The 576,716-nt window shown below is 38.0% G+C and overlaps 2 long non-coding RNA genes across 3 annotated transcripts; one reads left to right on the top strand and one right to left on the bottom strand.

Annotated features, from left to right (window-relative positions):
* Positions 1 to 95,309: 95,309 nt before the first annotated feature.
* Positions 95,310 to 103,715, bottom strand: LOC103216118 (uncharacterized). Its single transcript, XR_005244151.2, has 3 exons — positions 103,213 to 103,715; positions 101,055 to 101,148; positions 95,310 to 95,688 (listed from the first exon to the last, which is right to left on the bottom strand). It is a non-coding gene; the product is annotated as an uncharacterized lncRNA (long non-coding RNA).
* A 3,823-nt stretch (positions 103,716 to 107,538) lies between these two features.
* LOC140712402 (uncharacterized) lies at positions 107,539 to 498,113 on the top strand. 2 transcript variants are annotated; one of them, XR_012093988.1, is made up of 9 exons: positions 107,539 to 107,672; positions 162,970 to 163,091; positions 355,123 to 355,187; positions 372,567 to 372,703; positions 446,401 to 446,474; positions 461,676 to 461,879; positions 467,155 to 467,271; positions 492,589 to 492,732; positions 494,524 to 498,113. It is a non-coding gene; the product is annotated as an uncharacterized lncRNA (long non-coding RNA). The 2 variants fall into 2 exon arrangements; XR_012093989.1 differs by lacking the exon at positions 492,589 to 492,732.
* The last annotated feature ends 78,603 nt before the right edge of the window (positions 498,114 to 576,716 follow it).

The following is a 576,716-nucleotide window of genomic DNA, read 5'->3' as shown; positions in this document are numbered from 1 at the left end:
AAATTCACTTCCCTTTTCTCTTTTTCCCTCTCTATGACTCCTCTCCTTTACCTTTTCTGTTTCTAAAATAGGCCATCAAAGTTTAATTGCTCAGTACCTTGCTAAGTGTTTGAATTCTCTGGGGGCACATACGTGTTTCCAAAAACAGGACTGAATCTGATCTGGATGAGTGTCAAGCAAGTAGATGTTGTGGTTTGGCAGGAAATAAGGGAAGCCATTTTATTGAAGATGTCAGAATGGCATCACTGTCAGATCAGCAAATTTGAATAGCTCTGAAGCACTGGGGAATGGGCGATGTCTTGCTGATAATGTGGGTAATATTTCAGAATAGGTGATAATTACTAACGTGTTTGGAATTTCTAAAGAACTTAAAAATTACTCTGTAGGGCATTCAGTAGGAAAAAAGCTGAAGAACTATGGGAGTTACAATAGAAATGTAAGGGTAATGTGAAATAAGACAATTTCAGATAATATTGCTACGATTACCATCATGACCACAACCACCAGCACTAGCACCACCACTGCTGTCACCACCACTGCCACTACTAGCTAAAAGTTATGGGGTACTTCGTATGTTCCAGGCACTATGCTAACTGCTTTACATTGATTCTCTCACATTATGTGAATTATCTCACATCAATCTTATGAGCTAGGTACTACTATTATTCTTATTCTACACTTGAGGAAGCAGATGTTAGCAAATTAAATAATTGGCTTTTGGATCTCCAGCTACAACATTCTGGAGCCAAAACTTAAAGCTGTGTTTATTTGCACAAAGCTCATATTCTTAACTGATATGCTATTTAAATATAGCCCATATATATATATATATATATATGTTGATTCAATGTTAGAAATTATATTGATTAGGTAAGATCACTTTCCTTAGTATTATGAGCATATGTGGTGTGCACATGTATGTGTGTTTGAATGCACTGTGCTGGTGACAAGGTAAGTTATAGAAATGGACAAAGCTATTAACCTGAGTTTGGGAAGGCAAACTCCAGCAGTGGGGATTAAGGATGCCTCTCCCTCTTCTCCTGAGAATGAATCATAAATGTGGTGTCCTTAAATCAGAATAATTGAGAACGAGAGGGAGAATGTTAGAGGGCTGAACACATTTGATTCGAGGAAAGTGGTTCTGGCATTGGTCCTTGATTGCAGCAAGATGTTTAGTTAGACTGTGGCCATGTAGTAAGTGACAAGATGTTTCTCACCATATGGAGGTCAGAAACAAGAAGGGAAGAAGTTCAAGCAAGGTGCCTGCAGACACTGCCAGCCAAACTGGAGCCAAAGGCAAGTTATCATGGTGGCCCTCTGAGCAGTTTTGTTTTTAACTGCATGAATTATTTTGTTTGTATTTTCTATTAATATATTTACATTCTGTTTATTTTCACCTTTTCTATCTTCCTTCAAGAAAAATTATTTTTGAAAAATGCCAATTTGTTTCAGTTCTGCTGAGAAAGAGAAAAAAGTATAGGCGCAATTAGAATCCAGCTGGGGAGGCACTGAATTAATGGATACTGGAGTAGTGGTATTAGGAGATAAATAAAGGGTAACTCCAGGGGAAAGGGGGGAATTTCCAGGGAAAGGTAGCAGGAATTGCTGATGTAGCCACTCCTCTGCCATTGAATTTCCTCCACAGAGGTCTACATTGTTAGACTTTTGGAGGATTTTTGTTTGATTTCCTTTAGGCATGAGTCTTTAACAGAAAAGAAATTTTAAGGTTACATGGATCACTTTATCAAATAAAGAATAAAGAAAATGAAGATAAATTAACTTGCTAAATAAATAAAATTTATAGAAAAACTGTAAAATGAATTTTATAAAAAATAAACTTTGTTTCTGTAAATTAGTGATTTTTAACTTATTTGTTTTGAGATTTGTTATGAGGTATATTATAAATAATCTGTCTTCAATAATAAAGGAAAGAAGTTTGCAAATGTCTTATCGATATTTTTTGTATAAATTAGAGTAAAATTAAGGTTATATCAGTCAGGATGGGATAGTCTTTGTGTGGGAACAAACAATCCCCAAGGTCTCGGTTGCTGAAAACAGTAAAGTTTTATCTTGTTTATACTGTGTGTCTATTGTGGGTAATCTGGGGATCTTCTCAGGTTATTCACACTCAGGGATAAAAACTGTTGAAACCGTATATGGAACGTCTCCAGTCACTATGGTCAGCGGAAGGAAGCAGACAAATCCCTCACTGGCTCTTGAAGGTTGAAGGAGACACATATCACTACTGTTCACATTTTATTGGCCAAAATAAGACATATAAACTTGCCTAACAAGGAGCAAGAAGGGAAAGTGCGATCCTCCATGTACTTAGAAGGAGAAGAATTAGAATATTGAGGAATAGCCTGAGGACTATCTAGAGGTTAATTCCTTTACTGCTGTGAATCTTACCCCTTTGTGTTCTGCGATGGCCATCATGAGGTGGAGGTTAGGCTCCCATCCAGGAATTGTGCCTAATTCATAAATCATCAGACTATTGCCAAAGCCTGCGGTGAGGTCTTCATATGAATATCACCCTTCATGTCTGCCCTGGGGACTAAGATTTTGAACTCCTGCCTCAGATAAGGAGGGGGGGCTCAGCTGTACTCTCCAACTGCTGCGATTTGGAAGATCCCTGAACCATTCAGTGAGAGAGAAGAGAGAACAGGAGGACCTCCCATCACAGAGCTTCTGGGAGCCCCTGACAGCTGGGAGAACTGACGTACACTTCTAGTAGCAATATTCCAAATTTTTCCCTTAAGGGATTTTCCAAGCCTCATCGTCACTTGCCCAGCTAAAATCTGGGGCTTCAATATCTAACCTTGTGATAAACTTTCTATCTCCACTCTTTTTTAACAGTTAACATTTACTGAATGTCTGTTGTGTGCCAGCAGCTACTGTTTTAAGCATGTGATATGTATTACCAATTATTATTTAATCCTCATAACAACTTGGGGAGGTGGATACTGTTATTATCCCCATTTTACAACTAGGCACAGAGAGGTTGAGGAATGTCCTAGTAAGTAGGACAATCCTAGTAAGCTGGGATCAATCCCAGGCTGTCTGGCTTCAGAGCCCACTGCACGGCCTTTTGGCTACTAGCAGATACTGTATTTGGAGGAAATGAGCTTCACTGAAATGTGGATATGAACAATGAAATGTTCAATGATGCCAATAGCAACTCACAGAAATTCTTAAAGACTAAAATTCTCACAGTCTTATACTCTCCATTGAAATCAATAGGATAAAACTGATGCAAGTGTATGCATGGTCCAGCAGACACCTTCATCTTCTAAAGAGCCAAGGCAGAGCAAATTTACATGACCGAGTGTTAATAGAGCCTTTGTCATGACCAGCAGGTGACAGATTTCCAAAGGCCTAAATTCATTATCTTGTGCACACAGGGCAAAGCTTATAGGCTTCTGTAGGATATCATTATTGCAAAAGCAAACTTAAACATTTCTTAAAGCAAAACAGGACTGCCGAGAAAAAGGGTGTTATTGTCATGAAATAACCATCGCTTTCTTTTTCCCCGCGGCCCCTCTGCATATGTATATCAACAAACACATGTGTGGAGAACTTACGCATTGGTGTGCTGGTAAGTGTTCAACAACTGGTTCCTGGTTATCTGGGGGGGAAAAGCCTATTTATAGTGGTTGCCAATTTCTATGATGTAAATATTCCCACCACTGCCAATTTCAAGTTACCAATGTGATATCACTGAATGCAGAATTGGAAAGAGATGCTAAGAATTGGCTCTCATGAGCCAGTATGTACTGGCTTCAGTCCACCAATGACATTAAGTGGGAGAGAAAAGATACTCCATAGCTCAGAGTCGCAAAAAAAAAAAAAAAAAAAAGGGGGGGGATTTGAGACAGCTTACCTGAAATGAATCCATCATCATATCAAACTTTTAAATGAGAGCTGTATTAATTATTTTTATTCTAGAATTAGTGAGACAAATCGTGTACTTTGGGTTATTCTCTGGGAAATGTACTAAAACTGTGAGAGCTACCACCTTCAAGAATTAAAACTCCAAAAGAGAGAGTGAGACTAGGATGTGAGAGCCTGAGAGTTAGGAGGGCTAAGTGCTGCCTGTGGTAGTTGTGATCCAGGGCATGTTTTTTATCTTAAAGTGTATACATTCTTTTGGATTCTTCTGGTGCTGACAGTCTATGGTTTTAAGTCCAGTTAAAGGGGATGATGAGAAGAAGAGCCTAAGGTATATGAATAGCAAGGGGGGCAGAAAATGGAGAAACAGGAAGAAAAAAAGACTGAGTCGGGGTACCGTGAAAGAGAGATGAAATTGAGAGAAAGACAAAGAAAAGGCCTAACATTTATTGAGAATTTACTATGGGCTACTGGTTATGAGATTATGAGTGATTATGAAACTGCAATTATGTGATTACAAATAACTTTCTTTCTCTTTTTTATTTTTATTGTTTTATTTTAAATGAGTTCCTGCATTGGCTGGGAAACGAACCTGAGAAGCACTTTATTTATTCTATCTAACTCAATTTCCATACCAACCTCATGAGACAGTGGTTATTTTCTCTATTTTACAGATGAAGAAAATTAGTCTATAGTACAATTACTCACCCTAAGTTCCACTGCTAGTGAGTGGCTGACCTGGAGTTCCAAACGAGGTCTGCACTTCTGTAAATCCTGTGTTCTTTGCACCATGCAGTGCTGCCTAAATGAGCAGGAGGTTTGAGAGGAATGTTAGATTAAACTTACTCCCAGGGAGGCATTTGGACTATGACTCTTATGAATTATCCTTTGACAAGTTTGTTGATCTTCGCTGCCCTTTATCTGCTCAAATCTTTAAGTCTTAAGAGGTTTCCATCTGAATAAGATGATTTAAACAGCCCATAAAGGCAAAATTATTTCTTGAGATGATGCATCCATCCTGGGAACAATAGAATCCTGGGGTCGGGTAGGTTTGGCTGTGTGCTGAAGGTTGCCCTTTGGATCTCTCTGAGGTAAAAGTAGCAGAAAATAGGTATCAGCTGGGCCTGGGTTAAACATCAAGTACAGAAGATATAGAAGAGTAAAGAGAGGAAGAAGGAAAAGGAGAGAGAGAGAGAGAGACAGGGATGTTGATGCAATGGGCAGATTTTGTTGCCCAGTAAAGACTACATCATCAGAACACTGATTCTCAGTCTGTGAGTCTGGCTTAAAATCAAAAGTTAAATCAGACATCTGCTTTAACGAGTAAGAAAATATTGATTAAAAGGGCCAGACTCCCTCAGCTCCCAGCTCTGGATTCTTGCTGTGTTGACAGCACAAATCGATATCCTCTTGTGAAGGTTTAAGCTCTGATTTGTGAAATAAGAACTGTACCAGGTCCAATAAGAACTGCTATCCAGCAGGGAAACTGCAGTGGGCTCTGGTTCAAGGCAAGCACATTTACCATTCAGGCTGCTTTTATTCAGGGAGCAAAGCCCTAGGTCAGGGCTCCGCGGAGCTTCACAAATGACCTGCTGCAGACTGAGCAGGAAGGCAGAGACTCCATGCGTGCACTATCTTTATTGTATTATATTTGCATGTATACAAATGTCCCTATATTATATTGAGTGAGAGCCATGAAGTGGAATTACAGGCAGCACCCTGAGTGTATTTGCTGCTGAGCCGCTTGTATGACACAGTCCTGTCCTACATTTTCCATTCTGTAGGGAGGTCCTAAAGCTGAATGAATCTGTCCTGGTAATAGAAATGAACACGCCTCCTTTGTTCTTACCCACTAAATGGAAGGTTAAATATTTTCTGAGGCTGAAGAATGAACATACATTTAAAGTCAAACAGACCTGTCTCCACCCCCACCCCCCGATGAACTGTGTGACGGGGAGGAAATCATTTAACCTTGTTGAGGTTGTTTACTTGATTGATATGTAGACAATTTCTGCTTCCTAGGACTGTTGCAGGATTCGATGAGATCTTGCAAAGAGGATATTTAGGGGAGTACCTGGTGTACAGTAAGCACTCCATACATTGAGCACTGTAATAATCCCAATAATTATCTTAGGTTACTAATGACCTTATTTACATAAATGTCACAGCAGTAGTAGAGGTCTGAATAAAAGGAGAGTGAGCATTACTCTATCCAAATGACTCTTTTATTTCTCATCCATCTTTCATTTCTGGCTTCCTCAGTCAAGACAGCCATTAACTAGCTTGGGGAAGGTTACACGTGTATTCATTTCCTATCATCAAAAGTGGAAAACAGAGTCACGGGTGTCACCTCTACATTGGCCATGTGACTTTGGGGTCAGATGCTTATGCTCTCTGGGACTTTGGTTCCCTTATCTTTTTCTTTTCTTTTTTTTTTTTTTTTTTTTTTTTGAGATGGAGTTTCACTCTTGTTGCCTGGGCTGGAGGGCAGTGGCGAGATCTCAGCTCACTGCAAACTCCACCTCCCGGGTTCAAACGATTCTCCTGCCTCAGCCTCCCGAGTATCTTGGATTACAGGTGCACACCACCACACCCAGCTAGTTTTTTTTTTTATTTTTAGTAGAGACAGGGCTTCACCATATTGTCCAGGCTGGTCTCGAACTCCTGATCTCGTGATCCGCCTGCCTTGGCTTCCCGAAGTGCTGGGATTACAGGCGTTAGCCACCGTGCATGGCCTAGTTCCCTTATCTTTAAAGAGAGGGTGCAGTCGTAGGGAATTTGATATCCCTAAGGCTCCTCTTGTGGGGACATTTTCGGATGGTTCTATGTTCTGTTTCCTGGCACTGTATGTTTTCCTCTTAATGTCTGTCTGTGACTTGAAGATCTTCTCTGCTTTTTCAACAGTTTTTTGTTCTTCCAGGCTGGTGCCTTCCCTGACAGTTGCTGCCTGTTTCTTTCCATCTTCTTGGATTCCATTATCTAGCACTCACTGATGACTTCTGTGATCTTGAATCACGGAGTGATTATTCTTCTGTCTAATGTTCCTTGGTCACCACTCTTTGGGTGTTCTTCCCCAAATTTTGGATTTTACTCATTTTGGGGGCTAAATGACACTAAACAGTACCTCTGTCAATGGGGACAAATAGGGTGTTTTGCAGATGTTCAAACCAGGTTATTCCTCTAAGCTGCTTCACTGACCATTCACATTTTGAATGCGAATGATCAGTGAAGACCAGAGGAATACATTTCTCAGATGACAGCATTAGGAGCAGGTGTTCTTAAAAACAAACAAGCAAACACATGTAGGGCCACTATGGATTACTTAAGTGATTCTCTCTTAGTTTTTGTAGCTAGAAAGCTGAGAGCCAGAATTTGTGGCTCAGTTCTAGCAAGATTCTGTGTCAGGCATTTTATATCTTACTCTTTACTCTGAGTTTATTCTACTTTTCCTCAATTTAATTTTCCCTCATTCAAATTTCTTGTATTCATTTAAAAAACCTGTTATATTTTTGAAATTTGTGCCATGACTTTTAAAAATAGTGAGAGGTAAATCAATGGATACATTCTGTGCATTTTGTGTAGCTGAGTGCTTGACCCAATTTCAGGGAAAAGCTGTCACAGAAGGCTTCCTGGAGGAGGTTGCTTAGGGTGCACATATGTCAGCTATTGTGCAGTTCAAACATGAAATCCCCAAAGTGGCATGGAACTTGAGATCACAAGGTGTATGGAGAAAAATGAAATATAGAAAATCTTATGAGATATTTGTATTAGGGTGGGAAACATTTGCCATATAATATAAACTAATCACGGGAGTAAAATTACATTATACATCCACATTCAACAGGAGGAGGTGACACATTCTTTATACCCCAGATAATTAATGTAAATTAATATCAGATTTTGCCTCAATCAGCAGTAAGAACTTATTGCATGCTTCTGACCCTTCCTTTGGCCAATATTGCTGTGTTATGATCACAGGGTACCCACCTTGAGTGAGAAGCACAGCTGAATTTCTATTCACCAGTTCTGTGATCTTAAATTCTGATCTTCTTAACTCTAACTTTGACCTTAAGATCTAGCCAATCCATTGAGATTTGTCTTACTCCCTAGAATCAGCTCATTGCCTTTTCTCATCTGGGTGATGTATCTTATCCCCAGTTGCCACTAACACCCCTTCTACCTGCTACCCCTAAATGGTCCTTGAATCCTATCCTGGCCCATATCATTTTCTTCTGCTGCTCATTCTCTAACACAAAGGCAATGGATGCATTTTAGTAATGGATCTTTGAGGAGATTTAAAAAAATTAGGACTCAAAGACATAATGTTATGATATAGGTTGATGGACAACATGGTTAACCATTTTGTCGGGGCCTTATTAGTGTCCTTTAAAGATTTCAAGGTGGATTTTGAGCTACCAAATCCACTTAGAAAGCTTCCTTTATTACTAAGATCAGCAGAAGGATCTTTATGTGCCAGAGGTTTCTTTGCTTCCAGTGACTGCCTTTAGAAACCATGAGTGCTCTTTCGCCACCTAGACCTGTTAGGGCACCGCGATACTACACAGTCATTGCAAGCCTTTCCTAATCCTAACCCCACAAAACCCAGCTTTAGAGGAAGACGAGTTGTGAGCATCACTTACTGATGGTGAATCAAGTCATCAAACTAGAAGCATTATTTATGTATGTATTTATTTATGTATTTATGTATTTATTTACTGAGACAGAGTCTCGCTCCGTCGCCCAGGCTGGGGTGCAGTGGTGTGATCTAGGCTCACTGCAAGCTCTGCCTCCCGGGTTCATGCCATTCTCCTGCCTCAGCTTCCCGAGTAACTGGGACTACAGGTGCCCACCACCACGCCTGGCTAATTTTTTGTATTTTTAGTAGAGATGGAGTTTCACCATGTTAGCCAAGATGGTCTCAATCTCCTGACCTTGTGATCCACCTGCCTCGGCCTCGCAAAGTGCTGGGATGACAGGCGTGAGCCACCGCGCCCAGACCTAGAAGCATTTTTTGATAAACAAAATCTTGCTTTCAAAAGAATTCAAATCCTTTAATCGTGGCACTTTTCATCCTGGCCCTCTTTTGCCTCAAGTTCATGGAAACTTCTAGATCCCACCATAACCTCCCTTGAAATTTATAAACTACTGGTTATCAGGTGGTGCTATTTTCCAGACCTGAGAGTACATGAGGAATTTAGCTAACAACAGTCCCACAATATCTGAGGACAGAAAACTGGTTAGAGGTCATATATTCCAGCAGACCTATTACAATATTGTGTTAGTCGGGGTTCTCCGGAGAAATAGAACAAAGTGTGTGTGTGTGTGTCTGTGTGTGTACTATAAGGACTTGGCTCAGAAATTGTGGAGGCTAAGACCCACCATCTGTTGCGTGCAAGCTGGAGACCCAGGAAAGCTAATGTGTAATTCAGTCTGAGTCTGAAAATCTGAAAACTAGGTGTAAATCCCAGTCCAGGGACAAGAGAAGACCAACATCCCAGCTCAAGCAGACAGGCAGGAAGAAGAGAGGAGTGAATCCCTTCTTCTTTCACCTTTTGTTATATTCAGGCCCTCAATAGATGGGATGTCTACCTCCAGAGCCCACTCACTAACACTGATGCTTAGAGCCTATCAGTCTTGGTTCTTACAATCATTCTTTTTTTGGTTATATATTCTATTATTATTTTTAATTGACACATAATACTTATATTTATGGGTATAGTGTGATATTTTGATACATGTACACACTATCTAGGGGTCAAATCAGGGTAATTAGCATTTTCCCCCAAACATTTTTTATGTTTTTGTGCTGAGAGCATTCAAAATCCTCTTTTAGCTACTTGAAAAATATTCAATAAATTGTTGTTAGTGATAGTCATCCCACAGTGCTTTGGAACACTAGCTTATTTGGAACACAGAGCTTATTCCTCCTCTCTAGCTATAATTTTGTATCTGATAGCTAACCTCTCCCTATTATCCAACCTCCCTTCCCTTCTCAGCCTCCAGTAAGGATGATTCTACTTTAAACTTCTGTCTAATAAATTTTTCAGCTTCTACATATGAGTGAGAATATTTGGTATTTGTCTTTCTGTATTATTTCACCTAATATAATGCCACCTCCTCCCCAAGGCTCATTTATGTTGCTGTGAGCTACAGGATTTTATTCTTTTTTATGGCTGAATAGTATTTCATTGTGTATATATGCCACATTTTCTTTATTCATTCATTTGTTGATGGATACTTAGTTTGACTCCATATCTTGGCTATTGAGTACAGTACTGCAATAAACATGGTAGTGCAGGTATCTCTTCAACATACTGATTTTTTTTTTGATATGTAGACCCAGTAGTGGGATTGCTGGGCCATATGGTAGTTCTACTTTGAGTTTTTTGAGAAGTCTCCATACTGTTACTCACAATGACTGTACTAACTCACATTTACATCAACAGTGTATAAGAGTTTTCCTTTCTCTGCATTCTCACCAGCCTTTGTTTTTTTTTTTTTTTTTTTGATAATAGCCATTCTAACTGGGATGAGATGACATTTCACTCTGGTTTTGATGCACATTTCTCTGTTTAGTGGTGATGAGCATTTTTTTCATATATCTTTTGGCCATTTGTATGTCTTCTTTTGAAAAATGGCTATTCAGATCATGTGCCCATAAAAATATTTAAAGAGATTTATTCTGAGCCAATATGGGTGACCATGGCCCAGGATATATATTTGGGGGTCTGTTACTGGAGAATTATTGTGTTCTTTTGAAGGAGACTTTTTTTCTTGCTTTTAAAATGTTTCTTATGTCCTGACATTGATATCTGTGCATCTATTGGGACAGTTGCCTCTTCCAATTTTATGAAGAAGCTTTCATAGGGAAAGACTTTCCTGCAGGTGTGACCTATAGTATTGGTTGGGTATAGTGCTTTGGCTCTGGTTCTGGATGGTGCAGTAGTGTAATCTCTGCGTTATTTCTTTGGCTATAATGAATGTCAGAAGTGTCTGCAAGTGCTTCAGTGGCCTAGAATGAGAGTGTTTGTGGAGGCAGTGGCATGGCTTTGCCAGGAACAAGGGCTACCAGGTGAACCCATCCTTAGGTCCTCAGGGTGTGTGCATGTTGGTTCCCACAGTCTTGGGGGTGACTTCCCCAGTGTGCTGGAGTGTCTGTTTCTTGGGGCTCTGGGTACATTGTGGGCTCAAGTGCTGGAGTTATGGTTGTACCACTGAGTCTAGCTGGGGTCATGGTATTGCAGCCTTTGTTGGGGCATGATGGGGTGATGACAGGGCCTTAGGAATGTGAAGTTGCACGGGTGTTGGACCCCAGGGCAGGATGTATGTTGGCATCCTGTAGGTCCTCAGAGATGGGGGCCTAACATGGGTTCCTTCCCTGGATCAGTGCAGTCATGTGGACTCTAGGCATGGGAACTGTTGGGGATATCCCCCTTACCTTTTCACTGCAATGGGGAGTCCTTGCCTCTGACCAATTTTTGGCTGGGTGCTTTGCTTTCCTCTCTATGCTGCCACCCCAGGTTTCTGTGTTTCAGAAGGCTTGTATCACTTCCTTGCTGAATTTCAGTGTTCTCCCTAAGACATTCTACTTGAAGTGAGTTTTTTAATTTGTTGTTTTAGTCCTTCGTTTTGGAGAAAATTCATGTTGGGCACCTGTACAGCTATGGATCTTATAAGAATTCTTATTAAAATGTAATGAAATAATAAAATGTTTGAGATTTGCTTCATGTTAATCCAAAGTGGTGGGAAAAACTGAGTGGATAAATAAGTAAAATAAACTTGATCACATGATTCTTAGTAAACTGGGCGATGGGTAAATGGAGGTCATGATATTCTCTTTACTTTTGTATAGGTTTGAAATTTTACGTAATATAAGAAAGTGTGGTGACTAGATATATACTTACATGTTTTAAGTTAAAATCAACTTTTAAGGTTTGACAAATAAAAAGGAGTTTCAGATATTTATGTATGACCTTTGTGACACTCCATGCCTTTAGTCTAAGGACCGCAGCTAGAATCTTGCCCTCAACAGAGAACAATGAGGCACAATATTGGTTTCCAGTCACCTTTCTTGTATTTTCTCTTAAAGATGATGACCACACTTGCCTTTTTCAAATATCGTGGCATTTCTTCTGTTTCCATATATGTAGATAGTCACACAGCCTCTGCCCTTTCTACTTGAAAACCTCAGCAGGTTTTTCTGTTCCTCACAGTTTGGCAATGGTGCTTCGAAGGAACACACAAAACACCCTAAAAGATTCGGAGCAGATAGCAGTGGGGCATTGAATGAGATGGATTTAAAGAGCTAAGACAGTCAGTGGCTGTTATTTAGAGACCAGAAACAAATGTGAAAGTGGGAATTGAAAAAGGAGGAAGCAGAGACATTAGTAAAGCTGTTTAACGGGAAAGAAAGCCCAAAGTACATCGTAAAGGATAAAAATGTGGGCATTTATATCTTCATTAAGGAATTTATTAATTAGAGTTGAGTTGTTAACTAGTTTATAGTTCCCTGGGACTAGGACAAGCCTCTGAGAGGAGCCCAGGCAGAGAGCAGTCAGCCTGGATAATTATCATGGCTTACCATGGGGCTTTCCTCCAGCCTGGTAAACAGTTTAATATCTGGCAGGTAGATGAACAGGCCTGGGATGCTCTACCCATCAGGCAAGACTAATTCCCAGGCAGGAATCCTGGCCAGTTGCCAAAGTAGGCTCCTCCCTTCTTTTATTGGAAGTGAGAGAAGAGCTGAGTAGTCTTACCTGGCAATGGCCCAGGACCTCCAGCTTCTCCTTTCCTGCTGTGTGCAATGATCATTCCCAGATCCAAGGTGCTCATATTGATTCCGTGCCTCTAGGCCAAGATGATACACCAGGCACCATGCTGCCTGGCCTATCGCAGCAAAGAGTATTGTATGGTGTTTGTGACAGTTAGAGGGGAGCCTCCTGCTCTGATCCACTTCTTCCTGTTTCTTGCTTTTAGCTCTATCTGCCACTGATGATCCCTTACTTACCCATTTGGCTTGATAATTTTATTTATTTTCATTAGCTCCTGAGTCTTCAGTCTTCCCTTAAGGAGGAGAAAGAAGAGACCAGGAATGGCCATGATGGTGACGCCAATATGGGGTGCTGCTGGGTAAAAATATATAAGAGAAAGGTGAGAGCATGTTTGGAAATGGTAAGTGTATGTCCTACCGAAAGACAGTCAAATTACAGTTTCTAAATAATCCCTGGCCTGGGCACATAAAATGTATCAGAGAATGGATTTGTTCTGTGGGTCTGAAGTTTGGAACTGCTGGCACTGACTGCCATTCTTGGCACCCACTCCATGTTTTTGTGGGAATGTCATTTGGGCCTACTCAGTCCTCAGGAGAGGGTATGAGTGGGGCATCTGTGTTCATGTCTAGGTAGGGAGTGTCCTCTGATGAAGGTACACAGATTATCTACTCTCATCCTCATCCTGATGAATGCCAAGTGCCTGTGTGAGACAGTGGCTTTTCGGCCATATCAGCCTAATCTTTAATGGCAAAGAAAGAGAACCATAATTTTACTGCCTAATTCCTGTTCCCTCCTACACTTGTACTTACTGTTTCCTGGTTCTGAGTTTCTCCTCTCTGTCTGTGTAAGGTCTGCTGCTTTGGTACCTCCTGGTCTCTGGTAAGTGGTTAAATACACTAATCCACACAAAGGTGCTAATGGCTTAAAGTTGTACTCATTCCAGCAATTATTTCTGTGGCTCATGGAAAGGCTAAGGCTTAATCCAAAGGAATCCTGTCTAATAGATTTCCACGTATTTTAGCACAAAGGAAGTGAATCTGTTTTGGGAACATTGTAGAAGTCATGTGGTGAATTCTTTTGATTGCCTTACTCAATTTACATTTTACTGTCCTCTATGAAGAGGTTAAAAAGCTAAAAACTATATTTCCAACACCTTTTTATAAACAGGACTCTGGATATAAAATTGATTTTTCCAATTAGATGTTTTTGTTTTAAGATATACAAGGTGGGAGGGAGGTAGAAGCCCTTTTCCTGCTTCCTTTTTTTGTTTTTATTCATAAGCAAGGATGGGGGAATGTGAGTTGTTTGGCATCAGCATTCCAGTGTCTAATCTCCAGCTTCCCAAGTATTGAGAGGTCATCATGGCAGCAGTGTCATCTTGATTCTGCTGTCTAATTCTTGGGCTCCAGCTACACATGGGTATAATTTTGCATTTATGTCTCCAGCAGCAGCCTCAGAGGTGGACCAGTTTTCTATTGTTCTGGCAGTCATTCCTGGAGGCCTATTTTAGAACATGCTCCTTTAGCCCTTCCATTAATTTTGTAAACTCCGAAATTCCCTGCATTAAATATTTTCCCGCTCAAAATACTTAGAGCTCTTTCTGTTTTCTGTATTGAACCTTAATGAATAGAGATCCTTCAAATGGTTTATATCATACTTAATTCCTGAAGTTAATTCTACTTCTTAAGTTCAAAGATGAAAAATAAGGGCACCTTTCGCAGAGAAGACCATGCCAGTGTAGAAATGGAGTGCCACAACTGTGGCATTGACTTGAGTCTGGCTCAGTGATCTAGTAATTTACTAGGCCAGATGTTCCCTGCTATGAATGTCGCTAATGTCTCATAGAAGGTTTAGGTCCCTGCAGATTGTACTGGCAACTAGGGCCTTTTTTTTTTTTTAAACAGCTCTCTTGGTGCTACAGATAAGCTTTTTGGCAAGCAGATGAAGGTAGCCTAAATAGATGATTGGCATGTATTTTTGTCATTGCCCTGGCCTTCCTTAATTGTTAAGATAGATTGGTGAGTAATGTAGTCATCTTTTCTAGTGGGGAATGCACTTTGGTATAGGAATGACTGAACTGATAATGCAAGGTGAAAGTGTTGTTTTGTGTCAAAATGCTCATTTCTCCCATAACTGTTGAGTAAATGTAGCCATTAGTGTATGCATACAATTTCCCTTAATCCTCTGAGCATTCAAGCAGCAGGTAGACACTCCCTGCTGAGAAACATATTTGAGTGAGATGAGCATTTTTAAAAGGCGCATGAATGTATTCACCATCTGGGGAGGCCAGAATTATTCTCCCATGTTCAACATGAATTCAGGTGACTTCGGGAGATGGGGAGCAGTGATGTTGCTCTCAATTTTTGCTGCCTACTGATTTCAGCTTTCCTTGTAGCAGCTGGAACTGAAGAATCTCCTGAGCAAACAGTAGCTTAAAGGCAGAACATCTTGGAAACTGGGAGATGACTCTGAAGGCTTTCAGACAAGGGATGTTCATAGGTGGCATTCATTTTTATACTAGAGGCATCATTCTTTCTAAGGTGGCCCTGTAACCTTTTTCAGTTTTCTATAGAAATTGCTTTTTACATGTTTGGTTGCTACCCAGCAAAATGGCCTTGCCTAATACAGAGAAAACATCCCACTCACTCTATACCTTTTTATTTATTTCATTTCATTAACACTTAAGTAAATGACGATTACTATGCACCAAATATTAACTCGATTCTTACAACATTCTTTTGAGGTGGGTACTATTATTTCTCCCATTTTATAGATGATAAAACCAAGGGACAGAGTGATCAAGTAACTTATCCATGGGCACACAGCTAGTAAAGCAGGATTCAAAACCATGTTGTGGCTGCAGAGTCCCTGCTCTGAACCACTGTGCCATAGACTACTCACCTTGCCTTCATCTCAGAGAGCTTGCAATGTTGCCTTCTCTTTAAGTCCAGAGCTGCTGCATATCGTACAGATTGTTCACTAGCTGAGGAGGCCCAGTCAAAGGATGTGGGAGCTGAAGTCTAGCTTGTCTTCTGTTTACCAAACTCTGTGTTCTGGTGCGCTGCCACTACCCAGAGACAGAGGAGTCTTTATCCAATTTGGACATAGGCACTGTATGGGATAGCAGTGGCTTATACATTCCAAGGCTTCCTCCTCTACTTTTGTACTGAATCCCACCCCTTCCTGTCTCTTCTAATGCCTTGGGGCTTTCTTGACTTCTCAAGCATGGACAATAATTTGACCTGATGAATAACATGAAGCTGTACCTCTTGATGTCAGTTCATTATCTGCATAAAAGCCTTTAGGATACTTTGAAGCAGCTTTAGCGTCTCTTGCCTATGCCACAGAACTAATATTTAAACTCTTTCAGTATCTTATAGCCTTTTTCTGGGAATCTTTTGAAGTGTGGTAGGTCCCTCTAAATTATAAAACTGCTCAAAAATGAAAAGCAAAGTCACCATAAAGTTAAATTGAAGTATTCATTAAATCATGGAACCCAACTCCCTTTTATAGAATTGTTTGGGAATTGGGAAAGTATGTTCTGAGTTGGATTTCAGGGTATCTGGAGAGCTTTTCCCTCTAACCTAAGGGGTTGATAATGTCAGAAGGAGCTGGGAAAGGACTATGGTGCTGACAGTGAGGTGGTGGCTGTTGGTATGACCTGGCCATCTGCTGCATTCACAGGCTGTGTTCACAGGCTGATACACCTTTTCTGATTGGCCTCCTAAATCTGCTTTTGCCAACCTCCAATTCATTTCTAACACAGGCAGCCAGACTAATCTTCACAGAATGCAAATATGATCATGGTACTCCTTGAAACCCTTGAATGCCTTCTCATTGCTATTAGTGTAAGATCCTTAACATGACCTGGCCCCTGTCTAGTTCTCATTTGCGTATTGACCTGTTCTCCTCCTTTTCACAGTGCTTTAGACCCTCTGGTCTCCTTTCAGTTAGTTCTAATGTCTTAAGCTCTCTCCCATTATAGTTTCTTCATACGTGTTTTTTTTAAAAATTTACCTAAAATGTTTTATTTCTCCTCACCTGGTTAGCTGCCACACATCCTTTGATCATCAACTTATATGTGACTTAGGAAAAAATATTAACGTACTGAAAGCATCATGTAGGTGTCCTTGAGAGCATCAATTGTAGATGAAAATTAAATGTTTAACACCTCTCTTCCTGGGGAAACTGTAGCCTCTGTTAGGCAGGGGCCATGTTTGCCTTATTTTTTTTCTTCTGGTACCTAAGTATTGAATAAGTATTTGACGAATGAATCAATGGGTAAATAAATGATTAATGAACTAAGAAGATTTAACTTCCATATGTAACTGTTTTCTTTCCCCACCTAGATTTCACATTTCATGAAGGCAGGAGCCGTATCTTTACTCATTTTCATAGGCCCTGAACTGATTAGCCCAGAGCTTTGCAAATGGTGTGCCTCAATAAAGATTTGCTGGTTAATTAATTAATCTGCCAAGCTCAGATGAATTAGTTAAGGTATGGAAAAGTAAGGAAAAGGTCAGGATGAAATATACTGGATTATTCTGATGAAAGAGGGCAGTCTGGTGTTTCAAAGTACAGTGAATATTGGTCTCTGCTTATGTGCAATGATCAATACGTTAGTAGATCCTGCCCCATGTTGAACCCTCTATTTTCAACCTGATTGATTGTTTAACTGCTGACTTTTGTCTCTACTAACAGTATTTTGTTAGCATAGGTAAAAGTCTTTGACCTGGGTTAGTAATAGTTGCTTTTTGTATTTACTCTTGTGTTTCTGAGAGTAATTGGAATTTTTCCCTCTATTTGTTGATATGCCCAGGACTATGTATAATAGGTAGCTGATTAAACAGGTTGTGAAGAAGAAAACAAGATGTCTCAGGTTTTTTCTTTTAATTTATTGATTTTGGATAGGGACTCATTTTCATGGCTTCAGATCATACGTGTTGTCTACACAATTATCCATATTCAATTCTTCCTGTTGGAAGAGGGTAGGACAGAATCCTGAGCCTCTTGTTCAGAGGGCACAATTCATCCTCCTATGCCTATTGATTCTGACCTAAATTTGTATTTTCTTTTCTGTCTTTTTTTTCTTCCTTTCTACATTAAAATCTGCTCCTACCCCATGCTTGGAAGAAAGACAGAAAAGCTGCAAAATAATTGGAATAGATTTTCCATTTTCTCTTGCCCTATCTGAATTATCATCATCATCCTCATTTTCATCATGATCCTGTAGTCCCTCCCATCTTGTAGCATACTACAATTCCAAAGCCCTTTCACATACATTTACCTCACATGCTTTCCCCCTCGACCTCAGTTGTTGCTCAATTTATAGCTCAGGAATCTTGGACTCCCAGAGGTAAAGTGGCTTAGCTAAGGTTATATGGCTAGAGAGTGAGTAAAACTGGATATATTTGCCAGAACTCTTCTAATTGAAAGGAATAAAAATCAAATTTCAGTGAGCTGCCAGCCTAAGAGAAAAAGAATATATTGCAAAGAGTTTGGAGTTGTTTATAGAATGGAAGAAAGAGATACAGAAGCCAGGTCAACTTTTGGAACTGGAGCCAAAAAACTTGAAGCCTGTGTGAATTTCTCACACCTTCTCATGCCTGCCAATTTTGGGGTATTGGCATCATCGAGTCAAACTTCCCCAGGTAGTAGGGACATCGTTATCAGTGGGGCTGCCATGTATAGTGTGCAGTGTACAAGTGTGTTCCACCCAAGTGTCACAAATCATACCACACTCAAAGATTTGTATGTTTATTATGATAAATTTCCAGCAGATGGCACTCAAGGTTTTTTTTTTTTTTTTAAACAAAAGCACTTTGAGGAAGAGGCACATTTTTCCGTTTTGCAGAAAGACTCCTTAGGGGGCACTGGGGATGCTGCCTTACAACAGCTCTGAGGTTACATTCTTCCTGGTTATAACAAAGGAGAAAGATAAACCTTTCCTAGAAGCTCCAGCAGAAAGAACCTAGACAATAACTCTGATGGACCTGGCTTGGGTCCTACCTTGGACCAATTTCTATGTCTGAAGTGAGGCCCCAGACATCACAATCCACACACACTTTTATTTTCATATATAAAATTCTGACTGCTGCCTACAAAATGCAGTAGATCCATGTGTAATGACAAGTATAATCTCCGTTCTTCAAGACAGCTGTCCCAAACTATCACCCAACTACTGCATCTATTACCAAGTGCAGGGTCTTGGGTGATATGCATGCTATGGTTTGACTGTGTACGTTTCAAAGTTCAGGTGTTGTCAATGTGATAGTATTAAGAGGTGAGGCCTTTAAGAGGTGATCTAATCAGGAGGGCTCCTCCCCTCATAAATTGGATTCAGGTCCTCATAAAAGAGGTTTCACACAGCATTCTGAGAGTTTACCCTCTGTCTTCCACCATGTGAAGATGCAGCATTTCTTCCCTTTCGAGGATGCAGCAATGAGACACCATCTTGGAAGCACAGACCAGACTCACACCAGATGATAACCAACTGCTGCCTTGACCTTGGATTTCACAGTCTCCAGAAGTGTGAGAAAGAAATTTCTATTGTTTATAAATCACCTAGTCTGTAGTATTTGATTATTGTAGCACTAATGAACTAAGACAATGCCTCTCAGTCAGGTCAGATATAGCTGCTGGAGATTCAGAAATCTATGGGTGTTGGGGCTAATTTAATTGTTTCTAACCCATCCAAGGTACAACAATACAGGAAAAACAGAATAGCTACACTCCAGAGAATATGTCATAGCCCACTCAATAGGACTGTATGCCATATTCATTTTTTACTATCTGTCATTTTGACTCTTTACTTTTAGGTCTTTGGCATTCTTTTTTTTATGAGACAATGTCTGGCTGTGCCGCCCAGGTTGGAGTGCAGTGGCATGATCTCATCACGCTGCAACCTCTGCCTCCTGGGCTCACGCCATCCTCTCATTTCAGCCTCCCAAGTAGCTGGGGCTGCAGGATGCACCACCATGCTGGGGTAATTTTTGTATTTTTTGTAGAGGCAGGGTTTCTCCATATTGGTCAGGCTGGTGTTGAACCCCTGAGCTCAAGTGATTCACCCATCTTGACCTCCCAAACTGCCCGACCATTTGGCCAATGGCCATTCAGTCTTTTGGCATCTTTTCCTTGGTGGTTTCCCTCCATGGCCACAATAGGTAGAAGGGCTGCCCATGGAGGGTAATATTCTTTGAGGAGCCCCCTTGCTATCTGCTATCTTTGTGGTTACAGCAACCCAGGGGATTACCTTAGAGATGGAATGATTAAAGGCTTCTAATTTAGGAATTTCTCCAGCAAAATATCTCTTTTAAAGAGCTTGTTAAATTTCAATGTTTAGTTCATTTGAATGGGCTCTATTGACTTGTAGCCAACCAGAAATCTTATTGAGTTATAATATTTGTCTCTGGACCTTGCCTTTGAAGGTTTTGTTTTTTAGAAACAAACCTGTAGGACTTTGCCTATCCTTCCATGGCCTCTTTAATAACTTCTCCCTTGGCCCCTGCCTCAGGGCAACTGAAGCAATAGGCTGAAATAAAACGGAGCTCATCTGCTCTCTGGCTTCTGTCTACATCCCCATCATTCGTGCCTTATGATGAAAAAACTTACTATTCTTTCTCAGGAAGAGGTGTACAGCAGGAATTGTTTGGGAGAAGCCTGGGTGACCAGCCTTTCCCATTTCTGAGTTATTCCTTAGTATCCCCTCTCCTTGTCAGTGCAGTGACTTTACTGTGGGGCAGAGGGTTCATCTTTGATAGTTTTGCAGGCAGCATGGCTGTCTGACCCTCAGCGGCTTTGGATCACTAGCCAAAGGCAAAAAGTGCCTCTGTTTTAACACCACATACCTATTTGTTTTCTCCTATCTGCTTTAAGAAATGCCAATTTGGATTGAGACATTTTCTTCTTGAAGGATCTTACTGAAGGCGATAAGTATCCAGCATGTTCTTATTTTTAAAATATTTTTATACCAAACCACCGAAATGTTATCATGGTCTGTCTGAAAAGATACAAGAGGTGATGGTTAACACCTGCTTTCTTTTCATTTAAGGAGGACTCTGCCTTCCCAGCTGGGAATGGAGGGATCTTGCATTCATCTCTACCTTATATCAACTGAGCCTATCCTACTTTTAAGGGTCTGCCATTTGTATTCCCCCACATCTGGGTGTTAATTTCTCTATTAACCAGTCATTCTTGTGTTATTGGTGACAGTGACTCAATTGTAACTAGCTTAAGAGTAATTATTGGAAAGACACTGGGTAACTTACACAAGAGTTGCAGGGAGAGTGGCTCTGGAAACGTCTATGACTGGAGCTTGGGATTTGGGAATTGACTATTTCCTATTCCAGATCCTCTCTGGATGCTGGCTTCATTTGCTCTTACTCCTCCACATGGCTGCAGGAAGCTCTGGGTGACGTCCTTATACCTCACAACCAAAGAGAAAAGAGGGATTCTTCTCTTCCTGCTCCATGAGGAAAATGCTGGAGAAGGGCTCTGATAAGCCTGGCTTGGATCAGTCATTGGACCTGAGGGGTAGGGTCCTGTAATCGGCTCAGCTTGGGCCATCTGCCGTCCCTTTAAGCCCCAGGTGGGGAGAGCTGGTGGACAGGCAGAAGGAAGCCAGCACCCTAGGTACCTACTCACTAGGCTCTCAGCACAGGGCTCTGCCACCCCACCTTGCTGCCTTTGATATCACTTAGCCGACTCACCGGCTTATTTTTCAGGTACTGAGAATTCTAATATCCTCTGTGTACTGTGATAGTTGCCGAATTCCTGGCTAGCATCATGTTTGTTCTTATGGGTGGTCAAAAATAAATACTCTAGTAGTTTTGAAACCATACCGTAGGAACCAAGGATGTCCTTTTAATAGTAAAAATGAAAACCATTATCCATTATCCTCAAAGACAACCAACTTTTCTTTAAAATTACTGCCTTTTTTTTTTTTCTTTTTCTGATGCCATCCTTCTGGCTTTGGGAAAACAGTCACGTTCTGCCCAGATTATGCTTTTGATGAATGTGGTCTCTGGATATACAGCTGGGACAGTGATCTACAGAGACAGCAATTGACATGGCCAATCACAGGAGCCACCAAATCATGCCTGAGTGCAGGTGTGTGATTAACAGCAGGTGCTGGAGATGTCAGAGCTGGCAAATTGGAGTCTTCCTTTCTCCTCACCTTAGTGATGCTTTAGATTTCCTTGGAACTGAAATTTCTGCAGGAAGGTAAACTTTGTCACAAACAGCTGCTCACTGGGTACTTAAAATAGGCGGCTTTGCAGTGGGAGTTACTTTTTAAAGTCATATCTCCTGTCTTTCTAGCTTGACTGTGAACCCCTTGAGTCCTTGGGGCCAAGGACCTGAGTTTATATTCTTTATATACCCACTCTTCCTAGAGGAGTTTTGTGTATGCAGAAGGTGTTTAGCCAGAGTTAGAGGGTTATTATGAAGGCAGGTCAAGAGGTGGAATGTTGGCACCCTTGGCTTTAGAAAGTGGATAAAAAAGGCTCCCCAGTCTCAGGTGAATGGAGAATTATGGCTATGGAATAAGCATTGATCTAGGAGCTAGTAGGTATCTGGGTTCTGGTTCTATTTTGAATTCTGACTAAATTTTTGAGCAAGAATAGTTGTTAAACATTTGACTGAGTGACTATTAGGTGCTAGGAGCTGGGAGTAACAGTGCATCTGATAGACATTTCCATGAAGCTTTCATTTTAGTGGGAGAACACAGAATACCAACAAGATGCTAAACAAGATAATTAGAGATAATCAGACATCCCATGAAGGAAGAGGGATATGATGGAAAGTAACTGAGGACACCTTTTAGGATAGGGAAGAAAGGGGTAAAATTGAATGAGAGTTAGGAATGTAGCCTCAGGATAAGACAGAGCTGAGTTTGAACCTCAGCCTCTTCCACTTAGCAGCTGTGTGTCCTAAGCAACATTATGTAATTCCTCTGAGTCTCAATCTTGTCTAAAAAATGGGGCTATGCACTTAGTTATAAAGTTGATGTAAAGGTTAAACTTTAAAATACATATAAAATTAATAGTAAGGATTTACTATGATGTATTTTGGCCAGTGTCTTCTGGGTTGTGACAAAATGGTTTTGAATGCCTTTTCTAGTTCTAAATTTCTGATTTTTGTGGTCCAATTTTTTTTTCTTTAAAAATAAATAAGAAAAGGAAAAAAGGAAACCTTTCTGATTACTTTCCAGGTTCCAAAGTCTTTCAGTGAAACAGAAGATGCGTAATTGTCATTTCTACTTAACTTTGCAATCTTCTGAGCTGAGTGTCTTTAAATAGGAAGAAGCAGCCATAAATCTTGCAAAGTTCAAAATCCATTACCTAGGGATATGGTTAATGTCTCCCAACTTGAAGTGTAATTATCTTTTTAAGAACAGAGCTGGCTAAAGAAAGCTTTGGTAGGTTTTTAAAATAAATTCCAAAGCAACCATTAAATCAACAGTTATTCAGATTTAATTCATTGCATATGGTCCCAGGTGTGGGTGTGACAAACCAAAGGATTTGTGGGATGAACAGTCAGATTTTCCATCTCTCTGTATTAACATGTGAGCAGAAGAGAATGAATGGCTTCTTACAACCAATAATTAAAGGACCCTGAGGCACACACCACCCTCATCAGTGGCAGGGCTAAAATACCTAGTCCCAGTGGGCTGCAAGGCAGGCCATCGTAGAACAACTCTAGATGAAGAGGCGGACACCATGTGTTCTACTCCTGAACTTCCTACTTTCCTGCTGCGTGAAACTGTGCATCCCATATCTCTAGCCTCTTGTAAATATTTTAGGTATCCTATATCTACAGATGTTGTTTTTGAAAAAATTCCACATAAGCTGAAATCTCTACCTTGGAAAGCCTCTTCTTTTGTTTCAAAGCATTATCCCGGAAGACCTTTGTTTACATGTTTATGTAAGGGAGAGCTTATAAAAGAACTAATCACACCTATCAATGTACTTCAGTTGGAACTTAAGGGTGCCAAACACTCTTTGCTACTCCTGTATTTGAATGGTTGCCAGCTAAGAACAGACAATCTGAGACATATGGGTTTGAAATGAAGCTTTATTAGCTGCCTAATAACTGCCCTTCCTCCATATAGTCTTGATGTAGTTGATTGAACTCTGTTGAAGGATATAACTTAGACCAAAGGCCCAAATTGAGCTTCCTACTCCTCCTACCCTCAACAAATTCAGGGCAGCTGGATGCAGATTGTGGCTGGTATGATTTATCCACTTACCCAGTTACTGGCATGGAAGCTGGGGAATGGCAGATCTCACTGGCAAGGACAGTTCCCGGTGGGCCAACTGCATAGTGACAAAAAGGAAAGGAGAAGGAAGTGTTCCTGGACCAAACCGAGGGTCGGGCTGCTCATTCTCTTGGCCCAGTAACGAGATGCAGATGAACTAGGGAAGAAGACAGTTTTTATTTCTGTAACTGGTTACAGAGAGAAGGCCTGGAAATTATCGCCAGACCAACTCAAAATTACAAAGTTTTCCAGAGCTTATATACCTTCTAAGCTATATATCTACGTGTAAGTGTGCATTCCTCTAAAGACATAAGTTATTAACTTCTAATCTATAACTAAGGTCTGAGTCCTGCAGATCTTCCTCTGAAGCCTCAGTAAATTCACTCAATCTAAATGGGTACAGGTACCATGGGTGATTACCCTTATCTTGTCTCCTATTAAATCATGGAGGTTTGGGGAGTTCCTTCAGAGCCCCAGTAAACTTGTTTGTGGAGGCCTGGAGTTTCTTCAGACCCCTAATAAAACTTGTTTAATCCGAAATGGATCCTGTTAAGAATGCCTTCATTATCTTGTCATGCTTCAAGGCCCAGGCAAAATTCTTGGTGGGCTTTTGTTACATTTCAGTCTTTATATGAGGGTACTGGCTCTACCAGCTTTTAATATTTTACCCAACCACTCGGTCAGTGCTGAAATAGTTGTCATGGAGGCCTGCTTGGTCAGTTTTTAGTGAGACCTGGCCTGCCACAGAAGCGCTGTCATGAGAGAGATAGGGAGATGGGGTTGGGGGTGGGTGGGGGGAGAGAGAGAGAGAGAGAGAGAGAGAGAAAGAGAGAGAGAGAGAGAGAGAGAATTTCCTGCTCCTGCTTCAGAGCCGCCTACCAGTCCAAGGAGTTTCTGATGGGAGGGAGATCCCAAGTCTCTGCCTACAGGAAGAGCTAGCTCTTTAAAAACTCTCAATTTTCCTTACCCCTCTCAGTTGACTTTTCTTTCTAGGTGTTTATACCTTCATTTAGTCCAAGTTCCTAGGTGCCCCACACTCTGGTTTCTACCTGGATTTGTCCTCTTGGGTTGTCTCACTCTGCATGTGCTTTCTCACTCTCCACTAATGCACCTGACCCCTGATCTATTTCCTCAGCTCTCTATTTCATCTCAAAATTAGTTTCTTCTCTAATGTTATGCCATGATCAAACATGAACATTTGTCTTTTCAGAGTAATCTTTAAAGCCTTAACACAGAGTTGTGATTTATATGAGAATTTCAGGTTTTGAGGTAGGCAAATGGGGAAATGTTTTTATTTATTTATTTATTAATTATTATTATTATTATTATACTTTAAGTTCTAGGGTACATGTGCACAATGTGCAGGTTTGTTACATATGTATACTTGTGCCATGTTAGTGTGCTGCACCCATCAACGTGTCAGCACCCATCAACTCGTCATTTACATCAGGTATAACTCCCAATGCAATCCCTCCCCCCTCCCCCCTCCCCATGATAGGCCCCGGTGTGTGATGTTCCCCTTCCCGAGTCCAAGTGATCTCATTGTTCAGTTCCCACCTATGAGTGAGAACATGCGGTGTTTGGTTTTCTGTTCTTGTGATAGTTTGCTAAGAATGATGGTTTCCAGCTGCATCCATGTCCCTACAAAGGACACAAACTCATCCTTTTTTATGGCTGCCTGGTATTCCATGGTGTATATGTGCCAGATTTTCTTAATCCAGTCTGTCCCTGATGGACATTTGGGTTGATTCCAAGTCTTTCCTATTGTGAATAGAGCCACGATAAACATATGTGTGCATGTGTCTTGATAGCAGCATGATTTATAATCCTTTGGGTATATACCCAGTAATGGGATGACTGGGTCATATGGTACATCTAGTTCTAGATCCTTGAGGAATTGCCATACTGTTTTCCATAATGGTTGAACTAGTTCACAATCCCACCAACAGTGTAAAAGTGTTCCTATTTCTGCACATCCTCTCCAGCACCTGTTGTTTCCCGACTTTTTAATGATCACCATTCTAACTGGTGTGAGATGGTATCTCATTGTGGTTTTGATTTGCATTTCTCTGATGGCCAGTGATGATGAGCATTTTTTCATGTGTCTGTTGGCTGTATGAATGTCTTCTTTTGAGAAATGTCTGTTCATATCCTTTGCCCACTTTTTGATGGGGTTGATTGTTTTTTTCTTGTAAATTTGTTTGAGTTCTTTGTAGGTTCTGGATATTAGCCCTTTGTCAGATGAGTAAATTGCAAAAATTTTCTCCCATTCTGTAGCTTGCCTGTTCACTCTGATGGTAGTTTCTTTTGCTGTGCAGAAGCTCTTTAGTTTAATTAGATCCCATTTGTCAATTTTGGCTTTTGCTGCCATTGCTTTTGGTGTTTTAGACATGAAGTCTTTGCCCATGCCTATGTCCTGAATGGTACTACCTAGGTTTTCTTCTAGGGTCTTTATGGTATTAGGTCTAACATTTAAGTTGCTAATCCATCTTGAATTAATTTTCGTATAAGGAGTAAGGAAAGGATCCAGTTTCAGCTTTCTACTTATGGCTAGCCAATTTTCCCAGCACCATTTATTAAATAGGGAATCCTTTCCCCATTTCTTGTTTCTCTCAGGTTTGTCAAAGATCAGATGGCTGCAGATGTGTGGTATTATTTCTGAGGAGTCTGTTCTGTTCCATTGGTCTATATCTCTGTTTTGGTACCAGTACCATGCTGTTTTGGTTACTGTAGCCTTGTAGTATAGTTTGAAGTCAGGTAGCGTGATGCCTCCAGCTTTGTTCTTTTGACTTAGGATTGTCTTGGCAATGCGGGCTCTTTTTTGGTTCCATATGAACTTTAAAGCAGTTTTTTTCCAATTCTGTGAAGAAACTCATTGGTAGCTTGATGGGGATGGCATTGAATCTATAAATAACCTTGGGCAGTATGACCATTTTCATGATATTGATTCTTCCTATTATTGAGCATGGTATGTTCTTCCATTTGTTTGTGTCCTCTTTGATTTCACTGAGCAGTGGTTTGTAGTTCTCCTTGAAGAGGTCCTTTACATCCCTTGTAAGTTGGATTCCTAGGTATTTTATTCTCTTTGAAGCAATTGTGAATGGAAGTTCATTCATGATTTGGCTCTCTGTTTGTCTGTTACTGGTGTATAAGAATGCTTGTGATTTTTGCACATTAATTTTGTATCCTGAGACTTTGCTGAAGTTGCTTATCAGCTTAAGGAGATTTTGGGCTGAGACAATAGAGTTTTCTAAATATACAATCATGTCATCTTCAAAGAGGGACAATTTGACTTCTTCTTTTCCTAACTGAATACCCTTGATTTCTTTCTCTTGCCTGATTGCCCTAGCCAGAACTTCCAACACTATATTGAATAGGAGTGGTGAGAGAGGGCATCCCTGTCTTGTGCCAGTTTTCCAAGGGAATTTTTCCAGTTTTTGCCCATTCAGTATGATATTGGCTGTGGGTTTGTCATAAATAGCTCTTATGATTTTGAGGTACGTTCCATCAATACCGAATTTATTGAGCGTTTTTAGCATGAAGGGCTGTTGAATTTTGTCAAAAGCCTTTTCTGCATCTATTGAGATAATCATGTGGTTCTTGTCTTTGGTTCTGTTTATATGCTGGATTACGTTTATTGATTTGCGAATGTTGAACCAGCCTTGCATCCCAGGGATGAAGCCCACTTGATCATGGTGGATAAGCTTTTTGATGTGCTGCTGAATCCAGTTTGCCAGTTGAGGATTTTTGCATCGATGTTCATCAGGGATATTGGTCTAAAATTCTCTTTTTTTGTTGTGTCTCTGCCAGGCTTTGGTATCAGGATGATGTTGGCCTCATAAAATGAGTTAGGGAGGATTCCCTCTTTTTCTATTGATTGGAATAGTTTCAGAAGGAATGGTACCAGCTCCTCCTTGTACCTCTGGTAGAATTCAGCTGTGAATCCATCTGGTCCTGGACTTTTTTTGGTTGGTAGGCTATTAATTATTGCCTCAATTTCAGAGCCTACTATTGGTCTATTCAGGGATTCAACTTCTTCCTGGTTTAGTCTTGGAAGAGTGTAAGTGTCCAGGAAATTATCCATTTCCTCTAGATTTTCTAGTTTATTTGCGTAGAGGTGTTTATAGTATTCTCTGATGGTAGTTTGTGTTTCTGTGGGGTCGGTGGTGATATCCCCTTTATCATTTTTTATTGCATCTATTTGATTCTTCTCTCTTTTCTTCTTTATTAGTCTTGCTAGCGGTCTGTCAATTTTGTTGATCTTTTCAAAAAACCAACTCCTGGATTCATTGATTTTTTGGAGGGTTTTTTGTGTCTCTATCACCTTCAGTTCTGCTCTGATCTTAGTTATTTCTTGCCTTCTGCTAGCTTTTGAATGTGTTTGCTCTTGCTTCTCTCGTTCTTTTAATTGTGATGTTAGAGTGTCAATTTTAGATCTTTCCTGCTTTCTCTTGTGGGCATTTAGTGCTATAAATTTCCTTCTACACACTGCTTTAAATGTGTCCCAGAGATTCTGGTATGTTGTATCTTTGTTCTCATTGGTTTCAAAGAACATCTTTATTTCTGCCTTCATTTCGTTATGTACCCAGTAGTCATTCAGGAGCAGGTTGTTCAGTTTCCATGTAGTTGAGCGGTTTTGAGTGAGTTTCTTAGTCCTGAGTTCTAGTTTGATTGCACTGTGGTCTGAGAGACAGTTTGTTATAATTTCTGTTCTTGTACATTTGCTGAGGAGTGCTTTACTTCCAATTATGTGGTCAATTTTGGAATAAGTGCGATGTGGTGCTGAGAAGAATGTATATTCTGTTGATTTGGGGTGGAGAGTTCTATAGATGTCTATTAGGTCTGCTTGCTGCAGAGATGAGTTCAATTCCTGGATATCCTTGTTAACTTTCTGTCTCGTTGATCTGTCTAATGTTGACAGTGGAGTGTTGAAGTCTCCCATTATTATTGTATGGGAGTCTAAGTCTCTTTGTAAGTCTCTAAGGACTTGCTTTATGAATCTGGGTGCTCCTGTATTGGGTGCATATATATTTAGGATAGTTAGCTCTTCCTGTTGAATTGATCCCTTTACCATTATGTAATGGCCTTCTTTGTCTCTTTTGATCTTTGATGGTTTAAAGTCTGCTTTATCAGAGACTAGGATTGCAACTCCTGCTTTTTTTTGTTCTCCATTTGCTTGGTAGATCTTCCTCCATCCCTTTATTTTGAGCCTATGTATGTCTCTGCATGTGAGATGGGTCTCCTGAATACAGCAGACTGATGGGTCTTGACTCTTTATCCAGTTTGCCAGTCTGTGTCTTTTAATTGGATCATTTAGTCCATTTACATTTAAGGTTAATATTGTTATGTGTGAACTTGATCCTGCCATTATGATATTAACTGGTTATTTTGCTCGTTAGTTGATGCAATTTCTTCCTAGCCTCGATGTTCTTTACATTTTGGCGTGTTTTTGCAATGGCTGGTACCGGTTGTTCCTTTCCATGTTTAGTGCTTCCTTCAGGGTCTCTTGTAAGGCAGGCCTGGTGGGGACAAAATCTCTAAGTATTTGCTTATCTGTAAAGGATTTTATTTCTCCTTCACTGATGAAACTTAGTTTGGCTGGATATGAAATTCTGGGTTTAAAATTCTTTTCTTTAAGAATGTTGAATATTGGCCCCCACTCTCTTCTGGCTTGGAGTGTTTCTGCCAAGAGAACTGCTGTTAGTCTGATGGGCTTCCCTTTGTGGGTAACCCCACCTTTCTCTCTGGCTGCCCTTAAGATTTTTTCCTTCATTTCAACTTTGGTGAATCTGGCAATTATGTGTCTTGGAGTTGCTCTTCTCGAGGAGTATCTTTGTGGCGTTCTCTGTATTTCCTGGATTTGAATGTTGGCCTGCCCTACTAGGTTGGGGAAGTTCTCCTGGATGATATCCTGAAGAGTGTTTTCCAACTTGGTTCCATTTTCACCCTCACTCTCAGGCACCCCAATCAGACGTAGATTTGGTCTTTTTACATAATCCCATACTTCTTGCAGGCTTTGTTCATTTCTTTTTCTTCTTTTTTCTTTTGGTTTCTCTTCTCGCTTCATTTCATTCATTTGATCCTCAATCGCTGATACTCTTTCTTCCAGTTGATCGAGTCGGTTACTGAAGCTTGTGCATTTGTCACGTATTTCTCGTGTCATGGTTTTCATCTCTTTCATTTTGTTTATGACCTTCTCTGCATTAATTACTGTAGCTATCAATTCTTCCACTGTTTTTTCAAGATTTTTAGTTTCTTTGAGCTGGGTACGTAATTCCTCCTTTAGCTCTGAGAAGTTTGATGGACTGAAGCCTTCTTCTCTCATCTCGTCAAAGTCATTCTCCGTCCAGCTTTGGTCCGTTCCTGGTGATGAGCTGCGCTCCTTTGCAGGGGGAGATGCGCTCTTATTTTTTGAATTTCTAGCTTTTCTGCCCTGCTTTTTCCCCATCTTTGTGGTTTTATCTGCCTCTGGTCTTTGATGACGGTGACGTACTGATGGGGTTTTGGTGTAGGTGTCCTTCCTGTTTGATAGTTTTCCTTCTAACAGTCAGGACCCTCAGCTGTAGGTCTGTTGGAGATTGCTTGAGGTCCACTCCAGACCCTGTTTGCCTGGGTATCAGCAGCAGAGGCTGCAGAAGATAGAAATATGGCTGATCAGTGAGTGTACCTGTCTGATTCTTACTTTGGAAGCTTCCTTTCAGGAGTGTACTCCACCCTGTGAGGTGTGAGGTGTCAGACTGCCCCTAGTGGGGGATGTCTCCCAGTTAGGCTACTCAGGGGTCAGGGACCCACTTGAGCAGGCAGTCTGTCCCTTCTCAGATCTCAACCTCCGTGTTGGGAGATCCACTGCTCTCTTCAAAGCTGTCAGACAGAGTCATTTGCGTCTGCAGAGGTTTCTGCTGCTTTTGTTGTTGTTGTTGTTGTTGTTGTTGTTGTTGTTTAGTTGTGCCCTGTCCCCAGAGGTGGAGTCTACAGAGACAGGCAGGTTTCCTTGAGCTGCTGTGTGCTCCATCCAGTTTGAGCTTCCCAGCAGCTTTGTTTACCTACTTAAGCCTCAGTAATGTTGGGCGCCCCTCCCCCAGCCTCGCTGCTGCCCTGCTGTGAGATTGCAAACTGCTGTGCTAGCAATGAGGGAGGCTCCGTGGGTGTGGGACCCTCCCGGCCAGGTGTGGGATATAATCTCCTGGTGTGCCCATTTGCTTAAAGCGCAGTATTGGGGTGGGAGTTACCCGATTTTCTAGGTGTTGTGTGTCTCAGTTCCTCTGGCTAGGAAAAGGGATTCCCTTCCCCCTTGTGCTTCCCAGGTGAGGCGATGCCTCGCCCTGCTTCAGCTCTCACTGGTCGGGCTGCAGCACCTGACCAGCACCGATTGTCTGGCACTCCCTAATGAGATGAAACCCAGTACCTTAGTTGAAAATGCAGAAATCACCGGTCTTCTGTGTCGCTCGCGCTGGGAGTTGGAGACTGGACCTGTTCCTATTCGGCTATCTTGCTCCACCCCGGGAAATGTTTTACACACAGAAAATTTCTCTGTCCCTCTGCCTGGCATGGTGGCTCATTTCGGTAATCCCAGCACTTGGGGAGGCTGATGTGGGAGGATAGGTTGAGCACCAGGAGTTCAAGACCAGCCTGGGCAACATGGCTACACCCCATCTCTACAAAAAAATACAAAAATTAGGTGGTGTGGTGGTGCGTGCCTGTACTAGTTACCTGGGAGGCTGAGGCAGGAGGATCACTTGAACCCAGGATGGTTGAGGCTGCAGTGTGCTGTGATGGTGCTACTGCACTCCATCCTGGGTGACAGAGTGAGACTCTGTCTAAAAAATAAATAATAGAAGGACAATTTCTCGCCCCTCAAATCATGGAGAAAATGCAACAGCCTGATCTGCTTATACACAAAATTGACCTGGCCATGCTAGTCTCCCGTAGCTAGATTTTCTCATTTCCTGGACCTCTGTTAAAGCGAATCAAATTGATTTCAAAGTCCTTCAAGGAAGAAGAGGAAAGCTTTTCTCAATCTGACAGGGTCCAATTGAGTGTGAGAAGGAGTGAAGGATATTTAGGGTAAAGAAGAGAAACTATTGGGAGGCATGCTATCTGTTTTCATATCTGAAAAGGTGCTATCTGGAGAGGGTTTATTCTTTTATATCCAAAGAGTATGAGTTAAAGAGGGGCAGATTTTGGAGCTTTACGTAGGCTGGCTTGCGGACATGGAAAGCTCTTCATCCGGGGAACAGGCTGCCTTAGCTTCTGACCTCAAATATGCTGAAGCAGAGGCTAAGTGACTACCTGCCACGATGCTGCAGGATGCCTCCTGTGTGTGAAATAAGGTTTGACTGATGACTTCTAGGGCTTCCTTCCCATGCTGAGATTTAAGGGCCCTCCGTGTCCTCTCTTCTCTGCTAGTTGTCTCTACTGCTTAAGGTCTGGAGGAGCATTTGAAGAAAATGACTAAAGCTTCAGGCTTCCACAGTTGCCAGATTTCTTAGCTTAGTTAAAGGCAAAACAACTCCAGGAGGCCTTGGCTGTGAGATGTTATAAAAAACATATATATATATATATATACATATATATATATACACACACACCGGTGAACCAAGGGATATTGCCCTAATTTTGGAATTATGCCTTAAGATTTACAGAATTTTCAGAAAATTTGTCAGCCTGCATCATAGTCTGTTTCTGATAACTATAGTCTTCTAGTTCTTAATACCTATGGTTCAATTTTTATGCAAACGTTTAACAATTGATGCATATATAGGGAGATACACAAGTGTAAAGTGTACAGCTTGATGAAACCCCACAAATTGAACACAGTTATGTAATCTCCATGAAGATAAAAATATGAGATTATATCTCAAAAGCCCCTCCTTCCCACATGTATTCTTTCCCAGTCTTTATCCCACCATGTTCTCCCCAAAGGTGAAAACGTTCTGATTGCTAGCATTAAAGGTAAATTTTGCCTGTTTTTGAACGTTATATATTCACGCCAGCAGCATATGTGCCTTCCAGTTGCTCTACATTATTATTTATTACTTTTTTTAGAGATGGTTGTCTTGCTATTTTGCCCAGGCTGGTCTCGAACTCTTGGCCTCAAGCAGTCCTCCTGCCTCAGCCTCCCAGAGTGCTGGGATTACAGGTGTGAGCCATTGCACCTAGCCAGCTCAGCGTTCTTTACAGCACTTGATATTACTAGGTCTTTTTTACTTAAGCCATTTTGGTGGTGTGTAGTAGTCACAGCAGTTTTTAAATTTGCATTTCCCTGATAACTAATGAAGCTGAATGCCTTTATCAGTGTTTGTTGGCCATTCAGATATCCTCATTTATAAAGTGCCCGTTCATGTCTTTTGCTCAGTCTACTGGATTGTCTACCGTGTAAACATTCTTAATGCATGTTGAATCTGAGTTCTTTGTTGGCTATATATTTTGTAAATATTTTTCTGCTATTTGTTTTTCATTTCACTTTTTTGATGGTATATTTTAACAACTTTTTGTGTGTGTTTTAGTTATTTTTTTTAACATAGTCTAAATATCAATCATTTTCTTTAAATGCTTTTTGTATACTGTTTCTGAAATCTATTCCCTAACCTCCAGATTATGAAGTTATTTCATCTAGAATCTCTGTTGTTTTAAGTTTTATATTTAGATCTAAAATTAACTTGGCATTAATGTTTTGTCTATAGTAGGAGATAGGGGTGAGGGTTTCTTCCCCCTCTCATAAGAATATCCAGTTTACTTAGCACCATTACTGAAAATAAGCTCTTCTACCCACTGCTATGCAGTGCCACCCTTGACATAAATTGATTCTCCATAAACTGTGGTCCTGTTTCTAGACTTTCTCTTCTGCTCCAGTGGTCTATTTGTCTATTCTGTCTTAATTACTAAAGATTTATAAATCTTGATATCTGGGTAGTGTAAATTCTCCCATTTTGATCTTCCTTTACAAATTTGTCTGGGCTATCCTTGCTCTTTTGCATTTCCATGTACAATTTTGTGTCACAGAAAAAAAAGATAGAAAAAAATTTTGAATCAGTTCTCAATTTAAAAATAAAATAAAATAAAATATAAAACACCCTGCTGGGACTTGGAGACAACTGACTTCTTATACCAGTATCTCTTTCAATCAATGTTTTATAGGCTTCTATGTAGAAGTCTTGTACATCTTTTATTAGATTTATTCCTAGGTGTTTAAGTTTTTAAAATGCAGGCATAATGTCATTTAAAACATTGTTTTCTATTTATTTGCCAGTACATAGAATATCATTTTCTGGCCTTTTATCTAGGAAACTTGCCAGATTCACTTACGAATTTCAGTGCATTATCTGTAATTTTTAAAGATTTTCTGCTCACACATTATTGTATCTGCAATGTGACAGCAGTTTTCTTCTTGTCTTTCAATCCTTCTGCCTTTTCTTTCTTTATTGAACTGAATAGAATCCCTAGAACAGTGTTTCCCCTACTTGGTTTTCAAAAGCAAGTTTCAACTTGCCAAATCTTCTTCGCCTGAATTGGATAGTTGCATATTTGTGTTAATCCTTTTTGTGCTCTTCTAATATATGAGGTAGAATAGGTCATTTTATGTATCATTATTTCATGGGTAGAGAAGCACAGGCCCAGTGAAATGGAGAGAGCCCTCTGGGGTCAAAGAATAGGTGGGTGCAGCACTAACCACGCACAGCAACGGTCCTAACTTCTATGCGGTGCTATGCTAAGGCTGAGACACTGTCCCTGGTAAGTCTGATAGTTTTTCTTGCTTTTTAGTTATTAAATAACAATCTTAACTATAAGTCCCAGGATAGGCCATCTGCAAGCCGGAGAACCAGGGAAGCTAGTAGCATGGCTCTAAGTCTAAAGGCTCAAAACCAGGGAAGCCAAAGCTGAAGAACCAAGAACTGGGGATGAAGTGTGGGGGGACTGTAACAATCTTATAGCAACATTAAGTGTATATTTAAAAAGAAAAAGAAAAAATACATATAATTTTGTCATCAAGAAGTTGCCTCTCTTTTCATTTTAGTATGTTTCCCTCTGTCTTTACTATATGATATGCTTGTTAAATTGATGTGCTTTAGAAGTAATAACCCTTTTAGACAAGCTAACAGTAACAGAAATGTAACAAATGTGGAATTTATTAGAAAAATCTTAAATTCTGCTTTTCTTTGGAAAATCATAGTGGTGGTAGCTATTGGACTATTCAGACTTCTTTCTATTTTGATGCAGTGGTTGTAGTGTAAATTATTTTATCTTGATTTTACTCTGGGGCTTTTAGAATTCGATTTTGCTAGAGTGGGCTTTGATTTAATGCTTGTATGCGTTATAGGTATTAGAAAAAAATCCCATTCTTTCAAAAGTCTTTGGAGTACCAGCAAACTAATTAAAGCTACCCAACTAAGTAAATCCATTTTCGATTACCAGTAACATGGTTTTTTTTTAAAAAAACATAAAGTTTGCTAGTTACTTGAGTTAACAAAACAAAACAAAACCCAATCTATCATACAAAATGTTTGGTGTTCACTCAAAGTATGCCCTTAGATTTAGAAATGTTTCAGTATTTTTTTAATTGCAAAAACCATAGATTAGCTCAGATGGCTAGAATAAGTGACTAAAGGGTGACATAAATTTGAATGGTAGGTAGACAATTAATTGGTTTTCTGTGTTTCATGACCTCACAGTCACATGAATGGATCTGTCAGTGGTTACTGAATGCCTAGCATTGTCACATAGAAATGTTTAATGTGATTTTATGTTCCTTAGTGATTAATCAAGCAAAAGTGTGGATGGGTCATTGCATCTTCAAGTTTAGGGAAAACATTTTAATGCTTGCCACACTGGATGGTTCAGTAGTAACACTCATATGTAAAGGGCAGGAAATAATTTTTCCAGTTCCTGCTTTGTCACCAATTAAAAAGTAGGGCAAAAGCTTTCTGATCCTAGGTTTTCTAATTTATAAAATGTGGTTAATAATACCTGCCCTGCTTATCTTTCAGGTTTTGAGATGAAGGTCAAAATAGAAATTGTAAGTAAACATGCTTTTGATCACAATTCTAATGATAGACATAATTTTGGTCTTCTGTCTTTTATGTTTTTATATATTTGGTGACCTAGGTATTCAGCTGAATACTTGAAGGTGGCATTCACCTATACTGATAAATTATGACTAGGTCAGAAACTAAGTACAGGTATATCTTGGCAATATCATGGGTTCAGTTCTAGACTACTAAAATAAAGCAAATCTTGCAATAAAGTGAAGTCACACACATTGTTTTTTATATTCCCAGGGCATATAAAAGTTATATTTGTTATATACTGTAATCTACTGAGTGTGCAATAGCATTATTTATAAAAATGCAAATACTTTAATTAGTAATACTTTACTGCTAAGAAATGCTAATTATCACTTGAGCCTTCAGCGAGTCATAATCTTCTTATTGGTGAAAGGTGTTGCCTCCATGTTAATGGCTGCTGACTGATCAGGGTGGTGGTTGTTGAAGATTGGGGTGGCTGTGGCAATTTCTTAAAATAAGACAATAGTAAAGTTGGCCACATTGATTGACTCTTTTCATGAATGATTTCTCTGTAACATGTGAAGCTGTTGGATAAAATTTTATCTACGGTAAAACTTCTTTCAAATTGGAGTAAATCTCTCAAACTCTGTTGCTTGTTTATCAAGTTTATGTAATATTCTAAATGCTCTTTTTACTATTCTAAATCCTTTGTTTTCATTTCAACAATGTTCAAAGCATCTTTATCAGGAGTAATTTCCATCTTAAACCACTTTCTGTGCTCATCCATAAGAAGCAAGTCCTCATCCATTCAAGTTTTATCATGAGATTGCAACAATGTAGTCACATTTTCAGGCTGTACTTCTAATTCTAGTTCTCTTACTACTTCTACTACATCTGTAGTTATTTTCTCTACTAAGTCTTAGACCACTCAGTTGTCCATGAGAATTGGAATCAGCTTCTTCTAAACTCTTATTAGTATTGGTATTTTGACTTCCTCCCATGAATTATGAATGTTCTTAATGGTATCTAGAAGGTGAATCTTTTCATGAAGGTTTTCAATTTACTTTGCCCAGATTTATTAGAGGAATCACTATCCAAGGCAACTATAGCATTACAAAATGTATTTCCAGGATGGGCACGGTGGCTCGTGCCTGTAATGCCAGCCCTTTGGGAGGTTGAGGAGGGTACATCACTTGAGGTCAGGAGTTTGTGACTAGCCTGGCCAACATGGTGAAACCTTGTGTCTACTAAAAATACAAAAATTAGCCGGGTGTGGTGGTAGGTGCCTGTAATCCCAGCTACTCGGGAGGCTGAGGCAGGAGAATTATTGAATCCAGGAGGCAGAGGTTGCAGTAAGCCGAGATTGTGGCACTGTAATCCAGACTGGGAGACAGAGGGAGACTCCTCCTCGAAAAGAAACCGAAACAAAACAAAACAAAAAACCCCAAAACCAAAATGACTTTCCTAAATACTGAGACTTAAAAGTTAGAATTACTCTTTGATCCATGACAGAATTAATGTTGTGTTAGGCATTAAAACATTTATGTCCTTGTGTATCTCCATCAGAGCTCTTGGGTGACCAGATGCATTGTCAATGAATAGCAATATTTTGAAGGGATTTTTTTTTTCCTGAGTAGTAGGTTTCAACAGTGGGCTTAAGATATTCAGTACACCATGCTGTGAATAGATCTGCTATAATTATCTGGGCTTTGTTGTCCCACTTATAGAGCACAGGTAGGAAAGGGTTAACATAAGGACCGTGGAAATTTTAGAATGGTCAATGAGCATTGGCTCCAATTTAATGTTACCAGCTGCATTGGCCCCTAATTAGAGAGTCAGCCTTGTGCTTTGAAACTTTGAAGTTAGGAACTGACTTCTTTTCTCCAGTTGTAAAAGTCCTAGGTATTTTCTTCCAATATAAGACTGTTTCATCTACATTGAAAATGTGTTGTTAAGTGTAGCCACATTCATCAGTTATCTTAGCCAGATCTTCTGGATAACTGGCTACAGCCTCTACATCGGCACGTCCTGTTTCACTTTGCACTTTTTCTGGAAATGGCTTCATCAACCCACTTCTAGGAGCTTCAACCTTTTCTCCTGCAGCTTCCTCACCTCTCTCAGCCTTCATACAACTGAAGAGAGTTAGGGTCTTACTCTGGGCTAGCCTTTGACTTAAGGAAGTGTTGTGGCTGTTTTTATCTTCTCTCCAGACAACTAAAACTTTCTCCATATCAGAAACAACGCTGTTTCACTTTCTTATCATTTGTGCATTCACTGGAGTAGCCCTTTTAATTTTCTTCAAGAACTTTTCCTTTGCATTTACAACTTGGCTGTTTGGCATAAGAGGCCTAGGTTTTGGCCTATCTTAGCTTTTGACATGCCTTCCTCACTAAACTTAAACATAGAAAGCTTTTGATTTAAAGTGAGAGAAGGTGACTCTTTTCACTTGAACACGTAACTGGCCTAAATTCAATATTGTTGTGTCTTGGGATGGTTTGGATCATAATCCCCAAAGACACAGTCTTGAAAGCCGTAGTCCCAAATGTTGAAATCCCTAAAGATTAAAATCCCTAATGTGTAAAATTCTCAAAATTACAATCTCAAAAGCTTAACAGCCCATATGTTAAAATCCTGAAAGCTGAATTCTATGGAAAGGATTAATTTGCTTTCAGTTGTATGCAGGATAGTTACGTAATGTTAGTTGCACCATGTTAAGTAGAACCGTCACCTTTTTATCTTTTTTTTTTTTTACCTTTTTAAAATCATTTTTATCTTTATTTGCATTTGGCAGAAAATTCAGATGAGTGGATTGGCCATAATATGGCAATGACAAAAACCTCAGTTTAAAAATGCATCATTCCTCCTGGCTAATGACGTTCCAGGAAATTTTAATGCATTGAAGCCACATTTGCCTGAAGAAGTCAGAGATATTACTTACTGGTTCAAAAATAATCATGTGCATGGTAGTATAAAAAGACACATTTTTAAAAGAATTAGAAATAGAAGAATTTCAAAAAGAACAGTACTGCATAGAAAATGATTGTGAAAATATTCTCTGAGGACAGCCATGTCCTAAAAGATGAAAAGCAGCTATTCTTCATGATGTAAGACTTCAAAATCTAATGATGGTGAAAGTCAGTCAGCTCTTAGGAACTATCTCCTTGCAATTGCCCATAATCTACAGTACATTTTTTCCATATGTTGAATTTTAAGTTTTTTGTATTTCTTTTTCTTTTAAATGTTTTTTGCACTATTTTAAATTGTCAGCATTATTTTTATTTTTATTTTTACAATTTGCTATGTTATGTGTTTTGTTTTTGCATTAGTTCAATACTGGAGGTATAAACTATTATATAGAGACTTTGAGAGTTCCAGTTTTATGCATTTATGTTTTGACAAATTTGACTCCATGAAAGTGATTTATCGCAATGTTGACTTTGTAACAGTGTAAGCACTGTGTTTGTGTGTGTAAAAACGTTGAAACTTCCTCAGTAAATGAAGAGATATCCTTTTTGTATGCCTGCATTTGTGAAGGATAAAATTTTTTAAGATCTTGGCTCTCTGGGTGACTGCATATATGGGGGTGACCCATAGTAGTTTTTGATCGATTTCATCAAAAGACAGGTTTTTCATCATGGTATGATCACATTTACAAAGCTGGGCGCACACAATTGCCAACCAGAGTAATAGACATTTATATATTTCCCTTTGACCTATTTCTTTATGAATACAATTTATCTATTCATAACTGTTATACCCACGTGATTGTCATTGGTATACCTGAGTGTTTAAACTTACAAAAATATGTATACTATTGCCTATTTTATTGTGTAACGTGGCCCATGAAGTGTACTGTTGTGTTTTTATTTTTCCTCAAATAAATCCTCCTTTAAAATGTAAGTAAATATGTAGAGTTGTGCAAACTTCACCACAATCAACTTTACAATATTTTCATCACTGCAAATGGAAGCCCCATTCCCATTTGTGATTATTCCCCATTCCTCTTCAGCCTCCCCTTCCTGATCTCTCCCTACTATCAGCCCTAGGCCATGACAATTGCTGATCTACTCTGTCTCTTTAGATTTGTCTGTTTTGGACATTCCATATAAATATGTATATGTGGTCTTTTGTGACTGGCTTCTTTTCTGCATCACAAGTTGAAAGTTCGTCCATGTTGTAGCATATATCATCAGTATTTCATTCCGTTTTTAAGTTGCCAAATACTATTTGACTTGTTTCCATTTTTGGCTATTGTGAATAATGACATTTGAACATTACTATGTAAGCTTTCTTATGGATATATGTTATCATTTGAGTATGTACCTAGGAATGGAACCACTGACTCGTATGGTAAGTCTGCTGAACACTTTTCAGGAACTGCCAGTTTTCCTATGTGGGTGTACCATTTTACAGTCTCACCAGCAGTGTATGAGAGCATTCCAATTTCTCCACATCTTAGCCAAGTTTCGCTATTATCTTTTTCATTTAAGCTATCCTAATGGGTGTGAGGTGGCATCTCATTGTGATTTTGATTTGCATTTCCCTAATGACCAATGATGTTGAACATCTTTTCATACGTTTGTTGGTAATTTGCAGATTTCCTTTGGACTTTCATACTAGTTTCAAAGTCAGTTTGAGTTAGATTTTTCTGTCACTTGCATCATGGATGCCTGTCTGATTCAGGTGGCATGTTTCACCTCTGGGAAGAGTTTCAGTGCTGTCTCTTAGTTATCCTTTAATAAACTTTAAATATAACATTTATATAGAGAAGCATACAAGCCATAAGTCGACTGCTTATTGTATTTTCACAGGAACAAGCCTTGTAAACCTTGCTCAGATCAAGAAACAAAACATACAAGCATTTTTGGAAGCCCCCTCATACTTCTTGTTATTCTCCTGCTAAATTATTAACATCATAGATTCGTTTTGCCCATTTTTATACTTTATTTTTATTTTTTTTATTTTTATTTTTTTTGAGACGGAGTCTTGCTCTGTCGCCCAGGCTGGAGTGCAGTGGCCGGATCTCAGCTCACTGCAAGCTCTGCCTCCCGGGTTTTCACCATTCTCCTGCCTCAGCCTCCCGAGTAGCTGGGACTACAGGCGCCCGCCACCTCACCCGGCTATTTTTTTTTTTTTTTTTTTTGTATTTTTTAGTAGAGACGGGGTTTCACTGTGTTAGCCAGGATAGTCTCGATCTCCTGACCTCGTGATCCGCCCGTCTCGGCCTCCCAAAGTGCTGGGATTACAGGCTTGAGCCACCGCGCCTGGCCCATTTTTATACTTTATATAAATGGAATCATACAATGTATACTCTTTTGCATTGGCTTCTTTCATTCAGCACTATGTCTGTGACATTCATCCAGCCTGTTGTGTTTAGCAGTAGTTTGTGCTTTTATACTACTGTGGTGTAGTACTCTAATGAATGAATATACCACAGTGTATCCATTCTGTTGCTTCCAGTTTTTAAATATTATAAATAATGCTGCTATGGACAATGGTGTACATGTGTTTTGAAGTACTTCCAATATCATGTAGATTTTCAGTGGCATCTACTAGAAACTTTATTGTTAGCTTTTCACATTTAGGTATACAATTCTCTGTAGCTTTGTACATCTTTAATAGATTTATTGCTAGCTATTGTTGGTTATTGGTTCTACTATAAGCCCACAAGAGGATTTACTTTTGTGACTAGCAGGCAGTTAGGATAAGGAGGTTTACCTTACTTTAGTCTGGAAATGATCTAAATCTGAGACAAACTTTATTCTTTTTGAGGGTTTGGTGTCTCCTGTTACCTAAATTCCTGGAGTATTGCCCTTCAGAAATCCCAAATGAAAGCCTGAGTGTTTATTAGGAACCCTCCTCTTTGGTAGGTCCTGAAAAAATTCAGATTTTTCTCTGCAGTCCCTGAGACTGCTGAAAGCTCTGCTCAGCTCTTATGCCTGCTAGCCATGACTTTCTGCTTAGTGGCTCACATGCTGCCTGGACATTAGCAGATGTGTCAGGGGAGTGTAACATCAGGCTCACTTCTCAGCACTTCTTTGTCTCTAGGATCTTAGACCCTTAAGTCTTGGCTGTCCTGGTAATGCTCCTTTAAAGAATTAAAAAAATTTATACAGTTTTTCTAGGTGTTCTAAGCAGGAAGGTTAGTCTGATACTAGCTTATCTACCATAGCCTGAAGTGGAAGTAGGTAGTAGAATGCTGTTAAATGTCTAACAACTGTCTCTGAGTAGTTGGCAGGGGTGGGGGTGCGGTGCACTGGGAGGCTTTAATTTGTAGCATTTGCTAATTGTGGAAATCCTCTCCCCATGAACAATTTTGAGCAGCCAATGTGACATCATTGAACATGGAATTGAGAAAAGAGATATATAGTTGGCTCTCATGAGCTGAGACATACTCCAACACATCACTGAGTTGAAGTCCATTCCATCTGGCTTGGTTCTATCCTTCCAGTGCAGGTGAAGGGAGCTGTTTATTATATACTATCAATATCCCCATATCTAGGTATTGAGGGACATACCCTCTACCTGGGTGTTTGTCTAGGGGGGCAGTTTATGAGTCAGTGGGGTCGTGGGAAAGGTAGAGCTCTGTGTCTGGGATTTATATTTGGAAGTGAAAGAAGGGTCATATGGATTCAGAAGGGGGAGGGAACCAGAAGCATGTAGAAGTCTGGAGTAGACATCAAAATAAGTCAGAAACCCTAGTAATGATTATAATAAATATTAAACAAGGGATACAACTTTCACCTGTCAAATTGGAAAAAAGTTTCAAAAATATTGGGTACAAAATTTCACAAAGAAGACTGTTGATATCTCTAAACTGCTAAACATTGTTGTGGGGAGGAAAATTGTGGTTTCACAAGTAAATCCAAAAAAAAGAATCAAACACAAAGAAAAAAATGTAAAAATATGATTCCACTTAAAAATGTAAAAAGGGGAATGGTGCAATAAATTTGTAGTGATTAAAAATGATGTTTTTACCTGTAATCCTGGCACTTTGGGAGGCTGAGGAGGGCAGATCATGAGGTCAGGAGATCGAGACCATCCTGGCCAACATGGTGAAACCCCATTTCTACTAAAAATACAAAAAACTAGCTGGCATGGTGGGACACGCCTGTAGACCCAGATCCTCGGGAGGCTGAGGCAGGAGAATCGCTTGAACCAGGAAGGTAGAGGTTGCAGTGAGCCGAGATTGCACCACTGCACTTCAGCCTGGGCAACAGAGTGAGACTTCATCTCAAAAGAAGAATATGTTTTTGAAGAATTTTAAAACTGTTAATGTGGATGTAAAATTAAGAAAAAGAGTGGTTGCCTTTTGTTAAACTTTCCAAAAATAAAAAATGCGTATTTATAGAAAAAGGAAAGAAAATAGATTTTAAAAACATAATCTTATTCTTAGTAGTAAGATTATGAGTAATTTTCGTTGTCTTTTTACTTTTCTGTATTTTGTTAGTTTTCTAAATGAGCTTGTGTTACCTTTATGTTCTCAAAATAAAGCCAGTAAATATGACAGTGGGAAAAAATTAATACATTCTTAGTAGGAAAAGGATATTTTCTGCTTGAGATTAATAATTGGATTAATTTAACTAGGAGAATCTCATACAAATCAAATGCTAATCTGTTTGCAAATATGCTGCTTATATTTTTTTCTGTCTCCAAGTCTGAGTTTTCTTCTGGTGCTGATATGGTTTGGCTATGTCCTTACCCAAATCTCAACTTGAATTGCATCTCCCAGAATTCCCACATGTTGTGGGAGGGACCTGGTGAGAGATAATTTGAATCATGGGGGTGGTTTCTCCCATACTGTTCTTGTGGTAGTAAATAAGTCTCATGAGATTGGATGGTTTCATCAGGGGTTTCTGCTTTTGTATCTTACTCATTTTCTCTTGCCACCACCATGTAAGAAGTGCCTTTCACCTCCTGCCATGATTCTGAGGCCATGTGGAATTGTAAGTCCAATTAAACCTCTTTTTCTTCCCAGTCTCAGGTATGTCTTTATCAGCAGTGTGAAAATAGACTAATACAGATGCCATATCAAATTTAGCAGATAAATGTTAGATACTGAACAGAAAGAGAAAAGAAAGGCAGTTCATGGGTTTAGAGAACAAGCAAAAAGGCATTTAACAACTAACTTATTATAAACTTTGTCACTTTAATAGATGTTTGAACTTCTTCAAGTTTCCATGGAACTGTGACACCTGGTCCTGCAGAAAGCTACCTTCTGGTCTTGCACTAACTCTCATGGGCCCTGAGCAATCAAGATTTTCAAAAAGACAGACAACCTGCTGTGTATTCTGGAGGGAGTATGTCTCTCTTTCTCCAGGCTCTGGGCAGACTTGTCAGACTTTTTTCCCCATTTTCTAGTTATTTTTCCTCCCAAGTGGTTGTAGGGTAGAAATCATTTAAATTTCCAGAGACTTCTTTAACTGATCAGCAAGTTTTCCGTTTGCTAAGTAACATTCTGATCTCTTCAGGATTCTCAGGAATTAAAAGCAAATATGTCAAAGCAAAAATCAGTGAAACTTACTGATTTTTTTTCCTTTAGCACCAAGAAAAAGGCTGCGGACTTAGAGATGTAAAATAAATGGTTTTTTTGGTATTAAATGGTTGCTATTAAAACAAAAATAAATGTTTTTGGTACATATGCACACACACATATATACCTATATGTATACACATTTCTTTAATTTTCTAAAAGAGCTTGTGTTACCTTAATGTTCTCAAAAAAAAAAAAAAGCCAATAAACATGGCAGTGGGGAAAAAATTAATCCATTCATATGTAGGCAAGGGGTATTTTGTGCTTGAGATTAATTATCCGGTTAATTTAACTAGAAGAATCTCATTCAAATATATATATAAAAATATATGTATATCTATATATGTTTTAAAATATATGTATATTTAAATATGTGTATATATGTATATGTATATAGGTATGTCTTTCAATACATGCATATATGTATATATTTAAATATATGTATATTTAAATATATATATTTAAATATCTATAAATTTACATATATTTATATATACACATTTATTCACATGTATTTACATATGTGTATATACATGTGAACAAATATACATATATTTATATACAGATATATGTACATGTATATATTTATGTACATATACATGTATATAAATCTTTCAAATAGATGCATATACATATAGGTATACATATTTTTGAGTAGTTTCAAATAAGAATTCATGTTCATTTTTTGTTCCACATGATAATTAATCAATTGTTCTGGCATACATTAATGAGCTGTCCATGTTTTCAAAAACTGATTTGCATCGTCCCTCTGACATATATCAGATTTTCACATATGCATATTAATATTATTCCCTCTTCTCTCAATTAGCTCCTTCTGGAATGCTGATGGACATGTTGGGCTTACTCTATCCTCTATGTCTCTTTAATCTCTTAACTTCCCAACTATAGCCATATCAAAATAATTACTTTTTACTATATCCAATAATTCTATTATCTTAAATCTTAGCTGATCAGATTGATCAGATTGCAAATCTGTGTTTTCTGCTATGTCTCAATCATGATAGCCTATTTTCTCATGGGCTTAGTGATGTTTAAAAACCATAATATGATCTTTAGAACTTTACCTGTGGGAATTACTTGAAGTTTGAGTGTAAAGTGGATTTTTCCAGAAAGAAGTTGGTTTTTCATTTTCCAGGGACCTGGCCAGTCTTGTTTCTAACATTTGTAATGAGTACAGCATTTGCAAGATTACAGATGGAATTCACACACCATATGTCTAAGTTTTTAAAAGTAATAAATTAAGCCAAAAAACTGTTAGATGCAATGTTTTATCCTCCTACCTTGATAAATATACCTTCATAATGATGATGCCTAAAGGTATTTGAGAACATAATTTTTTAGGTGACTGGAAGTTGTCAAAATATCAGAGATTAGTGAATTTCATTATTATACATATCTAGGTGTCCTCTTGATGGGCCAAAATTTGTATGAGTAAATAAATGCTTGTTTTATTTGTTTATATTCACTCTATAAAATCTATTTTTAATCTTTCATTTCAAAACAGTTACTTATTACAAAGTTTTCTTTGAGAATATTCAAAATTATCTATTAAAATTAGAAGGCAACATATAATTTATATGATGAATGTAAACTTTTAAAGAAAAATGTGAATGAAACTTAGCATTTATCTTTAAAATATTTAAATATTAAATGTTTTGTGAAAATACAACTCACAATTCTAGCATTCTGTGTCCTAGTTGCAAATGTAAACTTGTTACCATGATTTTTAGAGGCTGTATACAGACCTACATATATACAAATATAAAAGAAATATGAATTGCTAAGTATTGCAAATGTTCCTCCCCTGCCATCTACAATTATCACAAATGCTGCACTAATTTGTGAAGCAATGTAGAAAACCTTGAATTGGAACCTGAAGAGAAATAGAAATGATGCTGGGCACTGTGGAGATGGGATAATTTTTTTTAATGCAAAAAATCAATTGGATATGTGTTTTCTGGGAAGAGGAATTTGACAAAATTGTCTTTTTAAAATTTAACAACATCTGTAGCTAAATCCCCCTACACTCCAAAATGGTGTTAGTCTTTGACACCACTGGCAGTGGCAAAATTCACAGACTTTCCTGGAATTGAAACACAGCTGCCTTTTGTTTCCAGGACACAGAGCAAGGGATATGGAGAAACATTTCCCCAGGAACTGAATGTTGTTAGGATGACAGATGTGTAGGGTTATGAGTTGAACCATGTCAACACTGAGCACTACCTCCCAAGTGACAGAGGCATCCATGTGTGGTTTAGTAATTCTTTCATGTGTGTATAGGTGACATGTGGGGGCATTATCAGTTCAGGACCATTTTAACCAAAATTATTGGCTTGGATGTTTCAGATAGAATGATGTCGAACTGCAAGTCTATGGGGGAGAAGAGGTTTCTGAGAATTCTCAAGAAATAAACTTCTGTCTATTGTCCTTGAACCCAGAACCAAGGCCTATGTAGGCATGTATATTCATCGTCATCCTTGCCAGATTTGTTATTTATTTCTGATTTATTCATTGAACGTGTCATGTTTTAGAAATCTCATGTTTGTGTGGGAATTTACAAGCTGAGTCTTGTCTTCTGCCTCAGCACACATAATCTATTAAAATTGAGGTTCTGAGCCAATAGGGATAGGCAGATATTCCAGAGAAAACTGCAGATTCAGTTCTCCCTTAGCCAAGTAAATTTATGCCTTCTAACAATTTCTATTCTCTGAGAAATTCCCTTGCCATATCACCAGCTCAGCCATTCAGTAAAAGGTTTTTTTTTTTTTTAAATGTTTTATCCAGTATTTTTAGATTTAAATGGTAGAGTTTCTAATCTACCACACTGCTAGAAATAAAATCCAGTGTTTACTGCTTATAGAACATTTTAATGTGTTAGTTTAATGAATTCTTCTAGCAATCAAAAGGTAGCTACTGTTCCCAATTCACAGATAAGTTGCTGAGGCTCAGATGTTTGATGACTTCCTATAGTGATATGATTTCATGTGTCAAACAGTAGTAAGGGTTAGGAACCAAGAGAAAATTGAGTAAGAAATTCAACTTGCAAATATTGAGAGGGAGGAAATGTGCAGGAGCTCAGGAGTTCCATGGGGGAAGAATGTGATTTAGTGGATGGAGAAACAATTTCTATAGTCAGGTACATTTGAGTTTGAATTCAAGTTTGAGGTTTGTGCAACTTGGAACATTACTTCATCAATGAGCCTCAGCTATTTTAGCTGTAACATAGGATGAATAGTCCCTTGTTAATTAATTAATACCTTCAGATATAACATATATACTTAACAGAAACATTTGTAATTAGTTTTATAATAAACATTTGTAATTAAATAATTTGTAATAAAATTAACTGCAAACATTTTGACTTTCCAAAGGAGTGGTAACATTTTAAACTCAAGAGAAGGCACTTTGTTTTTGATAAATATCTTGATGAGCATCTTTTAGTATGAAAGCAAAAGCTCTAGTCTTCACTTGTAGGGAATTTTCTGAAAAGAGAATAAAAATCTAAAAAGAGTTGAAGTGTGCAAGACAATAGAGAGAGCAATTTATCCATGAGTAACTCTGGAGTGAAGAGTTAAGGGACCTAAGGCCTGGTAAGGAGAAACTGAGGAGAACAGGGAGTTCCAGGAATAAGCAAGATGATGAAAGGAACTCTAAGAGTTTTAGGATAGTGATGTCTAACATTTAACTTTTAGCTAGTGCCTGTATTGTATGATACTGTCATTTCCTACCATGACCCTAAACCTTTAACAGAAGTCTGGTTTCCATAAAAGACTAGTGGTAGTGTTTTCTGTGGGAATTGAGGGAATTAACAGCAAAGCCTAGCATGGAATGAAGTGGTTCAGAAAGAGGACATAACGTCCACCACATTGGAGAGCAATCCATGGTAATAATGACAATAGGAATTATAACAGTTGATATTAATTGCATGCTGACGCTATACATTATGCAGATTAAAAATATTCTTAAAGCAACCCTTTGAAAGAACAGGCATTGACTCCTTCACAAAAGGAGATTGAAAATGTTTCAATAAGTATGTAAAAAGTGTTCAATATTATTAGTTCTCAGGAAAATGAATATTGAAACCACAGTGAGATACCACTACACTTTCACCAGAATAAAGTTTAAAAGATGTCTGTCATTTCAAATGTAAGTAGGAATGTGGAACACCTAGAACTCTTCTATCCTACACAGATTTGAACTCAATTATATAAACAATTACATTAACTATAATTGGACTAAACAACCCTTTTAATGGATAAATTCCTGGAAACACACAACCTCCCAAGATTGAATCAAAAGGAAATGAAAACTAAACAGAACAATAAGGAGTTCTGAAATTAAATCAGTAATAAAAAAAGCTATCAACCAAAAAGCCCGTAACAGATGGATTCATAGTTGAATTCTACCAGAGATGCAAAGAACTGGTACTAATCCTACTGAAACTATTTCAAAAAAATCGAGGAGGGGGGACTCCTCCCTAACTCATTCTACAAAGCCAGGATTACTCTGATACCAAAACCTGGCAAACACACAAAGAAAAAAGAAAACTATAGGCCAATATTCCTCATTAACATAGACACAAACATCCTCAACAGGATACCAGCAAACCAAATACAACAGCACATCAAAAAGTTAATTCATCACAATCAAGTAGGCTTCATTCCTGGGATGCAAGGTTGGTTCAACATACACAAATCAACAAATGTTATTCATCACATAAACAGAATTAAACACATATGATCATCTCAATAGATGCAGGAAAAGCGTTTGATAAGATCCAGCATTTCTTCATGATAGAAAGCCTCAGCAAACTAGGCATCAAAGGACTATACCTCAAATAAGAGCCATCTATGATAAACCTACAACCAACATCACAATGAACAGCCAAAAGCTGGAAGCATTCTCCTTGAGAACTAGAACAAGACAAGAATGCCCACTCTCATTGTTCCTATTCAATATAGTACTGGAAGTCCTTACCAGAGCAATCAGGCAAGAGACAGAAATAAAAGGCATCCAAACAGGAAGGGGGAAGTCAAACTGTCTTCATGGATGATATGATTTGATACCTATAAAACACAAAGACTCCACCAAAAGGCTCCTGGAACCGATAAATGACTTTAGTAAAGTTTAAGCATACAAAATGAACATATAAAAAACAGTAGTATTTGTATACACCAATAATGTTCAAGCTGAGAGCCAAATCAAGAACATAATCCCTTTTACAATAGCCACACACACAAAAACACCTAGGAATAAATCTAACCAAGGAGGTGAGAAATGTCTACAAGGAGAACTACAAAGCACTGCAGAAAGAAATCATAGATGACACAAATGGAAAAACACCCCATGCTCATGGATTGGAAGAATCAATCTTGTTAAAATGGCCATACTACCCAAAGCAATCTACAGATTTGATGCTCTTCCTATCAAACTACTTATATAGTTTTTTTTTCCAGAGTTAATAAAAACTATTCTAAAATTCATATGGAACCAAAAAAGATCTCAAATAGCCAAAACAATCCTACGCAAAAAGAACGAAGTGGAGGCATCACATTACCCAACTTCAAATTATATGACAAAGCTATAGTAACCAAAACTACATGGTACTGGTACAAAAACAGACACATAGAGCAATGGAACAGAGTGGAGAACCCAGATATAAAGCTGCACACCTACCGCTATCTGGTCTTTGACAAAGTTGACAAAAATAAGCTATGGGTAAAGCACTGCCTAGTCAATAAATGAGGCTGGGATAGCTGGCCAGCTATATGCAGAAGAAGGAAACTGGATCCCTACCTTTCACCATATAAAAGTTAACATGGATTAAAGATTTAAATGTAAGATCTCAAACTGTAAGAATCTTAGAAGAAAACCTAGGAAACACCATGATCAACATTGGCCTTGGGAAATAATTTATGACTAAGTCTTCAAAAGCAATTGTAACAAAACAAAAAATTGATAATTGGGACCTAATTAAACTAAAAGGCTTCCACACAGTAAAAGAAACTATCAACAGAGTAAACAGGCAACCTATACAATGGGAGAAAACATTTGCTAACTATGTAGCCAACAAAGACCTAATATGCAGATTCTATAAGGAACTTAAACATTTCAACAGGCAAAAACCAAATAACCCCACTAAAAGTGGGCAAAGGAAATGAATAGACATTTCTCAAAAGAAAATACACAAGTGTCCAACAAACATATGAAAAAACCTCATCTCACATCACTCAGAATGGCTATTATTAAGGAGTCAAAAAATAACAGGTGATGGTGAGGTTGTGGAGAAAAAGGAGCACTTATACACTGTTGGTGGGAGTGTAAATTAGTTTAACCATTGTGGAAGACAGTGTGGCAATACCTCAAAGACCTGAAGATGGAAATGCCATTTGACCCAGCAATCTCATTACTGGGTATGTATCCAAAGGAAAATAAAAAAGACACATCCATTTGTATGTTCATCAGAGCACTATTCACAATTCCGAAGACATGGAAAAAACTTAGGTGTCCTTGCCCATGCCTATGTCCTGAATGGTATTGCCTAGGTTTTCTTCTAGGGTTTTTATGGTTTTAGGTCTAACATTTAAGTCTCTAATCCATCTTGAATTAATTTTCGTATAAGGTATAAGGAAGGGATCCAGTTTCAGCTTTCTACATGTGGCTAGCCAGTTTTCCCAGAACCATTTATTAAATAGGGAATCCTTTCCACATTTCTTGTTTTTGTCAGGTTTGTCAAAGATCAGATGGTTGTAGATGTGTGGTATTATTTCTTAGGGCTCTGTTCTGTTTCGTTGACCTTTATCTCTGTTTTAGTACCAGTACCATGCTGTTTTGGTTACTGTAGCCTTGTAGTATAATTTGAAGTCAGATAGCGTGATGCCTCAGTAGGGACATGGATGCAACTGGAAACCGTCATTCTCAGCAAACTATAGCAAGAACAGAAAACCAAACATGGCATGTTCTCACTCACAGGTGGGAATTGAACGATGAGAACACTTGGACACAGGAAGGGAACATCACTCACCAGGGCCTGTCGTGGATGGGGGAAGTGGGGAGGGATAGCATTAGGAGATACACCTAATGTAAATGACGAGTTAACGGGTGCAGCACACCAACATGGCGCATGCATACATATGTAACAAACCTGCATGTTGTGCATATGTACCCTAGAACTTAAAGTATAATAAAAAAATTTAAAAAAACAACTTAAAAACAAATTAAAAAAAACAACTTAAAAAAAAACACAGTTGATGGATCAACTGTGTCCATCAACAGTTCATTGGATAAGAATATGTAGCATGTGTACCCCAGGAACTATTATGCAGCCATAAAAAAGAATAAAATTATGGATGCAGCTGGAAGCCATTATCCTAAGCAAATTAATGCAGGGACAGAAAACCAAATAGCACATGTTCTAATTTATAAGTGGGAGCTAAACACTGGGTACACATGGACATGAAGATGGCAGTAATATACATTGGGGAACACAAGGAGGATAAAGGGAGGAGGAACAAGTTGCATTAGTCTGTTTTCGTGCTACTGACAAAGACATACTTGAGACTGGGTAATTTATATAAAAAAAAGAGGTTTAGTGGACTCACTTTCCATGTGGCTGGGGAGGCCTCACAACCATGGCAGAAGGCAAAAGGCATGTCTTATATGGCAGCAGACGAGAGAATGAAAACCAAATGAAAGGGGTTTCCCCTTATAAAACCATCAGATCTCATGAGACTTATTCACTACCACGAGAACAGTATGGGGGAAACTGCCCTGATGATTCAATTATCTCCTACCAGATCCCTCCCACAACACGTGGGAATCATGGGAGCTAAATTCAAGATGAGATTTGGGTGGCGACACAGCCAAACTGTATCACAAGGTTTGAAAAAGTAACTATTGGGTACTATGGTCACTATTTGGATGATGGGATGATTTGTGTCTCAAACCTCAGCATCATGCAACATACCCATATAACAAACCTGCACATATATCCCCTGAGTCTAAAATAGTATTTAAAACATTCAGTTAAAGAGCAGAGGTTGATTAACTGGATTAAAAGAAACAAGACCCAACTATGCAATCTAAATGAGGTACTCTCTAAATATAAAAACATAGATTTGTTGAAAATGAAATGATAGAAAAAGATATACCATGCAAGTACTAGATAGCTAGGGTGACCAACCATCCATTTTGTTCAGGATGAGGAATTCTCCAGAATGTGAGATTTTCGTTGCTTAAAGCAGGGTATTCCTTGGTAAACCAGGATGCTGGTAACTCTAAGGATAGTGAATATGGTGTGGATAAATTAATATCAGCCAAATCAGACTTGAAGACAAGGATTACTACTGGCTATAAAAAGAAACATGTCCCAATAATAAAAGGGTCAATTTATTTGGAAGAGGTAAGTTTCTTAAAAGTTTATGCACATAGCTGACCTTCAAAATACATGAGGCAAAACTGACCAAACTAAGGCAATAAGTAGACATATTACAATCATGGTAGGGGATTTTAATATCTCTTTCTCAGCAATTATTAAAGCAAGTAGCTAACAAACAAAGTAAGAGTATGGAAGGCTTAAGTTGATCTAATTGAGATTTGGAAATACTATACTCAGGAATAGCTGAACATAATTTCTCTTAAGTACATAAGGAATGTTGGTGAAGATGGGACTAAGCTGAGCAAAAAAAAAAAAAGTCTTAAAAATTTCAAAGGATCGGAAACTTATAATTGGCCCTGGTGGAATTAAATTAGAAATCAATAGCAATTAAGGTATCTTGAAAATATTCGTATTTGGAAATTAAGCAAAACACACTTTTACATAAACAAATGGTCAAAGAGAAAATGATGAGAAAAAAGAAAATATCTTGAACTAAGTAAAACATAGCAAATAAAAATTTGTGGGATACAGGTAAAGTAGTGCTTAAGGGAATGTTGTAGCTTTATTTTATTAAAAAGCAAGAGAAATGTAAAAATCAGTAATTTAAGTTTCCATACAATAGAAAAAATAGATAAGCATGTTAAATCCAAAGTAGCAATAAGGAAAGAAGGGAAGAAAATACACAATAGAGAAAATGACAAAGCTAAAAGTTGTTTTTTTTTTTTTTTTTTCCAAACAAAATAAAACTGAAAATCTGTACCAAGACCGATCTTCTATTTGGAATGACAAGAGGGAACTCAAATTACTAGTATCAGGCATAAAAATGGGGAGCATCATGATATATCTTCCAGAAATTAAAGGATAGTAACGGACTACAGAAATCTTCCCAGGAAGAGAATTGCAAGTCCACATAGCTTTCCTGGTGAATTCCATCAAACGCGTAAGGACGCTATTATATCTTACCAGTGTCAGATGAACTTTTTCAGAAAATAGCACAGAGACAACTTTTCCTAACTCAATCTAGAGTCCAGTAAGCGCTAATACCAAAACCTAACAATAAAAGAAAATTACTGATTAGTATCCCTCATGGGCATAGCCACAAAAATCTTTAACAAGATTTTAGCAAATAAAATCCATCAAAATGTATGATGTAATATAACCAAGTGCTCTCTGGAATTCTAAGTTGATTTAACATTTAAAAATTAATCAATGTAATTCACCATATTAAGAGAATGAGGGAGAAAAGCTAAATATCTCCACAGCTTTGAAAAAAATGGACAAAATTTAACACTCCTTTCAAAAAAATCTCTCAGAAAAGTAGGAACTGGTGGAAATTTCCTTAATGTAATAAAGAGCTTCTACAAAAACCCTAACTATGCTGTTAGCATAGTGAATGCTTTCCCCTTAAGACCGGGAACCGGAAAAGGATATGCATTTTCTCCACTTGTGTTCAACATTTTTCTGGAGGTCCTCGTAAATGTAGAAAGTAGGGAAAAGGAAAAAAAGACATACAGATTAAAAAGGAGGGAGTAAAACTGTCATTACTTATGGGAAACACATTGTGTATGTAAAAAAATCCTAAGGAATCCACGAAGAAACGATCAGAAGTGGAAAGTGAACTTAGCAAGTTCCCAATATATAAGGTCAATAAGTAAAAAGCCATTGTATTTTCTATCTATGTCCTTTACGTGTCAGCTGGTGGAACTCCGGGATCTCGCCTTTGCAGGGTGGCCAAGAGAAGGGCGCCTGACTCCAGGCCCTCGTGAGATTCCTGGAGAAGGCGACATCCCCAGCTCTGACCCTACCCTAGCTCTGAAGCATGGGGTGCAGGTGTGGGGATAAACTGGTGTCGTCTGCGATTGACAATTCGAAAGGAACAGTCTAGGGTAGTCGCGCCTGTACTGCTCGGGGTCCCCTTCCCATCGTAGCACACGCTCTGCAGCAATCCTGGACCCCTAGGCGTTCTAGGTGCCGCACAAGACCCAAAGTCCCTTGTCTGTTGCCCTTCCCCCTCTTACTGGACCCTCCTTGCATGCAAGCCACCTCTGTCCAGTCAGGAAATGGGGTGCTCCCGCGCTCTGGCTTTGGGCATGCTCTGCCTCTGAGTGACTCCAGGAAAAGGACCAGAGGACACATGGGAACTGATTTCCCAAGCTGCCGCCCTGTGCCAGGCGCTGAGGGGTTCACAGGCCCTGTGGGTCCGGCCCTGCGCAGTGGCAGTCCTCAACAGTCCCCAACAGCGTGGGACCCACCTGAGCCCAAACTCCTGCCCCAGAGGCAGGAGGTCCCCAAGCGCTAGAGAGTAGGCCGGGTAGGCGCCTAAGATTGCCCTCTGGCGCCCGTCTCTGGTTTGCCCTTTCTTTGCCACGTGCTCCAGTCAGTGACTGTCGCTAGCACCGCGTGGGACAGCGCCCCCTGCGAGCAGAGTCTGGCTAGGCGACCTCTCCCAGTGCACTCTCCGCCTAGCAAACACAGCAGAGCTCAAACTGCTCCTCACAGGCAACTCACTTGCAGCCTCGCCCACCGGTCCCTGTGCTGCCCTTCCTCCGCCCCCGCCACTCCGTCTGGCCAGATGGCTTGGCTCCCTGCACCTCTCCTGGGTGCTGTTCGCGGTTGTTCTATGAGCACTGAGGGCTTTTGCCTCTGTGCAGCAGGCTCAGCGCTCCGCTCTGAGCAGAGTGTCTGGGGGGACACTCTGTGTTTCAATGGGCCACTTGGAAGAATCAGGCCACCCGGGAACAGTAAACATCCCTCTTCCTGGGTGCAAAGGGACCATCCTCCGTTTGCCACCTTAGCTGCTAGTCGTCCCTTGAGGCCGGTGCCATCAGTCACTGAGTAGATCCTTGTCCAAAGGAGACTGAGTGAAGGGCCCTAGGAGAGGACAGGAGAGAAACGGCGAAGGAAGAGGACACCAACTAGTAAGCAACGGCGGCGAGATCAGAGAATAGGCCCCGTGGCGCAGGGGTGTATCATCGGCATACAGTGGCAGTAGGAGCACTACGCCATCAGTATCTAGGCCTATGGAGGACCCTGGACTGTTGTCTTTTTTCCGGTGCAGTCAGGGGTCTTTGTCCAGAGACCTCCAATCTGGGCTCCCAGAAGACGGCTTGAGTAAAGACAGCCCAGACGTCTTCAAAGAGCTCATCCTGCTCCTTCCTACTCAAGACGCTGACAAAGACAGTGCTTGATGAAGGCCATCCCAGAGTTCTCCACTCACTGATGTTGGAGGAGACTAGCAGGGAGAAAAGCTTCCAGACACTATTTAGATACTTGTCAAGGAGAAATTCTTCACCCACATCTGCCAGTTGTAGTCCTTGTAGATGGAAAATTTCAATGTTGCTGCTGCCCCCACTGCTGCTGTTGTGGGATGGAGGTGAGCTGCCCTCCTCCCCTCCTCAGCTTCCTTGTCTAGTCATTAGAGAAGACCTAAGCTTAGAGAAGAAAGCTGAGTGTCAATGGCTCAACAACATATTGGAAGTTAAGACTGAGGCCACGGTGGACTGCAGTGTCACCACTCAGTCTGTGGGTTCTTTTGCTCTGCCTGCTGTGGGGAATGAAAACATCCTGCACCGGTCACTTTCACCTTGTGGGTGTTGCATGTTAAAACATTCCCAGTCACAAACTTAGCTGACCTGTCTGCCAGGGCCCCAGTCCTGTCTGCCCCTCTATCTTCTCACACTCCAGAGACCGACTGTGAAATGAGATGCACAGTTCCTCTCCTAATTCTCCATTTGCTGTTCGTGCTGACTGTCTTTCTCCTTTTAGGTTCAAGCTCATTTTGGGGGTTCCACTTAGTAGTAAGAACAGAGGACCTGCATTCCCATCTCTCAGTCATAGCTGGAGCATCTTCTACTACTGTCCTCCTCACACCTGCCAGCACATTGATTTTTCTCCTAGCTTGCTTCCTGAAGAATAGAGTCACCTATGGACCCTCCAGTGGATTCATGGATACCCTTCCCCAGTCACCTCTGCCAGCACTCAGCCTTCTCCCACCAGCCTATCACTCTTTCTGCAGTCATGTCCTCCATTGCAACCAGCACGTCTGCAGGGTTGAACTCTTAGCTGCTTTGAACTTTGGTGTCACAGGCAGGGACATCACTCCCCCTTCTCAGGCTTTCTTCCTGAGGTCTCCTTCAGGCTCCAGAGAGAACATCTTCCCATTTTCCATGGAGCTCCCTGGTTCTGAGAACATGTCACCCAGGAGCAGTGTTACCTCAGCCTGTTCCCACCTGTTTGTTTGCACAGTTGGTCAGTGGCCCAAGTGCAAATTTCACTGTTTGCCAACACTTCTGCAGACCCATTTGTGTTTATGAAATCTGTGGCCTCTGTGGGTTGCAGTAGCTTTAGGGTGAGTGTGGCTGCCTTAGTCCAAGATCTGTATCTAGACCACTCAGCTTTGGTGCAGGACTGAGCAGACACTACTTTCCTGGGTTGAGACACCTAGACCTGAGCATCAGGTTCTTGCTGGCCTACAACAATCTGGTCCATCTCTACGAAGAGCAGATCTGTCCTGGGAGATACTTTCCTTCCTGTCTATAGTCAGAGCCAGCTGGGTGAATGCACAGTTGTTACTACTAGAGGAGTCAGCCCCCTTGAGAAGAATCAAGGGCCAGGTAACACTTTTGTTCCTTCTTGTGGTCAGATTAGCTGAGACCCATCATGCCAGAGTGTATCTCTTATAGTCACAGAGGCCAGCACTATACCTGTGTTGGGCTTTTCCCAACTTCTGTCAGAGCTCCTAGGGTCCCCCTGGCCAGAGCACACTTGTTGCAGTGGGATAGATCAGCACCTCTCTCATGCGTGGAGATACTTTCCTTCATGCCTACAATCAGCGCACCTGAGGTATGCCTGACCAGAGTTCATCTTTAGGAATAGCAGCAGCTAGTGCATACCTGTGCTTGCAGGTCCTCATATTCTCACATACAATCAGAGCAGCTGGAGCCCATGTGGTTAAAGTCCAGGTGGTAAAATGGGAAGGGACATCATGGAACTTGTTTTTGGAGATGCTTCTCTTCCTACCATCATTCTGAGCTCCTGGGGTACTTATTACACAGAACACTTCTGTTACAGTCAGAGGGGACAAGGCTGTATATGATTCAGGAGACATTTCCGCTTTGGTCTCAGTCAGAATACCTGGTCATCTAGCCATGGTACCCCATTTGACTTTTGAGGAGACAGCACTACTGAGAAAATACCTGTGCTTGGAGACACTTTTGCTCCTACCTTTGGTTAGAATACTTCCAGTTCTCATGTGGTCACTACAAACATCAGCCTTGCCTTTGCGACACTTTCATTAGCAGCAGGGATTGTGGAATGGGGCAGCTGTAGGAGCAGAGGGTATCCTGCTAGTTCCAAGACAAGAGGAAAACTGGCCCAGGGCTTCAGATTGCCAGGCTGTTTAGGCAAAGCCAGGTACGGCTTAGTTGATGATGTGTACAGAGTCCTCTTCTACTCTCTAAGTGGAAATTTTCAAGTCAAGTATGTGAACTTCTGATTTGCCCACACCCTCTGACAGGCATATATACACCCCAAAGTGCTGGTCCTCTAGCTTGCTGTTAGAAGACAGACAGAGGGTTAAGTTTGTTCGGTTAAATTTGTTTGACATAACTCTATAAGACTGAGCCTCTTCCCAGCAGAGTGATGGCTATTCATGGGGGACAGTGATCACTGCACCCTGCCATTTTTAAAGAAAGCTTGTGTTTCTTAATTGCACTAGGAGAAGGCAAAAGGTTGACGGCACCACACTTCCACAGTGTCATGATTCTGAGACCTCCCAGTCATGTGGAAGTGTAAGTCCAATTAAACCTCTTTTTCTTCCCAGTCTCAGGTATGTCTTTATTAGCAGTGTGAAAACAGACTAACAGAGTAAATTGGTACCAGCTGACTGGGGCCTTGCTGAAAAGACACCAGAAAATGTGGAAGCAACTTTGGAACTGGGTAACAGGCAGAGGCTGGAAGAGCTTGGAGATCTCAGAAGAAGACAGGAAAATACGGGAAAGTTTGGAACCTCCTAGAGACTTGTTGAATGGCTTTGAGAAAAATGCTGATAGTGATATGAACAATAAGGTCCAGGCTGAGGTGGTCTCAGATGGAAATGAGGAACTTGTTGGGAACTGGAGCAAAGGTGACTCTTGTTATGTTTTACCAGAGACTGGAGACATTTTGCCACTACCCTAGAGATTTGTGGAACTTTGAACTTGAGATAGATGATTTAGGGTATCTGGTAGAAGAAATTTCTAAGCAGCAAAGCATTCAAGAGGTGACTTGGGTGCTGTTAAAATAATTCCATTTTAAAAGGGAAACAGAACATAAAAGTTCAGAAAATTTGCAGCCTAATGATGCAGTAGAAAAGAAAAACCCATTTTTATTTTATTTTATTTATTTATTTGATTATACTTTAAGTTTTGGGGTACATGTGCAGAATGGGTAGTTTTGTGACATAGGTATACATGTGCCATGGTGGTTTGCTGCACCAATCAACCCATGACCTACATTAGGTATTTCTCCTAATGCTATCCCTCCCTTAGTTCCCCACCCCCCGATAGGCCCAGTGTGTGATGTTCCCCTTCCTGGGTCCATATGTTCTCATTGTTCAACTCCTGCTTACGAGTGAGAACATGCAGTTTGCTGAGAACGATGTTCCCAGCTTCATCCATGTCCCTGCAAAGGACATGAACTCATCTTTTTTTATGGCTGCCTAGGATTCCATGGTGTATATGTGCCACATTTTCTTCATCCAGTCTATCATTGATTGACATTTGGATTGGTTCCAAGTCTTTGCTATTGTGAATAGTGCCACAATAAACATACATGTGCATGTGTCTTTATAGTAGCATGGTTTATAATCCTTTGAGTATAAACCCAGTAATGGGATTGCTGGGTCCACTGGTATTTCTAGTTCTATATCCTATATCCACCCTGTCTTCCACACTGGTTGAACTAATTTACACTCCCACCAACAGTGTAAAAGTGTTCCTATTTCTCCACATCCTCTTCAGCACCTGTTGTTTCCTGACTTTTTAATGATCACCATTCTAACTGGCGTGAGATGGTATCTCATTGTGGTTTTGATTTGCATTTCTCTAATGACCAGTGATGATGAGCTTTTTTTCATGTTTGTTGGCTGCATAAATGTCTTCTTTTGAGAAGTGTCTGTTCATATCCTTTGCCCACTTTTTGATGTTTTTTTTTTTTCTTTAAATTTAAGTTCCTTGTAGATTCTGGATATTAGCCCTTTGTCAGATGGATAGATTGCAAAAATTTTCTCCCATTCTGTAGGTTTCCCGTTCACTTTGATGGTAGTTTCTTTTGCTGTGCAGAAGCTCTTTAGTTTAGTTAGATCCCATTTGTCAATTTTGGCTTTTGTTGCTATTGCTTTTGGTGTTTTAGACATGAAGTCTTTGCCCATTCCTATGTCCTGAATGGTATTGCCAAGGTTTTCTTACAGAATTGTTATGGTTTTAGGTCTTATGTTTAAGTTTTTAATCCATCTTGAGTTAATTTTTGTATAAGGTGTAAGGAAGGGGTCCAGTTTCAGTTTTCTCCACATGGCTAGCTAGTTTTCCCAGCACCACTTATTAAATAGGGAATCCTTTCCTCATTGCTTGTTTTTGTCAGGTTTGTCAAAGATCAGATGGTTGTAGATGTGTGGTGTTATTTCTGAGGCCTCTGTAAACCCATTTCTTGAGGAGAAATTCAAGATGGTGGCAGAAATTTGCATAAGTAGCAAGGATCCTAATGTTAACCCCTAAGACCATGGGGAAAATGTCTCCAGGCCATGTCAGAGACCTTCACGGCAGCCTCTCCAATCACAGGCCCAGACACCGAGTAGGGAAAAGTTGTTTTGTGGGGTGGGCCCAGGGTCCTCGTGCTGTGTGCAGCCTAGGGACTTGGTGCCCTGTTTTCCAGCTGCTCCAGCCATCACTGAAAGGGGCCAACGTAGAGCTTGGGCTATGGCTTCAGAGGGTGGAAGCCCCAAGCCTTGACAGCTTCTACATGGTGTTGAGCCTGTGGGTGCACAGGTCAAGAATTGAGGTTTGGGAACTTCCACCTAGATTTCAGAAGATGTATAGAAATGCCTGGGTGCCCAGGCAAAAGTTTGCTGCAGGAGTGGGGCCCTCATGGAGAACCTCTGCTAGGGCAGTGTGGAAGGAAAATGTGGGATCAGAGCCCCCACACAGAGTCCTTACTGGGGCACTGCCTAGTGGAGCTGTGAGAAAAGGGCCACTGTCCTCTAGACCCCAGAATGGTAGACTCACTGACAGCTTGCACCGTGCAGCTGGAAAAGCCACAGACACTAAATGCCAGCCTCTGAAAGCAGCCAGGAGGGAGGCTGTACCTTGCAAAGCTACAGGGATGGAGCTGTCCAAGACCAAGGAAACCCACCTCTTGCATCAGCGTGACCTGGATGTGAGACCTAGAGTCAAAGGAGATCATTTTGGAGCTTTAAAATATTTGACTGTCCTGCTGGATTTTGGACTTGCATGGGCCCTGTAACCCCTTTGTTTTCGCCAATGTATCTCATTTGGAATGGCTGTATTTAACCAATACCTGTACCCCCATTGTATCTAGGAAGGAACTAGCTTGTTTTTGATTGTACAGGCTCATAGGCAGAAGGGACTTGCCTCGTCTCAGATGAATCTTTGGACTTTGGACTTCTGGGTTAATGCTGAATGAGTTAAGACTTTGGGTGACTGTTGGGAAGGCATGATTGGTTTTGAAATGTGAGGACATGGGATTTGGGAGGGGCCGGGGGCAGAATGATATGGTTTGGCTGTGTCCCCATTCAAATCTCAACTTGAATTATATCTCCCAGAATTCCCACATGTTGTAGGAGGGACCTAGGGGGAGGTAATTGAATCATGGGGGCTGGTCTTTCCCATGCTATTTTCATGATAGTGAATAAGTCTCATGAGATCTGATGGGTTTATCAGGGGTTCCTGCTTTTGCTTCTTCCTCATATTCTCTTACTGCCACCATGTAAGAAGTACCTTTCGCCTCTCGCCGTGATTCTGAGGCCTCACCAGCCATGTGGAACTATAAGTCCAATTAAACATCCTTTTCTTCCCAGTCTTGGGTATGTCTTCATCAGCAGCATGAAAACAGACTAAAATAATCCCTTCCAAATCTCATGTTGAAATGTGTTCCCCAATGTTGGAGGTGGGGCCTGGTGGGAGATGTTTGGGTCATGGGGGCAGATTCTTCATGAATGGCTTGGTGCTGTCCTTATGATAATGAGTGAGTTTTCACTCTATCTGTTCACATGAGAGCTGGTTCTTTAAAAGAGCCTGGTACCTCCTCACCTGTCTCTTGCTTCCTTCTCTCTTGCTCCTGTTCTCACCATGTGACATGTCTGCTCCCACTTCACCTTCTACCATAACTGTAAGCTTCCTGAGGCCTCATCAGAAAACAAGCAGATGCTGGTGCCATCCTTGTACAGCCTGTGGCCAAACAAATCTCTTTTCTTTATAAATTACACAGTCTCAAGTATTTCTTTATAGCAATGCAAAATGGATGAATATACAGTGGGATCCCTGGCAAATAGTTGGGCGTGGTTGATGAATGAATCTAGGCTGGGAGGTACAGCTGCAGAACTCAGCCAGGACAGATCGTGGACAAACATAACTGTTCGAGTAGGTAGTTAGGCAGACATGAGCATGGCAGGAGAGGCCCCCTAACACCGCTCCCAAGAATGTCTGATGACCATCAGACAATGGTCAGGCAGTTGTTAAACTGTCTCTCTGATATGATAATTGGTTACAGCTGGTGCTTGGGGATGACAGCCTCCCAATATATAGAAAACACGTGGAGCTGGTGATCAGTTGCTTCCCGATAAGATCTCAGAAGTTGGGCAAACAGGCTCAAGCATGTGCACTGAGAAGCAAAATGGCTGATGTCTGACCTTCCTCTGGGGGCATTTGACCAGTAAAGGGAGGTTATCCCTAGAAAGCATGCGCACAACCTCAGTAAATGCACTCTACATGTGACCACCCTCCCAAATGCTGACAGACATTGCTTATGTGGCATTTGAGCAACAGCCTGCTCCAAGGGAAGAATCAAGGGAAGAGAAAAGAAAACCCCAGAACCATGCCAATGTACAAATCCCAAAGTCAGTGGCTAAATGGGGCACTTGGATCTCTCAAGTTGCCTGCTTGGTCCTCTTCCAAGTGTACTTTGTTTCCTTTTGCTCCTGCTCTAAAACATTTTAATAAACTCTCACTCCTACTCTTAAACTTGTCTCGGTCTCTCCCTGTGCCTTAAATCTACTTCACTTCTCAGCTGAATTCTTTCCTCTGAGAAGGCAAGGAACAAATCTGCTGCAGACCTGTATGGGTTGATTGCTGGTAACATATTTTGGTGCCATGACTTGGATACATTCCCAAGAGGTAAGATGTCTCTACACCTTGCCTTCTTCAGCTGGAGGCATTCAACCCCTGTATGTGGTTTCCTTTTACTCTCTTGCTTACTAACCACTCCCAGAATATTTCCTCTTAGCCACAATAGCTCTGCTCCCCGCAGCTGATCTCTCAGCTCACTCTGAAAGGTTTGCAGGGGTGGGAAGGACCTTAGAGTCTGCACTGAGTAAACCTGACGTGCAGGCCACGCTAATGGCCCTCCTGGCAGGAGGCTTATGAGAGTGGTAGGGCTAAAGCCTAAGGCCATGTAATGTCTGGGATTTCCTCTGATTCTTCAACTAAAACAGCCTCTTTCTCAAAAGGGTGCACTGCCTATTCTCCTGTTTTCTCTGTGTGTATTCTGAAATGGCCTTGCACACCTTCTGGACCATCTGCATTGGGAGCAAGTCTGCCTTTTCTCTGCTTTCACTTTGCATGCCGTGTGACTTCCTTCTCTGCTTTAACACATACTCCATTTGTTGTTCCTGTGCCCATGGCTCTTGCTGGGTTTGCCTGGCAACCAAGACATGGGCTCCATTGTGGATATCTCCTGAGATTTATACTTGGTTTTACTTTTCCAGCTCAGATGACCTTCAACCCTTTCCCTGTCTGTTGGCTCATTGTCAGGATAGACACTAATTGTAACTCTGGCTTTGTCAGCTCCTTGTGACTTGCCATATGCTTTTTGCCCTATTATACTCCCGGGTCAAGTTTTTTGGTGGTTTTTGAGGCTATTTGTCTACCTGCATAGGCCTTCACTCTATGGCCCTTTGAGGACACCACCTATCTGCTTTTTCTGAATTATCACATTTTTAGAAGGAAGGAAAATTCTTCCTTTGTCACCTGTGAGCCCTTATCCCAGCCCCCAAGTTATCTGGAGGTTCCTCCTTTATGTCAAGAAGGCAAATAAACATTGCCCTCCAAATCTAAGGGCTGCTGTTTTTGTGAGCATATAGAGTCTTTCCATGAGCATCCCTCTGGCTTCCTCCTGCTTCCTCTGGTAGCAGAGGGATTCTTCTATTTGTTTAAGCATTTGTTTTGCATGTTACCCTAGAAGACAAGGAACCCCAAATAAAAATTTTCCTCATCTTCTCTAATCACTTCTACACCTTTCTCAATATGCATCAGGACCTTCAAGATTATATTCGAAGGGGGGCCGTCCAACCCCCTTGTGGCAGTTGGCTGAAAAACAGGCTTCTCATCTACTTAAAGAACATGGGAAATGGGAATATGAGAAAAGAGATGATCTTTTTGTTGCTAGAATGCTCTGAATAAGAGTCACTGTAAGGTCATGGGGACAAGGATATAGGCTACCCCAAGGCCACAGGTGCAAGAGACTAGAGTACCTATAGAGCAGAGATGAAGGCTAGTCCCAGGCTATAGGTGCAAAAGAGATTACCACTAGAATAGAGATGAAGGTTGGTCCCAGAAATGGGATGGGACCAGGGTTAGGGGTACCTGGTAAGCACAGTCCATTCCAGAACCCCTAAGATGAATGGGGGGCACCATGTTCACTCCAGTTTGTGATAGGCGCAGGATGAAGGGAACAAGGGGGGATGCCTTCTTCTCTTTTCTCTCTGTTCTCTCTTCACAAATGGTTAATCACACCTCCATAAAATAAGGTGGGACGAAGGTTAGGAGTACCTGATAACCACTGGTTCATCTGGAACCCCTAGGATGAATGGGGATGCCCTGTTCACTCTGGTCTGCTGTAAGTCCAGGAAAAAGATAGTAGGGAAACTAGAGGGGACACCTTCTTTTCCTCTTGTCTCCTCTGTTTTCTTTTCACAGATAGGTAATCATGTCTCCATACCATAGGACACACCCCTTGATGCATCCTCAAAAACTGGGAAAAGCTTGAATCCTCCCACACACAAGCTTAAAACAAAAAACTTCAATGGGCTAAGTGGAAAAAAGCTCCACAAGGCCTGCTCCCTCTACCACTAGCTCAGCCACTGGAAAAAGGACTGTCCTGAAAGTCAGAAAGGCCCCCAGGTCAGACCCCAATCCAATAAAGGCCTTGAGTTGAAGGGGGTATCCATTCTGACCAAAGGAAACAAAGCCAAGGGCAACTCTAGAGGCTACAAATCAAATTATGAATTTCCCTTTTGTGTTCAAGAGCTGCCTACTTAGTGCTAATCTTCTTCTCTGAGCAACTCTTTCAAATACTGTCAGGTAACAGGGGCAAATGGCATGCCCTCCTTCCAAAGAAAAAAGATTATATCATTTAATTATTTATATTTAAATAATTATTTATATTATTTAAGATATGTATTATTATTTATATTATTTAAGGGATTGATTACCATTCTCCCAGGGGTACCCATTAATGTCTAAATACCCCCCACCCCTTTGGGCAAAAATATACTTTCCAAGATGGGTGCCTTCTTAATATTTACCCAACTTCTGAATTCATCTTTCCCTCTAATAACCCTATTTCTTCTGGGAAAGCTACCTAAATCTTTAATAACTTCAACCTGGACAGTCCTACCTCAGGGGTATAGAAATAGCCCACTCTTATTTAGAAAAGCCCTAGCAAGAAATCTAATTGTGCAATCTCTTGAGGGAGGATAACTTCTACAGTGTATAGATAACATCCCCACCTGCTCCCCCATCACAGGACTCACACAACAACGTGTAGTACAAATCATAACTTCCTAACAGTAGGAAAATGGCTTTTGTCTAATTCAAAGGTTATGAAAGTAGAAGTATTTTTGGTAAGGAAAGTTATAAAGAAAATATATTTTATATGAGAAAGGATCTTGCATGGCAAATTCTTGTCCAAAAGCAAAATGACTGGTTTAAAAAAGAGGGAGGTTTAGGACAAGTCAGAAAGTCCAAGTATGTTGTAGATGGTCTGTATAAGTCATGAGAATATTTGTGAAAGGGAATTTATGAAAGAAATGCTGTATGATTTTAAAGGTTATTAGGGCTACTAAATACTTTAAGGTCATAAACTGCTACTGTGACTCTTAATAACTGTACAGCTTGCCTGCTTTAAAGCCATTAAAGTCTATGTAAAACCTGGGAACATATGGAGTTAGACATGCCCCTTACCTATGCTGGAAAGAGTCAGACTTTTATTTCATTTTGACATCTTTACTTGTCTTAAGATGTGAGGAGTCACTATATTTGTGACCAGTTAGTTCACCAGTGCCTCCCCACTAGTCGGACTGGAACTTGTACCACAGGCTATGTATCCCTGGACATCTTTGGGACATGTATCCCTGGCAATCTCTCTCTTCCAGACATGCCAGGGACATGTATCCCTGGCAATCTCTCTCTTCAGTACCAATTTATGGGCATTACATCTTGCCCAAGATGAAAAGGGCTATACAATTAAGTCACCTTCTCATGGGCTTAGCATTATAGCTGATACAGAAACCAGAATCATTGGAGTCACAGAAGCCTTGACCTATAGCCAACTCTCAGTGGAAGTAGCCAACAATATGATGCCATGGTTAAAACCTTAACAGCCATTCAAGAACAAATGGACTTTTTAGCAGCTGTAGTCCTCCAAAATTGCTGAGAGCTAGATACGTTAATGGTAGAATAGGGAGGAATTTGTTTAGTCTTAGATGAAAAATGTTGCTTTGGGGTCAATGAATTGGGAAAAGTACAAGACAATATCAGACAACTCATAAATTGAGCCTCCTATTTAAGAGAATGAGCCTGTCAGGGTTGGTTAGATTGGGATGGAACCTGGAAATGGTTCTTCTGGGTTCTTCCATTTTTGGCCCACTTGTTAGTCTCCTACTTTTGCTCCTTTTTGGTCCATGTCTTCTAAATCTAATACCCAATTTGTCTCCTCCTGTCTTCAGGCCATCAAGCTCCAGATGATTCTCAGTGAGGGATACTGCTCTCTCAGTATTCAAGAGTCACCCTTCCACAGAGAACCCCTAGACTGCCCATCAGTGGAATATGGGAGAGGTAAAATCCTGCCCCCGTCTCCTTTTTGACCTGGCTGGATACCATTTTCACCAACAGATTCACCCACAGAGTCACCCTTCCTTGACAGCTAGCAAGAGGCCAAGACCCATAGAACAATGACTACCACCCCTCTGACAGCAGGAAGCAGTTACAGAAGACTGACCTTTGTCCATTTTCCCAAAGAATTGGGTCTTGGACTCTTGAGGGGCAGGAATGTTAGAGTAGGTAGTTAGGTAGGTATGAGGAAGGCAGGGGAGGACTCTCTACCCCAGGAATATCAGACGACCATCAGGTCATGTCAAGTGGTTGTTAAACTGTCTCTCAGAAATGATAATTGGTTGCAGCTGGCTCCAGGGTAAGACAGTCTCCCAGTAGATGGAAAACACCTACAGTTGGTGATCAACAGCTTCCTGATAAGATCTCAAAAGCTGGGAAAGTGGCCTGAAGCATGTGAACTAAGAAGCAAAATAACTGATGTGTGATGTTCCCCTGGAGGGTGTTTGCCCCCAGACAGCATGCGCCCAATCTTAGTAAATGCACTATACATGTGATCACCCTCCCAAATGCTGACTGACATTGCACATGCAGTAGTTGAGCAATAGCCTGCCCCAAGGGAAGATTCAATGGAGGAGAAAAGAAAACCCCAGAGCCATGTCAATGTATAAAACCCCAAGTCAAGGGCTGAACGAGCCACTTGGACCTCTCAAGTTGCCTGCTTGGTCCTCTTCCAAGTGTACTTTGCTTCTTTTGCTCCTGCTCTAAAACATTTTAATAAACTCTCACTCCTGCTCTGAAACTTACCTTGGTCTCTCCCTCTGACTTAATCCTACTTGTATCCCTCAGCCAAATTCTTTTCTCCAAGGAGGTAAGGATCAAATTTGCTGAAGACCCGTACAGATTCACCAATGGTAACAATACCATGATGGGGCATTTGTTCATTATCCTGAAAGTAAGGGGAGTCATGAAAGAATTGTAAGCAAACAAAGGACAAGATTATATGTAGGTTTTAGCAACATGCTGGTGGCTGCATGAGGAGCAAGAATTAAATGGGAGCCAGAACAGAGGCAAAGAGGCTTGTGGGAAACTGCAATGACCCAAGGAAAGATGAGGAAATGAGCTCCTGGTCTTCAGGAGCTGACAGTGAGATGGCAAGGAGGTCATAGTGGAGGAAGGTGACATAGGTAACTGTAATGAGACTAGGACTATTCTAGTAAGCTTGTGTGGGTAAGGTGGACATGAGTAGTTCTGGCAAAAATACAGTAAGTTCAATGTTAATAGTGTGAGGTGCCTATGGAAGATCTGGGTAACATTCAGAAGGAAGTTCATTTACTCATTATTTAACACATTATTGAACATCTGGGACATGCTAAGGACCACTCTGTGGTGGTAGAATCAACCACAAAAAGTAAAAATCCTGTCTTTATAGAGCTTATATTCTAGTTGGAGGGCAGGAAATAAAAAAAGAAATAGAATAAATAAGTGATGTCGTGTATTAACCAGTAACAAATGCTATGGAGAACAGAGCAGTACATGGGGATTGGGATGGGAGTAGGGAAAAGCACAGGTTTCAATTTAAACAGGGTGGGCAAGGCAAGGCTTCCTGAGATGGCGAGATTTGAGCCAAGTTCAAAAGGAGGTAATCAAGTGAGTCACACAGGTGTTGGAGGGAAAAGCATTTTAGGTATCAGGAGTAGCTACTGCAAAGCCCATAGGAAGAACACCTGGTGTTCTCAGGAGCAGGTAGTGAGTTAATGGGTCTGGAATGGGGTCAGCAAGTGGGACAGTGGGAGTAAAGGGGACAGAAAGGGCAGGGGCACCTAGGCCAGGTAGGGCCTTTGAGGCTGCTTTAAGACAATTGCTTTTTACTGGAGATGGGAATGTTTGGAGAGTTTATGGCAAACGATGACATGATCTGATGTAAGTTTTAACAGGATTATTCTAATTTGCTGGGGTGATAACAGAAGCAGGGAAACCAGTCAGGAGGCTAAAGCAAGAGTCCAAATTATGGGTCATAATGACTTGGACACAGTGCAAGTAGTAATAACTGGTAAGAAGTGGTCAGATTTTCTGCATATTTAGAAATATTTGCCATTAGACTGAATGACAGGAGCATGCATAGTTGAGAAGAGGAATCCATGGAGTTGCCATCCTTGGCTAGAGAAAGACTTTGGCATTATCAATGTTTACTTGGTTATTGGAACCATGGAGGCAGATGGTTGAGGGAGAGTTCATAAGAGGAGAAAAGAATGCGAAATTACTCATCAACAAATGTAGTTGAGGTCTTGGCTGTATGTCTGCAGGAAATACTAAGATCCTCAACTCAAGCCATCTCAAAAATGAATTTCAGATACTAGCTATTAAAAACAAAATTATGATGGGTTAGAAAAAAAGTGTAAGAGATGCTGTTTATAATCTTGGGATACAAAGGATTTCTTAAAATTAAAAAATCATGAAACTTACTCCAAGAAATAAGACTCCATTGAAATTAGAAACCTTTTATTTAAAAATCATAAATAAGATTAAAAGACAGAAGACAGACTTCAAACTTCTTTTCATCCTTTTGTCCTATACTAGAATGTTCACAGCAGCTTTATTCATGATAGGCACAACTTGGAAATATCTCAGGTGTCCATCCACGAGAGAATGGAAAACAAACTGTGGTACGACCACATTACTCGGGTAATAAAGGGAACGAATCTTGAGAACAGGCAACAACAGAGAGGAGCCACAAAACTTCACGCTGAGTGGAAGAACCCTTACACAGAGGATTGAATTCTGTATATTCCCATGTACAGGAAATGCTACAGCTGCCAGCACTAACCCGAAGTGCAGATACTCTCTGCAGGGTTCGGAAGGGGAGGTGGGAGGATGGCCTGAACCCAGACATGCAGCCAAGAGAGGCCAGATTAGCCCATCCCAACGCAATCTTCCCCCAGGACTTTCCTGTTCTCTCCCTGTGCTCCAGATTTAGCACATCATTTAATGGGTGAAATGACCAGTGTAACTCAACAACGCCCAATGAATAATAAACAGAAGTGCTGGGTGACATTTTGATCAGCGGGATCTTAGACATGTGCATTTCTCTACTGCAAACAACTGAGGTTGGCTGATATGGGGAGGAGGGGGCAAATGGCAAACTGGAGTTCTGGACCTCTGCCTCTTTCCTTCTCCTTTAAGTGCATTTATAGTTTTTACTTAACTTTTTTTTTTTTTTTTAACTTAACTTGCTAACATGGGCCAGTATATAAGAAAGTGTTTAAGGAAGATAAAATGCAAAGTACATTTTAGATATACTATACTCACTGTGGCAGGTAGAATTCTAAGATGGTCCCCAAGATTCCTGCTCCTTGGTATAGATACCCTGTATCATCCCTCTCCCCTTAAGGATAGGCATGACCTGTGAATATGATGACTATCACTCCTGGTGATTATGCTGGTCTTTATGGGCAAAGGAAGATTATCTTATTATCCAGGCTGGGCCTGGTCTGATTAGGTGAGTCCTTAAAAGGGACAGGAAACAAAGCAGGCACTCTCCTGCTAGCCTGAAAGAAACCAACAGTCACACAGAGAACTTCCAGTGGAGGGGGCCATGTGGATAGGACCTCAGGGTGGCCTTTGGGAGCTGAAAGCAGTCCCCAACTGACATCCAGCCAGAAGATGTGACCTCAGTTCTACAACTGCAGGGATCAAAATTCTGTCATCAATCTGAATGAGTCTGAGAACACTCTGAGCTCCACATGAGACTGATGCCCCAGCTGACACCATGATGTTAGCTTTGTGAGGCCCTAAGCAGCTCAGCTCCACTTGCCTGGACTTCTAACTCATGAAACCATGAGATAACACATAAATGTTTTAAGCCACTTAGTTTGTGGTAACTTGTTAGGTAGCAATTGGAAACTAATATATTCACATGTTTGGTGCCTTAGGTAGACGCTGGAATGTTTTTCTGTTCAGGAACTGTTACTAGAAGTGAGGCAGGAGGGTAGCAGGGAGGTCAGTGCTTAAGCCACACTCCTTGGAAACTGAACCAAAGAGAGACTTGGAAGGGTCCTGGGAAGGATGCTCCCTGAGGTGAGCCAAGTGGCCAATTTATACTTTCACCATCATGTGTAATTTCCTTGTAGCTTGGTCTCCTGCTGTTCTTTATTCCAAGGAGGGGATGGTGTGAGGGGTATGTTGGGCTTGCCACCTTGAATCAGAGACACCTAAATTTAGACATGGCCATAGAGGACTCACAGCTCCTCCTGCAGATGATCCTTCAGACTCAGCTTTCATCTGCCCGGCAAGGACAGCTGTGGTTTTGTGAGACGCCCTGCTCCATTCTTGGGCAGCCCGAGTGGTTTAGGACAGGGCTTTTAAAGACGGGGTATTATTTTGCCTTGACAATCTCCCTTTTCCCAATTTAAACATATTTTCCTCCTTCAAGTATTCTGCCTCTGAAAGGGGTTTTCAGAGCTCCCAGCCTCCTCCTTGGAGACCCCATAGAAACTCTGTGTCACACAGTGACGCTCTATGTAGGCTAGCTGTCAGTATGGCTCAATGCCATCTTCCCTCATTTAGCATGATTAATATGAATTTGTGGTTAATTATGAAGTTAGTTATGTTAGTTAATTCAAATATTCTGGCAAGCTTTAGTAAGCTCCTTTGTGAGCCTGGAATTTTGCAAGGATGCAGGATATAAAAATAAAATGGCAGGACCCTGCCCCTTTATGACCAGAGCTTAAAATTTAGTTGGAGAAATGGCCTGCAAACAATTGATAAAAGGTCATATGGTGATTATGTAATAAGCATGAATTAACAGCTTCCAGGAAATTTCAAGCACTATGGGATCTATATTCTTCCTTTCTCTTCATTTATACCGAATGGCATGAAAGGTGCTTTTGAGAACGCTCACATTTTTGGAGGAGATTGTAGAGTATGCCCCTCCCACTGGTGGCCACAGTACCATTTGCTGCAGCAGAGACTTCAGCAGATAGCAGTCCCAATGTTGTTTCCTTGTTCACATGCTGGAGAGGCCTTGGATGTAAGGAAGAGACTAGATTTCATGTGAAAGTAACCAGATCTCATGGAGTAGGATCCCCCTGAAGTCCACTTGAAGATTCTTCTCTTGGTGTGTTCATTAAGAAAAAAGAAATTGTAGACCAACTATCAAACAAAAGGAGGGGGAAATGTATACTTAAACAGAAAACTATACTTGCACCTTTGGTTTGGAAATGTTAATTAATATTTATTGTCATGAGTTTGAGCCCTAACGGGCTCTTCTAAATAAGGAGAGAGGCAAGTTTTCATCAGATGACCTAAAGCAAGAAATATGCACAGAAAGAGCAAGCTGCTCTCTGGAGAACTCGGGAGCCCCACACTCCGTAAGCGAGCAGGTGAGAAGGTGGCCCTTGGGAATGCCACTGGCACTCCTCTGAGAGGCAGCCACCCTCATTGTCCACTGCCCGCTGCCCAAGGCTCTGCAGTCCTTCACTGGGACACTGAACAACACCATCAGAGAACCTAGTGAGGGGAAGTGCTGTTGAGAAATTGAGGGGAGCAAGGCCACATGGATCCTGCATTTGCTCTGGAATATTCAAGGAGTCCCGTTGCACAGTACAGTTGCTGGTGCAACAGGAGATCAGAACATCCCTTTTTTCCCCATCCTGGGAGTTGGTGCCTTTTGGGATTCTGTGGGTAAATGTGCTATTTGGATTTCTAAAAGAGGCTCCCCTTCAAATTCTAAAAGCTTTGGATGAGCCTCATAAAACCTAGATTCACCTCTGGGTTCTAGCTGCTGGTGATATCTATAAGGTCATGCTTTCAAGGTAATTAACACTACTATGGGGAGCCCTGCATTTCTTTGGGGCAGCCTGGAACAAGAGAGAAACAAGTAGGAAGCTGCCCTTTAGAAATCCCTGCATTCATATGGCAAGAGTGCCCAGGTCTCTTTTTATCCATTTTTAGGGTGGATGGGGGACCAGAGAGGAAGATTGAGTCTCCAGGCACCAGATAGAGGGTGGTAGAAGGTGGACGAGCAAAGCTTTGACCATCACTTTTGCCTAGTGATGGAGGGCCTTTGGATAAGCAGGTATCTCAGGCAGCTGGTAAGCAGGAATTTTCCTTTCTCTTCTGTCACTTAAGAAATTGTGTATTAAGCTATTTATTTTTTTGTTGTAAAATATGTGCCATATATAGAAAACTTAGAAAATAAAGAAAGAAAAATTGATGTTCCTACCACTTTGACATAATATATGTTAATATTTTGGTGCATTTCCTTCAACTGTGTTTTCCTCTATGTGTTTTTAATAGTTATCATCAATTCACATATATATTTTAATATTTAACATTATTGATAATAATTTTCTATATAATTACTTTCCATAAGGACTATTTTATTGGTTGTCTAATAGTCTAATTGGTTTATACCATAATATATTTAACCAAGTGCTTGTTATTTATCTAGGCAGTGTATCAAACTTAGTGGTATAAAAGAACAACCATTTTGCTATTCTTATAAGTTCTGTGGGTCAGGAATTTGGGCTTTATGATTCTTACATTCTTGCTCTCATCTGAACCACTCATCTGGCCAAAGGGCTGGTCTGCAGCATCTAAATAGGCTTTACTCACAAACCCAGTGACTTGCTGAGGATTAGGTGGACATGACATGTCAACTAAAGTGCCTTCACATCGCCTCTCCAGTGTGGCAGCTCAGTGTAGCGGGGCTTCCCGCTTGGCAATTAGCTCCCCACAGAGTGAGCATTCTCAGAGTGGGCATAGGAAAGTGAAGGTTTCAAAACAGCCAGTCAGAAGCCAAAAGGACTTTTATGACCTAGACTTGTAAATTACATAGCATCCCTTTTACCTTTCTGTGATTGTAGAAGCAGTCACAGGCCCACCTAGATAAATGGAAGAGGGGAAGAATCGACCCTAACTCTTCATGGGAAAAGTATCAGAGAAATTCAGTGGCACTTTAAAATACTATCCCCAGGGTGTATATCTGAACTGTCCAATAAGGTATCCACTAGTCACACATGGCTATTTATATTTAAAATAATTAAAGGTAAAAGTGATAAAATGAAAAATTCAGATGGCTCTCACTAACCATAGTTCAAGAGTTCAAGTACCACACATGGCTTGTGACTACCATCTTGGACAGTACAGTTATAGAATATTTTCATCATTGCAGAACACTCTGTTGGACAGCTCCAGGAGACATTGTTCAATCAACTCAAAATGAGTGTGCCTTTCCCGCAGATGGTAGGTTCTAAGAATAATGCCTCACTAAAACTAGCCAGGAAGTTTTAGATAATGCCCGGGTTTGGGTCTTGGGCAGGACATAAGGAAGATAAGACAGAAAAACCTTATTATAACTTAGAACAACCTATCATGACATTTGTGTCATGTCCAAAGTGCAAAAGAGCCAACTTAAAGATGCTGTCATTTCCCACATGGGAGATAATTTGAGCACTGAAATATTAATAATTGCAAAGTATTAACAGCATCAAATATGTTATTCAAAAACAGACGTGGGGAGGGCAAGATGGCTGACTAGACAAAGCCAGATGGGACTGCTCCCATGGAAGAGACAGAGATGACTGGCATGCTCCTAACAGATCTGCAGAGAGAAGGCACTGAGAGTGCACAGAGGAAAAACACAGAAGCTGGGCTGAAGTGTGAGGTAGCTGGGAACCCTGCATGGAGATACCATGCACCAGGACTCATTCCTAGCTCCCAAGGGGTCTGGGGGAAAGGGTGAGTTGAACTGGCAAGAAACAACCTGCTCTTGCCACAGGCCTCTGGAACCTGGGCAGGAGGAGACCCCTTGAACACCACAGACATTAGAGTTGGCAAGGAGAGCTGTTGGGAGAAGTGATAGGGGCAGCAAGCTGGCTGATGTAGATCCTTGAGGGTTTGTTGTAAGAGCATCTACAGTGGGGCATGGCTGGGGCAGCCATACCCCTAGGCTCGACTTGCTTCCACAGGAGACTTTAGCCCTAGGGGAACTGTCAGACTTGAACTCTGCAGGGTAGTCTTTTCTATCAGATGGGAACAATTCAATCTGAGAACCCCCTTGTCTGCTGGCCTCTCCCAAGGCCCCAGCCTAGCTATGTCTGCTTACAGGACAGACTCAGGTGCTCTGGGAGCCCACACTAATAGCTTCTGTGCTGGCAGACCATGCCTGACTGGCACCCTGCTCCAACAGTGTGGCCCCTCTGGCCATGCATCAGCCATACTACAGCAGCTTCCCCTGGGACCCACAACAACTCCCCACATTGCTTTGCTGGTGCACCTGTTGGCTGTGGGTTTGTCATAGATGGCTCTTGTTATTTTGAGGTCTGTTCCTTCAATACCTAGTTTATTGAGAGTTTTTAACATGAAGGGGTGTTGAGTTTTATTGAAGGCCTTTTCTACATCTATGGAGATAATCATGTGGTTTTTGTCTATAGTTCTGTTTATGTGATGAATCACATTTATTGGTTTGCATATGTTGAACCAAACTTGCATCCATGGATAAAGCCTACTTGATCATGGTGGATACACTTTTGGATGTGCTGCTGGATTCAGTTTGCCAGTATTTTGTTGAGGATTTTTGCATCGATTTTCATCAAGAATATTGGCCTGAAGTTTCTTTGTTGTTGTTGTCGTGTCTCTGCCAGGTTTTTGTATCAGGATGATGCTGGCCTCATACAATGAGTTAGGGAGGAGCTCCTCCTCCCAATTTTTCTGGAGTACTTTCAGTAGGAATAGCACCAGCTCTTCTTTGTGCATCCAGTAGAGTTCAGCTAGAGCACTGAGAGACAACAGGACCGAATGTGCTTTCTAAAGTGATAAAATAAAAACCAAAACCACAGAGCAACTGTAAATTGCCCTTCCCAAATCAGAACCTGATTCTAATAAAGCCTCAACATTTATTTTTGTTTTTACAAGAATATAGGGGTGGTGGAATGTGTTAAACAGCAATTGATTGCAATATGACAAATATAGAATGTGGGGAATTCTAATTTCTTCAACAAATAAATGAAAATAAAAGGAGGGAAGAGGAACTTATAGAGTAAAAAATAAGAAATGTATGACATATTCCAACTAAAAATGGGCACATTGGGCCAGGTGTGGTGGCTTGTGCCTGTAATCCCAGCACTTTGGGAGGCTGAGGTGGGTGGATCACTTGAGGTCGGGAGTTCGAGACCGGCCTGGTCAACATGGTGAAACCCAGTCTCTACTAAAAATACAAAAATTAGCCAGGCATGGTGGTTCACACCTGTAATCCCAGCTACTTGGGACACTGAGGCACGAGAATCATTTGAACCTGGGAGGCAGAGTTTGCAGTGAGCCGAGATCATACCATTGCACTCCAACCTGGGTTACAAGAGTGAAACTCCATTGCAAAAATAAATAAATAAAATAAAAATGAGTACATTGTTTAGATCTGAATTCAAATGCACCAATTGTAAAAGCCTAACTTTTCTTACACAACTGGAAACATTTGAGTACTGATTTTATACTTGATATTAAATAATTTATATTTTTATGTGTGTTAAAGATAAAGATATTTTGATTAACTTAATAAAGGAGTTCATAATCTTTAATGATTTACATTTAAGAATTTGTGGATGAAATACATTTCTAGAATTTGTAAAAAATGTTTAAAAAATTAGTAGGTATATAGAGGGTGAAGAAATTGAGTAAACCCGGATGTCCATATTTTGATAACTATATGTTGAAAACAGATGATAGATTTTTGGTTCTTCATTGTGTTTTTCTCTTTGGTTTTGTATGTCTCAAAATTTCAACAATAAAGTGTTAAAATATGATTTTATGTCAATTACTTAAATGTTAAGATTTTATCTTTACCCTAATTTTATGTGTTTTTCAGGGCAATATACTTTGTATATTTTTTTGTAACCTTTTATTTTCTGGTACTGTTTTAAAAACTGTTTTACTTGTATTGCAATTCTTATTTCTTATTTCAAAGGCAAGGCATATAATTTGAAATGACTCTTCTATCTAAAGAGGAAAATTACATGATAAAGTAAGTTCTGTGTGCAGTCTGCCCTGACCTAAACAAATAGGAAACTGCTTCTAAGCTTCCTATCAATTGCTGACATGTATTATCAAATCATTATTTTTTAAAGCGAGGAGTCTGATTGTATATGAAATATTCAATTTAAACAGGCACACATGGCTGGGGGCGATGGCTCACGCCTGTAATCCCAGCACTTCAGAAAGCCGAGGCGAGAGGATCACTTGAGCTCAGCAGTTCAAGGCTGCAGTGAGCCATGGTTGGGCCACTGCACTCCAGCCTGGGTGACAGAGTGAGACCCTGTCTCTAAAAATTAAATAAATAAATTGAAGAGGGCACATAATATAAAGTGATAAAACTCTTTGCAGAACAACCAAAGAGATCTGCATGTGGTATTTCGTATATTCTGATGGTTGTGCTAAGCAGTTTGTGTGCATGAATGCTGCAGTACTGGGTAGGAATTCTCTGTATAGGTAGGGGGCCTGGAATGCAGAAAAAGTGGGCTGGGGAGATCCCATGGCTCAGATGGGTCAATTTGGACCCCCATAGCAGTGGATGGCCTGAGCACTGTGCTCCCTTCTGTGCTGACCTCACCTAGAGCCTTCTGTACACTTGGCTGACAGATGCCAGCAGGAGTCTCCTCCCTCAAGCACTATTTATCTACCTGCTTTCTCTTTCCTCTCTTCTTCTCTCTCTTCTCTAGGTTTTAGTACTGGGAAGTGGAAGAAAGACCAATAAAACCCTCCAGTAAAAATGCTAAGTTACAAGCATTTGTTCCTAACTAGCCTTGGGCAAAACTCTCTGTTACAACAGAGTAACTTAATTAGTAAATTGGACTTTCATTCAGAACATATATAGGGATCTACAGACACTGGGTAAATTCAGTTTTCTCCTGATCTATTGTTTCCCAGGGGCTATTACAAAGAAAGTGTCACTGCCCAAGTGAGAGACTTGTTTTAGGTTCCTACTTCAGACAGAGAGAGATCCATGGGCCAAAGGAGCAGGACTCTTTCTGATTGCCTGTGCTGACCTTGCAGGGAGAATGTAGCCACCACAGAGGTCCCAGACCTCTAAGGACAGAGAGTAAAAATGACAATGTCACTGAGTGGCAGTGCATCCTGCAGAGAAGTTAAGTAGAGCCTTGAACAGAGCCCAGGCCACAGGGTCTTAAAGATTGTGCTTGGACAAGCACTACGTCTGATCAGTAATAAATAGTAGGTAAGAAGGAGGCATCTTCTAAACCAGACTCATAGAAGAGGGTCCAGACTAGACCAGAAAATCTCATCGTTAGAAAAATTATTTTAAGTTCCAGGATATATGTGCAGGATGTGCAGGTTTGTTATATAGGTAAATGTGTGCCATGGTGGTTTGCTGCATCTATCAAGCCATCATGTAGGTATTAAGCTCCATATGCATTAATGTTCCTGCCTCAGTTTGCTGAGGATAATGGCTTCCAGCTCCATCCATGTCTGTGAAAAAGACATGATCTCATTCCTTTTTATGGTGGCATAGTATTCCATGGTGTATGCCTCAGTTTGCTGAGGCTAAGTTTGCTGAGGATAATGGCTTCCAGCTCCATCCATGTCTGTGAAAAAGACATGATCTCATTCCTTTTTATGGTGGCATAGTATTCCATGGTGTATATGTACCATATTTTCTTTATCTAGCCTATCATTAATAGGCATTTGGGTTGATTCCATGTCTTTGCTGTTGTGAATAGTGCTGCAAGTATTCACAGATGTGTGTGTGTATCTTTATAATAGAACAATTTACATTCCCTTAAGTATAAGCCCAGTAATGAGATTGCTGGGTCAAATGGTATTTCTCGTTCTAGGTCTCTGAGGAATTGCCACACTGTTTTCCACAATAGTTGAACTAATTTATATTCCCACCAACAGTGTAAAACATTCCTATTTCTCCACAGCCTTGCCAGCATCTGTTGTTTCTTGACTTTTTAATAATTGCCATTCTGACTGGCAAGAGATGGCATCTCATGGTTGTTTTGATTTGCATTTCTCTAATGATCAATGATGTTGAGGTTTTTTTCATATATTTGTTGGCCTCATAAATATCTTCTTTTGAGAACTGACTGTTCTTGTCCTTTGCCCACTTTTTAATGGGGTTGTTTGTTTTTTTCTCATAAATTTGTTTAAGTTCCTTGTAGATTCTGGATATTAGACCTTTGTCAGATGGATAGATTGCAAGTATTTTCTCCCATTCTGTAGGTTGTCTGTTGACTCTGATGATAATTTATTTGACTTTGCAGAAACTTATCGGGGGAACCAGCCCCCAATATTTCAATGTAGGTTCTTTACTAGTTTCCCTCTGTCAGCCAGTCTGAGAAATAAAGAGAAAGAGTACAAAAGAGAGAAATTTTACAGCTGGGTCTCCAGGGATGACATCACATGTTGGCAGGTTCTGTGATGTCCTTGAGCCACAAAACCAGCAAGTTTTTATTAGGGATTTCAAAAGGGGAGGGGTGTACAAATAGGGAGTGGGTCACAGAGATCACATACTTGAAAAGGCAATAAAATATCACAAGGTAAATGGAGGCAGAGCAAGGTCACAAGGCCAGGGAGAAATCAGAATTACTAATGAGGTTCCATGTCCCACTGTGCACGCATTGTCATTGATAAACATCTTAACAGGAAACAGGGTTCGAGAGCAGACAACTGGTCTGACTAGAATTCGCCAGGCTGGAATTTCCTAAACCTAGCAAGCCTGAGGGCCCTGCAGGAGACCAGGGTGTATTTCATCCCTTATCTTCAACTGCATAAGACAGACACTCCCAGAGTGGACATTTAGAGGCCTTGCCCTGGGAATGCATTCCTTTCCCAGGGCTGTTCCTTGCTGAGAAAAAGAATTCAGTGATATTTCTCCTATTTGCTTTTGCAAGAAGAGAAATATGACTCTGTTCGGCCCGGCCCTGCAGGCAGTCAGATCTTATGGTTATCTCCCTTGTTCCCTGAAAATCGCTGTTATCCTGTTCTTTTCAAGGTGCCCAGATTTCATATTGTTCAAACACACATGTTTTACAAACAATTTGTACAGATAACACAATCATCACAGGGTCCTGAGGCGACATACATCCTCAGCTTACGAAGATGACAGGATTAAGAGATTAAAGACAGTGATAGGAAATTGTAAAAGTATTGATTGATGAAGTGATAAATGTCCATGAAATCTTCATAATTTATGTTCAGAGATTGCAGTAAAGACAGGTGTAAGAAATTATAAAAGTATGAATTTGGGGAACTAATAAACGTCCGTGAAATCTTCCCAATGTATGTTCTTCTGCCATGGCTTCAGCCAGTCCCTCTGTTTGGGGTCCCTGAGTTCCTGCAACAGAAACTCTTTAGTTTAATTATATCTCATTTGTCAATTTTTGCTTTTGTTGCAATTGCTTTTGATGTTCTCATCATGAACTCTTTGTCCATGCCTATGTCATGAATGGTATTGCCTAGGTTTTCTTCTAAGGTTTTTATAGTTTTGGGGAAAATCTCATCTTTATATTTCCCAAGAAGAACCAGGGACTGATACAATCCACTGTCTATGGCTTGAATATACAGGGTGTCAAAAAAAATATTAGTTTAGAATTAAGCTTTAAGAACTTCAAAATTACAAAAACATAATTTGAAAGTTGAATTATTTACATTTCTTATATACTTACTGAGATTTGTAAGTTTAAAATAATAAATTGTTAAGTTGTTTTTCAGGCTCTATTCAAGGTGACAAATACTAACTGAAGCAAAACATTGAAATAAAATATTTTTTAAAATTCACAAAACTATATAAATATATAAGAAAGTTAAATAATTTAACTTTTAAGATTTTTTTGTAGGCTTGTAGCATTTATACTTCAAAAGTTATTGAGCTTAAAACTTGACTAAGACTTTGGAGATATCCTGTTATTACAGATCACTGGATAGATGCTTGTATAGGATTCATACAGTGTATGTGTAATACTACAATATGCACGTACATTTATTCAATGTACATATTTTTCAGTATTTATTGACCATTTACAAACTATGTGCCAGGCATTGTTCTAGGCACTGGGAATACAATAATGAACAAAATAAACAAAAATCTCTTTTCCCATAAAATTTATACATTTTTCTAATATATTAATTGTCATGTTGCTTGATGAATGAGATACATTCTGAGAAATGCATCCTTAGGTGACTTAGTTGTGCAAACATCATAGAGTGTACCTACACAAACCTAGATAGTATAGAGTTTTTCATTTGTATATATTTTTTCATATGGAAAACCAAATGTCCCAGCACCATTACTGGATATCAATCATTTCCCCTACTTGATCTGCAATGCCAGTATCAAGTATCATATATCAGGTTTCTATACAAGCTCCATTGTAATCTTACGGGACCACCATTGTATATGTAGTCTGTCAGTGACGAAACATGGTTATGCAGTGCATAACATACATTCCTTATTTTGAAGTTTGGGTTCAATCATCAATAAATGCTTTAGAAATTTTCATAAAGTTCAAGAAAAAGAGATTAGATTTTTTTTCCTTTGGATAGAATTTCTTCAAAAGTATTATTATTTCACCTTAGAAAGAGGAGACATGAAGATCATAGGATAACAGGATTTGGGTTTATTCTGTTTGGGTACATTTATGACCACAAACTCCTATAGACTGTGCAGCAATCCTACCACATCTACTAGTCAGCTCACTCTATTTCACACCTCTCTCTCCTCAAATGACCAGGATTCCTCAGCCAGTCCATTTTATTTTACAGAGAAAAAAAGAAGCAATTTCATGAGAACTTCCATATCTTCCCATATGGAACCTTCTAATCAGTCTGTATTTGCACCTGTATACCCTGCCTCCTGACTCCCCCACCCCAATCTGGATGCCCAGTGGGCTGCTGACTAAAGTTAACCCTACTACCTGTACACTGGAGGTGACACCTCTTTGGGATACTAAGGATATTGTTTCTAAAATTTCTTCCCTTTCTTCTGTATCATCAACTTTTTCTTCTATGCTGGGTCTTTCCCATTGGTATACACACACTGTAATTTCTTCCATTAAAAAGAAAAAAATTCCTTGACTTCACTTTCCTCTCTAGCTGTTGCCCAATTTCTTAGTTCCCATTTACAGTAAATCTCAGGAGACTTGTCTCTACCAATTGTTTACACTTTCCCCTCTTCTCTCTTGAACCCTCTCAAACCAGGCTTTTGTGCCTCATCACTCCACTTAAAAAACCTAATTCAGGGCCCAAGTCCAGGAGTACCACATAGCTAAATACAATGGTCAGTTCCCACGTCCACCCTTGGTTTCTTAGCAGCATTTGCTCCACGGATTCACACCCTCCTTGAAGAAATGTCTTCTTCACTCGGCTTCCAGAACACCACATTGACTGACTGCTTCCTCTCAGTCTACTTTCTCAGCTTTTTCTCGCCTTGCTCAAAATGGTGAAGCACTGGGTTGGATCCTTAGACCTTTGCTCTTCTCGCTCTACTCACATCGTATGCCCATGGATCTAAGTCCTGTTCTTTTCAGATGGCTCAAATTTGCATTTCAGCTCCAGTCTCTCTTTTCAACTCTAGGCTGGCTAACAGCCACCTTCACATGTACTATTGAATGTTCAGTTGACATTTCAAACCCAATATGTTCATGTCCTCTGCCATCCCTATACCCGCTCTCTTCACTATCTCTATAGGAGTAAATGGGAGGACTATTACCAGATCAAATACCTTGTAGGCTTTTTATTTTTTATTTTAAGATTTAACCACTTTTTAGCCTCTCCAATGCTACTACACTGTTCTCTCTAGCCCTTGTTTACCAGTGTCCACTCCTGGACTACTACATGAGCCTCCTAAGTAGCTTCCCTGCTTCTAACTTGCCACTCCATGGATCCTCTCCATTCAGCAGTCAGAATGATCCTTCTAAAAAATTAAGTTTAATCTTGCCACTCCTTTGCTCAAACTACCCAGATGCCTTCTTACAATAGCTGGAACAAATATATGTATATATAATCCTGTACTGCAAGGCCTTTCCTGATCTAGTCCCTTCTTATGTCTCTGGCCTTGTTTCTCACCACTCTTTCCATTACTGCCTTCTGGACTGCTGAGTTAGCCTCCATCACTGTGTGAGCTGATTCTCCTAATAAATCCTGACCCCCTCCCTCTATTCTATTGGTTCTGTTTCTCTGGAGAACCATGACTAATACGCTAAGTAAGACAAAGTAGTTCAAACAATAGGGAATAATTCCCTCCTTCGTACGTAGCAACCTGAGTGTGTGTGTGAGTGTGTGCGTGAGATTGTGTGTATATGTGTGTCTGAGAGTGTGTGTGTGGTATAAAGGAAGAAAGGGAAAGTGGTGGCACACAGAGAGGATGGGTGAATAAAGAGTAGAACTCTGCTTTTAATGACAAAAGTGTTTGAGGAAATGCCTCTAATCTGAAGAACATGCTATAATTATGCATCCTGTTTTATTGGATACTTCACTGAAACTGAGCTCAACTCATGGCTTCCTTTTTGTAGGTGCTACTGGGCAGCCCAGCTGGGGTCAAGACAGGGGTGAAGAGAATCACTCATATTGCATCAATTCTTAGTTACATCTATCTTGGCACAATCCATCACATGACATTGTCCTGGGACAAAGGTTTGTCCATGGTGTTGATGGGCAGTTAGTGCCATAACCTCTTTCCTTTCCTCAGTATCTTTAATAAATAACCTTTAGCTTTATGATCTGAGTGTTTCTTGCCTTTTGGGTGTATTAGGAAGGGTAGAGATTAACTGTCTCATCCTATCCTTATGTGTTGAGTTAATCCAGGGCATACTGAGAGTTGTTCCTAAAATAAATAGATTGTTCTTAATGATTAGAGGTCTTAGGATTCTATGTCAATAAGGCATCTTTCAAAGGAGTCCCTCAGTTCTGTTCTCCTTACTTCCTCCTCTTAGCACAAGGTCAGTCTCTTTTTGCTACTCCTGTAAAGTTGAATTCAACCATTGAAATGATAGAGAATTCATGGACTGGCCAATTTTATCCAGGCCACTAAAGGAGAGTTTTCATGGGCTCTGGGAAGCATTTGGCTTTCTCTATAGGCAACTCTAGAGAGAAAATTGAGGTTAAAAAGGAATCTTCCTTGTCTGTGAAAGAAGTTCTATAGTTTTAAAAATTTGTACAAATAATCTACTTGGCTAACAGAATTAATCATAAGGGGATTTAGTGAAGAGTGCTCAAGTTTTAGTTCAATTAAAAAGTACCCACTGTCCAATGGAGAGCTGAGCAAATCTGCTCCCTGCATACTTTCATCAATTGACGTCTTAACTTTTTAATGGGTTTATTTTTGTCAAGCAGAGAAGCATAGAAATCTACTCTATTTTACTTGTCTCCAGCAGAGTGCATTTAGTAGAGCCCAGTGGTATGGTTTTGAAATTTTGAGAGGGGTGGGGAAGTGCTGAACATTAATAAACATGAAGGTCAAGAAACTCAGAGTACAGAGGGTTTTGTTATTCTTTCAACATTTGTCACCAGATGCTTGTTTCAAATAAGTCTGGCTTTGAGAAATGGTTTTAAAGACTCGCTTAGATGTGACAGCTGTAAGAGTCCCTCGTGAACTCTGAAACGGCAATCTCAGCCCAGCTGCTCCTGTTTAGGGCTATCCAGAATGAAAATGCTGTTAGCGACAGATTCATTTCTCCCCCCTAATGGCTTTGATAAACATTGAGTGCCAAAGAAGAGAGTGAGTTTCTTGTATTTTTCCTCCTGTCTGGGTTTAACAATAGTCCTGCATTTTTGACTACCAAGGGTATGCGAAAGTATAATAAACATGGTAATGAGGGGCACTGCAGTGAACAAGCAGTAAGTATATGAAGGCGCTCAGTTTGTGGAGGGCTGAATTCCTGTGACTGCATTGCAAGACAGACTCCAGGGAAGACTAGAAGAAAGGGCAATACACCAAATTAACTCATTTCATTAAAATCCACACAGGAATTTGACTGCACATCTCATACATGTTGAGGCATACTTGGAGAATTTCCTTGAGGTAACTGACTGGTGTGAGGAGTGGTGCAGTTACTTTTAATAAAATTAAGTTTGATGCACTTCTTTGTGGATAGACTGTCTCATCACTTAGATTGTCAACATGTTGAAGGCATGAGTCATGGTTTATTCTGTTTTGTATCCTTCATAAATTCTAACATCATGTCATGCACCTCCGTTTCTAAATTAATTTTCTTTTGGTTGAGTGAAACATTGGGAAGTTACAGAACTTGGTACCAACTAAAAGGAAAACCATGTGAGGATGTAGGAGTGGGAACAGGGGTGGGGGAGTGGCTACTTATTACCTGCCAACGCCATACTTTGCCTGTGTGTGCTTTGGTATAGTGTCCAAGCAGGAACCCCAGGAGTAGTTTCTTGCTACCTGAACCCCTATCTTTCAAAATCCTACTTATCCTTCACTTTCCAGCTCAAATATCACCACCTCTAAGGAGCTGGGCCAAACTCCTCAGTTGAAATTAATTTTCTTCTCTCTATTCCTAGGGCAGGGTTTCCAAACCTCAGCACTATTGTCATCTTGTACCAGATAATTCTTTTTTTCGTTGTGGGGAGTGTCATGTGCATTGTATGATGTTCGGCAGCATTCCTAGTCTCTACCTTCTGGAAGCTAACAGCACTTCTGCTATCTCCAAATATTGCCAAATGTCCCCTGGGGATCAAAATTGCCCCTGGTTGTGAATCACTGTTCTATAGCAGTGCTATAGTCTGCATATTTATGTCCCTCCCAAATTTATATGTTGAAATCTTTACTTCCAAGGTGATGCTATTAGGATGGTGAATCTTTGGGAAGTGAGAAGGTCATGGGGGAAGAGCTTTCATGATTAGGATTAGTGCTTTCATAAAAGAGGCCCAAGAGAGAATGCTCCTTCTGTCTGCCATGTGGAGTTAGAGGGAGAAGACCACTGTCTGTGAACCAGGAAGCAGGCCCTCACCAACACCAACTCTGCTGGTGACTTGATCTTGGACTTTCCAGCCTCCAGAACCGTGGGAAAACAGTTCCACTGTGTATAAGTCACCCAGTCTAAGCTATTTTGTGTTAGCAGCCAAAAATACCTAAGTCAAGCAGTTTTTTTGGATAGTCCTTATAGCACTTGTCACATGTTCCTTTTTGTTAGTATATACACTTTACTTGCCTGTTAGATTTTAACCTCTGGGTGTAGAAGGCAACCTATAGTTTTTAATTTTGGTGAGTTCTCAGCATCACACTCTTAGCACTTTTTTTATTGCTTGCATAACAATTTACCACAAATTTAGTGGTTTAAACAACACCCATTTATTAGCCCACAGTTCTGTAGGTCAGAAATCTGAATCAGCTTGGCTAGGTTTTCTGCTCAGAGTCTCACAAGCTGTTGGCCAAATGGGCTCTTACCTGGAGGCTCAGGGGAAGCCTAGCCTTCCATGCTCATTCACGTTGACAGAATCCAGATCCTTGCAGGTGTATGTCTAAGTGCCTTGCTGACTGTCAGGTGGGGGCGCTCACTGCTCCCAGAAGCCATCTGTATTTCTTTTCATGTGTCTCCCTTCACCTTCCAGCTGACAGCTACATGTCAAATTCCCCTAGTGCTTAAAATCTCTGACTTCCCTTTGTGGCTGCTCTTTTGCTACCACCCAGAGAAAGGTCCCTGCTTTTAAAGGCTCCTGTGATTAGATTACCTTACCTAGATAATCTCTCCTCCTCAGGTCAACTGTGCCATATAACATGACACATTCACAGGAGAGATATCCTATCACATTCACAAAATTCCAAAGATTAGGTTTATTCCTTCTGTAATTGAGGTTTTTGAAGAGCAGGGCAGGTCTCCCAAACAGGTCCAAAATGGCTTGAAAGAGCAAGAAAAGGAGACTGGCTCAGAGTTCTTACTGTGGTTAGGAGGTGGAGCCCATGCAAGGGCTCCTGCATGGGAGGAGGGACTAGCATGGTTTCAGTCTCTTTTGGCACACCTGGGCTTTCTTATTGGCTTACTCAGATGTCCTCATCCATTTCGGCTTCTACAACAAAGTGTCATAGGCTGGATGGCTTGTAAGCAATAGAAATATATTTCTTGCAGTTCTGGTGACTGGAAGTACAAGCTCAGCATGTCAGCAAGATCAGTTCTGATGAGAGCTCTCTTCCTGGTTCATGACTGCCAACTTATATCAGTATCCTTCCATGCAGAATAGGAGCTAGTAAGCTGTATGTCCTCTTCTTATAAGGTCTCTAATTCCATTCATGAGGGCTCCACCCTCGTAATCTAATGATACCCCAAATACCCCATCTTCAAATAGCATCACATTGGGATTAGGGTTTCAACAGATAAATTTTGTGGGGAATCAACACTGAGTCCATGGTACCAGATGTGGAGCAGAAGGGAGTGAGGGAGGGGTGAAGCTTAAAAGCTGTCATTAGTCAAATATCCAAAAAATGGAGTCAGACTCCTTGGAACATAACTGGTCATTTTATAAGGCACTGAACAGAGATTATTTTTTAGACTTTTTTTGTTTTGAGATGGAGTCTCACTCTATCACCCAGGCTGGAGTGCAGTGATGTGATCTTGGTTCACTGCAACCTCTGCTGCCGGGGTTCAAGCAATTCTCCTGCCTCAGCCTCCTGAGAATTATAGGTGCCTCCTGGGATTATAGGTGCCTGCCGCCAAGCCTGGCTAATTTTTGTATTTTTAGTAGAGATGGGGTTTCACCATCTTGGCCAGGCAGGTTTTGAACTCCTGACCCTGTGGTCCACCCACCTCGGCCTCCCAAAGTGCTGGGATTACAGGCCTGAGCCACCTCACCTAGCCAGACTTTTAAATGACAAAATCAACTAAGTGTCTTTTTCAATCATGTCCTTTTCAGTTTTTCCCTTAGTATATTTTTAAGTAATAATGACATGTTACTCCAGTTATCAGGTGTTTTCCTTTTGTTTTTAGTTTGGACAGTGGTGAACTCAGGGTTCCCCCTCCCTCCGTTTTAAGCTGGTGGAAGAACAGAGGTCTGTCAACAGTCGGTATCCATAGTCACAGTGTGGTCACTGCCTCCAATAAGTGAGATGGCTGGAACTTCCCTTTTATAAGTGATTGATGGTGGTGACACCCAATTTCTGCTTTTACTGGGGACATTGAGAGATGGGCTTCCTGTAATCACTAATAGAAATATTATACATAGCAACTATGCATAATTTATCCAAAAGAAAAGATATATTTTGTTTGGCATTTTTTTTGCTTCAATTTCATTATTAATGTGTTAAATTAGTTTTAGGGATGAAACAATCAAGGTCTTGTGGTACCATGCTCTAAAAACATAACTGACAATTGCACCCATTTGTCCTCATATAAAGAAGGGAGCATCATGTGGGAAATAGTCAAGCACTGCCCCCAGTTTGCAGCTCAGGATTTGCAGGAGTCCTCCTGGCACAAAAAGTATGAATCGCAGATTCAAAATTAAAAAGGGTCTTGATAATTGGAATGATGGACAGAAGCCAACAAGAATGTAGTAGGCTATTAGGAAAAACTTCTCAAGGGACCTATGGAATGGTTTGTCTTTTAATGAGAATAGAGGATACTAATCTTATAAAAACTTTTCCTTCACAAAGAGTGATACCTTTTCACTTAAACATGTCTTTATAGCTACAATGAGGGAAGACAGACCACTTATAACAGTGCCATGCTTGAAGTTCCTTTTGTTTTGGAGTTGGAATTCTGTGTGCTAGCACAATTGAATTGCGTGTAGGCAATGAGAATTCTCATCCTAAGAGATTGTGTGTGCCTGTGTGTGTTTGTGTGTATGAATGTTTGGTGTTTGGTTGGTTGATATAAACCTGGATCCAAAGGTGGCCTACTCTAAATTAAGTTGACTTGCCAGAACTTCTTGGATATACTAGAGATCATTGGTCCTTAAAGTGTGGCCCACAAACCCCTGAGAATTCCTAAATCCTTTTCAGAGGCCCTGTAATTTCAAAGTGATTTTTATAATAATACTAAGATGTTATTTTCCTTTGCACTGTGTTGTTATTTGCACTGATAGCTCAGCAAAAGTGGTGGGTAAATGTCTAGCTGCTTAACATGCATCAAAGCAGTGGCTCCAAACTGTACTTGTGATCACTGTATTTTTAATTACGATGCTCTTGTAGTTTTTTTTTAAAAGCCAGTTTAACTTAATGCTCTTAATAAAACAGTAAAAAGTTAATTTTATCAAATATCAAGTCTTAAGTTTATGACTTTTGGCATCAGACATAAGTACAAGAGATTTACAGAACTGTTTAGCTCTCACAATTGTGAAAGTAAATTCCCAGTAATAGATCTCTTATCTTATGTATCATTTCTAGTAGTTCAGTTTCTCTGATGGTACCCTGAGTGATACAAATCTCAGAGAGGGAACTTGATAGTTATTTTCAAATATTTTCATGGTTATTTTGTGACCAAAAAAGCAATTTTATTTTGTGTTGATTCAAAGCTTAGAATGCAGTTCCCATAGTAGAGTGAGAGGCAGGGTGGTCTTTGGACTTGGAGATGGACTAGTTTTGTTTAGATTCCAGCTTTGCCATTCACTTGCAGCTTTGGTTTTCTTACGTGTAAAATGGGGATAATAATCATACTCATTTCACAGTAGAGAGAATTAAATGGGTAAATACATGGAAGGTACTTTAAATAGTGCCTGTCATAAACTACGCACTATTAAAGTTTCTATTAAAAATTCTTAAAAGTTACAGGGAAATAGATTTTGCCTCTAGGAATTTTTTAATCATTATAGCTGTTCCACAAAGTACAGTGGATCCTTAAACATGAGGGTAGGGGTGCTGACCCCCTGCAGAGTCAAAATCCACGTATAACTTTTGACTTCCTAAAAACTTAACTACTAATATCCTACTATTCACCAAAAGCCTTATTGAAAACACAAGCAGTCAGTTAACATATTTTGTGTTATATATATTTTGCACTGTATTCTTACAATAAAGTAAGCTACAGAAAAGAAAATATTACTAAAAATCATAAGGAAGACAAAATATATTTACTATTCATTAAGTGGAAGTGGATTATTGTAAAGATCTTCATCCCATGGTCTTCATGTTGAGTAGGCAGAGGAGGAGGAGGAAGAGGAGGGGTTGGTTTTGCTGTCTTGGGTGGCAGAGGTAGTGGAGGTGGAAGGGGATGCAGGAGAGGTAAGGACACTTGGTGTAACTTTTATTGAAAAAAATCAGAGTATATATGGACCTTGCAGTTCAAACCCATGTTGTTCAAGGGTCAGCTGTAGTGGAATGCCTTGCAAAGAACAAAGCCTCCCTTGACTCTCACCAGGGAGACAAGAGGGAAAAGAAATACGACTTTTTAGTCCAAAGACTTAATACAGCCATTTGTTAGTTGTGTCATCACAGCAAGTCATTTAATCTCTCAAAATCTCCATGTCATCATCTACAATATAATTTAAGGGGAACAATATGATTAAAGGTGCTTTGTTATCTACAAAGTGACCTACAAATGTCAGTCCTCGTTATTTCCCTGAAGCCTTTGAAGCAGAATCTGGTTGAGCTTCTCTTTGTCAATGACACCAGAGAAAGGATTCTTGCATTGAAGAGACGTTTGGACTAGATAATCCCTGTGGCTTTCTCCAGCTCTGAGGGTCTATGAACTGTTTCTCAAGTAGCCTGCCTGTTGAGGTTTGTGATCATAGTAAAGGAATTAATAAGGGAAATTTTTTAAAACTATTTTTTTTTTCCCAGAGGGAAGGAGATCAAGCTGTACCAAATAAGGAAATTAAATCAAACAATCAGTTTGGAAGGTTAGCTCTTTCCACATATTATTGTCCCAATTTTAGTTGTGGTTGTTGTTCGTTATTTGCAGAGGTCCTTCTTCATTTGAATTACAGTCAGTTCTACTTGAAAGTGTGCAATTCCATCTTCCATACTAAGGTTTAGGATAATTTGACTTTCTCATTTTCTTTCTCAGAGCCTCAGATTGTTATGGTTAAAAATAAAGTATTTATCTTCAGTTTAGAAATCTAATAAAACTTTGACAGGAATGTGGAATGGTATAAAGCATCTCTTCAACAAATCCATCTCAATAACACTTCCTGACAATCAAAAAACCTTCAGGGCCACCCCTTAATGACTTCTAAAGTTTTAACGGATTTGTACTAAGGATGTGAGAATGACTGAAAATGGGTTTTAAAGTAGTGCTAACTTGTTTGTTTTAAAATCCCTCTCTGATTTGGGTTTTGAAAAGGGTTTGAGAATATGCCTTCATTAAAATGTAGACTGATGAAGTGATTATGATAATGAGAGCATTACTTGCCTTTGGTTTGGAATTACTAGAGAACTGCTCCAAGGTAAAAGTTTTGTAAAGAAATAAATGTTTCTGAGAGACTTAGAGTCAAGCTGCAGAGGAAAGAGGGTAGCTAGAAATCTACTTTCTAAGAGCTGGGTGATTGTCTACAAGGATGTGAGGCCCTGGGTATCCTAAGGTAGATCTAACCAATAGTGGGCAAGTTTAAAAGATGCAATGTTTCTTAATGCCTGGGCACATTGTAAGAATTAACTAGGGTAAATTTTCAAGATCACGAATTGCCAGACCTCTGTCTTCAAGATTCTGATTTAAAAGATGTGGAATATAGATTTGAAATTTATAAAATTTATTTGAATATGAATTTCCAGGTGATCCTGATGATTGGCAATGTTTATAAACCACTGGAATGATATACTCCTCAGGATCTTAGGTTTACATAGAAAAGAATGGAATTTTCAGAGTGAATTTTAAGAACTGAGTTGTTGTGGGTGATCTTGATGTATTTGAATCTTGATTGCTAGTCTTGAGGGTCTTAGGGAAGTAAGAACTAGTTGCCAACTCTGATAATCGTAAACTGAAGGGAATTCAGAAAATGGGTCAGTTTCTGTGAGTTAGTTACATTATTCTGGGGCCCTGTGATTATAGAGAACAGTCTTCTGTCCACATTTGATAGACAGAACTAAATGTAACTTAAACTTGTACTTTCTGATTTGCTGAGGTATGGGAACACTGTCAGGAAGGAAAATAGGCCCAGATTTTTGATCCAAGATTGTCTTATAAAATCTTATTTAATATTTTCATCATATAAAACTGTATTGTATTTATTGGTGTTTGGCCTTTGGGTCTTGGGTTTGGTATGCAGCAAAACTTAATAGGTGTTTAGTACATATTTGTTGAATGAATTAATTAATTAATGAAAGACAATTTGTGTTCACACTCAATGTACCATAGATTAACTCTGCTTTATCAAATCTATGATCCTAATTTATTATAAATCATTTCTGTAAATACAATATTTACAAGTAACTTAAAAACCTTAAATGTGTTCAGAGAATTGATTGTCGAAGGTTATCTGGCAATACATTCTTCCTGAAGGGAAACTGTTTCATGCAATGGAAATGACATTTTCTAATACACCTATAGGGCAAGAAATACATTTTGAGTATTTTTTTTTTCTCAAAAAAGATAAAGGATATACTTTAGAGATTTGAGTCTAACTCTTCAGGTAATATTGGCATAGGTTAGTAGGAGAAGCTGCAGTTGCTAATGGGTCACAGTAGTTTAGAGTGAAGAAGGGAAAATAGGAAGCTTGCGAGAGATAATGGAAGAGAAAAGTGTCTTAGCACTCTGCTTCTAAAGTTCTCTGATGCTGGGCTTGAATCTTGAGTCCCTTAGTTTTCTGGGGTAGAAGCTGTTAGTGCTTACCCACATCTGCTTTTTTTCTACCTGGCCCCACAGCAGGAGCCCATTTCCCACTCTGCCCTGCAATTAGGCGTGGTGATGTGATTGAGTTCTGGCCAATAGGATATGAGTGGAAGTTGTGTGCATCAGTCTTTGGCTTAATCGCTTTTCAGCCTTTTGGCTTAGATCAGATGTCGTCTTTGGCCTGGCTCAGCATTACTTCTGCTGGGAATGGCCCCATTCCCTTCCTCCATCTGCAGGTTGCACGCAGGGCATCAGGCAGAAGACTCCAAGGCCCCTTCCATCTTGTGATCTTGCCATTCCCTAGGGGCTTAGACATGAAACATGAGATAAACTGCTGCTGTGAAAGCCCTTGAATTATTGGGATTATTCATTACCATGATAAACTTAGCCTGGCTTACATAGTTTCTAAGCACAAGGACAAAAATATGAAATTGGGTCCCTTTAGGAATTCACAGAGGTAGTATGCAAGAGTGGTTTAACACATGCCATGAGCTTTGAAAACCTAAGGAGTTTACTAACGTAAAGTCTACTACCATCTCTGTTGTGTAGCTATGTAGCTTAGGGTCAGTTACTTACCTTCTTTAGGCCTCAGTTTCTTCGTCTCTAAAATGGAGATAATTTTAAAAAAAGACATCCAAGTAGCCAATAAACATATGGAAAAATGCTCAACATTACTAATCATCAGAGAAATGCAAACCAAAACTACAATGAGATACCATCTCATACCAGTCAGAATGGCTATTATTAAAAACTCAAAAAATAAAAATAAAAACAGATGCTGGCAAGGCTGTGGAGAAAAGAGAATGCTTACATACTGCTGGTGGGAATGTAAATTAGTTCAGCCACTGTGGAAAGCAGTTTGGAGATTTTTTAAAGGACTTAGAATAGAGCTACCCTTTAACCCACCAATCCCATTACTGGGTATATTCCCAAAGGAAAATAAATTTGTCTATCAAAAAGAAACTTGTGTTCATATGTTCCTCGCAGCACTATTTACAATAGCAAAGACATGAAATCAAGATAGGTGCCCATCAACAGTGGGTTTGATAAGAAAATGTGACACATATATACCATGGAACACTACACAGCCATAAAAAGAACAAAATCATGTCCTTTGCAGCAATGTGGATGCAGCTAGAGGCCATAATCCTAAGCATATTAATGCAGAAACAGAAAACCTAACACCAAGTGTTCTCACTTATAAGAGGGAGCTAACCATTGGGTACACATGGACATAAAGATGAGAACTACCAGAGTGGGGATGAAGGAGGGGGAGCAGGCATTGGAAAACTACCTATTGGGTACTATTCTCACTACCTGAGTTACAGGATCAATCATATTACACACCTCAGCATCATGCAGTAGACCTATGTAACAAACCTGCTCATGTTCCCCCAAATCTAAAATAAAAGCTGAAATGAAAAATAAATAAAATGGATTTTGTGTGTGTGTGTGTGTGTGTGTGTGAGATGGAGTCTCACTCTGTCACCCAAGCTGGAGTGCAGCTTGGTGCGTTCTCCACTCACTGCAACTTAAAACGGAGCTATTTATAGTACTCCCTCAAAGGATCATTGTGAGAATTGAATGAAACTGTTAATAAAGTTAGCTATTATTATTAGAAATGACAATGACTACATTTTAATTTATTCAATGCATTTTCTAAGTGCTTCCTACATCAGGGCAAGGAATTTGGAAAGTATAGAAAGAGTAGCAGAACCCATTTTTGCCTTCAGAGAGTCTCCAGTCTAGGAAGATAATTGGAGGACAAACCAATAATTACAGTATATGAATGGTGGTGTGAGTCTGCCAGCTTTTAAATCTGATAACTATAATATATTCATATGCTAAAGATATGCATCAGTAGGTGGAGAGATAAAATATTCTTTTCAACATGTATATATATAAATAATTTAAAAATATTTTAAAATTTAAATTTAAGATTTTTTTTTCCAAACTGGCAATGAATTTACAAGCCAGGCTGCTTTTCTGGAAGTCAATTAGCCCTTCAAAGAATGCTAAAAGTGAAGGTTTGGTCATTTCAGGGCAATATTTGGAGCCTTGTAGACAACTTCAGATGATTAATTTACTCTAACAGTGAATAAGAGAGGTGTGCTGCAGTGTGTCCTCAAGGCTGACTTTTTAGTGATAATTTTACTCAGTCAATTACCTCTTTTTCTTTCTGTCAATTCCATCCCCACCAAGCCATCACAGTACACAGAGGATAATGCAGGTGGGTGATAAAACATACGGTTTGGGAACCTATCCACGCCTTTTTAGGCTCTGAAAGTTTCACCATGAAAAGGGATTGGCACAATGAAACACGAATTCAACATCCATTTAAGCATTTTCGAGCTTGTGTGAGCTTTAGAATTGAAGAGGAATCCCTGAGGATGCTTATGCAAGAGCCTAGTAAACATTTTTTTCTTGACACATAAACAAACATTTTTTTCTAGCTATTCATTTCCAGGCACTGTGCTAGGAGCTTCAGGTTTAAACATAAGTAAACAGGAGCCAAAGTTTTATGGAAAATTTTTTATTCAAATATTTCAAATTTTGTAAGTGCTGCAATCAGTAAATATTCTAATTGTCATGGTTCCACTGAAGCCTTGTCTGCGTGATGCTGTGATCAGGAGAGAGGCTCAAGGTTGTGGTGGCTCAGCTGCCGCTTCGAAGCAGTATGGGAGTTGTGGGTGGAGAAGAGAGTGGTGAGCTTTGCAGGCAGTGGAGACAGGGTGTTCTGGTACAGGGCTCTTTAATTGTCATGACTTCTTGATTTTAAAAGAGACGTTGACTCAAAGATCTGGGAAATTTTATTGAACATGTGACATCTACCAGAACTAGAAGTTAGACATAGCTGCTAAACCTAACAAATATTCCCCGAACTCCCATATGATTATTTTCTCAATCCAGCCTCCTCCCATTACTATCACAACTCTCCTAATGAAAGGAGCAGGAGGAGAAGTTTCTGACATTTCCTTCTCCAGAGGACTTGTCTTCTTTACTGGTTTATGATTTATAATTGTTCATCAAAGTGCTCTGAATATCCCAAGTTACCTAAAATTAACATATCAGTTAATTGGATTTGATACTATTAGAGAGATGGGGAAATATTCTCAAGCAATTGGTTGAAATCAAGGACATAAAAAGAAAGACATTATGCAAATATTTGGTTATTAAGATTTTCTGCCTAGAGGGGATAAAGTCACATAATGGGAAATAAATGAGAATCAAAAGTTTCCTCTATGTTTTAATATTAACTTTCTTTAAAAGTAATATTTGGCCTCTTTAGCATCGTATCTTTATCAAGACAAAGGAACAGAAGCATAAGAAAGTACTGAGCGCTTTGGGGTGATATGTGGATATGGAGTATTGGGAGTGGACATGAGGTAGGGGTGGGAGGGTGGAATGGAAGAGTGAGGCCAATGAAGTAGACGAGTTTGACTATGGAGCACTGTGCTTATCACATGGGGCTTTTCTAATATGAGTAATAATCTGTTCCCAAACATCTAATGAAGGTAGTAACTTTTTAAATATACCTTTCATGTTACAAGACAGTTTCCCATTCATTATCACAGCAATTTGGAGGTGGACTGGTGCTTGCCGTAGGTCACACAACAGACACTGAGATGCGTCTTTTTGGAGGCATTTTCTGCCATTTACTTGATGAGAACAATTGGGATGAGAGACCATGAATAAGTTGTTATCTTTGGATACTGAGATTATAATGGATAATCTGGTTGGTAATCAGATTTTTTTTTAACTTGATGAAACTTAACTCTGGGGTCACTGCATCTGACTTGAAGAATTTAGGCCACTGACTTCAGAGGGACTATGTTTCTGCTTGATTGGGGCTTGGATGGCTTATTGCCTGGGGATTGCGGTTTCTGGGCACCTCAGATATTAATTGAGGGAGAACCCAATGACTCTGGCTCTACAGGAAGTTTTTAAAAAGTTTTTATTATTTATTTATGTGTTTATTTTGGAGACAGAGTCTTGCTCTGTCACCCAGGCTGGAGTGCAGTGGCACAATCTCGGTTGACTGTAACCTCTGCCCCCGGGTTCCAGCAATTCTCCTGCCTCAGCCTCCCGAGTGGCTGCGATTACAGGCACCCGCCATCACGCCCGACTAATTTTTGTATTTTTAGTAGAGACGGGGTTTCATCATGTTAAGACAGGCTGGTCTCAAACTCCTGACCTCAGGCAATCTGCCCGCTGCAGCCTCCCAAAGTGCTGGGATTACAGGTGTGAGCCACCGCATCTGGCCTGGCTCTACAGGACTTTTTAAAGAACCTCTATCCCCAAGCCGAATATGACTGGTCAGTCCGGGGGAATTCCATGGACTTCAATTATTCTTTACTAAATCCTCCCCAGGGGAGGCCTATTCATTTTTCCCTTAGTCCTTTTCTTTGTGGTTTTATAAATTTCCAGTCTATGACCTTTAAGTTGGAGAACTGAGCTGGAAAAGAATGCTTAGATCTGATTCTCATTTTTTAGCACTACAATAAACTATTTGTTCTAAAATAGCTTTATTTTCTAAGTCTTATTCTTCCAACAGGATTGTAAGTTACTGGAGGGCAAGGGCCTTTCTTCTAGATCATTTGTTTTTCACATGTTACTTTTGACCCTTCTAGCCTTTATATCCTGATTTTAGAAAGGCTCAAATAAAACCTTGCATCATGTGGAAATGGCAGAATCGGGTAGTTACGAGCCTGGCTCTGGAGGAAGATGGCCTGGCTTTTAAAATTACAACTTCATCACTTACTAGCGGCATCATCGTAGGGAAATTACATAACTCTTTGAATTATATATAGATACAGATATAGTGGTGGGATTAAATTAGATATTGCACTTGGCACAGTGCTTGACAGGTAATGATCAGGAAATGTTGGTGGATCATCGTAAACAATCATTGTCTTTGTTTTGTGCCTCTACCACAGAACACCACAGACTGGGAAATTTATAAAGAATATCAGTTTATTTTCTCACAATTCTGGAGGCTGGGAATCCAAGCTCAAGGTGTTGTAGGACTGTCTCCTTAGTTCAGCTAAAAATGGGTTCCCTGTCATACGACCGTGAAAAATTAGGCTCGCAGACACTTTGAAGGGTGAGAAGGGCAGGGTTTATTGGGTGAAAAGGAAAAAAAGGGAAGCAGGGACTGTCCACAAAGCCAGAGTCCTGCTAGGTGCCCTTCCTACCTCGCAGATTAAATTCCAGGTTCCACCAGGAAGAGGAGGGGCGTGAACTTCCCAAGACTCCACCCCAGTGTGCACTCCTCCCAGTGCACAGGCCAGTTGGAGTTTCTCTGGGCACCCCTTATCACCTGGCTGTCTTGAAGGTATTGGCATCTGGGGTCTGGTGAGTGCCTTCTAGCTGCATTCTTAATGGCAAAAGTTGGAAGGGCAAGAGAGAGTTAATGCACTCCCGTAAGCTCTTGTTATATGAACACCAGCCCATTTAAGAGGGTGGAGACCTCAAGACCTAAACACCTTCCAAAAAGGTCCCACCTCCAAACATCGTGGCATTGGGATTAAGTTTCCAACACATGAATTTTGAGGGACACATTTAGACCATAGTGATCATCATCTTTTTATAATCTTCATCATTCTTATCTCTGGGGATGGTTGATGATAATGCAGTTGGGTACCTCTATAACTTCTTAATTAATTTTGATTATTTTCAGCCTGGAAAGAAGTTCTTGGTAATGTGTCACAGGGCTCCAATGGCTTTATACAGTTTAGATAAATTTAGAAGGCATCATTAGCCAGTTAAGGATGACCACACATGTAGGAAGATTGGAAAATATACAGCAGATAGAATTAAAGTTTGAAATGATGAGCTAAAACGGCAAGGCTACATTTACAGAGACATGTATGTAGAACTGTATTCAAATTAAAGGTCAAACATACAAAAATAAAATGGAATATATACAGCACTGGAGAGACCTGGCTGAATAGAAGTTAGTGGGAAAAGATCTTGAGAATTTTGTTGATCAGAAGCTGAGCCTGAACTGCTGGTGTGGGGCTTTTACTTAGAGAACAATACCAACTTAGACTACATTCATCAGAGTGTAGTGTTCAGGTCAAGGGAGGTAACTGTCCTGTGGTCTATCGTGCCAGTATGAGCACACCTTGAAATATTATGTTTAGGTTCACGTGCTTTTGCAATCATCTTTTTGCCATTTTTATTAAAGGTTTGAGCTTTTTAAAATTAGCTCTGAATAAAAGTAATCAGAAGGGGGACAGATTTGTTAAATCAGCCAACACCACTCATCATTTTGTAGTTGAGGACTCTGGTGATAAATTATAATTTAGAGGGAACCTTTTTTATGCTTTTCTCGAGAGAGTCTTACTTTAGGTTTGACCTGAAAAGCCAGTTATGTCACTTTATTTTCTGCTTAAGCATTAGGCCAAGTTTTCTTTTGACCTTTTCGTTCTCATTGTGTATTACCTCTCCTTTATTTTTCTCTCACCTCCTCTGCCACTCAGTACTGAATCTCTCTCCTGTGCTTCCTTTCATTATGTGTTCTCACTGTGCCTGCTACTTGAGCTCTTAATTTGATGCCTTTTTATGATCCCCATCCTCTCTACTCTCTATTTAGGGGTTCCCTTTTCACTGCAGCTGGTTAGATAATTTTACCTAGGATTTTCATAGCTTAATGATGACTCATATAATTGTATACTTTTCAGATTGTACATTAAAAAAATACAGTGACAGTCAGGGATCTAGCCAAAAGGAAACTAATGGCAAAAACTTTGGAATTTAGAGCAGGCTGGTGCAGGGAGGATATCTTTTATTAGGGCCCCAGCATCAGGGACAGTGCCTGGTGATTGTGGCAGATGAAATAGAGTGGCATTTCAGTACCCACAAAGTTCCTTTTTGGGCAGGGCAGAGGGCTTGACAAGGGGTATTAGATGTTCATTGAGCAATGAGGGGCCAGGATAGAAAATTGGGGTTGTTAAGGTTGTTTGTCTCTGCTTTTATTCTTAGACCAGAAAGTTCTGTTGACATCTGGACTTGATCTCATTTAGCTGGGGGGTGGGGAGGGAGGGTTCTTCTGGAAGCAATGACTAGACCTCATTTCCCAGTTCACTGATGGTGACTATTTCAGGCCATGCCAGAGAGAAAGAGGAAGAATATTGGGCAAGTGGAACTTTTAGAGACAATTAAGTCAGGCAGTTTAAGCTGCAACTTAAATGAGTTGGAGAGTACTTATTATTCCGTGCATGTTCACGCCTTAACTGATGCGTGGCCATCTCACTTCACAGCTATATGAGTCTCATTCTCTTCTCTAGTGAGGGAACCTGGGATACCCATTTTGCATTTTTTTTTTTTTCCTGCAGAGCTTATACATTTCTCTTGGATATCTTCCATGACTTTTGTTTTGTTTTTGGCCAGAAATTATGTCAGTTATATTACGGGGGGCGATTTATGTAAAACATGTTAGTGACTTAAATGGAAGAAATTTTAATAGTGATACTAACCCAGTTGTAATTACTTTAGTTACTGCAAAGCAAAATATAGAATGACAATGACTTGAAGTATTAACCAGTGCATTTTCACAGTTGCATGTCTTTCTTACACTTTAGGGAAGGGAGGCCACAGAAAGAATGACTATAAGAAAAAGGAGTCATTTCTTGCTCTTGAGTTTCAAAATATAATTTTGGAACCCAAGGCAGAGATAATAGTGAGAGAAAGGCACGAGAGAACAGTCAAATATTCGCCCTGCCCTGGAGAGGGGCCTAGGAGAGCTGAAGGAAAGTCAGGGGACCCTGGGAGTCCTCAAGGCTGGGAGAAGGGAAGGAAGACTGAAATTTGGTATGAGCAGTATGGCCAGGGACCAGGCGGGGAACACAGATGTCAGCCTCAGTGGAGGCACAGTAGAAGGATAACGACATCCTGGGACTCAGCTGATGAGTTACAGCTCAGGGATGGCAGTGTGGATGGATGACACTCAAAGCCCAGACACCTCAAATGTCCTGACACTGTGTAATCTCCTCTGTCCCCAGCCCACACCAGATGCAACTCCTACAGAAGAGGGGAGTCCTGAACTGACTGAACAAACTCTCAGAACTGATCATGATTCACATTTTTACCCTTGACGGATAAAGGATTCAAGGAACACATTGCATTTCTGTTTTAGAAAAATAAAGTTGTATTTTTGCATACCTGAATTTGTTCTTCTGACTGTAAATGCTTTAGGAAAAGGCACTGGAGGTGAGTTGTTGACTGAACGGGCTGTTTCCAGGTTGGAAAAAGAGCACTGAAATGCAAGTCAGGAAATTTAGAATTTAGTGTTGGCTTTGGTACTGCTTGACCTTGGGCACAAATTTTTCTCCTCTGGGCTTCTCTGTCTCCATTTATGTGGCTGGCCTGGACTGGGGCTTCCTAACCTAGCGGCAAAAGTCTCTTGGAGGGCCTCAGGAGTTTTTCTAAGGTATCTGAATCTACGTATGAACCAGTCATTGCTGTAGATAAAATAAGTAATATGCCTTTGTCCACAAGTATCACAAATTTAAAAAAGGTTTGTAGATCTATTGTGGTCAATAAATGTGATTAATTCATTTAAAAGCACCACTGGCTGGTTGCAGTGGCTCACGCCTGTAATCCCAGCACTTTGGGAGGCTGAGGCAGGTGGATCACAAGGTCAGGAGTTTGAGACCAGCCTGTCTTAACATGGTGTAACCCCATCTCTACTACAAATACAAAAGTTAGCCGGGCATGGTGGCACGTGCCTGTAATCCCAGCTACTCAGGAAGCTGAGGCAGGAGAATTGCTTGTACCTGGGGAGGCGGAGATTGCAGTGAGCCGAGATTGTGCCACTGCATTCCAGCCTCGATGACAGAGCAGAACTCTGTCTCAGGGGGGGGAAAAAAAAAAGCACCACTACATTTTGATTCTATTTTTATAATTAACTCTTCTCAATTGAGCAAAACAAAAATTGTAACTGCTATTTAGACATTGTAGAGGAATACTTCTAGTCCAAATTTTAGTCTAAAATGTGGTTTCTGTGGGACTACAGGATTCCTAAAGAACCATTCCAAGCCTCACTGGCCACAATCCTAAGATAGAATTTATGTTAATTAGGGATCAGTAAGTACTGATATATAATTATGCTAGAAATGGTTGATTCTCACACTCTATCTGACAGTGGTACTAAGTGATTTATCTCAGAAATATAAAGAATCAGTAATAAAGGAGATGTTTTAATCACTGCATCCAAATAATCTCTTCTCTGATACTAAAAGTCACCCTCTATTTATCTCTAGAAGGGTATAATGGTAAAAACTTAGGTTCAAATGTTGCTTCTTCTGCCTATTTGCTGTGTGTCCTAGATGACTTAACTAACCTTTCTGAGCTGGATTACTACTATTCCTTAAAATGAAGATAAAAGTACTCATTACACAGGGATGTTGTGAAGATAAAATGAGATAAACTGTGAGCCCATTATGTGGTCTGGCATAAAGAAAATGGTCAAAAATATTTGTTCCCCTTAAAGCCTTTTGGAAAGCTTATTTAATGTAAAGGTATAAAAAGGCAAAATAAATTAACACTGGCCTAAATATAAAAACGTGTAATTTAAACATTGAATAAGCAGCAATTAAAGCACATGTTCACTTGCCACTTTATCCAGAGCTGGTTTGGAATCATCCCATTCTCTCCACGTAATGAGCAATGCAGCTTGACCGCCTGGAAAGCAATTCGGCACTGGGTCCTGTCTCTCTAAATCTCGGAAGAGCTTTCACCTGTTTTCATCCCAAGCCTTGTCTTTCTTTCTGAGCAAGTACTGAGAGTGCATTGTTCAGCCGCCCCCATTCAAGTGCTGCCAGGAATGAGATCCTGGAGGTGCCCTCTGTTGTGAGGTCTTGAAGTAGAACTTGAATGGAGAGAATGTGCTTTCAAAATAATTTAGTTTGAATGCATTTTCACTTTGGTGGGGAGAGGAGGCACAGATGGCTGAATCAGGACATGCGCCAGTTCTTTCCTCACACCAGGCATCCAGTGAATGCAGGCTGTGGGAAAATGAGCTTTAGGGGAAGGACGAAGGCTAAAAGAACCCAGAAAGTGCTTGCATGATGTGTTCCCTGATCCACCATTAAAAACAGCTGTTTAGGGGAGTGAAGGGGCTTTGCTAAGAGATTAGGCTGGCTTCGGAAATATTTGCTGCATTGCAGACCCCGAATAATAGAGATAATTGATCTCTATTAGTGCCTTCAGGAACTGTTCTATTGGAGAGAGTGGCTTGGATAGGAACAACAAGTGGCTGGGAGACCAGATCCCTCCCCCCAGCAGGAAGCTTGCCAGGATGTAGGTTTCCCAGGCTCACCTGCCATCCTCCTCCAGCTCTGCCAAGCCGTTTCTGGCTGGATGCCACTCCCTGAAGCTGTCAGGAAAGTTGTTTCACATTTCCTGATCCTCTGATTTGCGGGTCCCAAAGCAGCAGCTTCTTTGCTTCCAACTGCTTCATTTACTCATTCCCCAACACTGCTGCACTCCAACTGACTTACTGAAGTTCTTTCAGGTTCCAGGGAGCAGACAGGCTCGGGTTGTCTAAGGTTATGGGAGTTATTGTGGGGATACATGAGCGGGAGAGAAGACAGAAAGCCTTTCAGTAGCCAAATAGTCAGCCTCAAGGAACAGAGCAGATGTTTCTCACTCAACAGTAGCGCTCCGTGCCTGGGTTGTTTTGCTAGGGCTTTTAACCATGTATCATAAACTGGGGAAGTAACAGACATTTATCGTCTCTCACTTCTGCAGGCTAGAAGTCTGAGAGCAAAGTGTCCACGGGGTTGCTTCCTTCTGAGGATTGTGAAAGAGAAAATTTGCTCTACGGTCCTCCACTAGCTTCTGGTAGTTTGCTGGCAATTTGGAGGCTTCCTTGGCTTATAGGTGCATCACCCCAATCTTTGCCTTTATCTTAATGGGACGTTCTTCCTGTGAGCGCTCTGTCTCCAAGTTTCCCCCTTCGATAAGGATGCCAGTCACAATGACAATGACACTGTTATGGGTTGAATTTTGCCACCTAAAAATCCATATGTTGAAGTCCTAAACCCCACTACTTTGCAGTGTGGCCTTATTTGACTGTAGGATCTTCACATGGGTAACCAAATTTAAATCCACTTTTATTCCTGTCTTCAAGACTCAGTCATAGCCCTGAATAAGCGTATCCTTCCTCAGTCTCTCTAGGGATTGTAGCTTTCCTGCTACTGAGTGTCTGCTGTTTCCACTCTTCTCTGTGACTTGTGGTTTCTGCTGTCTTAGGACCTCCTTATGTTGAGTTTTCTCTCTGTGACTTTGGCTTCCATATCATTCTCTTGATTTCTGACTCTTGGAAGTATTGAAGCTCCTTGAGAATGTCATTGGTTTAGTCACTTCCTGTCCAGCACAGAGCCCCCCGCCCGGCAAGGCTGTCCTGTCAGGCTACTCCCGAGGCCTGCTGGTTTCTGGCAGGTGGCTTGGCTCAGGCACCAACCTCTTGACCAATCAGCCTTGGCCGTGATAGTGGGTCTCACAGAACACAGCATGGTGGCCTTGGCAGAAATCATTTCCCATGGCTGCTTTTCTCAGAAGGAGGCTACAGACATGTGGACGTGCTCAGCTTTCAAAGTGGCTGTGTGACTGGCACTGTGCAAAGCCCTGGAGTTCAGTGGAAAAGCTGTAGTTCCTTCCGTGTACACATTTTGCTTAGGTGTGTTCGATGGATCTGGCCTGGGCAGATCTCATTTCATGATTCTCCTCACTTTGAGAAACTCCTCACAGAGCCATCACGATTTTTTGAGTCTACTGGTGTATTTAAAAATTTTAAAATGACTAAGGCGGCTTACAGTTATGGCAATATAAACGTTTACATATAAACGCTTTTAACTCCTTTGGTTATTCATAAGAGAATTACAGTGGTTATAAAACTATTACTCATATGCACGTCAGTAAAGGGACACAAGCTTACAGGGTTGTAGGATGACTGTCTTTACTCTGTCTGCTAGAGTATATTGTGGCCATATGTGTATAAGTTTATTTGGCGATACCATCAAATGGCTTAAGTTCAGGACCTTTGTGCATGTGACTCCAAACCAAATGGTACTCCTATCTACTCCAGATTTGCTCCCCTTTCATTCCTTGAAAGGATTTGAGGCTGGAGGTACAGGCTCTTCAAGGATTTCATTAAACTTATGTGATTCTGTATAGGTTCCCATTTCAAAACCCAGTTAAATTACTTAAGTTAGGTATGTTCCTTTAAAAATTCCCTTTGACTTGGTATGGATGATTAAGCAAATTCCGTGCCTAACACTGTGCTAGGGCTCCCCAGAGAACATGAAACTAATCAAGGTGTAGGCCATTGCTTCTACCAAGTTCCCAGTTGGTACAACTCATTGGTCATAATCACCTTGTGTTGTATGAGCTTTTTTTTTTTTCTTCAGCTGTGGGATGTAGGCATTTGAGTGGTACTGCCCACAGTCCTGCACCTTGTTGGCCCTCCTCCATGTGTACTGATTCTAGAATTCCTCCTCTACTTGCGGCTTTTATGGTTTCCACGTGCCTTTCAATAACGCCGGCTGTTTCCCCTCCTGCTGCTCTGCTGGCGTTGCCTAAGGTGCATGTGGCCTCCACTAAGCGTGAAGGCTTTTAAAGAAACTTTTACTTCCATAATGTACTTTTTAGTGTTTTCAATTTCACAGCCCCATTGCTGTTTGGGAAGCAAATGATTTATGAGGAGTTTCCAGAGAATTGATTTCTTGAGATCTGGGTGATCCTTGGCAATGGGATAGGGTTTTTCTGCCTAGTTACTACAGGGTAAAAACAGAAGAAAACAAACTGAAAGTCCTGACTTGAGAGAAGTTTTATTTATCTGGCTTTGACTGATCAAATAAAATCAGTGAAATTTAGTTATTTTATTTTTGGAAACTTGGAATTCACCCAGATACTCCTAATTGAAGAACAGGATGTTTTTGTTTGTTTTTGGAATCATCACTTTTATATATCAGAGAAAACTGGAAGCTGAAAAGCTTTACCTTTCCTTTGTCATCTCTGTGTTATTTAAAGGATTGGGGTTTTTTTCGTATTTTTTAAAAAATGAGTTATTTCCGCAAATTCTAGAAATTTAAGATGGGCAATTTATTTTTTTAAAGTTTATAATTGACATAACTGTACATATTTATGGGGTACAGCATGATGTTTCAATAGACGTACATACTGTGAACTGATTAAATCAGAGTAATTAGCATATCCATCACCTCAAACATTATGTCTTGGAGATGAGAACACTCATAAATCCCTCTTCTAGCTTTTTTTTTTTTTTTTTTTTTTGAGACAAAGTCTCACTCTGTTGCCCAGGCTGGAGTGCAGTGGGGCAATCTTGGCTCACTGCAACCTCCACCTTCAGGGTTCAAGAGATTCTCATGCCTCAGCCTCCTGAGTAGCTAGGATTACAGGTGACTGCCACCATGCTGGACTAATTTTTGTATTTTTAGTAGAGACGGGGTTTCACCATGTTGGCCAGGCTTGTCTCAAACTCCTAACCTCAGGTGATCCACCTGCCTTGGCCTCCCAAAGTGGGATTATAGCTTCTAGCTATTTTAAAATACACAATATGCCATTGTTTAGTCATCCTGCTTTGCAATAGACCACCAGAACGCATTCCTCCTATCTCACTACAGTTTCTCATCTCCTCACTCACCACTCCCCATCCTTTGGTAACCACTATTCTACTCTCTACTTCTATGAGAACAATGTTTTAGATTCCACATATGAGTGAGATCATGAGATATTTGTCTTTCTGTGGCTAGTTATTTCACTTAACGTAATGTCTCCCAGGTTCATCCATGTTGCCACAAATGACAGGATTTTATTCTTTTTTATGGCTGAATGGCATTTCATGGTGTATATACACGCTATATTTTCTTTATCAATTCAGGTATTGATAGATATTTAAGTTGATTCCATATTTTGGCTATTGTGAATAGTGCTGCAATGAACATGGGAGTGCACCTATCTCTTCTACATACTGATTTCATTTCCTTTGGATATATACCCAGCAGTGGGATTGCTGGATCATATGGTAGTTCTATTTTTAACTTTTTGAGGAACCACCATACTGGTTTCTGTAATGGCTGTGCGAATTTGCATTTTCACTAGGAGTGTGTAAGAGTTCCCGTTTCGCCACATCTTTGTCAACACTTATCTTTTGATTTTTTGACAGTAGCCACTCTGACTGGAGTGAAGTGATGTCTCACTGCAGTTTTGATTTGCATTTCCCTGATGAGTGATGTTGGGCACCTGTTCATATAGCACCTGGTGCCTTATTCTGTCCGTTTGATGAGGTTGTGGTTCCCTGAATGTTATTGTTGACGCTTGTGGGCATGTGATAAGTCTGTGTATCGAAAGACTAGGTATTTATTTCCAGTCTGCAAAAACTGAGTTTGTCCCCATCCTTCCAGAACCTCTAAGCCTTCTGTTACCGTCTCCGAGCCTTGAAGAGGCGCTGAACCTTCCAGAGCCTCTAAGCCTTTTGTTACCGTCTCTGAGCCTCTGTTACTGCCGCTGTTTTAGCACTAGATGGCACCATAAGCCCAAGTTTGCCACAAGTCCCTGGTTTGTGTGTTGCCACATTTTCAGCACTAGAGGGCGCTCTGAGCCCAGGTGTTCCCGTGACCCTGTTTCTGAGGGACCTAAAAAGCTTCAGGGAGTTTTCGCCGTGGGCTGGGGTGGGTCCAGATGCTCCATTCCGGCGCTGGAAGGTTCTGCCTAGTTCTGGGCCTCACTGTGGTGGGCCCAGCACTGGGATCCAAGGTAACTTCTGGAGTCTACTTCTCTCTCCTTTCCTCAAGCAGACGCTGCCTCTCTTTGTGCCCGGCGGCCTGGGGTTGGGGGGGGGGGATGGGACGGCAGCGCCGCGGCCACCACGGCTGACCGACGCTGGGTCACACCCGGAGTCCGCAGCCTCCGAGGCCAGCCCAGCACAGGGCTACTCCTGAGGCCCACGCGGCTGTGGCCTGCCTGCCACCGAGGCAGCTGGCGCCGAGGCGGCCCAGAGCACGAGGCCGCCACATCGGGCGCGGGTCCCCCGAGTGACTCCGTCCACAGGCTCTGGCCTGGCCTGGGGTTATCTGGTTCTGCCACACAGAGGAAACCAGCCAATGTCGGGTTTCACGGTGGCCCGTGGGGGCCAGTGCTGAGTTCTAAGACGAAGTCCTGCACTGAGCGCTTTCCCCTTCAGCGGACGGGGTCGCTGTTTGCCTGTGCTGCCCAGGTTTGGGGGCGGGATGGTGGACGCAGCACCGTGGCCACCAAGGCTGACGTTAAGCTGGGTCGCACCCACAGTGCTTGGCTTGGACCGGCACATCCCCGGCCTGCCTGCCTCTGGTTCCCTTGTGGCCGAAGCCCCTGGAGACGCCCTCGGTGGTGCAGGCCGACCATGAGCCCATCCCACCAGGATCAAGGCCTGGCACCCGGGAGGGTCCAGACGCTCCATCTGCGGGCCCTGGCCTGGGATGGGGACCTGGGATTCTGCCCGGTACCGTGCTCCACGTCAAACTCCTGCACTCACTCCACTCTCCCTCCTTGAAGCAAGCAATGCCTCTCTCCAAGCTTCCAGGCTTGGAATTAGGGAAGGGTGAAGCAGGCAGTGAGACTCTGTCCTTCTACCCTCTTCAGTGTGTCTTTTCTTATTACTGTGCTAAAACCAGGCACTGAGATCTCTGACCTGGTTTCCTTAGCTCTTGTGAAGGTACCTTCCGGCATGGGTACGTGTTCAAAAGGATGTTTCTGTGGGAAATGATCACTGGAGTATTCTTTTTGGCCATCTTGCTCCACCCCCAATTGTTCAAGACTCCTGGACTATTACAGTCAAAGGGGAGCTTCAAAACCACTTTCTTTGGTTTCTAGCTGTTTCCTTATGAGAGATACCCGTTGCTACCCAGAACTCTCTGATTGGAAAGCTTTAAATCTATCAAAAAATCATTGGACGAATTAACCAAATGCATGCAGAGTTGCTGATCTAACTTGTTACCAAAAAGAATAGCTTAACACAAAGAAACTTTTTCTAGTGGGCTTGTAAGGGTTGATGACAAATAAATTAAAAGTTTTAAATTATTAAATTATTTAATGAATTACTTTCAAAATGCAGAAAATATCAACGACCCCTATACTTCCAGCATCCCTAGTTTTATGAACCACTGATAGAGTTTGTTCAACCATTATAGGGGATAAAAATTGAGGTCTCAGAAATACTAAATAATGTTAGCAAATGTCACATAGTGATTTTCTTTTCAAAATCAATTGGAGTGATGTCATTAATATGCAGTAATTATAGCTCTTGTAGCCTTTCAGTTGGGGTGTAGCCCAGAGTTTGCATGATTTATATTGAACTGTCAAAAAAAGTAAGCCTAAGTCTTTCAGTCTCTCTCTCTCCCCCACCACACCCTCCCACCCTTTTTCTCACCTCTTATCTCTTATATTCTATCATTTTAGTGCCATTATATGTATTTATAATTTAAGTTCATATTGACATCCTCCCAGTGACAGGAGTACAGGAAATGATGTAGGTGCAAGGTGCTTACAGTCTGGAGGAAAGGATGTGAAGCAAGAATGAGAAAGCCTGAAGGAACCATGCGGACATTGAGTCTTTCTCTGGGGCTGTGTGGCCTAATGTCTCTGCGTTTCTTGGGCTTCTGCTTCATCCCTTTCTTCCTGCAGACTCTCTCCCCTTGCTCTCAGTGCAGTGAAAAAGGTGGCTGTCCTTCAGGTCAGGTGCCATGCACAGAATGATCAGAGCTTTGGTATCAACTCCTTTTTCATAAGAGAGAAAATCTGATTTGCCTTCTTGGGACAGGTGGCTGGGGGTGTTCCTGGGAAAATCTCAGGGGAGGGGAATTGTGGATCCTTCTCTCCCTTCCAAGGCATCTGTGTCATGGGTTTAGTGCTCTACAGTTCACAGAGTGCTTTCCTAAACATTAATTACTCTCGTTTTCACTACAAACTTGAGAGTGGATGTTACTAGTGCATTCCTTGTACACAGGAGGAAACAGGGTTACAGGGATTAGAGAGTGTACTAGTTTTTTAGGCTGCAGTAACAAAGTGTCATAAACAGAGTGGCTTAAAACAAAAGAAATGTATTGTCTGTCAGTTCCAGAAGTCCTAAATCAAAGTATCAATAGAGTAGGTTCCTTTTAATGTCTCTGAGGGCAAATCTGTTCCAGGCCCCTCTCCTGGCTTCTGGTAGTGGCTGGTCATCCTTGGCATTCCCTGGCTTGTAGCTGCGTCACCCCAATCTTGCCTGTGTCTTTATGTGTTGTTCTTCCTTCCTGTGTCTCTGTCCAGATTTCCCTCATCTCATAAGGCTACTAGTCATATTGTATTAAGGGCCCACCCTAGCCTAGTAAGACTTCGTAACTTACCTAACTACATCTACAAAGATCCCATTTCCAAATAATGTTTTCACATTCTGAGGAACTATGAGTGAGGACTTTAACCTGTCTTTCTGGGGGAACACAATTCAATACATAATAGATAGTTTGCTCAAACTTTGGACTCAAACTCAGAACTCCTGAGTTTTCGATGGGAATCATTCTTTCCGTGGTTGAATGGGCAATATTAAAGCAGAAAAGGACCATGGCTATTTAACTGTCTTCTATTTGTCATCGAATCAAGCAGTTATTCAAAATAAACAAAGCCACTGGCTACTTTATCACTTACATGCTTAATCTTATAAGATGTGAGGGTAGGAGTTTGGAAAGAAAAAATTTTTTGTCAAACATAGTTGTTCTATCTTTCATGAAGGAAAATAAAATGATAAAAGAGTAAAAGTAAATCTTTACATGAGGATTGATACAATAAATATATTGGATGTTGTTGCTGAATGGTTTCTATAAAGTGCCTTGATAATTTACTTTGAGTTTATTACAGTTTTCCTTGGCCCACCCATAGGCTTACTGGATGCTTAAAAAGAAAACAAATCCAGATTCATTTTATGAGGCCAGAAAACAAATCCTCTAACTATTAGCACAGGTCAAAAGGAAAAAATGGAAGTGACACTAGTTGCCGAGTTCTCTCTTCTCCTGCAGTTGGTCCTAGAATAGAAATTATTATTTTTCTACGATGGGTCAGGGCTAGAGTGACCATATAATTTATCATCCAAACTGGGAGGCTTTAGAAAATGAGAGAGATGATAAAAATCATTTAAAATTATATTCTCCAAAAATATTTGCTGACCATTGGATTGTTTTATTTTGTTGGTGAATTTATACAACCGATCCATTCAAAAGCTATTTAAAAAAATCTATTAAAAAATAAATCACGTAATTGTGAATTGTAAAGCAAAATAAAAAACTTAATATTCAAAGATCTGAATATTTAAAAACAATACAAGCAGTATAATTCTTCCTGGTATATATTCATATATGTTCATCAGTTTCTTAGCTGTTTTTCTCTAGTACTGTGTCACTGGAATTTTTCTGAAGAATTTTTTTTAATATAGTCTTATTTTTAAGATTATTTTAAACAAATTGCCTTTCATCTTCTTTAAAGTTGTGTCTTATGGTGATAAGTTGGCAATTGTTGCTTTTTTCAGTTGATCTTCTTGGTAGAGTATAATATTTTCCATCAATAAAATAAAATAATTTCTCTACAGATGCTAAGGTATTTGGTAAAACAATAGCAAATTCAACTAAATGGTGCACACTTTCACTGCTTTTTTGGTATTTAAATGTGTAGAAAGTTTAACCTAAGTATTTTTAACTTTACAGATACTTTTGCTAGTATTTTGCTGAGAATTTTTACATCTATGTTCATCAGTGATATTGGCCTGTGGTTTTCTTTTTTGTTATATCTGTCTAGTTTTACTATTACATTAGTACTGGTCTCATAAAATGAATCTAGAAGTATTCCTTACTTTTCAATTTTTTTTGCATAGTTTGAATAGAATTGGTATTAGTTCTCCTTTAATGTTTCTTAGAATTAAATAGTGAAACCATCAGGTCCTGAACCTTTCTTTGATGGGAGATGTTTTATTATGGCTTGGTTCCATTAGTTGTTTTTGGTTTGTTGAGATTTTCTATTTCTTCCTGGTTCAATCTTGGTAGGTTGTTGTGTCCAGGAATTTATCCATTTCTTCTAGTAGGGAATACTTTCAGATTCATTTTATGAGGCCATTACTAACCTAATAGTGAAACCAGACAAAGACTTAACAAAAAAGCAAACCCCAGGCCAATATCATTGATGAACATAGATGTAAAAATTCTCAGCAGAATACTAGCAAACCAAATTCAACAGCATATTAAGAAGACCATTCACCATGATCAAATGGGTTTCATCCCAGAGATGCAAGAATGGGTCAATGTATGCAACTCTATAAACATGATAAATCACATTAACAGAATGAAGAACATAAACTGCATTCAATAAAATTCAACATCCTTTATGATAAAACCCTTATTAAAATGGATATAGAAGGAAATACCTCAAAATAATAAAGTATATGTGACAAACCTATAGCTAACATTGTACTGTACAGAAAAAAATTGAAGGACTTTTCTCTAAGGACTGAAACAAGACAAAGATGCCCATGTTCACAACTGTTATTTAACATAATACTGGAAGTTCTGACCAGAGCAATTAATCAAGAGAAAGAAATAAAGAGCATCCAAGTTGGAAATGAAAAAATCAAATTAGCCTTGTTTACAGAAAACATGATCTTATATTTGGAAAAACCTAAAGACTCATCAAAAAACTATTAGAACTGATAAATTTAGTAAAATTACAGAATACAAAATCAACACACAAAAATTAGTAGCATTTATATATGCCAATAACAAATAATCTGAAAAAAATAGAGAAAGCAATCCCATTTACAATAGCTGCAAAGAATATGAAACACTTGGAAATCCATATAACTAAATAAGTGAAAGATCTATACAAGGAAATCTACAAAACTCTAACAAAAGGAATTAAGGCAGTTGAAGAAGACACAAAAACTAGAAAGATATTCAATGTTCAGGGATTGGAAGAATTAATAGTGTTAAAAGGCCAAAATCACCGAAGGCAATTTAAAGATTCGGTGCAATCCCTATCAAAATACCAGTGACATTCTTCACACAAATAGAAAAAAATCATAAAATATATATGAAACCACAAAAGATCCCAAATAGCTAAAGCAATCCTGAGCAAAAAGAACAAATCTGAAAGCATCACAGTACCTAACTTTAAAATTTACTACAAAGCTGTAATAAGCAAAACAGCATGACACTGGTATGAAAACAGATGCATATTCCAGTGGAACATGATAGAGAACCCAGAAATAAATCCATGCATTTGTAGCCAATTTATCCTCAACAGTGCTGCCAAGAACATACAATGGGGAAAGGACAGTCATTTCAGTAAATGGGAAAACTGGATAACTATATGCAGAGGAATGAAGCTAGACCTTATCTCTCACAACACTCAATTCAAAATGAATTAAAGACTTAAATCTAAGACCTGAAAATATGAAACTAGTAGAAGGAAACTTTGGGAAGCACTTTAGGACACTAGTGTAGGCAAAGACTTTTATGTTCTGTAAGACAGAACTCAAAGGCACAGGCAACCAAAGCAAAAATAGACAAATGGGGTTATAACAAGCTAAAAGGGTTCTGCACAGCAAAGGAAGCAATCAATAAACTGAAGACACAACCTACAGAATGAGAGAAAATATGTGTGAACTCTCCATCTGACAAGGAATTAGTAACCAGAATATACAGTGAACTCAAACAACTTAGTGGCAAAAACAAACAATCTGATTAAAAAATGGGCAAAAGATCTGAACAAACACTTTTCAAAGGAAGCCATACAAATGGCCAACAGGTTAACAACAACAACAAAATACTCAATATAACTATTCATCAGAGAAATGCAAATCAATGCCATGATGAGATATTATCTCACCCCAGTTAAGATGGCCTGTATCAAAAAGTCAGAGACTAACAGATGCTGGTGAGGATGTGCAGAAAGGGGACACTCATATACTGTTGGTGGGAATGTAAATTAGTACAGCCACTATGGAGAACAGCATGGAGATTCCTTAAAAAACTGAAAATAGAACTACTATATGACCCAGTAATCTCACTACTAGGTATATACTAAAAGAAGGAAAATCAATATATCAAAGAGACATCTGCACTCCCATGTTCACTGTGGTACTATTCATAATACCTATAATATGGAATCAACCTAAGCGCCCAACAATGAAGGAATGGATAAAGAAAATGTGGTGTATACACACAACAGAATGTTATTGAGTCATGAAAAGAGTGAAATCCTGTCATTTGCAGCAACATGCATGAAACTGGAAGCCATTAATATTAAGTGCAATAAGCCAAGCACAGAAAAACAAATATCACATGATTTCATATACGGAAGGTAAAAAAGTGAGTATCATGAAGATAGAGAGTAGAATGGTAGTTATCAGAGGCTGGGAAAGATAGTGGGGAGAGGAAGAGGAAAGGAAAAGAAAAGAAAAGAATGTAAATTTAAAAATAAATAAATAATTTCAAAAAAGAAAGAAAAACCCATCCCATTTACAGTAGCATAAAAATTAGGAATAAGTTTAATGAAGGAGGTAAAAGATCAACACACTGAGAACTGTAAAACATTGATGAAAGAAATTGAAGACACAAAAATAAAAAGGTATTCTATGTTCATGAATTAAAAGAATTAATGTTGTTCAACTGGCCATATTACTCAAAGTGATCTACAGATTCAGTGAAATTCCTATTAAAATTTCAATGGCATTTTTTTACAGAAATAGAAAGAAAATTCCTAAAATTTGTATGGAACTATAAAAGAACCCAAATAGCCAAATCTATCTTGAGCAAAAAGAACAAAGCTAGAGGCATCAACTACCTGATGTCAAAATATACCACAAAGCTAGAGTAAGCAAAACAGCATGGCACTGGCATAAAAAAAGACAAATAGAAAAATGAAGATGGACAGGGAATGCAGAAATAAATCCATGCATTTACAGCCAATTGATCTTCAATAAAGTTGCTCTGAACACACAATTGGGAAAGGACAATCTTTAAATAAATGGTGCTGTGACAACTGAATATCCACATATGCAAGAATGAAATTGGACCCTTATCTCACAACATATGCAAAAATTAGCTCAACATCAATTAAAGACTTAAATTTAAGGCCTGAAACTCTAAAACTGCTATAAGAAAACATAGGATAAAAGCTCCATGACTTTGGTCTGGGGAATAAGTTTTTGGATGTGACCCCAAATGAACAGACAACAAAAGTGAAAATAGACAAATTGGAATATGTCAAACTAAAAAGCTTCTGCACAGTAAAGGAAACAATAAAGAGAGTGAAGAGACAAACTCCAAACTGGGAGGAAATATTTGCAAATCATATTTCTTATAAGGGATTAACAGCAAAAATATATAAGGAACTCAAACAACTCGATAGCAAGAAAACAAATAACCTAATTTTAAAAATGGGCAAAGGATCTGAAGAGACATTGCTCAAAAGAAGACATACAGATGGCCAATAGGTGTATGAAAAAGTGTTCAACCTCACTAATTATCAGGGAAATGCAAGTTAAAACCACAATGAGATATCACCTCATATGAGTTAGAATGACTATTATCAAAAAGACAAAAGATAACAAATGTTGGTGAGGATTTGGAGAAAAAGAAATCCTTATGCACTGTTGGTGAGAATTTAAATTAGTATGGCAATTATAGAAAACAGTATGGAGGTTCCTCAAAATTTAAAAATAGAACTACCATATAGTCTAGCAGTTTTACTACTGGGTGTATATCCTCTACAACAGGACGGCTTAGTCTCAATTTTTATGTGTATTTTGTTATATATCCAAGCTATAATTTCTCACATTTGCCATTGAGCCCTCTGTCTCCACACCTCGCACCTTTGTGTAGCTTGCAGATTTTAGCACAAGTCATCAGGCTTGTCCACCCACTGGCCAGCAGTAGCATTAGATGCTTCTGCCCCTACACCTGTGGCTGCAACAAGGTACTAATCTCTGGGTGCTAGTGGCAGAGCACACTTTGTGTTACCAGTAGGCCCTCTGCCTGTGTTCCACAAAGGGACTGTCTGCAAAGGGTCAGAAAATGAAATGAGTTATCACTGTCATCTTTCAGATCTAACCAAGTATTAGAGTGACTATGAGTTTTAAAAATCTATGTCTTAAATAATTATTGAGATTTCCTCATGCATTAGAGTGAGAATTCTGTTCTACTGCACATGTGTCTCACACAGTATAGCAGAATATGGCAGAAGCTGGAAGTAAAAAGTAGAAATCTATCACATGTCTTTCACCTTTTCCAAAACATACAACTGTTAAGAATGATACTTTTATTATTACAAGATGAAAACTGGTACAAATGACAAACCAGACAGGAAATAGACATAAACTGGAAAATGTCCCAGGGAAATGGGCATATGGTCTGTATTAGTCCATTCTCATGCAGCTATGAAGAAATGCCGGAGATTGGGTAATTTATAAAAGAAGGAGGTTTAATTGATTCACAGTTCCTCAGGACAAGGGAGGCCTCAGGAAACTTATAATCATGGTGGAAGGGGAAGCAAACACATCCTTCTTTACATGGTGACAGCAAGGAGAAGTGCTGAGTGAAGGTGAGGAAAAGCACTTTATAAAACCATCAGATCTCTTGAGAACTCACTCATATAATGAGAATAGCATGGAGGTAACCACCCCCATGATTCAATTACCTCCCATCAGGTCCCACCCATGACATGTGGGGATTATAAGAACTACAAGTTAAGAAGGAGCTTAAATCTAGGCAGAGGTTCCCGAATCTCAATTCTTGTCTTCTGTGCATCCACAGGACCAACACCACATGGAAGCTGCTGAGGCTTGGGGCTTGCACCCTCTGAAGCAATGGCCTGAACTGTACCTTGCCCCCTTTTAGCCATGGCTGGAGCTGAAGCAGCTGGGACACAGGGCTTTGTATCCCAAGGCTGCACAGAGCAGGGGACCCTGGGCCTGATCCATGAAAGCATATTTCCTTTTGAGGCCTCCAGGCCTGTGATGAGAGGGACTGCCGTGAAGGTCTCTGACATGGCCTGGAGACATTTTTTCCATCATCTTGGTGATTAACATTCAGCCCCTTGTTACTTATGCAGATTTCTGCAGTGGGCTTGAATTTCTCTCCAGAAAATGGTTTTTATTTTCTGTTGCATTGTGAGGCTGCAAATTTTCCAAACTTTTATGCTCTGCCTCCTCTTGAACACTTTGTCACTGGATGATTTCTTCCACCAGATACCCTAAATCATCTCTCTCGATCTGTAGGGCAGGGGCAAAATGTTGCAAGTCTTTTTGCTAACGCATAGCAAGAGTGACATTTACTCCAGTTTCCAACAAGTTCCTTATCTCCATCTGAGACCACCTCAGCCTGGACTTCATTGTCCATATCACTATCAGCATTTTGGTCAAAACCATTCAACAAGTCTCTAGGAAGTTCCAAACTTTCCCACATCGTCCTGTCTTCTGAGCCCTCCAAGTCTCTATGAAGTTCCAAATGTGCCCACATTTTCCTGTCTTCTTCTGAGCCCTTCCAACTGTTCCAACCTCTGCCTCTTACCCAGTTCCAAAGTTGTTTCCACATCTTTGGGTATCTTTATAGTAGCACCCCACTCTCTTGGGTACCAATTTACCATCACATGGTCACACTAGATACAGCAGACATGATGTTAATGGCTCCTAATATGGCTGTGCAAACTCCTGTCTTAATTTGGACCTGGATCTTGGTAGTAGAGTTGTACTCAGGTCACCACCACCCTGATAGGATAAATGAAAACCCTACACAGAAGCCCCATTCTGTGACTTGACATGAGATTATTTATAGTCACTCCCAATCAGTAGTGTGCTGGTAAATGTTTACCAGCTGACGTGGGTGGTGGTGGTGGTGATGCATGGGACAAGGGTGAAGAAGGGTAGCACTGTGTAGTGTTTGCTGATTTCTGTGGGGTGAATACTCCTGCTATAATTGATATCAAGCACCCAACTTGGCAGTCATCAAACTTGGAGTTGGGAAGGGATGTGCACAATTGGCTAGAGCACCGCTGCCAAGCCTCTCCCCAAATATCTGTCTAACGAAGCTGAATATGCTTCCCGCTAGCCAATCACTCTCCCCCAAAACAGTTAACACCAGAAGTAAGAATTTTTTCTCACCGTGATTTGCTTCCTCTAAGACTCAGTCAGTCATGGTGCAGTGTGGGTGTAGTTGTCTTTAGCTCAACTACTTTATCTTAGGAAGAAATAAAATAAAGTATTCTCTTCTACTTTTTGACCATTACACACCATTTATGTTCACAATATATACAGAGGCAAAATATACCACCTAAAGCATAACTCTAGTGTGTGTGATCTTCTGCCCCAGATCAACACCAAGGGAGAAAAAACCACCTGCAGATGAAGACTCCTTTAGCATCTCCTTTTTCACATCCAGTCTTCCAAAATTATACGACAAAAAACTTTATGGAATATTCTATACAAGGTTAAAGACAAAGTATTTAAACCAGAGAACACTTAATTGTTATGTTATAGATACCACAGGGAAAATTTTATTGACTTGAATCTCAAGTAATAAACCCTTGATATATGTGGGTTTGCTTTTTCATGTGAAAATAGAAAACTTATATTTTATGCATCAGTTATAGATATTGTTCTGCAACATTTCCTCTTAAAACAGGATGTGCCTTATGCTAATTTGCCATGAATATTTCAATATCATTTGGCAAAAGGAGCAGAGATATGACCCATGTCAGAAATACACCTCAACTTTGGGTTGCCACATTCATCAGTGGTTTCTTTAATTACAGATTTATGAAGTGAGACCATTCTCAGCAGAACAGAAATTGAATACACCAATCAGAAAGGAGATGCTCGTAGCAACCATGGAACACTGAAAATAAATAAATAGATAAAGAGCTACCAGCACCAAAACAAAAAAGTCTTCATGGTTTTATCCTGTGGAGCTGTGACAAGTTGCTATTTCTGAAAAACTGATGGAAACTGAAATCAGCAAAAGTGAGCTGGTTATAAAACCAGCAGACATTTATTGATGGGTGTTACTGGGACACACTCAGTCTTGAAGAGAATAGAAATGCATCAAAGTCCTACTCCAGGAATTTTTCCTGACCTTTGCTATTTAGGAATTGCCCAACCTCTGTTGTAGGTGTTCATTTATCTTTCCCATTCTCAAGTTAGTTTTATAGCACTCTTTTTTTGAGTATATAATGTAGTACCCTTTATGTGTATAAGGGAGACTTCTGACAACTTCATATATACAAGAGATCCTTCCATGGGGAAATGATTTATTGTAATGGTCTTTATGTTGTTAGAGCTAGAATTGAGACTATGCTTTTGATCTACTTTGTAGCTCCATTCTGTGAAGAGAATTCTTTCTTCAAATGTCAGAAATCTTTGCTGTCAGCAAGACCTGCCCCTCCCCAGATTTATTTTTGCTTCAGTGTATTCTATGAGAAGGAGAGAAGTAGGCTCATTTTTAATGTCCCTTCCACCCCCCCATTGAATAGTTGTCATTTTTCACTCTGGGATGGTCAGGAAGGGGTCAAGTCTTTGTAATTCCTCTTTCCTGGGAGTATAACCACGTTCAGGGGGACAGTAGTGATTTTAATGGGGTAGGGGAGTGCATCTTCTCTTAATCTATACAGCCTCATGGCCATTTTAGAGGCAATGTAACAGGTGATTACTAACTCAGAGGTACTATTTTCCTGTACCTGGAAGGTCACTTTTGCAATACAACAGCATCAAAATGCTTAAAGGGAAGTTAAGGGAAGTGTTGAATATGTAACAGATGGGATTCAGAAACTTAAGTGAGCTTCATCTGAAGTACAAAGATTTATAAACTCTGTTTAGTTTTCCGACTCTTCCAGATGATACTGCAGAGGAACAGAATGGGGGCTACAGTGAGAGAGGGACCAAGATTTCAGGGAATATATGTAGAAGTAGAGCCTGATTTCTGAATGTATTTAGTTTCTTGCAGCTGGTTTTGCTAAATCAGCTTCCTTAAGTTGACTGATAAAGCTCATTGCACGAAGTTTCAAAGATGTCTTTTTTTTTTTTTTTTTCTGCAGCAGAATGTCCTAAAGGAAGTTCAACTCAATTGCCTTCCTTTGAAAAGACACTGAACCAAATGATTGTTCGATGGTCCTGGAAAGAAATATTTTTTTTCATTTGAAGTTTCTACTTTAGCCTTAAAACCTAGGTTGATGGTATAAGGAATTGCCTACCCTCCTTACTTTCTGCCTGGCTGAGTTATACGGAATCATTAGGTGCTCATTAGACTAACACAAAGGTAGATAGCACCGGCTGTGGAATCCATGACTCATTTAAAAATTTCATCAGTTCTCTTTAGCTTTCTGCCTAAGTTGCAGTCTTTTCTTGTGGCAGGTGGCCTGAAACTCTAAAATATTAGGCATTAAAACTCAGGACTTAAAAAAAATTAAAGCTTTTTTTTAATTTTATAAAACCAGATATTCTCTGATGTGAGCAGGTAACCAACTTCTCATCTTTGGCATTTGCCATCACCCTCCTTAGGATATGACTGATACCAGTGATTTTACTGAGACTTTTGAACCATATTGCCAAGTAGGTATTACTCTCTTCTTGAAAGTGAGGAAGCTGAGGCTTGGAGAGTCTGTAAGCAATGGAGCCAAGATTTGGAAGCCTATACTTGACACCAGACTACCTCCCAATGATGAACATGAGAAGTTAAAGCTATGGACCCTGTGAATGTGAGAAGAGGACAGGATTGCTGGCCCATGTGCTCACAGGGGAACCTGGTCAGAGGATCCCACGTCTAGTGGAGGAATAAAATGGCCATTTATTTCCACCTTGGCTATTTAACTTACTCTGCAGTTCTGGGGCCACAGCTATCCCTAGGGGCAGGTGAGAACTAACAAAATGTGAGCTTGCAACTGTACCCCATGTACTTTTGTCCTAAAGGTCACTTTTCTCTTATGCTATTGTATGTGGATTCTACATCTCTTCCTCCCAAAGCTATGGCAACAGGAAGATCTCTGTGGTTGCATGTACTCTCTTCAGAAAAGAGCATATACCTCAATTCATAAATCCTGGATGTTATTTTATGATTTCTAATTTAAGCAAATATCTTTTACTGGAAAATACTATTGGAAGTAAGAAAAATAAAAACCTTCTAAGAAAAATTTCAAATAATTTAGAACAAAATTGAAAACAAAGGAAATAAGATGTTCAATATATTAAAAATGAAGACCTTTGGTTATGTGATGTGATGAAAAGTTTAATTGACTTGCCTTGGGGGTTAGGGGCCTATTTCACACCTCATTCCACCACTTAAAGGGTACAGAATAGTCTAGACTTTTTCTGCCATAAACTCCTTTTAGTCCACCCTATTCCCTTTTGGTTTTTCTGATTTGGGGATTTACAGCTAATGAATATCAATTGCCATTTGTAGATGTGGCAGATGTGATTATAATGTACTCCGTGAATTAGTTCCTTTTGTTTTGCTTAAAAAGCCAATTATGATTCTGGAAACTGATTGGAGAGGAGAAAAGTAAAAGATTCACAATAAATTGTGGCATACCCCCATTTGGGAAAAAGTGTCTGGTGGTAAGCCACAGGGGAGAGGTTTAGTTAACATTTTCAATTTTCAATAATAATCAGGAAGAAGTAGTAAACAGCACGTAAATAAAGCAGGCAGATGCATCCAAGTGGGCTGGTGCTAGTGAAAGAGGAAGCAATGGAAATGGACGTTATGCAGCTTTTACATTAAGGCAGATAGGAAGCATGTGGGAATATGCTGACTCCTCTTGATACAGTATTTGATTGGTGCCAATTTTCCTTTTTTTTTGAGACACAGTCTGACTCCGTCACCCAAGCTGGAGTTCAGTGGCACAATCTTGGCTCAGTGCAATCTCCGCCTCCAGGGTTCAAGTTATTCTCTTGCCTCAGCCTCCCGAGTAGCTGGGATTGTAGGCCCAGTTAATTTTTTTGTATTTTTAGTAGAGGCAGGGTTTTGCCATGTTGGCCAGGCTGGTTTCAAACTCCTAACCTCAGGTGATCCGCCCTCCATGGCTTCCCAAAATGCTGGGATTACAGGTATGAGCCACCATGCCCAGCTGATTGGTGCAAAATTAATTGCAGTTTTGCCATTACTTTAAATGCCATTAAAAGTACTAACCTAACCTAATACTAATTTTCTCTTTCCCAGAACAACTATCTAATGTTATCACTTACATCACCATTTCCTCAGTCACCCAGCTCAAATCCTGGAAGTTATCTTTAATTATTTTCCTTTATCTATATTCTAAAACTAAGTAACACTTATTTCACATTTACTATATGAAAGACACTATGCTAAACAGTTTACATGTACTATCTCATTTAATCCTCAGAAAAATTCTTTAATGTAAGTATTGGTTATTTACGTTTTGCAGATGAGAAAACAAGACGTTTTGAGGGATTTAATAACTTGGCCAAGACCTGATAGTTAATATAAACTAGTTCTCTGTATACTTAGTGTGCTGTCACCATGTGTAGCAGATTCTTCCTTGGTGTGACCTCTTTCAATCTTTTATTATTCTCCATTGGCTCATAACCCGCTGCAGTCATTTCATAACTTCTATTCCTATCATGAGTCTATCTCGGCAGTGTGCATTGGCCATATGGCAAAAACTGCTTCAACTGTGTAAGTCCTGTAACTCCCATGATCAAAAAGATTTACTTACTCCCCAGTGTTTACATACCACAACTAATTATAGTCGCATAACTTTTAAATAGTGTTTCCCTATTTATTATCAACTTGTTCTAGAAAAGATTAGTCTTTTTAACATAAATAATAAGTCAAGATAAAACTAAGTACAAAATACATAAATGAAAAAATGAACACAGAAGAAACTGATCATATGAAAAAAAACCCCATAAAGGCAGAAATGAATTTAGGGTACAAAAATTTATAAGACCCTGAATGTTTACCACCAAATTTAGAGTGGCCCTGATACATTTGTGTGAAGAATTGACATGCAGTTTGTAGCATCATTCTTTTTTTTTTTTTTTTAGGTTTTAACTTTTTTCTTTTTTTTTAATACTTTAAGTTCTAGGGTACATGCACACAACGTGCATGTACATATGTATACATGTGCCATGTTGGTGTGCTGCACCCATTAACTCATCATTTACATTAGGTATATCTCCTAATGCTACCCTTCCCCCCACCCCCTCCCCACAATAGGACCCAGTGTGTGGTGCTCTGCTTCCTGTGTCCAAGTGATCTCATTGTTCAGTTCCCACCTCTGAGTGAGAACATGCCATATTTGGTTTTCTGTTCTTGTGATAGTTTGCTGAGAATGATGGTTTCCAGCTGCATCCACGTCCCTACAAAGGACACGAACTCATCCTTTTTTATGGCTGCATAGTATTCCATGGTGTATATGTGCCACATTTTCTTAATCCAGTCTGTCATTGATGGACATTTGGGTTAATTCCAAGTCTTTGCTATTGTGAATAGTGCCACAATAAACATACGTGTGCATGTGTCTTTATAGCAGCATGACTTATAATCCTTTGGGTATATCCCCAGTAATGGGATGGCTGGGTCAAATGGTATTTCTAGTTCTAGATTCTTGAGGAATTGCCACACTGTTTTCCACAACGGTTGAACTAGTTTACAGTCCCACCAACAGTGTAAAAGTGTTCCTATTTCTCCACATCCTCTCCAGCACCTGTTGTTTCCTGATTTTTTAATGATTGCCATTCTAACTGGTGTGAGATGGTATCTCATTTTGGTTTTGATTTGCATTTCTCTGATGGCGAGTGATGATGAGCATTTTTTCATGTGTCTGTTGGCTGCATGAATGTCTTCTTTTGAGAAGTGTCTGTTCATATCCTTTGCCCACTTTTTGATGGGGTTGTTTTTTTTCTTGTAAATTTGATTGAGTTCTTTATAGGTTCTGGATATTAGCCCTTTGTTAGATGAGTAAATTGCAAAAATTTTCTCTCATTCTGTAGGTTGCCTGTTCACTCTGATGGTAGTTTCTTTTTCTGTGCAGAAGCTCTTTAGTTTAATGAGATCCCATTTGTCAATTTTGGCTTTTGTTGCCATTGCTTTTGGTGTTTTAGACATGAAGTCCTTGCCCATGCCTATGTCCTGAATGGTATTACCTAGGTTTTCTTCTAGGGTTTTTATGGTTTTAAATCTAACATTTAAGATCTAATCCACCTTGAATTAATTTTTGTATAAGAAGTAAGGAAAGGATCCAGTTTCAGCTTTCTACTTAGCCAATTTTTCCAGCACCATTTATGAAATAGGGAATCCTTTCCCCATTTCTTGTTTTTGTCAATTTGTCAAAGATCAGATGGCTGTAGATGTGTGTTGTTATTTCTGAGGGCTCTGTTCTGTTCCATTGGTCTATATCTCTGTTTTGGTACCAGTACCATGCTGTTTTGGTTACTGTAGCCTTGTAGTATAGTTTGAATTCAGGTAGCATGATGACTCCAGCTTTGTTCTTTTGGCTTAGGATTGCCTTGGCAATGCGGAGTCTTTTTTGGTTCCGTATGAACTTTAAAGCAGTTTTTTCCAATTCTGTGAGGAAAGTCATTGGTAGCTTAATGGGGATGGCATTGAATCTATAAATTACTTTGGGCAGTATGACCATTTTCACGATATTGATTCTTCCTATCCATGAGCATGGAATGTTCTTCCATTTGTTTGTGTCCTCTTTTATTTCGTTGAGCAGTGGTTTGTAGCTCTCCTTGAAGAGGTCCTTCATATCCCTTGTAAGTTGGATTCCTAGGTATTTTATTCTCTTTGAAGCAATTGTGAATGGGAGTTCCCTCATGATTTGGCTCTCTGTCTGTTATTGGTGTATAAGAATGCTTGTGATTTTTGCACATTGATTTTGTATCCTGAGACTTCGCTGAAGTTGCTTATCAGCTTAAGGAGATTTTGGGCTGAGACGATAGAGTTTTCTAAATATACAATCATGTCATCTGCAAACAGGGACAATTTGACTTCTTCTTTTCCTAACTGAATACCCTTGATTTCTTTCTCTTGCCTGATTGCCCTAGCCAGAACTTCCAACACTATGTTGAATAGGAGTGGTGAGAGAGGGCATCCCTGTCATGTGCCAGTTTTCAAAAGGAATGCTTCCAGTTTTGCCCATTCAGTATGATATTGGCTGTGGGTTTGTCATAAATAGCTCTTATTCTTTTGAGATACGTTCCATCAATACCGAATTTATGGAGAGTTTTTAGCATGAAGGGCTGTTGAATTTTGTCAAAAGCCTTTTCTGCATCTATTGAGATAATCATGTGGTTCTTGTCTTTGGTTCTGTTTATATGCTGGATTACGTTTATTGATTTGTGAATGTTGAACCAGCCTTGCATCCCAGGGATGAAGCCCACTTGATCATGGTGGGTAAGCTTTTTGATGTGCTGCTGGATTCGGTTTGCCAGTACTTTATTGAGGATTTTTGCATTGATGTTCATCAGGGATATTGATCTAAAATTCTCTTTCTTTGTTGTGTCTCTGTCAGGCTTTGGTATCAGGATGATGTTGGCCTCGTAAAATGAGTTAGGGAGGATTCCCTCTTTTTCTATTGATTGGAATAGTTTCAGAAGGAATGGTACCAGCTCCTCCTTGTACCTCTGGTAGAATTCAGCTGTGAATCCATCTGGTCCTGGACTTTTTTTGGTTGGTAGGCTATTAATTATTGCCTCAATTTCAGAGCCTGCTATTGGTCTATTCAGGGATTCAACTTCTTCCTGGTTTAGTCTTGCAAGAGTGTAAGTGTCCAGGAAATTATCCATTTCTTCTAGGTTTTCTAGAGGTGTTTATAGTATTTTTTGATGGTAGTTTGTATTTCTGTGGGGTTGGTGATGATATCCCCTTTATCATTTTTTATTGCGTCTATTTGATTCTTCTCTCTTCTTTATTAGTCTTGCTAGCAGTCTATCAATTTTGTTGATCTTTTCAAAAAACCAGCTCCTGGATTCATTGGTTTTTTGGAGGGGTTTTGTGTCTCTATCTCCTTCAGTTCTGCTCTGATCTTACTTATTTCTTGCCTTCTGCTAGCTTTTGAATGTGTTTGCTCTTGCTTCTCTAGTTCTTTTAATTGTGATGTTAGGGTGTCCATTTTAGATCTTTCCAGCTTTCTCTTGTGGGCATTTAGTGCTATAAATTTCCCTCTACACACTGCTTTAAATGTGTCCCAGAGATTCTGGTATGTTGTATCTTTGTTCTCATTGGTTTCAAAGAACATCTTTATTTCTGCCTTCATTTCGTTATGTACCCAGTAGTCATTCAGGAGCAGGTTGTTCAGTTTCCATGTAGTTGAGTGGTTTTGATTGAATTTCTTAGTCCTGAGTACTAGTTTCATTGCACTGTGGTCTGAGAGACAGTTTGTTATAATTTCTGTTCTTTTGCATTTGCTGAGGAGTGCTTTACTTCTAACTATGTGGTCAATTTTGGAATAAGTGCGATGTGGTGCTGAGTCGAATGTACATTCTGTTGATTTGGGGTGGAGAGTTCTGTACATGACGATTAGGTCCGCTTGGTGCAGAGTTGAGTTCAATTCCTGGATATCCTTGTTAACTTTCTGTCTCATTGATCTGTCTAATGTTGACAGTGGGGTGTTAAATTCTCCCATTATTATTGTGTGGGAGTCTAAGTCTCTTTATAAGTCTCTAAGGACTTGCTTTATGAGTCTGGATGCTCCTGTGTTGGGTGCATATATATTTAGGATAGGTAGGTCTTCCTGATGAATTGATCCCTTTACCATTATGTAATGGCCTTCTTTGTCTCTTTTGATCTTTGATGGTTTAAAGTCTATTTTATCAGAGACTAGGATTGCAACCCTGCTTTTTTTTTGTTTTCCATTTGCTTGGTAGATCTTCCTCCATCCCTTTATTTTGAGCCTGTGTGTGTCTCTGCATGTGAGATGGGTCTCCTGAATACAGCATACTGATGGGTCTTGACTCTTTATCCAATTTGCCAGTCTGTGTCTTTTAATTGGAGCATTTAGTCCATTTACATTTAAGGTTAATATTGTTATGTGTGAACTTGATCCTGTCATTATGATATTAACTGGTTATTTTGCTCGCTAGTTGATGCAGTTTCTTCCTAGCATCGATGGACTTTACATTTTGACATGTTTTTGCAATGGCTGGTACCTATTGTTCCTTTCCATGTTTAGTGCTTCCTTCAGGATCTCTTGTAGGGCAGACCTGGTGGTGACAAAATCTCTAAGCATTTGCTTGTCTGTAAAGGATTTTGTTTTTCCTTCACTTATGAAACTTAGTTTGGCTGGATATGAAATTCTGGGTTGAAAATTCTTTTCTTTAAGAATGTTGAATATTGGCCCCCACTCTCTTCTGGCTTGGAGAGTTTCTGCTGAGAGATCTGCTGTTAGTCTGATGGGCTTCCCTTTGTGTATAACCCGACCTTTCTCTCTGGCTGCCCCTCACATTTTTTCCTTCATTTCAACTCTGGTGAATCTGACAATTATGTGTCTTAGAGTTGCTCTTCTCAAGGAGTATCTTTGTGGTGTCCTCTGTATTTCCTGAATTGGATGTTGGCCTGTCTTACTAGGTTGGGGAAGTTCTCCTGGATGATATCCTGCAGAGTGTTTTCCACCTTGGTTTCGTTTTCCCCGTCACTTTTAGGCATAGCAATCAGACGTAGATTTGGTCTTTTCACATAATCCTGTACTTCTTGGAGGCTTTGTTCATTTCTTTTTACTCTTTTTTCTCTACACTTCTCTTCTCACTTTATTTCATTCATTTGATCTTCAATCACTGATACTCTTTCTTCCAGTTGATCGAGTCGGTTACTGAAGCTTGTGCATTTGTCACATATTTCTTGTGTTATGATTTTCATCTCTATCAGTTCTTTTAAGGTCTTCTCTGCATTGATTAGTCTAGTTATCCATTCATCAATTATTTTTTCAAGGTTTTTAGTTTCTTTGCACTGGTTACATAATTCCTCCTTTAGCTCTGACAAGTTTGATGGACTGAAGCCTTCTTCTCTCAACTCATCAAAGTCATTCTCCGTCCAGCTTTGTTCTGTTGCTGGTGATGAGCTGCGTTCTTTTGGAGGGGGAGATGCGCTCTGATTTTTTGAATTTCCAGCTTTTCTGCACTGCTTTTTCCCCATCTTTGTGGTTTTATCTTCCTTTGGTCTTTGATGATGGTGACGTACTGATAGGGTTTTGGTGTGGGTGTCCTTTCTGTTTGTTAGTTTTCCTTCTAACAGTCAGGACCCTCAGCTGTAGGTCTGTTGGAGTTTGCTTGAGGTCCACTCCAGACCCTGTTTGCCTGGGTATCAGCAGCGGAGGCTGCAGAAGATAGAATATTGCTGCACAGCGAGTGTTGCTGTCTGATTCTTGCTCTGGAAGCTTCGTCTCAGGGGTGTACCCTGCCGTGTGAGGTGTGAGGTGTCAGTCCGCACCTGGTGGGGGATGTCTCCCAGTTAGTCTACTCAGGGGTCAGGGACCCACTTGAGCAGGCAGTCTGTCCGTTCTCAGATCTCAGCCTCTATGCCGGGAGATCCACTGCTCTCTTCAAAGCTATCAGACAGGGGCATTTACCTCTGTCGAGGTTTCTGCTGCTTTTTGTTTAGCAATGCCCTGTCCCCAGAGGAGGAGTCTACAGAGGCAGGCCGCCCTCGTTGAGCTATGGTGGGCTCCACTCAATTCGAGCTTCCCAGTGACTTTGTTTACCCACTTAAGCCCCAGCAATGGCGGGCATCTCTCCCCCAGCCTTGCTGCTGCCTTGCAGTTAGATCTCAGACTGCTGTGCTAGCAATGAGGGAGGCTCCATGGGTGTGGGACCCTCTGGGCCAGGTGTGGGATATAATCTCCTGGTGTGCCATTTGCTAAGAAAGACCCTTGGTAAAATGCAGTATTGGGGTGGGAGTTACTCGATTTTCCAGGTGTTGCGTGTCTCAGTTTCCCTTGGCTACGAAAAGTGATTCCCTTCCCCCTTGCGCTTCCCAGGTGAGGCGATGCCTCACTCTGCTTCAGCTCTCACTGGTCGGGCTGCACCAGCTGACCAGCACCGATTGTCTGGCACTCCCCAGTGAGTTGAACCTGGTACCTCAGTTGAAAATGCAGAAATCACCCGTCTTCTGTGTCTCTCACACTGGGAGCTGGAGGCTGGAGCTGTCCTATATGGCCATCTTGGGTGCGCTCCCTGTAACATCATTCTTAAGGATGATAATGGAAAGAGAGAGCTGACTCTGATACAATCTGTGATGCTTTCTTCTACAGTAGAGAAGCCCCATTCAGCACCACAAGGTTCTCATTATAAATTCATTTCCTGAAAAATTTTGCATGTAGGTTAGCATACCTATTTTCAAAATAAAATCTAGAGGAAATCTATTTGTCTGTTTTTGGATGCCTATGGTAGGGTTCCATTGGATGTACTAAAAGTATTGGAATTCCTTATCCTCCAAAATGGGTCAAGTAAATATATGATAATTAATCAAAGATACAGCACATCTGACAGTAAGCCTTAATGTGGGAAAGCAAATCTAGATTGAAGGGAAGAATTCAAAGCCCACTTTGAATTAGTGGGTTCAACAAGTCACACTAAATGTAATACTTTGTCAAATATTTCCCACAGGATTTGGGAGTTCTTTCTAGGGAGGTGCTTCCCTGTCATTGCCTACATACTTGTGGAATATTTTTGCATGTTTTTCCCTAAATTCAGGTATGTTTTGCCCTTTTCTCTCCCATTTCTGATCCCATTCTTTCTTTCTGCCTATCATCTTTGCTATATATTCCTATTTTTTAGCTTTCTCACATCTCCATGAATTTTTTTTTAAAGTCCCCTTCTCTCATGACAACACAACAATAATTGCAGAGCCTCATGTATAACCCAGATAGATCAAGGTAGCAGGAATCTGTGAATTCGGGAGAGTTAAGTGAGCCTACTATGTGGAAAACTAGAGCCCTGGAAAGCATTACTTTCCAGATTTTTCTATCTCTCCAGGTGACAATGTTCTGAGATTTCTAAATAGGACTGGGAGGTCCCTGGGGATAGTGGGGAGTGGGCAATTCTGGAGTCTGGAGGGGAGCCTCCAGGTACAGTGAGAGGTGGGCAGAAAGTCTCCGGCCTCCCCTGTGTATGGAGTCAACACCACTTTGGCCTTACTTCTTACCAGTTGTTGTAAAAATAAAAATTTTAAGTACAAAAAATTATAAGGGAAGAAGAGGAAGAAGATAGAACACATTTTCATTTTATGAAGAAAGGTAGATATTTAGAAGAAAGTCTAACTTAAAAAAATTACATCAGATAGAAAAAGGAAAGTGAATAAAGAGGAATAGAAAAAAAAAAAGAGAATGAAACTCCAAATAAAGGTTAATGGCTTAACATTAAAAAAAAAATAAAAGGAAGAAGTGGGTGAGATTTAGAATAAATGAGAGAAGGCCAGAGGGCAATGAGATAAAAGGTTAAAACCATGACGGTAAAAGAGATAAAAGATTGAGATATATTGGAAGAGGGTGAGAAGTGAAAAGTATAAAAGTTGATGGGATTAAAAATTAAGTGCAGGAAATAACTAACATGGCAAAAGTGAAACAGCATAAAGATGAAATGGATTTGGGTAAGATAACTCAAAAGAAAATGGAAACAAATAGCATGTACTAGATGAGCTGAAAGTAGTGTGTTGTGTGAGGGCAGCTGCTTTCTGCAGTCGCAAGTCCACATCAAAAGGGGCAGCCCTGTCATGGGACTGGGAGCCATGTGGCTCCTTCAGTTCTCTGCATTTCATCACAGCCTCTCACACCTTTATCTCTAGCACCAGAGCCTTCAGACCAAGGCAATCGAACATCCCTGGATATCCAAGATAGCCAGTCTTTCCTCTGGAGAGCTTCCCAGGTGAACCTGCAGAACGTATCTGAAATACTTCCTGGCCTGTTTATCTAAAATTTTGAAATATGTAAAATTCATCAGAAGTTCTTTCTTTTCTAAGATGCCTTTCTTTTCTCCTTTAGCTTGCACAGAAACACCCATGAACTGTGAAATTTGCTGCTTGTCATGTATTTTGATGTTTGCTGATAGTTTTATTTGTGTATTTCCAAGTTCTTCCTAAAAGGTGAAAGCATGAAGAGGAAGGAAACAGTGGACTTTTAGACCATTGTCTTAGTTTAAATGTCAAATTCATGGTGTTACAAGATTTCATGATACCACGGCTAAGAGAATTTTATAATTGTCAACCCGTTCCCCTGCCCACTCATTCTCTGCCTGCAAAAGGCATATTATTTCTTTCTGTAGGAGAGTTCTTCTTTGTCAAATATACTTCTCCCATGACAGGTGGAATTTGCTTACATTAAAAAGATGTGCTCAAATTGAACCAAAGTATCTTAGTCATACTCCTAATTTTTTAAGACAGGGAATCTGATTAACTCATCTTGACCTGAAGGTAAGGGAAGCAAAGCAGTGTTGAACTGAGCTGAGCAGTGGAAAAGCTTGGGAGGGTGTGAAGGTTATAGCGAGACATTCTGCTGAGTAGCTGCAAGGTTTGATGGAAATGGATTGAAGAGAGGAGGGATTTTTTATAAATGGCAGTGTGGACCATGTATTTGAATTCCCTTTGTGCTTTTTGAGAAATGCAATCAAAGATTTCAGATTGAAGTTATATTTGGTTGCTGGGTTGTGTTTCTGTGGATAGGAAACTATTATAAGAGTGAAACACCTGGATCTTGGTTTTATCAAGGATACAGTAATGATTCCAAATACGTAAAAGTGCATTTTGTGAAGTGTAACATACAATAAAATGATTTTGGAAATGCAATGTGATAGAAATTATGATGGAATATTAAAAAGGAAGGAATAAGGTTCAAGTAAAAGCGGAATTTTCTTCTTCCACCTTTATTTCATTCTTTTTGAGAAAGTACTATGCACAGTGTAAAGTGCTATAGGGGATGCAAAAGATGAATAAAGACATTCCCTGTCATTTGCTTATAATTTAATGAGAGAGATAATATATCTAGCAGCAATGAAGAACAAGGAATGAGGAGATAATTGTCAAAAGAAAGATTTGTTCAGAGTTATATGGATTTTTCTGAAATAAGATATGACAGTGACCTGAATGGGTAAGAAGGCTTCAAGAGGAGAGGAGGTTGGAATGTTTTAGAGTCAGTAGGATTAGTTGTTGTTGGTGTTGGAATTGGTGGAAGCAGTAAGGCAGAGGAAAGGGATAAGCAAAGTTATAATAGAAAAAGCTTACATGTAGCTACTCTTTGGAGATGAGAAGCAAATGGGCACTTCAGAATGAAGAATTAGGTTCAAGAAGGCAAATGGTCAGTTTTCCAGAAAGAGTTATGTGAGCTAGATAATGAATGATCTTAAACGTCAGGATAAGAAATTTGTACCTACTGCCATTGGGAGGCCTTTGGGAGTCTTTGAAGACTTTGATCTGTGGAGTGACATAATTTAAGTTATGCTTTGATATAGCACTAGACAAAAGGAAGGACTACAAAGAACAGTAACAAGAAGTAGCTGAAGAATGGGGGCAATTGTGTTAAGATGGCAGGCAGGTTACCCACATCTACTTCCTCCTAACAGAATTCCTTTGAGACAATACAGAGGGAATGCTTTTGTAAGAGCAATCGAAAACAAGGAAGGGTGATATGGGTAGAGCAGAAACTTTTTAGATATTTCTAAAAGATATAAAGTAGAGCGGTTGGCTAGATAGAAAAAAGGAGACCAGAAGAATCAACATCCCAAAATATGAGCAGAAGTTAGGAATGCTATCAAGGTAGGAAAAACTGGGGGACAGTCACATGGGTCTGAACCAGAACTGGGTCAAGGTGGGTTGATCAGGTTCTCTTGCCTAGAAATTTGGAAGTGAGACTGAGAAATTTCAGTTTAGGCTGGGTGCGGTGGCTCACACCTGTAATCCCAGTACTTTGGGAGGCCGAGGTGGGTGGATCACCTGAGGTCAGGAGTTCGAGACGAGCCTGGCCAACGTGGCAAAACCCCGTCTCTACCAAAAATATGAAAATTAGCTGTGTGTGGTGGCACATGCCTGTAATCCCAGCTACTTGGGAGACTGAGGCAGGAGAATTGCTTGAACCTGGGAGGTGGAGGTTGCAGTGAGCTGAGATTATGCCATTGCACAACGGCCTGGGTGACAGAGTGAGACTCTGTCTCAAAACAAAACAAAACAAAACAAAAAACAAAAAAAACCTTTAAACCTTTAATATGAGAGACTTTTTTGGATGTAAACAGAAGAGCTATGGAGTGGCCATCTTCTACCTCACGCTGGGGAAGCCTGTCTGCAGAAAGAGAAATATACAGGATGTGGCAAAAGAAACTGATTTCCTTTAGCTTTTTACCTTATGGTAGTCAATGGAGGCAACTGCCATTTGCTTGCTTGAGACAGCCCAGTGACCTATTACTACATTCCTGTTTCAACTTTACATAAGTTGAAGTTGTTTTCTGTTACTTGCATCTGAATCTTAATCTGTATATGAGTTCTAAGAAAAAGGTGAGAGTTTTTCAAGGAAGTGGATGAGAAATAACAGTTATTTGTTTCTGAAGGTGGTTGTTGAGAATTGAAGGGCATTATCCCTTGTTTGATATTGCATTGAGAGATGTCAGAAACTAAGGCAACTTCAAAAGCAATTCATTTAACCAATCATAAGTCAAATTAATATTGTGTGACTGCAGTGAAGGGAACAAAGCCTGCTGGAAAGCAGTCTGTGACATATTAATTAATATCAGCTTGTTGACTAATAGTCTGAGGTGAATTCCAGTTCGATAGAACCATAACCTTAATCAGTCCCTGGAAAATTTTCTCTGGCAAAATTTCTCTGGCTTTATATATTGTTTGTTATATTATTTCTTAAAATTGAAAATGGGTTCAATATTCCCTTTCCATCACTTGAATTGACTCTACCTCTTACATAACTCTAGTTTCTTTCTTTGTATACCATTGCGGTATCAAGCAACTTCCAATATTTGAATATTCCAAAGCACTTTCTTCTGACTGCCTCATTCACCCTGAAATAGCACAAATATTCTTTGTCAAACTATGTCCTCTGGTTTTTCATTTGAAAATTATAGTCTTGTAGTAAATTCTCCTTCGTGCCGGGCAGAACAATTTTACCCTGTGCCAAGCTGTGATTTTTCATTTCAGTCCATTTTCTGGAGAGAACTGGGGTCACTGGTTAATGCTGGTTTTAAAACAGCTTTTCATGCCACAGCCTTTGAACATCCCTAGCTGTGGAAAAAATTGTGAGGGTGGTTTACGTGTTCATTTTCAGAGTCCCTTTCTCATTGCCTCCTTCCTTCCCCTTGTTTTTATTTCCCACCTCCCAGCTTTCCTGCATGTATCCAGCTAGCTTCCCAGGACACTTCTATGTGGGAGAACTGCTCCCTTTACATTGCTTTTTACTCCATGAGTGTTCAGGCTACATACCTCTGTCAAAAACATTTCTGTTTCATGTCTACACACATTCATTTTTAGCCATCAATGACTGAAAATATCTTAGAATATTATGCTGCTGGAAAACCAGTGTACTTCTAACAAGAGTCTTTAGAGTGACTTGTGAGAATTTCAGGACTGATGATAGGATGGTCAATGTGTGGACGATATAATGGATTCAGTCTTTGGTTCAATCTCTGACCTTCTCTTTGTGAACTGAGCTTTCTCCCAAATGTCTGCACTGTATCCTAGGAGTGGGCCCTGGCTGCTTGTCATGGGCTCACCTGCTGCCATGCTTTTGCTGATTACACAGAGTGGGCAACTGAATCAATCTGGTCCAGCCAGATTATCTCTCTAGAAATTTGGATTTGGAATGGACAGATTTGCAACTTCACCATGTGAGGTTGAAGGTGGAAGGGTGGCCATATTTGCCAAGTGACTGAAGGGCTGAAAACACCAGTATGAAGGGAGATGATGCAATGGCTGGGTGGAGAAGGGCAGAATGAAGGCAGCAGTGGAGGCCTGGTGGGTTCAGCCTCACCCTCCAGCCAATGTGATATACTTGAAAATGGCAAGCAGGGATTTGGGTGATGACAATCCTCAACTTCAGAATTACTCTTCACCTACCTGCTTCTAACCATAAGACTTGTTGATGACTCTGCTTCTGGCAATATTGTGTGGGGTAAATACTTTAAAGAAGAATTCTGTTTATATTGGTTAGAAATATAATGGCTTATATTAAGTCCAACAGAGCTTAAAGATAAAAAAAACAATAATGGTTTGTAGCTGCTTATGAGAAAGAAAGAGAACAGTGTTGGCTAAAAATGTACAGTGTTTGGGTTGGGAACTGAGATAGGATCCTGAGAGAAATGTTGCCTGTAAAATGATGTAAAAATCCAATATGGAGAGGAGAAATTTTCGTCTTGGAATAATGTGTGGTTTCAGCTGTAATAAATAGATCTCTTTAGCACCTGGAAGGTTCCCTGTTTTGTCTATGAGCAGCCTACTTTGGCCTGGTTCCCCGTGCAAACATTAATTTTTTTTTTCAAAATATACATCTTAATATGAAGAAGGTTGGGGAGCTTAGACCCAGAATAATGGCTGATATTTATTGAGTGCTTACTATGTGCTTTGCATTCATTATCTTATTTAAAGTTTACCAAAGCCCTATAAGATGGATGCCCTTGTTATCCCCATTTCACAGATAAAAGTAAGGAGTCCATAGGTTAAATAATTTGCACAAGTCACATACCTTGCAGCTCTGGAGCTGGGTCACAAACTCAGGTCGTGTGGCTATAGATGCCAGGTGCCACACTTTCAGCTGCTACTCCATATGCTTCCCCTACTGAGAAGATCCATCTGCTGGGAGGCTCTGCAGCTTAGGAGGAGAAAAGGGTGCCACATTAGAGTATTATGCTGCTGGAAAACCAATGTACTTTTTTTTTTTTTTGAGACAGAGTCTCGATCTATTGTCCAGGCTGGAGTGTAGTTGCACTATCTCCTCACTGCAACCTCCACCTCCCAGGCTCAAGCAATTCTCTGGCCTCAGCCTCCCAAGTAGCTGGGATTATAGGCATCCACCATCATGCCCAGCTAATTTTTGTATTTTTGTAGAGAGGGGGTTTTACCATGTTGGCCAGGCTGGTCTTGAACTCCCGACCTCAGGTAATCTGCCCTGCTTGGCCTCCCAAAGTGCTGCGAATACATGCGTGAGCCACTGTGCCCAGCCCCAATGTACTTTTAATAAGAGTCTTTAAAGTGACTTGTGGGAATTTCAGTCCTGATAATAGGATAGTCAATGTAATGGATTCATTACATCAGGGATATTACTAGTCTCTTGCCTTCACTGCTTCATTCACATAGTTTATCTCTCCAGGCTTACTACCTAGAGGCTAAGCTGTGTTGAAATTTATGCAAAAGATACTGTACAAGCATTAAGCAATGAAAACCAACTGATCTTTCCTCATCCTTGGCAAGGTGGTTCCCTTACTTCTACCCCTGTCAAATAGGCCACTGATAATCAAAGTTGGGTTACTTGGTGTCAGGAAATACAACTAAAGCAGTATTTCTCTCTCTCTCTCTGGGTTTTATCCTGGGAAAAAGAAAATACTTTTTATTATTGAATCTTTTATCGATGATCCTTAGTCCTTAAAGACAGAACTTCTCAGAGATAATATATGCTCACTTTATTTAGGATTTTTGAAATATATACCTGTAGGGTCCAGCCCTATGGGGCTTAGCAGGTGTTCTCTCTGTGTGCGGAGATGAGAGATTGTAATAAATAAAGACACAAGACAAAGAGATAAAGAGAAAGCAGCTGGGCCCGGGGGACCACTACCATCAAGACGCAGAGACCGGTAGTGGCCCCGAACGGCTGGGCGTGCTAATTTTATTGCATACAAGACAAGGGAGGCAGGGTAAGGAAAGTGGATCTTCTAAGTGATTGATAAGGTGAAGCAAGTCACGTGATCATAGGACGGGGGGCCCTTCCCTTTTGCGTAGCCAAAGCAGAGAGAGAAGGCAGCATACGTCAGCATTTTCTTCTATGCACTTTTAAGAAAGATCAAAGACTTTAAGACTTTCACTATTTCTTCTACTGCTACCTACTACGAACTTCAAAGAGGAACCAGGAGCACAGGAGGAACATGAAAATGGACAAGGAGCATGACCATTGAAGCACAGCACCATGGGGAGGGGTTTAGGCCTCCGGATGACTGCAGGCAGGCCTGGATAATATCCAGCCTCCCACAAGAAGCTGGTGGAGCAGAGTGTTCCCCTCCTGCAAGGAAAGGAGACTCCCTTTCATGGTCTGCTAAGTAATGGGTGTCTTCCCAGATGCTGGCATTACCGCTTGACGAAGGAGCCCTCAAGCAGCCCTTATGCCGGTGTGACAGAAGGCTCACCTCTTGCCTTCTAGGTTACTTCTCACAATGTCCCTTCAGCACTGGACCCTATGCCCACCGGTTATTCCTAGATTATTTTAGTAATGCAACAAAGAGTAATATTAAAAGCTAATGATTAATAATGTTTATAATAATGATTGATAATTTTCCATGATCATCTCTATATCTAATTTGTATTATGACTATTCTTATTCTAACTATTTTCTTTATTGTACTGAAACAGTTTGTGCCTTCAGTCTCTTGCATAGGCACCTAGGTAATCTTTCGTCCACATATACCCACATGTTATCTCCTTGTTTTTTAATCTTGTTTCCTATTTCTGTTTGTTGCTACCAAAAATTCCTAAGTAATAGGGTTCAGGAGGGAGAATTTGGAGCTGAATGTTGGACAGGGGGAACGATTTCTATCCCTCAGATTAGGTGGTTTATCAGGGAAAGGGCTGCTGGAGGCTGATGCAGTTTTGAAAATGGGCAATAAGACATTTCTCAGTCCTGAATCAAAATGAAGCCACAAAAGATCTTTCCGTAGAGGGTAAAGGGATTACATCTTTGATATGGGATTTGACATTGTATTTTCTACTTTATTCTCCCCATGTGCATGTTGTGAGTGTGACTGATCCATGAAAGCTTTTCCACTCCTGGCTTTCATGAATTTTTCCCCCTCTTTCAGAAAAAAATAGTTATTATAAAAGAAGCACAACTCCTCTAGCCTCTTCAAAATAGAATAATGACATTTTCATAGCAAGTGATTGTGGGAGGAAGTGCGGGGATGTTGAGCTGGCTGAAATCCAGCGGTTTTTAAAGAACCAGAGAAAGGTCACTCACCTCTTAAAAAGTGACAGTTGTGAAAACAAGCCAATTTTGGAATTTGTCATCGTGCGTTAACAGCATACTCTTTTGTATTTACTGATATCTGTCAGGGTAAATGCCAGCAATAAAGAGCTTGCTTGCAGGCTTTGCTGAGGAGGTAGAAGTCTTGCATTTTAGGCCTGTGCACATTTCTTTGGCTTGTTGGAAGCAGATGTGGTTGAAAGAGCTTTGGCCTGGGACTCCTGATGCTTTATTTATCCTGGCTATGACACTGAGGAGCTTCTTGACACTGTGGTTCACAAATCTCTCTGGTTCTCAAGTCCCTTCATCTATAATGTGAATAAGAGTTTAAAAAGATTAGCTCTAAGATCCTTTCTTGCTAAAAAAATAATCAGTAATTCTAAGATCTGGAGGCAGAAATCACAATAGTTTCTGTACTAATACTTTACTTTTTTTCTCCAGGAAATCATTGATTCCTTAAAAGTCCTTATCTAGGTTCTATAAGGGTGGATGGACAGTTTGCCAGTGGCATTTTGGAAGAAAAGCTTCTATTTAGCAGCACTTTCTTTAAATCTTCCTTGATTGGTGTTAAGAGAGACCCTGGCTATGGCCATATCCATATCTTTGTATCTCGCCTCCTAAGCCAGAGTCCTCATGACCTGACTTAATCATCTTTGAGCCAGTTGCTCAGAGTTGCTCCTTTTGGTGTATCTGTGCCTGGATCCCAGTACTAAAAATGACATGTTGCTGTTTCAGGATGATTAATATTAAAATCAAAGCTCTTGAAAGTACAAAACAAACGAGGACACCATGGAGTCTGTGATAAGTTTTATATGTCAGTTATGCAATCAAACACTAACTGAGGGGTTGCTGTGAAGGTATTTTGTGGATGTGATTAATGTTCATTATCATTTGACTTTAAGACAGGGAATTATCCTGGATAATGTGAGTGGGCCCAATCCAACCAGTTGGAAGGTCTTAATGGCAGAACTTCAGTTTCCTGGAAGATGAAGAAATTTCATGTGTGACTGTAGCTTCACCCTATGTTCAAGAGTTCCAGCCTATCTTTTTTGGTGGCCTGTTCTAAGCATTTTGGACTTGCCTAGCCTAGCCCACAATTGTATAAGCCAGTGACTTGCAATAATTCCTTAATATCTATCTCCTACTTGTTCTGTGTCTCTGGTAGAACTTTGGCAGATGCAGACCCCAAGGCCTGCATTTTATAGAGAAACTGGGGTTCAGTCCCCAGAGTTCATTGATTGGAGAGCCAGGTGCCATGACTGTCAGGTGTATAAACTTCTCACTGAACCGTATTTCTACTCCCTAGAATCCAGTTCTCAATGTGGACACAAGGACATAGATGTAATTCATGAAAGACTCATGCCTCCTCACCCTGTGCTTCCAAATGTGTTCACTATGGCTTGGTAGATGGGTTCACCATTTTTCAATGGCTTCCGTGTTGAATGTTCTGGTGGAAATGCAAACATAGTGCCCAGGAACATTACAACCCATGGGACTTTTGCAATAAAATCTAGTTCTCAGGTTTTGTGGAAAGTTACTTAGCAAGATGTTGAGAGATACTGGAATCTTAGAAGGGCAATCCAGCAGCATATGTGAGCCATGATAAAAGTGTTATAAGTCTGCAAAGATACTTGTTGTCCATGCTTTTCCTTGGAAAAGTAAAACTTTGCAATAGTTGCTCTTAATTTTTTTAGAATTGACTGAAAGGCCTTGGAGAATCTAATGCAGATGTAGTGGTGGCTGTCCTGTGCATTATAGAGTGTTCAGCAGCATTCTTGGCCTCTACTCGCTACTAGAAGCCAGTAGCATTCTCTTAGTTGAGACAACCAAAAGTTTATCTAGGCATTGTCAAATAGCCCTGGAGGGCAAAAATCACATCTGATTAAGAAACACTGACCTAAGAGAAGCCAGAAAAGTGCACATATGAAGAAAATTTTGTGTATGACTTAAGGGTGTTCCTAGACCTGCCTGAACCATCCACAGGAACCCCAGGTTAAGAATCTTTGTTCTTCTAGGTTCAACTGTCTTTTCTATATAGCTATTTGGAATATTTTTATTGAATTGTCAGGTGTATACATTTTGTCTACTAGCTGGAATGGAAGTTCTTTGAACAGAAGGGAGCATGTCAAATATTGTTTTAGTATATTGTTTGCATCATAATAGCTCTCAGTAAACACTGATTGACTGATTAAAAAAACAATGGAGGCTCCCAGGACATACTTCCTTCCCTGGGAAGCAGTGTAGGTTCAGAGCATCTACTGTCCCAACCCTCCCAGCCCCACCAAAGAGACGGTAGCTTTGCTCCCAATAAGGAGCTATGTTAACTTTGGATAAAGTTGCATAAACCCTTTAAGTCTCAGGTCTCATCTCTAAAATGAGGAAATCATAGAGTTGTCATGGGCATAAAAATAGGTAGTTATGTAAAGCATTTGGCACACAAAATGTCCTATAAATATTAGCCATTACTATTGTTCCTTTCACTCCCCTAGTGCAGGTCCTGGTTGATGTGGTGGTCAGGCAGGTTTGGGAGGACCTGGGATGTCTCAAGGCAGTGAGGGTTTGTTGCTCTGTATGTGTGTTGAGGGTGGGCAGGGTATGAGTTCCCAGCTGAGGTTGAATTTCAAACTCACCCACTGAGGATGATGGTTTCATTTGGTTCCACAGTCTTCAGTGCTCCTGTCTGCAAAGGTGGTCTTTTGGGGCAGAGGATGCAGCTGGCCTCTGAGCCTCTCTCACATAGTCCAGAGGGGCTACAATTACTAATATATATTGGTTTCTCAGGGCGTCTTAGCAGTGGGAAACAAACCTTGCATATTTTTGGGAGCAGGGAGTAAACAGTGTACCTTCCCCTGCAGGGTAATTAGAAAAGCAAAGTGTTTGTGCTGGGAAATAAGGTAGGGAGCCAGTTGTTGAGAAAACACTCAAAACAGCCACTTGACAGGGGGCCCCTGGAGGACCCTGCAGGTGTGTGGAACTGGGGCAGTTCAGGTGGAAAAATTCCCCTTCACTCTTGGAAAAAGGGGTGACGTTAAGACAAAATGTTCTAACCAGCTCTTGGTTCCTTTTGCCAGAGCTGCTCAGAGATGAGCTCCCTGCCCAATTAGGCAGCCTCTGTGGAGATTGCTTTCATCAAGCCTTGTTAAGAGGGAAAATAACAGAATGTGCTCACTGCTTTTAAATTTACTTTGAAGCTTGCATTTATCTGCCAGAGGGAAATGTTCATCTTTCCTGTGAGCTGGTGGGTGAGCCCTGGAATTAACAGGTGATGTTTCCATAAATACGGCTCAGTTCAGCACTACCATTATTCCTTTTTATTGCTAGGGATTAATGAACAGGAAAAGGAAGACTCTTTGTAGGGCATAAAGACATAGAGAGGTATTTGGTAAGAAAACTCTCAGATCTCATCCAGGGTTTGAAGACTCAGGGCTTTGCACGCTGCTTTTCAACCACCATTCAATCACTGGGAGCAGGTGACAGAGTCAGCCAACGGCTGCACTAACCACCCTTGAGCATCACTTTTTTAATGTAGAGCTGTCCCTCAAATTCTTTATTGGCTCTCCAATAGCAATGCGTGGTTGTATTATATACTAACCATTACCTTATATGCTATTAAATTATTTCGTATTATTATTCTATATTTCCTTTTTTTAAAATTTCCATTTTTATTTTAGATTCAGGGGGTACATGTGCAGGTTTGTGACAAAGGTATATTCTGTGGTGCTGAGGTTTGGACTTCTACTGATCCTGTTACCCAAGTAGTGAGCATAGTACCCAATAGGAAGTTTTTCAGCCCTCGACCCCCTCCTCCTCTCCCTCCTTTTGGAGCCCCAAGTGTCTATTCTTCCCATCTTTATGTCCATGTGAACCCAAGATTTAGCCTCCATTTACAAGTGAGAACACGTGATATTTGGTTTTCTGTTTCTGCGTTAGTTCACTTGGGAATGCAGCCTCCAGCTGCATTCATGTTGCTGTAGAGGACAGGATTTCATTTTTTTATGGCTGCATAATATTCCATGGTATATAGGTATCACATTTTCTTTATCCAGTCCACCATTGGTGGGCACCTAGGTTGATTCCGTGTCTTTGGTATTTGAATAGTGCTGCAGTGAGCGTACTAGTACATGTGTCTTTTTGGTAGGATGATTTATATTCCCAGGAATGAGATTGCTGAGTCGAATAGTAGTTCTATTTTTATTTCTTCAAGAAATCTCCAAACTGCATTCCACAGGGGCTGAACTAATTTGCATTCCCACCAACAGTGTATAAGTGTTCTCTTTTCTCCACAACCACGCCAACGTCTGTTTTTTTTGTTTTGTTTGTTGTTGTTGTTGTTTTTTTTTGGCTTTTTCTGACTGGTGTGAGATGGTATCTCATTGTGCTTTTGATTTGCATTTCTTTGATGATTAGTGATGTGGAGCATTTTTTCATACATTTATTGGCTGCTTGTATGCCTTCTTTTAAAACGTGTCTGATCATTTCCTCTGCCCACTTTTTATTAGGATTGTTTGTTTTATTCTTGTTGATTCATTTAAGTTCCTTGTAGATTCTAGATATTTGTCCTTTGTTGGATGCATAGTTGGTAAATATTTTCTTCCATTCTGTAGGTCGTCTGTTTATTCTGTTGAGAGTCTCTTTTGCTGTGCAGAAACTCTTCTGTTTAATTAAGTCCTGTTTGTCTACTTTTGATTTTTCTGCATTTGCTTTTGGGGGTCTTCATCATAAATTATTTGCCTAGGCCAATGTCTAGAGGAGTATTTTCTGGACTTTCTTCTGTAATTTTTATAGTTTGAAGTCTCTCATTTAAGTCTTTAATTCATCTTGAGTTAATTTTTGTATATGGTGAGAAGTAGGGGTCCAGTTCCATTCTTCTGCATATGGTTAGGCAGTTTTCCCAGCACAATTTATTGAATAGAGTGTCCTTTTCCAATTGCCTCTTTTTGTCAACTTTATTGAAGATGAGTTGGTTGTAGGTGTGCATCTTTATTCCTGGGTTCTCTGTTGTGTTCCATTTGTCTATGTGTCTGTTTTTGTACTAGTACCATGCAGTTTCGGTTACTACAGCCTTGTAGTATAATTTGAAGTCAGGTAATGTTATGCCTCTGGCTTTGTTCTTTTTGCTTGGGATTGCTTTGCTTAGCCTGGACTTCACGATTGCTCACAATCTAGCCTCAGCTACCTCATCAACAACTAATTGTAGAATGATTGATAAATGAGATAATCTATTTAACATACTTAAGCATAATATCTAGCACATGGTGGAAAATCATTAGACTTTATAAATATTATGTGTATTTGCAAAAGCCATTGGTTTTGTCTGCTCAGCATCCATTCACTATTCTTCTTTTTGTTGTCATAGTATGCCTACCTTAAGAAATAATCTCCCTTTTCCAATCACGTTCATGTATTATAAGGAAATTGGCCGTAGTGCCTCATCTCCCTGGCCACAGAGCTTGAATTAGAAATGGATATGTGACTTAAACTGGGCAAAGAAGAAATCCTTTACTGCCATTTTTCAAACCGGAGCTAGAAGCAAAGCTCCTCAGCTTCCCGTTTTTTTCTCTGGACATATTGTTCAGATGTAAGCCCAGAGCATCTGTGGCCATATTTTTATCTCATGGGGACAGGTGACCAAGAGAGAAAAGCCAAAGAATAGGAAAACACCTAAAGATGGGTATATAATTTTTATATAAATATAGATGAAAATGTGAAGAAAGGGGAAAATATTAAAATCCCTGGCTCTAGTAGTTTTTAAGTCCATCCATTTCTATAAGTTTCATCATATTGGACATGTGAGCCTATAACTATTTGCTTTTGTGTTTAACTAATTTAAGGTGGCTTTTAATATCTTGGTGGCTACTTGGAATATAATGAAAGCACAGCCCCACCCTTAAGGAATTCCATTTCTTGGGGGAAATAGAAACATGAATATCACAAGTAGTCATAGTTTCACTAGCAAAAGTGTGTCCTGGGCAGCGGCATGCATCATGAAAGCCACTCTCCTAACATGTTCCCCTTGTCTGACCTCCTAGTTTCTAGTTTGTGATGGTCCAACAGTTGTCTGGGGTCTGAGCATGATTACAAGGAGTATCAGCGAGAGTTTCTTTTGTTCTGTTCCCATGCCGCTTGGAATTCCCTGCGGCTTATGACATTTCGTAAGTGATGATGGATTTGCAGATGGTGCAGGGCTTTCTTCCTGAGAGTGAGAATGTCTGAGTCTCCCTCAAAAGGGACTCCATAAAGAGGATTCTTTACTTAAAGTCCATAGACTTTGTGTGGGGATGTCCATAAATGGGCTTAAGGATAGGTAATGTTACACATCATTTCTAGGGCACATGATTTTTTGGGGAGTGGTTGAAGAGAGAGAATCTACAGCCTCTGTCAGGTTCTCAAAAGGTCCTTGAGCCAAAAACAGTGCTCCACAGGGAGGTCTTATAGAAGAATCTCCAAAATAAAAAGTGACCGCAAAGAGGAGTGCAAAAAGAATTTTCATGTGTCTTGGATCTCTGGAACAAATGGGGAATTTTTTCTGGTGAGTATGGAAAGTAGTGACAACCTAGGTGGCTGAGAGTCACAAAGACATGTATGGTGTCTCTTCAAAAGGAACCTCCCACGACATTCAACCAAGGACCTCTCCCAATTTCAGGAGGTGGAGGAAGATCATCCTTAGATTTCCGGTTAGGTGATAATGGGGTTAAATACCAATGACTGATAGTCTTTCTGCTTGGAATGACCTCCTGATATTCACATGACTTTCTCACTTCCTTTAGGGCTCTATGAAGTTGTTCCCCTTTATTACTGAGAGACTTTGCGTCACTATACTATTTAAAATGGCACAATCAACATCTCCACCCTAAAATTTGTTATTTCCTTATCTAGCTTTATTATCTTCTAGTATATATGATGCATTGAGATGCCACTTATTCATTTATGTAGCTTAGTCACATATTTATTTACATTTAGCAGAATGTAAGGTCCATGAGAAAAGGAACTATGACTTGTTTATATGCTGTGTCTCCAGCATTGAGAACAGTTTCAGGCACAAAATGTCTGTTGAATGAATGAATAAATAAAAGAATGTCTTCTCTGTGTTCTTCTACCTAAGTATTAACTCTTCTCTTTCGTTCTTGTAAAGACAGACTAGTATGAAAATTAAAAGCACAGACTCTACTGCCAGATAGCTTGGATTAAATCCCAGCTTTGCCCTGAAAATATCTTTATTGATAACAGTTACAATGATAAATGAGATGAAGAAGATTTACTTGTCTTCAGAGAGGTATGAAAACAACTGAATCTCTTCTACCTAATTCTACAGAAACAGAGGGTCTATGATGGGTCACAGATAGACCTTGGGTTCTACTCTCAGCTCTGCCACATGCCAGCTGGCAAAACTTGGCCAGATTACTTGGCTTCTCAGACCTTAATTTTTTCATCTTTCAAACAGCGCTTCCCTCATATTGTCTGTGAGAGAATGTGTTAAAACACTTAGCACAATGCTAAAGCATGAATTAGTGCTTGGTGAATGTTTGGAGTTATTGGGATACATAGTAAGTGCTCAGCAAAAGTTAAATGTTACCATGAAGTCTCTTCTGACCACTCTAGTATTTTTCCATGCTCTCCTTATGATTTATATCTGATCCACACTTTAACTGTATTGATTTCTGTGCATGTGGTGTGTAATATTTTCTTAACTTGATTAAATTCCTTAAAAGCTCATACTTTTGACCTTCAGAGGGCACAGCCTAACATTGAGCACATAATCCTCTTAGCTCATAGTGAATGTTTGGAATAGGGGATCCTGTCCTCCCTGGTCTGTTATTTTCTCTGTTCTTTTCATTTTAAGGAAAGGAATCTCTCCTAAAACACAACCCTCCTCTTCCCATATCTCTTAGAGACAGGCTTTGTGCATATATGGGGTTCCAGGTATGCCAAATGTCTGCCTCTTGCTTGCTGATACCTTACATGAGGAAGTACTTAATCCATCTATTGATTTCCTCTTGACTCAGGACCCATCTAAATGGCTCTGGAGTAAATAGCTTATTTCTTTTTGGATGGAGGAATGTCACTACAACCTTGTGTGAAGCCTGACCTCTTTCTTCCTTGATTTTTCCATCTATAAAATGGAGTGTATAAAAGATCCTAGGTAAATTTATAGGAAGCCTGGGAAAATTTCTACCAATCATTCTGTCTGTGGCATCATGTGAAAGAGAGTCTAGTTCTCGGTATCAGAAACTTGGAGCATTGCTGCCAGTCTACTTTGGTGGTTGCTTTCACTTCTGGTTTAGTTTGCTTGAAATATATCAGTAATTGGAGATTTCCAGGTGGAAATCCCACAGAATTTCAGGCCATAAACTATTTTTTGGGAGGTCAGGTGCTTGAGAAAATTCTATTTCTTAATATCTCTGCTCAAATGTCACATCTTTAGGCAGCCCTCCCTGACCCTTACCGTTAAGGTCACTTTCCCCATTACACACACTCACAGAACCCTGTAGCTTTCCTTCAAAGTCCTTATCAGAGTTTGGAAATAGTTATTGATCTGTGTGGTTATCTGGTTAATGTCTGTTTTCCACACTACACTGCAAGATCCCCAAGGCCAGGAATGACTTCGCTCAACAGTGTCTGGTACACAGTAGTAACTCATGAAAGTTTTACTCAGCAGCGAATCAATGAAGAGAAATGCTCTGTTGATGAGGAAATAGAAAAGAACCTGATTCTTTTCAAACCAGGAAAGGCCTGGTGGTTTTACTATGGCTTCCTTGGAAGGCCTGTCTTCTCATTTTTAATCAGGAAGACAGGCCAGCAAATAACTATTGAACGCAGCTGGTCTGAAACTCAGGGAAACAACGTCTTGCTGACACATGTCAGTAGGCCCTTGGTAATGCTTAAGTCCATGCATTAAACCCCATAAATAGTGTCTGATGAGAAAAGTAGTGATTTGGATCAAAATGGGAGAGGAGTCAGAGGGCAGTTCCAGAACGTGATAGAAATCATGTAGCTCTTCCTTTAGGACTGCTGAGTCTAGATGGGCTGCAATGTGGGTCATTACAAAAAAAAAAAAAAAAAAAAAAAAATCACTGTTGGACAATCGTAAACATCCATTGTGTCCAGGGAAACAGGCATCTCTTTTTCTCATTGAGTCCCTTTTAGTCTTTGCAAATTCTAGGAGTCTCATCTCACACATATCCTACTCCTTTTCTTTTCTTACACACTTCCAATTAATCAGCTTCTTCCAGGGGCCCAGCACTTTCCTGGATAGCTCCAAGCCCCCTTGAGAGGCTCTGAGTTTCCTCACTTGATTTTCAAGGACCCCTAGGGGCCTCAAATGAGTGAGGCTGTGGCAACTTCAATTTCCTTAGAGTGGAGAAGCTTTAAGACCCAAAAGCCTCCCTTTTGCTGATTTAGACTCTGTTTATAACATAATTTTGGTGAAATATTCTGCAAGCAAATCTTTCTCTTTGTTCTTCCTACCAGCTGGAGGATATGTACATAGAGTACCATTTCCCAAGTCATGTGTTAGGGAACATCAGTTTCAGGAGTATTTACTTACTCACCAATGTGCATCTAGTTAATATCTACCATGTGGCAGATACTGTGCTATCTGGAGATAAAAGGCTAGGAGAAAAACAGATCTGGGCCCTGCCCTCAGGGAACTCACTGTCTAGTGAGGAGACAGCTATTACTATAGTAATCAATTAAGTATGAAATTTAAATGTGAGATAGCTTTCTTAAAAGTATACAGTGCTATGAAAGCATATAGTCAATAATAGGAGTTGGTAAGTTATTTGGCTTTGCAAGCCAAATAGTCTTTGGTCCAACTACAAAACTCTGCTGTTGTAGTGTGAAAGCAGTTCACAGACAACATGTAAACAAATGATCATGGTTATGTTCCAATAAAACTTTATAGATACTGAAATTTGGATCTCGTGTAATTTTTACGTGTTACAAGATTTTTCTTCATTTGATTTTTTTCAACCACTTAAAGATGTAGAAACCATTCTTAGCTTGTGGGCTATGCAAAACAGGCAGCTGGATGGATGAGGCCCCTGCGTCATAGTTTGTTAATCTTTGCTCTGGGGGACTAAGGAAGGGCTTTCCTGAGGAAGAGTTGTTTGATGTGAGATCTGAATGTGAGTGGGAGAACTGAGTAGTGTGGGGACAGTGGTGGTGGGTGGGAGAACTGGGTAGGGTGGGGACAGTGGTGGGTGGGAGAACTGGGTAGGGTGGGGACAGTGGTGGGGGAAGAACTGGGTAGGGTGGGGACAGTGGTGATGGGGAGAGAACTGGGTAGGGTGGGCACAGTGGTGGGGGGAGAACTGGGTAGGGTGGGGACAGTGGTGGTGGGGGGAGAACTGGGTAGGGTGGGGACGGTGGTGGGGAGAGAACTGGGTAGGGTGGGCACAGTAGTGGGGGGAGAACTGGGTAGGGTGGGCACAGTGGTGGTTGGGCGGAGAACTGGGTAGGGTGGGGACAGTGGTGGTTGGGCGGAGAACTGGGTGGGGTGGGACAGTGGTGGGGGAAGAACTGGGTAGGGTGGGGACAGTGGTAGTCAGGGGAGAACTGGGTAGGGTGGGGACAGTGGTGGTTGGGGCAGAACTGAGTAGGGTGGGGACAGTAGTGCTGGTGATACCATGTACCCCATAAATATATACACTTACTATATAACCCCCAAAATTAAAAATAAAACAAAAAAACAAAAAAGGGACCACTCTAGTGTGTTAGTCATGTTGCAAATAAAAGGGAATCTCTGGTGATTTAAGGAAAACATCAACACTTTAAAGATTCTGAGAAATTCCTGTAGCAAAAGAAATAGATTTTGCTTAAACCAATGTTTCCTAAACTGATTTGTCCATAAAATCATTGTTAGGCTGAAGACCTACTAACATGGAGGGAACACATTTTTGGAAATGCACATTAGGGAATTTTTGACTGTAAAAGGATTCCAGAATATACTTCACATCTCTGTTCCAGAAATTTAGCCATGAAAATGACCCTAGTTCATGTAGTATTTTCATGTGGGTATTTCTGAGAATTTGTGTCTCTTTATCGAGGGATCTTTCAGGCTAGAATTTGACACCACTGTTTTTGCAGTAGCTTATGTGTGGACTTGCCCGGGGGCAAGAGGACAAACTGAATGGTTCCCAGAGGACCCTATCTGGCATTTAATGATGCCATTATAGTTGCAAGAGAATTGAATGTATTTACCCAATGCTCAGTGGGGAAAATAACAACAGCAGATATTTAGCTGATGATGACATACAGCTCCTCTGGAGAGCTGTGAGAACCTATTGATTCTCACTTCATAAAATGCTTATTTGAAAACTGATATCTGTGAGAGTTTTCCAAGTGCTGTTCCACTAATGTGGTTTTTCCCAGAGCACCCAACTAAAAACTGGAAAATATTTTGTCCTACGTCTGTATATCCCCAAATATCTAGAAGTTTTGAGTTGATTAGACTAGATGTTTGGATAGTAGGTTGAATTTTCCACCATTTGTCCAGTTATTTTGGCTCTAAGGGTTCCAGCATAAATATGTACATGAATTATTTGTTGTCGTGTTTTTAATGCAGGGCAATGTCCTTGATCTAATTATTTTAAAACCTCTCTTTTACAATGGTCAGAGAAAAATGTGATAGGCACTTTTTGATTAGTACTTTTCAAACTATGTTTACCTCTGGTCTGGGATTACTTTTTTTTTTGTGGCAGGCACGTATTGAGATGCAGAGCATGTTGGGATAAGTCTTAGGAGGATGCTTGTCTAGGAAGTCAGTTGACATACCATGAAATGAAAAATTTAAGATAAACGTTCATGGCTAGAGCCAAGTAACTGAGTTTCCTCTGTTTTCTGTCTCAGTCTCTTTCTCTTTTGCCTGTCTCTTTTTAGTTGTCATGCCTCAGCCTTGGATCAAAACAAGAGAGAAATAAATACACGATTAGAGTCTTTGCTCCTTTGTACAGTGCTGTTGCTGAGGTAAATAAATGATCTGGGTGCTTCTGTGGTATTTTTCCATTACACTTGTAGAGGAAGCAGTGTTTATTATACATCAGAGCGATTTGCTGTAAATGGTGTATTTACCTCATTTCCTTTAGTTGAGCTTAAATTCTCAGTTAGCTTCCATGTAAAATCTTGCTTAAAACCATACAACATTAAAGCTGAAGGGGTCTTACCAGTGGTCAGGCTGGGATTTCTCATTTCAGAAGAGGAAACTGAGATACTGAGGTAATGGCAGAGTCCAGGCTGATTCCTATCCTGACTTCTACTCGGTGTCTCCTTCTGATCTAGCTTCTGTTGGACATCCAGTAGCAACAATTATCTGACATATGATTGATTTCCTCTTTCAATTTAATGTAGGCAGTGACCCTATAAAGCTTAATCTTGAGAAATAAAAGGATCTACCTTTCAACAGAATAAAACAAGGATGTTTTCCTTCCATATAGAAGGATAAATGTGTTCGTTTTTATGGGAAGCAGAAACAGGACATGCCATCTGACTAAGTGGAGAGAAGAGGGTGCGAGTGGGGATGGGGAGTCTTTTATAACAGCCAGATATATAGATTCACATAAACAAACTGAGCACAAGTAATAAAGGAACTGCTCTTGTTCCCCACGTATACATGGCCGGAGGGAAGGGTAACCAGTAAGGGATTTATGTGGACTGGTTACGGAGCTTCTTTATGGGCTTCTTTATGGGGCATCTGTGTAAGGCAAAGCAGCAGCAGGTGGTGTTAAGACGGTTGGAAAGAAACGGCTCAGTCTGAACTCTGTATTTTTTAAAATTTTAATCTGAGAAGAGGGTAAAGCACTTATTTTCTATGAGCTTTTGCTCATGGAAGCAGCTTTAGTCTGAGATAGTTGGTGCTCATTGATCACAAAGCACGTGGAAGCATAGTCTTCATATGGCTCTGTGGCAGAAATTTTAGGTGTGGGATGGGTAAAACAACCCCTGTCTCCAGATTGTTTAAATAGACTGGTGATTATAGAACATGGACCTATGTGTCGGGCTGCCAGATGAAATACAGGTAAATTCAAATTTCAGATAAACAGTAAATAATTTTTGGTATAAGCGTGTTTCTTTTTTTCTTTTTTCTTTTTTTTTGGTATAAACATGTTTCAAATATTGCATAGGGCATGCTAGGGGTTCTGTATTTTTATTTACTCATGGATGGGTAACTGAAAGCTTATTATAAGACCCAAAGATTTATCAGAACTAGAAAGGATCTTTGAGATCATTCCAGTCCCTCTATCTCAGATAAGAGAACTTGGGTTTAAAGAAGATAAGTGAGTTGCCCTGGTTCACACAGCTGGCAATGGCAGAGCTTGGCCTTTAGCCCATTTTTTGCTAATTCTTGGTATAATGCATTCCACTGATTTCATTGGTAGATGGCCACCATGGACTGGTGTGTTTGAGAAAGCTCCAGGAGGGAAGTGGGACTTCAGCAGAATTTTGAATGGAAGTGGAATGGTTGGGGAAGGCATTCCAGTGGAACACAAACATAAGCAAAGGGGCAAAGGCGAGACTCAATTTTTTGTTCAAGGAATGTAGGAATGAAAAAGGTGTTACTGTGGAACGTGGATCAGTCATTGGACCAATGGATTCATGCCAAGAGAAATGAAAGAAGGGAATATTGAAGAGATAGTTTAGATAGGAGTTAGATTTTGTACCACATTTACTGCAAGTTTTAAAGATTTGGACTTCATTTAGAATGGCAAAGAAAGGAGATGTGAAAGGTTTTTTGCATGGACAAGTCAGTTCTATGTCAGTGACCAAAACAATTTTGAAAGACAGAGAGAGAGAGAGAGATGTTTCAATAATTTGAATAATTTTTTTGAAAGTCCCTAGGTACTTTTTTTGAAAGTCTCAGATAGCTGAGATGATCACTGGCACATTCTTCACTTCTTCTAGGGAGGAAGAATAGCGATATCTCAATTTCCTTTAGAAAATGAACTAATGGTGGGGTGAGTAGTAATTTCCCTACTCTGATTATAATCACAATTCTGGTGCAGGTGGCTGCAAGTGAAGACTTCTGCCCATGTGGTATGTGTGTGTGTCTGTGTGTGCACTGAGTAAAGTAATCACCTGAAGCATGATCCAAGGAACATGTATAAATCTTTTACTTGAAAGAATTATTTGACTTCAGTGCCAAAGGAGTAACTTGATGATTAGTCTGATGAATAAGTGTGATCACACCTGAAATTCTTGGCGTAAGGATATTGATGAGGAGAAATTAGAGTTAATGGGTAGGGTTTGAGAGGTCCACTGGTAGGACCCATACAAAAAAGCCAGTAACTCTTGGGCAAGACAGGTCAACTTAGTGGCTAAGAAATAGGCCCTCTGCACTTGTAGCTGGGAGTTCATTAAACTTGTGAGAGGAGGAGGATCCCTAGAAAAAAGGCAAACTAATATCCTTTCTGACCCAGTCCCTAAAGGATCCAAGGCTAGTCAACCTTTAGGGCTAGCATGAGGAGTAGACTGACCTAAGGATCAGGGAAAAGCCTCCTTTTAATGTACCCTCAAATGTCTCCCTAAAGACTGGCTGAAGGGATAAAAATTATTTGGATGAGATAAGCATTGATTATTTTATCAAAGTTAAAATACTTGATAATGACAGATGTGTCTAGGAGATATGACTAAGAAATATGAGTTGTCACAGAAGTTTAAGCAGAGATGGCAGATCCTTGCTTGTCCGGGAAGAGAACATTCGACTAGATATCTGGCAATGGAGCAGAGGGTGCTGGTGAAGATCAGTGGGTCTTGGGTGTGAAGTCTGGAACTGCCAAGTCTGATAACATCACAATTTTCCTGTTGTGGACTCTGTTTCCATTATCATCATGTGGTAATCAAGCATTACATGTTCTCTACTTCAAATTCTGTTCAACTCTACAGAAACTATGCTCAGAAGCTAAATTTTGCATGGCCAAATAAACTGCGTTCTCTGTCGAAGAGTCCTGTATGTATGGGGTGGTGAAGGCAGAGGCCCTGTTGAGAACTAGGGATATGAAGGGGTTCACACATGAACAAATTGCAGCTCATGCTCTACTCTAGAAAATAGGTGCCTTTTCTTAATGTTAGTGCTGATACTAAAGGATAAACATAAGATATCCCATTGCTGAAAAATGTCCCAAACTGAACTCCTGAGATTTGGCATCTGCACGTAATTACTTAGGGCACATAATTCTTTTATGGGTGCTCACTTAGTAAAGCATTTACATTTACATTCACAGCTCATTAGGTTGCTTGTGAATTTGATTTGAACATTTTAAGTGGGATTGTTTTTAATCTGTGGAGGCACCATAAACCCACAGTCACGCTCAACTGCTGCAGACTGTTAGAAGGAAAAACATAACTAGTTTGTTTTGCTTCCTGGGAGGAGTTTTATAAGGTGAGGGTGGAACCGACCATGGATAATATAAGGGGAATGTTTTTTCTTTTTTCTTTGTGAGCCCAAGGCTTATGGAGCTATTGTTATCTAAAGTACAGTTACTTGAAACTCTGATGGAGAAAGAACAAAATTAAACGTGACTTTTGAATTGTTATAAAAAATCATAAAATAACAGATCTTTCAACCAGATGTTTAATTTTAAAATAGTAAACACTGCAGACTTTCTAGAGACTGTCAATGGTTTGAAAAACCCATTCAGTCTCTTCCCTTGGGCTCTCGCACCGCTTGGTAATGAGCACTGTTGGTCTTTAGCAAGGCAGTCGCTACGAGCAGTACGTTCGGAAGTGTACCATCTAATGACTTTTTTTTTTTGGTAGGAAAACAGAATACATTTGCAGTTTATTCATGGTATCAGGTGTTCCTTAGCTGTGCACTTTGGGGTTTAAGTGCCTGCAGTTTTCCTTTTTCATGGGAAAACTATAAAATGAAAGATTTCCTGTTGCTTCATGCTTGATGAAGGCAGCTCTTCCCTGAGTGTCTGTCTGCAGGCACGTTTGGTTTCAAATTCAAGTGTAATCTTAAGGAGACTTTCCCTGCCTTGATATTTAGTGTGGGTCTTGGTACTATGGCCTGTACATGGAGCAGATGTAAATTGTGCTCTGATTTTCAACATATGGTAGAAAAGACTAGTTAATCCCATGCAACTTTGGAAATTATTTGTTAGATTTGATCAGTGCCTGTGTGGATAATCAGATGGGGATGGTGGGGAAGTATGGAGACAAATGCTCTCCAGAGCTTCTTATCTCAAAACAGTACTTTTCCAGCAATTTTAACTAAGGTAACATATTGATACTATGGTCATTAAGAAAATGAGAAAAAGGTATCGGAAAAAGCAGTGTTAACACAAAGGTCCGTCTACTTTATCCTGGACTGAAACATCAGAGGTCAGACCATGCAACTTGGAGAGAAGTAGGAAAACATGAAGTGCCTTTTGCTGTTCTCTTTCCCTACCAGCCCTAGTGTAGGCCCTAGCCTCCATCCAGGCCTGCCCTATGGAGAATCCTCAGCTGTGTTGCTCTCACGCTCTCCCTCTCGTTTTGCCCACCATTCCTTTGCCTCCTATGTCTCCACGTAATCTTCTGATAATTCTACTTTTCAGCCTTTCCACCTTGGGAACTCTCTCAGCCAGCCCTTGTGATTTGCTCCCTGTGGGAGTAGCTACTGTCCCGCCATCCTGTGGAAGACTAGAAGTGTCCACCGGCTTTGGAACTTCCAAGAACGCTACCAAGAGATCACAGCTAAGATGTGTCCCCATTTATTGCAGGTCATTTTTTTCCCCTAGAAATGCAGCTACTTCAATAAGGGAATTTTAATGTTAGAGACCTCCAAGTTTCTGGAAACATTAAAGTTACAATTCCTATTTCAGTTAGATTCTAAATTGTAGAAATTAACCATCTACTAAGGGGCATGTGGAAGGAACGTGTGAGTTTAGCTGCAGCTAATGGTGGACTTCACACCATACACAGTGCTACTCTAGGGGGTGCATTCCCAAGACTCACTGTTTGGTTTTTTTTTTTTTTTAGAAAGATGAGTCTCACTATATTGCCCAGGCTGGTCTCAAATGCCTGGCCTCAAATAATCCTCTTGTCTTGGTCTCCCAAAGTGCTGGGATTACAGGCATGAGCTGCTGTGCCTGGACAAAACTCAGTTGTTAGTGGTGCTCCCTGGAGCTGTATTATGTGGCAGTCCTAGGAGTCTTGGCAGGTGAATTTGCTAAATGTCTTATCTAATAAATGCTGAGCATTTTGAGGGCAGACCCCATATTCCTCATAAGGTTTAGCATAATATCTTGCATAAAGCATACGTTTATTAACTGTTGATTGAAAGAATGAATTTGGATCTGTTTCAGGCAGGAAAAGTACAATAAAGAAAATAATACATAAAGGCAAAAGAGGATGGCAATTATGCTTTGTTTTCTTCCTACACAGCATTTGGAACCAGAAGACCTAGATTCAAACCACAGCTCTAATATTTACTAGTTGTGTGCCCTCTTTGAGCCTGAATTCCCGTAATTGTCAAATAAATATAATAACAATTGAGCGTCTTCCCTCAGAGGGTGGTTGTGAGACTCAAATTACATAATAATTGTGTAATAATTGCCTTAGGAGGTTACTTTTCCTGCTCAAGATGACTCCCTTGACTGTTGGCCCTAGCTCCCCATCTTAGGAATGAGTCTCTGAGTCAATTTGTATAATGTGACCCAAAACCTACTTGAAAATGAGGGATTGGATCAGTGTTGAGTGCTTGACCCAAGCTGGACCACACAGTATCCCTGACCTGCAAATTTGGAAATGCACCTGACACAGTCAGTCTCCGTTGTCTGAAATTGTAACTGGGGAACTTATGACTTGAAGAGAGCCATCTTCTCCCAGCCACATTAACAACTGAGTAGCAGAAAATATTGGCCTTCTAAAAAATAAGAAACACATATGTAAAAAGAACTAGAAAGTAAAAATGATAAACAACCGTTCTCTGGGTTATAGAGACCCTGCTACATCCTTGCTCTGGGGGCTCTGAGACACTCTTGTATCCTTACAATAAATTTCCATTTTATGCCTAAGTCAACTCAAGTTGGTTTTTACTTTTCTGTTCAATCAAAGCATTAAAGGATTTTTGTAATGCATTTTCTAATATAATAATTTTTCCCCCATAGGTATAAGTACAGCCTGAGAGCACTTCTACCTCCCAGGAGAAGATCTCTGTCTTTTAAAATTAATAATAAGAAATAAGGGTCATTTTCTGACAGTTTTGATCCAAAGCCTACGATTTCTACATATGCCACTGTCTTTTAAAATTCTCTGTCAAGGTAACCAGCATCCAAAACCCCAGCTGCTGTCTCCATGGTGATCAGGATCCCCCCGTGGTAGCTAGCCGGTGAGGGCCACACAATATCCATGGCCATAGATGTATGTGGTATGCTGAATTATTGGCATGCGGAAGTGTCAGGAAGCAAGGCCACCGAGGCTTCTTTTCATGCAATTAATGATGTTCATTTCTGCCTATCTTTTGCCCATGCAGCAGAGCAAGGTGCAGAAAGCCACTACAGAAAATTAGCCGTAATTTAGGTAATATCTCAAATGCCCCGTCAGTCACTTGATTATGTGATTGAAAGGAACATTTCATTTGGAGATTTGCAATTTTCTGGTGCTACTGGCATTACACAATTGCATTTCCTGTCATTTATCACATTGTGGAATACCAAGACAAATTCTTCTCTCCTTACATTTACCATATTACTGGGGCATATAGAGACAGATTTAGCCAATCGCTTTACACCAATTGATGCCCCTCGTTAGCTGGGGACATTCAGCAGCTTTTCTGTTTGAAGATCTCTCTTGAACATTTTCTGCACCGAGAGGATTGTTCCCCCAATTACTTCGAAATTGAGATTTTCCCCTTAACCACAGCACTGCCCTCCAAAAGGAGGAGCTGAGGCCTATCTGCCTTTTGCAGCAGGTGTGCCATGTGAACAGAGAATGACAATGTTGCCAAGGGACTTCCTTCTCCTTGGGAATCTGGGAGCAACAGTGCCAAAATGGGGCATTCAGGCATAAGGGTAGATGAGAGCTTTCAAACTGTTTGAGTCCTGACTTGCCATGGTCAGATTTAAAACTGTGAAAAAACAGCGTTTAAACAAAAGTAACTTAAATATTTAATTTAGAAAGCAGGTAAAGAGCTTGTGGGGCCTTACGTGAAATTCTCTGCAGGCAATTAGGTCCCCTTTCACTCATGGACTAACCTAGATTTTCCTTTCCTCTATAAAGATGGTATTAGAGATAATTCCACTCCTGACCCTTGATATAATTGAGGTTTTCAAGTATTTTGTAAGTAGCTGGTTCCTGCATCAGAAGCTTGTGCTTGCTAAGAATATGCACATTCCCGAGCCCCAGCCTAAGCTTTGGAACCAAAGTACCTGGGGCCTGTGGAATCTACATTTCCAATGAGTGCTAGGGGTAGTTTTGATAGGCACACTAAACGAGTTGTTTGCATCCCTGGATGCTCATTAGAATAACTCAGAGAGATTTTGAAGCTTCTGATACTCTGGCTGCACCTCAGACCCATTAAATCAGGGCCCTTGAGACTTAGGTGTCAGATGGTTTTACAGATCAAGCTCTCCAGGTGACTGCAGTGTGCAGCCAAGATTGAGCACCCGTCACTGAACTGTGGGAGAATCACTACAAAGAGGCAGAATCCCTGGATGTCAGTACTCCCTTAGAGGATTCTAGGATGTGTGCCTTAAGGCCAGTTGGCTATCATCTCACAGTCTTCAGTGAAACAGGGGCCAGGGGAAATCTTAATTCTCTGAGGACTTGGAGTTGCCTGTTGCTTTAAGGTCTCTTTAATATTAAGATCTCTGTTTCTAATCAAGCCGGGTTCAGGCTTTAACCCCCTGTGGGACCTAGTTTTCCCTGACCCTGACCAGGTCTCAGGAAGTAGACTCAGAGGGTGCGGGAATCAGTGAACCATCCCTTTTCTTCCCACAGTCGCCCTATCATACTCTCCGTTTTGGTGTTTAGACATTTATTAGGATCTGAGTTGATCTTATTTGCTTATTTATCTGGGTATTGTCTCTCTCCCTTCTATAGCATAAGCTTTATGAGGGTAGGAGTTGTGTATGCCTTCTGCCCACAATAGTGCCTGGCACATAGTTGATACTCAACTGATGTTTGTTGAATGAATACAAATACTGAAAAAATAATTTAGATTATGGACCTTACAGGTAGGGGGAAAGCAGCTAAAGGACACAAGAGTTCTGCCTGGAATTTGATCTGGGCAAAGACATTAGCTTGGCTTTTACATAAGTTGATCAATACCATCCTCTTCCTCAGCTGCCACCATTCTCTTCTGCTGTTTCCCATGTAGTCAATACGATGACTTGAAGATTTACTTTCAGAAGAGCCCTGCTTGTTAATTAAGGCCTGCTACTTGATTCTCTTGGGTCCCTCCTGAATCCATTGAGATCTAGGTCATAGCAGTCAGGGCTTGCACTCAGAGTCAACTTTACTTCCTCCTGGAACTCAAGATCATGTGTTTGCTCTGGGATTTTAAGAGTCATGGAGCAAATTTAAGCATGCAGCAGTAAGGGCAGAGATCTAATTCTGCTTTTGTTTCCAGAAAACAGCTGGGCTCGCAAAAGATCAACAACTGTCCCAAAAGTCTCTCTGGCTTAATGCTGAAGGGCCTCAAATGTGAGTCATGTAAGAACAGCTGATATTTAATTTATAGGACTTGATTGCTTTTAAAACAGGTATTAGTGTATTGCACAGCTTAGTAAACTGTCACTTGAGACTTCAGTGAACAAGCTCCATTTAAAGAATAGTGGTCATTTTTGGCATAATGTTGTAGTAACTTGCTTTAGGGAAGTGCTATAAAATATCCTGTCTTTCTAAGAACCTGTCGTGTTCACAGAGGATGTTGGAAACTTGTGACAGGTGGGCACCAAGAGTAGGCCAGGACATGGTGTACAGGGTCTAGGGAATCCACTGGGCTGTGGAAGTGTCCCCAAAGAAGGAGGCTGCTGGTCCAAATCATAATGTCTAAAGCGGTAGCACACCAAGACTGATCTGCGCCCTTGTGAAAATCAGAGGCCTGATTTGGGGTTGGGGAGTACTGGCATCACTGGTAACATTTGTGGTCTGATGACTGCTGCTCCAATTTCTTGAGAAGATGGGGACACTCAGGACCAAGTTTTTGGGAGTTGGAGAAGAAGCCAAGACAATGAGTGTCAGGGTAGAGGTGAGGGTAAGCACAGACTATAGCTCTGCAACCATGCAACTCTCCTATACCTAGGGTTGTTTGGGCTTAGGAACATAGAGGAATTCTATGCTACCTTTGTTGGTGGGGGGCAAGGACACCTCTGTTATTGGTAGGCTGTCTTCTCAGTAACCTAAGAGTAAGGGCATGTGAACCTTCTAGCAGCAGGATATCTGTATCTCGAGTAGAGATAAGTCAGGATGAATGACTGCTGCTGTGTGCCATTCTAAATCTGAGAGTCCTTTCATGATCATATTGGTGTACCCCTAAGGCCCATGGCACTGGTGCAGAGTCTGAAGATCTAAGATTTTGTGGAGACATCTGGGGGGATGACGTTGGACAAGCAGATGACTTCCCTGAGCCTCAGAATTTCTTTCAATGAAGTTGATCTTCATTGGGTTAGGAGGAAAGTAAGTTCCTATAATATTCAAAATGTATGTTAAATAAAGACAAATTATTATCTTTTTCAAAATTGTTCCCATTGCCTTTAGGTACTTTGCTGTATTAAAATATGATTTAAATGTGGGCCAGGTGCAGTGGCTCATGCCTGTAAGCACAGCACTTTGGGAGGCCGAGGTGGGTGGATCACCTGAGGTCGGGAGTTCGAGACCAGCCTGACCAACATGGAGAAACCCTGTCTCTACTAAAAATACAAAATTGGACCAGGCGCAGTGGCTCACGCCTGTAATCCCAGCACTTTGGGAGGCGGAGGTGGGTGGATCATGAGGTCAGGAGATCGAGACCATCCTGGCTAACACGGTGAAACTGTGTCTCTACTAAAAAAAAAAAAAAAAAAAAAAATACAAAAAATTAGCTGGATGTGGTGGCAGGCGCCTGTAGCCCCAGCTACTAGAGAGGCTGAGGCAGGAGAATGGCGTGAACCTGGGAGGCGGAGCTTGTAGTGAGCCGAGATGGTGCCGCTGCACTCCAGCCTGGGCGACAGAGTGAGACTCCATCTCAAAAAAACCCAAAAAATAATAAATAAATAAATAAATAAATAAAAATAAAAATAAAAAATTGGCCGGATGTGGTGGCGCATGCCTGTAATCCAAGCTACTCAGGAGACTGAGGCAGGAGAATCACTTGAACCCTGGAGCCGGAGGTTGCGGTGAGCCGAGATCACACCAACGCACTCCAGCCTGGGGAATACGAGTGAAATTCCATCTCAAAAAAAAAAAAAAAAGTGAATGCTTTGCTTAGTGTTGTGCATTTCTGTGTCTCATCTTTTTGTCTCCACTTAGCCATATTCTGTGTTTTCAGACCTGGGTCAAACCAGAATGCCAAATGAAGATCTCAGGACAAGCACGTAATTGTTGATATCTGCTCTTATGACTTGTCCAGTCTCTAATCAATCATTTGCCTTTTTATTCATTCAGTAAACTTGTTTCAGACTCTTACTACATCTCAATTACTGTGCTAGACATTGGACATGCAGAGATGAAAGACACTGCTTACCATCAAACAGCTTGCGAGATTGTATGCAGTATGTTGAGGGGAGTTGGGAGAGTTTAAAAAATTATTCTTTTAAATATTTGGAAGTGATTCTACAGAATAATAGCAAGTCTTATATATTTCCAAGTCTTCTCACATAAATGATCTCATTTAACGTTCTCGTCATTGAACACATCCAGGAGGAAGAAACTAGGAGCTGTATTTACATGTGGTGGAAATGAAGGCCCACAAACATAGAGTGAATTGCTCAAGGTTACATAGTTAGTGAGTGGTAGAGTGAGGAATCACACTCTGGACTCCTAATTCCAGGTAGGATGCACTTGTAGCACATGGTGGCAGCCCCAGGGCTCAGTTGTGAAATGCAACCATCTATGCACACACAGCACACACACACACACACACACACACCCTTAAAGTTACTGATGTGAGTATTTAGTGGGTGACCATTCCTGAAGGTTGAGTGGAGAAGTTGTTAGCAAAACATTCTGCACATTTTGCCAGCCAGCATTCTAAGAGATCATTTCTGGAGCTGAGGATAACAGATCTGGGTTTCTATTCCCTGCTGAGAGGGCATCTAGTGGCAGCAGCTGGGGCTGGTCCAGGGCTCATTCTGGCTTCCTGGCCCGGGGATACGGGAGTCAAGGTCTGCAGCAACAGATCTTGGAACTGTTGCCAGAAGTGAAGTATGAACTTCCTCTCTCTGAAGAATATTGCCTGCCAGGGAGGTAAAAGTAATTACTTGTCCTTGCTAATTGAATTCTGAACTTTAAAGTAGAGGTTCTGACTTAGGTTAACATGACGTGGGCCAATTTAAAATTTTAACTTAAAGGAAAAAACTGGCAATGAACCTTAGTACTTGAAATGTGGCAGATTGAGTTCCTCAGGGCTGGAGCCAATTTTCACAACTTCTGCAGGTGCTGGCCTCCTGCAGAAGTCTTCAGCGTGCCCTGCTTGTAACCTTGGCTAATGCGAAAGGGTTACCTGACTGCAAAGCAGGAAATTATTTCAGTCAATTTCATTCCATAGGCTTTTTCTCCCTGAACTTCTAGTGCTTAAAGTGGTTTTTATTTATTTTATTTACCATCTTTGGATACCAATTTTAATAACTAAAATCCATAGATTGCTTACTATTTGTGGGGGGCAGTTCTAAAAAAAGAAGTATATAAAGACTGTTTTCACCATTCAGCAGCTGAGTTATCTGAGGCACAGAGAGGTTAAGTAATTTGCCCAAAGCCACAGGTAGGAAGATGGCAGGGCCAGGATTTAGACTCACGCAATCTGGCTCTAGAGTGTTCATGTTGAGCCTGTCAGGGTATTGCCCAGTTTGGAGATACCATGTGACCTCTCCTGCCAAGGATGTGCAGTTTAACCAGATGGCCTGGGCCAGTCTGGACTCCAGTTTTTTTGAAAGCTTAATGATGAGAGGCTGGAAAGTGCCTGGCCTGACTTTGGAAGGTAACCTCTTAGTCCGGGAATCACACGTCCTGCCCAAGATGTCCTTTAAGATATAACCCAGAGGCGGGGCGCGGTGGCTCACACCTGTAATCCCAGCATTTTGGGAGGCTGAGGCGGGCGGATCATGAGGTCAGGAGATCGAGACCATCCTGGCTAACACGGTGAAACCCCGTCTCTACTAAAAATACAAAAAATTAGCCGGGCGTGGCGGCAGGTGCCTGTAGTCCCAGCTACCTGGGAGGCTGAGGCAGGAGATGGTGTGAACCCAGGAGGCAGAGCTTGCAGTGAGCCGAGATTGTGCCACTGCACTCCAGCCTGGCACAGGATATATACATATCCCAGAAATAACCATCTTTGGGAAGGAATTGATATCAGACTTATGTGTGATTGTCTCACAGGAATTTTAACCAACTTGCTGTTGCTTTTTTCTCATATGTCTTGGTGGAGGTAGGAAGGCCCAGAGGAAGATTGGACTTCCTGCTAATTTAGAAACTGGAATTCCAGAATATTTTCCATTGATGTTAGGATGATGCTGTTTATTTCCCAGGTTAACAATAAGTAGGCATGTTGGGCACATAAGTCTTTCTTTTATTGGAGTAATCTGGGCATGGCAGAAGTAGACTGATATAGGTGCCATAGTCACCAAGTTGGAATTCACTGGCAATTGTAGGAATTGCTATGACTTAGTTTGCATGAAACCTGCTGCCAGAGGGTTAAGAATCTTGGAGTGAAGAATACTTCTTGCAACGAGAGAGTTTCTCTGTGAAAATACTTCTCTCTCACCCCCCCCCCCCTTTTTTTTTTCAGGTGGAGTCTCGCTCTGTCGCTCAGACTGGAGTGCAGTGGTGTGTTCTCGGCTCACAGCAACCTCCACTACCTGGGTTTAAGCGACTCTCCTGCCTCAGCTTCCAGAGTAGCTGGGACTACAGGTGAAAATACTGTCTTTAGGAGGAATTATTTTCTAGTACTACCTTACCTTTTGATAACATTTAAAACATTATTATCATTATTATTTTAAAAAATGAGCCTTGGCTGTAAAGCTCTGAGTGAGTGCTCTTCGTTGCCAGTTGAGGGAAGCATTTGGGAAAGTGAATACTTGATTTCTTGGGGCTTCTATTTCCTATCTGTAAAATGGTGGTAATAATATCCACCTCATGAATTACTGGAGTGTTCGATTGCTGTCTGAACTTCAACTGAAAAACATCTTCCTCCATAATTAGAATATCGCAACATTTTCATCCTAGACAGAAAGAAGTCTTTGTCATTTGATTTCATTTGCAACATCTCCATCCTCTTAGGTACTGTCTCTTTACCCTGACAATCCAAACTGGTTTAGTTAGACATAAAAATGTCTCTGAAGGCCGTGGGATCACTTATGTCAAGTCTTAATTAAATGACAAGTTCAATTCCAACAATACTGATTTACTTGCTGTGGGGAAATTGCCAAACCTACAGTCAGTTTAATTGAACTTAAGTGATACCCTGTTTATTCACCACCTACCAAATGGCACTGTGTGTGTGCGCGCACACACACACGTGCACATGCATGCATAAGTATACATACTTTAAGAACGATACAAATGTAGCATATCAATACATATATAGGTCAATTGAGAGCATAATTTTCATGCATGCTCCTAGAATTTTATACCACTGTTTCCACCTCAAACTGTGGGTGGCAGCAGAGACTTGGGAAATATCTTCTGTGCAACTCAGATGACTTTCTGGGGCCATTAAGGGCAAGGGAATGATAGCACTAAGTGATGAGAAAGTTAGATGTTCATTTATGAACTACAATTGACATTCCTTTATCATTTCCTATCTCATTCGTGTGGTCAAAGATGGCGAAAGAGGCCTGTGGTCTGGGACCCTCACTGTTGTCTTTTAAACAGACTTTTCATTATTTTGGGCTGATTACTTTCTCTCTTATTGGAGATTGCATGCATATCCTAAGAAATCCTTTTCTTTGGCTGATGCTGTCTTGCATACATCTGACCAGTGTGGCTTTCGGCTTCCTTTGGACCCCAAAGTGCTTCCTAAAGCTAATGGTGGACTTCAGTCTTTTGTGCAGAAGTCTATCCTCCTGACACGGGCAATGGCCAAGGTTGTCCCAGCTCACAGGATCAGCGAACTAATGTGACTTTGTTTCCTCCTGAGAAGGACAGGCACACCGGCCTTTGACTTGGCCTCTAGTTCCTGGCTGAATGTGAAAGAGGCACACTGGATGTGAAAGCCCAATTTCCCTCCTCTAGGTATTCCTCCTTGAGGCACAGGAGAGCAGGGGATGCCTTTGTGGATTCAGAAAAGATTGGCAAAAGTGAAAAATAGTGACAACTACTGCTGGTGGGGATGGGGGGAAGTATACTCTCATACACTATGGGAAGCATCTAATGATGTCAAAAATTATACAGACCCTTAACCCACTCCCAAGATACCATGCCACAAAAGGAAAAGAACCAGATACTAAGAATATATGTTAAAAAAAGAAAAATAAACATCAATAAATAGGAAAACAGCTTTATAGACTATAGTTAATTCAATCTATGAAGTATCATTCAGGCATTAAAAAAGAACCGGGCCATATTGTTGTCTTAGAAGACATTTTGAAAGCTGTTATTAAAAGACAATAGTAAGATGTAGAGAAACATGTAATAGTCACCTTTATAAAATAAATAGGCACAAAATCTATGCATGTCTTATATTTAATACTTTCCCTCTATGTTTTAACTCTCTGCAAATCAAATTCATCTCACAAACAATGGTCTCATAATCACTGTCAGCATCAAAGTCAAGTTCTTCTAGAGAGGATTTGTGTTTGCTTCTGTGGGTCACCTGCAGAAGGCTTTATTAAACTGAGGGCACTTTAAATTAAATTCTATTGGTGAGGATTTCCTTTTTTGAGAATCTCTTTGGTTATGTGAATTCATGCCCCACATCTGTGTGATGATTAGTTTCTGGTCAAATTCTCAGGAGAGAATTTGTTTTCTTCTTTCTCCCATTGTCAAGGTAGAGGCATGAAATTTTCCTGTTGTTCTTTGTGAAGAACTTACTTCTTGTTTAACCTGACACTGAGATAGGGCCCTTTCCTCTCCTGCCTTTAAGTCAGGGGCTTCTATTAGACTCTTTTGTTTGGATAATTTCTCTTTCTCAGTGGCATATAACAAAATGGTGCATCTTGTAATGAATGATATTTATGTATTTATTTGTATTGTAGGACCATGATGAAAAGTGCAGAGGAGTGCATATCTAGTTGTTAACATGAGATACCTGAATGGTGGTGGGGTAAAGGAGATGATAGAAAAAGGATTAAAAAAAATAGACTGAACAGAATAGAAGAAGGGTTGTATACCACTTCATATATGCTCTGATCCTATTTATGTGTAATTGTGTCTCTCTGTGTACATTTATAACAGAATTAGAATAAAGTATAAATAATTTAGTCTGTATTGTAAGATTGCTTATGCTCTATTGTTAGGTTAAAAAAAGCAAGTTGTATATTAAAAGTATGAGACTATTTAGGGAAAATGCAATGACTAAATTCTTCTCTCTATATAAATGCTTGAGTACATTTAGATGAATGAGTCTAAAGGTATGAAGTGACACATACCAGCCTATTAATTCTATGCCGTTTGGGACAAGGGGTGAGAGTTAGATGGAGTGGAGGTGGTTGCGGTGGTGCTGGGAGATGATTAGCTCTTTATAGAACTCTGTATGGTTTCACCTTGTAAACATGTATAGACTGCTTTTATAATTTGAAAAGCCTCCCAATGAATAAAAAATCCAAGTACTCATGTGACATAATTTGATGCATCCTTCCCTTCCCAGTATAAAAGGTTTAAAAAGACTGCTTAAAAACAGGCTGACAATATCTCCCGGATGGAGAGAGAATTTTTCTAAAAAACTGAGTGAGTCATCATAGGCTGATTCAAAGATTCACAATTTCCTTGGTATTTATTATGCCTAAATTTTCCACATCAGGTTGGGTTATACATAGTTATATCTTTAATAACTACACATAGTTAAGAATGTCTTTATTGATAGTTTTGCTCTTTATTTCTCCAGATGCAATTCTTTGTTTTGGTTCTATATATGTTTCCATGGAAGTATTATAGACATTTCTAGGTCTGAGACAGCCAAGGGAAGGATGAATAAAGGCCTATGGGTAACCATAATGACCATTCAAACCATTTTATTTGAGCTCCCACTAGCCACACCCCTTCCCTCCTTTTCTATCTGTCTGTCTCCTTCCCTTCCTCAAATATTTATTAAGCACTTATTATGACAGAGATACTGCACTAGATCCTGGAGATACAAGACCAAGGCTGGAGTTCCTGTGGCTGTGTTTTAGGGTGAGGGTAGAGGACTCAGCTCTCTCCTTTGTGGCCTCATTAACATTTCCTTCTGTAGCCAAGGCACTGTGGCCAAGCTGCTACTTCTCCCACTTCTGCAGCTGGGGTCCTATTGGTGAGAACTACTCACTAATCAGTGACTCTGATTGCTGTTTTCAGTTGTTTCAGCCGTCAATCCATCATGCCACCTATAGGGTGGGTGGCTGGGGCTGCCTTGTGCTGTAGAACTGGACCTTCATAGCATCTCTATCTCTTTGCCTGGCCCCACCCAGTTTGTACCTCACCTTCCAGGGGATCAGAGTATTTCCTATTCACATGCTGGAGAGTCTCTTCCCAGCTCCACAAAACAGTGCTGGTCTTATCACTTGTGTTGCCTTGCATGCAAATCCATGCTCTTTTCCCCCTTAAGCTCTCATTTTAAATATCTATATTTAAAATTAAAAATTTATGTCCATGCCTTTTTTGCTCTAGAACATTATTGGTGTGCCTTATTAGCAGGCTAGCTGTTAGGGGCTCCATTTGTTTCTTTGCTAATTGACTTCCTAGGTCAGGAGTAAAGCTTGAGGATTAGTGAAATTTGCTCTCGGAGGACATTCTCTTACCTTCAGAAGCTTCTGGCTTGTCTTTAGTTGGTACTGTTTTTAAAATTTTTTTATTTTGTCAGAGAACGATACTTCTGTGTGATTCCAATTTTCTCTGATTTCTTAGTTTCTATAATTCACTCATTCATTCAACTATTATATTTTGAACATACTGTGAAAAGTACAATGGTAGAAAGAGAATGAAGGTAAAAGAGTGGCAATATATGTCCTTGGCCTCGGCTTCTCTGAGCTTAAAATTTATGCACCTCAATAGGACAAGTGATCACAAAAGGTTATATGTGATTAAGTGAAAAAGTGAGCGATGTGGCCATTGCTGATGGAGCTCAGAGCATAAGGAAACATCCTTTGGGTTAGAAGATTCAGGAAAGGCCTCAGGAAAGAGACGAGACTTGAATTTGGCTTTGCAGGATAGAATGATAGATTTGGATTCTAGGCTATTTTTAATGCTAAATATTTCGAATAATATCTGTGACTTTTATCTAAAAATTCTGAGAAGAGATCAATTCTGGGAATTTATCTGAGAAGAGAAATTCCAGAGTTGCGATTTCTTCTGGAAACTCACCATTACTAGTCCCTTGAACTTGTGCTATTTTCAAGTGGGTTGCAAGAGCCCTGGGTTTAGCTTGAATGGATGCTTTGTGTTCTGTGAAAAGTTTCATCATGTGGGGGCAGGAGCAATGATTCTGTAAAGGTACCAAGTAGCTAGACAGAGAGCTTGGGCTGATGTTCAACTTGAGGCTATATTTCCATCTGTCCATGCTTCCCTTCCAGCATGTTAGCTGTGATTTGTAAATTAAACCCAAGTCTAGAAAAAATGGAAACACTATGTATTTTCCAGCCAGGAGTGATGTCAACGATGCCTTCTATGGAATTCCAAAGACAGTATTTCTAATGAGGTGGTAGAAGAAAAGGGTATTGGCATGGTAATGTGAAGGGACAAGAAAATAAAAGACTCTAGGGGAGAGGAAGGAGGAATACAGACTCTTCTGGGAGAAAGTGTGTATTATTTTCCTCTTTCTAGGTCTATGACAGAATTGATCATAGTCTCAGAGAGAATATCCTTCTGGAATAATGTTCTTTAATATACTTCTTGTATTTCTTAGAAAAAATATTATAATCTCATTGAGCATTTATTCCCAGTTGGAGACTGCAGATTTATGTCTGCATCTCAGGCTCACCCTTGGGTATGTACTCATGGTACAAAAGTGGTTGGATATATGTATTATTTAATTGTGATTTCTTCTTCTTTGTGATATCTTTCTTTCTGCTGTGTGCATACAGTTGAATTCATATAAGTAAATCTGAATCTGATGCATTTCCACGGGAATCAATTACAAGGTGATTGTTTCAAGTTTGGTGGGGGGAGTCACTGACCTCTTTGAGAATTTGTGGAAAATTGTCTGTCTTTCCTGGAAAGAAATGTACCTATGCATCTACATAAAAAAATATGGCCTATTATTTCAGGGCATCCATAGCCTATTTGTAGACGCCTGGGCACAGATTGCCATCATGCCAAAAGAGGGAAAGCTTTCTCCCATTTGGCTCACAGAGCGCTGAGGGAGCAGATAGAGTTCGTCAGCAATGAGAGATGCTAAAGCCATGGAGAAATGGGGGTTAAAATGCATTGGCAGCTCCAAAGGCCTGAGGAGAGGCATGGTGCCAGGGACTACAGATTGCTGAAGAACTTGAACTCCAGGAAACCTGGACAGGAATTATAGTACTGACCCAATTTCTGCAACCAAAACCATACCAAAACAAAGGCTGTTCTAGTCTGTTGTCCACCAAATTCCTGTTTTACTGCTACAAGTTTATTGCCTCTGACTTTTGAGGGATGGAAGACCATGCAGGAATTTCTCCAGCACTTGGACCAGATCAAAATGAACAGAAGGAGTGAGTCGTTACCTGAGCACCAGTAATGCTGGGTGAAGCCTGAGCCAAAGATTTCTCAAGCTGCAATCTGGGTCCTTGGTATGAGTGGTTTCACCTTGGGCCCAGGTATCATTCCATCACAATCGTTAAGAGAGTCAGAACCATTTCTTATCTATCCCTTGTTTTCTATTTTGTTTATAAGATTAAAAACGTGTGTGTTCTTTATTTAATTAAACTACAAGATAGGAAGTGTCGATGTTGCACAAGAAAGAATAGCTCATTCCAAAAGAAAATTGCCAGCCATGCATATCTCCAAGATGAGAGAAAGAGAAGAAATTAACCCTGAGCCAATTTGAAAATTTTAAGAGAGTAAGTATCCAGTGGTAATATCCTTCTAGAAAGCTATTCAAGCCTAGTATCATTTAGCATTAAATAATATAATCAACTTCCATTTTTTTCTGGATAAGAGTTTTCAAACTATGGCCTACAGGCCAAATCGGGCTTGCAGTTGAGTAGCTGTCACACAGCCATATGGACCATGAAGACGAAGATATTAACTATCTGGCCTTTTACGGAAAAAGTTCTTCAACTCTTGTTTCAGCTGATGAAGCTAATTTCTAACATTTTGGCTTTTCATATAAGGGGAAACTATACTGGTTAGGCCAATGCAAATATTGTCAGCTTGACAGTTTTGTTCTCGTCATAAAATTATAATCTGCCATTCTCGTTGTGTATAATAGTTTCTTGGAGGCTCTTTTAGTCTGAGTAGGTAACATTAAGTCTGATAATTGTTGGAACACTGTTTCTGAGCATGAAGTTGGGGATAAGATTAGGGCCTGAAATTAATCCAGCAATTCCATATCTCTCCTTGGTGACTATAATGGTTTGAATATGGGTTGTCTCCTATGAAACTCGTGTTAAAATTTTATTCCCGGGATAAGGGTGTTGAGAGGTGGTGGCAGCTTTAAGAGATGTTTGGGTTGTGAAGATGAGCAGGTATTAATGCCTCTCAGGACTGGATTATTTCGCGTGGAACTGGATTAATTACTGCATGCAAGAGTGTTTTGTTATAAAGCAGAGGCTTCCCCATATGTTTTGTCTCTTTTGCACATGTTCCCTTACCCTCTGCTTTTCTGCCATGTTACAATGCAGTATGAAAGTCCTCACCAGAAGCTTCCACCATGCTCTTAGACTTCCAACTCTCCAAAACTGAGCCAAATAAACTTCTGTTCACTACAGATTACCCAGCCTCAGGTATTCTGTTATAGCAACAGAAAACAGACTAAGACAGTGACCCATGGGAGGGAGGGCCACGTGGCATTCTCTGGATGGTGGTTCTTGCATCTCTGGGAACTGATGGCCTTTCTCCTGTAAAGGTCTACAGATCCATTACAACGTTTCAACTACTTGCTTTAGCAATTTAGAACAGGTTGAAGAGTCTGAATTGATACATTTAGCTCTCTCCTTTTTAAATAATGTCTCTCCATTCTTTCAAAAATATTTAAATGTAGCCAGTGTCTTTTGTAGTCATACAAATCAGTGCTAGATTAGAAAAGTTCAATAGATCTGAGATTCTCCCAGTAGGGCTTGCAATTACTCTTCAACTCATTCAGCTCTGTTTCCCCAAACTACCTCCATTGGCTTAGAGTAGATTTGAGGACATATGTTCCTTTGATCACAATTAAATGAAGTGACTATGGGATATTTACATAGAACGTTAAAAAATTTATGTGCATAACACTAATGGCATCTAGTAGTTTACTTATTGCATTTTAAAATTTGAACACTGTATTATTCATAGCTGGTCAGAAATCCATAATGCATGAACCTCCTCCAGTGCACTCTTGCTTGTATGCATGTTTGACTCTCCAATTTCCTGAGGTTGTCCCTGGGAAATGCTGACACCCATTGCATACATAAACACTTCCTAATCACATGGCCTTTCTGTGGGTGGTATGGCTTTTTTCTGAGGATCTCAGGACAGTTTGCAGGCATGATCCCATCAGTTTCTGTAAAATTCTGAAGAGTATGTTAGAGATGGATGCTGTCACCTGGACTTTACAATTCAGGGGATGGAGACACAGATCATTTAAATGGGAAACATCAAGTGCATGGCCTTTCAGCACAGTGGGACAGAGGAATAAAGATTCCCAGCACTAGATCAATCAGTCAGCCAATCAGTATTTATTGAGTGCATATCCTTGGCTCAGCATGGGGCTAGTTGCTATGCTAGACAATTTTATGTCTTGTTTATATGATTTGGGTCTTCTGCCATCTTGAAAAAAATATTATCTGTCAGTGAATTTTCTTGAATATAAGCTGTAAATTGGAAGGGAATAAGCAGGAAGGAATTATGAGATGAGAATGGTGCGTGGGCGGGAATAGAGAGTCACCTTTGGAAAGCAAGTGTCCTCCGAATGTGATGATATTGAAGATTTGTTACTCTATTTCTAAGACAATTTTCTAGGCAATGAATAAAGCACAGCAATGTTCAAGCATTAACATTAGTTAGTTAAGTACACTTCTATTATCTCTCATCCAGTTGATTTTCTGGCTAAGCCTAACTATCAATACCCAAACCATGACCACCACTCACCATAGTATTTGTGTGTGTGTGTGTGTGTATGTGACAGAGTCTCAATGTGTCGCTCAGGCTAGAGTGCAGTGGCACAATCTTGGCTCACTGCAACTGCTGCTTCCTGTGTCAAACGATTCCCCTACCTCAGCCTCCTGAGTAGCTGGGACTACAGGTACATGTCACCATGCCTTGCTAATTTTTGTATTCTTAATAGAGATGGGGGTTTCACCATGTTGGCTAGGTTGGTCTGAAACTCCTGACCTGAGGTGATCTTCCTATTTTGTTCTCCCAAAGTGCTGGGATTACAGGTGTGAGCCACTGTGCCCAGCCACAGTATTGATTAGACAATATTTTTTGCATTTTAAATGCAACTAGAAATTAAACAATTTAAAATTGATGCTTTTGAAAAGATGATAAATCATGAACCAAAAGTATCCTGATATAATGTCATTTCACTCCACTACCATCTTGATAAGGATACTTTATTTTTTACTTTATTATTATTATTATTTTTGAGGTGGGGTTTCACTGTGTTAGCCAGGATGGTCTCGATCCCCTGACCTCGTGATCCGCCCGCCTTGGCCTCCCAAAGTGCTGGGATTACAGGCATGAGCCACTGTGCCTGGCCAAGGATACTTTATTTTTTAAATTTTCATAGAGACAGTATTTCACTCTGTCACTCAGGCTGGAGTATAGTGACATGATCATAGCTCACTGAAGCCTCAAACTCTGGGGCCTGAGTGATACTCCTGCCTGTTAGCCTCCCAAGTAGCTAGGACTATAGGCATATGCCATCACACCTAGCTAATTAAAAAACAAAACAAAACAAAACAAACTTTTTTGTAGAGATGGGGTCTTGCTATGTTGTGCAGGCTGGGCTATAACTCTGGCCTCATGTGACCTTCCTCCCTTGACCTCCCAATCCCATCTGGGATTATAAGCATGAGCCACCATGCCCAGTCTTAACAAGGATAGTTTAGAGAACAGCACAAAAATAAAACCCAGGAGAAGGACTTAAATCATATAATTGTGTGACTACTAAAGAATTATCTAAGATACTCATCTATTTTTATAAACTAGAAGCTGAAGAACAGAGACATGAAGTATTTTGGCCCAGACACACAGCTAAGTAGAGGCAGACTATGATTAGAAATCCAAGTATATGAACTTTAAGTCTGGGTCTCTTTCTACGTATCTCAAACTTTCATCCTTAGTAGAGGACGCAGAGAAATCAAATTGATGTCCCCACCCCTGTTAATTGGTTAATTAGTGCAAGCTTTGGGAAATCATCTTCTTGGAGAGAATCATGAATTTCTCTTAGTCACCTAGATGTTCTTTATTCAGTAGCATAAATGTTCTCAGAGACTGTGTTTTGAGCTTGAGAGAGCGCCAAAATTCCCTGCTGCCAAATTCTCCACAAAATCCTTACAGGCATTAACTGGAACCTGGAATGCTGCATTAGTAGGTGATAGCAACTGCTTAATGAGGTGACCCCGTACAGTGTGATCAATAGAGAGTTCCTTTGAGAACCTTATCTCCTCAGGAACTCACCCACTCTCAAGACAAATGCAAAGGGCACAGTGGGCAGTCAAAGAGGCAGGGTGAATTAGTGTCAAGGAACATCTTTAATTCATGGGAGTCATACATCAGAGGGAACTGAGCATGGCTTAGTTTTGTCACAGGAATGAAATGAGAAGCCCTGGAGAGTTGGCACTTCGTCAAAATGCCATTTATGAATTCTGCAGTACATACTCTGTACTTGATGCAAAACTGGCTGGTTTATTTGGAGGTTGTTTATGAACTTCAGTGGGTACACATCTATAGAAACTCCTCCCAATGAGGTACATGGTTAGGCAGAGCAACGTTTCTTCTTTTACAGGGGGGAAAACAAGAGATTGATTTTTAAATTTCCCAAACTGTAGGAGCAACTCTAGGGAGAATGGCTATTTTTGAACTGGAGGTCTCCCAACATTTAGTACAAAGGACTTGTACAGATCAATAGCAGTGAAAGTCCTTCTAGCTGGTCTACTGGCAATTCCTGAACCATCCCCACTCTTGTCAGGTGGTGGCCTGGATGTTAGTGTATAGATATACTGAAGTATGTTTCAAGGAGCATACCCGCCCCCAGCTCAGTAACTCACAGCCAAGGTTTGCAGTGGGGGCCTCAGAGAGACATGGACTTCACTGCTGGTTCCACCATTCATGTGTCTGCACCCATTTTCGTCCTTTGGGGAAATGGTAGTAATAATACCTTTATTACAGAGCTGCTATGAGGAGGAAGTAAATACAAATCTATGTCAATGTGCGTAGTGCAGAGGAGTGCTCTTCCATGCTAAGTCCACTCCCTTTCAGATCATTAATGGTGAAGTCCTAGTATCAATGGTCACCTCCCGTGTCTGCAATAGTAAGAGGTCAGCTGCTACTCAAAACCTCATAAAGTTTCTTTGGCATGAATAGCCTCATTTCCTCATATGTAAATTGGAGGCACAGTGGAATTTGCACCATATAGGTGTTATAACGATATGGACTTTGCAGGGAGAGAAGAAGGAAGAGAGGATAGGAGAATCTAAATAGTGTGAATGGCTCCATTCACATTCCACTCAGTCAGCATAAACCATGAGGTCGGCATGACGTGGGAGGTATGAATGTGATGTTACTCCAGTGGGTCTCCATTGGTTCAGTTGCTGCATCCTATATAGGGTGTAAGTAGTCCACATAAGCTGTATGATTCTGGTACAGAATTTTATGTGTGCGTGTGCATAAAATGTGCACACATATATTTTCCTAATAATATGGCTCCTTAACACAACTAACTCTCTGATTGGATGTTTTATCAAAGAAACAGCCCCCTCTTCTAGTACTGTGTCACGCTTATTGAAAGATGGCATTATACTGGTCTTTAACAAACTGTCTTTTTGGAGGGTGTTTTCCAAGATAATTTTGATGATAGGTAATGTCTATCTTTTCCTCTGACATTAGCACATATTCCCCAATGAGAAAGCTCTGCTGTAAATCCTCCAAGCCAACCAGGGTTATTGTGGGGATCAGGTGAGATAATAGGTATGAAAGAGCTGTGAAAAGGGTAAGGCTGCAGACAGACGCAAGATGCTGTTGTTAGTAATGACTTCTGATTATAACTTTTCTTTCAGGCTTTGAGTGTATGGATCAAAGTGGAATATTTTGCTTTTATTTTCGTGGACTTGATTTTTCAGCCAAAGCTATCAGAATACTCAGTGAAAAGGATTATGAAAGATGTTTAGGGAAAATGGCCACCTTGCCTTCAGGTGGTCATGTCACTGTTACTAAACAATTGGGATTAGAGACACCTGTGAAGCATTCTGATTAAAGGCCTAGTTTAGAGACTGAAAATTTAGCATTTTCAGTTAGCTCCACAGGTGCATCTGACATCAGAAAAATCAGAAAGCAAGGGAATAAAATGTGTGTGTGTGTGTGTGTGTGTGTTTCAATGAGAATCAAAAGGAGAAAATATAATTCTTGTATGAAACTCCTGAGAAGTCCCTTTTATCATTAACATCTCATTCTAATTCTAGTGCAGAAATGCAATGTTTGAGGCAGACAGTATCTTTTCAGATGATTTATCTCAAGGCCTCGGATTTATTACTCATTTACAAATTTCTAGGTCTTAGAGATTGTAGATACTAGTAAGGAGCTTACCCCTACCCTGAAAAGGGATGGAGTAGAGAGGTTATCTCTATCTAGAGACAGTGAGAGCTCCCCTAGGGAAGCTGTGGTTTCTGTTTGAAGGATGAAGACCATACGGGGTGTAAGGAAAATGGCTGTGCTGCAGCCATGCAGGCATAGGGCAGCAGGCATAGGCCGAGGTAAACAGCCTAGATGACTCAGTGGCATTGGGGCACAAGCGCACAGTCCCATGTCTTATACAATCATCGCCATATAGACATAACATAGAGAAGTTCACCAGCTGGCTCTCAGCCACTATTGTTGTGTGGTGTATAAATGTAACAGTGACACTATGAAGGAGCTGCTGAAAAAAGCCACGTCTCATTTACCTGCTGTCTCTCGTGTGCTCTTGCAGCTCCCTGGCCCACATCCACCCACTCCCCTTGAACCTCAGCTGGGGCTGGACCTCAACAGTGAGCATGACAAAGGGCAATCTGCAGAAAAGGACCCAAAGTAACACATGACCAAGACTTGCATCACTGCTCCCCTATTTGAAAAATATCAGAAAATTGTTATTTGCTAATTTTGGAATTTTTAGTGGTAATTTCAAAGTTCTCTATACATGAATGCAAAACAAAACAGCAACAGCCCTTTTTCAGAGATGAGCAGGCTAGTGAGAAAAGTGATGATTTGGATTTGGATGGTTTTGGAATTTTCTTATTTTTTTGTATGAGCCTTGTCCTAAATCTTCAGAACTCTGTAAGTTCTGAAGTTCTAATATTTGACCATTGCAGGTCAATTTTAGGGGTTGGTAGTTTTTAAGGACTTCAGGTAAATTCTGGTCACTAAGTTGAGCTTCTAAGGGTTTAGATCTATTACTATTAAAAGCTGTTTGTTATCTATTACTCCTCCTTGGTGTAATTCTCTCCTGGATAATTTCTTTCTTGGAAAGAAAATGGATTTTCAAAGAATAAGGTTTGAGCCTCATAGAGATTTTTGTTGGTTTTCAACAATGTTGGCTTAGGAAAAGCCAGACCAAAACCAAAACACAACTTCTAGAGAGCAGGTACTGTATTTTGGGGTCATTGTGGAACTGAGCTGAATGAAAGGAGGGTATCCATCATGGAAATGATAATTATAGAGTCCTGAAGCCACATTGTGAGCTAAGGGGAATACAAGTAACAAATATGAACCAGAAACCCAACCAGGGTGGGAACCAGTGTCAGAAACAAAGGGCACACCAGAGTCAGTGAAACCAGGGTTCCGGCATGCTTTAGGGCTCACGAGTCCTCTCTAATGAGCTTCACAGAAAGACAGAGCTCGGTCCACATCCTGGCTCTTCTACCTGCTGTGTGCGTATGATTGAGTTACTTAAGCTCTCTGATCCTCAAAAGTCTTATCTATCAATTATGTTAATTAATAATTAGCATGCATGAGAGACCTGCTGGTATAATTAACATTCATGTTAATATTATTACTATGTGGTCCTCTGCCTCTCCTAATAGGAGACATTGGCCAGTTGTCTTGGGCATGTGGGTGAGGCCAGCCTGAGAGACAGACATGAATCGACTGATCACTCTGCTCTTGTTAGAACTGGTTCTGTCACAGGTGACTACTCTACCTCGTCAGTCAAACCCTGGCAGGATCCTTCACATTAGTGAAGCTCGCATGACTGCTCCATTTGACTTTGTATCCTCTGCATCAACATCAGCTTGATTTTCTCATTAATGGAGCATTTGCTTAGGAATTATTTTCCAGAGGAATTTAGTTACCAATCCCCGTTGTGATAGCAAAATCAACAAGGAGCCCCTTGAGTCAGTCAGGGTCTCAGCAGGAAACAGATGGTACCTCAAATTGGATAATTTGTAGAGTTTAATAAAGAAATTATTTAGGAAAGTAGGGCCAAAATGTAGAGAAGCTACTATGGGTAGTGCAGAAGCTGAAGGCTAAACACTGACATGTACTTTTCCCATTCCTATCCAGAGAAGAGAGGGTGGAGAGGTTGTCAGTGTCTAGAGACAGCGAGCACTCCCCCGGAGGAGCTGTGGTCTCTGTCTGAAGGATGCAGACCATCTGGGGCAACCTGCCAAAAAGAAACTGAAGGAACACAGAACTCAGCCTTGCCTTCTTGCCTCCCTGTGGTCTCCTGATTGTGCTGCCTGTTGGCCAAACCCAGTGGAAGGGCAGAGAGCAAAGGAAGTTTTGATGACGATTTGGTCTGTTCAGGTCAGCCTCCTGGGGCACAGATCAGAGTGGGGAAGGGTGCTGAGTGCAGCTGGGGAGGCAAACAGAAGATACTCTGCTCACTCTCTTAGAGGCCCTCTGCTGCCAAGTGTCGTCATGGTAATTGTGTTGGGGTCTATGAAGTGATGTGTGCATGATATATATGTGTGTGTGTGTGTGTGTGTGTGTGTGTGTGTGTGTGTATATATATATATTTTTTTTTTTGAGACAGAGTCTCACTCTGTCACCCAGGCTGGAGTGCAATGGCACAATCTCTACTCACTGCAACCTCCGCCTCCTGGGCTCAAGCGATTCTCCTGCCTCAGTCTCCCAAGTAGCTGGGATTACAGGCGCCCACCACCACACCCAGCTAATTTTTGTATTTTTAGTAGAGACAGGGTTTCACCATGTTGGCCAGGCTGGTCTTGAACTCCTGACCTCAAGTGACTCGCCCACCTAGGCCTCCCAAAGTACTGGGATTACAGGTGTGAGGTACCACGTCTGGCTGTGTGCGTGACATGTATTATAAAAATAAATTTACTGAATCCTGAATCACCCCACAGAACTTGATGGCACTAATTTAGAGGCAGTTCTGTGTTCTCCTCTGGTTCTACCACTTATTATCTCTTTTACACTCTTACCAAGTCACTTACAATTCTCTCAGCCTCAGTTTCTTCACCTGTAAAATGCGAGTAATGAGACTTCCGTGACAGTTATTGCTGAATTCAGTGAAATAACAGAAATGAAAATATATCCAAATATCCATACTGTATACACACCCTATAGAAGATTATACAGAGAGAGACTAGGTTTTGGTCCCTCTATTGTCAAAAAATTATGTTGCATTCTGGGTGAAAAATTGCAATTCCAGTGAGAAAACTAAGACACTTGGAAATCTATGTGGTGTTCTACTAAAATATGACTTTGTTTCTCACTGGGGAGCCTAAACCTTTCATTTGATGTTAAGATTGCGTATTAATTTATACCTATGGAAGTCTTGTATGACATTTCTAAAACTGTCTGTAAGATAATGGCTCTAAATGGTTTATGACTTTTAAAAAAATCTAATAAATATAGTAACTTTGTACCTCAGTGTAATGAAAAAAAGAGATGTTTTGGGATCTATCATTTCTCATTGAAATGTATTACTGTTTCCCACCAAGCATAAATCTTAGAACTGGAGATCTTCTGTCAGCTCATTTCTTAAAGGAGGGTCCCTGAATGAACAGACTACATGAGGCTGTTCTTCACTGGCCCTTCCAGCCCTGGAAGGTCAGAGCACAGCTAAGACTAGAGTCAAATGGCCCAGGCGTAGGGCATTTTGAGGAGACATCACACAGAGGAATTTTCCCTACAGTGCTTAACCTCCTGCACTCTCCTCCCACACAGCAATCCATTCAACTCTGCCTCCCTTCCCCCAAGTGTGTTCCTAATTGCCAGTGATGTTATTAAATAAAGCATGTGAAGTTGGATTTTTCAAAAAGAAGTTTCTTTCATACAGAAGTCTGAAAATGAAGCCACAGATTAATCCCAAATTGGGATTATACATACTCAGAGAATGGTAAGGGGAGTACCAAGGGAGAATAGGACACCAAGTAGGAGACAAGAAGAGGAGCAGTTAAAATGTAGGTACTAAGACCCAGATCCAAGGGAAAAAGTGCTTCAGGAAACTTAGCTTATTTGGCTGCTAGAGCAGAAGCTGAGATCAGCTCAAATGCCTAGACCCTTTAGTGCATTGTTCAACAGCAAAGTTCTCAATCTTTAGAATTTTTTTTCTTCTACCTTGATCTGCATCTTAGCTAACATTTACATGCTCAATAGTTTCCACAAACATAACCAGGATTTTATGTCAATTCCCACTGCACCGTATCCTTTTCTCTTCCCAAGTTGAAATGCAAAGGAAAGGCATGCCATTATAGGGATAACCATAATTCTATTTCAACATATATAAATATTAACAAGTGGGCATGAGCATCCAAAAATACGTTGGTTTTATCTCAAAACTATATCCAGACTCTAACCACTTGTCTCCACCTCTATAGCAATCACTTTGGCCAGAGCCATGACTCTATCTCACTTGGGTTATTGCAAGAGCCTCCTAACTAGTCTCCCTGCTGCTCTTCCCTTTTGTCCCTCTAGTTTATTCTAAACACAACAGTCACAGTGGTCCTTTGAAAATGCAAGTCAGACGATAATACTCCTCTGTATTATGGTCTGTGCAAAACTTGTGCCAGTTCTCCATTTCATTCAGAGTAAAAAGCCATAACCTTACAAAGATCTATGAGTTCTTCTGTGATCCAGCCTCTTGATAGTCTCATCTCCTACCACTCTCGCATTCACTGTGCTCCAGCCATCCTAGTCTCCTTCCTGTTCTTCAATTAAGAATGCTCTCACCTTAGGGCCTTTGCACCAGCTCTTCCTCCTATCTGGAAAACTCTTCTCCCATGTGTTTGGATAGGTAAATTCCTCACCTCCATCAGGTCTTTAATTGTCACTTTTCCCTCCAGGCCTACCCTGGCCATTCCACTTAAAATAGCAACACATTCCATTCCTGCACCCCAATTCCTGATCCTTATCATCCTGTTTGCTTCCCTTCCCCTAGCATAGCACAGATCATTTACCATACTACACATTTAAAAAATTTATTATGCTTAGTTTCTTACAGTATAAACTCCATAAGGGCAAGAGTTTTTGCTTGTTTGGCTTGTGATTTATTTCAAGCACAAAAAACATGAGAAACAATGAATACACATTATTGCTTGAAAGGCATTTTCTAATTTATTCAGCAGGCATAAACTGAGTGTCTACTCTGTGCTTGATATTGTTCTAGATGCTGAGGCAAAAAGATGAACAAAGTCAGGTACAGTTTCTGTTCTCAGCTAGGTTAGAGCCTGTTGATGAATCCAAAACATTAACCCAAAAATAGTGGTGAGTGCTCCACTTAGCTTTTGTGCTCTTAGTTAATTAAGTAACCCATGAATCCTAGATTCTGAATAAGAGGAGACATCAATCAAGTATTACTGTTGTCAAATAAAAAATAATACAAGTTTGGATATAAGTAAATGTCTTAGTCTGTTCCTGCTGCTATAACACAAAACCTCAGGTTGAGTAATTTCAAACAATAGAAGTTTGTTTTTTAGTTCTAGAGGCTGGAAAGTTCAAGATCAAGGCACTGGTAGATTTGGTGCCTGGTGAGGCTCTCTGTTTCAATGATGGCACCTTGTAGCAAGTCTTGAGTTTTTCAGAGAGGAGGAAGAGCTAAGACAGTGACTCTGAAAAGAAGAAGGCGGGGTCTTAAAATGTAACAAGCTGTTCAGATATCACAATAAGGGAAAAGATAAGGCAAGAAATGTTTGTGGTCGACACGTGGGGCAGGCCGTGGGCCTAAGATGGATCTAAGGAGTTACAGAGAGGGAGTCCTGGGCCCAGTTGACCTAGCTTAAAGTCATGTCAAGCATAAAGTCTGATGAGCCTTGTCCATGTTCACAAGCAAAAATTAAGGTTTAAACGTAACGAAGTTGATGGCTTTTGCTTCATTCCTTAATGTAGTTGCTCCCTTCGGGGTCCTATTTGCTGCTGTCTTAAGAGTGATGTATTAAAGTAATCAGAAACAGTGAAAATACTAGTTTGTATTTATTACTGTTGACCATTAGGCTAACATAGCAAAGTCCCTTTAAACCTGTCAATGGATCTCACATGTATACTGTATACCAGGTTGTGAGTATAGTGATAAGCATATACATCTTCACTGCACCAGAGAAATAAAAGGCACTCCAGAGAATTCAGCAGTGGAATTGGATTTTGGCAACCATTATGGGAATCCTTTGGCTTTTCAAAATGGCCTCAGTGTTTGCCAACCAATAATGCTTTATGCTTGTAATGAACTTTATGCTTTTAACTAAACATTGTTACCAATGCTGTGGTACCACATCCCTGCTGTTAAGCTTGTTTTATTGAGAGGTATACTATGCATATAAACACTGTAGGTGAAAGATGAGAAAACACCAATTAATATCAAAATGAATCTGCTCAATGAACTATAAAACTGACAGTTCATTTGGAGCCCATTAAGACTACTGTAACCTGCTACCAAAGAACTGCATTTTTATAGTGAAAAATACTTCTCACAGGAGGCTTTCAACTAAACCACAGTATCTTAGATTTTATTTGAGAAAGTCAGTAGCTGTTCCCAACTTTAATCACACATGCTTTGGCCTCCTATAAGTACATCTGGCATTTAGGCTGTGAAATACCCTATGGGGCCTTGAATTCTCTGACTGAGTTACTGATAAATTCACTGAAATGTGTATCAGCTTTTAAAATAAGTCTGTAAAAAATGTGTCTACATTCCTAGTCATATAGTTGTTCTGGTTGGAAGAGTATTGCGTAGGCAGGGAGAAAAGCGGAGACAAGGTCAGGGGCAGGAATGAGAGGTGACATTAAGTGTTCCTATTATGGCCCTGTCACTTCCTGGGATTCCTGTGTTACAGACATCATGACCTTTACACCCCACCACAGGCTTGTGATGGGACAGGGTCCCCATTTGGTAGATATAGAAACAGAGCCTCAGAGAAGTTAATTAACCTCCCCTAGTCACACAACTAGAAGAGGTAAGATACAGATGGGAACTGAGGTTTGTCTGACTTGGGTCCAGGTCTGTCTTATTCACCAATTCTAGCTTCAGGGCTGTCTACTGTTGAGTGTATGATCTTGAGCAAATCACACAGCTGCTTTGGTTTTCTGTTTTCTCTGTTGTAAAATGGAGATGATACCACGGATACAATCTGCTTCACAAGGGTGACGTTAAATTAAATCTATGTGAAAGCACACTGAACAAGTGTTAAGAGCTTTACAAATAGAAGTTATTGTTGTTATGGAACTGAATGTAATTAGTGAGTTCTTTTACCTGCCTGGAATATATTTTCTATTGTCTTTTGGTTCAGAAACACCACTATAGATGGACTCTTGGAGGAATACTGCTAGTCACAAAACATTTAGCACCAGCCCAGGAACTTGCCCTAAACACAGGAACAGGACAGAGAGACTCTACGTGCTTGTTGGATGCATGAAAAGTATGATATCTCTATGGTCCACTAATTGAACCTATTTCCAAATTAATAGAATTAATGTTTAAGGTAATTTTTTCTTCTTTTTTCTTTCATTTCATGGGGGGAGGTGGTGTTTATGATCTTTCAGAAATTACTTGACCACTCTGAACTTGTATTTCCTTATTGGTAGGATAATAATAATGATATCTACCTCAGAGTGCTTATCTATTAGTTTATTCCACAAATATGCTAAATGCCTACTATACATTGGGCATTGTTTTAGATGCTGAGGAATACAGCAATGAACAAGACAGACAAAAACCCCGACTCACTTATATCCTAGTGATAGATAACAATAATACATAAATAAGAAAAATGAGTAGAATATAGAATATGGTAGATGGTGGTAAGTGTGAGGAAGAAAATTAAAAGCAGGAAGGGGAAATGAATTATTTTGGTGTGGTTTGCACTCTTAGACATGCTGGCTGAGAAGCTGCTATGGTTTGAATGCGTGTGTCCCTCCAAAATTCACATGTTGAAGCCTAAGGGCATTAATCCTATTGACAAGGGCTGAGCCCTTTTGACCTAATCACTTCCCAAAGACCCCACTTTTTAATACCAGCAGTGGTATTTATGGATGGTTTATAAATTACCCAGTGTAAGGTATTTTGTGATAGGAATAGACTAAGGTATTTTGTTAGCAGAAACAGGCTAAGACAGAAGGCCTCACAGGAAAGTGGAAAGTGGTAATTAGTAATGACTAAAGTAACTGAGCCAGAGAATCATGTGGCTATCTGGAGATAAAAGCATGCTTCATGTGCTGTGTGTGAGTGTAGTGCGTATGGGGGAATCACAATTGAAATAACAAATATCACTCATAGCAGGTACTCAATACTTGTTTGCAAACTATGAAGAAACAAAAAGTATGATGTATCCACAGATTCTGTAAAGGGAAATATGAATCCAGAAAGAAGGGCTTTACAAATAAAAATGCAAAGCAGAAAATGAAAGCACCATTCACCTTAAACCGGCAACACTGAGCATGTGAAGAAATCTTGGTGAAATTTTTATCAATCAGTTGCCAAGAGCCAGCCTGGCCCCTATGCATGCCTGAAGACTTCTACTGACTTAGTTATTGTTCATTTGCAGACTAGAATTCAACATGGCCTTGGGTAAATTTTATGAACTGCAGCTCCATTAGAAGTAGCAAGGGGAGATAGCTTTTAAGCTTGATGTCAAAGAGGACACGATCCCTCTGTCAGCACTTCCTTTGTAGTTGCCTCTAAAATAGGATATTGAGGTTAATGAACCATTGTTCTGACCAACTCTAGCATTCTATGATTCTTTTCAGTGACCTAGGATGACTTTTTACTGGACTCTGAGATAGCAAATAGGCTTTAGCTCTTTCCAACTCTGGTTAGTTGGTAGTGACTGATGGGAGTACAGTTGTGATAAATGCTAAGCCCTATTTGGGCTCATCAGGAAAGAGGGCTGTGATTAATTAGCAATGTCTGCTATGGTGGTAGAGATGGTGGCTCACATTTTCAGACCCTATACATCTCATGTACACTGTATGAGAAACTGAGCCAAAACATGGGAAACAAAGCGTTTTGCTACAGGCTAATGTTTAAAGACCAAACTCCCCTAGATGTGAAATAACAGAGGTGTATGTATTATAACTTGTTAGGAAGACTCTTGAAGGAGAAACTGAAAGTCCATCTGACATTTGCAAAGCATCAGAGATTTGAGAATGAACTCTGGTTATGTTAGAAATAGACAGTAAAGTAATGGGAAATGAGGATAGATCAAGCTTTGATTTATTTGGCCATTTGATACCACCTTTGACAACTTTGTCTACCTTGACATGTCAATAAAGTTATTAAAATGAAATGTGAAAAAAGTGTAGAGCACTAGAGCATAACAGAGTCTCATTTTTAAGTCATAGTGCCCAGCCGACCAAGGGAAGCTGAGCCCTAGGCATAGAGTGGCTGCTTTAATTCCAAGCTTTCCATTCTCCTCTGCTTGACATTTGACAATGTACTTAAAAGTGCTCCTAAGCACATCAAGGGAAATGAATAAGTAAATAATTGGTTGCCCCTTTAAAAATAGAAAATATCAGGCTAGGGTTTAATTAGCTGCCATAAATTATTCTCAAGCTAACTGTTCAGAGAAGAGCCACTTTTACTCTTTGTCCCCGAAGAAGGAATATGGTTTAGGTTATTTACAGTTTCACCTTCTAAATAGGAAGTATGAGGTAGTGAGTTTCCCATCACTGAGAATACTAAGGGATAATTTTCTGTACTACTCTGTTGGAGGTTAGACTAGAAAACTATTGCTAACCTATCTCCAAAGATGCTTTTCTTGAAGCCATTCATGAAAATGTGTTTTTGGCAAGGCTTAGCAAAATGAATAGAGCACTCATTCTTTTCTATTTTTGAAAAATGTTAGCCATTTCTGTATAAACCCATTATTCATGTGAGGATAAATAAGGCTTATCATGTGGAAATAATGGGGATCCAGAAGAGAATAATCTAGCTCAGTAAATGTTTATTAACATGGACTATGTGTAAGGCATGGATGCGGCTAGACTCCACGGAAACTGTGATATTAACATCAACATCATCAAACCTAATGAAGGATGACATGGCAGATTTGCAAATAATTATCATGTAGGCAGCAGGTGATATGAGATTTAGAATACAAATAAAATACTGTGGGCAGATAAAAGAGAGAGGTATTAATTCTACAAAAAACTAAGAGTCATGGATGACAAGGAGGACAGTCAAGGAAGGTTTCCTAAAAGAAAAGGCATTTGAACTGAGATTTCATGAATAGGAGAGGCTTTTACAAGTAGAGCTAGGGAAAGGACAGCTTATGCCCAGGGGACTGTGATGACCAGAGATCAGAGTTTGGAAAGCAGCAGATACTGTGTGGGAGATGAGACTGGTTTGGGGAACATCATATAGAGAGACTTAAATGCCAGGCAGAGGTGACTGAGATTCTTTCACAGGACTGACGGTTTCTGAGGCAGGAAGCAGCTAAATGGAACTATGCCAGCAATGTGGGAAATGTATGTAGTAGTGATTTGGGGGAAGGTGGCAGACTGGTATCTGGCTCCAAGCTACTCCAATAGCTCATGAAATTGTAATCTGACCTGGACTAGATTTGCTGAGAAGAGGTAGTTTTTGTGGATTTAGGAATAGAAAGGATAGTTTTAGCCATGTGCCTGGGTACTCTGAATGTAAGCAGAGTTGGCCTAGAGAAAGGCAAGGTTTTGTTCTCAGGTTGTAAATGAGCTCTGAGGCCTTAGTATCAATTTAAGTACTAGGCTGGGAAATGTTTAAGGAATACCTGAGGTTCTGGAGGTGAGCTAGCTGCTCTTGTCCACAGCAAGTTAAATCCTGACATCTCAGCAATTGCCAGTCTTCTTGCTAAGCCCCCAGCAAGATGTGACTGGTTATGGCTGGTTCTGCACAAGGCACTTGACAGTGATTTGTATTATGGGGTTGATTAAAAGCTATCATTGTGGGATGTGTGTGTGTGTGTGTGTGTGTGTGTGTGTGTATAAGTAAGTAGGGAAATCCAAGAGTAGACCTATTGTTGGTAAATTTGGGACTTCTGCTAAGTTCTAAAATGATGTCAGAGAATCTTCCAATAATCCAGAATCCCAGTATTTGCCCTATTTCCTTAAAGATCGGGAAGCTCCTGGGGTGGGAGTCAGTGGGACTGAAGTTCCAGGCAACAGGGACATCATTGGGACAGAGAAAGAGAATAATGCTTGGTTACTTTTTTTCTTTTTAAATCTTTCCTCTTTTGTCTCCCCTAGAATAATTCACTAATGTTAACTCCACCATTTGTTACCTGGGTTCCACCAGCCAGCTTGCATCTAGACGTGCTGGATAGATTTCACATCTGCCACCTTCATGGCAAAATTGACCTCTACCAACTCTGCCAAACTCCCAGGCTAAAAAAGAAAGGAAGAAGCTGGTACCTGGATGATGGGTGCCAGAGAAGAGGAAACACTGGGTTTGAAAGGTAGCCTGGAGAGCAAGATGGGAGGGGTGGGTACAAAGAAAATATGCATAGGCACTTGGAGAGGGGTGGAGAGAGGTGGATAACTGGGAGAAGCTTTTCCTAGAAAGTCCAAATTAGTAGCAGGAGATTACAGTGACAAGGATAAGTCACACACTCAGTGGGAGGTCGATCTCTGGGAGATGTAATTGCCGTTATTCTGGTGAGAACAAAGAATCATCCCTACATTTGTAGAAATTATGGGATTATGTCCTAGGCAGCTTAATAAGACAGGAACCAGATCAGAGGTTGGCTTGTTGCTGAATAGTAACTTGCTTTGCACTTCACAGATTCATACAGTGGTAATGCTGGGAGGGATGCTAGCATCTTCTAGTCTAGCATCCTTATTAGGCAGGTGAGGACAGTCTGGCTCAGTCAATAAGTGGTGAGGTGAAGAGTATTAGAATTCTTGTCTTTTCACAGAATCATCCATAACCTGTTCTACTGTCCACATTTTCCGGGTCATTGTGGAAAACCTAGATTATAACTCTGCCAAATCATAATAACTCATTACTTACCCTTGTGCTTTTCTCACCTTTTCTGTCTGTTTCCTAGAATAGTTGTAATGGTCCAATACGAAGGATGATGTGTGTGAAAGTCAAATTCCAAACTACTGAGCACATACAAACCCCTATTGGCACGCCAATGATTGCTCATAGAGACTTAAAGTTGGAAGTGCCTTAGAGCATGTCCCATCTGATCTCACAGATTCAAAAGGAACCTGAGGCCCAGATAACTGAGAAGCATTTCCCAAGACACATAAGTGACTCATGGGCTGGCACCTTAACTCCCTTTTCAAAGTTGGCTTGGTAGAAATTAGCTTCTAGAAAAGAGTGGCAGATCTGTCCTAGAGCCCAGGTGCTCTGACTCCCAGCCCTGTGTCATTTTTCTCAACAGGTTAAGGGTGTCCTCTCAGTGTTGAGTCTGCAAAGTTTTCTAGGAATGGGGACTCAGCTCCATCTAAAAAAATGCCACTTTGCTCTTTATTTGTTCACCTGGGGGTGCATAGGGAGCGGGTCTCCGTCTTCTGACTGGAGCTCCTGTGTTACAGGGCCTGAGGGACACGGTGGGTTTTTCTGTAGGTGGAAGAGGCTGGCTCTAGAGGGCAGACTTGAGTTGTTTTGACCTGGATACAAAAGTGTTTTCAAAATCTAATCATTAGCAGCAGAAGGAAAACCCATCTAATCATTTGCCTCTATGCCTTTTTATTCATAAATCAGTTGGATCAATAACTATTTAAAATGTGAAAGCCTTTGTTTGGCATGCTACCCAAGGAGAAAAGAGAATATTATAAATTTTTTTGAGGAGCAGTAGAATGATTTTTAAATTCAAAAAAAGGGCAAGTGTGAAAATCTGGCTTCTGGCCCTATTCTGGGGATCTGGCAATAGCATCATGGAGTGTGGAGTTGTGCACTAATTAAAGTGTCTTACTGATGACTTGTTTGGATTCCAGGACAGGCACCAGATGTCACTCAGCCCACAAAATGGAGAGTTACTCTTAATTACAACTTGAAGTTGCCCTAGTTGGCGGTAATTTTTCCCCCTTCAGTTGAACAAGTTAATTCATACTGAAAAGTCTATTTTTTAAAATCTTGTTATCTTCCTCCTTCTACCAAAAGAAGGTATTTCATTACAGTACTGGCCACTTCTTAAGGGTTACCCAAAAGTTAACCCAGGCTAAAAACAGAATTTCAATCAAACAGGAGCTTTATTACACATGCCTTTTGTGCTGTCTCTGTGCCCTTTCCTACAGTCCCCACACTTGTGTCATGAATGACTGCCAAGGCATTTTCTTCAGAATGTGTCCAACTGCCTCAACCAATTGCCAGAGGCGTTTGAACCAGAGTGACTCCATCTTGAATAGCGGCTAGGTAAAATGAGGCCGACACCTGCTGAGCTGCATTCTCAGGTTAGGCATTCTTAGTCACAGGATGTTTACAGCTAAGGGAACAAGTTAATAACATTTACTGAACAGACCCAGGACTTAACAGACCCAGGAAATGTCCTAATGTCCTAATATCTTAAGAACAAAAGCATTCTTAAAGTTTCACTTTAAAGATAATAGTACAGATTCTTGTGGAAGACAGTAGTTACACAAAGGTTAGCAATCCTTTGTTAAAACCCTTGTAGTAGAACACATCTCCCCTATGATTTTTTGTTTTGTTATCTTGTATATAAACAAGTGTTGTACCTAAGGTGGATGTATTCTTCCTCTTGCTTTCGGGAATGTCCAGCTCTGCCTATGGAGTAGCCACTCTTTTATTCCTTTACTTTCTTAATAAACTTGCTTTTGCTTTACTCTGTAGACTTGCCCCAAATTATTTCTTGTGTGAAATCCAAGAACCCTCTCTTGGAGTCTTGATCAGGACCCCTTTTGGGTAACAAAATTTTGCTGTGACCCTTTGCCTGTCTCTACTGATTGGTACTGGAGAAAGACAGCTGTTTTTGGCCAACCATAATCTGGCTTGAATGCAGTAACTCTGATTTCTCTTGCCCACGAGAGTGGATGAGAGGAAAGGAAAAGCTTTAAGTTTTGGTCAAAGCTGACCTCACTCAGACCTACAGATGCTACTTCTAGTAGAGACAACAAGGCTTTTATAAGTGATTCAGACAACTAGGCACTGCGGTGCTCAGATTCTATATGGACCTAATTACCTAGTCTACTCTAACGAGGCTAATCCTTCATGGGACTTCAGTACTGAGTCCATAATATTGTTTGGGCCTTTAGTATTACCTGGATGAATTTTTTAACTTGTGGTTTTAGAGGTATAAAAATTAATAGAGTTAGAAGAGAAGAAAAAAACAACATGGAGGTAACTTTATTTAGATGTACTGAACCGGTTTTTTTAGCCTATCCACAGTCAATATTAAGTATAATATACTGATATCACTTTTTGTGTTAGTGATAACACAAAAAATACATAAACCAATAATACCTTATCAGTAGGAAACTGACTTTTAAAATCTTTAAAAGGTGGGCACTGGTTTTAATCTTGTCATTTCTTACCAGCTTTGTGAAGTAGAAAGTATATAGATTTTGTGCTTAGAAAGATTTGCGCTTCAGTTTTTTAATCTGAAAAATGGGATAAATAATATATCCCTTAAAAGGTGGCTGTGAGGATTAAAGAAGAAAGCCTAGCTTATGGTAACAATGTCAGCTGTCATCACTGCCATTAGTATTGTCTTTAACACCTTTGTCTATATTTATTCTTCAATATTCTAGTGCTTGAGCGCTACTGAGGTCTTCATTCCAATGGTAGTTTTATTTGGAACAACAACAACAAAATGTTTGTTCTAAAGACTTGCTGACAACTGGTCCAGAATCCCTTGATTTAACCCAGTGTTTCTCAGTGTGTGGTTCTCAGATCAGACGGCATTGGTGATATCACCTGGGAACTTATTCAAAATGGAAATTATTACCCCATCCCAGCCTATTGAATTGGAAACTCTGGGGACTTGGTAGAAATGCCAGTTATTAGGCCCTGCCCCACACAGATTGAATCAGAAGCTCTGGGATAGGCCCAGGGTTTTAACAGGCCTGGATATCACTTTTATCAGGTGGTTCTGATGAATGCTAAAATTTGAGAAGCACAGCTCTAAACTGAATTCATCAACTGTAGTTGATCTTTCTACTACTATGTATTTGATGATTCTAAAATATATTGCACAAATAAGTGCAAGATAGCCACCTCTCTAAAATAAAATGGGTACCATCTTGCAGAAGTCACCTCATGATTCCCAGAAATCGTCTCACTCTGGGAAAAGAAGACCTTGCAGTCAGAATGCCTCTCATGGCTCAAATACTCTTCAGTTGGTGGCATTTCCCCTGCCTCCTGTCTAGTAAACTGTCACACTAACTATGAAGATTTCAGCAAAACAAAAAGCAGAAAGACATTAACAATCACAGCAATAAACCCCAAGACATTCCTGGCCCTGGGCTATGATTCAGAGATCAAAGTCCTTGTTTAAGATCCCAGCTTACAATTATTTCATTACCCAAGATTTCAGGGTTATATTGTCTTATTATGGCACCTTTTTAGCTGAGATCTCTACTTGGAGCCCCAAGAGACATGGTCATAATAATTTAAAAACTGAAAATGCCTGTGACTATCTGTAACTCATGGAGTAGTTTTTCTACTCTGGCGAATACATTCTTCTTTGAACATCTCTTCCAGACTTTTGCAGTTCACCTTTAAAACATTTCAAATCCTTGGGTTTTGGGAAAAATGATTAATAGCTTCTATTGATTTTCAAAAGTAAGGAAACACGGTGGCTTAAAGCCGTGAATAGGAAACTTAAAATTTCCATTACACATTCACTTTTTAAAGGGTATTTGGAAATGACTTTCTAGGGGGAATGTCAGTGAGTTTCTAAATATTAAAAATCTTTTCATTTGATGCTTAAAGGTGACAAATGCTTGCATTTATATTTCTGTTCTTGCTTTCTATGACACAGAACAACCTCTTCTGAATGTATCCAAGCCAGATAAGTTATTCAGAAGAATCTTTCAACTTTCATACTTGTACAATAGTTTGACTAAAGGGACCATGCACATGTATATTTGTTCATTATATGCATTCTGTGTCTTTGTAAGCATATCTGTAAATGGTATCTTTCCACACATAGCCCTCTAATTTTTTGTGGTACTCCTGGGGGAATGGTAGAGCCTCCATTTTCAAAGGAAGGAAACAGGGCCTGCACTGCTTAGCAATGCTACAGATCAGGTACATGTTTACAACTAGAACTTAAGTCTTCCAGTGTCCTTGAGGTAATATAATTTCTGTGGGAATCCTGTGTTCTTTGAATTGTGGATTTGTTCTTACAGAGTGATTTTTACACTTGCTTCTGTATGATCCCAGGGTTTTCATGGGTCTTGGAACAATTTTGCTAACTTCCAGGCTTGCAATGTGTACCACTCTGTTAAGTATGCATTTGGATCCCACACTCATGTAGTGTGACCTTGGTATTTGTTTTTTTTATATTTTCCTTAGAGGGCTTTTAATTCTTTCTCAACTAGAGCCTGAAGCAGACTGCAAGCATTCTGTCATCTTTCAGTCTTTTGTGTGGAATTTTTCGAATCCCTGTTCAACAGATTGAATCATGTTCTGAGGGTTCTTACTTTATGCAGAGATGTCTTTCCACCTCCCTGCCTCAAGCAATTTAAAACCGTAGTGTAATGAGCTGAACGATGACCCCAAAGATTTACCTGTGTCCTAATCCTTGGAACTTGTAAATGTTACCTTATTTGGAAAAAGGGCATTTGCAGAGGTGATTAAAAATCTTGAGATGATGTGTCATCTTAAATCATTTGGTAGGCCCTAAATCAATGGGCAGGTATCTATATATCCTTTTAAGATAGAAGCAGAGGGAGATTTGAGACAGACTGAAAAGTGGAAGGCTTAGATACTCAGAGGAGAAGGCAATGTGAAGAGGAGGCACAGATTAGCATGGTCTAGAAGCCAAGGAACACCTGCAGGCACCAGAAGTTGCAAGAAGCTAAGAATAAATTCTCTCCTTGAGCCTCCAGAGAGAGTGAGGCTTGGCTGACACCTTGATTTTTGGACTTGTAGATTCTAGAACTGTGAGGTAATATGTATCTGTTGTTTTAAGCCACCAAGTTCATGGTATTTTGTCATAGCAGCCACAGGAGATTAATACATATGGATGCAGCCTCCTCTATATCTTTAAGACCCCATCCCTCAACCCTTAGAGTTCCTATTCGGGCATAATGTCACTTTTCCCACCTTTCAGTTTAATTACAGGAGTGCCATTTACTTAGAATAAAATCTCCCTGGAATTGAGCAACCTGATGACCTTCCACTCTGGATTTATGTTTCCTCTTGTTTTAACAAACAAAAAAATTTTTTTGTTTTGTTTTGCATTCAGTTATGTGCTTAAGATAATTTTTGTTATATTTTATCCAGAATTTCTATGGCCATTTGTGATGAATAATTGATTTTCATTAAATCAGTCTGCTGTGTTTTTGGAATGAGATGTCCCCTTAAATATTTTTTTGAAGGAAACTATTTAGAAGCCCATATGATTATTGTGTGAACATATACTTTGTTAACTATTCCTGTATATGTCTTTGACTATTTGATATTTCTTAACTAACTTAAAAGTGACAGTGAAATCTCTTAGTAGTCTTGATTTCCAAAGGAAATGTGACTTGACATTTTCCTCTGTGATGTGAAGAAGAAATAGTGTTAGCAAAGTTGTCCGTTAATTATGCTGGTATCTTAATTCCACAGCATTCAAGGGCAGTGAAGTGGAAATCATAATGGGTTTTGATAAAATTTAAATTAAAGTTATGTCACGAAGGTGGGGATGGACTAACTGAAAAGACAGCGGGAGAGAAGAGAGGAGTTGCAAAACAAGTGAGATGATTTAAAGTGTATAAACTACAGCCAGATCCTTTGACTATTTCCTGCAGAGTTAATTCAAAGGTGCCAGGGAAGTCTCTTTTTATCCAAAAGTTTTTATTCTGGCTTGTTCAGCCAGTGTTTTCGTTCTTCAATTTGCGATAAGACCTAAATTACAATTATACCAGAGAAAAGTTGACTCAATGACAGTATAATTCACACTAAGGTGATTATGACTGTTATCATAGAGCTTCAGGTGCCTGAAATAGGGGTGGGGAAGCGAGTCCCTATCAATGCTGCTTTGTAGTGTCCTGATTTCTGTTCTTGTATTTTCCTTAATGTATTCATTATTTATTGCTGAGTGCTAAATTGGCCAAAATGTCATTGCTTAAAACAGCAACACTTTTAAAATCTCATTGTTTCTGTGAGTCATGAATCTGGTCACAGCTTAATTGGGTCTTTGGCTTCGTAGTCTCTCTCATATGGCTGTAATCAAGGTGTTTACCCAGGTTCTGAAGTCTCATGTGAAGGCTCAACAGGGGAAGAATCTGTTTTTAAGCTGTCTCACATAGTTGCTGGCAGAATTCAGTTTACTTGAGGACTGTTGGACTGAAGGCCTCAGTTCCTCACTGGCTGGTTGGCTGGAAGTCACAGTTGGTCCCTTGCTAAGTGGCTCTTTTCATTAGGGAAAGTATGTAAGAACAGCTGGAGAGAGATTGTCAGCTTGTTGGAAGTCTCAGCCTTTTATAACTTAATCTCAGAAGTAACATTCCATCACTTTTTCCATATTCTCTTCATTATTAGAAACAAGTCACTAGGTCCAGTCCACATTCAATGAGAGGGGATTACGCAGGGTGTGCATGTTAGGAAGAATTGCTGGGCATTGTTTTAGAACACTGACTACTATGAATATTGAGTGGTACTCTCTTAGCAACAACATTGTCTAATTCATCTTTGTGTTGTCACAGAACCCAGGCATATTAAAATATCCATAATAGAAAAAAAATGGCTGATTATTGCCTTAATGCTATCTTTTTTTATACTGAGACTAGCTCATTCATACCTTACTGGACACCATTTCTCAGTGTCCTCTGCTAATTTCTCCTCCTATTTTGGATCTCTATAAATTGGAATGTCCTTGGGCATAGGATTCTGATCTCTACTTCTCACTGCTTCTTACTGCTTTGATAATCTCATCTAAATACCATTAATGACTCCCAAATAGATATATCCTGCCTGACTTTGCATCTGGACCACAAAACTTATTCATTTACTTTTTTCAGTTCTTTGCTTAATGTCTCTTATTGGAAAGGTCTTCCATGATCACAATGTCCAAAACAAAATAACACCTCCACCCTGATACTGTCACTCTCCTTATCCTTAACATTTATTTTTCTTCAAGGCACTTTTCACTGGTATCTATCTATCTATCTATCTATCCATCCATCTACCTGCCTACCTACCTACCTACCTACTTACCTATTCACTAGAAAGTAAACTCCATGAGAGTTAGGACATTGCTCACTATTATATCCTCACTGCTTAAAATACTGCCTAGCACAAAGTAGGCTCTCAATAAATATTTATTGAATGAATGGTAAAATATTGTAGCTATTGTCGGTTGCCTTTTCAGATAATAATATAAACTTCTTATCTAATTGTAGACAGAGTGAGTAAAAGGGCATACAGGCATCTGTTGGAGGTAGAGGACAGCTGGCTTAAACAGGGAAAGGAACAGGATTGAGACTTCTATGGACAGAAGGAAAAGCTGTTAGCTTCTGTAGTTGGGATTCTTTGTTGTCATCTACTGCAGAAACTGAGTTTGCAGACAAGAGCTACTTTCTCCTGAGCTGGAGTTGCAGGACAACTGTAGGGAATGGAGACTCTGACCAGAGGTGGAAGCAGTTTGGAATAAAGTAAAATTGCTCACAACCACCTATCCAGAAGTGGATCTGGGCCAGGACACATTTGAATTTAGGAATGTAGGAAATGAGTATCTGGAACTCAGAACTTTCCAAATAAGACTTGTTTTCTTCAAAGCTGGATAGATATGGTCTCTATATGTCTGTTTACCTATGATACTGTGTTTGCAGAGTTTGCAGTATGTATATAATTACCACTGCTTTCTGAACCCTGAATCTCCATTTCTCATACAGCACTTGCCACACTTTACATTATATTATACTGATATATCATCTCATATATATATTGCATTAGATATAGATCTATATATCTCTCTCTAATGCAATGACTAAACTATTTCCTAAATACTTCTGATTTAAATTCCCTTATTGACAAATCAGTTTCTCTCTTCTTACCTCATCCATTATTAAGTTCCCAAGGAAGGGAAAGGAAAATTACATCTTGGGGAAAAGGGGAATATGATGTTAAAAAGGTCCTACCAGACAGGATGGTAGAAGAAGCTAGCTTATTTCATCCTGGTCTTGGAAGAAGTGCAAAGACATTAGGGATGAGGCAGTGAGGTCAGATACAGTTCTTGATTTATCTTTGTCAGGTTGGAACCCTTAGGTGTAAGGGGCCTGGTAGGGAGGCTAGAAACATCCAAAAGGGATTTATGCAGTGGGAATGAGCTACTGGCACACTTCCCTGCTTCGGGGAAGCCTGTTACTGGCCATGTTCAACATGCCTTGGAGGTGGCAGAACACTACTGGCAGGGGGATGGGCTAGATAGATGAGCCTGAGCTGAGGCTCCTAGATCCCTGCAGCTTGTGAAAAACATGCAGGGGAACAAAAAGCTCACACACCCCGCTTAGAGAGTTTCTTGTTTCAACGAGAAATGCTTGCTGAAACAGCAGAGACCTAGAGTTGGAACAAAGAGGCTATGGGTGGGGACATTTCATGGCTAGGGGAAAACGATATGAACAAGGAATCTAAAGGTGAGTAGGTGCCACTACAATGCCCAGATGGTCAGAAGGGTCTAATTATGTCTCAGTGATCCAGGAGGCAGGGTAGACCAACACTCTGAAATAGGGACTAGCAATGATCTGAAGGACATGGGAAAAATCTGAGGCTACCACCTCTTATCTGCCTCCCTGAAGACACATGAGCCCCACACCCTGTATTATGCAGGGGAGGAGAAGGGCACCTAATATTGAAGCATTTGCTTGAAAGAGAACAAGTCATCTAAAGAGACAAATTCAACCTGAAGAGATCCCTACACTTTAAATTATCAAGTTTATTGGTTTTCTTTTTTCATGTTATCCAGATGGGTGGGAGACTTGTGGGAGTCGTCAATTCAGTCAGAGAAAGTAAAGAATCTCTATTGTCTTTGGATATCTGAGTGTAATTTGTGTTACATGTGCAATCATGCTTACTTATGAATATGTCTTATCTCCTAGTTCCTTCTTGTAGCAACCCACCTCTCAGATCAGAAGCTCCTGAGGGTAATAAAGGTAGAGTATGGCTAGCACACCTTTCTGTAAATACCTGAATCATGTTACATTAACCATCTCATTCAGTCATCCCATTGTGTGATGTGGTTGTTTTCTGATTTCACAGACTAAGACATGAGGCTAGGAGGGTGAAGTAACTTTCTGAGTCACACAGATAATCATTTTCAGAGCCAGAATTAAAATCAAGATTCTGTCAAATCTGAAATATTCTTGCTCATTTTTGCATCTTCTCTCATGCCTGTACCATTTTTGAATCTTGCACCTTGCCTGTAGGTAGAGGACATTATGTTCAATTGGAAATAAGTTGGTAGAAACAAAGTGCTATAAGCACAGGAAGAGGAGAATGTAGAATTCCAAGGGGTCTCATATTCTTCTGTGATATCAGTGAAGCAGAAGAGAAGAGGTCCAAGTTCTCAGATAACATTCTGTAAATTGTGTCTGAACAAACTCTGCCTCCTGCCATCTGACCATTTCTCATTTCTTGTCAGCCAGTCAGGATATGTGGTCCTGAGTCTATTTAAATGCCCAGTGGTTAAGAAGTCATATTAACACGACCACTTTTTTTTTTTTTTATTCCTTTCAAGTAAAGCATTAGCACATATCCTGATGGCTCTAGAGTTCAGAACAAAGATATTTAATCTGTGCGAGCTGTAATGTCATCCTGGCAAATCGCAGAGCAAGGGAGAACCTATGATGTTTTGTCAGTTATTACCAAATGCCAAAATGGAAAGACAGGATCACTTCTAATAAAATAATTGACTGTGCAGTTTATATCAAGGCACATCCAATTAATACCTAATCCTTAAATGTATGTAATTGGATTTACATATTCACATTTTTGCAATTAGGAGTTGGTATTTAAAGGGCATGCCTCCCATTTACCATTTTCTTTATCACAAAACCCTAGAGGGGCTTTTTGTTGTAGAATTACAGAATCAAGGCAAACACGTTAGCCTGATAACCTCTAATCATGTGAAAAGAAAGGTTTTAGTTCACACAGACCCGTTAGAAGTGTAGAAATATTCATGGTTGATTTAAATGATATTCAGCCCTGACATTCACAATTTATGTTTCACGATGCTCATTTATAATTGCAGTTGGTTTCCTTTTAATTTATAATGTCGGAAATACTTAGGCATAAAGGTTAAGTTCTTCTCTTTAGAATCTTAGGAGTGAATAAAATTCTTCCTTTTAAGCACTTTATGATGGAGAGTGCTGCAACTGTCTGACCATCAAGATACCATTAAGTAAATTACAGATACCTGGGTATCATTTAGTTCAGTGAAGCAGAAATTTACCCAAGGGGTCTGAAAGAACTGAAGTTTGACTGCTAGTTTATTCAAACTGCAGGTGATGTGCTCTGCAGTAAGATATTCCAGAAATAGGTCAAACAAATTTGTAGTAATGCCATGTTAATAAGCTCATAATGAAGGATTTAGATTGGTACTGTTCACTTTCCCCCTTGAAAAAACATGCATGATTCGGATTATACAACAAGCCACTGAGATGGAGAGCATCCTTGGTTGAATTTCCCTCTAAGGATCACCTGAATGCTTAGGGATTGAGGAAGACTTACTCAGAAATTAAAACATACATATTGTAAGAAGCAAGAATCTAAAAGGAGTACTGATATCTAGTACTGGAGAGCATGAGGGAATGTGAATAATCTCATACAATTGGGAACTATGTATCAAAAGCCTTAAGAAGGTGCTTTCTCTTTTACACAGAACATTCGACTTAGAGAAAATTATCAGACGGAAGCAATTATGTAAAGATAATTTTACTAGACTATTTATAGCAGTCAGCAAACTGTCCAAAATCCCCAGTAATAGAGGATTTATTAAATATGTTAAATTAAGAAAATGGAATCCATGTAATAATGGAAAATGATGTAGCCACATAAAATAGATTCATAAGATACTTTTAATCAGAAATCGTTTAAATAGTGTATACAATGGTACATATCACATTTGTAGAATACATATACTTACATATAGATGGATAGATAGTCCAGGATGGTAAACTAAAGATTGACAGTGGCTATCATTTTAGAGAGATAGGAATATTTGTGATTTTCCCTTTTATTTTACAATTTGTCTATGTAAACAACCCTTATGAAGGTAAACTATGAAATGGACATGGAATTATATCACAGCAAATCTTATGTTATGTGAGAAGGATGTGCTATTTACTACAGTAATTTCTGAGAAGTGCAGCTACATGTTGTTAAAACATGTTTTATGTTGTGTTTTAACAACATGTTTTATGTTGTTAAATGTTTTCATGATTTTTCTCTTGCTTTTCTACAGAAAAGAGTTGGAGTTTTATCTTACTTAAAAAGTTGTTTTGTAGTTGAATGGAATGCATTCTCTGTTAATTCTATACTATTTGTTCTGAATGACAGTTTAATTTTGACAACGATGTATTATTTTGCCACCCTGGTAACAATTATTGATGGATATGATTAGCAGGCTGGCTTAGTTTTAAAATGCCTCTCAGACATTTCCTTTTGCTTTTATGAAAGGGCATTACATCAATGACTACAACAAAATTAATAATTCAGAGCTTCAAATGGCCAATTCGTACAAATAAAGCTGTTGGTGTCTTGTTTTGCTGATAATATAAGTTTTCACATGAGTTGCTTTCTATCAACTGACAAAAATGCTAATGGTTTTAGTATCTATATGGTACAGCCTTACTTATTTTATTTAGATGATGTAAAATCAATTTAATTATGCCCCTCAGAAGAATTCTGAAAATTGTATTTGTTCAGTATATGCTAATGCAAAACATATGAATTTGAATTCTAACTTACTTTTAAACACAGTATTCTATTATAGAAGACCTTGATTTTTCTCTTACTTTTTTTGTAGAAAAGAAAGCTGGAGTTTTATCTTATTTAAAGGGTTGTTTTGTGGTTGAAATACATGAGATCATTTCACTGGTTTGAATTGAAAAAAATTTGCTTTTCTTCTAGAGAACAAAGGTAGTCTTACTGGTATCTTCCCCAACCTAAAAACTATCATTCACTTTAAAACTGTTGTTCAGCTGAGTAACAGCGACCTTGTCTTTAGGTTATGTTTTCTTTCTTGCTAAAGTGAGGAATGCTGCTAATTGAATCTAACCTGAAAACCAGCACTTAGAATCTGTACTTTAATTACTGGCACCACAGTGTAGGGTACTACCCTAGCTTGGCCAATTTTATTACTTGTTCTGTCAGGTTCTGTAGAAGCCACAGAAGAATGAATAATCTCTTTTTCTATCTTTGAATGAGGTGCCAAAATAATAAACTCAAGAAATACCAGAAGGAAGATACAAATATATTTTTTTTATTTACAGCATATACTCTACCAATAAGCAAGAATGGACTTGAGGCAGCTTATGATAAAAATACAGATATAAAGTTTATGCAGGGCAGTAAAGAATGATCAAGAGAAAATCAGAAGCCATAAGGAAGAAAGGTAGAACAAAGGCTGAGATAATTCCCTAAATTAAACATTGTATTTGTCTGTATCTTTCTAATATTCAATAAAAAAAAAAAAGCATGACAAGTTCACTATCAAAGAGAAAGATTGTGAATTTTCAGAAGAGAGAAACTTTTTCTTGTAGCTAAATCTAGGAAACATTTATAGATTATGGATCCATATTTAAAGGAGTTTGAATAGTATAAGTGGCCCAATTCAAATGCTACCTTCTTCATGAAGTCTTTTCCTTCCTCTCTTCTCCTACCTTCTTCATGAAGTCTTTTCCTTCCTCTCTTCTCCTTTTCCAATTCTACTTGTTTTCTTTTTCTCCTCTGTTTTCCTATAGCACTTTATTGGTAGTACTCTTAAAGCATGTATAACATATTACCTTATTGTTATTTATGATTGCATTTTGTCATCCTATTAGACTGTGATTTATCTTTTTATCCCCTACAGTGCCTTTGTTCATAAAAGTATCATTTTTGTGTGCTTTTATCACATGGCAGGCATGGGGCAACGCTTTTATGTACTTTGCTTCATTTTATCCCCACAATCCCCTCTGAGGCCATAATCTCCATAATACTGTTATTGTCTTTGTTTTACCAATAAGCAAACTATAGTTTGAAGAACAGGAACTAATATGCCCCAAATGTCACATCTGGTAACTGGTAGATTAGAATCCATGTCTGATTGATTACAAAGGGATTTGTTTTTAACCACTATGTCCAATTCTGGGCAATGTTCTGCCAGTGTTTTTATTATTTTAATTTTTGTTTTTATATATTTTTTATAGAACCTATGGAAATATCCTGAATGTAGATTAAAAAATTATATTTTTTCTTCCTGACCCTTAAATTAAGGGATCGACGGGGGTATTTGTGTGAAGTAATTTCGATGAAGGGGTTTGGATGAAGAAGTCAGGATGGCAACCCATCCTGTATTAACCCCAATACATCCTGGTTTTTGGACGATCCTTAGGAAGCCTTGAAATGCAGAAATCAGGGTTTCGTTTCGTTTTGTTTCTTTCTTTCTTTCTTTCCTTCTCTCTCTCTCTCTCTCCTTCCTTGACTTCCCTCCCTCCCTCCCTCCCTCCCTCCTTCCTTCCTTCCTTCCTTCCTTCCTTCCTTCCTTCCTTCCTTCCTTCCTTCCTTCCTTCCTTCCTTCCTTCCTTCCTTCTTTCCTTCCTTCCTTCCTTCCTTCCTTCCTTCCTTCCTTCCTTCCTTCCTTCCTTCCTTCCTTCCTTCCTTCCTTCCTTCCTTCCTTCCTTCTTTTTGACGGAGTCTTGCTCTGTCACCCAGGCTGGAGTGCAGTGGCACGATCTCGGCTCACTGCAAGCTCCTCCTCCTGAGTTCACGCCATTCTCCTGCCTCAGCCTCCCCAGCAGCTGGGACTTCAGGTGCCCGCCACCACGCCCGGCTAATTTTTTTGTATCTTTAGTAGAGACAGGGTTTCACTGTGTTAGCTAGGATGGTCTCAATCTCCTGACTTCGTGATCCGCCCGCCTTGGCCTCCCAAAGTGCTGGGATTACAGGCGTGAACCATTGCACCCAGCATTAGTCAGGTTATTGTTTGCTTCAGTAATAAACAACCCTGAAATCTTACTGATTACAACAAAGGTTTACTTCATGCTCATTTTGAATGTCTGTCACAGGTTGGCTGTGATTCTACTCATTGTTGTCATCATTCTTCTACTCTTGCTGATAGGGAAGTCCTATTTGGGTTATTGACAGCCCATTGTCAAGGGAAATAAGACATGGCAAACATGAGCTGGCTCTAAAAGTTCTTACTTGGAATTGACATGCATTACTTCTGCCTACATTTCACTGGCCCACGAAAGTCATGTTGACATTCTTGGGTTCAACAGAGTAGAGGTGTAAAAACTTCCTGCAAGAGGAGGTCAACATAAATCACTTAATGTCAGATTTAATGTCACCAGAGCAAGGATGCATACTCTTCCAAAAGGGAGGTAGATTCCAGGGAGGGGTGGCAAATATTTTTCACAATCCACTACATTTTTCATTGCCTGGCTACAACACACCTAGTTATTCTAGCTTAAGGTTTTGTTACAAATAGTGACAAAGCCATGACCATTCTGACTGGGAGAAGGTAGGGCCTAAAATAAAGTCATAAATGTTAGTTTCACTAATGAGGGTGAAAGAATAAGCTGAGGTCATTTTTTACTATTTCTCCATGGAGAAACAATGTACGAGGTCTATATATTGGAGTCAGTCAGACTCAGGTTCAAATCCTGACTTTATCATAGACTTACCTGTGAGACCTTGGGCAAGTCTCTGAGCCTATTTTCTCAGATAATTGCAACTGTGCTTAATAACTAGCAACAATTAATATTACAATATTTTCCCTAATATCTAATTATCATACCTCTTGTTATAATTTAGCTTATTTCCTTGTGCTCAGTACTCAGGATATATCACATGGTAGCTTTTTACATATTTAGAAAGTGTTATTAAGTCCTCACCTCTTGCCCCTACCTTCCCAGGTTTTTCAAACCATAACATATTAGCCTGTTTTCCTTCACAGACCATGAACCCTAATCATTATACTCACTTATCTGTACATTTCTTATTCTTTCAACAAATAGACCAAAGGCAAGCCTAACATACCTAGGCAGATATGAGGAATATTAAATACAGTAGGGAGATTGCCTCCTTGCTCTAAGGCTGATATGTATGTGTATCAGATTTCATTAGCCATATTGTGCTGCTGAATTATTATTCTTTCAATGTGCCAGTGAACTCAAAGTGGGAGGGAAGCAAAAGTGAACAGAGCAGCCAAGAGCTAGAAATTACCTCCTTATTGGCAATCTGCTTCTCCCCAAGGCAGGAGTCCTCTGTGCCATTTATTCTGTGTTGAAACCAATTTGCTTCTTGTTCCCCCTTCAAGAAGCAACAAAGGCCTAAAACAGCGGCTATTGCCCTGTTAACCTGGAGATTTGCCTGTCTTGCTTAGTAAAATCTCCTCTTTGTAGATTATTGATGCATTTCATAACGAGAGTCACACATTGACTTTTCAGTGAGATAGATGTTATAGAGAGACAGTTCTGCTTTGATTGAAACAACCTAATTCCCATGGACAAGAAATGGTATGTCTTAATGCCAGTGGATTATACATTGTAATAAGGAACATTTGTTTATTCTGATATACATCACTATGTTTATTGGGCAGATGGAAAAAATAATGCACCTGGAAGCAGACCATTTCTTTTGTTGGCTGAATAAATGAATGAGACTGTGCTTCTGGGCTTGCTTTGGTATCTGGGGTCACTAGGCTTACAATTTAAGATTGGGCAGGGGGGAGGTGGGAGGGACAAATTATCTCAAAGACTTTGCAGACCACTGAGCTAGGGAAATTGGGCAAAACATAAAAATCTAAGTGGAAAAGAACAACGAGAAACTTTCCCATGTCTGACTGAGCATCAGATATAGGCAAGGTGATGTTTTAGGGTCCATCTTTTATGTGAATTTTCTGTCTATAGAGAGTGGGAATAAGGTATTCCCTCTGGGGAAGCAGAAGCAGTTGGTAACTTTGGTTTATGAATTGTCTTTGGGCTGGTTTCTGGAAGCCACAGAATTGGCAAATTCTACTGTCTACATGGTAGGCACTAAAATTGCCTTTTCAAGAAGACCCCATTGGTAAGATGCTCCTTATCTTTTAGAGAGGTTTCAACTGTTTGAGGCTTCTTAGCAGTTATCAAAGTGATCATTGGGTAGTGGGGAAACCTTTGACAAGTTTTCTAAAAGGCTGCAAAATGTGAATGAAAATAGACACATTTAATGTTTGTGAACTAATTGCTTTCGTTGGTTTAACTAGTAGTTCCAAGCTCAGCTGAAATTTGAAGCTTTAAAAAAATTCAGTTACCAAGACCCCATCTGGGACCCAAAGAATCAGAAATTCTGGGACTGAAATGAGTTGAAATTTGTATTTAAAAGCTTCCTGGGTAATTCTGACATAGAATTTTCATAGAAAGTTTGGGAACCACTGGGTTAGAGCATGTGTCTACTGAAGTTTGCTCTGCTTACAAATCATTTTATCATGAGCAGAGAAATAACCAGCAAATCAGCATACAATACTCCAATGAAATGGTTTTCTATGTATGGATGAACACCAGTTACAACTAAAAGCAAAAGTACTGTAAAATCAAATAGTTTTTGATCTTTGATTTATATTGGGGAAAATTATTATTTCTGAGCAAGACATTTTGGTTTAGTTCAAAATGTTATTGAATGTCAGTGATCTGCCAGGCACTGTGCTAGTTTCTGTGGCCTACAAATATAACATTTGATTTTTCTTTTTTTGTAGAGTTTACCATTCAATTATTATTTTGACAAGGTCTAATTATACTTTTGGAATATTATGAAGGTGGTGAGGTGATGAAGTCAAGACCAATTCTCCTTACATAGAATAGGAAAAATTGCCTTATTTGGATGAGTGAAAGGGAAAGGGATCAAAGATACGTTTGCTAAGATACTTATGTTAGACAATGTTGATACCCAAAGCCAGGACCTACTTATCCCTTCCCCTTTGTCAGCTTCCCATTACAAAGCCTGGAGAGGTGGATCCCAGTATCCCTTGCTGCTGAATGTAGCCATGTGACCCAGTTCCAGCCAATGGGAAGTAAAGAGAACTTTTCTGAAAGTTTCTGGAAAAGAGCTTTCTTTCCTAGGTCAGAAATAAGTACATTAATTGCCCTCCACTCCCACTGCCTCATGCTTCTTACCTTTGGGGATATGCTGCTTAGAGGTGGTATGGCCATCTTGCTGCCATGAGAAAATATTAAGAGAATACCAGAATCACCAACTCAGAGCCTTGACACTTAAGTCACTGAATAGGGGTCCCAAATTGCCTACTTTCTCTGGAAGAAACATGAATCTTCTATTGCTTAAGGCAGCATTTCTTGGATATTTTTACTTGCATTCAAGAGAATTCCTAACAGATATAGTACAATGCAGGGCATGTTTCAACTGTTAGCTTTATTTTAACCTTCAGGGTTTTAGAAAAGAAGTTTTTAACTTCCTTTGCTGGTGCAGAATATGGAAAAAGAGGATCGTAGTGGAATGCACTGTTTTTGCCTGTTCAATTTTCATTTTCCCTTCTTGGTGATATTATCCTGATTGTCCTGGGAGGTGCCCCTTGCCCATCCACAGTCCTTAGGGTTGAGTGGTGCTGACCCTACTCCTGACAACAGGATTAGCTATGAGTCTTGGACTTGAGACATCAGAATATTGCACCCCTGTGATACTGTGACTGGTTCAGGGATGGGATGGAGAAACAGACAGAGTGGGGATCGGATGTGGATGGCAATGGTCAAGCCCTTTGACTAATAAATGCCTGAAGACTGGTTTAAATAAAGAAGTTAGTATATGAACAGATATTTTAATAGCAAGAGTAGTTTGAGTTAAATTTCTCACACTAGCAACTAAAATAGAGCTAATCACTAGAGCCACAGCATTTTCATTATCAATGGTGTCTGTATTGGAATAGCCTAAGAGAAGCTGGCCACACATCAGGGATGCTGTAAAGGGAATTCCAGTTCTCAGTAGACAGTTAAAGTAAATGACCACTAAGATCTCTTTAAAGTCTCGAACTATTTAATACTATAACATCTTGGGCCTGTAGGCATACTATGACAATGAAAGGAGTGTAGTACCTTAAGGGATGATGCTTTTGCATAGAATATGCCTAATAAATGCCAGACGAATTGAAGGGAATGTGGGAATTTTGGCATCATGGAAATAGCACCCAGACTATTAGGCTAGAAATACAGATTCTGATCCCATTTCAGAACTGGATCTTATTTTAGACCCTGGCTAGCTAGATTGATCTGAGCAAGTCCTTAACCATTGGTGACTCAGTAAACTCATTTGTAAAATGGGAATGTAATTTCATGGTACAGGAAACCTTGGGAGAAGAAAAGTGGAGTAGCAGAGGAACAGTGTTTATCGTGGATCTGCTATGGATCAAGCATTGTGCTGGATGCCTTACTTTATTATTTTATTTAGTTGTCACAACAGTGAAATGAAGATCATGTTGTTATCTCAATTTTTTAGATGAAATGATGGAAATCAGGTGAACTGATTAAATTACCAGAAGTTATACAGCCAATGAATGGATTAAATATTTAAATATTTGACACTATTTGAAGGTCAAAGGCTGAATTCATATTTACCATACCAGATTACTTCAAACTCTTTATTTTACAGACATGCTTAAACCTAAACAATGAATGGGTGAGAAATCTGGTACTAGCCCTCATGTTTCCAGCCTCTGATATACTCTGCCAATGGTATCTGCATTGCTTGTCTCATTAGAATTATTGTTCGAAATCAGACAATAGCTAGGAAAGTGATTTGAAAGGTGTGATGTGCTATACAACATTATTTGGAACCCTGAGCTTGAAAGCTCTCAGTTCTCTTTCTCTCTCTTTTTTTCTCTCTGTCATTAGTCTTTGCTTCTCTTTATGGGCTTTTTTCTCTCTCTTTTTTCCCCCCCTTTCAGACTGGTTATCTCAACAGATTGGCATTATTACAGCAAATTCTGGACTTAAATCATCTCAACTTTCCCCACAGAAGAACTGGCTTAAATGAATTTAGAGGCTTATTTGCCTTGCATGTCAAGAACTACAGATAGAGGCAACTGCTAGAGTTGAATTGGTAGCTCTAATATGTCAAGAAAGCATTTCAGTGGTTCACTCCTACATTTGTTTAAGCTGGTGATGGTTTTTTTTGATACTTGAAGGTGAAATGATATTGCAACTGATTCAATTGAACAACTGAAGGACAACTGAAGTCATTGTTCCAGGGCTGGGCAATTGACTTACGTCAGGTTAGACAGAGGCCTTCCCTGAGAATATTTGAAAGTGAACTGGTAAAGAAAAATTTTCCTTCCTATTACATGGCTATCCCTAACTGCAAGAGAGGCTAACAAATTAGCGTTTAGCTTTCCAGGCTTGAGGGCAGAAGATGATGTTGTAGCTATTACTAATATCTACTATTATGCAGTTCTCCTCTACTTCAAGGAACACTTCCTTACTCCATGAAGTTAAGTGTGGTCATGTGGGTAGTTTTTCCTAACATGGCATATGTAACATGTGTCATTTTCAAGCCAAAGCATTCAGGATCCATTGTATGGGTCTCTGTGCTCCCTTCCACACCACAGCAAGCACAGAAACGAAGCTTACTATGAGGATGCTGCCAAACTGAAGCAACCTCTAACACTGAGCCCTAGTATGGGAGACAACTGTGTGGAAGAGTTGCCTGGCCTTCTAGTGGATGTGCATAGATAGGAAATAAAGCTGTTTTTAAAAAAAGTCATTAACATTCAGGGTTGTTATCACAGCATACCTTCGCCTATCCTGAGTAATAGAGAAAGCAAAGGAAAGGAAAATGGGGTTGGAAAAAAGAATTGTGTGAGTCAACTTGCAGCATCTGCCAAAGGTGGGTCATGAGATTCTTAATTAAACCACATGTTAGAGTGAAGTGGAGGTGGAGGAATAGGTAACAGAGACAGGACTACAAAGATATTGCTGTGAGCCTAGCTACTACTATATACTTGGGTCTACTGCAGTTGTCAGAAGAATTCTCCTTTACATTCATTAAGAAAATATTAAGCATCATTCCATGTACTTTTTAGGTACTGCAGACATCATGGACAATAAGGTAGATATGGCCCTTGCTCTCATAGATTTTCCAGCAGGGAATCCTGCTAGTGTCTCAAAAATGCAAAGTGCTATTGGAACCTATAACAGATGGTTTCATATAGGCTACAAGATCAGGGAATGCTTTCTAGAGGAAAAGATATTTAGACTGAAGTCCGATAAATGAGAATGTATTAGCTAGTTTAATAGATAGTAATGGGAGATTTCTGTAGGTAGAGAAAATAGTAAGGGCTCAGCCCCAACTGAGAAACTTCACGGCATATTCAGGAACCACAGGCTGACTAGTAGGGACAGAACATAGAAAATTCAGGGAAAAGAAGAATGCTTCTAGGTCAGTTGTAGTACTTGATTCATTTGGATATTTTCGTCATCGTATTACTCATTCATTAGGTTTCCTACTCCTAAACTCTATGTTTAGTTTCCCTTTCCCTGGTAAATCCGTAAGAACCTAGGTGCACACACTTTCCTTTGTCCTGATGCTCAGAATGTATTTAACCCTAAGCTGCTTGCCAATTTCTTCACTATAACCCTTCTACCTCCTTTTCTGTTCTTTATTTTCCTCTTGAACTAGCACAATAGTCTGTGCAGGTCCTTGAGTGACATCCCCTCTGGTGAATCCAACTAAAAATTCATGCTCATTTCTGAGAAATTCCAGTCCACTGAGGTTTTATTCAGGGGATCCTATGGAACCTGCTAGGAATAGCTCTCACTACCTGTGTTGCTGAATGATTATTGGCTGTCCCTGTTTGTTTTTTTGGCTAGATCCCTTAATCCTTTCAACTTCACTGTGTTGAATCCAATAGTCCTGGATGGCTGTATTCTTTCAACCCTTTTCTCACAATGCCAAATTCAATAATATCACCTGGCAGAGCCGAACTGCCTCTGAGGTTGTTTGGGTTTCTTTCATTTCATAGCACATTACTGCTTCTGTTTGTCTGATTTCTTGTGGAGAATTTAATACCAGCTCTAATCTGAATTTTGCAAATAAAATTGACTGAATTCAAATTGCTTGTGTGTAACAAATACCATCACCCTGCTAAATCGCTATTTATACCAGTAAATATAAACTCAGATGCCTTTGGTTAGGCTGAGTGCAATAATTTTAGAACCTTCACCTGATACATAAACTAGAGAACTGAAATTGAAAAGCAAAACTATGAGCTGAGTGAGACAAACACTAATAAACAACTCTTCAGATTCCCTCTACTTCACCTCACAGATCTAAGTAAGAAAATAGCCAATAATATATTACTGACATTTTCTACGTAGCATTTCATGGATTGATTTGGCTAATTGATTGACACATAATCGGCTTGTTTGAAGAGAAGCAGTGGCATGCAATTGGATCATAGTCTCTGTTTCACCAGGGGGTGGAGAGAATTAGATAGTTCAGTTCAGAAAGAAAAAGAGCCAGAGCCCAAATGTTATACTGTTATACTCACAGAATTAAAGTATTTGGAAAATGACATATAATGAAGTCCCAAGCCTTGTGTAAGAGATCTTAAGATGGAAGGCCTATTTTCAGGAGTACTTCTGCCATTTGATCATGTTAATATTATCAGAGAAGGACATTCTGAAGTCTTCATTATTTGGTCCAACTATTGAAGAAAGTTTTCACTCTGCTTACCAAAAAAGTATTACTTTTTTTGGGGGGGAGGGGGGGTTCCTCCTTATTTTGAAACAGTGGATTTCAAACTCATTTCCACAAAATCCAAATGCCTTTCATTGCCCCCAGTGCCCCTTCCATTGTTTAAAACATTTTTAAAGGAAGCCTCATATGAGCTGAATGAGACAAATACTAATAAACAACTCTTCAGACTCCCTCTACTTCACCTCACAGATCTAAATAAGAAAATAGCCAATAATATATTACTGACTTTTTCTACATAGCATTTCATGGATTGGTTTGGCTAATTGATTGACACATAATTGGTTTGTTTGAAGAGCTAGTAAAGGATGCTCTGCTGGAGTGGGGTGATAGGTCCAGGAACCCCACATACACAGTCTCCTTGCCCTTCTGTTCCTGCGGTGGCTCCTAAAGTGTTCCCTGGCACCCCCAATATATTGGGAAGCACAGTTTGAAAACTGCATTTTTTAAAAAGAAGAATATAAACAATTATCTCTTGTAATTAATGGGAACTTCCTTTCTTGTAGTTTGGGTAGATTATCTGTGTTTTGAATCCCCACCACTGGCTAGAATGCTAAAAATGTATTTTGGACTTCCTGGACAATGTGTTTTAGTGATGTTGGAACATAAGTTGGATTTCAGTATTATGTCTTGCTCTTCAAGGGCTGGTCAAGTTCTCCTGAGGCATGTTTACCAGAAAGAGCCAAAGGCGTAGTAGCAGTTAAAACATGACATATTGAAAACCAAAGAAAACTCAAAACAGCAAATGTCAAGTTATTGATTGAGTCTTGAAATGCATGTGTATGTCTTTTATCTAAATTTTGAAAATAAAGTGAAGGGAAAGAAGAAGAAAATTTCCCAAAACCTCAAAGTTTTTCCTCCTGTATCAATCAAGGCCATTTTTACCCAAGTATTAAAGAATTCAAAATACTAGCAAGTTTCCATGTGTCCAAGATGTAAACTGGGTTCTCATTTTGTATAATAACCTGAATACACCCCCACTTAAAAATATGAATAAAATTCTTCAATGTATATCATTGGTAGAGATCTCATCCTATGTTGGGTTGTGGGGAGGGCTGTATTAAAAGTCTGGAGAAACAATGCAGGACTATACTTTTTATTCCTCTCTTGCATTTTTCCTCCTCTCAAAACATAAGCAGAGCTGTTTGGAGGATTATATTAGGTGAATAAGCTTTTTTTTCTTTTGAAACCTAAGATACCCCTAGGTATTTATTATCCAACTGTACCAGAACCTTGACATCATGGTAAGAAAGGTCCCTTGACTTTATGACTTCATTAACTTAATGCCTAATGAAGTGGATTAATATGTTTGGCAACTATTATGTTTTGTTAAGCGCTAAACACAGAAGCATCAAAATCCTATTTAGCTTTATAAGTAATGGCATAGCTGTTCTTTTTCCCAGCTGCAAACCTATGATTATCTTTTAAACATTCCACCTCAGAATATATTCTAATATGGTAACTTTCTTTCTTTCTTTTTTGGTGCTGGAGAGATTTTCAGCAGTCTCAGAAGGCTAATCAACTTTCTCTGCATGAATGAACTTAATCTTCTTACATTTTAAGCTTATTCCATTCTAGGAAAAATCTATGTTTCCTATCTACCTCCCATTTGAACCTGTAAGAAAGTTACGACCTTGCTAACACAAAAAGTTTTTCTCAAGTTGAGTGTTTTTGGTGAATTAAGTAAAAGAATTGGAGGCAATAAAAACAAATTTGTATTTTGGTTCATTCATTCAACAGTATTTATTGAACACCTTTTATATACATGATCATGTATTAAGTACAACATTAAGATGTAAGACTTATTTTAAAGGGCATTTTATACCAACAGATAATTTATTAAAACCTTTCCTTTCCCACTGTCTTGGTCTGTTTGTGCTTCTATAACAAAATACCAGAGTCTGGGTCCTTTGTAAAGAACAGAAATTTATTTTCTCACAGTTCTGGAAGCTGGGAAGTCCAAGATCAAGGCCCAGGCAGGTGCTGTGTCTGGAAAAGTCTTGTGTCTCATAGATGGTGGTGTCTAGGTGTCCTCACGTGGTGTAAAGGATGAAAGGGCAAAAGGTGACAAAGGCTGTATTCTCACATGGTGGAAGAGCAGAAGTGCAAAAATAGCCTAAACTGACTCCCTTCAGCCCTTTCACAAGGCGTGAATCCACTCCTAAGGCCTCTGCTTAATCACTTCCCAAAAGGCCCTGCCTCTTATTACCACCACGATGGGGATTACGTCTCAACACATGGATTCTGGGGAACATTCAGATGATGGCACCAATTATGCACATGTGTTTTTGGTTTCGCACAGGAGATGTTTAATGGAATTCTAGATGAAATGGCTTAGCTATTATGAATAATCTTAAATTATTGCAAGATATTACCTTGCTGCTTCAAACATTTTCCTACTGTTTAAGTAAGAATCAATTTATGGACCTGATGTCTCCTAATGCCAGAGAATGAAATACACTGGCTACAAGGCAGATATTTGACAGGTTTGACTTTCATGGTCATGTGGATAGTTACAGTTGTGTTTGTTTTGATTGGTAAATGCCCCTGCCATCTGGATGTTACATATTTTGAATATACCCCTGACTCTGTATCATATTACTTGGATCAGGAGAGGCATAGGGTTTATTTGAAAGGCTGTTGGGCCACTATTAATATAAAGCAATACTGTTTTATTTAAAAAATTTTTCTTTTAGAAGAATTTAGGGCAGTCATAGTTTTTGAATATCCAGAAGATATATAAAATATCATATTGAGAAAAAAGTAAACTGGGAAATTTTCCTTTGTACTATTTTCTTGGTCAGATTATTCTAAGAATTGATTTACTCTGTGTTGTCAGTGAAACCTCTCTCTTTATTCTCTCAGTCTCCATCTGTTCCTTTTTCATTAGCTTTTCTCACTCTGTTCTAGTGGGAAGGAAAATGAACTTGAAAACAAGAATGTTTGCCTCTCTGGGCCTCAGTTTCTTCATCTATAGAATGAGTATGAATGTTACAGGTATGAATATTATAGACTGAAAACTCAGTCTTTGCAAGATTATAATTTTATCTTCCTTTTACAATAAGACTACTTTTTATCTCATGCCTAATACCACTTGGCTGAGTAAATTTAATCCTGGCACCTGAGTACTTCTATCTTTTGACTATCACTTTATGCTTATGAGCAACCAATTGAGAGTTTTAGCTCTCCTCCTCTTCTCCCCAGAATTGGTAGCAAGAAAGGTATGCTTATGTGCGTTTAAGCATGATGAGGAGTGGCAGTAGAATAGAACTGCTTCTGGCTTTTGGTGTTAGCTTATTGTGTCTATCCCTGTTCACCAACCTTCAGACACTTCTGTACCAGATTTCCATAGCCTTGGGCTGGCTCCACTTCAATTCTCAGTCCACTCTGGTATCTGTGTCCATTTGCTTCTCATCTTGACTACGAGGTCTCTTTGGTTCCACTCACACTCTCGGCTCCCTCTGTGGACACAGAAAGGTTTTGCCAAGCTACTGTTCATGGCTAGAATTGAAGCCTCAGCTTTTTCCTCCAATATTTTATTATGGAACATTTCCAACAAACCAAAAAGTTATAAGGATTTTACGCAGAACACCCATATACTTACCACTTTGATTCTATAGTTAACATTTTCCTATACTTGCTTTGTCAAATATCCATTCATTTCTTTGTCCCTCTTTGGTAAGCAGAACATTGGCCCCCTGAATGATGTCCATGTCCTTATTTCTGGAAGCTGTAAATATGCTACCAACATGACAAAAGAGACTTTATAGATGTGATCACCTTAAGGACTTTAAGATGGGAAGATTATCCTGTATTATTCCTTTGGATTCACTGTAATCATAAGGATCCTTACAAGAGTTGGAGTAAGCGAGACAGCAGTGGCAGCAGAGTCAGAGGTTTGAAGATGCTGTGCTACTGGCTTTGCAGATGGAGGAAGGAGTCATGAACCAAAAAATGTGGGCAGCCTCTAGAAGCTGGAAGAGGTAAGAAATGGATTGCCCATGAACCTCCAGGAGGGATACAACCCTGCTCATACCTTGATTACTCTCTAAGTGAAATTCATTTCAGACTTCTGATCTCCACAACAGTTAAATAATAACTTGGTGGTGTTTTAAACCACTCAATTTGTGGTAATTTCTTATAGCAGCAATAAGAAACTAACACATCTTCTATCCATCCATTCTTCAGCTCATCTTTAAAAATTTTATATGTAATACATTTGAAAGTAAGTTGCAGGCACCAGGACACTTCTCCTCTCAGGACTTTAGTACATCTGTCATCAATGAGTTCTGTATTTGTTGATATATCTTTTTTCTCTTGAGGTATATTAATATACAATTAAATGAACAAATGTTTAGTGTACTTTTTCATAAATTCCAAGAAAACACTTAAATGTGCAGCCAAAAACTCCAATGAAGATAGGGAATCTAATAATCAGTCCAGGAAGTTCCCTCTGTCCCCTCCCAGTAAACCCAATCTCCTCATCCTGGGTAACTACTGTTCTTACTTTTTGCCTCTTATATAAATGGAACTGTGTAGTATGTATTCTTTTATGTAAGGCTTCTTTCTTGCAGCATATTTTTGAGGTTCATCCACATTCTTACATTTATCAGTAGTGTGTTCCTTTTCATTGCTGAGTAGTATTATATTACATGAATATATCACATTTTCTTATCCATTTTCCAGTTGGTGGACACCTAGGTTGTTTCCAGGTTGCAGTTATTATGAAATATAGATGATATGCACATTTTTGTTCAGTTTTTTTGGTGGACATATGGTCTCATTTTCTTGGCTAAATATTTAGAAGAGAAATTTACAGGCGATAGTTTTGTTTTACATGCGACTACTAGAACTTTTTCTGACACAGTTGTGCAATTTTACTTAGTTGCTGTACATTTTCATCGACATTTGATGTTGGCAGTCCTTTTAATTTTAGCTATTGTGTATTTTATTTCATTGGTGACTGATGATGTTTGCCAGGCTTTGGCTGTTGAAAAGCCCAGCTTCTTGTAAATGTAACGTTTTGTCTATTTTGAAATTCAAGTGGCTCTTTTATCCTTATACAAGGGTAGAGTTGTATGTTACTATACCAAAAAAAAAAAAAAAAAAAAAAAAAAGAGTGAGGTCCAAGGGAATCAGTCCTCAGTTAATAGCTCTGAGTTCTTTTCTACTAAAAATATCTATTCTCCCCAACTCAGGTTCGTTGTGGGGAGGAAATAAGATGATGATTGAAATAAGAGCTATTATTATTTCAGTCTTACTAAAATAAGGGGTAAGATTTTTTTCTTTTGGAAAATATCTCAAACATATACTGTGTTACCATTTCCTGATCTTGATTTGGGAAGCATTTCAGTTACTCTAAATGGAGAAAGAAAGGAAAACAATCAATATAAGAGACCATTAGATGGTTAAAACTGTCAACTTTTTAAAAGTAAAATTTAGAAGCATGTCAGAACAGCTTAACTGAAGGAGCCAATGTTAGCATGTTCTATAGAGATCCATGTATTGTTCAGATATGGGTGCCTGCATATTTATCAAAATCCTCTAAGACTTCAACTTTTGAAGGAATACACTAGTTTTAGATTTCAATCATTTAACTGAGACCCCATTCAAACGAGGGAACAGTTTTGTTATATCGTCAGTACTGAACACATGGTTTCTTCTTTTTCTTTTTTTATTCTCTTTGTATCTAGATTTGTCATGACCCTTCTGTACTACAGAAACTCAGCTCCAGGCAAAGTTTTACAGCACAAAGTGTTCACAAACCAATTCTATCTCCTGCCAAAGTGAAGAAAAATTTGATTTTTAGAGAGAAGAATATCTATATCTATCTCCCTGGAGGGAGAATAATGCATTAGAAAGAATAGAAAGATGTTATGTTTCCTCTCCTTCTCTGACCCCCTCCTGTTTTTGTCTCAGCTTCTCTTTGGACGCAACAGGGCTTTTTCCTTAAACAACAAACACTCCGATTCCAAAAGGCCAGCCTCCAGCTTCTCGGTTTAAAGAAATATTTCACATGTGGAGGCAATAGGGGAGCCAGTATTGTAATCTTTTCCAAAATGCTTAAAGGAAAATGAACTGTGCATACCAGGAGAGGTTTTACCATGATTTTAAATCGTTAGATCCCACTGCTCTGCTTTGAGGCCTATGGTCTCACTTCTTCGGTAGCGATTTGAAAGTTTTTGGTTAACTTTACGCGTGTACTCTGAGAACTCTGTGTAATGTGGGCCAATGCTACAGTTTAGCTCATGAAATACATATCCTATTTTTAGTGTCTTCTGTCACTTTCTGAAAATCTCTTCTCAGCTAAAAAATTCTGACTTTTGATCAATAGTGCATTTCTTAACCTTTCAGTCTTGACTTATTCCTGTGTTGTGCATATTTAATTGGGTTGGGTTTGTATATGTGTGTGTGGGGTTGAGGGTGGGGTAGCAGCTGGAAAGATATAAGCTTTTCTCTTTCAATTATTTTCAGGCTATTAAAGATGACTGAGTGAACCATTTAAAAATTTCAAGAGGGTAGACCTATTAAAAATAAGTGACCTTGTGCTTAAGCCAATTGATTAAAATTTTAAAATTGGGTACTGAGTATCAATGCTAAATATTCTCCCTGCAGTTTGAGAGCCTTCTGCCAGACAAATGCATTGTGCGATAGTCTGGTTTTTCTGGAAAGAAATGCCCAATTGAAGCCAAATTAGAAATATCGAAACGTAAAACTTCTAAGAATTCAATATTTCTGTTGTTAATGTGAAATCACAAACTAAAGTTGTACAGATGCTCTATAGATGCCTGTAGGTAAATCAATATATAAAGTAGTATAAGTGACTTCTGAATTAAAAAATCTCTGCATTGAAGTAGTAATTGTTCTATCATGTTTTTTATTTGACTCCTTATATGAAGTATCAGAAATAATCTGTTATCTTAAAAGTACAGACCATATATTCTGTATTGTCTGACATTGTTCTAATTTCAACTATTCTGTTTAGTCTTCCCAATAGGTAAACTAGGATTTATTGGATTATGACACAGATGGTATATTGTGTTCAACTGAAAGAAAAAAATGAAAATAGGAGAAATAAACTGCTTTCTGAGCTTTCAACTGTAAATCAAAATGCAATGGATCAGAGCAGAGAGATGCAGTCCCCTTACAATGACTTTTTGGCCAAAGGGACATAAATTATTATTTGATTGACAGTATTAATGTGTAGTGAGAAACTCTTCATAAACTCATGTTTGCAGTTAATACAAAGCATTGTTTTTCTGTAAGTCTATTTGCCTTCTGGTTTTTGAGCTGCTGTTCTCCCAAAGGATAAAAATTTAATTTCAATCCGTTCAGGTGTCTACCTCCATTTCTTTCCCTAGGGAGATAGGGACAAGGTCCAGGGCCCCTTTGAAGACAGACTAGCATCTAATATCTCATGGATGAACACTCTGACTTCCCTTCCCAGACCTGAAAATGTCTCTAGTTGTCTGGGACAGGAAAATTTGTTCTTATAGGTTTATTTTCTGCTCAGTCTACTACTTTCTTGGTAGGACTTGTCCCTCCCCTCACAGAGCCTAGTTTATTGAAACTCAAAGAAAAAGACTCCTTTTCTCTGGCCTTCTGCACTGTCATCCTTTTTCCAGGGTCAGTTACTACAGCATGCCTAACTTCTTGAATGGAGGAGACCTTAGGGATGCCAGAAAATATTGGGGGAAAAATTCACTTGTTAAATCACCTTGCAGTTTGTATAGAGAATGTGTCAGCAGGTTGCTATGGGAGTGGTGTGGAGATGACAGAGGTGGGAAGTACAGGTGCCTGGGTCTGCGCATGGATAGACTGCCAGGACAAAGACAAACAATGCCCATGGGACCCCTTCTGCTAACCTTAGCAGTTATAGCTTTAAAAACATTTTTAATCTTACATTTTAAAATTTGTATTTCCTTCTTAATTGGTAAATAACAATGATACATATTTGTGGGTACAAAGTGATGGCTTGATACATGTATATATTGTGGAGTGATCAAATCAGAGTAATTAGCATATCCATCACCTCAAATATTTATCATTTCTTTGTGGTGAGAACATTTAAAATCTTCTGTTTCAGCTATTTTGAAATATACATCATTATTAACTATCACCTTGCTGTGCAATAGAACACCAGCAATTACTCCTCCTGTCTCACTGGAACTTTGCACCCATTGGCCAATATCTTCTTTTCCCCTACACTTTCTGCCCACCAGCTTCTGGTAACCACCATTGTATTCTCTATTTCTGTGAGTCAGACTTTATCATAGGGATAGACACAACATCCTATCTGAACCTGCTGCTATTAATCATTTAAAGCACAGAACTAACTTCTTCTCTTCTGGTTTTACCGTCACAAGCTACCTTCAGAACACTTCACTTTCCACATGCCTTGCATTCAGGGAGAGTGAGCTGGTCAGAACTATGTAAGTATTTACCCCACAAGATGAATACTGTTTTTATTTTAAGTGTACATATTGTTTTTCTACTTTATATTAACACCCTCCCTTAGCACTCATATATTTCATGTTTTTTATTTCCTCTGCCTGTCCTCAATCTTCTGGGCTAAAAAACGATTCAGGAGCCTCTACATGCAATCTATAGAGCACCAGGTGGAGAAAACACTAGTGTGGCTACTGCATTGATTCCTTGTGCACGTAAAGGGCAGGTCAGGGATTTTCTTAAGTCCTTTTCATGTTTATGCCACTGCAATCTCCTTGAACCAATCTTCACTGGCTTTAGATCACACCTCCTCACTCAGGACTTCATCCCCTTATTATGTTTACTTCAAACTTTCTGGAGATTTCCAACTGTCTCATATGAATTTATTAGTCATCCAATCAGTTACATCATGGCATATACCAAACTGCTTCCCTTGCCATGTACATTCATTCGATACAGGCAAACCTCAGAAATATTGCAGGTTTAGTTCCATACTACCATAGTAAGGCAAATATCGCAATAAAGCAAGTCAGGCAATTTTTTTGGTTTCCCAGTGCATATAAAAGTTATGTTTACATTGTATTATAGTCTATTAAGTGTGCAATAGCATTATGTTTAAAAACGTATGCGCCCGGCTGGGCGCGGTGGTTCACACCTGTAATCCCAGCACTTTGGGAGGCCCAGGCCGGCGGATCACGAGGTCAGGAGTTCGAGACCAGCCTGTTCAATATGGTGAAACCCCATCTCTACTAAAAAATACAAAAGTTAGCCTGGTATGGTGGCGCATGCCTGTAGTCCCAGCTACTTGGGAGTCTGAGGCAGGAGAATTGCTTGAACCCGGGAGCTGGAGGTTGCAGTGAGCCAAGACTGCACCACTGCACTCCAGCCTGGGTGACACAGTGAAACTCCATCTCAAAAAAAAAAAAAAAAAAAAAAAAAGTGTGTCCCCTAATTAAAAACTACTTTCCTCCTAACACATGCTAGCAACCATCTGAATCTTCAGCAAGTCATCATCTTTTTGCTGGTGGGGTGCGGGTCTTGCCTTGATGTTGATGGCTACTGACTAATCAGGGCTGTGGCAGCTGAAGGTTGGGGTGGCTGTGGCAATTTCCTAAAATAAGACAATAAATTACATGAATTGACTCTTCCTTTCGTGAAAGATTTCTCTGTACTGTTGGAAAGCATTTTATACACAGTAGAACTTCTTTCAAAATTGGAGTCAATCCTCTCAAACCCTGCTGCTGCTTTATCAGCTAAGTTTATGTCATATTCTAAATCTTTTGTTGTCATTTTAACAATATTCACAGCATCTTCACGAAGAGTAGATTCCATCTCAGGAAACTTTCTCCTCCATGAGAAGCAACTCCTTATCTGTTCAAGTTTTATCATGAGATTGCAATGCAGCAATCAATCATATCTTCAGGCTTCACTTCCATTTCTAGTTCTCTTGCTATTTCTACTACATCAGCAGTTACTTTCTGGACTTAAGTCTTGAAACACTCAGTCATCCATGAGGATTGGAATCAACTTCTTCTAAACTCTTGTTAACATTGATATTTTGACCTCCTCCCATGAATCACGAATGTTTTTAATAGCAGCTCGAATGTTGAATCCTTTCCAGAAGGTTTTCAATTTACATTTCCCACATCTATTAGAGGAATCATTATCCAAGGCAGCTATCATCTTAGGAAATGCATTTCTTAAATAATAAAACTTGAAAGTAAAAATTACTCCTGATTTATGGGATGCAGAATGGATGCTGTGTTAGCAGGGATGAAAAAAATTATTAATCTCCTTGTACATCTCCATCAGAGCTCTTGGGCGACCAGGTGCATTGTCAATGAACAGTAATATTTTCAAGAGAATCTTCTTTTCTGAGCAGTAGGTCTCAACATTGGGTTTGAAATAGTAAACCATACTATAAACAGTTTGCTTCCATCTAGGCTTTGGTGTTCCATTTATAGAAGGAAGCAGTAGATTTGGTGTAATTCTCAAGAGCCCTAGGGTTTTCAGAATAGCAAATAAGCATAGGCTTCAAATAAAGTCACCAGCTGCTTCAGCCCCTAATAAAAGCTTATCCTTTGAAGCACTGAAACCAGGTATCGGCCTCTCCTCTCTAACTATGGAAGTCCAGATGGCAACTTCCTCCAATATAAGGCTTTTTAACCTACATTAAAAAGCTATTGCTCAGTATAGCCTCCTTCATCAGTGATCTTAGCTATCTCCTGGATAACTCACTGCAGCTTCTCCACTAGCACTTGCTTTTTCACCTTGCACTGTACATTATGGAGACAGCTTGTTTTCTTAAACCTCATGAACCAACCTCTGCTAGCTTCAAACTTTTCTTCTTCAGCTTCCTCATCTGTCATCCTTGGTAGAATTGAAAAGAGTTAGGACCTTGCTCTGGATTAGACTTTGGCTTATAATAATTTTGCGGCTGGTTTGATCTATTATTCAGATCACTGAAGCTTTCTTCTTATTAGGAATAAGGCTATTTCACTTATCATGCCTGTATTTACTGAAGTAGTGTATTTAATTCCCTTCATGAACTTTTCCTTTGCGTTGGCAACTTGGCTCACTGGTGCAAGTTTTCAGTCTATCTTGGCTTTAAACATACCTACTTCACTAAGCTTAATCTTTTCTAGCTTCTGATTTAAAGTAAGAGACTTGTGACTCTTCCTTTCATTTGAACACCTAGAGGTTATTGCAGAGTTATTAACTGACCTAATTTAAATATTGTTGTATCTCAAATAATAGAAGGCCTGAGGAGAGGGAAAGAGAAAGAGGAATGACCAGCTGGTGAAGCAGTTCACACATACAACATGGATTGACTAAATTTGCTATCTCATTTGAGAAATGTTCATGGTGTCCAAAAACAATTACAATAGTAACATCAAAGATCACTGATCACAGATCACCATAATCGATAGAACAATAATGAAAAAAGTTTGAAATATTGCAATAATTACCAAAATGTGACACAGAGACATGAAGTGAGGACATGCTGTTGCAAAAATGGTGCTGATAGACTTGCTTGACACAGTTGCCATAGATCTTCAATTTGTAAAAACAAAAAATGCAAGATCTGTTAAGTGCAACAAAGTGAAGCTCAATAAAACGAGGTATGTTTGTACATTATTTCACTGTTAATTTATATAAAACTGATATCTATTATTAATGCTAGCTAATGGTTTTGCAGTACTTATTATAAACTAGGCAATGTGTTAAGCACTCATGAACACCAATTAATTTGCTTCTCATAAAAAGCCCTATGTTATGGGTTGAATAGTGTTTTCCCCAAAAAGATACAGTGAAGTCCCAATCCTTGGTGCCTCATAATATGACCTTATTTGGAAATTGGGTCTTTACAGAGGTAATCAAGTTAAAATGAAGTCATTAGTTAAAATGAAGGATGGTCCCAATCCAATATGACTAGTATCCTTATAAAAAAGGCAAATTGGACATAGGGACAGACATGCAGAGAGAAGATGATATGTAGAGACAGAAACACAATGGGAATACCATGTGAGGATGAAAGCAGAGATTGGATCAATACATCGACAAGGTGATGATTGCCAGAAAACCACCAGGAGCTAGGAGCCAGGCATGAAACAGTTCTTACTTAAAGCCCTCAGAAGGAACCAGTGCTGCCAACACCTTGATCTTGGACTTCCAGCCTCTAGAGTTGTGAAACAATTCATTTTTGTTGTTTAAGCCATCCAGTTTTTGGTATTATGTATAACATCCCTAGGAAACTAATACACTCTATGAGAGAGGTACTATTATTGTTCCCATTTTGCAGCTGATGAGACTGAGGCACTGAGGAATTAAGAGAATTACTTACTTTGGTAAGTGACTCAAACCCAGGCACTCTGGCTGTAGTGTTTGTGCTCGTCTCTATTTTATTAAATTGCCTCTTGTCTTTTCTAGTTAAGAACCATTCCTTTCTTAGCACTTTTTGCAATCTTTTCACTGCCTTTCCTAGGTCTTCTTGCACATGTCACTTCCTCTGTAGTCTTCCTCTGGGTACTCTGGCCTTGACTTGCCCAGAGCTGCACTGTGTTTTGTGGGGCAGGCAAGAGATAGCCTCCTTCTGTGCTGTATCCCACTCTCTCAGAGGCCTCTGGATGTCTTTAGGGAAGTACCTCTTTAGGATTTTAATTATAGATTTGTTCCCAAGAATCTGGACACAAATCAGTAGGAAGGGGGCATAGAACAAGGACAAATATGAGTACTGGCTAATATTAAAGTCTTTATTTCTCTTCACCCTGTTGAATGAAACTATAATTGAGTCATGTACGTACATGTATGTCAGATATGCATATTTGTACATGGAGAAGGACACACACATAAAAATACACAGTAGGTTGTTGAAAAAGAGATGTTAATGACAGAATGACAATAAGAGCAAGTTATTAATGATACAGAAATTTTATTGGGATTTCTGCCCATTTATTTAAATCAGGAGAGTGTAGTCACAGAAGTGTATGAAAAGACAGTCAGTAAAATGCTAATGGTGACAACTGAAGGGTCATAGGATTTCAGGTGAATTTCTTCTTTCTGAATTTCTGGGGGATATAATTGTTTCTTCTCATAATAACATTGGTGGATCCCATAAAGAGCACAAAAATGATAAAGACAGTATTATTTCCTTTTTATTGGATTCATAAATTGAATGTGCCACAAGATTTCTGAATCTCCTCCACATTATTTCTATAAAATATGATTTTTCTTTTTTTTAAAGAACATCTTGAAGATCAGAAATGTGATGCACAGGGTAAGTGCTTAGAGAAGACTTGAAGAGGTGATATTAAATGAATGAGCACATGAAGAAAATTGAAATGCTATTAAAAAGTCACATTAGGCTTTCTCCTGTTTCTGTCATTTGGACAAGCTGAGTGACTCTGATATAGAGCAAGAACCTTCCTTCCCCAGCCCGTTCATTTCTGCTTGGCCATATGGATCATAATGACTGAGGCAGTCTGTTCAGGAACCTCTGCTCATGTTACTGGGCAACACACACTAGTCTCACAGAAAATGACTACTGGCAGGTTGTCATCAAAATAATAAGCCCATAGTCCAAAGGGAATAAAGTTGGCACTCTTAATAAACAGTTATAGTATTGTTTTATACACTGCAGCCTCTAGTATCTAAAAACCATCATGTAAATATTCTCCCAGGTTGGTATAAAGGGGTAGAGCATTCCCCATTTCTGTCTGTCTGTCAAGGTCAGTGAATTTTGTAGAATTCTTTGCCAAGTAGCTGCTGTGATATGAATAAATTTATGTGAAAATGAACTCAGCCAGCTAGTTATTGAACAAGATTTTTTTAATGGAATGTACTGACAGGAAAGAAGAAAAGGCAAACATAAAGGGTGAATAATAACCTAATGAAAAGAACTATTTTTTTTCTTTAGTTCAGGGGAAACAGTAATCTATTTTTTAAAGACAAACTTTCAAAAGTCAAAGGGGAAGGAAGATGGAACTTCAACTCTAGTGAGATGAAGGAAATAAGTAAGGCATTTCCAAGGAGAAAGAATTACTGCATGGATATAAAACAGAAGTAAATATTTGCATGGTTTAATTTTTTTTTTTTCAGATACAGAGGAGCATGAACAGTGGTGCAACCCAAATAATGTACAAGACAGGTTTAACTGAAATCTTCCTGAGTTGTCTTCAGTACCTCTTTTAGTTGCAGGAAAAATAAGCTTTTTAAAAGTGCTGAAATTTTAAGGAAAATAAGTAGTTGTGCTTCAGGTGGATCATAAGGAGAAGAAAACACGCCACATAGTTATAGAGCCAGTCCCTGTTCCATCTAGTTTCTTCCAAAACCAAAGATGATAAATGCCAATATGTCAAACTAGAAATTGCATTGAATTTGTTTCACTAAATAGAACTTGGGTTTTGTAAGACTGGTGCAAGAGTCTCTCTGATCCTTGATTCAGAGTTAAATGACTCCACAATATGTGAGCTGACTAGCTGCTTGCCTTCCTGTGGGCTCCTCTGCCTTAGGGCTTTGTACTTCCTTATTGTCTTCCCTATCTGCCTTGTATATTCCCAATTGGGAAACCTAGTGCCTCCTCTCTCTCTCTCTCTCTCTCTCTCTCTGTTTCTCAGATACACACACACCCACCCACCCACCCACACACACACAGTCACTCACTCCACTCATGGATGGAGCATACTTTAGTAGAAGTGTGGTGGTGCTTATGAAGATGGTGTTTGTGAGGCAGAAAACAGTAACTTCAGCATGAACCTTAGGCACTCATGTTTCAAAATGCCTTTGACCATCCCCAACAAGTGCGTTTCTCCTGGTTTCTTGCTCCACTTGGTTGAGGTCTGTTTGTTCACATTCTTCTCATTTGCCTGCAGGCCTAGGAGCTCCCCTGCTTGGATCACCCCTTCAGATTCTTTTCCCTCGTTTAGATAGAGGCATTCGGTACTCCTCAACTTCTGTTCCTGACTGCTCCTCTCAGGAAATTTCACCTAAACTCAACCTCATGAGCTACAGAAGAAATGGTCCTTTAATTTAGTGCCTTCCAATTTAGAAAGTGAGAGTGAGTGTACATCCAAAGGTAAGATTTCTTAAGTACATGTTATTTTAGTTTGCTGTGTTTCACGTCAAGATGAGCTATCCAATAGCAATAGGAAGGCCATTCTTTAACAGAACTGTGGGTGCTCCTATTTCCACAGCTTTGTGGAGACTGAACAGCCATCTTCTCTGCCTTTCATTTTCTTGGAAAAACACACTGTTTGAAGCAGGTTCATGGAAAAGGTTAAGTGTGAGAGATAGGAGGAGATGAAAAGTGAAGAGACTGACCCATTCTCTATTATTTTCTGACTGAAAGCTGTGCTTATTACATATTTTAATTACTGTTATTTATCACTGTTCTTAAATTTCTAGGGATAAATTACATTAAATTTACTTTTACTTTACTAATATAACAGATTTATGATTTGGAGCTATGTAAGCCCTCCATGAGAAATATCACACCTCCTTAACAATGACCAAACTGGAAAAGCTAAAGAAAGGAAGGCAAGAGAAACGTTTTAGATTTCTCTTTCTAGTTAGCAATGGGTCAAGTGAAAAGAGAATTGCTCAAAATATTTCACATAGACCGTTGTCTATGACCATTCTGTGTTAAAATTGCATCAATAGGCCAAGCCCCATCATGGAGATTTAACAGATGTTTGCTCATTTTTTCCCTATTCTAAATCAGAAACAATTACTCCAGGCTAGACCACCTGGATAGATGTGTGTATCATGAAAGTGCTTTCCCAGTAGATGTTATTTATCAGTTTGGGGGATTCATATCCCAAATTTTGACAGGTGCTGAACTTTCAGGAATTAACTCACAGACTACTCTTTTGGCACGATAATACTGGATGTATTATTGTTTTCTTCAAGCATCAGTTTCCAAGTATTTTTTGAGTAGGATGCGAGTTCACTTTTTGGACTAGATTGTAGGACCTCAGAAATAAATTCCAGTTCCAAATCCTATTCATTTGAATGTTAATCTCTAGATAAGCATTCAGTTTTCCAAAGTTACTGTCCTTTGCACTTTCAAGGGAAGCAGGGCGGAAATTCACTCGGGTTATATTACTAAAGGCCCATCTTTAGGGTAAATGGCACCAAATAAATAAAACCATCTTCATAAAACCCTCTCCTGAAGTCTGTCAATTGGTATTATCATCTTGACGTCATAACTTATTTCAAGATTTCCTGGACTTTTAAAAAATCAGAAGTCCTTAGGGTTAAAGAACTGAATATATTTTATAAAGCGCTTCCCTTTTGGATTATTGAAGTTTAAACCATCATTTTGATTGTAGAGACTTTTCTCAAATTTCTGAAGGTCTTGGATTTCTGTTAATATTTAGGGATGTGGCACTGAGATAGTGATTAGGAGTGCTATGGGCATGACAGTGGCTTCTCAACTGATAAACATAATAATACAATCAAGATTGGGCAGAGTTTTATTTTTTGTGAGGTTACTCCCAGATGCCATTACCTATAGTTCTTTTCATTGGAACAGAGGAATCTGTGGATCTACGTCTTTCAGTTTCTTGACTGAGGAGTATATGTTTGCCTTCCAGAGCTCTAGGACCTAAGCTGGGAGTTGGGTAGACTCGGGGTTTGGTTTGTAGATAGTCACAATCCTTTTTATTTCCAATGTAGTTCTTTACTACCATCTTATCTGTGGCTAGGGTCCCTTAGTTTGTAGCTCCAGAGTCTCTCTAATTCAACTTACTCAACTTATTCCATCCTCTGCTGGAGTTTGTGGAGTATTTCTATTCCTTAAACATAAAAGAGTTATTTCTGTTTTGTATTTTTATTCATTCTTTGTCTCTTTGTTGCTTCAACTCCTAGTTTAGATGTAACAGGACTTGGGGCACACGCACACACACAGTGCTTTATGTAATCATTTGTAACTTGAAATTGTTTTTCATCTTATTTATCATTTCCACTGAAATTTAGAGAATTTTTGTTTTTAATTAACTGTTCATGTCTCAGTTTCCTTATCAATAAAATTGAATCTGATTGCTAGGGTCCTTTCCAAATGGAAAGTTCTGTGAGAGGTGATAGGAAGCAGGATAAAAGGTCAGATAGACACTGGAGTTAGACTGTCCGATTCTTACTACTGTTTCACCATTGCATAGTCAGAGTTGTCTGGTTGCAAACCACAGAGACTGACTGGGCTCTAAGCAGAAAAGCCAACTATAGGGAGAATAATGAATAGCAGAATCAATGTTAAAGCTGGAAAACTAGTCTCAGGAAATGGGTAGAAAACCAAGAGGGACTTGGCAGTGGGGAACACAGCCAAGGTCATATCCCAACAATCACCTGATGAGGAAACTGCTGCTTCTGGTGCTATTGCCACTGGACATTTGCCACCAGCACACTCTTAATGTTGCTGCCACTGCCAGTGTGAAGAATTTCCCCTCTCCCACCATCTTTGTGATTGGTTGTGCCCATGCCCTTAATTCTCCCTCCCTCTATGATTGGTTGCGTCCATGCCCTTAATTCTCCTTCCCTCTGTGGTTGGTTGTACCCATGCCCTTAAGTTTCAAGGGGTGTGGAGAGGACATTTATTTCACCATTTGTGTAGTCAAGGTTCTCCAGAAAAACAGAACCAATAGGTTATTTTACTTTCCCATTTTATTTTATCTTATGGAATTGGCTCATGTGATTGTAGAGGCTGGCAAGTCTGAAGTCTGTAGGGCAGGCCAGCAGGCTGGTAATTCAGGTTAGAGTTGACGTTGCAGTTTTGTCTAAATTCCACAGGGCAGGCCAGGCAGGGTTTCTTTGTTGCAGTCCCGAGGCCGAGCTCCTCCTTCTTTGAAAAATCTCACTCGTTGCTCTTAAGACTTCTAATTGATTGGTTGACATTCAACTATAATAAGGAGAGTAATCTGCTTTATTCAAAGCCTACTGATTAAAATGTTAATTACATCTAAAAAACACCTTCACAGTGACATCTAGACGAGTTTTTGACCGAGTAACTGGGCATCAAAGCTTATCCAAGTTGACATATGAAATTGGCCATTACAACATTCCGTGACCACAACAAGGTCCCTCTGCGAACATTTCCTAATTTTAAGATGCTGGGTAGGAAGATAAAAAATTATAACTGCCCACTACAGCTGCTTCACTGTATAATCTTGGCTAAGGTACTTCTCTTTATGCTTTAGATTCCAATTCTATAAAATGGGGATAATAAGATTAAGAGATTAAATAAATACATAGAACATCTTGAAAAGTACCTAGAACAAGGTAAATGCTCAATCAAGTAAGATGCTGTAACTTCTTGTCTAAATACCGCCATGAGTTATTTGTCACAGCACATGTATTATACCTCCCACAGTGTAGGGTATGTGAGGATGAAATACCTGAATCTGATGGAGGGAGCTGTGATCTGCATTCCTAATCAAAGGCCTTTCAGTTTGAACACACAGACAATGATGCTAATAGATGTAATTTACCAAGCTCTCATTACCTGCAGGTACTATGTCAATGTTCTACATATATTCACTCACTGTAATTTGACTCATGTAATAATCCAGTGAGGTTTGTGATGCCTCATTTTATAGAAGAGGACACAGAGATTTAGAAAAAACTGTATCATGCCCAGAATCATGCAACTAACCCCTTGCAGGGCCTGCATAAAAATTGTGATTTTAATATTTAATTTAATTTCAAACGTTGGCCTCTCGACTACTCCTCTGTGCTGTCTCTACTTTAGTCCAGATGGAGGGGTCTGCTCACTAAACTGGCTGCTTTTCCTGCTTCAGTGACGTGAATTTTTTTTTTTTTTTAGATGGAGTCTCTCTCTGTTGCTAGGCTGGAGTGCAGTGGCGGGATCTCGGCTCACTGCAACCTCCGCCATCCGGGTTCGACCGATTCTCCTGCCTCAGCCTCTGGAGTAGCTGGGACTACAGGCATGCACCACCACGCCCAGCTAATTTTTGTATTTTTGGTAGAGAAAGGTTTTCACCATGTTGGCCAGGATGGCCTTGATCTCTTGACCTTGTGATTTGCCCGCCTCGGCTTCCCAAAGTGCTGGGATTATAGGCTTGAGGCACCGCGCCTGACCTTGAATGTTACCTCAGCTTTATTGGTCTGGAGAATGAGAATTCTGAGGTCTCCCTTAAACATCAGATTAAGGACGCTAATCCCTAGCAAGGGAGATCCTTGTTCTTTATTGGATGTTTGTTAGGCTTTTTTTAGAGGGAGCTCTGCCTCAACTTCCTTCTTAAAAAATGATTAATGCAAATTTCTTGGGTTTTTTTTTACCTACTCATGAGTATAGAAAAGAGAGAATATAGAATTTTAAAAAAACTTCTTTTATATAATTAAAAATATGTTAACATTAAATAAAATTTGTTTCAGAGAAATGAAATTAAGCTATTTTAAGCTACTTGAATAAATTTAGGGTGCCATGGAAATTAGTCTATATTTATAAAAGAAATTGTTAATTTTGAATATTACTTAAAAAACTTATGAATGTTTGCTAGGCTGAACACTTCTATCTATTATAAAAATACAAAGATTAAAAATCATATGCAAGGCTTTCATTGTGGACAAAAACATCTAAGGGCTAAGTGTATCTGAAAACACTAAATGTAGGAATTTAGCCCATTTTCCTGAGATAATTTGAATTTTAAACATTTAATTCTAGAAGTTAGGTCTACAACCAATTGAATTAGAGAACAAAGTGATTTTGGAGGCTGATGTAGGGTCAGACCTGTATATCTTAACTTTCAGTGTTCATTCCAATTACCTGGGGATGTTTTGCAAATGCAGATCCTGATTCAGTAGCTTTGAGGTGAGATTTGAAAGCCTGTAGTTCTAATAAGCTCCCAGGTGAAGCTGATACTGCTGCCCACATGCCAGAAGTTTAGAATAAAGGGCTGACCACCAATTTCGGTGGATGTCAAAGCTGAGAAGCAAAACAACACCCATTAATCAGAGTACTTAGTCATTTATTGTTGATAGTCATGTATAGCCATTATGATATTGTACCTTGGCAGCCAATAGCTGGAGATGGCTTCTAAGTTAATCAGAGACAATTCTATCTAGATCTCTGGAGGTGAGGGAGTGGAAAGAAATTGGCATCTATTGTTCATCAGAGCTACTCTTCCTTCCTAGAACTTGACAACAAATGTCTCATTTCATTCCTGGAGCAATTCTGTGTGAAGCATACACTAGAGCCCCCTTATACATTTGAGGAAACGAAGCCTCAAAATAAGTAACTTGTCACAGCTAGTAAGTGGTAGAGTCAGGGTTCGAACCTTGTTGACATGACATGTTGACATGACAGCCCATGTTTTCTCCAGTATACCATGTACCAGTCACGTGGGACAGCTTTAATGCTATTGCCTTTTCTTCTGACATCATTGGCTATTTTTTACTTTTAAAGTGTTCATTTTTAAAAGAAACCAAATCCAATTTTAAAAATCTACACAAAATTTTTCATTAAACTTCCTTTTACATCCTGTTTTCCCATTTTGTTCTGTATGTCAAAATTGTTCTCTACCTTGCAAAGGCCTTGATGCTTTGTGCTGAGCTGACTGACAAAGCCTTATGATTAAATAACTGATTTTAAAACTATCCTGTTCCTCTTTCTACAAAGCCCCAACCTTTGATCTTCTCTCAGGAGGAATTTCCAATCAGCCCTTTTTTCAAAGATTGTAAATGTTTGTTATTCATTCCTATCTGGGCCCTCTCCCTCTCCCTAGAAGGAGAGGTTGGGACCTTCAGTTCCCCATTGTCATTATTGTTCTATTGGAAGTCTTAGTGTAGGGTTTGGTTTTCTGCAGTGAAGGTGAAATTAAATATAGCAAACCTCATGCTCTGCTGTGTTTGCACACTTTAAAACTAAGTGAGGTTCTGGGTAATTTCCTAGTTCACTTGATCTATGGAAATGATACCAAATTAATCAAATTAATTTAGCACTTAAAAAATCATTGTTTTTGTTTGCCCCTCTTTACCCAGACATGGGTAGCATAATTCAAAACAGCTGACAAATTGCAAAATTATAATTTTACCTTGTGACACAAACTTGAAAAAATCTGGTGGTCTATGATAAAAAGAAGAATGAGCAAATTAGCTCATTTTAGATTTGGTTTTCTATTTAATTTTTCCTTAAGGGCAAGCCAAAATGTAAAATCAATACTGTTAGGGCTAGTGTGGTTGAATAAGGTAGAAACTTTGGAGCCCATCTTCTCATCCTTCTAACTTTCGTCATATTCTCTTGAGGTCCCTAAAAAATTCTCACAGCTCTGATTGATGAGATTGACTTAGTCATTTTTCTCTCAAGAATATTTATTTTAACCGAAATATCTGATCTTTGAAAAAATAATTAGTATCCATGAATAACTGGGTGTTTGAATTTTTGTGAATGTTTGAAATTCGTTATCTAGTATTTTATTCAGGAACTAAGATTCACCCAGTTCTACTTCCTAAACTGAAGCTATAGGGTCTTGAGTTAATGGAAATTTTAAAAGGGAAGGATAGAAAGATATATGAGTTTTGACATTGCTTATTTTTCTTCCTTGCTGAGACCTCTACTCAGTACTAGGTGTCTAGCTGTGGCTTACCCAATCTAGGAGACATATGTCAAATTACTCAATATATGCCTCTCAAGACTGCACACAACAGTCACCTGTGAAGCTACTACAGCTGAGACCTATTGAGGAGAAAGGAGTATGGTCTTCATGGTTGTCATTTTAGAAGGATCTGGAGTTGAATCTAATAATAGTCAGAATTTAGAGTTATTGAACATAATCATTGAAAATTGGTCATTTTATTCTGGTCATCTTTGTAATGGATTTAGGTTCTCAACAAATTATTAACCTGGATTATTTTTTGAGAGATCGGTTCTAAATCAGAATTGATAGTTTTATTGTTCTAAATACATATGGCATGGGACTTACCCAATCTTCTTTAAATTCAATAATATTTTAAAAAATAGCTATAATTTTTTGAACAACTACTTTGGGTAGGTATAATAATCATCATCAACATCATCATCATCATCAATGCCAACACTGACAAAGCACTTGCTAAGATATGTACATTTAGTTCTCACAAGACACTATGATGTAAGCTATAATCTTCCCTTTTCACAGATAAGAAAACCGAGTCATAGAAAGGTCAAGATTACTCCTCTAAGGCTACACAGAAAGTATGTGTAGAGTTCTGGCCACACATGGATATTAAATGTATACCCTTATTTTACAAATGACGAGACTAAGGCTGTAAATAGTTAAGTAGACAATATTAGATGCTGGAAAGCAACCTAAAGTCAAGCCAAAATAATATTGATTCAGTGTGCATAAAATAACATTTTTCTCTTATCTCCTGTGAGGGCTTGAAGAACTGCACCCAAATAGAATTCTTCCTAAACAAATGCTATTTTGAAAAGAAACAAGCTAGTAAACACTGTGAGTTTAAAAGATTATATATACCAAAGTAATTGAAATGTGTGGATATGGGTTTGGGGATTATGGAGAAGACTAGCATGGATATCAGTTCATATCCCCTGCTTTAAACTTTACATCCAGCTTTATTTTAAATGTATAAGTATGTTAAGCCATATAATTCCCTGGATTATTTACATTCTAGTCAGAGTGACTGTTGAAGGATAGTGTAATTACAAAGTACAATTTCCAAACTGAATGAAATTGCTTGTTGTGTAATAGGTCTGACCTCTGAAAATGTCAAAAACAAATAGTAGTAGGTCATGGTTAGAGGTAAAAGATATGCACCCCTCCTAGTTAGCATATGAAATGAAGGGTGGTCTCTGAATTGATTGAACCATTTTCTTCTGCTGTTTGTGAAACTCAGAGAAAACATTGAAATTTGAAGTACATTTTCCTTTCCGATTTTCGTTTTTATTTCTCAGCATAGTATTAGAAATTGGCTACTGCTCCATCACGTTCATGACTACACAATGAGCAACTCATTGGGTGGTAGCATGAAACATAGCTAACTACTAAAGTTCAATGTGTGAGATTTTATTGGCTGTCTGAGCAGAGAGCAGTATCTCCCCAGTTCTGTATCAGCAACTCTAATGTACCAGTCTCTTCTTTTCTGGCCCATTCCAACATCTACCTCTCTTTTGTTTTCTTTTTCCTTTTTTGAGACAGGGTCTCATTCTGTCACCCAGGCTGGAGTGCAGTGGCATGATCACGGCTCACTGCAGCCTTCACCTCCTGGGCATAAGTGATCCTCCCTCCTCAGCCTTCCTAGTAGCTGGAACCACAGTCATGCACCACAACACCCGGTTAATTTTTAATTTTTTTTTTGTAGAAACAAGGTCTCCCTGTGTTTCCCAGGCTGCTCTTGAACTCCTCAGCTCAAGGGATCCTCCTGTTTTGGCCTCCCCAAATGCTGGGATGACAGGTGTGAGCCACTGTGCCTGGTCTTTAACTCACATTACTTAGTTCAACTTCATGAGATGATTCAGTAAATGATGGGCAGGTGGCAGAGGTACATAAGATAGTGTTAGGTATTATAGGCAAAATATGAGCACAGAGTATGCAATTACAAGCACAAGCTAGCAATAATTCCCATTTCCTTGCTAATATTTCCTTATATAAAATGAATTGTATACAATCAGCACTTAGCTAGTCTTCTTCCATGTGATCATCACTTTCTAGAATATAAGTGTCTAAATTTATGCTGAAATGAGAAAAGCTTAGTTTCTTCCAAATTCATTTTCATTCTGATATCAATCTACAGTTACATTTCTCTTTTCTCCTCTATCATCTAATTCCAGTCACTTCTACTGGAGGGAAAGGAGGAAGATTCCACAACCTAAATTCTTAAATCATTTGTTCTGGTTATCTGTTGCTTCATAACAAACTATACATGTGATATTTATTACATCTCATGATTTCATGAGTCAGTAATTTTGGCGGGACTCAGTTAAGCTGTCCATTTTTGTTTGTTCTCAATTAATAGAGGAATTAATTTCTCTTTAGTTTATGGGATATATTCTTGTCTATAACAGACTAGAATACAAGATGAATACCCTGCATATGAAAGTTACTTTAGGAACCATAGTCTGAAATGGAGTACATATTAAGAGACAGGGAAAGGAATCCTTGACCTGTAAACCCCAAGGCCTAATTCTTAGTATACAGGAAGTTCTCAAATTCTTTTTTTTTAAAGTTGTAAAATACATGTAACATATAATTTGTCACCTTAATCATTTTTAACTGTACAGTTTAGTAGTGTTAAGTACATTCACATTGTTGTACAACCAATCTTCAGAACTCTTTTCATCTTGCAAAACTAAATTCTATGCTCATTAAACAATAAATTTTCATTCTTCCCTCACCTTCAAGCTCTTGGTAACCACCATTCTGTTTTCTATCTCTACAAGTTTGACTATTTTAGGTACCTTATATAGATGGAGTCATATAGTATGTGTCTTTCTTTGACTGGCTTATTTCTCTTAGCATAGTATCCTCAAGTATCATTCATGTTGTAGCATGTGTAAAAATTTTCCTCCTTTTTTAAGGCTGAATAATATTCCATTGTATGTGCATACCACATTTTGTTTATCCATTCATCTCTTTGTGGACACTTATGTTGCTTTCATCTTTTGGCTATTGTGAATAATGGATGTGCAAATATTTCTTTGAAACTTTGCTTTCAATTCTTTTGGATATATGCCCAGAAGTAGAGCTGCTGGATCATATGGCAACTCTATTTTTATTCTTTTGAGGAGTTGCCATACTGCTTTCCATAGCAGCTGTACCATTTCATATTTACAGTTCTATCAATAGTGTGCAAGTGTTCCAGTTTCTCCACATGCTTGTCAAAACTCGTTCTTTTCTTTTGAAATATTAGCCACTACGGGGGATGTGAGGTGGTATTGCATTGTGATTTTTTTATTTTGTGATTTTCATAGTGATTGGTGGTGCCGAGCGTCCCTTCATGTACTTTTTGGTCGTTTGAATATATTCTTTGAAGAAATGTCTATTCAAGTGATTTGCCCATTTTCTAATTAGGCTGTTTTTATTTTTGTTGTTGAGTTTCAGGAGTTCTTTATGGATGTGGATATGAACCCCTTGTCAGGTATATGATTTGAAAGTATTTTCTCCCACTCTATAGCTGCCTTTTCTCTGTTAGTTTTGTTCTTTGATGCACATCAATGTTAAATTTTGGCATAGTCTGATTTATCTATTTTTACTTTTGTGGTCTATGCTTTTGGTGTCATATTTAAGAAATCATCGCCAAATCCAATGTCGTGACATTTTACCCATATATTTTCTTCTAAGAGTTTTATAGTTTTATACTTAGGTTTGTAATCCATTTTGAGGATTTTTTTATACATAGCTTAAGGTAAGGGTTCAACTTCATTCTTTTGCATATGGATATTCGCTTTTCCCAGTATTGTTTGTTGAAGAGAGTATCCATTGAATGGTCTTGGTACTCTTGTCAAAAATCATTTGACTATACATGTGAGGGTTTATTTCTGGGTTCCTGATTCTATTTTCATTGGTCTGTATGTCTGTCTTTATACCAGTACCACATTGTTTTGACTACTGAAGCTTTGTAATAAGTTTTGAAATTAGGAATTATGACATTCAATTTTGTTATGCTTTTTCAAGATTGTTTGGCTATTTGAGGTCCCTTGAGGTTCCATATGAGTTTTAGGATAATTGTTAAATTTCTACCAAAAGCCACTACTAGGATCTTGATAGGGATTGCATTAAATTTATAGATTGTTTTGGGTAGCATTGACATCTTAAATGTACTGTCTTCCAATACATGAACACAGGATATCTTTCCATTTATTTGTGTCAAATTTTTGACATAGACTCTAAACAAGGAAAAAAACCTTTGCTATTGTTCATAAGAAAGAAATTCAATGATTTACATTTTCTGCCTTAGCATAAAGCAATATTTGCAATAAAATAAATATTAATTTATTTAATAATTAAAATTAAATAGATCTCCCGATCTTACTCCAGGGTTGAAACAAAAACATTGCACATCAAACTTTCTTTAAATAATATCTCCCATTGGCAACTTTTGAAATGTATAAACATCCTCTCCTGGCAAGTGAGCTTTATCTATATCCTTGTCATTTTCCATGTCTCCAGAAAGATCTGTAAATGAACATTCTGAAATTTATCTTGATATATTCATAAATAGAGAATATATATTCATATAAGACTCCAAACTCTTTGAGAAAAAGAGCAATATTCCTTTTTTTTTAATGCTTTCCCTCCTCACACTCAAATATTTCTTGGTTACTGGAACCAAGGGAACAAACAAAATTAGTTGCCAACTACCTAATCATATCAACAGTTTAACTCTTAGCAAACATTATCTAATTGTTTTACTGATTCTTTAAAAATCTACATCCAGATACAACAGAGGGGTTTAACCTTGTCTCAAGCTCTGTTTCAGGGAAAGATTCTAAGTAAGCACTTCACCATTACTAAGAAGAATTCAGCAATTCTAAGAAGCATTATTTCTTATTTTGGGGAGCACTAACACCTTATTATCATTCACCATCTCTGGCTCATAGTCTGAAGGCGAAGAGGTTTTTGCCTCAGTAGAATTTGCTCATCTCTACTCAACAATGACCACTGCAAATTGCCCATTGGCCTTGATGGAGTTATTTTTAAGTGCTCAAACTATTTTCTTTACTTTGAAATAATGTAAGAACAATTATAAGAATGAAAATCATTTAAATACTTTTAAAATATAATTTTTTCATGGCAGATGCATGAGCTCTTTTGTGCTATTATGGACACAATCGGTACTAGTATATTAAAAGGTGAATGAAGTAAACGAGAGGTTTCAGATGAAAAAGTAAGCTCTCTAACAAATGTGCTGTACTTTATCATAAATTAATAACAGGAAAAAACAATAAGACAAACTCAACTTCTTCCAGATTAGTTACATGCTAGAAATCCTTCAGGGACTAAATTTTTGCTGGTATTATATTTCTGTTTTCTCACTTTATCATGCAGTACAGACAGGAAATATGTAGACGTTTTGAGTCCCTTATGGAAAGATCAACCCTTTTTTCTCATACAAACTTGAGATAGCAAAATGGCACTAATGGTTTTCATGATGAAGACATTTTTATAGTTTTACTGGATAATTAATGAAATACATAAATGGCACCAGGGAAATACTAGTCTGTTTTCCATTGCCACGAGATGCCCCATCTTAGAAACTTGATTTTTCAGACACCTTCTACTCAATTAGAATAGGTTTGCCATCTTATATGTAACTATTCCCTAAATCATATTACAAGATTATCAAAGTTCAATGTCTATACAAAAGTGGCTCCAGCTAAGCTTTCATGCTAAGTAAATGTAAAATGCCATCATTTTCAATTAGATCCAGTAGATTATCATAAAACACAGACTCCAGAATAGTAGTGTGTTTGGCTGATTTCTCTAATTTGTCTAGTTTTACTCTAGGGGCACTCATATACTTCTAAGGAATGACAGACCTTGAAATTCTAGGTCTTCCTGTAAATAATGAAAGGAAAGGAATGTGGGATGAAGAGCAACCAAGGGAAGGATACAGAAGTAGTTAATTAAATGAGGGGCTTGTCCTGGGTAGAATGGAATTAAAGAACAAGGTGTGCTCACTACCTGTGGAAAACCAGCTATAGCTAATTTAAAGGTCTGTTTTACCATTGCAATGAATACTCCAAGTCCTTCCCTTAGTTCCCATAACTATGGTGTATACATTTACTTGCAATAGCATGTCAGGGAGCCGTGGAAATGGGCTAAGTTCATGAAGGGTCTAACACAGAAAAGCAGATTTTTAAAATATCAAGTTCTAGCCCCAGTGGCTTTATAGAGACGTGTGGATTACTGTGTTGAAAGAATTCTGAAGTAATGTTCCAGACTCAGCGCAAATGCGTCCTGTGACTAATTAACAACATCTGCAAGGTAAAGGAGAATGAAGAGATCTTATGCATGAGGTATTTGTTATCCTTGGTTACAGGTACCATGTTGGAGTTTCTCAAGATCAATAATACAGTAGCAAGGGAGAATATCCCCTAAAAGAGCAAAGTTCATTGAGGAGGTACATTTGATTCTGTCCTTTTCTGTGGAATTTTAATATATCTCTCCCCAGTATGCTTCAACATTTGGCAAGAATCTTAGGGATGTTGAAATAAAATTTACATATTTAATTTTCAGTCCATGAGGTTAAAAATGCATTTATTTATTCCTAAAAAACGACTTGGTTTCATTTTCTCTCCTAGAAATAGTAAAAAAAAAAAAAAAAAAAAAAGCTTAAAAAATTAGGCACACCCACCCTGCTTTATGCATATTCACAAGTCCATCCAGAACCAAGTGCACAGTCTGAATGATTTTACTTAGTTTTGTTTTTTTTTAAAGGACGAATCCTAATTTCCACATAATTAAATCTAATGACTTTTAATCACAATCCTCCTAAATATCAAAGAATTGCGTGCACCTTGAAGGTTCTTGAACTTTTTTGGAATTGCCCTTTTAAAAAAGATCATGGGGCGGCTGCTGGAAGGTTTTCTTCTCGATTTACAACCCAGGTGTAGATTTAAGGAGAGTGTAATTACCAGATACAATCCCTAAACAGAATTGAATTGCTTCCTGGGTGCCAACCTTGTTGCAGACTGACCTTCAAAGGGAACAAAACAGTACTGCAGCTCTGTGTAGCAGGATAGAAAACTTTTTTTCCCAGGCATAAATGAGACAAGGAAAGCTGTTGTTACTTATCCTTTGAAAATTTTTATCTACTTGGTCAGAGGACAAGAAATCCCAGTTATCACTGTTGTTCCTTAAAAACAAAACAAAACTTATTAAAAGAGCAATTCTGAAAGATCTGCAATAAATCACTTGCTCTGAAAATTGAACCAACCCAACAGTCTCTAAATCAACCACCTACTTGTTCTTCCCTGAAGAAAACGAAAATCATTTATTGTCCATGAGGCCGCGGTGGGAGACGGACCATGGAAAACCCTAAGTTAGGAAATAGGATCTCATCTCCCAGGTTAGTTCATATTCTGGAAATAATCAAGTTAAATTTCTCTACTGTGGAAAAGATTTCTTCACTGACAGGTTTTCTTTTTCTCCTCACCAATCATTATGTATAGTAAGTGTTAGGTTGTTGTACCCTTTCTTTTTCTCTGGAAATAGCATTTTGCTATGTTCAACACTCGCATTAGTGTTTGGATAATTAGTTGATGGGGTGGGAAAAAATTCTACAAAAATAATTTGGCTGGTAGAATTTGCAGGCCAGAGCTGTGTTCTTTGGCAATAATTATTTTCACTCCCTTATACAAACACACACAAAAACTACACTCTTAAAACTTTTTAAGTCTTGCAGTGCGTGTGACAAAGTGTGAGGCATCTGACAGGCAGCCAGCCACCTGTGAAGATCGTTTTTAAACAGATGGTGCACAGTGAAGTAATTCAAATGTAGACATCACAATATAAACCTGGAAAATATTCACGGATGTGGATTATGATAATCCCATTACCCAGACCCATTGGTCAGTTGATTCTGGTTAGAATGAAAGACTTTGTCTGGTGAGAGTTTAAAAAATATAAACTAGCAGCTTTGTATTTTGGGAATGAAAAATTGCTCTTAAGATGACGAACGAGTCTTTCCTACATATTTCAAACACCTCATCCTTTCTGGCACTTGCATTTTTTCCTCTTGGCAACCAGGTATCTTGTAACAACCTCTGTAACAGATTAATGAAGATTCTTCACATCCTGGCTTCTGCCTGCCTTTCCCATTCTCCCTTTTCCCCTCTTAGTCCTTAGCAGGTCACACTCTACTAGTATTAATTCATTCTCCAGATGGTCTGTACTTGTTTTTATCTTCTCCTGGGCCTTCATAGATGCAGCTTGATTTCTAGGATATCTTTTCTGCCTTCCTTAAGTGTAAAATTCCTATTTACCCACCTAAGTGCTCTTTGTGTGTCACCCCTCTGTGAAGATTCTCTGAATACATGATTGCCCCACTTCACCAAGGCAGAGTAAAGAACTTCTCCCTCCCCATAATCCCTGTTCCACAGAATCAACATTATTCTTACACCCACCTCCTTCCCTACACTGTGAGCTCGGAGAGGGAAGCATCTGCTTCTTATTATCTCTCATTCTCAGCACCTGGTCTGGTGTCTGGCATATATTCAATGTTCAGTAAACATTTGCTGGACAAAATTAGAGATGGTTACATATCTGTCCTGAGATTATAAGTTTCTTGCAGGTCAGGACAATGTTTTGTTCAGTTCTCCTTAATATGAACCAGCAAAGTCACTTTCATGTAAGTACCTAATTAATGTCACTGTACTTATTTGTAAGGGAGTGGGGAAACATAGCACCAGGAGTCAAGAGAATAGAGTTCTAGTCCTTTCCCTGCCAACAATTCATTAGGCAAGTTAGGATAAGTAATATAGCTTTTCTGAACATCAGTGTCCTTTTATGAAAAATGGAGAATAATCACGCATTTCCTATTTCCATTACAGGCCACTAATGAGGATCAAACACATTTTCTAGATTGGGAAGTGCTTTGTGAAGCAAGAGGCAAGACAGTATAGTGAGGATGAGCTCATGCTCTTGAGGCAAATGGGCTCTGTTACCTCTCGGTTGTGTGACGTTGGGTACAGTATGTTACTGAAACACCAGGGGTTGGTCTAGGTCTTGTTGCTCCCAGCACAAAATGCCAATCACTGAAACAATGAGTATTTCCAGAGCTGATGGCTTTATTTGGGTGCTGCAGACAAGGAGATGGGAGATCAGTCTCAAATCCATCTCCCTTACTGACTCAAATTAGGGGTTTATATAACAGAACTCTAAGTACATGCAGGAAAATGGGAACTAGGGAGGGGTAAGGAAGATGAGTTGGTCAACAAGAAGCAGGTGGTTGGTTAGGCAATCATGATGGGTGAAGGGCCTGACTCCTCATTGTCCAGATGCAGTTATCTGGTAAGTTTCAGTTCTTTGATACTATCTGGAAGGCCTGATGTTTAGTTTCCAGAGAAAGGGATTCAGATAAGACAATGATAAATTTCTCAAGTTTTAAGATTGCAAGGATGAATTTCTATTTTTATTCAAAAGAAACCATTAACATCAGTTATATGGAATAATTAGGCTGATTTCAATTAGTTTACATCTCCGAGTCTCAGTTTCCCATCTGTAAAATAGAGATAATGGTAGGGTCTACCTCATGAAGTTGCTATGGAGTTTAAATAATTTGTGTGAAGCATTTAGTGCCGTAACAATAAATAGTAAGTCCTAACAGATGATAGTTTTTTTTAAAAATGTCAGTTTAACAATTTGTATAAGTGCAGGATGTTGTTATTACTCATTGATGAATTATTCTTCAACTTTAAGACCAGTAAAAGAAGAGTCACTCAGATGGAAAAGAGAATACTGTACTCTCTTTTCCCCTTGCATGACCTATCCTCCAGACAGTTCTTGTGACTGTGTTGTCACAAGCAAGAGAGTCCACAGCAGATAATAATAGGTTCCCTTTCCACAGGGATGCAAATGGTATGGACAGCATACAGACTTCAGCCGTGTCAAGTGTTTTTATCTGAACCCTCAGACATTCCCCACTTAGAAGTGGGATTACTGTGATAGACAGGAAAAGTACACATATCTAGGCAATTCCTAGGGATGGACAGGTCTATTCCCTTTTCAACTTGCTGTTGCTTGCCATCACTGGTCCCAGACAACTGCCTCAGGCAGCTCTGACTTACGACTTTTCTAGGACTCTTTTTACCTTCCCTAAGCTTGGACACAGCTTTTCTTTATTAATCCAAAGCAAAGTAAACATTTTTAAATCTCAAGACTTGAGCATAAGATCAGTCAGTTGCAACAAGAAAATGTGAAATTCAATGTGAAATTCACTAAACATCTATTTGCTGTGACTCTTTATGAGTCCTGTATAAACTACCTCTATCCTTAGCCCTGAATTAGGAGCCAAGCCTCACTTCTCCCCTACAGATAGAAGACCTTGTGATCATGTCTCCACTATTTTTTGGAGTTTAGATTCCTGTTTCCCTGGGATGCATTAGAACACCAACTTCCATATCATTTCAGAAAGCACATTCATCACTATCTATAGGGTAGGGCCTCTGTAATGTTTAGCAATACATTCTCCAAAATTGAATCACTCAGTCTTAAAGATTTCCTTGTACAAAACACTACACTAAAAGTGTATTTTGAAAAAAAGGCTCAGTGAGAGCACAATTCTACCAAAGATACCCCACTTTATGTCTCTAGGCAAAGAACACATCTGCATGCCTAAAACAGGTCACTCAAATTTGTCCCTTCTGAAATTAAGGGAGGGACTTAAACTAAGGCTGAATTCTAGCTTACCTTATAGTAGACACTGCCTATGCCCGCTATACCCTCCTTGCCACCTTATAATCTTCCACTTTGAAATAAAGATTTAGACTCCATCTACAGGAACAGGAAAAGCTACTAGAGCATTCAATGAGGAGTTTGTCCTTCCTTCATTTTATTAGGAGAACAAAATTTTACTATCAAGAACTAGGAACAGGGGTAAGAAACAACTAAACCTGTCACCTAATTATGAGCAGAAAGGCCAGCACAGTTAAATTATTATCTAATTTTTTGGTTCCTATTTGGAAATTATTTTAAGTAGTCCTTAGAGATTTAAACAATTCCCAAGAAATGTTTTCAAGCACTCTTGTCATTTTAATATACCCATTGTGACCAAAAATGAATAAACACATACTTTTCCCTGATGTTCTGGAGAATGTTCCAAACAAGACACATTGGGAAAGCAAATAATGGTGTCTGCCAATAAAAACTGTTGCTTCCCAAAGAGCCTTCACATGTCAGGAGATAACCCTGGTGCCAACATTTTTATCAGGGAAAGATGAAAAAATAGTGTAAGATGTTAATTGCCAGTGGAAGAAAATGAACTCTGGATTCAGATGCAGGTGAGGCTTGGGTTCAAATCCCAGCTCTGCTGCTTATTAGCTGCATGAACTTGAGGAAATTATTTAACCTCTTCTTGCCTAAAATAACTTCTGTATAAAATGGAGATAATGGGAGTAAATGCATCATGGAGTTGTGATGAGATTTCAGATCGTCCATGTAAATAAAGATGGTGCACATGCTATCATGGTGTCCAGCGTGAAGCTTAATGCTCAATATGCCTTAGCTATTGTTGACATCATTATTGTTGCTGCTATTAGGATAAGAAAAAAAAAATCTAGCCCAAAAGAAAAGAAACTTAGTCCTGTGACTAGTAAAATACTCCTTCTTTCCAAAATCCTTGCAAGTCTAGTCACACTTAAATATTATGTGGGTGCAATGTCCTAGACTGGGGTAACAACAGTCTTTGCTTCAGAGGAACTTGCCTTCTTCCGAGAATGCTGAAAAAACAAAACAACACAAAACAAAAACAGCCATCTCTTCTAAATCTTTTGGATTTGATTCATACCACTTTGTGGGTCTCTTCTTTAAAATTTCACTTTGTGTTTTTTATGCCTTTTGAAGTTCGTATAAACTCAATATGTAGAAATTGGCTTTATGAGTATTAAATTTCTACAAAACACTTCTGTTTGGAATTCAAGTCTCACGCAGCACTGATCCATGATTTTTATTACTATTAGAATAAATGGATGCTGTGCTTTATTATACTTGTTGAATAGTAGGTAAAAGACCATGAAATATCCAAATAATCCAGGAATGGCTGCCTTAAAGTCTCCTGGGAAGAAGAGGGATTGCTTGCTAAGAGTCTTTAAAGAACAACAGGTGCTAAGAAATTTGTTTTGACCCATTAAATTTACATTGACTTCATAGCTTTCAGGCTTCTCCCATTGTCTGCCCTTGCTGCTATCTAAAAGCTGCAAGATGGAAATGATCAAGTTTTTGTTCCCCTGTTAACTGGGTTAGATGACTAAAATAAGATCAAACTAGATACTAGGTGGTTCCATCTTGGCTCTTGCATTGTTCAATGCAGCTTATGACCAGCATTCTTTCATTGATGAGAACAAACCCCAGAGAAATAGGAGTCAAGTTTACCACCCTAGCAGAGAAGTCTTGGAGATTCAAGAGAGACCCCTACTTAAGGCTAATTTAACTAGCTCTAAGTAAGTGAGATGTCACAAAGGTATCCCCCCCTTAGTATTAGCATGCCCCTACAGCACAACAATGACATCCCAGTGAAGAAGGCTGCTGGAAGAATGCAATTGCAGATACAAAGAAGTAAATAATGGCCAGACTTCCTGGGGTGAGCTGTAAATCATAGCAGGGCTGTGCTAGGGAGGAGGTGGGGTGAAGAGGGTAGACATTAAGTCTAATATGGGTGTAAATGGTTGAGGTTTTTAAATGGACTGTATAACTGGGCCACATGCTCCCAGTATGTTAGCCAATGGTATACTGCATGAACCTTTGCATTTTACTGCTATGTAACATTGCAAGATGCAGCTGTTTGGGCCCTGGTTGCAAATGGTTGGTGGATGGCCGAACGCTTTCCAGACAGCAGGGCCAGGTTTGAAAGAATCAAAAGGAAGGTTTCATCAACTGTTGAGATCCTTTAAATTTACAATCACAAACTCTCACAGAAACAAAACTAAACAAAATTAAAATCAACTACAGAAACTACATAAGTACATTTCTTTTCACTGACTGGGGCCTAATTTCCCTTAGGTATGCCCACAGGCCCATAACCAGAGTGAGCGGATGTTATCTCCTACAAAACAAAAATTTAAGTAATTTTTGTAATTTTAAGTAATTTAAGTAATTTTTGTTTTTAATAAAACTTTTTTTTTTTTTTTTTTTTTTTTGGTGCTGAAATTTTAACTGAGGGGAGTCCTTGGTAAATTTCTTGCTTTGGAAAAATGCATTAATACCTTTTGTTCACCTCACAGAGAACTCTGCCTTTCATGAAAGCTCATCCAAAGTAAAATAAAGTTCAGGAAATTGGAAAGATGAGAAACAACCAAATAAGGGATTTAATTTTAGAGAAGAAATATGTATAAAAGTTAGGGTGAAGAATAGACATAAAAATACATGTATTTTCAAATTTGCCATAATTTTTAAAAATTTTGTCTTGAGCTCAGAAATCATAGTTTGGTCACAAAATGGTCAAGGCTACTTTATTCTTATCCTTTCAGTTTCAATAGACTTGCCCTTGCAGCCAGTTCCAGGGGTAGGAGCTGGCTGGCTTAAGCCACTGGGTGTGTCCCATCTCCTAGCCACAGTGACAAAGGAAGAGACTCAATTCAGGCTAAATGGTTAAAAAAAAAAAAAAAAAAAAGTTTGCTGGAAATTCTGTGAAAGGAACTCTCTCTCTCCTCATCTGTATGTCCTGCTGGATTTGTTTGTTCTACAGGTCTTAAACTGCCCTCTGAATGGGATCCAGTCACGAAAATAAAGCTGACCCACATAAGGACCCAGAGCTGAGAGCTGCACATAAGCTTTTATTTTTGGTCTTTTCTTTTTCTTCTTTTATTTTTAACTTAACTACATACCCTATACAGTTTGTTTGACTGCTCCGAATCTCATGTTGAAATGTGATCCCTGATGTTGGGGGTGGGGCCTAATGGGAGGTGTTTGGGTCTTGGGGGCAGATCCATCTTGAGTAGATGAATGCCTTCCCTGGGAGGGGGCTGTGAATCAATTCTTACTCTATTAGATCCCAGGAGAGCTGGTTGTTATAAGAGCCTGGCTCTTCCCCTCTCTTGCTTGCTTTCTTGCTGCGTGATTTCTGCACATGCTGGCTCCCTTTCACAGTCCGTAATGAGTAGAAATGGCCTGACAATCTCACTAGAAGCTGAGCAGATGCTAATGCCATGCTTCTTATACAGCCTGAAGAATAATGAGACAAATCAACTATTTTTCTTTATAAATTACCCAGCCTCAGGTATTCTTTTATAGCAATGCAAACAAACTAAGACACTGGTCATGGGGATAGGCCATGGGATTAAATTTGCTCATTGTTATTTCAGTGCTATTACTGTCACTATCCCTAACTATTTGAATGCATTCACTATTCAGTATTAGGGAAGCAGTGCAGTTTTAAACCCTTAATTCCATTCTACCTACTTCTAAAAAGAACTGTTGGATTCTGTAATCAGTCCTCACAAATTATTCATTCAAGCATCAAGTTTACTCTTCCCAAATTATATATGAAGAAATTGGGCATTCAGTCTTTGCCCTGAAACACTGGAGAAATAAATAGCTAGGAGGAGAACCTAGTTTTTCCCTTAAGAACTGTATCTATACATTTCCAGACAAATCAAATTATTGGGAAAGATCAAGTCATAAAAACAAGCTATATTTGGGCCGGGTGTGGTGGCTCATGCCTGTAATCTCAGCACTTTGGGAGGCTGAGGCGGGTGGATCACCTGAGGTCAGGAGTTTGAGACCAGCCTAACCAACATGGTAAAACGCTGTCTTTACTAAAAATACGAAAATTAGCCAGGCGTGGTGGTGCACGCCTGTAATTCCTGCTACTTAGGAGGCTGAGGCAGGAGAATTGCTTGAACCCAGGAGGCAGAGGTTGCAGTGAGCTGAGATTATGCTGTTGCACTTTATCCTGGGCAACACAAGCAAAACTCTGTCTCAAAACAAACAAACAAGCAAACAAACAAAGCACAAGCTGTAGTTGGTTAGATAGACTTCACAATAAATGAAGTGTTTGGTTATTTTCTATTCTTGGGCTCTATATTATGGAAAACTGAATAACAAAGTTCTTCAGCTCTGTATAATTGCACCTTATACCTTTATAAAATCTAACTCCCTTAGTAATCCTAGTACATTCTATCATTGAAGAAATGGCCAAAGGCAGCTGTAGAAATTAAAGTTTGCTAACACTTAGTCTAACTGACATTAAAACATCTTTATTTAGTTCTTTCATAACTTTCATGACCTTATAGACATCTATAAATTGAAATAAATAACTTATCTCTTGTCCTCAACGTGATATTTACAAGCTTTGAAATATCAAGTCAAAACTTATATGCACATTTGCATTCCAATTATACTTCCGTTAGATTTTCTAGGGCTTGCTATTTGGAAAATAATTATAAATCTCCTTGTGACTTTGCTAAACTACATTGAAATTGTAGTCATACAAAAAATATAAAAGGCTCACTTACAGTGTTCTTAAATGTCTCATTTAACTTGGAGGCACCTCATAAACACACACTTTTTAACATGCTCTTTTTCTAAGATTTAAAAAATTTTCAATTAACTTTATATCAAGTATGCATGCTTGCATATTTATATCCTTTTTGTATCTGATATAAATAACTCAAGAAAATGTTTAATATATTTTCAGATTAGAAAGTTTTAGAAAACCTGAAAATCTTCATTAAAAAATTAAAATCTGTCTTGTTACTACAACAATTTTTATTTTCAGCAGGAAACATACCAGTGCACAGTTATATTGATGAATAAGACAAGTACAAAGTCATTAAAATTTTTTAAATTTTAAGATAATTTCTATATTCTGGAGTGAAACAGAAATGTTTTCTGGGGAAGGTCTGTGTTTTTATTGTGTAGTATGTGACGTGGCCTCTATAAGCATCAAAAACTAATGAAAAAATAAAATACATTTTTTTCATGTATTTACTCATTTATGTAATAAAGGATATCAATTTAAAACATTTACTCATTTATGTAAGAAAGGATATCAATAACTCCAGTGTTTGTGAAGGGGCAGGGAAGAAGTCACATTATTGGTGAGAATGGAGTTATTATAATCTTTTTAAAAATTTTAAATGCACAGATCTTTTGACCCATAAATTCAACTTTTAGGAATTTATTTTGTAACTATAGGAATAGGTAAGGATGAGAATGTTTTCTATAACAAATACGTGAGAAGATCTGAATGTCCAGTTTAAGAATGGTGGAATAACTCATAGGTTGGCGATACTAGGAACTACTACATTGATATTAAAAAGAATGAATTTAATCTATACATGTTGACCTTGAAAGTTATGATATTTTAAGTGAAAAAAGTGAGCTGAAAATTAATATGCATGGCGCTCTCTTTCTATTGATCAAAAATGAAAACAATCCCATGTACTTGTACAGGCTTGTCTGTGTTTATTTATGAGCACTGAGAAAGATGTAGAAGGATGGTGTTGGCTGCCTCATGGACATGAGATTGAAGATGGGAGAAGGAGGTTAATAATAACTTTTTTATACACCTCTATGTTGTTTGGCCTGTTGCAATCTGTATTACTTTTGAAATGAAGAGTGAAAACAAATAAATGAATGGGCAGCAAAGACTATACAAATGATCTAAGTTAAAATTTTGTTTCATACAAATATCAGTCTTCTAAGAACTTATGCAACTTTGAGTCTCTATAGTTATTAGAAAGTAAAATAGGTTAGGACTGCACAGTGACCAAAAATGAAATTAATGCCTATGGCTCCAGATGTTTCCAGATGTCTGGATGCTTACCTCGACATAGATGAGATATTCAGCTAGTGGAGAAATACAACACAATGTCCACCATCCTGTGGCATCATGTAGTGTAAAAAGAGAAACCTGATTTATCTAGTAGTCTGGGCTTTTAACTGAGCGGTATTGATATGACCAAAATAGTGAGCATAATTAACTGTATTATGATGAACAAAGCCATTATGGGTTGAATGGTGTATGCTTCCTCAGAAAAAGGTATATTGAAGATACTTGAAGCACCTGTGAATGTGATCTCATTTGGAAATATCAGCTGCAGGCTGGTACATCTATAGATTTGCAGATGTAATCAAGTTAAGATAAAGCCATTAGGCTGTGCCCTGACCTAATATGACTGGTGGCCTGATAAGGAGAGAGAAATTTGGACATAGGCAGAGACATACAGGGAGAACTTTAAATGAAGATGGAGGCAGAGGAGCCAAGCAACACCAAGGATTGCAGATGAAACCAGAAGCTGAGAAAGGTATGGAACAGATTTTTCCCTAGAGCCCTCAAGAGACAACAGAACTAAGGAACAATAAATTTATTTTTTCAGTCACTCAGTTTGGGGCAATTTGTTATGAAAGCCCTAGGAATTTAATTCAAAACCCAGAAATAATCCTGGAGAGAAGATAAAAAGGGAAGAAAAAGTAAGACCAACCAGAACCCCTTCATAGCCCAAACTGCATGACTAGTCAAATATTATTCTTAATTTATTTGGAGAATATGTGCAGGGGGGAGAAAGAGTGAGAGAGAGAGAGAGGAATAGAGACAGAGAGAAACACAGAAATGAGACAAAGCTACTTAAAAATACATCAATACATCAGCATTTAATTATGTGTAATATAATACTGGGTAATATTTTGAGAATAATATACAAAATTTCTGTAAGATGTAGGTTTGCAAAAACTTTAGCAAGAACTAAATTGATTGACAGTTTTTCACAATTATGTGATGTTTGATTATCCCATCTTGCTTACATCCAAATATCTTGTCACATTGTCTGACAATGAGAAAGTTTCTATTTAGGAAGGCAATAAAATGATGAGTCATAGAGTGGCAAGGGGAAAAGTCGTTAGCATGGTGGTTGTCAAATCGGTGATGTATGGGCCCTCAGTATAGTTTTAGAGGAACATACGATTTTCCTGAAAGTAACCCTTGTTGCTTACGAACATTAGCTTTGTGTTTTAGTTACCAAAGTTTTAGTTACCAAAGAAATGCATATATTCTAAAATGTTATTGGAATCCTCATCTATAAATGTATTGCTGTTTGTTTTGTGTGTGTTTGAGTGCTTCAAAGCCAGGGTAATAACTGCTTTCTCTTGACAGTACTTCTGAAACTTAAGTGCACTAACTATTAATTTAGTAATGAAATGATCATAATTGTATAAATATGGGGTTGGGAATAGCAGTGACTTTTATCAAGCTGTAATCAGGTTACTTGTTAAAGTGGTTCACAGGAGGATGTTACGGAAGGTGCAGGCTGGTTCCCCCTGTGCAAATAACCTCATACTTCATGAACCACTCTTGGTGCCTAAAGTAGAAAAGCCAGTCCATGAAAATAAGCAGAAGGACCATGTGTCAGTGACAGTAAATTCTACTGAGTGGAGGGGAAAAGTAGAATTTTGATGTAATCTGATAGGCCAACTTGGTAGTGGCAGCTCTGTCCTTGTTCAATTAGAGACTAAAGTAGACTGCCCACAAGAGATACATTTGTAGTCTCCAACTCTGTGAATACAGAATTGTTTGTATGCACTACTTGATTTCTTCCAAGTCATCTTTCTCCCTAAAGTCACATGTCAGAAAAGTCACATGTCATATCACAAATAAACCAAAGCAAGTTAAAGAATATTTTAGGCGCACTATTACCCAGGTGAATAGGAGTAGGCAATCACAGTTTTTTTGTGATGCACTTGGTGAGCTTAAGGGGCCAAAAAAAAAAAAAAAAAAAAAAAAAATTATGGAAAAGAAACAGACATTTCAACTCCTTTAATCTTTAGTCACTTCCAATTTCTTTTGCTCGCTACTGTTTTTAAATGATAGCTGATAGTCCCCATATCTTTTTCTTCATCTATCCTCTTATCACTTAAATCTGGCTATTGTTCCTACTGCTCTAGTCAAATTTATTTTGTGAGTGGCCAAAATATTGCCTGGTTGCTCAATCCCCTCTTCTAATTTTCATTTCCCTGACTTTTCTAATTCCATTTGGTATTATTCATTGCCAGTTTCTCAACTTTTCTGTACTTTTAGCTCCCACAAAATGGACGAATATCAGTTTTTTCTAGCCTTTCCTCATTATTGTTCTCTCTCGTCCTCCAAGTCCAAAGGCAAGGTCCCCCAAAATGGTCCTTAGCTCGGTGTCTGCTGGAGACACATGTAAAGTAGTGGAAAATAATTGGCCTGCAGTTAAAGGAGTTTAAATTCCGGCTTTGAAACTTACAATTGCAGAGAGAAAGAAAGAGAATTTAAATAGTGTTCCCAGGGGTGTGTGAGCAATGATTCTGTTATTCCCTTAGTTGAATGTGTGCACAGCCATCTTTCTCCAACTGAACATCTGTCAGTGCTAAGTGTGGTCCCAGTGTTTAAATGGTCAAGAAGTATTTTTTGTTGTTTTAAATTAAAATGTGATCCCTAAACTTCTTCATCTGGGGTTCTAGTAAAGAAACAGCAAACAGCTCCAGGCTGGTAGAATGACTGCCTGGGTTGAATTAACTGAAGGCCAGTACTGTACTGTCTTAATAGAGAGTTTAGGGCCCCCAAGAGTGTTTTTAACTCTACAAAATATTCATTGACTTTAACATTTAACCCCCTGCATAAGAGGAAATACATTGACCTTGAGTGATTTACTCAATGTCCCTGAAGCTTGGCATGCGAATGTCCTTCACACAGTTATAGTCAGTTATAATGCTCCCTTAAAAAATACTGCAAAACATTCCAATGATCTGGAGAAATATTTTTTTTTGGTAACCATGTAAATGGTTTTGAATTTTAATATTTTGGTGATATTTTAAATTTATAAAAAATTTCAAAATAATACAATGAATTCTCATTTTCCTTTTATATTCTTTAACTAACCTTTTACTATATTTGGTTTTTCTCTCATTTTCTACACTTGTAGATTTATATGTACATATATATACATAAATACATATATATGAAATACATTGTACACATTTCTTCCCATTTCAACATTCAGTGATTTTTTCATGAATAGTTTGAAATCAGCCATGGTGGGAGAATTTATATAACAGAAATCAGCAAATTGATACGGTTTGGCTCTGCATCCCCACCCAAATCTTATCTTGTAGCTCTCATAATTCCCACGTGTTGTGAGAGGGGACTTGGTGAGAGATAACTGACTTATGGGGGTGGGTCTTTCCCATGCTGTTCTCAGGATAGTGAGTACGTCTCATGAGATCTGATGGTTTTAAAAAACACAAGTTTCCCTGGACAAGCTCTCTTCTCTTGTCTGCCGCCATGTTAGACGTGCCTCTCTCTGCCTTTTGCCATGATTGTGAGGCCTCCCCAGCCATGTGGAACTGTAAATCCATTAAATCTCTTTCTCTTCCCAGTCTTGGGTATGTCTTTATCAGCATTGTGACAAGGGACTAATATATAAATACTACAAACCAAGGCTTTTGTTTATTAATTTGCTTTCTGGAGAGCTAGTTTATCAGCATGCCGCTGCTTTTAACACTAAATATTTTGTGCCCCAAGAGTGAATACATTCTCTTACATAACTATAGTAAAAAGACCAACATAAAAAAAATTAACACTGAGATAATGCCATTAAGTAATGCAAGTTGATATGAAACTTCATCCATGGTTCCAATGAAGTTCTTTATAGTTATTCTCCTTCCTGATTCATTGTGTAGAATGTCCTTTGACTTCAGTTTGCCTGATGTTTTCCTGTTATGCTTTGTTTGGCGGGAATATAATTTAAGGGAGAACATGTCTCAGTGCATGAAATTAGGAAACAAGAAGTTAACTTTGATCACTTGGTTAAGGGAATCTCCACCAGGTTTCTTCACTGTAAAGTTAACTATATTTCCATTTGTATCATTTATTTATGGGATGGGACTATCATTTAAAATTTAATGCAACATAAAACATTGTAGTGCATGAACTAAGAGATTTAATTAATGAATAAGAAATTATGAAAGTTTATAAAATGAAAAGTTTTATTTGTTCTGAAACAGTTTCAATGCTATAGGTTGTTATTGTGAAAACAGAAAGTTAAAAAGTGAAAACACAAGCTATGAGCAGCATGTTCTGGAAAGAGTTTTCATGTTGTAATAAAAGGCCTCTGCTTGTGAGGTGCTTATGTGTGCAAAAGAGAGAAGAGAGAGAACCATGGTGGCATGGTGGGGAGGGAGGTGGTGGAGATATGCCTACTTCTTACTGTACCCCAGTCCACTCTTAAGATGCTGCTGCTGCCAATGCCCCAAGAGGGTCTCTGCACCTCAGTTAGCTCATCTATAAAACTTAGATACCAGTTATGTCCTCCTGGAGAGAGTGCGGGAAGTGAAATTAAACAGTGATGGTATCTAATGTTTACTAAATGCCAAGTATGTGCCAAATACTCTGCAGATGGTATGTCATTATCCTCCTATAAGGAAGTTACTATAATTACTCTCATTTTACAGATGAAAAAAGTGAGGAAAAGGTTTGAGATGAGAAATGTTAAGTAATTTGCCAAACTTAGTAAATGATAGAGCCAGAACTTAAACCAAAGGAGTCTCACTCCAGAACACATGCCTTTTCTACTATCCTCTTGCTCGATTGTCCTCAATATATGAATTCTCTTCTACTAATTTCATTTTACACACTTGCTAAGCACAGAATAGTAGACAGTCATGTATCAGAGTTCAAGAGACAGGGCCATATTAAGACTTCTTGAGGCCCATTTATTGGGACACCAGTTTTTTGGTGTCCTTGTGGGAGACCAAAACTATTTTTTGGAGGGGTAGAGAGGGCAGTAGGATGTGATAAATGGGCCTGAAGAAGTCCTTTTTTTTTTTTTTTGAGACGGAGTCTGGCTGTGTCGCCCAGACTGGAGTGCAGTGGCCAGATCTCAGCTCACTGCAAGCTCCGCCTCCTCGATTTACGCCATTCTCCTGCCTCAGCCTCCCGAGTAGCTGGAACTACAGGCGCCCGCCACCTCGCCAGGCTAGTTTTTTGTATTTTTTCAGTAGAGACGGGGTTTCGCCGTGTTAGCCAGGATGGTCTCGATCTCCTGACCTCGTGATCCGTCCGTCTTGGCCTCCCAACTGAAGAAGTCTTAATATGGCCCTGTCCCATGAACTTGAACTCTTATACATGACTTTATTTATATCTTTATTGTCTAGAGCAGGGTTTCTCAATCTTGCACTATTGACATTCTGGGCCAGATAATTCCTTGTTGTGGAGAGCAGTCTTGTGCATTATAAGATCTTCAGCAGCATCTCTGGCTTCTACTCACTAGATGCCAGTGGCATCCACCCTACAGTTGTGACAACGAAAAATGTCTTCTGATATTGCCAAATGTTCCTAGAGGGAAAAATCAACCCCACTGAGACACTGCCCTGAGGCATTGCTGGCTGTGCTTTTTGGAGTACTCAACACTTTTGGCAGCTAAGTGGCTGTACCCTTAGTCACTGTGTGATCCTACCGAAGTCACAGCCACTGGACCTAATTTCCTTTGCAATTAAATGACCTATATTTTCTGAATCTTATATGCATTTGTAATGTGGACTGAAATGAAAGGGCCATTCTAAAGTTTTAGTTCTTCTTCTCTAGTTGTTCGAAAAGTAAACTCTCTTTGCTTATTGGAAATGTCCTGGGACTAGAGTTCAATCGCAAGGCTTAGCTGTAATCCCTGCTCTACCTCAGGGCCCTGCTTTGAGCCTCAGTTGTTGCAGCCTTAAGGGCACTGTCCTAAATCAGAAGTCACAAATACAATGATGACAGGGCTGGGCAGGTAAGAAATGTAAAATCAGCTTGTGTAACACATCAGGAAATACTGCAGTCGATAGAGAACCAAAGTACAGGCCCTGGCTAGAGCCTCTTGAATCACACCTTTAAAACATAAAGGTGTATCTAAGCCAAATTTTGCCTGGTGGACAGTGGAAATGTGGTGTATAGAAATGCTACTGATTTTTGTATGTCAATTTTGTATCCTGAAACTTTACCGAATTATTTTATCAGTTCTAAAAATTTTTGGTGGAGTCTTTTGGTTTTTCTATATATGAGATTGTGTTTTCTGCAAAGAGGGATTATTTGACTACTTCTTTTCCAATTTGGATGCCATTTATTTATTCCTGTTGCTTCATTGCTCTGGCTAGGACTTCCAGTATTGTGTTCAATAGAAGTGGTGAAAGTAACCTCCTTGCCTTATACCAGTTCTTAGAGGAAAGGCTTTCTCATCTTTTCCGCATTCAGTATAATGTTAGCTGTGGTTTGTCATATATGGTCTTTATTATGTTGAGGTATTTTCCTTCTACGACTAATTTGTTGAGAGTTTTTATTATGAAGCAATGTTGAATTTTATCAAAAGCTTTTTCTGTGTCTGTTGAGATGATCATACAGTTTTGTCCTTTGTTCTGTTGATGTGATGTATCACATTTATTGATTTGCCCTTGGACTAATTTGTTCCCTGGACTAAAATGATCTCTAAGATCTATTTCAGCTACAGAATCCCTTCTTTCTGCTAGCTGAAATACTCTTAGTATTTTCCCCTATGGAGACTTTCTAAACTTATAGATACCCAATCTGAAAAGATCCAGAAAACTTCTACATTTATTTATAAATTCAGCACTAATAATTCTAGTAAAGAGAATGAAAGTTTAAAAATTTGTTCATTTCTTTGAGTAACTGAATAGCTTTTGTTACAGCCTCAAGTGTGGTGAGAATGTTTTGTTCCATCACTTAAAAGATGTCAGTGAAAATAACTCACATATTCATTCATTCATTCATTCTTTCATTTCATCAACAGATGTTTATTTAGCATCTATTCTTTGCCACTTTAACTGTGTTGGTTTAATGTTTTTTACAGGGTTGCTAGTCACTTGGAAGGAAAATAACTTGTTCATTGTACAACTAAACAACTTGTTTCAATTTTGTGCATGCAGTTTCAATTTTGTGCAAGCTCTGCACTATCATCAATAATCAAATACAAATATTCATATTTGGTGAAAAAAGGAAAGAGGAGAGATCCGTAGCATTCTCCATATAGGCGTTCACTAGAGAATGATTCCCCACTGTGCCAATATGGAAACTCAAGAGTTAATTTCAGAAAGCACTTAAAATCTGATATGACAAATTTCTCTCTATAAAAAAGAACAATATCCTGAGGCAGGCAATTATCTACTGAAATGAAAACAGAAAGTCAAGCCATAGGATAACAGCTGAAACCTTAAAGAACAGAAATATTTATCAGTGGTAATTTAATATTAAAATACATAAAATTAATCTCAAGGTCCTCTAGGATTTTCTTTCCATTTATTTCTCTTTCTGTCAGAAATTCTTCCAGTCTGAGTTGTGGGCAATTTTATAAGTGATACAGAAAAAAAGAGCTCTTCCTTTCTCCACAATTACCAGGGAAAATTGAGAGATACTCTTTAATGGAAGCCTAGATATATTTATTCTGATGTGCACGTACTTTCTGGAATGGCCGTCCTTTCTGAATGCTAAAGCCTAAAGAGTAAAGGGATAAGGAAGCTGTGACTAATCGTATGTAATTGCCATAAATTGGAGCTGCACACCAGTGTAGCAGGAATAATTACTTCTGTGGAGTTTATCACCAGCAATTTTAAATCCAAGGGGACAGCAATGAGGTCAGTTTTCTGTGTACAAACACAATGACTGGTAACCAGGGTTAATGACCATTTGATGGCTACTGGATAAGGCCTGGCAGAGGTTGGAAACACTATTTCAATTCAGAAATTCTTTGAACTACAGCTGTGGAAGGGTCCTTAGACATCATGTAATTTAATCTCTTAATAGTAAAGAAAAGAAAGCTCAGGTTTTGAGTGTTTAAATTACTTGGACAAGACATGCAGCTTGGTCTCCTCTTTTTCCTAGTGTTCTTTGTGCTTCTTCAGGTTGCTTCTCAGAATGACCAATTGCCTCTTAAGGCAGATTCACAGCTGGAATTCAGAACCTAATTTGTTACTGACATCAATCTGGCATTCATAATGTTAAGGGTGGTGGTGAACCCAAATTCTTCCAATGTCAGTCATCTGACTAAATTCATGAGGCTGAACCCCTAACCAAAGCATTCACTATGTGGACTAGATTTTAAACATTTCCTGTGGTGGAGACAGAAGGCTGATATTTATAATAAGACGGGATTTTTCTGTCTCAAATACGTTCAAATCGTAGCCTTTGAAATTTCTGAAGATTCTTATTTTACATTTTTCTATTTGCTAAGTGCTGTGACATTTCCCAGGCTGATCATGGGACTCAGTGGGGGCTGGTGACAGTTATTTTGTCCATCTCATCTCTAAGAATCAAAGTTGCTCTCCTGGGTGGCTCTGAAAGCATCGTGGCCCTCTGAGACTATTGGTTTTGATAAGGTTTATCAAGAATATCCATAAAACAGCATCTAGGACTCAAAACATGCTTATAAAAATGGGGAGTTTGACATGTAATGTAAGTTTTAGTCTATTAATATTAAAATAAAAATGTAGAATCTCAAGACCATTTAAAAATCATTTGGTTATTCATATTGATTCGCTGAGAAGTGTGACATGTTGAATGTGTTGGATAAACATATACTGACAATTAAACGTGATGATCATTTATTTTAACTTTCCAAAATCTAAATTAAGAATTTTCATGTTTTTATTATATAATTAGATAGCGTAGAACTATTGTGAATGGGTTATCTATTTTTAGACACTATAAAACTAATACATATTGGATAAATTTTGAAAATTCAGAAACAGAAACAAGTTAAAAAAAAACAAACAAACCCTGGTGTCGCTACTTAGAGTAAATCAGTTACATTTTTTTAAAACTTTAAAATTAATTCAGCACATTTCACTTAAGTTAGTATCACAAGATTCCTGTCTATCTAGGAAGGGAAATGTTAAATATGCTATGTTAAGTAACTATACTAGAGGTAAGTTTATTTATGAATAACTCATATTATCATATAGAGGATTTAGAAAGTTACATAAAAAGTTGAGAAGATAACATGTGGCTGGGGCTAGTGGCTCACATCTGTAACCTCAGCTACTCAAAAGGCTGAGATGGAAGAATTGCTTGAGGCCAGCAGTTTGAGAGTATAGTAAGCTATGACTGCATCACTGCACTTCGGCCCCTATGTGACAGAGTCAGATCCTATCTCTTAAAAAACCAATAAATATAAGTTTGAAATAATTTTTAAAAAGACAGCAAGTGGATAGAAAAAAATAAGAATGGGATCATTAAGTAGAAGAGACAGCGAACATCTGTCACACACACACCTATGTGCTGGCTGGCCATGGGTGGCCACATATTTGGGTCTTAAGAGTTCAAGCCAAGTTGAAAAGAGAAACCTGGGTGTTTGCATGATTCACAAAATCTATAATATACAAAGTCCATAAAATATACATGGGTTCTACGACAGTGTCCTGGACAGCATTCTTATGATACATGTGGTGACAAAATTTTCCTAAAAATGATTCCTTAATAGAGATAGATATTCTCTTCCCAAGAAATAATTTGTGCAAATCAGCTGTACTGGCAAGAGTGGTAGTTTAGGAGGCTGGGGAATATAATTCAGTCTGGGCACCTCTCCCTATGCCAGTCTGGCTGAATGCCTGGATAATGCTAGGTTATCCCCTGGTCAAACTAATCAAGAGTATAAGGCACCAACAAATTATGTGTCTGTTGAACAAAAAATGGGTAATTTCTAGTGAAATTATTCAATCAAAAATCAAGAAAAAGCAGGTTCATATTTTCAGCATTTGTTTATGTTTTCTGTAATTTTGAAGAATGGCTTATTTCAATTCGTGTATATCAGAAGAAAGCACCATCATCTTCTCAGTTTTTATGGGCGCTAATCTGGCCCTGATTCAGGGGCATATCTTATACTATTTAGAGGAATGAAACATGCTTGCTCTTCAAGCAATTGTGCTAAATGTTTTTCCTCTTGGTAAAGTTTTGATTAATACTAAGTGACCCTGAGCTTGAGATTGTATTTCCCGGCAAGTACCAGGAGTGTAGGTATCATCAGACTTCAGAGCTTGGTACAGAACAGGTGAAAAGAAGCCTTCTTTCCACCCCCCATGACCCATCTGTTTTCCCAGGAAGCCAGAGGAAGCCTCAAAAATGGCTCACCTTCTTTACAGACACTTTTTTTCTGAATCTACCCTATAGTCCAGATGGGTACATTCTTTAGACCCTCAACTGTTACTGAATAGAGCAGATGCACTGTTATTTGGCATCAAAAAATTGCATGGCATGTGCAACTGCCCTGCCATGTAATAGCAAAAATATAGCCATATAGCACCCATGGAACCCAACAGTAACACCTAGTAGTGATGTCCATTGCTTAGTACTAGTTATATTAATGGTACAAAAGATAGGCAACATACTTAAAGAATATCTGAGAATAATAAATTACATTATTATCATAGCTGGAAATAATTAAGCTGGGAAGGTCTCCTGAAAGATGTATGTCTTTATATGTGATATAAATCATTCTACTATGAAGACACATGCACACATATGTTTATTGCAGCACTGTTCACAATAGCAAAGACTTGGAACCAACCCAAATGCCCATCAGTGTTAGACTGGATAAAGAAAATGTGGCACATACATACCATGGAATACTATGCAGCCATAAAAAAGGATGAGTTCATGTCCTTTGCAGGGACATGGATGAAGCTGGAAACCATCATTCTCAGCAAACTAACATAAGAACAGAAAACCAAGCACCACATGTTCTCACTTCTAAGTGGGAGATGAACAATGAGAACACATGGACACAGGGAGGGGAACATCAGACACCGGGGCCCTATGGGGGGTGGGAGGGCAGGGGGAGGGATAGCATTAGGATAAATACCTAATGTAGATGATGGATTGATGGGTGCAGCAAACCACCATGGCACGTGTATACCTATGTAACAAACCTGCATATTCTGCACATGTATCTCAGAACTTAAAGTATAATAAAACAAACAAAAAAATGTGATATTACATATAGCATGACTAAATGTAGATCATGAATTCTTCTCCTCCCCTGAATTTTAAAATGTAGACATACAGGGGCCTGGCACGCCTGTAATCCCAGCACTTTTGGAGGCTGAAGTGGGCAGATCATGAGGTCAGGAGATCGAGACTGTCCTGGCTAACACGGTGAAACCCCGTCTCTACTGAAAATACAAAAAATTAGCCGGGCGTGGTGGCGGGCGCCTGTAGTCCCAGCTACTCAGGAGGCTGAGACAGGAGAATGGCCTGAACCTGGGAGGCGGAGCTTGCAGTGAGCTAAGATCGCACCACTGCACTCCAGCCTGGGCGACAGAGTGAGACTCAGTCTCAAAAACAAACAACAAACAACAATAACAACAACAACGAAAAACGTAGACATACATAATGCTAACACCAAACTAAAGCACAATATCTTTGTTGACATTTTATGGATGTCTGTTTATAACTGTGCCCTCATCATGCATAATAAGCATGTTACAAAAACCTGTTTGAGAGAAAAATTAAAATATTAACTCATTTTTTAGAATTAATGGGATTTTCAATTTAGTTTCGCAAGCCACTTATTATTTTAAATTTAACTTCAGTACTCAGCTTAAGATGAAGTACCTTAAACAGTTATTTGGGAATAGTTTACTTCAGAGAAGCTACCCGGAGCACATCCACAGAGATTGAAAATGTTTCTTAGCAGAGAACTTTATATTCGTGACTCCAAAACAAAAAGCAGCATCATTTACCAGAATATAGCCTGGCATAAAGCAGACAAGTACACTAAAACAGTTTTCATTAGCACTGAAATTAGTTGCATAAAGTTGATGTCACTTGTTGTCTTCGGTGACTTTAATTCCTGCTGCCTAAGTTAAATCAGTATGGCAGAAGAGCACAAATCCTTGGTCATTTGTTGGAACCAAAAAAAAAAATTTAAAAACCACACACACAACTGAGTGGTTAATTTGTTGCTTTTTTGTCAAGTCAATTAACTTGAAAAGAATTCCATTGTTGGGAAATGACCTGTTTGCCAATTTGAAGGTCACCCTAGACAGCAGAGCAAGAGAGCCTTCCGTGGTGCAGCTCCGTGGGTCATTTTATATTTAGCACTGTAATTGGCTTTTCTTCTTTCCCTTTATAAATTGTATGAAATTTGGGACGACTCAGGCTGCTGACTCCTTTGCAAGCTGGCTTCATAGATCAGAAATTTCTACTTAGGTGTGAAAATATATCTGTGTTCAGCTCATTATATTTGCTTATAGGGTCAGCCTTATCCATGGGGCAAGTTGGAAGCCAGTGAGGTGTGATTAAGGAGCAAAAAGAAAGCTCCCTCATCCAGGGAGACAGCAAGAACATGGTCTTTGTGTGACATTGTGCTGTTAAAAACAACAACAACAACAACATAAAAACAGAAAAACCCTTCAAATCTCATTTTCCTCATCCTTTAAATGGGGGTAAAAATTCCTAATTTTAGGGTCGTTTGACAATAAAATAAAATAAATCAAATGAGTGCCTTATATAAAGTGGTGATCAATAAAAACTAATAGTTATATCCAAATAATTATCATCCCTACTAACCCATGGCCAGTCCTAGAAAGGGTCGAAATGCCTCTGGGGAAGTATTTCACATTGAGCCTTGAGCATCCGTCTTTGACTACTTTATGTGAATTCATTTATATAGTCCTTTCAACTCAGCAGCAGAGAGTAGAACCCAAGAGTGACATCACTGTCCTGGGACACAGTTCAGAGCCTGGCCACTGTGATAACACTTCTTGATAACAAAGAACAGAATCATAGGAGAGAGGAGCACCAGGGGTTGACAGAAGCACCCTTCGAATCAAGAGGCATCAGGACTGTAACTGGGAGGGCAGAATCCACCTCCGTCAATATGTTGAAGCAGGGAAAACTCCAGAGAACAGCCAAGGGCGTCATGGGATTACAAGCAGCAGAGGGCAGTGTAGATGCAAAGGAGGAACCAGGTAAGTTAAGGCACTAGTTCCTGTGGCCTGGAGTTGGTTGGCCTGTTGAGGACCAGCTACTTGCTAGGCAATGACCTAAGAGGCAGGAGTTGCTCTTGGTCTTCAAAAGATCTTGTCTTTGTAGCACTGAACAACTTAAGCCTTGAGGCCTGATCTTGAGACCAGCTAACTGAAATCAGAATTTATTATGGAGAGAAAGTGCAAGGCACTGCTGTCTGCAAAGGGCAGGGGGCCCAGTCAGGTGCTAAGAGCAGTAGCAGGTGTTTTGTAAAGAGAATCCTCTCCCATTTCACAAATGGTGGAACACCGACTTTGTCCATGAACTTGTTGTTATTCAGTTTCCAGAAAATATATCCAGGTTAGAATGCCACTTCCATCATAGTCTGTAAACTAGAAATGGTTCAAGCAATTTAGGGGAAATCACACATAATTTTATTCTTTGTTTACTCAGATTGAGGGTCCTCCATGTCTCCATTCATAAAACTAAGAATTGATTGAAGTTGTTGATCTTTGGTAACTTTTGGACTTTAGACAATGATTTGATTAGTAAAGAATGGGATTTGATGCAGGGACCTCAGCAATAAGTAATGGGAGGTGGTTATAGTCCATATTCTTCTGGGAATCTGCCCTACGGAAGGCTGGCCCAAGTGGTGGGTCTAGATATCAGTCCACACTTATTGTTGATTAAAGAGGCAAACGACAATTAGAAGCCAAAGGGAACAGATTGGCAATCTCAGATTTCAAAATGTTAGGCATTCTTACAGCCTAAAATGTGTGATTATGTGTGTGTGTTCATATGGATAGGGTTTTTTCCTGCAAGCTCTTTGTGGTCAGGTTTTGTGTCATCTTTGACTATTTTAGCATTACATAGAGTGGTGGCCCATAATCACCAATTAGCAAATGTTTGTAGTATTAATTATTTATACTCTACAAGTAGTAAAAGTGAACATGCAGACATAATGTTTTTATTATTTTAATCTCACAAAAATACTGCAAAGCAGGCACTATTACTATGATCTCATTACATTCAAGGAAACTGACGCAGAGAGAGGTCACGTAACTTGTTCAAGATTGCACAGACAGTTATACGCAGATGTGGGATTTCAGCCTAGGCTAAAGTGTCTGTGTTTTAATCACTGCCATGATATACAGATACAGAATTTGATGTTATAGCAATGATGAATTGGTCTGAAGGGGACTCCTGTAGTAGTCAAAGACAGGAAGTTTATGAGAATCCATACAAATGAAAATAAGTTTGTGGCTGTCTATCACTTTCTCTTGTAAAAACATGTAGATGTCAGACATGGTCCAATTTAAAACATAACCTATAGGTCAATCACAAAATCATTTTGGTAGCTCTGGGGTGGCACATCAAAAATAGGTAATAGATAGCCTCCAGAGCAGCTAAAATTGAGGTGCAATGATAGTCTTTGAGGCTGCTGATACACACTCACATGGCATGTATGAAGTGACTTTGAGGCCATTATATTCTGGTCACAAAGCTAACTGATCTATGTGCTTGTGTCATTTAATCATCACCAAAAAATCAAGAAGTCCATGCCATTACCTTTCTTTTTAAATGAGGAAATTAGGGCTCAGAGAAATTAAATAACTTCCCCAAGGTCACAGAGTTAGTAAGTAATATAGCTTGGATTCAATCCTAGTTCATTCTGACTTTAAAGTACAAGCTTTTAACACCATTATACACACACACACACACGCAAAAATGTAGGTGGAATTTATTTGGTAAAAGGTTCCAGTTTTGGAAGAAATGGAATAGTAAGAGAGGAAAAGGAAGCAAGGCATAGAAGCTTGTCATTTTTGATGATAAGTGAGACCTAGTAGAAACCAGTGTTCCAAATGGCAGTGTTTGTTGGAGACCTTGCTGCTTATCACAGATACAAGTTTCTTCAGTTTTCTGAAGTCTGAATAGCAGCAAGAGTTTATTTCAGAATGGTCAGTGATGAGCAGGTCACCTAGCACACAGGGAGGTTTGCATCAGGTAAGCAGGAAGCGGGGCTGTGCTAAGAAACTGACAGAAGGCATTGATGAGGAGCCGAGGCCAGCAGAGTCACTTTGTGTGCCCACTGCCCTGAGCCTGTGGTTTTCTTGGGTAAAGTAAGCTGGCTGGAGAATTGGTCTCTCAAGCTCTAACAAGGACAGGAAATTTGACCAGCTCTAAAGGATAGACAAGGGAGCATTGAGAAGGATTATAGAAAGATGAGTCTTTCTGTCTACTAGAATGTTCTCTTGTTATCAGGAAGAGGATGGAATTCTAAGAAGAATTTGTTGTCTGAGTGACATGACGTTGAATATGGACAAAGAATGTTTGTATGTTTGTGGTCTGAGTATTTCCGAAGAGGCCACAGATTTGACCCTAGTCACCTTTATAGCCTTTGAGTACTCCTCAATTTTAGCCAAGTTGGGCATTCGTTATTTCCTAAGCACATTAAAAGTCTCCCACCTTTCAAGTGAGTTCAGCTCAATCCAGTTTAGTATTTACTGAGTATCGACTATGTGCTTGACACTGTTCTAGGGACTTGGGCTGCTCCAGCTTGTTTATGAGATTTACTGCTTACTAAAAAGACAGATAGGTAAACCATTTATTTCACTCTAAGTGCTAAGCACTAAGAAGTTTGTACTGGGATCTATGAGAGGACACAGAAGGGTCACTTAACCCATCACTGTACTCCCTCATTTACGGTAAGAAGGCATGGAAGAATGCCTATCCTATCACTTCAAGGAGATCATTATGAAATGCATAGGGTTTTTCTAAAAGGGAGGTAGCATAGTAAAAATAACGTATGTGCTGGGCACAGTGCTGTATATTTATATGCACTGCATCATTTAACCATCCCCCGAAATCAAAAAGCAAAAAGTAAACACCACTATCTTTTTCAGATGGGAAAACTGAGATTCAGAGAAGTTAAATAACAAACCCAAGGTCACAGCATTAGTAAGTCAAAAAGCCTGGACTTAAATCTGGTTCTATCTGACTTTAAAGCTCAAGCCCGTAGACACTGTTAGATACAGATACACACATACACACACACACAGACACACACACATATGTGAAATTTATTTGGCTTGAGGTTTCTGTCTGGCACGTTTTGGTAAGTTTTGGAAGAAGTGTAATAGTAGAACACGAAGAGGAAGCAGAGCATAGAGGAAGTAATTTTTGATGACGGGTGAGACCTGATAGACTTAGTTCACTTTAAGATTCTAAATTAAACTCAGGTGTCATTTTTAAGGTGGTCAACGAGGATATGGCCTGAGGCAGGGGAGACTGTGTGATAGCTTTTGGTACTGGTTTGCAGTTCTTACACCCAAGGAACCAAATCTTCTAGAACCAGTTCAGTACTCTGGGCTCCAGGAAGCTGATGGAATATAAGCGGCCTCAGCCTTTTGGTTCTCAAAGGGATGACACAGTGGTATTTCAATAACTGGTTGTGTGTGTGTGTAAATATCTCCTCCTTCACAGAAAGGGAGAATGTGGTTTAATATTGAAGGGTAAAGTCTAAACTTGGATCTGGACACAATTTATTAAAGCTCCATTACTTCAAAACAACTCTCCAAAAATTGTCATTATCCTGTATGCAGATAGAGGTTTGGTCCATTCAGAAACTGAAAGGTCATTTTCAGGCAAGATTGTTCCGACTAACCCAATCTAGGAAAAGACTTTACCCAGGCAACTGAAGACCAAGCAATTTGAATTTATGTACATAGAAATGTATACAAACTGTGTATATACTAGACTTTTGAGGGAAAGCTAGAGAATGATTATGACATATCTATATGATCCTTTGCAATGGGCTCCGTTACTTACTTCAGAGATATAGCCTTTCTGTTTGATTTCCAGGGTTTTTTTCTGTGTATGTGTGTTAGATGCTTATCTTGGTGCTGAAAATATGACTCAATAATGCTGGGAATTAAATTCAGATAATAGTTTATGGTGCATTGATGTACATTATCTCATTAAATCAATTGTGAGAATTTGAAAGGACATGCATATTTGTTTCTATTTTAAAAGTAGGAAAGGAGTGACTTTTCAGTGTTTTTTACATTGTCACCTGTGTTCTGGGTCTTGTCATCCTTCCCTTCAATTCGAAATTCAAAAAGTTTAATGATAATGCCTTTTCTCTCTACTGCGTTGGATTCCTGCACCATTTAAAATCAGGAGACTGATGTAAAACTAATTGATAAAAATCAAAATATGCAAATCTAACTCATTAGTTAGGACTAAAAATTTAGAATCGCTAATTTGAATTCAGTTTCCTATTGCTTCTCACTTTCTTTGTCTCTGTTTTCCCCATAATAATAAAGTAGGTTGCACCAAAATAATAGTTTTCCAAGTCCTACAGCTGTAAGTCATAAAACATTATGACCAAACCACAGTATTTATGTAGAGTGATAAAGTACCATCTGAGTGTCATGTTTCTCTTCATCTAAATATTTAATTGGCCAACCAATTTAAAAGAAACTTAAAACCGTGGGACCACATTATGGCAATAATCTCTTATGTGGAACTTTATGATAGCTGTGTCTACACAGAACCTATGTCTAACATGTTTGAATAGGCAATTTTATTCCCCAACAATGTACTGAAGCATAAACATTTATAATGGAAAAATACATATGCTTATGAGAAATGTGTGTTTACACTAGAAACAATGCAATTAGTAGATCCAGTACTCAAGCTTCTAACAAGTTTGTGGACTTCCTAAGTGCAGCTTAGGGTTTTAAGTTTTAAATTCTACGCCTTCTTCTAGCTATCACCATATTTTAAATTTTCACTTTATTGCCAAGCTTTTTGAAAGAGAAATAGAAACTAAGTATTTCTACTGCCTCATTTTCCATTACCTCCTCAGTGAATTACCATCTGGCTGTCATTCCATCCATCTTCTTGCCAAAGTTATATGTGAACTCTTAGGTGGCAATGCCAAAAGGATACTGTTGAGATACTGTTGAGATCTTGTACTTCTGATGTTGCCGCAGTTGTTGACACTACTTATATGTCCATTTGAAACTGTCTTTCTCCTTGGTATATATGGTGCTCTTCTCTCTTGATTTCTCATCTTCTTGTCTGGATGCTCTAGTGTGATCTCATTATTGAGCATATGCTTTAAAAGTTTATGACACAAGAGAGTCTATTCCTGACCTTTACTTTTCTCTCTTTATTCACATTCTTATCTATTTTAATGCTTTCAATGATTACCTCTGCACTTGATGACTCCAAAATTTCTACATAGTTTTATGTCTTTATTCTAGACTTCTCTCTTGGATCACAGACTCATATAACTAGTTGATCACCGAAAAACTTCACATAAATATCCCACTCACTCATCCTTATGTCAATCTGCTCATTCATTTACCATAGCTTTTTGTATGTCCCACAAGCATACATTAACATTAAAACCAAACCCCTCAGTTTGCCCCTGCAATAGCATCTGTTTATTCTTCCTTTTCTATCTGATGCTTGGAAATGTTCTCTGCTTAGTGATACAAGTTTAAAAAACCTGGTAATGTACTTGATTGAATGGTAAACTGTGCTGTCTAAAGGGAGATCCCTGGCCTTGGTAGTTTTGAAATCTTTCCAGCTGTTTCTAATGTATATCCAGGGTTGAAAGCTCTCTGTAGATTAGTGCATCACCAGTTTTGATGTGCACAAGAATTACCTGGGGATCTTGTTAAAGTGCAAATTCTCACGAGGCAGGTCTGGGTTGTGACCTGAGGTTCTGCATTACTGATAAGCTCACAGATGATGACAGATGCTGTTGGTTTGTGGAAAAACTTTGACTATTAAGACTTTAGGTGATTCCGTGATAATATCTCCGGTTTACCTGCCCTCTCTTAGGGTTTGTTTGGTGGAATATCTGGAGGATTTCAAAGACAGGATGTGGATTATTTCACCCATGCTTTTAGCAGTGCACCATTTTGGTGAAGTAGGTATTATCTAAGCCTTTCTCTTTTCTCAGCAGCATATTTTAATCTCTCATTCTGAATTAAAAATGTACCAGGGACTTTGGCTATAGGATTTTAAGAGCTGCTTAAAGTACCATTATTCTGTACATAGAATATCATTTAGGTCTTGTCTTTCCATCTGCAGCCTAAACTCATACCTCTTGTCCTTTGGGCCATTCTCCCTTTGAAGCTGGACCATTTACACATCAATATATGTATCATCAGCTCACAGTGCTCTGTACTTTTATACATGCTTTTCCTTTGCCTGGAATACTTTCCTTTACAGACTACTTATCTTTCGTATTGCAGCACAGATATCATTTTATTTCAAGTCAGATATTATTCATGTGCTCTCATAATGCCCTTTATTATTTCTATCAAAGACACTTATAGTATTGCTTTGTAGTTTGCAGTTTACTTGCTTGTCTCTTCATTAACTGTGAAGTTCCTGAAGAGAGTATCCTAGAACTTTAGTGCCTAACATGATGCCTGGCACGTTGAGAGATTCAATAACTTTCTGTGGAATAAACTGCAGCTATTATTAAACTGCAGCTATTGATTGAAATTTAAGATGATAAATTAATCTACATATTTATTAATAAATATTACATATTTATTAAACTCTAGAGCTTGATCTCCCTAAATATTTATCCTGCTATACTCCAGTCAGATTAGGCAGCAACACTGGAGTAAATGAGCATTAAACATGAATAGAGCAATATAATTTCAGTCATTTATATTGGTCTATGCCTTGATGGTTCATAGATCATCAGCTCAAGAGTTGATGAGCTTGCTTCCTAGTCTATTTCAATTCTTAAATATTTTGAGGTTCCCTGTGTTATATATAAAGTTTCAGTGCCACAAAATAAGTAGCACTCAAATATAAAATTTTCTTTTTAATTCTCAGCAAGGCAAGGTACTTCTATAGAAGGTTGTGCCCTTACAGGTGGAACAATGGTGAGCGCACACTTGGAAGGTGTTCTTATCCCTGACTTGAATGGCCCCTGCTGCTGCTGCTGACCCTATTGGCTGGGGTTAGACCGCACAGGCTAAACTAATTCCGATTGGCTAATTTAAAGAGAGTGACGGGGTGAGTGGTTCGGTGGGAAAAGTGGTTATGACAGAGCAGGTAATCTGAATGAGTCAGGGTGGAGTAGGTAATTGGAATGAGTCGGGGTGGATAAGGTAATCGGAATGAGTCAGGGTGGATAAGGTAATCGGAATGAGTCAGGGTGGATAAGGTAATAGGAATGACTCAGGGTGGATAAGGTAATCGGAATGAGTAAGGGTGGATAAGGTAATTGGAATGAGTCAGGGTGGAGCAGGTGATTAAAATGAGTCGGAGTGGAGCAGGTAATCGAAAAAGGTTGCTTGATGAGAAAGTTAAGTTTAAAAGTAGAAGGTAAATAATTGAACATATTGACATATTGATTCTTTGTAAAGAAATTTAGAACTCATATCTAACACCTGGTAGACAAAGTCTATAGCAAAAATAAAGGAACTTTGGAGTTTTCCAAAAAAAGGCGACTTAAACCACGAGCTTTTATTTAAAAGATTATTGTTTCTTTACCAACACAGCAGTACCCAATGTCTGCCTGAGGAATAAGAAATGGATTCAATCATGATGATTAATGGAGCCTCAGCTCCTGTCTTTATCCCAGGGATATTCTCAGTCACGACATCTGGCTCTGGACACTCAGCCTGATGTCACTGATCTTGGCCTGAGAGGCTCATCACATTTCACACACTGCAGGCTACCATTAGCTTGAATGATTAAGAGCTGGTTAAGTCTTACCCTTCCAAGATTCTGTCACAAACTTGAACAGTTTAGAGAGAATTTAAGTAATTTGGATAACTGCATAAACTCTTTATTGAGATTAACCAGATTAAACTCTAAACAAAGATGTTTTTAAAAACAGAAGATTCACAGGCAAACAAGTTTTTTTTTTTTTTTTTCTTGGAAAACAAAATCTCATAAACTTGTACCTAATGTTAATTTATCTTATTCAAGAAATCTACAAATGAAATAGATTTCTAACTTCTATTCCCTTCCCTCACCATGAGCTATTGACAGTATAATGGCAGTCATTTAATATTATCAAAATCAATACCTTCAAACAAAAGAGACTGTTAGCTAAAAGCCTAATGCAAAGTAACAATCCATTGAGAGTGACACTTCATTTGTTTGGGTTAAATTTAATTGGCTGAATAAAAGTAAAATTCATCTGATCTTTTGTTCATTTAAAAAATTGAACCATTTAATTGGTGACTTAGACATGTCTTATCAGGTTGAGAAGTAACACAATTTTAAAAGTTTAAAATTTCCCTTAAATACAACCAAACAGTTTTCTAAATATTCAAGAAAGTAAATGGTGCTATATCACTTCCCATGCTCTAAAGTCTGTTGTATCCCAGACTAAAACTTCTGTCCTCTTTTGAGCCAGTTCTTACCAAGAAAATGGCTGTGAACACCCTCTTCTCTGTTATGACTGTAAACTCCCATGAGGATAGGTCCTCAGACATTTTTGTTCAAAGCTCTGTTCAGTTCAAGAAGAAAGTTTGGCAGATATCAGATACTCACTAATCATTAGATGAGAGCTATGAGAGTGCTTCCTGCTTCCCTACTCCAGGATGCTGTATAAGTGTGTGTTGTCAATGAACTATTTAAGAGCTCCAGTTTCCCACATAGAACCAGTTCACTGATTTGCTAATATGAAGCAGAAAGAGCTCCATTTTCTTTTCTATCCAGTCTGGTGAAAAGCTAAATTAGGAAGAGCTGTATTTTCAGCTCACCACAATAATGGTCCCTTTTTTACTTCATATGCATGACTTTCCCAAACCCTTAGGGTAAAGTTCCAAGTTATACCATGGCTTCCAAGTTTCTCCAGAAGTTGTCTACATAACTCTCCAGCCACATCCTATTCCAGTTTTTCCTGTGTGCCCTGTGGTTCTGCCAAACAAGTCTTCTTTTATCCACTGAAGTTTTTATTTCTCTAGATATTCCATTTGGTTCATCTAAAAATATTCTCCATTTCCTTTCTCACTCTGTTCATGTTTTTTAAATCCTTGAACATATTTCTAATAGCTGTTTTAACACCCTTGTCTTCCAATTTCATTATCTTTATTATTTTCTAGTCTGTTTCTATGAACTGCTTTTTCTCCTGGTTATATGTCATATTTTCCAACATCTTTATACTTTTTGATTGGATGCTGTACCTTGTAAATTTTTTGTTGTTGAGTGTCTGGATTTTGTTGCCTTCCTTTATGGAATTTTCAACTTTGTTTTGTTCTGTTAGGCAGTTAGTTTGTTTGTGGTCCCATTTGATTCTTTTCAGGTTTATTCGAAGCTTTATTAGGAGAGGTCTAGAGTAACTGTTATCTAAGGCTAGTTTAGCCCAACTACTAAGGTGGACCAGAAATACTGGTCTTATTTCTGTTCTTCAGGCGTATTCTTATATGTTCCCCCTCTCTGTCTTTGTCACATTTTGGTCTCTCTGACTCTAAGTTAGCTTTCTGTTGTTACACACCTCTGTTATACCTTAAACTTCCCCTTCTGAAATTAAATGTGTAATTACATATTTAATGACTGTCATTCTTACTAGACTGTAAACTCCATGACAGCAGGAGACATTATGAATGAGCAGCTGTCATTTCACACCAAACAAATGAGACATATTTCAGGACGATGCAGAGATAATTTTCCTTTTGAGGACTTGGTCAATGAAAAGATGAGTCACTCAGCTTCCACTTACAAGGATGGATATAGTAGAGATGCCATTTATTTCCTCCGCTAATAATTCCTTTTCCTCCCACACACTTCCAAAATGTCTGTTTTCATGATACTGTGGAATAAGCAGTGATTCATCTGTTTCCATCCTCCTGGCTATGACTGGCTAGACTGGGGATGGACAAGTGACATAAGGTAAATCGATTATATTCTTTATTTTAGAGATGTTAGTTAGGTTGGGTTTTTTTTTTTTTTTTTTTTTTTCCTTGAAGCAGAACTATCCTTTCAGTGGTACTGAGCCATTGAGCATCAGGCTCAGTAGAAATCAGGGCTGTCTGGCAGAACACCATGCCCAAAGGATAGACCCAGATAGATGAGTTGTTGATGCCAATAAGGCCCAGAATGGGTTGGTAGCTGGGTATAGTGGAGACAGGCAGGCCAAATGTATGAGCAGAAAGTATAAAAAGATACGTGTACATTGTGATTGATATTAGGTAGTTCTTGCCATAAGGCACCATGTTCAGTGAAGAGTTCATGGGAGGACTTCAGTCCTCAGGGTTATTGGTTATATTAGTTTCCTAGGGCTGCCATAACAAATTACAACAAACTTGGTGGTTTAAAATAACAGAAATTTATTTTCTTAGAGTCATGGAGGCCAGATGTCTAAAGTCAAGGTGCCAACAGGGCTGGTTCCTTCTGGAGGTTCTATTCCTCTGCTCTATGACTCTCTCCTAGCTTCTGGTGGCTGCTGGCAATTCTTTGCATGCCTCAGCGTATAGATATATCCCTTCAATTTTTGTCTCCTTCTTCACATGACCTTTTCTCTTCTGTATCTCTGAGTGTTTCAAATCTTTCTCTCCCTTTTGTTTTAAGGACACCAGTTATTAGATTAGGGCCCACTCTAAATTCAGGATGATCTCATCTCAGGATCCTTAATTACATCTACAAGGACACTAATTCTGAGTAAGGTCACATTCACAGGTATGAGGTGGTTAGTACATAAACATATCTGTTTTGGCATGTTATTTAACCCATTATTTTGGTAAAAGCAGAACTAAGTCCTAGGTTAGAAAAACAAATGGTCTGTTTAAGGCAGTAAGTCAAAGCTCAGGTATAGAAAAAGAAAACGGGAGTCTAATTTCAGGAATGCAAAATCATGGTTAGGATAGGACCAGGATCAGTAGTACATGGAATGGAAGCTTAGTTACTAGTTGAGTAAGGCTCTTTCTATTCCAATAGATTAAAAACAGACTGTTAAATAGCCTGGGATATTGGTAAATTCACCAGCTGCAACAGCAGGGATAGTATGTTGGCCACAATAACAATAATTACTAAGTGCAGTAATCTGGGAGCTATAGACTCTGTAAAACAAAACAAACATAATCTTAAAAACAAAAAACAAAAAACACAAATTAGTTTGCTCACAGTTTAGTTAGTGGCATGCGTAGAAATTCTAACCAGCTCTTCAAGTTTCCCCCTTTGTGTATTCCACAAATAACTTTCTCCAACTAACATGAATTCTTACTTTTTTGCTCCAACCCCAAATATAAGAAAATTAGTCTCATCCTAGATTATGAAAAAAAATGGAAATAATAGCTTGATTAAACCTTCATAATTGTAACCGATTCCCTTTTAAATTTCCTTAGTGTGTGAATGATTTAAAAAACACTGTACTACACAATAAAAGTATTTTATCAAAAATGTCATCAATTCCTTATTTTATCATGCAGAACTTTCCTGAACACTAAGCTTTTTATTCCATTTTTAGAAAATTTCTTAGGCAATGATGTCCCACTTTTGAAGATATTAAAATATGCTCTAACATGTTCAGAAACATATGTCTTGTTATTCCAAATCTGGCCTTTTTTCCATACTGTTTCCCAAAAATGGGAAAAGAAAAGTTGATGAAATTGAACAGCTTGATTTTTCTGTGAATGAGTAGAACAGTTTGGAACAGATATGAGCATTAGAGATTATCTGAAGTCAAGGGCTAATGGGTCAGAGGCCTAATTGGAGTTGCAAAAAATCACTTTTTTTTCAGAATATATGACATTTTTGTGCCCTTCTGGATCCAAATCGTGTGTACCTTGGCATACCATGTCTGTTCAAATGACAGCAACTCTCTGTCCTTTAAGAACAAATATATCTTCTCAGCTGTAACGGTTTTCATTGGTTTGATGTTTGATGAACCAAGGCCTTTGGAGTCAGTGCACAGAGAATGCAGTTACGGCTGGGGTTTTGGCCAGGTTCCCCACTGTCTCAGAAAATGACCAGCTATCTTTTGAGGTGGCTTAAAGAAACAGCTCTCTGATGACTCAGCCGGAGGTTAACAACTCTAATAAGTGCTACATCCGATTGGGTTCTTTGGTGTCATCAGTGGCCTTGAGTGCAGAGAAGATAGAGGCTTTGAAACCCTGACACAAAATCAAAGAGTCACCTTCTCACCCCCAGTCAGTTCATAAGAAAAGAGCCGAAAAAATGGGCATTTCACAGAAGCCCTTACATAGAGCTTGCATCTTTTTTATTTTCTCTCTTACTAGATACTTTAGAAAGCTTTTGGAAAATACATTTAATCTATTTCAAAGGTCACAGCAACAAAGTTCTTTGCTCCATTGCTGTATCTATGCTTGGTCAGGCTTTAAAACTTCAATCTTTGTGGGGTTTTTTTTGACATCAACTGGAACAGCAGTGAATGAAAATTACTGGTGTTCAAGGGTGCAGATGAAACAGAACAGGCTTTTTTTGTCTGTATGTATTAGGGTGTCTGGAAATAGAGTTCTCATATTTTATGAATCAAAAATCAGTTCTGTTGCCTGACAAATATAAATAACCTCATAGAGATAATGAGTCAAAATATTTGAAATCAAGAATATTTTGGATAATCTGAGATGTGGTTTCTGTACATACAAAGTGTTGACTTAATTCAAATTTAGTGAAAGCCAAATGAGAACTCGTATGTGTTTAAGTTCATAGCCTGGGCAGACTATTACTGTATATTATTGCTTGCTTTCCTTCTCATCAGTCTCTGCAAGAAGTTAAGCATATATAATAAAAGACAGCTTTCACAGGTACCACATTTTCTTAGCCTACCATTAATAATGCGGAAACACAATGTTTGTTTGCTAATCAAATGTAATGAGCAGATTAATGAAAAACACATTCCAAGTTCACCTAAGTAATGATCTTACCTCTGTCTCTTAAGTTACCAGGGATGGTTTGACAAGCACGTGGCTTAGGCTATTCAGTGATATGAATTTAGTTAATTTGCTGTATTTCCTTCCTAGGGAAACTATGCAAACAATGCTTTTCATTTCAAATACATGTCAGGTTTTTCAAAATCCCAATGTTATTGTAAGGGTGAGAAACACAAATTGAGAGACAGGGAATTGGTGAATGTCCTTAACCCATCAGACTGAAGAGACAGCTAAAAGCAGTGAGGTTAGGTGGTTGGCCTATGCTTATTATTGGGTTAGAAAAAATTGGATCTGCTTTGCTTTTGGTCAAATAAAAACAACACCAATACTAATAATGTAGGCTAAGTGTTTTTTTGTGAATTATCGTAATCAATTCTTGCAGTAATCCTATGAGCTAGATTCATAAATAACATTATGAATAAATAAATCTGGAGATAACACTATAGATTTAAGGCAATGAAGCTGAGGATGAGAGATGTTAAGTAACTCCTGCATGGCCATACAACTAATAAGTGGTAGAAACAGGATTTGAAATTCAACAGCTTGTAGAAGTTCTCTGAGCTCCTTCCATCCTTAGGCAACCATTTCTTAATAACCCATGTTACAGGTGCAAATAATTACAGCCTTTCTATACAAGATTTTTGTCATAGTCTTGATTCACTAGATAGCAAACATTGTGTTGTATTTTCCATTATACAAAGTGCTTTGCACATAGAAGGAACTTAATGCATGTTAGCAGAATGAATTTACTTTTTAAATCTAGTTTTAACATGTATTCCAATTGTGTGCTTAGAAAAATATGGCAAACAAAAGCGAAGTTCGTGCATGAACTAGATGGAGTTAGATCCACTTACTTTGTTTCTAGACCCAGGGAGGAGAGTGTAGAAAACCTGCTGCCAATTGTTAGTCTCAGCAAATGGGAAGTTCAGGACATTTCTAAATGTGGATCAGCAGAGTACATGAAGAGTACCATATGGCCAAGAGAAAGGCCAAATACCTTCAAGTATTAGTAACCTTCCACACCTGCAAGTGTGGACAAGAGGACACAACAAACATTGTTCTTGGCTGTAAGAAATATCTCAGGACAAACAATCCTCTAAGAAAGTTTTGAACCCAAGCAATCTAATTGTGCTAGTAAAATGTGCCTTCAGGCAGAATTAGAGGTAAAGCCAGTTAATTAGTTTATTTATAGTCACCTTCTCAGAGACAAGTACATTTTTACTTTCACAATAAACTCACTATCAAAACTCACATGAGAACTTGGGATTCATCAGTAGCTCTGATGTTTGTCAAAAAATATGGATCAAATTCTATTCACTAATCTCTCTCTTTCTGGCTCTAAACACATGTCACACGGTGGCCTGCTATGGACATGATGTGCCGTGTGGTAGATGAAGCACTAATCAAAGAACTTGAGTTACATGTTCTCATTGGCCTAGTGAAACGGCAGCCTTCTTCTCTTAAAGATACAAAATTGACCCTTAAGTCATTTTTTCCATCAGTGCTTTGGTAAATTTCCTGTTCCAAGGGAATTTTAAAAAGTTGGTGTTGGCAGCTCTGAGGAGTTAAGTAGAGAACATCACAAACTCAGGTTGAGAGAACTGGATGACTTCCTCTTGGCATTTCAGTGTCAGATTTGCTTTTTATCTGCCAAGGAGGTCCAGCAGGCTTGCCAGTGGATTCTTTCTTAGAGGGGTCTAACATGAGGTTTACTGCCCAGTACAATTACAGCATGACTATAAAGAAGTGTCTATCTCCCAGTGAACAATAAATAGAAATATAGCAACCGTATATTTTGACTAGGAAATAGTGATAGCTGGCAAGGTATTTGAGGGGGTAATGGGGCAATTTTTGCTAAATATCAAGACTCTCTTGTAAAATCCACAATGTATTGTCATTATATTTTTTAATGTTCAGAGACAAATATTGATCTACCTTGCCTGTAGCATCAAAAACAATAATAATAATAATTTCTAACACTATTGAAAATTTACTGTATACCAAATATATATCCATTTGTTCCTTACAATAATACTAGGAAATAGATCCTATTATTATCACTCACATTTGGCAGAGGGGGAAACTGAAATACTGAGGGGTTAAGAATATTTACCAAGTTCACACAGCTAGTCAGTGACCAAGTTAGAATTTTAACCTAAGAAGTTTAGATGGAGAAAATATGCTCTTAACCATTATGCTAAATTGCCTGTATTAACTGGAGAACCAGGACATGAAAACAAAACTCTGAATAATAATCATTATAACAAACATTTATTTAGCACTATAGTGTGCAAGATACTGTTTTTTGTTTTTTGTTTTTTTTTTAAAAACTATTCTTAAATAGACATTTTGTTTAGGAATAGTTTTAGATTTACAGGGAAGTTGCAAAGAATTACAGGCAATTTACTAATCTGCTCACGCTATACACATTTTTGTACTTAATCCCCTCAATAATCCTATAAGGTAAGTAATATTATTACCCCCATTTTACAGATAGAAAAACTGAGGCACATGAAATATAAGTCACTGGCCTCATGTCAATCATCATGTAAGTAATATGACTGGGATTCAAACCCAGGTGAGGCTAGTCATTCAAACCCAAGTCTCTTAATTTATATTTGCTGATGCTGAGGCAATATTTTGAAAAATGGACATCAATTACTGGATTCTTAAATTTAATAAAAAATAATTTTCTTTTTATTGGCCACATCTAATCCAAAGCAATCTCAAAATTTTTTCTTTTATAGATTAGGAATCTTCTAACATCAAGTACAATGGCTAAACACAAAAAACTACATAAATAAAATCAAATTAGTTGTTGAAGAAAGACCAAGTGGGTCACTGTCTTCCTCATCACTCCCTTTTCCAGTAACCCCCCAAACTTCAAAAAGGAGGAAAAAATATAATACATAGTGACCAATGATTTACAACCCATAGATATGTTTTCAGGAAGATAAACTTACAAATTCATACTTACTGGAATTTCTTTAATTTTTTTCATATCTTGATTGTTTCTACATAGTCTTTGTTACTTTCCCAGTTGATTAGAGCTAAATATAAAATGTATTGGCATTTTTTTGTGATTTACATTTCTGTTGAGGACAACCTATATAAAACAGAGATCATGTCCCTGATATATACGAGCCTAGCAAATTATAGCTGTGTGTGTATTCATTTCCAAAGATAATAAATATTGCTACTCCAATACTTCTATCTTTAAAAAATGAAATTTAGGAACTTTTACACTGGCAAACATAGTTGATGATCATCTAACAAAGCATACCAACCACTTCTCTCATTAATCATAGTATATGAACATTATAGACTTCTATCAGGGGCTAAATTAGGAGATAACTATTGCTTGAAAAGTGGGAATAGTACTAAATTGATAATTTTGGATATTAAGCTTCTTGGTACATCCAGAAGTAGACACTTTGCAACATATGAACATACCCACAACTTTTTCAGCCTAAGTAACCAGACCAATAATATGATGCTATCTCCTATATTTTCTTTCAAACTGTAACCTGACGACAATAGGCAAAGAAGTATGGAATGCCATACTTATGCCAAAATTCACTGGGTGATGCTGTTAGAGGCTAGGTGTTAAGGAGATCAGTATGGACATTTAGGTAACACTAGCATGTGGATCATTACAGCAGAATTAAATAATGTTGGAGCTGGAAAAGACCCTTCTGTTTAATTCTACTGCCACTTATGATTGATGAAAAATTAAAGTCCAGAGAAATTCACCAACCTGCCTCAGAACTCTCAGGAAGAAAATGGCAAAATCAAGACTAGAACTCAGATCAATGGATTCAGTTTAAAGAAATCTGCCTCAATTGGAGGGATAGAAGACTCTGACTCTGAAGGTACCAGCTTTCCCTCAGGATTTATTTATTTATTTATTTATTTATTTATTTGAGACGGAGTCTCGCTCTGTCACCCAGGCTGGAGTGCAGTGGCGCGATCTTGGCTCACTACAAGCTCCGCCTCCCGGGTTCACACCATTCTCCTGCCTCAGCCACCCAAGTAGCTGGGACTACAGGCACCCACCACCACGCCCAGCTAATTTTTTTGTATTTTTAGTAGAGACGGGGTTTCACCATGTTAGCCAGGATGATCTCCATCTCCTGACCTCGTGATCTGCCCACCTCGGCCTTCCAAAGTGCTGGGATTACAGACCTAAGCCACCTCGCCCGGCCTCCCTGAGGATTTAATACTGAGTCTAATCACTTCTTTTATCTTAGTTCATCAAAAGTGCAGCCAAGATGCAAGCACTATACACAGGCTTTCCCATATCACCTGGAATATGTTGAGACTATGAATTAAGCAAGGTGTAGATGAAAAGTACTGAAATTAAATCATGAAAAAGACCTGGTACCTGTAGATTCTTTTTTTTTTTTTTTTTTTTTTTTTTTTTTTTTTAAATTTATTTATTATTATTAAACTTCAAGTTGTAGGGTACATGTGCACAATGTGCAGGTTTGCTACATATGTATACTTGTGCCATGTTGGTGTGCTGCACCCATCAACTCGTCATTTACATCAGGTATAACTCCCAAAGCAATCCCTCCCCCCTCCCCCCTCCCCATGATAGGCCCCGGTGTGTGATGTTCCCCTTCCCGAGTCCAAGTGATCTTATTGTTCAGTTCCCACCTACGAGTGAGAACATGCGGTGTTTGGTTTTCTGTTCTTGTGATAGTTTGCTAAGAATGATGGTTTCCAGCTGCATCCATGTCCCTACAAAGGACACAAACTCATCCTTTTTTATGGCTGCATAGTATTCCATGGTGTATATGTGCCACATTTTCTTAATCCAATCTGTCACTGATGGACATTTGGGTTGATTCCAAGTCTTTGCTATTGTGAATAGTGCTGCAATAAACATACGTGTGCATGTGTCCTTATAGCAGCATAATTTATAATCCTTTGGGTATATACCCAGTAATGGGATGGCTGGGTCATATGGTACATCTAGTTCTAGATCCTTGAGAAATCGCCATACTGTTTTCCATAATGGTTGAACTAGTTTACACTCCCACCAACAGTGTAAAAGTGTTCCTATTTCTCCACATCCTCTCCAGCACCTGTTGTTTCCTGACTTTTGAATGATCGCCATTCTAACTGGTGTGAGATGGTATCTCATTGTGGTTTTGATTTGCATTTCTCTGATGGCCAGTGATGATGAGCATTTTTTCATGTGTCTGTTGGCTGTATGAATGTCTTCTTTTGAGAAATGTCTGTTCATATCCTTTGCCCACTTTTGGATGGGGTTGTTTGTTTTTTTCTTGTAAATTTGTTTGAGTTCTTTGTAGGTTCTGGATATTAGCCCTTTGTCAGATGAGTAGATTGCAAAAATTTTCTCCCATTCTGTAGGTTGCCTGCTCACTCTGATGGTAGTTTCTTTTGCTGTGCAGAAGCTCTTTAGTTTGATGAGATCCCATTTGTCAATTTTGGCTTTTGTTGCCGTTGCTTTTGGTGTTTTAGACATGAAGTCTGTGCCCATGCCTATGTCCTGAATGGTACTACCTAGGTTTTCCTCTAGGATTTTTATGGTATTAGGTCTAACATTTAAGTCTCTAATCCATCTTGAATTAATTTTCGTATAAGGAGTAAGGAAAGGATCCAGTTTCAGCTTTCTACTTATGGCTAGCCAGTTTTCCCAGCACCATTTATTAAATAGGGAATCCTTTCCCCATTTCTTGTTTCTCTCAGGTTTGTCAAAGATCAGATGGCTGTAGATGTGTGGTATTATTTCTGAGGACTCTGTTCTGTTCCATTGGTCTATATCTCTGTTTTGGTACCAGTACCATGCTGTTTTGGTTACTGTAGCCTTGTAGTATAGTTTGAAGTCAGGTAGCGTGATGCCTCCAGCTTTGTTCTTTTGACTTAGGATTGTCTTGGAGATGCGGGCTCTTTTTTGGTTCCATATGAACTTTAAAGCAGTTTTTTCCAATTCTGTGAAGAAGCTCATTGGTAGCTTGATGGGGATGGCATTGAATCTATAAATTACCTTGGGCAGTATGGCCATTTTCACGATATTGATTCTTCCTATCCATGAGCATGGTATGTTCTTCCATTTGTTTGTGTCCTCTTTGATTTCACTGAGCAGTGGTTTGTAGTTCTCCTTGAAGAGGTCCTTTACATCCCTTGTAAGTTGGATTCCTAGGTATTTTATTCTCTTTGAAGCAATTGTGAATGGAAGTTCATTCCTGATTTGGCTCTCTGTTTGACTGTCACTGGTGTATAAGAATGCTTGTGATTTTTGCACATTAATTTTGTATCCTGAGACTTTGCTGAAGTTGCTGATCAGCTTAAGGAGATTTTGGGCTGAGACAATGGGGTTTTCTAAATATAAAATCATGTCGTCTGCAAACAGGGACAATTTGACTTCTTCTTTTCCTAACTGAATCCCCTTGATTTCTTTCTCTTGCCTGATTGCCCTAGCCAGAACTTCCAACACTATGTTGAATAGGAGTGGTGAGAGAGGGCATCCCTGTCTTGTGCCAGTTTTCAAAGGGAATTTTTCCAGTTTTTGCCCATTCAGTATGATATTGGCTGTGGGTTTGTCATAAATAGCTCTTATTATTTTGAGGTACGTTCCATCAATACCGAATTTATTGAGCGTTTTTAGCATGAAGGGCTGTTGAATTTTGTCAAAAGCCTTTTCTGCATCTATTGAGATAATGATGTGGTTCTTGTCTTTGGTTCTGTTTATATGCTGGATTATGTTTATTGATTTGCGAATGTTGAACCAGCCTTGCATCCCAGGGATGAAGCCCACTTGATCATGGTGGATAAGCTTTTTGATGTGTTGCTGAATCCGGTTTGCCAGTATTTTATTGAGGATTTTTGCATCGATGTTCATCAGGGATATTGGTCTAAAATTCTCTTTTTTTGTTGTGTCTCTGCCAGGCTTTGGTATCAGGATGATGTTGGCCTCATAAAATGAGTTAGGGAGGATTCCCTCTTTTTCTATTGATTGGAATAGTTTCAGAAGGAATGGTACCAGCTCCTCCTTGTACCTCTGGTAGAATTCAGCTGTGAATCCATCTGGTCCTGGACTTTTTTTGGTTGGTAGGCTATTAATTATTGCCTCAATTTCAGAGCCTACTATTGGTCTATTCAGGGATTCAACTTCTTCCTGGTTTAGTCTTGGAAGAGTGTAAGTGTCCAGGAAATTATCCATTTCTTCTAGATTTTCCAGTTTATTTGCGTAGAGGTGTTTATAGTATTCTCTGATGGTAGTTTGTATTTCTGTGGGGTCGGTGGTGATATCCCCTTTATCATTTTTAATTGCATCGATTTGATTCTTCTCTCTTTTCTTCTTTATTAGTCTTGCTAGTGGTCTGTCAATTTTGTTGATCTTTTCAAAAAACCAACTCCTGGATTCATTGATTTTTTGGAGGGTTTTTTGTGTCTCTATCTCCTTCAGTTCTGCTCTGATCTTAGTTATTTCTTGCCTTCTGCTAGCTTTCGAATGTGTTTGCCCTTGCTTCTCTAGTTCTTTTAATTGCGATGTTAGAGTGTCAATTTTAGATCTTTCCTGCTTTCTCTTGTGGGCATTTAGTGCTATAAATTTCCCTCTACACACTGCTTTAAATGTGTCCCAGAGATTCTGGTATGTTGTATCTTTGTTCTCATTGGTTTCAAAGAACATCTTTATTTCTGCCTTCATTTCGTTATGTACCCAGTAGTCATTCAGGAGCAGGTTGTTCAGTTTCCATGTAGTTGAGCGGTTTTGATTGAGTTTCTTAGTCCTGAGTTCTAATTTGATTGCACTGTGGTCTGAGAGACAGTTTGTTATAATTTCTGTTCTTGTACATTTGCTGAGGAGTGCTTTACTTCCAATTACGTGGTCAATTTTGGAGTAAGTACGATGTGGTGCTGAGAAGAATGTATATTCTGTTGATTTGGGGTGGAGAGTTCTATAGATGTCTATTAGGTCTGCTTGCTGCAGAGATGAGTTCAATTCCTGGATATCCTTGTTAACTTTCTGTCTCGTTGATCTGTCTAATGTTGACAGTGGAGTGTTGAAGTCTCCCATTATTATTGTATGTGAGTCTAAGTCTCTTTGTAAGTCTCTAAGGACTTGCTTTATGAATCTGGGTGCTCCTGTATTGGGTGCATATATATTTAGGATAGTTAGCTCTTCCTGTTGAATTGATCCCTTTACCATTATGTAATGGCCTTCTTTGTCTCTTTTGATCTTTGATGGTTTAAAGTCTGTTTTATCAGAGACTAGTATTGCAACCCCCGCTTTTTTTTGTTCTCCATTTGCTTGGTAAATCTTTCTCCATCCCTTTATTTTGAGCCTATGTATGTCTCTGCGTGTGAGATGGGTCTCCTGAATACAGCAGACTGATGGATCTTGACTCTTTATCCAGTTTGCCAGTCTGTGTCTTTTAATTGGAGCATTTAGTCCATTTACATTTAAGGTTAAGATTGTTATGTGTGAACTTGATCCTGCCATTATGATATTAACTGGTTATTTTGCTCGTTAGTTGATGCAGTTTCTTCCTAGCCTTGATGGTCTTTACATTTTGGCATGTTTTTGCAATGGCTGGTACCGGTTGTTCCTTTCCATGTTTAGTGCTTCCTTCAGGGTCTCTTGTAAGGCAGGCCTAGTGGTGACAAAATCTCTAAGCATTTGCTTATCTGTAAAGGATTTTATTTCTCCTTCACTTATGAAACTTAGTTTGGCTGGATATAAAATTCTGGGTTTAAAATTCTTTTCTTTAAGAATGTTGAATATTGGCCCCCACTCTCTTCTGGCTTGAAGAGTTTCTGCCGAGAGATCTGCTGTTAGTCTGATGGGCTTCCCTTTGTGGGTAACCCGACCTTTCTCTCTGGCTGCCCTTAAGATTTTTTCCTTCATTTCAACTTTGGTGAATCTGGCAATTATGTGTCTTGGAGTTGCTCTTCTCGAGGAATATCTTTGTGGCGTTCTCTGTATTTCCTGGATTTGAATGTTGGCCTGCCCTACTAGGTTGGGGAAGTTCTCCTGGATGATATCCTGAAGAGTGTTTTCCAACTTGGTTCCATTTTCCCCCTCACTTTCAGGCACCCCAATCAGACGTAGATTTGGTCTTTTTACATAATCCCATACTTCTTGCAGGCTTTGTTCATTTCTTTTTCTTCTTTTTTCTTTTGGTTTCTCTTCTCGCTTCATTTCATTCATTTGATCCTCCATCGCTGACATTCTTTCTTCCAGTTGATCGAGACGGTTACTGAAGCTTGTGCATTTGTCACGTATTTCTCGTGCCATGGTTTTCGTCTCTTTCATTTCGTTTGTGAGCTTCTCTGCATTAATTACTCTAGCCATCAATTCTTCCACTTTTTTTTCAAGATTTTTAGTTTCTTTGCGCTGGGTACGTAATTCCTCCTTTAGCTCTGAGAAATTTGATGGACTGAAGCCTTCTTCTCTCATCTCGTCGAAGTCATTCTCCGTCCAGCTTTGATCCGTTGCTGGCGATGAGCTGCGCTCCTTTGCCGGGGGAGATGCGCTCTTATTTTTTGAATTTCCAGCTTTTCTGCCCTGCTTTTTCCCCATCTTTGTGGTTTTATCTGCCTCTGGTCTTTGATGATGGTGATGTACTGATGGGGTTTTGGTGTGGGTGTCCTTCCTGTTTGATAGCTTTCCTTCTAACAGTCAGGATCCTCAGCTGTAGGTTGTAGCTGTAGGAGATTGCTTGAGGTACACTCCAGACCCTGTTTGCCTGGGTATCAGCAGCAGAGGCTCAGTTGAAAATGCAGAAATCGCTGGTCTTCTGTGTCGCTCGCGCTGGGAGTTGGAGACTGGAGCTGTTCCTATTCGGCCATCTTGCTCCGCCCCCAATGATGACTGTGTTTTTATTTTTACCACCGTTTTAGTTTTTCATTTTCTTCCATAAATTTTTTGGCAGCCTTGTTAGTATTTTCTGCTTGAGTTTTAAGTACACCTTTGTTTGACAGTTCTTTTGCCAGTTGAGTAATAAGCGTAACCAGACGTCTCAACACTAGCCAAAAAAATAGTGAAAATCCAGAAATGTAAAGATTTCTTTGAGACCTAAAAAGTTTCATCTGTGTGTGTTCATAGGCATCAGGTCTGCTGGTGGAGCTCCTCTCAATGGTATGAACTGAGGAATATTTCCTCACTTCTCTCACAGCATCTAGAAATAGAACAATCAATAGGATGATAATGGTAAGGAAAGCCTTATTCCAAAAAGTTGCAATTTTACCCCAGACATTAAATGAAAAAATCTTCTGCCATCCGCCGGCGGCCAGCCTGGCTCCCCGCGCTGCTCCGCGGCCGCCGACGCGCGGGACGTCAGACCCTGTAGATTCTTCCATTAGCAGTATGACTTTGAGAAAGCTTTAAAATTTCTCTGGTCTTTCATATTCTTATATTTCAGAGATTGAGTTAAATTAAATTTTATATGCAGTAAGACTACTTTGATGACTAAAACAATTTCTTTGCCTTTGGTTGAAATTATAGCAATATTCAGAAAGATAACCTTGGCAACCTTATACTATCAGAAAGTTCTGATTAGAATTCATATACAGAAAAAAATAAATTATAGAGAAAGAATGATTCTAACAACTCATCTTAATTTATCTTCATACTAATGGTATAATACACTATTTTGCAACTGAGAAAAGTGAGTCCTTGAAAGGTAAGGAAGTTGTTTGAAGTCCATCCATTGCTACTAAGGCACAGAGCAATAATTCAAAATGTTTTTGTAGGACTCCAAAGTCACATATGTTTGTGTGAGCAAAAAACAGGCCCAGCTGGCAAATAAAAATCACAAGGAAATCATGGTATACAATGACTCAAAATCACGACTATCAGAGTCATCCAATGTTATTTAGTGCTTGGTCAAGCCCAATAGCCTTTGAGAACATCTCTTTGTCATAGCAGGATGAGATGATTGTTTTCAAAATGATGGCCTTCAATCATCAGTAAATAGTAAATTCCATTCTGTATATTCCATTTAAGAAAGATCATAAAGTTTCAAATCAAATGTTTTAAATATACAGCTTATCAGAAAAGCACAATTATATTGAATGATTCATTACCAGAATGTTCTGGGTCAGAATACTACTAAAGTATTCTTATTCAGAATAACTAAAAGTTATTTCCATGAAAATATTCCTGCTATTAGTTTGGAGAGGAATTTAATGAACAATGCTTCTTTTTTTTTTTTTTTTTTTTTTTTTTTTCAGGTGACAAGGTTAAATTTGAGGCTTAATCAATGGTCCAGTCATCCAAAATGCTACATCCTGCTTTTTCTTCCTGTACCTATTCATAGTTTATGAGCTGTGGTAGACCTTTAGAGTGGATGGCTCAGTGAGCAGTTTGTCAGAGAGAAGTGGGTGTTGTGTTGTTTTTTCTTTAAGTTTAGTGGAATAATGGTCATTATTTAAAGCTAAGGATCAAGTTCTATTCAAATTGCCTAAATATTTTTATTTTGTCATCCCCCCAAAGAATTTATTAAAGCATCTAAATGTGTTTAGTATAGATTTTCATTAGTACATTAAAAGAAAATGTGAAAACATATTTCTAGGATGCTGATAAATTAGAGCCCTGCAGTTAGTTCTCATTGAATCCCTACTAAAAATAATAAAAGGTAAATTATAGTGCTCCTAGAATTTCATCCTAGTGGAAAACAGCAGCCTATTTTGCTGCATGTCTACAAACCTGGTGGTATAATTTCACAAATGTAGCCAGCTAATTAGGCAACCTTTGTGTTAAAATCTTTCAAAACTCTTTCATTACATTTGATGGTTTTTGAGGAAACAGCTGGAAATTTCTATCAATGAAAACAGATTTTGTTTTATTATTTGTAATTTCTTTTTTATCTCTGCATGCCAGTAGGATGTGCTGCAAATCATTTTAAAGACCTATACAAGCTGGACATATTGACATTAAAATAAAAGAAGAACCTTTTGCTTGCAGATATTAAAGTAAAGTATTAAATATTAAAGTTGATTTACTGGCAAGTTTAGCACAGAAGACAGCTGAAATAAGCTATGACAATGAACGTAAATTGGATTATATTGTTTGTGGTTTGAGCTGAATGAGGTAAAAAATTTTTACTTCATAACAATAAAACAAAAATAAATGTTGATATTAATTGTCCTAAATACTCAGTAAAGGAATGATGTGACCACTTACAAAAATTAATGCAAATAAAATTCACAGCATCTCTGTGGGTCTGTCCTTCATGCAGAATTGAGGAAAATATTAACCATCATTCAGGACAAAGGCTGCGAAATATCTGTCCCATGTAGGTTTAGAAGTCAATCATTTAATCAATTCAGGAGATATAAAGGTTCCTAGACAAAGTTTGAACTGCTGTAGAAATTCTCTTCTTTTAAACAGGAGGAAACAGCAGATTGGAGATTCACAATGAACCAAAGAAAAGGAAGAGAAATAACTACTAAGAATCAAGTGCTTAATATATACCAGACACTGCTCAATGTGTTTAATACATAATATAATGAGTTCTCCCAATCCATCTTGGCAAAATTATTATCACCCCTATTCAAAACACTATTGTTATAAGCCTTGCTTTTACCCTTATCATCCAATCTCATCTTGTTCCATTCTTCATTCACCTTCTACACTCCAGGTACATCAGCCTCCTTTTGTTCCTGGAAACACTAGAAAATCCTCTTCCTTAGGGGCGTTGTACCTGTCATTCCCTCTGCCTTTAACACCCCTAACCCCTCAATCACTACCAATAACCCCATGCTTCAGTGGCTTGGGTCTTCCATTTTTAAGTTCTTGCAATATTTAATTTTGGAAACAGAACAAAGAGCGTCTGTAATATAATGGCTTAACAATATGAAAGCTTCTATATTTTTTTAAGTGAGAGCCCAAAGGTAGGTTGGTGATCCATGTTTGTAGGCAGCTCAATGATTTTCACACACAGTTTCTATATCTAGGTCCGATTCCCAGTGTATGCTATGTCTCAACTGGCTGGCAGGTGAAAAAGATCATGGGAATACATGTCCAATTGCATTAAGAACAATACCTAGAAAAAGCACCAGTCACTTCAGCTTATATCCCATTGATGAGAATTTAGTCACTTGGCTATACCTAGATGCCAAGGAAACTGAGAAATAGAATATTTAGCTTGGAAACCATGGCCCTAGTTAAGACCACATTAAAATAAAAAAGAAGGTGATCAATGACTAAAAGGCAACTAATAGGGGCTTGGCTTAGATGTCATATTTGCAGAAACGCCTTCTTTGACTACCCCATCTGAATAAATCTCTTATATTAGTTACGTATATTTTTTGTCACTGAATCTTGTTTATTTTCTTTATGGCAGTTATCATTTTTTAACTTTATATTTGTGAAGTTACACATTTTATAAAAGTTTCAAAAATTATTGTCTTCCTTTTTCTCCTTAAACTCCTTGAAAGTAGAACTATGTTTGTTTTTGTTTTCCATTATATCTTTCATGCCTATATGCATGGCACATTTGATATTATGAAAGTTATATTTGATATAATAAAGATTGTTGAATGAGTGAACAGAAATTCAAACAAATCTCTAGACAGCTAATACCTCAAATGAGGTGAATTTATTGGTTGAAAATGCAAGCAATTTACGAGGAATTTAACAAAATTAACTATGAAAGTACCTTACAATACCCCTAGTGCAGTATTTTCTAAAGTGTTGGTCAACTATCCACTAGTGGGTTATAAAATCCCTTTATTGTATCATGTTAGCATTTAGAAAGAAGAGAAATGGAATAGGATAACCAGCATGAAGAAAAGAAATAGAATAGAACAGAATAATAGACTAAAAGAGAATAGAATAAAAAAAATCAGAGGACATTGTACATGGTTAGGGTTGGCATTATTTCAGAAAACTTTAGTCTGATATATATATATATATATATTTGTATATATATTTGTGAATGTGTATCTATCATCTATCTCAGAGTGTGTGTGTGTGTGTGTGTGTGTGTATGTGTGTGTGTGAATATGTATACATTCTGGGTCACAAGGTAAAATGTAATTCTTACTGTAAATGATGTAAAAAAAGATGTTTGAAAGCCACTGCCTAGTGCACTTAGAAGAAATAGGTTCAAAGGCAAGACAGATACGGGAGGAAAAAAGTTGATCCTTATAGAGCTTAATGTGACCTGTCTTATAGGCTGACAAAATGACATCAAATGATGACTCATCTCTTCACCAATTCCATGATTTTCAGTTGCATCTTTTCCAGCAATACACTATCAAAGTGTGTTTCAAAGAAGAGAAGAGTGTGTGTTTCAAAGCATCATTTTATCTTATCAATCACAGTGGGCTATTATCTTCAAGTATGAAAACTTCAAAAATAACTTTGAATTATTGAGAGCATCTTTTTATTTTTGAAATTCAAATATACCTATGGAACTTACATACTTGCTCTAGTGATTGGTCCTTGATCAGTGGTCTTTTCTAATGTGCCCGCCTGTGAGGATCCCATGTTGTATTTAGAACAAAGATTAGTTGTATTCTTTGAGCTCTTTGCATGAACGCAGTTTTGCTCCATTTTGACTTCCAGTAATTGCTAGTAGATTTTTTTTCCTTTTTCACTTCCTTTCTTGCTAGAGGAATCTAAAATAAAATTAGTATTAAGCTATTGACCTTATTAAAATTTTAGTCTTGTATTTTACTTTTCTTTTAAATTCAATAGTGATTTTCTTCTGGCTTTATCAGTTCTCATGAGATTTACCAACTCCCAAGCTCTTTATAAAAATATGTTCAATTGGACAATATCAGAGCCAGAGGTAAGAGTGATGATTCTCTAAGCAAATAGCTTAGTTACAACCTAATCTGCTGCTCCACACATACAAACACATTTTAAACCAGTGTGAATCATGTCTGCCATATGCAGGAAATACAAAAAAAGTGAAAACGGCAAAACATTTTTTCCTTTAAAAACAATTTCATTCGCTGTTCTACTGAACAAGAATTGACCCTGTGTAGTTACTGACTTACTGGAACCCTGAAATATCTACGTAGGCTCCTTTAAGTGGACGTTACTCTTCCTCACTTACCGGCCCTGCACGAGTAAAAGGCCACTTTGTTGGTACCACTGGAATTCAGCCAGACCACTACCAACTTGTATACTCCTCCTTGCTTTCAGGTTTACCAAATCTTCAGCTCTGTTTCCGCCTCAGTTTTGCTCAAAACCTCTTCCAATATTGGCAGCTAAACATAGTGTCTACTATGATTTGAGTATCATGCTAAACTCTTTACTTGCATCCTCTAATATAACCTTCCCCAAAACCCAGTGAGGTAGTTACTTGATTTGATTATCTACAGTGGCATGACAAATAACTTCAAAACATAATGCTTTAAAACAACAGACATCATTTGTTACCTCTCAGATTTCTGTGGTTCAGTTATTTGGAAGTGCCTGTGCGGAGCAACTCTGGTTTAGGTTCGCACATGAAGTTGCACTCAGTCTGTGCCTGAGGCTAGTGTCCCTTTGCAGGTTTCTTCACCCTCAGTGGCGTGGTGCCTGGACTCAAGCAGCTGAGATTTCTCAGGTGTAACTCTCTCTCTTTACATAATCTCCCCACATGTTCTCCCCATCATTGTAGCTTTGGGATGGCTTCATTTCAAGATACATACCTCGAGAGAGAGAACTAGATGAAAGCTGTTTTACCTTTTCTGACTTAACCTTGGAAGTCATGCAGTGTCATTTCAGCCCCTTTCAATTTTATTTATTTTTATTTTTTATTTTTTTTGAGACGGAGTCTTGTTCTGTCGCCCAGGCTGCAGTCCAGTGGTGTGATCTCGGCTCACTGCAAGCTGCGCCTCCCGGGTTCACGCCATTCTCCTGCCTCAGCCTCCAGAGTAGCTGGAACTACAGGTGCCCGCCACCATGCCCAGCTAATTTTTTTGTATTTTTAGTAAAGACGGGGTTTCACTGTGTTAGCCAGGATGGTCTTGATCTCCTGACCTCGTTATCCTGCCTCGGCCTTCCAAAGTGCTGAGATTACACGCGTGAGCCACGGCGCCGGGCCTCAATATTTTAATAAGCAAGTCATTCATGCCAGTCTATATTTAGAAGGAAGGAGATTAGACTCTACCTTTTATAGAAGGAATGTCAGGGAATTTATGGACAATACACATAATTTCACTTAATTTTCATAGCAATTATGAATGAGTGTTAGCCAACTTTTAAAAAGTTCTATTTGTGATTATCTAACCTTGGTGAGGAAGTAAAAGGTTAAGTAGGTTTTATCCCATGTATGAAAAGCCTTGCTTTATAGACACTTTTTCTTTTTTCATGATAAAATTTAAAAATTTTAAAATATGCCTGCAGAAGAGCACATAAGACATACATGTATTATATAACTTAAAGAAGAATTGTAAAATAAATATTTGTGTACAATTATTTTTGGCACCCGAGATCCCCTTTGGGTCTTTATTCTTGGTAATCACCCACACTGTTCCCTCTAGTGTAACTGATATTAAGACTTTTTTTGTGATATTATTAACTTGCTTTTCAAAATAATTTTAATATTTAGTTATATAATCCTTAATTTTTTTAACTTTGCCTGTTTATAAACTTTATGTGAAACAAGTCAACGTTTGTGTCTTTCTTCCATTGCTTATTTGTGTGATTTATCCAAGTTGGTCACATGTAGCTGTACTGTAGTTCATTTTACTTTATTTGCTATGTAGTATTCTGTAAAAAGAATATAACACAATTTTATTTACTAATTTTTATACATGTCTATTGGTGCACATGCACAAATATTTCTATAGGGAATGTTTCTAGGAGTAGAAATGCTTAAAAATGCTTGTGCATATCTTTGCAAAATGTCAAACAGCTTTGCAAAGTGGTGGTATTAATTTGCATTTCTACCAGTGTTATATAAGACCTCCTGTTGCTCTAGATTCTTGGAAACATTTGGCATTGTTAGACTTTTAAATACTTCTAATATGTTGGGTGTGTACCATTTTCTCATGGTGTTTGCATTGTGCATTTCTTTGATTACTAATAAAGTTGATTACCTTTTTATATATTTAATGGTAATTGATACTTTGTGCAATGCTTATTAAAGTTTTTTTCTATATTTCTATTGGACTTAGGTTTTTCTTATTGATATGTTGGAAATCTTTATGTATTCTGAATACTAGCTCTTTTCAAGTTTTATGTGTTAAATGTCTCTTCTCTGCCCATATTTTGTGACTTATCATTAATTCTCTTTATGTTGTATTTGATAAAGAAAGATATTCTTAATTTTAAATATAGTCAAATTTATTTCCCTGTTTCTTTATGATTACTGTGTTTTTGGTCTTGTTTAGGAAAGCTTTCTTACTTTGAGACCTTAAAATATTCTTCTACAATATTATAATTAAAATAATTATAATTTTCACTTTTTCATTTATATGGGTAATGCATGTGGAATTTATTTTTTGTAGGTAGTGTGAAAATAATGTCTAAAGTTTTTTTTTTAACCATATGGATATTTTATTGTCTTTGCATCATTCATTGAAGACTATCCTTTTCCAAGTACTCTGCAATGACAATGGTTATAAATCAAGTGTTGGATCAAGATCTGTATCTTGGATTTTTATTCTGCTTTTCTTTTTTTATTTCTTCTTAAATTAATAATTTTTAATTCCTTTTTAAATTTTTTTAGAGACAAGGTCTTGCTTTGTTGCCCAGGCTGAAGTGCAGTGACTCAATGAGCTTACTGCAGCCTTGACATCCTAGGCTCAAGGGGTTTCAAGTGATCCTCCTGCCTCAGCCTCCCAAGTAGCTAGGACTACATGCTCACACCACCACATCCAACTATTTTTTAAGAAATTATTTCTTGTAGAGATGAGGACATTTGTATGTTGCCCAGGCTGGTCTTGAACTGCTGGCTTTGGGCAATCCTCCCATCTTGGCCTCCTAAAGTATTGGAATTACAACATGAGCCACCACACCTGGCCTCATTTTTTTTATTGATACATAAATATTATATATATTTATCTGTATAACATGACATTTTGAAACATTTTGTAAACATTGTGGAATAATTAAATATAATTAATCATTATATGCATTATTACACATACTTATCTTTTTTCATGGTGAGAATATTTTGTATCTATACTCAGCAATTTTCAAAAATAAAATCTATTATTATTAATAATAGACACCATGTTGTGCAACAGATCTCTTAAACTTATTGTATCTGACTGAAATTTTATATCCTTTGACCAACATCTTCCCTACTCCCTCACCTATGCTGCAGCTTCTGATAACTACCATTTTACTCTTTTCTTCCATATATTCAACTTTTTTTCAGATTGCACATATAAGTAAGAAAATGTGATATTCTGCTTTATCTTCTGGGCTTATTTAAATTAATACAATGTCCTTCAGGTTCATTTTGTTATCACAAAGGACAGAATTTCCTTGTTTTTTTTTTTTTTTAATTTTTTTTTTTTTATGGCTGAATACGTAAACTCTTAGGTTGATTCCATATCTTGGCTATTGTGAATAATGTTGCAATGAACATGGGGATACTGATATCTCTCTAACATACTTATTTTATTTCCTTTGTATATATTCCCAGAAATGTGATTTCTGGATAACACAGTGTTTATATTTTTAATTTTTTGAGGAACTTCCGTACTGTTCTCCATAATGGTTATACTAGTTTAGATTCCCAATAACAGCGTCTTCATCATTGTCTTAATACTATAACATTTTACTGTGATTAATATCTGGTAGATATAGCAAGTCAAACCATCTTGTTCCTTTTCAGGTATGTCGTAGCTATTTTTAATTCATTTTATTTCCACACAAATTATAGAATTTGCTTATCAAGCTTTATAATTTAACCTGCTAAGATTCTGTTTGTGACTGTATTAAATCAATAAATGAAAAATTGGGATATGTTGAATAGAGCATCTAAGAGAGATCACTGGATTTCAACAGAGAAGTGACGGGAATTCTCTGAGGCACAGAAGGAAAGGAAAATGAAGCAACCAACCCATCCCAGATTGGCTCAGAGCCAGGAGGATATCCTGATTGCAGGGAAAAGGTAAGCAAGAGATCCTCAGCAGTCCACATTCCCACCATGGATGCCTGCAATCCTAGCCACAGGAGAGCCACTCAGCCCTTACAGGACCTGAGCCTAGTATAAAGAGCTATGTGGAATCCATGCAACTATATTGTTCTAGAGTAAATTCACACTGGGTCCTACTCACCCATAAGACTTAAGCTGCTGCAGCCCACAATGCCATATTGAGAGCCCAGCCCCCACCAGACTACATCCTCCACTGGAGATCAGTGGCCCCTGCATCTCCATTTCCCTGGAGCTGCACTAACATCCCCCCACGTCTACCCCAAGGGCTGCGGCATTACAACACCAACCGGACCCAGTGGTGCAGCCATGTCTCCAGCACTCCAGCCCATATACTCCAGGGAACAGGCAATCCAGAACATGAGAGAGGCTACCCCAAGGACAAAGGAAGTGAAAGCATGTACTCCCCAAAGCTTGAGAGCCATCTTCCTGGCACTGCAAACATTCACAACAGCAGTGGGGGTTCCACACACCTGTGTGTACCTTCAGGGGGCCTGAGAACCGGCTAGCATGTGTATGCCATCAGAGAACCTCAAGACCAGCCTTCCCTGTCCACTGCTGCCAACATTCATGCACACCATCCAGGGGCCAGAGAATTGGTTCACCCCACCTGCCACAGCCCACTGCCTTCACTGCAGCTGGTGGCCATGGGAACTGTCCAGAGGCCTGAGGATTGGTCTACCCCATGTCCCATTACTGGTGCCATTGCATGCTGCCTGAGGCCTGCAGAACTAGTGTGCCCAGACTGTCACCACCAACACTGGTGCCTGTGCATGCCCTCTGGGAGCCTAAGGGCCAGCCTGCATAGGCTCTACCGCCACCACTGCTGGTGCCTGTGTATACCACCTGGAGGCCTGAGAACTGGAATACCTGACCTCCTGGTGACACCACTGGGGTCTGCATGTGCCACCGGGTACACAAGGATCAGTCTGCCTGATGCTCCCATATAGCAAAGCCTCACTGCAGCCTTCACTCATACCTAGAATCAAAACCAGAGCACCCTATTCAACCAACACTATAGATAAACCTAAAGAAAAAAACCCTTCCCCCCAAAATTCAATCCATGTAATTGGAAGAAATGACTATTACACCAGATGGACAGATATCAACATAAGGACAAAAGAAACATGAGAAAGAAAGTAAACATGACACTTCCAAAAGAACACAATAATTCTTCAGTAACAGATACCAAAGGAAAAAAAATTCTATGGAATGGCTGAAGAGGAATTCAAAATAATGGTCTTAAGGAAATTGGTCTTAAGCAAGACATAAGAGAACACAGATAGATAATATGAAGAAATCAGGACAACCTCCTAGATGAAAATTTCAACAGAGATAGGCATTATATAAAAGAACTAAAGAGAAATCTAAAACTGAAGATTTCTATGTAGTTTTTTTTTTTTTTTTTCTTGAGACCGAGTCTTGCTCTGTCGCCCAGGCTGGAGTGCAGTGGCCGGATCTCAGCTCACTGCAAGCTCTGCCTCCCGGGATCATGCCATTCTTCTGCCTCAGCCTCCCAAGTAGCTGGGACTACTGGTGCCCACCACCTCACCTGGCTAATTTTTTGTATTTTTTTAGTAGAGACGGGGTTTCACCGTGTTAGCCAGGATGGTCTTGATCTCCTGACCTCGTGATCCGCCCACCTCGGCCTCCCAAAGTGCTGAGAGTACAGGCGTGAGCTGCCGCACCTGGCCTAAAACTGAAGATTTCAATGAATGAAATGAAAAATACAATCAAGAGCTTCAACAATAGACTAGATCAAACAGAAGAAAGAATTTCCAAACCTGAAGACAGACTTTCTGAAATAACAGAGTCAGACTAAAAAAGAAAAAAAAAGAATAAAAAATAATAAAGAAAATGTACATGACATACAGGACACCATGAATCAAACAAATATTCACATTTTTGGAGTTTCAAAAGAAGAAGAGATAGAAAAGGGCATAGAAAAACCATGTAATGATACAGTAGCTGAAAATTTCCCAATATGCCTGAGAGATACAGACTTCTAGATACAGAAAGCTCAAAGATGTTTAAATTAATTCAATCTGAAAAGGTCTTCTTAAAGCATGTTATAGTCAAACTCACAAAAGAAAAGAAAAAGAGAGACTTATACAAACAACAAAAGAAAAATATCAAGTCATATATACGGGAAACTCCATCAGACTAACAGCAGATTTCTCAGTAGAAGTCTTATAGACCAGAAGAGAGTAGAATGATATGTCTAAGTGCTGAAAGAAAAAAACAAACAAAAAACTGTCAAGCAAGAATACTATATCCAGCATACATAGCCTTTAGAAATGAAGAGAAAATAAAGTCTTGCCAAGACAAGAAAAAAACAGAGGAAATTTGTCACTGCTAGTCTGACTATACAAGAAATGCTTAAGGGAGTTCTACTTTTGGAAGCAAAAGGATAATGTTTGCCATCATGAAAATATACAAAACTCACTTGTAGAGCAGATATAAAGGTGAGAAAGAGAAAGTAATCAAACATTATCATTACAGGAAAATAAGCAATTCATAAAGGTAAACAATAAAAGAGAATGAAAGAGACAAAGGATAAACAAAACAATCAGAAAACAACAAAATAATAAGAGTAAGTCTTCACCTTCTATAATAACCTGGAATATAAACACTTTAAATTCTCTAATTAAAATATATAGAGTGGCTGAATGGATTTAAAAAAAAAAAACAAATATATGCTACTTACAAAAAAACTCACTTCATCTATAAAGACAACCATAGACTGAAATGGAAAGGATGAAAACAAAAAATCCATAGAAACAGAAACCAAAAGCAAGCAGAAGTAGCTATACTTATATCAGACAAAATAGACTTTAAGTTGAAATACATGAAAAAAGAAAAAGAGAGTCATTATAATGATAAATGGATCAAATCAGCAAGGGGATATAACAACTGTAAATATATATTCACTAAACTTTGGCGCACCAAGGTATATAAAGCAAATATTATTGGAACTAAAGAGAAAGATAGGGCCCCAATATAATAATCAAAGACTTCAACACCACACTTTCAGCACTGTACAGATCATTTAAAAAGAAAACCAATAAATAAACATTGAAATTAACCTTCAGTATGAGCCAAATGGATTTAACAGATATTTATAAAAAATTCCATTCAACAGCTCTGGAATACACATTTTTCTCATCAGCACATAGAACATGTTAGACCAAAAAACATATCTCAACTTATTAAAAAATCAAAATTATATTAAATACTTTCTCAGATCACAATGAAATAAAACTAGAAATCAAAAGCAAGAGAAAATTTGGAAACTATACAAATACATAGAAAGTAAACAACATGTTCCTGAACAACCACTGAGTCAATGAATAAATTAAAAAGAAAACGAAGAACTTTTTGAAACAAATGAAAATCAAAACACAACATTTCAAAACCTGTGGGATAAAGTAAAAGCAGTGCTAAGAGAAAAGTTTATAGTAATAAATTCCTACATCAAAAGAGTAGAAACATTTCTTTTTTATTATTATACTTTAAGTTCTGGGATACATGTGCAGAACATGCAGGTTTGTTACACAGGTATACATGAGCCATGGTGGTTTGCTGCACCCATCAACCCATCATCTACATTAGGTATTTCTCCTAATGCTATCCTTTCCCTTTCCCCCAACTTCCCGGCAGGCCCCGGTGTGTGATGTTCCCCTCCCTGTGTCCATGTGTTCTCATTGTTCAACTCCCACTTATGAGTGAGAACATGCAGTGTTTGGTTTTCTGTTTCTGTGTTAGTTTGCTGAGAATGATGGTTTCCAGTTTCATCTTTGTCCCTGCAAATGACATGAACTCATTCTGTTTTATGGCTGCATAGTATTCCATGGTGTATATGTGCCACATTTTCTTCATTCAGTCAATCATTGATGGACATTTGGGTTGGTTACAAGTCTTTGCTATTGTGAATAGTTCTGCAATAAACATGTGCATGTGTCTTTATAGTAGAATGATTTATAATCCTTTGGGTATATACCCAGTAATGGGATTGCTGAGTCAAATGGTATTTCTAGTTCTAGATCCTTGAGAAATCACCATACTGTCTTCCACAATGATTGAACTAATTTACACTCCCACCAACAGTGTGAAAGTGTTCCTATTTCTCCACATCCTCTCTAGCATCTGTTGTTTCCTGACTTTTTAATGATCGTCATTCTAACTGGCATGAGATGGTATCTCATTGTGGTTTTTATTTGCACTTCTCTAACGACCAGTGAAGATGAGCTGTTTTTCATATGTTTCTTGGCCGCATAAATGTTTCTTTTGAAAAGTGTTTTTTTTTTTTTTTTCTTCCGTATCCTTTACCCACTTTTTGATGGGGTTGTTTGTTTTTTTTTCTTGTACATTTGTTTAAGTTCCTTGTAGATTCTGGATATTAGCCCTTTGTCACATGAATAGAATACAAACATTTTCTCCCATTCTGTAGGTTGCCTGTTCACTCTGATGATAGTTTCTTTTGCTGTGCAGAAGCTCTTTCATTTAGTTAGATCCCATTTGTCTATATTATCTTTTGTTGCAATTGTTTTCAGTGTTTTAGTCATGAAGCCTTTTCCCATGCCTATGTACTGAGTGGAATTGCCTAAGTTTTCTTCTAGTTTTCATGGTTTTAGTTATTACATTTAAGTCTTTAATCCATCATGAGTTAATTTTTGTATAAAGTGTAAGAAAGGGGTGCAGTTTCAGTTTTCTGCATATGGCTAGCCAGTTTTCCCAGCTTGGTCCAGAGCTGAGTTCAGGTTCCTTTATATCCTTGTTATTTTTCTGTCTCGTTGATCTGTCTAATATTGACAGTGGGGTGTTAAAGTCACGCACTGTTATCGTGTGGGAATCTTAGGTCTCTAAGAACTTGCTTTATGAATCTGGGTGCTCCTATGTTGGGTGCATATATATTTAGGATACTTAGCTCTTCTTGTTGCATTGATCCCTTTACCATTATGTAATGCCCTTCTTTGTCTTTTTTGATCTTTGTTGGTTTAAAGTCTGTTTTATCAGAGACTAGGATTGCAACCTGTGTTGTTTTTTTTTTTTTTTTTTGCTTTCCATTTGCTAGGCAAATGTTCCTCCATCCCTTTATTTTGAGCCTATGTGTGTCTTTGCACATGAGATGGATCACCTGAATACTGAACACTGATGGGTCTTGACTCTTTATCCAGTTTGCCAGTCTGTGTCTTTTAATTGGGGCATTTAACCCATTTACATTTAAGGTTAATATTGTTATGTGTGAATTTGATTCTGTCATTATGATGCTAGCTGGTTATTTTGTCATTAGTTTAGGCAGTTTCTTCACAGTGTCGATAGGCTTTATATTTTGCTATATTTTTGCAGTGGCTGGTGTTGGCTTGTCCTTTCAATATTTAGTGCTTCTTTCAGGAGCTCTTGTAAGGTAGGCCTGATGGTGACAAAATCTCTCACCATTTGCTTGTCTGTAAAGGATTTTATTTCTCCTTCATTTACAAAGCCTTGTTTGGCTAGATATGAAATTCTGGGTTGAAAATTCTTTTAAGAATGTTGAATATTGGTCCCCACTCTCTTCTGGCTTGTAGGGTTTCTGCAGAGAGATCTGCTGTTAGTCTGATGGACTTCCCTTTGTGGGTAATCCGACCTTTCTCTCTGGCTGCCCTTAACATTTTTCCTTCATTTCAAACTTGGTGAATCTGATGATTATGTGTCTTGGGATTGCCCTTCTCGAGGAGTATCTTCTTGGTGTTCTCTGTATTTTCCGAATTTGAATGTTGGCCTGTCTTCCTAGGTTGGGGATGTTCTCCTGGATAATATCCTGAAGAGTGTTTTCCAACTTCGTTCCATTCTCCCCGTCACTTTCAGGTACACCAATCAAACGTAGATTTGGTCTTTTCACATAGTCCCATATGTTCTGGAGGCTATGTTCATTCCTTTTCATTCTTTTATCTCTGATCTTGTCTTCACGCTTTATTTCATTAAGTTGATCTTCAATCTCTGATATCCTTTCTTCCACTTGATTGATTCAGCTATTGATACTTGTGTATGCTTCACAAAGTTCTCATATTGTGTTTTTCAGCTCCATCAGGTCATTTATGCTCTTCTCTAAACTGGTTATTCTAGTTAGCAGTTCCTGCAACATTTCATCAATGTTCTTTGCTTCCTTGCATTGGGTTAGAACGTGCTCCGTTAGCTTGGAGGAGTTTGTTATTACCCACCTTCAGAAGCCTACTTCTGTCAATTCATCAAACTCATTCTCCATACAGTTTTGTTCCCTTGCTGGTAAGGAGTTGTGATCCTTTGGAGGATAAGAGGCATTCTGGTTTTTGGAATTTTCAGCCTTTTTGTGCTGTTTTTTCCTCATCTTCTTGGATTTATCTACCTTTAGTCTTTGATGTTGGTGACCTTCTGATAGGGTTTTTGTGTGGTCATCCTTTTTGTTGACGTTGATGCTATTGCTTTCTGTTTCTTAGTTTTTCATCTAATAGTCAGGCCCCCTTTTGCAGTTCTGCTGCAATTTGGTGGAGGTCCACTCCAGACCCTGTTTTGTTGGGTGCCACCAGTGAACACTGCAGAATAGCAAAGATTGCTGCCTGCTTCTTCCTCTGGAAGCTTTATCCCAGAGGAGTACCCACCAGATGCCAGCCAGAGCTCTTCTGTATGAGGTGTCTATCAACCCCTGCTAGGAGTTGTCTCCCCATCAGGAGGCATGGGGTTCAGAAACCCATTTGAGGAGGCAGTCTGTCTCTTAGCAGAACTCAAGTGCTGTGCTTGGAGATTTGTTGCTCTCTTCAGAACCAGCAGGCAGGAACGTTTAAGTCTGCTGAAGCTGTGCCCACAGCCACCCCTTCCCCCAGGTGCTGTGTCCTAGGGAGATTGGAGTTTTATCTATGAGCCCCTGACTGGGGCTGCTGCCTTTCTTTCAGAGATGCCCTGCCGAGAGAGGAAGAATCTAGAGAGGCAGTCTGGCTACACTGGCTTTGCTGAGCTGTGGTGGGCTCCACCCAGTCCAAACTTCCCAGCAGCTTTGTTTATACTGTGAGGGGAAAACCACCTACTCAAACCTTAGTGATGGTGGGTACCCCTCAGCAAGCTTGAGAATCCCAGGTTGACCTCAGACTGCTGTGCTGGCAGCGAGAATTGCAAGCCAGTGGATCTTGGCTTGTTGGGCTCTGTGGGGGGTGAGAGCCACTGAGGAAGACCACTTGGCTCCCTGGTTCAGCCCCCTTTCCAGCAGAGTGAATGGTTCTGTCTTGCTGGCATTCCAGGTGCCACTGGGGTACAAAACAAAACAAAACAAAACTCCTGCTGCTAGCTCTGTGTCTGCCCAAAGAGCCACCCAGTTTTGTGTTTGAAACCCAGCACCTTGGTCTGTGGGCACCCGAAGCAGTCTCCTGGTCTGCGGCTTGTGAAGACTGTGGGAAAAGAATGGTATGTGGGACAGTTAGCACTGTCCCTCCCAGCACAGTTCCTCATGGCTTCCCTTGGCTTGGGGAGGGAGTTACGCGATCCCTTGCACTTCCTGGGTGAGACGACGCACACCCTACTTCTGCTCATCCTCCATGGGCTGCACCCACTGCCTAATCAGTCCCAGTAAGATGAACCAGGTACCTCAGTTGGAAATCCAGAAATCACCCACTTTCTGCATTGATCTCGCTGAGAGCTAAAGACTGGAGCTGTTCCTATTCAGCAATCTTGCCCGGGAATCCCCTGAGTAGAAAGATTTCAAATCAACAACCTAATGATGTACCTCAAAGGCCTAGAGAAGCAAGATCAAACCAGTCCAAAGGAGTAGAAAAAAAGAAATAATAAAGATCAGAGGAAAACTAAACAAAATAGAGATTAAAAAGTACAAGGGATCTATGAAATGAAAAGTTAATTTTTTAAAAAAGGTAACAAAATTAATAATCTGCCACCCAGACTAACCAAGGGAAAAAAGAGAAGACTCCAATAAATAAAACCAGGAATTAAAGAGACATTAAAATTGAAACCATAGAAATACAAAGAATCATCAGAAACTATTATGAACAATAACAAATTGGAAAACTAGTTGAAATGAATAAATTCCTGGACATGTAGTCCCTCCTAAGATTGAACCCCGAAGAAATAGAAAACCTGAACAGATTAATAATGAGTAACATGATTGAATCAGTAATGAAGAGTCCCCAAGTAAAACAAAGCCCAGAACTGGATGACTTTGTTGCTGAAACTTTTAATGAAGAACTAATACCAATTTTTGTCAAACTATTTCAAAAATGTGAAGGGAGAGAATTCTTCCTAAGTCATTCTATGAGGCCAGAATATCCCTGATACCAAATTAGACAAGGACACAACAATAACAACAAAGTACAGGCTAAATCCATGATTAATGTAGACCCAAATAGTCTCAACAAAAATTCTAGCAAACCAAATCCAACAACATGTCAAAAAGATAACACATAATAATCAAGTGGGATTTATCCCAGGGGAGCAAGGATAATTTAACATGTACAAATCAATAAATGTGATACATCACATCAACAGAACAAAGTACACAAGCCATATCATTATCTCAGTAGTTGCAGAAAATAGCATTTGTTGAAATTCCTCATCCCTTTATAAAAACTATTGGAAATTAGGCATAGAAGGCACATATCTCAGCATAATAAAGCTCATATATTACAAACTCCATAGAAGGCACATATCTCAACACAATAAAGCTCATATATTACAAACCTCATAGAAGGCACATATCTCAAAATAATAAAGTTCATATATTACAAACCCACAGCTAATGTCATACTGAATGAGGAAAAGCTCAAAGCCTTTCTTTTCTGAACTGGAATTAAGAATTCCCATTTTCATCACTCCTATTCAACACAGTACTGGAAGTCCTAGCCAGAGCAATCAGGCAGAAGAAAGAAATAAAAGATATCCAAATGAGAAAAGAGGAAGTTAAATTGTCCCTTTTGTCAGATGACATAAATTTAATCTAGAAAATCCTGAAGACTCCACCAAAAAACGCTTAGAATTTATAACGAAATTTGGTAAAGTTGGAAAATAAAATATCAGCATACAGAAATCAGTAGTATTCTGATCATAGAAATCAATATGCAGAAGAAAAAAACTAGATTCCTATTTCTTACCATATGCAAAAATAAACTCAAGTGGGATTAAAGACTTAAATGTAAGACCCAAGAGTATAAAATTATTAGATGAAAACATAGGATAATTGATTTAGGACATTAGTCTAGGCAAAGATTTCATGGCTAAGATTTCAAAAGCAATGGCAATACAAACAAAAATAGACAAATGGGACTGTATTGAACTAAAAACCTTCTGTACTGCAAAGTACACAATCAAGAGAGTGAAGAGACAACCTGGAGAACAGGAGAAAATATTTCCAAGCTATTTATTTGAAAAGGGAGTAATATCCAGGGTATACAGAGAATTTAAATAACTGACCAGCAAAACACAAACAATCCAATTAAAAATTGGGCAAAGAATCTGAATAGCATTTCTCAAAAGAAAATATACAAGTGGGCAAAAATATATGAAAAAATGCTCAATGTTACTAATCATCAGTGAAATGTAAATCAAAATTACGGTGAAATATCTCACCCAAGTTAGAATGACTATTATTATGACTATTATTATGCTGGCGAGGGTGCAGAAAAAGGAAACTCTTTTTGTTGTTGTTGTTGTTGTTGTTTGTTTTTGAGACGGAGCCTCACTCTGTCGACCGGGCTGGAGTGCGATGGCACTCACTGCAACCTCCGCCTCCTGGGTTCAACTGTTTCTCCTGCCTCAGCCTCTTGAGTAGCTGGGACTACAGGCACCCGCCACTCTTATACACTGTTGGTGGGAATGTACGTTAGTACAGCTATTATGGAAATCACTATGGAGAGTTCTCAAAGCTAAAAATTGAACTACCATATGATCCAACAATTTCACTACTGGGTATTTACCCAAAAGAATAGAAATCAGTATATCAAAGGGATACTGTCTCCCTCATGTTTATTGTAGCACTATTCACAATAGCTAAGATATTGAATCAACCTAAGTGTTCATTCACAGACAAATGAATAAAGAATATATGGTATATATACATAATGGAATACTATTCAATCATAAAAAATTGAAGTCCTGCCATTCGTGGCAACCTGGATAAGACTAGAGGATATTTACGTTAAGCAAAATAAGTCTGGCATAGAAAGATAAATACCACATGTTCTCACTCATATGTGGAAGTCAAAAAAAAATTGGAGCTAATGGAACCAGAGAATAGAAAAGTGGCTATTAGAAACTGGGAAGGGAGGTTGGGAGGGATGGTTGATATGGGATACAAAATTACAGCTAAATAGGGGAAATGAGTTCCCGTGTTCTGCAGCACTGTAGAATGAATATGATTAACAGTAATTTATTGCTTATTTTCAGAAGAGGAGAAGATTTTGAATACTTGCAACACAAAGAAATGACAAATTTTTGAGGTGATGGATATGCTAATTACCCTGATTTGATCTTTACATATTATATACACATATGGCAATGTTACTCTGTATCTTATTGTCATCTTTAGTTTACAATTATTACTTAACTAAAAACAAAGGGAAAAAAATTCTGGGACAGTTGTCAGTTTTACAATAGTGAAACTTCAAATTCATGAACATGATATTTCATTTATCTTTGTCTTTGACTTTATCTCTCCAAAGTGTTCTGAGACTTTCCTTAAGTTTTATACATATTTTGTTAAACTACTCCTACTATATATGTATTTTGACACTAATTCACTCTTTAAAATTTTCATGTTCTAGTTATTGTTGATAGAAATAAATGCAATTGTTTTATATTCATTTGGTTTGATATATATTTCTCTGTGAGATATACTTTGTAATTTATTATAAGAATATTTTGTTGTTTTCACTCAGCATAGTTATAATAGCTGTTTTAAAGTCTTTATCTGATAATTTTTAACTCCTGGGTTACTTTGAGACAGGCATCTGCTGATTTATTTTCTCTTGAGATTGTGTTATACTTTATTCGCTCTTCATATGTCAAGTGATTTGGTGTATACAATTGACATTGTGAATGTTGTTGTGGAGATTCTAGGGTTTGTTACATTGCTATGAAAACTATAAATGTTTTAGCAGACATTATACACTGAATTGCTCCTCCACTCCCAATTTATATGTTGAAGTCCCAACCCTCAGCACATCAGAATGTGGCTGTATTTGGAGATAGTCTTTAAAGAGGGAATTCAGTTAAAATGAGGTCTTCAGGGTGCGCCATTATCCATTATAATTTATGCCTTTATAAGAATAGAAAATTTAGACACAGACATAAACAGGAAAGACCAGGTGAAGATACAGGAAGAAGATGGCTATTTACAAACTGAGGAGAGAGGCCTCAGAAGATACTCACCCTTTTAACATCTTGATCTCAGACTTCTGGCTTCCAGAATTGTGAGAAAGTAAATTTCTATTATTTAAGCCACCCAGTCTGTAAAACTTTGTTATGGTAGCCTTAACAAATATACAGCATATAATTAACTTGGCTAGATTCAAAATGCAAATGATCATGCCCTTGGTGGGTAGTAGCTCAGATCTCAATTCAGTTCTTTAAACCTGAGTTGTTAAGAGGCTTTCAGGTTTGTGCATGAGCAAGTGTTTGAGAGGTCAGTCAGGCATCTGAACACTTTAAACATAAAATTTTGGGTTATATTTCTATGAATTTCTCTCTTCTAGGGTATCTTCCTTACTCTCTGGTGGCCCTGGGTTCCCTAGATTTCTTTTCCTGATTACTCTGGTTAGAAAGATGGTGAGCTTTCCATTGGGGTTTTAGCTGCCCTAAAGGAAAAACCATATGAAAAATTGGAACCAATTTCTGCTTACCACTTGGTCCAATATTTGCTTCTTTCCAAACTGCCTCTTTTTTAATCTCTAGAGGCTTCATGTAGTTGGTTTTTGTATTTTTCCCTGAGTTTATAGCTATTATTTGCAAGATGATCAATTTGTTAGGCCCTCTTTTCTTCATACTGGAATTGAGACTTGCATTGGGTTTTGAATATTAATTTTGAATCTAATTGTCTTTCTAAATTCTCTTAGTAATCTCAGATAATTTATCTCTAAATTTAATTTGGTTTTTTTGTCCCTTTAGAAAAAATAGGAGTTAGAAGCTTATTAATGTTCAAGTTTCAGATGGTAAGCATGTTTTGACTTAATGCACATAACTGATCAAAAATAATTTTGTATTAGCTTATGTGATTTTGTCAAAGGAATGTTGTAATGTATTCAATTTGTTTTCTTAAACAAGATAATGTAGTTTAGCCAATGATATGCAGGTGCTTAAACTTTCATATGGGTCTTAGAATGCCAATAAAAATATTGTTTCATATTTTTTATTTAACAGCCTCAGGAGTAAAAGACCAGTGAGGTGTGATATGTGTGAGTGTGTGTGTGTGTGTGTGTTTCAATGGCTAATAGTAAGTCCTGATCACTAAAGAGCTTTATGTTTTGGTATTATTTCCATTCCATTTGGATAATTTTCTGAGACCCAACACTATTTCATTTTTTAAATGTTTATTTATCCTTTGTTTACTTATTTAGAGACAAGTCTCACTTTATCCCCCAGTCTGGAGTGCAGTGAAGTGATCATTGCTGACTGCAGCCTCAAACTCCTAGACTCAAGCGATCCTCCTGCCTCAGTCTCCTGAGTAGCTGGGACTACAGGCACTTGCCACCATGCCTGACTCTAACACTGTTTCTTTACTTTCCTTAGGTCTGTAATAAAGAAAGCCCTCACTGTGGCATCCTAGATCAGGAGGACCATTTATTAACATAGCTTTAAAAACGTATCAATCCTGAGGAGCAACACTGACAGGTCTATATACCTCTACTCCAGAGGTACAAAGAGTGCAAAAGGTATCAGCATTGAGTCTTCTCAATGCCCTCTCTGCCCTCTCAGCTAGCTAAAATTGCTATAACTTCAGTATTAGGAAAGTGGTTTCGGCCACTATAGAAAAGAGTGATGAAGAAGGGTTATTCTATACCTAAGGGCAGATAATTATCAATATTTGTATCATGTACATAAGATTTAACACAAGCAGAAAAAATCAAGCTGCATTGGTTATGGTACTAAGAGCAATCTCAAGGGTTCTGTTGCTTTGGCAGTGGCTGCTCTAATCAGTGAAGCCTTTTATCATGGGCACCTCAAGGTTGGATGCTTTTGGAACTGCAGTAAAAACCTTGTCTAAGCCTCTTACTTATGAAGACTTCAAGGGGAAAGGTGTTCTTTTCATCTACCCAGAAGCCTTTGGAGTCTATCCTTTGGAGAAATATCTGATGTTTAATGGAAATATATATCCTAGGTTCCTCACTGAGTAAGATCTAAGAGCAAAAAATCTCAATTTAAAGAAGAAAACCCCTTTGAAATTAAAATGTTCATCTTCAATTAGAATAAAAACTTCATGGAGGAAAGAGGATTTTCTGTTTGTTCACTGTTGTATTTCCAGTGTTCACAGCAAATATTGGTTGTATAAATTTGAACGAATCTGCCACATCATTTACAGTTGCCTAGCATTTACAAGTGTTTGAACCAGATACTAGGCCCGACTCCTCTCTTGGAGTCCTGTACTTCCCCAGACTGAATTTCAAAGCAGTTACAGTGACCTTGAGTAGACATCACTCAAGAGTGGGCACATCAATAGAACCAGGCGGGAACATGGGTCAGAAACAAGTCAAGGAGGCCTGACAAAAGATTTGGTAATAGAAAGAAAATGTATTTGCTAATTTTTACTGTTCTCATTTTCTGATGCAGTTAAATTAATAACTTCATTACAGCAAACCCATGGCCTCTGACTCTAGCACTTATAATGAGAAACAGAAAAAAAAAATACGTTCATCATTCGCCCCCCAGCAAGTCAGTCCAAATCATCAAACTAGAGTTCAAATAGTAGAGGTTGCCATTATGGGGGAGAGACAGGATTTTCACTCAGAGAAAAAGTCTACTGAGAGGCAAGATAATGAATACTTGGATTTTTAAAATTTATCTTTTATTTATTTAAAGTACTTTAAACTGCACATATAGTATGAGAATAATTAGCGATTCAAAAATTCCGGTTATACAGATGTGTACCAAAGAAAGTGTGAGTTTTTATACTTCTAGGCCATTCTTATTTTTGTTGAGCTGAGGACGATGCTCAGTGTATGGACTGAGTCACAGCAGGAACTGGGAGAATTTTGCTTCCATTTCTCATCTTCCAAAGCACAGTCACCAACCTAGCCAATCAGAGTCAGTTGGCTTTCAATGAAACATGCCAGGGAATCACCTCAGTTATTTGTTGAAAGAAAAAAGTAAAGGTGAGATCTGCCAGATGCAGATTTAGGGAGGGAACTCAAGACAAAGGCTATGACTAGCAGTTTTACCAGTGCCAGTTGCACACTTTAAATCTACTTTCTTGGGCCCACAGAAAGATGCACCATCTGATACCTAGCTATGGGTTTTAACCAATTATACCTGCTAGGTTCAGTTCCTTCTACTACACTACCACAATGTAAATGCAATGGGCCCTAAAATCATTTACTCTTTAAGCGTGTATTCTGTATTTTGATATGTGAACAAAGTTCAATTGCCTGATGCTGGTAACAGCTCACCTCTAAGTTTACCACGCAAACATGGTGCATTAAAGTAGGGTAGTTTCCCAGAGTTAAAAGGCTTCATTGAATCTCTATTTTCTGCCAAATCTAAAATTCTTTGCTTGATTTCAAGACCTTCTATTATCTGGCTCCTTGTCCACCCTCACATCGACTATTCCTCTAGTTTGATGGATGCTTTCTGACTATCCTAGGAATATGCTATGATCAACCCTGTTCTCTCTGTCTCTTTCCCCAGAAATTCTGTCACCTTCCCCCCGATCTGTTTGAACCCAACATTTTGCTCCTACATATATCTATACTATGGCATATCTTATAGAAAGATTTAAAAATGGGATGCAGCTATGTGTCCTAGTTAGGAAACATGATAAAGGCATACCATGAATAAAAAGAGAATTATAGTAGAAGTAAAATATGGTATGTATACATTGTAAGGAAAAAGGCAGAAGAGTAGAAACTATATTTCTAACAGTAGTTATTTCTGAAGCATGTGATCTTGGGGATAAAGTTTACCTTTTCTTGTATTTATGTATTTCTTGAATCTTTAAGTTGTATGTATTACTTTTGTGATCAAAGTAAAAGCTTGTTAAAAAATAACTCAAAAATTGTATTTTCTTCACAAATATTTCCTTGAAAGCTATAATCCTTTTTGACAGACTTCTTCTGAAATCCTATTGAACTTGTACTGTATACCTCTAAGATTCTGTATAAAGTCTTCTCTCAGTTATTTTATTTGTGTGTAGGTCTTGGCTCCTTCCTTCAAGTTGCTCACAGTCTAACTTGGAACAGATGCATGATAATTCTAACGTTCTTAGACATTGATTAAACACATTGCAGAATCTCAGAAAAATACATAATGATTGATTTAATCACAGAGAGAACACCATTGGTCTGTAGATGTAAAAATCAACATGTATTTATTCTGACTTCTTAGCTGACATTGGAGGGACACTCTTTAAGTGGAAGGACAGTAACGAGGCAACACATAAGATTGAGAAGTGAGAAGTGAGAGGGAATGGAAAGGATATATAGTCTCTGAGCTCTTGCTTGGCAAATACGAGTTTTCTATTGGGAGTAGGGTTACTGGCACGTGGCATTTTTAATTATCACAGCACCATTGAGGCAGATGGAGCAGAGAAAATGCTTTGTGTTAGTAGATATCTTTCTATCTTCCACTGTGGCTGGGAAGGAATGAGAAAGAAAATCTGTCTTGAGGAAAGGCCTCAAATCCTCAGGCAATGCCCACCTATAGGCTTATTGACCTTTTAAGTCTATAGACTTCCTTGCTTCATCTGAAATATATATGCTTATGAAAAATTCCTATCCCTTTCTCCCAGTCCTTTTATCCTGCCTAGCTAATGTGAGATCCAGTGTAGCTAGGGTCTGTAACTTCTGAGTTTACAGTCCATGGGCTACTTCCACCCCAAAATTCACTCAGAGTAATTCTTTTTCTGAAGCCAGTGACGTCAGAATCTGAGTGAAAACAAGCACTATAGTATACCAGAAACGAGCAAAGGTCTATATAGACTGGTAATTTTGTACACAGTTTGTAGGAGAATAGATATTGAATAAGGATATGAGAGAATCTGAGGTCAGGGTTAAAAAGTCAGCTCAAGGACAGGCTATGTCGAAAGCCTCGACTCCCTCTAAAGTTTTAGGCATTGAAAGAGAGGAGGTGGTTATTTTAACACCTAGATCAGGTAGACTTCTTCCTGACATAATTGCTATTAATCAGAAACAATCCTCACTTATCCTGTGCTTTTAGAAGTCTTAGTCCCCCAGGAAGTTGGACAATACCTTTTTTCCCAAAGACTCATAGTAAAATCTTCCCTTTCGTAAAATCCCAGAGACTCCATTAACATAGGTGGTCCAGTCTCGAAAGTCAAAGATCCTCTTAGTTTTTTTGCTTGTTCCCTTTATATTGCTCCTTATACACTGGATTTTGTGTGGTAAAACTTGATCTTCCAAGCTCCTGTAAGTTCTCAGTCCTCTCACTTGGATATCTCTCATTTAGGCCCATTCAACCATCATTGAATTGTGTGAGTGGGTTAAGGGTCCTCAGCTCAGCAAAATATGTTGGGTAAGGGTCTGACATACCTTTTTCCCCCATTATGTCTTTGAGAGAATATCAGACCACTGCCTTCCCACAGTGATGGTTCTGTTTGGCATAGAGGCCTTTAAACACCCCGATGTGGGAGGGAAATAGAGAATAAGTAACTTGAAAATTATCCTGTGTAGGCCAGGATCAGAAAAAAGATATTTGGAGCTGGGTAGGAGTTTGTGTGTTTCTTGATCATGCTGATGCTTTAAAAGGCTGAACTGTCAGTATGGATGAGTAGGAAGGAGAAAATCAAAAGTATTGCAAGAGGCAGGAATGAGCAAGTGACAGAATACCTAAGGGGGCTTCAGAATTCCCTTTTAGTTTCCTATGAACCATTTTCATATGGTTCAAGCCACACCCGATCAACCTTGTATGTCTATTTGGCCAGTGTATCAGGTGAGTTAGTATTTGTAAGTCTGCTGTCAGTTGCAAAGTCTCTTGTCAAAGGAATGCAGAGATGGAGGCTGCTATTTGATGAATGATTTCAGTCATCTTCAGCCTGGTTTATTGGTTCATGATTTGATCTGCAGACCAACAATTAGTTTAAGAAAAGATTAATCATTGCTATGTAGAAACCTAGTTTTGGACTGACAAGAGTTTTGAAACTGTAGGGAACTTCAAAAAATGGCATGGAATATTTCTTTAGTGTGTGTTTGCCTCTTGAGCTGGGTGTCTTGAGATATTTTATATAATTTATCATATTTTTAAGCAAAAAAAAAAATTCAGCTTTTTCTATTTGAGCTTCTTTTCAAGTGAATCACAACTGACAGTATTGTCAGTTGTCTCACTTTTCACTGTGGATTTTATTTTTTTTAGACCTTGCCACTTTTTAAAAAGTATTTGAATTTTTTGACATATACTAGTTTTACTAGCAAATTTTATCTTTTTTTTTTTTTTAAATCACTGTTCCTTTTCTTGTTTGCTCCTTGTTATCTCCTGGGTTTAACATTGTCTTTTCGCTGTTTCCTTCTGTATCTTGGATAATTGAATCTCATTATCTCTAGGACTTGCATCTTCCCTCATTTTTTTGGAGAAAAAAATAATACTTTAGGTAAGGTAAGGTAAGGCCATCATTTTGGATCAAATACAAAACAATTTTTTTGAAAGGTAAAACTAACTATCTTTAAAAGCTAACCTTAAAAACTTTAAATTAGAATTCCTGGTTTAAAGGTGAGGTTATTTTTATTGTACAACTTTGGGCAAGTCTTAGAGTATTTAATAATAAAGTTGACATCGGTGGAAACCTGAGATTTAGAGTAGTGTTATCACAAAACTCTGATGTTATTGAATAAAAATGCAAATTAGATTTTTTGAAGTTCCTTTAAAGTTGTTATTTTCCCATTCAATTTTATTAACTTTCAGCTTCAATCTCTCTAATTCAGCCACTAGATTAGGGGGTCATAAGGATCTTTAAGGCTCCTTATGCAAGGTATTCTATGAAAAGGATTGTCAACACTATGTAAGAGAACCCTGAAAGAGAGAACCTTCTGAAAGTCTGGAAGGATTATACCATTGAAAATGCCATTGTTGTTACAGAAAAAGCCATGAAAGCCATCAAGCCTGGAACAACAAACTTATGCTGGAGAAAACTGTGTCCAAATGTGCATGACTTCGCAGGATTTATGACAGAGTTAATCAGGGAAATAATGGAAGAGGTTGTGAATATGGGCAAAAAGGTAGGTTGTGAAGTGCATCAAGATGTAGATCTTGAAGAAATTCAAGGGCTAATAGACACCATGCCAGAGGAATTAACAGAAGATAATGATGAAAATAATTGCTTCCAAATCAGTGCTAGATGATGAGGAAGAAGACATAGAAGAAGCAGTGCTAGAAAACAAATGGACATTAGACAGTTTGGCAAAAGAGGTCTGATTATTCAAGACTGCTTCTAATTTCTTTTATGACATGGACCTTTCTATGATACAGGCACTGAAACTAAAGCAAATGGTGGAAGAAGGATTTCTACCATATAGAAACATTTTTAGGTAAATGAAAAAGCAAAAAGTCAGACAGAAATTATAATTTATGTCTGTAAAGTTACACCAAGTGTGCCTGCTTCTCCTGCCTCCTCTTCCACCTCTTACCCTTCTTCTGCTTCTGCTCCCCCTAAGACAGCAAGGCCAACCCCTCCTTTCCTTCCTTCTCCTCAGCCTACTCAGGGTGAAGAGGATGAAGATGAAGACCTTTATAATAATTCACTTCAGCTTAATGAATAGCACATGTATTTTCTCTTTCTTACGATTTTCTTAATAACATTTTCTTTTTTCTAGCTTACTTTATTATAAGAATACCGTGTACAGAACATGTAACATACAAAATACTTGTTCATGCTATTGGTAAGACTTCCGGTGACTAGTATGGTGTTAGTAGTTAAGTTTTGGGCTAAAAGTTTTATGTGGATTTGACTGCATGAGGGGTCGCTGCCCTAATTCCCTAGTTGTTCAAGGGTCAACTGTATTATTTTGTTTGAGTCTCCCACAACGTATTTGCTCATTCTCCTATTGATGTATGGTTGGATTGACTCTGGTTAAGGGGTTTTGGAAGTAGTATTGTTGTGAACATTCTTGTTCATGTCTTTTGTTGGACATGTGCACTTACATATTAGGAGTGGAATTGCTGAGTGATAGGCTATTTTCCAACTATACAATCTCGTAAGCTAGGTATGAGAGCCCTATCTGCTTCACAGCTTTTCTATTATAACACTAGGTCTTTTTAGTATCCGTAATGTTAGCCATAATGGTATGGATGTGTGTGTAGTTAGTTGTATTTCGTTGTGGTTCTTATTTTCATTTCCTTGATGACTAATATATTTTCCAAATAAAATATATATATTGGTCATGTGCATAATCATTTTTTCATGGAGTGCTTATTCATGTATTTTCACCATTTTTATTGGATAATTTTTTGATTTGAATATATTTAGAATATATTTAGAAATATATAATAGTGTTAATAACACTATTAGAATATGTGTATTGAAAACTATCTACCACTATGCAGTTTGTATTTTCAGTCTTTCTGGTCTTTTTGTGAATAAAGTTCTTATATTAATGTGTCTAAGTTTATTAATATATACATTTATGGTTAGTGCTGTTTATGTTCTGTTCAAGAGACAGTAACCTAACTCAAATTATGAAGATCTTCTTTAAATTATAAGTTTTACATTTGTATCTATACACATATAAATCTAGTTGATTTTTATAATAGTGTGATTAGAGGGCCAGATTTCATTTTGTCCACTTAGGTAAACAATTGACCAAGTATTATATTTCACTGCTCTTTAGTATCAGCTTAAAGGGGCCACATATACTGTTGGCCTATTTCTAACCTCTAATTTGTTACATTGGTTTATTTGTATTTCCTTGGGCCAATGCAACACTGAAAAACATTTACATTTCAAGCTGTACTTGCTATACTTATAGTTTCTTTTCTTTTCCTTTTTTTTTCCCTTTTTTTAGAGGAAGTCTTGCTCTGTTTCCCAGGCTGTAGTGCAGTGGTGCAGTCTCAGCTTACTGCAACCTCCACCTCCCAGGTTCAAGTGATTCTCGTGCCTCAGCCTCCCGAGTAGCTGCGATTACAGGCATGCGCCACCATGCTTGACTAATTTTTGTATTTTTAATAGAGATGGGGTTTCACCGTGTTGGCCAGGCTGGTCTGGAACTTCTGATCTCATGATCCACCTGCCTTGGCCTCCCAAAGTGCTGGGATTACAGGCGTGAGCCACCGCACATGGCTACTTGTAGTTTCAAAAGAGGCCTTTGGTAATGTAAGGCCCATAATTTTGCTCTTATTCTTCAAGCATGAATTGACTATTCTTTTTCTTTTTCTTTTTTTTTTTTTTTTTTTTGAGGTGGAGTCTCATTCTGTCACCAGGCTGGAGTGCAGTGGCACAATCTCAGCTCACTGCAGCCTCATACTCTCTGGTTCAAGCGATTCTCCTGCCTCAGCCTCCCACGTACCTGGCATTACAGGCACGCGCCACCACGCCCATCTAATTTTTGTATTTTTAGTAGAGACGGGGTGTCACGATCTTGGCCAGGACGCTCCATCTCCTGACCTTGTGATCCACCTGCCTCGGCCTCCCAAAGTGCTGAGATTACAGGCATGAGCCACGGTGCCCACGGTGCCGGCCTGCATTTTCTCATAGATTTTAGAATCAGCTTATAAATTTTTATAAAAATTATTTGGAGTTTTGATTGGTTTTACCATTGCAAGTAGGACAATTTTTATAAAGTTGGCATTTTATAATAATAGGCTTTCTTATTCTTCCATTTATTAAAACTTAGTATTTCTCTGAAAAGTGAATGTAATTTTCTCTGAAGAGGTCTTGTACATAATTTCATTAGATTTACTTTTAGATAATTTGGTATTTTTTGATGCTGTTGCAAATGGAGTCTTTTTCTATTTCATGTTTTAATTGCTTTGATGACATATAAAAACTCAATTCTTTTTTATTGGATTAAGCCATGTGAAATTGATGACAGTCAACATTATTTTGACCTACAAAAAAAAAAAAAGGCAATTTTATTTGGTTCACCTTACACCTTTCACTGGCCTTCTATGTAATGGCCTTATTGATTCTAATAGTTTGTAGTTTACTTTTGATTAATAATGTTTTTATTTTTACATAGGTGATCATGTCTTCTGTGAAAAATGGAACTTACTTTACTTCTTTTTGAAAATGTGTGCATTTTTCTTGTTTTATGTACTGACTATGACTTTCTTTTTATTGTTTGTTTTTGAGATGGCAGTCTCACTATGTTGTCCAAACTTCTGGGCTCAAGGACTTCAGCCTCCTGAGTAGCTGGGATTACAAGGGATGTGCCATCATGCCTTGCTTGACTTTCTAAACATTACTGTATAAGGGACCCTTCATGTTGTTCCTGATTTTAATTGGGAAGCATTCAGTATTTTACCATGAGGTTGATATTACTCTTATATTTTTGGTAAATATACACAATCAACTTGAGAGGTTCCCTTTTTTCCTCCTAGTTTGCAGAGGTGAATTTATTCAATGCTTTACCTGCATCTACTAATATGGATATATGATTTTTTGCATTATGTTGTTAACATAGTGACTTAATTGCATTTTTTCATGTTAAAAAATGATTTTATGGAATAAATGCAGAAGTAAATTTGTAGTGATATATTATCCTTTCTATGTATCACTACATTTTATTTACCATTATTTTGTTTGTAAATTTCACATCTATGTTTATAAGAGATTGGACTATTTGTAGTTTTCTTTACTTATCTTGTCCTCATCTGGTTTTAATATCAATAATATAATAACCTCATAAAACCAGTTGGGATATGTGTCCCATTTATACATTCACTAGAAGCAGAATTCTTAAATGTTTCGAATTCACAAGTGATATTTCTTTGTGGATTTAAAAATTAAATTTCCAGTTTTAATTTCTGTAATGGGTGTTGGACTATTCTTATTTTCTACTGAATATCTGATTTGGTAAATTGTGTTTTTACAAATATTGTCCCTTTTCACCAGAACTTTAACATTTGTCACAAAGTTCCTTACAATATTATCTATAGATTTTTTCACATATGTAGTTTTACAGTGGTTTCTTTTTTAATCCTGATTTTTGTTAATTTTGCATTTTTTTGTTATTTTTTTTCTTGATCAGCTTTGCTAGAGGTGAATCAATTTTCTTAGTGTTTTCTAACAACCAATTTTTGGCTTTGTGAATTTTTCTCTGTTTTCTCTCTTGTATGTTTGTCTTATATTTCATTATTTTCTGCTTTTAAAATTTATTTTACTATACTTTGGGTTCATTTTAGTTACTGTTATTTTCCTAGCTCCTTGAAATGGATATTTTGCTCATAGATTTTAAGCTTTTCTCTCTTTCTAATAAATACATCTAAGGCTATATATTTCCCTGTAAGCACTGCTTTAGATGGATTCAACATGTTTGATATATTGTGCATTCATTATCCTTAACTTTGAAATATTTTCCATTTTGATTTCTGCATTATTAAATTATGAATTATTTTAAATTAAATGCTTATGTTGAGCATATCCTTATCTTATTTTTATTTAATTTATTTTAATTGAAAAATAAAAGTTATACATATTTATGTTGCACAAAATATAATTATTTGTATATGTATATATTATAGAATAATTAAATCAAGCTATTTAACATATATATAACTTCACACTTTTTTGTGGTGAGGACATTTAAAATAGACTCTCTTAGCAATTTGTCTGTATACAATATATTATTATTAACTATAGTCATCATACTGTACAATAGATCTGCAGAAAGTATTCTTTCTGTCTAACTGTAGCTTTGTACCTTTTGACCAACATCTTCCCATCCATCTCTCTACCTTTCCCAGCCACTGGTGACCACCATTTTTCTCTCTGCTTCTATAAGTTTGACATTTTTAGATTCTACATGAACACGGAAAAATGCAAATTAAAATCACAATAATACATCACTTCACCCCTATTAGAACTGCTATTATCAAAAAGTCAAAGGAAAAACTGTTAGCAAGAATGTGGAGCAAAGGAAATCCTTGTACACTACTAGTGGGAATGTAAATTAGTACAGCCATCATAGAAAACAGTATGGAGGTTCCTTAAAAACGAAAAAAAATGGAACTACCATATATTCCAGCAACCTCACTTCTGAATATATATTCAAAGAAAAAGAAAAAGTATGTTGAAGAGATATCTGCACTCTCATGTTCATTGTAGCAGTATTCACAATGGTCAACATATGGACTCAACTAAGTGTCCATCAGAGAATGAATACATATGGAAAATGTGTTATACCATTCAGGCATAAAAAAGACATAAATTCTCCCATTTGTGACAACATAGATGAACCTGGAGGACATTATGCTAAGTGAAATCATCTGGGCACAGAAAAAAAATTACTGCATGACATCCTTCTCAAAAAAAAGGTTTCATACTTAAATTCTTCCAGGTCAGATAATATATTCTATGAAATTTCATTCCTTTGAAATTTGTTAGAAATTATATTTTATAGTCTGCCATGTGGCCAATTTTGGTAAAATTTCTATGAGTATTGAAGAGAGTATTTATTCTGTTGTTACTGGCATGACAATAAATATATGTAAATTAGGTCAAGCTTGTTAATCTTTATGCACAGAATATCTTTGTTTTTCCTTTATTTACTTTTTATCAATTACTGTGGGAGAAGTACTAAAATATTCTTCAATCATGTATTTGTCTACTTCTACCTTTAGTTATGTCTCATTTTGCTTTATATGTTTTGCAGTTGTATTATTTGCTGCATACAAATTTAGAATAATTATATTTTATAAATAATCATTAAATTGCAAGACAACTCTCACTCTCTATCCCTAGTGATACTTCTTACCTTAAAATATACTATCTTTGATGTGCATATAGCCATACTAGTTTTCTTTCAGTTAGTGCTTAGTCATTATATTCTTTTACATTTATTTTTTACTTTTAAACTTTCTCTTATATTTAAGGTATGTCTATGTAAGCCAAATATTATTAAGGCATATTTATGTATTCAGTTTGACAATCTTTTTCTTCTAATTGATGTGCTTATTCCATTTAACTTTAACAAAATTATTTATGCATTTGCTCTACTATCTGTCATCTTAGTTTTGACTTTTATTTCAACAACCTATGTTATGTACCTGTATTAGTCCATTTTCATACTGCTATGAAGAAATACCCAAGACTGGTAATTTATAAAGAAAATGAGGTTTAATGAACTCACAGTTCCACATGGCCTCACAGTCAAGGTGGAAGGCGAAGGAAGGGCAAAGGCACATCTTACATGGCAGCAGGCAAGACAGCATGTTCAGGGGAACTTCCCATCAATCTCATAAGACTTGAGGCTTATTCCCTATCACAAGAACAGCATGGGAAAAACCCACCTCCATGATTCAATTACCTCCCACTGGGTCCCTCCCACAACACATGGTGATTATAGGAGCTACAATTCAAGATGAGATATTGGGTGGGGACACAGCCAAACCATATCATTCCACCCCTGGGCCCTCCCAAATCTCGTGTCTTCACAATTCAAAACACAATCATGCCCTTCCAACAGTCCCCCAAAGTCTTAATTCATTCTGCCATTAACTCAAAAGTCCAAGTCCAAAGTCTCATCTGAGATAAGGCAAGTCCCCTCTGCCTATGAGCCTATAAAATCAAAAGCAAGTTACTTCCTTCCTAGATACAATGGAGGTACAGGAATTAGTAAGTACATCCATTCCAAATGGGAGAAATTGGCCATAACCAAGGGGCTACAGACCCTCATGCAAGTCTGAAATCCAATAGGGCAATCATTAAACCTTAAAGTTAGAAAATGATCTCTTTTGACTCCATGTCACATCCAGGTCATGCTGATGCAAGAGGTGGGCTCCCATGGCCTTGGGCAGCTCCCAGCGTCTCTGGAAGAGCCACTCCTGTGGCTTTGCAGGATACAGCCCCACTTCTTGCTGCTCTCACAGGCTGGCATTCAGTGTCTGCAGCTTTTCTAGGTGCACAGTGCAAGCTGTTGGTAGATCTACCACTCTGGGGTCTGGAGAGTGGTGGCCCTCTTTTCACAGCTCCAGTAGGCAGTGCTCCAGTGCAGACTCTGTGTGAGGGCTCCAACCCCACACTTCCCTTCTGCACTGCCATGGCAGAAGTTTGCCATAGGGGTTCTGCTCCTGCAGCACATCTCTGCCTGGACATCCAAGCATTTACATACATCCTCTGAAATCTAGGCAGAGGTTCTCCAACCTTAATTCTTGACTTCTCAAGAATTAAGACACAGGCTCAACACCACGTGGAAGCTGCCAAGGCTTGGAGCTTGCACCTTCTGAAGCCATGGGCCAGAGAGGCTGGGAGGCAGGACACCAAGTCCCACGGCTGCACACAGCAGCCCCTTCCCCACCACTGGACTCAGCCCAGGAAACCATTTTTCCCTCCTAGGACTCTGGGCTTGTGATGGAAGGGGCTGCTCTGAGGGTCTCTGACATGTCCTGGAGACATTTCCCCCATCGTCTTGGGGATTGTCATTTGGCTCCTCATAACTTATGCAAATTTCTGCAGCTGGCTTGAATTTCTTCCCAGACAATGAGTTTTTCTATTGTATTGCATTGTCAGGCTACACATTTTTCAAACTTTTATTCTTTGCTTCCTTTTGAAACTTTGCCCCTTAGAAATTTCTTCCCCCATACACCCTAAATCAAATAATCTCTCTCAAGTTCAAAGTTCCATAGACCTCTAGGGCAGGGGCAAAATGCCACCAGTCTCTTTGCATAGAAAGAGTGACCTTTACTCCATTTCCCAGAAAGTTCCTGATCTCCATCTAAGACCACCTCACCCTGGGCATTATTGTCCATATCACTATCAGCATTTTGGTCAAAGCCATTCAACAAATTTCTAGGAAGTTCCAAAGTTTCCCACATTTTTCTATCTTCTGAGCCCCACAAACCATTCCAACCTTTGCCTGTTACTGAATTATAAAGTTGCTTTCACATTTTTGGGTATCTTTACAGCAGCACCCCACTCTACTGGTACCAACAGTAGATTGGTATTGGTATTAGTCCATTTTCATATTGCTATGAACAAATACCTAAGACTGAGTAATTTATTAAAAAAAGAGGGTTAATGGACTCACAGTTCCACATGGCTAGGGAGGCTTCACAATCATGGTGGAAGGTGAAGGAGGAGCAAAGTCATGGAGGAGGAACAGACAAGAGGGCATGTGTGGGGGAACTGGTCTTTATGAAACCATCAGATCTCATGAGACTTATTTACTCTCATGAGAACAGCATGAAAAAAGCCCACCCCCATGATTCAATTACCTCCCACTGGGTCCCTCCCACAACATGTGGGGATTAGGGGAACTACAATTGAAGACGAGATTTGGGTGGGGCACTGTCAAACCACATCAATACCCTTTTCTAAATTTTCTTACCTACTTTTGGAAAAATCATATATGTTTTTAAAAAGTATTTCAATATTCCTTTCTGTTAGCTGGTAAGTTTCTATTTTGTTATTATTTTCATTATTACTCTGGAGATTACAACATTAATCGTTGACTTATCAGAGGCTAATAAAAAATCAGTACTTTTATTACATTTCAGATAATGCTGAATCCTTATAATATTTTTAATTTCATTTACTTCCTCCTTCCTTTTGTGTTATCACTGTCGTGAATTTTATTTCTATGCATATTTTAACCCTTGAAAATATTATTTGTGTTTTGATTTTCTCTGATTTTCTTTACTTTTATTATCTTTCTTCTGCCTGAAGAAATTTATTGAGTATATCTTCAACATGGGTCTACTGATAATAGATTCTGTCCTTTAGTATTTTTATGAACCTTCCATTTTAAGAGACATGTTTCCTGAATCCAGAATTCTACTTTTGCTGATATATTTTCTCAGCATGTTAAAAAAATGCCATTACATACTTTTCTGACTTTCATTATTTCTATAATAATCATTAATACTGTTGCTACTTTGAAGTTAATCTGTCTTTTCTTGTCTTGCTTTTGAGATTTTCTCTTTGCTTTTGGTGTATAGCAGTTTTACTATAACATACCCTTACTCTAGTATGGTTTCTGTATTTTCCTACTTAAGATTTGTAGCACTTCTTCAGTCAGTGGCTTGATATATTTTTTCAGTTTTGAAATATTCTTAGCTGTTGTTTCTTCAAACTTTGATTTTGTTCACTTCTTTCTCTTCTTTCCTTCACTGGGTTTCATGTGTCTTCTTTACTGTTTTATGTATTTTCCACCAATTTTTTTCTCTGCTTCAGTTTGTATAATTTTTGATGATCTTTAACTTCACTAATTTTCTATAATCTGTGATGAATTTGCTGTTACACTCCTCCTGAGTTCTTTTTCTGTTTGTTTGTTGGTTTGTTTGTTTTTTGAGATGGAATCTCACTCTATCACCTAGGCTGGAGTGCAGCGGCCCTATGTCGGCTCACTGCAAACTCCGTCTCCTGGGTTCAAGCAATTCTCCTGCCTCAGCCTCCCATGTAGCTGGATTACAGGTGTGTACCATTAGGCCCAGCTAATTTTTGTATTTTTAGTAGAGACGAAGTTTCACCACGTTGGCCAAGCTGGTCTTGAACTCCTGACCTCAAGTGATCTACCTGCCTCAGCTTTCTCAAAGTGTTGGGATGATAGGCATGAGCCACCACACCTGGTTCTTCTTGAGTTCTTAATTCCAGTTATTGAATTAAGAACAAGAGCGTTTCCCATAGTGCATTTGCTAAATACCTAAGCTGTGCAGGGCAAGAGGCTAAAAGGCCAATAAGAAATAGCTGAAAAACAGAGTAAAATCTTAGTAGTTTCATGGTACATAAGACAAAGCCTAATGATGCATAGAAGTAAAAAGTGGTCTTACTTCTTTGAACCTTCATTCTTTAGGGATCTTGGCCTCTTAAGTTCTGCCTGAATCAGTACCCTAAACTGCAATTTTTGTCCCTTCAACTTTAAAAGACTTCTGAAGTCTCTGATGATTTCATAGTAGCCACTCTCTTCTTGAATTCTCAGTCTCTTCTCATAACAAAGAAAATACATATGTCACAAGGAGAGAAGCTGAACTCTGAACACAGGGTTTATCTTATTGAATTTCTTCTCTCCTGAATTCTGACCTATCAAGTTTTCATCTTTTCAGCAGCAATCCAATTCCTTCAAACAATTTACTTTTACATTTTAGCTGAATTTTCATATTGGTCTTAAAAGGAGTGTTGGTCTGCTACATCCAGCATAATCAAAAACGAAAATCAGGTCAGGTGCAGTGGCTCACACCTGTAATCCCAGCAATTTGGGAGGCTTAGGTGGGCAGATCACTCGAGGTCAGGAGTTCAAGACCAGCCTGGCCAACATGGCGAATCCTCATCTCTAGTAAAAATACAAAAATTAGCCAGGCATAGTGGTGGGCACCTGTAATCCCAGCTACATGGGAGGCTGAAGCACGAGAATCGCTTGAACCGGGGAGGTGGAGGTTGCAGTGAGCCAAGATCTCGCCACTGCACTCCAGCTTGGGTAATGAAGCAAGATGCCATCTCAAAAAGAGAGAAAAGAAAATAAAAGAAAAAAGAAAATGAAAGAAAAGAAATCAGTGCTCACTTTTTCCCTTTACAATCTATTTAATTGATTTCAATTGGTATATAATTTACATGCAATTAAATATACAGTCTTAAGTGTACAGATCCACAGATTGACAGATCAACTTTTTCTGTGTAACAGAGCACCATTATTTTATTTTACTGGTGGAATGCTTCAGTTTAGCTCCTGCAAACTCAATTTTTTACAGAAGCATATTTTTTGCTTCATCACATTTATATAACTGTAAAATATTGTTTTACCTAGAAGCACATGAACTGATTGGTCCTTGTTTTAAGGAGTTTACAACCTGGATGGAGGATTAAGGTTTATAGACATATGTAAATCTTTTGGAACTTATTTTATCTTACTGATTACCTAGGTGTTAACTTACTTTCTTGGACAGGCAGGATAGTGTAATGAAAAAAGCAAAGGCTGAGAAGATTAAACTGACCTGGGATTTTGTCTTGTGCCTAAAATTTTAAACTGTTCCTAAGGCAAGACAAGTAATGTCAGTTACCCTCAGTTTTTCTTCTATACAACTTGAATAATACATAGACTGCAGGATCATTGTGAAATTGAGATAATGTGTATAAAGGCCTACTGCAGTGTCTGCCGCATGCTAAGTGATGCATTAATATTAGCCATTACTCATTTTATTCTCTACTTGGCATTTTTCTCATCAGCTAATATCTGTTGCTTTGATTCTTCCTCCAGCCACCCTGCCTCCCTCTTTTTTCTTTTCCATTATTAAGTTTTCACAGGTAGTTTTAATTCCCTCACTATCTCACCCATGCCCACATGCATGGAAGACAGTAGCATATTATTGACTACTAATATTAGCCATCATTATCCTCCTCTCAATGTCTGGGAGTTGCTTGGACGCAATCTGTGTTGCACATACATAAAAATGGGCTGTGGAGGAGTGTGTTGAGGGCAGATAGGTGCCCTTTGATTGGAGAAATTGTTTCCAGTCATCAAGAACAGTATCTCTTTTACAGAGTGTTAATTCTCCATGTTCCTCCATCCCGAGCCTCTGAGGTTTTAAACTAGGGCATCTAGCATCTTGTCTTTTTCTTTCTAGTGGAGGCTCTGATCAAACTTTCTCTGTCTGAGTTCACTCCTGGAGGGTTTGGGGGTTGTTGTAAGACATGAGTTTTTAATTTGGTAAAATTAAATCTCTTCAGTTAAATCTACTGTGAAATTAAAACCTTGACTCAAACCTGACATTCAGTAGATTCCCTTGGAAAGTGTCCTGATTTTATGTGAACTCAAATGGCCACAGTAAGCCTAAGGTCCATTTCAAATTTTTCAGGTTCAGCTGCCTGATGGGAGATGCAAGATTGTTGCAGAGACAGAAATACCTTTCCAGGTGTGGACAGAGCAGGCTGAGGGAGACACTCAGAGTAATGTGGGGTTAGTCTCTCTTTGTACCTTATTTTAGGATCCTTTTTTATATAGCTATTGTGTTATTTAGTGACTGGTTACTGAGCTATGTGTGCAATGATTCTCTTACCACTATAACTTTTTCTGCTTAATGGTATTACAGTATTAATGATCGTGTTAATAGAAGTGGCGTTGAGTCCTTTTAATTTTTCATTTTGGATACAAGATCATCCATCTAGTGTGAACCACTAGTTAATTACATTTGGTCTGATGTTCTTGGCTGTCTCTAGGTACATAAGTTTAGTATGCTTAAGGAGATGCATAACTGGTATTACTTGATTAAGACTGCATTTTCCAGGTAATTTGTTTAAATAAACAGAAAGTTATTTGATTTCCTGCCTTTATAAAATTAAGGCTAAATTTTAAATTCTTGAAAACTTTAAGAAAATTTGTGTTGCATGTGTGTTTTAAGGCGCAGTTCTCTTCATTTCTTAATAAGTAGATTTATTGCAATGTGAAATAAAGAGTATATCTTGGTGGTATCAAGGCCTGTAGCAATATTTTGTTTATAAGGATCCTTGTTCCTTACCCCTCTTGAGGGCAGAGTTGGAAGCCTTGCATTTATCCTCTTAGGATTTTCCTTGGGACAAAATTACCACAAAAATCTGTGTTTAGACTGTTGACTTTTTTTAGAAACACTTAATTTTAGAATACTTTTAGGTTACAAAAAATTATGATAGAGAGAATTCTCATTTTCCTTGTATTTGGTTTCCTGTAGTATTAATATCTTACATTAGCATGGCACATTTGTCACAATTGATGAATTCTATTAATATAATTATTATTAAATACAGTCTGTATTTTATTAAGAATTCTTTAGTTTTCCTTTGTCTTTTTTTTTTTTTTTTAATTCTGGATTCCATCAAGGATAACACGTTACATTTAGTTGTTATTTTCCTTAGGTTCCTCTTGGCTGTGACAATTTCAGACCATTGACTTTGAGAGTTATGAATGTCTTCTTCTACTTGTGAGATGAGACCCAACATTTTCTTTGGCGCTTTCTCTTTATTTGGTCCTTAGATTTCAGCTTTCAGTTTACCACACACACAGTCTCTGTCCATTCTCCTCTCTTCTCCATTTTCCCTTCTCTGTGTATCAAGTTTTGGCCATATAGAATGAAGATTGCCCTTTATTATTTCACTGAGGTTTTGTTTGTTTTTTTTACCTGCTCATTTGAGATCTTACCTCCTGTGGTTTTTAGATTTTTTTTTTTTCTGAGCTCTGACTTGCATTAGTGTTTTCCTGCATGAATGTTTTCTAAGCTAAAGCTTAAGAAACCTCTAGTGACATATATATTTTTCATAGTAGACAGCTCCTTCATGTGTTCTCCTGATTTAATCATTAGTTTGGATCCAGAACAGACACATATTTGCTTTGTGAATTTAAATGATTGAACTCTCTAAATGGACATTTTCTTATAATAACTACCTCTTGGGATCTCTGTAAGGAGTAAAAAGATTTTGCTTCAAACCATAATGGCACAGTGCTTGTATGGGGTTCCTTTTGTCCTCCATTCCTCCCTTCTGCTCTATAAAGTTGACTAATGGAACTAACAAATAAAAAGAAGTTTGGACTTAACACATGCTTCTGACTATTGGATTTTGATTTTCACGATGATGCAGTTTTTGTTAGAAGTTGACTAATTTAATTACTTTATGGAAAACAGAAGACATGAAAATACCAACACTATGGTTTTACAAGTATAAATGCCAAATGAGAATAGCCTATTGTTTACTTGGAGATCCTTCTAAAATTACTGCCTTAAAAAGGTTTAGTGGGTTAGTCTGGAACAAAAACAGACTCAGAAGAAATCAGACTACAAAAAATTAGATTTTAATTAAAACAGAGAAAATGATTATATGTTATTGCAACGATAGAGCAATAGAAAGATTTAACCTGTTCTAATGTATTGTGATAGAAAGATTTAACCTGTTCTAATGTATTGTGATCCGTCTATACAGTAATACAAGGTCTATTTTAAAAGAATTACAACAAATGGAACCAATAACATGATTTTGGTTCTATCAAATCTCTCTGAGTCAAAGCTTCACTTCCAACTGAAACGGATTTGGACTTCAGGAAATTAATAATTCATCTCACCATCACTTTCATTTTTCATCCTCTGCCTTCATCCAGTTGTGTTAACTCTGCTCAAAACCTCTGCTGCCTAATCTCCTATCCTATCTCTTCTCCCCTCTAAGAACTAGTGAAGAAATCTTTAAAAATTTTAAAACTTTGACACTATTTGGCCTCTAATTGATTAAGAAATGGTTTTCTGGCCCAACCGCTCTCCAAGGAGCAGTCTGTTGCTATCCTTCAGTCGCTTTACTTAATACATTTTTCCCAGTGCAAGTGGCTGACACCCATGCTCTGATTTGATACAGCTTATGGATGATCACCCTTTCAAGGAGAGCCGCTTAGTAAAATATGCACACTTACCAAAATTAAAAATGCATGCCTTACAATTACCTAGACGAGGTGGGGATATACTGCTACCTAGTTAAAATCTATGGAGGGGAAAAGAAAGGGGGATGAGTTTGTTATTTTGCCCTCTTGGGGATTTCTTCCACATTTTGCCATCAATATACCCTCAACAAAATTCTGTCCAAAAACTATAATACACAGTATGATTTCGTCTCTTGAAGTCCTTGCTCTCCTTTTCCTTTCTTGGAAGAGACATTAACTTTGTAAATATATCCACAAAACTTTTTGCTTTTCAAATATCCTAGCATCCCTCTAAGAGAGTGAGATGCTTCCCTTTTGCTGTTCATTTGGAATCTAAGTGAGGCCCCAGTAATTCCTATTTCCTTGGAAACTGAGCTGAATCCTATCTTTAATCAGAAATAGAGATAAAAAGAAATTTTTAAAAAAATAGTTTTTAGATTTATATTCATGGCATTTAGAAGTTTATTTTGACATTTTTTCCTTTTAGTTTTGTCTAAACATGGCTGACTCTGCTAACAGTTTTAATTATAAGTAATTTCCACTAATTGAAAACTTACTTAGGGTGTATGTGCATCATGTAATTTAACTCTCACAAAAATCTTTTAAAGTAGATACTATTATAACCTTGATATTAATGAAAAACTGGAGGATCAAATGGGTTAAATATGCTTCTCAGGCTCCCGCAACAGTGAGCTTGAAAATTTGAATTGAGATTTCTCTGAGTCATAGCTTCTTATCTTCTGCTTTTCTGTTTCTATCATCTCTGTCTCTATTTCTATCTCTCTCTCTATCAAGATTAGACTTTAGAGTTCCTGGGCATTATCTACCCGGGGCAAAAAGACCTTCCCTGATTTAATCCAATGGAGGGGAATGAATTCAAATGCCATCTTTATCAGTGCCTTGTTGGCTCAAAGAGGAAGTGAGAAAAAAACAAAAAAAAACACAACCCAATATTTAAAAGAACAACAAACATTGGTAACTTTAGGAAACAAAAAAATTAGACAGCATGAATTAAAAGGAGCTAGTTGAGGTTCTGAGCAAGCAGCACGGACCTGCTAATGTGGCATTTAACACTTGTGTTGTATGACAGGTGGCTCAAGTTCAAGAGACACGGGGTGTAGTCCACTAAGAAAAAAAAAAAAAGTTTAGAAAAGAAACTTAATCTCAATTTTAAATGACTATGTTGTTTGATCTTGTTAGCTATATTTTGTTACATATTCCATTAGATTTGCTTGGTTTATATTTTTTTGAAAGTAAATCTATGTCATTTTTGGGACTTTTTTTATCCTTAGGAATTAATGGTAAGTGTGTGGGGTAGAACATTGCTTGTTTGTTTGGTTTATTTTGTCTGCTGGGCTTTTGACTCTGAGGAGATTCTAACTTCTGTGCTAGCATGGTAAGTGCTAAGTCTGGACTGGTTTGAATGTCATCTTTCCATTCTCCTGCTGAAGGAAATCATGGTCTCTGGTACCTCTGACAAAGATTTATCAGGCCCCTGTTTTATTGTGTGTGTGTGTTTTTGTTTTGTTTTGTTTTGTTTTTTGTTTTTTTGAGGTGGAGTCTCTCTCTGTCACCTAGGTTGGAGTGCAGTGGCCTGATCTCGGCTCACTGCAACCTCAGCCTCGAAAGTTCAAGCAATTCTCCCGCCTCAGCCTCCCGAGTAGCTGGGACTACAGGCATGCACCACCACACCTGGCTAATTTTTGTATTTTTAGTAGAGATGGGGTTTCAACATATTGGCCAGGCTGGCCTCGAACTCATGACCTCGTGATCCGCCTGCCTCAGCCTCCTAAAGTACTGGGATTACAGACTTGAGCCACCATGCCCAACCTATCAGGTCTCTGTTTTTGTATCTCTATAGGTGAGAAACTATAGGTAGTCTAGACTCAAACATATCTGGGCTCCAAACTCAGTTCCCCTGTATGTACAATTTATGATTGGGAAATTTAACTCCCCATATGCAACATGTGGATTAAAATAATAAGAATTAAAAATAGTAAGCCAGGCACTTTGGCTTACGTCTGTAATCCCAGCACTTTGGGAGGCCGAGGAGGGCAGATCATGAGGTCAACAGATTGAGACCATCCATGCCAACATGGTGAAACCCTGTCTCTACTAAAAATACAAAAATTAGCTGGGGCTGGTGGCACGTGCCTGTAGTCCCAGCTACTCAAGGGACTGAGGCAGGAGAATTACTTGAACCCGGGAAGCAGAAGTTACAGTGAGCCAAGATCATGCCACTGCACTCCAACCTGGCAACAGAGCAAGACTCCATCTCAAAATAATAATAATAACAACAACAACAACAACAATAATAATAATACCTCCTGCACAGGGATGTGTGTTTATGTGTGTGAAACTGGATGATGTATGTAAGGCAACTTTCAATAACCTGAATATTGCCCTATTCAGGGTATGCGAGCTCCGTTGCCTTTCAGGTGTTATCATGTCATTTTTAAGCTGAGCTATAATCTTTATCATTTACCCACTGGTAAGCATTTCATCTGAGTTTATTTTAAAATGGGGTTCCTACAAATGAAGAAAAAAAACTTTTCTTACTATATTGTGCTTCCCTGTGGATGTGCTTCTCCCCAGGGTTTTGGCTTGTAAACATCCTGATGTTGTCATACTCTGTTGATTGGCTTTACCTACCCTGGATGTTTGAGCAGTAGATTTGATAAGTGAACATCCTGTATCTGCTTTGTTCCACTGTTTTGCCAGTGATAGAATTTTGCAGCAATCCACTTGCAGTTTCCTCCAAGAGGACACAGTTATACACAAGCCCTGAGCTCCCATTTCTCTAACTGATCAACTGGATTCTATTAAACAAAAATTGGAGCATCTCCTATGTATTGCTACTGTGTTAATGTTATGGAAGTTATATGAACAGGGAAAATAGGAAACCTATCCTTTTAAGCTACAACGTGGTAGAGATATAAAATAAGAAACCTCAATTCAGCATAAAGTGTAATATGAAAAGTTCCACAAAAGGGCAAAAAATGTGCTACAAAGGTTTCTGAGGAAAAGGAAGATATCTAGGATGAAAGAATAAAGAAATTTGTAATGTGTATGTAATGCTAAACTTCCAAGGTAACATTTTTCAAATAATTACATGATAAAAGTGAAAAAAATTAAATGCATTATCATTAGAAAAGGTGTGGAAAAATACTTACCTTCATATGCTGTTGTCGTTAAGGGTACATTATTACTTTTGGGACATAATCTGTCTGTATTTTATTAGATTTTAAATGTGCATGTTATTTGAACCAGTAATTCACTTCTGGGAATTGATTTTAAAAAAATCAATAAGTTATAAAAATTTACATAGAAAGAGATTTATTTCAACAGTTTGTAATTGTTAAAAAAGGGGGAACTGAATGCTCGTCTAGGGGAATGGTAGAATAAGCTAAGGATCATCTACATTACAGTATATGAGATAATTGTTAATATGTGTGAAGTAGATCTCTAAATTGCAGTGAAAACATGTGCATGTAAATTATATAAGAAAACTTAGTTACAGAATATGTATTTATATATTATGTTATCATGTATATCACATGATCTGTTTAAAAGTCAAACTATTTACCAAATATTTATCTTTGTGTAACTATTTTTTACATAAGATAAAAAGCAATTATAGAAAGAAGTATACTAAATTATTCTCTTAGGTTGGTAGAATTAGAGAATGAAAAGAAAATCTGTTACAGAAAGAAGATAATATCTTAGTGATTCAAATAATTGGCAATGAAATATGTAGATATGTATATGTTATGCATTATTTTTATGCATATTATATTAGGCATATTATATACATATCTACATAGTTCATTGCCAATTATTTGATGTCAATATATATATGTCATTTAGTGAAGAGGAAAAGAATGAGTAGGTTGTTTGTAACCGAAGGTGATTTGGGCATCAGGAATGAGGAACTGGCTATAGGTATGATTCCTTGGTAGAGACTCAGAGACCAGTAGTGGTGCAGAGGTGCAGGCCCGAGTAATGCATGGGTGGGACAAAGTCTGTTTAGGTAAAAGGGACAGATTGCGGGTAGCATGAACAACTTGTATTTCCTTTGTTAGCTAAGTATTTCCTTTGGATAGAAAGTGAAACTATTTGAACAGGGGAACTCTAGCTGTGCTTTTATGAGCTTTTCCCAGCCCTAGGTTTAGGGCGGATTATAAGTGGGAGAGCTATCAAGAAGCTGTTTGCAATGGTCTAGGTAAGAGATGATAACCTGTACTAAAGGGCTGGCAGTGGTTTGGAAAGAAAAAAATGAGAGGGATATGTTGGAGGAAGATTACACAGAGTTGTCAACTTACTGATGGGGATGGGTAGGGAGGGGGAGTAGGAGGAGTAGTCAACAGTGATTGAGAGAATCATGATATCCTTGGCAGAGAGAGAGGCGTCTGAAGGTGGTTTGGAGATTAAAGGTGATGTGCATGATTTATAGCAGAGTGAGGGACTAGTTGGCAACCAAAAATTGCCACTCAGATTGAGGCTGGAGTTACGGTTTTGTGAAATGTCTGCATGGAGCTGATGGCAGTTTGGAAGGAATTAATGTAATTTACCGAAAAGAGATGGCAGAGAGAGAAAAGAAAAGGGACAGAAGATATTGATGGTCATACTTTGAGTCAGAAGAAATAGGGGAGCCATTAAGAAGGTGTACACAGAGCTGCTGGAGGGAAACCAGAACAGCTTGAGAGATGGAGTCCAAGCTGGTGAGGCTGGAGTGAGGCCTTTGGAATTGATCTCCATGAAGAAATTATGTGAGGCTGTCTCATGTTTTGCTAAAATCTGTGTGCTTTTATTCTATTTTATTGAAGTAGCTTTTAGTGGATCGAGCAACCACCAATGGTGGTTGCTGAAACCATTAAGCAAAAGGTGTAAGAGGAACTTTATAAGGAATGGGGTACTTAAGCCCCCAAATCAGCTCCAGCATGACTAAAAGTGCTGCCTCTGACATGTTGTTTCTTGGGATGGGATGTAACAAGAAGTATATGGGGCAACCTATGAAGTATTCTAGTCAAAAGAAAAAAATAGTTTGAACTAGAATCAATTGAGTCTTCAGATCTACCGTATTTTACAGGAAACCCAGCAGGTAGAAGAATAAGTTAAAATAATAACACAGGAAGTAATCAGTCAAGTGCAGAATCTGAGATACTTTACAGGCTAAATGACGCAGTTTTACCAACACATAATTGACAGAAAGAAAAGAGGAAAGGTTATTATGGAATAAAAAATACTAAAATCATAAGAACTTGTTACCCTTTACCTCCTACGCACCCTCTGCAAAAAGCCATGAGTGAGAGTGTAAGTTGACTCAGAGCATAATTGACCATACCTGTTCCCCACACCTCCCCTTCAAATCCATCACTGAGCCACTAAACTGTGGTGTTTTTGTTGCTTAAGTGGCTCTCAGTCAGTCCATTCTGCTCCAATAACATTGCATCCCTCACGGTTTGAGCTGCCATTCTCTCTTGCCTGGACCGTTACCGTATTATAATTGGTTTTCTTCTGTCTGCCTTGTTTCCCTCTCTGGTTCCCATACGGTAGCCTGAGTAAGCTTTAGAAATGCAAATCTGGTCACGTGATGTTCCTGCTTAAATTGCCTCAGTGGAGAAAGACCCAGATCTATCCCATGACCTGTGAGGTCTCGCTGACCCAGCCCCTGCCTGATTCCCACTGCCCTGCATTTCCTGCCAAAGCTGGCACTTATGGTTCTTGGATCGGCTGTAGACTTCTCCCCTTCAGAGCCTTTTAATGTGTTTTTGCCAGTCTGGGGGACAATTTTCTAAACACACACACACACACACACACACATACACACACACACACACACACACAGGCTAACTCTGCTTCAGGAAAATTCTCCCTTGAGGGCCCATCATCTAGGTCATGGCCTTCTTTTTTCTCAGCCTCTTGTGTTTTTTCTTCACAGTGTTTATCAAAATTTATAATTATATAGTTTTTTGTAGGCCAACTTCTATTGATTGGCTTCAGGCTAAGAAAAAGGAGGTCATGACCTAGAGGAGAAGGATATAAGCTCCCTGAGAACAAAGGATGTGTGAGTTTTGTCAAGCACTGTAACTCCAGTGCCTAGCACAACGTCTGCCATGTTATGGTCTATAAGAAATAGTTACTAAATGAATGATTGATCATTATGGAATCTTATGGCCACTATGTGTATTAGTCAGGGTTCTCTAGAGGGACAGAACTAATAGGATAGATGTATACATAAAGCGGAGTTTATTAAGGAACATTGACTCACAAGATTACAAGGTGAGATCCCAAAATAGGCCATCTACAAGCTGAGGAGCAAGGAAGCCAGTCCGAATCCGAAAACCTCAAAAGTAGGGAAGCCGACAGTGCAGCCTTCAGTCTGTGGTTGAAGGGCCAAGAGTCCCAAAGCTGAAGAACTTGGAGTCCAACATTTGAAGGCAGGAAGCATCCAGCACAGGAGAAAGATGAAGGTCAGAAGACTCAGCCAGTCTAGCCATTCCGCATTCTCCTGCCTGCTTTTTATTCTGGCTGAGTTGGCAGCTGATTAAATTGTGCCCACCTAGATTGAGGGTGGGTCTGCCTCTCCTAGTCCACTGACTCAAATGTTAATCTCGTTTGGCTACACCCTCATAGGCACACCCAGGAACAATATTTTGCATTCTTTAATCCAATCAAGTTGACACTCAGTATTAACCATCACACTATGGCACTGTCAGTGCAGGTTCACACAACTGTCTTCTATTCACATTGGCTTCATGTTCCTTCTCCCAGTATCCCCATCCCTTTTTGTTAGTTTATTGTGTGCTCAGAAAGAGCTCTCAAAATGTCAGTTCTTGGGGTACCTTTTATGTGGCATTGAGATTGTTTAATGCATATAGTCAGATTTTATTTCCAATCTTTCTTCAGGAGTTATTCAATTCTCTTTGTGCATCCTTGAGTGAAGATGTCCTAATTCTTCTTTTCATGTTTTTAAATCTGCTTTCCTAAAGTCTTCGGCTTGTACCTGACTCTGCCTGGTATTTTCTTCCTTTCTGTCACAGATTCCAGGATAATATAGTCAGTTTGGCTCAGGTGTCCTGAGGTTTCCACATGTCCAAGTAGTTCTTTCTTTGTAGTCAGGAATAAGGCTAGAAGAGCTCCTTTATTAGTGCTTTCTCTGCCTGTGGGTTAAAGTGTCTGCAAGAAGGGAAAGTATGAAAAATTGGACATTCTTTCAGGATACACAGACCTAGATGTGATTTGTGGGAATTTACTCAACTTCTCTAATCTTCTATTAAATGAGACCATATTTATAATGTGCAATTGTTTTGAATAATTAACAAAATAACATGTAGAATATCACATTAGAAACTCAACAATTTGTTGTTGATTTAAAAGCTATTGTTAGCCTTTCCCATTTGACGATATTCAAGAACAACTGATTAATTCTAAATAATTTAAATAAAGTAAGACCTTTTCAAAAGATGAATGCTTCTATTTTGCCCATAAGGCAGAGGTGAAATTCTTGATGATGCCACTCTAATTCCAAACCAGTATTGGCATGGGAAACAGTAAGAGTCATGCTTAAAATGGGTTCATTAGTTGTATTTCTAAAGTCTTTTGGCTTTGTCTAGAAACTTACAAATAACCCTTGAACAATGCAGGGGTTGGGGCACTGATGCCCTGTGAAGTTGAAAATCCACAGATAACTTTTTTTCTTTTTCTTTTTCTTTTTCTTTTTTTGAGATGGAGTCTCACTCTGTAGCCCTGACTGGAGTGCAGTGGCGCCATCTCGGCTCATTGCAACCTCCGCCTTCTGGGTTCAAGTGATTCTTGTGTCTCAGCTTCCCAAGTAGCTGGAATTGCAGGTAAGTGCCACCACGCCCAGCTAATTTTTGTATTTTTAGTAGAGACAGGGTTTCACCATGTTGACCAGGCTGGTCTCAAACACCTGACCTCAGGTGATCTGCCCACCTCAGCTCCCAAAGTACTGGGATTACAGATGTGAGCCACTGTGCTGGCTAAAAATCCACAGATAACTCTTGACTCCCCCAAAACTTAATTACTAATACCCTACTGCTGACTAGAAGCCTTCCTGATAATATAAACAGTCGATTAACACATATTTGTATATTATATGTGTTATATACTGAATTCTTGCAATAAAGTAAGCTAGAGAAAAGAAAATGTTATTAAGAAAATCATAAGGAAGAGAAATATATTTACTATTCATTAAGTGGAGGTTGATTATTATGAAGCCATTTTCACTCTGAGTACTGCCTGAGGAGGAGGAAGAGGAGGGGTTGGTCTTGCTGTCTGAGGAATGGCAGAAGAGGAAGAAAATCTGCATATAAGTGGACCCATGCAGTTCAAACCTATGTTTTTTTAAAATTATTATTATTATACTTTAAGTTCTAGAGCACATGTGCATAACGTGCAGGTTTGTTACATGTATATACTTGTGCCATGTTGGTGTGCTGCACCCATCAACTTGTCAGCACCCATCAACTCATCATTTACATCAAGTATAACTCCCAATGCAATCCCTCCCCCCTCCCTCCTCCTCATGATAGGCCCCGGTGTGTGATGTTCCTCTTCCCGAGTCCAAGTGATCTCATTGTTCAGTTCCCACCTATGAGTGAGAACATGCGTACCCATGTTGTTAAAGGGCCAACTCTCATTTTAAAAATTTTGAGAAATGAAACCAGGAGCTGGAATATGATTTTCCTTGTTTGCCCCAAAGCAAACACCACCATATTGAAATTTTGGGAAGGGTCCTTCAAGCTGTAGGAAGTATAAAAAGCTACTTCTCTCTCTGAATGTTCCACAGAAAGTGAACCCTGAGGATACTATTTTCCCCTAGGGTTTGTGGGGAAAAAAAAGAGAGATCAACCTGTTACTGTGTCTATATAGAAAGAAGTTGACATAAGAGACTCCATTTTGTTCTGTATTTGAGATGCTGTTAATCTGTGACCCTACCCCCAACCTTGTCCTTGCAAGAGACATGTGCTGTGGTGACTCAAGGTTTAATGGATTTTGGGCTGTGCAGGATGTGTCTTTGTTAAACAAGTGCCTGAAGGCAGCTTGCTGGTTAAAAGTCATCACCATTCTCTTAATTTCAACTACCCAGGGACACGTACATGGCCAAAGGTCGCAGGGACCTCTGCCTAGGAAAGCTAGGTATTGTCCAAGGTTTCTCCCCATGTGATAGGCTGAAATAATGCTAAAAGGTTTATGGAGATGTTTGCATATGCATCTCAAGGTACAGCATTTTCCTTTAAACTTATTCATGTCACAGAGGTTTTTGTTCATATGTCTTACTGCCGATGTCCTCCCTACAATGATCCTATTGTCCTGCCACTCCCTTATCTTTAAGATGGTAAAGATAATTATCAATAAATACTAAGGGAACTCAGAGACCGGTGCCGGCGTGGGTCCTCTGTAAGCTGAGCGCCGGTCCCCTGGGCCCACTTTCTCTTTCTCTATACTTTGTCTGTGTGTCTCATTTCTTTTCTCAAGTCTCTCGTTCCACCTAACGAGAAACACCCACAGGTGTGGAGGGGCAGGCCACCCCTTCAAGGGTTACAACAAAGATGCACTCCCCTCCCTTTCTTACTCTTATGTATATGCATATCTGCTGGAGTCTGGAGAAACTGCCTGACAACTCAACAGCTTTTCTGTGCAGAATAATGCTTGAGCCCTTGACTTTTCTGATATAGAAAAAAGTGAAATTTGATTGTTTAACATACTTCATGAAATGTGCCCCAAAGACATATCATTATTGAATTTGTGTAAATAATAAACACATTTATAGAACTAACTAATGCCAAATAGAGGAAGAATAAAGAGAAAGAAGAAATAGAGTAGGATACTTGCAGTGAAAATGAGGGCAAAAATAAAGAGAATGTGAAAAGACAGGTCAAGTGAAGGACCTATTTGGGAGTGTTCCTATAGGGATGGTTCTTTGACAAGTAGTGGAAAGGTTTTCAGAAGGAGAACTGGCAGGTGATGCAAACTGAAGAAGCAAAATCACTAGAAGAAACAGGCACACTCAAGGTTTAGGGAGGAGAGCAAATTTATGAGGTGTATTAAAATCAGGAAGTGCCATGTGAAGCTTCTGCCTGCGATGAGTGGATTATCAAATGCAATCTGTTATCTCACCCGGAGACAGCCTATAAAGTTCCTTAGCCAGGGAATATATAGTTTTAATCAGTCACACAAAACAATTTTCCTCGTGTATCTAGTAATAAAAAACTTTGTCATTGTGATGGATGACAAGAGTACAGTGTACGTAACACTTTAGAATATTGGAAAATTTTGCGTGCCGTTTACTAACGACTCATTTTCTTATAGGTTCCCCATAGAAATGGACAGAGTTCTACTAAATTTCTAAATGAGAAAGGAGCTATCTTTTCCCAAGAGATAATTTTAATATGGGCTAGATGTAGCTTGGTCATGGCATTGTGTCTTAACTTCATGGAGGTATAGCTAGGAAGTTTTTTCGGGGGGCAAATTCCAAAGGTCTCAAAGTCTCCAATGCTTAGGTTTGATATTGAAGGTAAGCCCTGTAGTCTCCCTCTCCCTGCTTCCTAATGTGGAAAGGAACAGCAGAGGAAGAATCTGAGAACAGAACTTCTGCAGAAAATATCAAGTAAAATCCATACTTACTGTTTTACATTTTCCAGTCTTCTACCTACCTCTCTCCTACTCTGATACAAACATTGAAGGTGAAACCATATTAATGGAATATTTGCCTTATCTGAACAAGTTTTCTACTTCATTGGCTAGCTTTTGAAAAACTTTTCTTCCACTGGGAAATTTTGTATGCACAGCTGCTTTGTGGTTTTTAGGTGAAATAATCCTTGATAGACAAATATCAACTATTTTGAGAGAAATTTGAAAATTAGACTCTTTCTGGACCAATGCCAACCTTAGTTGAGACTATAGTCCACCAAAGCTGAATTTTAATAAAATGCATTGTGTTTAGGTGCTGCTGTAGAGTGAGAATTGGCCTCCCCTCAAAATTCATATGTTGAAACCTAACCCCTGATGTGATGGTATTTGAAGGCAGAGCCATTTAGAGGTGATCAGGTCATGAAGGTGAAGCCTTTATGGATAGGAATAGTTCCCTTGTAAAATAAGCCCCAAGGAACTCCTTCACCTCTTCTGCTATGTGAGGACACAAGAAGATGACCATTTGTGAATCAGAGACCAGGCCCTCACCAGACACTCAATCTGCTGGCCCCTTTGTGTTGGACTTCCAAACCTCCGGAACTGTGAGAAATAGATTTCTTTTGTTATAAGCCCCCTAGTCTATGGTATTCTGTTATAACAGCCTGAATGGACTGAGACAGGTGCCAAACCACACTGGCAGCTATTTGCATTCATCGATGTGACAGGGAAGACTATTTTCCGGTCTTCCTTGAAAATCCACAGATAACCTACAGTTTGATTTTTACTTATGGAGTTAAATGTGCTTCTTTCTCTAGTATTTAAATTTTTTGAAGTAATTTCCAATCATCAGTTCAAAATTCCTAGTAAGAGCCTTCCTTAGTGGAGTAGAACAGCAATGAGCTTGAGTCTGGGAGTCAAGCACACCAAGATTTGAGACTACTTCATTTCTATACCACAGCTAGCTATGTGGACTTGTACAAATTATTTCACTTCTCTGAGCCCAGGTTTCCTCGTGTGTAAAATGGGGATGATGATAAGGATGTTTACTTGTTAGGATTGTTATAAGAATTAAATTAGATACAAACACACTAACCATAGTACCTGGTCTATAGTGATCACCATGTATATTAGCTATGTATTACTATTATTATTGTTTGTAAAGGGGGCCGTTGTGTCAATGGAAGTAAAATAAATCATTTGGCTCTGATCATGAACTCTTCTCCTTCTAAATTAAGGTAAGACAAACGAGGATGATGGGTTGAGGAATTGACCTCATTTACATTTTATCATTCCTGGTAAGAATGATTCAGTGTGCTTCATTGCTCATCAGGCCACTCCAGGAGACTGCACCATGACTAGTTGCAATGACAGGTGCCTATCACAGTTGAAACACTGTACTGAAGACACTGTAAAAGAAGCACACGGTGAAGTTACTGAAGGTGTGGGCTTTGGTGTCAGAGACACTCAGTCCTGATCTGCCCCTCACAGGTGGTGTGGTCTTGGGCAAGTTGCTAAACGTCTTTGACTTCAGTTTTAGTATCTTAAGAGTGGGGATGATAACAGAAGATACTGCACAATACTTTTTTGAGGAGTTAGTTTGTATGAAGCACTTAGTAGAATGACTGACATATGGTAAGTGCTCAATGCATGGTACCAATCAAAGCAATAACAATAACAACAGCAGCAACAATGATGGTGGATCAGAGGAAAGAGAGATGATGTTAGAGGAGCTGAAATTTGGATTAAACATTCAGGTAGGATTGGAATGATGTAGAAGGAAATAAAGGGTGCCACAGACATGATGGAGACTGAAGCTAGAATTTGTAAAGTAGAAGAAAGGCAGTAATAGAAGTTTCCAGTAGAAGGTAACATCCTTATATTTATGATAAATTTATATGGTAGGCTTAGGAGGTAAACTTTAATGTTTAAGTTCAGTTTAAACTTTAACCATAAAGATCATCATTCCTGAAACCCATCTCTTGGTTTTCTGAATCCATATATTTGAGGTAGGGTATATGGATCTGCATTTTTTTTTTTTTTTTTTCTGAGACAGAGTTACACTTCCGTCACCCAGGCTGGAGTGCAGTGGCACAATCTCAGTTCACTGCAACCTCTGCCTCTCAGGTTCAAGTGATTCTCCCACCTCAACCTCCCAAGCAGTTGGCACTACTGGCCCTGGCTGATTTTTGTAATTTTTGTAAAGATAGGATTTCACCATGTTGCCTGGGCTGGCCTTGAACTCCTGAGCCCAAGTGATCCACCCTCCTCGGCCTCTCAAAGTGCTAAGGTTACAGGCATGAGCCATCATAACTGGCCTGTGATCTGCATTTTTAAAAGGCCCTGGAAAGTTCTATTGAAGATGGGTGCTAATAGTTTATAGTTCACAGTTTAAGGAACATTGCATTAAGAAACGGTAGATTGTTGTGCTAAACAAGAGGGGAGAAATTGGCTTCATAATTATGAGCTCTGCCTCACAGATCCTCTTAAAACTGTATTCTTGGTCTGAAGGACATTTTAAGGAATAGGTACAGTACCAAATTAAAAGAAATCCAAATGAGGACTATCCTATACAAACATATTTGTAGCTGTAATTGCTAACAAATGGGGTTTACCTGAGGGAGAAATTTGAATGTCAGGATTAAAAAATCTCTACATAAATGTTGTTACCGAGGTACAATCACAACTAATATATGGTTTTTAATACCTCAAATAATTTGAAGTCCAGTGAGTTGATTACATTTGATTATGAGTAAGGAGCACTATGCTAGACCTCAGGTTAGAATTTTTGGGTTTGAATTCCAGTTCAGCAACCCATGAGCTCCAAGCGGAGGTGGCTGATCCAATCATCATCAGCCTCGACTTCCTCACCTGTCAGAGGAAAGCAAGACTCTCTGCCGTGTGCAAGGGTCTCGCTGAGGAGTTGTGAAGAATAGTACTAAAGTATGATTATAAAGCTCTGCATGCACTTAAAATAATGAAATTCCTTTAGTGCCATGAAAAAGGAACAAAATGTAGTGAGGGCTCAAAGTGAAGAGAAAACCAAACCTGGAACTGGGGACAGGAAATAACAACATCTTTATGGAGGTAGCAGCATCTGAGTGGGTCTTACAGAGTGGATCCCATGTGATAGGAGTTGATGGGATGGTATGAAGGGGAGCATTCAAGGTGGTGGGGGGAACAGTATGAGCAAACAGTTGAAACCCCAAATGTGTAGGGACCTTGGAGGTGGTTGGGGGTGAGGGTGTTTAGCTCTAACAGAATATTAAGTAAAAGTAATTAGAAGTTTGGGGAAAATAGGAAAGGTGCTAAGATTCTGATTTCAATGAATAATGAGGTACATACTGCTCTGACTGCTCACTCTGTATGTACATTCCCTCCCCTCTCACTGTGTGTGTTGGCATCAGAGATTCCTTCTTTCAACCACATACACCATTAAAGATAAGACCATTAATTTATTTGAGCATAGCTTTTTCCTTGATAGCGTGAAAAATAAGTACATTGCAGCAGTGGGTGCTGTCATATGCAGGGTGACCACTTGTCCTAGTTTGCTAGGGTCATAGGGGCTTCTTGGGACATGGGATTTTCAGTGTTAAAACTGAGACATTCAGTTGCAGGCAAACTTGCATCATTGGTCAGCTTAATACCCACATGCAACACATGTCCAAAAACCCTTTATTGAGTCCAATAGGATACTTGCTATTGAAAATTTGGTTCTGATTATACAATGTAGCATTTGATTTTGGAAGATTTTCAATATCAGGTCAAGGAGATTCTATTTAATTCTGTAGGATCCATGGTGCATGATGCCTCTAAAGGTTTTTAAACTTGGGAGTGATGTCATTACAGCTATGTGCTAAAATATTGATTTGGCAGCAATGTGTATGGTGGAATTATAGTAAGAGAGAGAAAAGCCTCGTAGATTTTGTGTAAGTCTCCTGGAAAATCCCAGATGACATAATTACTGAGGCAGGCAGAGTGATCTTTTTGGAGATGCCAAGAAAATTACTTTAATATGCTATTGTCCAATTGTCAAATTTGGGTATTTTATGTAAGAAGAGTTACAACACTGAAGAGGTAAGATGATTAATTTGGATAGAGCATTTTGGAGAAGAAAATAGAGGAAGAAATATATTTTACTTTTATGCTAGTAGTGGAAATCAATCTTGCCTCTTATTTGATGTCTGTGCTGCAAAATGGTTGTTATTTTGCAAAAATCCTGATAACAAGTTAAAATGATTTTCCACTCTTCAGGTTGATTTTTCCCCAGAAGTAGACCATAAGACGAGGATGTGAATGCAAGTACTTTATTTGGCAGGTGATTCCAGCAGGGGAAGTGAGCAAAAGAAAAGCGTGAAGCCCAGACAGATAACATCAAACAGGTTATTGCTTGGGTCTATAGAGCTGATTGGGTCTATAGAGCTCAGTCCTTCTGGGAACACTGAACATCAATACAGCACAGGCCTTGGAGTTATCCTACATGAATGGCAAGGAAGCTAATGTGTTTAACCTCCAATTCCCCTTGGTTATTGGCTGATAAATATTCCCCAAAGTATTAACTCCATTCAGTGCTCAAGGTGCCTCACCAATTTGGTGCACATTGTCATGAAATTCAACTGCAACCACTAGCATCTCTTTAGCTGAGGTGTTCCTCTGCTCAAGTGGTTTGCAGGAAGTTTCATGGAACTAAAGCCTTTGCTCCTCCCAGAAGCAGCCCAGCTCCTTGACTCCTATGTGAGATAGCTCCAGGGCAAGTGTGCTACTCCATTTCCCAGCACTCTCCTGCAGAATTAAGTTCAAGTTCCCTGAAGGGGCAACTTGCGTGAATAACACACCTTCATAGACTCCATTCCTGTTCTCTTGTCTCTCACTCCCTGTCTTTTACCTTTGCTTGCTTGATAGGGTCACTTCCAACATTAACCATCTGTACCAGAATCCTTGCTCAGAACCTACTCCTAGGGACCCCAAACTAAGAAAGATAAAATGTTACTTTTCATTTATTAATCTAAATAAAAAGTTAGTTTCTGAAACTGGTTATAAGAAGATAATATTTCATCAATTTTTTTTTAGAGGCAGTTGTTAAGAAGAGAACCACAAATCACTTGCTGGTAATTGTTTCAGGTAGAGTCTGCCTGGGGGAAGCTGGGATGTGCTAATGGTTTCACACGACATTGCTAAGCCTGGCCTCTACTATTTCGTTGCAATGATGGCCACCTCCCAAGTGGGAGCAGTGAAAGAAAGAAACATATACATTCAAATATAAAAGTGATTTCATAGTTTGTAACAGGCAGTTAATAATAAAGCATCCCAATTTATTCTTATTTTATACAAAAATAATGCAGATCTTAAAATCTGAAGATGAATAATTTGTGCTTTAAAGAGAAATATGAAGCTCTGGAGGTTGTATAACTACCTCATCACTCACCTGCTTAATGACTATAGTTATGATTTCCAAAAGAAAATATATATCCAATTATTTCACTGACTGTTAAAGAACGTAGTAGACTACAAAAAAGCTTGTTTGAAGTGGGAAAATGTCAATGTACAATGGAAAAGAACAAATTATAGTTACCAGGTCCTCAATCTATGTTTTAATATTAATATGTTGCTATGTTTTTGGGACACATTGTTTCAGAAAATTAGTCTCAGGTTTCCATATTTTATGAGATGATTTCATTAGCTAAGGAATGTCTATTTTTGTTACTGCTAAGGGGAGCTCAAGAACTTCAAATCATAATTGAAATATTCCATTGATGTAGTTGCTTAGCAACAAACTTTTATATAAGTAGACTAATCATTTTACTTACAATTTTGTTACTTTAAACTTTTTGACTTATTTTCAGCAGATCACCTCACTGTGAAATGTGTTTTTTCCTTCACAGCTTTAAATGCATATTTGTATCCGAGATGAATGTTTCATAGACCATAGCCAAAATTTGATTTCTTCTGAATTATCTCTATGAACCAGGTTGACTTAGGATCGTTGGAATTAAGGAAAATTTTGTGACTAGCAGGACTTTTTTTTTTTTTTTTTTTTTTACTCCAAAAACAGCCTAAATAATGCTAGGGTTGTTAGGAGCAGCAATTAACTTCATTGTCAATTCAAAATGACAGGCCATGGATCCCACATGTGCTTTCTTGCCACCTCCTCCTCATTGTCTGAGCCTTTCCACTCCCAATCACTGTCTCTGTCAGGAAAAAATAACCCTCAAATACTCACCATACTAACAATTATTTTCTTGGCAAGTTTCTAACAGTGTAATAGCAAAGTTTTTATACCTCTTTTTTAAAATCAGTGTGTAACTATTTTCATGTAGGTTTACAAGGAGCTGCGGGGGGTGGTTAGTGGACAGTGTATGAGGTCTGGAGTCACATAGGCTTGCTATAATGTTTACTCACTGGGTAACCTTAACTAAGTTAGTTAATGCCTCTGAGCCTTAGCTTCATCATTTACATAGGGCCATAGAAATACATCTTATAGGCAGGGCGCAGTGGCTCACGCCTGTAATCCCAGCACTTTGGGAGGCCAAGGTGGGCGGATCACTTGAGGTCAGGAGTTTGAGACCAGCCTGGCCGAGATGACAAAACCCCATCTCTACTAAAAATACAAAAATTAGTTGGGTGTGGTGGCACATGCCTGTAGTTCCAGCTACTCAGGAGGCTGAGGCAGGAGAATCACTTGAACCCAGGAGGCGGAGGTTGTAGTGAACCAAGATGGTGCCACTGTACTCCAGTCTGGGTAATAGAGTGAAACTCTGTCTCAAACAAAAACAAAAGCAAAAAACAAACAAAAAAGACAAAATATATCTTATAGAGCTATTGTGAGAATTAAGGATGATATACAAGGAATGCCGTTTCTAGATGCAGGTGCTCAAGAAAGGGTAAGAGTGAAAACACGGCTAAAGAGTTGCTGAAATTATCTATTTCAAGCTCCTGATAGATTGTTGTCCTGTAGACCAAACATGACCTATGGATAAATCCATTGCTGTTATACTTGCATTTGTTGGTCAGTGTATCTTTCCTTACAAATACGTCCTAAACTATTACTTACCGTTGGTCACCATGGTGTGTTTGGTAGGATACAATTTTGTGTAAGATAACATTCCCTGCTCTAGTGTAGGTGCCTAGTTTTGGAATAGAAAGAGATATTAAACAATAAATTTAGCCACAAAAATAGTGGTACATATAACTTGTCAATAAAGGGGAGATGAGGAATATTCCTAGAAATAAAAATTTCACTCTCTTTGATAGAGGAGACAGCAAAAATTATTAATTTTAATTTATAGCTGCTTGGATGTATATAGTTGTACCACATAGGAAGTTTGTATTTGCACCAAATTCTTAAAGATTCTACTCACTTTACTCAATCCACATAATTCCTTTGTTTCCTAAACTGTTCTGTTCAGTCCCATGGAAGTAAAATAACTCAGCTATTGTTTAATCGCATTGAAGACTCTCTGTAAACATGCCTATTTGTAGTGGAAAAAGCTTTGTAGCAAATAATCTTGGTTTGGTACGCCTTCTATTACTATTTATGAGGGCTCTGGCAAGCCACTAACAATCCAAATGGGCCTGATTTTTTTCTTTGATCAACGGGGTATAATAATACTCTCAATGTTGAAGGGAAAAGTAAAGGAGATAATGTGACCAAAATGCTGAGCACAGTGCTAGGTAAAGAGCAGATGGTTAATTATGTCCTCCATGATATATTCATCACATTACAGACTTATATTGAGAACTCAGTATATGCTAGGTGTCATTTTGGTTGTAGAAATAAGGAAAGCATATATTCTGTCCTTGACAAACCTATACTTTAATAATGGAAGAACAGCACATAAAAAAATAAACAATAGTAACAATATGCACTATTTTTTTAAAGCAGAATCTCATGGAGAAAGCAAGAAGAGGATCACATACTTTATGGCAGAATCTGGAAAGGGTTCAAGAAGGAGAGAACATTGGGACTGGATATTAGAGGAGAAGCAAGAGCTTGCCATCTAAATAAAGGGATAAATGGGAAGGATTTGAATGATTAAAATTCAGAAGAGAAATACTAAGATTTCATACTCCATACTTCAATTTTTGAATGAAAACCTGTGCATTATTTTTTAACAGATTGTCCTTGTGAAAGGATAAATGAGAGATTTAGTATCGACTTATTAGCTCTGAAATCATACACTTTTAGGGATGGAACTCTATTCCAAGCATTGCTGGGAATGAGGTATTTGATAATATTATGTCAAGAACATCACATTTATTACCTCCAGGAAATTACAGTGTCAGAGCTGTAGACTTAATGCAGCTAATGTCTACAGAAAGTAAAAAATAATCATCAAGTCCATGAATTAGGCACTTTTTATATTTCAATAATAATGTGTTTCAAGTCAGATACTCTGCCATGTTTAAAGGCATTAATGGCCATAGCAAATTAAACTAGATTTAATTTTCTCTAAACAGATATGAATTTCAGACATCTTTATCTTGTAGAGAAGCTCAGACTCCATCCTTACTCTTAAGTGCTGACGCAGACTTAAAAATTTTATTTAACAGAAAGTTATTATCTACAGTTTTCTGTGACTCTACCCCTGACTCATGAATTTCTAAGGCACCGTTTTCTAATATTTATAACTGACTGCTGATTTTGGTGCTTCTCCTGCATGTGGGAGTAGCTGATCAGGGGAAACTATGGTAGTTTGATCATTGCTTTTGTGTTTAAGATGTTAATTTATCTTCTTGGTTAATGTTATCCCAATTCCTGTGCCTGAACTAACACATTTATTATTTTTAGCACCCTTCCTTACATTTACATCAAATTACTATCCACATGATGGTTTGTCATTGGGAAGCTTTAGCTTAAGATATAAATTTATCTTTTTCTAGTAGAGTTATTACATAATGCAATTGTTTAAGAAGAGTTTAAGTTTCATGAACGGGTGACCTTAGTGTCAAAGATGTTGCTATTATGATCTGGTTTGCTGCAGAGCTGAGATTCGGAGGCAGGAACATATTTCACCTTGTTTGGGGATTTACCTAACTCTGGTGACAATGAGCTATGCAGTGAAGCACCTTGATTTTCCACTTGCCAATGTTCCTAAGACAATATTTTAGAAAGAGCCTTCTTTAAAATTATCAACACATGTCATGTCATGCAATTTTATGGTGCATAACTTCCTACAATGAATATCCCAGTAGATCACTTTGGTTCTATGCTCTGATATGTATAGTACTTCCAGAAATCTGCTGGTATTAAACCATTTTGCCAGTTGGTCCTTTGTTGTTATTTTTTAGTTGATTCTGTTCCTGTTACCTGGAGAACCTAAATTTCTGTCTGAAATCATCCATAGTATTTGCAAAGAAAACCCCTCTTTGGAGTTCTATCGCTGTTTGCTCTTCTTTTTTTAATTGACAAATAAAAATTGCATAAATTTATTGTGTAGAACATGATGATTTTATATATGTATATGTTGTTGAATGGCTAAATCAAGCTAACTAGAATATACATTACCTTATCTACTTATCATGGGTTTTTTTTGTGGTAAGAACACTTAAAATCTACCCTGTTAGCAATTTTTAAGTATGTAATACATTGTTATTAACTACAGTCATCCTGATATGTAAAATATCTCCTGAATTTATTCCTCCTGTCTAACTGATATTTTGTATCCTTTTACCAACATCTCCCCAATCTCCCAGACTCTGGCAACTACCATTCTAAGCTCTGCTTCTAAGAGCTTGAATTTACTCTTCTGCACATACTCACAATTCCAAAAAAGTAGGGGAAATGATGTCCATTTCTCTTTAGCTGTTCCTTTTTATCAATCTTAGATTATGGTCACCACCACTGTCCCTGTCTGCACTCCCATCCCAAGTGAAGTTATTGTTTTCTGTGGCTCTTCCTGGGGGTTCTATCCTGATACAAGACCAAAAACAAGATAAACAAAGGTGATAACTGATGTCAGGATAGTAAATTATAGGTAATCTTTCCTAAGTTATTTAACATTGTTATTACTTCTATGAAAAGAAACAGAAACAGAAACATAAAACGAACACACGCAGACACACACACACACACACACACACACACAAAACTCGACACGTCTTGAATTTTTTGCAGTACAGTAGGGTGATTAAAGGCAGAGGATTTGAAGTCTGGTCCAAGATGGAGTCCTAAATATGCTTACTTATCAGTCCTGTGATCTTGAGAATCTCTATGGTCCTCAGTTTTATCATTTTTTCAGAGCAGATGGAAGAATCAAATAAGATTAACACACTGACTGGTTAAAAAGTAGGTATTGATTAATGGTAGATATTTACCTAATAATATTTCTATGGTTGACTTGATATGCTTGGCATGTACACAGATTACATTTCAAAATTCCAAAAGGTTCTGAATTCTAAAATACACATGATCTCAAGGATTTCTTAAGAAAACCTAAAATATGGCATCCATGCTGTTATTTCTTTTATTTTACTCAGAAGTTGCTCATTATTCATAATGTGGCCCAGGATACAAAACAAAAAAACAAAAAACCATTCTGTGGTTTACCCATGGTCTGTTCTTGTATGAGATATTTCTTCTCTGGCACAGTTTTCCCTCACAGAGACCCTGAGGGCATTTGAAGTAAAAATGATCCCCCACTACACTTTTGCTGGCATCCATGTCATAGCGTTTTCACACAAGTCTCTTAACAGAACAAAACAGAATTGTCATGAGTACGAAAAGTGACTTGTTCATGCTGCCGAAATTCTGACTTTTCAGTGTCCTTTGCTTCACTCATTGTAATTGAAAAGCCACAGTGTTTCCTGGTTTCCTTTCTATACTGACTTGTGCTGGGGAGTCTTATGAATCAGGATTCTTGGACATGGGTGTCACTTCCCTTGCTTTCAGCAGTCACAGACACCTGGTGTAATTTCAGCTGCCTGAAAACATGCCTTGAAAACCAACGTTCCTTTCTTTTCTCTAGTTGCTGTTTTGTTCTCCTTCACCACCTTCTCTGGGTCTTTCTCTTATATGTACTGTTTCTGGTCTCCTTGGAAATACTTTATTCCTGCTCATATGGAGACTTCCTTCTCCCTGGTTCCTTTCGTGTCGCATGCAGTCTCTCTCTTTCTTTCTTTCTTTCTTTCTTTCTTTCTTTCTTTCTTTCTTTCTTTCTTTCTTTCTTTCTTTCTTTCTTTCTTTCTTTCTTTCTCTTTCTTTCTTTCTTTCTTTCTTTCTTTCTTTCTTTCTTTCTTTCTTTCTTTCTTTCTTTCTTTCTTTCTTTCTTTCTTCTTTCTTTCCTTTCTTCCTTTCTTCCTTTCCTTCTTTCTTTCCTTCTTTCTTTCCTTCTTTCTTTCCTTCCTTTCCTTTCCTTTCCTTTCCTTTCCTTTCCTTTCCTTTCCTTTCCTTTCCTTTCCTTTCTTTCCTTTCTTTTTTGTTTTTAAAGACATGGTCTTGCTCTGTCACCCAGGGTGGAGTGTACTGGGTGATGTGATCACGGCACATTGAAATCTCAAACTCCTGGGATCAAGCAATTCTCCTGCCTCAGCCTCCTTAATAGGTGAAACTGCAGGGATATGCTACTGTGCACAGCTAATTTTTAAAAATTTTTGTAGAGACGAGGTCTCACTATGCTGCCCAGGCTGGTTTTGAACTCCTGGGCTCAAGAAATCCTGTCTTGGCCTCCCAAAGTGCTGCGATTACAGGCTTGAGCCACTGCATCTGGGCTGCCTTTATTGTTAATGCTAGCACCGAGTAGTTACCTTGCCATGTTTTACTTTTCCCCACCTTTATTGAGGTATGGTTGACAAATAAAAATTGCACATACTTAAAATGTCCAATGTGATGTTTTGATATGCATATACATTGTGAGATGATAACCAGAATCAAGCTAATTAACATATTCATCACCTGACATAACTACTATTTTGGAGAGTATTGAGAACACTTGAGGTCTACTGTGTCGGCAAATTTCAAGTAGACAATATATCATTACTAACTGTAGTTATCATGCAGTACGTTAGGTCCCTAGAACTTATGGTATCTTGTAAATGAAAATTTGTACCTTACCATGTTTTAATGTATGTCATGTGTATGGTTAAAAAGTCATTGTCTCCAGTCATATAACCCTAATGGGAAGACGCATTAGTTATCTATTGCTGCATAACAAATTACTCCAATATTTAGTGACTTAAAATAATAAACCTTGTTGAGTGGTGCTGATTCAAGCTCTCTCATGAGAGAGAGTCAAGATGTCAAGTGGGTCTGTGATCATTTTAAGGCTTGACTGAGGCTGGAGTGTCTGCTCCAAGCTCACTCATGTGGCTGTTGGTCAGAGTTCCTCCCCTTATGGGCCTGTCTGTGTGAGCTCATTTGGCTTCCCCACAGCATGGCAACTGGATTGAAAGGGCAAACATTCTGAGTGACAGCACCAAATACAAGCCATGTCGTATTTTACAAGCTATCTTTGCAAGCTGCACAATATCATGTCTACCACATTCTTTTGGTTCAAGGGGACAGAAAACAGTCTGAATTTTAATGAGGAGCAGCAAGTTTCTGGAAGAGAATGTGGAAATATAAAAATATTGCTGTCGCAAAACTTTTTGAAAATATTATCTGCTACACTGTGAATTTTCTAAATCATAGAGTACTCAGACCAGATAAGATCTCTAGAGATTTATTTAGACCAGGACTGGAGCTAGAGAGGAGGGATAGAGTGGAGTAAAGACTAGTATGTAGCTTTGATCAGCCTCTATGCCATAAAGGTAAACAGTTTGGGCTTTTTTGCCAGTTGTATTGTAGCCACCATCTTTCTTGAATTCATTCCCATTTGATTAGGCTGGATGAAGACATAGTAATTCAAAGTCAAGAAATGTATCTTCCTACTTCGTTTTCTTACTTCCCTGACCTCATATCTCAGGGAGATAATTAGAAGTTCAATGTTGAGCTCATCATTCTTTATTACTCAGCTAGACTGCCCCAAAATTTACCTTCAAAAGTGATTTTTGCTGGGTAAAGTGATGATTGGAAATGAATGATATGAGATTACTCCACATTATGTTTTCCAAATTCTGATTACTAAGTATTTGCAGAATAGAAGTTCATTACAGAAATAATGTTTATATATAATATATTACATATAATGTAATGTGTAATTATATTACATATAAATAATGTATAATTTATATTACATATAAATCTATCTCAAATGTGACACTTAAAAAATTATTGAGAGAAATAGCCTCTCTCTAATCTTACTCTTTTCCCCTTAACTTAGAGCTAGGTGCAAAGTGTCTTTTAATCAATTCTGTCATGAAATGAAAAGCTCTCTCTTGGGGTCATTGGAGTTCTGTGCTTTCAGTGTGCCTGATTAAGTGGAATTCTGGAAGAAGAAGTTTGATTTTTATGTAGAGGACAAGGCAAGTGAAGGACTAGAAAGACTCCATATCTCCATCCTATTAATCAACCTGTCTCATTAGGCTGTCCATATTGCTGGTAATTAATCCTGTCCTTGATTGACAAAAGCTGCACTGTCACTTCTTTATACATTTTTTGCTACCCATCAAATGCTTCATTCAAAGCTCACAGTTATTTATTCTGTGCATGTGTAATTTACTTTTATATAAAGCATCCGATAACAAGTTACCGATAACCACTTGGGTTTTAAGCTATATAGGGAATGTGTATAGCAAGTTAATGTATATATCAGTGTATACATATATTAATGATATATGCAATATATATTTTATATATTAACATTATTTCTCATTCTGCAAATACTTAGAAATCAGAATTTGGAAAAAATAATATGGTGTGATCTCATGTCATTCATTTCCAATCATCACTTTACCCAGCAAAAATCACTTTTGAAGGTAAATTTTGGGCCAGTCCAGCTAAGTAATAAAGAATGATGAGCTCAACATTGAACTTCTAATTATCTCCCTGAGAAATGAAGCCAGGGAAGTAAGAAAACGAAGTAGGAAGATACATTTCTTGACTTTGAATTACTATGCCTTCATCCAGCCTGGTATATATAATATAGTATATATTTATATACAATATAATGTAATGTAATATAACCAGGAAGAAAAACCAATGGGAGGATGAAAGGGAAGATCCCCTCATACAGAAATATTGAAAACTTAGCCATTTAGAAACTTGCTAATTTTTTTTTTTTTTTTTTTTTTTTTTTTTTTTTTTTTTTTTGAGACTGAGTCTGGCTCTGTTGCCAGGCTGGAGTGCAGTTGTGTGATCTTGGCTCTCTGCAACCTCTGCCTCATGGGTTCAAGTGATTCTCCTGCCTCAGCCTCCCGAGTAGCTGGGAATACAGGTGTGTGCCGCCACGCCCAGCTAATATTTGTATTTGTAGTAGAGATGGGGTTTCACCATGTTGGCCAGGATGGCCTTGATGTCTTGACTTCGAGCTCTGCCTGCCTTGGTCTCCCAAAGTGCTGGGATTACAAAAGTGAGCCACCATGCCTGGCTGCTAATTTTTTACTGAAGGATACCTAAAAATATGGTTAAAAAGTCACTCTCCTGAAAGGTTCATTACTTTCGAACATCACTTTCTGTGGCTTGTGTATAACTGCTATTGCTTGATACTGAACCATTTCTCTGCTGCTCTCTGCTTTACAAAGACTGTCTTCCTATTCCTGTCTTTCAAGGGCCCTATGGACATGAAACCACCCTCAACCTTGTGAAGCCTGATCTTCACTCAGTTCCTGGATCCACCTTCCTTTTGTCCCTTTCAGGATAGTTTCTTCTTTCCATTTCATAGGCTATGTTCTATGCTTTAGCCCACATTATCTTTTTCTTTATTCTTTGGAGCAATACAACATTTACTGAGTATATGCTATGCACCATGACTGACAGAGACGAAAGAAACAGTCTCTGCTTTCAAGAAACTAACATGATTGGGATAATAAGCTTTCTTTTGAAGACGCAAGTATCCATGTTTGGGTTATAGAAGAATCAGTTTTTCAAATATTATACATGGTCTTAATCTCATTACTTTCTATATTATCATCATGATGATCATGATTATCACCATCATCATACCCACACCTTACAAAATTCTATGCTATTTTCAGAATTCTGAAAGAAGGCTTTTTCCTATTATCTCATTTGATTCTATGCCAGTTGTTTGTTCTGTATTTTGCTTTCTGTATTATAGATTAATAAACTGAAACTTATAAAAATATATCACAAAATTGTAACCTGGGCAGCTGGGCGCGGTGGCTCATGCCTGTAATCCCAGCACTTTGGGAGGCTGAGGCAGACAGATCACGAGGTCACGAGATTGAGACCATTCTGGCCAACATGGTCAAACCTGTCTCCACGAAAAATACAAAATAGCTGGGCATGGTGGCAAGAGCCTGTAGTCCCAGCTACTGGGGAGGCTGAAGCAGGAGAATCGCTTAAACCCGGGAGACAGAGGTTGCAGTGAGTCGAGATCATGCCACTGCCCTCCAGCTAGGGCAACAGAGTGAGACTCTGTCTCAAAAAAAAAAAAAAAAAAAATGTAACCTGGGAATTATATTCTGGAGCTGAGATTAGATTAGAATCCATATTCCCTGATGCTTATCTATATCCTCTTTGCACTAAACCACACTTTTTCACTTAATGATTAGCTAAGATCAATGCATTAAGCTGGAAGAAATTGGTACTGGATAAAGGAGGAAATAATTTTGGATCTTGGCACAACATTAGAGATTCCAACAGTTCTGAGTGGAGGGTTCTGTGTTGTTTATGACTGTGTAAAGACAATGGTATCTGGTGGTACACAGTTAACAGGGTCAACTTTATCATTAAAAATGTTTCTTGGGGTCAAGCCTGTGACTCAAAGGCAATAAGGAAAGCTTTCTCATTTCTACCTCTTTTTATTTTTTATTTTAACTGTAATGTTTTCTGCTCCTAGATCCCCAATCTTAAGGCGAACACTCTTTGTAGTTCTAATTTTATTTTATGTATAGATTAAATAAACCCTTGTAGATCAATAGAGGAACACAAATGCCATGTGTAATCTTGCTCCTAAGAAAAAATTCATTTTGAGTTTTCAATGATCCATTCTCAAGTGGAATTTTCTCTCTCTTTCCTTGGTAAACACATCTTGTTCTTAATTTATGGCTCAATTTACACATTCAAGGTAGACTTGTGAAAAAATTTCTTTGTTTGCTGATTGGATTCTTAACTTCTGATATTCTATCTTTTATTGTGATTCTCCCTGGTAACAGAAAGTTTAAGGCATAAGAAGTAATTATGGTGAGGTTACCAGTGCTCTCTACCAAGTGTTTCAGGTTTTCTCCTTGCACACATTTCAACACTGCACTTCCATGCTCCTTTGAAGTTTGCTGTGATCACATGATTTATTTTGAACTATGAAATAGGAACTAAAAATACTCAACAAAAAAACCCACAAATAATCCCGTTAAAAAGTGGACAAAATAGACTTTACCACTACATAATATATGCATGTAAAAAATCTGCACTTATACCCCCTGAATATATAAAAATTAAAAAAATAAATAAAACATTATGCTAAGTGAAAGAAGCCAGTCACAAAGGACCATATTGTATAATTCCATTTATATGAAATGTTTGGAATAGGCAGCTCTGTAGAGACAAAAAATAGTTTATTGGTTGCCTAAGGATAGGAGGATGGGAGAATTGGGGGGGATGGCAATTAAGAATTGTAAGGGAAAGTAATAAAAATGTTCTAAAATTGCCTGTGATGATGGATACACAATTCTTAATATTTTTAAAGCCGTTAAATTGTATACTTGAAATGGGTGAACTGTATGGTATGTGAATTATATCTCGATAAAGTTATTTTTTTTTAAAGTGGATAAAGGACATGAATAGACATTTTTTTCCAAAAGAAGACATATGAATGGCCAATAAGCATATGAAAATAAGCTCATCATTAATCATCAGAGAAATGCAAATTAAAACCACAATGAAATATCATTTTATACCAGTCAGAATGGCTATTACTAAAAAGACGAAAAATAACAGATGCTGGTAAGGATGTGGAGGAAAGGGAGCTCTTGTACACTGTTGGCGGGAATGTAGATTAGTACAATCTCTATGGAAAATAGTATGGAGATTTCTCAAATAATTAAAAATAGAATTACTATTTTTATTTGATCCAGCAATCCCACTAATGGGTATGTATCTAAAGGAAAATAATTCATTATACCAAAAGCATACCAGCAGCTCTATGCTTATAGCAGCCCTGTTCACAATAGCAAAGATATGGAATCAACCTGTATCCATCAATGAATGATTGGATAAAGAAAAATGTATATCATTAGATGACAAAATAGAATCTTATTTATTCATAACTAAGAATGAAATCATGTCTTTTTCAGCAGCATGGGTGGAACTGGAGGCCACTGTCCTAAGTGAAACAAGTCGGACACAAAGACAGATACCATGTGTTCTCATTCATAAGTGGGAATTAAATAATGTGTACATATGAATGTAGTGTGTGGAATGATAGACAGTGGAGACTGTGGAAGGGTGAGAGGGTAGGAGGGGAGTGAATGATGAGAAATTACTGAATGGGTACAATATATGTTATTTGGGTGATGGATACACTAAAAGCCCTAACTTCACCATCATGCAATCTATGGATGCAACAAAATTCCACTTGTGTCTTATGAATATAAACAAACACATAAATAAATAAGAAAAAAAAGGAAGTCGTGAGTTCTGGGTAGAAGTCTTGAGAGCTCATCTCTGATTCTTTATGCTGTGTCACTCTGTCAGTCTGACCAACAAAGCTCTAGCTTGGTGGCTGCTCCATCAGCCCCCACTGCCAATGTGCAATGGACATGCAACATGAAGAACAGCTCTTGCTGTGTTAAGCCCTGAGATGTTTAACTTATTTCTTACTACAACATAAGACAGCTTCTATGTCTTACCTAAATTCTAAAATCAACTAGAGCAGCAATGCTGTATGGTCAGTTAAAAATAGGCAGGAAAGGCTGGGCGTGGTGGCTCACGCCTGTAATCCCAGCACTTTGGGAGGCCGAGGTCGGTGGATCACCTGAGGTCGGGATTTTGAGACCAGCCTGGCCAACATAGTGAAACCCTGTCTCTACTAAAAATACAAATATTAGCCAGGCATGGTGGCACACGCCTGTAATCACAGCTACTTGGGAGGCTGAGGCAGGAGAATCACTTGAACCTGGGAGACAGAGGTTGCAGTGAGCCGAGATCGTGCCACTGTACTCTAGCCCGGGTGACAGTGTGAGACTCTGTCTAAAAAAAAAAAAAAAAAAAAAAAAGGCAGTAGAAAGGATGACTGCCTCAGCATGAGGACAGATGTGAATGTTTCCTTTTAAAATAATAGTGTAAGAGTGCTTCATTTTGTTTGCAATTTGAAGATATTATGTCAATTCACCAAACTGCCCTTTCTAGAGACTTTTAAAATTGACGTTCTACAGGGCTCTAATCTCTGTACTGTTAAACACTGGTGTGCTGACTTGGAGTATAGGTAACACTGTGTAATCATAGAGAGTTATACTAAGGGATCCTTATCACCTTCACCTTCCCTCCTTTATTTTTGCTCCTATTTTCTGACCATGAAAACATAAAGGCAGTAATTAGATTAAAGGAAGGAAATGTTGATTAATCACAACAGTTAAAGATTCATGACTTCTACATGAATATTAACCACATCCAATTCCAGAGATTTAAAAGGAGATAACTCTGTCATTGTCAATCATCAAATGTCAAATGTCTAAAATTATTTGATGTTATGAGTTTTTGAGTTTAATGGGAATCTTTCACCTTTCCTTTAACCTCTATTTTGGGAAGAAGCAATACAAAAAATTTTAAAATGAGGCCTATATTTACACTGTGGCTTTACCATTTTCTAGGTTTTTTTTTTTTTTTTTTTTTTTACTTTGGACAAATTATTTAAACTCTTTGAACCTCAGTGTTCTCATCTGTGCAGATAATACTCACTTCCAAGAAATTGACTCACATACAACACATCAAACCTAGTGCCTGCCACATAGCAGACATGAAAATCGCTGTTTTCTTTTTCTTTTCTTCAGCTCAATATTTATTTTGTCATTATTTAGATTACATTTTAGAGTAAAAAGATCAAAAAATTTTCAAGCTATAATGACTATTGATTTTATATTGTTAATATATTTTATACTAATATATATTTAAAATTTCTTTTACATTTCCAGATTTCAGACTGTGCTGGTCTTTTGAGCACAAGGAAAATAGCAAACACCACCGAAGCAAATTAAATGTAAGAGGATAAATTGTTTTCCATGCAAAAGTATAAGATAAATGCAAACTTTTTTTTTTTTCCTGTAAGACCCCTTTGGTTTATAACAATTATTCATAAGGCCCTATGCAATACTGGCAGAGTAATGAGTCCATTTCTGTGGAAATATACTCATTTCTATTCAGCATGCTGTTTCCAAAGGAATTACGAATTGCTTTCCTAGTTTGAAAATACAGTTCATGAATCTCAAGGAAAACACATATATGGAGTCAATAACTAACCGTTTACCTTTAGATATCTAGACAACTAATACAATGGTTTGAAAAAAACTTTAAAATGAAATAAAAATGAAAATGGAAATTATTGTTATTTGTGGCTATCACTGAAATTCCCACAATCTCTTAGTAAGAAACCCTTCCTGGGATGAAGATAAAAGTGAAGCTTGGGAGGTTGCAGTGGGAATCTGGACAACCATTATGAAGCTGCTATTGACCATTCAGGTGTATAGTCTTTGTCTTCTGACCAGTCTCATGTTTTCATGGGAAATTAATGACAGGAGTAATTCAGAGGGACCAAAAGGGGAATGCCACTGATTCTGGAGCATATGTGCAGCCCCAGGGTTTGCAACCTGTTGGCCCGTAGACAGGTTGCACTTCTCAGACTTGTATACATTTTCTCTCTAACTTCTCATTGACTCAGTCACTCCTTGTCTTGCACACCATTGCTGCTGCACTCACTTAGATTATTTGGCCCAAGGATGGGATATTTGAGTTGAAAACCCATCTTCTACTCTTCTCTTCTGTTACAGTGGAGGAAATTTCTCTCTTCCTGTGGATGGCCAGCCTCTGCCCTTGTCTTCTGGACCTCACCTCCTCTCTACCACACAAAGCAAGTACTTTGTTCCCGCAGTTATGCCCTCTTTCTCCTGCTTCATCAATCTCTCATCCTCTATTGGATATTTTCCATCAGCATAAAGACATGTTTTCTGTCTTCCTATCTCCATTAAAACAATGCCCAATTGTCCCTTGGCCCCAAATCCTGCTTCTGTCTGTGTTTCATTTGGGTGCTTAGTGGCCTCTGCTGGATACTGGGCAGCCCCTTCCAGGAAATTGTACAGATGTTTGACATGAATGACACATAGGCATTAATAAGAGATGAAAGAAAGTGTATTTTTTTACAATAAACATCAAAAGGATTCTCCACAGAGAAGGGTTCCTGCCCAGTCTGAAGTGAAGCAAGGTAAAGCAAGGTGAGTGGCTTGGCTTGTATTGGTCAGATGGAGGCTGGAGTGGTGTGTGGTGGGGGCCTGCCTGCTGCCTGAGGTTTGTGTGCTTTGAACTTTCCCACCAGCACCACCAGAGGGAGCCCGTGGCTTTTTTCTTCCCTTGCCCAGAGGCGGGTGGGGTGTGAAAGTGCTTGGGGCTGAAAGCATGGAAAGTGGAGTCTGTCTCTTTGTTCCGCAGCCTTTTGCTCTTCCCTTCAATATCAAACTTCTCTACAAAGCCTCCATTTTTTTTTTCACCACCACTTACTTTTTAACTCATTTCCATTTAGCCCTTTCTTTCCAATATTCCACCAAATGCATTCTTGTCCAAGTCACATAGGCCTCCATGTCACCAAATCTAATATCCAGGTTTCTGTTCTCATCTTACTAGACCACCCAGCAGTCTTTGATGTATCAGAAGACCTTATTCTTCTTGATACAATCTCTTCTGTTTTGGTGACACCACGCTCTCCAGTTTTCCTCCTCTTTCCCTGGTTGCTCTTCTCAGTGACCTTCACTTGATATACTTCTCTCTCTGATCTGAAAATTTTGGAGTCGGTTAGGACTCTGCCCTCTTTTCTCTTTTATGTCGACCCCAGTGCCACAGCAGATATCGCTGCTATCTGTGACTTTAAAGATCTATACGCTGGTGAAAGTTTATGTCTCCATATAGATATTTCATATGATTTCCAGGTTTAAAGTCCAGGCTAATTCAGAGTTCTATTTGGACATCTCATAGACATCTGAAGCTTAAAATTCCTCAAGGAAAGTTTGATTTCTCTTCCAAAATATGTTCCTCCTATAATCTTCTCTATTTCAGTAAATGAGATCATTAAGCTTCCACAACCAAAGCTAGAAACCTAAAATCATCATGGATTTCTTCCATCCCCTCACCTCCCACATGCAGTCCATCAGCACATCTCATTTTCAACCCCAAAATATAGCTTATCCTGCTCACTCTGTCTAGGGTAAGCCATCACCTGCCCTAAGCCATCATCACTCCTTTCCAGGTCTACTGTGATGGCTTCCTAACTCCTCTCCTCATTGCCACTTATTCCCCTCCAATACGGCTCCTCAGAGCAGTTCGAGTGATATTTAAGAAATAAATCAGGTCACACCATTCTCCTGCTTAGACTTCTGTATTGGCTTATAGATGCACTCAGAGGAAATTCCAACTCCTCATCATGTCACACGCAGTGTCCTCAGTGTAGCTGACATTGATTAAGTAATTAGGCTGCACCATACACTATTCCAAATGCTTTCCAGGCATTAATGTATTTAACATTCACACCAACTTTGTGATCTAAATACTATTATCACTCTACTTGGTTGCAGAGGAAATGAATCCTGGATATGTTAAGTAACCTGCCTCAGGGGACGCAACCTAAAAACAGTGGAGCCAGTATTCAAATCAAGGCCATCTGGCTCCAGAGCTCACCTTCTAACCACTACATTTTACTGTTTCTCATGAGCAAAAGCATGGATGAAGAAATGGGAATGATTATTCAGAGAGGCGTGAGATAAATGACCATTCAATTATTCCCAAATCAACCTGGAGAAGCAAAGTCCCAGCATCACAGGCCAAGACTAAGAACGTTGGCTACTCAGCACAGTTTTTCTCCTGGTCGTGGGCCTGGGTTTAGCTTGAATGGTAATTGCCTTCTTTCCTTTCAACCCAAGCACACTGAAATCAGCATGGTAACCATGGATTTCAGCCTGAGAGTGTCGTGCTGCTTGCAGATGGCAGGAGAGGGCAGCAATGCCAAAATGAGACAGAGTGCATTGCAATATGCTACATCATTGCCATGGGCACTTAACAGAATTGAATTCACCTTCCTTGTCAAGGTATAAGGTATTGCCACTGTCCCCCAGCAACAACGTTTTGGCATACCTGCCAATTTCTGTCCTCTGCGACTAATCAATTTCACAGGTCATTCTGATTGGTCCTAAAATAGCAGATCATCAATTCTATCTGCAAAACATTGATATTGAAAACTGCTGTGTACAAGACAACATGTGGGATATAGATTGAATGAGGCCCGGTTCGTGCCCTTAAGGCATGAGAAAGAGACACAGGCTTTCACTAAATATAGTAAAAGTCAGTATGTTAGAATGTTACAAAAAGTGTGCAAAATGCTGTCAGAGCACAGAGGAGGAGTGGATTAATTCCACAAAAATAAATGAGAAGGCTTAATGAAGTAGGTGATGGGCATTTATTAATTTAACAAATATGTATTGAGTGCCTACTATATTTTGAGCTCTGAAAGGGAGCCTCATCAATATTTCACTACATTAATTAAATTAATTCATGTAGAAAGTAAGAGATAATTCCTTGACTGCTCAAGTGCTTCCCAAGATTTGAAAAATTTTGACCGGTTTCGCAATTTGTCTTCTTTACAATGCCCACGTGTCTTGGTGGGGGAGAAAAGAAATAAGCAAGGAAGATCCAGTTATTTCTGCTTTGTTTTGAAGCGAGATGTCCGGGAACACGCTGTTCTCAATCATCAGGTACTGAGACTGCCACTGTACCTGTAATATTCTGGAAATCATGCTGGATCATGAAATAGTGATTGTTATAGGAAAATCGTCCCATACACGTGCTAAAAAACATTTTGAAAATACTCTCTTTTTATTGTTTTAAATTTTTTCTTATTAGATGGCTAACTTGCTTTTCCTCCAAGGTCCTTTCAGTACGTTCCATAATTACATAGTACCTTTGTGTAGTTGAGATGAGAAATATCTGCTATGACATGCTCTTGAACTAGACATAATAGCTATTCTGGGAAGAAGTCAGGACACACAAAGGGAAATAACTGCAAAGACAGTAGGTTGCATGAGCAAAGCAACCTGAAGCTGATGTGTGACACAGTTAGAACACCATTCAAATCAAGTTCCTGAACTTCAGTACATACCTAATTATTTTTTTGTAGGCTTTTGGATTTTGCTTTGGGGGAAGGGAGATAAAGGGAGGAAGTTTGAGGAAAAGAGTCTTATAAATGCTGTTTTTTGAAGGTGATGCCGTGGTTGGCACTGTTGCCTCAGTTCATCATTTCTAGGTCCACTATTTCATGAGAGTTCCAGATAGTGATGCTGATTCCGCCCATCTGGCTGGCACGAAGTCTTCTCCCTCTCTCACTGGCCTCAACGGTGTATGCTTGGGTACGTGGTTTTATATAGTTTAGGAACTTTTCAGAAATCTAAACTCTCTAGACTTTGCACTCCTCCTTCTGTATGTAAATACATTTTGCTCTCACCTCTCATACCAGAATATCTGTGCAGTGGTCAGGAATCAAAACACAACATCAACAACAACAACAAAATGTAATTTTGAATGCTACGCACAGGTACAGAACACTTGTTATTTTTTTTTCTTTTTTTTTTTTAAATTTATTTTTTATTATTATTATACTTTAAGTTCTAGGGTACATGTGCATAACGTGCAGGTTTGTTACATATGTATACTTGTGCCATGTTGGTGTGCTGCACCCATCAACTCGTCAGCACCCATCAACTCGTCATTTACATCAGGTATAACTCCCAATGCCATCCCTCCCCCGTCCCCCCTCCCCATGATAGGCCCCGGTGTGTGATGTTCCCCTTCCCGAGTCCAAGTGATCTCATTGTTCAGTTCCCACCTATGAGTGAGAACATGCGGTGTTTGGTTTTCTGTTCTTGTGATAGTTTGCTAAGAATGATGGTTTCCAGCTGCATCCATGTCCCTACAAAGGACACAAACTCATCCTTTTTTATGGCTGCATAGTATTCCATGGTGTATATGTGCCACATTTTCTTAATCCAGTCTGTCACTGATGGACATTTGGGTTGATTCCAAGTCTTTGCTATTGTGAATAGAGCCGCAATAAACATACATGTGCATGTGTCTTGATAGCAGCATGATTTATAATCCTTTGGGTATATACCCAGTAATGGGATGGCTGGGTCATATGGTACATCTAGTTCTAGATCCTTGAGGAATCGCCATACTGTTTTCCATAATGGTTGAACTAGTTTACAATCCCACCAACAGTGTAAAAGTGTTCCTATTTCTCCACATCCTCTCCAGCACCTGTTGTTTCCTGACTTTTTAATGATCGCCATTCTAACTGGTGTGAGATGGTATCTCATTATGGTTTTGATTTGCATTTCTCTGATGGCCAGTGATGATGAGCATTTTTTCATGTGTCTGTTGGCTGTATGAATGTCTTCTTTTGAGAAATGTCTGTTCATATCCTTTGCCCACTTTTTGATGGGATTGTTTGTTTTTTTCTCATAAATTTGTTTGAGTTCTTTGTAGGTTCTGGATATTAGCCCTTTGTCAGATGAGTAGATTGCAAACATTTTCTCCCATTCTGTAGGTTGCCTGTTCATTCTGATGGTAGTTTCTTTTGCTGTGCAGAAGCTCTTTAGTTTAATGAGATCCCATTTGTCAATTTTGGCTTTTGCTGCCGTTGCTTTTGGTGTTTTAGACATGAAGTCTTTGCCCATGCCTATGTCCTGAATGGTACTACCTAGGTTTTCCTCTAGGGTTTTTATGGTATTATGTCTAACATTTAAGTCTCTAATCCATCTTGAATTAATTTTTGTATAAGGAGTAAGGAAAGGATCCAGTTTCAGCTTTCTACTTATGGCTAGCCAATTTTCCCAGCACCATTTATTAAATAGGGAATCCTTTCCCCATTTCTTGTTTCTCTCAGGTTTGTCAAAGATCAGATGGCTTTAGATGTGTGGTATTATTTCTGAGGACTCTGTTCTGTTCCATTGGTCTAATCTCTGTTTTGGTACCAGTACCATGCTGTTTTGGTTACTGTAGCCTTGTAGTATAGTTTGAAGTCAGGTAGCGTGATGCCTCCAGCTTTGTTCTTTTGACTTAGGATTGTCTTGGAGATGCGGGCTCTTTTTTGGTTCCATATGAACTTTAAAGCAGTTTTTTCCAATTCTGTGAAGAAACTCATTGGTAGCTTGATGAGGATGGCATTGAATCTATAAAAAACCTTGGGCAGTATGGCCATTTTCACGATATTGATTCTTCCTATCCATGAGCATGGTATGTTCTTCCATTTGTTTGTGTCCTCTTTTATTTCACTGAGCAGTGGTTTGTAGTTCTCCTTGAAGAGATCCTTTACATCCCTTGTAAGTTGGATTCCTAGGTATTTTATTCTCTTTGAAGCAATTGTGAATGGAAGTTCATTCATGATTTGGCTCTCTGTTTGTCTGTTACTGATGTATAAGAATGCTTGTGATTTTTGCACATTAATTTTGTATCCTGAGACTTTGCTGAAGTTGCTTATCAGCTAAAGGAGATTTTGGGCTGAGACAATGGGATTTTCTAAATATACAATCATGTCATCTGCAAAGAGGGACAATTTGACTTCTTCTTTTCCTAACTGAATCCCCTTGATTTTTTTCTCTTGCCTGATTGCCCTAGCCAGAACTTCCAACACTATGTTGAATAGGAGTGGTGAGAGAGGGCATCCCTGTCTTGTGCCAGTTTTCAAAGGGAATTTTTCCAGTTTTTGCCCATTCAGTATGATATTGACTGTGGGTTTGTCATAAATAGCTCTTATTATTTTGAGGTACGTTCCATCAATACCGAATTTATGGAGAGTTTTTAGCATGAAGGGCTGTTGAATTTTGTCAAAAGCCTTTTCTGCATCTATTGAGATAATCATGTGGTTCTTGTCTTGAATAGACCAATAGCAGGCTCTGAAATTGAGGCAATAATTAATAGCCTACCAACGAAAAAAATTCCAGGACCAGATGGATTCACAGCTAAATTCTACCAGAGGTACAAGGAGGAGCTGGTACCATTCCTTCTGAAACTATTCCAATCAATAGAAAAAGAGGGAATCCTCCCTAACTCATTTTATGAGGCCAACATCATCCTGATACCAAAGCCTGGCAGAGACACAACAGAAAAAGAGAATTTTAGACCAATATCCCTGATGAACATCGATGCAAAAATCCTCAGTAAAATACTGGCAAACCAGATTCAGCAGCACATCAAAAAGCTTATCCACCATGATCAAGTGGGCTTCATCCCTGGGATGCAAGGCTGGTTCAACATTCCCAAATCAATAAACATAATCCAGCATATAAACAGAACACTTGTGATTCAGAAAGATCTGCCTTTCAATCTCTCTTCGTGCCCTAATGGGTAGTATGAACTTGAGAAAGTTGCTTAATATCTCTAAGCCTCAGTTTCTTTACATGCAGATCGAGAGACAAGTAAGACCTTATGGTGTTAAGAAGATCAAATGAGATAATTTATGTAGAAGAGTGCTTGGCACATGGTCAGCACTTTGCTCAGCAGAGGGTGAAATGTAATGACTCTTAGCCCTAGGGTCGCAGTAATCCTAATCATTTCTGCTGATGGCGCTAATTAGCCAGCTGAGTGGGGATAGTGACACCATGTAATGCCACTCAGATCCCCCTTAAAGAATTAGGCATTTATTCCTAAGAGACTGGCAATGTTGGCCTCTGATAGCTCAAGACTACATTCCTTTCTGGGAATTGCCCTCTACGGATGGGTGCTCCCTTCCCAGGACAGCCCACATTCAGTGACTGGTTGCTGTTGGGCGGTACAAAGATCTGGCCCCTTTACTTCAATGACAGACACCCCTGAAGGGGTTCCCAGCTTTAGAGCTTCCTGAGTGATTGGCAAAGGCCCCTGTTGCAACTGTGTCCCAGGTTGGCTTCTGCCTCTGTTTGGTCTTGATTTCCTTGCTCCCTCATAGTAGTTCCTGAGAACATGTTCCATTAAACCTCCTGCAGACACATCTCAGCATTCTAGAGTCTCTTTCCTCAGGAGCCCACCGAAGATATGGGGATTTCTATTTGCCCATACCACTCGTGGTGCATCTTTTCTGAAGGAAGGGGAACAAGGTACCACAGGTGAAGCTTCCCAGACTCCTGCAAGTCTATGGCGCTAACAATAGTTCGCAGACCAAAAACCAGATGACTATTTTGGTGGTGTCATCAGGATGGTTCTTTCTTTTGCTGTCTAAAATTTCCAGGCTTCTCCAAGCTTTTCTGTATTTTTTGTTCACATAGTCTGATTTAACCCAGACTAATTAAATTCTTTACTTCCTCTACCCTGGAGAGCAGGGTTAAGAGTTGAAGAGAAGACAACTGCTCCTGACATGAAGTCCACACTCTCCTCTCTCTCATGCTTTTAAAGAGGAAGTGACAGACACTTTACCAGGGCAGCAGGAAGAGAACCGAATGAGGAATAGAATGTGAGTTTCAGAAAGACTGCCTGTCAACTGGACTGTGATTTTGAAGTGACTTAGGTATTACCTAGCAAGGCCACAATAGATTTTTGAAAAAGTCACAGAAGCAAGCTCACATTTTGTTAGAGCTATAACTGCCTTGAATCAATGCCAGATTGCCCAAAGTTAGCTAACTTCTAGGCTACACCCAAGACTTATAGCTTAGGAAGATCTCCTTGTTACGTGAACAGGTTTAGATTAATCGTATAAACAAGCCTTGTCCAGTGCTTACTCACCACATGCAAGACACTTTTTGTCATTTGGGGTTTGTAAAGGATGATCCCTGCCTCTGAGAAGGTTAGGGTTTGGCTGGGATCATAAGAGATATTACATAAAAACTTCAATCACATGATATTAAATGTTCTGAAAGCAATTCTAAAATCATGATAGTTTTCAAATCATATGCTAGGAAGGCCACCGTCACCATTTACTGCCTGTGGCACACACCTATATAAGGTGAGCAGATTTCTTGGTATGCCAGCCATCTCAACTAAATATTCTTACCTCAAAAGCAGAAAGCTGGGTTGTTTGCTTGTATTCTTGAATATCCAAATATGTATCTGAGACAATTAAGGGCAAAGTGACTGTAGTGTTCCAGTCAGTGTCTGGTTTGATTAAAAAAATGTCCAGCAACTAAGAACCTCAAATATCAGGGAAAAAAGTTTGTTTTCACATAGCAGTATTTCCTTTGGTAATCTGCCATGCAAATAGTCAGCAACTATTGGACTCTTAAATCTTTCCCAGTGTTATGTCTTACAGAAAATAGAAAAGTTATTAAACATATGCCTATAGGGAAGTGTGAATCACAAAATCGAATCAACTAGAATTAAAAGCTTCATATTTTATATGATTTATATTGAGATTAGCATCTTTAAAAAAATAAATTTATTAAAAGAATAAAACAGTGAATAAAGTCATCTTCAGGCATTAGAAGGTCTCCTTAGCTTTCAAAATATAGTCTGCCTCCAGAAACATTCCTAATCGTGCAGGAAGGGATTATAAATCTTGTATGGTACTTGGGCCATGTTGATTAACCAAATAGAAACATTTTTTAAAGAAAAATATTTTAGGCTGGGCATGGTGGCTCACACCTGTAATCCCAGTACTTTGGGAGGCTGAGGCAGGTGGATCACCTGGGTCAGGCGTTCAAGACCAGCCTGGCCAACGTGGTGAAACCCTGTCTCTACTAAAAATACAAAAAATAGCTGGGTGTGGTGGTGGATCCCTGAAATCCCAGCTACTCAGGAGGCTGAGGTGGGAGAATTGCTTGAACTCAGGAGGTGGATGCTGCAGTGAGATGAGATTGTGCCATTGCACTCCTGGGCGACAGTGTGAGACTCTGTATCAAAAAAAAAAAAAAGTTTTATATTGCAGTGTTTTAACAACTCATTGCTGTTCATTTGAAGCAGAATTTCTTCTTGTAGAGTAAAACTTTATCTCAAATCCCAATTTACAAAACAGGAAAAAAAATCATGCTTTGGTAAAATACATTTTCTAAAATTTACTTCATGAAATGCATTTGAATATCCTAATTTGAGCTTCTTTTATAACCACAAACATTTAATTCAGTACCTAAATTTTTATTTATTTGTGTTAGCTTCACAATATGGAGAAAAGTGACATTCATACAGATTAGCTGAATATAATCTTTTTAAAACACCATACAATCACAGTGTACTTTTCAAGCAGGTATGAGAAGAGATGTTATATTTAGAGGTTTCTCACAAAACCTTTTAACCGTGCGATAAGCATTAACATATTGGTTTTCTCTAATGTACTGTAATTTGGGATTGATGTGTGTATGTTGTTGCTATATATATATATATATATATTTTAAATAGATTTGCTTTTTAGAACAGTTTTAGGTTCACAGCCAAGTTGAGAGGAAGGTACAGACAACGCATATATCCTTTGACCCCACTCATGCATAGCCTCCACCATTATCAACAGTCCCCACCAGAGTTGTACACTTACTGCAATTGTTGAATCTACATTGACACTTCATAATCACCTAAAACCCACAGTTTGCATTAGGGTTTACTCCTGGTGTTGTGCATTTTCTGGGCTTGAATAAATGCATAATGGCATGTGTTCACCACTATACTATCATATGGAGTATTTTCACTATCTTCAAAATCCTCTGCCCTCTGCCTATTCACTCCTTCCTTGCCTCTAATGCTTGTTAATCACTAATCTTCATATTGTTTGTGTAGCTTTACCTTTTCTGGAATGTCATATAGTTGGTATTATAGATTATTTAGGCTTTTCAGATTGCCTTCTTTCACTCAGTAATGTGCATTTATGTTTCCTTCATGTTTTTTCATGGCTAGGTAACTCAGTTTTTGTTTGTTTGTTTGTTTGTTTATTTATTTATTTTTGAGACAGAGTCTTGCTCTGTTGGCCAGGCTGGAGTGCAGTGGTACAATCTCAGCTCACTGCAACCTCTGCCTCCCAAGTTCAAGTGATTCTCCTGCCTCAGCCTCCCAAGTAGCTGAGATTACAGGTGTGTGCCACCACACCTGGCTAATTTTTGTGTGTTTAGTAGAGACAGGTTTTCACCATGTTGGCCAGGCTGGTCTTGAACTCCTGATCTCAGGTGATCTGCCCACCTTGGCCTCCCAAAGTGCTCGGATTACAGGTGTAATCAATTACAGCCACCATACCCAGCCAACTCATTTATTTTTACTGCTGAATAATATTTTGTTGTCTGGATATACTCCAGTTTATTTATCTATTAATCTTCTAAAGGACATTGTGGTTGCTTCCAAGTTTTAATAACTAGGATTAAAGCTGCTATAAACATCTGTGTGCAGATTTTGTGTGGATATGTTTTCAACTCCTTCGGGAAAATACCAAAAAATGAGATTGCTGGATTGTATGGTAAGAGTATATTTAGTTTTGTAAGAAACTGCCAAACTCTATTTTGTAATGGTTTTTAAAATTAGTTTAAAAACATAAATATAAGATTCCAATGACATATTTATAGATTTCTGAAATACTTCTTTCAGGTGTAGGCAAATCTCTGCGATAGTGCATAATAAAAATCAAAGCAGTAAGAATGTGGAGCAACAGAAACTCTCATTTATTCCTGGTGGGAATGCAAAATAGTACAGTCACTTTGAAAGACAGCTTGGCAAAAAATAAAAAAATAAAAAAAATCAAAACAGTGCTACTTACCTCAAGAGACTGAATTAAGGAGTATATAAAAATATGATGATGAGATATAAATTAGACCTTTTGTCGATGATAGTTCTTATTTTATTTATTTAAAAAATCTGACTCTACAAGTTACTTTCAGTGTCATCTAGGACCATTTATTTAACCTCTATAAAATATATTTTTCACATTCATAAATTGAAAGTAACAGATACATAATGAATTGTCATGAGAAGAGTAACTTATTATATAATGTGTACTCTCTCCTTTCTTCCTTTTAATTGTAGACTATTATTACTAGTATTAATCGAATTATAAACTCTATTAACTATCTCTATCCCCTCTCCACACAGTGAGCAATAAAAAATTTATTTGTAATGAAAGTCTTTACAGAACCATCTCAAAGGGGAGCACAGTATATTCTATGGTGTTTCTTATATTTTATTCTGAACATTTATATATAAATCATGAAAATTTAATTACATTAATAAAAATTTTTTAAAATGGAAATTGGATCACCTTTAAGGGGATGACATGAAACTCAAAAGGCTGTGTTTACAGCTGCCTGCAGGTCTTCTCCTTGTAGATGGCATACAATAGTCTCTGAAAACAAACTGCTTAACCTGGGAAGCCCCAGAAGTTCTTTACCCATTTTAAGGAAGGTAAAAGTCTGGCAGTTATATTTGACTTCTCTTTTTTTTTTGCTCTCGTTATCAATCAATTGTCAAGTCCTGGCAATGTTCCTGCTTAATCTCAATGTCTGCTACCTAGTTAGGCTTTTATTATGTTCTTCCTGGATTAAACGAATAACCTCCATTTCCATGCTTGCCACCTTCCACTAATCTGAATGAGTACCACCCTCTTTCTGAACACAGGTCGATGTCTCAGGTGTTGCCTATGGAGTGAAGTCCAAGCTTCCAGAATTTGGCCCTGGTGTCTTCTCAGGCTTATTTTTCCCTGTTCTTCACATCAAATTTATTCCTGTTCAACATTGAACTGCTTGTCGTTCTGGTATACATCATAGGGTTTCATTTCTATGTCCTTGAATTTCTTCCTTCCTTCATCCAGATAACCCAGCTCAGGGGTAAGTTATTTCCAGAACTTCTTTTCTAAGTGCGATCCCCTCTCCCTACTCAACCTCTTTCAAAATTAGTTTAGGTGCACCTTCTCTAGGTCCTATACATCCCTATTCATTTCTTATCATCATAATTAGGATAGGACATTGGGATACACTCTGTTTAGGTGTCGGTGTCCATCTGTGAACTCCTTGAAGAAAAAGCAAGTGTCTTATTGACTCAGTGTCCAGCATTCTTTCTGGTCCCTAGGGGACAGAGAAAAATGTGTGTTTCACTCATGAGATAAATGAAAGCATAGGTTGCTAACACTCCCACTCTTTCTCAGTGTAATCAGGAGTTAGTCAATAACGTATTACATCTACTGGCACTTGAGGTTTGCTGATGGCTGGTTTTTAAGCACAAACTATTCAGCTTTTCTTTTGCCCTGAGGTTTGTCTTTATAGGACCCACACACACACACAAAACAAATTTGGGTAATCACAGCCATCCTTTATAGTAGTGGAAGTTCCTGTTTATTGGAACTAAACAATTATGGATGTCTGCATGTGTCCGTGTGCCCCAGTAAATGGCCTAGTTAATAGGGAAAGCATAAAGTTTAATTGATGGGAATAGTCCATTGTATAATTTGACTTCTTCAGCCAGAATTTTATTGGCAAGCTCAGTAGGACACCCAAGGCCGGCCATATCTTTACATTCCTGAACATATACTGAGGAGTTCTTGAGACCATGGAAATGTACCAGTATAATTGTGGGAGATGAGTGCATAGGAGATTTACATGAAAGGGGGATTTAAAAGCATCCTGTTATTATCCTACCAAACTTCAGTGAATCTGGATACTGTAAGCATCTGATTATACTATAATAGGAGTATATATGAACTGGAAAAAGTCAAAAAATGATGACTCAGATTCCTCTAGAGATGAAAAGGTTTAGATAGGTTTGTTTTCCAAGCCAAACAAAACCCATAACTAAGAAATGCTGTCTATGCTTCAAGGAAATGGTTGGAAATAGACATATTTTCTTTTTTTCTTTTTTTTTTTTGAGACAGAGTCTGACTCTGTTGCCCAGGCTGGAGTGCAGTGGCATGATTTCGGCTCACTGCAACCTCTGCCTCCCAGGTTCAAGCAATTCTCTGCCTCAGCCCCCCAAGTAGCTGGGATTACAGGCGTGTGCCACCATGCCTGGCTAATTTTGGTATTTTTAGTAGAGACAGCGTTTCACCATCTTGGCCAGAATGGTCTTAAATTCCTGACCTCGTGATCCACCTACCTTGGCCTCCCAAAGTGCTGGGATTACAGGCATGAGCCACTGTGCCTGGCCACATATTTTCTCTTTAGTAGCTATTACTATGTAATGTACTATATAATTTACTTTTTATCTTGTTTATATCTGTTTCCTCCTCTGCAATGGAAGCTCCATGAAGGTAAGGGTTTTGTTCTGCCTCATATGCTCCAGTATCCCCAGTGCTTAGAATAGTGTGTGTAAAATGATAATTCCTCAATAAATATGTTCTGAATGAATTATTTAATAGGTTAGTAAGATACATTAAAGTGATAGCAAATGCTATCGAGAACTGCATAATGGAGAATAGTTAATTCCACATTCTGTGATTCCTTTGGTAGTATCACTATTCCCTTTCAAGGTAATTAATTCATTTTACATCTGGAACTTAAGACAATTATCAAATTTAGAAATCTTTGAAATAAATTCAAGTACTTGCTGGGCAAAAACACTGAACCAGGCACTGTACCATTGTACTTTTAGATTCTTTTTATTTCAGTATCACCCTCACCCTGGAATTGTTTTATTATGTATTATCATATCTCCATAAAAATAAGCTTTTCCATTTTAAATATTGTAGGCAAGATTTGCTTAAACTATGAATTGAAAATATAATGGAAACTATTTACTAAATCTGAAATCGACCCATATTTACTTTTTTTCCTCAAGTCCCAAATAAAATAAGCAGCCATTGCACTTACATATGCAAAAAACAAAAACACCTAGCAAATTAGTTTAGCTAGCAATATCACAATATTCTCAATAGAATCATTTAATTTATTGAAATATTTTATTGGAGAAGGAACTTCTCTAGTTAGGTAATTAATGTAGACCAACATTCTGTTAAGTATTAATTTCCTTAAAGTATATTTCTTTATTTTTCTATATGATCCTTTTCTATTTTTGAAAGGCTCAAAGTACTATTTTTTTCATATTATACAGATACATGAAGCCTTAGTCTGTAATAATGTTAGTCAAAGGAAAAAGATATTACAACGTATTATTGTGCATCAAAGAATTTTAAGGTGCCAGCTGCTTGGGAGGCCGAGACAGGAGAATTGCTTGAACCCGAGATCGTGCCACTGCACTCTAGCCTGGGTGACAGAGCAAGACTCCATCTCGGAAAAAAAAAAAAGAAAAAAAGAAGAATTTTAGGGTTAACTGAACATAATTACTTTATTTTCTGTGCTTATTTTCGAAATTGCCCAGATAATTACAAAACTTTTCATAGAATTTCAGTGAAAGAAGAAACTATGCCATTTAACAGATATGAAGTCTGAGGCCCAGAAAGCACTTGACTTAAAGGTATAGAATTAATCACTGCCAAAGCTCAGATCATAAGAAAGACATCAGATTTGAAAGACTGTGTATTAACAAATAGAACATCATTGGAAATAAACGTTAAGGAAAAAATCTAACCTATTTAAATAGACGGCTTGAATGTAACAGTGTACTGGCATCATTTTTGGCAAAACCAAATTACTTGGCTAAAATAATCCCTTTAGCATCATTAAATTCCAAAAAGCACAAGTAGTTAATATGTGTTAATTGCTGTTAAGTAAATAAATATTGTTAAGTATCACTAGAAATATATTTTAAGGAAATTAATACTTAATAGGATGTTGGTCTATATTGATACCTTACTAGAGAAGTTTCTTCTCCAATAAAATCTTTCAGCGATTCTGTTGAGAATATTGTGATATTGTTGGTTAAACTGATTTGCTAGGTGTTTTTGTTTTATGTGTATCTGAATGTGATAGCTGATTATTTATTCAGGGCTTGAAGGAAAAAAATGGGGTTTTCCCTTCAATTTTCATTTAGGAAGAAATACTTTTAAAGGAAGAAAGGAAAAGTGTAATGTAATAATATCATTGTTCTGAGTCAAACGGGCTCAATATGTGGGCTACAATATATTTCTAACTATACATGCAGAATGCTTCAATTGCCCTGTAACAAGACTATTGAACTTAAAGAAGACTATATAGGAGACACTGTTCATGAGCTGTTATATTTCATGATTTGCTATTTTAGAAAAGTCTCATTTTTCAGTACAGATGAATAACACTTTGTAGAGTTCATATTATTAGGAGTTGTTGAGTAGAGCCCTGGCTGATTTGATTGCCTACCAAATCAGGTTTAAAAGCTTATTAAGTGATTATTGGATTTAAAAGCCTATCAAATAATCATCATACTTTCTGATTATTATTAATACATATTTATTCTGAAAATTTCAGAAAATATAGGAAACATGGTAATTTCACCACTCAGATATAACTTATGTTATCCTTTTGGTGCATTTTTCCAAAATTGTTCTGTAGGTATATATCATTGTAGACATATAAGCCCAGCTTCTAAAACTAGGACTCCTGAATTCATGTTCCAGCTCTGGTACTTGTTAGTTATGTGTTTTTGAGTAACTTCCATAACTGTTCTAAACCTCAGTTTCTTCACCTGTAGGATGTGGAGAATATTATAACCTACCTCATACAGTTGTGAGAATCTAATGAAATAAATACGTTCAAATAACTAGTAATGAATGAATACATTCAAATACTAACATCTAGCCTGTGTTCCATAAATAAATTATTACGTAAACAATTTGGAACATACTGCATATAATTTGGTACCTTTTCTTATCATTTAATATGTCCTGAACATTTCTCCAGGTGATTAGTAGTCTTCTTGATTGTTAATTATTTTTAATGACAAAATGGTATACTAGCATATGAATGTGTATTTCATATAACAATCCATTGTTATTGGACAGTTCAATAAGTTAAAAGTTTTATGCTGTTAAAATAACAAACATTTGTAGATAGTTTTGCATTATAATCTAATATATAAAATTCTCTAAAATGAATGGCCAAGGACAATAATGTGTGCCACATCTTAAGTCTTTTATACCTGTTGTCAAACTGAACAATGGTTTGATGGATTTTTAAATTCTTTTAGTGACTTTAAATAAAACAATTATATTTGCTCCTGACTTATTTCTTATTAAACATCTTGCCTTCACAGTGTAAGACAATAATGGTCTTTGATTAAATCTGTGGAATAAATGATGTAACATAAGAACTTATGCATCTAAATAAATGTTACTTTTCAAAATAATTATCTTAAAAGAGAGAATATGCATTTGTCAGATCCATGAGTTTATTTACCAAAAATTTTTTGAAATTATTCTTTGGCAATTGCATAAATATATTGTGGTGTATTATGATTTTCTATAACAAAGAGTAGTTGAACTTTATCTCTTTTTTCATTAAAATTGACTTAAAATAGTTATTTGCAATATTTCTTATTCAATATCCATCTTCTTACTTATCAATCAGAATCTTTTTTTTTTTTTTTTCAGTTGGCGTGATGACAATGTATTTGGCCCTGGCAATAGATTACGGCTGGTCTAAACCAGTTCTCAGGATATCTTAAAACTAGGAGTAGCCTTAAGATCCTGTTTTGCCAAGAATACCTACTTGGAAGTCTAGTCAAAAGGTATTTATTAAGGTTTTTGCTTTCATGATTAAAGGAGATGTTTGTAGTTACCCATCCTTTCTTGTTCTTCACCCTTCTTTCTGCCTTGAATGAAGTCAGGGTAGTTGAGACTGCAAAAGTCATTTTCTGACCAGAGAGATCACCTCAACCTCCCTGAGCTTCTGAGTCAAGTCAATAATTACCTATCTCCAGACTTTTTATTGTATGAAGGGAGAAAGAGTTCTATTTTTTATGCGACTAATGACTTTTACTTGACTTGAAGGCATTCCTAAACATAAATACTGCTACTTTTACAACTGCTTTTGAGACTTACTTTAGAGAGTTCATCAAAATTATTTGCTCTAGAAGTATTTACGAGTTCATTAAAAAATAGGGTAGTTTTTAAAGGCATAAGTCAAAGAAATTACAGAATTATTGTTGGAAAGAACTTTAGAAATTGTTGAATTCAGATGTTCTCAGTGGTGGATTTTCATGACAATTATTGTTGGAATTTTAAAGAAATGCACATGTCTGGGCCCCATGCCCAGGCATTGTGGTTCAGGGGATCTCAGGTGGGCTCCAGGCATCTTTATTTTTTAAAACTACAGGATGATTTTAAGTTACTGATCTATATTAGTAATCTTTCTCAAACAATGATCTATGGACTAACCTGAAATATGTGTATCTAGCAACAGATTAGAATTCTTCAGCCTAGATAGAGGAAGTAACTTTATGCAACTGTATTATCAGATAAACTTAAGATGCTGGTAAGCATGGGAAGAAAGCAGTCATTATAAATCAAAGTTAAATATGGACGATTTTCTTTCTAGAAAATAAAAACATGAGGTTTGATGTTATTATTTCAACTGTCTCATCTTCCATGAGAATTTCACCTTTCATTCGACTGCTCAAAATTGTTTAGATTTCCAGAGTTGACTGAGATTTAGTCCAATGGTGTGGATCTACCTTGTTTGAAAGATTAGGCTAGGTTAATGAATGAAAGCAGCTTGGAGGGGGCTGTTGGCAGAATGTGGTGCTAGTCGTCATTGTGCCCTTTCCATTCCCAACTTCTCTACTACGAGAAAGTGAATTTGCTATGGAAACTGATAAAAGCACAGTTTGATTGCTTTTATTTCAGTTATATGTGCAATTACTTTATAAATTCTTCCAGACCTCAGTTGACAAGTCAATCAGGTTTCTATTTATTATGTAGTCTCAAATGATTTGGATAATTTATTATTTAATAAATACCTGTTCTCCAAAATGAGCTCTAGTAATTTTTAGAGATAGAAGGCAAATGTTCAGAAATAGTCATTATTTATAGGCCTAAAAGAATAAATTTTCTTAAATCTCAAATTGTGGCTTATTAAAGATATGTTACGCCACTCTCTTGAGCTCTTTCAACTCCAATTTAACCATTTTCCATTTAAACTAGGATAGTCTTATTTTGTTAATTGTTGGCTCATTCTAGAAAATGTATTTTATATGCATAAATGTTCAAATACACAAATATATACATGTACATTACATATGTCTATATAAATATGCATCATGTATATGTGTGTATATAGTGAACAGTTATGTTTATTCATGTATATATAATTGTATATATACAGTATATATGTATGTATGTATATACAGACACACACATTTATTCTAAAGTATATTACATAGTCTCATAGAAGTATATAGAGAAAATATTTTTGGAGATTTTTTTCTATCTTCTCCTATCCCTTCTGCGTAAACAAGATCCTGGGCAGCCTGTGGAATTTAAGATATGCTTTAGGGAGTGCTAAATATAAAAAATGCATCCCATGTAAATGGGTCTTAGTAGCTGTGGTTATCTAGGGCCTTGGATATATTGTCTTTTTGATTTTATTCTAGACAGCAATTGGCAGAGAAGACCTAGGCTTCAAGGGTTCTAGACCTCTCTTGGCTGTATTATTATGTGAACCATTTCCAGACCAGTAGCCTGGGGTTTTAGGGGCTTAGGCAGAGTTTGCTGAGGTACAAGGCAGCAGATGCCGTTAGCTGCCTGAACAGAGAAACAGTATTGTGTTTTGTCGAAGAGCATAGTCTTCAGAGTTTAATTGCAGCATTCCCATTTGCAAGCTGTGAGCCCAGTCAAGCTATGTGAGATCTCTAAACTTCACACTTGTTATCTCCAAATTTTTTTTTTAAAGGATAAGGATTAAATGTGTTAACTCTTGTAACAGCACATAGTGTTAGCTATTGCTGGGCCTAGAATGCAGGAGATGCCCAGCCAATGTTAATTGCCAAATTAATCAAGACTTTTTCATGTACATGGGACAAAAAAAGTAAGTCTCAAGCTAACTTGCATAGCATTGGAAATTAACTAGCTCACATAACACAGAAGTCATATTTTCAAGTTTTCAGGTAGCTTAGTCTTAGATAGATGTAGGTTTTCAGGAAACAGAGTAAGCTCAGTGTCTTTCGTCTCTCAATTACACTTTCTTCTACTTTTGCTTTACTTTCAAATAGGTTTTCTCTGTTATTTACAAAGATGACCCCTAGTAGCTTCTACTTACATGGTCCTTAGAGCAGAGACCTCAGAAGGAGAGAGTGTATCTTTCCCAATAGTTCCAGAAATTCTCAGAGAAGGTTCTCATTGGCTCAGCTTGGATCATGTGCCAATTATTTATCCAATCAATCTACTCATTTGGGCCAAGGTTTGTATTGCTCTGATTAAATATGCAAGGTTACATATCCACCCCAGAGGTGGAGATGAGAAGTTGTAATTGTCTCTGTGTGTGTTGGGGGTGCAGTAAACATTATCTGAAACTCATAGACCTAGGGTAGAAATGAACTTGTTTTCCCAAAGACAAATAGGAGTTCTGTTCGGCTGCAAGGGACAAAGAATGTTGGATATGGTAAAAGAAAATCAATAATGACCAGAATATAATGACCTCCCAAACTACACATCTACTCCATATGTAATTCTTGCCATATTATCTTGCTTATTTTTTATAGCATGAACTCATATTTATTATTAATTTTTCTTTATGAATTGATTCTCCTCCCACTGTTTAGAATGTTTCATGACTTCAGGGATTAAATTTATGTTGTTCACTGCTATCACACCACCTGAGTCTGTAATAGTGTTCTTTTATTTTTAGCTTAATAAGTGTTGAATAAATTTTAAAAATAGATATAGTTGATGCACTCTGTTTTTGTTATTCAGTGTGACATGCCAGCAAGGAGGTCATCTTCAAATTCTCTGCTTTCTTAAAAGAAAACATATTTTTTTTCTACCTTTACTAAGAAATTCTCGTCACCATTATTATGTTTTCTATGGCTATAATTAAGCCAATATTTTTATCCATAACTCCTTTAGCCATAATTTCACAGCTTCAGCCATGTCAAATTCCACTGCAAACACATGGGCACAGTTTTCTAACTGGTCATTTGCAAACTGCTATTATGAGCTTAGAATAGATTGCTGAATAATCTGAATCTTTGTCATCAAAGATAATGTCTTAGTCTGTTTGTGCTGCTACAACAAAATACTCGAGACTGCATAATTCATAAAGAACAGAAATTTATTTTCTCACAGTTGTGAAAACTGAGAAGTCCAAGATCAAAGTGCTTGCAGATTTGGTTGTCTGGTGAGGGCTGATCTCTTGTTTCCTCACACAGCAGAAGGGCAGGGAACAAGCAAGCAAGCTAGCTGGATGCTGCATGAAGCCTCGTTCATAACAGCCTTAACCCCCCTTAATAACGGAGGAGCCCTCATGGCCTACCCACCCTTCCTTCCTTCCTTCCTTCCTTCCTTCCTTCCTTCCTTCCTTCCTTCCTTCCTTCCTCCCTCCCTCCCTCCCTCCCTCCCTGCCTTCCTTCCCTTCCTTCCCTTCCTTCCATTCCTTCCCTTCCTTCCCTTCCTTTCCTTCCTTTCCTTCCATTCCTTCTTTCTTTTCTTCCTTTCTTTCTTTTGAGAAAGCAATGGATTATTCAGTAAATACATGGAGAACATCAGAATTCAAAAACCATATTTAATCTAAGAATCTGTGAACAAAATTAAAGAACATTACCTGCTGAAGTTGAGGGTAACAAGAATTCACATATCTATTAGCCATCTGTGGAAATCTCCCCCGGAAAGTTACACCTTGAAAGAATGTACAGTTAATGTAGCTGAGTCCAGGTTACCTACTCAAGTTCATCTAAAACAGCAGTGAATTCCAAAAGTAAGGTAAGGACGATCTAATTAATTTGTAACATGTTCTACATGAAATGATGATGTAATGACAAACAATTTTTGTGCCTGATAAGCCTATTAATAAAGACGAGGGGAGATGGTTATTTGACTATTTTATCTATGGAAGAGAAAAACCAATCATAGATATTCTGGTTATAACACAAAATGCTTTGGTGGAATGGTGCACTGGTGCATTAATCCCTTCTTACACGGCTAAGAAATACCTGATGCTGGGTAATGTATAAACGAAAGAGATTTAATGGACTCACAGTTCCACATGGTTGGGGAGGCCTCACAATCATGGCAGAAAGTGAAGGAGGAGCAAAGTCACGTCTTACATGGCAGCAGGCAAGAGAGTATGTGCAGGGGAACTGGCCTTAATGAAACCATCAGATCTCATGAGACTTATTCACTAGTACGAGAACAGCACAGGAAACACTGGCCCCCATGATTCAATCACCACCCACCTGGTCCCTCCCATGACACATGGGGATTATGGAAGCTACAATTCAAGATGAGTTTTGGGTGGGGACACAGCCAAACTATATCAACTGAGTACCCCAGTTTGACTCTACAGCTCCTTTGTTGTGTTTCTGTACCTGTGATTACTATTACCTCTGATCGTGACAACAATGAAAATGGTTCTGATGATGACACCTCATTTTCTTGAGCACTAAAGGACTCTGCTAATCATTTGAAATTCATGGTCTCACTTAATACTTGAAATAAAGTGTAAATTGGCATAACTATTTTTTTCCTGTTGTTTTTATGAAGGAGAGAGGTTTTGAGAAGTTAGGTCAGTTGCCCAAGATTGTTCAGCTAATGAGTGGTATAGGTGAGACTCAAGTCCGGGTCTGTTTCACTATAGAGTTAAAAGGCTCATAACCACTATCAGCCCTTCTGATGTTTATCTGATATCTTTGAAATGATCAGTCTATAGTTAAATCTATGAAAGTATCATGTAGAGAACTAAACCCAGGACCCATTATCAGCCAACCAAAGAAGAGACAGTTCACAAGGCCCCCTGTGGCATAGCCAGTTGTGTTTCTCCTCACAGCTTTAACCACGCTACTCTGCCATTCACCAACTCTAGTTTGTCTAAGGTAAGCACTGGAGATTGCCTTAATACTGCTTATGTGAATCTTTAAAATCCTATTATTGGTTTCTGAAGGCTTTCATCCATCACCCCCTTGTGATGAATCTCTAACAAGGCGTTTGCCCCTCCTTTCACTTTCATACTCCCTCATCCTCAATAAATTTCTCTGTGAAGCCACAATTAATCTTGAGTAGCACATTAACCTTGTTCATATCAAAGTAACCCTGCAGGTTTTGCAGTTTTACATGCGATTAGAGACAGGTACCTCACACGCTGCGAGTCTCCTTTCACCACGGGCAGCAGGGTAAGGATGAACTTTCTGATCTCTTCTCCCATTTATCTCTGTTCCCTAGTCAGCTTGGCTATCTACAAGACCCTGCAAGCCTCCCAGCTTTTACACAACTCTGGCTGATCTGTCTGCATTTTTCTCTCTTATCCACTTATCATCTGATGAAAGTCCCTTTACATCTTTCCATTTTCTTAAATGCCATTGCTCAATAAATTAGTTTGAATTAAACATTCAAAATTCTCAGGCTATATAGAAAATCTAAACCTTTTATTTAACTTATTTAAAAAAAAGTCTGCTTATGTCTGAGTGACTGGATTCCCCTTCAGAGAGCATTGTGTTTTTGCATTCAGAAACTCAGCTAATAACTCATACTCACTATGTCTCCAAAGGTAAGAAGGTTGATTAGTTCATCAAGATTCCACTAAAGACAGCCCCTTTTGCAGTCTAGTCATCTGGTGACAGACAGTGATAAGCAGAGACAGCCATGCTTAGGCTCAGAGCAAAAAGCTTTTTACATAGTGTGATCAGAAGGTGACATGACCCCCCTTATCACCCATCTATATTTCACTTGCTCATCTGCTTTGGAACTTATGATTCCAACCATTTTAATAATATTTCAAATTTAGACATTAGAGGCCTTTTTAAAGTATAATTAAGTCACATGAGAAGGGTCACCTTTCCAGACATTAATGGCTATTAACATAAAATTAAGGATTAGTTTTGAGCCACTTTAATGACTCAAGAAGGACAAGAAGAGAATAATAGAGTGATATGATAGACTTAGATGTGATGAAGTGTCGGGAATGTTTTACATCAGGTGGCTCCACATCTGGAGGGCAGGTTTGGATGGGGCATTGCAGTGAAAGGTTCAGGAGAGTCAGAGTGAAGGATGAGGTTTGTCAACATAAATGAGTTGGGGGCGGAGGAATATCTACAAAGGTTAAAGTGGACAGTCTGAGAAATGCTAAAGTATATTTATCTATTTTTAAATTTTGTCAGTGGCTCACAGTTATTTTAAAATGGATAATTTTAACTTAATACTTGTTTCTTCTTTTCTTATAACAGAAATCATAGCAAAGAGCAAAGCAAAGGCATTGCTATATCTGATGCAATTGGTCTGCCAGTATGTGTTTCTCATAGTTTCCTAACTGAAGCTCCAGATTTAAAGAAACCAGAAAGATGTACGTGCCTCAAATGGAAATTTTTCAAGTTCCCTTATGGAGAGTGGCATTAAGCAGATCCTTTCGGTTCAGTTAACTAGCATGTTTCACTAGTTTAAAGTCTCATAAAATATAGGTGAGATGAAAAGAGTATGATGTATGGAATTTACAATGCAGAGAAGTACTTTTTAAACACAACATTGAACACTTAAAGGTAAAATCATCAAATAGAGTGTAATCATGGAGGAAAAGGAAGGATAGCCGATCTGCCCATGAATTCAACACCAGTAGATTAAGTACCTTAAACTGATTATTAGTCCTTAAGAGGAAAACAGTTAAAAAGACCAAATGGCCAAGCATGGGATCATAAAACTCTTACTGCAGAAAGATGAGTTTTGAAAATTAGACAAAAAGGTGGAAGCTATTATTATGGAAAATAAAAATCTGTAGAGCAAAGATCACCAAGGATGACCGTGTCTTGGAAACCAATAGCCACAACTCTATTTTCTGAGGGTGGCAGACTCAAAAGGGCTCCAGTAATAATTAAAGAGAAGAATGAGACAGAACCTGGTGGCCAAGAAACAAACACAAAAATGAAAAAGGGCTGAGCAACAGAGATAACCCGAGGGTTATGGCAGAGAACCTAAAAAAAAAAAAAAAAAAAGAAAGTATGGGGGTTTGGAATTACCTTTTTGGGGGAAATCAATTAGAATCCCACTATGAAATAATTGCTTGAGAAAGAACACATTTCTTTAAAGAACAAATGTAGGGACAGGGCTTATTCTCACAAGATACTAGAATCATAGTCTTTGTAAATCTCTTGCACTCTCCTGGGAATTGGTTCTAGTTCTGGCGTCATAGGGGATGTATCCAAATAGGCAGTCATAGGAGAGTAAGACAAACCTGTTTTATTTTTTAAACCACGTTTAGAATTAAGCCATTTAGTGAATTATTCTTGATAGAGGTAAAGAAAAATTGGAAAACAATGAAAAAAGCTGGAAAAATATTAATGGTTAGGGAAAGAGGTGGTCATATGTAAAGAAAAAAGAAAAAGGAGGAGGAACATAATATAAGAGGAAACAAACCTAAGTGTTTTTTTTTTGTTTGTTTGTTTGTTTGTTTGGAGACTTTATGAGGTGCCTGGTACTGTAATAGCTCTTTTATAGTCTTTAATTCTTTTTATCATTTCAAAAAGTATTTCCATTTTACAGATAAAATTGAGGCACAGATCTAGGTATTACATAGCACACACACTGCTTGTATCCATAATCAGGGTCAATCTCTGTGACTGTAACTATCATACTTCTCTATGACAGGTTTCATAGATTTGGATTTAGAAGACCTGGATTCAGTCTTACAGTCTTGCCCTACCACATATCAGCTATGATGTTACTTTTTTTTTTTTTTTTTTTTTTTGAGATGGAGTCTTGCTCTGTCACCCAGGCTGGAGTGCAGTGGCACAATCTCGGCTCACTGCGTCAGCCTCTGAGTAGCTCTGAGTAGCTCCAAGTAGCTGGGATTACAGGCATGCGTCACCACCCCTGGCTAGTTTTGTATTTTTTGTAGAGATGGGGTTTCACCATGTTGGCCAGGGTGTTCTTCAACTCCTGGACTCAAGTAATCCACCTGTCTCGGCCTCCCAAAATGCTGGGATTACAGACATGAGCCACCACGCCCGGCCTGATGTTAAATTAATGCAACTATTTGGTTATTTATTAAGTGCTTACTGTGTGCCACTGGTGCTTCTAGATGCCTAGGAATCAGCAGTGGATCAAACAGAGAAAAATTCCCATTTTTATACAGCACATATTCTAGTGGGGGTGGGGGCTTGTGGGGGACCTCAGACGAGTCAATACACTTCTCTCAGTTTGTCTCATTACCTCTAAAATGAGACATTTATAATGCGTCATTCACAAGATCTGTTTCCATGACTGAGCTTCACAGCTATAAACTGTGATATGCTTTACAAATACTATTCTCTGATCATCTAGAACATGCCTGGCATGCCGTGATGCTCAGTAACTGCTGCATGAGAGGACAGTAAACAGGAGAGCAAGGGAGGCAGGGGAGGGGCAGAGACAGTAGGTGGGAGTGATGGCTGTAGGTGTTCTTCAGGGCTTCTCGTTACAGATGACCCAGTCACATTTCAAGGCAGAAGCAAAGTACAATATTGGCAGGAATCGATTGTTTCAGTTCAATCCCAGGGGATGTATTACTTGAAAAAATAAAATTACAGTCTATGCAGCTTCCAAAGCAAATAGTTTATATTTGGAGTTGGAATGGTAGGATTGATGTAGGGATCAGTAAAGCAAGATCTAGGGGAGAATCACATGGATAGGATGGAGACATTGACATTCATGGAACCATGTGTTAATAGTCAAATGGATGTTAGAGTTTGTTCCAATTCCCCTGGCCTTCTGCCCTCCCCACATTTTAAGAAAAAAAAATGTAATTCTGGCATGGTTGTCCATAAAATAGTTAGGCTTAAGGTGGCATCAAATCTCAGGCCTAGACTTGGCATCTCCCGCTCTGTCCATGACAGAACATTACCTCTACTGTCCTTCAGATATTTCTGGCTCATTCAGGTCCCAAGGGTGGTGAAGCTGGTGTTTAACTGGTGTCTGTCATCTTGCAAACATGCGTGAGTCAATGCTTATCCCCCTCTACGTAGTGAGAGTCATGTAGGGGCAACAGTCATTTGAACTGATTGAAGTATTCAGATTCAGCAGATTTCCTAAAGTCAGAGATGAGATCTCAGAGAACCACACATACAGGCACACACAGACCCACAACCTAAGGCAAGGCATGGCCACACGACAGAAATGAGAGACACTGCAGTGTTAGAATTTGTTTTGGAATCCCAGGTACCAAACAGAAATGGAATTAAACTTTGTGCAGAGATTGAAACTTCATTTTCACATAGTAGCACTTACACTAGGTACTTTTTACTCCTGCTGAGCCACGCTGCTTACTTAAAGGGTGCTGTGAGAAGTGGTTGCTCTACAGTCTCCTGACTAAATGTGTCTTTCCTGCCAGTCTACTTAATGGTAAACATCACAATGTCACCATGTCTATTTACAGAGGATATAAAACAAAGGAACAAAGGAGGAGTTTGTTGATAGTGATCTTTTTGTGATTCCAAATGCCACGTTCTTACTCTACTTCATCTTTCCATCGTGTCTTTATTTGGACTAGGCAGTAGCATTTATGTCAAACCAGCTGGTTTCAGGGCAGGTAAGAACATTCTGACATTCTCTTGAAGGGGCTTGACTTATAAAGGCAGTACTTGCACCTGTTTCTGTTTGAAGAACTTTTGAACAATTTGATAATCATAAACTATTTTAAATATAGCAAAAACCACTTCATCCAAAGTACAGTAACAATTTGGTGACAGCAACATACTCTCTCGTGGCTCTGTTCCCAAGTCTACCAGAAGTAAATGGAAGTCTCTATCTTCTGACTTGAGAAAGCCTGCTATTTATAGAGCATTTATTTATGTCTCAAGCACATTTAAATATAAATTGCAATACTTAATGCCTGGTTTTATAACATGTCATTTACAATCCATTAAGTATTTTATTGCAAGAATTGTATAAGAAACAGATTTATAGACTTCAATTATGGTATTAATAGGGGATGATGGAATCTCACTGAAGATGTATTTCCCTTCAGTTTTTACAGAACTTTATTGCTACAGCATGATGTGAACTAGCTTCTTAATGTTTTATTGTAAGAGGACTGGAAACAAGTGTTCTGATAGGGAGAAGCCATAAGAAAAACATTCACAGTCTCTCACTAGAGATTATTGTTTTAAAATCAATGAGGAAAAAATAGGCATATATTGGGTTTTGACAATATAATATTTTAAATCAAGTTGGAAACTAAGTTTGATTTGATCCCATGATATATGGTAGTAACCTATTTCTAAGTGCTTATTTTTTTAGATAAGAGCCCCAACTACTCATTGAATGTGGCAATTCACCTATTTGGGGTTACAGGCTTAAGTGTATTTTGATATAAATTTAGGAGAAATTTCAAGATAATTTAACATCTTCAACTTTTATTTACAAAGGGTATGAGGATGGGTCAATGAATATGAAAGGGGCTATATACTTGGGTTAACAAGCACACTGCATTCCAATGTCACAACAGTTAGTTAGAGAATTAGAAATAAAATGATGCAAAAAACAGAGGACCCAGTGATAAGAAGGTTGATGTTTCAGAAATAATTCAGGGCTGAATAAAGTGGCGCCTGACATAGAACATATAAACTGTGCACCTAGGGGCTTAGGGCCCAGGGAGTGGAGCACTAAGTTGGGCAAACGTCCAGGAGGCAGGGCAACTACCATCAGTTTGCTCTGGATAGGCGAAAGAGAAGGGACTCAGGTGACTGACATTTGAAATAGAAATGTGGAAACGCCTTGAGCTTTCTGAGTCAAAAAAAAAAAAATGTTCTTCCGGTAACAAATATGAACAATGTTAAATATAATGCTATAATTATCAGTAAGGCTACTTAATCTAGATTTTCTGCTAATGCAGTGTCAAGAACCTTAACTGGCAGAATGGGAGACAATAACTTGTCTGGGATATGATCTAGTTGGCATACATGTTTTCCAGGTGGAAATTACAGGTAGGTTTCAAAGCTTCGAGGACTCAATGAGGATTAGGAGCGATCTGGTGCCGACTTTTTCCCCGGAAGCATCCAGGGAAACAGAACAGCTCTACAGTCACTGTTTTCTGCACAGACAGTAGCACATAGAGGTCATAAAGCCACCTGGTTCTCTTGCCTGTGTAGGAGCTATGCATGGGAGGACTCAAAGGACTGATTTCACTGCTGACATATGAGAATTTCAGTCCATTTAAAATGATTGACTATAATCTCTAAACTGTGATTTGCAACTAGTGGTTAAGGAATCGTCTCCTTTCCCTATATTTGTAAATGGTGTGCATTAATTACAGTCTTATTTCTTTACTTAAGAGAATCAGTCAGACTGGCTTATAGCAAGAGTCATTTATATTTGCTTCATACCGTTTATTAACACAAGGAGTGTCTCTATTGCTATTTTCAGTGTTTCATTTTCTTTTGCTAAGAGCATTATCAGTTTTATCAGTCATTATTTCTGTTTCTAACATATTTCCAAGATGTTGATGACAGTACATCATTATCAACTAAGAAGTTTGCAGCATTTAATTCTTCATATGCAATGCACAGTATAACTGATCTGTATAGTAAATTAAAATTATATAGATAACAATGGAATTTACCCTTGTAAGGAACTTTAAAAATCATTTGTTTAAAATTGACATCCTTATTTTAAGTAGGAGATGAAAGCCTGCAGAAGTGAAATGACTTGGCCAACATCATACAGTTAATTAATGGCAGTTATAGGATTAAAATTCAATAGTTTGTGTATTTGTTACATATTATGAAATAAACATTATTCTAAGGCTTTACCTATACTAACATAATTCCCATAATTATTGCATGTAGTAGGGCTACTATTATCCTTATCCTAAAGATGACGTAACCAAAAGTAATCTTCTCAAAATCATTCAGCTGGTGACTAGTAGAGCAAGGAGGAGGAATCAAGGATTCTGTTCCCAAGGTTGCCATATCTTAATCTCAAAGATACTGATTTCAAGTCCAAAGTCCTATATACTTTGAAGTTCATTATTTAAAATATATTTATGGTCTTGTTTATTTATAAAAACACAGGAAAATGTTTTTGTAACAACCTGAAGGAGATAGAGACTAAGTAGTATCCAATTTTATAAATGAACAAATTAGAGACAGAAATAACACATGTCTAGTTTAGCTTACGGACTGGTGGTAAAACAGAGCAGAACTCTTATTTTACTTATTGCTTAAGTGTTCAGAGCAAATGACTAGTTGACTTTAATCCTAATGTCAGCCCCACCAAATTTCTGGCGTCTATTCTCTTTCTCCCTCAGTTTCCTCAAACCGGGGCTCACCTTCCTGCACAGAGATAGTGTTTCTCCAGTTAAGTCACCCAGCTCCCTCTACATTGCCCAGAATAATGTAGGGTTTAGCATTAAATCAGTCAGTTGGGTCATTGTTTTGCTCACCAGGATCCTAATTTGCAGCCTGAGCAACTTTGCTGTCCATTGGACTTAGACTCAAGCTAGTGTTTCTGCTGCACTGTCACAGATTCCAAGATCTGTACCTTATCATCCTGTGTTTGGCATGGAATATTCACATTTCTAAAGTCAAGCAGCCATCTGCACCATAGTCCACATGAGAGATCTGTCAGCGTCCCTGGTTCTGATGGCCTCTTCGTAATCCGCATAGAATCTTACATGCAAGGCAAACCCTATGTTGTTCTCTTCTATTCTAACATTTAAAGATAAGAAGAGCATGAGATCATGTATGTTACATAAAGACTGTAGCACTATAAGTATAAGCCAGCAACGTAATCATAATTGTTATTTTAGGTACTTTTAGGGACTGAAAATGACTTTAGAGGACCAGAGCTGGCCCTAGAGTAACCTTCTACCTTTTGCCTTAAATTACAGTGGTACCTCAAACACTTTCCATTGTCTTTGGGACAATTTTGTTTCCAAATTGAAAATAATATAAAACTACTTTATATTAAGGTAAAGATACCCTTTACAGTATATTAATATTTTAACAAAATATAATATTTTAATCTAAATAAATGACTTTTTGGAGGGTAACAATATCAACAGTTTGTATTTGAGTGTGGGATAAATTTTGTGGAGGGTAAGATGTTTTCAGATCCTCTAATACTACATTTAATTAGAAATAACCACTTATTAATAAATAATTCCATTCTTGAATAATAGCCTCTGCATTGTTTGCCTTTCTCCTCTTTCTGTTCCTTTTTATAAAGACAAAAGATATTACCTGAAAAAAAAAGGACCATTACTATGCCTATTTACTCTGTGCCCTAGTTATCCTGTCTAGAAGAAGTATGATCTACAAATCCAAGGCTGCGTGAGTCAATATTACATTCCACTGGTTTTTTCAACCTCATGACTAGAGGATATGAAAGCAAAAGAGATGCCAACATTTTCACAAAAGTGACAGCACAACAGAGAACTAGCACGTGTGGCAGAGGAAACAGAGGAGCAAGCCACGAAAAACCCACAATTCACCTATGGTCCAAATGGGAGCAGAAGATACCCGGAATGAAGTAGGGAAGCATGAGAATGTACTGGAGCAGTGTTAGACACAAATGGCATTGGAAATCATTTGAAAGCCTGCAAATGGCCACATGACAGTAGTCATTTGTCCATCTGTGTGGATTTCCAAGCCTACACATCATGATATTTCTATGTTCTATCCAAAATCTTGTTAGAAATACAAGGACACTACTGTTAGCTGTTTCTGGTAACCAGGTCTCCAATACTATATATATAGTATATATAATTATTAATAATATATAAAATAATATATATTATATACATATTAGTATTTATATATAATTAACAATATATAATATGTTTTCTAGAGAAGAACATAATTTTGCCAATAAATATGTATTGAATTTCTGATCAAGATAGAACATCACCCTTTCAATTAGAGAATAATTGAGAATAAAAAATTTCCTTCCTACTGCACACTGTTAAGCCTTTGTTGAATGCCTCTTAGTAACACTGTTTGGGTTGGAGAAAATCCTGGGGCCGTGTGCCATATGTCACAGTGACCTCCTTCCCAATATCATGAGTTGACATTGCAGCATTCTAGAGAAGAACATAATTTTGTCTCTCTCTCTCTCTATATATATATAATATATATACACACATATATATACACACACACATATATACACACACACATATATACACACACATATACACACACATATATACACACATACATACACACATATATACACCACATATATATACACACACATATATACACCACATATATACACACACACATATATACACACACATATATACACATACATATACACACACATATATATACACACACATATATACATGCATATATACACACATATACACACGCATATACACACACACACGCATATATACACACATATATATACACACATATGCACATATATACACACACATATACACACACATATACACATATATACACGTATATATACACATATACACACACATATATACACATACATATACACACACATATATACACACATATACACACACATATATACACACATATATACACACATATATACACACACATATATACACAGATATATAGATACACACACACATATATACACACACATATATACACACACACATATACACACACACATATATACACACACACATATGTACACACACACACACATATATGTATATAAACTTATGGGGTACATGCACCATGTTGCATGTATAGATTGCCATGTTGGTCAAGCCAGGGCTTTTAGGGTATCCATTACCCAAATGATGTACATTGTACCCATTAAGTAATTTATCATCTTACTAGCTTGAGTAAATTTTTATACTCTCAAAAAATCATGTTTCTACCTGAGTAAAATGGGGTTACTAATAGGAGTACTTATCCCAAAGAGTAATATGTGATGTAATGTCATAATACATCTAAAATAGCACATTTTCTGGCACATAATTCGTGTTTCCTAAATGTTATTTACTTTGCTGTGACTACATTGATTAATGGAGATACCAAAAAGTGAAATAATTTCCCTCCAGTTATCTCTAGTTAACAGTGGAATTGAGACTAAAATCTAATCTTTATGCCTCACCAAGTCCTCCTTCTCTTCCTCCTGGGAGTTGTGTTTCAAGAATAAAAAATTTCCTTCCTACTGCAGCGGCAGCTCACCCTCCTGTTTCAACTCAGAAGTCCTTCTCCATTACGACCCCTGTCAAGTGAGGAGTTGCTGTTTCTCCTACTAATGAGCAGAGCAGGTCAGTGGTATTGATAGTATCTACTTCCTCAGGGAATCAGTGGGCTTTCCATCACCATTAGTGCTTCCTTGGAGGCCCCCAAGATGTTACAAGGTGGTGTTACAGGTAAAGGAGATTCAGTGCTGCCGGACAAGTATGGAGCCTGACAGAGCGTGTGAAGGTCAAATGGGAGCAGAACTGGGACATGGGTTTTTACTGCTGCTGATAGGCAGGCCTCTGCTAATGGAAGAAGGACCCTAAAGAACAGTAGGATTAGCCCTTCACGCTTGTTTGGTTATAGCTGCCTTCCTTCTTAAACACCCTTCAAACAGCTGATTTTTTATTGGTCAAATCATGTATGTGTGTGTGTGTGTGTGTGTGTGTGTATCCAGAAATCCTATCAAATCAATGAACCAAGCTACCCAGAGAAAATCACTCTGTTAAGCCTTTGCTGAATGCCTGTCTTAGTAACACTGAGTGTTTGGGTTGGAGCAAATCCTGAGGCCATGTGCCATATTTCACAATGACCTCCCTCCCAATATCATGATTTGATGTTGTAACATTCAAGAGAAGAACATAATTTTGTCAATAAATATGTATTGAATTTCTGATCAAGATAGAACATCAGCATTTTAATTAGAGAATAATCATTATCCATTTAGATTGTGAGTTTAAAATTCAACATAAAAAAATTAGGTCTTGGGCTGGTATATTATTAGGATTATTCCTAATTATTTGAAGGAGGTAAAGATGTAAAGCCTGAACTCAAAGGTTTGCTTTGAGTCAAAGTTAACTCTTTTGGGGGGAATTAGCTCCTAAAATATTCATGATGAAATATGAGTATAATAAGTACTTAAGCAAGAAAAATAGAATTTCATGGTTGAAAAGCTATTTGCAGTAGTCAAATAAGCATTTGCATCAAACCCAAGTAAACTCATGCTACAGTAATTATGAAGCATTGGAAGGGTACTAGAATACGTTCAGACTCAGGTAAGCTTCAGAATAGTGATCTCTCTCCCAGAAGTGATTATGTAATGATGATTTTCTAAAAATAATTTGAAGTTGAATTAACCTAAACCTTAATTTTCTGTATATTTAGAGGAAAGATACACACCCTGAAGTATAATGACAGAGGGGCTGTGTGCAGTAAATCTTATGAGTTTACTCTTCACACTTCATTGACTGAGGGAGATAACTTGAATGGCAATATCAGAATGCATTTGTAAAATTAAAGCCTGTGACCCCACTGGTCTATTCTTATCTTTTGTCTTTCCAAACTGGATCTTCTCTTTCTTAAACCTAACAGGCCTTAGGTCGTCCACTATTGTATTTCTTTGGACATTAGGTTTAGCAAACCTGATTTTAGAAATTGTTTTATGTTTCATACTGATTTTTCAAACACCCAGGCTAAAAGTAAAAATTCTGTCAGTTATACAAACATATCCAAATATCTAGGGATTTTATATTGGGAAGGCAAGATAGCTAAGAGATGACAGCATTTTCTAGTTTCCATGGGTTTAAAGATATAACCCTGTAGTGTTTCCCCAGTCCTTGAAAATCATTGAAATGAATCAAAGATTTATTTTACTTCATTTTATTTTTTGGCTGTATCTATTTTACCATGAAAATTATGAAACTGATCAGGTGAGTGGTGTGAATCTGACACTAATTTAATTTAATTACACCAGAATTGTTGCCAGCTGAAATCATGGGCATTAATATTATGAGATGCAGCAGGCAGTTCATCAGAAAAGAAGTTTGGGAAACTGTCTGGGTCTTTGTAACTGCTAGAATCCTGGGAGATCCAAGACTGGAGTCACAGAAGGTGAATAGAAATGATTTGTTAGTACAGATATAAACAGAATCTTCCCCCCAGTCCCGCCCCTGTAGGGCCATGAGAATCAGGGTCCTGCCTCCAAGTTGAAGAGCCCTTTAATCACTTCAGGCAGGTGATTATCTCCTTAAAAGTTCCCATGGAAAAAGATATCCCAATTTCCCTTTAAAGACTGAATGTTGCTATAAAGGAATGTCAATGCTGGGAATTAGGATTTTTGCAAACTGAAAGTGTGGATTTCTCTTCTTTGATCATCGGGTTTGCTTTAATTCTACTAAATGTCAGGCACTGTTTTGAATATTTGGGATAAAGTGGAACAAAGGGGATAAGACACTTGCACATAAACTTCTATTCTAATGGAATAAAAGATAGTAAATACCATAAACAGCATAATTCCAAATGCTATGAAGTAAAACAGTGGATTGGTGAGGACATAGATGCTTTAGAGAATTTGATTAGGTATGGCTCTGTTTGGGGACTGATATATACCCGAATGGAGAGAAGATGAAATGGTCAAAATGATATGGTGTATTGGAAAGAATTCCAGATGTGTGACATTGGATTAGTTTCTGTGGACACCATTTTCTGATTCTATTAGCCAGCATATGTTTTTGGTAATAGATTATCTGCTAATCAAATTTCATGTCTGCCCAAGGTGAGTGCTTCTGAACTGAATTGCCTCATATTTCTGGAGGGATGTGGGATTCCTGGTGAACCCTTCTTAGTAAAGATCTCAGAGAACAGCTTGATAGAGGAGGCAGGCCTGGCTTCTCATCCATGATCAATGTTCTACCTACAGCAAATAATACTTTCAAAATCAGGCAGCCTAATGCTCGAAGGCCATATGAAGTTACTGGTATAGACTAAGCAACTTGGATTTCCAAGGATGTGCTTATTTAACCCAACTAGGCTGTGGTTTACAATCTGATGATAGGTTACCTCCCTTTGGACCCATGTAGTGTTTGACTGTTATACTCCTTTTTTCTAAACCACCCACAGTCAGAAAGGGGCAGATGGCAATCTCATTTCTTTGCTGAAGCTGGTAACATGGTAAAGATGATAGACATTTGCTAGAGGTATAATACAGGCTTGGGTCCTAGAACACAGGGCGTTGGAGCCCTAAGATCAGGTTTCTCCATCTAGAGTAAGTGAGAAGCTGGTTACCAGGTCTATTTGGCTTGTGGAATAAAGCTCCTTCAAGCAGTGTATGTCGGTATCACAGGTACATTCCACTAACTGAGGCTCACTAATCCCACCTGACAGTCTCCTTATTATTATGGCCTTTTAAAGATGTTTTTTCTATGTTCCATGGGAATTAAGTCTGAAAGATAAAAATAATGTTTTGAAGAAAAACAAAAGAAGGAGGGGCTTCACTGATGCTAAATGCTGCCTCTTCTTCATTGAGAGGGTAAATGCTCAAGAGAAATCCTGTAATTAAGAAATCTATTTTAGTTTGTTTTACAAGCCAGCCCCAAGCTTAGTTGCCTATGTAAACTTTTTTCCCTCTCACAGAACATCTATTAGTATCTTGCTGAAAACAAACAGTTTAGAATTTGTTTCAGAGAGAACATTTAAAAGGAAGCATAGTGGAAAACTGACAGCGATGAGAATACGCTTTTGTTTAGAAAAAGGCAGAGCGAGCGCACTGATATTGAAATGGTTTTATCAATGCTTTAATAAGATATTTTCTTATGTAGGAGTAGAACTGAGATTAGGAAAGAAACTGTCTTCTATGCAAACCCCTGGTAAAGTCATTTCAGAACGTTTGCTCAGAGTCTCAGAATGACCATGTAATCTTATTAGAACAAAGTGTGCAATTAGAAGCTTATAATTACTAAATCTTTCTCAAGTTTCTTAATTTTAGTGCCAGAAGTTGATGACAGGATGGGTTCTCAGAGGAACAGAAACTGCTTCTAGCTTGCTGCTGCTGTATTGGAAAATCAATTCATCCTTAATGGCTTGCAAGTGATTTTGACTTCTAGAATGCTTCAAATTTAGACTTCTAATTTGGAAACTTTATACTGATTTGGAAATCTTTATACTAGGTGGCAACACAGGAAACTGCTCTCCTTTAATTGCAAGGCTAACCGATTCCTATTCTTTTTGGTTTGACTTCCTAAATGAAAATGTGCAACTGGGGAATAGATACTCAGACTATGATTCAGACTTCTGAAGCCTCCAGCCTCTGCCCTTTTATCTTGTCTTTGTCATTGCTGTCTTAATGTACTTTAAAGCGTGGCTCTGAAATTGGTCCTTGTCGTTGCTGTTATCTATGTATTCTGAACAGTTACTCTGATAGTCGCCTAGATGCCATTGATCAAAGCCTGTCTGGCCTTCAATATGATTATATTAAGATTGATATTTATCTTAATGGAGAGTAGATCTTAGGGCCATGGGTAGGACTATTTCTTTTTCAGTCTCTTAGTATTAAGATATGACTTATAAATTTTTTTGCCATTGGATAAAAGCAGTTTGTGGCTGAAGAAATTGGTAAAACTAGGTGACAGCAGAAAGACTAGGAAGTTAAAATGAATTGCTCCCCATTCACTCAGATTTCAAAACATGAAGTAGCAGTGTAAACATATTTAGATCCTCTTAAGCCCAATTTTATCTTTAGCTCAAGTTTCTGCACTTAGCATCTAGGATTAGAGAAGAATAAAACAATATGCAATTACCGGGGGCGGAGCAAGATGGCCGAATAGGAACAGCTCCAGTCTCCAACTCCCAGCGCCAGCGACACAGAAGACCGGTGATTTCTGCATTTTCAACTGAGGTATTGGGTTCATCTCACTAGGGAGTGCCAGACAATTGGTGCTGGTCAGCTGCTGCAGCCCGAGCAGCTAGAGCTGAAGCAGGGCGAGGCATCACCTCACCTGGGAAGTGCAAGGGGGAAGGGAATCCCTTTTCCTAGCCAGGGGAACTGAGACACACAACACCTAGAAAATCGGGTAACTCCCACCCCAATACTGCGCTTTAAGCAAACAGGCACACCAGGAGAGTATATCCCACACCTGGCTGGGAGGGTCCCACGCCCACAGAGCATCCCTCATTGCTAGCAAAGCAGTTTGCGATCTCGCGGCAAGGCAGCAGCAAGGCTGGGGGAGGGGTGCCTGCCATTGCTGAGGATTAAGTAGGTAAACAAAGCCGCTGGGAAGCTCAAACTGGGTGGAGCTCACAGCAGCTCAAGGAAACCTGCCTGTCTCTGTAGACTCCACCTCTGGGGACAGGGCACAGTAAACAAAAGCAGCAGAAACCTCTGCAGATGCAAACGACTCTGTCTGACAGCTTTGAAGAGAGCAGTGGATCTCCCAACACGGAGGTTGAGATCTGAGAAGGGACAGACTGCCTGCTCAAGTGGGTCCCTGACCCCTGAGTAGCCTAACTGGGAGACATCCCCCACTAGGGGCAGTGTGACACCCCAAACCTCACAGGGTGGGGTACACCCCTGAGAGGAAGCCTCCAAAGCAAGAATCAGACAGGTACACTCGCAGTTCAGCAATATTCTATCTTCTGCAGCCTCTGCTGCTGACACCCAGGCAAACAGGGTCTGGAGTGGACCTCAAGCAATCTCCAACAGACCTACAGCTGAGGGTCCTGACTGTTAGAAGGAAAACTATCAAACAGGAAGGACACCTACACCAAAACCCCATCAGTACGTCACCATCATCATCAAAGACCAGAGGCAGATAAAACCACAAAGATGGGGAAAAAGCAGGGCAGAAAAGCTGGAAATTCAAAAAATAAGAGCGCATCTCCCCTAGCAAAGGAGCGCAGCTCATCGCCAGCAACGGATCAAAGCTTGACGGAGAATGACTTTGAGGAGATGAGAGAAGAAGGCTTCAGTCCATCAAACTTCTCAGAGCTAAAGGAGGAATTACGTACCCAGCGCAAAGAAACTAAAAATCTTGAAAAAAAGTGGAAGAATTGATGGCTAGAGTAATTAATGCAGAGAAGGTCTTAAACGAAATGAAAGAGATGAAAACCATGACACGAGAAATACGTGACAAATGTACAAGCTTCAGTAACCGACTCGATCAACTGGAAGAAAGAGTATCAGCGATTGAGGATCAAATGAACGAAATGAAGCGAGAAGAGAAATCAAAAGAAAAAAGAAGAAAAAGAAATGAACAAAGCCTGCAAGAAGTATGTAAAAAGACCAAATCTACGTCTGATTGGGGTGCCTGAAAGAGAGGGGGAAAATGGAACCAAGTTGGAAAACACTCTTCAGGATATCATCCAGGAGAACTTCCCCAACCTAGTAGGGCAGGCCAACATTCAAATCCAGGAAATACAGAGAACGCCACAAAGATACTCCTCGAGAAGAGCAATTCCAAGACACATAATTGCCAGATTCACCAAAGTTGAAATGAAGGAAAAAATCTTAAGGGCAGCCAGAGAGAAAGGTCGGGTTACCCACAAAGGGAAGCCCATCAGACTAACAGCAGATCTCTCGGCAGAAACTCTCCAAGCCAGAAGAGAGTGGGGGCCAATATTCAACATTCTTAAAGAAAAGAATTTTAAACCCAGAATTTCATATCCAGCCAAACTAAATTTCATAAGTGAAGGAGAAATAAAATCCTTTACAGATAAGCAAATGCTTAGAGATTTTGTCACCACTAGGCCTACCTTACAAGAGATCTGAAGGAAGCACTAAACATGGAAAGGAACAACCGGTACCAGCCATTGCAAAAACATGCCAAAATGTAAAGACCATCGAGGCTAGGAAGAAACTGCATCAACTAACGAGCAAAATAATCAGTTAATATCATAATGGCAGGATCAAATTCACACATAACAATATTAACCTTAAATGTAAATGGACTAAATGCTCCAATTAAAAGACACAGACTGGCAAACTGGATAAAGAGTCAAGATCCATCTGTGCTGTATTCAGCAGACCCATCTCACACGCAGAGATATACATAGGCTCAAAATAAAGGGATGGAGGAAGATTTACCAAGCAAATGGAGAACAAAAAAAAGCAGGGGTTGCAATACTAGTCTCTGATAAAACAGACTTTAAACCATCAAAGATCAAAAGAGACAAAGAAGGCCATTACATAATGGTAAAAGGATCAATTCAACAGGAAGAGCTAACTATCCTAAATATATATGCACCTAATACAGGAGCACCCAGATTCATAAAGCAAGTCCTTAGAGACATACAAAGAGACTTAGACTCCCATACAATAATAATGGGAGACTTCAACACTCCACTGTCAACATTAGACAGATCAACGAGACAGAAAGTTAACAAGGATATCCAGGAATTGAACTCATGTCTGCAGCAAGCAGACCTAATAGACATCTATAGAACTCTCTACCCCAAATCAACAGAATATACATTCTTCTCAGCACCACATCGCACTTATTCCAAAATTGACCACATAATTGGAAGTAAAGCACTCCTCAGCAAATGTACAAGAACAGAAATTGTAACAAACTGTCTCTCAGACCACAGTGCAATCAAACTAGAACTCAGGACTAAGAAACTCAATCAAAACCGCTCAACTACATGGAAACTGAACAACCTGCTCCTGAATGACTACTGGGTACATAACAAAATGAAGGCAGAAATAAAGATGTTCTTTGAAACCAATGAGAACAAAGATACAACATACCAGAATCTCTGGGACACATTTAAAGCAGTGTGTAGAGGGAAATTTATAGCACTAAATGCCCACAAGAGAAAGCTGGAAAGATCTAAAATTGACACTCTAACATCACAATTAAAAGAACTAGAGAAGCAAGAGCAAACGCATTCAAAGCTAGCAGAAGGCAAGAAATAACTAAGATCAGAGCAGAACTGAAGGAGATAGAGACACAAAAAACCCTCCAAAAAATCAATGAATTCAGGAGTTGGTTTTTTGTAAAGATCAACAAAATTGACAGACTGCTAGCAAGACTAATAAAGAAGAAAAGAGAGAAGAATCAAATAGATGCAATAAAAAATGATAAAGGGGATATCACCACCGACCCCACAGAAATACAAACTACCATCAGAGAATACTATAAACACCTCTACGCAAATAAACTAGAAAATCTAGAAGAAATGGATAATTTCCTGGACACTTACACTCTTCCAAGACTAAACCAGGAAGAAGTTGAATCCCTGAATAGACCAATAGCAGGCTCTGAAATTGAGGCAATAATTAATAGCCTACCAACCAAAAAAAGTCTAGGACCAGATGGATTCACAGCCGAATTCTACCAGAGGTACAAGGAGGAGCTGATACCATTCCTTCTGAAACTATTCCAATCAATAGAAAAAGAGGAAATCCTCCCTAACTCAATTTATGAGGCCAACATCATCCTGATACCAAAGCCTGGCAGAGACACAACAAAAAAAGAGAATTTTAGACCAATATCCCTGATGAACATCGATGCAAAAATCCTCAATAAAATACTGGCAAACCGGATTCAGCAGCACATCAAAAAGCTTATCCACCATGATCAAGTGGGCTTCATCCCTGGGATGCAAGGCTGGTTCAACATTCGCAAATCAATAAACATAATCCAGCATATAAACAGAACCAAAGACAAGAACCACATGATTATCTCAATAGATGCAGAAAAGGCTTTTGACAAAATTCAACAGCCCTTCATGCTAAAAACGCTCAATAAATTCGGTATTGATGGAACGTACCTCAAAAGAATAAGAGCTATTTATGACAAACCCACAGCCAATATCATACTGAATGGGCAAAAACTGGAAAAATTCCCTTTGAAAACTGGCACAAGACAGGGATGCCCTCTCTCACCACTCCTATTCAACATAGTGTTGGAAGTTCTGGCTAGGGCAATCAGGCAAGAGAAAGAAATCAAGGGGATTCAGTTAGGAAAAGAAGAAGTCAAATTGTCCCTCTTTGCAGATGACATGATTGTATATTTAGAGAATCCCATTGTCTCAGCCCAAAATCTCCTTTAGCTGATAAGCAACTTCAGCAAAGTCTCAGGATACAAAATTAATGTGCAAAAATCACAAGCATTCGTATACACCAGTAACAGACAAACAGAGAGCCAAATCATGAATGAACTTCCATTCACAATTGCTTCAAAGAGAATAAAATACCTAGGAATCCAACTTACAAGGGATGTAAAGGACCTCTTCAAGGAGAACTACAAACCACTGCTCAGTGAAATAAAAGAGGACACAAACAAATGGAAGAACATACCATGCTCATGGATAGGAAGAATCAATATCGTGAAAATGGCCATACTGCCCAATGTTATTTATAGATTCAATGCCATCCCCATCAAGCCTCCAATGAGTTTCTTCACAGAATTGGAAAAAACTGCTTTAAAGTTCATATGGAACCAAAAAAGAGCCGGCATCTCCAAGACAATCCTAAGTCAAAAGAACAAAGCTGGAGGCATCACGCTACCTGACTTCAAACTATACTACAAGGCTACAGTAACCAAAACAGCATGGTACTGGTACCAAAACAGAGATATAGACCAATGGAACAGAACAGAGTCCTCAGAAATAATACCACACATCTAAAGCCATCTGATCTTTGACAAACCTGAGAGAAACAAGAAATGGGGAAAGGATTCCCTATTTAATAAATGGTGCTGGGAAAATTGGCTAGCCATAAGTAGAAAGCTGAAACTGGATCCTTTCCTTACTGCTTATACGAAAATTGATTCAAGATGGATTAGAGACTTAAATGTTAGACATAATACCATAAAAACCCTAGAGGAAAACCTAGGTAGTACCATTCAGGACACAGGCATGGGCAAAGACTTCATGTCTAAAACACCAAAAGCAACGGCAGCAAAAGCCAAAATTGACAAATGGGATCTCATTAAACTAAAGAGCTTCTGCATAGCAAAAGAAACTACCATCAGAGTGAACAGGCAACCTACAGAATGGGAGAAAATGTTTGCAATCTACTCATCTGACAAAGGGCTAATATCCAGAACCTACAAAGAACTCAAAGAAATTTACAAGAAAAAAACAAACAACACCATCAAAAAGTGGGCAAAGGATATGAACAGATATTTCTCAAAAGAAGATATTCATACAACCAACAGACACATGAAAAAGTGCTCATCATCACTGGCCATCAGAGAAATGCAAATCAAAACCACAATGAGATACCATCTCACACCAGTTAGAATGGCGATCATTCAAAAGTCAGGAAACAACAGGTGCTGGAGAGGATGTGGAGAAATAGGAACACTTTTACACTGTTGGTGGGATTGTAAACTAGTTCAACCATTATGGAAAACAGTATGGGGATTCCTCAAGGATCTAGAACTAGATGTACCATATGACCCAGCCATCCCATTACTGGGTATATACCCAAAGGATTATAAATCATGCTGCTATCAAGACACATGCACACGTATGTTTATTGCGGCTCAATTCACAATAGCAAAGACTTGGAATCAACCCAAATGTCCATCAGTGACAGACTGGATTAAGAAAATGTGGCACATATACACCATGGAATACTATGCAGCCATAAAAAAGGATGAGTTTGTGTCCTTTGTAGGGACATGGATGCAGCTGGAAACCATCATTCTTAGCAAACTATCACAAGAACAGAAAACCAAACACCGCATGTTCTCACTCATAGGTGGGAACTGAACAATGAGATCACTTGGACTCGGGAAGGGGAACATCACACACCGGGGCCTATCATGGGGAGGGGGGATGGGGGAGGGATGGCATTGGGAGTTATACCTGATGTAAATGACGAGTTGATGGGTGCTGACGAGTTGATGGGTGCAGCACACCAACATGGCACAAGTATACATATGTAACAAACCTGCATGTTATGCACATGTACCCTAGAACTTAAAGTATAATAATAATAAAAAATTAAAAAAAATAAAAGAAATAAAAATAAAAAAAAGAATACAAAGAAAAAAAACAATATGCCATTACCACATGCAAGTGTTTGTGAAGATCTGGTAATACCCTGGAAGGCAGATATGAAAGAGCAAATGGCAGTAATTTTTTCACACTCTGTTATTTTGATATTTGATATTTACTAATGTAAAATTTCTCACTTAATATTGATGATCTGTCATTATCCAGTTGTAAGGATTTTTGTAAACAGGAAACTGATTTCTGTGAGCCCTTCAGCCATCATCTCTTTCTCTTGTTTATTGCTCTGTCATTCAAAATTACCTTCAGACTCAAAAGGGTCTATTCTGTTTTCTTGCTTTTATTTTCCTTGTCACTTGAAATCTCTACTTCCATACTCTCTGGTTTAAGGATAAGAGATTCTTTCGTTTTTGTTAAATGACTCTGAGGCTCAAACTTGGAATTTTTCAAAGAACAGTGGCCCTCGCTTCTGAGTTAAAGATTGTGGATCCTGAATGCCTCAGGGGGCTCCTTATGACAGCTCTAAACTGTTTTCAAATCAGAAAGATATCCCGGGATAGCTGGGCCCAAAGAAATGGGAAATTGGATTGAGTCATTAGTTCACCATCCAGTCAGTAAGTTCTCTTCTCTGAGTCCCTTTAACATCTCTCTTCTTATTGTTTCTAAAGCACTGGTGCCCAGTGAAGGTCCATGGGTTATTTTCAAAAGGTCATAAAGAACTCTCTGGAGACCTGAAAGCACTGGGGGCTCATAGAGCACCATATTGTCTTTACTAAGAATTTCTAAACACTTGAAGCACTATTGCTTTATTTTATTACTCAGTACCTCCTGTAAAGTTTTTTTTTTTTTTTTTTTTTTTTTTTTTTTACATCTAAAATGTGCTTTTGTTGGTTGCTCTGCAGTGGCTGAGGGACAATTTAAGAAACATTTCTGTGACTCTCACTCTTTCCTTTACTGTAAGGATTCTGTTCAGGATGCCATTACATTGTACAATTGCCTGCACAGGGAATCTGAGGCGATATTTTTGTCTGACTTCATCTTCCACAACTATGGTGGGTCTTGTGAGCAACTGGACAGTTTCCATCTTATAGATAATGGGAATTGTGCAGCTGAAATGGCATTTCCATTTTAGAGTTGTCTACTGAAAAGCCCAGAGTCAAACTTAAGACTTTTCATAGCACTTGTGTTGGTTTTGCAATATGCATTTAAAAAATTAAACTTATTTCCAACTAATTTTTACATCTTTATTCCTGTTTTGTGTTCTTTTAAAATTTCTATTATGTTATCTTGTCTCATTCACATAAGGAGTCTTAAGTTCCTTCTGGAACAATATGAGAGTAAACTACTCTACATTTCATGTTCTCCTCTAGTTCAGCATTCATTGTAGTGAAGATTCAGTATGTTTAGCTATTTTTTCTTCCTTTTATCTTTCACCACTTAGCTGGGTCCCTTAGTACCCAGTCTTTAATCTTTCCCTGCATTTTTGAAGCTATAACATTATTATTATTATTATCATTACTCTAGTTTTCAAAGTCTAATACTAGCAAGAACATAGGATATATTTCCACTAAAAACCGTTCCTGTTCAAAGAACATGGATAAATATAACTCTTAAGTAAACAAATGGAATTGGTTTATAACTTTTAGAGAGTGAAAAACCATCATGAATAACATGCCTTCTCAGGGATACAAGGACAAATAACAACATAAAACCGACTATGTTTTGCAACTATAAATGGCAATGCTCTTCTTACTGATTATTAGATATCAGCAAAACCAGTTGACTTTATTAAGCCCATCTGAATGCAAACTTTAAAGTGCTGGAGTTAGTTTTATGAAATTGCACTCTGAGTGCCAATATACCAAGCAATATACTACAGTGTGTCATGATGTACATCTCTACTTGAACTGTAAACAAACAAACAAACAAAAAAACCTCTCAATATCACACTGGGATTGACTTTTTTTTTTTTGAGACAGAGTCTCACTGTGTCGCCCTGGCTGGAGTGCAGTGGCACAGTCTCGGCTCACTGCAAGCTCCACCTTCTGGGTTCACGCCATTCTCCTGCCTCAGCCTACCGATTAGCTGAGACTACAGGCGCCCGCCACCACGTCCGACTAATTTTTTGTATTTTTAGTAGAAACGGGGTTTCACCGTGTTATCCAGGATGGTCTCGATCTCCTGACCTCGTGATCCGCCCGCCTCGGCCTGGGATTGATTTTTATGCCAAGAATATTATCCCCAGGTTCTTTAGCTGACAATGGCCAAATAGGCAACAAAATGTTAGGGGTGATGTTGGGGGTGCATTTAGACAATGGAGTCAGGGTGGCCCTGACCATTAAGTAAACCCATGGGTGAAGTGAGTTTTCAGTATCCTTTTCTCTTTATAACAATTGTTAGAGTTATCTTGTTCTTTCAAAGAAGATGTGTCATTCAAAGAGGAGTGAGCTGCAGGAAATTCAGTAGCAATGAACTCAAAGATGTAATGAGAATTTGGTAAATAGAAATAGCTGATTTCTTGATTACATTGGGTGCCTAATTTTTCAGGCTAGAAGTCTTCAATTATTCTTTATTTTTCCACCTCATTTTCAACCTACAATCACCGTTAAACACTGTCCATTTTGCCTCTTTACATCTCTTAGCTTCTCTGACCCAACAGTCACTTCTTTCAGGAAATAGATTCAAATTGGAGCTCTGTGCTTTGCTTCCACTCCCCACTGTAATCCAACTGCCTCTCGGGCAAAGCAACTGCTGGGGCTAACAGCAATTGAGACTTGGCCTTGGGGAATCCAGTCAGGGATAGCTGGAACTGTTTTTACCTTCATGGGGCAAAGTCAGACATCTCCAGGAATAGGATCTGAATGTAACAGATCTTAGACCCTTGATAGAAAGTTAATATTAGCCTCATCTGAACTTGTCTGGCTTCTGTAGTCCACAAGGAATCTAGGGGATAGAAGAAAATAGGGGAAATATTCCTTGATCTTGGTAATGCTTTTTAGGATAGGACACCAAAAGCAGAGACAACACAAGCAAAAATAAACAAGAAAGACACAGCAAAGGAAACAATCAACAAAATGAAAAGGCAACTTATGGATTAGGGAAAAATACTTGTATTCCATATATCTGATGAGGTTAATATCCAAAATGTATAAGAAACATACATAACTCCATAACAAAACAAACAAAACTAATTTAAAAATGGATGAAAAACTGAATAGACATTTTTCCAAAGAAGGCATACTAATTGCCAAAAGATGTTCAAAGACACTCAGCATCACTAATGATCAGGTAATTGCAAATGAAAAACACATTGAGATATCACCTCACACCTGCTAGAATGGTTATTATCAAAAAGACAAGAGAAAACAAGCGAGGGTGTGAAGAAAAGAAAATCCATGTAAACTGTGGGTAGGAATGTAAATTGATACATCTATTATAGAAAACAGTATAAATATTCCTCAAAAAATTACAAATAGAACTATCACATGACCCAGCAATTCCTATTCTAGGTGGGTACCCAAAGGAAATGAAATCAGCACCTCATAGAGATGTCTCGGCTTTCATGTTCGTTGCATTCGTATTCACAATAGCCAAGATATGGAAACAACCCAAATGTCCATTCATCAAAAGATGAATGATCAAGAAAATTGTGAGACACACACACACATAAACACACACACACAGTATAATAGAATATTGGTCAACCTTAACAAAGAAGGAGATTCTACCATTTGCAACAACATGGATGAAACTGGAGGACACTATGTTAAGTGAAACAAGCCAGACACAGAAAAAAAAATAGGACATGATATATTTTATATGTAGAATCTAAAACAAATAGACTACATAGAAAAATAAGATAGAATTGTGGTTACCAGAAATGGGTGTTGGGGCAGGTGAGTGGGTAAATGGGGAGATGTAGGTCAAAGGTACAAAATTGCAATTATGTAGGATGAATAAGACTGGAGCTCAGATGTATGGTACAAGGACTATAATTAACAAAATTGTATTATATATTGGAAATTTGCTAAGAGAATAGATGTTATGGGCTCTGAGCATTGAAAAAATGTACTGCATGAGACATGGGTAGGTTAATTGGCTTGATTGTAATAGTCATTTCATGATGCCCTCATGTTGAATAGATACTTGAGTTGAACATTAAGAGAATGCCATAAGTTCTAGGGAAATTTGATGAGCAAATATACATACCTAGGCATAAGTTGGTAAACTTCCGAGTTCTGGGAATAGAGAAACCTCTTAAGCATATGTGGAATAAATACCTATGGGGATGTAAACATTTTTATTTTTCTGCACAGTTAGGGCCTTTTGAAACAAATTTTATTGAAACTTAGGACTTGGGCTGAAAGACTAGCCTGGAAGTTAATTTTTGACTTATTAGATAGAACATTAGAGATATTTACCTCTGCTGAAGTAAGAGGCATGTATTTACATTTCAAGGGAGATCAGCTGCGGAACAAGGGAGAAATCTGTAGGTTGGAAAGCTGGTGAGTCTAGTTTTATCTTTCCCTTGAAGAGATTTACTTATATTCCAGAGGGTTAGAGTAGGAACTCAGGGTCCTTCCCATTACTTTCCCAAGGAAACAGTCTCCAAAGGGAAGGATAGACAGCTGCCTCTTTCTCTTAGGTAAATGTAAAAATTTTCAACGTTCTTCACCTACAATACAGACACTGTATGTGTAAAAGTGACACTTAATTCTTATTGCATTCCTCCAAAAGGGATAAATTGGGGCACAGGGGAACTGGCACATCATTTGATGAGTAAATAATATGCTCAGGTCTAGAAACCTCCTGTTGGCAATCAGGAAAATATCAGCAGCAATAGGCATTAAAATTTAATAGCATCAACAAAGAAAAATACAGTTGACCCTTGAACAATGCAGGGACTGGAGGAGCGGTTCCCCCACACAGCCAAAAATCCATTTATAATTTTTAACTCCCCCAAATCTTAACTACTAATAGCCTACTATTGACCAGAAACTTTACTCGTAACCATCAACATAACCAGTTGATTAACACATATTTTGTATATGTATTTATATAACTGCATTCTTACAGTAAAGTAAGCTACAGAAAATGTTAGTAAGAAAATAATCAGGAAGAGAAAACATATTTACTACTCATTAAGTGAAAGTGGAACATTATAAAAATCTTCATCCTCTTTTGTTCATGTTGAGTAGACTGAAGAGGAGGAGGAAGAGGACAAGTTGTTCTTGCTATCTCAAGAGCGGCATTGGCAGAAGAGGTGGAAAGGAGGTAGGAGAGACAGGAACACTTGGTATAACTTTTCTTGAAAAAAAAAATCTGCATATATGTGGACCCGCGCAATTGAAATCTGTGTTGTTCAAGGGTCAACTCAATTCAACTGGCTTCACATGTTTTTATCGGAAACACTGGAAGCCAGAAGATGATAGGATAACCTTTTTTATTTTTTAATTTTTTAATTTTTATTTTTTTAATCTCAAGACCCTATTATCCAGGAATATATGATTCACTTTTCAGAATGTAGAAAACCTTTATAAATATATTCAATTTGAGAAAACATATAATTAATTTGCCCTGTCAGTGGAAAATATTCAAAGAGCACTTAATTTTTATAAAAATGCACAAATTTAAACAGCAACTTCAAGAAGGGGAAGAGGAAGTGTGCAGAAAGTAAGTGATAAGCAATGGTATTTTCAATAAACATGCACACATATATAATAATATCTAGCTTGATAAAGCTGTACAATTTGTGATATAAATGTTAAATAAGAATTCTTAACATAGAAAAGACCCACTGCAAGGGCAATTCTAGAACAATATTGAAAGTACAAATGACTTCAGAAAAATCCAGGAGTTGAGCAAAAGGGGAAATGAAGGAAGAAAAAGTGTTAAAAATTCCTCAGGCACAGATGGGATAAGAGGTTCAGTGATGGGGAGAATGTAGGTATTCTAAAAGTCTCATCTTAACGTGGTAGGTTAAGCTGAGAAATCTAGAGCTTCTTGGTAGAGGACATGGTCAATGTCCTGTTTTCAGAGAACGGTTAAGAAAAAAAAGTATATGGTGCGTGGAGCAAGGTAAGAAACCATAAATAAGGTAACACTATGCTAAAGCTACAACCTGACACAGAAAAAAGCTGGAGTGAATAGCTCCTTGAATGAGTAACACCCTGATCAAATGAAAAGCAAAAACGAAGGACAAAAAAGTAAAACAATATGTTAACAGATGATAAAAATAATCAAATATACTAGTAATTATACGAAAACTTAATTTGCTAAATGCTGATATTAAAAAGCATTTTGGAAAGTTAAAAAACAAGATAAATGTGTAGCAACTGAAGCAAAAAAGTTGATCAAATCCAAAATAAAAAGATAAAACAAGTAAGCAAGATGTAGTTTTAATGTAAAAATGCGAAGAATGGAATCTACTACATCTGCCATTACACTAAATGTGAATGTTCTAAATTATTTTATAAAAGAACATTCTGTCAGATTGGCTTGAAAGGTAAAACTGGAATAGAAATTAATTGGAATGAATAGCAACTTAATTAAATCAAACTAAAAAGATAAGAAGATTGAATTAGATAATAAACAGAAAGATATATAGAAAAGAGTCAAACATGTCATAAGTACGCTAAATGAGATGAACTGAATTTTTTCATTAAAAGATATACTCTACCTTTTAAGAAAAACACAGTTATATGCTATTTACAAAAAGTTAAAGAAAAATTATAAAAAATGTAAAAGTAAAGAATAAACAAAGATAAAGATAAATGGATAGAGAAAATGTGGTGTATATATACACAATGGAATACTATTAGCTATAAAAAAGAAGGACATTCTGTCATTTGAGACAACATGGATGAACCTGTAGGACATTATCTTAAATGAAATAATCCAGGTACAGAAAGAAAACCATTACATGATCTTATTTATTTGTGGATTCTAAAAGAGTTGAGCTCATAGAAGCAGAAAAGTAAAAGGGAGGTCACCAGGGGCTATAGATTAAAAGTGGAGTTGAAGAGATCTTATTTAACAGATACAAAGTTTTGTTAGATAGAAGAAATAAGTTCAAAAGATCTATTGTGCAACATGGTGGCTATAGCTGATAACAATGTACTGTGTTCTGGGAAATTGTAATGAGAGTAGATTTTAAGTGTTTTCATCACAAAAAGTGATAAGTATGTGAGTTAATACCTGTATTGATTAGCTTAATTTAGCTATTGTACAATGTGTATGTATTTCAAAGCATTATGTTGTATATGATAAATATATACAATTTTTGTCAATTAAAAATTAATTAATTTTAAGAAGAAAAAAGAATAGACAAAGAGATCAAAGAGACTGCAAAGAAGGGGCAACATAACTATAACATAAGGCTGAAACTTCAAGACATGTTAAAGAGAGACACTTTATCATGATAAAAGTGCAAGTTATTAAAAAGGTAGACTCATGGTAAATCTGCATGCATTAAGCAACATAAAAGCTAAATCAAAAAAAAAACATTAAAGATACAAGGAGAGCTTGTTAAAAATATTGCTATAGTAAAACACTTCAGTATATCACTTTCAGAATTGGGAAGATTCTTTAGAAGTAGAAATGTAAAGCCAATGGGATGTGAAAACCTCAGTCAATAAACTAACTTTAATAGGTATATGTGTAGAATCATATTGTCTCTTAAAAGGAAAAGAACTCAACAAATTTTAAAAAGTAGGAATTTTATAGACCATATTGTCTGTTCATAATCCAATAAAATTGAAAATAAGTAATGTAAAGGTGAACATAAAAACCATAACTACTTGAAAATTAAGGAGAACATTTCAATATGACCTTCGGTTCAAGGAGAAAGTTAAAACTTAACTTACAAACTACTTAGAAAGTAATAAGTCAAATACTTCATGGTAAAACCTATAAGCACCAAAACAACTGTTCTCTGATGAATACTTGTCATCTTAAGTGTCTCATTTTTAAAGAAGAAAGAAATAACAAAGGACTTTAGTTCTAATGAAATTATATAAAATGGTTAACAAAAGGAAACAAGACACTGAAAGAGAAAGACATTTTTAAAGATAAAATCTCAAGGTAAAAAATGTAAAATAATCTTTTCAAATAGTTGAAAGGATGAATTCTACTGCTTTTTTAATTTGTGTTTTTTAGAAAAGCAATAAAAAACAAAACCTTTTGAAGCTTGGCTAAGAAAAAGAGAAGGAAGTAAAAATATACATACAAAGATAGAAATAATAAATGAGATATAATCATTGCTATTGAGAAAGATTAAAAGAATAGAAAGAAAATGTTATTACAACTCTGACAACAAATTAAAAAGTCTAAAGGAAATGTTTCTAGAAAAATTGGTTATCAGATCTAGGGAAAAATAGGCTCTTAACATATACTATATGCAAAATCAATTAGCCTTGTGCACACATCTCAAATTTAAAATATTTAGGAAAAACATGACAATATTTTTTATCACTTAAGGAGTAGGAAAAGATGTCTTAAACGATGAAAAATAACAAACTTTAAAGGAAAAGATTGTGGAAAAAATTGACCTATTACAAAATTTAAAATTTTGCTTAAAGACATTGTGGGCCGGGTGGGATGGCTCATGCCTGTAATCTCAGCACTTTGGGAGGCTGAGGTGGGTGGATCACTTGAGGTCAGGAGTTTGAGACCAGCCTGGCCAAATTTTGAAACCCCATCTCTACTGAAAAAAAAAATACAAAAAATGTTAGTGGTGGTACATGTCTGTAATCCCAGGTATTTGGGAGGCTGAGGCAGGAGAATCGCTTGTACCCAGGAGGCAGAGGTTGCAGTAAGCCGATATCACGCCACTGTACTCTAGCCTGGGTGACATCTCTAAATATACAAATAAATAAGACATTGTGAAAAAGCCCACAAATACAAACCACAGATTTGTGTTAATTATTACAAAATTAACATCCTCAATAAACAACTGCTAAAAATCAGTAATAATATCATAAGTAACTTAACAGATAAGGCCGTAAATTGCATAATCAAATCAGTGCACTGAAAACCTAAGTGGCTAACAAACATATGAAAAAATGCTTAACCTCCTTAACACTTAGAAAAATTATAACAAAAGCCATAATTAGATACCGTTTCACATTTATCAGATCTGCGATAATATAAAAAATTTAACCATAACAAATGTTTATGAAAGTGTGGAGCAAGAGAAACTCATATAACTAGCGGGAGTGTATACTGGTAAAGGATATCATTCAGTAATTAGACAAGAAGTATACAAGCCATAAAGTCTAGTAATTCCATTCCTATGTATGTAGTATTGAAAATTTCTCACACATATTCACAAAGAGATGAATGATTGTGGCAACATTATTTGTAATTATGGAAATTTGCAAACAATCTAAGTGCTTCTCAACAAGAAAAGGGATAAAGTATGCTAAATTCGTATATTACAGATAAAATGAATAAATTAAAATTACATGTTTAAATATTGATGAATTTCAAAAACATAGTGCTGTTTAAAAACCTTAAGCTGCAGAAAAATATACATATATAATTATATACATATAAAGTTGAAAATATGAAAAATAATACTTTTTTCTAAAGAATAGATCTAATGATAAAGGCGTGAGGAGATGTATAGAAATGATAAATACTGAATATTATACCGTGGTTAATTCTGGGATTGAGGGAAGACAATGTGATTAGAGATAGGTATATCTCAGGCTTTAAATTGCTAATATGTACTTTATTTTTTAACTCATGTTATGTTAATGAGTTTTTACCTTATTGTTTTAATTCGTATATGAATTCTGGCAATATTTCATAACGTAATTTTAAAGGATGGACATATTTTACCATGTAACATTTTTAAATTGCTGTATATGGCCAAGACATCATAAACATAGTCAATAAACTAGCATTCAATTTGTAAAATTTGCAACACAGATGGCAAAAGATTAACACATATTATATAGAAAGAACTCTTACAAATTGACAAGAAACAAATGATTCAATATAAAAATTAACAAAAATAAATGAACAATCGATTAAAAAGAGCAGTTCAGCTAAGCAGCAAACACACAAAAGATGCTCACACTCAAAAGTGGTCAGGGAAATACAAGTTAAATAAAAATTAAACGTAATTTTACCCTTATCCAACTGGAAAAAATCAAAAAGAGTAATCATTTGCTAGTAGGCATGCAGCAAAAAGTGTACTCTCTTTCTTTTCACAGGTGAAAATAGTAATTGCTATAATCTTTTAGAAAGCAATTTGGGAACATCGGAAGAGTCAAGGCAAAAAAAAAGTTATAAAATGAAAGAGGAAAGAAAAAGCTATTTCTATGTATTACACAAAATAAATTTTATATATGTGTAGATACATATATACATCACAAAACAAAACAAATATAATTTATAATTTCATTTTGTACTTATGGAATTTAATCTTTGCGTGTATGTATGTATGTGTATATATTTACACACATATTTGTATGTGTGTGTGTATATACACATATATGTACAAACCCACACATTTTTATATTTATGAATATATTACAAAAACAACAAAGCCAATGAAAACACAATTACACGATGACAAAATAAATCCCAGTTCTACGATATATTTCCTGGCTTCCTGGATGATATTGGACAATATCTCTAAGTATCATTGCCTCTAGTTAAAAATTAGGATGGCAATAAATCTCAGTGGTTTAACAAACACAGGTTTTTATCTTGTTCACACTATCTACTCTTCACTGATTAGCAGGAGGCTCTGCATATCCCAGTCAGTAAGGATCCAGGATGACGGAGTATCTATTTTAGCAGGTGCTTCCATTGTGGCTAAGAATGAGCCTGGGGCAGGGGTGAGGTGTGAGGGAAGGGTTGGGCTAGGGAGGGGATTGGTGGTGGTCTCACACTGTCATGTATTATGCTCCAACTCAAACTCTAAAGTGACACATTCCCCTTTCTGCATTGACCAGGGCTAGTTACACACAAATGGATGGAAAGTGTAGTACTTTCTGGGGCTTAAACAAGAGGGCAGTTGGCAGTTGGGCAAGGGTGCCCGTGAGTTTCTACCAAAGCTTTCATGAAGACTAAATAAGAAGTGCTGAATAGTTTCTTTACTGTGCTTTGTTCTGCAGTTTTTCATTATTTTCCTGCCTGTACAATCACATCTTACCTATATTCTTTAATGAAATTAATCCTATCTTCTGTTAGAAGTATTACTCTAAAGGATAGATTTGCTTAGGTCATTCCCTTGCACTAAATACTGTTGAATCCCAATGCCTAACTAAGAAAGTTCTCACTACTTGGTATGACATTCTAGACATTTCACAGTCTAATACATAGGTACAGATAGGGAATATCTGCTATTCATAGCTGCCTCAACTTTCTTGGAAGCCAGTCCACATACTAACAATTTATGCTGTGGATTCTGTCTTCCTAAATATAATTCCAAACAGCCTACTTTTCCCTATTTCCCATCCAGCCAGTTTGAAGGCACACAGACCTGGGTTTCTGATTCTGATCAGATATTACTGAGAAGAGGTAATAGTTTGGAAATTATTTATGGGGATTTTCCCCCATTTCCATGGGAAGAATGAGAAACAATGCTTTTCCAACATTGGCAGTGTGCTTTTAGGAGATGTTCCTGAAAGTTTTTCCTAGAGACAAGCCTATTTTACAAACATCCTATAGGTCAATGAGTTAATATTCCATAATGAATAAATTTTAACCCAGACTAGGTAGAATGGATTCTGTGCATGAGAACTAAGAATCTCGATGAATGAGCTGCATTTTCAGCATTATCTTCTGATGATCTTCCTCCTGAGTCTTGTATTTATAGGGAGTGGTTATTAGTCTAATTCAAGAGAAAGTCATACTAGGAAAAAAGCACGTTTATGTTTTCCCGTTTGGAAGACTGAAAGAGATCATAAGATTAAGAATTTTATTCCTCACAATTTAGAGTTCAGCAGGTCCATCAGATCCTAGTTGTAAGATCATTTGCGAAATAATTTTTTGAATAAACATCACTGGAACAAACATTACTGAGCATGAAGTAATGTAGTAATTGGAAAAATTTCATTTTTTTTAACTTTTATTTTTGGTTTGGGGGTATATATGCAGTTTTTTTATATAGGTAAACTTGTGTCACAGGGTTTTGTTGTACAGCTTCTTTCATCACCCAGCTACTAAGCCTAGTACCCAATAGTTATTTTTTCTCCTCCTCTCCCTCCTTCCACTCTCCACCCTCAAGGAGAGTCCAGTGTCTGTTGTTCCCTTCATTGTGTTCATGAGCTGTCATCATTTAGCTCCCTCTTATAAGTGAGAATATGTGGTATTTGGTTTTCTGTTCCTGCCTAAGTTTGCTAAGGATAATGGCCCACAGCTCCATCCATGTTCCCACAAAAGATGTCATTCTAACAGAGGTTCTGAATGCTGAGGAACACAGATTGGCATGGGATTGGGGGCCATGATCTTGGTTACACCTCCAGGGGTGTTAGAGTATACAGGAGGATCACATGATTGAGCTCAGGCAAAACATGAAAGGACAGGTCACCTGAGGCAGAAAATCTGTGTGCTGTGCAATGTTGTCCATCCCTTCTACCGCACTAAATTATGAGCCAAGTCCCTACTCACTCATGAGTATGATTCAGTTCTTGTGGCAAATATCCATATAACTGAAGTCCATGTGCAAATTAGTGTGGTCACTGAACAGAGACTATATGCACTGGGATGGACCAGAAACTGAGGCATCATTGTGAAGAAAGAGCAGAATGTCCTGAAAAAGCAAGGAAGGTTTTGGACTCAGATAGGCTGTGGAATTTGATTCCAGTTTACCTAAGTTTTTGAGGGCTGGAATCCTCTAGATACATCTGAGTTGTGGCCTTGCCTTCAAAGAAGTCTTAGTCAAGTGTAGAGACAGATAAGTAATTCACAACACAATGTAGATGCTATAGGGGAGAGAAAACCAAAGTGTTCAGGAAGTAGAAAGGAAGAAGTGGGAGGGCCAGGGAAGGCCTCACTGGAGTAGTGACACTTGAGTTGGGTTTGGGATATAGTATTTAAAGAGAAATTAAATTGTATACTTCCACTTGGGTAAGTTTAATTTTGCCTTATAATATTTTGAAAAGTGGATGGTACAAAAGTATGTAATAATCTTTACAAACAATTGAAAGATATTTTGAGCAGGTAAGAATCCGTCATTTTCTCTAAGGAATTTATAATCTAATGTGGAAGCCGAGGAATTATATAAATGAGTATAACAGGGTAAAAATAAAGACAGAAATTTTAAGTACCTTGGAAGAGAAAAAACGAGAGTTTAGAAATAGAATTGCTATTTTTATTTTATGAAGAACACAGTTTCTAATTTCTGGGCTCTCTTACAGCATCTTTGAGTGCTGAGCTCTTTCTGTCTTCTTGACTTTTCCTCTGGAGATAGGACATTTCCCCTCTGGCCTTCTTATCTGTGAGAAGGTCTCAAGCTAGAGGAAAGGGAATGGAAAGGGAATGATTAATGCTTTTGTTGTTGTTTCTGGTTAGACCAGTTTAAATTTGCCTTTTGGAACTGTGTGATTTAGTCTCTGACCTTTTCTAAATTTTTGTATCTTCCTATGAAAAGAAATTCTTTCATCTATGTGTGCCTCAAGAATCATCTTTTCCACTCTCAATTTTAGAATTTAGATTTAAAAATATAGTAAAATATAGTTTAACACATAAACCCAAGGTCTTCGTCATATACCATAGGTTCCAGGTCAGTACTTTTCAAACTTTAACAGGCTTTTGGATTGCTTGATAAAGCACAGATTCAATTTTGGTAGGTCAGGAATGGGACTTCAGCCTGTTATTTCTTAAGCTCCTTGGTGATGTGAATGTTGCTGGTCTGTGAACTACACTTTGAGTAGCAAGACATTGGACGACTTTCTGTATGGGTAAAAAAGGCCAGACCAAGAAGCTAGAACACGCCCTGAGACTTAGGGCAGAATCTTTGTTTCCCTATTTTTTCTCTACTCATCTTTATAAACTCTGAGGTTATACAATTAAACAAAAATTCCCTTTATCTAAAGGCAGAGAGAGAGAGTTACTCATTTCAGGAGCTCTATCTGTATACCTATTTTTAGTTGTTCTGGAGTTCTAGGGTCTTTGTTGAAACAAACAAAGTCCAATAATCTCAGAGATGTTCAAGAGCCCTTTAATTGATATTAGATTACTGCAGTATCATGGGAGTTGTGATATGTATGCACCACACATCTCAGAAACAGTAACTTCAAGTAAGACTTACATAAGAAAGAGAACAATCCCCCTTCCTCACTGCACAAATTCCAACTTCAACACATTATATAAGAGAAGAACATTATATGTTGATGGAGGTGGTGGGAGGACAATTTTATGAGTAAGAAGGAAAATCAGCTTGTCCCTGTGAGATTGCCATCAAGTGGAAAAATTTGTCCTGGAGTATCTTCTTATACTTACTTCTTGTTTGCACTCACCGCATTTTGGTGCCTGTTTTGTAGTCGAGGTCTTCTCCTATGTCCAGCATCAATTGGTTGAACAAATACCCACAATTACATAGATTCTCCATGCCACTCAGTCAGCCATCTATTTATTGGGTTCCAAATATGTTCCAGGCAACATGATAAGCCACTGTCTGTGACCAAAACAGACTCTTCCCACGAGTGTTTACAGTCTAGTTGGTGAGACAGAGCTTAAAAATCTTAGCATAAACATTTGATCACAATTGTGATCAACGCTTTATTTTCTCTTTTCTTGTATTTATCACAATAACTGCTTTGGGTGAGTTTCTTGGAAGGGAATTTGGTAAGAGGAAGAGAAGTCTCTGCAAGCTAAGACAAATACTAATAACCTAAGCTGATTCGCTGAACATCTTTGAAGATGGGTTGCTTTTGTAGAAAAAGTTATTGTAGAATCACTAAGCCCTGAGTTTTTCTTCCTTGAAACAATGTCTCAGGCAGAACAAGTGAGTCACTGTTGGCATCCTGACCATGATAACCTCGGTAGCTCTCAGGCCCACTTGATCTCTTTAATTTATAGACTAAGTCCTATCTTCTGTCAACTTGAGCTTTGTACGTCTGACAGATCCCTCCCAAATTCCTCTCCTGAGCCTTCCCCAAAGAGGAGGTGGCACATCCACTTGTTATTCTACCCTTAGTTACTATTGACTTCATTTGCATATGGTGTTTTTATGATTGATATTATGGAGGGCCTTGGTCGGGTATGGCACCTTTACAAAGTTCAGTTTAGGCTGAACTTTGTGCTCCACTGGCTATTTGTACTTGGACAACTCAAAGTGTCAAAAATGCAAAAGTCTTTTCCTTAGTTTGTCTGTTTTTCTCAGTATCTACTATAAATTCACCATTTCAATTCTTTTTTTGTATATAATTTAATTTCCTAATCCAGAAGTTTCTTAACATCTCCTTATAATCCTATTCTTCCACTTACAAAAAATTCCATGTGCTATCAGGGGGACATTTAAATGGAGATGTGATAATTAGCATAAGCTGACTGACCAAGGCAATGGTCGGCAGGGAAAGGGGGCTGCAAGGGGGCTTCCTCCCAAAGGTGGGAAGGAAAACATTCCACTGAGGAACTCAGAGAAGGATAGTTGTGGCTGGCATACAGAGAACCAGGGGCATTTGGGCTGAGATGGGCAGAACAGGTGAGTGAGATCATGAGGTCTCATTAAGGACTTGAAAATTTGTCCCCCTTGTAAGCAATGTGAAGACATTAAAGGGCTTAAGTCATTTAAGGGTGTAAGGGGGGATTATGTGGAGGAATATTTTTGAATATGTGCAGTAGTGGGGGATGTGGTGCCATATTGAATTTACATTTCAAATTATGGAAAAGCTAAAGTTCTCAGAGACACAGCTAGTGCAGGTTATAATCTGATGGCCCTTTCCTCACCACTGCAGTGGTTTTTACATTGTCTGATCATAGAGAAGATTGTACGTGGTGCAATCGTACAGAGAACCAATTCTGATTGAAGCCGTCATAACTGAGGAGGATTTGCATGAAGATTCAATGGTTCCTTACATAGCACATCCTTCCCTGAGATTGTTTGTGTGGGGGAAGACAAGAAGTTACTTAAAGTGATGGTGGAGACCAAGGCAAGGAAAAGGAGAAGGGGGCTTCACCTACTTCACACATACTGGTGACAACTGGACAGTCTTTCCCTTTATCTGGAAAACTATGTGAAAGGAAGATCTTGGTGAACCTGATGCACTCACTAAGCACCCACCATGAGAAAGCACACACATATATGGTTTGGCATCAAGGAGCGTTTAGTACAAGATAGTTTGATAGATGAAACATAAAAAGAAGTCCATTACTTACTGAACACGTGCTGTTTGGTGACTGCAGGGGGAATATTCATCTTGTTCTATCTCAGGATTCATGCCTTTTGGGCCTTGCCTATGTCCCACAAATTGAGACAAAGTGACTGTCCTTTGATGACGTCCTTCCTTTCTCATCCGAGTCACCTTACCAGTCGAATTGCAAACCACAAATCTCCCTCTGTGAGAGGGTGATGTATGTTACCTCTATATTATATTCATAGATTGGTTTCCTTTCCAAAATCAACCCTGTACTGCTAGTATTTTGTAAAGCAAAAAAAGGAGATTCATTCTAGCCTGACATACTTTATGTGTTTGTATTCTGAGGAATCAATTACTTTGTTACTAACACTTCATTTATTAGATAAGCTAGCATGGGTCATAGGTCTTCAGAAGAGCTCTCCCTCATTACCAGTGCTCTGACTGGATCAGCGAGAAAGCGCCCTTTAGACATGGCTTATGCCCTTCAGATACCTGAGGGATATATGGTTAGAAAAAAGGTTCTAAATATCAAGGATAATCTTGAATGCTTTTTAACTACTTTCTGATTACAGAATGCTAAGCAGTCAGTAAAACTGGCACATTAAAAAAGAAAAAGAAAAATTGCTATCTTTCTGAAACCACTATTTGAGTGTAGTCTTATTGATTTGTGATTTCAAGGAGGACAAGGCCTGGTTTATTTCCAAGGATGATAACAATAAACCCTCAGTCAATGCTGCCAGAGGAAACTTCTCAAAGACCAAAGCAACTACACTTGAGGAATGAATCTACTATCAAGGTTAAGGCACTGTCATTCCCCAAGTGTAATGTAACCATGGCAGTTTGAGGAAGTCAGACAAATGAATCCTGAGAATGAACAAATCAGGGAGACCCACTCATGTGCATGTGCTCACTCACATGCTTGTGCACACACACAGCTTTTGTCCTGTAGATATCTAAGATGGAGCAACAAGGTTGCTTTTCATTCTAGTACCAGTGTGTCACTGTAATCAAGTAAATTGCTTCTGTTTCTTAAGCTGAGAAGAAATTGGACAGATGTCTGGTCTAAGAGAAAAAGAGTCAGAGTGTATGATTCCCTTGAAATCTTTCAGTTTTGATGACACTGTAATCTTTGTCTATGACTTACATTTGACTACCGCATGATATCCATCATGTTGCAATGGCTGCAGAGTATCAGCGTGTCCCAGGTTCCTTATAACTGAGTGCACCACCTCTCCTTGCTTATCAGCAGTTGAAAGAATAATTACCTCACTTGAGCAGTGAATAAGTGGTCATGGAAACTTTGAATGAGCAGTTTCCATTTCTATAAAGATAGATCCCCAAATTGGTGAGGTTACTGTTGTCAGGGACTGGAGATCAATGGCCTTTGACTTTTCATTTTTAGCTGTTCTCTTGAATACAGATTCTAAGTTATTGACAACTGTGCAGCAATGACAAGAAGAGAAGCTCTCAGTGAGAGCTTGATAATCTGCTAAGTCTATACAAGCTGGGTCCCTACTTTCCTCAAAAATTTTTAGTTCTCTTGTAGTTAGCAACTTTTTAGTTGTATGCAATATCCCTCTAATGTATTTGGGATAAATCCCTTTACTTCTGAAAAACTGGCAAAGAGGAAAAATTAGCTGTGGGAAGGTAATGGAGTAAATAAAGAAAAAAAACCTGGGACACCAAAAGAAAGCAAGCCTGGGTTGCATCTAATATGTACAAATTGTATCACATAGAAAGACTGCATGTAACCACCAACTCTCTTTGATTCTTGGAGTTTATCACATCATTTGTGTATGTCATGATTAATACATTTGGAGGACTGGCGGATGTTCATTTGAATAGCAGTGAACCTTGACTATAAAAATATTTTAAACAACTAAAAAATTCATAACGAGATCTAAAAAAATTGTATGAAAGGAAGATTATTACTATCAACTTCATTAATTTTGTTTTCTCTTTTAAGCCTAAAGATAAAAATAAAAGCAATATGAAAATCATATACCATCTCTCAGGATTATCTTTTGTTCCCCCAGAAAATTAATTTGCAACTGATTGAATTAAAATGGATAGGCCCCTAGAAAATAGACTTTTGTGGTAAAATAAGATGAAAACCTTACAGGAGAAAATACATGTCTACTAATACCTTTTATTCTTGTTTTCCAAAGCATACTGAAAGTTGATAATAAACCAAAAATTTTGCATATATTTTAAAATAAAATCACTCAACTCTTCAGTTTGTTTCTTAGCTACTGATAAATACTATTATATTTTGGTAGACAATATATATAATAAGTGTATATATGTGTGTATATGAGTGTGTGTGTGTGTATAATGAATAAATGTTATTTCAGTAAATTTTCTTGAGCATCTCTCTAGAAATTTTTCTGGGGTATATTCTGTTGTAATGCAGAGTAGGTGAGTATATTTTGCATAATAGTTGTCATCCATTTCAGTTTGTCATCTAGAAGGGAAGATAAATATAGTCTCAGACAATAGGAAGGAGTGGATGAAAGGGGCTGAGTGTGAGAGAAGAATTGATCATGTTATAGTGACCAGCTTCAAATTTCCAAACCGAAATAATATTATGGGTGAACTGTTTTAAATCCCACCCAATGATGGTGAAAATAGTAATCTTTCGCAGTAATTTTTTTTTAGTAGTCATTTTTTTGTAGAGATGAGGTCTCGCCACCTTGCCCAGGCTGATCTTGAACTTTTGGGCTCAAGTGATCCTCCAACCTTGACCCCTGAAAGTGCTGGAATTGCAATCATGAGCCACTGTGCCTGGCCCAGTAGAATTTCTTTGTGGTCAAGACAGCAAGGCAAGGAAAGATTCTTCCCTTGGGAAGAAAAAAGAACATGTGAAAGGAAGGCAGGAGATGGTCAGAGAGAGAAAGAGAGAGAGAGAGAGGGAGGGAGAGATTCTGTTTTCTGAGGTTTGCTTCTGAGGCCTGAAGCACTGTAATATTATAAGAAGGGCTATGAAATTATGAGCCAGGAACCATGGACAAATCTGTACACACACACACACACACACACATATATATGTATGTATATGTGTATATATACACACACACACACACACACACACACACACACACACACACACACATATGATGTTACTGGTCCTAAAGTTTTGAAGCAGAGAAGTATTTCTTTTAATGCAGTGGATGTGTGAAGAAGAAAAAAGCCCACATTTACCCAAATATGAATTGATTCTAAATTTTAAAAATTCAGTTTTTGTAACTGATGTTATAATTAACATCCAAATTAGGGCCAAAGATGAGAAAAGCAAGATGACATTAATATTGAACAGTTGGTTGATGTTACATCTTTCAAAGAACCAATAGAGTGTTGACTTTTTAGCAGGGCTTAGGGAGATGCATCATTCTACAAAGTGCTAGTAACACCTGGTTTTTCCAAGTACTAATAACTGAGACTAAGAATTCTCACTGATGTGTGAGGTGATAAAAATATTTTGATGTTAGTAAAGTTTGGACTTTAGCCATGACTTGGGCATGCCTACCAGCTTTCCTAAATGCAGACTCTCAGTTAAGACTTGAAGATGTTTTAATGACTTGTGGAATTAAGGCTTGGACAACTGTCTATCAAATTTTGAGCAGTTCTCTAGATGAATTTTGGTTGTGTGAATCAAGACAGAACTCTGATTTGAGTTGCATAGTGTAAGTTTCCTATTGTTATGACCAAGGTTCTCGATCAATTATAATTAGGCTTGTACACTTTGCAGATGTGTTTTGCTATTGTTGTTGTTTTTTTTAACCATGAATTGATGATCAGCGTTGACCAGGTACATATTTTGCAGCAAGCTTAGTATGCCTCATGATCTCTCAGCAGAGCTGGCAAGCTCATGAACAGAATTCTACAGCTTCTCCACTAGCAATAAATGTGGACAAAGTATAATTCCACAGAGCCACAGAAGGTTGCTTTTTACATGAGGAATATTGATTGCTTACTGTGATGGATGCCTTCAGAATTGCAGTTCTCTTCTGTCCATGATGCTGTTTCTTGATCATGTCATGTTCAAACAGGAAATAATTTCAAACCCTCCACGGAGTCAAATATATATCTGAAGATGGTTTTTCTTCCTTAAAATCCCTGAATCAAAATTTGACTCTAGGTAAAATTTATAATGAAGTTAAGGTTTTAACTCAGGAGTGGGCAAACCATGGTATCTGGACCAAATCTAGCCTTTGTGTAGCCTGCAGACCAAGAATGAGTTCACATTTTCGATGGTTGAAAAAAATCAAAAGAATAATAATATTTTGTGACACGCAAAATTTGAAATTCAAATTTTGGCGTCCATAAATAAAGTTTTATTGGAACACAGACATAGTCATTTACATGTTGTCTATGGCTGCTTTCACATTGCAACGGTAGAGCTGAGTAGATCTGACAGAGACCATATGGTTTGCAAAGCTTAAAATGTGTACTGTCTGGTTCTTTACAGCAGAAGTATGCTCACCTTATTCTAATTTAATCACTTCTTACTATGATAAGAGAAACATAGTAAGTTTTTTTAAGGTGAAGTAGAATCAAATGAGAACATATAAAGTCTACTGTGGTTATAATACTATATATAAGGACTTGGCTAGTTTAGCAAAATTGTAATAACTATAGATAGATAAAAATAAATATGCATTATCTACCATGAAGATAATTACCATTACCTAATGAAGCAATCAATTCGTTGATTATTCCTAGCATTTTTCTCGTTGATTATTTCCTAGCATTTCTTAGGGAGCATAGATTGCCCCCTAACTGTACAAGAAACATTTGATGAATGACATCTGGTTGGCTGAGAAAATGAATGCACCTCCGAAGAGAGCTTGCAAAAGAAACTGAAAATAAGAGATAATTTCCTTAGTAAAGAAAGGAAGCAGAAAACTTATTTTCTCCCTTATCTATTCAACAGCCTGGCCTTCACCTTGATAATGTGTTTGTAATTAATCTCTTTCTACAGACTCACGTGGATTTAATTCATTCTCTGTTACTCTATATCAGAATCATTACCTTTGTTTATAATTTATAGACTCTAATTTTTGCTTCCTAGATAAGTGGTATGGTTTTTCTTGACCTTTATATGTTCCATAAATGCTTTTCGAATCACTCAATCACGGTATCTACAAGGGGTAAGGTAACTACTTAACAGTGGCAGCAGGATGTTCTCTGAATGAAAATTTCATGTCTCCCCAGCAGTGTGGTACAATGAAAAGAGCATCATTCTCTTATTTGGAACAATTGAATTCTAGCTCTATCTCTTTCACCGATGTGCTGTATGTCCTGGGCATGTCATTTTACTTTTTCATGTTTAAATTTCTTTGCTGTAAAATGAAGAGATAAAGCTAAATCGGTGTTTTCATGTATTTTAAAATAATATTACCTTTTTATAAAAATTCTTTCATGAAATATATATATAGTTATTATGTTAGTATGAATTTATATTGTAAGCCCAAATTTATAACATTTACTTTCACTGTCAAAATTCAAAAATAAAATTACAAATGAATACAGTAGTGGTCTCTGAAGTGCTCAGATGTGATCAAGTACACAGTTGAGTGTATATTTTCATGTACAACTTTAAAAATTATTAAAGTATGTTTCAATATATTTAACAGACACTGTTGGAATCAAGTCTTTGCAGAAGCCCAAAGCATCTCTGTTGGACTTTCTAAAGCCTTCTGTAGACGTCATCTAGACATTCCCTTTGACAGACAACATGTTTTCAGGCACTTCTGCAAGGAGTGATTTCAGAAGATTAGAGTAGTATTGTGTTCAGCATTCCCTGTTTAAGTGTAATAATGTACTAGAAAAGGGTCTTGAATGTCACTTCATCCACTCTCCTGACTTTTCTAATTCTCTCTCCTTTGATGACTTTGCTACATGCTTAGCATTATGCTGGGGGCTGGGGATAAAATGGTGAGCCAGGCGCACTCTTGTTTGAAGGGCCTAATGGACTTCCTCTTCCAAAACTGTTATTTCTCTTGTGTTTTTGATTTCACTTAATTCCACTACCTAGTCACACTAGCTGGAAAACTGGGGATCATTTTATACTCCTCTCTTTCCTGTACCCCCATGCAGAACCAAATCCTATTTTCTAATTAATTTTCTTCATTTTTACTGTAACTGCTCAATTTTATTTATTTATTTATTTATTTATTTATTTATTGATACAGAGTTTTGCTCTTGTTGTCCAGGCTGGAGTGCAATGGCACGATCTCAGCTCACTGCAACCTCCACCTCCTGGGTTCAAGCAATTCTCCTGCCTCAGCCTCCTGAGTAGCTAGGATTACAGGCGCCTGCCACCACACCCAGTTAATTTTTTGTAATTTTAGTAGAGATGGGGTTTCATCATGTTGGCCAGGCTGGTCTCGAACTTCTGATCTCAGGTGATCCACCCGCCTCAGGCTCCCAAAGTGCTGGGATTACAGGTGTGAGCCACCGCGCCCAGCCCCATAACTGTTGTATTTCAGAGCTTCATTAGTGTTTATTTCAAACAATGGAAGAAGCCTGTGATTCATCTTGTTTCCTTCTGTTTTGTTCTCTTCCACATTGTTGGCAGAATGATCAATATAAAATCTAAATAGCTAAACCCTTCAAAGGGTGCGTAATATACATAAAATAAAGTCTATATTTTTTACCACAATTTAACAGAGCTACTCTGAGAGACCATCCTAGTTCTGGAATCTCTGTGACTTGGTGGAGTCTGTGCATTAACTGTATCACAGACAAACCTTTGCTTAACACTGCTTTCCTCATCCCTCATAGATACTGCTTCCAGCGAGCACTCCCTCACAAACCTCCATAATACAAACCACTCCTTCTCCAGGTGAGTCTGTTTTCTGAAAACTCTGATCTGTGACAATAATCTACTGGGGGAGAAAGAGAGGTACTGTGCTATACAACATTAACTCCCAGTAAAAATAAGATACAGCTTTCAATTAATCCCAAATTATACAAGTATAATATTTTACAGTCTCATTTTAAAAAAGAAATATTGTAGAGAAGGTTAAAGGCCCTTTGACTGACACCCTAACTTCTTTTTCAATCACGGATGCACACATATCCCTGTTTAGTTTTAGAGATTAGCTGTTATTGTCTTGTGTTTTTTCTTATTACTATGAAGGAAATTTTTATATGAAATATTTGGCAATTTTCTTTTACTCAATTTTAGGTGTTTGAACTCCATCTATATCCATATCTACATATCTGCCACATTCTTTTTGGCTGTTATATGAAAATACTGGAAAGAATTACATTTTAAATGAATGATAGGCAATTTATATGTACATAGACTTTCTTATGCTAGCAAGTATTTATTGCTTGTGAGACAATGTTCTAGGTACTGAATACACAGCAGTAAACACGAAAGATGAAGATTTTATTTCATTCTTGCAAATTATGTGTATTGACTTATCTGTGAGCAGTATTTAATGGAATTTTCCAAGGCAACTGGTTTAAATGTGATTTTATAAAATCAGCATGTCCCCATTCAGCTCCTTGTAAACTTTCGAAAGATCAATATTGAGAAACAAAAATCAGGACTACTTTTGGCAAAACTGAAAATCAAGTGAAACTCTAGACACCAAAATACATGAAATGGATTTGAAAAGCAATGGAGGTGGAAGAGATCAGCCGAAATGCAGGACAAAGCAGAGAAACACAGTGCAGTAGCTTTCAGAAAGAGCCAATAAAATCACAGTTTTACACTGAGTGGTGCACCTGGATATCCATAGCTTAAATCCCATGTTTACTACAGAGAGAGCAAATGGTGCACCAGCTGGCTGCAGAAGCTTTCTTTTGTACAGCTTGGTTCCAAGAAGGGTAGCTCCCAGATGATGATGAAGATCTCTCCACAATATACCCTTGGCTATAAAGGAGAGTCTTCTAGAGAGACAACTGACTATTCATTCACATTCTGAGGGCTGTTATCCCTGTAGTGGTGTTCATTCAATTAGAAAATGTGTTCACGATTTGCTCCTGATTTTAGCTGAAGTGATCAATGTCACCATTTTGGTCCTGGAAGGCACTCATTTTAATCTCAATAAAGTGGTCAGAGTCATAGGAGATGACAAGAATTATTAGATGCTTCCTCCTTGTGAGCCCAGGAGGAGTCTGTGCAATTGCTAATAGATCCCTGAGTTAATGCTTCTCACCAGGTGGCGAGGTCAACACAGAAAATACAGGAGAAAGCCATCTGGCATTTTAAGGTTGGTTTATGGGATTTATTGAGCTATTTGTTTCTAGGATCTTGGGGGGTAAGATATTGCAGGTTAGCCTCACCCAGTGGTTTGGAGTCCTACGATGCCAGCCTCAATTAATTGCTGTAAGACACTTCTAAATGATTTGGTCGCAGACACTTTTGGTCAGATTAGACTGGTTGATAGAGGATACTCATGGAAAAATTCTCCAGAAGCCACAGTGGTGTAGAGATGAGTGGTAGATATTGATGGTGAGTAATCCTCCATGGAGCTCTCATGTTTCTGTATGTTTTGCAAGTAGAATACTGACTGCTCTTTTTTCTAAACTGTCTTTTTAAGAATTTTTGTACAATATATGACCTGAGAAGATAAAGACAGTGTCTCCCTCTGGAGCAAAAGGTGGGCATGCTTGCTATACAATGTAATAAGATAATGTCTCCTTCCAGAGCAAAGGGTACTGAAGCTTACTGCTCATTCTAAAATATTACATTTTTTCTATGCTCAGGGATCCTCTCTTATAAAGCAAACTACTATTTGTGCAAGTGTCATCTGGCCCTCTTTGAATAGTCCCTTGTGAGAATGGGGTATCAGTTTTCTAGTGCAAAACTGCTGATATTGGCCACTATTACTGTTGTTTGCATTAAATAGTCCTTTGTTTCTAACACTGGAGTCTCATGTTTTCTACTAGCATCCACGAAACATGGCAGGCTAATGCTTTGCTTGCAAATAGGGTGAAATCTCAGACCATTCAGGGTCCCTTACAACAGTCTGGCTCTATGGTGACAAAGGAAGAAAGTATCTGCATCACAGAGGACTCTTATGGAATACATTTATAGTCACAAATTTATGTATTAGAAAAATACATAGATTAATTGGTTAGTGGAGAAGACAGTGGAGGGCAGAGGTAAAAGAAAGAAATTTTGTTGCTCACATAAAGATATGAATGAATACGATATAGAGAAATGGAAGATTAAGAGTATTATGTCAAGTAACAAAAGGTGATCATTAGAGCAAAAACACAAACCTTCTCCTACATGAAAAGAAATAAATGCAAAAACAAGCAAACAGACCAAAAAGTAAAAGTATTTTTTAGATTTGTAAAAGATGTCAACTATACCTCAATAGAGCTGGAAAAAATAAAACTATAAAGGATGAAAAATGTAAGATTACAAAGGTGCACAATCACTATCCAAAGTCCTTTGGCTCCACTATATTTTGGGCTTTAGAACTGTTCACATTTTGGAAGCGCAAAATGGTGTAGACAAGATGTACTTTAAACAACTGTGGTGCGGTCTGGAGGAGCACTTTATAATATTTTTATAGCCAAACATTTTGTTTTTAAAGAAAGTAGGCTAAACAAATATTATAATTGGCCTCATAAGATTTCAGGTTAGGTTTTGCCATCAAATTATTTAAATAAATATTATCAATTTTTAAGGACTTTTGGATTTCAAAGTTGTGGATAAGAAAATTTGGACCTCTGTAACACATTAACACTGGTTTTATCTGTCATGTCAAAAATACAAATGGACTATTAAAATAAAATGACATTCATATTAGATCACAAAACAAAGCCCAAGTCTATGCCTTGTAACAAGAAATAAAATAACTTTAAGAAGCAACTAAATAAATTCACTTAAAGAGATCTTTGTTTCCTACATGTTCTGCAATTTGGACTTAGATTCTCTAACTCAAGAGTTTTTTAGTGAAGAAATTGTTTTGTTTTTAAATTACATCTTTTTGTCTTTTAGATTGCTTTTCCTAAGGCATTTGAAAATAAAATATATTTCCCGAGTACAGAATTTAATATAAAACTAGGTCATACATGCCTATCATATATATCTCAATTACATATTATTTCAGTTATATATATTAGATATTCTTTTCAGTAATGATATTTGGTTCTTCTATAATCTTCTTTTCTTAATTGACTTGATTGTTAATGTACTGAAATGGATGAATTCCAGTATTCCACCAATAGTGTTTAAGATTTCTTATTTCCTTAGTAAAATGGTGCATATTTATACTAGTTATGTATACATTGTGAATGTACACTTTGTTTATTATACAGTGTAATTTTCATTTAATTTAAGCATTTTTGACTTAAATCAACCTTACCTAACATTAACATAATAATATCTGCTTAAATTTTTGGTAAGCCTTTGCCCGTCTTTTGAAGTTAATTTGATTTTTCCACCTCTGTTGCAGAGTGGCTCACTCTAGTTTCACTTCATCTTTTTTGTTGGGCTGTCCTAAGAGTGTCAAGAAGAAATAGCATCCAGAAACATATTTTTTTCTACCATTTTTCCTGAAGCAAAAGCCTTCATCTGCCCCTGGTCATTTTGCTGAGGAACAACAGGCAGCAGTTGGATTAAATGTTTAAAGAGAATCACCAGTTCTGCCCACCTGCAACACTGGCCTCCCCAAATAGCCTGTAGCCCTGCCTTCTTCGCCCCTCTCATTTTGTTATCTTTTTTTTTTTTTTCTTACTTGCAAAACCCTAAATCCAGGTAACAAATCCTACACATATTAGAGTTATCTGGGTCTCCATGAAACAAAATCTCAACTAAACATATTATTCCTTAACTAAACAAGAGGAGTCTATTTTGGATATTTTTTTTCCAAGTATATTTATTCTCCAAATATATATTTTTGCTCCTGTAACAAAAGTCTGCATGGAGATAGCCTAAGTTTGGGGCTCTAGCTTCACAATGCTGTTAGTGTCCTGTGCTTTCTGCTTCGTCCATCCTCACGCTGCCACCTCAGTGTCACAATGGCTGTTCCATTTACAGCAACAGACATTCCTTCTTTGTGAGATTACAGAAACTTTGGTTATCTCTCCCACCCACTCTATGTTAAAAACAAGAAAAGCCAATAAAAAACTAACATTTTCTGATGTGCCATGTACTATGACAGGAACTTCACATACATTATAATATTTTATATTTACAAAAGAAAGGCATTGTGAAAGAAATTTCTTTGCCTGAGAAAGAGAAAGAAAGAAAGAAAAGAAAAGCATTGCTGGTCTTGTTTCCTGTTTGGTGAAGTATACAACATTTTATTATTTCCTGAAAAATAGTTATTGTCTTTTTCCATTTTTTAATTAGATTAGCTAATAGTTAATATAGTTTATGAGAACATTTGGGTTTATTTGTTCTATTTTTTCTATTACCTAATTTATAGATTATGCTTTTATTTTTATTCCTTCTTTATGCTTTCTTCTGTTTTACTTTGTTGTTCTTTATCTAACATTTTAAGTTGGATATTTAGGTCATTTACTATCATTTTTCTTGTCTTTTACTATAAATATTTAAGACTGTAAATTTTCTCTGAGCAAAGCTTGGGATATTTGAAGAAGTTCTGACAGGGAAGGTAGTATTTGCATTATCTACAATGAGTAGTACTGTAGTTATGTTAGAAAAAAAAAAACCTTCCTCAAAAATTTCAAACAGGCTTTTGATCATATCACGAAAGTCAAGGAGTGTTAAACAGCCAACCCTACTTGAAGGAGCCTCTAGGAAGACCAGGCTTTTAGCAAGAAACATGGCTAAATATGGGTGTAAGGAAATATAGGCCAGGTCCTGAAGGCAAAAGAAAAAATGGATATTGAGTTGGAAGTTGGTGGTGTCTGCCACATTCCATCCCCTCCAAAGGGCTGGGACATATAAGAAGCACATGTCAGCATTTATGGAACTGAGTGGAAGTCCTGAAGGAAGATTCCCAAGGCCATGCTTGCATTGAGGAGGAGTAATCAGAGGATAACTTCAGGCCATTGATGACCCAGTGACAAGATTAGCTTATGAAGAGACACATTCTATAGCTTCACTTGTCTTCATGAGTTAGAAAATGAAGAACTTGCAGAGTGGGCAAACCAGGTTGGGGTGTGGAATACCCAGGAGCATGAGCAAGGAGTAACTCCAAAAAGCAACGAGCAGAAGTGACAGCTCAGTCAAAGAAAAGAATCTGTGTTAAAGTACAAACATCTTCATGGTTCCTGCCTTCCCTCTAATAGCAGTGGGCTCTCCTCAGAATCAGAATTGGTGCAGCCACATTTCCTGAAAGACAGTGCAGAAGGGATGCTTTGCTTAGCATCTCCCCAAATCCTCACCGCTTATTTTTCCCAGCTCTTTTTGCTCATAGTTTAGCTAAGGACATGGCTTGCTGCAGCCTGCTCTCCATTCTGTGCTCTAATCTACCATCTTCCTGCAGTGGCTCCAGTTAATCCCTGCTCCTATTTCTCAGCGTGCTTATACTATGCTGCTATGGTGGTCATATAAGCAATGTCAGTCTATTTGGACAGTCCCTTGGTAACAGTGAAACAACTGAGTTGGTTAAAAATGGATTGGGTTGAGAATCCTAGTTCCAGGACCCTCATAGTTGTACATGCTTGAGGTGATGAGGGCTTCTTATCCCATTACATCTCCTCCTACTGTCTTACTAGAGAGCTACTTAGGAATGTAATGCATTGTGATTTAAGAGATAATGTCCTAACTCTTTCAGATAGGATACTGCCTACATACTTTGCCTATAATTTCATTTCGATCTGGCTTTTTAAAATTTGTGTGTGTGTGTGTGTGTGTGTTAAGAACAAACAGTACATTGTCATTTTTGCATTCGATCCTTCCTCGTGGATCCTTTCTCAATCCAATCGTATTAAAATACTTCTTATTCTCCATGGGCACCATTTGTTTTAACCAAATGACCTTTGCTAATGCTCTTTCCTATGCTTTTGATATCTTCAGCTAGCTTAATAGTCTTTAGCTAGCTAATTTATATTAGCTATTCATGCCAGTTATGTATTCAGGTGAATTATGCCCTTTGTTTATTACGCAGTGTCATTTTAGTCCAACTTAAATATTTTTGCATAAAAAATCTTAATTATATTAAGATCTTTATGCCTGCCTCACTTTTTGGTAATCTAAAGAAAGACAAATACCAGAGCCTGGTTTCTTTAGTATGAAACAATTTGTTATGTTTACAGTCAAATTTTTAAAATCATGTCTTTGACAATTTTCAGGAGTTTAATATGTGTCTACACTGTTTCCCTTAGTTTGCAGTTGTGTCACTATAAATAATTGACTTTGCTGATTAACATCAATGTCAAATTTTTCTTGTAAAGGTATTGTCATATATTCACTTGTTACCTTTTAAGGCTTTATTACAAGTGTCCTTGAATACACATATTTTAAGTGTCAAACTGCCATTTTTAAATTTTAATAATTATAACAATTCATATTCTTATTCTGTAAGCATGCAACTTATGTGAAACATTTACCAAATTTACCAAACATTTTTGTCCATTAAAACTATTCTTAAGTTCATGAATTCCAATGTTTTTTAGAAGGTGAAGTATAGGTCTATCCTTAGTGAGATATATTCAAGGAATAATAAACCCTAAGGCTGGTTTTGATGTCCTAGTCCTAAGAAGTAGTCTTACCTGTGGAAGAATGAGAGAAAAGGAGAAGAGAAAAGAAGAGAAAAATGGTAAGAACCTTGAGACATTGGCCAGTACTTTATTTATCCTTGTGTTCCTAATACTTAATACAGTAGCTGACATATACACAGTGACCAAAATATTTTTTGAATTATTCAATTTAGTTCTGACTCAGAAATCTTATTTATACTGGCTTATTTACTTCTCACCAAAAATCATTTATTTTGTTTACATTTCTGGTTTGGTTAAGAACTTAAGGTGAAATGGAGGATGGTTTGAATAACAAAATATCATAACCAAGTTTTTTTTACCCTTTTTTTTTCTTTTGGAGACATTTCACTACTTAGAAACATAAGCTTGAATGAGCGAAATTATAAACTTTTTTGAAAGGTCAGAGAAACACAGAATTTTAAAGACTATGGTATCTCTGCATTTGTTTGATAGACAAGTTGATTGATAATAGTAAAGAAAGAAAAAAAAACTATATTTTTAAAGACTTGTGTTTCCCAGTGAATTTTTCTCTCTTTATCATCCTTTAGATCTGGAAAGGTATTACATTGTCTCCAGAAAAATTGGTTGTATTAAAGATTAAGGTGAATTTTTGTGACTTAAGATTTACATATATATGTAAATATATATTTGTAAATAATAGTTGTCTTATATTGATAGATATTTTTATATAATATTTGACTGAAAACATAGTCATTGTCTCATCAACTTCAGAGACTATGCAGATTGTTGGGAGCCCAGGCTCAATGGCATTGCTTTTTGCTATCACATAGTGAGGTCATGGTAAATGGTCAAAAAAGCTACCCCAGGGAAATTCTATGGTAATAAAGTGGTCTCAATGTCCTTTCTCCCTAAATATAAGTAAGTTCCAAAAACTTTCTGCAAAAGTTATTTTCTTCCTTAAAAATTAAAAATGTAAAAATTTTACGCTTTCAGAGGCTCTTCAACTTCTAGTCAGAACCATATAACTATTTGAATCTCATTGTTATAAGTAGAAAATAAATGGTATGTATTAGCTAGCTGAAGACTTATTAAGCCAATTGATGACATCAGAAGCATAGGAAAGAGCATTAGCAAAGGTCATTTGTGTAAAATAATAATGGTGTACATAGGCCGGGTGCGGTGGCTCACGCCTGTAATTCCAGCACTTTGGGAGGCTGAGGCGGGCGGATCACCAGGTCAGGAGATCTATCAGGAGATCAAGACCATCATGGCTAACATGGTGAAACCCCGTCTCTACTAAAAATACGAAAAATCAGCCGGGCATAGTGACGATCACCTGCAGTCCCAGCTACTCGGGAGGCTGAGGCAGGAGAATGGCGTGAACCCAGGAGGCGGAGCTTGCAGTGATCGCACCACTGAACTCCAGCCTGAGCGACAGGGCGAGACTCCGTCTCAAAAAATAATAATAATAATAAAATAAAAAATAAAATAATAATAATAATAATGGTGCACATAGAGAATGAGAAGTATTTTCATATGAGAACATAGAAGGGGTCCAAGAAGGATCCTATTTATCAATGACAATGTATTGTTTCCTCTTTTAAAAAAACAAAATATCAAAAAATGAGCAAATACGCAAAATCCAGATCTAGATGAAATTTTAGGCAAAGTATGTAGGCAGTACCTTATCCGAGATAAGAGATAATTTAGGAAATTATGTCTTAAATCACAATGCATTACATACTTAAGTAGATCTCTAGCAAGACAGTAGCAGGAGATGTAATGAGGTGAGAAGTCCTTATCAGCTCAAGCATGTATGACTGTGAGGGTCCCGGGATTAGGATTCTGAACCCAGTCCATTTTTAACCAACTCAGTTGTTTATACCATGCTTTCATTGTTACAAAGGAACTGTCCAAACAGACTGACATTGTTTGTATGACTACCATAGCGGCATAGCCTAAAAAGTGCTGAGAAGCAGGAGCAGGGGATAACTGGAGCCACTGTAGGAAGATGGTAGATTCGAGCACAGAATGGAGAGTAGGCTGCAGCAAGCCGTGTCCTTAAAGCTAAACTATAACCAGAGAGAGCTGGGGAAAGTAAGCAGTGAGGATTTGGGGAGATGCTAAGCAAAACATCCCTTCTGCAAAGTGTCCCTTCTGCACCATCTTTCAGGAAATGTGGCTGCACCAATTCTGATTCTGAGGAGAGCCTGCTGCTATTAGAGGGAAGGCAGGAACCATGAAGATGTTTGTACTTTAACACAGATTCTTTTCTTTGAGCTGTCACTTCTGCTCATTGCTTTTTGGAGTTACTCCTTGTTCATGCTACTGGGTATTTCACATCCCAACTTGGTTTGCCCACTCCACAGATTCCTCATTTTTTGACTCATGAAAACAGGTGAAGCTATAGAATGTGTTTCTTCATAAGCTTACCTTGTCACTGGGTCATCAATGGCCTGAAGTTATCCTCTGATCATTCGTCCTCAGTGCAAGCATGGCCTTGGGAATCTTCCTTCAGGACTTTCATTCAGTTCCGTAAATGCTGATATGTGCTTCTCTCATATCCCAGCCCTGTGGCGGTGATAGAGAGTGGCCAGTACCACAGGTGCAAACCCAGTAGCCATTTTCCTTTTGTCTGCATGACAAAGCCCATATTTTGTTTGGGGCAGCAATGCTTCTTTTAAAATGCATTGTTTTCCTAGAGGTTTTGTACAAATAGGGCTGGCCATTTGACCCTTGAGATATGATCAAACACCTGCTTGAATTTTCTGAGAAAGGATTTTTTTCTCCTAATACAATTACAGTACTATCCCTTCCTTCCGCCCCTTTCTTCTTGCTGGAAATGGCACAACTATGGTTACAGTGAGGTGGCAGCATGAGGACAGAAGACTCTGCTAATTATGGGAAAGCGGAAAGCAGATGGCCTGGGACACTAACCGTATTGTGAAACCAGAGCTCAACCCCTGGACCATCAACAGGCAGATCTCTTGTTACATGAGCAAAAATATATGTTTGAAGGATAAATATATTCAAAATAGGCTTTCAAATAGACACTCATCTCCTATACACATCATGGTAGAGCAAGTAAATCACAAACTTTTCTTTCTACATCCTCAAGACATGTGGCTTAGTAAAAATGTCTTCATTTTGGAGAATAATTTTCAAAATCTAATGATAATAATTCCCCTTTAAAATTTCTCAAATAAAACACAACTGTAATATGCAAATACTCGTTTTACAGAAAAATAGGTAAGTAACTGTAAAATTTTTTTTTGATAACTGACAGGTTAAATTAATTTAAAAATAGAATTTGTTGAGGAAAATATTTAATATTGACTCTTTTATTTTTCGGAGACCTTTGGACTATGGTGTTATAAGTATTAGTGTCCTGCTTTTTTCTAACTTACTGCCAGATCTGTTAAACTAGCTAAAGATATGCTTTAGGCATTGCTAAGACATATATGAGAAAAACCATTTTATGTCTTTTAAAAAACATAGTAATGAATAACAATTATATATCAAAACTAAGCAGAATTGTCCACAAAAAACTTAAATTTTCATTTTGTACACCTGGTTTAGTAGTAATTTTTGCAAACACTCCCCCTGTTCTCTTTCACTTAGTGATCAATAAATCTTACGAGTAAAACAATATTACTGATAATGTAGGGTCTTCATTTATCAGATGATTCTGGGCCAGAATGGGTATCAATTTTAATTCACTGTTTTCAGAGCAGCTACAGTAGAATACATTAGGTTAACAAGAATAAATAAATCTTAGTTTTGTTGAGATTTATACCCGTCGTACAATAAATACAGATAAATGTTTCTTATCCAACAAATTGCATCGATTTGGCTTTTGCAAAAGTTAAATGTTAGCCTGAAATTAAATTTGTGGTGACAGAGTAAATGCAATCTGAGATAGTGACAGTATAGGTCAGCACATGGCTAGTGGAGACAGCATGGAAAGGAAGGGAATTCTGATAGCCAATAGATTGTTTGCTTAAGTAGATGATAATTCAAAATGTACATGCATTCATGGAGTTGGAAAAGCAGGAACTCTTTTTAGACTCAGAAAAGCATGTAGCTTTAAGAATTAAAATGTTAGCTAGCATTTTCAGTTTATCATGCAACGCTGGCCTTTGGAATCAGGAGGATGATTTATCACTCATCATATAATTGGAACTAAATTTTAAAGTCATGTTACTAAGAAATTGTGGTTGCATTTTTGAAAGGGAGCTAAGAGAATGTCGCATGGGGACATTCACAGATGGGAAATGTAGGCAGATATAGGGAATTTTTGATTTTCAGTTTACCTTTTGTACATTTTGCATTTTGTATCATGCTGTCACGTGCATATAACACCCATTCAAGTAAATAGTAGAAAATAGACAAAAATAAAATAAAAGAAATGAATGCTTCTTGTTTAGAAGGAAATGCTAACATTAGTTTCAATGTTTATGAAGAATTTTTACAATGACATCTCTTGCTCTGTACTCAGTGTGTATTCTTTGTTCTCCTTACTGTATTGTTCAAACTCCTTTTTGTCTTTTTACACTCAATGTTTCTTTGGGTGCAGTGACTTTTGTCTTCATCATTCTTTGACTTCTTTAGAAGATTTCACAATTTATTGCCTATGGACTGCATTCATTAAGTATCTGAAAAATAACTGAGAAACATAAACTTCTCAATTTGTCATCACTAGCATTTTAGTATGGAGTCAAAGTCAATTGCAGCGTAGTGGGACTGGTAGATGGGTGGTCAGCAAAGGCCAACAGTCATCAGAGGAATGCTGACTATGTAACAGTTAAGAATTCCAGATGGGGGGTGAAGGAAGGCATGGTTTATGCGGGTTTAAAGAAGCTAGAAAATCCAAAAGCTAGAAGGTCATCAAGGTAGATGGCATAAATAGATGTTGAAAATTTGTAACTCTCAGGAGTTTGACTAGGTTGTTAGTGGAAGCGACAGCATTACAGACCAGAAAAAAATGAATTTGGATCTTGAAGGAGAGACTCTTCTGATAACCTGAGATGTCTCCTGACATCTTACTTTTAGTTGAAGTAATAAATTATGTATAGCTCTGCATGGGTGAGAAAATGCATTAGAACTCACTGAAGAAGTAGTAAAATGAAAGAATCATAGGATTATAAAAGGAAAGAATATCCGGACTGTAAGGGACCTTAAAGATGACTTAACTCTAGTCTTTCTCATTTTACCAATGAGAAAACTGAGGCCAAGGGAGGTTTAGTAGTCTAGGAATGTAGAGGCTTTGTGAAGACTAGATTTTCAAGTGCCAAATGGCTCATAGTTTTCAATAACCCATTATCCTTTCCATTTTTCTGACAATCAGCCATGACCAGGAAGAATTTTTCCTTGAATCATTGAGGGGTACAGAATAGCAACAGCAGGAGCCTGAGGGTGATAATCTTAGGAAGACCTTTTCTGGACTGAGATGCTTAAGAATGTGTCTGGTTTCCACACCAGGTGAAAGTGAGTCGACATTAATTAAAAACTAGGAAGTTGTAATGCCAAAAAGATTCAGGATAGTAACACCCAAATAATTATCTCAAGCATTCATTAACAATGCCTGAAATGAAAGAATCTTACAAACTTCCTTGGTAGCCATCTATTAGAATGCATTATAGGACATTAATTCAAAAAATAAAACAGTGAAAAAAATTTCTTCACAGAATCATATATCAGATGTGCCTGATTCAGAGTAACTGACTATAAGATTAGCTGTTGGCTTTATTGTTCTGCTTTTATTCTTCCTGAATCAACTCATTGGCTATTTGAATTTGCAAAGTTGAAAGGTTATATTGTTCATTATTGTGAGAAATAACGTTCCATAAAAGTGGTCATACAAAAGAGATGGGGGTATTTGTGAGTGCATGACTCTATTCTATTAATCCCTACATGAAATGATCCATTTCTGCATGTGTTCATATTTAACCTCGCAGAGAAATCTGTCATTGTTAGAAGGAAACATGACTTGAATTACTATACTCTCCCTGATAGACTCCACTCTGGGAGGCCCTTGGGTGGACTCAGCCTTAAACTTCACTTCTAAAAAGCTCAGTCGGTCTGACTGCAAGAGGCTAATTGTGTATAGATTGACTGTCTCCAACTACCTCTAAGAAATGACTATCAAGAATAAAGCAAGAGCCAGAAGCAATTAGGTTTTTCTGAAAGTTTGGATAATAAAAGTGAAGCATTGGATATTGTCAAGATAAGTGTGGAGAATGTGTAAGCAAGAACGACCAAGAGCACCTCATTGCTGTAGTTTCCTTTCCCAATTTCCTGGAGGGAGGTCTGGGCTGAGTGGAAACCAAAAATCTATCAACAGAACGTCATCAGTCAGTTGAAAGCTAATGTGTATAGAAATGCTGATCTTCAACTTTAGGCCATCCATTGTAATACAGGAGCCAGATGAACTTATACAAGACAACACTGCAATCACATAGCTATCCTCTCAAGACTTTCAGCCTGGAGTTAACAAAGTTGAAATATTTGAGATGAACTGCAAGGAAAAATTAATCTATTCAGATCTTCTATGCTTACATTTCTACTATTGCAAGATGTTAGGACTCTGACTTGCCTTTTTTCTTAGTTGATTTGCACACTAGAATGGATTATAAATACTGTAATAATTGCAGAAGGTTATTTCACTGACTCTACTACAGTGGAACAGCCTAAGGTAGCACCATATACACTCACTTTTTGGTGGAGATGAATAACTTGTACATTGAGTAAAGGAAAAATGCAAACACTTCAATTACCACTGCTTATAAGACATTGGAAAGACTTGGACTTTTAAGCAATCTTTCTGTGTTTGACTCTATTTATTCCTAAGGAAGTTTCAAAAAGAAATTTTAACCACCTCAGAGGATGCTTTTCTGTGAAGTAAGTAATGCTCTCTAAGAAGCAAGTGTTTTCCATCCACAGAGTATTATATGGCCCCCTGAGTTTTGTTTCTTACACCCACAGCATTTACAGCATTTACCACAGTATCACTCCACTTGGAAACTCTTTTTAGTTTAATAAAATAATGGGCATTATTTTGTGGTGCCCTCAGAAGAAAAACTATTCTTATTACTCAGAGCAGATTTCAATCATTAAAAATTCTACTTAAAGATTCCCCTTATTTCTACTATCAGTCTTCTTATCAAAGATACTATTTCAGTTTTTATTCTGAAATAGTAGCATTAGGATGTGTAAGGAGAATTAATCCATTAAGTAGAAACACCAGTATCCCAGGAAACAACCACTGTTACTCTGAAAATAATAATAATAAGCCCCTGTTATATCACAACAGTAGGCCGCAAAGTTTAGTTATATTATTTCTTAAAATGTTTCTTAAAATGAGTTTTTAAGAAAAACCTTTAAAATTCCTTTATAAAGATGAGCAGAACAAGACAGATTTAGTAGCCCAGGTGTCAAGTGAATGGTTCACAAGTGAAATTCAAGAATGTCTGATTTCAAAGCTACTCCTATTATGCTACCTCATACTTATGCCAACGGTAAGATTATGTTACAGGACTTTTCCTTAGTTCAGCTAAAGACGGAGTTCTTTGTCCCACAGCCATGCAAATTCAGATTCACAGACAATTTGAATGGTGGGTAAGACAAAGTTTTATTGGATGAAAAAGGAAGAGAAGGGCAAAACAGGTACTCTTGCTAGGCCAAAGTGCCTGCTAGAGTGCATCACTACTGGCCATTTGAATCCCAGGTTCTACACAAGAAGAGGAGGGGCCATGTTCCTCCCTACTGCAAAGAGAGTGAACTTCCTGACGTTCCACCCCAGTGCGCAGGCTAGTTGGAGTTTTTCCAGGGACCCCCTCCCACCTGTTTGTCTCAATTGCAGACATGTTAAAAGTTTAGGAACCTTGTGAAAAATTTGGTCTATCTCAATTGCTCTTTCCTCCCTCCCATACCCAATTTAAATAAATATAAATAAATTAATTGATGTTTATGGAGACTATAGAACAGTGGATGATGTAGAATACAGTAAATGTTCAGTAGATATTTATCATTTTGTTGCTTTGAATATCTTTTAGAGAAATAAATACAACTTTACACACCAAATAATGAAGGATATTAAGTCCAATTAGTACATACAATTTTGGAGATACCTCTGGAAAGTAAAATAAAAGGTTCAGAATAGTCATCTAACTTTCAGTACTATGTTTCATAGACACAGCTGACTAGCTGTGAAATAGTGCCATTTCCACTTAATTTTGTTCACTCGTTAATTCAATCCTCCACTTTATTTGATCAGATCTGGAACCATATCATTTGTATTCATTTTACATTGTGTTTTTGCAGTGTCTCTCGATCGCTTTCATATGCTAATACTGGCTAATTCAATTGGGATTTGTTGAGACAGCGCTTGAAAATTAACCACCTAATTCCTCATGCACAACATAAAAATAGACCTATTTTTCTTCACTTGTCTTTTTGAAGAATATGTATTAACATAAAATAAGAGGTCGTCTTTTTGGTGCAAAGCACAATACTCATGGTATTAGTAGACAGGTTTTAGAGAACAGATTTTTGTATGAGTTGGTGGACCAATATTGGAATGCAGATTTGACTTATTGAAATATATTTATTTTCTGTAGGAGAAATTTTGACTAGAATAAAGTTGTTCAAGAGAGTCAAGAAAGTTGATCATTTGACTAATATTTGATATCCTAATATTGTAAATGTTGCATTTGCTTAGTTATATTGGTAACATGGTGAGAATAGAAATTATTAGTGACTTTACAAAGCTTAATGTATGTGGCTATTAACCCATCATGAGCACCTTCTCTGTTTAAAAAAAAATCAATCAGTAAATCAATTATTTCGATTTATTGGTTATCTGTCTTTATTTAATCATATTGGAATATAGTTGTCCTCAAAGGAACAAAACTATGAGCTCCTTCTCTTCCCACTAATATTACAATACATAGAATTTTGGTTATGCAAACCTATATATCTCTTTCCATGGAACACATGCAGAATTTTCCTATTAGAGCCAGTGAATTCCTTTCCACCCCACCTACAGAGTGCATTCAGATAGTTTCTGATTAGGGCATGATTACATGCTCCTTATATCCCAGCAAAAGTCAAAGAATCTCTAAAAAGCAATTTTACCTCATCAGGTACTGGGAAGCAAAATGGTATGATGGTCAAAAGTGATGACTCTGAAGTCTGATTATTGAATATGTATTCTGAATTTGTCACTTCTTAGCTGTGTGACTTTTTTGTAAATTACTCTTGAAGCCTCTCTTTTCTTATCTGTAAAATGGTGCTCATAATGGCAACTGACCAGGCACGGTGACTCACGCCTGTAATCACTGCACTTTGGGAGGCCTAGGTGGGTGGATTGCTTGAGTGCAGGAGTTCGAGACCAGCCTGGGCAACATGGTGAAACCTCGTCTCTACCAAAAATACAAAAAATCAGCAGGGCATGGTGGCATGTGCCTGTGGTCCCAGCTATCCCAGAGGCTGGGGTGGGAGGATCTCTTGAGCCTGAAATGTGGAAGTTGCAGTAAGCCAAGATTGTACCACTGAATTCTAGTCTGGGTGATAGAGTGAGATCCCTGTATGGAAAAAAAAAAAAAAAAAAAAAAGGCAACTGTTTCATAGATTTGATGTTAGGATGAAATAATCTGATAGATGTGAAGTGCTTAGGATAGTTCTTGGCATATTATAAATGTTTAATGAATATTAGCTATAATAATAAATTCACCTTGTTATTATTAATTTTATTTAGGTAGCCACAGTAAAGTCCCCTTGGTCTATATTTTCATTAATTCTTCATTCCTCTTCTGGGCTATTCAGGTGGAAAATAAAGACAGCATTTCCTTTTTTTCCTTTTGTAAATCAAACAAAGGGGGAAAAAACCCCGGCAAAAACCAGAAATATACAGTCCAACTTCAATTAAACTAGAAAAAAATGCCTCAAACCCAAAATTACAAAATAAGTAGATGAGTTATCAAAAGCAAGGAAAATAGAAATTGAAGAGGAAGTTGAGAGGGGAGTCAGATTTCTAAGAAATCAATAGCGTGGACTTGTCCAAAGTTTGTTGCAGTCACCCTCTAAAGTAGTAACCCAGTTGGCAACTGTGAGTTTGGTTGCATGGATTAGTAGACCACGTTTGTGTTCCAAAAGTAGAGGCCATGGGGCTCAATTACAAAGATACGGTAGTGGAAGTTATCTGTCAATAAAGCAGGTGTCAGAAAGACATTGCACTGTGAGAAGCTCTGAAGCTGCCATTCTTAATCGTATATGGAAAATAAAGAGCTTAAAAGGGCTCATAGGCACTGAGCCATAAAGAAAATTTCTGCTATCTTGAAACATAATCTTGGCATCTCTACCACATGAACAGAGAGCAAATATGATCTAAGAAAAATTCATTCCTTTCAGTGATGATGAATATAAAAAAAAGCTGCCAATACAAAATACATAAAAGATACAGAAGAAGAAAGAAATCACAGGAAAAGCAAATGGCAGAATAACAACACAGGAAAAATCATTCCATAGAGCACATAAAAATTATGACTAAATATTTTGTTATGAATTTAAAAAGTTATGTAGCAATCACCATTTTATAGCAAGAGCTAAAAAATATATGCAAGAACTTTGGGTTAAGATAGCAAGATGAGAAAAAGAGATGAAATATGATTTGGTATTGCTCATGAAAGTAGTAAAAAATCAGAAATGGAGGCAAAATTGGAAAGTGTACAAGAGTGAATGGAAACTACTTAGAGTAGACTAAGAAATGGAGACAGAAAACAAAAAATAAGTTAAAAGTACAAAAAAATAGATAAAGATAAAATTAGGCAAAGGATATCCAAGTACCAAAAGTTAGGGGTTCAAAAGTAGAAAAGTGATATGATGGAAGAAAAAAATATTTATAGATATAAGGCAAGAATGTTGTGGGAAGTCAGGAACCCCAAATGGAGGAACTGGCTGGAGCTGAGGCAGAAGAACATAAATTGTGAAGATTTCATGGACATTTATCAGTTCCCCAAATTAATACTTTTATAATTTCTTGCACCTGTTGTTACTGCCATCTGAATATAAATTGTGAAGATTTAATGGACATTTACCACTTCTCCAATCAATACTCTTATAATTTATTATGCCTGTCTTTACTTTAATCTCTTAATCACATTATCTTTGTAAACTGAAAATGTATGTCACCTCAGGACCACTGTTGTACAAATGGATTTTAAAACATGTGTGTTTGAATGCTATGAAATCAATGCACCCTGAAAAAGAACAGAATAACAGTGATTTTCAGGGAACAAGGGAGGATAACCATAAGGTCTGACTGACTGCCTGCGGAGTCAGGCAGAATAGAACCATATTTTTCTTCTCGCAGAAAGCCTATAGACGGATGTGCAAGTAGGAGAAATACTGCTGAATTCTTTTCCCAGTAAGGAACAACCCTGGGGAAGGAATGCATTCCTGGGGGTAGGTCTATAGACGGTCACTCTGGGAGTGTCTGTCTTATGTGGTTGAGATAAGGACTGAAATACACCTTGGTCTCCTGCAGTACCCTCAGGCTTACTAGGATTGGGAAATTCCAGCCTAGTAAATTCTAGTCAGACTGGTTCTCTGCTCTCCAACCCTGTTTCCTGTTAAGATGTTTATCAAGACCATGCGTGCACAGCAGGACATAGACCCTCATCAGTAATTCTCATTTTGTCATGCCTTGTGATCTTTATTGCCCTTTGAAGCAAGTGATCTTTGTGACTTACTTTCTGTTCGTACACCCCTCCCCTTTTAAAATCCCTAATAAAAACTTGCTGGTTTTGTGGCTCGGGGTCATCATCACCATCCTACCAATATGTGATGACACCCCTGGCTGCCCAGCTGCAAAATTTCTCTCTTTGTACTCTTTCTCTTTATTTCTCAGACTGGCCAATACTTAAGGAAAATAGAAAGGACTTACATTGAAATATTGGGGGCTGGTTCCCCCGATACAGGAAAACTTTCTAGAAATAAATACTCAATTATACAGATTTAAAGGGCACCCTAAATCCAAAGACGCATTGATAAGAATGGTTAAAAGTGAAGCAAAATCTGTGAAGCCCTCACAAAAGGAAGTCTAATCTATGAATTTTACCACTCAGCAAAACTGTTTGTTGTTCAAGGGTAAAGTCACTTACATTATTTAATGTGTAAAACTCAGGATATGGTGGGTCTATGAGCAATTCTTGAAGAAGGTATAGAGAACAAACCATATTCAGCTAATACTTTAATGTAAAAATTACAGACAAGTAAAAACAAAAAATTAAAAAAGAGAAAATAATGGTTCCAATAAATTTAAAACATAAATTTCTATCATGGATTATAAGTCACAGCATGTGAAATGATATAAGTAATACAAGTTTGGAGAGGAAAGGGAAGAGACAATAGCAAGTAGTTAAAATGTACTGATTTTCCATATTCCCTATGCCCCAGATTAAAAAGATGATAAGTTAAATAATGGTGCTATAAGACTATTTAAGGTACAGATAATAAAAATAGTATCATTATAAACTCAGACAATGTTTGGAGGGGAAAGAATAAAAGAAGGGAGGGTAAGTAAGGTTATGGATGTTCATATCTATTATAGCCAGGGATCAGAAGAAATAATTTAAAACTCCATCAAATAATAGAGATATGAGGACATTTAGTAATAAAAATCAAAATAAATATCAAAATAGTACAATGGGCTGGGCACAGTGGCTCACGCCTGTAATCTCAGCACTTTGGGAGGCCAAGGTAGGAGGATCACTAGAGGTCAGGAGTTCAAGATTAGCCTGGCCAACATGGCAAAACACCATCTCTACTGAAAATACAAAACATTGGCTGGGCATGGTGGTGCGCCTGCAATCTCAGCTACTTGGGAAGCTGAGACACGAGAATCACTTGAATTCAGGAGGCAGAGGTTGCAGTAAGATTAGATCACATCACTGTACTCCAGCCTCGGTAATGGAGTGAGACTGTCTCAAAAGAAAAAAAAAAAAAGTACTACAAACCCAAGTGTTTGATGGAAGACTATGAGAGAGGATAAGGGGCTAAGGAGCTGAAGGCACATATTAATTTCTTTACTACTAATAACAGAGTTAATAGGTACCAAATAGATAATTTAGAGCATTATGTAAATATATACATATAAATCTAAATACTATAGTGAAAAAATGCAAGCTTTACAGTTAGCAGAAGAAATGCAAACCAAAGTAAAGAAACAAATACTAAACATAAAGCCATTAAACTAGAAAATATGACAGCATTAAGGCCAATATGTCTGTCTTATCAAACAATTTAAATAACTTTTTTCACCAATTAAAAGAAAATTTCAGATTGTACCAAGAAAAAAACCCAAATAGAGTATGTATATAAGAGATACTCATTAATAAACTGGCTCAAAAATTGCTTCTTTTGACTCAGAAAAGTTAAAAAGAGTGACCAAAACAAGACAAATACAAATAACTTGAATACAGATACAAATTTTCATATCAGACAAGATTGGTTTCAGTACAAAAACATAAAATGAGATGAAGAAGGAAATGTCATAATAATAAAAAGTGCAATTCACAAAAATTTGACAGTTATTACAAATGTTACACAAACCCACATAGTACCAGCTACTACACACCTAGGCTATCTGAGATAGCCTATTGCAGCTAGTCTACAAGCGTATATATCATGTTACTTTATTGAATACTTCAGGCAATTTTAACACAGTGGTGAGTATTTATGTATCTAAACATATCTAAAAACATAAAAGGTGAAGTAAAAATGCAGTATTATAAAATCATGAGACCACTATTGTATATGTGGTCTGTCACCAACTGAAAAGTTGACTGCAATGTTATGTGGTACATGATTACATACTTGTGTAAAGAAAGTTTTAGCCTAGTAACAAAAATATCTCTTCCATCTGTCTTCATGTACACAAATAACTTTCATAAAAATGTTATTAAAATACATTAAATACATCTTAATGAATCTCAAAATTGAGGAATAGTAAAACGTTTTAAGATTATGATGCAGTAAACTCAAAATTAGATATAAACAAACTAAAGAATAATTCTTCCTACCACCTAGAAAAAAAAATCAATGAAATTAAAAATTTGTCTCTTTTAAAGTCATAAATCAAAAAGGAAGTCATTTCTCCCCCACTTCCTAACCTTCACCCTCCCCTCTCCACTCCTGCACTCCTTCCATTTATATCTTTAATTATCTACTCTAGGCTATATTTTCACCCAAATCTTGGGAACTTTTCTTAGGGAAAAGTGCCCCCCATTTCTTTGCCCGTTCTTTAGAGTTTATTGTCTATATAAAAGTTCTTGTGTATAAAACACAGCGAAGAGTTTCTTAGGTCCCTATAGCTGGAAGGCAGAAGGCACACTGTAGGGAGTTGGGGAGTGGCTCAGAAAAGCATCTGAAACTTGTATCTCAGCAGAAAAATCTTCCGGTTATGTTGGGAGTGTTATATCCCAACAAACAAGTGAGTGAGGCCATTGCAAAACAGTGTACAACCTCTGGAGTACGGCAAGTCCTTGTGGCCCTTACTCCAGCTAGTTCTAATCACAGATGTTGACTCTTGGATTCCTCAGTGGGTCTGACTTGCCTAACTTGTGGTCTTTTTAAAAAAAAAAAAAAAAATTCCTGGCTCTGTTCTTTTCAGCAGACTCATGTTCTAACTCTGAGTTCCCAGCCACCAAAATTGAGGCCTCTCACTCACTTCAAGTGGGCACCAGGTTTAGCGGGTGGGGAGTAGGTTTTCCATTCTCCTGGTTTTCTTATCAAGCTGTAGTAACTTACCCTCTCCTATTATATTTAAATTTCACTTATTTGTGATACTTTCAAAATAAACCTTTAATATTTAAATCCACCAGTTATGTATTTAAGGCTGGCCAAAGTCAAAAGTAAGAGTGAAAGTAAGTTTCCCTTTGCTTCATATCACTCTTTCCAGACATCTTTCACTTGTCACTTCTCACACCAAGGTAGGCATTAATCTTCTAATGTTTGAGTTGAGTACATAGAAGGAAGAAGGCAAATACTTGAGCAAGGAATAAATGAACTTTCTCTTTCAGTCTTAGGCTGACTTATTGTAAGCCAATCAAAATCTGCTATGAGCTCCTGTCAAGTCTGAGAGAAGGTTGACTAATGCATATACATGCACAATGATTGGTAGAGTTTCTATTCACTCCTCTTAGACTTCTACGCCTTTCTTTATTTTCATTTTGTTTTTGCTTGCAACCTTCCTTACATTAAACAGAATGAAATTTTTCTTTTTTTTAAGACAATGTTACTCTGTCCCTCAGGCTGGAATGCTGTGGCATGATCTCAGCTTACTGCAACCTCTTCCTTCAGTGTTCAAGCGATTCTTGTGCCTGAGTCTCCCAAGTAGCTGGGATTACAGGCACATACCACCATGTCCGACTAATTTGTTTGTAATTTTTGTAGAGACAGGGTTTTGCCATGTTGGCCAGGCTGGTCTCGAACTCCTAACCTCAGGTAATCTGCCTGCCTCGGCCTCCCAATATGCCGGGATTACAGGCGTGAGTCACCATGCCCAGCCTGGAAATTAGGTATTAAATGGCATAATATTTATAATCTTTGTAACACTCCTGTTCTTCACCTCATGGCTTTTCCTCAGAAAATGCTGCTAATTCATAAGGCTTTGTCTTCTGCCTTGTTCTCTTTAGGTTTCCAAGTCAAAGCTCCCAATTTCTGTAACTGTTAGGTAGTAAATTTATTTCTGACAGTCCATCTCTTGGACTTGCTGATAGTATCCCAAATTAGAAATCACTGCAGTTTCCCTTTAATTTGATTATTTGCTATTTTTTAGACAATGGATGTTCAGATGGGTGGAAATAGATTGATTCCTTAGAGACAGATTGATGTTTTGATCCCTGTGATCTAAGTCTCAATGGAACATGCCTGGCAAAACAATTGATTTCAAGTAATAGCAGTCACAGAGGAAGAAAAACAGACAAGAGTCTCTCTCTTTTGACTGAATAGTGTTCAATCAGGTGACATTGTGGGCAAGCAGGTGAAAACTTCAATGCTGTTACCCCTCCTGCTTTCTTTTAAGTGACAGTTTCTCAGCCAGACTGTCATGCTTTCAAAACCAGCAGTAAAGAGAAGTTTCACCTAGTATTTTCTAAACTTAAAATTAATTTCCTTATTTAATGGTTGCAATTGTACTTATTAGAGATCTAAAATTGTCAGTTTGCTCTGTCATGGCAATTGCTGACTTAGGCAATAAGGAAATGTAAATTCCTTCCTGTGTTAATGAATTCATTGGTAGGAAAGCTGGTTGAAAGACATATGGGGAAAAAAAAGTACTAGACATTTAAATGTTAAAGCAGTATTTTCTACATTGATTTTGAAGAACACTGTCTTAGACCAATTTCTGTTGCTATAGCTAAATACCATAGACTGGGTAATTTACAAATAAAGTAAATTTATTTCTTACAATTCTGGAGAGTGGGAAGTTCGAAAGCACCGCACCAGCATTTTGTGAGCACTTCTATGCTGTGTTGTCCAGTGGTGGAAGAACAGAAGGGCAAGTGAGCACTTGTGAAAGAGTGAAGGATCAAGGATGGGACTTACTTTTATAACAAGTTCTTCTGGCAATAGCTAAGCTGCTCCTACAAAAACTGCATTGATCCACTCAACATGACTCAATCACCTCTAATTAGGCTTCACCTTCCAACACTGCAGATTAAGGGGATTAATTTTTCAACATGTGAACTTTTGGGAGGATACATTCAAACCGTAGCAAACACCAATGTCAGCACTCTCCTGTTGAAAAATAGTTTACGTGGTCAAATGTTTCAGAGAAACAAAGTTAAACAGGTTTCTTTTCTTTAGGGCTTCTCTGAGCTCATAATTTGATAATGCACACTATGAATTACTAAGAAACAAGCTATTATGAAATAGTTTTTTTCTAATATTTAACTGCAGTACTTTTGTGTTTCAAAGAGCATCTTCTAACTCCTCTGGGAATTAGTGTTTTCATAGACCTATGGATTAAAAAATGCTACATTAAGGCCATGCTTTGACTTCAAAAATATAAATGTCACTGAACTCCTACAACACTGGGTATGAGGAATCAGAAGTATGTCCAGAGTTTACTAACAATACTTCCCTTAGGCTTGTTAAAGAGTTCTCTATTCTGTTCTTTGTGCCTACGCGGGAAGTCAGAGAGAGGCAATACTTTGTAACACTGGAAGGATTTGAATAGTATATATGCTAGTTAAAAGAAAATTCAATGAATTAACCTGTAAAACTCTTTCTGAAAGTAAGACTGTAGTACATTTTTACAAAAACTAAGTATTATTCCCAGTAGTACTAAGTGCCCATTATATTGCTATTCTTTGTTTTCCAAGTCATGTTTACAATAGTTGTCCATGTTGCCTGGAAAACATTTTGCAAACTTAAGCAATTCATATGATTTAAATTTGTTTATAGGTGGTCAAGACATGACAATCAAGAAGTGTGGTACTGATTCTCTACTTCGCAACTAGATGAAATATCAGTGCCAGGTTTGTGTATACTTTTGTTTGTATGATAAAATGTAATAAGATTTAATTAAATATGCAAAAAATTAAATGTCAAACTTGGCTTTTTTCAATAATTTTTATTTAAAATTTTAATGTTCATTTATTATCGTTTATAATTTGCCTTTTAATATTAATGAATAGTTTTGAATTTTTTACAAAATGAAATATAAAAACACAAATCACAAAATATTTTTAATTTAATTTAAATATATAGTTTTATAAATATATATTCAAATTTTGTAGACTTAAGACACTTATTTTTTTAATTCTTTAGATTAATATTGTCAATAACACAAATTATGTGAGAATCTCTGTTATAACAGCATCATTAGTGGTTTTGTTGATCTGAAAGAAAATATACATTTTATGGAATAAATATGTAATCATACGGTTGGCCCATCAATAGAACACTAAGTCACACATATTACCATTAATTAATTAATAATATTCTATCATTTTTTATTCATATAACAAGCATAGATTTATGCATGTATATATGAATCTATGTATGTATATATGTGTCTATATTCTTATTCTGTCATTGTGAATATATATTTGTCCAAATAGAAGGATCAGAAATACTTTATTCAACAGTTTTTAAAACTTGATTTATGACTTTTAAATATATAGGCCTGTGGTACATTGGCCTCTATTTGTTCTCCTGTCCTATACTGCAAATGTCAGTGGTGAGCTTGGCTACCATGACTCCTGATACAGGCTGAACATTCCTAATTCAAAAATCCAAAATCCAAAATTCTGAAAAATCTGAAAGATTTTGAGCCACTGACATTATGCCACAAGTGGAAAGTTCCACACCTGACCTCTTGTGACAGGTCACACAGTCAAAACAATGGTGTACAACATAGTCAAGGGTCCAGGATAAAAATTATCCTCCCAGCCCCCTTTAGCTGTAATTTATCTTTTCTGGATATTTCCAGATTCCCCCATACAAGTATACCCATAAAGGGTAATAAAATGCCATGTGTGCAGGCCAGACACCACCAAAGGCAGTAATGAATAACATACAGTAAACTTTTAACCAAAAGACAGCATCATAGGTGGAGACTGAAATCCTGCCATTGCTTGCTGATACTGTTGTTTACCAGCAGATACAGGTATTCTGGTTGCTTAGTTACCCCGAACACATTATTTTTTCACTGCATTAATGGTATGTCATTTTTGTTTGTTTGTTTGTTTTACTGTTAAGGACTTATGTGTGGATAAGTGTAAGAAAATAATTGCTTATTGGTAGCATATAAATTCAGGGTCAGGAATAATAGCAATGCCAAACAACCACAAATTGTCCACATGATGGCTAAGATGGTGAAATCTTTGCCTTCTGATGGTTCAACATACACAAACATTCTTTCATTTACAAAATTGTTTTAAAATATCATATAAAATTACCTTTAGTCTATATGTACAAGGTATACAGGAAAACCTCTCCCAAAAATCTGAAATCTGAGACACTTCTGGTCCCAAGCATTTTGGATAAGGGATATTCAATCTCCATTTGCCGGCATTGTAAAGGTTATCTTGTGAAGATGTGGCAGCTTTTCTTCCAAACAATAAGAACATCTTTCTTTCAAAGACTCTGTATTTCTGTCCAGCTGCCCCTCTTCCATGTATAGAGTGGAGAGAGAGTCATTCATATAACCACTGGCATAAAACTTCATTGATTCTACTGACCTCATTTCCAAGAGCTCATGTAGTCATTTCAAGGGATAATAAGAAAAGATGAGTAACTGTTGGTTTGCAACAATCTGCACCTTGGAGCATAAAACAGAAGTTCAGTCTGGAACTGACAAGGAGTTCTGAACAGACAAGCAATATGGACACGCAGTAGAGAATTCCGATCCAATGAGAATGTGTCCCTCAGCTTTCTTTGCAAGGTGAAATGGAGGACTTGTGTCAGAATTTACTGTTTAACCTTTACAGTTCTCTGAAAGTAAGGAATGTGTTGTGAGTCTTATACAACATAGACTGAGTGTTCAGGATCTGATTATCATAACTGTATCCTATTATTATAATTTCTGATTCCCAGGATGAGGAAACTAAGGCAAGACATTCCTATAATAGAATGCTGCCTTAACCTTTTATGTATGTATGTATGTATGCATGCATGTATTTATTTATTATGTGATCTGATAAACTTTGATTCAATGGTCTTTTCTCAATTCTGCTTTAAGTGAAGGGATACAAAGTCTATTTTTTGAAACAAAATTTATATGCATGAAACATAGATTTAAATGATAAGAGATGCCAGGCGCAGTGGCTCACGCCTGTAACCCCAGCACTTTGGGAGGCCTAGGCGGGCAGCTCACTTGAGGTCAGGAGTTCAAGACCAGCCTGGCAAACATGGTGAAGCCCCGTCTCTACTAAAAATACAAAAATTAGCCAGGCGTGGTGGTGGGCACCTGTAGTCCCAGCTACTCGAGAGGCGAGGCAGGAGAATGGCTTGAACCCAGGAGGTGGAGGTTGCAGTGAGCTGAGATGGCGCCATTGCACTCTAGCCTGGGCGACAGAGCGAGATTCCATCTCAAAAAAAAAAAAAAAAAAAAAAAAAAAAGATAAGCGTTGATGAATATAAACACTCATTTACCTACCACCAAATGATACAACTTTTTCATAACCCTCAAAATGTATTTGTGTCCCGCTCCAGAAAAACCCCACCTTCCATGGGCAACCACTATTTTGGTATCTATGATTATATGCCAGTTTTGCCAGTTTTTGGATTTTATGTAAGTAGAACCATATAGTATGCAGTACTTTGTGTCTGGTGGTTTTTTTCAGATGGTAATTTATGTATTCCTTTGTTGATGTTCGTTAGTATAGTTTCTAGTTTTTGCAGTTGTGAAAAAAGAGGCTCTGAACATTTATATCTAAGTGTTGTTTTGGGACATGTATTTTTTCTCTTGGGTAAATACTAAGGAATAGAATTTCTAGATCACATGTAAGTGTAATTTACCTTTGCAAGAAACTGTGAGTTTTTCAAAGTGATTTTATAGTTTTATGCTCACAACAGGAATGTATGAGAGTTCCAGTTGCTTCCCCTCTTTGATGACACTATCATCATTCTTTTCAATTTTAGCGATTACAGATTCAATTTGTTAAACTTTTCAATGATTTTGATACATGTGAGTTTAATATTTTTATGAGGTATAAGGTCTTTGGAAGGGATATGTGTTATATGATAGTAAGGATTTGTCTGCAATTAAAATGATATTACCTTTCTTCTCTACTTAAAATCCTTTGTTTTCCATTTGTTTTCAATCTAAGATCAAACTTCCCATGATGCATACATTTCTTTTTATTTTAGTCCCTGAGTCCTTTCACCCCTGTCCCTGCTGCCCAGCTTCAACCCCATGAGGTCTTCTGAATAAGGTAGTGTCTATCTTGTTAATTACTAAACCTTAGTGCTTAGCACTCTCATTGAATATTTACTGACTGGCTGACTGACTTAGTAAGATGAGATAGGTTCACACAAGTTCACATAGTTAAAAAGTATAGGAACTTAGACATTTATTTCAAGTCTCTCTAATGCCAAAATCTAGCTGATAAACTTTTAACAGAGTGAATGGTCATTTAAGTTTTATTTAACAGACCTTTGAACTTCAGTCATCATCAAGATTGCTAGGAAGTCCTCAGACACTTCAGAATAATATCAAGACTTTGACCCAATATGTGTTTTATTCAGGTGGGAAAGAAGGTATTTCTGCAGTTTGTTTACAGCTTTATTATTCAGTGTGGTTAAAATGTATTTTATTTCATTATCTTCTGAAGAATGTCAAAAGTCATATTTTATTCACTTCTAAAACTTACATAATGGGGCTGTAATTTTGTAATGTTTATAGTCTGTAAAAGAAAAAATATTATATTAAAATGCTTCCTCCTTGTTTTTAAAGATTGCAACCTTGTCTGAGCTTTCTTATGTGTTCCTCTTGGGCATATTTTAAACTACATGATGTACATTATATTTATAATATTATTTAGCCTTTACGGGAAATAAAGAAATAAAGCTATTTTCAGAGGGAATTCAACAAACACAGCAAATTCTACTGAGACCAATTATTCCAGCTCTGTAGAGTAATAATATAATCTAATACAACATAGTTACCCACGTTTGAAATAGCTCCAGAAATTTCTGTTGAATGGCTGTCTGCTTTTTTATTTGCTTTTCCCTATCTCTGATCACATGCAAAATTAGAGAATAATCAATTGTTTGGAAGAAAAAAGAGGAATGAGAATATTGACTGGAGATAAATTATTTTTCTGTTTGTAGTTACTTTCTCTCGCTAAGTCCAGTTTACATGTTCATCATAAGAAAACCAAGAGTCTTTATTTTGAATCTGTATTATTTTAAATGTTGTATCATTAGCACTGGCTTTCTATATCCAATTAAAACTACAACTAAAGCAAAACAAGAGCTCAGTGTTAGAAGAAACTTCAAGGTCACCTTCAAGTCTCCAGGCTTCTGTAGAGAGGATGCTCATCAGAAATACTTGAGCAGCCTCCTGATCTACAGAATGAGAATCACCAGGTCTCAGTTATTAATACATGATTTGAAAGAAAAGCACTCCAGGTATTCTGATTTGAATCCTTAGTTACACACCATTGATGAAGTCCAGTTCCCCATATGATGTTCGAATCATCCAAGTGGTTTTCTGAGAACAGGGAGCTCTTTATCTTTAGATGCTGTCCTTTTCCTTTTTGAACAGTTATGATTACTAGTACTTCCTTACAGATAGCTGAAATCTGCCTCTCTTTAGATGTACCAGTCATCTGTGATCTGACAGGGATGCCACAGAAAAGAAAAATACAACTTCTTTTTAAATTTTAGTCGGTCTCCAGATTTGCATCCATGATTCCAGATGTGAAGTGACCATCTAACAGAGCTATTATTTCCCTCATTTTAAAAATGTTATTTTATCAATGCAGATTAACGTGAACAAAGGCAAATAGTAGTCTCACCAGAAGTAGGTCCAGTGGTGAGAAGGGCCATATAACCCAGAAGAACAGAAGAACCCATGGTATTAGAGGTTTCTGTGGTGAGGAAAGGTGTCGTGTGAGGTTTATGGCAAGCCCCAGTCAACAGTCTGTAGTGGAAAATTACATTTTCAATAGTAATTCCTGGCATGGTACTAAGCACTGGTAGAGTTGGACTCTAGTGCTACTAGGCACTGGTAGAGTTGACCATGGGACATCATGTGATAGAAATATCCATTATAAAATGGATTCTGTCAGACTCACTATTTCAAAAGGTTTAGTAGACCTAGGATCAATCCATAGTAAGATGGAACTGGTCCATCCAGTATTGAGCAAAAGAAAGGCTATGGGCAAAAATAAGTTGTACAAGCAGGTGGCCAGACCCTCCTTGCTCTGATACCTTTCTTCCAGCCCACACCTATGGCTGAATTAGCTATTACTATGACGATTACATAGCAGTGATTTATACATTCATTATTTTTGAAACACTTATAAGTTGTCATTCTGTTATTCTTCTGTAATGAAGAACTTTCTCTTCTCTGCCATTTATTTATCCATATACTAATTTATATCGGTGCAAACTTATGGATTTCTATTTTATTCACTGATTTGTAATTACTTACTGTCATCATTTTCATGCTCAAATTGACCCAGATTAGGCCAGTAGGAGCAACTTCAAGATAGCTCCTGTGTTTTTTGATACATTCTCATTATTCTCTGTGTAAGAGAATAATGGTCTGGCACCATAAGATGTCTGAGGTTCATCTTCTACTGTCGTTAAATGGAACTTGGAAAAGTCATTTCTTTAAGAAGCCCCAGTTTCTTTTAGTGAAGGATAACCATTGGAAGCCAAGATCTGACTACTTGGTGTATTCACTACCTTTTCTAAATACATATGTGTATAAGAACTTGTACATTAAAAAACCATGACTTCATATTAAAGCCTCCAACTTCAATCCAAAGTCTTCCTGCCCTTTCTCTTTCCATGTTTGTAAACACATTCTTCAACAGTGAAAAACCTAGTTCTCATTATGCACAACATTTGCTTAATCAACTTATTATTTGCCCAATGCTATCACTCACTCAACTTTGGCAACTGACTCTTCTGTCTGCCATTTCACCCCTCCCACAACCCAGTAGTGCCCAGGCACCTCACATCTTTGATTGCCAGTGGACACACTGAAAACATGTCTCCAGAAAGCTCCATGCCCTTCTTCTTTAGTGTTTTGTGTTCTTGAGCACCATAATGAATGCTGCTGGTGACCCTTCCTTCCCTACATTCCAACTCCTTTATACCAGGAAGGGAAGGCAATTGTTCATTCTATCTTTTTGTTCTGCTTCCTGGGAATTTTACCAAATTTGTCTTCCAAATTGTCTATTAAAATATTCAAATGTTTATGTATACACACACCCAGAGTCAAATACAAATATATACATATACATAAAAATACCTTCAAATACACATTCATATTATTTGTATTTGAAGAAAAAAGTTGAAAAATATATTTTTTCTTTCACTCCTTTGAAATGAAATTTAAATTTTAAAATGAAATTTAAGTAATTTTAGAAGAGTTCCTAAAGAGTACACCAAATTCCTATATACCTTTCATCCAGTTTATTCTGTTAATATTTTACATACATGTGATACAACTATTAACACTAAGATATTAATATTTTTCACTTTTAAAAAAAGTATCATTTGGCCAGGCGCGGTGGCTCATGCCTGTAATCCCAGCACTTTGGGAGGTTGAGGCGGGTGGATCACGAGGTCAGGAGTTTGAGACAAGCCTGACCAACATGGTGAAACCCCATCTCTACTAAAATTACAAAAATTAGCCTGGCGTGGTGGCGTGCACCTGTAATCCACGCTACTCAGGAGGCTGAGGCAGGAGAATTACTTGAACCTGGGAGGCAGATGTTGCAGTGAGCTGAGTCAAGATCACGCCATTGCACTCCAGCCTGGGTGATAGAGCAAGACTCTGTCTCAAAAAAATAAAAATAAAAATAAAATTTAGAAAGAGGTAGCATTCTATTGTTGTTCATTGTGTATAGTCTCACCTAACTCAGAGGATGTTAGTTCTAATTATTTTAAAATGTTTTTCTGTTCCCTGCTTCTTCTCTATCTTGGTCCTTCCTCCCATTCTCTCTCCCTCCCTTCCTTCCTTTTTTCTTTCCCTTCCTTTTTTACCTCCCTCCTTTTCTCCAAATTATAAGGTAGCTACTACATTCCAGGTGAGGATGCACACTTTTAGCTTTTGTACGTTCATGTTTTACTCATGCTTCTCTCTACTGTATGACTCTCCATCTTTTTAATGTAATTGATAACCAGTTAAGTCCAATTTCCTCCATGATGCTCTTTGTATTGTTCCAGCTTAAGAGTGATTACTTTCTCCATTCCTCTGAACTCCATACATCAACTTCAAGTCTTGGTTGTTTTATGCATCTCTTCCCTGATAGGGTAGAAATAACTTGACTGTAAGATTCAATTAATCTGTATGTCATCACAGAGCACCTAGGTTAAAAGCAGGCAGATGGCATTGTTATCTACCTGACTGTATTTTTCTCTCTCCTCACATATTTCAGAATTGGGACTTTGTAATCTGAAAGTAAGTTATCATACTTATTCCAAAGGAAATGCACTTTAGTCATATTTGTTTATTTTTAGAATTTTATTGTCTTTGTAGCACACTTGAGTCTTTGAGAACCACTAATACACTAAAAATGTTCTATGTTTAGCATTTTACTATTGCCTAAGCATTAATACATTTTCTATGACCAGATTTCCTTAGTCACAGTAAATGCAATTCAGTCTTTCTTTTGGGTAACCTTAACAATGTATAATCTGAAAAGGACTCCTATTGGAACTTTTTTATGAGCTGTAAACTCCCAGGGATGAAGACTAATACACCAGTGAGGTTTCTGTCAGAGGCAATACTAGTTTATCTGTATCCTTCTCTTTTATGTGTTCTTTTCATTTCTTTCTGTCAAGAGTTCCTTTTCTAGAACACTGGAATTATTATTATTATATATTTTAATCCTGTACTTTTGCCTACCATTTCCATTAAGTCTTTTTAAGCCTGGGTCTGTGGAGGGAAAAAAAGCATTTATTTGCTACATCTCAAGATTCTCCTGGGATAATAACTTTGTCTGAAGTTTAGCAAGCCTATGAATTATTAGCCTTAAAAACCTACCTTATTTTATGGGGCTCTTATTTTTTCTCTTTAGCTGACAACAGTCTTCAGTGGAACTCTTCAGGGTAATAAATAATTACATTATTTCAGACTACTCTTTGCTGATTTGTTGTTATTAATATCTACTGACGAGAGAACTTGAGCAGTAAGTGTTAGGAAACAGCCACAGACATGTCTACATGTCGCAAAACACTGAGTCATATCAATTGTAAGTAAAATCAAATAAAGACATATTTTAGTCCTTTTTCCTTCCTTGTGTACTTCTTCCAACCTCCTTTTGTCATATGTCTGTCCAACACTTCAAGGAAATTTGGCTACATAGAAGTTTAGCATGTAACCTGCAACCTGATACCTGAATGTCTGCAGACTTCATTTTAAATGTTGTCTCTAGAAGCTCTGACCTTCTTTATACATTCCTTTCCTCGTTTCCTCTGATTTCTAATGGAAAAGAACAAAAGGTCCAAATTGTTTTAAAATTAATTTTATTGGATAATTTAAACAGCGCCTTCAGTAATACTGAAGTTGTCAAGGAAAAAGGCAAACTTCAATATCCTAGATGCCTCAGGTTTCTACCCCACTTCCTGGACATTATCTAATAAAGTATGTGTATTTGTGTGTGTGTAGGAGAGGAGGCAGCATGAGGAGGTAAGAATTTATACAAACTTTTGATAAACAGGGAGAGTCGAGGTTTTCAGCCATAGTATTGCTGACTCCTGTAGCCTCAAGGACAGTGTCTTTTGTCTGTTTGATGGCAACTTGCCTTGGTGGCTACATACCTACCTGAGTTTGTTAGTGATCTGGATTTTGTCTACTTGGACAGGATGTGATGTTCCTCCCTTGATGAACAGCTCTTCTTACTCCCCTCAGCGCTATAGAACCCTGTGAGGTCTGATGTGACTTGTGTTTATTCCTGTCTGGGTGATCTGATCTACTCCCTTCACTAGGGAGGCATCTCTATGGAAACTCCCCAGAAATAGCTTTATTCTTTCAGAGCTCAGTCTGTGCTGCCCAGGAACCAACAGTGACTCAGTGAACTAACTTCCAGGGCTGACCAAGCTGTACATTAATGTCACTGTGGGGTAACAGTAACCAGTCACAGACAGAAAGAGCTCCCTTTGCCCTCTCTCTTAAGTACCTCACATATCTCCTTTCTCTCTAAGGCAGAGACTCCAACAGGGAAAGTAGGAGAAATAATTACACACTCTTCTTTCTTCCAATTTTCTCTTCTTTTACTTGCTTCTGTACTCTAGTGCTAGGAAAACTGTGGGCTTTTCTTTTGCTTATGCTACATCCTATCCTTATTCAAACATGGATCACTAGAAGGGGAATATCCTGTATGCTGGAAGTGCACTTTATGATCTGAGTCATTCATGCTTATTTGCTGTTATGATAAATGGGGATGGTTGGTGGAAGGATAAAGAAACATAGAAAATTCTTTTTGTAGACAGTAAGTTTGCATGCCAAAGTCTGAATATTATCTTGCTCTTTTACATTGCATTTTATCTGCCATAGAATCCAATCTTTCCACAAGCAAACGATTGTCTCAATGGTCTAGAAAAAGCAGAAGACAAAAATCACATTTAAACTTTCTAAATATTACTCCTGTAATGGAAGAAATAGAAGAAATGGCATTATATTCAAGTAGCTTAATGTCTACTTTAGACAAAATAGTTGCCAGATTTACTGAATATTTCACTTTTAAATCAGTTATTTTTGTTAGCCCTAAGGAATCTCCATGTGATTCCTCCACTGTGTACCATCTCCATTCTAAGCTTTTCCACATCTCACCAGAGACTAGTGGCATGGGAATACTATAATTGTAGGAACAGCCTCTGAATGTCATTTCAGAGCTAATTTAATAGGATATGGATAATTTATATGCTATGGTACATCCCCATGCCTGGAGCTAATCTGTATTGAGAGATGAATAATACAAATATCACTTGATTCTTATAATTTATGTAGTATAATATTGTCTTTTTTAAATCTAGAATAGTGGATGCACGTAATAAATATTCAATAATACTTGTTGCCATTTTTACTTGATTTCTTACTTGATAATTACTTATCATTTCAAATTAAGACATAATTAAACGCTGATTAGTTACTAGAGGTTCTAAATATTGATTGACTTTTTCATTCTGTATTCTATATTGTTTCCCTGAACTTGTTGGGAAGACCTCAGTAACAAAGCTTTTAAAAAAGTGTTTTGATAGACCCAGTGATAGGAATACACTTACTAAATTCAGCCTTACTTAGAGATAACTCTTCAAAACTTCAGATTTTTATCTTTTAAAATCTTTGAAATATAGTAAAGAGAGGACATAGTTATTTCATCTTTCACTCTCTACTCAAAACCTCTTATTATTTGACTTCACAATTATTAGTCATCACTTTACACAAATACCTTCCTTAAAAGTTACCAATGACCACTTTATTAAGAAATTCAATTTTCTCTGTGAAGGATAGAGAAAATTTCTCTTTTCAGTCTCTATCCTTCATGCTCCTATTTAACCTGTTACAATGTGGGCCATTCTTTTTCCTGACTCTACTCTTTAAATTATCCAATACTTTATAGCTTTTTATGACTTTCTTTTGTGTTTTCTTTTTTTTTCTTTAGTAAGTTTTATTTGCTTCTTCATCCCACTCCCATCCTGCCCATTAATGATGAAGGCATTCTTTTTTTTTTTTTTTTTTTGAGATGGAGTCTCTCTCTGTTGCCCAGGTTGTAATGCAGTGGCACGATCTCGACTCACTGCAGCCTCTGCCTCCCGAGTTCACACCATTCTCCTGCCTCAGCCTCCTGAGTAGCTGGGACTACAGGCACCCGCCACCACACCTGGCTAATTTTTGTATTTTTAGTAGAAATGGGGTTTCACCATGTTGATCAGTATGGCCTCAATCTGCTAACCTCATGATCTGCCTCATAACCTCGGCCTCCCAAAGTGCTGGGATTACAGGCATGAGCCACCGTGCCCGGCCAGCATTCTTTAATATTTTTTCTGCAATATAGATTTTAAATTTCCTGTTTTTCATTTTTGTGGTAGCCAGTTTCCAAAGATATATTGCCACCCCAGTGAACCACACCTTCTGTTACTCACACACGCCCACCCCTTGAATTGGAGCTGGACCTGTGATGTGTTAATAACCAATAGAATATGGCAGAGGAGGCACTGGGAGAATTCTGAAGCAAGGTCAGATTAGACATTGCAGTTTCCACCCTGAAACCTTACCTGTGCTACCACTTAAGATGCCCACTACCATGAAATGCCTATGACTGAGAGGCCACTTGAAGGTACTGTGAGTGACAGTGCCAGCTGAGCACAGCCATCCAATGTAGATGAAGCACCCTTGGGTCTTACAGATAAGTCCATCTGTCAGCTGAAAACTGTTCTATCAATGCCATGTGGAGCAGAAGTATGGCCTAGCAAAGCCTTGGTTGAATTCTTGACCCATGAAGTCATGTGATATAATAACATAAAATGGTTCTTATTTAAACCCAATAACTTTTAGGGTAGTTTGTTATGCAGCAATTTTATCCACTTCCATTACTTCATTGATCATCTTTCTAAGGTGAAAACTCAGAACTGGCTATGTCTTTTTGCCTGATCACTGTTGTAGTTGGACTTTGAATTCTATTCCATTGATCTATTTCTCCATTTCTGTACCAATGCCACACTATTTTAATTATAAAAGCTTTATGATATGTTTTATGTCCATAAAGTGAACCCTTCCATTCCCCCTCTCCCCTAACAGTTTTCTAGTTTCTATTGAAAATTCATACAAAAAGTTAACAGATGATAAGAACATCCATCTCAAATAATTGGAGAAATTACTGAAAAAACTGGACAATTATTTGGGAAAATATGTCTCACATCATATTAAGTGAATTACTGATGATTCAGAAATATAAAAATTGAAACTATCCAAGAAATAAAAGAAACATGGGTGAATTTCTGGATATAAAAAATGTTTTCTTTTCCATGATTTAAAATTAAAGACAATTAAGGAAAAAATCAGCAAGTTGACAAAATAATGCAAAACAAAACAAAGCATGATAAATGAAGTGAAAAGACAAATGACAGATTGGGAGAAAAATAATTACAACATATCTCACAGATAAAGGGTAATCTCTCTAATTAGATACAAGTCTCTTAATATCAATGAAAAAGAAAAATTGAAAAACAAGAACCTGATAGAAAAATGAATGAAAGTCATTTAACAGACATTCCCGCAGACTTAGTATGCAAATGGCCATTAAACACATAAAAGATGCTCAATATTACTCATAAGTTAAAATTTAAGAATATACTGCAATATCATTTCTCATGCATAAGATTCACAAAAAATTGAAAGCTTGTGCTATTTGGTAGAACTTTGAGGAAGAAAGGCATTTTCACACATTGCTGGAGGAGGGAAACATTTTTCAAAGCCTGCTATGTATGAGAGACTTGTATATAATTAGAGGGTACCCTTTATCTGCTCTATATGTTGCAAACCTATTACCTCTTATCTCCAAATCTGCCTTTGCTGCTCTGCTTACCAAACTGGAGCTGGATCTAGTGAACATTTCTCCTTTGTCAACTGGCATGATATTAAGATTTACAAGCAGAGGGCACTAGAAAGAGATGGTAAGAGGGAGATTTCCTACAAGGTTTCACTGTGCTGTCCTTTTTCTAGCTTCTGTGATGCCTGGCTGTTATGTGGGACACCCAGTGGAGCTCAGCTCCAGAGTCTTAGAAGCATCCACACAGGTAGCTTCCAGTTGAGTGTTACAGGGACCCCTGCTGGTTTCTCGGAAACTTCAACATGCCCCATTGAGAGATAATTCCTGGTGGCCTCCTGGCAAGCAATTATTTCAGCTTCCCAGCTTGTTCAACAGCAAATATTTCCTTTCTTCCACAAGAGACCCCCACCAAGTTTCTTTTGTCATGGTCAGTGGTTTACTGTTTGCCAACTTTGGCCCGAAGCACCTCAGGACAATTCTCTGCCATCAAGTGGGACATAGCCACTGCCTCTCCAGTGGTTTAAATCTCGGCCTTTTCGTGGGAGGGTGTCTCTCTCACATTTCTTCTTTTGTGTTACTCTGTTTCAGTTGCAGGGATAGTAGTTATTCCCTATAGCTGATATTCCTCTATTCTTTAGAATTTTCTTTATCCCTTAGTAGCCAACCACCTGTCACTCTAGTTACCAATTACCAGTTAATAACTTTATATTAAATGTTCTGTGTTCAAGTTGCTGTGTGATTTTGGTCTCCTCCCTAGATTGCGACTGATAAAACTACCATTTGACTTCACAATTCTGCTTCTCTCTCTCTCTCCTTTTTTTTTTTTTTCTTTTATTTTTCTCGAGATGGAGTCTCGCTCTGTCACCCAAGCTGGAGTACAGTGGCGCGATCTTGGCTCGCTGCAGCCTCCACCTTCTGGGTTCAAGTGATTCTCCTGCCTCAGCCTCCCAGATAGCTGGGATTACAGGCATGCGCCACCAAACCCAGCTAATTTTTGTATTTTTAGTAGAAAAGGGGTTTCACCATGTTGGCCAGGCCGGTCTCGAACTCCTGACCTCAGGTGATCCACCTGCCTCGACCTCAGTGCTAGGATTACAGGCATGAGCCACCACACCTAGCCAATTCTACTTCTTTGAATGTATAAACAAAATATATATAAAGTTTTTACAGTACCATTTTAATAGGTGAACTTCAGAAACATTGTCCATGTTCACCTATGTAACACTGATAAGACAATACTGGAAGTTTTGAAATGGGCTTCCTGTGATTGAATTTGGGACATTATGGGCATCCAAAAATTAATTTTATTAATGGATTATAAACCATTGACACAGACAATAATCCATGAGTCCATAATTTAAAATAATAAACTATGTATGGTAGAAACATTCTTTATAAAACAATATCAGTTAAGAATTATAGAAATTGTTATAGGACTTAAAAAATCACTATTTTATTTATTTATTTATTTATTTATTTATTTATTTATTTATTTTAATAAGACAGGGTCTCACCATGTTGCCTGGACTGGTTTTGAACTCCTGAGCTCGAGCAGTCTGCCCACCTCGACCTCCCAAAGTGCTGGGATTACAGGTGTGAGCCACCACATCTGGCCAAAAATCACCATTTAAAACTGAATAATAAGTAAAAATTGATTCAGACATGCTTCATTAATGGTCGCTTTAGCAACCCTTTGTAAAAGGTTGTTGGGGATGGGGATAGTCATGTAATCTCAAGTATCAACCCAAAGACTGTTAAATACAGAGAGAGAGAATTAACTCTAAAATCAAGAAAAAAGGCAAATTTTTCTAAACCAAGTTACCAAATTCAGCATTATTAGAAGCCAGAGAAACTATTATGTGACTTAATGTAATGCAATGGGAAGTACACAACCTCTTCAATGCAGTATTCTTGCCAACAACATTTAACCTGAATCTTCTCATGAAGAAATAGTCAGACACATCTATATTGTATGGACTGTCCTTCCTGACAACTGGCATATATTCTTCAAAAATGTCAATAGCTTGAAAGGAAAAATCTAAAAAGGTACGTGTGGTGAGGGAGAGAATGAGGAGGAGAACTCTTCTAGATTAAAAGAAACCAAAGAGACATGATAACTAAATGTATGTGGATCTTTCATTGATTTATCATTTGGCTTTTGTGGCATAACAACCAAGTATGGAGTCTCAGTGACATAAAATGATAAGCATTTATTTTGCTCATGGATGTGGGGATTGGCTGGGGTATCTCTGCTACAATATGGTTATTTCAGAGCACAATTCTTATGCTAGGAAAATTATTTATTTATTTATTTATTTATTTGAGACAGAGTCTCACTCTATTGCCCAGGCTGGAGTGCAGTGGCATCATCATGGGCATACTGCAGCCTTAACCTCCTGAATACAAGGGATCCTCCCACCTCAACCTCTCAAGTAGCTGGAACTACACGCAGGCACAACCACGCCCAGATAAATTTTTTTTTTTTTTTTTTTTAAATAGAGGTGAAGGCTCACTATGTTGCCCAGGCTGGTCTTGAGCTCCTGGACTCAAGGGATTGTCTGCCTAAGGCCATCGCACCCTGCAGGAAGCTTTTTTCATGGAACTATGGAAACAAACACACAAGCAAGCACATTTGAAAGCCTTCTAACAGTTCACTGGTTGGAGAGAGTCACATGGCTGGAGCCAAATCCAAGAGAAGGGAAGGTGAATAGTTTTGGATATTTACCTAAGGTACCAAAATTGGACCCTGGATCAAAATTTAAAAAATAGTTGCATGAGCTTTATGTTTAAAGACTGCATATAAAATAGTATTTTCTGTAAGTTTTATATTTTATGGGTATGATACAATTATTGTGGTTATGTGGGAGAATATCCTAATTATCTACTAATTCTTAGTAGATAAACATTGAAGTTGCAAGGAGTGAAATGAATGCCATTATTGCTAAAAGTTACAAATAGTTTAGCAATAACATCAAAATATACTTGTGTGTATATATACTTATATGTATGTATACTTATATGTATATATCATCTATGTGCTACAGACTGAAAGTATCCTTTCAACATTCATATGTTGAAATCTTAGCCTCCAGTCCTGTAATATTTGTAAGTGAGGCCTTTGATAGGTAATTTGGTCATGAGAGCAGAGCCCTCATGAATAAGATTAGTGCCCTGAAGAGCTCCCTGACCCCTTCCACCATGAAAGGACACAGCGAGACAATGGCTATCTATGAATCAGGAAGTGGCCCCTCACCAGACACTGATTCTGCTGAGAATTTGACCCTAGGCTTCCCATTCTTGAGAACTATGAGAAGAAAATTTCTGTTGGTTATAAGTCACCCAGTCTCTAGTACTCTATTACAACATATCAAATGACTAATGGACTAAGACTCTCTATCTATGTATCTATGTATCTAAGTATCTATCTATCTATCTATCTATCATCTATTATCAAATGCAAATGTGACACATATTAACAGTTGATAGATATAAGTGAAGAGTACATGTGTACACCTCTTTTACATTTTTTTTATGGTTGAAATTTTTGAAAAAAAGAAAATACGTTTATGTTTGTTTGTTTTTCATCTACTATTTGTGGGTGTGGGAGAAGTGTGGCCACACAACCAGAAGTCTTGGAGAAAGTTTATTTTTCTGACAGAGTCTAGGGAAAAGCTTATTTTCCCATGTGAATAAGAGTGTCCAGTCTTCAGAGAGCAAGAGATTTCCATCTTAGAGAAACAGACTGGTCACCTGTGTTTCCTTTGGAAGGTTGCACAGCATTATTGGTTCTAGCAAAGCTTAGGGGGATTGCATTAATGGGCTGAATTACACTAACTCTGGGGTAATGAGCTGTCTGTATCCCACGTATGCCTGAGAGAATCTGTAAGCCAAGAGTCCTCACAACATCTTTAATTTATGGATCTCAGTTTGACAAACTGTTTGCTGCTAGTCCACTAAATAATTTCAGCCCTTGCCATTTCACCATTTTCCCAGTCACTTCAGCAGCTGGATTTACAGAGTAAGAAAAAAAATGTATTACACACAATTTGAGGACACTCAGTAATTTGAGGAGGGAGTACAAAGGGGAAGATCAGAAATGTTGGCTCACATTGATTGAAAACAGTCTAATGTATATAAAAGAACATGAAAAAATAGAAAATAGTGCAATTTTTAAAATGGTAGTGAATGAGCTGATTTTGAAATTTCTATGAAAGAACAAAATGCCGGGAATAGCCAAGATAATTTTTAAAAAGGGTAAGAGGATTTGACTCATTAGGTATCAAATGTGTGGTAATTAGGATACTGGAGAATAGTCCACTGGCAAATGACTAATGCACTTGAATAAAGAGTACTGAAATAGACCAAAATACATATAAAAATTAGATATATGAGGGAGGTTGAATTGTGGGTTAGAAAGAAAAATAGATGCCTTAGTCCGTTCTTGCACTGCCATAAAGAAATACCTGAAACTGAGTAATTTAAATAAAAGAGACTTAATTGACTCATAGTTCTGCAGGCTATACAGGACGCATAGCAGCATCTGCTTCTGGGGAGTCCTCAGGGAGCATCCAATCCACCACACTCTAGGATAAGATAATTACAAGGTATAATCTGCAAATAATTAGTGCCCACAACATTTAAAGAATCTTGCATTTTAATATGAGAACTATGAAGAGGTAATTCTTGGTTAATAAGGTAAATGTATAAACAAAAGGCAAAATAGCATTACAGTGAGATATTTCATGTACTTCATTTTTATAAAAATGTTAAAAAGTTGGTTTCTTTACTAAGTATTGTCTAAGTTGTGGCTCGCTTACGACTCTTAATGTGGAGGGTGTTAGCAACCTGGTGTATAGGAGATGGAGAGCCTGTCTTCAAGGGCATTCATCAAGATATCCCCATCCCATATATCAAGGACCCAAGTTTCTCTGACCAGGACTTGAAATCACAGACCTGCATTAGCACTCAACCATATTTAAAAGTTTGTACCTCTAAATATTAAATTTCCAGTTTTTTGTTTTTAGCTGCTTCTACTCTTCCAAGATCGGGAATAAGGGGCTCTTTGTAAGTTACATTAATAGACCCTCTAGCCTTCATACTTTCAATTAATTGTTAACGGCACAAAGCTTTCATTATCTGTCTGTAGGGCATCTATATAGTTAGTAATAAGCCAATTCCATAGTACTTGCACGCATTGATTCTGTTACTTCTCAAATGCTAGTGCACCAGCCAGGGTGGTCCCCTACACTACAATACTTTCCAACTCACCACTGATGAAAGTTTAAGTAATTGGTTCACTATCTTGTGCCATGTGCCCCACATACCATACAGTTATTATTGCCAGTCAAACACAGAGCAATCCAGTCTCAAAAGCCCATTGCACTGCCTGCTTCCTTGTAATATGCCTGCTACCAACTGTACTAGTGGGGTGTTTTGGGCATCAAATTGAGTTAGGATTATGAGTTTATTGGAGAGTAGTATTTCTAAATGATAAAAGGGAAAGGATCAGGACTGAGCAGAGAAAGACTTCATACTGTGATGCTTATCTGACAGTCTGGGACAACCCAAAGGAAATTCCCATGAGTGGAATTGGCTTTGGCAAAAATGGTCTGGCCTTGGTAACCTTACTCTGTTCAGTCGTTCCTTGTAGACTGACCAGGAAGAGTGTGACCTCAGATCAAAAGATGGTGTAGGTCCTGAAGGTGCCACCAGCTACAGGCTATCAGTTAACTGCAGTACTTGCAGTTGAATGACAAGTTATTTCTTAAAGGGAGAGTTCAGTGGTAAACCTCTCTTGCTGCCAAGTCCTGAAGGGAAATGAATGCTTTTATGTTCACCACAAGACAGATGTTAGGTTAACCATCTTAAACTGCAGATATTCAACTATTTCTGGCCCCCAAAACTCCAGTATTTATGGTTCATCAATCTAATACTAAATCATGTTTAAATTATACATAATAGCTCCAAACTGAAACTAATCCAGATATCCATCAATGGTGAATGACTTTGCAATGTATATTATATTCACACAATTTATACTACACTGCACTGATGATTTATGCAGATAGTACGATGTACAATACAGATGAATTCTATATGGCAACATAATGTTGAAGAAAAAAGTCAAATACAGAAGAGTACACATCGTATGGCTTCATTTATATAAAGCTTAAAAGCACATAAAATTAACCAAACATGGAGGCTACTGAAGAGCTGGAAATTTTCTTTTTTTTCTCTTTTTTTTTTTTTTTTTTGAGACGGAGTCTTACTCTGTCGTCCAGGCTGGAGTGCAGTGGCCGGATCTCAGCTCACTACAAGCTCCGCCTCCCGGGTTCACGCCATTCTCCTGCCTCAGCCTCCCGAGTAGCTGGGACTACAGGCGCCCGCCACCTCGTCCGGCTAGTTTTTTGTATTTCTTAGTAGAGACGGGGTTTCACCGTGTTAGCCAGGATGGTCTCGATCTCCTGACCTCGTGATCCACCCGTCTTGGCCTCCCAAAGTGCTGGGACTACAGGCTTGAGCCACCGCGCCTGGCCCCTGAGCTGGAAATTTTCTATATCTTGTTCTACGTACTGGCCTATACCTGCATATAAACAAGTAAAAATTTATTGCACTGAATGAAGACATAAGATCTGTATATGTTTCTGTGTATATCTATCTATCTATGTATCTATATACACACACACACATATATACACATATGGAAATATAAAAAGGGTATTATTGAAGTGTGTAGTAAAAAATAGAGAAACTATATGATATATTAATATGATGCAATATTATATGGCAGTGAAATATAGACACTAAAACCAATTTATAAACCTTAAATGATGACTTTAAAAACTACATTTTGAAGTAATGTCTGGCATATTTCCATTTATGAAAAATTTCAGAATGATTCCAAATCAGATATGCTGTTTATAAATAGTAAAATAAAATATACGGCATAGAAAATAGACATCAAAATCATGACAATTGTTTCTAGGAAAGGGGCAAAAAGATTGAAACTAGAAAAGGGAATATGGCATACTTTAACTATGTTAATAATATAATGCCTTTTACTGAAGAGACAGTCCTTTTCCCATTGTGTGTTCTTGGCATCTTTGTCAAAAAAAATTGACCATAAATGCATGGGTTCATTTCTGGGCTCTTTATTCTGTTCCAAATGGCTAATAGATATGAGAAAAAAATGCTCACTATCACTAATCATTAGGGCAATACAAATTAAAACCACAATAAGATAGCACCTATATCTGCTAGTGACTATTCAAAAGGTAAAATGTAACAGTTGTTGGTGAGGTCATGGAGAAAAGATAACTGTTGTACACTGTTGGTGGAAATGTAAATTAGCACAGCCATTATGGAAAACTGTACGGAGGTTCCTCGAAAAAATAAAAATAGAATTACCATGTAATTTACTAATTCCACTTCTAAGTATATTGCTAAAGGAAATGAAGTCAGTATGTCAAGGAGATATCTGCACTCTCATGTTCATTGCAGCATTATTCACAATAGCCAAGTTATGGAAACAATCTAAATGTCTGTCAGTGAATGAATGGATAGAGAAAATGTGGTATATACGCAATGGAATATTACTCACCCTTAAAAAAGAAGGAAATTCTATCATTTGCAACAATGTGGATTAACCTGGAGAATATTACGCTAAGCAAAATAAGCCAGACACAGAGAGGCAAATACCACATGTTTTCACATGTACGTTAAATTTAAAACAATCAATCTCATAGAAGTAGAGTGTAGAAAGATGATTACCAGAGGCTGGGGGCTGGGAGGAGTGAGGATATGTTGATCAAAAGGTATAAAGTTTCAGTTAGACAGGAGAGTCAATTTTTTGAGATTTGTTGCACAGCAAAGTGACTATAGTTAACACTAATGTATTGCATACATATATCATAATATCACTTTGTGCCCCATGAATATAGATGAATATAATTTTTTTTTTTTTTTTTTTTTGAGACAGAGTCGCATTCTGTCACACAGGCTGGAGTGCGGTGGCACAATCTCGGCTCACTGCAACCTTCACCTCCAGGTTCAAATGATTCTCCTGCCTCAGCCTCCTGAGTAGTTGGGATTACAGGTATGTGCCATTACATTAGCACATTAGCTTGGCTAAGTTTTGTATTTTTAGTACAGATGGGATTTTGCCATGTTGGCCAGGCTGGTCTCACACTCCTGGCCTCAGGTGATCTGCCTGCCTCAGCCTCCCAGAATGCTGGGATTAAAGGCATGAGCTGCTGTAATTTTAAATTTATAAAAAATACAGCAGAATTGCTGCGGCTTCACTTCCACTTTCTGAAACTCGTGAGTATTTTCTTATGGCCAGTCTTTATCTAGAATCTAATGGGGAAGAGAATGCTAGGATATGCGTGTCCAGCTTAGCTAAGGTGACAGAGGAAAAAGCCACTACACACACATCAGTATTTTTCATGTTATCCTTTATACTTTTGGGGATTTAAGTTATTTCAAACTAGAAAAAGGTCTGTAGTAGTTGGCAACAATTTAATAAGACAGAATGGGGTTTTACATTTTTCTTTCTATTTATATTAATTTTCTAATTAAAAATACACATACATGTCTTTTGAAGACTGAAAGTTCATTAGGAATAGTATGATTTTAAAACAGTCTCACTATTGTATCTCTAGTATCTTATATGACTTTCAATACATATTAGTTAAATAATAATAAAAGAAAAAATTATCAAGTATCTATTACTTGCCTAGTTCCTGCTTCCAAGAATCAGGTTCTGACCATTTTCAGACATTCTTCTAGTAGATACAAAATGAATATTGATGTTAATTAGTTTGAAAGAATCCAATTAATACTGCAAATTCCAGAGCATTTTTGTCTGCCTTGGGCTAAGCCACATATAACCAGAGATCTACTGATCTCTGACTTTCTTATATATGTCTGATTCATCTTTTAAAAATTATCATGTGGGCCTGCCTTATGGCACTATCAAATTGTTTGGTTTCTTTTTCTTCACTTTCATGAGCAGCGTCATGCCAAGAAGTTTTTAAAATAATGTTAGTGGATTCTCTGAGCCTTGGCAGGCAATTGTAGACCAAGCAAAGACAAATAGAGGTACAGAAGATGGGTAGCTTGGTAAGTGCTATGCCTCCTCTCAAAAAATTTGGTCACTTTCAACATATGAGAATGTACTCCATACTTGGTGAATTGCTGGAGTCAAGTTCTGTGATCGAGTATTAAAGAACTGCCTGAGTAAAATGACTCCTCAGAGCCATATTCTTTAACATATTTCACCTCTATTGATACAGAGTTTGCAATACATTTTGTTAGGTAGACAAGCTCTGAATATATTGGGTTTTTCTACACAGAGATGAACATGTATTGATTTTTATTAGCTTGTAAGTTTTTCATCATATTATTTAGTCTAGAGGCCAGGAGATCCTATTGATTTGATTCTTTAGTCCGCACAATGGTTCTGCAGTTGATTATTTTAAGATCTCAAATGGCTCTTTAGTGTCCTTGCTTCTACCAGGGTGAAGTGTTTTTTAAAAACTCCAAACATGGGAAACCCACTAAATTTGGTTTCTTTGTAGAAAGTTAAAAAACAAACAAACAAAAAAGATGTCTGAGGTTTTTGCCACAAATAAAACGGCATTGTGCCAGTGTTATAAGGAAGAAAAAACCACAATCAATATTTACTCTACCAATTGAAATTGATATTAATTGAAAGGAATTTTAGAGAGATGCTATTTAGAGATGGGATCTTGCTCTGTTGCCCAGGCTGGAGTGCAATGGCAGGATCGTAACTCACTGAGCCTCAAACTCTTAGGCTAAAGCCATCCTCCTGCCTCAGCCTTCGGAGTAGCTGAGATTACAGGTCCACCAAGCCCAGTTAATTTTTTAATTTTAATTTAAATCAATTAATTAATGTTTTAGAGAGCTGATGTCACTGCATCCTTCATACTGTAGCACAATGGCACAATCACTGCAACCTCGAACTCCTGGGCCTCCTGCTTTGGAGTTCCTCCTGAGTACTCCGGAGAACTCCTGCCTTGGCCTCTTAAGTAGCTGCGAGTACAGGCATGTGCAATTATGCCTGGCTTATGGGGTCTCACCGTGTTGCCTAGGCTTCTCTCAAACTCTTGGACTCAAGTGATCCACCCACCTCAGTGTCCAGAGTAGCTTGGATTACAGGAGTGAGCCACCACACCAGGCTTAGAGAGAAGTTGAGACTTTACCCCTAATCATACATGCAGTGTATGGTATGTTGGGCTGTGATAGATTATTCCCCACCACCCCCACCCCTTCCATAATTTATTTGTAATTACTTTAAGAACTTTGTTCATGGTCAAGGTATGGTCAAAATAGAAGACAAATATGTTAAAGTCCTTGTCTTTGATGTTTAAAAAACACATCTGCAATGTAAGTCAGGAAAATATTTCAAAGAAGCTACAATTAGGCAGTTTTTTGTTTGTTTGTTTTGACCTATTCCTTTCTCTCTACGAGATAAAAGACCCTTGGTCCTGGGGAGGAGAGAAGAGTCTAGAAAGAAGTGTTAGATGGTGTGGGAGCTCTGTGCCCTGCCCCTCACTCCAGCCTGAGCCAGATCTTGATAGTAGATTATGAGAATTTTGGAATCTCTGAGTTGTGTAAGGCCTAGGAAAAAGTGAACCTCATAGAACCTCATCATGTTGCCACAGAGAACAGAAATAGTGATGCAGTATGTCTTGGCAAGAGGAGGTTGAAGACTTCCCAGACTGTGATGGGAGGCATCAAAAAGTACCTGTAGGTCCTTAAGCTTATATGGACATTAGCTGAGAGAAAGAAGCACCTGAGCAGGCAACGGTCTGGTGGCCAGGCTATGACAACTAGGGCAGCTTAATTGATCCATCCCACCAGGGACGGGATGATGACATAGCTACATCCTAATAGATTACTAGCATAGTGTAGAATATGCTTAAGTGTCGATGGAAAACAAAAAAAACAAACAAAAAAACCCATCATTTGAATTAAGAGACAAGCAAGAACCAAAAGAAAGATGACTCCTTCCTGCTGGGGAAATACAATTAAAAGTGAAATATTCTGACCCAGAAAACCTCTGCACAAAGGTAGTTTAGAAAGAAAACAATTTTTGTTTTTGAATAGGCATTAAACCAGAATGTGATCCACATTGCAGGCAATCTGCTAAGATATTGCAAAGATGAAAAGAAATCTCACTCTTTTATGTAGCCAAGCAGATACAACCCGTTACATACATATTTTCAAGATAAACAATAACTAGTCTTCAAGTAAGAGGACTTGACAGCACCATTTGCCACACATAGTTCATCCTAATTTTATCTGGTAATTGGAGTGAACATCTGTGTTGGATAACTGGCTTTATACAAAGGACAATGTTCTTTCCATAACTTTATGACAGAGAGTTTTGCAGCTTGGAACCAGGTGCCTGGAGAAGTTAGATGCCTACCCTCTCATAAAAACTGGAAGATGGGGCACTGTATCACTTGATATTTACATTTTTAGAGGTTGGCTCCTAGGTCCTTGAGAAAGACATTTCTGGGTTGCAAAACTGGCAAAAGAGATTTATAAAAAGATTTACATAAATTTACAATTACAAGTTTATAAAGGAAATTATGCTCAAAGAAAAGGAAGGGGGATGTCTCTTTTTTTTTTTTGAGATGGAGTCTTGAACTGTCGCCGGGGCTGGAGTGCAGTGGTGCAGTCTCGGCTCACTGCAACCTCCGCCTTCTGGGTTCAAGTGATTCTCATGCCTCAGCCTCCCAAGTAGCTGGGATTACAGTTGCCCACCACCATGCCCGGCTAATTTTTGTATTTTAGTAGAGACAGGGTTTCACTATGTTGGCCGAGATGGTTTCGAACTCCTGACCTCGTGATCCACCTGCCTCAGCCTCTCAAAGCGCTGGGATTACAGGCGTGAGCCACCATGCCCTGCTGTCTCTTCCCTTTTAAGAGGAAAAATTAAGCCTCTTATTTTAAATTTTTGTTTGTTCGTATATACCACTGATGACCCTGCAGCATTTAACCTCCTGACATTTAAGTCTCCTCAGCATCAACTTTAAGATGAAGAAGAGAGAGGGAGAAAAATCATGAATTTCATTATTGAGGTATTGCTGAATTTGACTAAGGTTACTTGGAAACTAGGCAAATGAGGCCTGGAGATAGACATTAGATTCAACCTCTAGTTGTGCCTGGTGACTTGAGTTTGTCTCAATCTTATACAGAATTACATAGGTATGCTTCATTCCTTAAACCTAGGATGAGGTGGGCAGGGCTGCGGTGGCCAGCAGGAGAAGGTTTATCTGCTCCTGGGCAATACCTGCACTTCCTCTGTATACTACAATATGCAAAAAGTTGGAAAATACCAGCTTATTTCCTTTGTCTCTAGGATGTGCAATGTCACTTGGCAAGTTTAGAAATTTTGGTATTCAGAGGTTACTACAGTGTTGGAATAGTAGGTTGTGACCTGAGAGACCAAAATAGATGCCTACTTATCAACTAAGACAAGTCCAAATGTTAAAGAAACAAAGTTATGGGTCAAAGTTTCAAATTCCTAAATTCCTATGGCTGGTATAGCAAATTCCTAAATTCCTATGGCTAAACTCCCCAGCAACAGGAGCTATCAGGTCCAACTCTGATTGGACAGATGAATGGCCTTCTCTTCTTTTCTGATAAGCTACTGCACACCCTAGGCCAGTTTCAGCCAGCTTATATGCACACAAATTGTCTTTATGTCCTTATAGTTCACCTTTTGACGTAAAGAGCCAAATTCCCCCTCATCTTAATGCTAAAACCCTGCCCTAAAGTGAACATAGAATATATGTTACATACTTGTATACCCAATTTTCATGCATACTTGTATACCTAATTTACAGCCTCCTCTTGTAAATCTGTATAGCTTTTTCCTTAACCTACTGGGTACATATGATGCAAGCCCTGTGAGGCATAAAACCCAACCTGTCCTTCCATTCTTTGGAGAACACCTTCAATTTATGCTGGAGACTTTCTCTTTCTGGCTTGTAAAATGATATCACCAACAAAGCTCTCCTTTCTACTATTTAGCTATCCTGTCCTCTTTAGGATGACAAGGTGCTCAGTTACTATTGCAGTATGAATGAATACAAGGATGAACAACCATTGTACATGTATGGAAGATTTGATGGGGAGAGTACATCTTTGTGGAGAACAAGTAGGTGTGTACACAGTGTGTCGCAGGCTGGAATTGCCCAAAAGTTTGAAGGCGTTAGTTTATGTTCTACTTAGGGTGATCATTCAGAGAATCAGTTTGCAGAGAGACAAACTAATCAATATTTTTCAAATGTCACAAGGTCCCTTGTTTATCCCTCACAATAGAAACGTAAAGTGGTGGCTGGGGATTTGAGAGTCTTATGACCACTTTGTATATCTGGATCTGATATTTTATTTACTGTTAGTGTCTTGATCCCCAAAGCTCTCCTTTTTTATTCATCATGGTCAATTGGCTGTGACAGAGTATAGACATTTTATAAAGCTACCGTCAGTGCAACGTACATAGTCTGAAGTGATCAAGGCTAGATTTTGATTTTAAAATATATGATTAAAAACATCTTTCAAAGTTAGAGATGATGAAAGCTGTTATTATTGGCATTTTAAGTGTTTCCTAGTACCCATTTATTCCCACATTCAACAATTTTACTGAATACTTCTCATATGGCAAAGACTATTACAGTAAACACTAGGAATAAGAAGATGAGCCAGACACATTCCTTGCGTTCAATGAGCTCATAGCTCTGTAGGTGAAAAAGACCTGTAAATAGATACATTATCATGCAACAAGCAGATAAATATAGGAATATCAAGTAGGAAGGCAGTAGTTAACTTTGCTAAATGTTTGAGAAAAATGAAGAAGATCTGGAGTGCTTCCCATTCCCTGAATGCTGAGGCTATTTCATTCTGCTTTGCCTGGTGAGTCATAGGTCCCAGTAGAAAAGAAGGCAGAAGAGCTTTGAAATTTGAAGAATTCAGGCTGTTCCTTTCTGACTTCCCTCATTAGCCATATAGTTTTAACAATTCATTCAATTAGTACTTTTGAGCAAAGGCATGTCAGTTATTTGCATAAACAGACAATCCCTCTAGCAATATATAAAATGCCACTCAGATTTTTATTATCTCTGTGTTGTCTTGAGCAGTATTGTAATTAAATCTAATTAAATAGATTTATGGTTTGGAACACTAATGGTCATGAATAAATACATGTCCCCTGAAGCTATTTGCTCAATTTGTGTTTTATGTCTTTTAACTTGTTTCAAATATACATATTCAACTTACGCCTCAATTTATTTATTTATTTGTTTGTTTGTTTCAGGGAGGGAAGTCGAACTTGGAACTTTATGCTCCTTGGGTAGAATTTGATTTTCTTAGAATTGCTTCTTGGTGCCCTTATCCTGCTACTTGTTTTGAATGGGGGACTTGTTGTTAGGTAGCTTATTACAAAAGAAAACAGCAATGTATTTTCCAGGCGAAAAGAAACATTTTGCAAAATAAGAAAAAACGAATAGTTAATTTAGAATTAGATTATACTTAAAAAGGCAGTGAAACAGACAAAACAAATGCAAATGGCCAATAAACAATTCAAAAAACCTTATTTAACTTCACTAGTAATCAAAGAAGTGCAGATTCAAACTGTTACTGGCAGCGAATGTATAGTGGCCTGCAACAACCTCAATTCTTGCCTTCTCAGAAGAAACAATTTGACTCAGGGGCATAAGGCAAAAGGAGAGACCCAGGCAAGTTTTAGAGCAGGAGTGAAAGTTTACTAAAAAGCTTTACAACAGGAATGAAAGGAAGTACTCGTCGAAGAGGGCCAAGCAGACGTCTTGCTTCTGCTGTCTTGCGTGCGTCCCTTCTCCCTGATTTTTCTCTTGGGCATGGGCTGTCCCCAGGCGCAGGGGCCTGCTGGTTTTGGGCGGGGGCGGAGCATGTGCAGTGTGTTTACTGGAGTTGTACATATGCTCACTTCAGGCGTTCTTTACCAGTCAAAAGTCCCTAGGAGGTCATACGCCAGTTAAATGCTGCCATTTTGCCTCTTTTTGTTTGTTTGTTTTTTTGAGACGGAGTATCGCTCTGTCACCAGGCTGGAGTCCTGTGGCGCGATCTTGGCTCACTGTAACCTCTGCATCCCAGGTTCAAGCAATTCTCCTGTCTCAGCCTCTCTAGTAGCTGGGACTATAGGCGCGCGCCACCGCGCCCAGTTAATTTGTATATTTTCAGTAGAGGCAGGGTTTCACCATGTTGGCCAGGATGGTCTCTATCTCTTGAACTCGTGATCCGCCCCCCCTCGGCCTCCCAAAGTGCTGGGATTATTGGTGTGAGCCACGGCGCCAGGCCCGATTTTGGATCTTAATAGTGTGCTTGAGCCCACTCGCCCAACTCCTGAGATCTTATTGGGACATTGCTGATCCCTAGTTTCAGGTTTTTTCTATCTGTTGAGAGACTGTCTTTCCCTGGTGCAGGTTGGATTAGTTATTATTTTAGAGAGACGGTTAATAACAGCCTGACCATCATCTGATGATCACCTGGAATTTCTGGTTGGGGAGGGGAGTTCTCTCCTGCCCTGCTCATGCCTGCCTAGCTACTATAAAAAAAAACAATAATCACATGGTATATTTGACTATTAACAAGAAAAAATTTATAAATCCAAAGTTTGGGCAATTATGAGGTGAAACAATAGACTGTTGGTAGCAGTTAAATTATTAGGCTGGAAATCATTATTATATAATAATAATATAATTAACAACAATAATAATGCAATTATTATGTAATAAAGATAATTATATAATAATAATATAGTTATTGTATAATAATATAATGATTATATAATAATATAATAATTATTATTAATAATAAACAATTATTTGGAAAACAATTGGTGATTCAGTATTAATTATTATAAATTATTAATTATTGTTAATAATACTAATTGTTTATTATTATCTGGAAAACAATTATTGGTAATAATTATAAAGAGACATGGGCATTCATATTCTTTAACTTAATAACTCCCTTTTAGGCACCTTGTTTAAGTTGTATGTCAAAATTAAGGAAAAAATGTAATATATAAAAATGGCCATCATAGTATTTATGTATTTAATAAAGACTTTACTTTTCAAAGCAGTTTTAGCTTGACAGTACAACAGAGAGGAAAGTACACAGTGTTCCCATATATCCCTGTCCCCACACATGCATCGCCTCCCCCGTTATCAACATCCTCACCAGAAAGGTCTATTTGTTACAATTGATGAGCCTACGTTGATGCATCATAATCACCTAAGGTCCATCGTTTACATTAGGGTTTATTACTGTATTACTAGTGTACTACTGTCTTACTAGTGTGCTACTGTTGTACATCCTATGGGTTTGGAAACATGTATATGAACATGATAGTATTACACAGAGTATTTTACTGCCCTAAAAATCCTCTGTGCTCTACCTATTCAGTCCTCTAATGCCCCACTCTCCTACTGCAACCCCTGGCAACACTGATATTTTTATTGTCTTGATAGTTTAGGCTTTTCCAGAATGTTATATAGTTGGAGTCAGAGAGCATGTAGCCTTTTCTGATTGGCTTCTTTCATTTAGTGACATGCATTTAAGTTTTCTTCATACCTTTTCATGACTTGATAACTCTCCTTTTCTGCACTGAATAATATTCCACTGACAATATGTAACACAGTTTACTTATCTACTGTAGGACGTTATAGTTGCTTCCAAGTTTTGAAAATTATGAATCAAGCTGCTGTAGACATTCATGTGTAGGTTTTTGTGTGGATATAAGTTTTCAACTCCTTTGGATAGTTATCAAGAAGTGAGATTATTGGACATTATGGGAAGAGTATGCCAAACTGTCCTCCAAAGTGGCTGTAGTGTTTATATTTCCCCCAGCAATTAATGGTAGTTTCTGTTGCTCCACATCCTCTTCGGCATTTAGTATTGTCAGTGTTCTGAATTTTGGCTATTATAATAGGTGTGTAGTGGTATCTCATTACTATTTTAATTTACACTTCCTGAAAGACATATGGTGTGGAGCTTGTGGAGCTTCTTTTCAGATGCTTATTTGCCATCTTTATATTGTCTATGGAGAAAAATCTTTAAAGTCTTTGGCCCATTTTTTTTCTAATCTGGTTGTTTTTCACAGTGTTATTTTTAATACCATTTAACTGTCCAGCAATAGGATAAGCTTTTATATATTTATTTCCTAGAGAAAATATGTTATTTTTTTTTTATTATTTCAATAGGGTTTTGGGGAACAGGTAGTGTTTGGTTACATAGATAAGTTCTTTAGTGCTGATTTCTGGGATTTTGGTGTACCCACCACCCAAGCAGTGTACACTGTACCGAAAGTGTAGTCTTTTATTCCTCACCCCTCTCCCGCGCTTTCCCCCAAGTCTCCAGAGTCCATTGTATAACCCTTAAGTCTTTCCCCTCATAGCTTAGCTCCCACTTGTGAATGAGAACATATGATATTTGGTTTTCCATTCCTGCATTACTTCACTTAGAATAATGGTCTCCAATTTGATCTAGGTTGCTGTGAATGCCATTATTTTGTTCCTTTTTATGGCTGAGCAGTATTCCATGGCGTATGCATATATATAATTTTTTTTTTCGTTATTCACTCGTTGATTGATGGACATTTGGGCTGGTTCCATATTTTTGCAACTGCAAATTGTGCTGTTAGAAACACGTGTGTTTAAGGATCTTTTTCATATGACTTCTTTTCCTCTGGATAGATACCTACTAGTGGGATTACTGGATCAAGTGGTAGATCTACTTTGAGTTCTTTAAGGAATCTCCACACTGTTTTCCATAGTGGTTGCACTAGTTTACATTCCCACCACCAGTGTAAAAGTGTTTCCTTTTTACCACATCCATGCCAGCATCTATTGTTTTTCAATTATGGCCATTCTTGCAGGAGTAAGGTGGTATTGCACTGTGGTTTTGTTCTTAATTTCCCTGATCACTAGCAATGTTGAGCATTTTATTATATGCTTGTTGGCAATTTGTATATCTTCTTTTGAGGATTGTCTACTCATGTCCTTAGCCCACTTTTTGATGGGATTGTTTTTTTCCTGCTGATATGTTTGAGTTTCTTGTAGATTCTGGATATTACTTTTCTATTGGATGCATAGTTTGCAAAGATTTTCTCCCACTCTGTGGGTTGTCTGTTTACTCTGCTGATTATATATTTTGCTGTGCAGAAGCTTTTTAGTTTAATGAAGTCCCATCTATTTATCTTTTTTTTTATTGTGTTTGCTTTTGGGTTCATGATTGTGAAGTCTTTGCCTATGCCAATGCCAATGTCTACAAGGGTTTTTCTGATGTTATCTTCTAGAGTTTTTAGGGTTTCAGGTGTTAGATTTAAGTCTTTAATTCATCTTGAGTTGATTTTTGTATAGGGTGAGAGATGAGGATCCAGTTTCACTGTTCTACCTGCACTTTTTAAAAGCACTTATTTGTTTCTTTCACTGAAACCATGTCCTCAGTCCCAAGGAGCAGGGCCACAGAAGCCTGGATGTATTTGGAATTGTTATAGCAGAGAAGAGCTTACAAAATTCCTGGGTAAAACCCCAGGCAGGCTAAAGGCCTTATAGAAATTCCTCACCGAATTCTAGCATGGTGTGACCACATTTGCATATGACATGCATGGCATATCCATGCTAAGAGGGCCTGAGACAGCTCCCAAGAACCCCCTGACTCAGGTAATGTGGTGAAGTATTCAAAATTTTTTCTTGATTGTAAGATGACATCAGAAATGCCAGAGAGAAAGAAAGAATGAGATAAAGAGTAAGAGAGTTAGAGAAAGAGAGAGAAGACCTGAAAGAATAATGGCACAAGGAACGAAATCGAGAAAGCAAAATGACCACCAGAGACAGAGGAAAATGTGTTATCATCTTCTGGGGAAAAAAAATACTGATTAACTAAAGCTGGTAAGAAACAGGATTCAGCAGCTAATACCAACAAGAATGAAAAGCCAGAATGATACAGCCTCCCGCAATGACCTGATACTTCGTAACCTCTCCCTAAAACATGGGGCAGTCATAGAGATTAAAAAAAAAAAAAAAAGGAGGAAAACTCTGGATGACTTCAAGAACATCTGAATTATCTACGACAATAGTTCTAAGATAAACTATAAAATAAGCAAGCAATCACTCAATTGACAAAGGTTATGTTTGCCCTCAGTGGAATCAGAACTCCAGGTATGATTAAGTTCGGTTATTTTTAAAATAGAGAAAAATTATGTTTTCTGTATTCCTAAGTTTTGTGGATTAAAATTCATATTGACACAATGTGTATTATCAATACTCCTTCAGAAAAGTTTTCCTTCTATTCTTTTAGATGTCTTTCCATTCAAACATTGTAGATGCTTTGGCTTTGAGTGCAGGTGGTTCACAAAAATCCAACTCCTATTGTCAAGGATTTTTTCACTTGCCATAATAATAGCAATAATAAACATGAATAACAATAACAATTATACAGCAGCTGCTAAATGTCAGGAATGGCTGTAAGTACTTTAAATATACAAATTCATTTAAACTTCACAAACATGAAGTAGGTTCCTTTGTAATACCATTATACTAGATAAAGAAACCATGGAACAAAAAGTAAATCACATGCCCGGAAGTGGCAGAACCAGACCAAAACCCAGGCAAGCTCCATAATCTGTGCTCCAAGTCACGATGTCTCTTTCACCAGTCTTTGAAAACTTTGCTTCTAAGACCTTACACATTGTCTGGCACATGAGCATTTAAAAGATACTGATGAAATTAATAGATAAACTTTATGGTATCATAACATTCTAAAATTATTTATGTACCATCACTAATTTAAAAGCTTGTCCTAAATATCATATGGAAACAAAAAAGAGCCTTCATATCCAAAGCAAGACTAAGCAAAAAGAACAAATCTGGAGGCATCACATTATCTAACTACAAGCTATGCTGTAAGGCTGTAGTCACCAAAACAGCATGGTACTGGTATAAAAATAGACAAGTGGAACAGAATAGAGAACCCAGAAATGAAGCCAAGTACTTACAGCCAACTGATCTTCGACAAAGCAAACAGAAACATAAAGTGGGAAACGCCACCCTATTCAACAAATGGTGCTGGGATAATTGGCATGGATATGCCATGCATGTCATATGCAAATGTGGTCACACCATGCTAGAATTCAGTGAGGAATTTCTATAAGGCCTTTAGCCTGCCTGGGGTTTCACCCAGGAATTTTGTAAGGTCTCCTCTGCTATAACAATTCCAAATACATCCAGGCTTCTGTGGCACTGCTGCGTGAGACTGAGGACATGTTTGCAGGAAAAGAAACAAATGTGCTTTTTTTTTTTTTTTTTATTATTATACTTTGAGTTCTAGGGTACATGTGCATAACGTGCAGGTTTGTTACATATGTATACTTGTGCCCTGTTGGTGTGCTGCAGCCATCAACTCGTCAGCACCCATCAACTCGTCATTTACATCAGGTATAACTCCCAGTGCAATCCCTCCCCCCTCCCCCATCCCCATGATAGGCCCCGGTGTGTGATGTTCCCCTTCCCGAGTCCAAGTGATCTCATTGTTCAGTTCCCACCTATGAGTGAGAACATGCGGTGTTTGGTTTTCTGTTCTTGTGATAGTTTGCTAAGAATGATGGTTTCCAGCTGCATCCATGTCCCTACAAAGGACACAAACTCATCCTTTTTTATGGCTGCATAGTATTCCGTGGTGTATATGTGCCACATTTTCTTAATCCAGTCTGTCACTGATGGACATTTGAGTTGATTCCAAGTCTTTGCTATTGTGAATAGTGCCGCAATAAACATACGTGTGCATGTGTCTTGATAGCAGCATGATTTATAATCCTTTGGGTATATACCCAGTAATGGGATGGCTGGGTCATATGGTACATCTAGTTCTAGATCCTTGAGGAATCGCCATACTGTTTTCCATAATGGTTGAACTAGTTTACAATCCCACCAACAGTGTAAAAGTGTTCCTATTTCTCCACATCCTCTCCAGCACCTGTTGTTTCCTGACTTTTGAATGATCGCCATTCTAACTGGTGTGAGATGGTATCTCATTGTGGTTTTGATTTGCATTTCTCTGATGGCCAGTGATGATGAGCATTTTTTCATGTGTCTGTTGGCTGTATGAATGTCTTCTTTTGAGAAATGTCTGTTCATATCCTTTGCCCACTTTTTGATGGGGTTGTTTGTTTTTTTCTTGTAAATTTGTTTGAGTTCTTTGTAGGTTCTGGATATTAGCCCTTTGTCAGATGAGTAGATTGCAAACATTTTCTCCCATTCTGTAGGTTGCCTGCTCACTCTGATGGTAGTTTCTTTTGCTGTGCAGAAGCTCTTTAGTTTAATGAGATCCCATTTGTCAATTTTGGCTTTTGCTGCCGTTGCTTTTGGTGTTTTAGACATGAAGTCTTTGCCCATGCCTATGTCCTGAATGGTACTACCTAGGTTTTCCTCTAGGATTTTTATGGTATTAGGTCTAACATTTAAGTCTCTAATCCATCTTGAATTAATTTTCGTATAAGGAGTAAGGAAAGGATCCAGTTTCAGCTTTCTACTTATGGCTAGCCAATTTTCCCAGCACCATTTATTAAATAGGGAATCCTTTCCCCATTTCTTGTTTTTCTCAGGTTTGTCAAAGATCAGATGGTTGTAGATGTGTGGTATTATTTCTGAGGACTCTGTTCTGTTCCATTGGTCTATATCTCTGTTTTGGTAACAGTACCATGCTGTTTTGGTTACTGTAGCCTTGTAGTATAGTTTGAAGTCAGGTAGCGTGATGCCTCCAGCTTTGTTCTTTTGACTTAGGATTGTCTTGGAGATGCGGGCTCTTTTTTGGTTCCATATGAACTTTAAAGCAGTTTTTTCCAATTCTGTGAAGAAACTCATTGGTAGCTTGATGGGGATGGCATTGAATCTATAAATAACCTTGGGCAGTATGGCCATTTTCACAATATTGATTCTTCCTATCCACGAGCATGGTATGTTCTTCCATTTGTTTGTGTCCTCTTTGATTTCACTGAGCAGTGGTTTGTAGTTCTCCTTGAAGAGGTCCTTTACATCCCTTGTAAGTTGGATTCCTAGGTATTTTATTCTCTTTGAAGCAATTGTGAATGGAAGTTCGTTCATGATTTGGCTCTCTGTTTGTCTGTTACTGATGTATAAGAATGCTTGTGATTTTTGCACATTAATTTTGTATCCTGAGACTTTGCTGAAGTTGCTTATCAGCTTAAGGAGATTTTGGGCTGAGACAATGGGGTTTTCTAAATATACAGTCATGTCATCTGCAAAGAGGGACAATTTGACTTCTTCTTTTCCTAACTGAATCCCCTTGATTTCTTTCTCTTGCCTGATTGCCCTAGCCAGAACTTCCAACACTATGTTGAATAGGAGTGGTGAGAGAGGGCATCCCTGTCTTGTGCCAGTTTTCAAAGGGAATTTTTCCAGTTTTTGCCCATTCAGTATGATATTGGCTGTGGGTTTGTCATAAATAGCTCTTATTATTTTGAGGTACATTCCATCAATACCAAATTTATTGAGCGTTTTTAGCATGAAGGGCTGTTGAATTTTGTCAAAAGCCTTTTCTGCATCTATTGAGGTAATCATGTGGTTCTTGTCTTTGGTTCTGTTTATATGCTGGATTATGTTTATTGATTTGCGAATGTTGAACCAGCCTTGCATCCCAGGGATGAAGCCCACTTGATCATGGTGGATAAGCTTTTTGATGTGTTGCTGAATCTGGTTTGCCAGTATTTTATTGAGGATTTTTGCATCGATGTTCATCAGGGATATTGGTCTAAAATTCTCTTTTTTTGTTGTGTCTCTGCCAGGCTTTGGTATCAGGATGATGTTGGCCTCATAAAATGAGTTAGGGAGGATTCCCTCTTTTTCTATTGATTGGAATAGTTTCAGAAGGAATGGTACCAGCTCCTCCTTGTACCTCTGGTAGAATTCAGCTGTGAATCCATCTGGTCCTGGACTTTTTTTGGTTGGTAGGCTATTAATTATTGCCTCAATTTCAGAGCCTGCTATTGGTCTATTCAGGGATTCAACTTCTTCCTGGTTTAGTCTTGGAAGAGTATAAGTGTCCAGGAAATTATCCATTTCTTCTAGATTTTCCAGTTTATTTGCATAGAGGTGTTTATAGTATTCTCTGATGGTAGTTTGTATTTCTGTGGGGTCGGTGGTGATATCCCCTTTATCATTTTTTATTGCGTCTATTTGATTCTTCTCTCTTTTCTTCTTTATTAGTCTTGCTAGCGGTCTGTCAATTTTGTTGATCTTTTCAAAAAACCAACTCCTGGATTCATTGATTTTTTGGAGGGTTTTTTGTGTCTCTATCTCCTTCAGTTCTGCTCTGATCTTAGTTATTTCTTGCCTTCTGCTAGCTTTGAATGTGTTTGCTCTTGCTTCTCAAGTTCTTTTAATTGTGATGGTAGAGTGTCAATTTTAGATCTTTCCAGCTTTCTCTTGGGGGCATTTAGTGCTATAAATTTCCCTCTACACACTGTTTTAAATGTGTCCCAGAGATTCTGGTATGTTGTATCTTTGTTCTCATTGGTTTCAAAGAACATCTTTATTTCTGCTTTCATTTTGTTATGTACCCAGTAGTCATTCAGGAGCAGGTTGTTCAGTTTCCATGAAGTTGCATGGTTTTGATTGAGTTTCTTAGTCCTGAGTTCTAGTTTGATTGCACTGTGGTCTGAGAGACAGTTTGTTATAATTTCTGTTCTTGTACATTTGCTGAGGAGTGCTTTACTTCCAATTATGTGGTCAATTTTGGAATAAGTGCGATGTGGTGCTGAGAAGAATGTATATTCTGTTGATTTGGGGTGGAGAGTTCTATAGATGTCTATTAGGTCTGCTTGCTGCAGAGATGAGTTCAATTCCTGGATATCCTTGTTAACTTTCTGTCTCGTTGATCTGTCTAATGTTGACAGTGGAGTGTTGAAGTCTCCCATGATTATTGTATGGGAGTCTAAGTCTCTTTGTAAGTCTCTAAGGACTTGCTTTATGAATCTGGGTGCTCCTGTATTGGGTGCATATATATTTAGGATAGTTAGCTCTTCCTGTTGAATTGATCCCTTTACCATTATGTAATGGCCTTCTTTGTCTCTTTTGATCTTTGATGGTTTAAAGCCTGTTTTATCAGAGACTAGTATTGCAACCCCTGCTTTTTTTTGTTCTCCATTTGCTTGGTAAATCTTCCTCCATCCCTTTATTTTGAGCCTATGTATGTCTCTGCATGTGAGATGGGTCTCCTGAATACAGCAGACTGATGGGTCTTGACTTTTTATCCAGTTTGCCAGTCTGTGTCTTTTAATTGGAGCATTTAGTCCATTTACATTTAAGGTTAAGATTGTTATGTGTGAACTTGATCCTGCCATTATGATATTAACTGGTTATTTTGCTCGTTAGTTGATGCGGTTTCTTCCTAGCCTTGATGGTCTTTACATTTTGGCATGTTTTTGCAATGGCTGGTACCAGTTGTTCCTTTCCATGTTTAGTGCTTCCTTCAGGATCTCTTGTAAGGCAGGCCTAGTGGTGACAAAATCTCTAAGCATTTGCTTATCTGTAAAGGATTTTATTTCTCCTTCACTTATGAAACTTAGTTTGGCTGGATATGAAATTCTGGGTTTAAAATTCTTTTCTTTAAGAATGTTGAATATTGGCCCCCACTCTCTTCTGGCTTGGAGAGTTTCTGCCGAGAGATCTGCTGTTAGTCTGATGGGCTTCCCTTTGTGGGTAACCCGACCTTTCTCTCTGGCTGCCCTTAAGATTTTTTCCTTCATTTCAACTTTGGTGAATCTGGCAATTATGTGTCTTGGAGTTGCTCTTCTCGAGGAGTATCTTTGTGGCGTTTTCTGTATTTCCTGGATTTGAATGTTGGCCTGCCCTACTAGGTTGGGGAAGTTCTCCTGGATGATATCCTGAAGAGTGTTTTCCAACTTGGTTCCATTTTCCCCCTCACTTTCAGGCACCCCAATCAGACGTAGATTTGGTCTTTTTACATAATCCCATACTTCTTGCAGGCTTTGTTCATTTCTTTTTCTTCTTTTTTCTTTTGGTTTCTCTTCTCGCTTCATTTCATTCATTTGATCCTCAATCGCTGATACTCTTTCTTCCAGTTGATCGAGTTGGTTACTGAAGCTTGTGCATTTGTCACGTATTTCTCGTGTCATGGTTTTCATCTCTTTCATTTTGTTTATGACCTTCTCTGCATTAATTACTCTAGCCATCAATTCTTCCACTTTTTTTTCAAGATTTTTAGTTTCTTTGCACTGGGTACGTAATTCCTCCTTTAGCTCTGAGAAGTTTGATGGACTGAAGCCTTCTTCTCTCATGTCGTCAAAGTCATTCTCTGTCCAGCTTTGATCTGTTGCTGGCGATGAGCTGTGCTGCATTGCCGGGGGAGATGTGCTCTTATTTTTTGAATTTTCAGCTTTTCTGCCCTGCTTTTTCCCCATCTTTGTGGTTTTATCTGCCTGTGGTCTTTGATGATGATGACGTATTGATGGGGTTTTGGTGTAGGTGTCCTTCCTGTTTGATAGTTTTCCTTCTAACAGTCAGGACCCTCAGCTATAGGTCTGTTGGAGATTGCTTGAGGTCCACTCCAGACCCTGTTTGCCTGGGTATCAGCAGCAGAGGCTGCAGAAGATAGAATATTGCTGAACAGCGAGTGTACTTGTCTGATTCTTGCTTTGGAGGCTTCCTCTCAGGGGTGTACTCCACCCTGTGAGGTGTGGGGTGTCAGACTGCCCCTAGTGGGAGATGTCTCCCAGTTAGGCTACTCAGGGGTCAGGGACCCACTTGAGCAGGCAGTCTGTCCCTTCTCAGATCTCAACCTCCGTGTTGGGAGATCCACTGTTCTCTTCAAAGCTGTCAGACAGAGTTGTTTGCATCTGCAGAGGTTTCTGCTGCATTTGTTATTGTTTACTGTGCCCTGTCCCCAGAGGTGGAGTCTACAGAGACAGGCAGGTTTCCTTGAGTTGCTGTGAGCTCCACCCAGCTCGAGTTTCCCAGTGGCTTTGTTTACCTACTTAAGCCCCAGCAATGGTGGGCGCCCCTCCCCCAGCCTCACTGCTGCCTTGCCGGTAGATCACAGACTGCTGTGCTAGCAATGAGGGATGCTCCGTGGGCGTGGGACCCTCCCGGCCAGGTGTGGGATATAATCTCCTGGTGTGCCCGTTTCCTTAAAGCGCAGTATTGGGGTGGGAGTTACCGATTTTCCAGGTGTTGTGTGTCTCAGTTCCCCTGGCTAGGAAAAGGGATTCCCTTCCCCCTTGCGCTTCCCACGTGAGGCGATGCGTCGCCCTGCTTCAGCTCTCGCTGGTCAGGCTGCAGCAGCTGACCAGCACCGATTGTCCGGCACTCCCTAGTGAGATGAACCCCGTACCTCAGTTGAAAATGCAGAAATCACTGGTCTTCTGTGTCGCTCGCGCTGGGAGTTGGAGACTGGAGCTGTTCCTATTTGGCCATCTTGCTCCACCGTCCAAATAAGTGCTTTTTAAAAGTACTAAAACTTTATCTCTTAGACTTTAATGATTCCCACTTCTGATAATGATCCCCATGTCTGAAAATAACCAGTGGCCTGCTTGCTGAAGTTCTGTCAATGAAATACACTAATTTTTCTGTCTTGTGGATATAGTTTCTTTTCGCAGGAAGTTATTTACTATCTACTGAGTTAAATGGTCAGTTTAATGACTTCCTTGGAGATACTTTAGATAATGTTTTTTACGGCACCTTGGGGAAAGGAGCTGTTTCTTATACTTCAGTTCTGAAAGCAACCAGATCCCCTGAATTTTGACATTTTAAATATTCTGAAGAGCAGTATCAGAAAAAAAAAAACAAAAACAAAAAACTCATGTTGTATAGGAGGTTTATACTGACTATAGTTTTTCTATATATGTACTGTTACTATGGTAACCTATTGTAGCTAAACAGTGGAATAGGTAGAAACATGGGAAAGGTGTCATAATCAGTGCCAGTAAAACTGTCAGAAAAAATATTTGTTTCTTTACTTAGTTAACTAAGATTTATGACTTTTTAAATTTTCGTTTTCTGTTGAAAATTATCTTCATTTTGCTTGTAGTTGTATTTCATTGGTATCTTGTAGTGTTTGCAGCCCATATTGTTGAATTGAATATTTGTTTGGGTTCTAGTTTTATAGGCCCCAGTCAAGGAAAATGTGCAAAAATGTGTTCAAAGCACACTCTTTGGAAGAAAGGAATATGTTACCTGAGGGAAATATGTTTTATTAATTTCTGGTAAGATTCAAAGTTAGCAATGTTTTTTTATAGAGTTGGGGTAACACTATGTTGTCCAGGCTGGTCTCAAACTTCCAGGCTCAAGCCATCCTCCCACCTTGGCCTCCCAAAGCACGGGGATCATAGACATGAGCCATTGTGCCCAGCTGCAAAGTTAGCATTTTTTTTCTAGGGTAACTTTGTGTTGTTTTGCTTTAATCTTGTTCAATTAAAAAAATAAAAAACTATATATTGAATTGGTTTCATGTAATGAGGATGTTTAAATAAAAGTGTTGTCCTTTTGATAAGTCATACTTTACTTAGATTAGTCACAATGGAATAACCATAAAAACAATCTATATGGAACATATGCCACTGTTGGCTTCTAGAATTTATAAATATACTTGAAGTTTAAATTATGGCTATTTATTGAAGGTACTTCATGATTTTGTCACTTTTGAATTATTTTTAATATCACAATGTTGCCCATAAGCTTGAAATCATAGGCAAATGTACACACATAATGCCATCAATGCCATCTTCAAGCTATAAAAATAGAATTAATATGATCTTTCTCTTTAGATTTTATGGACATCCTGGATAATTGCTGAGGAGCTTACTAAGATTCTGCTTTCTCTGTTCAGTATCTTAAATAGACTTATGATGATAGAAAAATCCTCACTGTTACTAACATGTTTTTATGTAGTTATGCGTGTCCTTTTTTTTTTGATCCAAAACCGTAGACCACTGTTGACATATATATATAGGTATGTCTCCACTTACAGCAGACATTGTAAATAGATGGACCACACAATGCGTTAAAATGGGAAGATGTATTAAAGAAACCCACATTTCTGACTTGTCCAAAAGACTTCTATCCCATCTGGTAACCTAGGCTCACAGTCCTTCACTGGAGCATTGGTCTAGAGCCATGAAAGAACTGCTACTTTTAGGAGAATTTCTACAGTCTTTGCCATTTCCTGTCACTTGCCTCAACCTTACTCTCACAGAGGACCTCTGAAGGCCTGTAGGTTGGAATCTTTGAATTTAATGAAAGCATCAACACATATTTCACACTATCGGTTCTTTCATAGCTCAAAAATTCTCAATATGGAAATACCTTCTGACAACAGGACCAATAGGATAGGAACTGAATAAACTTGGGCTCTCAAAAGTCCATTCAGGATGGACTAAGCATGCAGTGAAAAGCCAAGTATGCTGTGAGTGTTCAGATGGTTCCAAATAGTCACATAATAAAAATGAACTCATACTAAGCAACCATAAATGCTACATAAACTCAATTTTTCACAACAGGCAGGAGGTAGTTATTATGTCCATTTTATAAATAAGGCTCAGAGAAGTTAAGGCCAAAGTTATGAATCAAGTGGCAGAGCTTGTTCTCAAGCCCAGTTTAGTTTGGTTGCAAAGATTGAGTGCCTGTGTTATATTTATGTAGGCAAATATTGACATTATTGAAATACCTATTTCTGTTCTTAACTAAGAGGTCAATTATTCTGTATAAAACAGTTTGATTGCAAGTTGTGTGTGTGTGTGTGTGTGTGTCTAAATCAGTATATACATTTTTTTGAAAAGAGCTATAGTTTTCATTGGATTCTCAAAAGGGAGCAGTGACCCAGAAAAAGCCTAAGAAATATGAATGATTGCATAATTTAGACACTTCTTAGAATTAGAAAAATTTACTAAATTGGCACTAGGAACAAAATATCTGCTTCTGATGTAATCTACTTGCCCAGCATAGATGAATCCTTCAGAGTCCCTTTTTCCCCACCAGTGAATAAAAGATTTGATCATTCTCAGTCTTCAACTACTTCATTTTTTAAAAAATGAAAAAAAAAAACCCCATAACTTTCTTTTTGATTAATGACATTAAGAACATTTCCACTGTGTAAGGAAAGGTCCATTTATAAGTGATAAAACATCAGGGTAAGAATTCTATAAGTTCACTTTCATTAAAATGCCATGATTCCTCTTCCTTTTCCTTTTTTCTTCTTTTTTTTCTTCTTGAGCAATTCAGTCCAAAAGCAATTAGGAGAGGCACAGCAGGGTGGGTCTCCACACCTGGGAGGGTTATAGGGGCCCTGAACAGGATAAGGTGAGTGTCCATGTTGGTAGGTGGTGGCCCAGTGTAGGATGCTGAAAAATGCGCAGAGGAAAGAGAGAGGTCTGTGTAGTAAGGCAGCCCAGTGGTGAGGATGTCTGAACTCATAAAGTGTCAGGGTGCTACAGGCTGAATGAGGTGAGCAGGGAGTCCTGGTGAAGGGCTGCTGCCTGGCCCAGGATGTGCAGTCCAGGCTGGGGGAAGAGGACTTCCTTGCAGATGGTTGCCTAGCCCAAGGTATCAGTACCTCAGTTGGGTGAAAAAGGAACCCCTATTTGGGGGTCAAAGTCTAAGGAGAACAATGAGATCACCCACAGGAAGGAAGGTTGCCATGCATTATTGAAACAAGAGAAAGGTGCAAAGAATGTCCCTAGAGTAGGGAAGCCTGGAGTGGGGCATCAGAGCCTCAGTAGGTTGAGGAGGGCATTTGTGTAAATGGGCACCGCAGTGTGAGGTGTTGGAGCCCTGAGCCAAGTAATACCTTGAGTGGGGTGATGAGGGCATTCACACAAGGAAAAGTTCCTGGCAGCAATGGAAGCTGAGTTACATAAAGGGTAAGTGAAACCAGTAAATATCTAAGGATAACAAGAGCAAATTTCTCAATGTTGGAAAACAGAGTTACAAATATGGAAAGGGTGAAAATTAGAATACATTCTGGTGCTGAATTAGAATTGCAGCGTCAATGTGAACTTGTAATTTCAATGTACATACATAGAAATTGAAAGATGTTTAGATGTAAATGTTTTTGTGTGTGTATATTTGTGTGTGTGTGTGTGTGTGTGTGTGTATGTATATATTCTACCTATATTCTCCATTTCTGTCCAGTGAGAGAGTCTAGTAGCAACACCACAAGATCAGTGAACAAGCCTAGCTCCTCAGATCTTGTCCTCTAAAGACTATTCTCTGCCAGAAAGAATCAAGAGTCTTTGAAGAACAGCTAATTCCAGACTAGGGCCAGAAAAGTGTAAGCCTAGCTTGGAATATCCTATTGTCAAGAAAAATAAAGAAATGCTCAAAATGTGCTGGGAAATCATAGTCATGTTTAAAGAATTCCCTTTGGTTAATCCAGAACAATTTGAGAATTAATTAAATAAAGATAATAATGAATCATATATCTTAAATAAAATTGGGATCCATGAGTTCATATGGTCACAAATAAATAAACTAATTCATTTTGATGAGGAACATAATATTAACACAATCTCAAAATCCTTCCCCACCAAACACTTGCTAATTACAAAGGAATAACTTTATAGTGGGGAAACCTGAGCTGCTGCTTTCATCCAGTTCACATCCTCAGTAATGTGACAAATCAAAACCACATAGGGCCTGATATGATGCATAGGGGAGAGCACATGAGAGATGCAGTGTTGGCCACAGTCCCAGTCTATAGTTCACAGTCAGGTGGAAGAGACCCATGATCATAATATGGTAACTTGGTAATATCTGTAAGTATAAATAACTGCTAACTTGGGGTGAGTCAGACAAATCTCAAAAAATAAGGGACTTCTGTGACACTCCTGCCAAAGATGAATAACCTGAGTCTAGCCATGAAGAAAAAGGCTGATGGACCCTAATTGAGGACATTTCATCAAATAACTGGCCTTTAGTTCCACAATTTCAAGATCATGAGTGTCAATGAATATCAAGGAAATACAAGAGGAAGAAATTCCCCTTTTCTTATGTCCCAGTAGCAGCTCAGGAAGCAATGACCAAAAAACAAAAAACAAAAACAAAAAACAACAACAAAAAATCATTCGTCTTATCTAAGAAAAAGTTATATGGGAACATAATGACTTAAACTCTTTGGCACAACATTTCGTTGCTGAAATTTTCAAAGCATGTATCTCCTTTAAAAGTATATAACTTTTCATAGGACATTTCCAAGGGACATAGTTAACCCTCAGAAGAAAAATGTAACTAATAAATAAAAGACAAACAAACTTATTCAGCTTTACTAGTAATCAAATAAATGAAACTTAGGACAATGAATATCATTGTTGTCTGTCATATTGGCAAAATACAGACCAAACAATTAATATTTGTTGTTGGCAAAAATGAGGAGAAATTAACACTGTCGTATCCTACTGAACGGTGTTTACACTGACAGGACTTTTCTGAAGAAGAATTAGGCATTATGGCTCAAAAACTTCTGACAAAAGCATATACTTTAAGCAATTCTAATGGGAATTTATACTACGTAATTAAAATTATATGTAAAGATATTGCCATACTAATATTTATTGGAGTGTGACTTCTATTTGCAAAATACCAAATTAATGACAATAATGTATTGTTTACATAATAAACAGAAATATTAAAAATGATGGTGTGGAAATACATATATTTATAAAAAGATGTTCATGGCCCAATACTAAATGGAAAAAGTAGGTCATAATATGAACCCATTTTTTGTTAAAATACATATTTATACAAACAAGTAAATGTATATAAAAGAATCTGAAAAAACATCTCCAAAATATAATTGTGGTTATCTTGGCATTAAGACTATAGTGATTTTTAAGTTTTTCTCATTCTTTTTGTTTACCTGTATTTTTAAAATTATGCATGAAGAATGTAGTACTTAGGCAATTAAAGTTTTTTAAAGCTCTGTTAGCTCATATGTATCAGATGTTGAATGTCATGACTTGGTAGGTTTTAAAGAACTATTGTCATTTTCTTGGTATACATTTTCCCTTAGAGTCAACAGAACTCAATCTTATATTAGTCTTCCTTTCACATTCTCTTGCTCAACTTAGAAAGCGTGTAACTTTCTTAAAGAAAAGCATTCAGCTTGTCTCAAGGCATTTCCATAAGTTGATTTAATCACGTCAAACCTGTCAGAAACACTTAAGGAGCTACATTTGTTTATTGCAGCCACATGGTGGTCAAGAAAAGTGAAGTCAAAACAGAATGAAAGAAAGAAAATGCCCAAGATAGACAAACATGCCAATGTGCCAACATAAAACCGTTCCTGTGGTGACTTGGGAATGCAAGGAAATTAAACAAATTCCCAAGGGAGTGAAAAGTAAAGCAGAGATTCATGTTGGAGTGGCCCTATAGAAAATTTTTAAAAATCAGTTTCCATAATTATTGTCAACAATGAAGCTTCTATAAGTTTTAGTTTTTTAAAAAACTATTCCTTTTACTTCAAAGTTTAGCTTCAATGTCCCTTATTTTTTGAGATTTTTCGGACTCACCCCAGGTTTGCAGTTATTTATATTTATAGACATTACCAAGTTATTATATTATGATCGTGGGTCTCTCCCACCTGACTGTGAGCTGCGGACTGGGACTTTGGCCAGCACTGCATCTCTCATTCTCTTTATAGCTGCAGTGCTTGACACGGTCCCTCTGGTTCAGAGCAAGCATTTAGAAAATGTTTTTGCCACATTTTATTAAAAAAAAAAAAACCTAAAAATGTTTTTGAATGAAAATGCTAAACGCATTAAAAAACGTTAAAATATTTTGACTGAAGAATCAACAAATCACCTATTATCGATTTAACCACCCATACACACACGTGTGCGTGCTTTGTTTGGTGAAACCCTCTTTTTTAATTAACAGAAATGGGGTGTTGTTATGTTGCCCAGGCTGGTCTTGAACTCCTGTCCTCAAATGATCCTCCCACCACAGCCTCCCAAAGTGCTGGGATTACAGGCAGGAGCCACTGTGCTCAGCTGGAAAAATCTTTTATGTGATATTGGAATATTTTGTGAGCCAAATTTGTACTTCATTTCCGACTCAGAAATATTGATAGAAGTTTGCCAACTGGTATTCAAAGAAAGAAAAAGAAAGAAAGAGGAAGGAAGGAGGGAGAGGGGAGGGAGGGAATAAAAAGAAAGAAAGAGAAAGGAAAGAGGAGAGAGAGGAAGGAAAGAAGGTAAGAAAGGAAACAGAGATTCTTATTTTCCGCATATGCAATCAGCAATTTCACACATATTGCTCCTGAAACTTTACACAATCCTTTGTGTTTCTTTTCCTTGTTTCTGCCCTGGAAGATGGACATTCTGCCCTGGAAGATGGACAGTTCACTAAAGCGTCAAAACTCTAGAGTAGAAGCCCAGAGATCATATGACATCTGAAAACATAGCCATCAGAAGGGAAGATAATGTAAATTTCAAGGAAGCATATTACTCAAAAGGGTAAATTGTTTTCTATTCCTGCTCTATTGTTTGACATTCCTGAGTCTTCTAATCCCATGGCTTTTGATACCTAGACTCATTATGTCAGCTATCGCCCTAGTTTGTGTTGCTAAGAAATTTCTCTAATTCTAGTAAGAATAGGATGATTTAGTATTATTTGAATTCTGTTCAATTCGTACCTTCATTACAGCTTTGACTCACTTTTGATGAAGTACATTTTACCATTTCATTGCATCTTTTTTTCTAAATGTACCTGCCTGTTTCCATTTAAAAGATCTTAGACTCTTAGAAGGCAGAAATCCTTGCTCTCACAGAGTAGGCACCCACTAAATTAGAGGCTTGGCTGAATGAGTGAGTGAGTGAGTGAGAGGGCTATCTTATTCAGTTAAGTATTATTGTTTGTAAATTGTTGCTGCAAAAACGCTTCCCCTTCTCCCAACAAAAATGGAAAAAAGGTAGTGTTTCCTCAAGTCTTCTTTCATGGAATATTGATCTCATTGGATATTAGTATTTAAGTTAAAATAAATTATGAATATTGCAAATGAATCTAAACAAAATCAAACACATTTTTTAACCCCAAGACACATCACAGCATCTGACATGCTAATACACCAATCATGAATTACTTTTTCTTTTCATTTTTCTAGTTATTATTATTATTTTTTTACTTTTATTTCAGGTTCAGGGGTACATGTGAAGGTTTGTGTAAACTAATGTCATGGGAATTCATTGTGCAGATTATTTCAACTGGAGTTAAGCCCAGTTTCTAATAGTTATCTTTGCTCCTCTCCCTCTTTTCACCCTCCACCCTCGAATAGACCCCATTTTTTCCTTATTTGTGTTCTTAAGTTCTCATTATTTAGCTCCAACTTACAAGTGAGAACATGCAGTATTTGGTTTTCTGTTCTGACGTTAGTTTGCTGAGAATAGCCTCCAGCTCCATCCATGTTCCTGCAAAAGACATGATGCCATTCTTTTTTGTGGCTGCATAGTATTCCATGGTGTGTGTGTGTGTGTGTACCACATTTCTTTATCCAATCTATCACGAATGGGCATTTAGGTTGATTCCATGTATTTGCTATTGTGAATAGTGGTGCCATAAACATTTGCATGCATGTGTCTTTATGGTAGAATGCTTTACATTCCTGAGTATATACTCAGTAATGGGATTGCTGGGTCAAATGGTAGTCCTGCTTTTAGCTATTTGAGGAATCACCATACTGCTTTCCACAGTAGTTAAACTAATTTACACTCCCACCAGCAGTGTATAAATGTTCCGTTTTCTCTGCAACCTCACCAGCATCTGTTCTTTTCTGACTTTTTAATAATGGTCATTCTGACTGGTGTGAGATGGTGTCTCATCATGGTTTGATTTGCATTCCTCTAACACCAATCATGAATTTCTAAGAGGTTTTGTAGCATCCAATATTTCCAAAATGTATCTGATTATGAAACATTTTTTGGAACATTTGACAGGATTATGTTCTGAGAACTCATTTGGGGGAGGTTGTTATGTATTATTCCTGCAACAATAATCCACATTTATTCAGCCTTTGGAATGTGCCAAACACTGTGGTGTTAAGGTTATAGAGATAAATAAAAGAATGTCTGCCCTGAGGTGCTCTTGAGCACAGGTGTACTCAGAACAGAAAAACTGTTGAGTCAGATTGCAAGTGATATAATAGAAGTGTGAACTGAGTGCCCAGGGAACAAACTGTGGCTCACTCCAGGAAGAAGTTAGAGCTCATTGGAGAAAGTAAGTTAATTCATTAGCTGCTTTTCTTATAACAGGTGGCATCTAGCATCCTGAGGACATCTGGGATGAAGACTTTTTCTTACGAGCAATGAATGGAACGAGAAGAAAGGAGACATTTGATTGTTTCTTACATTTTTCTGCTGCCATTACTGCCTTTCATCAGATAGTGCCACTGCAATCCTCCTTTAAGAATGGAGAGTGGCTTAGTGGAGAAGTTCTGGACAGGAGTCAGGTGACGACGGGCAGTGAACATTTTGTGCTATTATTCTTCCAACATCCATTGCCACTTCTTCTGGAGTGGAGTGGAGCTTCAGTTTTTATTAGGAGAACCACACTTCCTCCTTGGTCCATCCATTCAGGTAGGCCCATGCTACCTTCTGCTCAAGGCACAGGCGTATGACCTAAGCCTAGTTCATCCACATAGTCCATCTCCCTGGACAGTGATTGGTTTAGTACTGCAATTAAAGCCAGTGAGGCTCAATATTTGTTCAAATGTGAAGAAACTCCTGTGAAACAGACACTCTCTTTCCACCAGACTTGAGGCTGATGGATATAGATCTCAAATTGCCACTTCAGGGCAACTGTGTGGACAGAACCTGTCTGGGAATGAAGCCAACTTGGTGGAGGGTGGTACCCAAAAACAGAGCGGGAAGGACACCTGGAGGTCAGTTTTGGATATCTGGATCCAGCTTTGTTTGAAACTACTTTTAAAGTTTTCATTTATATGTCAACTAAATTTCTTTCTTTTAAGCCCATTTGACCTGAGTTTGTGTCTTTTGTAACAGGAAGGATATAACAGAGTTATACTAACTAACTGCTAATTAGCTATGTGTCTCTTAGAAGTCACAGTCACTAAACAGATAGGGGTCTCAGTTTCCCATATATAATATAAAATGGTTGAACTAGATGGATGAATTTCATACTTTGGTTTAGGGTATACCTTCTTCTCAAAGGGAATCTTATACTGTATGTCATGCTAATAGGTAAAATAGATAAAATAAAATGCCTTTACTGAATCAACATGGATTTACAGAAGCCTGCCCACACGTCAATAGTTCACAGCTTAAAATCACTGGATGGGCCGGGTGTGGTGGCTCACGCCTGTAATCCCAGCACTTTGGGAGACCGAGGGGGGCAGATCATGAGGTCAGGAGTTCGAGACCAGCCTGGTCAGCATGGTGAAACCCCGTCTCTACTAAAAATACAAAAAAATTAGCCTGGCATGGTGGCGGGCGCCTGTAGTCCCAGCTACTCAGGAGGCTGAGGCAAGAGAATCGTTGGAACTGGCGAGGCGGAGGTTGCAGTGAGCTGAGATCAAGCCACTGCACTCCAGCCTGGGCGGACAGAGCAAGACTCTGCCTAAAACAAACAAACAATAAATAAAATAAAATCACTGGATGGTGTATTAATGAGTTCTCTAGAGGGACAGAACTAATAGGATACATGTATGTATGAAAGGGAGTTTATTAAGAAGAATTCACCACCCTCCCATTCGCAAGATGAAGTCCCATGATAGGCCGTCTGCAAGCTGAGGTACAAGAGGCCAGTAGTGGCTCAGTCTGAGTCCCAAACCCTCAAAAGTAGGGAAGTCGACAGTGCACCTTTCAGTCTGTGGCCGCAGGCCTGAGAGCCCCTGGCAAACCATTGGTGCTAAGTCCAAGAGTCCAAAGGCCAAAGAACCTGGAGTCTGATGTTCAAGGGCAGGAAGTATCCAGCATGGGAGAAAGATGAAAGCTGGAAGACTCAGCAGGACAGTGTATTCCATCTTCTTCCACCTGCTTTTTCTAGCAGCCTTGGCAGCCAATTGGATAGTGCCCACCCACACTGAAGATGGGTCTTCCTCTCCTAGTCCACTGGCTTAAATGTTAATCTCCTCTGGCAATGCCCTCACAGACACACCCAGAAACAATACTTTGCATCCTTTAAGCCAATCAAGTTGACAATATTAACCATCACAAATGGTATGTCCTTTAATATCTTTTCCAATGCTAATTATCTATAATTCTGATTTTATGAAGTCTTATTAATATCCAGGTCAATGTTTCAGAATTAAGTTTGTAAAGCCTAAGCAGATGATTTAGCTTATGAGGGGATGGTGAAATAGCCACTGGTACAAGGACATTCTGGAGTTGGGAATATGTTTTTAAGTAAAACTCCACTAATGTACCAGCAGCAGGACCAGAATATACACTGTTGGTTGTGGTTATTAACTGTGTTTCATTTATAACACATGATTGGCTGAGCAGGGAAATACCCTTTATTTTGTTTGTGGTTGCTGGGTTTTACCAAGAGTTCTGATTGAAATGGTTGGGGACCAGTTCTTTCACCTTGCATGAGAGCAAGACCTTCATTTCTAAAATGGATTAAACCAATATGCTGAGTGATCCGTTTGTTCTTTTCACATTGTATTTGGATTTCATTACTGGAGAAGTCAAAAGGCCATTTTCATTTTGGACTCTGGAAAGGTCATTTGTTACTCATGTTTTTATTTCCCTGTTCTTAGTTTTGATGATGAGGAAGAAAAAAGGGAATGGTAGTGGTATTTGATTAGTCTCACCATGAATTCATTATTTTCTGACTATTCCTGCTGGGCTTCAGACTCTAATTGTATCTGTCAATATGGTAAAAATCATTTTGGATTAAGACCACAGTAGATTGTTTAAGACTGCCATTTCAGAGAAGGAAACTAAGTCTTTGGAAACCTTTCTAAGCTTAAGACATCAGAAGTCTCATGAAGGACCATAGACACAGTTTAGTAAAGAAAATAATTTCTCACATAAAAAAGTAAAAAAAAGAAGAAACAATTTCCATGACTTATTAGTTTTATGAATTAACCTTGGCCATAGGTCTAAAAGTGATAATAATAAAAATAGTGATAATGATTTTAATAACTCAGAAGTTTCATCTACCTGGGCTATCATATTGATTGTTTTGATTTCAAATAATGGCAGCAGCATTTTGTTCCAAGAAAATAAATTAAGTTAATCTTTCTGCTACTTTTAAACAGTCTTTATTTGTTTAAATCCCACTCTTACAATGCCACACCTAGTACCACTGTAGAAAAGTACTTTATAGAAGCTTCTGGTTATTAATATTCAGAGTATTTTTTTGCTCAAAAACTTGATACTAAAGTACTTAAAAACTGTAAAAAAAAGTTTAGAAAAAAATAAGCACAGTGGCAGCTAGCTGAGTGAAGCCAATGGATTCTAAAAATGCTTGCTAGAAAACAAAATGTGTAAGAACAGTACAGCTATTCTTCTCCAGGTTTATTCTTGGAACCAGAACAAAACTACCTAAAAAAGAACAATACAGTAAACTCCTTTTTACATATTGCTTCATTTCAAAACCAGAAGGATTCAAAAGAATATTTATAGGAACTAACAATCTTCTCTTAACTTGTCTATTTTCACCTATCTTTTAACCAAAGATTAAAGAGAAATCTTAATCTTTGGTTTACATCAGAAAATGTAGTCATTGTTTCTGAAAAGATACTTTTCTTCCTCCTACCCCTTTCGGTATAAAAGCAAAACTGTTATATGGTGTTTTCTTGCCTTGAAAAATGCTCTTTTATTTTTGCAACTTATAGTAATATTCTAAGGCCAATATTTAAAATAGATATAAGAATTTTATAACTTTCCATCTGTGATAAATGTATGTAATTTTGCATATTTAATATTATAAAATAAAACATCTTTAAGTGTCATGAAGAATATTTTGTTAGTAGCCAGTTTGCTCACCTTTGTACATTTTATACCTTAAAAAAATTTGCCACAGGATGTTACATGTTAACCTATCATGAAATACATGTTGCCTCATGAAAACACTTCAAAAGCGCTTCTTTGGTGTTGCCTTATAGTGAAATACAAAATAGACTTATTGAGAGGATATATGTATGATTAATTTTATTATTTTATATATGATATAGTCCTAGTAAACAAACATTTAACATATGCATATTATATACCAAACATTGATCTAGAGTCTGGAAATAAAGCAGTGAACTAAACAGACAAATGTTCTTTTCCCAACAGAACTTGTATCCTGGCAGAGGGCACAGAAAATAATCAAACAAGTAAAACACATAGTATGTCGGAGGAAGGTGAGGGCTATGGGAAAGAAAAGCAAACAGAGCAGTCAAAACTATAAGAGCAAAGTGTGGGAATTGCCATATAAAATGGAATGGTCAAGGAAGGCCTTGTTGGTATGCAGGCTAAGAGAGAAAAACATTCCTATGTGCATGATTATTGTCTTGTCTCCTCTATGACACCAAAAGCTCCATAAAAGCACTGTTCTATCTGTTTTTATGTACTGCAAAATTTTCAAGGTCTGTCACAGTAACAGAAATAGAAGTGCTTAGAATTTGTGTAACGGATGAAATAACCTCATATAATAAAGTCTAGAATACCCACCGGTGGAAAAAAAAGGGCATTAAGAAGCACACAGAACAAAAATAATCTATAGGAAGAGTTAGGGTAATAAATAAATAGTTCACAAATATTACAGATCAAAGTCATTGCAAGAGTTTTCAGCAAATTGAAGGGAAGCCAGTCCTCTTTAGTCAAGCATATTATTTAATATAACAAAAAATTAATGAGGTGCTTTCAGAATAGAATGTCCTAAACTGTGTTATATAGAACACTGCCTTAGTCCATTTTGTGTTGTCATAAGAAATAGTTGAGACTGGGTAATTTATAAAGAAGAGAATTTTATTTTGCTCACAATTCTGGAGGCTGGCAAATCCAAAATCAGGCAGCCTATTTGGTGAGGTCTCATGCTTCTTTAACTTGTGACGGAAAGCTTAAATGGAAGCAGACATGTGCAGAGACCAAATATGTGAAGGAAAAATCCTCTTGTGGTCACTAACATGGTTCCTTGAGGGTGAAAACTCTTTTCCATCAGAAGGCATTTATCTACTCATGAGGGGTCTGCTCCCACGATCCGAACACCTCCCACTAGGCCCCATCTCCCAACCCTGTCACATTGGAATCAAATTTCAACATAAGTTTTGGTGAGGATAAAACTCATCCAAACCGTAGAAAACACTTAGACACTGTGATATTCCATTAAAACATGTTTTCTTTAACTATAAGCTCAATATTAGCAGGTTCTGAGTCTATCGTTGACATAACTGGAGTCACTAAATCTAGGACAGTGTTCTAAACATGGCAAACTCTGGATAAATATTTGTCAAACAAGGAAAGAAGAGTAAATTAATTTCTTTACTGTAAAGCTACTCAAAAATTTTAATGTACATTATAGATTTCCAAATGGAGAATAGCATTGTATATTTCCAAATGGAGAATGCAGAATTTTTATATTACATCTTTTTCAATTGCAAGTGAAAGAAAAGTCAGTCAACTATGCTTAGATAAAAGAGGAATCTTTTGACTCACAAGTAAAAAGTTCAGTAATAATTTTGGATTTAGGCTTGGTTTAATGTAAACATGTGTTTAATAACTCATATAATTTTATTCAGGCCCACTTCTCTCTCTCTCTTTCTCTCTTTCTCTCTCTCCTGATTTATTTGTTATGGTCTGTTGCTTACAGATGTTTTCTGAATGATGACCATTGACAATTTTTGGCTTATTTCATTCACAGTTATTCTACTAGGAAAGAAAATGTCTTTCTTGCTTACTTGTCAAAGAAAACAAATCTTAAAATTAGACCTGATTGTCCTGGCTATGAGTGTGTACTAATTCTTAAATCAATCAGTATGGCTAGAGAATGTGTTAATTTTTTTTGGTCAGGCCTAGATCCCATGCTGCCCTTGGAGACTGGGAGCAGGGTAGTTCTTCAAACAAAAATGAGTACTCTTACCCAGAAAGGAAGAAATCAATGCTGGATGCAAAACACAATCATGCATTAAAATCTGATCATATCACTATTGTGTTTTCTAAATTAAAATCTAATCATATTATACCATGTTTCATTTCATTTTTTGATAATTACCCATTTTTTAAATCAGAGTTTCTCGCACTAAGCATCCACAGAAAAGTGCAATTCCACTGTTTATGAAGTAAAAAGAATATTCCTGAGAGATGAACCATCAGCACTCCCAGCAATACTGAAGGTGGTGGAGGATCTGAGTGGTGTTGCACAGGCTCCACTCTTAGGCAGGTGTCTATATGTATATGTGTATGTGTATGTGTATGTGTATGTTTGCATGTGTGTACCTGTGTGTGTATCTGGATACGCGTGTGTGTGGGGGGGTGGGGGGAGCATTTTGTTCTACTCCATTTTCATTCTGTTTTCAGGTGAGGACCACAGGCCAGGTGGGCAAGAATAAAGAATCAGTAATGGCTATTGGCTGCAGAAGTACCTTTCCCTCCCTCCCTCCCTCCCTCCATCCATCCCTCCCTTCCTTCCTTCCTTCCTTCCTTCCTTCCTTCCTTCCTTCCTTCCATTTTTCCCTACTGAGAGATCATGAGCATTAAATAAACTAATCACATGTAAAGCCCTTAGAACAGTATGAACCACATAGTAAGTGTTTCATAAATGTTAATGATGATGATAATGATTACTCATCTAATGCATTTAATTCTTCTTGAATGTTTTATAGACTGGCTTCTAAAGCTTTTTGTTTAAAAATGTCAGCTTCTAATATAGTTCCAGTGCTATTTAAATGCATGTGTCATTGATATCAAACTGCTAGGGAAGCTTTTTGAAAGTCTACACTGAGAAAAATGCAGCAGAAGGCAGTGAACACAACAAAGCATCATATACTTATGGGCCAGTCTTTCTTGTGTACTTTCTTCTCTGTAACTAGAATGGCACTTTCTCCACATTTTTTTTTCTTGTGTTTCTTTGAAGACCAGTTCAAATACCAGCCTACTACAGAGGTAAACTGCTTTATATTTGGCCTCTGTAGCATCTTAACATGACTGGATTATATCTCTAACACTCTTGTGATGATTTGTATATTTTGCATATGTTGCTTCCTTCACTAGTGTGCATGTGTGCACTCATATATGCTTTTGATCATATGTATATATGATCAGATATATCAAAAATATATATACATATATGATCAAAAATATGATACAATGTATTCAATAATGTCATGATTAAGTGGTATATTTAATTGAACCTGATATATGTTCAGAGAATATGAATTAAGTAAAAGATAATTAGAAAGATTAAAATCTGTCATCAATAAAATCATATGAAGTTTTCAAAAGTCATAAAACCTGGCTGAGTTATCTGTTCTTTTGCATTATCTGTATTACTCCTCCTCCCTATTCATGAAATAAATGGGGGTGACTTTAATTATACAGGAGTGAATTACATTCTTCTATGTACACGTACTTTAAAAGTTTACAAAAGATCCTCCTATAAGGAATATTATATAGATATGGTTCCTGCTTTCTAGTATCTTACCGTTTTAAAGTGCCTTAATTGGAGTAGTCACAGAAAATAAAATTTGTCATAAAAGCAGGTGATAAAACAGACTATAAATATGTATATTTATATTTTTATATGTGTATATATACATACATGATGATGATACTTAATTGGGATAAATGATGTGATTAAAAAGATCAAAGTTTTAGAAAGTACTAATATTTTCTCTATAAAGACTTAATTTATCTTTGAAATTGTTTTGACACTATCTACTTTTCTCTGTTTCTACTGATGCTACAGATTCAAATGGTTATTTTTTTTATTCTGCACACTGCCACAGCCTTTTCTACCTTGTTATCCCCACTGGATAATTCATCCTTCACTGTGCTGCAAATGACATTTTAAAATAGACATAAGGTCCAGCTATGATAGAGTGAATTGGACTTGCTTTCCACTGTAAACAACTAGAAAATTGCACACAATATGTAAGAAAACATGTTTTCAGACACTGGGCACTAGGCAGCATAGGGCTGCTATCCCTGATGGAAGGGAAACAAATAAGATTGCCCCAGATTTCAACTAGAGGTACTTTCCAGAGAGTGGTGTAGTAAGAGGAATCAAAAACAAAGCATGAAGTTTTTTATTTATGTTTAATTGAAAAGATAACAAAGTTTGAGGAGATTAAGGAAGAAGTAAATTGTAGGGCAGAATGATAGAGAAGCAGCAGCTCTGAATAGGAATGTTGTAGAAACCCACATGGGATTTCCTATAGTCTGTTACTGTATATCAAACTGCATATGCAACAGGTGAAGCTTTGTGAAGCTGAGCTGGAAACAGCTTTGGAAATGAAAGTTTAAAAACAGAACCCACAAGGGCTGAGGGATTTTTGCATTCAAGTCATTTAAAATGAAGAAGATTTGACCATCTGGCACATTCAGTAGAGCTCAAATGAGGGTCATAGTTAAGCAGTAGGGTTGAACATGCTCCAGTGAAGATTAAAAACAAGGCTTTTAAAGGGCTAATCTTACCCTTAAGGAAGTTAATTGTCTGCCATAAAAAAGGCATCTAACACTTTTTTAAAAAAGAAAAAATAACTCAACACTCAATAATGTAAGATTTACAATATCCAGCATCCAATAACAATATTAAACAGTAGAAGGTTTGATTTATAATGAGAAAAATAAATCAATAAAAATAAACAAATCAATCAATAAAAATAGTCCCAGAAATAACAGAGATAGTAGAACTCGAGTGTGAAAGATGTAAAGTAGCTGTTATACACATTCTAAATATGCTCAGGGATTTAAATAAAATATGAACATAATGAGAAAAGAAATGAAAGACAAAATATTTATTATTTAAAAGGAAAAATTCATGATTAAACTATAAGAAGATTAGCTACTGCAAAAAACACACACAAAAAAAGCAACAATAAAAGATCTGTTAACTGTAATCAATACAGTAGTGAAACAACTCAAACTGAAGTATAGGAAGAAGAGAGGCAGAAATAAACATTAATAGATCTTCAGTGACCTGTATGACAATATTAAGCAGTATAACATATGTGTAAGTGGGGATACATTAAACTATTTGAAATAATAATGACTGAAAATTTCCTAATTTGATGAAAACAATAAACCCATATATTCAAGAAGTCACATGAACCTGATGATAATAGTATAAACCCAAAGACAAACTTCTAGACACATCACAATTAAAATTTCTGAAAACAATGCCTTTTGTTGTCTTAAACACAACGGAAAGATTTTGTAGAGAAGAAACAGAAAAATGATCACAGATTTCCCTCAGAAAGTATGCTGGCCAGTTAACAATGGGATAAGAAAATGAAATATCTAAAATCTACATAATGAACCCAAAAGAAATCAAAACATGAGAAAGTGAGAGACAAAGTACAATGGGACATGTAGAAAGCAATAACAAGATGGTAGATTTGAACTCAAACATATCAATAATTAATTAAAATGTTAATGGTTTAAACACTCTAATTAGAAGGCAGAAATAACCAGATTGGATGAAAAAGCAATATCCAGTTATATGCTGTTTACAAGAAATCCACTTTAATATAAAGATACAGATAAGTAAAATAAATGGGTGGAAATGATATACCCTGCAAGTACTTAAAAAAAAACTGTAAAGAGTATATTATGATTAAACAAAGTTCCCTGCTATTCACAGGGAACTTTTATCATGAATCAATTCAATTTTTCACCAAGGGCTTTTTCTGTACTTAAATATGACCAGTTGATCTCAACCAAAATGTCACGGTAGTTCAAAGAGAAAGGTTAGAGTTCTCAACAAATATTGTTAGAAGAAGTAGATATTCATATGGAAAAGAATAAACTTTTTCCCTTACTTTGTGCCATATACAAATTCAAAATGAATCATAGATAAAAATATAAAAGCTAAAATTTTAAAGTATTTTTAGGAAAAAATAAAAGAAATTATGAAGGCTGAGGTACCTTGTTCTAATCTGGTGAAAATAAAAGTCTAAGCTCCTCATTTGACTTTTTCTGTTGTGGATGGAGGTGGGACCATTGTTTTTTGTTGTGGTGCCTCTGTTGCTTTGGCAGGCTTTATGGAAGATGTTGTCAGTATTCACCCATTGGCTTTCTGAGTTGTTAGTGCCTCCAACACCCTGTCTAGCATTTATGAGGCAAAAAGAAAATCCAAGGATCTTATCACTGTATTGTTTCTCACATCCTGCAATCCCTAATCAGTCTGATTTCTTCTTTCCATCTTTTACAGTCTTTTCATATTTGTTTTATTTATAATATTATGACTTTTGGCTGTATTCAGTAAAAGAAATATGAAAAAATTATATCCACAACATCGTCCTAGAAGTAGAATTCCCACAAATAATACTTTAGTATTTGTGTTCTTTCCTGTAGCTAAAGTTTACTGTTATTTATATATTTACACATCTAAATAAATTCAATGCCTGTCACTAGTTCTTATATCCTAGGTTTTTCCGTTGTTCAGTTGTTTATATTTTTCAACAGGTAGTGTTTGTATTTTTCCACTAAAGTTAATGAGTGCACTATTTTGCAGGCTTATGTGTATTGCAAATGAATAATTTCATTATATTTGAAGTGTAATTTTACTCATTATACAGCTTTCAAATGACATTCCCTTTCCCTCAGAACTCTGTAGACTTGCTTCATTTGTAAATATTCCTCTGGAATCATTTAAAATTAGTTTGATTTTCTTTGTTCTGTCTAACTTGTGTTTCTGTCTGGGTGCTAATAGCATTCTTTTAAATATTATTTTTCAGTATCACCTTGATAAGTCTTTGTGTTGATCATTTTGTTTCAAATTTTCTTTTTTTAGGACTTAATGTGCTATTTCAGTTTAAAGTTCCAAGTCTTTTTAAAATTCAAGTAAGTTCCTTGTCTCTTCAAAGTCTCTATGCTTCATGTTCCTATCCTGTCACATTTTTTCTTTTTCTCCAGGAATACTGGTCATGCATATGTTTGATCTCCTTAGCTGGTATTTATACCTATCTTATTCTTTTAATTCTTTAACTTTTTTTGTTATTTATTTTCAGACTTCACTTTTTTTTTTTCCAAGCCTATCTTTCATCCCCTGACAATATTTTTCCAATATATATTGTTTATAATGTAATTTTTTGACTTTAAATTATTTGTCATATTTTTTATCTCCTGCTTTTGTCTAATGTCTTCTTTTTTCAATAAATATGTTGTTTGATTTTCATTTATAATCAATGATTTTAACTTTTATAAATTACAGAAATTTAATCCAAATTATCTCATATTTCCTCCATTTCCTTTTAAGGTAGATATTCTTCATGCATACTTTTTTTTAGTTCTTTCAAATTATTAAATCAAGGAAGGCTTTTCCTCCTGAATAATTCTATGGGGGAGGATACAGGGAAGTGCTATCTAAATATTAGAATGTTAGAATAAGGTGTGTGATATAGTATACCCTCTTACATGTCTATTATGATTTAAGTCCTGGGAGTTCAACTCAGTCTTTTACTTACAACAGTTAAGTCAGGACCACAGTGAAGAATGAAGCCACAGGCTTTGTATTGTGATCTGGGTATCACAATATTTTTCGCTGTCTTTCTCCTCTCTTTACTTATAGCAATCCCCAACAGATGTTTAATATTTGATGATAATGTAGAAACATCAGAAAGTAATATTTATATATGATTGCCATTTACAACTTGAAACATATAAAAATTGAGAAATTCAACTGAATAGTCATGTGTTTCAGGATATTTCAGAATTTAGAAACATAAAGACAGATACCTAGGTGCCTACTAAAGTTTTCATTGAAGTATTATAACAACTGGAGTGTGTGGTTCAATATTCTATTATTTTTCTTAAGAATATATTAAAACAACGTTCTTACAAATATATTCTTCATGTTAGGAACAAGAAGTCAATGTCCTTAAATGTGGGCACTTTGATTAGTATTCTTTTCAGTGTAGTTGAAGAAAATGTATTTATAGCAATTATTACAAGACATAAAAACTATATCTTATTTAGTTTAATCAGCTAGACCCAAGCTTATAAATTTTGTAAGGAGAGGTCATTTTCTCTGCAAGAAATTGAGTCATTCCTCAGAACGGGAGAGGCAGTCCCCATAATATCTATTAGATTTGTTCGGCTACTAGTTGTTTAAAAAATATAACATCAAGAAATATATCTAACAAACTGTAATATTGTGATTGAAACCACTGAGTTTCTGTTCAATTTGTCTTCCCTGAATACTAGCCTCACTTTTCACAGGTGTAGGCTCCAGGCAGTCATGTTTCATCTGACTTTAGTTTAGTTATCAAGACTGAAAACCCAATCAAACTTGGCCCAAACAAATGTGCATTCTCAGGATTCTGCAATCAATTTAATATAGATGTGAAAGCTGAGGAACAGTGATACAGCTATATACCTTCATGCACAAAGCAGAGCTACAGAGAGACCAGAGATGAAAGGAGGAGAGAAAACATCCCCTGGATTCTTACACTGTTCTTGGCTCCTTTTCCTTTCTGAAGCCCAGACACAGTCTAGACAGTTTACTTGAGTCCAGTACTTCTTTATAATAGGAACATATTTCCTTATAATTGCCTTGTAGGAAATAAACCTCATACTTTTCTCTCTACTTATTTTCTTTTTGCCTCCTCCTCCTTCTCCTCTTTCTTCTTTGAACAAATCGGGGTTGGTTCTGTTATTTTCAACCTGAATCCTAATTAATATAATGTCCACACATTTTGAAAAAATATAAAATGAACTTGTTACTTTTGCTAAGCAAATAAATAACAATAATAAAAAGCATTATAAAACAGTTTTGAGATTTGCATTTGAGAGTTTCTCTTTGATAAGAACAGATTTGGGCAGGGAAGAGTAGAGTAGAAAAATATAACCTAATTATTTTTTACAAGCAGAGAGATGTGTTTCGCTTATGTAAGTCAGAACCAGCCATTCCAATGGTTTGTATGATTTAAATACATTTATTATTTAAAGTAATACTGAGTAATGTGTCATAAGTCCATTTGTTATGCTTTTGCATGTTTTATAATATCAGTTCTCTCCTCTATCCTCTACCCATTAATACCAGGATTACTGAAGTTCCTTAAAACTATACTTGGGGGGCCCTTGACTACTCTTTTATGTTGGAGCAGAGGGAACACTTTTCCAGTTTTATGGAGGTAAAGTACTATTTTGGTTTTATTCTATTTTCCTCGGATGTTCAGAAATCTGTAAGATTTCCTTGAGGGTATTCACATTTACCAGTAAGAATGTAAAATCCTCAGGGGAAATCTTCTTAATAAGACTCATTGGATATCATACCTGAAATCCTCCCTCTAAGAATTTCTTCTCAGAGAGACTGGACAAAAGATTTTTGTACTTTTCCATGGACTGAACCATCACAATTTTTTTCCTATAGTGGGGAGTGTTAATTTATGTTATTTTTCTCTAAGTAGTTAAACAATAGTTTTAGTACTTTTTCCCATTGACTATAAATGCCTCCATTTGTGTACAGTAAATTATTATATGCACTGGATCTAATTTATTTTGTTATATTTTTCTCTCTGTACATTTCAATGCAAGCAGCCATCATAGTTCTTTGATGAGTCCCAGTATTGATCCAGCAGTTATCGCCTTTTTGCGTGGCTGACAAGAATGTCTTCCAGGTGCTCTTTTTGCAGTGTTATTCATTTCAGTGTCTCTCTAGGAAGAGTTTGAAGTTCAGGGGTGAGGCTTTATAACACACTCTAGTCATCTTCTACTTGTTCATTTGTATAGAGTAACTTAAATCTTATTTACATAAATATTTGGTGATGTCTCATTAGTCACAAAACTATACTTGGAATGCAATATCAATGATAATCAGACTTCTCTTTTAACTTTTAATTAATAATATCCAGCACATATATTATGGTACTTCCATTACCGAAAATTTCATACATTCTTTTGATTCTGCAGTCCCTTAATCGGACTGCCAATTACCTTTACCTGACATGTTTCCCTTCAGTAAGCTAGAATGTATGTTTGAATTATATGTGAATTCTGTCACTTCAGATTTATTCCCTTTTTCAACTGAATAGTATGTCTTTTGACAATGTTGAGTTTTCATCTCTTCTTATTTTCTTAAAGAATTTCTATGTTAGGCTTTTTAGTTAAGGTTTTTCCTCCTAGGCTACCTCTATTTCTATCACTTAACTTCTTGTCTCAAACAATATGGCTGCTGATTTTTTCTCCTTTAGCCCAGCTATCATTTAAAAAAATCTCAATATTCTATGTTGTGGAGATACATTTTTACTGACTATTAGTGTTAGGTAATTTCTATATATTTAATAGCAACAATAACAACAACAAAGAACCACCACCACAAAAAAACTGAAATAAAAGCCTTTCTACTTTTTAGGCCACATTAATCTCCAATTGCCTCTGGTAAACACTTAATTGATCAAATTGTCATAGAAAAGTGTTATTATTTTAGTGTTAGAATGAGAGAATATTTAGTATTCCCTACCTTCAGTCTAGAGAGGCAGAATGCTGCCTTAAACAAGTTTTATTTCAGATTGTCCATGTTACAGATGATACCAGTACACATGTAAAGGCTCAACTGATTTTTGTTAAATAAATACATGAATGAATACACTTTGAAAACCAGTTGTGATTAATATTTAAAGAAACTGATTAATGAGTTGATTAAAAATACCTATAACTGGTTTATAGGATCAACTTATAGGGGATTATATGTTTAATTCTTAAAAATTGGTATTTTTGTTTTTGAATATTTGGTTTGTTCAAAAATAAGTTCAAAAATAAGTTTCTTGTTTAGTTTTCCTTCCAAAAATTCATAGTTTTTGAATGAGCTGACTTTGTGATGTCATAGCAATTTTACTGGCATACCTTAGTTCTGCTAGATGATGTTAGATGCAGGCACACTGCAAATGAGGTTGGATGGGCTGTGCACCACACATGGGCACCATGTATCTATACTCTATGTGAATAACTCCTCCCATGTGGAAGTGTTCAGTACACAACCAGCATGCTGTCTTAGTAACCGTGACCAGAGGCTTAATCAATGAATGATTTTAAGCCATGAAAATTGAGGTAGACATTGACATCACTTAATGATCATAAGCTATTTTAAATTCATAAATGTGTGCTTTGTTTGGATTTTCTCTTTCCAATTTCAACTAACTTTGCTGTGTGCTCCTGAGAGCAAGTGGTTTTGATAGAAACAGACTGCCACATAGAAAATTCATACACATTGGTTCCCTGGGAAACCAGGCCAAGAATAGTTTTCTTTGCACATCCTGGTTTCCTCTAATGAGGGCCAGTATAAGAATGTGAGTGTCACAGTGTAATCCATAAATCCCAAGCAATCATTTTTTTTGAAACTTTTAATGAACTTTGCAGATACTCAAATTAGAAAGCATTTCAGATATTTGCCTGAACTGGATAATTTCTGAGGTCTTTCGTGTGTGTGTGTGTGTGTGTGTGTCCTGTATGATTATTTATATGTATTCGACTAAAACAAGAAGAGCATATGTGACAAATGGTATATAGGCTTTGGGCAGCTACCAGTGATTTTTAAAAAAAGTTTTCTTGAGCTAGGTGTGATGGTGTGTGCCTGTAATCCCTGCTGCTCAGGAGGATGAGGCAGGAGGATTACTGGTGTCCAGGAATTCGGCACCGACCTGGGCAATATAACAAGACTCTGCCTCAAAAAATAGTTTTTTAAGATATGGAGACTCAAGACTTTCTAGTTAAAGCAAATTTTTAAAATGCTTAACAAAACAAGTTAATTGTTTCTATACTGCCTGTAATAGGCATCACAAGGCTTGCAGCATTCAATTCCCTTGTTTGAAAGCCTTTCACTGCATTTATTTATTATTTATTCATTTGTTTACATTTTTCACAGATAACTTGACAAGCACTGCTTGGATAGTGAGCATTTGTTTATTATTCAGTAAGAATAGTTTTCAGAGAAAAATTTTCAAATGTAATACATAGTAAGTTGCAGTTTTCTTCGTAAACTTTGGAGAATGCATTGTGTTTACTAAAACTTTTCTATATATTATGAATCTCATTTTAATATTTCTTTCATACATTGTCTTACTTTAATAGGATATATATTTGCAAAATGTGTATGAGCCACAGATATTTGTTGAGGGATCCATATGCATGGGCAGTGGGAAGATGGGATTTAGTTCCCAGAGATTTCCCTTTCAGGACCTTGGCTATTCTGTAGAGTAAAGTAATTTGCATTACAGACATAACTTATGTTTGTGATTAAAAATGCAGAGTTCTGTTATAACATAAAAGCATTATGGGAAAGCTAAGGCATATTCACTACCTACAATGCAAACAATTTCCAGCATAGTAATCGTATCACTTATGTCTGGCTAGAACTGGACACAGAGCAATTCAGCATTATCTGTGTAACTGTTTATTGACCATATTGCTTTCATTTTTTTTTTGCCCTAGAACTGGTAATTATGTGGATTTAAATGCTATAGAAAGACAGATTGTGTAAGACAAATAATGTTCAGCCTGGGAAAGTAAGAACAAAGCATAAGCTGTTCCTAGGCCATTATGGCATACAGCCACAATGTAAAAGAATTTTGTCAAAATTCTAATGCTACTGGAGGAAAGTGGTGAAGATGCATAGATAACATAAAATATTAAAGGTGAGGACTTCTGATATTTAAAGACAATGATAGCTAGCTAGTTTCATGTTTCTCAAAGTTTGTTTCCTTCAAAACAAATAGAGAACAACAAGAAAGGAAAAATAAAATTACAAAAAATTCACTTGGCAGAACTTCAATACAACGAGTTCCCAAACGTTAATCAGATAGTAAGTAAAACAGAAAAAATTACCAAATCCCAGTGAATGATCTTACTGTCCTTACCACCCTTTACCTTCCCCAAGACTTTGTGGCAATCAAAGGTAGATTCAGAAAAACTGTGAGGAATGGAGAAAGAATCAAATAACAGGTATAAAGTTGTCCTAAAAACTACTGTCAGAAAGATTAAGTACAACCTAATTCTGAAATCACACACAAAAAGTGTTCTGATATATCAGAACATAAACCATAGGAAGACACTTAAAATGCATGCAGTGTTTGAAATTTGTAGCTTCTGAGGGGGAAAAAATGCAAAAATGAATGCAAGTAAATACAACGTTTTTTAATCAGTTAGGCGATGAATGGTAAAAGAAAAAAAAAGAAGAATATTTCAGCGTCCTAGAAACAAGAGGGCCAAAAATCCCCCAAAAGAACATACAATCACATCCCCACCATCAAATCAAAAGAACAGAAATCAGCTAAAGTGTCTGCATTTTGTTATGATGACAGAAGAGGGTGCCATAAAACTAGTCATTTTAGAAAATACCCCAATAGCACAAAAATGAAGAGAAAAAATATGAACAGATTCATACAGTTTTTATTTTAAAATCAGAAAATGAGATTCAACACAACAGAGGAAAATCCCCTCTCCACATAAACAACCAAAATGAAAAAAAAACAGCAAAAACAAAACTAAATGAAAAACAAACGACAAACCGAATTGAATATATCACAAGCATTTGAGGATATGAAAAACTACATGAATCAGAAATTAAAATCCTAGCACAGAAATGAATAAAATCATAAATAAATGCAGAATTGTTTGAACTTAAGAAAACAAGGGAAGAAAACATCAAAATAATATCAGGAATAAATGATAGCATCCAATGTTTTCAAGAAGGAATATAATAAAATAAAGAATAAAATAGAAGGCATGGAAGAAAGCATAAAGTAACCAAGAAAATGAATATGAGAGAACAAAAAGGTAAGAAGGGTCAGAGAGAAAGTAGAGGAAGTGAAAGATAGCCTAAGAAGGAAAAATATTTCTTCTCTGAAAAGGAAAAACAAAATAATGGAATAGAACTAATATTTAAAACTATAACCCGGGAAAACTTTCTGCTAACACTACTACCAGTCCCAAAGGTAAATATTAAAAAGGCTGCCTGAGGACTGGGCATGGTGGCTCATGCCTATAATCCCAGCACTTTGGGAAACTGAGGCAGGCAGATCACCTGAGGTTAGGAATTCAAGACCAGCCTGGCCAACATGGTGAAACCCTGTCTCTATGAAAAAGATACAAAAATTAGCTGGGTGTGGTGGTGTATGCCTATAATCCCAGCTACTCAGGAAGCTGAGCCAGGAGAATCGCTTAAGCCTGGAAGGCAAAGGTTGCAGTGAGCTGGGATTCCGCCACTGCACTCCAGACACAGTAACACTCCTCAAAAAACTACAACAACAACAATAAATAAATAAATAAATAAATAAATAAATAAATAACTAGGCTGCTTGGGTATTTGGAAAAATTTGCCCAAAATGATGAACTCAAAGACATACCCTTGTAAAAATTTTGATTTAAAAAAAAACTTCAAAGCTCCAGGCCAGAAGATAAAATATCATATAGAGGTAAAAAAATTAAAGTGGTATCTGGTTGTATAAATATTATATATAACATATATAAAATACATAATAAAGATGGAAATAACTGGCAGAGTACCATAGACTATTTGTGCCCTCTTAAAATTCCCTATGTTGAAATATTAACCTTCAGTGTGATGGTATTAGGAGATGGTGCCTTTAGGAGGTAGGTCGTGAGGGTGGAGCTCTCATGAATGGGATTAGTGCCCTTATAAAAGAGAACCCAGAGAACTCTTTCATGCTTTCTGCCATGTGAGGAAAGAGAACAGTTATCTATAAACCAGGAAACAGTTCCTCACCAGACCTTGAATCTGCTAGCATCTTGATCTTAAACTTCTTAGAATCTAAGACTATGAGCAAAAAATATTTGTTGTTTAATCCATCCAGACTATGGTAATTTGTTATAGCAGCCCAAATGGGCTAAGAGAAAGACTAATTTACAAATGTTTTATTTTTTAGAAAATTTGTGACAACATTTACTCATGTATAATGTCACAAAAATAGTAAGTTCCATAAATAGCAATATTATAAACAATAATCTCATATTACAATGAAATAAAATTCTAAATTATTAACATAACAAACTACAAAGGCTCTTGCCTCTGGAAATTTCAATTAAGAAATGTTTGGTTGAAGTGAAAATACAAGATGAAATTACAAAATTTTCTTAAAAAATGAAAAAAATACGAAATGTCAGAGATAAGATTGAAGTCGTGATATGAGAACAATACATTTCATTAAATAATTTTTCAGCAAAAATAAGATATGAAAATGAATGATTTAATCATTCAGCTAAAAAATTGAGGAAAGAAATAACAAAGTTAACTAAAAGCTTAAGAAAAGCAGAATGTAGTGAGATAGAGAAAAGAAAAAAGTGATAAACCTAATTAACAAGTCAAAAATCTGTTTTGTATGGTGGGCGGAGCAAGATGGCCGAATAGGAACAGCTCCAGTCTCCAACTCCCAGCGCGAGCGACACAGAAGACCGGCGATTTCTGCATTTTCAACTGAGGTACTGGGTTCATCTCACTGGGGAGTGCCAGACGATCGGTGCTGGTCAGCTGCTGCAGCCTGACCAGCGAGAGCTGAAGCAGGGCGAGGCATTGCCTCACCTGGAAAGCGCAAGGGGGAAGGGAATCCCTTTTCCTAGCCAGGGGAACTGAGACACACAACACCTGGAAAATCGGGTAACTCCCACCCCAATACTGCGCTTTAAGCAGACAGGCACACCAGGAGATCATATCCCACACCTGGCCGGGAGTGTACCACACCCACGGAGCCTCCCTCATTGCTAGCACAGCAGTCTGTGATCTACCGGCAAGGCAGCAGCGAGGCTGGGGGAGGGGCGCCCGCCATTGCTGAGGCTTAAGTAGGTAAACAAAGCTGCTGGGAAGCTCGAACTGGGTGGAGCTCACAGCAGCTCAAGGAAACCTGCCTGTCTCTGTAGACTCCACCTCTGGGGACAGGGCACAGTAAATAATAACAAACGCAGCAGCTCTGCAGACGCAAACGACTCTGTCTGACAGCTTTGAAGAGAGCAGTGGATCTCCCAACACGGAGGTTGAGATTTGAGAAGGGACAGACTCCCTGCTCAAGTGGGGGTCCCTGACCCCTGAGTAGCCTAACTGGGAGACATCCCCCACTAGGGGCAGTCTGACACACCACACCTCACAGGGTGGAGTACACCCCTGAGAGGAAGATTCCAAAGCAAGAATCAGACAGGTACACTCGCTGTTCAGAAATATTCTATCTTCTGCAGCCTCTGCTGCTGATACCCAGGCAAACAGGGTCTGGAGTGGACCTCAAGCAATCTCCTACAGCTACAACCTACAGCTGAGGATCCTGACTGTTAGAAGGAAAGCTATCAAACAGGAAGGACACCTACACCAAAACCCCATCAGTACATCACCATCATCAAAGACCAGAGGCAGATAAAACCACAAAGATGGGGAAAAAGCAGGGCAGAAAAGCTGGAAATTCAAAAAATAAGAGCGCATCTCCCCCGGCAAAGGAGCGCAGCTCATCGCCAGCAACGGATCAAAGCTGGACGGAGAATGACTTCGACGAGATGAGAGTAGAAGGCTTCAGTCCATCAAATTTCTCAGAGCTAAAGGAGGAATTACGTACCCAGTGCAAAGAAACTAAAAATCTTGAAAAAAAAGTGGAAGAATTGATGGCTAGAGTAATTAATGCAGAGAAGCTCACAAATGAAATGAAAGAGACGAAAACCATGGCACGAGAAATACGTGACAAATGCACAAGCTTCAGTAACCGTCTCGATCAACTGGAAGAAAGAATGTCAGCGATGGAGGATCAAATGAATGAAATGAAGCAAGAAGAGAAACCAAAAGAAAAAAGAAGAAAAAGAAATGAACAAAGCCTGCAAGAAGTATGGGATTATGTAAAAAGACCAAATCTACGTCTGATTGGGGTGCCTGAAAGTGAGGGGGAAAATGGAACCAAGTTGGAAAACACTCTTCAGGATATCATCCAGGAGAACTTCCCCAACCTAGTAGGGCAGGCCAACATTCAAATCCAGGAAATACAGAGAACGCCACAAAGATACTCCTCGAGAAGAGCAACTCCAAGACACATAATTGCCAGATTCACCAAAGTTGAAATGAAGGAAAAAATCTTAAGGGCAGCCAGAGAGAAAGGTCGGGTTACCCACAAAGGGAAGCCCATCAGACTAACAGCAGATCTCTCGGCAGAAACTCTCCAAGCCAGAAGAGAGTGGGGGCCAATATTCAACATTCTTAAAGAAAAGAATTTTAAACCCAGAATTTTATATCCAGCCAAACTAAGTTTCATAAGTGAAGGAGAAATAAAATCCTTTACAGATAAGCAAATGCTTAGAGATTTTGTCACCACTAGGCCTGCCTTACAAGAGACCCTGAAGGAAGCACTAAACATGGAAAGGAACAACCGGTACCAGCCATTGCAAAAACATGCCAAAATGTAAAGACCATCAAGGCTAGGAAGAAACTGCATCAACTAACGAGCAAAATAACCAGTTAATATCATAATGGCAGGATCAAGTTCACACATAACAATCTTAACCTTAAATGTAAATGGACTAAATGCTCCAATTAAAAGACACAGACTGGCAAACTGGATAAAGAGTCAAGATCCATCAGTCTGCTGTATTCAGGAGACCCATCTCACACGCAGAGACATACATAGGCTCAAAATAAAGGGATGGAGGAAGATTTACCAAGCAAATGGAGAACACAAAAAAGCGGGGGTTGCAATACTAGTCTCTGATAAAACAGACTTTAAACCATCAAAGATCAAAAGAGACAAAGAAGGCCATTACATAATGGTAAAGGGATCAATTCAACAGGAAGAGCTAACTATCCTAAATATATATGCACCCAATACAGGAGCACCCAGATTCATAAAGCAAGTCCTTAGAGACTTACAAAGAGACTTAGACTCCCATACAATAATAATGGGAGACTTCAACACTCCACTGTCAACATTAGACAGATCAACGAGACAGAAAGTTAACAAGGATATCCAGGAATTGAACTCATCTCTGCAGCAAGCAGACCTAATAGACATCTATAGAACTCTCCACCCCAAATCAACAGAATATACATTCTTCTCAGCACCACATCGTACTTACTCCAAAATTGACCACGTAATTGGAAGTAAAGCACTCCTCAGCAAATGTACAAGAACAGAAATTATAACAAACTGTCTCTCAGACCACAGTGCAATCAAATTAGAACTCAGGACTAAGAAACTCAATCAAAACCGCTCAACTACATGGAAACTGAACAACCTGCTCCTGAATGACTACTGGGTACGTAACGAAATGAAGGCAGAAATAAAGATGTTCTTTGAAACCAATGAGAACAAAGATACAACATACCAGAATCTCTGGGACACATTTAAAGCAGTGTGTAGAGGGAAATTTATAGCACTAAATGCCCACAAGAGAAAGCAGGAAAGATCTAAAATTGACACTCTAACATCGCAATTAAAAGAACTAGAGAAGCAAGAGCAAACACATTCGAAAGCTAGCAGAAGGCAAGAAATAACTAAGATCAGAGCAGAACTGAAGGAGATAGAGACACAAAAAACCCTCCAAAAAATCAATGAATCCAGGAGTTGGTTTTTTGAAAAGATCAACAAAATTGACAGACCACTAGCAAGACTAATAAAGAAGAAAAGAGAGAAGATTCAAATCGACGCAATTAAAAATGATAAAGGGGATATCACCACCGACCCCACAGAAATACAAACTACCATCAGAGAATACTATAAACACCTCTACGCAAATAAACTGGAAAATCTAGAAGAAATGGATAATTTCCTGGACACTTACACTCTTCCAAGACTAAACCAGGAAGAAGTTGAATCCCTGAATAGACCAATAGTAGGCTCTGAAATTGAGGCAATAATTAATAGCCTACCAACCAAAAAAAGTCCAGGACCAGATGGATTCACAGCTGAATTCTACCAGAGGTACAAGGAGGAGCTGGTACCATTCCTTCTGAAACTATTCCAATCAATAGAAAAAGAGGGAATCCTCCCTAACTCATTTTATGAGGCCAACATCATCCTGATACCAAAGCCTGGCAGAGACACAACAAAAAAAGAGAATTTTAGACCAATATCCCTGATGAACATCGATGCAAAAATCCTCAATAAAATACTGGCAAACCGGATTCAGCAGCACATCAAAAAGCTTATCCACCATGATCAAGTGGGCTTCATCCCTGGGATGCAAGGCTGGTTCAACATTCGCAAATCAATAAACATAATCCAGCATATAAACAGAACCAAAGACAAGAACCACATGATTATCTCAATAGATGCAGAAAAGGCTTTTGACAAAATTCAACAGCCCTTCATGCTAAAAACGCTCAATAAATTCGGTATTGATGGAACGTACCTCAAAATCATAAGAGCTATTTATGACAAACCCACAGCCAATATCATACTGAATGGGCAAAAACTGGAAAAATTCCCTTTGAAAACTGGCACAAGACAGGGATGCCCTCTCTCACCACTCCTATTCAACATAGTGTTGGAAGTTCTGGCTAGGGCAATCAGGCAAGAGAAAGAAATCAAGGGTATTCAGTTAGGAAAAGAAGAAGTCAAATTGTCCCTGTTTGCAGACGACATGATTGTATATTTAGAAAACCCCATTGTCTCAGCCCAAAATCTCCTTAAGCTGATCAGCAACTTCAGCAAAGTCTCAGGATACAAAATTAATGTGCAAAAATCACAAGCATTCTTATACACCAGTGACAGTCAAACAGAGAGCCAAATCAGGAATGAACTTCCATTCACAATTGCTTCAAAGAGAATAAAATACCTAGGAATCCAACTTACAAGGGATGTAAAGGACCTCTTCAAGGAGAACTACAAACCACTGCTCAGTGAAATCAAAGAGGACAGAAACAAATGGAAGAACATACCATGCTCATGGATAGGAAGAATCAATATCGTGAAAATGGCCATACTGCCCAAGGTAATTTATAGATTCAATGCCATCCCCATCAAGCTACCAATGAGCTTCTTCACAGAATTGGAAAAAACTGCTTTAAAGTTCATATGGAACCAAAAAAGAGCCCGCATCTCCAAGACAATCCTAAGTCAAAAGAACAAAGCTGGAGGCATCACGCTACCTGACTTCAAACTATACTACAAGGCTACAGTAACCAAAACAGCATGGTACTGGTACCAAAACAGAGATATAGACCAATGGAACAGAACAGAGTCCTCAGAAATAATACCACACATCTACAGCCATCTGATCTTTGACAAACCTGAGAGAAACAAGAAATGGGGAAAGGATTCCCTATTTAATAAATGGTGCTGGGAAAACTGGCTAGCCATAAGTAGAAAGCTGAAACTGGATCCTTTCCTTACTCCTTATACGAAAATTAATTCAAGATGGATTAGAGACTTAAATGTTAGACCTAATACCATAAAAATCCTAGAGGAAAACCTAGGTAGTACCATTCAGGACATAGGCATGGGCAAAGACTTCATGTCTAAAACACCAAAAGCAACGGCAACAAAAGCCAAAATTGACAAATGGGATCTCATCAAACTAAAGAGCTTCTGCACAGCAAAAGAAACTACCATCAGAGTGAGCAGGCAACCTACAGAATGGGAGAAAATTTTTGCAATCTACTCATCTGACAAAGGGCTAATATCCAGAACCTACAAAGAACTCAAACAAATTTACAAGAAAAAAACAAACAACCCCATCCAAAAGTGGGCAAAGGATATGAACAGACATTTCTCAAAAGAAGACATTCATACAGCCAACAGACACATGAAAAAATGCTCATCATCACTGGCCATCAGAGAAATGCAAATCAAAACCACAATGAGATACCATCTCACACCAGTTAGAATGGCGATCATTCAAAAGTCAGGAAACAACAGGTGCTGGAGAGGATGTGGAGAAATAGGAACACTTTTACACTGTTGGTGGGATTGTAAACTAGTTCAACCATTATGGAAAACAGTATGGCGATTCCTCAAGGATCTAGAACTAGATGTACCATATGACCCAGCCATCCCATTACTGGGTATATACCCAAAGGATTATAAATTATGCTGCTATAAGGACACATGCACACGTATGTTTATTGCAGCACTATTCACAATAGCAAAGACTTGGAATCAACCCAAATGTCCATCAGTGACAGATTGGATTAAGAAAATGTGGCACATATACACCATGGAATACTATGCAGCCATAAAAAAGGATGAGTTTGTGTCCTTTGTAGGGACATGGATGCAGCTGGAAACCATCATTCTTAGCAAACTATCACAAGAACAGAAAACCAAACACCGCATGTTCTCACTCGTAGGTGGGAACTGAACAATGAGATCACTTGGACTCGGGAAGGGGAACATCACACACCGGGGCCTATCATGGGGAGGGGGGGAGGGGGGAGGGATTGCATTGGGAGTTATACCTGATGTAAATGACGAGTTGATGGGTGCAGCACACCAACATGGCACAAGTATACATATGTAGCAAACCTGCACGTTGTGCACATGTACCCTACAACTTGAAGTTTAATAATAATAAATAAATTAAATAAAAAAAAAATCTGTTTTGTAATTAGCAAAATAGATAAATTGCTAAATGACTTGACCAGGAAAAATGAAGAATGAGCAATTATAAAAAGGAGAGATGACAAGGGAGAAATAGACATTGACATAAAAGAAAGATTTAAAAAAAATCATAATATGCTTCTTTGAAGACTTGAATGCAAATAAATTCGAAAATCTTAATGAGACTGATTATTTTCTAAAACAGTGCAGATTATAAAAGTTGACCTAATTGATCTGGAACTCCTGGCCTTGAACAATCCTCCCACCTCAGCCTCTTAAAGCCTCTTAAAGGACTACACACATGAGCCAGCTGTGAGTCTATTGAAATCAAAGCTCAAATAGTCTAATTTCCATAGAAGTAGGGATGATTATTAAAATCCTGCCACTCTCCCCTCAATAAAAAGTACTAGACCAGGTAGGATTTAAAGAAGAATTCTATAAATCTGTCAAAGATACAGTGGCCCCAATACACTATACATTGTTCCAGATCCTTGAAAATGGATGAAAATGTATTTCCTTTTATGGACAAATGTAACATTGATATTTAAGCTGATAAGAACGGTACAAAAAGTAAACCAGTATCAATTTTGAATATCAATATAAACATATGATAACCTTAAGAAATGGAGTCCAGTACTGCATTAGGAAAATAATACATTACGGACAACTGTTTTTCATTCCAGAAATACAAACATGGTTAAATATTAGGCAATCTTTTAATAGCATATACTATTTTAATACATCTAAAAATCATATGATTATTGTTACGATCTGAATATTTGTGTTCCCTCCGGATTCATATGTTGAAATCTTATAACCCAAGACAATGATATTAGGAGGTGGGGCTTTGGGGAGGTTATTAGATCATGACAATAGAGTCCCCATGAATGGGATTGGTGCCTTATGAAATAGGCCTAAGGTAGCTGGTTTGCCTCTTCCACCGTATAATGATACAGCTAGAAGGAGGCATCTACGGATAAGAAATCAAGATCTCACTAGACACCAAATCTGCCAGGATCTTAGTCTTGGACTTTCCAGTTTCCAACTCTATTAGAAATAAATTTCTATTGTTTATAAGCTGCTCAATTTATTGTATTTAGATATAGCAGCCTGAACAGACTAAGACATGTATCTTCACAGATGCTTACAAAAACAAACACGCAAAATCAAAACGTCTTCAACAAAATTCAAAGCCACTTCCTGCTAAAAAATTATTCGAGAAAATAGTGATTATGGGGCACTTTTTAAAGATGATAATATATGTGTGTCTATGTATGTATATGTGTGTATATATAAAATATACAAATATACATTTATATAAACATGTACATATATAAATATCTTTGTTATAAAACTGGTATTTTATGTAATGAAAACATATACTAGGCATCTTCACTAAGTTCAAGAAACATGCAAATATGTCCACTATCTCTGGTAGTATTCAACATTATAGTACATTTATATAAGAGAAATTCATGGAGGCATAAGTATGGGTAAGGAGAAACAGAAGTATCTCTACTTTCACATGATAGGATAGATTCCTGGAAAACCCTAGAGAATCGATGCTAAAAATAATGTAAACAATAAAATAATTCAGTTAGGTGGCATAATATCAAATTTACATGCAGAAATCAGTAACCCTATGCTATAGTTCGCATGCATTCCCTGAAAAATTCAGTTATTGTCAATGTGATAGAATTAAGAGGTAGGGCCTTTAAGAAGTGATTAAGGCATGAGAGCTCTTCCCTTGTAAATGAGATTAGTTGCCTTTATAAAACAGCTAGATAAGGGACGTGTGTCCCTTTTGCACTTCTGTCCTCTGCCATGTGAGGGCACAGCATTCCTCACCTCTAAAGGATGCAGCATTAAGGCAGCATCTTGGAAGCAGAGAGCAGCCCTTACTAGACACTGAACCTGCCAGCACGTTGTCCTTGGATTTCCCAGGCTCTAAAACTGTGAAAACAAGATTTCTATTGTTTATAAATTACTCAGTCTGTGGTATTGTGTTACAGCAGCACAGATGGCTAAGATGCCCTATTTAAAAGGTATCACATTTACTCAATAAAAAAACAAAACAAAACAAAACAAAAAAATGTTTAAAGCCCTCTTAAAAGCCAAAAAGTAGACTTGAATAAATGGAATGACATGCACAGTCCTTGGCTAGATCAACCCAGTATTATAAAGATGTTATTTCTATCAAATTTATGTTTATAAATTCAGCACCCAATAAAAATACAAAGAAGTTTTTTATGAAGTTAGACAAAGTAATATTAAATAGAAATTTAAATATGAAAAAGCAACATGCAAAAATAGATAAGAAAACACTATAAAAGAAAAAACTATGAGAAGGTTTAGCCCCACCAGACATCTAAAGCACATTATTAATGCACAACAACCAAATCAGGTGGTACTGGTGGATGAACAGACAAAAAAGCCAGTTAAATATATTTAACGTCTTGAAATAAACCCAAATGCCCATGAAAATGTAGTAAATGATAAAAGTGGCATCTCTTGTCACGGGGACAGTGATGGGCTACTGAATTAATGGTGGTGGGAAAATGGATAGCCACTGGAAGATGACATAATTAGATCTATATCTCATACCATTCACAGGAAGAAACTTCAAAAGTTTCAGAGATCTGAATGCAAAACATGTAATTGTACGACTACTAGAAGAAAGCATGAGTAACTTGTTTTTTAACTCTCATCTAGGGAAAGACTGTCTCACAATTCAGAGGCAATAAAAGGAAAGATTGACAAATTTGACTACGTAACTATAAAATATTTTCATCGCAGAAAAAGTATAAAATTGCCAAAAGATAACTGACAAACTTGCTGAAAATATATTCAACATAATCTAGAAAAAGGGCTAATATACTAATATATAAAGAATTCTTTAAAATTGAGGAGATAAAAATCCAAAAACCTGGTGAAAAATGAAAAAATATTACCAGACATTTCATAAAATATATTTCTTTTTTTTTTTTTTGAGACGGAGTTTTGCTCTGTCACCCAGGCTGGAGTGCAGTGGTGTGATCTCAGCTCATTGCATCCTCCACCTCCTGGGTTTAAGCAATTCTCTGCCTCAGTCTCCCAAGTAGCTGGGATTACAGGCACCCACCACCATGCCCGACTTTTTGTACTTTTGGTAGAGACAGGGTTTCACCATCTCGGTCAGGCTGATTTTGAACTCCTGACCTCAGGCTGATTTTGAACTCCTGACCTCACGATCCACCCGCCTCAGCTTCCCAAAGTGCTGGGATTACAGGCATGAGCCACTGTGCCCAGCCAAAATATATTTCTATAAAAATGTACAAAGTAAAATACAAAGAGTAACCAGAAATGAATGAGGTTGGTTAATTACAGGGGATTCGGAGAAACAGTGTGGAAAGATTGGGTGAATAAGAATGAGGCAGAAGAGATGAGGGAGAAGTGACACTTCTATGAATATATATTTTTATAATAGTTTTTATGCTTTAAACCATGATGGTCCTTCACATATGCCAAAATATAGACAATTAAAATTAACCAGATTTTAACAGGGGGGAAACTGAAGATGAAATATGACGAGTAACAAATTAAATCAATTACAAATTAATAGCATAACCACAATAAAGACTGTGGGAAGAAAATAACCTTAAATCAGTTTGGAAAACAGCATTTTGGCTATATATTTTTGAGGCTAAACATCAAAAGAATTGCACACAAATATAATACTCTAGTTAGTAAACTTGTTTCTCAAAGAACTGTAGATATCAATTATGAAAGTACCTTATATGTATATAAGGACTGAAGGAATAAGCACCTACATTGTAAATAGAGCTGAATTCTCACTCAATGAAAGGACTTTGAAATAAGTAAAAAGGGAAAGTGAACCCACCTACCGTCTCCTCCTCTCATATAAATAATCTACCTATTTATCCACACGCTGTAAACACATGCACACTAAATGAGTTTTAGAGGTGTATGTTTTCATGTGTGTGTGTACATTTATGTACACATATGTATAATTTTATAGGTTTCCATATAGAGGGATATGTAATATTTGAGCACATTGTATATATGCATACATTTGTATATGTATATATGTATAGATAATATATGTGCATATACATCTGTGTGTGTGTGTGTATATATATACACATACATTAATTCCATCAGCTGAGTAGACTGGGAAACAACGACAACGCAGGACCAGGAAAACTGTTTAATGCAATTTTACCATGTGCTAGAAACAAAGTGCTCAAAAAATGATGGGAGACTGTTGAAAGGACATGGAAGTTTACATGAAAGACTTCCAAAGGTCAAATCTGAGACACTTTGAGAAAAATAAATTAGAGTAATATAACCCATAGACTAAAATGACTATCTATATATTCATAAGAGTCTAACTCATAATTAAATTAAAAAATAGGAAAGAAAGGATAGATTTTATTTATTTTCTTTATGGTAGAATTCTAAGTATTTAAAGTAAAAGGAATCTGTCTATTTCCATCAAGAATAGAAAATCACCCTTTGGTAAACACCACAATGATAATTGTTACAGGCAAAAATCACAGATGCATGCTAAGATTAATGAATAAAATTATGAACAGAAACAGAATATTTACATGTTCCCAAAGTAACTTTTCCTGAGGTGCTTATTGATTCCAAGGAAAAGTGGTATCTTTATAGTGAAGAAAGCTTGTAGACACTGCCTTAATAAAGTGGCAATTTTACAATCATCAGTAATAAATAATATCAACGTCGCGTACCTCCTGATATGATGTGTTGTAAATGGACACAGTATCCTTTCTGCAAATAATACTTTTGTTATGTTCGTGCCAAAAAATGAATAACAAAAAAATTCAAACTACAAAACTCTGTTTTTTTTATAAAATAACTATTCCTCAAATGTCAAGGTAATGAAAGATAGAGACTGAGGAACTGTCCTCTGTTGGAACTAGGGAGACATGACAACTGACTTTGTTATGGGATTCTGGATTAGATCACAAATGAGTAAAATGCCATTAGTGAAACAATTGATAAAATGTGAGTAGTCTTCAGGCTAGTTGGCAGCATTGCTTCTATGTTAATGAAGCAGCATTGCTTCTATGTTAATGAATCTAGGTTTAAATAATTATACTATATCTGGATAAACTGATCTTAGGGGAAGCTGGGTAATGGGCATACTAAAACTCTGAAGCATTTGTGTAACTCTAAAATTATTTCAAAATCAAAAAGTTAAAATTAAATATTACAGATTCTTCAAATAATTTATGAAGATAATCCTTGGGGATGGGGGGAGGGCACAATTTTGTAAGCTAATACTTCTTACCTCACCTAACCAGAGAGAACACGATGGTTAGACCGAAGATCACAATTGATTCTCTTAACCCATGTTTAATGAACTCTCCTTAATATTATTAGAAAGATTTGTTTATATTCTCAATTCTCTAAGGATAATAAATAAGTAGTAGAGAAGACCTAAAAACATTATGAAATTAATGCAATGTAATGAATAATTATGCTACTCTCTTCCATGTCCAGAATGGAGGCGCCACACCAGACTGGAGAATTTATTTATGAAAGAGATATTTAAAGTCATCCTTATGTTATGTATAAGGCAATAGGGCTCCATGCCCATGAGGACTTTTATGTCATGATAAAGACCTTCACAGTACTACTTGGAAATGTAGAGCTACTCACTGGAAATGAGGTAGGCATTTTTTCTACTTGGAACAAGGATTCACCGAGGCCTTTTGACAAGAAAGGACCCCTTTGGGGTCTTAGGACCTTAGTGTCTTTTGACAAGAAGGGGTAAATCACTGTGAGTTTGGACAGAATAAATAACCCAAGTATCAGTGGTGGGACTTGTTTTGCATAATGATGGCTGAGACAAAAGTTCACTGCAGATTTAACCTGCCTTTGATAAAAAACATCTAAATATGAGATTATGAACTAAAATAGATACCAGCTTGGAGAACTGGAGTGTGACATTAGCAGTGTAGGGAATAAAAATAATCTTTTAAATTGTCTGAAGATCTCATCTGTAGGCTCAGGAGTGAGCAGAGTCTTGCTTCATGTTGGTCAACAGAAGCCATAGAGAAGAAAAAGTAATTTCTTTTCATTACATGTTGCAAAATTCATGACTAAGATTCCTGTAATAAAAGACAGATTAACAAGAGAAAAGCATACACATTTATTTAATATACATTTTATATGACCCAGAAGCCTTCAGAAATGAAGGCCCAAAGAAATGGGAAGATTTGTGTATTTTTACGGACAGTCACGCAGAAGTATGATTGGAGGACAAAAGGGTATAATCTAATGTTAACAAATTAGGAGGGGTGGATTTCGCAAGGTCTTCGGATTTAGCAAGGTCTTCAGAAGTAAAACAAACAAACAAACAAAATTTCTTCAGAGTTCTTTTTAATGTCCCTGTATGACATTCCTTTCCTTTGGGTAAAGGGCACATGGAATTCTTCTGGGGAGAAGTGAAAGAGAATATCAGAGAGAGACCTTCCTAGGTTGATAGCCTGCTTCCAGGGAGCGTGGTGGGAGGAGGTCAGAGAGGCCTTCCTGCTTCCGCTGTTTTCTCAAAAGCTAAGGTGCCATATTTGGGGGGTAGCATGTCCTGAACTCTGACAGCAGCAACTGAATCTGCAGAAACATAACATTAGCAGTGTGCATGTGGCCCTCAGAATGCAGAGATCAAATTTTCAGTAGTTTGACAAGTATTAGTCCTTCTCTGTAGTTTGAGGGGACTAAAACTACAGTTGGTTTTATAAACTGAACAAACCTCTTTGGACCTGAGTCAGCACCTTAGGTTCTTAGATAATTTAGATGAATGCATCGAAAAAGGGAGAAACTGTTTAGGAGGCTGAGGCGGGTGGATCACGAGGCCAGGAGATTGAGACCATCCTGGCTAACACGGTGAAACCCCATCTCTACTAAAAATACAAAAAAAATAGCCAGGCGTGATGACAGGTGCCTGTAGTCCCAGCTACTGGGGAGGCTGAGGCAGGAGAATGGCGTGAACTCAGGAGGCAGAGGTTGCAGTGAGCCGAGATCGCGCCACTGCACTCCAGCCTGGGCGACAGAGGGAGACTCCATCTCAAAAAAAAAAAAAAAAAAAAAAAAAAAAGGGAGAAACTGGTATTTCTTCAAATATTGACAGATTTGTATTTGAATAACTGGAAAAATAAGAATTGTATCAGTATTTTCAGGCTGAGATCCTAAAGCAAGTCACAGCAGAACCACATAGGTCGAATTGTATAGTGTATGTAGTGGTATGTGCAATCCTTTATTCTCTGAGTGATATGCTTAGATAAGGTTGCTATGTTAATATCTCTAGACTAGTTCTGATTCTGAAATTTACTTTTTTCTCTCTTGAATCTTTGGAACCAGTGTGTAACTTTGTCATGCTGATCCACAAAGGAAACGATTGATTGGTTCCTAAAATCCGTGAAGAAATCAACAATAAACTTTCTTTGAAAAATTCTACAAAGTTCATTCTATCTGGCTAAACTGAGTTTTAAGAAATCAGTTTCTATCAAGGTCATTAATATGTGTCTATTTCTAAATATTTTCCATATGTTCAAGCAATGTCAAACAGTAGAGGAAAAATCATGTATATACAAAATACAATGTTGTCTCCCCAGGTACTTTCTGAGAGAGTAAGGAGGTATTCTGTGAGAGACTGAATGTCTTGAGTGTTGCCTAGAGTACTCTTAATCAGTATATCATTATATACTTTAGACAGTCTAAAGAGTCAGAAAGTCTTTAGAGTCAGAAAGAACTGGATTTGAATCTCATCTTTATTACTTAGTAGCTTTGTGACTCTGGGAAAGTTAATTAGCCTCTCTGAACCTCAGTTTTCCAAACTGTAAAATAAGGATAATTATATTTCTTTGATAGGATTACTGTGAATATTAAATAATACAATGTCTGTGTGGTGAGCACAATAATTGTCCTCCCAAGATGTGCATGTCCGAATCCCTGGAACCTGTGAAAATGTTAGGTTACATAGCAAAAAGAAATTAAAGTTGCAGATGAAATTAATATTGCTAATCAGCTGACCTTAAAATAGGGAGATTATCCTAAATTAGGCAGGCTCAATGTAATCACAAAAGTCTTTAAATATGGAAGAAACAGGCAGCTTGAGAAAGACTTGAAAAGTCACTGCTGTTTTGAAGATGGAAACAAACCAAGGAATGTGGGTAGCTTCTACAATTCAGCAAGCAAGGAAACAAATTTTTCCGTTGAACCTCTAGAAGAAGTGCGTGGCAGCCAATACCACTATTTTAACCCAGTGAGACCCATTTTGAACTTCTGACATCCAGAACTGTAACATGATACATTTGTGGTGTTTCAGGCCACCCAGTTTATGGTAACTCATTACAACAGCAATAGGAAATCAAAACACAGTAAGTGTTTGGTAAATAGTTAGAAAACACTATATTTTAGTTTTATTTTCAAACTACTTCTCTCAAAGCTTTTGGGTGATCTTTTATTTTACCATTCAGCAAATACTTCTCTCACAATATCTGGCCTAGGATACAGCTTAGCCTGGCTACCTGTATTGAGATTTTTCTATTATCATTTGTACAAAGGGAAAGATGCATAAACTCAATATCACTTTGGCTAGGGTATCTCAGACTTTTTTTGGTGAAGTGCTAGATAGTATATTTTGGGCCTTGTGTGGTTCGTATGATGTCTGTCTGAAGTACTCATCTCTGCTGGTGTAGCTTGATAGTAGCCCTAGGCAATATACAACTGAATGATTGTACCTCTCTTCCAATTAAACTTTATTTATAAAAGCAGGCAGTGGGCCAGATTTAATCTATAATATGGATTATAGATTTGCTCACCCATGCTTTGTGCTATTTCTTATTTATTTATTTATTTTGAGATGGAAGTTTCACTCTTGTCGCCCAGGCTGGAGTGCAATGGTACAATCTCGGCTCACTGCAACCTCTGCCTCCCGGGTTCAAGCGATTCTCCTGCCTCAGCCTCCTGAGTAGCTAGGATGACAGGCACCCGCAACCACGCCTGGCTAATTTTTGTATTTTTAGCCGAGATGGGATTTCACCATATTGGTCAGGCTGGTCTCAAACTCCTGACCTCAGGTGATCCACTCACCTTGGCCTCCCAAAGTGCTGGGATTACACGTGTGAGTTACCACACCCAACCTGTGCTGTTTCTCTTACCTCACCTTTACAAAATATAATACTTCAAAGGTGAAAGTGAGGAATAGAGCTGAATCAAATTCTCTCCATAAAATCATTCAGAAGATTTTGCTTTGTTTGTTGTAGCTATTACATCTGTGAGTTGGAAATCATAATAAGACCAATGACTACAGTCACTAAAATAGAAATAGTCATCATGTAGTCATTACACTGTAGAGGACAACAAAGAATGGCTTTTGTATATTCTGAAACCCTGCCTAGGCCACTAGGTTCTATGGATTTTTTACCTCTGCAGACATAGATGCCTGTACTTTAAAATGAATCACCATTTATCATAAATTTGCTAATTTGAAATCCTGACAATGCAATCTTCTGATTTTTAAAAATGTAAAAGGCTCTGATGCTCATCTGAAAGAAAGAGTATGATTAGAAATTCATTTACAAGATCTTAATTTCTTTTCTTCGTATTGAGCACTCTCAATATTTCTGTACCCCTTTGGTTTTTGTCTGTGAGCCATTTCCACATGCTGTGTCATTGCTTTGAAATGTGACAAAGTGATCTGAGCTCAGGATCCTGCTGCAGGGGGAGGTATTATTGATTTCTTGGAGAGTAGCAAAGAGACTTGCAATGTCACTGTTAAACTTGGCTGGCAGATCACAGCAGCTTGTGACATCTAATTTACTATAATGAAATCATGAGGTTCTCTGGCCCTTGGGCCTGGAGGGGAGGTGAAAGGTCAGGAAAGTGAGAATCCTGTGCAACCAGGTGTGAAGGGCAGTTCCTTCACATAGTTCCATCTCATTCTGAAAAGAAATTAGCTGAATTCACCTGCTCCAAGTCAACCAGATGGTCTTCTTAGCAAATGAAAAAATATAAAGGTCTGATCATCACTGTGCTGGATAAAATTTAATTGCTTCATCAGAAAACCTTATTTTTGGTTTCATTTTGAAGCCCTACAGATTGTTGTAATTTCACAGCTAGGAATATATTAAAGAGAGAAAATTTTCTTTATGCTTGAGAATGCTTTTAGCCATCTTTTCAATTAGCTGTTAAGTTTCTTCTTTCAATAATCTTCGTTAAGCCATATAGCACTTTGAGAGGTTTTGAAGTCTATTAAACTCAGTTCCTGCTTAACCGATATGCTTCAATAATGGTTTTATTTTCATATTGTGCATGACTTGTACAAGGAAGAAACAAAAGAAAAACAAACAAGTTGATAATGGGCTTTTCTTTAGTCTCAGTGACTCTTAGTGTTCCTTCTAGCTTCAACAACATTCAGTTCAACAGCTAATGTTGCCCACATTCTTTCTGAATGGTCTGTGACCTCTGTTTCCTCAGATGTATAATGAGTGGGATAATTTTTGATAAGGAATAAGGAGCTTTTTAGCATTACATGATGGTTCCATGTTATATTCCTATACCTGAGAAACCGGTGTCTAACTGGGTCTTTGAGGCACAAAATGATTGCTGGATCATTTAGGACAAGTTGAATAGAATTAAGCATATTTTTTCATACTACAGGCAGTGGTTCATAAATGCAAAAAAATTACATGGTCGTTTGGAAGAGTGCTAGTATAGATGTTCATAAAAACTTCATTCTATTTTCAACATTGTCATTTTGTCTTCATTTAGAAACTATGACCCTCTTAACTGTCTGTATTTCAGTTTCTTTATCTTTGAAATGGGACTGGTAATACAACAACCATTCTTGAGTACCTGCTTGTCCACAGAAGAAGGCAATTTTACATGTGTTGTCTACTTACTCCTGTGAGGTAGATATTATCCTCACAGTCTGCAGATAAGAGCACGGAGGCAGAAAGTACATGATTTTTGCAAAGTTTAACAGCTGACAAAAGTCACAGTTGGGATTTAAATCCAGATCTTCTAGCTCTAAGCAAAATTTTCTTATTACTGAGTCTCAACTGCTTCCCACAGGGTTTGTTCAAGAAGCAAATTAAAGAGCAAAAAGTATTTTCTGTAAACATGAGGTAAGATTATTCATTATTTATTTTGACAACCATTAATTCTTATGTGGTTACACTTTCTAAAATCGACATATTGTAATTCACACTGCAATCACAGAAGCCTACCTCTTCTTTAGATCAAAGTAGTGAGAACTATGAAAAGTGCATTAATGAATGACCACACTTAATCCTCCCCTACAAACCTACCAAGTAGGCATGAGTAATCCTCATTTTACATTTGAAGAATCTGAACAACTTGGATTTGAATTCCAAAACTGAATTTCATTTTTAATAAATTTTCCTCTCTTGAAAACTACATATTAGGCTTGTCTAAAAACTGAAAATAAACCAGTAAGTCTTGGTTATTTCTTAATTTTTTTTATTGTTTTTCCAATATTCCACAATGACCTACCTCAGATGAAAAGGAGGTTGGAACAGGCAGAGGGAAGAGCTCATTTCTGCTTTTTGTTGCTAAAGTAAGAGATTTGTGGCTGCAAATTGGATGGGTCTGGGCTGCTCTCTAGGCACTCAGGTACATTAGAAGACACACTCTCCATGGAATTTTGAGGTGGATCGTTGCTGTGAAGCTGTTCTCTCCTGGGTGATCTGTTTGAAGATTTTGTCTCAGTTTGGAGTGGTTATGATGGGCCCTCTGGAAGGAGTAGCAATCTTCTGTTGAGCAACTTACGTGTAACATTTTTGCCTCATGCTTTTACTTGCCATTATTTTAGTTGGTTCACATGTACATGTATATAAATGTATGTAGGTGTGTAATTATGTGTATTTCTATTAGAATATGTAGGATTTTTGTTGTTAATATAACTTCTTATTTTATATGATTTACACATAAAAATCTATAATCATGAACAATAATCCTACCTCAGTTCTGAGCTGGAATTGAAGAAGTCATTAGAAAGTATGTACAGATGAATTAAAAGGAGCTCTTTCCACAGAGAACTCTCCCTTTTTCACAGGGAGGGTCAGAGGGAATAAGTGATTTTCCTAAACATCACAAAAAATAAAGGATTAGCAAACTTCCATTTCCTACTGTGGCAAACTAAGTGATTTACACCAATACTCCACTGATCAATGATACAACATCTTGGAATAATAATGAAAACATCTGCTAAAATGCATTAAGTTGCTAATAACAGAGCAAAGAATGATCAGGCCAGGATCTGTGAGGGAGAAAAGGCTGGGCAGGTTAACCCGTGTTTCAGGACTGCTTTTCTTCTACGGGAGAAAGGTGTTTGTTGATTCCTGAGTGAGCAGTAGAGAGACTGTGATGCTCAGGATATCCTTTCCATGCGAAAGAACATGGATTTGAGTCCCAGGCCCTACAATGCTGTGCCCAGTGCTAAGTGTGAAATGGTATTCATAAGGCCCTGCAAGAGACTGTACCCAGGCTGGGACCTATAATCCCACCTCTTTGGGAGGCTGAGGTGGACGGATCACTTGAGGCCAGGAGTTCGAGACCAGCCTGGCCAACCAGGCTAAACCTTGTCCCTACTAAAATGCAAAAGTTAGCTGGGCGTGGTGGTTCATGTCTGTAATCCTAGCTACTCAGGAGGCTGAATCATGAGAATCCCTTGAACCTGGAGGCAAAGTTGCATCACTGCATTCCAGGCTGGGTGACAGAGCGAGACTCTGTCTCAAAAAAAAAAAAAAAAAAAAAGAGAGAGAGAGAGAGAGGTTGTACCTAACTTTAATATCATCTCAATCCCTAAAATTGAGTTAAGGCAATCTTTGAGTGATAGTACCTCCAGGTACCTGGAAGAAGGGAAATCATATCTTCCTGGGTGAAGATAATATTATCCTGGCCTCTCTCTCTTTTTTATTTTTTACAATTTTACACAATGTGTCTAATAAAATGTTAAGTAAAAAATGAAAATAATGACATAAATGAGGAAGACAATGTGAATAAAGAAGAGCTAAGAAATAAAAATGACAATAAAGGGTTCCATATATTGGTATTATCTGATATAAAATAATAAATATATTCAAGGAGATAATATTGAGAAAATTTACAAAGCCTTTTAAACTATAAAAAAATGCAAATAGAAATTAAGAAATTAAAAAGTACAATAACAGTTGGTTTAAAGGCATATAGGATATAGCTGATGAGAGAATTAGTGAACTGAAACCTAGACCAGAAGAAAATATACAGACTTAACAGACAAATGAAATGCTGAAACATGTTCATTGTAAATGTAAGAATCATCGAGGATACACCTACAATGCTAATATGCACCAAAGGGTGTCCCAGAATAAGAGGAAAAATGGAATGTCACAGAAGTAACATTTGAAGAGATAATAACTAAGTATTTATCACAGTTTCAAGAAGTTTTATGAATAATAAGGATGATAAAAAGAATTATTCACTAAATCACATCAAACCTTTGTCAATGAACCTCAGAAAAATAGAGAAAAAATTTTAAAACATCTAAAGAAAAATGATAAATTAACTGCAAAGAAGTAGCAATTAGATTGACATCTGAATTTTCAATAGAAATGAGAAAATAAAATTATCAGTCATTTTTACTCATTAGTATAGATGTAGAAAATACTAAATAAAAGATTCCCAAACTAGTCCAATAATATTGCAAAAGTGTGCTATATCATAACCACGTTGGCTTTATTCTAGAATGAAAATTATTTAAGATTTGTAAATCAATCAGTATGATTTACTTTATATACAGAATAAAGGAGAAAAAAGTAGCCTGATTATTTTAATAGAGGTAGAAAAGTATCTGAAAAACTTTAAAATGTATTTAAGTCTATGTAAAGGTAAATGCTTATTTATATGTGAAATCTTAGCCATCTAGAAAAACAAGGAGCATTTCCTAATCTACACCTGCTCCCAAAAAAGGCTTTTAAATAAACCTACAGGAAGCAACTTATATGTTGGTAAAACCACAAAAGTTTTCCTTTTCTTTTTTTTAAGATTTGTGTAAGGGAAAGAAGACAGCTATACCATTTCTATTTCTATCTAACATTGTTCTGGAGGATTTAGAGAGGATGATAAACAAGGAGAAAAAAAGAGAAATGTCTAAGAATTAGAAAACAGAAATAATCCATCATTATTCTCAGATGACGTATTTTGTGCCTAGAAAGCCCAAAATAATTCAGAAATCAATTACTTGATTTAATGAGTAACTTTACAGGTTTTGTGAATGTGAGATCAATATATATTTCTACCTACCAATAATAATAATAAGACAATACAATTTTAAAAGGATATCACCTACTGTAGTATTAAAAAATCAAATCTTGGGGGCTGGGTGCTGTGGCTCATACCTGTAATCCCAGCACTTTGGGAGGCTGAGACAGGCGGATCATGAGGTCAGGAGATCGAGACCATCCTAGCTAACACGGTGAAACCCCGTCTCTTCTAAAAATACAAAAATTAGCCGGGTGTGGTGGTAGGCACCTGTAGTCCCAGCTACTCAGGAGACTGAGGCAGGAGAATGGCGTGAACCTGACAGGCGGAGCTTGCAGTGAGTCGAGATCGCACCACTGCACTCCAGCCTGGGCGACAGAGCGAGACTCCGTCTCAAAAAAAAAAAAAAAAAAAAAAAAAAAAAAAAATTCAAATCTTGAGGAATAAATAAAATAACTGTACTTAACCCTATACAGAAAATAGAAAATATTGAGAGGAATTTGAAAAAATCCTACATAAACAGAATAATGAACAATATTCACATATTAGAAGAAGATCCAATATTGTCAACCTGTCAATATTCCCCAGTAGTTTCAATGCAATTCATATCAAATTATGAGTTTTTTTTTAATTGTGTGTTTATATGTAACTTTACATGTTAATTGTAAAACTTATATGGAAATGGAACAAAAGCGAAAACTAGTTAAGGCACACCTATGAAGAACAAGTGAGAAAGATTTGCTTTACAAGATAACAGGGATTATTTTAAATAAATAGGGATCTAAAGAGTATGGTATTTTTACAAGGATAGACTACTGGATTGATAGAATAGAAATGAGAGCTCAGAAAGAGCCCTAAGCATATGTTGAAACTTACCTCATAAAAAAGTCGGTACTAAAGAGCTCTGGGGACAAAACAGGCTTTTTGATATTTGAACATACAAGAAATAAAATGTGATTTGACTCCTGTTTCACAATATACAAGAAAAAATCAATCCTAGGATTGTAGACTTAAATGTGCAAAATAAAACAATAAATCCTCAAGAAAATAATACAGGTATGACTTGGGATAGAAAAGGCGAAAGCTTTAATATAAAAAGATTGATAGGCCATGCCTGTAATCCCAGCACTTTGGGAGACTGAGGCAGGTGGATGACTTGAGGTCAAGAGTTCAAGACCAACTTGGCCAACATGGTGAAACCCCATCTCTACTGAAAATACAAAAAATTAGCTGGATGTGTTGGTGCTTGCCTGTAATCACAGCTACTCGGGAGGTGGAGGCAGGAGAATTGCTTGAACCTGGGATGTGGAGGTTGCAGTGATCTGAGATCATGCCATTGCACTCCAGCCTGGGTGACAGAGCGAGACTCCATCTCAAAAAAAGACACAAAAATTGATAAAGATGACTTTATAAAATTAACAGCTTTATAAAGGGCAGAAGAGATATTTATAGCACATATAAACAGAAAAGAGCTCTTATCCATATTATAAAAGATGTCTTACAAGCCAACATGGAAAAAAAATTAGGAAACTCAGCAAAAGAGCAGGCATTTAATAGAAAACAATATTCAGATGTCCAATAGGAGAGAAAATGGTTGAGCTATAGCAATTACCATGGGTATTCTAATTAAAACAACAATTAGATACCTTTATTACACATGGGGATAACTAAAATGAAAAAAACTGACATTTCCAAGTGTGGACAACAATATAGAGCCACTGAAATTTTGTACACTGCTGGTCACTGACTGTATGACCTGAAAAGCCAAGTTGAATTGGGTTGAGGAAAAGGGGCTGGAGGAGAAGTCTTCAAGACAGAATGCACTGGGCACACACATCTAAAGACTGACAAAGATATTCAGAGAGTAATATATGATATTTTGCTTCCATCCTTTCCCTTCTCTCTCAAATCTCACATGAGTTCCTCTTTTGGCTAACTCTAACCCAGCGCCAGACAGAAAAAATTTCTGGGAAACAGTTCTCAGCTTAACAAACTTGACAATAAAAGGGCAAACAAAGGATGAAAGACAGTTTCACAGAGTTAAAAACACAGGCTTTGGAATCAAGCAATACTAGATTTTAATTTTAATGTAGTCTTTTACAATTCATGGGATCTTAGTCAACTTAGCTAATCCCTCAGAGGCTTGGTTTCCATGCCCATAAAATAAGGAAAATGATATATGTCTCACAGACTTGTTTAAAGGTTAAGCATTATAATGCATATATACATATCAGAAATATATATATATATATATATATTTCTCAAGGCAGTGCCTAGTTCATAGTGAGGTTTAATAAATGGTTCCCTTTAACAATACTACTGCTGATAACTTGCAAAGAGACAGGTACTAGAATTTTCTGAGGAGCTTTTAAAATATAATGATAGAGACTCTGTCCAGCAACATTCTAATTTATTTGATAAATTTTCCTGTCAATAATGGGATTCATTGAGTCAGGATGCTCCACCTTATGTAATGTCTCAGTCGTAGACTAAGTCAAACTCTTTATTTGCTTTCTCTGGACCAGCACTCTTCAGTGTACAAATTTTGTTCCAGTCATGTTTCTAGAGGATATACCTCAGAGTTCATTGGATTTGTAAGTCATCCTGATGACTTTGAGTGACAATAAGAGAAATCCTTGAAAAGGACATTAGGAAATGTATTCATTTTAATTAACAATATTTTGGGAAGCTGGTACTGCAGAATATTAAACGCATTTATTTTCTTCAGATTCTTGCCAGTTGTAGCTATAGTGGATGACCTTCTAATGACCTTTGTACCAAATGGGGGGATGGGATGAATAAGAGAAATTCTTACTGTAACTCTCTCCTCACTGACTACAGAAGGAAATAATGTTATTCCTACTCGAAATGTAAATGTGAGATACTGTGGTGAATTAATTCACAGGTATGCTGAATGCAATATGACTGAAAAGAAGTGAAAATTTGCTTCTTAGAATTCAATGGGAAGGCAACTACTAATCTTCAAGTTGTAGATGAGTTCCTTTTCGTTGGCAGGCACTCTTTAATGCTTTAAAAGTTTAATATTCTCTGAAGAGGAGTTAAATGCATTTTTAAGTGCCGTTTGTTGTGTGTTCTGGGAAAATGAAGTAGAAATGGGAACATTAGGGTCATAGTGCGTTGTTACCGAAAATGAATCCCATTTTACCTCTACTTCACAGTATTCATATATTTTTAATATAATGAGTTCATCCATATTTTAAGATTTAAGATCTTACCTTTCAGGCCTGCCCTTCTCTGGTGAGTAGGCTGTTTAGTATTTTTTGCTTTTTGTGGGGCTTTTTGTTTTTGCTTCTTTTCTCCTTTTGTGAATTTGTGTACTGGCTGGCAGTTCAATTGATAGAGTTGTATTTTTCTAAGATTGCCCCGCTAAACTCAAGCTTACGGTTTCTTTGAACTAAGTTAGTGGTATGAATGAATAAGAAGAAACTGAAGAAAGACACAGGTATTAAAATATTGTGGGTGGGGACAAGTGGCAAGTCAAAACTGGACTAAAGCTGAGAAATGAGAAATTTGGGGAGGTAGTCTGAATTTTGCTCTACATAGTGGGAAAAATCCAGTTCCTGTATGTGTTTGTCCAGATTTAGATAAAAATCATTTTTTGTAGTTCTTCATCCACAGTTACAGGGTTTGAAGTGATTTTTCTTCCCTTCACTTTCTCCTCAAATTTTGCCAATAATTAATGAATACATCAAGTATTTATTGAGTGCCTAAAATGTGCTCTAGGCAACAGTGAAAATGCACAGTCCATGTTCTCCCAGGGATTACTATGAGCTCATCCTCTCCCATTACGGATGTCTACTGTTGGTAAAGTCATCATCCACCACAGGCTCTCTGCAGGCTGCTATCTTTCCTTCAGATACATGCCTTTTGCCTCTGAGCCCAAATGGAGGAAAAAGGAGAAACCTTGTACCAATTCCTTGTTCACTAGACTCTCATATATTTCTCAGCCATTGTCTGTAGACATAATAATGGAAAATTTAAAAAAATCAAGTATTAAAAGCAATGTATATTAGGCACTCTCCTAGTTATTTGCATACATCATTTTGCTTGATCCTGACAATATGCTATGTTGCTTTTGGGGCTCTCGAGTGATCCTACTTAATCAGCTTCCCCAGGACGACTTCTCTCCTTTGGGTCAAATTTGCCTCAGAGATGAGTCTTAAACACCATCTAACGTTCAAGTGGTTTATGGCAGCATTCTTAGAAGACTAACAGCAGGAGCAGGCTGGTGGCTGCAGCCAGATTCAGTCAGCATCAGGTAACCACCCGACTGGAGATCTCCATCTAGAGACCATTCTCAGAGTTTGGGGAATTCTTCCACTTTTTTCTACTTGTACTCAGTGCACATCAGTTACTAGGTGTTTCTTTCATAAAGGGAGTTCAAGCTATTCTTGTAAGGGTAAGCTTTGAATTAAGGTTTGGGAAAGTTGCATCTATGCTGAAGTGGTCTTGTCTCTTGGAAATCCCCTGGCCAGGGTTGGAAACCGCCAGGTCAGGGTGCACTACATGGTATAGTGTCAGACCTACAAGATGTCTGAGTGGAATTTATGGCTATCATTAACCCTATAGCCACTGCATGTCTCTTATAATATACTATATTATAGGGAACAGGCCTCCCCACCTGGCCATAAACTGGCCCCCAAACTGGCCATAAACAAAATCTCTGCAGCACTGTGACATGTTCGTGATGGCCATGATGCCCATGCTGGAAGGTTGTGGGTTTACCGTGTGGGCAAGGAACAACTGGCCCACCCAGGGTGGAAAACTGCTTAAGGCGTTCCTAAACCACAAACAATAGCATGAGCGATCTGTGCCTTAAGGACATTTTCCTGCTGCAGATAACTAGCCAAAGCCCATACCTTTGTTTCCCCGCAAAGGAATGCTTTTAGTTAATCTATAATCATAAAGGAATGCTTTTAGTTAATCTATAATCTATAGAAACAATACTTATCACTGGCTTGCTGTCAATAAATATGTGGGTAAAACTCTGTTTGTGGCTGTCAGCTCTCAAGGCTGTCAGTCCTCTAATTTCCCACTCTACACTCTATACTTCGGCGTGTGTGTCTTTAATTCCTTTAAAACCCAGCGTTGCTGGGTTAGGGTCTCCATGACTGAGCTGGTCTTGGCACAATATACTATAGAGACCACTATTTTTCTCATTTTTCTTTGATTTAAAAAAAATTTTAGAGAGTGTTAAAAAGAGAGTTTTAAAGCCCTTGTTTAAGGTCACTTGGTAAGTAGATGGTTCAACTAGGATTCTAATCCAGTTTTAATAACACAGCTCTTAACCCTTTTCACAAATAAGATAAATGATATTTCTCATACATTTTTGTTCTTTTGTTTTTAAAATGTGTACATAGATACTATGATAAATTATATAACAATTAATTTAAAGAGAGTGAATGATTTCATAGTAACTTTACTTTGATTATACTCCCTTTTGTAAGAAAAGCAAGTATTCTGATGTGTGGGATGGCACTCAAAATTATTTGGTATTTAGGCCAGATGCAATAGCTTATACCTATAATCCCAGCACTTTGGGAGGCTGAAGTGAAGTGGGAGCATTGCTTGAGGCCAGAAGTTCAAGCCTAGGTAATATAGTAAGAATCTGTCTCTGCAAAAAATACAAAATAGCCAGGCATGATGTTGTGTGCCTGTAGTCTTAACTACTTGAGAGCATTAGGTGGGAGGATCTCTTGAGTACAGAAGGTTGAGGCTACAGTTAGCCATGATTGTGCCATGGTACTCCAGTCTAAGTGACAGAGTGAGACCCTGTCTCAAAAAAAAAAAGGTATTTAAAATTGGCCTTTATACTAAAAAATATATATGTTGTCAAATACTCTATTATACTCTAAGCTTCTTGAGGGCCAAGGGAATGATCTTGTTCAGCTTTGTATTCCTAGTGCTTAGCTGTGTCTGTCACTTAGGAGGGCAAGAAATTTGTATTAAATGTAGGTGTATAGATAAATAAATTATATTGTTAATGAAGTAGAAGAGTGGTCCAAATATCTAACATAAAATAAGAGCTCCATAATAATTGTCCGGTATTTGTGGAATAAGTTTGCATCAATATCAGAAAGACAGAGGTAGAGAGGTGACCGTACAGTCATTGGTTCATGCAAAGGGAGAAACTTGGAGTCTACCGAGAGCATGATGCTGATGGCAGTAGGAGAAGAATTACTCACCATCTGAACTCACTTGCTGACTGTGGGACACTCAATCAGACTCTGCATCACTGAGTCCTTTTTTCTTTTAAAACTTCCACATTCATTCATGTAATGTAAATATATGAATACAGTCTAATGGGTATGTGTTTGGAAATGCAATGTGCAGAAAATATTGAGGTAGTAAACAAAAGAGAATGTGGGAGACAAATGTCAGAACCAAACAAAAAGGCTGGGAAAGTTAAAAAGGGCAAACGCTTTTTTGCATATTCTTCCTACTTTGTGGACTTAAAACTGATGTCCAAAAGACTTGTGTGGAAAGAATAAAATAATTTAATCCATCATTAAAATTTAACTGTTTGTTTGATGTTGGTGTGCATTTGTTTTCCTGCATCCTGTAGCTAGATATAGTTAATTAAATTTCATACATGAAATTTGACACACACTCTCTCTCTCTCCCCACCCCATATATATATATATTCTGTGCTATATCTGGAGAGAGCACATTGAGTATTGGGATCCCAAAGAATTAGTTACTTGTTTTTCTACTTTGTAATTACACCAATGAAGGATGCCAGTGAAGGACACTGAATATTTTCAAGATATGGAATTTTTATGTTTCTTTGTTTTTATTTTTCTCTTTATAGTTTTTCATTGATTTTAATTAGACAGTCTTCTGTTGATGAGGGAGTATAGGAAATTTAATATCCCCAAACTAAAGAAAACAAACAAAAGAGAGAGAAACATTTAGCAAGATTAGTTTCTTGAATTGTATTTTGCATTCTAGTTTGAGGTTTTCCTTTTTTCCCTTAAGACAGATTTGGTATAGAAAAAGGCACCCCAGGAGAGTGCTCTAAGCTTCCACAGCGCTTGTCTGAGGTGAATGGTGTTTCATTAATTTCACGTGAAATCTTCTTATGTGACAGTATAATTATAATATTATACAGCTTAGCTAGACGGCTTGAAATGATGTGCCAGCACAACCCTAGAAATGAAGGGTCATGCAGGGTACAAGGAGTCTTCAAGATTTCATTTTGAAAACTAAGTACTCGTGACAAGGGACAAAATTGCTAGTGTATTTCTGTATTCGAGGTGACTTCCATTGCTTATGAGGTGCCTTACAGTTTGGTGTGATGTCTCTAATTTTTTGAAATGCCAGTCACTTCAATTCATGCCTCTTTTTGCTTAGGTAAGAACCTAGGAAAACTGTACTGATGACAGATAAGAAAGAAGAAACACTTCATGCTTTGCTATGAGATGGGAGTAATGTAGTACTGGATATTAAAATCTCACTCAAAATAAATTGAAGACTCGGGGTGTGAGGTGGGCAAAATTTTTGTCTATTGAAAAGCATGAAAAGCATCTTTCTTTAGTTCATCACGGAGAGCACATCGATATACAAAACTTTCAAGAAGGCTTTATTTGGCTATTTCACTGTTATCCATTTGAATCTATTCACATCCATTAATTACCTAGCCTATTAGACCTCCCATTGCTTTTAACGGAGGTTACAGGTAAATGAGAACCATAGCATCAGATGTACTCTCAGTGCAGTTGAAATCAAATTTCTTATTCCTTGGTATATGCTATGTAGCTCTCCAATCTGCAGCACAGAATTCAATTCCTGCCTCCTCCCCTGCCCACCCCCCAGCATAGTAGTAGGGAAAGGAGAATTGGAGAATTCAATCAAGAAGCCCAGGAATGGGAAACCAGAGCTCAGCCTGTTGTTTACAGCTTGGTACTATGGGTTGGTTGGTTGGTTTTTCTCCAGAATGCTGAAACAACTGGTAAGTTAAGTGAGGGGAAAAAATTCAAATCAATAGTTCAACATTATTGAGAGATAATATATTTGATGGTTTATTTTATTTTTTCAGTTGATTACATTAGGAAAATAGTCACAGGATCCATAGGGCACATTGTAGTGAAAATAAGTTTGACATATAAGTCATTTGTTGTGTCACTATGAATAACTGCTTTGGAGTCTCTGGACATAGATTTATTCATTTATAACATAATGATGGACTATACAGTTATATAAAGTACCTCTAAGTCCTGGAATTTGTTGACTCCTGGGTTTCCATATCTGCCATATTAGAATTAGTGTGCTGTGCAAGGCTAAGAGATTGGTGAACATTTTTCTTCTTATTTAGTTTATGAATTCTCAGGATGAAAACTTTTAAAAATAAAAAGTACTTCTTGCACAAACTTTCAAAGGAAGTGCAAAATGTATGAGCTTTCAAAAAGTCCATGTCTTAATCTTTTGCATCAACATATTCAAAAGTAATGAGATACTATCACGTTACTGCGAATTAAGGATGCTTAGAAGGAAAAATACGCCCCCCCACCACACACACATAGTTTATAATTCGTGAGGATGTAAGTGTTTTAGGGATGCAGTTTTAAAATATTACTTATGCATTGAACAGCAATCAGGAGCATTTTGGTACATTCTGGGAGATTATCAATTTCAAAATATTAAGTTCTTTCAGAAGCAGAATTTTCAGATAATCCTCTGGGTTGGCATGAGGTACATTTTGGCATAATGCCAACATTAGTGCTTTCAAAAGTAAATATATTTAGTTTCACACAAAATTTAAGCACAGAAGCAGGAATACTAAGTAATAGGATAATGTTCTTTGGATTTTAAGGAAAAATAATATTGCTTTTACTTCATTTTTCTTATTCTTCAAAGTCAAATAAATGTGAGGTATGAAGAATTGCTTGGAGAATTTTGGGAAGTGTAGCTGCTTAATGCATGAACCCAGATTTTAGAATATAATTAAAATGAAATAAAGTGAAGAGATTTATTTGTATCACTCACACTTGCTGTGCTTTAAATACTTTCCAAAGCAAATAATTCAGTAAATAACTAAACACGTGAGAAGGCAGGCAATCAGGCAAGAAGGCTAGTCAATAATGGGTAATAAGTGTAATCTTCCTCTCTTCATCTCTTTCTTCTTTTGTCATGAGGAATAAATTTTCTATTCAGAAGTGTAAAAGAAGGTGATTAGTATGCATGTTTGTTGCAAAATTATTAATATCAGAGAAAAATAAAACAATCTTCAAATCTAAGAGTAGTGCTGTGATGGAGTAAAATACGGCCTATCTATTTGAAAAGTGATTAAGTTATTAAAATAATGACTCTGTGTGTATTGGTATGCACCTATTCATTCAGGTTGTGTATAACTGACCTAAATTCTAATTGGCCATTAGTCTATTTTAGCTGGGTTGGCCCCTGTCAAACTGGTTGTTAAATATTTTGAATATCATCCTAAGACTTGTATAATACACAAAAATACTTGGAATACAAGGTTGTTTGATCAGAATTTAATGCAAAATTTAACATAAAGATTGAATTATCCATATTTTTAAAACACATGAATATTTAAAAATAGAATATTTAAAAAATAGAATAAAAACTTCTGACATTATTAAAGCAGATATATGGTCAGTAAAAAATTATTAAATCAGGAAATCATAGAAATGAATACATGTAGAAATTAATTTGTTTACATCTAAAACATGTGAGTGTATATTCATTCACCAATTTTTTGATAATGAGGCAAGGATTCTTTATATCTGGGACTTATAATTGAAGATTAAAATTGTCTTTTTATAGACCACATATATATAATTGATGCATTCTGTATTATTTTCCTTTACAGTGGAATTAAGAACTTAAAAATACTAGCAAAGAAAGTTGACTGCAGAGTGGGCCGGGTGTGGTGGCTCACGCCTGTAATCCCAGCACTTTGGGAGGCCGAGGCAGGCGGATCACGAGGTCAAGAGATTGAGATCATCCTGGACAATATGGTGAAACCCCATCTCTACTAAAAGTACAAAAATTAGCTGGGCGTGGTGGTGCACATCTGTAGTCCCAGCTACTCAGGAGGCTGAGGCAGGAGAATTGCTTGAACCCTGGAGGTGGAGGTTGCAGTAAGCTGAGATCGCACCACTGCACTCCAGCCTGGTGACAGAGCAAGACTCTCCATCTCTCACACACACACACACACAAAAAGAAAGAAAAAAAGTTGACTGCAGAATTCTGCTTTTGGACCAGGCACGGAGGCTCATGCCTTTAATCCCAGCCCTTTCAGAGGCCAAGGTGGGTGGATCACTTGAACTCAGGAGTTTGAGACCAGCCTAAGCAACATAGTGAGACCCTGCCTCTACAAAAATACAAAAAGTAGCTGGGTGTGGTGGCATGCACCTATTGTTCCAGCTACTTGAGAGGCTGACATGGGAGGAACACTGGAGCCCAGGAGGGTGAGGCTGCAGTGAGAGATTATATCACTGTACTCCAGGCTGGGCAAGAGAGCAAGATCCTGCCTCAAAAAAAAGAAGAAGAAGAAGAAGCAGGAGAAGGAGAAGGAGAAGGAGAAGGAGAAGGAGAAGGAGGGGAAGGGGAAGGGGAAGGGGAAGGGGAAGTGGAAGGGGAAGGGGAAGGGGAAGGAGAATGCAGTTTTTGTGATTTTTTTTCCCAAATCATTTGAAGACATATTACCATGCTTAATTTTACAGAATTTTTTTTAGTGATTTATATTTATTAAGTCTTTGCAAATGATTCAGCTTAATTTTCATAGAAATAACAACTACATTTTATGCCCATACTTCATAAATTTATATACTTATTACATTATATAATTAAATTATTTATTTCATTTACATTATTATGTATATACAAACACAAGTACAACCACTATCATAAAATTTGGGAATATTGAAATAATTTTTGTGTCTGCACTGAAATATCTAAGTAATAAAATGTGCTGTCAATTTATCTAAATTCTATTCATTGCTTCTAGTAATAGTCTAAAATTCTGAAAACCAACAAATCGTGAGCTAGCTGGGCACCACTGAAAAATTACCTTAATCTTTTTTCTTCATTTATGAGTCCAGGGAATCCCACTGCAATTGCTGCAACACAGTTTGAATGACCTTTTTTTTTTTTTTTTTTTTTTTAAGCAGTAACCAACAGGGTCAGATTTGGCTATATGAATGTCAGCACTTCCAAGTCTTCAGGAATAGGAAGCCCCCTAAGATCTGATGACAAGGAGGCTGAGATTAAAGGGGCAATTATTGCTCCTAACTGGAATAAGCATTTTCTCATCCTGAGGATTCTAAAACAGTAACAAAAAGATTCTAGAAACATTGTTTAATCAATATAGATAACAAGGAGATATTCATGGTTTCTGTGATACTTAAGACAGATCCCACTGCCAAATAAAATCTTAGAATATTTTATATCATAATGGCTTTCCCTTAACATGGGAATCAGGAAATGTTTTCAGCTAAGACCGAGTTGTGAAGAAAGATTTTCATAAAGATTTTACTTGTGAAAAGCTTTTTGAATGAGCTTGCATCAATTCAATTCAATCTTCCAACTCAACAATATGTCCATGTCTACCCTCAGGGCATAGGGAAAGAAGGGGAAAGGGAGAGATTATTATCTGTTTGAAAAACAAAACAGAAACATCCCCCAAAACAACAACAAAAAACAACCATCACAACAGCAAAGCAAATAATGAATCCTTTTTTGACCTCACATTCTACTCGAGACCTGATCTTAATTTTTAGCCTTCCTTTGCATCAAACTGCCTAGAGAGAGTTGTAATGTTTGCTTTTTCTGATTCATTTTCTCCTATTTTCTTTTGAATCCTTTGTAAAACTGGTTTCTCCTCTAATAGTTTGCTGAAACTGTTCCTGTTGTCAATAATTACCTCCACATTGCTAAATCCAGTGGTGAATTCAGTCCACATATTCCTTGACCTATGGCAGCATTTGATTCAGTTATCATGCCTTCTCCTTGGATATACATGTTTTCACCTTGCTTCTGTGATGCAGTGAAACCTTTAGCTTAATGTCTCTGTCATCAGCCACTTTATAAATTTACTTTCTTTGTTCTCCAACTCCTAAATGTTAGAGTATACCAGGGAACAATTCTCCTTGAACTTATAACTCCCATAGATCTTACCATTCTCAATGTTTTACATATCATTGATATGCTGTTGATGCCTAAATTTGTGTGTCTAGCCTATACCTCTCCCCTAAAATCCAGATTTGAATATCTAATTTCTTATTAAAAACCTGGATGTCTAATAGAAATCCCAAAATCAGTGTGTCCCAAATTGAACTCTTGACCTTCCCTCCAAACTTTTCATCAGCCTTCCCATCTAAGAAAATGATTATATTTTCCTTCTTGTTGCTCAAATCAATAATGTTTACCTAATCACAATTTAAGTATATCCTGCATCCTATCTGTTCACAAGTCTTGTCACCTCTGCCTTTAGAATATAACCAGAACTCAAACATGTTTCATCACTTCCCCTGCTCACCAATCTGCTTTTTGCCTGGGCTTTTGCCAATAATCTCTTAACCTGGTCTCCCTGCCTCCATTCTTCTATCTTACTGTCCATCCGCAGAGATGCTATAGTGGTTCCTTTAAATGACACTTTAGATATTGATAGTCTTCTGCTTGAAATGTCTAGTGGCTCCCCACTTCCTGTAAAATAAAAGTCAGGGCTCTGAGAAGACCCTACAAGAGCAAAAGAAAGGCTCTGCTCCCTCTCAGACTCAGTCTGACCACATGGCTCCAACCAAGCTGTCCTTAACTAATCTCTGACCAGAACAAACATAATGCCTTGGGTGTTTAGCACTGGCTGGTCCCTCAGCCTGGAATCCCTTCCTTCATTTTATACATGTGAATAACTTTTTCACATTTTCATGTTTTGCTCAAATAGTATTTTAACACTGAGGCCTTCACTGTCTACCTTGTTTAACACAGCAATCCCTCCCTCCCCAACATAGCATAACCTAACAGGACATAAAAGGACAACATCCCTTTAACCATACCTATATTCAGGGAAAGCATGGCCAGTTAATCTGAGTTGCTTTTAGTAGAAGGATAATTTTGCTGCCTCTTCAGACCCTGGTGGTATAGTATGGGAAGAAAGCATGTATGGATGCCATACAACAGATGTCAGTGCAAACATGCTGAGACGAGAGAGAGAGCCAGTTTATATTCAGGGGAAGCATGGCTAGTTAATTTGAAGTGACTAGTTTAGGGAGGGTGGAGCAGAAAGAGGCTTCCTCCCCTCAGCAACCCTACAGTCATCTTGTTGCACTTGAATCATCACAAAATCCTCATCACTGAAATTTCACTCAGTCAACTTGAGATGTACTTGACCAGTGGCCATTACAGTTCAGAAAGTGTAGTTCTAGGCATTAATAACACATGTTGATCTTTCCAAAACTAAGTTTTAGGTAGTTATTGACCATTTATATTTTGGAGAATAACTTTAGAAGCAATTAGGGATACTACTAACTACCATTATTGGGAACCCTCTATGAGCTGGAGGATTTTTTGCATAAGTGCTTTAAATATATTATCTTTTTAATCTTTCCACCCACACTTCAGGGTAGATATTATTATATCAATTTCTAAGGTGAGAAAACTGAAGCTTGGAGGGTTAAGAAACTTGCTCTATGGTATACTTGGTAAGTGGCAGGTCCTTTTGACAGCCGCTATGTGTTTTCTCATTCATTGTATCTTGTTGCATAAAAGAGCAATGAAGAGCAATAGATGTGGAGGACAGAATATTTCAAACTGGGAGAAGCAGTTCACGTTTCAAATCTCAAAGCAAATGTTCACATATTTTGGAAATAAAATATTTCCATTTGTATTTTTGCTGTTGGAAAGCCATAAATGGTAACATCTCATGAAATAAAACAAAATAAATACATAAATAACCTCCCTACCCCGCTTGTGCATGTTTTGCAAGCATGACAGACAGATTTATAAGACATGTCTGAACCTCAAGAAATCATGTACTAATAAACCCATGACAATAACCATGAGTCACTCTATTAGTCCATTCTTACATTGCTATGAAGAAATACCTGAGACTGGGTAATTTATAAAGGAAAGAGGTTCAATTGACTCACAGTTCTGCATGGCTGGAGAGGCCTCAGGAAAACTTATAATCATGGTGGAAGGCAAAGGAGAAGCAAGGCACTTTCTTCACAAGTCATCAGGAAGGAGACGTGCTGAGTGAAGGAAGAAGAGCTTCTTATGAAACCATCAGATTTCAGGAGAACTCATGAACTATCACGAGAACAGTGTGGGGGTAACTACTCCCTTGATTCAATTATCTCCACTTGGTGCCTCCCTTGAAACGTGGGGATTATGGAGATTATATTTCAAGATGAGATTTGGGTGGGAACACAAAGCGTAACCATATCATTCTGCCTCTGGCCCTTCCCAAATCTCATGTCCTTTTCACATTTCAGAACCAATCATGTCTTCTCAACACTCCCCCAAAGTAGTCTCATCTGAGAAAAGGCAAGTTTCTTCTGCCTAAAAGCCTGTAAAATCAAAAGCAACTTAGTTGCTTCCTAAACACAATGGGGGTACAGGCATTAGGTTAATATGCCCATCCCATATGGGAGAAATTGGCCAAAATTAAGGGGCCACAGGACCCATGCAAGTGCGAAATCTAGCATGGCAGTCATATCTTAAAGTTCTGAAATGATCTCCTTTGACTCCATGTCTCCAGGTCATGCTGATGCAAGAGGTGAGTCCCAGTGGTCTTGGGAAGCTCCACCCATGTGTCTTTGCAGGGTACAGCCAGCCACCTTTCTGGCTCCTTTCATGGGCTGGCATTGTCTGTGGCTTTTTCAGGTCTACAGTGCAAGCTGTTGGTGGATCTACCATTCTGGGGTCTGGAGGACAGTGGCCCTCTTCTCACAACTCCACTAGGCAGTGCCCCACTGGGGACTCTGTTTTTTTTCCTCCCCGCCCTAGTAGAGGTTCTCCATGAGGACTCCACCCCTGCAGCAAACTTCTGCCTGGACATCCAGGCAGACATCCTCCAAAATCTAGGCAGAGGTTCCTAAACCTCAATTCTTAACTTCTGTGCACCCATGGGCTCAACATCACATGGAAGCTGCCAAGGCTTGGGGCTTGCACCCTCTGAAGCAATGGTCCAAGCTGTAACTTGCCCCTTTTTAGCCAAGGCTGGAGCTGAAGCAACTGGGGCAGGGCACCATGTCCCAAGGCTGTATAGAGACACGGGACCCTGGGTCCAGCCCATGAAATCATTTTTCCCTTCTGAGCCTCCAGGCCTGTGATTGGAGGGGCTGCTGTGAAGTTCTCTAAGGTGCCCTGGAGACATTTTCCTAATTGTCTTGGTGATTAACATTAAATTCCTGTTACTTATGCAAATTTCTGCAGCAGGCTTGAATTTCTTCCCAGAAAATGGGTTTTTCTTTTCTACTGCATTGTCAGGCTGCAAATTTTCCAAATTTTATGCTCTGCTTCCTCTTGAATGCTTTGCTGCTTAGAAATTTCTTCCACCAGATACCCTAAACCATCTCAAGTTTAAAGTTCCACATATCTCTGAGGCAGGGGAAAATTTCTGCCAATCTCTTTCCTAAAGCATAACAAGAGTCACCTATGCTCTAGTTCCCAAGAAGTACTTCATCTCCATTTGAGACCACCTCAGCCTGGACTTCATTGTCCATATAACTATCAGCTTTTTGTCAAAACCACTCAACAAGTGTCTAGGAAGTTCAACACTTTCCCACATTTTCCTGTCTTTTTCTGAACCTTTCAAACTGTTTCAACCTCTGCTGTTACCCAGTTCCAAAGTCACTTCCACATTTTTGGGTATTTTTACAGCAGCACCCCACTGCTGATACCAATTTACTGTGTTAGTTTATTCTCACACTGCTATGAAGAAATCCCCAAGACTGGGTAATTTAAAAATGAAAGAGGCTTAATTGACTCACAGTTCCATATGGCTGGGGAGGTCTCAGGAAATTTACAGTCATGGCAGAAGGTGAAGGGAAAGCAAGACACCTTCTTCACAAAATGGCAGAATGGAGAAGTGCTGAGTGAAGGGGGAAAACCCCTTATAAAACCATCAGATCTCCTGAGAACTCACCAACTATCATGAAAACGTATAGGGGAAACTGACCCCATGATTCAATTATCTCCACCTAGTCTCTCCGTGGACATGAGGGGATTATGGGGATTACAATTCAAGATGAGATTTGGGTGTGGACACAAAACCTAACCACATCACTCACCTTCTATTTATCTCCAATTCCCTGTTTACATACCGATCTGATTCATTTACAGGCATATGACATATACATGAATATTTTTACCACCTTCTGCTATTTTTCGCTTTATGATCTATGTGATGGAAAAGTACAAGAGGTTTGTTCTTCTTTTAATCAAATTATTCGGGGTTTTTGTCCAGGATGAGTGCTTCTCAATGTATATTCACTGCTCTGAATATTTAGAGGCAAGAAGGTACTTCATTGGTTGTTATACTGGGTGAAAGAGATAATCACAAGACAAGATCATAAGGCTATCTATCAAGATCAACAAAACTTGATAGAGCTTCTAGCAATGCAGGAGATAGAAGCACATTTTTTTCCATCATTTTTTTAACTACTGAGTCCAAGAACATAGTTTATGAATCCAAATACAATTTCACAAAATAGTCATATGCAGGAAATGAGAGGAGTAAGAGGAGAAAAAAATCTGAATAAAAAGAATACTGGTTGCAAAAGAGACCTGAGAATGTAGCATGCTTATAATGATGGTTATATGACAATTGCAGTCACTATAAAATGTTATAGCAGAAAATAGTTATTTTCAAAAAAAAGCAACATGCAGTGATTCAATATTGTGAAATATCGGAGTTGCTTTTAGTAGAAGGATAATTTTGCTGCCTCTTCAGATCCTGGTGGTACAGTACAGGAAGAAAGTGTATATGGATGCCATGCAACAGATGTCAGTGCAAACATGCTGAGATGAGAGAGACAGCCAGTTTAATTAATCCTAGAAAAATTCCCTGAACAGACACTTAATACAGTTTTGTTCTGTATATCTTTATCAATGTGTGAAAAAGTATGATAATAATTTGGATAAAGTAGGCTTACCATCCTGAAAGCAGTGTGAAACTACTTTCATTCCATTCAGTTTAATTAATGCACTGCTATAACAGGGCAGTTGAGTTTGCTAGAACAGAAACAGTGGAGTCAGACAGGTCTAAGTTCTACTCTTCAATGGAGAACATTGTTCATTGCTTGATTCTTCAATATTTCAACCACTAGAGCACAATAGGGTTGTTGTGATAATTAGAAGATAAAATATGTTTAAAAAATGGCTAATATATCCCACATAACAGAACTCAAAGAAATTGAGAAATTATAATCAATTGTATTTTTATTGGCTTTCCTAGCATTTCCCTTTTTTTCTTTATTGCTTTCATTTTTTTAAAGTAAGAGGATATTTTGCTTACAAATTATCAGTTGCCTTTATTTACAGCAGGTGAAACATTAAATCTCCTTTGGAAGAATGCAACTTGAGAAATATTTATTAGGTATGCCAATGCATTCTGGAGAAAGAATGCAACTGTATATTTCTTTGTCCAAACAGAGATTATTTCTCTCTCCCTGTGACCTTTGCAGGGTTCAGATATGAAATCAGTGAGAAAAAAGTGAACAAATTTGTAGTAGAATTAGGGAACGCTCTGTGAAAAAACACTCTGACACTTTTATTTAGAGGAATAAGCTTCAACAAAAAAGTTATAACTTTGCAAAATTTCTCTATGTAAATAATTGGAAAGAATGGTTGATTTGACTCACAAAAAGAGTGGTCTCCTTTACCTTCCGTCTATAGCAATGACAGCAGCAATTGCAATAGGGAACTGGAAAGTTTTTCAGTTCTTCCTTGATGAAATCTTTGTGTCCATGACTTGCCTCTTGCACTGAGTTATTATGTGGGCATGCAGAACTATCCATGTATGTAGAGGGAAAGGGAGAAAGAAATAAGAAGGAATTTTTAAATAGTGTATTATAGGATTATATTTATATTGACAAATATTAAAAGAGATGTGATCCTATCTTGAATCCTGATAGTCAATCAGAATATATACAGACATGTAAACACATATATATTCATGCATATTCATATATACATTATTACATTATGATTATTGTTATTACTATTATACCTGTAATTTTGGGTCACAAATCCAGATATTATGGAATATGCCAGAATGAAATAGATGTATCCTAAACACAAGGAGTTTATGGTGAATTAGGTGAAATAGACATGTTTGCAAATGACTTATTATTTGTGTTGAAGCTGTTGAGTGCGGCTGTGGAAAATACCAGTATTTCTACAAATGGAAATAGTTGAGAAGGCATTCTCAGTGGGCACTAGGATTATCTTAGGCAGAATGGGAAGTTCAAAAATCAATTGGGATCATAGTGGACAGGAGGTAGGATTAAATTGCAGCTCTCACTTGGATGGACAGAGCAGCATGCGGAGGCTCGCACTGTGAACTTCTGCTCCAGAATGACTCAGGAGTAAGTCAGGAAAGCTGAGAGGACCCAGGGACCTTCGAAAGGAAGCAGAGTGCTCCTACAGGATCTGGGAGATACCCCAAATACTGGGTCCTTGGGGAAGACTGCTAGAGGCACTGGGAAAAGACCACAGGGAGAAGGGACCTTTGTAACAATTTGAATTGATCAAGAATTCTCCTGGCCAGAACTTGGGGGAGGGTGTGAATTGGGTGTGCAGACTCCACAGGCAGGGGAGGTGCAAAAGCCCTACTTGTTTTTGCAGCTGTGAGGCAGGTAAGCTGGGTCAAGTTCTCAGCCCTGCTTGCCTACTGCCTGGAAACAGACTCAGTGCTATTGGTGGGGGGCACAGTGGGAGTGAGACTGGACTTTTGGATTGCATGTGAGTTGGGTGAAGCCTGTGACTGCCAGCTTTCCCTCACTTCCCTGACAACCTGCATGACACAGTAAAGGCAGCCATAATCCTCCTGGGAACATAACTCTCTTGACCCAGGAACCACACTCCTATCCCCCACAGCAGCCGCAGCAAGACCTGCCCAAGGAGAGTCTGAGCTCAGACATGCCTACCCCTACCCCTACCTAATGGTCCATTCCTTCCTGGGAGCTGAAGAGAAAGGGCATATACTGTTGGGAGTTCTAGGGCCCTGCTCACCACCTGATCCTCTCTGTACTTCCACAGCTGATATGCTGTTGAAAGTGCTACCTTGTGGAAGGAGGCTAACCAATACAAAAATAGTTCTTTAAACGACGAAAACTAAGAACCCTCATGGAGTCCATTTCACCCTCTTGCCACTTCCACTGGAGCAGGGGCTGGTATCCATGGCTGAGAGACCCACAGACAGTTTACATCACAGGACTCTGTGCAGGCAACCCCCAGTACCAGCCTGTAGCCTGGTAGACTTGCTGGGTGGCTAGATCCAGGAGAGAGATAACAATCACTACAGCTTGGCTCCCAGGAAGCCACATGATTAAGAAAAGGGAGAGAGTACACCACCAAGGGAACAAAAAATTCTGAACAACAGCCTTGAGCACTAGACCTTCCTTCTGACGGAGCTTACCCCAATGAGAAGGAACCAGAAACTAACTCTAATAATATGACCAAACAAAGTTCTTTAATGCCCCGAGAAAATCACACTAGCTCACCAGCAATGGATCCAAACCAAGAAGAAATCCCTGATTTACCTGAAAAAGAATTCAGAAGGTCAGTTATTAAGCTCATCAGGGAGGCAACAGAGAAAGGCAAGCCCAATTTGATGAAGTAAAAAAAAAAAAAAAAAAAAAAAGATAAAAGAAATGAGGGGAGAGATTTTCAATGAAATAAATGGCATAAATAAACAATTTAAAAAGTTCAGGAAACAATGGATGCATTTATAGAAATTCAAAATGTCTGGAAAGTCTCAGCAATAGAAACAAATAAGCAGAAGAAAGAAATTCAGAGCTTGAAGACAAGTTTTTCAAATTAACCCAATGCAACAAAGACGAAGATAAAAAGAATTTAAAAAATGAACAAAGCCTCCAAGAAGTCTGGGATTATGTTAAACAACCTTACCTAAGAATAATTGGTGTTCCTGATGAAGAAGAGAAATCTGAAAGTTTGGAAAACATATTTGGGGAATAATCAAGAAAAACTTTCTCAGCCTTGCTAGAGACCTAGACAGAAGAAGCTCAAAGAACACCTGGGAAATTCATTGCAAAAAGAAAATCACCTAGGCACATAGTCGTCAAGTTATCTAAAGTTAAGACAAAAGGAAGACTCTTAAGAGCTGTGAGGCAAAAGCACCAGGTAACCTACAAAGGAAACTTACCAGATTAACAGCAGATTTCTCAGCAGAAACCCTACAAGCTAGAATGGATTGGGATCCTACCTTCAGCCTCTTTAAACAAAAGAATTATTGCCAAGAATTTTGTATCCAGTGAAACTAAGCTGGATAAATGAAGGAAAGATACAGCCTTTCTCAGAAAAATGCTGAGAGAATTCACCACTACCAAGCCAACACTACAAGAACTGCTAAAAAGAGCTCTAAATTTGGAAACAAATTCTGGAAACACATCAGAACAGAACTTCTTTAAAGAATAAATCTCACAGGACCTATAAAACAAAAATACAATTTAAAAAAAACCCCCAAAACCCAGGGTATACAGGCAACAAATAGCATGATAAATGGAACGATCTCAACACAAACATTGACTGTAAATGGTCTAAATGCTCCACTTAAAAGATAGTGAATTGCAGAATGGATAAGAATTCACCAAGCAACTATCTGCTGCCTTCAAGAGACTCACCTATCACATAAGGACTTACATAAACTTAAGGTAATGGGATGGAGAAAGACATTCAATGCAAATGGACACCAAAAACAAACAGGAGTAGCTATTCTTATATCAGACAAAACTTTAAATCAATGGCAGTTTAAAAAGACAAAAAGGACATTATATAATGATAAAAGGCCTTGTACAACAGGAAAACATCACAATCCTAAGTATATATGCAGCTAACACTGGAGCTACCAAATTTACAAAATAATTACTAATAGACTTAAGAACTGAGATAGACAGCAACATAAAAGTAGTAAGGGACTTCAATACTCCACTGATGGCACTAGACAGGTCACCAAGACAGCAAGTCAACAAAGTGACAATGGATTTAAATCATACCCTGGGCCAGGTGGCTCATACCTGTAATCCCAGCACTTTGGAAGGCTGAGGCAAGCAGATCACCTGAGGTCAGGAGTTCAAGACCAACCTGGCCAACATGGTGAAACCCCATCACTACTAAAAATACAAACATTAGTGGGATGTGGTGGCAGGTGCCTGTAATCCAAGTTACTCAGGGGGCTGAGGCAGGAAAATGACTTGAACCTGGGAGGCAGAGTTTGCAGTAAGCTGAGATTGTGCCACTGTACTCTAGCCTGAGCAACAGAGCAAGACTCCATCTCAAAACAAACACCTATATCCTGGAACAAATGGACGTAACAGACACAGATATTTACAGAACATTCTACCTAACAACTGCAGAATATACATTTTATTCATCAGTGCAAGGAACTTTCTCCAAGATGGACAATATGATAGGCTACAAAACAAGCCTCAATAAATTTAAGAAAACTGAAATTATATCAAGCACTCTGTCAGACCACAGTGGAATAAAATTAGAAATCAGCTCCAAAAGGAACCCTCAACACCATGCAAATGCATGGAAATTAAATAACCTGCCCCTGAGTGATCATTGGGTCAAAAATGAAATCATGATGGAAATTTAAAAATTATTCAAACTGAATGATAATAGTTACACAAACTATCAAAACCTCTGGGATACAGCAAAGGCGATGCGAAAAAGAAAGTCCATAGCCCTCAAGGCCTACATCAAAAACTCTGGAAGAGCACAAATAATCTAAGGTCACACCTCAAGGAGCTAGAGGAACAAGAACAAATGAAACCCAAACCCAGCAGAAGAAAAGAAATAACTAACACCACAGCAGAACTAAATGAAATTGAAACAAACAAACAAAAAAAGATAAATGAAACAAAAAGCTGATTCTTTGAGAATATAAATAAAATTGATAGACCCTTAGCAAGATTAACCAAGAGAGAAAATCCAAATAAGCTCAATTAGAAACAAAACAGGAGATATTACATCTGACACCACAGAAATACAAAGGATCATTCGAGGCTACTATGAACACCGTTACACACATAAACTAGAAAACTTAGAGGAGATAGATATATAAATTCCTGGAAAGATAAAACCCTCCTAGCTTAAATCAGGAAGATTTAGATACCCTGAACAGACCAATAACAAGCAGCCAGATTGAAATGGTAATAAAAAAATTACCAGCAACAAAAAAGTCCAGGGCCAGAAGAATTCACAGCAGGATTCTACCAGACATTCAAAGAAGAATTGTTACCATTCCTATTGACACTATTCCACAAGATAGAGAAAGAGGGAATCCTCCTTAAATCATTCTATGAAGCCAGTATCACCCTAATACCAAAACCAGGAAGGACATAACCAAAAAGGAAACTACAGACCAATATCCCTGATGAACCTGGATGCAAAAATTCTTAATACCAGCTAACCAAATCTAACAACATATCAAAAAGATAATCCACTATGATCAAGTGGGTTTCATACCAGGGATGCAGGGATAGTATAACATATACAAGTCAATAGATGTGATACACTACATAAATAGAATTAAAAACAAAAATTACATGGTCATCTCAATAGATGCAGGAAAAAAATCAACAAAATCCAGCATCCATTTATGTTTAAAACTCTCAGCAAAATCGGCATACAAGGGACATACCTCAATGTAGTAAAAGTTATCTATGACAGACCCACAGCCAACATTATACTCAATGGGAAAAAGGTAAAAGCATTTCCTCTGAGAACTAGAACAAAATGAAGATGCCCACTCTGACCACTTCTCTTCAACATAGTACTGGAAGTTCTAGCCAGAGGAATCAGACAAGAGAAAGAAAGAAAGGGCATCCAAATTGGTAAAGAGGAAGTCAAACTGTTGCTGTTTGCTGATGGTATGATTGTTTACCTAGAAAGGTCTAAAGACTCCTCCAGAAAGCTCCTAGAACTGATAAAATAATTCAGCAAAGTTACCTGATACAAAATTAATGTACACAAATCTGTAGCTCTTCTGTACACCAACAGCGACCAAACTGAGAATCAAATCAAGAACTCAACCCCTTTTACAATAGCTGCAAAAAATAAAATAAAATAAAATAAAATAATAAAATAAAATACTTAGGAATATACCTAACCAAGGTGGTGAAAGACCTCTACAAGGAAAACTACAAAACACTGCTGCGGGAAATAATAGACAACACAAATGGAAACACATTCCATGCTCATGGATGGGCAGAATCAATATTGTGAAAATGACAATACTACCAAAAACAATCTACGAATTCAATGCAATTCCCATCAAAATCCCACCAACATTCTTCGCAGAACTAGAAAAAGAATCCGAAAATTCATATGGAACAAAAAAGAAGCCTGCATAGCCAGAGCAAGACTAAGCAAAAAGAACAAATCTGGAGGAATCACATTACCTGATTTCAAACTATACTATAAGGCCATAGTCACCAAAACAGCAAGGTTCTGGTATAAGAACAGGCACATAGACTAATGGAACAGAATGGAGAACCCAGAAATAAAGCCAAATACTTATAGCTAAGTGATCTTTGACAAAGAAAACAAAAACATAAAGTGGAGAAAGGACACCCTATTCAACAAATGGTGCTGTGATAATTGGCTAGTCACATGTAACTGGATCCTAATCTCTCACTGTACACAAAAATTAACTCAAGATGGATCAAGGACTGAAACTATAAAAATTCTAGAAGATAACATTGGAAAAACACTTCTGCACATTGGTTTGGGCAAGGATTTCACGACCAAGAACTCAAAAGCAAATGCGATGGAAACAGTTAAATATCTAGCACTTATTTAAAGAGCTCTTGTTCGACAAAAGGAACAGTCAGCAGAGTAAACAGACAATCCACAGAGTGGGAGAAAATCTTCACAATCTATATATCTGACAAAGGACTAATATCCAGAATCTACAATGAACTCAAACAAATTGGCAAGAAAAAAAAATCTCATCAAAAAGTGGGCTAAGGACACGAATTGACAATTCTCAAAAGAAGATATACAAAGGTCAACAAATATATGAAAAAATGCTTAACATCACTAATGTTCAGGGAAATGCAAATCAAAACCACCTGCGAAAACACCATACTCCTGCAAGAATGGCCATAACAAAAAATACTGAAATAATAGATGGTGGCGTGGATGCAGTGAACAGGGAACACTTCTGTACTGCTGGTGGGAACAACCACTGTGGAAAAGTGTGGAGATTTCTTTTTTAAAGAACTGAAAGTAAAACTACCATTTGATCTAGCCATTCCACTACTGGGTATCTATCCAGAGGAGAAGTCATTATATGAAAAAGATACTTGTACACGCATGTTTATAGCAGCACAATTCATAGTTTTAAAAACATGGAACCAACCCAAATGCCCATCAATCAATGAGTGGATAAACGAAATACTACTCATCCATAAAAGGGTATGAATTAATGGCATTCACAGCAACCTGGATAAGATTGGACACTATTATTCTAAGTGAAGTCTCAGGAATGGAAAACCAAACATCGTATATTATCACTCATAAATGGGAGCTAAGCTATGAAGATGCAAAGGCATAAGAATGACACAATGGGCTTTTGGGACTCCGGGGAAAGGGTGGGAAAGGGGTGAGGGCTAAAAGACTACAAATTGTGTGCAGTGTATACTGCTCAGGTGATGGGTGCACCAAAATCTCATAATCAGCACTAAAGAACTTACTCATGTAACCAAACACCACCTTTTCCCCAATAACCTATGGAAAAAAAAAATTTAAATCAATTGGGAGAACAGTGAAGAGTTGGGTGTGTCTGGTGCCTGGGTGAATTCATCAGGGGTTAAGGCTGGTGAGAGAATCTGTGGCCAGATCTTAGAGGACTTTGGGAACTTGGGATTTTACTGTTGATGATAGTGTGTGAGTTGGGAGTTCCATGATCTGAACTGTGCCTTAGGACAGTTATTCTGTTAGTCAATATGCAAGGACTGAAGAACAAGGGCAGGGGAGTGATAGACAGGAGTTTTAGCAGCCTTCAGTCTATGATTTGCCTGGTTCACATGTCTGCACAGTGCTTTAAAAAACTAGAACTCAAAATGCATCCCTTTAGTATATAAACGTATCATTATGTCCTGGGCTGTGCTAGAGTTTTAGGGCCCAGAATTAGATGACCTTGTTTAAATGTCAATGGGTATAGGGGAGGATGCTGCTGGAGGGGAGTTTATAACTTCCTATTTCCCAGATGTCATTTCAAGCTTATGGGTAAGGGCTATGGATAATTTAGTTTGCAGGTCTCCTAACAAAGGAAATTGCTATCCAGAAATTAAGTGAAGATATAAAAGCAGCTTTCTAATTATCACACTCCACAGCCTAGCTATAGAATATGACTGATTTGATTTAAAATATTTAATTCATTTAATATAAAATCCATTGTGGTTAGAAATACAAAAAGAGGGGTTCTAGTAGAAGATTGAGATTTCAAGTACTACACTAAGACCAGACATTTAACTACTTTTGTGTTTCCCAATACAATGAAACTTTTAATGCCATAATAATGGCTTTTCTGTTCATTTAACTTTAAATATTTGTCATGCCATGGATATGGATCACTTTTATATCCCTTTGGGTTCCCAGACCTCTTACAGAGGCCAGAAATAAGCAGATGATAAAGGTTAGTTTTCAATGCCTTTTGAGTGGACTCTTAAGCGTTGCCTTCCAATATTATGGAGATTTGAGAGAATAATTTTCCTGTATCATCCACCAATGGTCATGATGACTCAAGGCCTCTAGGCCTTATCCTGGTCCCTATGTTATATAATGGGATAAAAGCAACAACTATACAGGAAAACTGCTCTTGATGACTGAAGTCATGGCTACCAATGGCACTGAATTTCCTTCAAGGTATAGGATGCAGTTAAAAGCCCCATTCATTGGTCTTTATGTCTTTATGACTTGTATGTGTGTGTGTGTGCGTGTGTAATTATATAGTATTAAATCCATTAAGTACTGTCAAAAGCTAAGACATATAAGCTTTTAAATGTTTCATAACTAATGTATTAGTTAGCTACCGCTAAGTAATGAATTACCCTACCACTTAGAAGTTTCTAACAGCAATAATTTATTATTGATCACAAGTCAAATGGTCAACTCGGTGGTTTTGCAGATTTGAGCTGGGCATGGCAGGGCTCTCTCACATATCTGTGGTAAACTGTGAGTTTGTTAGGTGGCCTTAGTGATCTTACTTAGTTGGGTTCTCTCACATGTATGGGGCCTCAGCCTGAGACATCTGTGCCAACTTGACTCTCCCACACAATGTCATATTCTAAGAAGCTAGGTCAAGAAAGTTCTAATGGCAAAGGTAGAGGAGGAAAAGAGTATAGAAGCCCACAAGATCTCTTTAGGCTTTGATTTGGAAAAGACACATTATTCTTTCTGCACATTCTACTAGGCAAAACAATTTAAAGGATAATCCACACTCAAGGAGAAAATAGACCACCCTTCAGGGTGGGAGGAGTTGCAAAAGCACATTGCAAAGGATGTGCATACAGGACAGGCGGAAGGAATTGGTGTCATTCCTGCAATTAATCTACCACATCTAATCCAGGAAATTATGAAATCAAAGATAACAGATGTTTATAAATGTCTACCAATCAAGTATCCTGTCCACTTTAGTACTACTACACTAAGTATTAAGCTTTCTTTGCATTTGAAACTATCTCATGAGTTAGATATTTTCGCAGTACAAGAACTTCTGGGAATAGATGATGCTTGTGAATTACAGTGTGGTTGCCATGAGAATATATCTTGTAAACTCTCATCTATAGTCAGTGTAGTTAACCAAAGCCTTCAGCTGTTGTGATTTGAAAGCATTTGTATTGAAGCCATCCTTCCTATGGATTGCTCCCAATCAATGACTGAGCAAGACAGACAGAGAGAAGCAAACCTGTTTCTAGGAGATATGGCTGACTTTGTCTCAGGAACTCCCTAATAGCTTTGCCAAAATTTCCTTCCTCCATATCATAGTCTAGGAGGTTTCCACCCCCTTTCTCTCCCTCTCTCTTTCAGAGTCAGCCTTGCATCATGACCTGATGCCTCTGACCCTCTCCAGATGACTTCTGCCTCCCTTCCTTTTTCATTTTTCTTCACACAGGTGTTTTCCCTAATAAATTGCTTACTCACTTAATCCTGTCTTGACATCCGCAATGGACTTCTCAGAGAACTTTCACTAAGGCACACCATAAATTCAGAAAATTGTAACAAAGACTCATAAGTTTTCTTCACAGGTCTATGGAGAGACAGACATAGACATACTCATCTCTGTATGTTTCTCTGTCATTATATCTATCTCTTTATATCTGTCTGTATCTGGAATGGTAGGGTTTGTGAAATATATGTATGTTTCATGTTCTGTTGGGTGTAATTTCTAAAAAAGAGTTCTTAAGACCTGTAAAGTCTATATTATTCAGTTTTCACACTGCTATGAAGAACTACCTGAGACTAGGTAATTTGTAAAGAAAAGAGGTTTAAACTGACTCACAGTTCCACATGGCTGGCTGGGGAGACCTCAGGAAACTTACAATCATGGCAGAAGGTGAGAGAGAAGCAAGGCACATCTTACATGGCAGCAGAGGGAGAGAAAGAGGTGTGGGGGCAACTGCCAAACACTTTTAAACCATCAGATCTCATAAGAACTCACTCACTATCAGGAGAAGGGCATGGGGGAAACTACCTCCATGATGCAATCACCTCCCAACAGGTCCCTCCCTTGACATGTGGGGATTACAATTTGAGATGAGATTAGGGTGGGGACACACAGCCAAACCATATCAAGGTCTTAAAATAATCTGACTGTGTACACTGGGAGGAATGAGGTAACGTCAATTATTTACTAAATTCCTACTGTTTTCTTGACTCACTTCTATATGTAAAATATCCAGAAACTAGTATATGCCTAGTTTTTTTCTTATAATGATTTTCCAACACTTTAGAACAGTTAGGCTTTTCTTTTTCCTGTGATTTGTACACTGGGTGCTTCTGTTATTGTTATTGTCTTTCTGCTGACTATCACTCATGTACTGATGTGACAGCTGTGTAATTCACCAAACTGTTGGCAGGCCTTAACAATCCAATAAAACGGTACTGCGTAATTGGTCCTGGTCATAAAACCTTTAGGGAGACTGTTGGAAAACTAGCTGTGATTGACTGGAATGAGAGAAAATGTTCAACTTGTTGAACATTGGCTAAGGCTATTTGTAATAATAAATGCATGTGTGTGTATAAATTTGAATGTATAAATGTGATATATCCAGACACATATTTATATTGCATACATATGCATCTGTTAAATTCTGAATATTTCAGCAACTTTTTGTTAACACAAGGTCCTTGACTGGATAATAGTGGTCCTCTTTAGACATTGCTAATTTCATTGCACAAAGAGAATGAAAGTTGTCTCTTGGTGAAAAGTGGAAAGAAAAGATTCTGAGAGTTCTTTAAATTGGAATGTTTTGGTAAAAGTTTTATTGAGATATAATTCATATACCATGCAATTCACTCATTTAAAGTGTACAGTTTTACGTCTCTTAATATATTTATAGAGTTGTGCACGCATCACAATTAATTTTCGAATATTTTCATCAGCTTGAAGAGAAACACCAAATCCATTAGCTGTCGCTCCTTTTCCCTGTACGTCCATCCCCACAGCATTGTGACCATTAATCTACTACAGATCTGCTTATTTTGAACATTTCATAAAAGTGAAATCATTACAATATTTACAATACTTATTCTGCTGCGATTGGCTTCTTTCACTTAACATAATGTTTTCAAGGTTCATCCTGTTGTAGCATGTACCAATACTTTCTTATTATTGCTGAATGATATTTCATTGTATAGATATACCACATTTCATTTATCCTTTCATTGATTGATGAACATTTGTGTTATCTCTACTTTTTGGTTATTATGAATAATGCTGCCCTGAATATTCATGTATAATTTTTTCTGTGCAGACATAGCTTTTCATTTTCTTAGGTATATACTCAGAGTGGAATTCCTGAATCAGGTTGTAACTCTATGTTTAACTCTTACAGAAACTACTAGACTATTTTGTAAGGTGGCTGCACAGTTTTACATTCTGTATCAGTGTGTGAGGTTCCAGTTTCTCCACATTCACATTAACTCTTTTATTATATTTTTCATTCTATTAATCTTAGGGAGTGTAAAGTGGTATCTTATTGTGCTTTTGATTTGCATTTCCCTGATGAAAAATACCTTAGTCTGTTTAGGCTACTGTAACAAAATGCTACAGGATGGGTAATTTATAATCAATAGAAACTCATTTCTCATAGTTCTGGAGTCTGGGAAGTCCAATATCAAGGTTCTGGCAGATTTGATGTGTGGTGAGAGCTTGCTCTCTGCTTCCAAGATGCATCCTCACCTGGTAGAAGGAGGAAAAGGGCCAAAAAGCCTTCCTCAAGTCCTTTTATAAGGCCACTTACCTCATTGATGAAGACAGTGTCCTCACGATCCAACCATCATCTAAAGGCCTCATTTTCTGATATGGTTTGGCTCTGTCCCCATCCAAATCTCATCTTGAATTTTAGTTCCCATAATTCCCATGTGCTGTGGGAGGGGCCCGGTATGAGATAACTGAATCATGGGGGCAGCTTCCCCCATACTGTTCTCATGGTAGTGAATATGTCTCATGAGATGTGTTGGTTTTATAAGGGGTTTCCCCTTTCTCTTGGCTCTCATTCTCTCTTGCCTGACACCATCTAAAACATACCTTTCATTTTCCACCATAATTGTGAGACCTCCCCAGCCATGTGGAACTGTGAGTTCATTAAACCTCTTTTTCTTTATAAATTTACCTAGTCTCAGATACGTCTTTATTAGCAGTGTGAGGACAGACTAATACACGTCCTAATATGATTGCATTGGAGATTAAGTTTCAACATGAAATTTGAAGAGACATTGCATTCAAACCAAAGCAGATAACAATGTCAAACATTTTTTTCATGTACTTATTAGCCATTTGCATTTATTCTTTGGAGAAATATATTCAGATCCTTTGCCAATTTTAAAAATTGTATGATTTGACATTTTATCATTGAGTTTTAATTGTTCTTTTTATAGTGCAAGCACATGACCCTTTTCAGATGTATGATTTGCAAATATTTCTCAATCTTGGTGTTTTTTTTTTTTTTTATCACTTTCTTGATGATATTCTTTGAAGCACAAAGATTTTTAATTTTGGTGAGAATGAATTCATCTATTTTATGCTTGCATTTTCGTTATGAGACTGCAGCTTTTCAGAGGACCAATCCACATATTTCATCCACATTGGAAATGGGTAGGTTTTCTCACACTTAGCACTGCCATTATAGATAGTAGCTCCCTGGCATGGTGTGTTAAGAATTCTGGAGAGTATTCCAGACTTACTGGGAAGCAGAATAATGTTTTTTCAAGGAACAGGAACTGATTGTGTTATGTACCCTTTAGCTTATGTTCACATGAGTGTTGATCTGTAAATAATAATAATAATAATAAGCTGGGTGTGGCAGCTAATATCTGTAATTCTAGCACTTTGGGAGGCTATGGAGGGAAGACTGCTTGAGCCCAAAAGTTTGAGACCAGTCTAAGCAACATAGCAAGACCTCAGTCTCTACAAAAAAATGTTTTTAAAAAATCTGGACATGGTAACACATGCCTATGGTCCCAATTCCTCAGGAGACTGAAGTAGAAGGATTGTTTGAGCCTGGAATTTCAAGGCTGCAATGAGCCATGATCATACTACTGCACTCCAGCCTGGGTCACAGACATTGTCTTAAAAGCAAATAAATAAAAATAATTGTAAAATTAATAATTATAAGTATAAATAATAATATTTTCCCTGAATTGCCAAGAAGAAAAGTAATGGCATGTAGTTGGAACAGAGTTTTGATGAGGAGAAAAGTGAATCTGGTGGACTGTCTTCCTCTATTTTTTCTCTTTAGTCCTGCCTTCTGCTTAATTGTATTTATTCATTTATTCAGAACATATTTATTAAGGATGTTCCAGACACCTATGATGTATTAAACAAGATAAACGTGAGCCCACACGTAGCATACATTAATCAATGATTAATTTTTTTTAATCTCCTCCTCTCTTGCACTTTTGGCCTTCTGCCTTTCATTGTCCCTGACCCCTGGATGATGAACACTGCTTCTAGAATGAAGATCTTAAAGCTGCATGGTCATACTCCCATGCATTGACCCAAACTTACTACTAGGCAGGAAGGCAAAACCTACCACTCCTGACCAGCATCTGATAAAGATGAAATAGAAGTCGAGTATGGTGGACAACAATGCCCCAAGGTATTTGCTCAGACTAAATGGAGTAGAAATAGAGAATCCAAACGCTAAGAGTTAGTTATCAGACAATAGTTTCATCCCACCACAGACTCTGGTTTGTCGAAACCATGATTGCAGCTATTCTCAAACTCATTCTAACCTTGAAACAGAGCAAAAGGGACTAAGTATGGGCAAATGTTGAATGAGTGCTTTCCGAAGCTCTTTCCAGATTTATACAACTTAATATCTGATAATTCTTTAAATGGAATTTTAAAATGACCAAATAAAAGTAAAATTGCCTCATGACAAATCTTACTTTTCAAAATCCTTTTTATGATCTTACAGTTATTAAATACTAGTATTTTCAAGAACTAAGATAACCTGCTTACGTTATTGGTTAAAACAATTTGTGTTCAAATCAGAACATGAATGTAGCCTAGATCCATTTCTAAAAATATCTGATCTCATAAGACTGTGAGACATGACCTTATACAAGTACCCAAATCAAGTAATTTTAGAAATTTCTAACTCATCCTGAAGTTAGATAATGAATATTGCATTGAAACTTTTTCTGTACTTAAAATATTCCAGATTTAATTCATTACTCATTAATAAACCATTTCTTTTTAGCAATGGATTTCAGCACTATCTGCATTGTACTAAATCATCAAATAGAAAGTAAAAATTCACCCAATTACCTGGGCATTTTCCTTCTTTGTTTTTGTAAACAGTCATTTTGATATGATATCACACACAGGAGATTAACCATAGATTTTCCTTTGAATGAAAACGTTTAGATTGTGATGACACTACCTTAGTTGCTCTTATAAAACTACATCTTTGTTTATTTTTATTTTTTTATTTCCACTGGAGATAATAAGATGAAACATAGTTGAACGTTTCATGTTAAATTGTCTGGGTAGCCACAAACTAATAGGCAGATACATGGATACTTGATAGTTTCTATTTGTAATTTACACTTTTACCTACAGGCAGAAAGCTGTACTATAAAATTAGAGAAGGAAAAGAAGCATTTTTTTTTCAGTTACTTTTATCATCAGACTGACAGAGAGCTTTCCCCCCTTGTAATGTACTTTCCAGTATTATAACTGATCCCTCCAGGATTCTATTTGACATATGGAGTTAAAAATAAGGTAATAACAAGCCCAGTGCTGGGGAAGACTGTTTCTTTTCATTTCTTGCTATTTCATGAGAACATTGAGAATATGTTTTTGATCAAGAGCCAGAGTTATATTTCCTATATTTGTATACGTATCTGAGCCTAATAGCCCCTGAATAGCTCATTTGGCAAATTCATATGTATGCAGAAGTGTATGAGGCTTCAGAGGAAATGAACTCACTGTATCTATTTTCTTAAAAAAATGACAAAACGCTATTAGAATTTGTCATCTTTTTTTTTTTGTTTGTTTGTTTTTGTTTTTTTTTGTTTTTTTTTTTTAAATTTATTTATTATTATTAAACTTTAAGTTGTAGGGTACATGTGCACAACGTGCAGGTTTGCTACATATGTATACTTGTGCCATGTTGGTGTGCTGCACCCATCAACTCGTCATTTACATCAGGTATAACTCCCAATGCAATCCCTACCCTCTCCCCCCTCCCCATGATAGGCCCCGGTGTGTGATGTTCCCCTTCCCGAGTCCAAGTGATCTCATTGTTCAGTTCCCGCCTATGAGTGAGAACATGCGGTGTTTGGTTTTCTGTTCTTGTGATAGTTTGCTAAGAATGATGGTTTCCAGCTGCATCCATGTCCCTACAAAGGACACAAACTCATCCTTTTTAATGGCTGCATAGTATTCCATGGTGTATATGTGCCACATTTTCTTAATCCAATCTGTCACTGATGGACATTTGGGTTGATTCCAAGTCTTTGCTATTGTGAATAGTGCTGCAATAAACATACGTGTGCATGTGTCCTTATAGCAGCATAATTTATAATCCTTTGGGTATATACCCAGTAATGGGATGGCTGGGTCATATGGTACATCTAGTTCTAGATCCTTGAGGAATCGCCATACTGTTTTCCATAATGGTTGAACTAGTTTACAATCCCACCAACAGTGTAAAAGTGTTCCTATTTCTCCACATCCTCTCCAGCACCTGTTGTTTCCTGACTTTTGAATGATCGCCATTCTAACTGGTGTGAGATGGTATCTCATTGTGGTTTTGATTTGCATTTCTCTGATGGCCAGTGATGATGAGCATTTTTTCATGTGTCTGTTGGCTGTATGAATGTCTTCTTTTGAGAAATGTCTGTTCATATCCTTTGCCCACTTTTGGATGGGGTTGTTTGTTTTTTTCTTGTAAATTTGTTTGAGTTCTTTGTAGGTTCTGGATATTAGCCCTTTGTCAGATGAGTAGATTGCAAACATTTTCTCCCATTCTGTAGGTTGCCTGTTCACTCTGATGGTAGTTTCTTTTGCTGTGCAGAAGCTCTTTAGTTTAATGAGATCCCATTTGTCAATTTTGGCTTTTGCTGCCGTTGCTTTTGGTGTTTTAGACATGAAGTCTTTGCCCATGCCTTGGGTTTTCTTAGTTATTGTTGCAAGTAAAACTCAGCCTTCATCACAGTTAAGTATACAATGTGAAGTTTTTTTCTAACCTTTAATTGACCTAAACAGAATTTTGTTGTTAGTGGTGATTGGCAAAAAAATGGGGAGGGCAATAGTCTAGGTTTTCAATATCAAAAGGAATTTTTAGGGGTTTAAATTGGTGCCAGGTAAACCATAGAAAAATATTTCTAGTTCATTGAAAATTTTGGATTGATTTTTTTTTTGGTTTGATGACTAGTTTATAAATTCCTGATAAACCTCTGTTTAATAAATGCTACTTGGTATCAAGTAAAAAAACAAAAAAAATTGTCTTTAGGATTCCAACACCTGTGTTCTAGATCTAGCTCAACCATGAATTAGCAAGTCAGGAATGTTTTCTTGGCCTGAGACTTCAAATCTATGAATTGAAGGGTGAGAAATAAAAGAAGTAAGATTAAGGGATATATCAAATTTATCTATCTGGAAATTTCTGCATTAGCATACATTCCTTTTCTAAAATTGCCTTTATCATGTTATTTTATTTCTTTCTTCTAGCTTCCTGTATTTATTAGGATATTTCTGAGTTATTCTGAGATTGTTTAAAATTTTCATTACAATGTATTAATTTTTACAATAAAATTAATATAACAAATATAATTTTATTGTAAAGTAACTATTATAACTCCAAATCACAAGTATACCTCTTTCTCTCTTAAATTCTCTACCCTTAACGTGTCTTGGGGGGTTCCTCTTTCTGCCAGGGACACTTGACTAGGGATAATACATTTTAAATTGACAAACCCTGACTAGAAAATGGAGATGTGACCTGAGACATTCAGGTGGGTCACATTGTCAAAAAAAAGGAATTCATTTGTCTTGTCAATTGATGCCCCTTGGGCTTTTGCAAGACTGGGTTCAGAGTCAGGTGTGATACTATTGATATATTATCAGTTCCCCTCCTCTCTACCTCCACTCCCCGCCATCCCCCCAACAGAGTGGTGAGGGCAAGGTCATTGAGCAAAGGCTTGGATTATTTACTAAAATGACATTCTCAGCTTCTAAAACACTGACAACTGGGTGATTTAGCTTCCCCTTTGGAACTGTTGCCTTCCCTCTCAATGGTCTCTCATCATTCTCCCCCAGCTTTCTCTCCCTAGCACAGATGGTAGTTCCAAAGATGTTCACCTAAGGAAAGAACCCACGTGCTGTAAAAATAAACAAGACTGTTTACCCTCTGGGTTTCTGTCTCTAATACAACTATTCCCACTGTCATGTCCTGTTTTTAAAAGGTGAAGAACAGTCAAGGGAATAGTGATGATAGAAAAAGTCAATGATTCAATATACATCAAATCAAAGTCATATTGTGAATATAAAAGTTTTTATGTGCCAGAGATGAGAATTTTTCTTCTTGCTTTTAAATACAAGTTTAACTTTTCAATTTTAAGTGATGACTTTCTTCTTTGAAACATACCCACACACCCACACACCCTCCCACATGCTCACACGTTATTTAAAAGACATCTTTAGGACTGAAAGTACTTTATTTTAAATCTATTGACATTATTTTTCTCAAAGAAAGTTAATAATAATACATTTTTTCTTTTGTACTTATTTGTTTTTAACTTTACTTATTTATCATGATTGTCAGTGAATCATAGAGAATATGAAGCAGTCCCCTAAATGTCCGATAAAGAGTAAACATCATTGGTAGATTTTTACATCCCTTCATAAAGATTTGTAGGGTACTTTAAAATAATGAAGGGACAATTAAAAACAAACACACAAATAAAATTATTGCAGGATCAATAGGGCTTAGTTCTGTTTCTTCCACACATTTATTTTAGAGAGAATGGGAGAAGAAATGGGTACATTTACTGTTATCATGACACATGGAGGAGGTTCCAACAGGTTAGGATCGAGGAACCATCGTCATGTTCAGAGTTTCAGGGTGCATGAACAGTAGGGAGAATTTAACAGTGGGATAGAACAAAGGACCCCCTCTTGGCTAAAGGTAGTTAATTTGACTAATTGCCTAATCCAAGATCCATTACTAATAATTAAAAAACCTTTTTTTAAAAAAAATCACATCTATTATTTCATATTTGAAGAAGTTTTAAATTTTTATTTATTTTCCTCATGGTTGCTGGGAAATAGAGGGTATAGTAGAAATAAGATCTTTTAGACTGAGATGAAAGCTGTATTCTAGTTGTATATCTAAGGAATTTTGGGCATGTCATTTTTTACCTCTCTGTGTCTTATTTTCTGAATTTATAAAACTAGATGAAAATACTTCTGTTGCTTACTTCACAGAGACGTGTGCAACAATGGATGTCAAATTCCTTTGTGAGTTATAAAATTCAATATACATGTGTGGTGTTATTAGGGCTGATTGGTTAGAACATCTTTATCTGTCTCCAGGTTGTAATATTTTAAGTCTCTTGAAGGACATAAAGCAAGATTGCTTTTAATCACAGCATCAATACAATTCATAATGACAACTTTTCCATAATGCTGTGGTGAGAATTGTACATAAAGCTATTGGAAACTTCACAGGGCCCTAGAGGCTTAGCATTAGTAAGAGATCATTTGACTCAAGATTCTCTGACTCATTAGATTTACTTTAAACTAGAGAATTGTAAGAAAACTAGATTTGGTCAACAAAACTAGATTTCAGCCACTTTTCACTTCTAACATATACACATGATACTGGGAATGTTTACTTAGTTCTCTCCAGTCTTTATTTACCACTTGCAAGCATCCTGCTAGTGCAGGTAGCAAAATTAATTAGTGAATATGACAGTAGAAAAATAATTATGTGTATCTATAGTCATTTCTTGATATCTGCATGGGGTGAGGCACAGTGGAGTGGATTACTTCCAGGACCTGTGCAAATACCAGTAAGTAAGTCCTTGCTATAAAACGGTGTAGTATTTGCATACAACCAACACATGTCCTCCCAAATACTTTGTCATCTCTAGATTACTTATAATACCTAATACAATGTAAATGCTACATAAATTATCTTACTGCATTGGTTTTTATATGTATTATTATTGTTTCCTTATGTTTTTGATCCATTGTTGTTTGAATTCATGAACGTGGAATCTGTGAAAATGGAGGGCTGACTATATGCCTTCAAGAAAGGAAGAAGCAGTTTGATATGTTATATGTCATATTTAATATCTGAGTTAAATTATCATCCAAAACCCTTTTGAAAGCATTGTTGTACTTGGTGATTGTACCTTTGAAAGACTTACCATATATTTTTTTAAGGTATAGCCTTACTTGTTACTTAAGACTTTCAGAGAGCAAACCCACTGTGGAAGGAAGAGAGGAAGGAAGAAAGGAAACTACTAATTTTTATTGAAAAACTTCTATGCTCCAGGACATTGCATATGATGGGTAATTTAGTCTTCCTGAAAACCTTGTGAGATAAAGTTTTCTTGTTTGCGTTTTATAGATGAGGAAACTAATGTATAGAAAAATTAAATTAGTTGACAGGGCCATATCGCTAATAATGGCAGACAGTATTACAATGAAAGTTTATTAAAGCAGTATGCTTTTTATACATGCTGATGGAACGGATACATGTAATAGGTACCAGTTACAGATTACCTCACATGACTAATCTTTACACAGATCTTCTTATGAGTGAGAAAATGTTTTAACTGCACTGTGTATATTAACTCATTTGATTCTCTCCACAACGCTATGTTTTAGATAGTATTACTAATCAGGTTTACCGATGAGGCAACTAAGCACAGATGAATCAACTAACTTGCAGATTACTCAGCTAGAAAATATTGGGGCTGGAATTCAAATCCTTGTAGTATGAATCCAGAGTTCACATTCTGGTAAGATGCTTATCTTTCTTTATACTAATTTTTAATTTCCCGTGAAACTCTAATAAAGTAAATCTTGTCTCAATTTTTTCAAATGAGGAAACCAAAGGCTCAGTAGCCTTTAAAGCTGGCATACAGTCCAGTTTTACTGTCTCCTGTCTGGAGGTGTTCCAATACATCTTTCAGCTGCATGGAGTATGAAGTGAGGGCTAGATAACATTAAATATTGGTCTGATTTTTTCCAGTGCGATTCTAAAAGAAAAGAAAATCTAGACTTGTTCACGCTTTATACTTACAAGGCTTTTTATGAAATGGCAGAAAATTTGAAGCAAATGCAGTGATACGATCATGCTGGTTATGAATGCAGGATTCAGACACAAACAGAACTGGGCTTTCTGTCTTGCTTTCTACCTATTGGTTGTTTATTCTTTGACAGTTACTTAAACTTTCTTAGCCTCTATTTGTTCAGCAATAAATGAGAAATCATGATAGTGTCTATGTCATGAGGTTTTGAATGACATTTAAATGAGTTACTACTAATAAATCACTTTGCCTAGTACCCATACATTGCAATCATTCAACAACTTTCATTAAAAAGGTGTAAAAAACTAAAATGGCCCCAAAGTAGTCACATTTATCAGTTTGTTGGTGTCAGTTCAACCATGTACTCACTCACTCACTTATTCAACACTTATTGTGCATTACTATGTTCCAGAATTTAGTTCTTCAAAGATAATGAGAATATAGACTCTGAACTTCAGCAATTCCTTATCTCCTAAGTAGAGCATTCCAAAAAGTGTGTACTTCACAACGCTAATTCTTCCAAATGTTCCACAGAAAAGTGTTTTATGAACAAATAAATTTGGGCATGTTTCTGTAGTGTCTGCTTATTGAAGATTCGCAGCATGCATTGAATATAAAGGCTCTGAGAAGACTGGCATTAGAATGATCTGTTAACTGTTTAACTTAACATTTTTCCAGCATAACCAATCTAAACAAATGGCATCTTTTCTGGAATGGGTCCATATGGTGGCTACTGATATGGTGAAGGAATTTTTCTCAATATCCAACTATATAATCCATAAAAATCGTAAAAAAAAAAAAAAAGTAGTTCATGTTTATGTCCTAAAGATAGCAGTACACATTCACTGTCTTGTCTCAGGTTTATGTCAACTACTGTTGGTCACAACGTAGTCCGAGGAGACCTTGATCACCTTTGGGACAAGCCATCCGGTTTTGCTGAAGTAATAACTGTGAGTGAGGGAACTCTAGAATGGTTGATAAGGGAGATGATAAATATCAATTTCAGCCTCAAAATGGTTGTTAATTACATATTTTTGTATTGAGACTTTTCACAATTTGCACCTGATCACTTGTCTTTGTGATGGACTGCAGTAGAGCAGATCTTATTGGTATAAGGTGTGAACTTTATCAGGAATTTTACATTTTCTGTTTCACATCTTCTCAATTCATCTTTTTATTCCAGGCACTGCAATAACCAGCTGCATGAGGATGTAGCCATTAATACCTTGCCACATCTGCACCATGAATCTGTTTCTTGCTGCTCCAGCACTTGTCTGCTACTGTGTCAGACACTTGCAGTAGCTCACTCAGCCAATCTAATGCATGCATACTTGAAGTTGCAATGAATTTAACACCCTCAGGTGCTAAACTATCAATTGAGAAATGGAAATTCATGTATAAATATGACTCTTTTTCATGTCATGGTTGAAATATTCTGAGGGATATTCTACACCTTTTTTTTTTGAGAGGTGTGCAGTGTGTTCTCTATTTAGATATTGATATTAGTTAAACATTTACATGCCATCATTAGCCACTTTATAACTAGCTACAACAGAAATAACATCAGTGTTTTTATAACACAGAGTAGGACAACAAAACTCTCACCCAAATTCAAAGTGCTTTTTCTGTTTTCTTAACAACAATCAACACAGAAGACTTCTGTGACCAAACTTGTGGGGATTTCTTCCCACCAACAAGCAAGCAATTCTGTGACAGCCACCAGCTGAGTATTAAAGCTCTGTTCTTTTCTGACGCTGTCTATCTGGAGGTAGCCTCAGATCCCACAGGTTGAGGGCTCAGTGTCTGAGACTGTGCCCCTCATCCCACCTTGGGTCCCATTAATTTGCTGGAGCCGCTCAGAGAACTCAGACATACTTATTTCATCTGCCAGGTTATTACAGAGGATATTACAAATGTTACAGATGAAAAGCTATGTTCTACACCTTTTTTAAAGAGGGACTGGGGACTAAGCCCAGTGATAAACAGTTCCTTAATGTACCCTCAGGTTGGCTTTCCTTCCTTACCTGTTCCACTCTTAGACTCTTCTTAATTTCCTGAAATACCTTTTAAAATAAGCTGTTTAACCAGGTGCAGTGGCATGCCTATAATCCCAGTGCTTTGGAGGACCAAGACAAGAGGATAGCTTGAGGCCAGGAGTTCAAGGTTACAGTGAGCTATGATCATGTTATTGCACTCCACTCCAGCAAGATGGAGTGGAGATTGGATGGCAGAGTAAGGGCCTATCTAAATAAATAAATATAAAATAAAGTAAATTATCTGCATACAAGTCTGCTTAATGGGGTAAACTAAGGTAAAACATAGGTTTATTTGGTGTATGAGAAATGTGCAAGTGCAATGCAATGAAGAAATAAATTAGGCTAGATTAACTGAATATAAATACTGTATTAGTTCATTCCCATACTGCTATGAAGACATACCTGAGACTGGGTAATTTATCAAAGAGAGAGGTTTAATTGACTCACATTTCTGCAGGCTGTATAGGAAGCATGACTAGGAGCCCTCAGGAAACACAATTATGGCAGAAGGTGAAGGGCAAGCAAGCACATCTTACCATGCAAAAGGAGGAGAGAGGGAGAGAGTGAGTGAAAGAGGACATGCTACATACTTTTCAACAACCAGATCTTGCAGGCCGGGTGCAGTGGCTCACGCCTGTAATCTCAGCACTTTGGGAGGCTGAGGCAGGTGGATCACAAGGTCAAGAGATCGATACTATCCTGACCAACATGGTGAAACTCCATCTCTACTAAAAATACAAAAATCAGCTGGGCGTGGTGGTATGCACTTGTAGTCCCAGCTATTTGGGAGGCTGAGGCAGGAGAATCACTTGAACTCGGGAGGCAGAGGTTGCAGTGAGCCAATATCATGCTACTGCACTCCAGCCTGGCGACAGATTGAGACACTGTCTCAAAAACAACAACAACAACAACAACAACAACAACAACAACAAAACCAAGCAGATCTTGTGAAAACTCCATCATGAGAACAGCAAGGGAGGAGTCTGCCCCCATGATTCAATCACCTCCCACCAGGCCCTTCTTCAACATGTGGGGATTACAATTCAACATGAAATTTGAGTGGGGACACAGAGCCAAACCATATCACTTACATATTTAAAAAGCATGATCCCACACAGAAAATCATTTTATTTGGATTATATTGCTAAATAAGAATGGTGTAACAATAACTATTTTAGAAAATAAGATACTATCTAAGAACTTGGGATAGGTAATTTCTTAATAGAACACAGAAAGCACTGAAACATGAAGATAAATACTGTTCATGGGGCTTCATTTACCTTTTCCTTGGTTTATTCAAAAACAAGAAAGAGAATGCAAGAAAGTCACAGAATTTGAGAAAATATTTGTAATGCATATATCTGAGAAGAGACCTATAATAAGACTATATAAAGAACTCCCGGCTGGGTGCAGTGGCTTACACCTGTAATTCCAGCACTTTGGGAGGCTGAGGTGGGCGGATCACCTGAGGTCAGGAGTTTGAGACCAGGCTGGCCAACATGGTGAGACCCCATCTCTACTAAAAATACAAAAATTAGCCAGGTGTGGTGGTGCATGCCTGTAATCCTAACTACTCGGGAGGTTGACGCATGAGAATCGCTTAAATCTGGGAGGCAGAGGTTGTGGTGAGCCAAAATTGTGCTATTGCACTCTAGCCTGGGTGACAGAGAAAGACTCTGTCTTAAATAAATAAGCAACTCCTACAGACTAATAAAAGAAATCAGACAACTCAAATTTTAAATGGACAAAGACTTATATACGCACTTTACAACCAGATTGGGCTTTGAGCCCTATTAAACTGCAAATATTCTTAAAACTGCTACACCTTTATAAATAATTAATTTCTTAGTGTGAGTAATTGTAAACAAGTATAGAGGGCATTAGAGGAGTTCAGCTAAGAAATGGGCACTTAGGAAGAATAAAGGTAGAAAAATATGGAAGGTTAAAGGGACTATTTTTGTGCTTCAAAATTTGCTAATAAACATTTAGGTATCTTTTGAAAGAGCAGTAAATATTTAAATATGCTTGCTTGATGGTTGGGTTGATTGGAGGTGAATGGAAAGAAGAGTATTTAAGTAGATTATGATTCTTTGGCACTTTGTTAGAATATTTGCAACTCGTTTAGATTATCTATTTTATTTACTTTATTTAATAATCATTTAATAAGCACATAATAGAACCAGGCACTTTGCTAGGTGCTAGGCATAAAATGGTTAAAAAAAAAAAAGGCATGATTTATGATCTCATGAAGCTT

This window comes from Chlorocebus sabaeus, chromosome 9, assembly GCF_047675955.1.
Source record: "Chlorocebus sabaeus isolate Y175 chromosome 9, mChlSab1.0.hap1, whole genome shotgun sequence".
NCBI classification, from domain to species: domain Eukaryota; kingdom Metazoa; phylum Chordata; class Mammalia; order Primates; family Cercopithecidae; genus Chlorocebus; species Chlorocebus sabaeus.
This window is presented reverse-complemented; position numbering and strand designations above follow the sequence as displayed.